Source organism: Drosophila serrata, unplaced genomic scaffold, assembly GCF_035046125.1.
Source record: "Drosophila serrata isolate PLE 108 unplaced genomic scaffold, ASM3504612v1 contig_240, whole genome shotgun sequence".
Classification (NCBI taxonomy): domain Eukaryota; kingdom Metazoa; phylum Arthropoda; class Insecta; order Diptera; family Drosophilidae; genus Drosophila; species Drosophila serrata.
In genome coordinates this window covers 3,419,877-3,974,500 of record NW_028257138.1, presented here as the reverse complement: position 1 = coordinate 3,974,500, position 554,624 = coordinate 3,419,877, and the positions used below count along the sequence as shown (strand labels likewise).

Genomic DNA, 554,624 nt, shown 5'->3' with positions numbered 1-554,624 from the left:
CGAAACAATTTGTAAATATTATAAACTTCTTGATTTTATCACAAAAACAAAACAAACACGAACACTAGAATCATTTTGAGAACCTTTGTTTTATCTCCTAACTGTTGCGACACATACTTTTTCTATATCTATCCAGAGATATCGGATATGCATACTTTAAACCAAAATGAACAGAGAATGTCAACTACAATAAAATTAGCAAAATATAAAAAAAATACAACAAAAAAAGGCAAAAGACGGAAGGTAATTAAATATTAGTGCAATAATAAACAACAAATTATTCGGTATATAATTAAAAATGGAAATACATCTAAGAGTAAACGCTTTGTAAAATAAATATAAACAATTTATTAAATGAAAAAAGGGAAAACAATAAAAAAAAACCAAGAGATGAAAAGAACACTATTGAGTAATAAATAAAGCGTTATGCATTGGACATTGACACACGTGATTCGAATATCTCATCTTATTAAGCATAAATCAATAAGATAACGAATAAAGAAATAAAAATTCAAGAAAATCCAAAACAGAGATCCTTCTCCGTTCTCCAAGGTTTTTGACCTACTAATAGCTGCATTCCATTGCAACTAATTATAGAGCATCACTTACACCAACGAATTACATTTATTTAACATTTAAAGATTGACATTGGTTTCACAGACACTACTTTATACTTTATACTTAAACGAATAGAACAGGAAACTGCCCGCTACGGCTGCTGCAGGACAGTGCGCACGTACTTGAGGACATCGGCATGGGCCAGAATCTTCATGTGGTCGACGCCCTGGAGCGCCAGAGTATTGATATGAGAGCTGCTATATCCCGACCAGTATTGGCAGGCTCGCAGAGAGCGCTGATTGACTGTGCCATCGCCGAGGCCCATGATAAGTTTCGGTGTCTCTGACGAGATGTCCGACTTTTTGTACTGCAATCTGTTGTTACTTGTTAGCTTTTCAATCGGCATAGAAATACAAGTGAAACTCACCTCTCGACCGTATCGATACCATCCCCGTACAAGCAATGCAACTCCACATCCGGCGGACTAAAGTTCTGCGTGTATCGCATCGTATCCTTGCGCATTTCCCATCCAGTCATGTAATCAATATCGAAAAAGAATTCTTCGAGCTGTGCCATCGTATAGTTTCTGCTCGGCGTCATGGCCAGCACCTCGGAAGGCTTCCAGAACAGCGGTGATGGCAGTAGCCAGGCGGTCGAAGGATGTGTTATCTGCTCAGCTTTGAGGATTTTGGCACTCAAAGCAAAGGAGTCAAGATCATCGCCCATGGCAAACACCTTTACCGCCTTGATACTGCCCGCCCAGGCGCCCGCCAAGCTGATCTGCCGTCTAACATATTTGTTTTTCCACGCGAACGTCTGCTCCTGCAGGAAGACTAGTGTCATGGGGCTGCCCATGCTGTGCGTTATGAAGGTGACGGCCGACTGGTTGTTGGCCTCGTAGGTGTCCTCCACCAATTGCTTGAGATCGATGAAGAATTGCTTGTTTTCATCTGTAATTTAAAGTTTTTGTAGTGATAATTTTCATTAAAATTTCGAAATTAATGAGGATCTCCCGAAGTAGCTTTTATTAAAATAAAATATTGTTAATAGGTGACTTACTCGGCGCCTTGCGGAAATCGTAGGGGGCTCCATGGATATTCACCCGGCGCACATATCCCATATCCACCAGAACATTGGCTATATCTTTAAAGTAGGCCCCAGCACTGTTCCTAGTGGGATCGATCCACTCCACTACCTCGGGATCGCCCCAACCAGGAATCCTGGTCTCAACCCCGGGGGTATTGTGAGTCGTTCTCGTGGTCTTGTCATAGTACAACTTGACGTTGTCTATCCAGCAGTAAACCATAGGTATAACAAGCTGTTCCAGGTCCAGCCACAGATTGTACCAGTCGTGGGTCTTCTCGCACACAAAGTACGGAGAATTGGCCTTGTTCAGCCGGGCATCCAGCTGGGAGCCGCCGTCGCCAGGAACTGAAATATAGACAAGAGGAACCTTAGCCTAATTTGTGACCTTGAATGGAGTATTGATTTTTTGTCTTACCGAAAATCACGGGCGAGAGCTTGGGCTCTGGTGGCGGGGGCGGTGGCGGAGGAGGAGTAATGGCCTTGTGCTTTTTAACAAACGGCCAGGGCCAAAAACAGTCTCCCAGGCCCAAGAAAGTGGCCAGGATCAGCAGCACCAGAAATATCCCAGAGTTGAGCCTCATTGTGCGAAGTGTGTTGTGCGTTTGCAGGCAAACAAAGCCGGAGTGACGCCTGACGAAAGGTTATCGGATCGCGCCACTCGCTGGACACCAGATAAAGGTCTCAGACATAAACAAGTGAATCACAGTCCTACTGCCTGCTGCCCAGCTTTGTATCAAATTTGCATTTACAGTTCGCTTGTCTCTGCGCAGTGTGTCAGTCAGCTGAGATATGACCTTTGCACGTATCTCTTTTTTGCGGAACTCCGGGGCAGCAAGTGGTTTAATCGCATTGCATTTGCCCCACGCGGCGAGGACGTCACGGGTGCCGTTTAATGTTTAAACAAAGAAACTGTTTTCGTAAACATGTTGTTGTTATTTTTCCTTATCTCTTTATTTCGCAGTTTGTTATGGTCAGAGATTCTAGCTAGAGATGGCAAATTGTTTTTAATTCTTGAATCGAATATTCGATTTTATCCGACATATTTATGTTAATTAAAATAAAATGTATTGACTCAATCCTGTAAAACGGGTACAAAGAAATATTTAAAAGAAAGTATCCTTGACTTTTAAATCATTTTGATTTGAGCGTTTGAAGAAACTTGTTATTTGAGAAAATTATTCCAATAAGAATTAAAAGAACTCCCTTTACCAACTAATTATCGATAGTAGTTGCTCAATTTTTAGCCCACCACTAGTAAAGCGACCGGCAAATAAAATTGTTTTTAAGTTATTATTTTTAAGTATAGTACAGCAAAAATCAAACAGATCAATATGCAGGATTTCTTTAGCGTGCTGCTGCCGGACGCGAAGAAGGAGCTGCGCCGCGGCATTATCGAGTGCTCGAAGAGGGGCCTACTACACAGCACCAAGTGGCTGGCGGAGATGCATCACGGGCTCTGCGATGTGCACATCGACAATGAGCCGCCGGACAACGACCGGACCTTCAGTGATTGCCAGCTGGAGGGCATTGCGCCGGCGGAGTACAGCGACTACTTTCTGGCCAAGAGCTACTACGATGTACGGGAGTACGACCGAGCGGCCCATGCGGTCCGGAATTGTGAGTCGAGTGTGCCACGCTTCCTCCACTTCTACGCTACATACATGGCGCGCGAGAAGCGACGCTTGGACTCTACCACCGATCAGGCAAATCTCACCGAGCCAAATCAGATGCGGGATCTCGCCGATCTCCTATCCACGCTGCGCACGGAATACGGCAAGAGTCGCTTGGATGGCTACGGGATATATCTGTATGGCGTGGTCTTAAAAGCCCTGAATCTCAACCATGCGGCGGAGCAGATGCTAATCCAGGCCATCCGACTAGTGCCGATGCTGTGGGGCGCTTACCTGGAACTCTCGCCGCTTATCATGGAGAAGCAGAAGCTGCTAAGTCTGCAGCTTGGCGGTCATTGGATGCGGCACTTTTTTATGGCACACACCTACCTCGAGCTGTACCTAAACGATGATGGATTGAAAATCTACGAGGATTTACAGGCGTCGGGCTTTGGGAAGAGCATCTACCTCATCGCCCAGATGGCATTGGTCTATCACAACAAGCGGGATGTGGACAAGGCCATCGAGTTGTACCAGAACCTGCTGGAAAGTGATCCCTATCGCCTGGACAACGTGGACACCTACTCCAACCTGCTGTTCGTCAAGGAGATGAAGACAGAGATGGCCCAGTTGGCGCACAAGGCCGTCAGCATCAACAAGTATCGACCGGAGACGTGCTGTGTGATTGGCAACTACTACAGCATACGATGCGATCACCAGGTAGCCATTTCCTACTTCCAGCGCGCCCTCAAGCTGAATCCCAAGTATCTGGCGGCCTGGACACTAATGGGTCATGAGTTCATGGAACTAAAGAACACGAATGCTGCGATTCAGAGTTACCGCAAGGCGGTGGAGGTCAACAAGCGGGACTATCGGGCCTGGTATGGCCTCGGACAGGCCTACGAGATCATCAAGATGCACTACTACAGCCTGTACTACTTTAAGATAGCCCACCAGCTGCGGCCCTACGACTCCCGAATGCTTGTGGCTCTGGGCGAGACATACGAGAAGCTGGACAAGTGCGAGAACGCGGTGAAGTGCTACTGGAAGGCTATAGATGTGGGCGACATCGAGGGCATTGCCATGTACAAGCTGGCCAATCTGCACGAGAAGCTGGGCGACCATGAGACGGCAGTCCATTGCTACATCATGTACTGCGAGGACGAGCGGGCGGCTACCGACAAGCAGAGCCTGTATCAGGGCTTCATCACTCTGGCCAACTACTACGAGAAGAAGGGCGACTATGACAGGGCTGCCTTTTACGCCTACAAGTGTCTGGACTCGGATGATGTGAGTCTCTTGGTCTTAGGTAACACAAAAAGATAATCGAGTTTCCCTGTTTTCCAGCGGAAGACGGAGGCCAAGAACTTGCTAAAGACCATCGACTGGAAGAGGGAAGGTCAGAAAAAAACGGCCAAACCCACCCCTGCCGTTGTGGCTAATGCGGAGACAAGCTCCGAGGATGAGATGGAGTGGGAGCTGCCAGACGTTCGAAGCCGCGTAGCAGCCACCACGACCACGACCACGACATCATCAGTCCAAGCAGCAGCAGCTGTAGCAGGGCCAAGTAGTTCCACGAGTAGTCTGCGTCCAGGTCGAACCTTAGCCGAGGGCATGCGCCGATCGCAGTCTGGCGCCAAGACCAGCCACACACCAACCGCAGACAGTAGTAGCACTTCCATTCCAACAGTAGTGGTGGAGGGAACGCCAAGCACGTCTGCTGGCGCTGCCGCGAATCCGCAAACGGATCAACCAGGCTCGGATGAGGCCAGTTCCATGGAAATATCCAGTGTGTCCATCGATTAGTTGTTTTCAAAGTCACGCAGCTATTGTAAAAATTCCTTATTGTTTTTATGAATTATAGTTTTTTGGAAGTCAAGTAAATAACTAACGAATTTAGTGTGGAATTTCATTCCAGAAATTCGGCATGAAAGTTAAACCGCTTTGAGAACCATTTAATTTTTTAATGTAAAAATTTGTTTTTTTTTTTTTTAAATTTGAATATCGTTTTTGGGGTAAGAGTTTATTAACCAATTTTAAAATTACAAAGTGATTTCATTTTTGTTTTTATATCATATATATAATCTTCTTTGAAGAAAAAAGTTCAGGCTTTTAAAATGTATTTGATCCATTGATAATTTCTCCGATTTACCAAATATCTTTACTAATTTCAAAACTCCTTGATCCATTGGGCTATAATGGCCGCCTCCTTCTGCCTAGCATCACGCACCGAAGGCGGATCAGCGGGATCGGAGTGACGCAGATCCAAATGATGGGCGCCCTCAGGTAGGATGATGACAAACACCCTGTCATTCGGCGCCTGGAGGACACCGCCGCCACTCCAGGGATCCAACAGCCCATTACTAAATATTATATTCGTGACCGCCTCGATATTTCTTCCGCCATAGCGCAGAATAATATCGTATGGCTTGGGTGTCAGGCGGTACTTCTTGTAGCATTTCTCGGCGAACTCCTTGAAGTTCCATGTGGAGGGACGGAACATTGTCTCGGTCCCGTTGGAGCAGAAGGGCATCACCATCTGGTTGCAGGTCTGTATGTCCCAACCTGAGTCATCGGCGCTGGAGCTAACAGAAGTATTCAAACACTTGGCCGACCCCGTGTAGTTGGTGTACACAGCCAGGGCACTGGCCATGGCATGTAGCAGATCGCCGTCCGTAGGATGCAAATCCTTCAGGTAGAAACACACCTGGCGCACCGGATAGGCTGGCAATGGGGCCAGGAAGCTGCTGTTGTACGGATAGTTGACCATGGCCAGGTTGCTGTAGACCTCCTCGACGTAATCGAGAAACTGTTTCAGATCGCCATCGGTCTTTAGTGGCGTGCAGAGATTAAATGCGTCCGATATCTGCTTCTTGCCAGCGTCATTTCCGCCCAGCGATTCGAAGAGTTTCCACGACTTGGCAATGTTCACGGTACAGTTGCCATTATAGGCATTTTGGAAGACAGAAGTCGCAATCCTGTAGAAGATGTCGCAGTCGGTGATGCCGGGAAACTGCAAAATAGGCGCCGAGGCGGCTAGAGCTCCGTGCACCAAGTGAGGGTACTTCATTCTGAACCAGGCGGCCAGCATGCCGCCGTAGGATCCCCCGAAGGCCACCACCGGCATCTGTCGATCGTTCCTTAAGAAGGTGATCAGCATGGCGTAATCCTCCAGCGTTTGCTCCACCGTAAAATAGGCCAGATGCTCCGGCATGCTGCTGTTGAAGGTGGAACTTCCAAAGGGCAAGGACTTTCCATAATACCTATGCTCCGCGAAGATCACCAGAGCCCGCTGCAGCTCCGCTTGCTCCCAAAGAAATCCGGTATTCTGGGCGAACAGTTCGATGTCCCCTTCGTTTCCGGTGTAAAAAAAGATCGGCGTACGGCCATTGCTCTTGTCCACGAACGAGTCGTTGTACAGATACCGGATATTGAAGGTGGCGTTGATCAGGAAGCTGAAGTGATCCAGCGGCACTTGGAACTCCTTAATCTCGTACTGGAAGCGCTTCTCCTCCGCCGCCCCCTGGCATCCAGCGATCAGTAGGATCAGTAAGATCCCCAAAACTGCAGATATTGCACCTTGCTCCCTCATTTTGCGGGTGATCAGATTAAATCGGATGAGAAAATACGAGTGACGCACTGGAGGGCGGTTCAAAACCCACAGTTTCCTCTGTTCTTTATCTCTAAGCCGGACTTTTATATTATACTTTAAGCGCAGTGTTACCAGCTGACTTCGAAAGCTACGTTTTCCAAGCTTCAATAAGAGAAATGTATGGCGGGAAATTAAAATATATATATAAATGGTCTTATTTTGTTTTCAAATATGAGTATATTTATGTTATAATGAACTCTGATAATCAATATTTAACGGTTTTAAAACAAATTGTTTATTTTGAAAAGATGCAGTGTGCTCGCCAGGTTTTCCGTTTAGAATGCTAAAAAGTTTGTCAGAAAACATTGCTGTTACCAGACTGGCCGGGAAAATTTTTTACTTTCCGTCATTTTTCACTCCCGACGTGCCTTGTAGCATATTAAAAAATCGAATGAAGTTTGGAGCCCTAGTGGGAATAGGGGCTTATCAAATTGTTTTCTGAGAAATGCCCGAAATTCCGCTCCTGTAAACCACAGTAAAAAGGGCTAAATGAAACTTGGCGTTGCCAGACTTTGCGATACATTCAATGTGCGAACAAGAAGACGAAAATCAGCTGTTTTTTGTTTTGGTCCAGAAAATTTGAGAAATTTTTGATAATGATTAGAAAACTTGTTTTTAACGCGAAAGTTGTATTAAGACAGCAACCCAAAGTGAGTACGGACCAATTATTATAAATTACGTTTCCAAAACGTTAATAATTTTGCAGTTTCATCATGTAAAGCACCTAGCAACCAAAGCCGAAAATCCAAAAATTGTGCAACTGGAACAGATTCACATAGATGAAGCCGTCAAGCTGGAGCCCACTCTGTCCATATTCACACCCGAGGTGTGGCGACGTGCACATGAAACCTTTCAGAATCACGGCTTAGAGACGGTAAACTTTCTGAGGATTGTTACTGGAAATCCGGGCGTTCTAAAGCGAACGCCAGACAGGATAATCAACAGCTTGGAGATCTGGCGAGCCTGTCAATTTGGCGAGAACCTTCTCCACCTGCTTCTGACAAAGTATCCCGAGCTGCTGGACGTCAGCGACTCCCACCAGCTACTCTCGCACATTGGTTTCCTGAAGAGTAGAGTCTCCACAAGCAAGAATGTGTGGAAGTTGCTGATGAACAGCCCGGATGTGATAGCCCAACCAGAGGAAGTCGTCGAGGAGAAGCTGAATCTTATGGTGGATGTAATGCGCATTGAAGTCCCCGAAATTGTCAAGTCCTGTGCCCTGACCCTGCCATTCGAAGAGCTGCGTTGCCGCCACGCTTTCCTTTTGCGATTGGGTTTGTTCAAGCCGCGTCCGCTAAAGGCAGATCCCGATGAGCCCACGACAAACCACAAGCTCTACCAGATTACGGACACTTCGGAAAAGACCTTTGCAACAAAAATCTGTCACGTAACTCTGCCGGAGTTCGAGGCTTTCAAGGAACTGTACGCGAAGGAACTGGAGGGAAAGTCCAGGCGGTCCAAGGAGGCTGAAGATCAAAGTGATGAAGAGGATTGATCTGAGTTATAGGCAATAAATTCTAAATAACTGCTTAACAAGAATCCAGTTAACTTTAGTTAATTTATCATTTATTAATTTTAATTTAAATACGTATCTTTGCAAGCGGGTACAAATCATGGATAACCAAGACATAATTTTTAGTCCTGGTTCACGTCTTGGATATTCGCACATTCCTAAATCAAAAATAATCGATACAAATCGAATATGCATATTCGGAAAAAATCGAGTATCACAAATCGAGTATATTCGATACACTTCTTCGCGAGCAAAAGTAATAAAAAATAAAACAAAGCAACCCGAACCCGCCGCAAGTTAAAATGGAAGTGTGTTAACAACTATGTAAGTCACTTACAAAACGGCAGTCATTCAGAGAGTCAGTGCAAAATCGTTTCCCAAGGTTTTTCTTGATATTTTTATTTGTGATTTTCTATCGTGTGCTTTGTTTGTGTTGCGTTGGTGTGGGTAAGTGCGCGGATGCGTCGGTGTGTGTGTAAGTGCGCATGTATGTGCGGCAGCGCGAGCGAGATGGCACCACTCGGAGTAGCGGTTGTCAAAAACAGCTGATTTTGGTTCGGCTCAAGTCTGGTACCAGGGGGGTGTATGGTTGGAGTGGGGGTAGGGGGTGGTGTCTGAGGTAGCGGCCAGCACTCACCTGTAAGCTTTCGCTGCAAATAATGGGGATAAAGAAATGCCAAAAACAATGGCAATATTGAAAATATTTGTTTACGATTAACTTCTTAATATAAATGTAACTGTAATTTAAAGATTTAGGGAGCTTAGTACCTATTTCTTGTAGGTTTAAGACGTTTGTTCTTTTAATTTAGAAAATTGAATTGCAACGAAAAAGAGTCTGTCAATTTTAACATCTTAAAATTAACTTTCGATTTTAATTTATTTTCCAGCTGATTCGAGGGGCAATCCTGCTCGCAACTACTTGTAACTCCCCTTGATCCTCCAGCGACTTTGGCCGGGATGCCGCTCATCGAAGTGGGCTCCGCCGCTTCGGGAGTTTATCCGGAAAATGGCACCAAACAGCTGCACACCAAATCCACACAGAGCCTGGCCAAGCCGGAGCCCAGCTTTAATACCGAACCGGCGGCAGTGGGACCCCTGCTTTCGCTGTTCAACTTGCAGGGCCAAAAGTGGCAGCAGGTCTTTGACTTGGACAAGGTCATCAAACAGCTACGAACGGCGGAGAAGACATATTTGCGGGGTGGAAAGAATTCCAGCACTGCTGCTGCAGCCGCCTCCGGCGCCGGCGATCAGCACCAGCAGCAGCAGCAGGCCAAGGTGCAGGTGCAGCGCCTGCAGTCGGCGGATATGGCGTATTATGACTTGGTGCCAAAGCTTGCCTCGCGGGATATAGTGTTATGCGGATCCTGTTCGGGCAGTTACACGAAAGCAGGGTTCCAGCATCACATCGCGCTGCAGCATCCAAACGTTTGGGATGCCACATCCAGCAAGGTCGTTAGCCCCAATGGGAATCATACCATTGCCAGCGGCGGCGGCGACGCGCGTCTCACTGCCACGGAGAGTCACAACAGCCAGGAGGCTGGCGGAGGAGGAGGCGGCGGCCTTGTGCCCCATTCGCCCACGGACACGCTATTGTCCGCCTCAACCTTGTCCAGCTGCTCCAATGGATCTAGCAGCTCGGCCTCTCTTCAGCATCCAGCTGGGACCTCATCGTCCTCGTCCTCGTCGTCGCGTCACAAGAGCAGCAGCAGCAAGAGTAGCAGTTCCTCCTCATCAAAGGGTAGCAGCAGCGGCGGCACCTCCTCTTCCTCGGGCGGCGGCGGTAGTCGGTCGCGCTCCAAGTCATCGAAAAATCGCCACCACTCGTCGCCGGCACCAGCGCCAACGGAGCACAAGGAGTCCAAGGGATCGAAAAAAAGTGGCGGCAGCAGCAGCAGTGCCATAGCAGCTCCGCCAATCGTCACCGCTGTCAAGGAGGAATCTCCAGCTGCAATTACTGCCCCTGCCATCACAGTCTTCTCCTCGTCCAGCAACTCATCCTGCAGTTTACCGCCTACGCCCGTCGCCGCTGCTGCCAGCGATGTGGCGGCGGGATTAGGGGTCAATAGCTACTCACCTGCGGAGGCGGAAAAGCTGCCAGAGTTGCAGTCAAGAAAAAAGGTATTAAATCTTTAACTTTTTTTATTTTTAAAAACCTTGAGTTATCTGTGGAATCGTCTTCTAGCTCAAGGGCTCCAGCGACCATCGAACAAAAGCGGAGAAGGAGAAAAATAAAGATAAACCAATGGTAAATCCTTACGAGCAACAGCAGGTGCTCAGCGAGCTAGACCAGGCGGTGTCCTCCATCGTCACGGGAACTATAGTCGAGCAGCAGCAGGTGGCACCGAATGACGAGGAAGAACTGCCTCTGCCAAACACTTCCGACGATAACTCCATTTCCCAGACCCTTGACGAGATGCTGGACAGCAAGCTAATCAATGAGATCCTTAACAACTTTGATGAGAGCGCTCTGGACACTTCTCAACAGCAGCAGCAGCCGTCGCAAAACGGAAATTCACTCTTACATCCCGCACAGGCCACCAAAAGGCTCCGTTTTGAGGACGGCGACACGGGCGAAGGCTATGCGACCTATCCGCAAGTCTATGCGGCAGCGGTGGAGGAGGAAGACCAGCAGCAGGAACTGACTACGATTGATGCGATGCAGCTTCAGCAGCTGATATACCAGCAGCAACAAATGCTAGAGCAGCAGCAACAACAGGAGCAGCAGCAGCAGCAACAACAACAGGATCAGAAACTGCTGCAGGATCAGGAGCAGCAACGCCAGTTCAGCGTTTACAATGTGCAATCGCTGACAGATGAGGCGGTGGCTAATCCACAGCAGCAGCTGGAAGAGCACATGATCCTCCCCAGCATTATATACGAGATCAGCGACTCGAATCCCGTTTCGATGCTGGAACAGCAAAAGGTCATAGCCGAATTCTTAACACAAGCCGGCTACGAGAATGTGGATGTGAATGTGCTAGCCCAAGCGGGAACCGGAATGGAGGCGGCCACCAACCACAACCATTTGGCGGACGAGCTGAGCGACTTTGATTTCAGCAAACTGGAGACTGTTAGCGACACCGTTAAGACTGTTAAGCTGGAGGCCACCGGCCCCAGCCAGGCGCCAGCCAGCACGACAAATCCTCCTCAGGTCAACCATCATCATTCATCGCTGGAGGACAGCTTCTTTAATGTTATGCTGTACTCAGGTTCACCGCGCCCCCTTGCGTTGAATACCTTTGGCATGGTCAAGTTGCCCCAGGGTCTGGGCGTAACCTTCCGCAAGAATCTGCTGACCACACGCAAGGCCAATAACAGTTTGCTTTCTCTGACGGGTGGTAGTCATCTCGGAGTAGTTGGACAGCTGGCAAGACCACCACCGCCGCCGCCGCCGCACACGTCCTCGCCAGCGCCAGCACTGAGCAATGGCTTGCCAGCCAAGAACACTTCGGCTGGAAGGACCATCTATGCCCAGAGATCGAGCGTGATTGCACAGGATCGGTTGAGATGCAATAAGAGGGCGCTGCTTGCACCAGTAGGTAAAATCGGAGGAGGAGGCGGAGCGGGACCCATGACGCCCAAGCGCCTAAATGAGCTTCTAATGGGTAAGCAGGTGAAGAAGGAAGCGGCAGAGAAGGAATGCGAGGAGGCTGATCAAAAAGAGGAGGACAACAAGCAGCTCACCCACAGTTTCTACGAGAAACGTCGCCGCCTGTTGGTCGCTGGAAAGCAAGAGCAGCTCCGCCCCAGCTACAAGATTCTCCCGCTGCAGAGCAACCACAATGCCAGCCAAAGTCATAGCCACTCGCCACAGCAACATCTTCTGAAGAAGCAGCTCCTGCGCACTCTCTCCGATGGCAGCAGCAACATGAACATCAACAACACTCCCAGCGCCAACAGCAGCAATCTCCCCTGGAAGGGCAACAGCTCCAGCTCCAATCCGGGGGGCAACAACTCCAACTCCACTCCAACCAGCAGCGACTTAATGCGCGTCTTCGTTGGATCTTAGTCCCCGAGACTCGCTGACACGCATCCCCAATTAAATATATATATACGATCGATTATTATGTGTGCCGCAGCCTCGGTTATTTTTTAAAATGCTAAAATTTAGTTTTTAAAATCAATTTTAAATCAATTATATAATTTTTTTCATTTTTTTCAAGTGATAATTAGTTACCGATTATTTAGTTGATTGTATGTAGTTTTCCCGTTTAGTTTACGCACTAAGTTTAGTTTAATTATACATATATATATTTACAGATAAATATTATTTTCGTGGCTAAGCATTACGCTAAGCTAACCCGTAATGCATTATTTATAAAACGCTGTATAATTTTAAAAAATAATACAAGAGCATGCCTAAGTTCAATTTAATTGCGAAAACTAGTGTATCTTTGTGATTGATTTCAGTTTTCGAAAGAGAATTTCTCAATGGTGATCCGTGCAATGAATGAAAATAATGGTTTGCACCAAAGTGAATCCTTCCTCTGCTGCCTTCTGTGAGGCTGCAGATGGCGAAAATGTGATGCTGCTTCTAATCTGTGCGATGAATACAAGTAATGAGTGTGAGGTTTCTGTGAGTCTGGTGCTTGTATTCAAGGCTATTGATTAATTTGTACTGCAAACCCTGAGATCCTAAGTTAGTATTTGCCACACCAAGAATTAATTATAATACAACAGTTTCACAAAATTGAACAATTTAACAAATAACCAACAAAATAATATAACACGAACGATTAACAATGACTCTTTCTAGAAGAAATTTAAATGATTACGACCATCGCTCTGGACGGAAATTTGAAAGGCTACACCAGTAATTAAATTGGGTTTTAATTATGTCCTCGGACCCATGAACTGGACCCTCTGGCGTCGTGAGGTCAAAAGGCAGACCCATTTCAATGGGTATCTTTCGCTCCATACTATTGTTGGCCTGCTCTTGGCGCACCTGGTCAATTACGCACTGCATTAGCTCATTGGTGGGCTGACCGTAGCCAAAGATACTCAGGTGGCTGAGCCTGGGACAGGCTGTGAACAGGTCAAGAATGGCAGCATCGCTTTTACCCTTGTAATTAAAGCATATTTGCTCCAAATTCTTGAGGCTGGCAAACTTCTTTAAGTCATCTTCCTTCACCCCATACCAAATGGGAAGAATCAGTGTGCGAAGACCTACTAACTTGGCAATTTGGGATAGCTGCTCTTTGGGCAGAGGATTGGCACAATCAAATTCTAGGTATTCCAGCAGCTCTGCCTTGTGTTCCACCAGTTTATCGATGAGATCTGCTCCGGTGACATTTGTGTCGCTCTTCGAGCTTATGGTCAGTCTCTTGAGGTTGGGAAGTTGTGCCAAGACCTCGCATTTGCTTTTCTCGGTTGGCGATAGTCTCAGCATTTCCAGCTTTGGACAACAGTTCTTGTTGACCAAAGTTAGGCACACCTTATCTGTGACCCTGACCTCCCCCAGATTAAGTTTTCGCAGTTCGGTAAAGTGCTTGATAATCTGTGGTAAGTTCTGCACACGGAAGCACTTTCCCAAATCCAACTTTTCAATGGTGGTGGGCATGGAGAGCATGGTGTCCTTACTCAAGACTTTGCGCCCCAAGTAAAGGGAAGTCAGATTGCGACAGTAAAGCGGAATGAAGCCAAAGCGTTCGTCAGATTCCATCATGGGCAACAAACACTCTAGGTCCTGTATCTGCCAGCCAGTCAACTGGTAAAAGACTCGAATATCCCACAGAGTCATTTTGTAGAGGTCCTGGATATCCCCGCTACACAAATGGCAAATGTCTCCAATGTCCCATTGATTCATTTTAAAGAAGTGGCGCGTGTTCACGGATGTGTACTGCCTGGCGGTAGTCATTTGGTAGATATCACTGAAGCGGTGGCAGGTCCTGGCGAGGCGCAACCTATCGCGCAGCTTAAGAAACTTCATAATTTCAACCCAGCAGTCGTTGTTTAACTTTAAAATGGGAGCTGCCTGTGGTTGATCCTGCTCCTGCTTCTTCCCATAGGCATCCGGCTGAAGCCAACTATAGCTGGGCTTCACAATAAATTGGTTGCCGTGTAAACAGTGACTGGGAAATTCCAACGCTCTAGAATTATAGTTGGGATTAGGAATATCAATTGGCAATTAGGATAAAAGGTCTAACTTGGCTGCATCCTTGGGGTTGGCAAACAACACATCGCCATTTACACATGGTACTGGGTGCTTCGGGTCCCTGACCACCCGAATTCCTAAGACACTGCCAAAATTGCTAAAATATGTGATTAAAATGTCTCCCGTCAGCTGGGAAAAAATGTTTGGGAATTGTTTAAGACCAGGCTCAATCAGCACAGGCAATATCAGTACTATACCATACCTTCTGAGGCACCGAGGAAAAGTGCAGCTTTTTAATCAAAATATCATCCTCTGTGTAGGCAATTAAGTCACGAATGTAATAGCTTCTCCCTACTAAAGAAAGATGGGTACACTGTCGAGACATGGCATAAACTCAGTTTGTCCTTTAACTTACATGGCTTCAAGAAAAGGCCGCTCATGTTGCTCATCTTCCTGGCCCTTACTAGGAAATGTATTCAGAAACAAAATACACGAATTTTTTCCTATAATAATAATACTGAAACTAATACAGAAAACCAAAAATGTAAACAGATATTTGATGTTTCCTACATGATACCACTGGAAATACAAAGATTCCTACGAACGACAATTTCCTAATACTGTAAAAAGCTGAGGATTATTACAAACAAATTGTTTAAACTTACATATGCATATCTGCTGATCCTGGCAACTCATTGGGTTTCAACAAACCTCATAAAAATTCCAGTCACAAAACCTTGCCTAGGATTTCCAGTATAGTTCAGGGTATCCACCGCAGAAGCCCCGTCGTCGCCGGAGCCGTCGCCCAAAATTTACGTCTTTACAAAATTTAGTTTATTTATATAATTATATAGTATACTATAATTGTAAATCGCACATAGGATAAAATATAATAAATAAAACACTATTAAGTGACAAGGATGCTATTAAGAAGCGCTCCGGTTTTAATACATCAAAGCTTTTATGATGAATATATCTACTTGTCATAGTCACAAATGTCTCTTCTAAATTTATAATTGATTTTTTAAATCATTTGCGGTACAGGTAACTGTGAAACCCATTTACTCTTTTTACCTTCAACTAAATTAATTTAAATTTTGAATATCGAGCGATAATTGACCGTTACGTGAAGTTTACTCGCCGGCTAATTCACTTTAGTTCGTTATGGTCACACTGCTGCCGGCTTTTTTTTTATACAGCTATGCAATTTGTTTTTGTGCTATTTATGTCTTGATCCTGATTATCCTTTTGTCGAAATGCGTTCGCTTAATGCGCACCTGCTCCTCCTCGCTGTCCTGCCTCAGCTGATGAACGTGCACGGAACACTATCCCCCGATAGCCAGAAGTCTAAGGGCAAACCGAAGGAGGCGAACGTGCTGCGTGGCCCCCAAGACAACGATGTTTTCGACCTGGGACTGGTGAGCCCAGAACCCTTGGCCAAGGATATCCTGGCGAATCACAGGGCGTACTTCAAGGAGACGGGGTTAAGGCGCTTCAATGGCACTACGTTGGGCTATGTGACACCGGTGAGTAGGAAGCCACATATTGTATTTATGTATTCGTTGCATTGTTTACTTAATTCGCAGTGGAACTCCCACGGCTATGATGTGGCCAAGATGTTTGCAAAGAAGTTCGATATCATTTCACCCGTCTGGCTGCAGGTGGTAAAGCAGGGCAATGGCTATGCCATGGCCGGAACCCATGACATTGATGCCGGCTGGCTGACTGATGTGCGCAGGAAGGGAAAACTGGCGCATAATCAGCGGACGGTGAAGGGTATATCTTAAGCCGGATATAAATGTTAATCCCTGACCCTAATCCAAGTAAATTTCAGTGTTTCCCCGCTTTATATTCGATCACTTTACTGATCGCGACATCAAGCTGCTGCTTAGCGATGCCCAAGAAAGGACGAAGGTCAACGACGTGCTCATAAAGTGCTGCAAGGATAATGGTTTCGATGGGCTGGTATTGGAAGTGTGGTCGCAGTTGGCAGGTCGTATAGATGACAACATCCTCTACGCCTTGGTCCTGCAAATGGGTGGGTTGTTCCTTAATCGTTATATACAATCTCTTGCTCATCCTCTTTTTATTGCCCTTCAGCTAAAGAGTTCCAGAAGCAGCAGCTGCGTCTTATTTTGGTCGTTCCTCCCTTTCGCAAGGACACGGGCAATCTTTTCGGAGAGAAACACATGGAAAAGCTGTACAAGCACATCTTCGCCTTCTCGCTAATGACGTACGACTTTTCTAGCGTTCAGCGTCCTGGTGCTAATGCTCCTCTGTACTTTGTGCGAAAGGCGGTGGAGACCATTGCTCCGCAAGGATGCTCAGATATGGAGGCGAAGCGAGCAAAGATTCTGCTGGGCTTGAATATGTATGGGAATGATTACACGCCCGATGGCGGAGGACCCATCACCTTCTCCCAGTATTTGGATCTGGTCAAGCATGTAAAGAAGCACTTGACCTATGACGAGCGAGATGTGGAGAATTTCTTTGAAGTCAAGTGAGTTTTTAACTGAGTATATTATATATAAGGACCTGAATATTATATTCCTCTTCAGAAACGAAGACGGTCGCCACATTGTCTTCTATCCCACTTTGTACTCCATTAATGAGCGCATCAAGCTGGCTCAGGAGTTGGGCACTGGAATTTCCATCTGGGAACTGGGCCAGGGACTGAACTATTTCTACGATCTCTTTTAAAATAGCTGTTAGGGAACAAGCAACAATATTCCAGAATAAACTATCCGCTAAATTAGCTAAAGCTCGTAATTTTATTTAAAAAAATATATATATATTATTTTCGCTATAAGGCGTAAAACGTAAAACAAAATGTCTAACATACTTAATTTTCGTCATATTTATGTAATTTTTAAACTTACCGCTTATGTTTTTTTCTAATAAATCACGAATGTCTTATACCAAGGACCTTATAATAAGAAGATCATAACAATAAAAGTTAAAATTAATTTCAGCACTTCAATTTACTAATTTATTTATTTTATTAAAATTAATTTTATTAAAATCAATTTTTTTTATTAAACTGCCAAATTGATTTGGTATTTTTCTGTTATATTCTTCCGAGTCCCTTGGCATTTTTTCGATAACCGTGGTGTGGTAGTACCATTAGCCATAGTAAACAAAAGTTATTATTTTGTTCTTTTTGAATATCGTGATTGACCCAAAAATGTGCTTAATGAACAGAAGATGTGGTCAAAGAACAAGTTAATACAGATTTACCTTCTATATCCTTGAACTTGAGACTAAATATCTTTATATGATTAAGACATTAACTTGTTTAACCCAGCTCTGCAAGAAAATAAGAGTTATAATAACAGTAAATATTGACCAAGATCAAGATGCGATGGCTGTACGCCTGCTTCGTGATCGTGCTCTGTGCCCTGATCTTCTGCGAATATGTGGCTGACTTTGTGGTTTTGCAAAAGTGCAAATGGCCAGAGATTAAGCGAAAGAAGTACGTGGACGATCCGCTGCGAGCTATGATTATAGCGGATCCACATCTCCTGGGACCACATCGAGGTCACTGGCTGGACAAGCTGTACCGGGAATGGCATATGACGCGGGCTTTCCGGGCAGCGTCGCGGCTCTTCCAGCCTGATGTGGTTTTTGTCCTCGGCGATTTGTTCGATGAGGGCGATATGGTGAGCGATAAGCAATTTCAGGAGTATGTGTGGCGGTATCTGAAAATGTTCCACCTGCCGCCTGGTATACCGCTTATCAGCATTGTGGGTAACCACGACGTCGGCTTTCACTATAAGTAAGTAGCATTAATTCTTTAAAACATACCACTTTTGAGATCAATTCGGAAAAGCGCTTGCATGTTAGAATCTCTGCATGAAATTCAAACTATTCCCTTTAAGAATCCTAATATTGATCCCAATTAATCTTTCAGAATGCATCCCTTCTTTATGGTGCGCTTCGAGAACTATTTAAACAACTCGCTGGTGAACCTGTACACCATCAAGCAGATTCACTTTGTCCTTATTAACTCGATGGCAATGGAAGCGGATGGATGTATGTTCTGTACACAGGCCGAGGATCAGTTGAAGAACATTTCGCGCACCCTCCATTGCATGAAGTATCCGCTGGAGGCGGAGTGCGCCCGTACGCGGCGGCATCCCTATAGCCAGCCCATCCTGCTCCAGCACTTCCCCACATACCGGGTATCGGACGCAGCGTGTCAGGAGCATGATGCTCCCTACATAGAGGGCTTTCGGGAGCGCTTCCACGTTCTGTCCAAGGACGCCACGGACATGCTGGGTGACCTGTTGAAACCGAGACTGGCCTTTGCGGGACACTCGCATCACTATTGCCATAGTGTCAATCGATTGGGCATCAACGAGTACACGGTGGCATCCTTTAGCTGGCGAAACAAGGTCAATCCTAGTTTCATGCTGGTGGGTACAAGACGAAAGGTAAAGTGTAACCTAAGACTAATCCAATAATATTTCGTTAGGCTACTATAACACCCGACGACTACGTGGTTGCCAAGTGCAAAATGCTACCGCAGCAGTTTGTCTATAACAGCTACCTAAGTGCTGGCATCCTCTGCCTCATTGTCATTGCGTTCCGGGTGCGCCAGTGCATCGTGAAGGCCCAGATCTCCCCAGATCCTAGGAAGGACAATTAGTTGTATAAAACTTAAATGATAATGTATACAAAATGCATCCTCTTTTGTGATTTACGCCTGAATGGGGCATAGTTTAGAGACTAGACACAGCCAGATTAAAGATTCCAGATCCAGACAGTTGTCATATCACTCCGTCTGCTTTGCCATCGCTTAAAAATGCTTTATTTTTTCCATAGAGCATGCCAAAACATCGTGTACGATATATTTATTGAATTTATCACAGACAAAATGCTTCTAAAGTCACACGGAATACGTTATGAGACACAGTTTGCTGTCGACAACAAATGCCAAAGAATCATGCTTGCAACTTAGGCTGGAAAGTGGATATAAGGACGTGAATAAGAACAGAACCATTAAATAAAGCTAATGTTATAATACAATAATTACCCTACGCAGATTCATAGGTTCCTGTACTTCGGTTTCAATAGACTACAGACTAGACTACAATTATATTAAGCTACAGCTACTAACTAGACCAACAAGCAGGGGTTCTGTGGAATATTTATATAAGTGCTTAAATTCCCTTTGGCTTGGCACAGGAAGTAAGGGTAGTCCCTTGACTACAAGAGGTTTTTGTGCGCCTGCGCATGGATATGGCGACTCTCGAAGCACTCCTTCGGAAGGAATCTAAAAATAAACCGTATATTATTCCCTATACCACAGATATCCAAACAATACTAACCTATGAATCACCGGCGATATTAGATCCGGATCGAGCGTCTTGGTGTTCGTGGGCTTGGTCACCAGGGACACCAACGCTCCCACTACAATTACCGTGGCCACACCAATTGGATTTATCCAGTGGTAGGACAGACGATACAGCGGAAAAACCTGCTCCTCGTCCACCCACATATTTTCGGGAAGCGTGATATTGCCCACACATCCCTCCACGGATACGGGAAGCTTTTGAGAGTTTAATTCTCCAGCAGCAATGGTGAATTGCGTGCCGAAGGATATCCAACCGGCGAGCAAGGCACTGGCAATGCCACCCACAGCAGTGCCCACAGTATTGGCCCAGGGAACGAGCATTCCCAGAGTGAATAGGCCAAAAGTGGTTCCAGCTGCGATGGCTGTCATTGAAGTGCAAATGCTCAAGATTCCGCTCAGCTGCTCCAGGACAAAGACCAGTGATAGGGCGACGATGCCAAGCACAATAATGGTGGATTTGACCAAAATGGTAGAGGCCCTCTCACTGGGTTGCATCTTGAAGCAGCCCCGAACGATATCCTCCAGAATGACCAGGGACGTTGAGTTTAGCACCACGGAAAGTGAGCTCAAGGCAGCCCCGAATATCCCAGCTATAAACAAACCAGCCATTCCGTAGATGTGACCCACACTCTGCATCACAAACAGCGGAAGGAGTTGATCATCATGCTGAAATGATATGGTGGTTAAGCTACGGCTGTATTATATTATATATAACTGACTCACCGTTATCATTCCGGCACTGAGAGGATCACAGTCCTTATACATCTCAAAGATCAGCAGTCCAACGTAACAACAAACGGAGACAAAGGCCGTCACGCCAATTGTAAATATAGCCATCGAAGCACGTGCTTTCTTCAGCGAAGGCAGTGACATATACCGCTGCACCATGGTCTGATTCACAGCATTGAACGAGGTCCAATAGAAGAAGCCACCGATGAGGACACTCCAAACGGTGTGACGAACATAAGGCGAGGGATTTGTATTGTTAAAAATCAACCGTCCACCTTTGGCCGCATCGTCGAACAGGACGTCCAGTCCGTTGGCATAGTAGGTGCCCAAGACGGCCACGGCCATAACGGATAGAAACATGACCATCGTTTGCCAGGCATCCGTATGGACTACAGCCTTGATTCCTCCCTAAAAAGTGTCATTTACACATTATTAAGGACAAAGTTTAAGCCTGTGAAACTTACCACGAAGGTGTAGAAAACACAAACGATAACAATCACTACTGCAATCACATGAATATTAATGCCTGAAACTGAAAGATAAGCTCAAGATTAGCAAGAAACTTAAATAAAATAAGCAGAATTCCAAATATGTAAAGCCTTACCTTGATTAAGAGCTATGGATGGCACATAAACGATAAACGGAAGAAATAGGATCTGTAATGAAGCCAAGGTTACGTATTATTTTCACTTTTAAGCTTAAAGATTTAGCAGACAAAGAATGTCTCACCTCATCTAGAATAAACATAACCGATGCTATGCTTCTTATTCCAGAGTGAAATCTCATCTCAAGGTACTGAAAAATAAAAAAAACGTCAGGCTTGATAACATCAATATTGATATGGCAATAAAAAAGTCACTTTACAATTTCCTGGCAACTAATTCCCCCTAACCCATTTGACATGTGGCAACCGATCCAAAATACTTTGTAATTAATCATATCGGTTCCATGTCGCAACAAGTGGGCGAGACCAAAGTCCAAGAAATTCCACTTGAGGAAGGGGTCTCCGCCGGTTCTCAGTTAATTAAAATGTTCACTACGCTATCCGTTTGATTCCATTGATTGGCAAACGAGGAGAGAAAGAGAGTGCTGTGAAAGGGGCAGGAAGTAAACATATTCAAGAAAGTAGTATCTGAGTCTTATCAAAAACAATACAAAGGACAGGAAAACTACCTTAGATACCTAACAATTTCTCTATTATAGAGCACGATAACTAAGATACTTAGACCAGAAAGCCATAAACTAATTATAGTTGTAAATAAATGAAATCAGTTTCAAGTAGTTTATGGATGACGTCCTACCTCATACGAAGACCCCACTTGAAGAGCCGCGAACACAGGTATATAGACATAGGAGACGGCAATTCCTTGGAGCACTATTGCTATGGCTATAAACCAATATTGCGTGCCATAATTGTAGATTTCCGAGGTGGTGCCCAGTATCGTGACGCCCGATATATAGCTGGTGAGATAGTAGATGGTGATTACAGGGGGTGAATTATAATGCACCACAAAACGCACCTGGCTATCAGGCTCATAGCGACTGGGAATACTTTCAGATTGCGCGATCCCAGCAGATACTCGCTCATCTTCTCCGATCCGAAATCATGCTTCCGTCTCTGTGGCGTACCGTTGGTGGTGGGTAATGTGGGTGCCGTCTCCTCAAGCTGCTTCTTGCTCTTCCTATAATTAACGCAACTCAGTTGGCATAGCATCGGGACGGGATCAAGGTTTAAGGGCGACTCACTTAATGCATCCGAAATAGATGCCGGTGCCGGTGGATAACACGACCATGCCCAGGAAGACAATGTAGTCGATGCTACCGAACCGGTAGCTTTCCGTAGGGGTTATCGATTCCATCTGAACGGGAAGAACTGTATTATTTCAAATTGCAAAATTAAATTAAATTAAAGTATGTTCAAATATTTACAACGTTGCCGTAATTTGCATCCCTAAAAAGTGTAGCACTTTATGTCCTCATTAACTTAAAATATCTTTATGACTCTGCCGTAAAGTTGGGTAAGAAATGTTGTTTGATATGGGCAACGGGACCTATTACAACCGGTACTGAGATTCCCAATCTTGGAGCCATCTGTGTTAACAAGTGCGCGAAATTAACTTATAACTGAGTCTCTGAGATTATTGCTGTGGGTTATCTTCAATGAGTAATAAACCTAAACTGAGCTCGGGATCAGACTGTTCCAAAGTAATGCTTATCGTGATGCCATTAACAATTATCTCAAGTCGTTTAGTTGTATATTAACCCAAAATAAAATGTTCTATATCAACGCCATTCACATGTTTCGGTCATTCCCCTATCAATGTTCCTCGGGTTTAATCTGACAAGGTGGAGAGACTTTAGCCTCTAAACCCATAGCAAAGGACTCCCTGCGGAGTCATGAGAATTGTCAGGTCTTATCAGCAGATGGCAGCCCAATATCCAAATCAATTATTTATATATTTTTTAAGCGTAATAGTGGGTTATTAAACAAATATCAAATTATTATAAAATCTAACTAAATCTAAATCTATCTAAAACAAAAGATTTTGAAACAAGGAAACGCTAAAAAAAGCATCTTCGGTGTAGGAAGGATTTACCTCTGTATTACAAAATGGAATTACATTAGAAAGTTGCAGAGCTCCAGTTTACTGAGTTAGTCCATCCGATCCAATCTCAGTGCGGCGACTGGGACTTCAACCTTTTACGCAATATCTCGAGGGGCATTATCGCCCTGGACTTGGACTTTGTAACTCAGATGCCGCCTCCTCCTCTACTCTCCCTGCTCAGTGACTAAACATATAGCTTTGCATATTCTAGTACCGGCGAAAGGTGCGAATATACTCACCGATTCCGTGTTACCAAAGACCGGAGGCGGGGGTGGCTTCCAGAACTGGAGCAGCAGCAAAGCAAAGCAAATCGGAAAATGTGCGTCCCTTACGAATATTGCGATGAAAGCAAAACTCGATAAACAGCTAGCAACAGCAAACTAACAAAATTGGCTAAACTTATTGTATTGTGTGAATTTCTTTCAATATCGAGAAATTTATGTTTTAAATAATTCTCTCCAAGCACGACACTCTTGTAATCAAAAACAAAACAAAAAACAAAACTCGAAAATGTGAATCGCGGAGCTGGAAAAACGAGAGTGAAAGGAAAGTTTTGTCGGCGTATTCTGTGCGGCGATTCGATTCTTTCAAGTCAAAAAAGCGAAATATATTCCACGTCCGAACCGAACCAACAACACGAACCGATTCCCAACTGATGAGTGTGAGCGAGCCGCAAATATACCAGGCACTGGGCCAGCACCAGCTGCTCGACTGAAATCAAGGGGAAACCTACTGTGGAGTGTGCCGACTAAGAGATACCCCTTTTGGTAAGTTGTTACCGATGGGAAATTTAAACTCACTGCGCATTTTTGAATTATTTCCTAATTATACCTATTATTATTAGAATTTAAAGTGGCCTATATAGGCTTTTGAAGAATTAGCTCAAAGTCTTTCACTTACAATATTCTTATTCTTTTAATATTTTTGTTCGTTTTTATTTTTCTTATTGTTTTATTTTTGAATAACCACCTTTTAACGAAGCCAACATCACCTTACAGTTTACGATTACGGGGTATAAAAGCTTCTTCTCCCACCCATATGATTTGCCTGCGGGAGGAGAGAGTAAGAGAGAGTAAGAGTGTAACAGTGGAATAGGTGAAGAGAGAGAAGCAGAGAGTGGGTAAGAGGTGGTGCGACAAAAAGAGAGGGAGCTTTGGTTGTTGTAATCTTTGGTAGATTATGTCAGGGGAGCCTTGACCGTTCGATCGGTTAACGAATGGCGCGAATAACGGAACTTAAGCGGGAATATGCCATGTATAGAGGAAAATATTATAAACAACTTTTTAATATGTATATTTTTATTGATATGAACAAAATTATATTAATATTAGAACAGGCTTTTGGCATCAATGATATAAAATGTGATACAAATGTTATATCATATTAACAATTAATGTCAGCATATTGCAGGTCAGCGAAAACAGGTATATTAAGCTAACTGAATTAGCATTTTTTAAAAAGTTTAGCTATTAAAGTTTCAGGCTAGTCTAAACTAAACACAAAAACAGTCTGTAGAGTTTAAATTTAAAGAAAAGGAAAACTAACTTTGAGAAACTGAAAATGCAAGTATGTAGAATTTTGCAATCGAATTATAGGCACGAATCTAAAACCGATCATACCTAAGCTTAAAAAATTCGCATTGTAAAATTTACATTTTATATAACAAAATCAAAGTGTATATATATGTATCTTGAAAAAAATTTAAATTTTTAATGCTCCCGCAATTATGTACTTCTGAATATTCCCTATATCATTATAAATGGGACCAGTAAACTGGTAAACTGCGAGTACTCCAGCTCTGAGAGGATTGGATTCCAAAAATATATAAAAAATGAGCAGTAGTCCAGAATGTCGATAAAGCAAAAATTGATTTGATAATTTAAAAAAACTTAAATAAAAATGATACTCAAAATAAATCCATAGAACTTTACTGTCATTTGTTTATCATTCTGGTGAATGGATGGTAGGAGAGGCAATCAATAACTACTATTTAGAATGAGCAACCACAACAGATAATTGCACAATTGTCAGTGTCAGACTTTTACCACTTCTCCGCCATTCGTGAAATCTAATTGGATTAGACGCAAACAGCTAGTTCGAGAGCCCAGTCTTAGTTGCAGTGCCAATTGCAACGCGAGGGAGCTCCGTGGTCGGCTGTCCCAAAGATCCGAGCTGGATGAGATTGTTGCATAAGCTGGCGACATAATGAGCAACAAGGCCAGCCCCTCCAGGATAGCATTCAAGCGAAAGACGAGCATCGGAAGCCAGAATAAGAGCCAGCCCATCGATTATAAACACATCCATGGGGATGTCGAGGTGATTGCACCTCCGCCGGTTGCTCCTCCACCTCCCTTGGGTGGCCAGGCCAAGCTCAAGTTGAAGCTGAGCTCGGCCAAGATCATGCTGCGGAAGACCACGCAGGCTCCACAGAAGAATCTAGAGGCGACAGCCTCCTCCACGGACGCAGTGCGTCGAAAGTCAGCTCCGCAACTATTTACATTTACCATTGCACCGAAGGGAGAGGCCTCGGAGTCAGAGGTAGCCTCGCCAAACATCATACCAAAGCTGCCAGTCTTGGGATTTACCCATTTCATTCGACGCTCCCGGACTTTGGGGCAAGCTAACATTTCAACAGCGCTGCCCACCACCGAGGATCCCCTTGGACAGACGCAGGACAGTGGCAGTGGCAGTGAACCCAGCAGCAGCCTGGCCGGTGGTGGTAGTTCCACCTCTCCGGAGTCCTTGCTGGATAATATTCTTAGTGCTGCCTCGTCTGTGTCCGTGCAGTGCAGCAGCAGCAGCAGCCAGGCCAGCAATGCCACAGTGGCACAGACCATCAGGCCCAAGGAGCAGCAGCAGCTGCATCCGAAGCGCTTGCTGAGCTTGAAGGCATCTCCTGAGCTTAGAATTTCACCTCCAACGCCGGACACTGTTCAACCTAAGCTGGAAATGCTTCCGCGACTTCTTTTGGACGCTACGCCAAGGCCAGAGATATTTGATGCGCCATCGCCACTGGTCAGGAGTCCGTCGCCCGGAGGAATCCCTTCGCCTTCGCCCAGCATCACCTTGAGACCGAGTACGCCGCCGGAGAACACGGTGACCTTTACAGACGACCTGAAGTGCGGCATCTGTCTGGATGTGTACACCGATCCTAGGACCCTGCACTGCCTACACTCCTTCTGCCTGCAGTGCCTGGTTAGTGAAAATTTCAAGGAGGAGTCTATGTGGGATCCAATGGACCAGGCTCGCAGCGAGGATCCCTCCAGCTATAGCTTGCGGTCGGAGATGGGAGGTGGTTCCAGCCTGGAGCTCACGGCGACTGTTTCCCCAGCTAGACAGCGAGGAGCAAGCTTAAGCCTTAGGAGAAAGAAGTCCATGGACCGCCTGGTGATTCGGGTAAGATTATAAACTCACGATAGTAGAAAGTTTCTAAGATCATTTTTTTCAGTCCAAGAGCGAGGGCAAGCGCTCGACGACAAGCTCCTTTGGCACTCGGATGACGGGCAGTTTTGTTAGCGAAGTGGCCAGCCGCTGCATTCGTTGTCACAGCTGCAACTATCCCACGGATCTCCCCTTGGGCGGAGTGCGTCAGTTGCCTCAGAACTATCTGTTGGTTAGAAGGATCGAGTTGCTGCGTTTGCAGGCGGGAGAGGATGTGATTGCGAGAGTCTGGTGCTCCCTGTGCACCGAGGAGATCAGTGTAGGTCCTCCTCCATAGAAAACATGTATAGAATAATTGAAATTCATCCCTAACCAGGCGACTTATCACTGCATCAGCTGCACCCTGAACCTCTGCACTCTGTGCAAGGAAGCACACGAGCGCCAACGAAGCACCGCCAATCACCGGATGCGCAGCATCCTCGAATTGCGACGAGCCCGGAAGCAGAAGCAGCAGCAACTTGGCTTGGGGGATAGCAGCAAGCTGGTCCTGCGCTGCGGCATCCACACCAACTTCGAGCTCAAGGCCTTTTGCACTCTATGCCGGCAGTTGGCCTGCACGGATTGCCTAGTGTTGCTCCATAAGGGCCATCGGCATGAGACCATACAGCGCGCCATTGTTCACCAGGGAAAACAGTTAAGGGAAGCTACGGATCAGACGCGTCCTCTGTGCCAATATGCAGAGCATTCCATAGAGAGATTAAACGAGATCGCGCGAGGAATCAATGCCAGGTGCGATGATATACAGAGCCAGGTGGAGCGGTATATGCAGAGCTACATGCAGGCCTTGGATGTACATAGGAGGACTCTGCTGCAGCAGATCAGCAGGGCCAGAGAGTCCAAGGTCGAGGTTGTACTCAAGCAGCAGTTGGATTTGGGTAAGCTTGAAGCTTGGGTTTTAGTTAAGTCTACATTCTGAAAATTTATAGAGAAACGCACGCAGCAGGCCATGGAGGCAGTGCGTTTCAGTCAGGAGCTGTTCGAAATTGGCGCTGACGTTGAGATCCTGAGTTTTGTTGGCATCCTGCTGAGGCGCTTGGAGTTCTGCCAGCAGTTCAAGCCGCCAGTGGATCCCAAGGTTGGAGAAATAATTCCTATTCATAGTTATTTTTATAATATTCTAATACTCTTTCCAGATCTCTGATTCACTCCATTTCCTTCCCAAAATCCGAGCTCCTTCGACCAAGGATCAGCGAGATATCCCCTTGTATGGTATCATCACCATGCAGGTGGTGGAGCCCGGTCTGTGCACCCTGCAATGGGAGGGCTTCTCCCAGCTGCGCCTCCACAAAAAGGCAGATCTCTTGCTGCACTCCAGGGACGCCGATGGTGTTTCGCTTTGCCATGGAGGTTTGGAGATCAACTGCATGATCAAGTATAAGGATTCTAACTCAAAGTTCCTGCCCGTCGAAGTATCAGACAACCGTGATGGCACCTACAACATCTTCTTTACGCCTGACGCCCAGGGATCGTTGATTCTGACAATCACGATTAATGAGCGTCCCATCAAGGGCAGCCCCTTTACCTTTCAGGCGCGACAAGTGCGTCCGCACACTGGGATCTATCACTGCTGCTCCTTCTGCTCGGGTAGGGGCAGTCGAAGTGTCAAGTGCTCATGCGAGGGGCGCATGCCGGGTTACAGTGGCTGTGGGCATGGACATGCTGGCCATCCCGGTCGGCGGCACTGGTCCTGCTGCGGGAATATCCTGGAGAACTCCGAGTGCAACGTTGCCAATAAGCTGCTGAATGCTTAGAATGCTAAATAGGAAATGTTTGTGGAATTTTTTTATTTATTAAATTGACAATCATAAGAAAAATAAGTCATATTTATTTAGCATCGCCATTGAAATCAATAAAATTAGTAAAATATTGAACAAAAAAATTTAATTAAAAAGTGTACTCAATTAATGAAAAGTTAACAGAAAATTTACAACACAAGAAAGCTTTCTGAATTAAAATTACCGCCTTTTGTACTTAGTTTTTGTATTTTAAGAATACAATAATAAAATAATAATAATAATCTTTCGCCAACTTTTTCCAAATTTTATAAGGGGTTACATAGTTAAAATTGCTAAAAATTGTCAAAAATTGGCAACATTTGTTCCATTTTAAATGAAAATTCACATTTTAAATAGAGTATGCAGTTTAATTATCCTGCTAAAACTGAACATACGACCGCTTTCCGAATTGAAATTAATGCATTTTTGGCTTAGTTATGAGATTTTTATACCCTTGCAGGGTATTATAATTTCAGTCAGAAGTTTGCAACGCAGTGAAGGAGGCACCTCCGACTATATAAAGTATATATATTCTTGATCAGGATCAACAGCCGAGTCGATCTAGCCATGTCCGTCTGTCCGTCTGTCCGTTTCTACGCAAACTAGTCTCTCAGTTTTGAAGCTATCTGAATGAAACTTTGCAGTTAGTCTTCTATATACTCTCACTCGTATATATGTCGGAACGGGCCGGATCGGACGACTATATCATATAGCTGTCATAGGAATGATCGGAAAAGTTTTACAAAAAAAATTATAAAATTTTTAGTTTTCAACAGAATTTGATCAAATTTGAGATATAGCTATTTCATATTATTCTACAATTTTGTGTAAAATTTGATGAAAATCGGACTACTATATCATATAGCTCCCATAGGAACGCTCGAGAAATTAATTCAATTAATAAGTATAACATTTTCAGTTTTCAACAGATTTTCATCAAATTTAAGATATAGCCGTTTCATATTATTCTACAATTTTGTGTAAAATTTTATGAAAATCGGGCTAATATATCATATAGCTCCCATAGGAACGATCGAGAAATTTGAGAGGAATGAGAATGGCGGAGGCTGTTGTCGGAAGACTGACAATCGCGGTGGCGATAACATTTTTAGTTTTCAACAGAATTTAGTCAAATTTGAAATATAGCCATTTCATATTATTCTAAAATTTTGTGTAAAATTTTATGAAAATCGGACGACTATATCATATAGCTCCCATAGGAACGATCGAGAAATTAATACAATTAAATTTATAACTTTTTTAGTTTTCAGCTGATTTTCATCAAATTTGAGGTATAGCCATTTTATATAAGTCTAAAATTTTGTGGAAAATTTCATAAAAATCGGACGACTATATCATATAGGTGCCATACAAACGATCGTTTGATGTAGAGGAAAAATGCAAATCTGTGAATGTAAAACTGCAAATATAATTTGTATAGGTGAATGAAATGAAAGCAGGTATTGCTTCATTGTTTTTTAACACAAATATATATAATTTATATTGTATGGATTCCTATTCATAGAAGTTCTATCTGCAAGGGTATATAAACTTCGGCGTGCCGAAGTTAGCTTCCTTTCTTGTTAAATTTTGATTTGTCGTAAAATTTGCATATAAAAATATAGTTAATTCCGACTAAAAAATGGTTTTGCACCTTCAGTCAGAAGCTTAAAAGAAAGTGAAGGAGTCACTTCCGACCCTATAAATCTTAGGCAGTTTTATTAACCTGCTAAAAATTAACATAAGACCGCTTTCCGAATTGAAATTAATGCATTTTTGGCTTAGTTACGAATTTTTTAAATTTTGATTTGCCAAAAAAATTTCATATAAAAATGTAGTTTAATGGTATTGCCCCTTCAGTCAGAAGCTTAAAAGAAAGTGAAGGAATCATTTCCGACCCTATAAATCATATATATTCTTGGTCAGCATCAACAGGCGAATCTTTGTAGCTACATCCGGGCGAAAAAATTTTTTTTCAGAAACTTCCCATTTTCTGAAAAAAATGAAAGGGGTTGTTACATCATGAAAATTTGCGAAAATCTGACAAAAATTCACTTTTTAAATGGAGTATGCAGTTTTATTAACCTGCTAAAAATTAACATACAAACGCTTTCCGAATTGAAATTAATGCATTTTTGGCTTAGTTATGAGATTTTTAAATTTTGATTTGTCGTAAAATTTGCATATAAAAATATAGTTAATTCCGACTAAAAAATGGTATTGCACCTTCAGTCAGAAGCTTAAAAGAAAGTGAAGGAGTCACTTCCGACCCTATAAATCTTAGGCAGTTTTATTAACCTGCTAAAAATTAACATAAGACCGCTTTCCGAATTGAAATTAATGCATTTTTGGCTTAGTTACGAATTTTTTAAATTTTGATTTGCCAAAAAAATTTCATATAAAAATGTAGTTTAATGGTATTGCCCCTTCAGTCAGAAGCTTAAAAGAAAGTGAAGGAGTCATTTCCGACCCTATAAATCATATATATTCTTGATCAGCATCAACAGGCGAATCTTTCTATCTACATCCGGGCGAAAAAAAATTTTTTCAGAAATTTCCCATTTTCTGAAAAAAATGAAAGGGGTTACATCATGAAAATTTGCGAAATTCGCCAAAAATTCACATTTTAAATGGAGTATGCAGTTTAATTATCCTGCTAAAACTGAACATCCGACCGCTTTCCGAATTAAAATTAATGCATTTTTGGCTTAGTAATGAGATTTTTAAATTTTGATTTGTCGTAAAATTTGCATATAAAAATATAGTTAATTCCGACTAAAAAATGGTATTGCACCTTCAGTCAGAAGCTTAAAAGAAAGTGAAGGAGTCATTTTCGACCCTATAAATCATATATATTCTTGATCGGCATCAACAGGAGAATCTTTTCAGCTATATCCGGACTAAAAAAAATTTTTCTGAAATTTCCCATTTTCTGAAAAAAATGAAAGGGGTTACATCATGAAAATTTGCGAAAATTGGCGAAAAATTCACAATTTAAATGGAGTATGCAGTTTAATTATCCTGCTAAAAATTAACATACAAACGCTTTCCGAATTGAAATTAATGCATTTTTGGCTTAGTTATGAGATTTTTAAATTTTCATTTGTCGTAAAATTTGCATATAAAAATATAGTTAATTCCGACTAAAAAATGGTATTGCACCTTCAGTCAGAAGCTTAAAAGAAAGTGAAGGAGTAGGCAGTTTTATTTACCTGCTAAAATTGAACATACGACCGCTTTCCGAATTGAAATTAATGCATTTTTGGCTTAGTTACGATTTTTTTAAATTTTGATTTGCCAAAAAAATGTCATATAAAAATGTAGTTTAATGGTATTGCACCTTCAGTCAGAAGCTTAAAAGAAAGTGAAGGAGTCACTTCCGACCCAATAAATCTTAGGCAGTTTTATTAACCTGCTAAAAATTAACATAAGACCGCTTTCCGAATTGAAATTAATGCATTTTTGGCTTAGTTACGATTTTTTTAAATTTTGATTTGCCAAAAAAATGTCATATAAAAATGTAGTTTAATGGTATTGCACCTTCAGTCAGAAGCTTAAAAGAAAGTGAAGGAGTCACTTCCGACCCAATAAATCTTAGGCAGTTTTATAAACCTGCTAAAAATTAACATACAAACGCTTTCCGAATTGAAATTAATGCATTTTTGGCTTAGTTACGATTTTTTTAAATTTTGATTTGCCAAAAAAATGTCATATAAAAATGTAGTTTAATGGTATTGCACCTTCAGTCAGAAGCTTAAAAGAAAGTGAAGGAGTCACTTCCGACCCAATAAATCTTAGGCAGTTTTATTAACCTGCTAAAAATTAACATACAGACCGCTTTCCGAATTGAAATTAATGCATTTTTGGCTTAGTTACGATTTTTTTAAATTTTGATTTGTCGTAAAATTTTCATATAAAAATATAGTTTAATGGTATTGCACCTTCAGTCAGAAGCTTAAAAGAAAGTGAAGGAGTCACTTCCGACCCAATAAATCTTAGGCAGTTTTATTAACCTGCTAAAAATTAACATAAGACCGCTTTCCGAATTGAAATTAATGCATTTTTGGCTCAGTTACGAATTTTTTAAATTTTGATTTGCCAAAAAAATTTCATATAAAAATGTAGTTTAATGGTATTGCCCCTTCAGTCAGAAGCTTAAAAGAAAGTGAAGGAGTCATTTCCGACCCTATAAATCATAGTATATTCTTGATCAGCATCAACAGGAGAATCTTTCCAGCTATATCCGGACTGAAAAAATTTTTTTTCAGAAATTTCCTATTTTCTGAAAAAAATGAAAAGGGGTTACATCATGAAAATTTGCGAAAATCGGACAAAAATTCACATTTTAAATAGAGTATGCAGTTTTATTATCCTGCTAAAACTGAACATACGACCGCTTTCCGAATTGAAATTAATGCATTTTTGGCTCAGTTACGAGATTTTTAAATTTTGATTTGTCGTAAAATTTGCATATAAAAATATAGTTATTCCGACTAAAAATGGTATTGCACCTTCAGTCAGAAGCTTAAAAGAAAGTGAAGGAGTCACTTCCGACCCTATAAATCTTAGGCAGTTTTATTAACCTGCTAAAAATTAACATACAAACGCTTTCCGAATTGAAATTAATGCATTTTTGGCTTAGTTACGAGATTTTTAAATTTTGATTTGTCATAAAATTTCATATAAAAATATAGTTAATTCCGACTAAAAATGGTATTGCACCTTCAGTCAGAAGCTTAAAAGAAAGTGAAGGAGTCACTTCCGACCCTATAAATCTTAGGCAGTTTTATTAACCTGCTAAAAATTAACATAAGACCGCTTTCCGAATTGAAATTAATGCATTTTTGGCTCAGTTACGAATTTTTTAAATTTTGATTTGCCAAAAAAATTTCATATAAAAATGTAGTTTAATGGTATTGCCCCTTCAGTCAGAAGCTTAAAAGAAAGTGAAGGAGTCATTTCCGACCCTATAAATCATATATATTCTTGATCAGCATCAAAAGGCGAATGTTTTCAGCTATATCCGGACTAAAAAATTTTTTTCTGAAATTTACCATTTTCTGAAAAAAATGAAAGGGGTTACATCATGAAAATTTGCGAAATTCGCCAAAAATTCACATTTTAAATGGAGTATGCAGTTTAATTATCCTGCTAAAACTGAACATCCGACCGCTTTCCGAATTAAAATTAATGCTATTTTGGCTCAGTTATGAGATTTTTAAATTTTGATTTGTCGTAAAATTTGCATATAAAAATATAGTTAATTCCGACTAAAAAATGGTATTGCACCTTCAGTCAGAAGCTTAAAAGAAAGTGAAGGAGTCACTGCCGACCCTATAAATCTTAGGCAGTTTTATTAACCTGCTAAAAATTAACATACAAACGCTTTCCGAATTGAAATTAATGCATTTTTGGCTTAGTTATGAGATTTTTAAATTTTGATTTGTCGTAAAATTTGCATATAAAAATATAGTTTATTCCGACTAAAAAATGGTATTGCACCTTCAGTCAGAAGCTTAAAAGAAAGTGAAGGAGTCACTTCCGACCCTATAAATCTTAGGCAGTTTTATTAACCTGCTAAAAATTAACATAAGACCGCTTTCCGAATTGAAATTAATGCATTTTTGGCTTAGTTACGAATTTTTTAAATTTTGATTTGCCAAAAAAATTTCATATAAAAATGTAGTTTAATGGTATTGCCCCTTCAGTCAGAAGCTTAAAAGAAAGTGAAGGAGTCATTTCCGACCCTATAAATCATATATATTCTTGATCGGCATCAACTGGAGAATCTTTTCAGCTATATCCGGACTAAAAAAATTTTTTTCAGAAATTTCCTATTTTCTGAAAAAAATGAAAGGGGTTACATCATGAAAATTTGCGAAAATCGGCCAAAAATTCACATTTTAAATGGAGTATGCAGTTTAATTATCCTGCTAAAACTGAACATACGACCGCTTTCCGAATTGAAATTAATGCATTTTTGGCTCAGTTATGAGATTTTTAAATTTTGATTTGTCGTAAAATTTGCATATAAAAATATAGTTATTTTCGACTAAAAAATGGTATTGCACCTTCAGTCAGAAGCTTAAAAGAAAGTGAAGGAGTCACTTCCGACCCTATAAATCTTAGGCAGTTTTATTAACCTGCTAAAAATTAACATAAGACCGCTTTCCGAATTGAAATTAATGCATTTTTGGCTCAGTTATGAGATTTTTAAATTTTGATTTGTCGTAAAATTTGCATATAAAAATATAGTTAATTTCGACTAAAAAATGGTATTGCACCTTCAGTCAGAAGCTTAAAAGAAAGTGAAGGAGTCATTTCCGACCCTATAAATCATATATATTCTTGATCAGCATCAACAGGCGAATCTTTCTAGCTACATCCGAGCGAACAAATTTTTTTTCAGAAATTTCCTATTTTCTGAAAAAAATGAAAGGGGTTACATCATGAAAATTTGCGAAAATCTGACAAAAATTCACATTTTAAATGGAGTATGCAGTTTAATTATCCTGCTAAAACTGAACATCCGACCGCTTTCCGAATTAAAATTAATGCTATTTTGGCTCAGTTATGAGATTTTTAAATTTTGATTTGTCGTAAAATTTGCATATAAAAATATAGTTAATTCCGACTAAAAAATGGTATTGCACCTTCAGTCAGAAGCTTAAAAGAAAGTGAAGGAGTCACTGCCGACCCTATAAATCTTAGGCAGTTTTATTAACCTGCTAAAAATTAACATACAAACGCTTTCCGAATTGAAATTAATGCATTTTTGGCTTAGTTATGAGATTTTTAAATTTTGATTTGTCGTAAAATTTGCATATAAAAATATAGTTAATTCCGACTAAAAAATGGTATTGCACCTTCAGTCAGAAGCTTAAAAGAAAGTGAAGGAGTCACTTCCGACCCTATAAATCTTAGGCAGTTTTATTAACCTGCTAAAAATTAACATAAGACCGCTTTCCGAATTGAAATTAATGCATTTTTGGCTTAGTTACGAATTTTTTAAATTTTGATTTGCCAAAAAAATTTCATATAAAAATGTAGTTTAATGGTATTGCCCCTTCAGTCAGAAGCTTAAAAGAAAGTGAAGGAGTCATTTCCGACCCTATAAATCATGTATATTCTTGATCGGCATCAACTGGAGAATCTTTTCAGCTATATCCGGACTAAAAAAATTTTTTTCAGAAATTTCCTATTTTCTGAAAAAAATGAAAGGGGTTACATCATGAAAATTTGCGAAAATCGGCCAAAAATTCACATTTTAAATGGAGTATGCAGTTTAATTATCCTGCTAAAACTGAACATACGACCGCTTTCCGAATTGAAATTAATGCATTTTTGGCTCAGTTATGAGATTTTTAAATTTTGATTTGTCGTAAAATTTGCATATAAAAATATAGTTATTTTCGACTAAAAAATGGTATTGCACCTTCAGTCAGAAGCTTAAAAGAAAGTGAAGGAGTCACTTCCGACCCTATAAATTTTAGGCAGTTTTATTAACCTGCTAAAAATTAACATAAGACCGCTTTCCGAATTGAAATTAATGCATTTTTGGCTTAGTTATGAGATTTTTAAATTTTGATTTGTTATAAAATTTGCATATAAAAATATAGTTAATTCCGACTAAAAAATGGTATTGCACCTTCAGTCAGAAGCTTAAAAGAAAGTGAAGGAGTCATTTTCGACCCTATAAATCATATATATTCTTGATCAGCATCAACAGGCGAATCTTTCTAGCTACATCCGAGCGAACAAATTTTTTTTCAGAAATTTCCCATTTTCTGAAAAAAATGAAAGGGGTTACATCATGAAAATTTGCGAAAATCTGACAAAAATTCACATTTTAAATGGAGTATGCAGTTTAATTATCCTGCTAAAACTGAACATCCGACCGCTTTCCGAATTAAAATTAATGCTATTTTGGCTCAGTTATGAGATTTTTAAATTTTGATTTGTCGTAAAATTTGCATATAAAAATATAGTTAATTCCGACTAAAAAATGGTATTGCACCTTCAGTCAGAAGCTTAAAAGAAAGTGAAGGAGTCACTGCCGACCCTATAAATCTTAGGCAGTTTTATTAACCTGCTAAAAATTAACATACAAACGCTTTCCGAATTGAAATTAATGCATTTTTGGCTTAGTTATGAGATTTTTAAATTTTGATTTGTCGTAAAATTTGCATATAAAAATATAGTTAATTCCGACTAAAAAATGGTATTGCACCTTCAGTCAGAAGCTTAAAAGAAAGTGAAGGAGTCACTTCCGACCCTATAAATCTTAGGCAGTTTTATTAACCTGCTAAAAATTAACATAAGACCGCTTTCCGAATTGAAATTAATGCATTTTTGGCTTAGTTACGAATTTTTTAAATTTTGATTTGCCAAAAAAATTTCATATAAAAATGTAGTTTAATGGTATTGCCCCTTCAGTCAGAAGCTTAAAAGAAAGTGAAGGAGTCATTTCCGACCCTATAAATCATATATATTCTTGATCGGCATCAACTGGAGAATCTTTTCAGCTATATCCGGACTAAAAAAATTTTTTTCAGAAATTTCCTATTTTCTGAAAAAAATGAAAGGGGTTACATCATGAAAATTTGCGAAAATCGGCCAAAAATTCACATTTTAAATGGAGTATGCAGTTTAATTATCCTGCTAAAACTGAACATACGACCGCTTTCCGAATTGAAATTAATGCATTTTTGGCTCAGTTATGAGATTTTTAAATTTTGATTTGTCGTAAAATTTGCATATAAAAATATAGTTATTTTCGACTAAAAAATGGTATTGCACCTTCAGTCAGAAGCTTAAAAGAAAGTGAAGGAGTCACTTCCGACCCTATAAATCTTAGGCAGTTTTATTAACCTGCTAAAAATTAACATACGAACGCTTTCCGAATTGAAATTAATGCATTTTTGGCTTAGTTATGAGATTTTTAAATTTTGATTTGTCGTAAAATTTGCATATAAAAATATAGTTAATTCCGACTAAAAAATGGTATTGCACCTTCAGTCAGAAGCTTAAAAGAAAGTGAAGGAGTCACTTCCGACCCTATAAATCTTAGGCAGTTTTATTAACCTGCTAAAAATTAACATAAGACCGCTTTCCGAATTGAAATTAATGCATTTTTGGCTTAGTTATGAGATTTTTAAATTTTGATTTGTCGTAAAATTTGCATATAAAAATATAGTTAATTCCGACTAAAAAATGGTATTGCACCTTCAGTCAGAAGCTTAAAAGAAAGTGAAGGAGTCACTTCCGACCCTATAAATCTTAGGCAGTTTTATTAACCTGCTAAAAATTAACATAAGACCGCTTTCCGAATTGAAATTAATGCATTTTTGGCTAAAATTAACATTTTTATTAAAAATTTTTATTAAAAATTAACATACAAACGCTTTCCGAATTAAAATTAATGCATTTTTGGCTTAGTTATGAGATTTTTAAATTTTGATTTGTCGTAAAATTTGCATATAAAAATATAGTTAATTCCGACTAAAAAATGGTATTGCACCTTCAGTCAGAAGCTTAAAAGAAAGTGAAGGAGTCACTTCCGACCCTATAAATTTTAGGCAGTTTTATTAACCTGCTAAAAATTAACATAAGACCGCTTTCCGAATTGAAATTAATGCATTTTTGGCTTAGTTATGAGATTTTTAAATTTTGATTTGTTATAAAATTTGCATATAAAAATATAGTTAATTCCGACTAAAAAATGGTATTGCACCTTCAGTCAGAAGCTTAAAAGAAAGTGAAGGAGTCATTTCCGACCCTATAAATCATATATATTCTTGATCGGCATCAACAGGAGAATCTTTTCAGCTATATCCGGACTAAAAAAATTTTTTTCAGAAATTTCCTATTTTCTGAAAAAAATGAAAGGGGTTACATCATGAAAATTTGCGAAAATCGGCCAAAAATTCACATTTTAAATGGAGTATGCAGTTTAATTATCCTGCTAAAACTGAACATACGACCGCTTTCTGAATTGAAATTAAAGCATTTTTGGCTTAGTTATGAGATTTTTCCATTTTGATTTGTAGTGAAATTTTCATATAAAAATATAGTTAATTCCGACTAAAAAATGGTATTGCACCTTCAGTCAGAAGCTTAAAAGAAAGTGAAGGAGCCACTTCCGACCCTATAAATCATATATATTCTTGATCGGCATCAACAGGAGAATCTTCCATTTTCTGAAAAAAATGAAAGGGGTTATGAAAATTTGCGAAAATCGGCCAAAAATTCACATTTTAAATGGAGTATGCAGTTTAATTATCCTGCTAAAACTGAACATACGACCGCTTTCCGAATTGAAATTAATGCATTTTTGGCTTAGTTATGAGATTTTTAAATTTTGATTTGTCGTAAAATTTGCATATAAAAATATAGTTAATTCCGACTAAAAAATGGTATTGCACCTTCAGTCAGAAGCTTAAAAGAAAGTGAAGGAGTCACTTCCGACCCTATAAATCTTAGGCAGTTTTATTAACCTGCTAAAAATTAACATAAGACCGCTTTCCGAATTGAAATTAATGCATTTTTGGCTTAGTTACGAATTTTTTAAATTTTGATTTGCCAAAAAAATTTCATATAAAAATGTAGTTTAATGGTATTGCCCCTTCAGTCAGAAGCTTAAAAGAAAGTGAAGGAGTCATTTCCGACCCTATAAATCATATATATTCTTGATCGGCATCAACAGGAGAATCTTTTCAGCTATATCCGGACTAAAAAAATTTTTTTCAGAAATTTCCCATTTTCTGAAAAAAATGAAAGGGGTTACATCATGAAAATTTGCGAAATTCGCCAAAAATTCACATATTAAATGGAGTATGCAGTTTAATTATCCTGCTAAAACTGAACATACGACCGCTTTCTGAATTGAAATTAAAGCATTTTTGGCTTAGTTACGAGATTTTTCCATTTTGATTTGTAGTGAAATTTTCATATAATTATAGTGTTAATATCGATTCTTTGTAAAGCCGTGTTAGAAAGGTAAGCATTAGTTAAAGGGGTTCTTAAACAGAAAATGGAAAACCCTTAATTTTGGCTTCGGGTTTTTCCCAAAAAGTCTGTTACGCAAAACATTTTTAAAATAAATTACCCACACCACATATGTACGCCACATGCCACATATGTCTTCCAAGGACAATTCCATTTCCACCACTTTGCAAAGACCAAACATCTGAATATTATACGTTGGTTTTTAATCATTGAGTTACAAATTTTTAAAACACAACATGATGGGAAATTAAAATAATAATGTTTTTCGCACTTCGTGTGCTGTGATCAGGGTGATTAGTGTTAATGGTTTAATCTACTAGAGTAATGATCTTCTGATGATCTAAAAACTCTGCTGCGAGACTGGAGTGCGAGAATCCTAGTCCTCATTGTCTGAGTACCAAGACAGGCGCTCCTCGTAGAAGTGAATCACCATTTGGGGGATCTTAACATTGGCCACAGTCGAGGGTACCATTTCAGCTTGGTCCACGCCCTTGAATTGAATCAAAAATGTGAGGCGGCCATTGTTATCGGAGGCCCCAAGAATTTTCTCAGCCTCAAGACCGCGATCAAATCCAGTTCCACCTGGCGGCATGGAATCGCCACTATCCTGGTCCGGCTCCATGGTGCGCTTAGCTTTAGCACTAACGGGTGCTGAGGAACAAAAGAATAATATCAATAAGGGAAAATTTTTTTGAGTTTACTTCGTAATTATACCATTCTTATATATTTTCAGTCTTACTTCTACAAATGTTAAACTTTTAATGACATTTTTGACTTAAGGTTGGAATAAAACATTGACATACCAATAGTATATCGCTATTAGGTGTCATACTCTCTATACATCGATATGTAACTGATAATTTAATATATTTTAATATATTTATTCATTTTTTAATATATTCTTATATTTAAAGAAACAAAAAATAAATAAGATATCATTTTTCGTATGAATTTTTACGTTAAGTATGGTATGTTTCGATATCTACATATATGATGAATTTTTACTATATTTTCCATTTGATTTTGATCGCAGTATTTATGTTTATCATATAGGACAATAAACTATAATACAACAAACTATGGAGAGCAATCTCAATGGCTTTCAGCATCATTAATCCGCCGTATGACATTTTCATAATCGTTTTATTGGGGTTAACTGTACTTTCTACAAGGAAATCGTAAAAATGTTTTGTATCTGCATAATGTAACAAAATTTGGCTTGTTTCGGATATCTCACATCTAACAAATTAGTTGGATAGTTTTTTTTTTTTTTGCCTGGTCCAATGTATAGAGAGTATTTACATATGATTCAATAGGTTCACAGCGGTTATACTCTCATCCACATTAGGGACGGTTGTCTACCTGGCTCTCAGTTGTCTTTCTATTGTTTAAACTCTTCAGGGGAAAAACATTCAAATATACTTTTAAAAAATTTTGTGCGCGAAAATAACATTTCTAGGCTTACAAAAATGTGAGTCCATCCAAGCCACTTGACGCTCTCAAGTTAACGAATCTCGAACACTACCCTTAAGAATGTAGAGCTGCTCACCTGGTTCTTCGGACTTTCGCTTGCTGCTCGAGGACGTAGACGCAGTGCTGGAGCGCGCCGTTGTGTCCTTGCCCTTGTTGCTGCTGTTTGGGCGGTCCTTCTTAGAAGTTCCCGCTTTCTCCGCCTGCGGAGCATCGGGATGATGCCAAGAGAGATACGATGAGTGACAGATCGATCACAACTGTACCCAAAGAAGCACTTACCTCGTCCTTTCGACTCAGCTCGTATTGCTGAATCAGATCTTGGCAGTCCAAGTTACTCTCCGGCTCCCAGGTATTCTCGGTGTCAGCATAACCCTTCCACTTGAGGTAGTACTCAACCTGCGGATAGAAACGAAAGATGAAGCGACGCAGTCAGCGAATTCTGGCGCGGAACACTCACTTTCCCTTTACGCACTCGCCGGTCGATGATCTTCTCTACGGCGTACTCTGCCTCCTCCTCTTCATCGGAGGCATTGCTATTGCTATTAACTTCGGGATTGTCCGACTTCTTTCCCATTTCTTGTTTTTAGAACGCGCTTACCTTGCCGAAAAAAAATTCGCACAGCCGACGCCGCACGCACACATGCATGCGCGACATGCGAAGAAAAATGTTAGTTGTCGCCAGCACTAATTTGTTATTGGCGCGTACTTACCACTATTTAAGTGAGATATATATTTAAGCCTAGAATCTGGCACGTCACTATTTTTGCACAGTTGGTGCTATCACCGGGAAAACTTTTACTTGAATGAATTGATAAATTAATAAATGCGCCTTCGAGTGACGCCGGTACAGCCAGTATGCGAAAGGGCCTCAACAGTGAAAACATCGATATTTTTGTAGCGATGTTTTTGTTACCTAGTTGGACTCAATGTTAGATCAGAACGGTTGAGTTACAGGAATATCGATGGTACTATCGATGTTTTCACAGCTGTACTCAACGCGCGTTATAACAGTCTTTGACTCGCCCGCTTCTCAACACTTTGGTAATCCGAAGACGGTAACACTAAGCAACTAACAAGCGCGAATTTTCTACTTTTTTTTTGCATTTGCCAAAAATAAGAATTTGAAACATGCCAAAGATTAAGAAACAAAAGTCCAGCTCTTCGGAGAGCGACAGCGGCCCGGAAGACGTAAGCCAGCACGAATTATTATTAAAAAGGCGTTACGAACTTATCATTGCAGCGCAATCCACCGGCAAGTAAGAAAGCCAAGGAGACGCCGGCTGCGGAGGGAGCCAAGAAGGGTGCTGCAGGGGGTTCTGGGCCGTGGGTCCTGGAGAAGCTGCGTCAAGTGCGCATCAACGAGTTCCGCGGCCGGAAGATGGTAGACATTCGCGAACATTATGAGAAGAACGGCGAAATTATGCCCGGAAAGAAGGGCATCTCTCTATCAATACAGCAGTGGAAGAAACTTCTTGAAATGGCCGATGAAATAACGCGCGCAGTAGAGAACTAGGTTTAAGATATTAGAGTTAAGGCCCTACACCATGTTAGCAAACATTTAAGTGGGCTAGCTCCACTCACTGAATAAATGTTAATTCAAAATAATGAAAATTCTTAGCAAACTGAGATATCCGCGTTTCCAAAAAGACTTAGTTCCATAATTAGAAATACATTTTATTGAAAATACTTAAATAAAAAAGAATTGAACTACACGAAGTTAACATATTCAGCCATTAAAAGTAGACGCCCAACAAGATACACAAGGTCAAAAGTATGACAAAAGGTAGCCAGGTCTTAAGGACGCCCCCAAAGCCAACGTAGCGCCCGCAGACGAAGAGCCACATGCTCAGGATAAGCATGTTCCAGCCGGTGCTATTCTTGTAGCGCATATTGATAAGTGCGGTCGCCACATGTGAGTGGCAATTGTCGCAGAAGATGTTATGGATTCGAGTGCCGTATAGCACCGACGCCTTCGAAACTGCCTCGTCCCAGGCATAGCTGCCGCCCTCAACAAACTTGGGCTGCAATCGGAGGTATCGGGTGGGTCGACCGAAGGCCATGTCGTCCTCTGAGACGAAATAAGCGCCAGCAAAGTCCCTGATCACGCCGGCTGAGGTGCAGATGCCCATGTGACCGATCATGGGTAGAAGCCAGGTGAGCACGGGTATGGGAGTCCAGACGATGCAATATGGAAAGCGCTGCTCTGCTGGGTTAATAGGGGGCAGCCTTTCCGGGGCACCGGCATTTCCGGATCCAGCTCCCGATCCGCCCATGGTGATTTCCACGTCCTCCTGGTTCTGGTGACTTGGGTTCGTTGTCATTATTATTACACTAAACAAGGTGAAAAATGTGTGTTGTGGGGAAACCACAAACAGTCACTCACTAATTGGCTCTATCCGGGTCGTAAACCCCCACAAAATCGGTCGCTAACTTTTCCGATTGCGGCCCTTGATAAGCGAAAAAACAGACGCTGCAAGAGTATTGCTATAAACAAAGTACAAACACCTGGATATTTTTTAATATAATAACAGTGTTGGAAAACGCTGCCTGGATTCATAGGTTTATCAAACTAGTCTATATTGTTTTTATCCTAATAAATACAAGGTTAAAAATGTTAAAAACCAATACAAAAAAATCATTCTGTTTATTTAATTATCAATTTGGCATATTTTAATTTTTTAAGTAACACAGTACATGCATTGTGGTTTATTTTCAGAAAAGCCAGCTGGTCTCACTGAACTGTTTGTTTTTGTTTAGCTGTTGGCGACTGTTTATTGCTTAATATTAACAAACAATTATTAATCGATTGTGACCATGGCACAGGTGTTTATCAATGGAGCAAGAGACGAGACCAATGTGCGGGAGTTCGACAGCTTGGGTAACCGGTGCCGCGTCACTACGTATGATCTCTAATCTCTTGACATTCAATCCAATCAGATCCCTCTATCCAGGAGCTTATCCACGCAGCCACTGAGGCCAGGAAGTTGGCTTATTGTCCATATAGCAACTTTTCTGTGGGTGCTGCCCTGAGGACCAGCGATGGCACCATTTACTCCGGTTGCAACATAGAAAACGGCGCTTATGCCACCACCATTTGTGCAGAGCGTACGGCCGCGGTTAAGGCTATCAGGTAGGTCAGTGGGTCACTCCCGGACCCAGGAGTGTCACATGTGCCTTACTCAGGGTCATAGGCTATCTTACAAGGGGTTCTGTATATTGATGCTAATTGTAACTATAATTAATGACGATAATACGATTTTTCAAGCTTTTCAATTTCGCTCCTACGTATTTCATTTATGTAGTAGTTTTTAAAATATTATAATTTGAAATTCCTGTAAACTATTCTAATATCCTTAATATTTTTAAAATTTAGCGAAGGCAAACGCGACTTTGTGGCCTGTGCGGTTGTGGCCCAACAGGACAATGGCTTCACCACGCCTTGCGGAGTTTGTCGGCAGTTTCTTTCCGAGTTTGTCAATGGCAAGGATATTCCACTGTATGCTGCTAAGCCGAGCAATCTGCCCCTGAGGGTGCTCTGCACCAGCGTGCTCCAACTGCTGCCCAACGGCTTCAGCTTCTTAAACGGCAAATAGCGGGAAAGGAGACGGATCGGGCAGCTGCAAACCATGTGCAATATATACATAAATTTAGTGTTTTGTTATTTAGCGTAGAACCCACCCCGTGGTCGTCGTTGTTATTTGTTGTTCAATAGCTATCCGAGGCAATCGCATCTGTTTGTGTGTGTTTTCATTGGTGATCGTTTCGCTCCGAGGACGGCTTATCAGCAGCTCTCTCTCGCTCCCGCTCTCTGTCTCTCTGCGTGTGTTGGCCAAATGTTTATTTGTGTCACACCACGGGGAAGGGGGGCGGGGGCTAGTTATTATAGCCAACTTCACGAGTCAGCGTCACTACAAACCGTCCATTTGCCAGCGGACCCGCACAGAGTAAGCACCCAGTCACGCACTCGCCTCGCCTAAAAATATAACAAATTTTAAGAAAATAAGGCGTGCGCTGGCCTCCTCCTCCTCCGCAACTAGCTAAAAATATTAAATATTAATGTCGCATCTCACGGAAAACTTTGCTCGTCCGGAAAAGCCAGAAGAGGTTGTCACCTACGGCAGTCTGGGTAAGTTTCTTGATCTCCAATGAACTTGATCTTGGCAAAACTTAAAAAAAGATTTCAGAGTTATCAAGTGACTTGGATTGATCCTTTCCTGGCTTTCAGATCCTTCTGTTCAGGAACTATTAAGGGCCGCCTTTGCCGTGCGTCAACGCGCATATGTCCCGTATAGTGGGTTCAAAGTAGGCTCTGCCTTTCGGGCCAAGCTCACCGGGCAGATCTTCACCGGCTGCAATGTGGAGAACGCCGCCTTTACGCCCTGCTCCTGTGCCGAGCGAACGGCTCTGACGAAAGCCGTGAGCGAGGGAGCCACTGAGTTTTCCGTTGGCGCTGTCGTGGCCTATGAACCGGACGTGTTTACCACTCCCTGCGGTGTGTGCCGCCAGTTTATCCGGGAGTTTGCCACTGACGATATACCTATCTATATTGCCCAGGCCATTGATGCGAGGATTGGTGACGCCGCAGGCGAGGAGCCGCTGCAGAACGACGATCCCGTTCTGTGCACCTCCATTTTTAATTTGTTGCCGAGCAGTTTTCGCACGTACCGGAAGTAAATGCAGGCTAATTTTAATCGAGGAGGTGGGGGAAAGCCAAGGGAGCTAGGTTCAAGGTTGCCTCAACGCAGCCCCTTGCCAATAGTAATCTACAATGTTAATCTAATCTCTGGAAATAAAGAAAATTACACTACACTACAAAATATACACTGTTTCTTTTATAAAAATATGGTGGGCTAGATGATGACTTGTCATAGATTTATACATATTAATATAATGAAATAAAAACAACCGATAATCCACTTAAAATCTGTAATCTAGAAAGGAGGCGATAGAAAATGAAAGGGTAATAATTTATGACTAAATTATATACTTGTATATATACATATGTAAGAAAGTTTCTATTGAATAACGTCACCTCACATATACTCTATATACCTTTTTATTAATAATTTAAAAGGGAATAAATTCGAACTTTATGTGTATTTATAAGAGTTTAAATCTTATAACTATACTTTAGTTGAAAAGATATATTTAAGGAAGCTTTTTTAATTTGATTTGGGGATGATAAATAATTGTGCTCAATATCATTAAAATTGATACACATCAAACCAGCGCTCACTTGTAAATAGTATTACAGATAGGACGGAATGTGTGTAATCTGATAGTTTTCATCATTATCATTATTTTTATAACTTTGGAGAGTATTATAACTACAGTCGGAAGCTTGCAACGCAGTGAAGGAGTAGTTTCCGACCCGACAAATCATATATATTCTTGATAAGTATCAATAACATAAAAATATCCATTTAATGTACATAAATTACACATTTTATGTTTTGTGATCGATTGCTCATTCAAGCTCATGATACTATGGGCAACTGCAAAGGTGTACACAATTCGGCTTCTCGAAATTAGTTTTCTTTTTTGTAATTTTCCATATAGTCTGACAGAATAAAAGGGGAATTCCCGACTAGAGACAAGTGGAGGGCTGGAAAACAACCAATAAATTAATATAAATATCACAAGATATTGGCTAGGAAGTTTCTATTTTTCATCTTAAATTATAAATGTAAACAATTTGTTCTACATTTGAATACCAAAAATGGACTTCCGGAAATACTAGACTACTTTTCCCGGTGTTTCGGCATTCTTTTCTGCTGCGACTCTTCCAGCCCGTCGGCAACATCAGGATTAATGCGAGTCGGAACCTCTTCGAAAAAGGGTTTACCATCACTGGCAATAATCATTTGGGAATAGTTCCGCCTATTAATCCATTAATTATAATTATAATAATAAATTCAAGTTGCAGCTTCAAATTACTTACAGATTATGTTTAAGTCGATCAATTTTATCCAGCAAGGCGGAATTCCGTTCCTCTAGCTTGGAACGGTTTAGGGAACTCCTCTCATTCCGCTCTTCCAGCCGCTTGATGCTGAGCTCCTGGTTCCTCAGTTGCGTGTGCTTGTTCTGGAGGGTTTCGAAAAGGTTTCGAAATTCTTCGTCCCTGGTGGCGAGCTCGTGGTTTATCTGCGGAGCAGGAGGAGCAGGATAAAACCAGGCAGAGCTATCAATGGGATCAATCGGCGATCAACCTTGTTAATGAGCCTGTCCTTCTTCTCCAAGTCTTCCGTCAAATCCTTTTCGGTCTGTTGCAGACTGAGAATTCTGTCGGAGTCCAGTGTCAGCTGCCCCTGCATCCTCTCAACATCCTGTTGCAGCTGAGCTTTACTTTGGCAATGAATTTCAGCATTTGTGTTGGCGTCTTTTAGTTGCCCCTGCAGGTTATTGATCATATCACGAGCCTTCTTAAGCTCGTCCTCGAACGAAGTGCTCCGCTCTAAGTACTTGTTTACCTTACAGGTGGCCTGCTCCAGACCCAGATCTGCATCCTTTAAGCGCAAGTGCATCCGGTCGTATCTTCATGAAGTTTGAAAATTGTATACTATTGCGGATGACTTCATCATAAGTCAAATTCCATTTGCACTTACTCATCCTTGGCAGTCAACAGCTCGGATTTCAGTTGTTCCATGGCCGCGTCCTTGGCTGTTTGGACTGCCTTGCTCTCGGCCAAACGAAGTGCCTGCTCGGACACCAGATTCTGGTTCTGCACCAGTTTCATCTCAAGTTCGATTATGGAGCGATTACGTTTGTCCAGCTCGTCGGCCAACTGAGTTTCAAAGGATAAACTTGCTAGTAGGATAAAAGAGATTATTTAGTGCTCGAGTCATCCGAGTTGAGTACCATTATTAAAGAAGGCTAGCACTTACTTGTGGGAGCCAGTTCGGATTTGCGGCCTGGGCTCGTTGGGGGTGAGCTTTTTGTGTTCTGTTTTGAAGAAAGTTCCGGCTCCATATTGCGAATTTGCTTCCCATTAGGTTTTGCCGGGTCGGGTCGTCGGGCCGGCGAAGTGATTTGTTTTTTTGTATTCGTTAAGTTGCCGGGTCTTTTGGATGCAAAATCCTGATTCTTTCTTGTCAGCGATTTGTTTGCTGTAAGTCCTGGTGCCTGCGCAGGGACGGGACTTGCAGAGGCTTGCTTCTAAGGAATATAGAGTCTTATTCAGTAAGGCCTCTTAAGAATCACTCACACCGTTCCCGAACTCTACTCACTGAGGATACCTGTCCGGTTGATTTCAAGCCTGAACCACGACTTGTGGAAACACTTCCGCAATTTCTCTTCACCGAGGATACGGGTTCGCTGGATTTCGGAAGAGGTCCTTTGGCCTGCAGGGGGTCGGGATTTCTGGAAGCATTCCTGCTAACAGAGGGCACAGGTTTGGTAGCATTTGGTCCTCGTGACTGTAATCGGCTGACACCTGCAGAGGCTGGATCCTGCAGAGTACAAAATATAGTTTATAATAGATAGTTTATAATAGACTTCTTAAAACAAACCATTGCTACTTACCGTATTTACAGGTACGCTGGACTTGGGTCTTCGTATATAACTTGGACTTGTAGACAGGCTTCCGCGAGTCCTGACTGCCGAGGAAACAGATTCGCTGGCCTTGGAAATAGGTCGTCGATTCTGAAAGATGTCCGGACTTGTAGGAGTTCGACTCTGGGGAATATAAAATATAAGTAAAGGTTACCTCCTCTTATATTTGTGCCCACCGAAAGAAAAGGTCCTTGCGTCTGTATGAGGCCGGGATATCTGAAACCACTCTCCCTATTCCTGCTTCCCGAGGATAAAGGTTCGGTAATCTTGCGTTCTTGTGCCTGTACGGGGCTGGGACTTCCACAGGGCTGACTCTAAAAAAAGGTAAAATATAAATATATATAAATCCACTCCTTCCTTTTAGGATTCCTGCTCACTGGGTCTATTGGGTTGTTAGCATTAAGTCCTGGTGTCTGTACTGGGCCGGGGCTTGTAGAAGCACTTCCCCGAATTCTACTCTCTGAGAATATAGGTATTTTGGTCTTAGCAGCGGATCCTCGACTGGGACTTGCGGAGGCTTCGTCCTGTGGAATATATAATTTCTTAAATTATATCCATCCGCCTCACAGATTTCTACCCACCGATAAAATAGATCCCGGCTTTTGTGCGGGACCTGGATTTCTGGAAGCACTCCCCTGATTTCCATTCCCCGAGAAGACAGGTATTTTAGTTTTAGGAAGGGGTCCTCGAATCTGTGAGGGGCGGCGATTTCCAGATACTTCAGCCTAATGAATGTAAATTATAATCAAGAATACCCTCTTAAGAAGCAGTCCTCCTCTCAGATTTATACCCACCGAATATAAAAGTTCTGCGGCATTAGGAAGAGATCCCCGAGCCTGAATGGGGTCGCAGTTTGCTGAGGGGCGATCCTGCAGAGTACAAAATATATGAGGAATATATGAACTAGGTTAATTTACAATTATACTCACCAAGAACCCAGGTAACGCCCTGGGACTTGTGGAAGCTTGATCCAAAGATTCAGGTTCGTTGGTCTTAGTCTGCAAGTTGCCCCGACTTATAGAGGTTCGAGCCTGGGGACTATATGTATAATATTTTACTCTTAAGAATCAGTTGCTTTACTTACTGAAAGAGGATTTTTAGCCCTTGAAAAAGGTCCTTGAGTTCGTAATGGACCGATACTTGTGGAAGATCCTCGCGAGACTTTGAACACAGCTGTCTTGTTGTCTAAGATTATGATCAATGTAATGAATCCTTCTGCTGAAGTCATTAAAGGATTTTAACTTACTCGGAGGCTTGTTCATTTTCTCTTAGATCCGGAAGTCGATCGAAATTAAAATAACGAAAACGAAAAATTTCTATAAAAACAAATTTTAAAACCAATAGGTAAGAAATCTTGGGAAAAATTTTAAATATATATTTTTAACTATTTAGGAAATAGGGGTATTAACTCTTGTGAGTTTGAAGATGTACTGAAGTCCAAATCATAGCCGTGTGTGTACAAATACAATAACCAAATGACATTGTAATGAAAAGTCACACAGAAAAAAAGCCCCTACTTCTAAAAATGTTACACACATAACCTACTGCATGGTTGACGAACAAGATGTGACATTACTCTATATTTTATTATCAGTGGTACAGCTTTCGTTCAATAAAATTCAGTACAGATTTTAGACTACAAAAATACACACATAATTTTAACACAAATTTTTAGTGAAAAAAAAGAAAATGGCCGAAAAGCGAAAGCTACTTCAGCGTTACATGGCGTGTCTTAACGAGCTGCAGGATGAGCTGAAGCGCAAAGAGCTTGAGAAGCAGATGAGGGAACTCGAAATGCTGCAGAACGAACTGGCGCGACGACAGAAGCGAGAGAACGAAGACGCCGCCGCCGGAGGCCTCAGCAAGGAGCAGCGGAAGAAGGTGCTCCGCAAGTTGCTCGGCTCCTATATGCAGAGGCTGGATGGATTGATGTCTGAATTGGAACGCCGCGAGTCGCGGCTTAACGGTGAGAAGGGTCGCCCATCCGAGTCCGAGAATCTGCCACATCCTCCGATGCTAGAGGAGTATACGGTGGCATTCTCCGAGGTCGGTGAGTAGTTGAATGTGGGTAGCCGAGTGTTCTTTCAGTCCTTCACTTTTGTTTTTTAAGATGATAGTGGCCGAGAGCTCCTGGAGGCCGCCTTGAGCGCCCGCAGGAGCGCCTATGTCCCTTACAGCAAGTTTAAAGTGGGTGCCGCCTTCCGTGCCAAGGGCGGCAGGATTTTCACGGGCTGCAACATCGAGAATGTGGCCTTTACTCCGGGCAACTGCGCGGAGCGATGTGCTCTGGCCAAGGGCATTAGCGAGGGTGAAATGAAGTACACGGAAGGTGCTGTGGTGGCCTATCACCCGGAGAGTTTTACTACGCCCTGCGGCGTGTGCCGTCAGTTTATCCGTGAGTTTGCCTACAAAGATTTCCCCATCTACATTGCCAAGGCCCCGCCGCCGGAGATGGAGTGTAGTATTCCGGCTATCCAGGACACTGATGAGGTGCTGGTCACATCGGCGTATAACCTCCTGCCTCATAGTTTTACCACATTCGTGTAAACTTGGCGATGAACTTTCTATGCCAAAGGATCCTTTAATCATTCTGGTTACCACACACGGACTTTAAATAAATTTTCGGCATCTCAAAAAAGGTACATTTTTTCTTAAATTCTCTTAGGTAAAACCATAAAATCTTACGTTTTATTTAACATAAATTTCGTTGAGGAAATAATAGATGTTTAGTAGGAATGAGCTCTAAACGTAAGTAACGACCGGTTCTCCCGATCCGTATATGGCGTATTCGCTTTTCTTGGCAAACGGCACGACATCCGCATGCTCCAACACGGGCCTCACGTTTGGATCGAACTCAACTAGTCGGGTCTGCGGATCCGTGTAGTTGGCCTGCACTTCCGAGACCATCCCCGAATGCGGTACACGCTTGGTCTGATTCTGGAACTCGCAGCGACGCTTTGGGCAGAGCTTTGAGGGAAAATCATCGCACATATTGGCATCCGGTTCCCGCGATACCTTGCGCGAGGGCATCATGTTCTCCGACCAATTCCAGAAGGTTAAATTGTCATGGGCTCCCACTCCACCGGCTATTTTTTCCGGACTCAGTCGCACATACGACAGATTGTAGGTGGTGGCAGAGGGATCCAAGTACTTGCTATAGCCCTCCTCAGAACGATCGATAACTATCTTAGTGGCTTTAACTGGCGTGGGCATGGCAACAGGCACAACCTCAGGCTCCTCGGGCATTTCCTTGAGCACATAGGTGTCATGGGTAACACTCGAGATGGGCTTCATTCTGCGCTTCACAAAACGTAGCTGTCCCTGCTCGAAGGGCTTCATGTACTGGGTCTTCATGTTGAGCGAGGGATTCTTCAGGGCATTCGGATTGCCATACTGGAAATGGGTTAGAAAATCCATTATGGGAGTATTGGGATCCTTTTTTGGTGGTCCATTCTCTCACCTGCCACACATAATTGGCCATGCACTCAGAATTGAGCTTCTCCGACAGCAAGGGATCACTCACATAGAGGTCCTTGTCGGCAAACTTGACATTCAGCTTGTTTCCCATTCTGAGATCGGTGAGGTGGTGATGACCGCGATACGTAGAGGTTCGCCAATCGGTATGCTTGGCGCTGGCCGGGCGCTTGTAATCAAAGCAGCCAAAATCATCCATGGTTAAAAGATTTTTAAACTTAAAGGGAACAGGAGTAAGTCTGGAACAACGCTACTGTAAGACTGTCTCCTTGGTATACTAAATTTGGGGAACGCTATTTGTAGTTGCCTGGATACCGTGTTCGATGCAAAGTTTGTATATTCTGTTGGTTGATAACAAACAGCTCGCCTTCTGTACAATGTTTTTTCATTTATTCACATTTTGATATATGTTTTATAGGTAATGCTTCAGAGAGAGGAATGCTTGTTTCACAAATATATAAAAGCGCTCTGTGTTCACAAAAAACAAATGATAATTTTTGTTACAATACAAATACGTGTGTGTGGGGTAAGATAATAAATGTTGCTTCAATGGCAATAATAATAAACTGTTTGCTTAGCAATTAAACAATTGATTTACTTCCGTCTCCCGGACTCATCCATTTACCCCCTCTGTATCCTCAACCAGCTCATCCTCTCAGGCAATCTCCTTCAGCGCCAGCAGCGATTGGCGTAGATATTCATACTGGGTCTTGGCATGCTTAATCTCTAGCTCTGAGAGTTCAACGAGGCTGTAATTTAGCAAGGCATAACATATAGTATCCTCTCTCTTTTTGATACTTTTATAACATGGTCAATGGTGAATTTAAAGCTCATTAAAGGGAGCTGGGTAGGGATCGCAGGTGGACTCACCTCTTCTTGAAAGCCGCCACTCGTCGATTGCGAAAACCGATTAGCTCCTCTTTGCCGCAAGCTGACATCGATTCGAACTTTTCACAGGCCTCCGCCTGGGCAGTCTCAGCCTAAAGTAGGAACCAAAGAGATTAGTAAGATTCTGGGAAAGGCAGTAAATAATAAGGGCATGCTAGAGCGTGTGAATACTGATTGAGGGCATGCAGCTGTTTACATCTACTAAACCGACGGTTAATAAACCTTAAAATGCCAAATACCTCTTGCACCTCCAGGGGCTGCCGAAACAGAACACGCACAAACACGCACGCACACACATTGAGAGTGAGGGGTCAGAGGGACAGGCATAGCAGAGAGCGAAGAGCAGAGCAATGTGAGGTAGTTGAGAAAAAAATAGTTAATAGTTTGGTTTGTAATTAGTGAAGCGTTAGAATTGATTGCCCCGCTGAAAGCACTTTTTTGAAAAGGGGAAAAACGTCTCTTAAGGTTTTTGGACACAGAAGCTCATCCCGAATCTTACCGCATGCACATCCTTGTTTTTGGAACGGGCCTTCTCCAGATTACGATTGGCCGTCTCATATGCAGCCAAACATCGCAGACGTCGGATTAGCAATGCCTTGGCAGCATCACTATCCCGCTGATAATAGCGCAAAGTGTCACCCAGTTTGAGATCCTGATCGCTGGCCACTCGAGTCTCCAGATTCTTCAAGAACATAAATCAATAAAGCATTGACAAAACTCTATCGGTTAACCCACCTTAATTCTCTCAAATATCTCCGCCGTCTTGGCCACAAATGTCTCCATATTGCCCTTCTCGGTGGTCGAGAGCTGGGTCAAAGCATTCGATATCTTTTGATGGCTATCGCCCACATCCTTGTGCCGCTGCGTCATCTTCTCTGTCCGGATCGCTGCCTCACGCAAATGTCCGTGATATTCGGTGAGGAATTGCAGCTCATTCTCAAAGAAATCATTTACATCTCGCACTGTGGCGCTGAGCAGAATCTCGTCTGTGGTCTTGCCCAGAGACTTTACAAAGCCACCGAAAATGGCCATCTTCTTGCGTGGCTTGGCGCACAAATCCTGATCGTACTCAAGGAATACCTTGAGATGCTGGTCCACGCGAAAGACGGGATGACTGGCCAGTCGACGAAGGAACACTTCGTGCATAGCTACAGTTTTTTTGAAGGTGGCAAGGTATTCGCTGGGAAATGGTAAAAGAATTATTTATTGTTTTGCATATTTTTTTTTTAGTTTGGGTCACTCACGCCTCCAGCTCCGACTTCATCTTCTTGAATTCCTCTTTGGTCATGTTCCCTTCGCCCTCGCCTAAACGCTGTAGCTTTTCGCGAGACGCATCAAAGTCCGGACGTGGCGGACAGGGTGGTATCTAGTAAGGATATCAAATCAGTATCAGTATCATAAATTAGGGTTAATAAGTTGGAGACTCACAATATAGCCGGCATAGTCTTCGTTCTCCTCGATGCGGTCGTGCAGCCAGACAAACTCCTCGTGCTGTCGCACTACATTATTGTCCTTTTTCGCAAAGCCCGGCAGCGTGGTGCGCGTGTGTACTGTAAACTTGACCTTTTCCTTTTCGCTCAGTGCATCGGATATCTCCACATGGAGCGCGTTCTCGCCCAGGGCGACGGGAGCGCCAGGCGTGGCCGGTGCGGATGAGGAGCTGTCCGGCGATGTGGCAGATCCACTGCCATTTGTGGCAGCTGCAGGTGCCGCAGCTGCTGTTTCGGCCAGAGGATTCGCCAGCGGGTTCGTTGGCGAGACTATTTCCATGGTTGCGCCATTGCTGTTGGCCGCAGACGGACTGTTCAGCAGGTTTGAGTCATCCGTGCCGTCCTGCGAGTGCAATAAACACATCAATTCACACTCTAATTACGCCCATTTTCTGGTGATAAGACTTTTCTTTGTGTACGCGGCGAGAGGCGTCACTTGGACGGCTCAGCTAGTAGCTCTCAATGCAAACAATTCAGGGTTTTAATAACTTCCCTATGGGGGAATATGGCTTGGCTTGCATTTGTACATACCATCATCTTGTTGGTGGGCTTATATTCCTCAATTAGAACTCCCTTTAGTGGAATTTAACAAATCAACAAACTTTTTCTTTCTCTGCGACTTTTGCGGCTTATCGATATATTCTGGTGATGGTACGTGAGTCGATATTGTAGTATTGTGAAATTTGAATTTATTGCACACACACTGTCTATCTTTTTTTATATAATTAATAAATTTTTTTAGTAATTTTCTTATGTTATTAACGATTATCTTTTCTTTTCTATACATACTTGTGATTGGGATACTGAAGTATTGGATGTATCTACCGCATGACTATCGACTAAGCTAATTAGAGCGCCATCTCTACAACTAGTAATTTTAGCAAGTGGGCAGTCCGCCCGTTAGAAATTTAAAATTTATTTTAATGTAAGCAAATTGCTTGTGTTGCCTTATGAAGTGGACAAGACTGCAGTGCCTGCTGCAAGTCCTCCTCCGCTGGGTAAGGAGAATCAAAGTCTATGGAGGCATTAATCTAAGTGCAGAAAAAAGGGATTATTGTAGGTTATCTAGTTCTTAGCTTTCACGGAATATTTTCTATTTATGTTTCAAGTCAACTTTTTTACTTAAAATAAATAAAACAAATAAAGAAACACCCATTGAATAGCCTAACATTATTTATTTATGTGAAGATTTACATTAAATAATTCGTTTGTGTAAGCTTTTGAGATTCAGAAAAATTGGTTAAACCTTTTTAAATATATTAGGAACTTGGGTTTTTTTAATATCAGCTGGCCTTAAACCAAAACGTCATATCTGATTTATTTAAACTAAATTTAGTTTGAATAAAAAACCCAAAACCAAACCTAAGAAAAAATGTCTAAACTAAACAAGTCGGAAAAACGAACCCGGCAAAGGGGCAAGAACTTTTCGCCATCCGAGGAGGATATGCTACTCAGTCTGCTGAAGCCCTACAAACCCATTATCGATAACAAAAAATCCGACGCTTTGACCTGCCAGATGAAGAAGGATGCCTGGGAGCAGTTGGCCCAGGAGTTCAACGACCAAACCGGCATGCACCGCTCTTGGCGGACCCTCAAGGACAAGTACAAGAATATGAATACCAAGATAAAGACGGAGGGCAAACGGTTGGTTGATCACTCCATCAGTCAGTTGGAAGACTTTGAACTATCAGCCAGTAGTTGTGTGTCGGTAGTGTATGAAGAGGTCGAAGAGGTGCATGAGGAGCAGGAGAAGGAGACTAATAAATGTGAGTTAGGTGTCAAAACTGATTCCTTTTTTCGATATTATATAAACGTAAGAATCATAAAAGATTCCAAGAGTATGGAAATCTAATAACCTAATCAAAACTAATATAGGAAATCTTTCCGAAAAATTATAATTTAAAAATTTCGATAAATATTTAATTTTTAATACCCATAACTTCAGTCAGAAGCTTGCACCGCAGTGAAGGAGTCATTTCCGACCCTATAAATCATATTATTCTTGATCAGCATCAACAGGCGAATCTTTCTAGCTACATATATCCGGCCAAAAACAATTTTTTCAGAAATTTAGTTTTTTTTATCAGCATCGAAAGCCAAATATATTTAGCCACATGTAGTTAAAAACAAATTTTTAATTTTTTTTTTCGATTTTTGCAAAAAAAGATAAGGGGTTACATAGTTAAAATTGTGAAAACCTGATAAGAAATTTAATTTGTGTAAATTTTAAATTGAGAATGCAGAATTATAAACCTATTAAAAAGTAACACAAAACATGTTTCCGAATTGAAAATAATTTTTTTTTGGTTTAGTTATGACATTTGAAAAAACATTAATTTACTCAATAAGTTTTCTTCTCGATATACATACAAACCTTTTACCTCTCATATCTTTATTTATATTTCCAACAGGTATTGAAGAACCAATGGATGTTAAACCCGAAAATAATGAAGAGGTTTTTCTCTAAATTTAATCATAAATGAATCTCTTTTTCAAGCTTTAAATTTATTTTAGAATCCTAGCCAGGAGGACGTTCCGATAGAATTTCCAAAGGCTAACCAATCTCCGCCTTCACCAGATATTTCACCGTCCAACAACAGCGAGTGTTCACTGGAGGCTAATAGAATTGAGCTTTTTCGTCTCCAGCAGAGATTCTATAACAATGAGAACAAGAGACATTGCTTGGAGCTAAAGAATCTTAAGCTGAAAAAACAAATTTTGGAACTTGAACTTGAGGAGCATCAGCGTAAGCGCATGAAGCTCATCAAAGAGAGCACAACAAGTTGATGGCACTCGACCTCGATTAATGTTAATGTTGATTTACGATACCCATTGTATTTGAGTATATACACAGTTCAAGACATTCATTTACATAGATCAAAATACACTTAGAGCTACACTAAACCTAAATGTGAAATGGCAATAATAAGTATATAACATGGAGAGTGTGAGTGTGGTGGGCCTTAAAGCTATATCAGAATCTGGACAATGCCACTAAGTAGTATTGTTTCTCTAAAGAAACCTCACACAAATCAGTAGGAATTGTAAAAGGGGAATTAATAAAATTTTTACATAGGTATACATGAATAATTTATAATTTTAATTTCCCAATTTACTCATTAACTCTCCTCAATTCCCCTTAAAAATTCCAACTAATCCAGTTAAGATTTCTCGATCTAAACTAATGGCTCCGGAACATCCTTAATACCTTCGCTGCTCCTTCTCGTTGACGGCAGACAGTGGCTGATAGCTGGGATTCGAGAAGGCTTCCGTTGGGGCTCCTCCCGTTGCTGCTGACGCTTTATTTGGGAGATTTTTCCGCGGCGGTTTCACATTCACATAGTTCTCCGCCGACGATTCGCCATTGAGTTTCGTCTCCACATGATGGCGGGGCGAGGGTGTGGGCGTGGCATAGTGCTGCTTCAGGGCCTGATTGAAGCGCCTCGCTTGCTCGGGACTGCGGCGTTCGCCCTCCTCGTCCTCATCCGACCCCGTCGAGCGGCGATGCAGCATGGGTATCTCCTCGGGCGCCTGGTCCGCCGCATCCACCGTGGGCAGACCGTTTTTCTTGTTGCGGAGGGGTTTGCTGGCCCCGCTTATGTTCATATTGTTGCTCAGCGTCGGCGACTGGCGGGCTCCTGGTGGGAAATTGAAAGTGGTTGTGTCGCTAGAGAAGTCCGCAAACTCGCTGGCCTCCCCCTCGAGGCGCGTGGGTGAGAATATGGCTGTGGCCGGTGGCGGTGGTGCATCGGAGTCCGGACTCATGGCCATGTAGTCATCCGGCAGCTCCTCGATGCCTGTGTTAGTGGTGTAGTGTGCCATGGTGCATGGATGCATGTGTGGGGGTGAGTGTGCTTAGTTAGTAGCCTGATCCATGGCCAGCAATGGGTTATATATGCATGATACTCACGTATATCGGGTACTATGTGCCCATTAACGTAGCGCGGAGCCGAGGGGGCCAGCTCATCGGGAGAGCCCATCAGGGCCAGGTAGTCCGTTTGCTGGTTCTTCATGTACTCCATGTTGCTCTGCAGATAGGGGTTATTCAGATCCAAGTAGTGCTGTGGGGCAGAGGGAATTCTTCGTTAAGATTCTGAGGAATAAAATCAGAGAGGCAACTCTTACATTGGCCACATCCTCGCCCAGCATGGTGGCAAATCGCTTCTCCAGCTCGTTGAACAAGGGTCGGCTCTCGGGACTAAAAAGGAGAATTATATATTAAAATTCAGATCTTTAGGATCCAGGCAAACCCTTACTTCTTCCGCCAGCACTCCAGCATAATGTCGTAGAGCTCCTGATTGGCATATGGTGGCTTCTCCATGCGATAGCCATCGTTCAGCTTGTTGAACAGCTCCTGATTGGGATCTATGCCAGGATATGGCACCTTCGCCAGCGAAAACATCTCCCACAGGACAATACCAAAGGACCAAACATCGCTGTACGTGCTGAATACATGATCGCTAAGGGACTCCAGCGCCAGCCACTTAATCGGCAGTTTGCCACTCTCTAAAATTTAGTTAAAAATTAAATAAAAATGTATATAGATAAAAAATGAATTGATAAATGTCCTTACCCGACTTCTTGTAGTTATCGCCCCGATACATGGACCGCGCCAGACCAAAATCACAAATCTTCACGACGTTGTCCTCGCACAGGAGTATATTTCTGGCCGCCAGATCGCCGTGCAATACCTTCTTGGAGGACAGATAATCCATACCCCGGGCCACTTGGAAGGCCCAGCTAACAAGATCAACAGTGGTCACAGACATAGCTTCCGTGGAGTCTGTCTTGTAGTTGGAGCGCCAGGCTGGTTGAACCGAGTTGTTGGACATGATTTGGTCGTCTGTGGATAGTTAATTTGGTCAGGTAATAGAGACACCTCAAGACTCCATCAATCTTAAGCAGAAACTCACCCTCCGGCACGGTGGTCATCACGGTATTACAGGTGTCCATTTGTCGGTCGTAACTATAGGTGGCGGACCCGGATCCTGGTCGTCCAGCACGGGTGCCCGATCGGGGGTCGTTGTCGGAATTTCTGCGATGATGAGGCGGCGGTTGGGTGTTATTGTTGTACGAGGAGTTCAGTTGGTTCATGTACGAGTGGAGCGGGAACCCGACATTAGCATACTTCAAGCCACCACCGTTAGCATCGCTGTTAATTGGGGTTTAGTCGCCGCGCCCACACAGACAAAGAGGAGGAGACACACAAGGAGGAGACCACAACCAGGAGCGGGAGATCACAGGCACACGTGGTGTGAGATGCACAGGCAACAAGTGCGCATACAGATACATTCAGAATGTTTGTTTTTTGTGTGTGTTGTGGAGTTTTGTTGTAAGATTTGTTGATTAGATCGTGTTGAGTGTAGTTTGTTGGTTAGTCGAGGGTTAGTAAGGATCACCGAAACCAGAAACGGAACAAGATCAGCGTTAGTCGGCAGTTAGGGTAGGGTTAACTTAGGGTTAGTTAACACTGGGTTAAGAGAGTAGGAAGTAAAGTTGAAACGACTTACCGGTGCAGGTCAAAGTTTTCGGAAAAGCGTTGCGTCATGATATTGGGATCAATATGGTCGGTCTCTGGACTGATCTGATTGATAAAGCACTTTCTGTTCCTCAGCAGGAAGTTCTGAATATTACCAAAGCGACAGTACTCCACAATAACCATGAGTTCACCTTTGGGATAGATGATTTAAATATATAGTATTCTTGGTGCAACAAAATGTCAAGAAACTTACAATCTATTTTTTTAAATATTCCATTATAATTGAAAATAACTATGCAGTAAGTATCTATGACCAGTAAGTATCTATGACAATTAAGTATCTATGACCAGTTAGTATGTATGATCAGTTAATAACTTTGAACACTAATAAACAATGACTTGCAACTTTTGAAACACAACACTTCACTAAGACATGGCCAGCAGAAGTAACTTCGTTCCGGGGATGTTAGAACTAGTTGAGAATCATTTGCACAGATGTGCGAGATTTGATTTGGAACAAATTTAAGCTATTTGAATGAAACCATGGGGGTTATTCTTCTATATAATTTTACTAGAATATAATTCGAACCATGGCGAATCGGTGGACTATATATATACATATATATAGCTGACATAGGAACAATCGGACGATTTATAGAACTATGATCAGTAATTAACTATGACCAGTAATTAAATATGATCAACAAGTAGCTATGAGCAGTAAGTAACTCTGAACAGTAAGTATCTTTAACCAGTAAGTAACTATGAGGTGTAGGTAACTCTGAACAGTAAGTATCTTTGACCAGCAAGTAACTATGATCATTAAGTATCTATGACCAGTAGTAAGTATGTATGATCAGTTAATAACTTTGAACACTTATAAACAATGACTTGCAACTTTTGTAACACAACACTTCTCTGGGACATTGCCGGCAGAAGTAACTTCGTTCCGGAGATGATAGAACTAGTTGAGAATCATATGCACAGATGTGCGAGATTTGTTTTGGAACAAATTTAAGCTATTTGAATGAAACCATGGAGTTATTCTTCTATATAATTTTACAAGTACATAATTCGGAGCATGGCGAATCGGTGGACTATAAATATACATATATGTGCATATATTTAGCTGCCTTAGGAACGATCGGAAAATTTTGAGAAAAAAAAATTACAGCCCGTTTTCAACAGATTTTCATCAAATTTAATATATAGGCATTATATATGTATCAAGAATTTTGTGTAAAATTATATGAAAATCGGCGTTCCTAAGCTTCCTTTCTTGTTAAACTTTAATTTGTCAAAAATTATTTCATATTATGGATTCAAAGGATGGGAATATTTTAAGCTTAGATTGTATATATATATATATGTTTATATGAATGTATATATATATATATGTTTATATGAATGATGTAAGTTATTTTCTTGTTTTTAATATACATTTTTTTGCACTCACGCTTTGCTATATTTTTGGTAACAGCTCCCAGCAGATTCACCACGTTCAGATGCTGACCCAAATGGACCATAATCTTCAACTCAGACACCAAGGCTCGCACCACCTCGTTGTCCGCCGTCCGTTTGACCATCTTAACGGCTACCGTTGTGGTCGGCTCCTCCTTTCGTATACCCTTGGCCTCACCCTTGAGCACTACGCCAAATGCTCCGGCTCCCAGCTGCTTGCCCAGCTTCAGGTTATCTCGCGGGAACTCGAACTCCCGGTTGTAGGGCAGTAGTTCCGCCTGCTCGTCCAGGGTGAGATCGGGATTAATGTGTCCCACTGCTCCCTCCTCGAAGTTGGCCAGCCCAGCGGCCTTCAATGCCAGATGTCTTTTGTGCTCCTTGTGGTAGCGAACGGCCAGGAAGGCGCACAGGCTTATCAGGAGAAGGAACAGCATAACACCAAACCAAATCCAGCCCTTGCTAATGCCAGGCAGATCTGGAGATCGATAAAAATCTGTTAAGAAATCCATAAAAATCGAAATGGAAAAAGAAACTCACTGGATAGAACCACTGTGATGGAGTTTTCGATGCTGCCCAATCGATTCTCTACAAGACACCGGTATACACCCTCGTCCCCAGGATACAGGTGAGTGATCAGCAGCTTGGTGTCACCCTCAGGGAAGTGCAAGAGATTCGTCTCAACCAGCTCTCGGCCATCCTTGAACCACCGAACGGTGGCCAATGGAACCGCCTCGGAGCGGCACACCAGCTCCAAGGATTGGCTTAGGTTTCGTTCCATTTTCGAATGGGTATTCAGGTTGGTGTACTTCCATTGCGGCGCCCGGGGATCGTGGACGAAGACGTTGATCTCCCGGCTGGCGTAGTCCGCGGAATTCATGATGTGGTAAGCACGACACTCGTACGTGCCCCGATCCTCATCCATTATGGAACTGAAACGCACAGTGCTCTTGTAGGAATACTCCGTTTTGCTGTTTTCAATCGTGACACCTGCCCATATGAAAATATGTAAGATAAACATTAGGATCAATCCGTGGAGAAATCTTACGTTCATCCGCCTCCAGTTCGACGCCATTATGAAGCCACCTGAGGTTGTCATCGAAGTGGTAAGCCAGTGCCTCGCAGGTGAAGTTCTCCTCATCACCCTTGGCGATCTTTCGCTGCTCATCCAGTCCGTATATTGTCATATTCTCGGCAATGTCGCCCAGAAGGACATGTGCCTTGGTCAGCGATCGCCGCTCCTTGCCGTCTACCAGATTCTGGGCAATGCAGGTCAAGATGCCCGGCTCCGTGGGCCTGAAGGACACCTCAATGACACGCTCAATGCTCAGTTTTCCTGGCCTCGGATTGGTTTGGAACTGTGGTAGGTACACAAAGTGGGTTTAACTCAGGAGTAAATCGGAATCGGAATTTCAAACAAAGATTATACCTGATATTGCTCCTGGATGTTGGGTGACTGCAGTAGACGACACACAGAAAAAGGCAATGAAATATGTTTAAGAAGACGAAAGACATATGATTAACTATTAGCTAATTATTGTTTCAACAATTAAACATACCCCTCTATCTATATCTAATAGGGAACATGAGTTATTTGATATGGAATACATGCACAATGAGGGATGAAAGATGTTTTGCCATAACACCTTAATTGTGGTACATTAAAATAATAATAAAAACAAACCGAAAAGAGTATAAAAATACCATCTCTGAACTTACGCTAAAGTTCTGGTTAAGCACCGAGCACGTGGGCCATCGCGGGTCCAGACTGCAGGGTCGGAAGAAGAAGGTAACGATGGCCGGCGGATAGGCCCGTACTGTGCACTCCAGCCGCGCCACACTGCCCACTTGGACATAGACATCCGGCATGCTGAGCGCCGGGCCATCGATCACACTGACATTGTAGGGCCGTTCCACGGTCTGGATGGTATTGGTGCCCCGCAGGATGTAGGTGCCACTGTCCTCCAGTTGGGCATTGAGCACCTGCAGCGTGGTGCTGCGCTCGGTGGATATGATCTTGAAGTTGTGCTCCGTCTGCCACACTTCGGTGCCGTCCGGCTTTAGCCAGCTGAAGCTGGGCTCGGGGAAGCCCTCAAAGGTGGCCGTCATCTGGATGGTCTTGTTGGCGAACTCCCGAACATCGTAGTGATTCGAGGGCTCGTTCACATTCAGGTAGGTCTCATTGGGCGCTGGAGGGATCAGGGATCATCAGAAGTTGGAACTAGCTAGATTGACAGTAGCCCAAAGCTTCTAGACTTACCCAGTACTTTGATCTTGTAGGAAACGATCTGGGGCTTGTTGTTATTGGCCTCGGTGACGACGCACTTGTAGAGTCCAGTGTCCGTTGGCTGGGCATTCGTCACGGTCAAGGTGCTCCTGCCCAGGTGGTGGGTGCTGTTCTTAAACTTGTCATCAAACTGGGCTGTGGTAATAGTGACGCGACTCTGCGGAAGAGAATCCCAAGGATTTAGTTGACCTTCCTGTAAGACCTGAAACTAACTGACCTTATCCCGGGGTGGCGTTATCCACTCCATGCTGTAGCTGAGCAGCTCAATGGTGGAGGACTGCTCGCAGACTAATGTGAAGTTGCCGTGGAGGAAGACATGGTTCCTGGCCCTCGACTTGATCTCGGGCTTGGGAAGGGGCTTGTCCGCCTCTGTTGCGTTGGTAGAGAGTTTAGCATTATTAGAGGATACCCTTCGCAAAGGCCGGGGACTGGCAAGCAATGTTTCTACAGCTTCTCATGCAGATGGATGGATGGGGTTAGACATAGACGAGGACACACATTTGTTAACGTTTCTACAGTACACTTAGGGGGTAGGTGGTTAGTCGGGTAAGTAGTAAAGCATTAACTTAAGTTAAAGTAACCAGGGTTAACCAAGTTAAGTCAGTCCAAAACCAAAGAAATTCGTAACACAAAGCGCAAAATAAAGCGATGCAAAGGAGGACGCAACCACAACACAACACGGCCAAACGATAACACAAACACAAGGACAACAGGCAGGACGACAACACTTACGCCCTGGCCTGGGTGAGGGTGACGATGGCATCGGAGCCAGCCGGGCTGGACTTCGCTTGATCCGATCCTGGGCAGTGCCATCACCAGAGACTAGAGCCACTTCACCCTGAGTTTGGTTAGTAATGCTAGCGAGGACATCATCGACCCCATCGTCATACTCTAACCCTATGTTAGTCAAGGCCCCCCCAGGAGGCGGTGGTGGGCCGTTGGTACTGAGATTATCCAATCCGGATGCTGGAGGTGTTAGCAGATTAAGACATGAACGTGGTGGATACGTGGGAGAGAACAGTGAGGGGAGCACGGGGAAAAAGAGAAATACCATTTGGTTAGCACACACACACTTAAGATCCTTTAACTTGCAGGCGATGTTTGTGTTTTGTCACAACTGTACTCAAATAAATCATTTCTTTTTTTTTACTCAAACCAGAGCTTTGGAAAATAAAAGGTTATCTTAATAAATATTTCAGAAGCAAAGTTAATACCGAATTCCTTATTTTGAGATTATGTTTTTGTGCAAAAGTGTGGGCTTGCGGCAAGTGTACTTGGGGTGCATTTATATAGAAGAGCCTTGAATTTGGAAGAGAATAGAGATTAGAGAGATCCTTTGGCTATTAGAAAACCAAAACCCAATACCGAAACCGCTTCAAAGTATATAATTATTGTTGAATTGAGAGAGTGTAAAGCAATATTTACGACATATATAGAGACGGAAATCACAAATCACAAACTTTGGGGTGCAAAAACTCACTATCAATGTAACCGTTACCAATAAAGGACACAACAACGGTCCAGTTCTCGTCGTCGTGCTCCGGATAGGGCGTTTTGGGTAAACAGGAGTACTCGCCGCCATCCGTGATGCTTCGGATTTCGATGGTGAATCCCCGCTTCGGATCGTATCGACCAACTTCTCTGCTGGAATATCTCTGCGCACATACACAGGAGTAAGGGATGATCAGATATCACTAAAATGCCATAATGCATCCCGGAAGATGACCCTGCCTATCTAGAGACTGTCAGTTGCGGACATGTAACTTGATGGTTAATTCTACGTAATATAATTATCTATATTGGTAATGATATCTGCAAAAGGAACTGTATATACAGGGATACTTGTGGGGCTAACTACGGATAGATATAATTGGAATCTCAAGCTGGGACATACTTTTCTGGTAGCTAATGTCAAAGAGCGACTGACTGTCCAACGAATTATCGGAGCAATAGATGGTACTCGAGATGTACTCAATGACGCGGAAGGTGAAGCCTAGCTTGGAGTCGTACGTCCAGTTCTGGTAGAAATTGGGTTGGCCCTCAATCCTGCCATTCGAACTGATGTTCCAACTCAACTGATTATCCTGTGCGCCAATAAGAGGGATCTCTTTTAGTTCAAGGATAACAATACGAAGCTCTGCATGAATCATCTAAGATCTCAAATCACGAACATTATATTGGATAAAACTCTTCAACCGTTATATTAATCTATTCATGTGAGATCTTTGCATTATTATAATCTCCATTTGAGGATTCATGCAGGCTTTTTCCGGGCCCTTCAACTGGAATGTCTTTAGGGGATTACAAGGATAGGAATTTCTCCCCGGACTTACATCTCCATTGAAGTGCAGCAGCACCTCGGTCTCGGGCATGGCCGGCTTGCAAGGTATGACCACGTCGCTATACTGATGGGCAATCACGATCACCTCCGTCGGCACCAGCTTGTTGAACGGATCGTTCACGTACACGTAGATGGAGCTGGCCTGGTCCTGGTTCACCATCTCGCGCACCTCCTCGTCCGACTCCTGGGACAAGTTGATCTGGTCCAGGCTGGACTCCTTAATGCAGAAATAGGCGCCCACCTGGTCCGCCGTCACCTCCAGGAGATCCAGTCGCACGCCATAGGGTCGCGTCGGATCGAGATCATTGGTGAACGTGGTCAAACTTGGATGGACTTCTGAGTTGATCCACCAGATCACCGGCTCCCCGGCCTCGCAGAGCAGCGTGTAGTTGGTCCGGTACTCCAGCTTGATGTTGTCCTTGCAGGGCGTAATAAGCGGCGCTCCGTTCTCGCCGCCGCAGCTGATGGGTGGGTCATCCTCCGGATCATACTGAGGTCGGGGAACTGCGGGGGATCAGAGAATTGTTAATGTTTTTCACAATAACAAGTTAAATATTAAACGAATGTATTAAGATTTTCTGTCATTCCCAGTCTGATATTTTATAATAAAATATAATAACAACCATAAAATGTCACAGTAGCTAGCTTCAAGTGGAAATGCAGCTGGTTTTGAATGGAATTATTGTTCATTGATTGCTCAACAGGCATCACAACAAAATTCTTCAAATACTTTATCTATTACCAAGTGCTCAGCCCCTTTACTCGTCTCTGGTGGCGCTATAATAATGACTTTAAGTGATTGAGCGGTTGAGCGCCCCTCTGCCGATCTTCCTCTATATATATTTTTTGCCATATTTAATTGGAGAGCGTAGAGCTTCCTCTGACTTTGTCCCTGTGGCGGCGTCTGCTTGCCGAGTTCACTTGGACTTCATTTTCTCTCATTCGGAATCAATTATTTGTTTACAGAGGCGGCGATAACAATAGAGAGCCTTGCCCCGTCTCTCGTTTTTGATTCTGATACGGAGGGCATTATGTTCTCGCCTTCGTTTCGATCGGAGCATTCAGTGTTCCACATATATGTACATATATGTCTTCGTACATATGTGTCTAAGCTAAATAACAAATCACAATGGTATCTAATATTAAAAAAACCTAATAGAATTAATGGTGCGAAGACAGCAGAGCCGGCACCAAAATTCGGTGTCTTATCAACTTGGGTTCAAAGTTCGGGTTGGTGTCTAGTGTTTCATCTGTAGGAGGAGCTGTGGGTTCTTTATGGACTGACTTTATATAGGAAGATGAGGAGATTAAGGCTCTATATAGAAAGAGAAATATCACTCAAATGGGAGAATAGTAAAATCCATAGAAATTGGTATAGTATTTGAAATAGTTTGTAGTTTGGCTTTTAGCTACAAACTATAATGAAATAAATACATTAGCTGACTTTTCTCTCTAGAATTATTATTTAAAACTAATTAATAATTGTTAAATAAAATTGTAGCTCAATAAAATCTTTTTTTAATAATATACATATAGAAAAGTTTAAATATGTTTAATTTTTACATACTTTAATAATTTTTCAAAAGTTTTTCAGCATAAAATACAAGTTTGTTGATATCTTAAAATGATTTATATGCTATTTTCTGTACTTCTACACTTGAAAGGGTAAATTAATCATTTTGTTTTTCGTGGTTTTCCGAAATAAAGCATTTTATAAACATATGTATTTATTAATAGAAACACTTGTATGTTTTTTCAGTGCAGAAGCAGAAACTAAGAAAGTGCGAAATGTTAACGGAAGGCGCCTTAAAGTGCCTTTACTTTAAATACTTTTTTATTTTATATATTTTGTATATTTCTTAAATTAATAGTAAACTTTCAAATTAACTTACGTGCTTCGATCCATGAGATTCCTAGGAGCAGGAGAATGGGCCACAAATTCCGAGGCATCCTCTTCAGCAACATCGATCACCGGTTTTGTTTATTTGTTTGCTTTGTGCTTAAATATTAATACTAATTGATTCGCCTAAATATTCACAGATTTAGCACATTTGGTGCAGTAATTCCATGGTCACGTTGGAAGACACTTTGATCACTTAGCGGTGCACTGCAAGAAAACGGAAGTGGTTGCGGCTGCTTTTATAGCGTTGTATATTTGGGTTTTAGGTTTAATTAAATTAAGCGATAGAAATAGTATTTAAAGTTTATTTCGAGTTTTTAAAGCAAGTGTTTTATCACATCACATCATTAGAAAGTTTTGATTGAAAATATATTACCCGGTAAGGGTAAAATATTAAATCATTTAAAATGTTTTAATTGATTAATTTTCAAATTAGTTAATTGTTTAATGTCTTTTGTTTGTTTAATTTAATGTTTACGTATATTCATTTAAACTATTTTCATTATATATTTATTTAAATTGATGTTTTTTGTAATAACTCTGAGGAGATTATGTTGATTCTCTTTCGTCGCCATTTGTGGAAGGTTTTATGTGGCAGGAAGTCTTTTTATTATAAAGTATTGTTCAGCTTTTCTTTAAATTTATTCACTTTGTAGGTGAGTCACATTATTTGACTGATCATTTCATATCATTTATTAGTTTTGTTCATATTTCTCTAGGTTTTCACACTCATTTTTGTTATGGTTATCTTTGAGTTTTAGAGTTGTCTTGTGTTTTCATTTTCACTTTAAGTATTTCATATTGAAATAATCTTTCTAAAACACTTTTTTTTTCACTTTTTTGATGCATTTTTAATAAAATGATTTACTTTTTTTCTTAGGATTCTATATTATTTGAGTTTTGGGATCCGCTTCTCCAGCACAGGCACCAGCAGCATAATCACCCGGAGACGACTGAAGCTTTTTGCTGGATTGTCGCCGCGATCGCTCCAGGGAGAATCTGGTGAGCGTTAACATTTACGATAAGACCCAAGACTTCTGGCTGTTGTTTATGGCATCGGGTGCCGATGTCGTCCGTTACAATGCGCGTTGTGTTGATAAATCCGAACAAAAAATAAATAAGTAAGAGAAGAAAACAATTCGAGTGAATTGAAAGCGCTCTCCCCCGCTCTGAACTCGAGCAATCTCCTCGAGCACTGCGATTGGCAACTATCAAATTGGTGGACTTCTTATCACAGGGAACGCAACACTGAATACAGAACACTTACTTATGCGCATAAACAAAAAACAAAAACATTACGCATACGCACAGTATGCTCCGAAAACATCTCACACCCTTTGCCCTTCTTTTCTTTCTTTCTTTCTTTTTTTTTGGTGTCACATCCGCATTGGGCAAATGAGAGCTTCCGGGGAAGGGAATTTAGAGGAGCAGGGGAGGAGGGGTGAGGAGGCCACACCCACTAATGAGGCAACAGGTCGCCCACGTGGTCATAACTCAACGTCGCCGGGCTGAGCCCCCTTGGAAGCCTCCAAATGGCAACGGGACATGCACAATTAAACAAGCTGATCTAACCATTGCCCACACCGGGGGAAACGAAGTGATCCAAATTAGGGATATAACTTTCTATATATCAAATAAGCCGATTTTTAAGGCATTAATTTTACTTTACCTCCATATACAATCCTTAACTGAATACCAAGTTATACAAGCTTTATCTGGTTATAAACCCACAATCAAGTGTTTTTCTTACATATGTGTACATAAACTTACATAAATATGTAATCATTCAATGCATTTTTTTCCGAGAAATGTAATCATTGTTTTGGCACTGTTTCCTGCTCCCTTTTCTTATACTTTTTGTGATAATTAAGGCTCTTGCTATTTATGTTTATAAATAATTGATATGCCAAATGGTTTCAAAAGCTAAAATAAATGTTTAAGAGATTTTTCCCCTGTGTACTTCAACAATTAGAGCAAACGAAGTGCTCCGTTGATGTGCCACTTCCCGGGGCCATGTCGTAAACGCGTAATCCCGCCCAGCCGCAGGGACAACAAGTGTCCCAGCTTTTGACATCAATAAACTGGAATTTAATTTGCTGGCAAACTCGGACGGGCCACACCTCCTGTGATGACATTTTGGCCTAGTCAACTTATTGTGGCTAATTGCCAGTTGGTCAGCAAATAAAGCTATTCGTCTTTGTCACGACGAGGACTTGGATGAAGCCAACTCCTTGAGCGCATTAATGCCGTGTCACTTGGTTCTTAGCCCGTTTATTGGCTAATTGGGAAATGCTCTCTGCTTTCACCTGCCTCCCAGCTGTTCATTCCATGCGGATTATATAACGGCAATCACCTGACAAATATTGACTGGGCCACTAATCACCTGAGAGAGTCCCTCCTGATGAAAAGGAAAGAATTCAAGGGAAATCACTTTGCAATGTACCCTTATTCCTAATTTCTATATGTTTTATGAAATAAGAAAGAGTGTAACTTAACTCGTTGTAATAAATCAATATTTCATTGCGTTTTTAATTTAGAAAACAGAAAAGTCTAGCTTTCGATAAGAGTTCTCCCAGACTTAGCCCCCATAAAATCACTCCCCAGAGCTATATATAGGGTATATCTACATGCTTAATAGTTGAGAACTGCTTCCTATCGAATCCATTACCGGACTTGAAGTGGAATCAAGAATTCCCCGAACTCGGAGGAGGCAGTTTAATGAATCGCTGCCCAGTAGCCCGACAAGCGATCAAATGCGTCTGGCAACATGTTGCAAGCAACATCTCGGACTTTGATGGGCAGCTGCTACTGCTCCTCCATCTCCTCCTCCTGGTTCTGATTGTGGTTTGTGTGGTCACTCTGTGTTTTTTTTTGTTGTCATGACGACACGCCCACTTTGCATTTTCAAGGGCGACGCAACGGGCATAGCTCGGCTATGGCATTTTCCTTGAGTTATTTATATCCAGCCGAAGCAATTTTTTGTTGCTATTTTAATACCTCTTTGTAGGGAAGTTAAAGGGAATGCTTAGTTAAGGGATTTAAAAATTGGGGATTATATTATATGATATATATCGATTTTCCCTTAAAAAATACTGTATTACTTTAATATTCTTAAGCTCAAAAAAAGACTCATAGAGGGCGATCAAATCCCGACTGAAAAGTGAACTTTTGAATTTTGAAACCTCTCTAAGCACATGTAAAAAAGTTGCCTAAATTTTCTCACTAAACAAGTACTAGGTACCTCAAAGTCGCGACTTTTTATCACCGAACTTCCTTCTGGCTTTCAGAGTCGCTCACGTGCTCGTGACGCAAATTGCAGGGCGCCCTAATTGCAGTTCCCAGCTGCAGGCAAATCCCTTTCTCGGCTCTGATTTCTGATTTTTTCCCCTGATTGTTTTTTTGCAGCCCACGGATTGTCGTGCAATTAGCTCCGGACATAATGAGGTCGGGGGAAGGTATGGCAGATGGGTGATGGGTGACCAGGAATCCTTACCCTTCCCTATCTCGACAACACATTTCTGCACTTAGTCATTTTTGTATGGGACAAACAAAACTCGAAAGATACCTGGCACAATTCAGGTTTACGTTATGGGATTTAATGATAAACTCAATGCAAATATTTATGTATACCAAATACTTAAATGTGTATTCCTTTAAAGAGAGGAAATTAAATTCATTCAAGGCTGCATTTATATAACATTTTTAAGCTGTATTATTCTTCCTGGAATTTTTAAAGAATTTGCACTTTGTCTAGTTTGAGAAACAAAAGCAAGCACTTTTCGCCCTAATTGTCGAGTCATTCCACTTAGCTTTTCCCTCCAGGCAGGCACTTTTCGCACTCTCCCGGAGATCTAAAACATAAGTAGTGCTGCCTGGGATAACATATTGGGGTAATTTATCAAAGGAAATATTTATATTCTCTATCAATCGACAGAGATTATTTTTTTGGGTCACGATTATCCACAAACACAACTCATATATCGATACTTAACATATGTTTATCTTGCATTTGTTTACGGCCAACAACGGGTCGTATTAAGTATGGAAAGTATATGGCAATGACGTCATTTCATGGTTCAGTAGCGCCGCCTTTCATTCACCAATGTCGCTCCTATATATAAATTTAATGATCCCATTCCACAGGCAGTCGCTTGGTCACTCATGTATGACGTAGCCACTCACGTTTCTGTTACATGTAATATATTTACATAAGTGACAATATTTACGTATTAATTAAACTGGCGGACACAGCAATAACAAAAGAACCACAACAACATCATGTTTTTATATAGTGACTATATAGTAATAAAAACCGGTTGAGTGCGGTGGGAGAACTTCCCTTGAGAGCGAGTGTCTCCTTGCATCGATCATCAACTGCATTGATCGAACAAATATAGCTAAATCTTTTGTTTTCAGCTGATAGAAAAATATTATCAAAATTTATAATAGAAGAAAAACAATAAGAATAACAACAATATTATTATCGTCAATAAAAAAGAAAGAGAATATCATTATACCCTAAAAGGGTACCATTATTTAAGTCAGAAGCTTATACACTGAGAAGGAAACATTTCCGACCCTATAAATCATATATATTCTTGATCAGCACCGACAGCTGAGTCGATCTAGCTATTTCCGACAAAAATTTAATTTTTTCAAAATTTTGAAAATTTTATAAGGGGTTACATCGTTAAAATTGTCAAAAATTGATAAAATATTGACCTTTTTTAAAAGTTAAATAGAGTATGCAGATTTATAAACCTCTAAAAAACTTACATAAAACTGGTTTCCGAATTGAAATTAATGCGTTTTTGGCTGAGTTATGAATTATTTAAACATTGGCTTGTCAAAAAAATTGTCATATAAAAATATCAATAAATAATTATTATTTTAAAGAATGCGAATATTTTTAGCTTAGGTATTTTAGATTTTCAATGCTTCCTATTAGATTTCTTTGCAACCAGCTACGGAATGGAAACTTCGGCATGCCAAAGAAGATTAAATTGTATCTAACGCATTTATAGCCCCAAAAAATTACGTATACGCAACGTATCCCTTTCAGGGTATTGTAATTTCAGTCAAAGGCTCTTAATAATATGAAGGAGTCACTTGCGGCCCTATAAATCATATATATTCTTGATCAGCATCGACAGCTAATTTAATTTAAATATTGATAAAATTTAGTACATTTTGAAAATGTAAAGTGGAGTATGCAGATTTATAAACCACTATAAAAATAACACAGGACAGCTTTCCGAGTTAAAATTAATGCGTTTTTGGCTAAGTTATGAGTTTTTTAAACTTTTCATATACAAATCTGTATAAATATTAATTTAAGGAATGCGAAAATTTCCGATTCGATCATATAATTTGAAACTTTGCAGTTATATATAAATTTCGAAGGTAGTTTACTTTCTATTCAAGATTGATTTTAATATCGTATCATTTCGCTTAAATTAGTTCAGAGTTTATTTTGTCACACTTTAAGTTCGTCGGAGTCTCCTCTATTTATTAGTACTTAAATTTCCTATTCCTAGAGTATTCCTAGAATATTTTTAGGCGATTCTTAGAGCCTAAAGTAAAAAACTTGAAGCACACTTTGAATATATATTTATGCCATGAACACCGAGGCTTTTTATTTATGAGGAGACAACGAAACTCTTTCATGCGCTTTTGCCATAAAAATGACCCGGCTTGTCTTGGCTATTTTCATGTTCCTAGCTCCTCCATCAGCTCACCAGACAGACACATGTTTTTCCCACAACAGAACACAAAAATTTCCACCAAACTTCTGACAGTTTAACGCGGAAAATCTTTCACCATTATTTGGTTCTTTATGGCCAATAAATGAAAAAGTTGCACGACTCGTGCCTTGGCCGCGTGTTGCATGTGCAACAGATTCGATTCAGTCCGTGGTTTGAGTTTGGGTTTGGCCTGTGGTTTGCTTTTTGCGGTTTTCATGTCACGTGTTTTCACAGCTCTACGTGCTGCTGACCCTCGTCACTGGAAACTGGAAAATTTCCTGGGGTTTTCCCTTCCGAGTTGCTGCTGCTGCTGTTGCTGCTGCTAACACCTCAAATTGAATTTTCTATGGGCCACAATTCAGAGTTTATTTCTGCAATTATCTCAAGTCCTCCTTGGCTGGATTACCTTTGGTTTTTCCTGCGTACAGCAACAGCTATAACATTTCCACCGGAATATTTACGACTCTTTCGTCCGAGTTTTCCGTGCTTTTATTTAACTTTCCACCCGTTGACCTTTTGCGTGTGAGTCAAGTGGGCTTTGTTTTCCATTTCAATTGCAAATTTTATTTGTCTGCAGCAACTTAATGGAAAGTTTTCTCCTCCCCTTGATTGCAATGGCAAACAGGCCTTTGGCTCTAGGCCAAAATAATGAGCAGAAAACGCACATTCCACAAAATCTCCACCGAAATAATATCAGGAAATGTACATATTTGAATGCATCCGAGGGAGGCTCGGTTCGGGGTTTCTTTTTGCCTGATTAAAAATTCAGCTAGCGTCAAATGGAAGTTTTGCAATTTGGGCCAAGCCAAGATTTGTGGCCTGCAGGCGGCCCCATAAATCAAATCATTTGTCAATTGCCAAGCAATCAGTAAACAACGCCTTCGAGATCTTTACTTATTTTTACTAGGTGTGTGTGTGGGCTTTTCTGGGCCACCTTTCGCTTTTTATACCTTGCAGGGTATTATAATTTTAGTTAAAAGTTTGCAAAACAGTGATGGAGGCATTTCCTACCCTACATATAAATCATATATATTCTTGAGCAGCATCAACAGCTGTATCGATCTAGCTATGTCCGGCTAAAATTTAATTTCAAAATTTTGAAAATTTTATAAGGGGTTACATGTTAATTAAGACAATTTTGAATGTTTTAAAATGCTAAATGGAGTATGCAAATTTATAAACCTGCTAAAAATTAACAAGAAACAGCTTTCCGAATTGACTTTAATGCGTTTTTGGCTTAAATATGATCGATTTTCAATTCGATGGAATAATGGAAGGGTATAGAAACGTCTGCCTACCTAAGCTAACTTCCTTTTTTTGTTTTTATATATTTTTTGTATGCTTAAACCACATCTAATCATCGCTCTGCAAGGAAATGACGCGACTTCTGCACAGTTTGCGTGTCTCTTAATGATGGAGCTGGAAATGGTTGACATGGTTGCGTTTCATTACCCAGAAAATGTCAGTTAATTCCATTAACTAGGCTAGGACCACAAAAATTGCCTAAGTAGGACTAAAAACGCTAATGAGCTCTTTGAAAAGGGTGAGCAAAGGTGAGTATTTTATGCGGAATTTAAATGCTTAAGAAATTACTCTTACACAATTAAATTCTTGGCAAAGTCTTTTTCCAGTGCTGACATAATTCTTGCCAAGAAAACTGTATGATAAATTTTGTTTGCTCTTCAGACACACAAATTTATTATATTATTTTGCGAGCTCAATTTAAGTTTTCTTTGGGAATGGAATGTTGTCTTAATTACTTTCTCTCTAATTGATTTAAATTGTCTCAGAAAGCTTAGCTAAATATTTGTGCCAGAGGCGACCCAGACTTTTCATTGAAAAGACTAATTCTTGATTTTCTCTATTTCCTGCTTTATTTTTATACCCTTGCAGGGTATTAATAATTCATAGCATAAATAATATAAATTATAAAATTCTTTTCTCTTATTTGATTCAAAGCTATATTTAATTATTGTAGAATATGGTTATTAGTTTTATGAAAACCCAAATACTATATAATATAACTGCCAGAAAAACGGTTGTTCAATGAAGAGGATCAGTAAGTATCCTTGAAAAGAAAGTTACTATGAACATTAAGTAACTATGATCCGTAAATAGCTATGATCAGTAATTAACTATGAGCAGTACATAACTCTAAGAAGTAATTATTTAAAATCAGTAAGTATGTATAATCAGTAACTAACATTGAACACTAATAAACAATGACTTGCAACTTTTGAAACACAACACTTCGCTGTGACATGGCCAGCAGAAGTAACTTCGTTCCGAAGATGTTAGAACTAGTTGAGAATCATATGCACAGATGTGCAAGATTTTTTTTGGAACAAATTTAAGCTATTTGAATGAAACTATTCAGTTCTTCTATATAATTTTACTAGTGTATAAGTCGGAGCATGGCGAATCGGTGGACTATATGTATACATACATATATATATAGCTGACATAGGAACAATCGGACGATTTATAGAACTATGATCAGTAATTAACTAAGACCAGTAATTAAATAAGATCAGCAAGTAACTATGAGCAGTAAGTAACTCTGAACAGTAAGTATCTATGACCAGTAAGTATCTATGACAATTAAGTATCTATGAACAGTAAGTAGTTATGACCAGTCAGTAACTATAATCAGTAAGTATCTATAACCAGTATGTATGTATGATCAGTTACTAACTTTGAGCACTAATAAACAATGACTTGCAACTTTTGTAACAACACTTCGCTAAGACATGGCCGGTAGAAGTAACTTCGTTCCGGGGATGTTATAACTAGTTGAGAATCATATGCACAGATGTGCGAGATTTGATTTGGAACAAATTTAAGCTATTTGAATGAAACCATGGAGTTATTCTATATAATTTTACTAGTGTATAAGTCAGAGCATGGCGAATCGGTGGACTATATGTATACATATATATATAGCTGACATAGAAACAATCGGACGATTTTTAGAACTATGATAAGTAATTAACTATGACCAGTAATTAAATATGATCAACAAGTAGCTATGAGCAGTATGTAACTCTGAACATTAAGTATCTATGACAAGTAAGTATATATGACAATTAAGTATCTATGAACGTAAGTATTTATGACCAGTTAGTAACTATGATCAGTAAGTATCTATAACCAGTATGTATGTATGATCAGTTAATAACTTGGAACACTAATAAACAATGACTTGCAACTTTTGTAACACAACACTTCACTGAGACATGGCCGGCAGAAGGCACTTCGTTCCGGGGATGTTATAACTAGTTGAGAATCATATGCACAGCTGTGCGAGATTTGTTTTGATACAAATTTAAGCTATTTGAATGAAACCATGGAGTTATTCTTCTATATAATTTTACTAGAATATAATTTGGAGCCTAGCGAATCGGTGGACTATATATAAACATATATATAGCTGACATAGGAACAATCGGACGATTTATAGAATTAAGATCAGTAATTAACTATGACCAGTAATTAAATATGATCAGCAAGTAACTATGAGCTGTAAGTAACTCTGAACACTAAGTATCTTTGACCACTAAGTAACTATGATCCTTAAGTATATATGATCAGTTAGTATGTATGATCAGTAAATAACTTTGAACACTAATAAACAATGACTTGCAACTTTTGTAACACAACACTTCACTGAGACATGGCCGGTAGAAGTAACTTCGTTCCGGGGATGTTATAACTAGTTGAGAATCATATGCACAGATGTGCGAGATTTGATTTGGAACAAATTTAAGCTGTTTGAATGAAACTATGGAGTTACTTTTCTATATAAATTCTAGTGTGTAAATCGGAGCATGGCCTATCAATGGACTATATATATACATATAGATAGTTGCCATAGGAACTATCGGAACATTTTAAGAAACAAAATTTTATAACTTTTCAAGTTTTCAAGAAATTTTCATAAAATGTAATATATACCCATTTTATTTTTATATAGAATTTTGTGTGAAATTTTATGAAAATCGGAGTACTATGTATAACATATAGCTGCCATACAAACGATCGTTAAAAATAGGGGAAAAAGCAAAACTGTGAATGTAAAACTGTTAATGTAAAATGTATAGGTGCAGGCATTACTTCATTAAATTTTAAAACAAATAGATAATTTATGTTGCATTAATTATACAAACTTCGACTTGCCGAACTTAGCTTCCTTTCTTGTTTTCGTTCATTTATTACTTAGTTTCTTTATTTTTTGTTTCTTGCGTTATTTTTCAACAATTTCCACCTTATAAAACTTTTGCTGAAATAGCTAAAGTTATAAGTTCGTGCCTAAATAAAAATTTGGCGCTCAGCGTTATTCATATTTTAATAAGCGAAATGAAATCAAAATGTAAGAAAAGTTCAAGAGTGCTGAATAAGAAAGAACTTATACCCTCAAATTAATACTCACAGCATTTTGTGTACTTAAGCAAAAGTAAGCTAAAGCTGAAGACAATTCGAAAGGTAATTTGTTATGAGAAGGACAAGAATTAATAGAATTCTGCTGCTGATTAATTAAACAGAAGTCTTGACTTAAGCGGGAGCTATCAGAGGGAACACATTGAAATGTTACTTTCTCTCTCTTGTTTTATGTGCCTTGTCAGACTCTAATTAATTGATGGATGATACTCCCTGCTATTGCCTTACGACCACTTTTTATTGACATTTTTCTTGTATTTTTTTCTCGCTTTATTTATATTTGGGGCAAGTGCAGCTCCCGCTGTGAACTCTGCTCCACCGCCCACGCCAAGTTGTGCAATTTATGTGTGTGTCAACCCACGGATCCATTCCCAGCTGAGTACACCAGCGGAATACGGGCTCCTCTGTCCTCGAAGCTAATGCATTTTTGAAATGCAAGCAGAGACAACAACGGCCAGGCCGCTAATCTGCAAGGCAAATGCATAAACAACATTGCGGAGATGGATTTGGGAGCCAGTAGCAAATCCCCTAGTAACTGTCTAGCTGTCCAGATAAAGGCCCGTCCCTCCCATCCCGTATAAATCGCTTGCAGAAACTACTGCCGGGCTGCTGCGGGAGCATTCAAAAGATACTCCTCTTTCTTAGGCGTATCTCTCAGATACGTACATAAGTACCTTATCGGCCATGTGTTTTGCAAGTCGGCTATCTTTACAGTCACTTAGATGGCGTTACGATAAGGCCAGGAAACGGTTATGTGTATATATATTCGGGTCGCAGCAGTGTCGAAATTAATTAAATAGTATTTTTCAGCAGCTTTTGTTACACAACAAATGGCAGAAGAAAGTCGCACAATTTCGGCTAAAAAAAAAGTGAAATTACCACTAGGTAGTGTTTTTACTCATTTTTTTAGATTAGTCATTTGGGAAACTCACTTTCAGCAGAGTCAAGCTGTTGTGTAAGCGAAGCTATCTCAGAGTCTAGGTAAATATATCTTTAAAGGTTTTTCCCTACAAAATTTAAGAAGTTTTTATTAGCAGAAAAACTAAAGAAATAAAAACTATTTGTTCATAAATAAGGATGTTGGGAGGAGGAGTGCTAATGTTTTTGGAATACGAATGTAAATAAGGGAATGCAAAATTATTCCGTAGAAATTATTTGCACAATTTTTTAAGAATTTTTAATCCGACCATATCAACTTCGTTGACTTTCCTGGTATTATATCTTTACAATTTCCAAATAAATAATAAATTCTAGGAGAGGCTTTGCGTTCTTAGTTTATTTTTTTTTTAATGAAACCCCATACTAAAGGCCCTAACAAAATGAATGATTCACGTTTTGTTTTCCATAAATTGGCGAATCAGATGTAAAAAGTCGACGTTGTGAGTGAAATTGAATAGTTGGCACTTTGCCAAGAAATCGAAACAAATAAAACGCGTGGCGACAAACCAACTTGTTGGCCAGCTGTTGCCGCTTCGAAATAAATAGAAATGTTATATTGGTTCGCTTAATAGCCGACAAGTGTTTAATTTGTTTGTTTTTGCGTTCCAACCGATTAATAAATAAATACACTATATATATATGCCAGTATATAGCTCATTTCGTGCCTTGCCCTGACCTCAAAAGGAGCCTGTAATCGATGGAGAAAATAAACATTACTCAATGTTTTGCGTATTTCGAATGCATTTCTTGCGCCGACATAATTGGGTGAATCGTGTGAGCACTTGATGGCCTATAAACATTATATTTATTACCAAAAGTTTCAAGAGTGCAGTTTACAAAGTTCTCTAAGCCTTAACCCTAGTAAATATCTAATGAATGGGCGGCATTCTAGGGCCCCAGGTGAAAGCCAAGTGCCGGTTAGTTTCTGCCGTTTTGCCATGTGATTTATGGCCAGCAGACAGCTCCATTGGCCTGGCCAAAAACTTATTTGTTTGTCGCTGTCCATTTATTATTTATGATTTGTTGGTGGACAGAGCGGATGCAGACTGGGGAAGGTGTCTCTGTTCATTCATAGAATGCCAACAGAGTAGTGGCGGAGTGTGAAAACGTGTTCAATGCCGGATTGCTGAGTTAACCCAACAAATGTGCATTATTTATGGGTATTGGCCAACCGGCAAATTCAATTATACAGATATTATCGTCAAATGGTAATTTATGCGCCAATCCACCCCAAAAGCGATACGGGGGCTTATCTAGCGATTTTTCTTGGAAAAACTCTTTCACCTAAGGCCACACACTGAGAAACCATAGGCTTAAAGTATATCCTCGACTTGGTTGTACTTTACACTCTAGGTTTTAATGTTTTAAACACTTTAAACTAATTTATTTATACTTTCAAGAATTTTATAAAGAATTCCTTCTTCTTTGTAACAGGTTAAGTAGCAATTATAAAAATATACTTACAAAAATCCTCCTCATTTCTAACTTTTTTCCGGGGGCGGGCAACATAATTTATTCGTAATGGAACTCCCTCTCGACTATACTTTATCAACCTTAGTTAAGTGGCTTAAATTAGACACCTAGCGGGGGCCACTACTCACGGGTATCTTGTAGATAGTTAGCCATAAAGCCCGGTGTCTGATTAATGTGCCATGTGCATACTGGAAAGGTGTGAAAAATACCTGGTGAAGCTACAGCCACAGCTACAGGTGAACAGAGGTGGAGGCAACGAACGAGCTGGATTTCCAAGAAGAGCTCTTTCCTATTGATTTTCTTCTGGCCAACAGCGGTTTCTGCGGTTTGGATTGCCAATTGCGATTTCCAGTAAATATTTATGCGGCCGATTGTCCGAACACTTTTCCATTTTACATCAATTTTCCCCCTGACATCTTTATGACTCCCCGCCACGAACTCCTGTACATTTTTCTTGGCATTTTCCAGCTCGGAAAAAGTGATTGACGCCAACCACAATTAGCTGTGGTCTTTTGAAGTGGCCAGAGATAAATGGAGCATGCTATATGCATTGGGAGGTCTGGGAAGTCTGCATTTAATAAACAAATTGGGAGCAGTGAGCAATTGTTGTGGCCCAATTGAAGGCAATGAATTATGGGCCTTTGATTCGATCGAAACTTCGAGGCAACGGATCCAGCAGCCGGATCCTGAGTCACTTCCAATGCACAGCAAAGAACTTCGCCCGATTTGGCAGTTTTTAAAGATTTTGTATAATAATAAACAGCAGACGGAAATTGCTGTGCCAAGAAATGAATAAATAAGGAAGTGTGTAAAAAATAAGAGCATTATTTGCCGATTTAAATAAAGGGTTGGTTTGGGGTTCAATTTTCTGTTGACTGAGAATATCTAAATGTTTATACCCTTGCAGGTTATTATAATTTCAGTCAGAAGCTTGTTAAGTTATGAAGGAGTCATTTTCGAACCTATAAACCATATATATTCTTGATCAGCATGAAAAGCCCAATCAATCTAGCCATGTAAGGGGGAAATTTAATTTTTTCAAAATTTTTGAAAATTTTATAAGGGGTTACATCATTAAAATTGTCAAAATTTGATGAAAAATTTTAGTATTTTAAAATATTAAACTTAGTATGCAGATTTATAAACCCAATAAAAACTAACAAAGGAAAGATTCCCGAATTGAAATTAGTGCTTTTTCGGCTTAGATATGACTTTGTGAATTTTTGATTTTTGAGAAAATGTAATATGTTTTTGATTTTGTATTATTTTTCGTAATTTTAAACACAAACAACTGTCTTCGTTTTCTATATATTTCGGCCTATCCCATTAAGAAACCTATTTAGCAAAAATGTAAAGTATACATATTTCTTTCGGTGTTTTTATTTACCAAAATTTGTAGCTGGTCAAGAAACTTGAGGGAGAACCGGTTTAAGAAAGTCATCGTGTCAGATACAACCAACAACACTCTCCCAAAATATGAGCTGTCCCCTGGCAAACACAAAGAAATGATCACTTTTCCTTGCCTTGTTATTCACTGTTTTTTCCCCATCTCTGGAAAGCTTGCTAGAAAAATCGGTGTGAGTAAGATCCTACGATATACCACCATTAATATTTCGGAGCTTCTTACGCAGTCTACAGTTAACCGCAGCAGCTTAGCAACAACAATGGCAAGAAAAACCATAACAATACACAGTCACGATCGGACGATGAATCACGACTTTGAATACCTGGGTAAAGATACACCTTCGGTGTTTGCAGTCTCGTTATACTTGGAATGCCGTTGACGTATTCCACTCGCACACACTCCATGGTCGCTCCATGTGTGTTGTGTGTGCCTTACACTTATCAATGAATGCTTTTTGGTTTTGATAATGGCACCACCACAAACGACACAGGCACTTATACTGGCAAAAGGTCACTGATAATACCGAACACACACACTCGATACCCTCAATCAATATATAACAGGTATTAAATACATATATGTAGAGGCAGTGACTTTTTGGGTTGTTTTAAATTGCATTGAATTGAGCAACGAGCTGGTTGCATTGACACTAACACAAATCACACACACAGCACAACACACAATCAGAATCGAATCGAATCGAATTCGGGTTTTACAATTTCAATATCACGGAAAGTCCGATGCTTTCGGGGCCTGTCACCCACCTGTGGAGGTGCTTGTATTGGTTATTTACCTATAAAATCGTATAGGTATGGGTTCCCTCATCGAACATATATTTTAACTTCTAAAAGTATTATTTAGCACCTTTTCGATGCCTCACTTGTTTATGGGTTCGCACACTTTCTATACATTATATTTATACGTACATTTATGATTCGTATTCGCTTTTTATTATTTAAAATAATTTATATGTATTATTTTTCTTTATTTTAATTAAACGCTTACGTCGTTCTTGCGCGGGTTACGTATTTGTATTTATTTTTTAAGCAATAAATAGCAAAACAAACTGCGTCGTCGGTAAAGTTTGAACAGTTTGGCTTAGTCGAGCCCGCGTTTGTAGTAAATTAAAGATATGCGCTTTCACGTCTGAACACTTCAATCGTTTTCTTCGTTTGTTCAGTTTATATGGTAGCTAGTGCTGGCACATTAGCTTATTTTGGGCTAGTTCTGGCATATTTATTTTACATGTGTATTATAACCTTTTGTCAAATTCCCAAAAGGTAAATAAAATGTAAGTAAAATTATCAATCTGCTTTCGTCATGTAGGCACCAGAGGGCGCCTAGTAGCGTTTTTTTTTTAAATAAACATTTGCACAAAAATTTATTTTCAAGCAGTTCATGAATTTGTTACTGCAAATGTCGAGATTGAAGCCTTTTTGTTGCCTATGACAAAAGAATATTGTACAGTGTTATTTTGACAATAATAACAGTTTTCTTTTTTAAATGAATTGGAAAAAAAATTGGGCAATTTAACCTTGACCTATTTCGGGGAATTGGAATTGGTAGCAACAATTTAATTGTAATAATATTCTTAATACAATTATTTACTTGTTTTGAATATACATATAAAACGTAAACCCCATGGCTAAATATAATTGTTTATATAATTAAATTAATTATAATGCATACAAATTGGAAAGAATCCGATGCAGTTGGCAGCTAACCAGAGTAATTACAGCAAACAGATATTGACCATTGAGCTTTAAATAGTTTCGGGTGCAAACACAGATATTTCGATGCATTAGAGGCGAGATCAAACTCCATTCAAAAACACAGAAATTGCCATGTCCAAAGGCAATTAAAAACGCTTGAGCGGATCTGGAAATTCCGGCTGCTCCATTTAGGTGGCAATAATGGATGACCGGCTGCCCAGTTGGGATCCGGCAATCAATTGAGCCGAACGATCAGCGATCGGAGCAGCCAAGTACCGCTTAATGCGCAAATAATTGCGATTCCCGAAAAATCGGAAAACGGGGTTACTCTGAGGCCTCCAATATAAATACGGGCAGAACCATCGAGGAGCGGCACCAAAGTCATCCGGAGCACCGAACGAAATGCTGCGTGAGATCTGCCTTTTCCTTGTCAGCTGTGTGGCCTTCGAGGCTGCCCTGGCCTGCGTAAGTTTTGATTATTTTCGAAATAAATAACGAAGAGGAAGTCAACACGCATACCCTGCAGAATGGCTACAAGGCCAAGCTGGTGAAGATGGAGAACTGTGCTGGCGAGGATGCCATTATGACCGTCGGGAGTGACTTCAGCCTCAAGCTGAACAAGAAGTGCGAACTCGTGCCCTCGGGCTGCATTATCAACAAACCCTTCGGCACGGCAGTGGCCAAGTTCAAGGTCCAGAAGGACGGCATCGTGATGAAGGAGGGCAAGATGGACCTGTGCGCCGCCATGGATCAGGCCTCCTCCGAGGCCAAGGACATGCTCAAGCTCTTCGGGGCCCCCTCCACCTGTCCCGTGGCCGAGGAGAAGGTCTGCGCCAATGACCACACGGTGGACCTCACCAAGTACAAGGCAATGTTGGGCATGGCTCGCGGCCACCTCATCATTGACTCTGAGATCAAGCATGACACTGTGGGTATTTCTAATAATTATTTCTATGTTAAATGCTATTTATATATCATGATCTGTATTACAGGGCAAATCCTGCTTCCACGCCGAGATCGAGCTTACCAAGAACTGAGAGCGGAGCTGGGACCATTAACACGAGCTGGGAAGGAGGTCTTATGTTTATATTATGAGTCTTGCAAATTCACTTAGCTTGTAAATACGAATACAATTAAAAAACTGGTAACTGGTGCGCACTCACAAAAAATAAACAAAAAATACCGAATGAAGATGAGCTGGGAGTTTTATTTTCCTAGTTGTTTATTCATGAAAATGTGAAGAACTTAACAGAATTGGGAAAAATACTAACAAGGGTAAGTTTAACATCTTTAAAACATATATATTATATTTATTTTAGACAAAACACTAGTAAAAAGCATTGACATTTGCGTGTATAATTGGTTATTTATTGAAAATATAAGTAGTATACGTAATCCCGATAACCAAGGTGCTGGTAAAATAAAATGCATAAAGCTAAAAGTTTAAATTTGCTGATTAACTTGTAACACTTTTATAAAGGAATTCACATCGTTCTTCTCGTCCTAACCAACCTAACTGTTTATTATAAACTTTTTTCCCTCTACTACCATTTAATATCCTTATTATCCTTTTTGTCCTTATTGTCTTTATAGGCCTTGTCATCCCCTTTTGTTCTTATTGTCGTTTTGGTCCTTTTCATTATTTTTCTTTTTCCCTTTTCCTCCATCATCATCCTCACCTTCTTTATTATTATTATTCTTCTTTGATGTTTCTGTACCATTATTTTTACTCTCGTCGCTACCAGTCTGACTAGTACTATTATTCCTGTTTCCTAACCTATTCTTTTTAGTTGCTTCGGTAGTAACCCTATGATCCAGGAAGAACCAACAGTCGTCGCGGCAATCCTTCAGAGAGTTGTATTCGTTGTACTTGTGAAACCTCGGGCAGTTGGTCACTACCTTGATAGAGACAGAGACAGAGACAAAGAAAGAGAGAGAGAGAGAGAGAGATCCTTCAGGGATATGGGCTAGGAGACAGGTTGCGCATCTTATTACCAGGACACAATCCGAGATGACGCGATGGAAGGCATAAAAGAACCGGCGCGGCGAATGGCAGGTACTTTCATGCCTGTACCTGTTGCGCTTCAAGCAGTTGTCATTCCATACTGGACGGTGAAGAAGGAGTGAGTCGGAGGGCAGATCCTTGATGACGATGTAACTATCCCTTACCATATTTATGTAATCCATCCGCGGCAGAGCTGCAGAGGACGAGCCACAGCAACAGCTTCATGTCGAGTCCGTCGACCAACTGAAAGTTTACCCAGCTAACACTCGGGAGGAAAGCTACAACTTGGTCTTAAATTCGAAATAAAATCCACAAGACCATGAACTGATGACATTTGAAACGCTTGAAGGCGGAAAAGCGGTGGAATGTGTGATGCAGTCACACATCAGTGCTGGTGCAGCAGGAAAGCTGTCAATTATTTACTTATCAATAAAATGGAAATTGGAAAGGAAAAGGAAACACTCCCAGAAAGCAGTGCACTGCGCTGGACTCGATAATATTTTCGATGCCTTGGTTATTATGGGGTTCGATCGAAGGCTTACTGCACGCTCAAGTTTCTCACAATTGACAGTTTGATTCCCGAAGGAAAACCGCACTGGGAAACTCCCAAACAATAGCCCAGCAAGGGGTTAATGTTTGTATATTTTTATCTGATCGTGTCACCCAAGGTTAATAGCGATAATAGACAAAGTGGAGCTTCTTGTCGGGTCTCTGGAGGAGCATTCGATTGGGAAAAACGGTATTCAGTTTTAAAAGCTCTGAATAATATACAAACTTTTCTTTCATTTCTTTTTTTCTTTAACCCAAACAAGTGAAAAGCATTGACTTTTGCGTTTATAAACAAGAATATTTGTTATTTATTGAAAATATAAGTAGTACATATGATCCCGCTAACCATCTCGTGGCCGTGATAAGATAATAAAAGGTGCTAGTAAAATAAAATACATAAAGCTAAAGGTTAAAATTTGTTAACATGTTGATTAACTGGTAGCACTTTTATATAGGAACTCAAATCGTACTTCTCTCTCTCTCCCTCCTTTTTTCCTCCTCCCTTTCGACCTTTATTGCCTTTGCTATCCTTATTTTCCATATTACCCTTTTTATCACTATTGTCTTTTTCGTCCTTATTATCCTTTTTATCGTTATTTTTCTTTTTGTCCTCGTACTATCATCTATCATCATCGTCGACGTCGTCGTCGTCGTCGTCGTCGTCTTCCTTTTCTTCTTTCCCCATATCCATACCTTTGTTTTCAGTTTTGTTAGCAGTACCTCCTACCTTTTTCTTGTCGTCTATCTTAATCTTTCTAGGTGGCTTGGTAGTAGGCCTATGATCCATGAAGAACCAGCAGTCTTCACGGCACTTCGTAAGGTTGTTGTATTCGTTGTGCCTGTGAATCCTCGGGCAGTTGGTAGTGACCTTGATGGAGAAGAGACAGAGACAGAGGAGAAAGAGAAAGAGAAAAAGAGAGAGATCTTTCAGGGATATGGATAAGGGGACAACTGGCGCATCTTATCACCTGGACGCAATTCTCGATGATGCGGTGGAAGGCATAAAAGACACGGCGCGGCGAATGGCAGGTACTTTCATGCCTGTACCTGTTGCGCTTCAAGCAGTTGTCATTCCTCGCTGAACGGGGCAGAAGGAGTCAGAGGAGGAGTAAATAGATCTGCAGATCCTTGATGATGCAGCTATCCCTTACCATAGTTACGTACTCCTCCCCCGGCAATGCTGCAGAGGGCGAGCCACAGCACCAGCTTCATGTCGAGTCCGTCGATCAACTGAAAGTTTACCCAGCTAAAACTCTCGAGGTAAGCTACTACCTTAGTCTTAATTCCGAAATAAAATCCACAAGACCATGAACTGATGACATTTGAAACGCTTGAAGGCGGAAAAGCGGTGGAATATGTGATGCAGTCACACATCAGTGCTGGTGCAGCAGGAAAGCTGTCAATTATTTACTTACAAATAAAATAGAAATAGAAATAGGAAAAGGAAACACTCCCAGAAAGCAGTGCATCTCTTCGATGCTTTGGTACATGATGGGGTTCGATCAAATGTTTCGTTTAAGCAACTGCACACAATTGGCAATTCCCGAAAGAAAACCACACTGGGAAGCTCTCAAACAGAATCAATAAGCATTTCAAGGAAAAATCTACCACACCATTATTAGTAATATTTTCATTATATATTTCGTGTATACAATTTGTAACATTCCACAACACGCTTTTCCGGCTTACAAATAGGTTTCAGAAACAGTAAAAACTTAGAGGTTAGCGAAGGTAGTGTAGTTAAGGTAAGGAAGCGGTTCATATTCAAGGATTTCGAAGACCATCCATCGTCTGGGGCAGAGCGGGAGGGTCACTCCTCCCTCGCCGGCTACATCTTCAGCAGATTCCCGAGAAACTATAGTCGAACTCGGCATTCTTCTCGTTCAGGCGCCCCAAGTACTGCGAGTGCTTGATCCCAAAGCTGTAGGCGGGCACGTGCGAGAGGTTTATCTACGGCCAAGAATCATAAATAGATAGCACTTAGTTAAACCACAATCATGGACTATGGCGATGAACAACTGAATTTAATCTCTAAATTTGGAAGATATATGCTTCAGAAATTGCTATAGGGCCGGTCGGCCCGGTTCTCCAACAGGAATCGAGCGCAGACCTCGGGCACACTTTTAAACCTTTCGGAATGACAGTAAGGCGAGTGCCGGATACCCAAGGATACGGCCGGCGGTGAACGCTTCTCCCAGTACTGTGGGCGTTGGTAGTTGGTTCTTTGTTTAGTTGTTCTTTTCTGCTAATTAAAATTCAATAGTCTGAGCGCCCACTTTTCCTCCCAATATTTGATCTGCAATAATAGATAATAACACAATACAATACTCTTACCTTCTCCGGACAATGGGCCCCGGGTCCTGGCTTGGCATCGTCGCTGCCCATCTTGTACTTGCCGCGCATCGAGTAGACGGGCGGCTTGGGCTTCACAACGGTGTATTCGCCATCGTAGTAGCCCGGTCCGGGGAAGATCATGACCGGTATCAGAGGCGGCTTCTCGCGACCCGTGATCGTGTAGGCCGGAGCCGAGCGGATCTTGCCCTCCTTGCTGCTGCCCATGACGGTGGGTATCTTGTAGACATTAGGAGCTGTTTATATTTTGGGGAGATTGGAAAAATTAGTATTATTTTAGATTCTAGATCTTAGATTCTAAGCAGGAAGTTGGTTAGTTCAAGGGCTAATCTCTGGGGCTTGGTGTTTGGAGTATGGTTTGGGTTAGTTTCGATTTTCAGATTGGCTTGGGGTGATCTTGACATGAAGGGTGCCTGCAAAAAAACACACACACAGAAAAAGGAAGTACTAGGACGGTAAAAGGGTTAGAGTTAAATAAATATGTCTCCTCGAAACCCTTTAGTCCTTCGAGCGTTGAACTTTGCATAATAAACTCTGTTTACCTGATGATCTTCTCCTGCACGCTGCTCGCCTCCACAGCATACTTGACCGTCCGCATTTTGGTGGACTGACCGCTGGTCACAATGGCGCCATCCGGCTGGACTACTCTCTGGTGACTGACTGCCGCCGCCTTGGTGGCACTCGCATCCGACTTACCGCTGGCCATCACCTTGAGGCTGGCACTCTCCTGCTGGCCGTGGGACACCTCCTGTACCCGAGTGGTGGTTGTGGTGCTGGCGCTAACCGCCTGGGAGTGATTGCCATTGCTGAGTGCAGGTGCGGGCAGGAGCTCCTTGTGGGTGCCATTCACCTGCTTGGAGGTGGAGCTCTGCGTCTGCTGCAGCTGCTCCGGCTGCTCCACGCCGTTGACAAAGGTTTTCTTTGTTGTTGTGGTGGTTGTGGTTGTTGTGGTGCTGCACTCACCATTGTTACGTACTGTGCGGGAATCGTTTTCAAAGTAAATTGTATAAAAAATAAAAAACTCAAATCGGAAAAAATAATTGAAAATGTAATGCAGCACACATGTATATAAATCAAGCAAATTAAGCACACTAAGCGTTTCAAATGGATCATTTTAATTTGTTCTAGAGAATATTAAGTTTGGGTTCCCTTTCACTTAAAGTTCCTCTTGCGAAGTCGATCGAAAGATCCTAGATTTATACGAAATTTATAAGAAAAAGCGTTTAATATGTTCAACATTCTTTTACTGTGGCAGCCTTTACTCTTTAATTTTCAAGATTCTTCCGTGGGAGTAGAGGGAGTAGTGGTATCTGCGTTCTCTGCCGTAGTTGTGGTATCTTCTGTAGTTGTGGTATCTTTGGTATCTGTGGTATTTGTGGTATTTTTGGTATCTGTGGTATTTTTGGTATCTGTGGTATTGGAGGTATTATTCGAAACCTCTGGAACCTTCATGAAGAACCGGCAGTCATCGCGGCATTCTTTAAACGTGTAATATTCGTTCAACGAGTACATCCTCGGACAGCGGGTCTTCACCTTAAACCCAGAGGGAGAGAAAGAGTCCTAGAGCTGTGAAGGATATTGATCAGAAGTGATCTTATCACCTGTATGCAATCGAAGAGGACTCGGTGGAAGGCATAAAAGCGACGAGGCGGCGAATGACAGGAACTCTCAGGCTTGTACTTGTTATGCTTCAAACAGCCAAGATTCCGCTCTGCACGAAGGCGAAGGACCAGGAGCAGCAGTAAATTGGTAGCCAGATCTTTGATGAACTAAGTCTTACCATTTTTACGGACTGCCTGCACCAGAAAGCAGTACAGGGCGAACCCCAGCAACAGCTTCATGACGAATCACGTGACCAACTGGCTACTTGGGTCTTAATTTCATAATAGTCTAAACTGACGACATTTGAAACGCTTTCGGGTGGAAAGATGGGAGTGACAGTGGAGGTGTGGAATGAGTGTGTGGGACACACTCTCTCTTACCGGGACTGGCCAGTCGGCGTTCGCGTCTCTGGACAATGCGATCTTCGATATACGCGCCCCTGGGTTCTAGCGAGTTGGTGTGGTGTTGGTGAGTATTTACAGAGAGTCGGATGAGGGCATGGCCAGAACACCAGTGGATGTGTGCAAACCAAACATGGAAAACAAAAACACAAAAACGACAACAATCGCACGGATCACAAAAGCGGGCCCGGAACCAAGGGAAGCGTGCTTAGGGGTCGTCACCTACCTGGAAGCGAGGGAATCGGTGCCGTCTTAAGGCCAAAGCTATACGCCGGCGAGCTGTCCACCTTGCACTGCTCGGGATGATAGTGACCTGGGGCTGGAGGATCCACGAGGAGCAGGGAATAAACAAAGAAAGCGGGCGACATGCAACATGCAACACTACCAAGTGGGAAGAGGAATCCTTTCCTGGTACGTCGGTGGTCATCCGTAACTGCGACTTGGTGCCAAAGGTGTAGGCGGGTGTGGAGTGCAGAGTGTGCTTTTCCGGCTCGTATGCGGATGGTGCTACAATGGTGAATATTCCAAGAAAGTATAAAAATCATAATCCTTGTTCAAAAGGCTCCTTCCACATATATGTAGTTTAGAGCGTTAGTGAACTTGCCTGGAGTTTCGGAGACTTGGTCCCGTCCCAGCCGCATGCCGAAGGTGAACGCCGGTGTGCTGCGGTCCACCAGACACTGCTCCGGATGGTAGTCGCAAGGAGCCGGAGTCTGGCTAACGGTCTCCGCGGCCGGACGACCTGCAATGGTGTAGGCGGGTGTATGGTCGAGACGAACTCTCTCGGGGGCGTAGTCGCAGGGCGCAGGATGAAGATGATCCGCCTTGGGGTCATGTTTGCCACCAAAGCTGAAAGCGGGTGCTCGGTCCAGTTGCACCTTCTCCGGCGAGTAGGCTCCTGGTGCGGGGGTCTCACTGGGCTTGTGCGGGTCGTGCCGGCCAGCGAAGGAGAAGGCGGGATTGTGATCTTGTCTAACTTTCTCGGGGTGGTAATCTCCTGGAGCTGGGTTACTATTCTCGATCTTGGCATCGTACTTGCCTCCAAAGGTGTAAGCAATGGTATGATCCAAGCGAACCTTTTCGGGGCAGTAGTCACCAGGAGCAGGTGTGTCATTGGAAACCTTGGGATCGTGCTTGCCAGCCATTGAGAAGGCTGGATTATGATCCTGTCTAACCTTTTCAGGTGAGTATGCCCCTGGAGCAGGTGTCTCACTGGGTTTGTGAAGGTCATGGCGACCGGCGAAAGAGAAGGCAGGATTGTGGTCTTGTCTAACTTTCTCTGGATGATAGTCACCAGGAGCAGGGGTATTGCTTTCTACCTTGGCATCGTACTTGCCTCCAAAAGTGTAGGCTGGATTATGATCCAATCTCACTTTCTCTGGGCAGTAGTCACCGGGAGCTGGAGTACCATTAACTATCTTCTCGATATGCTTTCCTGCCATAGAAAATGATGGGTTGTGATCTTGTCTGACTTTTTCAGGGGAGTATGCTCCTGGAGCAGGTGTTTCACTTGGTTTGTGAAGGTCATGGCGACCGGCGAAGGAGAAGGCGGGATTGTGATCTTGTCTAACTTTCTCTGGGTGGTAATCTCCAGGAGCAGGGGTATTATTTTCAATCTTAGGATCGTTCTTTCCGCCAAACGAAAAGGCGGGAGTATGGTCTAGTCGAACTTTCTCTGGACAGTAGTCCCCAGGGGCTGGTGTATCACTCGAGATCTTTTGTATGTGTTTTCCTGCCATTGAGAAAGCTGGATTATGATCTTGCCTTACCTTTTCAGGTGAGTAAGCGCCAGGAGCAGGTGTGTCACTAGGCTTAGAATGGTCGTAGCGACCTGCGAAGGAGAAGGCAGGATTGTGATCTTGTCTGACTTTCTCAGGATGATAGTCACCAGGAGCAGGGGTATTATTTTCAACTTTGGGATCGTTCTTGCCTCCAAAAGTGTAGGCTGGATTATGATCCAATCTCACTTTCTCTGGGCAGTAGTCACCAGGAGCTGGAGTACCATTAACTATCTTCTCGATATGTTTTCCAGCCATAGAAAATGATGGGTTGTGATCTTGCCTAACCTTTTCAGGTGAGTAAGCTCCTGGAGCAGGTGTGTCACTGGGTTTGTGAAGGTCATGGCGACCGGCGAAGGAGAAGGCGGGATTGTGGTCTTGTCTTACTTTCTCGGGGTGGTAATCTCCAGGAGCAGGGTTACTATTCTCGATCTTGGCATCGTACTTGCCTCCAAAGGTGTAAGCAATGGTATGATCCAAGCGAACCTTTTCGGGGCAGTAGTCACCAGGAGCAGGTGTGTCATTGGAAACCTTGGGATCGTGCTTGCCAGCCATTGAGAAGGCTGGATTATGATCCTGCCTAACCTTTTCAGGTGAGTATGCTCCTGGAGCAGGAGTGTCACTGGGTTTGTGAAGGTCATGGCGACCGGCGAAGGAGAAGGCGGGATTGTGATCTTGTCTAACTTTCTCTGGGTGATAGTCACCAGGAGCAGGGGTATTGCTTTCTACCTTGGCATCGTACTTGCCTCCAAAAGTGTAGGCTGGATTATGATCCAACCTCACTTTCTCTGGGCAGTAGTCACCGGGAGCTGGAGTACCATTAACTATCTTCTCGATATGTTTTCCTGCCATAGAAAATGATGGGTTGTGATCTTGCCTAACCTTTTCAGGGGAGTATGCTCCTGGAGCAGGTGTTTCACTGGGTTTGTGAAGGTCATGACGACCGGCGAAGGAGAAGGCGGGATTGTGATCTTGTCTAACTTTCTCTGGGTGGTAATCTCCAGGAGCAGGGGTATTATTTTCAATCTTGGGATCGTTCTTTCCCCCAAACGAATAAGCGGGAGTATGGTCTAGTCGCACTTTCTCTGGACAGTAGTCACCGGGAGCTGGCGTATCACTTGAGATCTTTTGGATGCGTTTGCCCGCCATCGAGAAAGCAGGATTGTGATCTTGCCTAACCTTTTCGGGGCTGTAAGCTCCAGGGGCTGGAGTATTGTCTGGCTTTTGAAGATCATGGCGACCGGCAAATGAGAAGGCGGGATTGTGGTCCTGCCGCACCTTCTCCGTGTCGTACGCTCCGGGAGCTGGTGTGTCGCTTGTCTTGTGCAGTTCGTGGCGACCGGCGAATGAGAAAGCGGGGTTGTGATCGTGCCGGACTTGTTCGGGACGGTAGTCACCCGGTGCCGGAGTGGAGCTCTCGAGCCGCTGCTCGTGCTTACCGCCGAAGGTGAAGGCCGGCGTGCTGTCGAAGCGGTACTTCTCCGGGGCATACGAACCGGGAGCCGGGGTTTCGCTCACCGTCTTGGTCTCAGGACGGCCGGCAAGGGTGAAGGCTGGCGTATGATCCAGCCGCACCTTCTCGGGCTGATAGGTGCCCGGCGCCGGCGTGTCGTTGGCCTTAACGAGCTCCACGCGATGACCGAAGCTGAAGGCGGGCGTCCTGCCCAGAATGCACTTTTCGGGTTCGTATGCGCCGGGAGCTGGAATAGATAGTGGGTACCGATTGTGTAAGTGATGGGGAGACGAGTGGGATCGGGTGAGTGCTCTAAAATCGAATCACAAACTCTGTGCAGAGTGTTTTCCCGGATTTTCCTCACCTGGTGTGCAATCGACAACATCGTGCGAGGCCTTTCCTGCGATCGTGTAAGCGGGTGTCGAGTGTAATCGGGATTTTTCGGGGCTGTAAGCACCAGGTGCTATCGAGAAGTGAAAGTGTTTAGAAAAGAACAAAGGAAGCTAACTTCGAGATGCCGAAGTTTGTATACCCTGCCGTTAGCCATCGGACTATGGTTTTGAATTTTGAATCGGTCATAGCTAAGTCAAAAATTCATTAATTTCAATTCGGAAAGCTGTCCCATGCAAGTTTTTATTAGGCTTATAAATCTGCATACTTCATTTAAAATGTAAAAAATAAACATTTTTGAGGATTTTAACGATGTAACCCCTTATAAAATTTTCAATTTTTTGAAAAAAATACATTTTAGCCGAACCTAGCTAGATCGACTGGGTTTTTGATGCTGATCAAGAATATATATGATTTATGGGGTCGGAAATGACTCCTTCACATCATTAAAAACTTCTGACCGAAATTGTAATACCCTGTAAGAGTAAAATTAGGGAACTGGCCAAAGCGGTTAGGACTCTTACCTGGCGTGTCGCTGACCTGAGTATGCTTGGTTTTCAGGCCAAAACTGTAGGCTGGCATGTGTTCTAGGACAACCTGTTCGGGCTTGTAGGTGCCCGGCGCTGAATTGAGTGCCAAAATAATGAATGAAACATCAAAAAGCATCTATGATTACTTGTGCTTTGAACTACATAGAGAAGAGCGGCTAAAAAGGATTCATCACTTACCTGGCGTGTAGTCCGGACGCTGTTCGTGATGCTTGATGCCGAAGCTAAACTCCGGCGTCTTGCTGAGCTTCACCTTCTCGGGGCAATAGGCGCCAGGAGCTGCGGATGGTACAGAGATCAGCATTAGGTTCTCCATGGGAGTGAGTGCTCGTGGGGAGTCAATACGGAACGGGAAAGCTCAACAATTCTATATGGATATATAATACAATATACTGTCCAATTGGGATCGCTTGAGATGGGTAGGTGCCTCAATACAGATACGATTACGGCTACATTGTTGGGGTAAAGATCATATCATATGGGGAATATTACCTGGTGTGCCCTGATCGTGTTGGATTTTAGTTCGTCTACCGAAAGTGTAGCGCGGCGCATTCTTTTTTGATTGCGTGACCTTTTCAGGGCAATAGCTATTCGGAGCTGTTAGTGTTAATAAAACATAAAAAGTTGGTACGGCCATTTTAGACTAGAGAGGTCTACTAGCTAGCTAACTAATCTAGGTGAGCTACGACTAAGGGTGAACTAGAGTTACAGCATAAGATACAGATACAGATACAGATACAGAGGAGTATGCGGAAGATAGATGCAAAGTTAGTAATGGGTGTGTTGAGAGAAGTTAGTCAGAAGTTTGGGAGTGGGCCAACACCGGAACGCAACAGTTAGTTGGGTTACCTGGATTGTTAACAATGTACACGTTAACCTTAATGCGAAAGGAATACCGTGGTGCTCGCCGCTTGACCACATCAAGAGGCACCACACGATAATGGTTGGGACCTGAGTTTTCAATACAATACAATAAACACAACACAAATTACTGAAACGCTTAAAGAACACATACATATATAATACAGTTTTGTTTATATATACAACAAAGTGTCGTAAGAGCTAAGAGACAAAGGGAATTGAACTAAAAGAACATAATAAAAGCTATGGTCTAGGGAAATATTTAAGAAATTATGTGAGCAAGTTCCCCTTTTCGTTTAAAAACAAGATTTGTCAGGGAAGATGTTCTATTAACATATATGAATCATTATTAATTATTCTTTATGATTATGACTCATTAATCTTTTCGAAAGGCAAGTAAATGGTTTAGTCATAAACAAAAGAGATGTCGCCCACCTTTTAATTTAATGAAACTATCAGCTAAATGCAATTTAATAGTTTTTAAAATAACCAAACAAATAACCAAAATTCAGAGAAAATAAATGTACATTTAAGCTATTAAATTTGGCAATCCCTCTACTTGTAAACCCTATAAAAATATCAAGTGTTTACTTATAAATATACATTCTGGTGTCATAACTACATTTCATACAAAGGATATCCAAAGGATATATGGACAGATATGAAAGATACAGAGATAGAAATCTAATCAAGCAATTAACATACTTCTACACAAGCTACCGAGTTGAGAGTCTGAAGAAAGGAAATAGTTATGAAAGAAAGGGTCTAGGCAACTTACAACTGGCACATGGTTTCAGATGAGTTAATGAGTCGCTTCTATGTACAAGGATGCTCCATGATTGATGAACCTTCTCCACTCGCTTAAGCCGCGCATGCAACACACACCGAACTCAACTTGAAATCCAAAACTCCAACCAATCCGAGTCCAAAAACACCACTCAAACACCGCCAGAGAAGCAGAGGAGGATATAGAGGAGGATCTCCCACTCACCTGGTATCTGGAACTGCTTAAGGCTGGCCGGTTTCTGGCCAAAGGTGTACTTGGGCGTGGCATCGATCACCGCCTTGGCCGCTGGCACCACATCGTACTCCCCGGGTCCGGGATTGGAGAAGCGCGACAGCTCCTTGGGTCGACTCTGGAGAGTGGCAGCCCGCGGATAGTCTCTCCCCTTGGCCCGCAAGCCCGTAACATTGTATTGGGCTGGACCAGGACCAAAGGTCTCGTATTTGCCGCCCAGCTTGTGACCAAAGGAGTAGGAGGGTGCCGCCTTCTTCTTGGAATCGGGCACTTTGCTGCCTGCAAGGTGAAGTTTATATTACTTTAAGATCCAAGAGGGAACACGGGAACTCACCAATCAATGTTGGCAGCTGGACAATGGCCGGGCCAGGATTGGTGGTCTCAGCTGCTATCTTCCCGATGCGCACCGTTGGTGTCCAGGGACGCTGTTCCACGTTGCCGCCCATGTTTAAAGGTCTTATCTTTCGAACCCGAGCACAAGGTCCCTGCTCCTGCTGGCTCTGCCTAAGGCTGTCCTGAAAAGGAGTCATCATTAGTCGATATTTTTTAGTAATTAAACCCCATGCCAGCACCTTCATTGTCTAGCTGTCTTTGGGCGTGATATTCAAGGTTAAGAAAATCTAGCATATAGATATATATATTTTTCCGGAAAAAGAAACAAACACTTCCTTGTCTGACATTTACACATGAGAACTGCTGATGTATATTCATAAACTCTATAGTTCGGACCCCCAAATTTAGGTAACCTAATAATCCAAATTCCGCCCTACTCCAACTGCCAGTCGATGACACAAAAATCAATCGTCTGGGCCTTGTTTCGAATTTTCTGGGCCAATTCCGTGTGCCGGCTAATAGAGTCAGGTGTGTAAGTTAAACGACATGCATGGAAAGCCCCAAAAAGGAAGGCGGTGTCGGCTGTCACTCTGTCGGTGCTGTGTTGCAGTGTAGCTCGTTTCTTTGGGCGCCACTTTGTTACCAATTTTCTTGTTGTTATTAGATTTTTCAGGCTTTGGCGTGAAAGACAAACAACGGCAATAACTTTGCGGTAGGCTTCGTCAGTGTCTCACTTTGTGGCAGTGCCAGCAAAGCCCCCTAAACTAATTTAAGAAAAATTACCATTTAGCACGGAGGGTTGATTGAGCATTCATGTTTTCCCCTCACTCTCTGTACTTTGTATTTAATGTTTTATTTATAAATTAAAGTTTTCTTTTACCGACGTCTGACTACTGTTTTGATTTATAATAGTCCGAAAATTTACAAACTCCAGAGCCATAAATCTAACAAGATTTCACAAATGAAATCTTTAATATTTAAACTTTAATTTTGCAATACAATATATAAGGATTTCATAGTATTAAGTATACTTTGATGTATTTTGGTATAATATGTAAAATCTAGAATCTAGATTCTGCAGTAACCAATATTTATACAACATTATTGCACTAGAACTCCTTGGTGCATATATATTTTACGCTTTCGACTTACAAGTTTTTATCATAATTATTTATTCCAACTATTTCGAAGGGAAGGGTTGTGGATAATAAATAGTTTTATGTGCGAGACCCCCCTCAACAAGATTCCTATTCCGCCCGAACACCGGCTGCCCTGGGCGACGACCTTCTTTTCACAGCTGAACGCAGGCTATGACACGGCTTCCACCAAAGTGTTGGCCCATCGACAGGCTCAAAGGAGTTTGGTGCCGGCTGGTATCAGGATCAGCAGGAGGAGCTGCCAGCTCTCTCTGGTAACTATCTGGCAGTGTAATCGATATGGGGTGGGTCTCTGGGCTCTGATTTAAATACGGATTTCGGGAGGGGTCTAGGAATCAAATTATAGGCCTGGTCAACAAGGTTGCGCCCCGAAACGAAACGAAACGAAGTATGCCAAGTGCTAAATATGTTGGCCATTTTGTGGGGCATGTTAGCCAACAAAACGATTACTTTTAATGACTTATGGCCGACAATTGCATGACGGACGGACGGAAGGGGAAAGAGGAAAAACCTACACTCGAAACCTAAACAAAAACAAACCCGAACCCAAACTCAAAGTGGAAAAGAAAGGTGAAGCGTGCCACTTGTGATGGCCGTGAAAATTCGCCTGGATGTGTGTAAATAATTAGAACAATGTTTGGGGGCGTAACCTGGGCTGTTAACAGGGCCAATGAAGTCGTTGTTTTGCCCCTCTTACATATGCCCCTAGCACTTGCCACTTTCAACTCTCAACGTCTCCTGACCTCGCATGCAATTCGCCATAAGTTTGGTTCTGCTTCACTCTCTGCCATATAAGGAGACTCTTACATCACCATTCCGCCCGATTGGCACCCACACTCATCTGGCTTAATATCATCACAATGTTCAATTGCCGTTCGAGGCCAAGATCAGCCAGGGAAATGCCATGAATCACAGCCACTGGCTGCCAGCTGAAAGCCAACACAGAAGTCAGACATCTGTCAGACACTGGAGATCTTAGACCAAGACCATTTGTCAGCCCACAGAGTATGTTAAGCACAGATGAAGAAAAACAGATTTAAAACAAAAATATTTAAGAAAAAATTAAAAATAATTTATATAATATAAATATATATATATATATATTGTAAAGTCAAAGCTAGAGCTAGTTCCTCAAGCTGAATCTTTCAAGCAGCAGTTCAGAGACCTCTTAACATTGTTCCCAAGAAAATAGTCTATTAAGCTTTCAGTTCTAATTTGATTACTAATTCCCCATAAATACTACAACCATAGCTTTTCCCCCAGTGTAGCAATGCAACTCGAATGGCCTCTGGTAAGTCACCGACTAAGAGGTCGCATTTAATCAAGTTAATAGAGCGTTAGTTGTTGGTTCATGCAATAAATTAGCATGTGACGATCAGATTTCAGTAATCAAATTATAGATGGTGATGTTCGGATTATAATCTATGCACAACTGAGAACCGATTAAGCCGATAAAACCGGCTATAAAGCAGATCAGCAACGCCCACACGCACACACTCTCTCTCTACAGGCTGCTCTTTTTTTCAATATTCTCCAATAATAATTATTAGCAAATAAATATAAAAACAAACCTTGTCCGATGAGAGAGCTTTTTTGCACATTTGTCATTGTTATCTTTGTGACCTTCACTACTGATTTGTTATTTTGTTTTATTAAATGTATGTTTACTCAGGGTATTATAACTATAGTCAGAAGCTTGAAACTAAGTGAAAGAGTCATCTCTGACCCTATAAGTCATATATATTCTTGATCTGCAGCTGATTCGTTCTAGCTATGTAAGGGAAAAATTTAGTTTTTTAAAAATTTTGAAAATTTTATAAGGGGTTACATCGTTAAAATTTTCAAAAATTGGAAAAAAAAAAATTGAATTTTTAAAAATGTTTAATAAGTTAGCAGATTTATAAACCTATTAAAGAATAACACAAAACAGCTTTCCGAATTGAAATTAATGCACTTTTGTCCAACTTATGAATATTTCAAACTCTGATTTGTCGAAAATATTGTCATATAAAAATATCGATATTACGTATACGCACAGGTGTATTTATTCCCTTTCTAAAGATGTGAAGGAGTCATTTCCGACCCCATAAATCATATATATTATTGATCAGCATAAAAAATGCAATCGATCTAGCTATGCCCGACAAAAATTTAATTTTTTCAAAATTTTGAAAATTTTCTAAGGGGTTACATCGTTAAAATTGTCAAAAATTGGGGAAAAAATTGAATGTTTTAAAATGTTAAATTAAGTATGCAAATTTATTAACACAATAAAAACTAACACAGAACAGCTTTCCGAATTGAAATTAATGCTTTTTTGGCTTAGTTATACCATTTTTGAACTTACGAGTTTACGAAAAAATGGTCATATAAAATTAAACATAAGCATGATTTTAAAGAATGTTTATATTTTTATCTTAGTTATTATAGTTTTTCGATACGACCCTATTCAATCCGAAATAAGCTCGTTTTCTGGTTTATATTTAATTTTAGGCATTTATACTCAAAAATATTACGTATACGCACTGGTGTAAATATTCCGTTCCAGGTTATTGTAATTTCAGTCAGAAGCTTCAAATGATGTGAAGGAATCATTTGCGATCAAGAATATATATGATTTGGAATATATATGGGTTGGAAATGATTAATTCACTTCTTTAAATTCTGAATGAAATAATAATTCCAAACAATACAAATTAAATTAAATTTAAATTAAAATTATAATTAAGTAATGGCTTTATTGAAAAATAAATGCATAGCCAGCACTGCTAATTCTAGACCCACCTATGTATTGCATTAGTCAGGAGATAGTTTAGGGGTCGTAGGGCACTTGCTATCACTATCACTACCACTATCAGTTCCACATTCGATGTTAACAGCGGGGAGGCCGCGAACCAAATGAGCCCAGAGCTGCTGCTGCGCCTCTATTTATAGTCCCCGAGTCAAGAGAACAGAGAAAGGGAGAGCGAGAGAGTAAGAGTTGTCGCTAGAGCTAGGCTGAGAGGGATAGAGAGTAAGGCATATCTCTGAGGCACGCACAGAGGGATAGACGTTCCGTGAGAGGGAGGGAGAGGGAGTTTAGCATTCTCCCCTACATTTAATGATCGATTTTATGGCAGCTATATGATATAGTCGTCCGATCTGATTAAAATAATACAGGTTTATTAACCTAACAGAATCTAACATATAACAGCTTTCCGCATTGAAATTAATGATCTATTTACATGTGCAAATTGCAAAAAAACAAGGGTATACAAATTAGGCTTCGCGAAATTATTTTCTTTGCCTGTTTTTATTTGATTTAAATTGATATTCACACACAATTGACCCGGGAGTGTGCACCCGCAATGACAACAACAACAAGAACACAAAAAAGGTAGATTTAGCACACGTCAGCTTTAATTTGTGGTATCAAAGTCAAAAATATTAAATAAGCGTGCCATCTTTGAGGGTAATCGAAGATTAAATACTGTGTTGTTAACTTTTAAAAATTTATAAGTCTATTAAAAAATAGATGTATATATTTATAAATAAATAGTAAGTATAACAATTAATGTGGGTGTATTCAATTAAACATGATTCATCAAAAAACCATAAATATTCCAAATATGACATGGAAATTAAAGCAATTAACAGTGGTTAAAGGAAATACATTTATTGTTAGTATGCCCAAAAATTAAATAATTTTGATTAAATAGCGAATAATGAAAGTAATGTTTAATTTAAATTTATAAGACTGTTTCTTATATCAATGGGAAGTGCAGTTCATAATAATTCTTTATAAGATATACCCATAATGGTGCACTTTTTAAACCCTACCTCTCATGGATATACCCTTCTTTGTTAAACCAAATATGGGGTATTTTCTAACATCATTAACAATCACGGTCGCAACACAAAACGTTTTTATTTTCAGTTTTATTTTCTCTCGACTTCATTTCACGCTCTCCTCGAAAATGGCGAATTATAAAAAATATGAGCTCATTCCCCAAAATTTAGACAATTTCCAGCTGTCCATCTCGGTGACTTTTACGCCCAAATACGGCGGCGTCTGTCTATATTTCTGTTTCCTTTAGCCCACATAGAGTGGTCCGAAAGAAGCCAGTTTGGAATTGGGTTTCCAGACGGCGGTACGACCCACGCCGATGGCTGAAAACTCCATGACTTCACTATTTATATTCGCCATAATTCGGTTGTGTGTTGTCTCTATTAACTATTGCTGGCCTGGGGCTATACCGAGGTATATAACTTTAATTAACAGCGAGCAAGTTGTAACGATTCCTAACCAAAAAAGAGCGACCGGCAAACAAAAACATCGCAAATCGAAAAAACACAGCCAAAAGAGCGCAAAGCGAACCCAACTTGGCTGATAAAAACACCGCCAAGACCAAGTCAACACCTGACGTCAGCTGGCTGAGTGAACTAGTTTGCGATCTCCAAATCTAATTAAGTTTGAGCAACATTCTCGCTCGGCTCCACGGCGGACGTGGTTTGGCTCTGGAAGCCGCAGAGAAAGCCAGGGAAATGAGGCGGGAAAAATTGGCAAGAAGCCTTCATACCTCTATCTCACTCTCTGCATTTACAACTGGAGCTGGGCTCGTTCTCAGGGCACTATTAAAATTCTAGAATGGATTTGTAATAATTAAGCGATTGTTAAGAGTTGTTTTCGTCTTGCTTTGTTGTAAATTTAATGGGACAACGCGTTTCCGCTTCAGCGATTTATGCGAAAGCAATAATAATAATGATCTCTAAATAATTTGCATATTGAAATGTATAATTTAAATGGCAGTCAGTTGATTTTATAAATAATATTTACACTCATGATGATACTCTTTATTAAATTAGATTATTAAATAACAAAGAGTATTTAAAAAGAACAAGCATCAGTTTAGAAATAATTTATGAAGTACGTTTATGTATATTATTTTTTTAAACTTTTACCTCAAAGAGATTATTATTTTAGGTAATTTTTGAAATATTTATAGCACATACTTATTTATATTTTTATTTTTATATAAATTTTTTAATATTTATCTTGCATTATTCCTCTATGTGATACCCTTTGCTGTACCTTTACTTTGCCTATTGTAATTATATTAAATCATCATTAAGAAATACTTATAATACTTTCAAATACTTTAAAAACATTTCTTTTAAATAATTTCTTAAAGAAAATGTAGCTGTTTACCCCTGGTTACCCCTTTTCCTTTGGTAATTATATTTAATTCATAAGCACCTATTAGATCACATTTTAAATATTTACTATGACTTGAACTTCCCCTCCGGCTGATTACCTTTCCGCTTTAACCTTTTCTTTGGTTATTGTATTTATTTTGTGTGTGCTTAATGCTTTTTTTAGTGTGTGTTGTGACTTTGAAAAATGAGCTGAGCCGCTGTCTCTCGGGTCGAGCAAATACTGGTTATTAGAGCTGATGTCATGGGCTCTATCAGGAACTCCAACTGGGGACCTGCGGAAGGGTTACTCCAACAAGTGACATCAATACGGGGGGGGAAGTGGGTGGTGGTGTCTCATTGACAAAACAAAGGCAGGAGCTGCACAGCTGACTGGGGAGGCACCGGAGGAGTCCTCCGCCGCCAGGAAATGCCAATAGTCAGAGGGATAGACAGACAGACAGACAACACACAGTCAATGAACTTTGGGGTCGGGTCGAACACGCAATCCTCAGACTTGGTTAACGCCTACTCCAGTTTTTATATCCTTACCTCAGGCTAATGCAATATCAAGAGGTATCTCTCGTCCTCCTCCTGTTTCCCTGTGGATTTCCTCGGAATTTTTCACTACTTTCTTTTATTGCACAGAAAAAACTTCACTTTACTCCTGGGGGAAACAGTCCTTGTCGGGATTAAGAGCGATTTTTGGTGGTTTTGTAAACCATCTGTTCACTCGAAAAACTCTCGAAGAGATTCGCTGGATTCGTTGTCGTGTCTGATTTATTATTTCGTTGATTTGTTCGTTCGTTGATTGGGTTCAAGTGACAGCCGCTCGAATCTATTGCGGGGCTTCCAAAAATACACACTTTGCCGATTTACTTATTTGCCTTAATTTGTTTTCGTTTTGTTTTGCCGCCGCGTTGGATTGCAGGTGATGTTAGAGCTTGGGTAGCTGGAGCTTGAACCGCACTCGAGGGCTGTCGAACAGAAATTGCGGGCCAAAGTCGCCAGCACTCGCTTTTTCGTTTCGGTTTCGGTTTCGGCGACGTAGCGAGGCAAAGACGTAACGTAAGCTTTTGCGTTGGCGTTAACAGCAAATGTTGAGCTTTACAGGGGCAGGCTATGTTGAAGAGTAACTGTTGTGATTTTTGAATGGGCACTGGAATTATGTAAAGCGGGAAATGGTATTGGAACTGGAATTATGAATTATTATGGAAAAGTGATCTTGAAAGAAACTATTTCTGCGATTTAAAAACATATATGTATGGTTTATAGGGTCGGAAATGACTCCTTTACAGCGACTGACTAAAATTTGGAAACTCTGCAAAGTTATCAGTACACCTGTGCGTATACGTAATTTATTTATTTTTATTAAAACCAGAAAGGAAGCTTACTTCGGCACGCCGAAGTTTTTGTACCCTTACTGTTTACAATTAAATAAGATCCTTTTCACTTGAATCGTATCGGAATCAATTAAAATTTATTGATATTTTAATATGACAATTTTTGTCGTCAAATCGAAGTTAAAAAATCGTATAACTAAACCAAAAAAGCATTAATTTCAATTCGGAAAGCTGTTCTGTGTTAGTTTTTAATAGGTTTATAAATCTGCATACTTAATTAAACATTTTAAAAAAATCTAATTTTTCTTCCAATTTTTGACAATTTTAACGATGTTACCCCTTGTAAAATTTTCAAAATTGTGAAAAATTTTAATTTTTCCCTTATATAGCTAGATCGACTTAGCTGTTGATGCTGATCAAGAATATATCTGATTTATGGGGTCGGAAATGACTCCTTCGCATTATTAGAAGCTTCTGACTGAAATTACAATACCCTGAAAGGGAAAAAATACACCTGTGCGTATACGTAATTTTTTGGGACTATAAATGCGTAAAATACAATTTAATCCAGGAACGTGAATTTTTTCGGACGCCGAAGTTTTTATACGGATGCTTTGTAATGAAATTGATTAGGATGTATCGAAAATCTATAATAACTAAGCTAAAAATATTCGCATTCTTTTTAATATTTATCGAAACTTTTATATGACAATTTTTTTGACAAATCAAAGTTTAAAAAATGTATAACCAAGCCAATAAAGCATTAATTTTAATTCGGAGAGCTGTTTTATGTTAGTTTTTAATATGTTTATAAATCTGCATACTTAATTAAACATTTAAAAAACTTCAAATTTTTGACAATTTTAGCGATGTAACCCCTTGTAAAATTTTCAAAATTTTGAAAAAATTAAATTTTTACCTAACATAGCTAGATCGACTCACAATTTCATGATGATCAATTTATGGGGTCGGAAATGATTCCTTCACATATTTAAAAGCTTCTGAGTACAATTATAATACCCTGTAAGGGTATCAGAAATGGCAAGGAGTGCCCTTTCCCATTTCAAAACAAATCTTTTCCCATATACATTTCCATTCCCCTCATATCTATGAGTATTTAATTAGACTTTTTTGGTTTATTTACATGCTTCGAGAAAGTCCGATCTAGGGGAAGGTCGCCTTACATAGACATTGCCCCCGTACGCCTGCCCACGACAGCGAATAGTATCTTATTGGATCATTGACTATCGGTAATTCGATTGGGGCTTGCGCTCCGCTCATCGGGAAGGCCTATTTATGGAGCAAACAAATGCCGCTTGTTTTGTGGTTATGTAATGCGAGATCGCGGTCTTGCCTCTGGCAGATCTACGTACCTCCGCCTGCTGCACCTCCTCAGATCTGTGTCTGCCTCCGAATCTCAGTCATATGTGGTGCACCACAGACAGCCTTCACCCACACACGTGCCTAATGGAGCATGATCAATTCGCTGTTTGCACAGCAATTGCATTTGTTTATTTTACATAGTTAATGATGGAGAGGTATCATTGTTAAATAATAATATATAATAAACTGAATACGTAATGAACATTAGCTATTAATTGTTCTTTAAGAGGGGAAATTTTTTTAATAGGAAATAATAGCTTGAACATGGTATATTTATTATATTATGTTAGTTATTATTATATTATGTTATTATTATAGTATATTAGTTTTATCATTATTTATAATAAATGTGTGAAAATAATATTATGGTAACTACAATGAATGTAGAAATATATATATACCGCATATAATTCGATGGTTCAAAGTTAATTTTAAAGCTTTGGTTTATATTTTATATTCTTGTTATTATTTTTCAAATGTTATCCTAATAGTAGGCAATATAAATAAAATAAAACATTTTATAGCCCCAAATTTCAGTTAACCAAAAAACAATTATTTTATTCGAATTATAAACAATAAGGTTGCATAGTTTTGGGGCTAGTTTGTTTAAAATTACACAAAATCCCTCGAAAATCTTCAATCTTTCAAATAAATAATATATTAAAAAATATACTTGACATTTATTTCTTTGAAATCCCTTTAAATATATGATTGTTGCTTGAAAAACCTCAACGCTCCTCAAAGCTGGCTGTGATATGAATATAGTAAAACAACATTTCACCGCCACTTTGAAGACAGTTGCAGTCTTTACATCTTTAAATATTATTAAACAATATTTATTAAAAAATTCTCGTTACCCAAAATCCAAAACTATTCTCAAAACACAACCTTTATTTTCGTTTCCTTTTTATTAGCAATATCACGTTGATGATTTTGGTTTTATTTTGGGCTTGCTCGTATGTTTATCGTATTTATATATAATATATATATGTTTGCTAGAAGTCAACTAAGCCGCGTATTATTATATGTTTAGTAGTGTAACTCGTAGATTGCATATGTTCTAAAGGATCAGTGGCCACTGCCCCAGCGATAGATAGATAGAGAGAGGAATCATCATCAGCATGATCGTAAGCCTACTTAAAAACTAACCACATATATAGTGTTCATATATATCGCATATAAACGTATACAAACTCCAGTTTGTTTCTTGTATATAGTTTGGTTTTTCCGTATCAAAAAGCTGTATCAAAAAGGTTGTACAAAATGCTGGCTTTTTGGTTATCGGTTTCGGTTTCGGTTTTACTTTTGCTGTTTTCAGTTTGATTTTGGGTTTTAGTCTGGCTAATAAGTCTATGTGAGTTGCTTCTGTTTATTGGTTCTGTTCTTCGGCTGCTGGTCTGATCTTTTGGCTCGCAAATATTACTTTTCCTTGACTCTTGTTGAAACCGCAGTCTTCCTCTTTGCTAAAAAATAATAATAGTAATTAAGGGGGCCCAACATAAAATAATTGTTCACAAGTACATTTTATTGTTGATTTTTCTGGTTGTTTTCGGTTTTTCTCTTGGGTTTTCGCTTAATCAAGAAATGATAAAATTAATTAAGTAAAACTTTTCATAAAAATACAGTAAAAAATATATAAATATATATGCATTCATATTTATATATGTCGTAGATCATTGTATCATTTAAAAAAACTCAAGAATTCAGTTTAAAAATATATAAAGCATAATATGGTATTATAAATGTCGCGTTCGGAATATATATTTATATAAAATCCATAATATATATATATCTATATATTCGCTTGAAGATTTGAAATAAAAATACAAAATCGCGCCAGGAATTAAACAATAAATCACAAAACTTAAACTAAGCACACACACGTACAAAACTAAGTCTAAAAATGTGGTTTGATGTTCCATTTATCATCATCATCATCGTTTATCCATCTTTTATCTTTATCCTTCTTATCAGTTTGAGGCTTACTTTTTAGGTTTTTAATGCTTAATCAGTTTTCTTGTTTCTTGTTTCATCATTTTTACTTAGAGCACAGTGGCTATCGCTATCTTTTTAAAAAGCACAATTAAATATCATATATCATGTCATATTCATATCGTATCATATCATACTCATACCATATCTTATATATGTCGTAATCATGTGAAATGTATCAAAAATTGGCCTATTAACTACAGTTTACACTATATATATATACTTTAAACGCATTATCTCTTTATCCTTTATATATATAGTAGTAGCTATATATATATAAATGTATGTGACTGTCAGTATTAACGCGTTCATATAAACATAATGATATCATTAAATCGCTCGCTTTTTATCAAATAATCCAAGTTGGCCCAAGTATCGTCTGGGTAACTTGTGCATAAATCTATATATATTTATATTTTATATATATATATCTGTTGTAATCTTCTTCACAATATGTTTTAATGATGCTTTCAGTGCAATCTTCTTAGTCGGTCAGCGTCTGGGCCACTTGAGCCAGCTGGTCCATGAGCACACGGAAAGCGGGACGCTCCTCGGGTCCATGTGACCAGCACAACTTCATGACCTATTAGGGATTAAAAAAAAACATATATTATTTATATTATAGACAAGAGTGGTTGCTCAACTCACATCATAAATCTCCTTGGCACACGACTTTGGTTTCTCTAGAATAATACCGCGCTGCACACGCTCCACCACCTCGGTGTTCTTGAGGCGGCCATAGGGCATCTTGCCACAGGTGAAGATCTCCCACATGAGTACACCTAATAAGCAGAGAAATATATTTAAAAACTATTAAAAAGAAAAGATAATAAGATTAGAAAAACTCACCATAAGCCCACACATCGCTCTTGGAGGAGAAGCGCGTGTAGTTGAGGACCTCGGGCGGTGCCCACTTGATGGGAAACTTGGTGCCACCCGAGCTGGTGTACTGATCATCCAGGACATATCGCGCCAGGCCAAAGTCCGCCACCTTAACCACATTCTCGGAGCCCACCAGACAGTTGCGGGCAGCCAGATCGCGATGTATATAGTTGTGACGCTCCAGATAGGTCATGCCCTTGCTCACTTGTATGCACATGTCCAGGAGCAGGCCCATGTTGCCAATGAGGGTCTTCTCGTGCCGCCGCAAGTAGTTCAGCAAGGAGCCGTGCTTCATGTACTCGGTGACAATGTAAATGGGTCGATGCTTGGAGCACACGCCATACAGCTGCACCAGATTCGGATGCTGCAGCTTGGTCATCACCTTGGCCTCCTCGATGAAATCATCCTCGGACATGGTGCCCTCCTTCATCATCTTGACGGCCGTATCGATCGAACCGCGCCACTTGCCACGCCGCACCACACCGAACTGACCGGAGCCGAGCTCCTCCATCAGCATCAGTTCCATGGGATGGATCTCCCATTTGTCGTGGGACAAGCCAGCCGTTGGTGGCACGGGGCGATCGCAGGGCGAGGATTTGAGGCGACAGGCCAAGCCGCCAGAGTTGTGGCGATGATAGTTGATCAGATCGGGTATAGTTTCACAGCAATGCTTCTCGCTCAGATAATACTCGCAGCGGGCATTCTGCTTGATGTGATAGTGCTTCACATGCGATTGTGGACTGTAGAGGCAAAAGAGGGATTTAATATGATATAATTTTAAGTTTATATAAGGCTTACACTTTGGTATGCAGCGATAATGTGTAGAGACCCTTGGTCGATGACTTGCGCACCACAAAGCAGCCCTCCTTGTCGCCCTGCTTGAGCAGGGATTCGGCTCTCTGTCGCGACATGTCGCCCACATACCATCTGAAAATTAGGAAATTAAATCAAAATTAATTAAATTAATACATCTTAAAATACGGCAAGTAAGAGCAGCTTATCGTTTTACTCACTCATAACGCTCGAGGCCTAGCAAAGCCTTGGGCTTGACATAGTTGCTGGGTATATAGCCGACATTGCCTAGGCCATCTTTGACCTTCCACCAGTGCTCCTGGGAGTCATCGATGACCTCGTATTCGGCATTCTGTTATTAATGGAAAATATGAGTAAAGAAAGCAAATAAAGAAGATTTTCAATAAGAACTCACCTTTTCCAGCGATAAATCGCCGCCTTCGATGGCCTTAAAGGGATACAGGGCCACCACCAATTTCACAAAGTGTGAATTATCCTGAAATACAAAATATTTAATTAGGATTTAAATATATTTACACTTTATAAATAATATTCACCTTGGCTTTGGAATTGGGGGTTCCTGGTGTGGGTATTCCGCCCGGCATATTGGCATCCAATAGAGTTCCGTTGCCGTTCAATAAAGTTGGCGACTGCTTGAAAGTTGTCAGCGAGGACTGATTTTTGGGAAAGTTGATTAATTTCGATCGATGGTTCAATTAGTTTCCCCCACTCACCTGAGGCTGCAGCGATGTGGGCGTGCAACTGCCGCCACCACCTCCTCCTCCACCTCCTCCGACGCCTAGGCCAAGGCCGCCTCCGCCTCCCACGCCCACTCCCACTCCGCTGCCCACAACTACACCGCCGCCGAGACTGCCGGAGCTGTTGTGCTGCAGGCTGAACTGGCTGTTGGTCGTCGAGCTGTTCGGGCTGATGCTGCGCGTTGAATTCTGGGCTGGAGAACTGCCGTTGCCTGGAAAAGTGGGAAAACCAAGTGGAAATTAGTAATTAAAATTTCAATATATTTAATAGCTTAAAAAGATTTTTATTCAATTAAAATAAATCAAGTGAAAAGTAATAATTAAATTCCAATTTGTTTAGTAACTCAAAAATAATTTTTATTTAATTAAACAAAATCAAGTGGAAATTAATAATTAAATTTAAGTTTGTTTAGTAACTCAAAAACGATTTTTATTCATTTAAAATTAAAATTATTCAAGTTCGTTGACCAAGTCTTTTTTTGCTGGGTATAAGAAATATTCAAGTTTGTTGCCTAAGTCTTTTGTTTTGTGGTCGGAAAAAGACAAGACATTATGTAATAATTTTAATAATTATAAATATAAAATATATATCAAGATTTTTTGTTTAGTAAATTTCTAGAATTTATAAACAAAAATATATTTTTATCAAAATCATATATGTGAGAAAATCAAAATTTTAAAATCAAATAAATAAGCCAAAACTGCCTTAATTTTAAATTGGCAGCTGTTCTGTGTTGCTTTCTCATAGGTTAAAAAATCTGTATAGTCAATAATAACATTTTTTAAAATTCAAATTTGATCAATTTTTGACATTATTACAATGGAACCCTTACATTTTTTTTTTTAAATCAGAAAAAAAAATTTTTTTTTTTTTGCCAGAGATGGCTAGATTGAATTGGCTTTTCATGCTGATCGAAAATATATATACTTTATAGGGTCGGAAATGACTCCTTCCAAACTTTTGGCTAAAATTATAATACTCTGAAGGAGTTCAAATATGTATAATATATTTCTTGCTTCGGAAATTACAAAATAAAAGTATTCAGAAATTGTTCCAATTTGTAAAAATAATATAATATGTATAGCACTGATTTTCTTTGACTTTTATATTGTACAAACATATTTAGCTTAATATTAAGGCTTTTAAACATTCAAAACTCAACTAAATTTAAACATTTTCAAGCCCCAGGGCTGGCCAATTAATTAGCCATCGAAAGATATCGCAAAATCGCCTAATGTTAGCCACTTCGATGTCTATTTTGTATTTTTTCTTGTGGCGGCTTGCGATTCTTGTCAAGGTAATAATTAATTAGACGGCTGACACTGAACATTGACAAGATTTTCAATGGTTCAAGGCACCCGTCGCCCACAATTCGCAGATAAATCAAAGACATCGTCAAAATCGGACATTGGAAAGCTCTTTGATGAGCTCCATGCTCCGCAGACGGACTTTGCTCGGTTTAAAGCGATTTCATCTTGGGGGTTTTTCAAGTAATAACAACAATAGTAATAATAATAATAATAATAATAATAATAACTGGCAGGTTAGCTGGCAAAGTGAACTCCAAAGTGTAACCCCAATTAAAGAAAAAATACTCGTAAATAAAGATAAATAAATGAAACTTAAATGCCAGTCGAGTTTCGGCACTTGAGTGGGCGTCTCTTATGCAATCGCCCCTCAGCAAGTGAGTCAACATTGGCGTCTGATATACATTTTCGTTTTTATATTTTTTGTTGATTTTTCGGATTTTTTGATTTCAATTTTCAGTCTTTGTTTTCTGCGCCTTTGCCATGCAAAGTGGATTTTTGGATGAGCCGAAGAAGTGCTCAAGAATTGCGAGCAAGCTTCTTCGTTTGATCAAAACCAAAAACAAAAAACAAATCACATAAATATATATATATCCATAAAATAACAAAAAAGTGAAGGTTAATTGCCAAGCGAAAGTGACTGCCTGAGGCTTAGTTAGACGCTGATTTCCCAAGTCGCGACGCTATGCTATTTATATACACAAATTGATACGAAATATTATGGCCAGATTGCCCTGCTCAATTGATAAGGCAATTTTCTTTCCCCTCCTTCAATATCTAACATTTTTCATGTGAAAACTTGTACTAGTATCTCCTTGGCACGCCTCCTTTTCCAAGCTGGCAGCCGGCAAATGATGACAAAAGCCTCGAAGGCTTTGAGAGTACAAAGAGTACTCCACTCTGTTGATGCCAGATTGAAAAACTAAAATAGAAAGTTTTCCTTTTCTTTCCCAGCGAAACGCAGCACTTGCTGCTGTTGCTGCTGTTTGTTGTTAAAGCCGCGTTCAAGCTTTTGTTTGGCCATTTTCCATGCAAATGAAAAGCACTTGAAGCATTTTCCCGGCACGTATATACTTATATCAGCAACAACAACAAGAAAATTGCCATCTTTGAGGTATAACTTCCTCAAGTTGTTTGCATTTTATGCTTGTGTTTGGCTTTGACTTTAGGCTTTGAAAAATAATTAAATTTGATCGATTTATTTATTTATATACATACAAAACTCCTTATAAAAGAAATAACATAATGATAACAGTGTATTTAAAATTCCCCTGCTTTTCCTGCTAAAGTTTTTCAATCATTTTCCCAAACGGAAGTGCACATTTCTCATTTTATGCATTTCTTTCGCGACATGAAAGCTCTCTTTCTCTCCATTAAATTATAATCATAAATGGCGAGAGGAGATAGTAAAGTAAGCTAAAGTAAAATGGATATCAACAGGTGCGTTGTTACCAAGCCCACATTTCGCAACACACTTTTGTCATTACCACCAAGCCATGTACAGGTATTTATGGCTAATTGTGTAATTGCGCTGCTTTTGTCTCTCTGCACAGGTTTTAACCTCTTTTTAGTCGCCGTTTTCCCCTCTCATCTGCTTACCAACAACAACAACAACAACGACAACAAACAATTTGTTATGCAAATTGCAATTCTTGTTATTGTTGCTAATGCAAAAGACTATTGTTATTGCAGCTGGGCTCAACCTCGACTCGAGCCGAGTTGTTTTTGTGAAAATCAAATGCTGCCAAGACTTTCAAACACGTGTTTGCCGCTTTGTTCTCAACTCTTTTAATGCCAAACAGGTGAAACTAATCGAAAACGCTTGGCGATGACTCAAAAACGACTCTGAAGTTGAACAGTAACCGCCCACAAAAGTTACAAAAACAAGATCAGGGTCTAAGACCAATTGAAATTATTAAGGAATGTTGTTGCAAAATTAGCATAAAGGTAGTTTTCCATGTTCTGTTAAGGTGTTAAAAAGGTACGTAATTTTTATTAAATAATATGTAAAATTAATTTGTACATGACATATTAGATTTACTATTGCAGAAATAATAAAATTATCAGAGGAACATAGACAAAATTTACACATGGCAAGCCAAGGTTTAGCAAAACAATGCTGCTTTTGCTTTTTAAGGATTCTCTCTCGTGATTATTATCATCTCCCTCTACAATAGTTTTCTATTAGCAAAAAAAAATTATTTCAAAATTCCCAATTTCCCCTTTGTTAAGATCAAATACTTTTTGAAACCAAAGCACGCTATTACCAAATTCTGAATCATCATCACAAAACAAGCAAAATCTGCACCCATCTTCATATCTTCTACAGACAAGATTTATAAAACAGAAGTCATTGAAATACATTTTTCCCCTCAAAGTCCATTAAAACATGTATTTATAGCTAAAGAGTTATTTTAGACATAAATAATAACCAGTTTTTTTAGTTTTTAAGGCAAGACAAGAATCGGATTATTACCCAGCTTCAGTGCCGATAAAAGCATCATAATGTTGCTTCCAGCGACTGTCTTCTGCCTTGGCGAAGACTCTCTACGAAGACTCTCCACTGGAAAGAGATTCCACACTCTTTGGCGGTAATTGTGTCAATTCACTTTCACATAAATCGCTTGTTCGTTTGGTTTTTTGTTTTATTTTTTATTTTTATAAATAGTTGCTTTTGCTATTTTTTGCAATTTGCAATTCTTTGAACTACAGTTTTCAGGTTGTTTGTTGCTGTTGAAGCAAACTGGTTTCTCGGTTGCTTCCTTTTTGCAATTTGTTGCAGTTGTTATGGTGGTTGTTGCTTTGTTTTCTTCTCTTTTTTTATTTTAAATTTATCTTTATAGTTGTAGTTGCTGCTTGCTGTTGACCTTTAAGCGTTCCCCATTCAGCGCGATGCTGAGCGGCTTTTACCGTTAAAAGCGCGGCCCTCAAGCGAATGCAACAAATAAATTAAATTACAACAAAAAACCAGAGCTTCCTGTGCTCAAGACTATAATTATTATTATTTTATTGCCAGTAGTTTTCCACTTTTTATTTATATTTTGCAATATTTAGTGTCTGTCTTCTTCTCTTTTTCTGCTTTCACGCAATGGCAGGTGGTGACGCCATCTTGAAACCATTTTCCATAGACAAGACTTTATTTTAATTTAAGCATTAGTTTTCTAATGATGTAAATATAATTTTTTTAGACACAAAACAAAACCACAACTATCAGGTTATATATTATGATATTTTCATTAATTTCCATCCATTTCCACATCGAGGGTATAAATAAAGCAGATTTTGTGCGCGACGCCAACTGTTTCAGTAAATGTTTAAAAGCCAACTGAAACTGAAATGGCAACTGAACATTTTTTTCAACAGCAGCAACCTGAGCTGAGAAAAAAGCAGCAACAGCAACAGCAACACGGAGGCCATAAACATAAAGTAAAACTTAATTGTAGCACTGAAGAGCGGAGACTTGGCGAGTGGAGAGTGGAATGGAGATCCAAGAGAATGGAGAGCAAGCAGCAAGCAGCAGCAGCGGCAGGCTCCATCCACAAAAGCAGAAGCCGCCAAGCGAAACGACGGCAACTTGGGCAACATAAAGAAGCACAGCGAATTATTTTGTACGGAAATAATAATATTATTATATTACTATTATAACTATTATTAGAAAAAAAAAAATAATAAAAAAAATGATTATTTGGAGTTTTTCCAAAATATAATTGTATCAAATTTAAAGCGCAATTTGTTGTTTAGCTCGATATTTTAACTTTTCAATACGATAATGCGATAATTTAAAAATCTATTTGATTTTTTAGTTAATATAATTGAATAAAATAATATATTTATTTGCTTTTAATTGGTGTCGCATATTTCATATTTATAATCTTGTAGGGTATTATAATTTCAGTCAAAAGCTAAAAGCAATGTGAAGGAGTCATTTGCGACCCCATAAATGATATATATTCTTGATCAGCATGAACAGCCAAATCGATTTAGCTATATAAGGGGAAAATTTAAATTTTTCAAAATTTTTGACATTTTTTAAAATAGTCAAAAATTGACAAAAAAATTTGATTTTTTTTTTATTTTTAAATTTATTATGCAGATTTATAAACCTGCTAAAAACTAACATAGAACTGCTTTCCGAATTGAAATTAATGCTTTTTTGGCTTAGTTATGAGTTTTGTAAACTCTTATTTGACGAGAAAATTGTCATAGAAAAATATCGATATATATTAATTTAAAAAATGCGAATATTTTTAGCTTATTTATTATAGATTTACGATACAATCCTATTGCATTTAATTGCAAACGAATACAACTTTTGGTGCTCCAAAGAAAGCTTTGTTTCTGGTTTAAATTTTATTTCAGGCAGTAATAGTTCCAAAACAATTACGTATACGCACAGAAGTAACCTTGCTGGGTAGTGTAATTTCAGTCAGAAGCTTCTAACGATTTAATTAGTCTTATTATTATTATATGTTTTCTATTTAAAACTTCCAGAGGCACGTTTTATCTCACTGTGTAAAACCAAACACACACTCTCCCATATATAGATATCCGATCAAGGTGCAGATTTTGAGTACTAAGGTGCCTCTTCTTCTCCATTTATTTCTTCAAGCTTGTGAAGCTGCAACTACGATTTTGTTGTTGTTGTTATTGTTGTTGTTTGTTGTTGTTGTATTTACCAAGCGAAGCGCCCTCAACTGTAAACTGATTTCTTTGGCTGAATGTTAACGGAAAAGTTCCAGCAAATGCAACACACAGTCACAGTCACAGCCATTACGACAATTACATCAATGAAACGAAACAAAACTTTTGAACTTTTGCTATTGCTGTTGCGGAGAACAAAAAAACACGAAAACTCACTTGTATAATAGCAAAAGTGTGTGTGGAAAATTAAAGAAGAGGAAAAAGCCGCAAAAGAAACAAAAACCGAACTAAAAAGTTGAGTTTCTTTTGTTGTTTCGTCTTCGCTGCGGCGAAGAAGATGAAGCAACAGGTTGGAAAATCAGTCAGAGCGAGCGAGACGGGTATAATGTGTTGTCTGCACACCTCAGAGCAGGTGTGTATGTGTGTGTGCGTGTGCAAGTGTGGCTAAGCCGGTAGCTAATAAAATATGAAATTGTTGGTAGCAACGGCAGCTACGAAACATGTTGCCATAAACACTATAAACATGTTGACAAGAAATTAAGCAACATGTTGATATAAAAATCATTATTATTTATTTATGTTGAGTTAATTAATAACTTGTTGTTTATTGAAGAGAATTACATTACTCTATTTAAGGGAATAAATTTTCGTCTTTTTCAGGTATTTAAAACCGCAACTATTTATTTAATTTATATAAAATCTTTTATTTGTATTAATTAATACTATACCAATAATTTTTGTTAAATAAATAAATAAAAGAATTTGTTTTAAACAAGTGTTTTTATTGATCTTCTATACTTTGTAGAGAATACTCCTTGGGATCTATGTTCTGATGAGTTTTTCATAAATTTAAAATAAATAAATAATAGTATAAATAAATAAATATTCCTAAGCTTCAGTTCATCTTCATTTCTAATAGATCTTAACTACCAAAAGTAAACAATTAAAGCCTAAACTTTCATTAAGATTACTCCCATTTCATTGCGTTTTTTAACAGGCCGCCTAAAAGTAGGCAAGGCATTTGATAAACTATCTTCCTTCGTGGTAACAAGACATTAAAATAATAAAAGAAAATATGAAAAGAAGTGCCAACCAACATGAAAAAGATGATAATCATGCTAAAGAAGAAAAGCTGGAAAATGCCACAAGTCTAAACATTAGTTGTTTAAAGACCGTTTAGCGCCTAAGAACAAAAGAGCTTGTGAAAATGCAGGGAAATCGTTGGGGAAAACTCAACTAACTGGAAAGGTAAATTAACAAGAATGAGGGAGAAAATTATGGAGACTATAGTTCTAGACTTTGCATAATATTTAAATATTTTAATTAGGTTAATATTATTTTATAAAAGATTCAATTAATCAAAGAACACTGAATTTTAATACCCAGAAAAGAAGTAAAAACAAACTGCTACTGTCCACAAAAACCAATGTTATTAATGAATGCTAGTAAAAAAAATTAAGGTTAAATGTTTACATCCGAGGCTCATAAACAGGCGTGTGAAAAATTGTTAACTAATTGGCAAGTTGCATGCAACAAAAGAAAACAAATAATTGCATGAAAATTGTTTTGAAAAATTGTGCAGTCAGCGACACCAACCACCGACGACAGCAAACAAACAACAACAACAACAATAATAATCAAACAGGAAACGGCATAAAAAAAAGAGACAAACAACAAATTGGTAATTGTTATTGTTGTTGTTTTTATTGTTGTTATGCAAATGTGGGTTAATAACATTTTAACGCATGCGCCATGAATACAAAAATACGAAAATAAACTACTAACTGCAAAGCAATCTCTTTGCGGAATTCTAATCAATTTGCAAAAATATTTGCAAATCCAAGCAGACAGAACGTAAATAGAGTTAACTGCCAGCAGCAACTTGATTGAAATTGTTTTGTTTTCATTCAACAGTGATTATAAAATCCCACGGCAGTTCCTCCTCTCCAACATTACAGCCACTTGATTAATGGCCCGAACGGTGATTTGTTTAGCCAATTTACAAGGCAAGGAATGCATCGAATTATGCATTCGATTCTGCTCAACATTATATGGCATTCAATTAAAGCCAAACGGAAGTGCAATCCAAGTGGGTTTCTAATGGATCAACTAAGGCTGTATTGATCAGGGGGGTAATCACTTACTAGCTACTGGTATTTAATAAAAATAATAATAAAATAAATAATTAATTATAGTTTTCCAACTGTAAAACAGGTACATTTTATGCATAAAACACATCTCATAAAATCAAGTTTCAAATTGTGTTTTAAAGAGTAAACTATTATGTTTAAGTGCATTTATTAATTACTAAATGATTATTTTATAGATATAATTTTAATTTATTTTAAATAATCATAATTTAAAGTGACTGTATTTTAATATTTAAGCTAATTAGCAACTTTGCTAACCTTGTTTTTATCTCTCATTAAAAACCCTTATGAATCTCCTTTTTTGCCAAATATTTACACAATTTATTGCATTTTTCGCTGTCTTATCAGATTTTTTTATGATTATGCAACTGCTTAAATTCCCATAAATCTTGAGTTAAGTTTCCCCTTACAATAAAAAAAAACCTATATCCCCGGGCAAATCTTTGAAAGCCTTAAATCACTCGACAAATTCAAAACAAACAAAACAAAGCCTTTGGGTTTAGCGAACGCCTCTTAAAAAACAATTGCCACTCCTCTCCCGAGGGGTTTCCTTGCCGTTTTTTTTTATGTTTCCAATTAACACAACATAAAACAAAGCTCGAAACAAAGGAAGAAATAGTCGCGGGACAAAAGGTAAAATCAATCGACACAATTTGCATATGAGAGAAGTGACGTTGTTTGGCTTGGTTTGATATATATTTTATGTCTTAGATATTTCATTTATATTTTTTGGTTTTAGCCAGCAGCTTGCACTGGGTCTGTGGTTTTGTTTTTATGCATTTTTAATGAAAGCATTTAGAGAAACCCCAATGAAAACCATAAAGTTGATAAGCAACTTTTTGGTAAACTGACCTTGATATTCTTTATGGATTATTTCATTTCGGGTTTCAAGAGTTTGCTTTTTGTTTTCGGGCATTTTTCCCATTTTCAGGCATCTCATCTACGACATGTCAATAATTTAAATGTTTTCACATCTCAATGCAAATTGAATTTACAATAAATTAAAGCGGATTCTTTGGCTTGGCAACAAAATCGACTGGAAGAGAAGCTTCAGCCAGCTGCAGAATTGCACGTAGAATTGCACCCAGAAGAAATCCCCCCTGAAGTCTTTTAGAAGACTCACCGAGATTGCTTTGTTGAGACAATTTACAATAATATTTAAATATATACACCGCGGCTGCTTATTTTTTGCAACTGCTTTTTGACTCGCCAACTGGTTTGGCGACTGCCCAACTCTCGTCTCGAGTTCGCCGCTCAAGTCAAGTTAAGTTAAGTTAAGTTAAGTTAACTTGGCCTGAACGTGCTCGCCAGATTTCGGTTTCGTTTCGATACTGGCATTTTTTACAAGCAATTTTTTAACCGAATTGAGCGAAGGTTAAGTGGAAATGGCATCGGAATTCCCTCTTTTTGGATTCGGATATCGATAATGCGACTATAACTTCTACAACCGAGTAAACTCAAAAACTTGACTTAGATCCATTTGTCGCGGAACTGGCAGGTGTGTCGCCACAATAATTAACATCTGCGTCAAGTTTTTTATAGCGGTGATTTTGCATTGCGGCACGATCTTGGTTCTGGGCTTTTGTGACGTCATTTCGAATAGAGGTTTTTTGTTAAGGTATATAAATTATAGGTTAAAATTTAAAGTCTATAGTGAGCTATAAAAGTACCCTGTAAATATAAAGATTAATGACTTTTTCACCTTAGTTCTCACTCAAAATAGAAAACTTCCTTCAATAAAGTAAAACTGCAATCTTAACTTATAGTAGAACCCAAGTTACCAACTAATAAACTCCCTGGAGAATTCTTTACATGCTCACATGTAATCCGAAACTAACACAAAAAACCAACTGGCAAAATATATTGAATGTTTCTGGTCAATTGGTTTGGTCAACTTTAAAGCACCGACCGAGAAAACTCAACAAGTGGCTTTTGCTCGCGCGCTCAAATTGCAAATGCAAATTGCAAATTTTTGTGGTCATTGTTAAGTAAAGGCCATAAATAGGCACACGGCAACGACAACAATGCAATAATTTTATTGTCAACTTTGGCATGCCAATCAGCCAAAAGTAAAGAAAACAAAACAATGTGCAAAGGCTGGCACAAAAATAGTAGAAACCGAAAGTCTAGCTAGTGCTCAAAGTGGGGCGTGCTTATAAAAAATATCCATCAAAGGGGCTAAAAGCCAGCATCATGATGGAGCAGCTTTCAATCTTTGCATCTTTCATATGGAAATTACTATGCAGAAAAACGCGGTTCAATCAGCCAGAAGAGAAGAGTGAAGACTCTGCAATTTCCCCCTCGACAGCCTGGCACTTTCGGTTTTAGGCCTGGTTGGATCTCCCCAAGATCTTCTGGGCTTGGCCAACTGCTAATTGATTTCAATTATGCAATTGCCATGTCTCATCGAGCCTGAGTCTCTCTCTCCGGGGTTTTCTTTATCGTGTGCCTGGCATCGTCTCGCCCCAGCAGCTGTCATATGTTCTTATGCTTTTTTTTTTTTCTTGAATGCTGAGCATTGCGGCTGACGATCATCTAATAACCGCCTGCCATCCAAGCCATGGCCATATAATCATGATAATTGTCAGGGAGCGGGGAAGCGACCGACCGATGACTGCACATTGCAGATCGGCATCAAGCAGACTGTCGCTAAACTGCTGACTGAAAAAAGCACTGATCAAAATATCTCACAGAATCTTTAGTCATTTTTATACCCCTTCAGGCTATTTTAATTTCAGTCATCTCCGAGCATATAAAATATATATATTCTTGATCAGCATCTATGATCAGAAAGTAACTCTGAGTAGTAGGTATTTATAACTAGTAAGTATCTATGACCAGTAAGTAACTATGATCAATAAATAAGTATGATCAGTAATTACTGTGAGCAGTAGGTATCTATGACCAGTAAGTATGTATGATCAGTTACTAACTTTGAACACTAATAAACAATGACTTGCAACTTTTGAAACACAACACTTCGCTAAGACATGGCCGGTAGAAGGCACTTCGTTCCGGGGATGTTAGAACCAGTTGGGAATCATATGCACAGATGTGCGAGAGTTGTTTTGAAACAAATTTAAGCTATTTGAATGAAACCATGGAGTTATTCTTCTATATAATTTTACAAGTACATAATTCGGAGCATGGCGAATCGGTTGACTATATGTATACATATATATAGCTGATATAGGAACGATCGGAGCATTTTTAGAAATAAAATTTTATAACTTTTCCAGTTTTCAACAGATTTTTATAAAATTTAATATATAGCCGTAATATATTAATCTAGAATTTTGTGAAAAATTTTATGAAAATCGGACTGCTCTATCATATAGCTGCCATAGAAAACGATCGTTAAAAATAGAGGAAATGCAAAATGTTTAATGTTAAACTGTAAATATAAAAATGTATAGGTGAATGAAATGAAAGCGGGCATTTCTTCATTGTTTAATTGAAACATAAATATATTTAATTTAATTGCTAATGATCGAATTTCAATCTGCAATCTCTATACAATTTTTAAATATTTTTCCCTCAGTGCCTGGCTGCGCCCTGTCTGTGCTTCTTTGAATGGCAATCATCGCCAGCGATGCCTCTGCAGAGGAATGGGATGACTTGACTTCATCGTAATCGAAGGGAGCCAAGACTAAAACCAAGAGCAGGAGCAAAAGCAAAAGCAAAAGCAGAAGTAGAAATAGGAGCAGGAGCAAAAGCACGAGCAGAAGTAGAAGCTGCAGCTATAGCTGAGCCTGCACTTTGCATGCCAGACAGCAATTCGTATCAGAATTGGTTTATAGATTGTTTACAATTGGTAGGGCAATCAATGTCTCTAGAAATGTTTATGCTGCCAATGTTCATTTACGTAATTAATGCACTTAAGGATTTTTTGTATTGCCGGCATTTTTCCCAAAAGGAAGGGATAGGTTTTCAACAGCATTTGTTTACTCTGTGAAAATTGTAAATAAACAAATGGTAGAGAAGTTTCAAATTAATTGGAACTCTTCTTTTATTTACGTTTAGTAACTTAAGTTTCTTGAAAACATATGACTAAACTTGAGTTGAGTTTATTTTTAACACTGTGCAATTTTTCGTATGCAAATAATATTATTTTTAGCTTCTCTCGTATTAATTACGACTGCAAATATCTAATCTTGGCAGGAGACTATCTCGTTTAAATAATAAGCTAAAACAGACAGACAGAACCCGTTAATAACAACCTCTTACGTAGTCGCAACCCAAATATGAATTCTATTTTTAAAAGCCTCTTAAGCATTTATTTCTTACCAAAAGTGAGACTTAAATTATTAAACAAAGTACTTTGATCCTTGATATTTACCTTCTTTGGTCTTGGAACTGGTCAGACTGTGACCGATGTGGTTCCAAAAGTTCAGCCGGCAGCCAAACACTTTCATTTCCTTGACCCGCTCCTTCATGTTGCCAATAACGCTCGTTTCGGCCAAACTCACGCAGGGAATCATTGGAGATCGGATCGCGTCCTTAAAAGCGACTTGATCGATTTTATTTCCTCACTCGCTTTCAATTTACAATTTACTTTACTTTTTGGGGTAGAGAAATATATTTGTTTAACATCAATTTTAATTTTTTTGGTCGGTCATTAAAGCCGAGTGTTGAGCAAGCCATTCAAGGCGATTTGTGGCGATTTGTAATTGCAATTTTTATATACACTCTAAAACACACACACTTTGGGTTAATGAGCTTCTGCTCAAGTACAGCGAGTTTGCGGAAGCAAATCTACAAAACTACTTACGAAGTCCATCATCAAATTCATGGATGCTTTAATTGCCCAAAAAAATAACCGTGAAACAATCAATCAAAACAGCAGCAGCAGCAGCAAAACCAGAGAGGAAGCCCACAAAATATTCAATTCCTGTTTTGGTCAATTGAATATAAATATTTGAGCCATGTGGTTTGTTTGCCAGAGACGAGACCCGAGTCTCTCATAAATCAAACACTCGAACATTTTGCATTTGATTTATGCTTTGTTTTTGAAGAACGAAAATGACAGAGAACGTGGCTTGTTTGTGGAATTCTTTGAGAATAGTTCCTTTGAAAATAAATACTTGGCACAGTTTGCAACTCGGCTTATAAATAAAGGGGGTTATAGCATAGTGCACAAATGCTAATGGATGCTAAGATGATGATGCAGCAGCCAAAGTCGGTTGAGGTTGCCCCCATCATTATCGAGAGACAATCATCATCTGCGGTCTCATTGATTTTTTTCGCATTGTAATTGTTCGAGTGAAGCGCCCAAGATTATTAATAGCAAAGCTAATGATGGCATCCACAAATCGATATCGGTAGTAGTATATTATTGATTTATGAGGCTACAAAACTAAATAGAACAATAATAAATACTATGTAACCTTTGGGGCAGGAAACCTTGAGGCAAACGTAAAACGCACCCATCAAAACTCACTGAAAATATGAAAATCTTTTGCCGTGGGCAGAGGAGGCCTAGGCGCAGTTCATTGAGCTCTACTGTAACGCTTTTTTTGGTAGCAACTGTTGGCAGCATAATTAACATCAATTCAACTTTTTTTTTCGTTTTCTTGATTCAGTGGAACAAACACACAAAATCTAATGAACTTTCAAAGTGATTAACGATCAAGTCTCAGCTTGTGGTTTACGCAGAACAGGGCGTGGCTTTGGATTAAAATTAAAGCCTATTTGGAGTCCAAATTGGTAGAGGAGATTGATAAACAGTTAAACCGATACCGCAGTGATCAGGTGTAGAAGGAACTTTATAAAAAGGTAATTGATCTCAGCCAACAATCAAGTTAAAAGATACATAAGACCCACTTTTGTCTATACAAATTTATTAAACGTTGATATATTTTTATATCCTTATTATAAATATAGACAGAAGCTTGTAAAAATGTGAAGGAGTCATTTCCGGCCCTATAAATCATATATATTCTTGATCAGCATCAACAGGGGAATCTTTCTAGTCATTTAAAAAAAAATAAAAAAAATTTGGAAATTTTTTCAAAATTTTAAATGGTTAAAATTTAAAAAAAAAAAAAAGGACAAAATTTTTTTATTTTGTAAAATTTTTATTTGAGTATGCAGATTTATTAATCCTTAAAAAACTTGCATAAGACAGGTTTCCGAAGTAAAATTAATTAGTTTTTGGCTTAGTTATGAATTTTTTAAACTTAGATTTGTTGGAAAAAATTGTTATATAAAAATCTCTCTCAATTGCTAAATGAAAGGGTAAATCAACTCCATGATATTAAAATATTATTATATATTATTTATGTCTTTCGGTATTGAAGAATTTCATTAAAAAAAGGTAAAGATCATCATCTTTATTAATTTCTACAAATTAAATTAATCAAATTCTACATTGATTTAAATTTAACTAAACCCCTTTCTATATCTCATAAAACCTTACTTTAACTAATATTTAATTATTTTAACACCCAAGGGCACTTCCCTCATCAAAAATTGTTTATTTGAGAAAAATGCAAGCACTAAAATCTCGATGAAAAGTCGTGGGAAATCCGTAAAAAATGAAAACAATGCGCACATTTATATGAATCACAGAGTTAAAGCCAAAGCACCTCTCTTTGTTTGGTTGATTTGCCAGCAATTTGTACTACAGATTTTCGACTTTTAAGACTTGTGTCGAATTGGAAGAGAAAAAAAAGTGAAATTTTCACGCCTTATACAACTTGTAAAAACTCTCGTAAAAAATCTCGAGTCTCTGAGTCTCTCGAACTTTAATTACAGGTAAGGAGGAGAAGTGTTGGTTGTGACACAAAAAGTGGTGGAAAAAAATAATAATAACAGTTGTGATGAATAAATGAATATGTAAAGCATTGACATATTGACGTCTCATTGACCTTGCCTGACCCCGCAAAATAATAACAAAAAACACAATCCAAAGAGAGTCAAGATGCTGGGCTGCCCCTTAAGGCGAACAAGAAAGGAAAGCTGTGGCCAAAATAAACCTTTTATGGGGCGTGGCAGTAGAAAGCAGCTGCGAACCGCCACTTTGACCTGATTCCGGCAAAAGGTAAATGCTAAAACCCAAATAAATACGAAATCCAACAAAGCCAAGAGCCAAAAATCCGCCAAGAAGCTTTCGCTTGTCATGCTTTTGTTGTGCTTTCCTGCTTCTTTCAACGTCTTTTCCTGCTTTTTTCGATTTGGTGTTAAAAGTCTGGATCCAAAAATGAAATGAAATGGCACGTAGCTGACCTTGACCTGTTGTATTTCTTTCTTTTTTTTTGTTTTTTGCGGCTCCATAAAATGCAATTTTTATGAACGAACCCCGAGAGTTAGCGCAAATTGCAATTGAATCTTGCTTGTTGCTTTTTTCTTTTTGGGCCAATTTACTTTTGGCAAATTGCTAACGGTACCAAACGAAAAAGCACAGAAAATGAGAGGAGAAAAAAATAAACTAAGTGCAGGCTTTTGCAATACGCAAAAGAGTTTTTTTCTTCTTATTTTTTTTCTTAACCAGTTTGGAAGCCAGGTAAGGTAAGGTAAGGTAAGGGAAAGAGCAGAGGTAGAGAGGTGGCAGGCGATGAAACTTGTTTCCGATTTTTATTTGCAACCTTCGAGAAGAGGCATCCGAAAACTACCTTTTCGTATCTGTGTGTGTTTTTCTACTCAAGGAGCTGCAAGTGTGTGTAACAACCGTTAGGCGATGGATCCTTCAACGAGGTCCGAGTTTAAGCCTGGTTTTGCATTATAAACTGAGCCAAGCGAGGAGGCACCACACACACACACACACACCTAATATACACCACACACAAGTGGTTTGGCCTGTTTTGAGAGTGGAAAACATTTTTCCTACCGATAATTAACATGGATAATGGATATATCTTTCTTAGGGGTACCTGCTACACACACACAGACACAATCATAAACACAAAGGCAAGGAGCTAATACAATTAAGGGAAGAAAAATAGGGAAAGGATTTTATGTATTTCATAAATTCTATTCGAAAATAAATAATGAAGGATTTTAAGTATTGATTTTGTACTATTTTCTGATTTATTTCATATATTTTATCAAGTAAATAAAATAGTTTCATAAAATACATGTATATTTTAGATTGTTCAGAAATCAAGAATTATGATACCAACAAGGGTTTAATATTTAAAGCACTTTATATTAAATGTTTTTTATTATTAATATCTTTTATTATCTTTTAAATGAAATATAAATTACAAGTATACAATAAAAAATATTACAACATCAGCCTTAAGAAAAGAAATCCATTTTCTAAATCAGAAATCTAATTTAAAAGTATGTTTTTAGTACAAAACCTTTAAAATATTTTTATTTACTATCAAAAACATATTAAAAAATAATAAAATATCATCCCATAATTTTATTTTTCGCTCTCTCTCTCTCTTTACTCAAAACAATCCCCCTTCGACCCTATTTAAACGACCTCAACTGTAGTTCTAAGTACTTTCAATCAAGAAAAGGAGGATGGATTTTTACTGTTTGCTCATTTGTTAAGAACATTTTGCATCGTTTGTTTTATATTTGCTTTTATGGAGAGGTTTACAGATGCCAATCGCATTTACCAAGAATTACACACACTCACACACACAAACACACACTCTTTACTGTTAAGTGAGGTAAGAAAGTTAACCTCCCGCCTTGTTTAATCGTCTCGACCATTAAAATATTTGTAATCCAAACATTTATGACTTTTGGTAGTTACATTTTGGAGTTACAAATTTAATGCCTTTGCCGCCATATAGGGTTATCTTTCCTGCCGTTGTTCGTCTCATTTTTCAGTTTTTCTCAGTTTTTAATGACAATTTCAAGCTACCTTTTAATGGCTTTTTGGTTTGTTATTTTTATTATTTTTTATGGGTCTCTCTTCTCCAGAACACCATGAAAACGAACGATGGGAATGTTGAGATGCCTTTCTTCTTTCCTTCTTTATTTATTTTCTTTTTTTATAAACAAAAGCTTTAAGCCAGAAAGCTGAGAAAACACAAGTGGTCTAAATTGATTTCTATTGAAATTTGAAACTTTTAGTGTTTTGTCTTTGTAATTCTTTTAATGGCTTTCCAGAGTGATAAGCGGAGAAGCAGAGACTGATAAAGTCAGCGATGAATCTGCTCAGTAAATGAGGTGTAAGTTGAGAAATTCATATGGAAAGTAATGGAAAAAGATTGCGAGAAAAACAATGACCAGGCACTGAGAATATGAGAAGGTTTTCTATAGGAAAAGCAGGGTTAGTTGTGTGATTCTGTGACTCACAGAGGAGGTTTAATGTTTTCAAATAATTCTACTGAGAGCTTGAAGAAAGTCATGATAAGATCTGGTTTCTGAGCTTATTACCAAACTATCCATCATGGAAATCAACTATAACTCATTTCTAAGAAACTAAGGTCCTTGTATTAGGTATTTTTCCCGTTTCGGAAACCCCAATTAACCAACTTCTTTTGGCTCTCTGGTCACCTCTTAAAGGAACATCAGAAAACCCAATTACGGTCAATGATGAAATACCAATGAATACCCAATAAACCAAGACAAAGATTGATACTTCCTTTATGACCACTCCCCAGGCAATATCTTTTCATTACCGCTCTCTGTGTGTGTGTCAAGTCGGTGGATTCAAGAGCTATTCCATGGCTTTTCACGGGCTCCGTTTCTGAGCTGGGTTACGTGATAAGCAGGCTTAAGTATTTAAGCATTTTGCCTGAACGTGCTGGCCTCACAGTCAGAGAAACGACGAAAAAACAAACATAAAACAAATTCTCGTTAAAGCAAAGTGACCTAAACACAACACAAGACTCGATCGAAAAACAAATGAGGAAAGATGAAAACAAAACAAACCGAACCGAGTAGAGTTTCATTTGTAGGATCCTGTTTTGGGATAAATACAAATATCCACAAGAAGAATAATATTGAATTACACAACAACATGGCTGTGGAGGAGGATTTAGGGATCATTTGGCGGCTACCTGCTTAGAATTTTTCCAGGGTTCTTTTAAGGCCATAAAACACGACTTGAGAATTGAAGGTTTCTTAGGTTTGGAGGCGCCCTCCTTCACTCTGCTAATTGGTTTGGTGTGAACATCAGGGTTATGTATTACATTTTTATATTTAGAAGAAAGAGGAAGCTATCTAGAGTTAGTTCTTGGTGAAATAATGTTTGAAAAGTTGAATTCAATCTGTTGCCAAGAGACTTACTAGTAGTATAATTAAATCTTGAGGCTTTACAGATTCCTATCTCCTTACACGTGCCTTAAAAAGCAAGATTTACACATCCATTGATTAATTCCCAAATCAACATCAGAAGAGAAGTCTATAAAAACCAAAAATACCTTTTTGGGGAGTTCCTCCAGCTCAAGAAAGTTTGAATCTTCTTTTTGTTATTTTGGTCGACAAGTTAATTAAGCAAATGGTCAGGGGGTGGGGGGGTCAAAAAATAATGAATTTCTGGCAGGGGGCGGCGGGTGCAGGTGACAGAAGACTGTTAGAAAATGCGCAAAAGATAAGCACGAAAGGCAAAAAAGCAGAAAAACTGCTGGTGGCACGCCGAAAAAAAAAGAAAAAAAGAAACAAGTTAAACAACTTTACTCCGGCTGTGCGGCAGAGTTGCCAGACTACGAAAAGCTCAAAATAGGGTTTGAAACCACAGGTACGCCTGTGTGTATGTGCGTCGTGACATAAGCAACTTTTACTGTTAGAAATGAGTTGTTTTTTTGGGGAGACGAGTGAGTGAGGGACTGAGGAGATCTCTTTACAGGCAATAAATCAAGGTAGAAAAACCTCTTCGCTTCACTTCGAATGACTGCCAAACACTTGGTTTTATTTTAATTTCAGATCTTTTAAATCAGATATTTACATTTGGAATTTGTATTTGTATTTTCGGGAACAAACAATCACAATTTTGAGAGCACTTTATCGTGGAGAAACTTCACTTTTGCCTGAGCACTTTACATTTTGTCGCCGCAATGCACGTTTCGCTCGTAAATACAGACTTTCTTGAATTATTATTGCACACACACACACAGCTTATCGGAGCCGGTGATCTAGTAATTTTCGTTTCGTTAACTCACTTTTCAGTTAATATATATATGAATTTTTTGGATTATTTTATTAATTTTTAAATGGCACACGCGACAACTGAATTCGAGACCGCAATCCGCTAACCGCTATGCGTTGTGCACTCGACGACGACTCAAAAAAAAGTAACTCAGATCTGAGAACCGAATGAGATATACACAAGACATCGGAACCATCCGGATTCCGGAGAAACTACTCAACACGCAGGCGTCGCGCGCTCTCTTAGCAGCGGCAGAGCTCAAGAAGTTGAGCCACAGTTGAAGAGAATAAGGGAGCTCTCTTACACTTGACGAAATATAGTGCATGAACGTAACAATGTAGTGTACTAAACTAGTTTGCTCAATTAAAAACTAATAAATAATTTATAAAGTATTATTAATATTTATTACCAAAGGACTTATCGAGGCATTCAATGAAAATGGGTGCTGGGTAGTGTAACTTAAATTAGATGTCTCTAAAGCAGCTCTAAATTCAGCTCTAAGAAATTAAATAATTAAAGAAAACCCTTCATACTTAAATAGTTACTATTATTTCTTCAAGTGCTCATCTTAAGAGAAAGCATAATTTGAGTGGCAAAGTGCAGCAGCTGAGAGAAAACAAAGTTGAATGGAGCCCCAAAGAGTGCCACAGCTGTGAGTGGATCTTCGGAGAGAGAGATCCCCAAAGAGAATGAGTACACAATGGAGCAGCAAAGTGCAGGAGAGCGATTGCACAGAGAGAGAGAAAGAGCTCATAAAACAAAGTTGTTATTGTTGGAGCCTAGGCAAATCAATGAGCACTTGTGCACTTACAATTACAGTTAGATTCGTTTTAAATTTAGTTACATGCTTGTGAGTAGAATAAATATGAAGTAAACAGGTTGAAAAGAAGTACATTTTTAACATAATAGAGTTTTAAACTTATATACCTCTTATATATTTAAAAGAAATATGCTCAAGATCAATTTTTGTGTTATTTTTTTGGGTAAGGAAAAGGGAGAAAAGGAGATAGAGTGTGAGTGTGGAGACAGTGGCGGAAAGAGAGTTGGGGTCTGGGGGCTGCATCTTTAGCTGGCAACCAAAATGGAGTTGCGAAAGAGAGAGCAAAAGAGAGCTAATATCAATTATAAGGCGCAATTAGGAAAACAATTTTGAGAGCAAAACAAAAATAGACAAAACAGCAGGAAGAAAAGATGGAAAATAACAGGAAAAGTATGAAAAACAACTTCAAAAGAGACCAAAATCTATTTGTTTTCCCAATCAAAAAGAAAATTAAATTAAAAAAAAGGTCTTTCTTTATATTATGGATTATTTCTGTTGTCGCTAGATTCTGAATTATGTCTAGAAAACACAATTTCTTTTCATAATAAACATCTCTTTTACTCCTGAACTGGTTTTACTGGTAAAATATGAAATGAAAATTAAATTTCAAAAGAAAGATAATTAGCAAGATTTACATAAAACACACAATCATTAACTCAGCCATCCATCAATATGATAGTAGAACCCGAGAGCTCTGTCAATGGCCAGGGAATTAATACCTCTAATCAAATTGGCTAAAACCTGCTGAGAATTTCTTTACCAATTTCACTTAATTTTGTTCTATAGATAATCCCTGGGATTAGCATAACAAATCCTTGCGCGATTATGCAATATCAAATGGCAGATTATAGAAAATCATTCGCTTGTCACATGTCAAAGATTTCGGCGTGAAAAGAAATTAATTGCTTGAGAAATTATGTATGACGATGGCCAAAAATAATTATTGCGTGGTCTTTTCTTTTCTCATATATATATAAATATATATATATTTTTTTTTTGCAAGATGGAAAGGTTAAGAGCGAGCAAGCCGAGTTAACAAAAGAGAACGGGCCGAGAAAGGGAAGGGACGACGATTTGAAAGCTCGGCGACTTCTGCTGCCGATTTCCCACGTTTAGAACGAATCACAACAGAACGCATCATTAATCATGGCAGGATGGCCAACAGGGAGAGGTGGAGAGGGGGAGGAGGGAACCGCAGGCCTAAAAACTTTTCGAAAGAACCAAAACCGAACCCAGAACAGAATAAAGCTGGAAAGCGAGGCACATTGGGCAGCAGAAACAGCAGGTCGAAGGCATCGAATTGGAGCCACCAAACCAAGTTCCAACCAATGCCACCAGCCACTGAAGATGCAGGGAACAACACAACAACAACACAACAACAACAACAATAACAACAACAATAATAACAACAACAACAACAAAATAAATAAATAAAGAAGCAGCAGCAAACTAACACACAAAATAACAACAGCAGGGAGAGGAGATAACTCCCAAAAATTCGAAGTTGAAATACCCTACAGAAGCAATATTCGATTAATATCTCTATTTAAAAGCTACGAATTTGCCATATATATATTGCCATATTTTTCATGTCATACTTTATGTTTTTTTATTTTTTAGAACATAAACAAATCACATAATTTTTGAAATATTATTCAGAGAGAAATTATACAGATTTAGTACTTTTCTGTATTTTAAATTTATATTTATAAAACAATTCCAAAGTATTTGTACATGTTCCCTTTTTAGAATATTTCTACATTTTACATTCATTTTAAATAATTTTTAAACACTTTATTCAAATAAAAATACCCTTTGTTAGGGTACAAAAGAAGGCACAAAGGCGCGTATCTTGTCTGGCGGATTGGTTTTCAAGAACGGGAACAGGCAACGCAATTCAGACAATCAACACTCGAAGAAAATGCTATTAAAAACAGATTTAATAAACTATAATGATAATAACATACTTATACCTTAAACAAAATGTAAATTATTTAGGATTATGATATAGTTCAAGACCCAACAAGTATCTAAACCAGTATATATTCTAAATCAGTATTTAATATAACTATATCCTAAATAAAATGTAAATTATTTAGTAATATGGATAAAGTTTAAGACCCAACAAGTATCCAAACCCATATAAACTATTTACAGATCCCAACCTGTAAGGTTATATGAAAATAAGTAATAACAACTACCAAGTACCATTACTATATTAACCAAGTATTTTTCAAGGTGCCCTACCAACTTTGTTTTAGAGTTTAAAAGGTTTTAAGCTCCGTTTTCATGGTCAGTCACCTGGACGCATTTCGGTTTTCTTTTCTTTTTGGCCAAGAAAAGAAAAGCTAGCTGCTGCAGGAGACAACAAGGGGCAGCTAATTACAAATCAAATGGCAGGGCGGACGTCTTACCAAGAAAGAGAGATCAGCTAATAGTGAAATTAATCAAATCATCAGGGGACAGACAGGTAGACAGGAGGAGGATACTCCTCCTGGCTTTTAGAAGATCCGAGCCAAGAGTTCCATCCTAGTTTCCTTAAGCCAAGTTCAATGCACGTGCCTAGGCACAAGCATGCTTATACCACCAATGAGATACAAAGATACAAAGATACGACTGCTGGCAGCAGTTGTTGTTTTTTGTTTACTTTTCCCATTCGAGGCTTAAACAATTGGCCGGAGTCGGAGTCGGAGTCGGAGTCAGAGCCAAAATAAAAACCAGTTTGAGTTTGGTTTTTCAGCTTTTTGGCTTGGGTTGTTTCTGTAGTTCGTGGAGGTTCTCTTGAGGCGCTCACAGAAAGGCGCTCTTAAATATCGAACTGCTGCTGCTTCGGATACATCCGAAACTAAAACTGGAAGGGAAACCAGTTTTTATTTTTTCGGACAACTGGCCAGTGGGCACTTGGCCAAAAAGGAAGCCTTCTGCCTCTGCCTTTTAAATGGGGGTGTTCAAAAGTAACAAATAAAGATGCACAAAATTCAATTTAATATGCAACTGAAATATTCTAAAATAGGAAATGTTTGTTTAATTTTTATTTTAAGAAGTTTCCTTCGTTGTTTTTCTTGGTTTTCGGGTTCATTTATTTAATGGGCAAACACTCCACCCCTTTCTTTGCTTTTAATTCTTTTACCCAGATAATAATCACAACATGAAACTATTTTTGTGGCACTTAAAATGAGACCCATAAATCTTTGTTTCTTTCTTTTTTTACTTAGGGAAAACCAAAGCACAATAATAAAAAATATAAAAAAGAATCTGGAAAGAGAGAGCAATGACATCGTTAAATTGCAGCTAGAAGACGGGTGTGTGTTTTTTTTACGTTTCGTCTGATTATATTGTTTAGGTTTTGGGGGGTTTATTACTTTATTTAGTTAGAAAAGTTGGCCTCTTTTTGTTATAACATAATATTGTAAAGACAGTAAATAGGCTTTTCTCTGTATTTCTCTGTCCCTCTCTATATCTCTATATTTATATTTCTGTCTCTCACTCTCTCTCCCGCTCTCTCCTTCTCTATTTATGTCTAACATTTTCGGTATGTTCATCTCTCTTTATGTATCTCTAGAGATATCCCTTTCTCTCCATTTCTCCCTGCATATCGCTCTGCGTACTTCGTTCTCTTCGACTCTCACTCTCTCTGTTCTCTTTACTCGGGGACTATAAATAGAGGCGCCGCAGCAGCTCTGGCCTCATTCTGTTCGCTGCCTCCCCACTGTTAAGATCGATAGTGATAGTGATACTGATTATCTTTCGACCTCTTAAATATCATCTGAGCAATGCAATACTTTTGGATAACTAAGAAGAAGCTCACTCACTCACTAATACTCTTCCAGGGTATTATAAATTTAGTCAGAAGCTTGTAACTATGTGAAGCAGTCATTTCCGACCCTATAAACCATATATATTCTTGATCAGCATGAAGAGCTGAGTCGATCTAGCAATGTCCGGTAGAAAATTAAAATTTTGAAATTTTCTCCAAATTTTTTAAGGGGTTTTTTAATTAAAAGAAACCAAAAAATTTGACAAAATTTCAAACATTATTAATTGTAAAACTTAATATGTAAATTTAATAACCTTGTAAAAACTAGTACAGAAAAGCAAACCGATTTGAAATTAATGCATTTTTGGCTTAGTTATGATAGTTGAAACACCCCAATTTTACTGTAACTGCAAGGGTATGCACACTTCGGCTTTCTTGCTTCTTATAGACCCTGGCAATAGCCATAAATTCAACACTTTTCCTCTTACTCATTTCTTACTCAATTCTTCTTACTTTTTTTTTGGCCACTTAAAGAGACATGTTTTTAATTACAGCAAGGCCAACACATCATCCATCGCAGAGGCGTTGCGTTGGCACGCGGCGAAAGTCAAAATGCTCGCAGGAAAAGGATTCCAGTGTAATTAATTTCTGGAGAACTCCAAAAGGAAAAGGGGTAAAAGCGATAACCCGAAGCGGTGGAAATTGACAGGCTAATTTATTGTAACGGCAACTGACAAGCTCCCGCAATCGCAGTCGAAGTCGGAGTCGGAGTCATTCCCACTTTCATTGTCTTCCTCGCCTGATAAATGAAGATGAAGGCGACCTGATTTTTATTGTTATATCCGCCACGATTATTTTCTGGAGGAGTTCCCCAATGGTTACCCTTGTGGCTCCCTCAATGACTGGCCAGAATTGGCAGACTTAACGGCAATTTAAAGTGACGCCTCTAATTGATGTTCCCCCAAAAGAAGAAAAAAAAAATGAAAACTGAGGGAGAATCCTCATGAAGAAGATATTGCGCCCTAAATTTCGTTGAAACTGTCAAACAAACTGAGACAGAGTGTGTGTGTGTGTGTGTGTGTGTGTGGAGGAGGGTGGAGTCCGCTCCCATTTTCCATTCCATATTTTCCCAATTTCCCAATCTTATCTGATGACACAAATGAGCAATCAAAAGAATCAGCTTGACATCTGCGGGCTGTCGGCGAATGGGAAAAGTTGTTTCAACAATTATTGCAGCTGCCGCAGGAGGTCGGTTCAGGGGTTAAGGTTAAGGCCATTGGTTTAGATATCTAAATCAAAATATTTTGTGACAGTTGATGAACACAAACAAAAAACAGATACCTTGATAATGAGAGCTAAAGGATTGCCAGAAGGTGTTTACCACATTCCAATCTCACACCTTTTATCTTATTAAAACCCAAACGACATTTTGGGTTTTGTATGTATAAGTTTATAGATTTTTTAAATTTACAATAGGTCTTTTGTAACTCATTCCCTCTATTCATGTACACCTTTCTTTATCTTTTACTAACCAAAAGATTTGTTTTGATGACTCAAAAACTCTGACACAATCTGGAAATCAAACAAAGAGTCTCGTGAGGTTGATAAAGAAAAATGTGGTGAGATATCTTCCTGTTTTAAGGATATTTTGAGCTATTTTTGGTATAGTATATGTTTAATTTTATATATTTATTTAGAAACTGCATTTTCATTCCCCTTAGCAGTCAAATAACAGAAGACAAACGTTTTTAGCCAACTGTGTTAGTATTTGCCAACCACAGACACACATTATTGGGAATTCGCAGCCAGTCAATAGACATGGACTGTTATTTTTCCAGGTGCCAAGTGACATTAGAGTTGTGTGGACTTTACTTAACCATATTTCCCCTTCCCTGGCAAGTATTTATTCCGGCCACACACACCGCACCTGAGTCTGAGAATGTGCGTAGCTCCCAGATACACATTTTTTTGTCAAGTAGCTCTCACACTCCACAGGCGGAGATGGTGAGCCTGGTCTGCTCATTAACGGCTTGGAAAAGCAGAAGAGCCTGCACTCCAGACACGCACATACAATAAGAAATGGGGAAAATAAAAGGGAAAGAAGCCAGTTGGCACCGCCAGACAATGTGTCAAATAAGGCCTGACGACAGGAAAAAGGAAAAGCGTTGCAAATGCAAAACTCGAAAACTCATGTGATAAAACCAAGGGGCGATAAGTGAGAAAGAACAAAAAATTGTTCAGATACAAAAGAGGAGCATTTCGGAGGGATCCCCGGGACTTTGTGGGGGAAGTTCCTTCACAGTTGACAATGACATTTGCCTGACACGGGACTGGCAAGGAAGTCGCCGCCATGGCAGTCAAGGCTAGCCTCAAGAGGTCCTTCAACTTGGGCTCCCAGCTGGGGTGTGATTATTTTTCATTTTGAAAGTAAATGTCTTCGGGGTGTTGAAGTTTTTTAAAAATCAGATAATATAATGTTCACAAGAGAAGAAATAGAACGGCTTAGCTAATTTCTTGGTTTGTATTTGTTAAAATTAAGTCTTAGATAGTTCCCAAATTTATTTTTATAAACCAAGAAGATTAATGAAGTCTTAAAAATAGTTTTCAACTATCTCCAGGTGAAATTTCATTAGTTAAAAGATAGATATATTATATATACTTCAGTTATTATATGGGTAAAGTCAATGTCCTTCAATATTTCTATAAACATGATACCAATTTCTCATATGTTTAATCTTTATATACATGCTCGCTAGCTTTTGACTCAAAGCTGTCTCTTTCCTTTAATTCTACTTCATTATATATTATATTTTTAATATAATTAAAAAGCTTTTTTTAAACTCACTTGGATTATTGTTGGCCTCACGCCAATGAGCAGCAGCTCTGCAGCCAAATGTGGTTCTGGATATTCCTTTACAGCAACTCCACTTTTTGCCTGACCACAAACCGGGATGATAACGATAGGACTTGGGAGTATTACTATCCTCGCAAACTGAAAAGGATACGAATAAAAGGTTATAATAATCATAATATCATAATATAATAATCAAGAAGAGGTCTTTAGGTGGAAAACCTATACTCATCTGCTACGCCTGCTCTTTATTATAACCAAAAAACAGCTGCAGTTCATCTCCATCTCTTTTTTTTGGGTCACTACCTTGTCGTATGGCACGGATCCACTCGCTGCGCTCCTTTTCGCTGGGGGCAATCACATAGAGTGTGTACTGTGGCACCGCTGAACGGAAATTCAGCTGACCCTCGACTCCGTTTCCAGTTCCTCCTCCGCCGATGCTGCCTTTCTCCAACAGCTGCTGGGGATTCGCCGATGCAGAGATCTCACAGTAGCCCACTTGGAACGGATAACCCTGGATGGATGGATTGGAAGAGAGCACAGTGTTAGTTAATCAAACTCCAGCTACACCCATCGATTTCTGGCCACTCACATCCGGTGCCGAGGGATCGCCGCCTTCCCCGCTGACAGTGGCCTCCTCCACGAGACGAACGCCCTTCAAATGGATGCGTCCACGTTCGCGTCTCCGCTGAAAGTGAAATGAATAAATGGGAAAGTTGTAATTCAACTTGGAAACTATAGTTAAACTTCAACTATAATTGGATACTAAATGAAATCGTTTAAAGTTTAAAGTTCCTTCTCAGATCATATAACAAAATAGATGCATAACGCCCTAGTCTTAAGAAGGATTTTATTTAAATTTCAGAATATTTTCTTATAATCGAATTCGAGGGGTCAAAAACCTAAATATTCTTGTAACCTGAATATAAAACCAACCTAAAATTCGATTAGTTACAGTTCTTATAATAAAATAACAATTATAACCCAAAATAAAATTAACCATTATAGTTCTGCTCCAATTCCACTCTAATTAAAGGCCAGACAGAACCAATTTTACAAATACGGAAGTCTGCTTTTCGATTTCTTCTTCAAGTGAAAAAATCAACTGAGACTCTATAAATTAGCTTCTTCTTCACTCATCATCATCATCATTGGAACCATTAGCAGCTCCATATGTCTTCAAGTATTATCATCATCTTCATCACTCATCATCATCCGATAAAAACTCGCACATTAGCAGCGCCAATTTAACGGATCGCCTTGTGGATTTTCCTGCGAGTGCGAGTTTCAATTTCAAATCTCAATTGGCCGCCAAGAGTTTCAGTTTTTCCCGCTGCGATTTCATTTTCATTACAAATTTTCAAGTTGAATTTGAATTTCTGCTGGCTCATGGTTCCGCCTTCCCCGCCTACTTCTTTCTCATTCTCGTTTAACCCAAATAAGTTTTTGGCCTTTTATTCACAAGATTTGTTTACACAAAAGCAAATTCAAATGGCACACAGAGAAAATTCATTCAAAAGATCTTTGGGTTTTAATTGGAAATATTTAAATAAAGAGAGAGAGAGAGTATTTTTTAATTAAGTTAGAAACTTTATTTTAAAATAGATCTCTTCATCTTTGCATGAAAAATTGAATAGAACTATAAAAGTGAAAGGATCTTTTGTTTTATTAATTTATTTCTTTGTTCTTTAAATAAAAACATTTAAATTTTGTATCAGAACTGAATTTTATGGTAATTTCTTATTATTTTTCTGCCAGTGCACATGCTTTTGGCTTTTTATCAAAACTTCAAGTTGCCGAGCAGCTAAAAAGGAAGTTCAATTTCTTTTCTTGAATTTCAGTTTTAGTTTATTTTTTCCTCCCCTTCCTTAAGCTTTTGTTGATTCTTTATGTGTGCGTGTATGTGTTTTATTTTTTATTTGTTATTTTCAAATTGCTGCTTGCTTATTTGAGGTCTTTGTGTCAACGCTGTCGCTGTGTTGTTGATGAGTTTTTTATGCTGTTGTTGCCTCACTTTGTTGTTTGGATAGATCTCTTTTTTTTTCTGGGTTGCCGCGATAAGTCGGGGCCAAAAGTTAACCCGACAGACGACGTGCTTATCTGTCGGTCTTAAAATTTCACTCTCTCGATGTAATCCCCCGGACACACTCCCCCCACACTTTGGGAGTTATGTCTTAGATGGCAGCCTTTGTTGTTGGCCCAAAGTCTGAGTCAATTAGGCCAATTAAGTTGACTTAATTGAGCTGGCAGCGCTTTTAGGTCTTCCCCACCGCCAATTGTTGCGTCGTCTTGGCCGCAGGAGTTGCTCCTTGGCCGTTTTCCCTGGAAGCCAAGCCATCGCTTCCCGTCAAGTGTCGGCACACGTGCAAAAATTACCCCTGGCAAAAAGGACGAGGACGAGGACGAGGACGAGGACGACGCCGGGCTCAAGTGCCGTCAAGTGGAATGCCAGGCCAGGACGATGCCGAAAAAAAAGGAGCTAACAAACGGTAGGGATAAAAATTTAAATGGCGCACATTTTTCGGTCCCTCCGGTTAACTTAGTTTATTAAGCCTGTCATGGCCTCGTGAATGATATTATGCCTCTGCCTTTGTGGCATAAAAAAGGGCATATCAGTTACAGGGAAGAGTTTTTTAAGGAAATAAAATATGAGTACAATTATTGAAAAAATGCACTGAGCTTGAACTTTATATTTTCCTAATTTTGTAAGTATCTCTATAAATCACATTTTAAGGCTATTTAATCTCTAAAAGTTGACATTTAGGATGAATAAATGACCAATTCATAAAGTATTGATTTATAGTTTATTGTTGACTTCATGTCAAAAGCTAAGAATCAATTCTTTCTATAGCTTTTTTTATACCCTTGCTGGGTTCTATAGTTTTAGTCAGATGCTTGTAATAATGTGAAGGAGTCATTTCCGACCCTATAAATCATATATATTCTTGATCAGCATGAAAAGCCGAATCAATTTAGCAATGTTTCAGAGAAAATAAATTTTGAACATTTTTTCTTAAATTTTTTTGTTAGAAATTTGTCTTGTCAAAATGTCAAAATTTGACAAAATTTAAACTTTCTTTAATTTTAAAACTCAGTATGCAGATTTGTTAACCCCATAAAAACTAGCTAAGAACAGCTTACAGAATTGAAATTAATGCATTTTTGTCTAAGTTATGAGGTTTTTAAACTTTGATTTGTTGAACAAATTTGTATATAAAAATATTAATAATATTGACGAATAAAATGCTATTATAATTTTAGTCCGAAGCTCGTCCTTCATATCATTAGAAGGAGTCATTTCCGACCCTATAAATTATATATATTCTTGATCAGCATCAAAAATCCTATCGATCTAGACATCTCTGGCTAAAATTTAATTTTTTCAAAATATTGAAAAAAATTTTAGGGGTTAAAAATGTCAAACAATAGGACACAAAAATTAATTTTTTTAAATATTTTAATTGAGTATGCAGATTTGTTAGCCTAATAAAAACTTGCATGGGACAGCTTTCCGAATTAAAATTAATGCTTTTTTGGCTTAGTTATGAGTTTTTAAAAATTTGATTTTCATTGCAATTTTATCGATTAAAGGATGGGAATATTTTAGGCTTAGTTAGGATGGATTTCCGATTCAATCCTATAATGTAATTGCAAACTTTGTTTTCCCAAAGTTAGCTTCCTTTAATGTTTTATTACTTAATTTTCATATTCCAGAAATCAGAATAAGCTTGCATTTTGCGAAATTTAAGGTTTTATGTTACAAAAAGAAAATCCAACCATTCCCCTGATTAAAAAAGCTAAAGCACTGACCTTTTGCCCCCTAAAAATACCACAATTTTGCTTCCAAAAGCATATTCTAAATTACATCTTCTGTAATTCCCGATTTCAACTCAAAAGACGCCTTGTGGATTATTAGCAATAGCAATGTAATAGTAGTCCGCTAGCCAAGTGAAAAATTCCACATAAATGAAGAGGGAGAGTGGGCCGCTTCTCAATGGAAGCCAACTGAAAGGAAAGGAAATTGAAGGAGGTGGAGGAAAAATAGACCGACAGTTAGATGACATCCGGCGTCTGTCAGGTTTTCTGCTACAAATCCAACCCAGTTTCGCCCAGACGACGATGCTTCCTGAACACGCCAACAACAGCCATGAGCCGGCGGAGGAGGAGGCGGAAGAACATGTCGTGCCACTTTCCCGTGAATAGCCAACTGCAAAACTGAACAGAAAAATGAAAAACTCGAAAACTCGAAAACTGAACAGAAAACTGCAAACTGAACTGAACCGAAATGGATGTAGAAATGAAAAGTAGAACTCTAAACATAACTGCCAAAGGAGAGGAGGCATGACTAGTTATGGTTACTAAAGCTTTTGATAAACTTTTTGCGGACGACATGGCTTTTCCTCTACTTTGAGTTGTTCCTGCTCCCAGCTCCCTGCTCCCGGGGTCAATGAACCTGGGTGGAGCAAATACTCAATGTGTATCCCCCTTGATACCAAAGGTTGCGCGAATGTTGAGGAACACATGTCCCATTCCCCAGTCAAAGTCCCATAACCATTCCCATTCCCAATTCCCAACATGTGGCGAAAAAAAGATGCAGAAAAACAGCAGCTGCTTCTGATTTTTCACTAAAAACGAGCTAAAAATTGCCTCGGCAATTAAATCGAGATCTTACAAAAGCGGGAATGGAAATTTCCTTAAACTACAAAACGAAAAGAAAGGGAACTGAAACTGGTTTGCCAAATTCTGGCGTTAAATGCGTTATAAACGAAATGGAAAGGCCATGGCGAGTGAAAGTCAATTAGGGCAACATTAATCAAACTGATTAACCAAAACGCAGTCGAACCTTGCCTCTGGGTGAAAAATTAATAAATCCAAACAAAGAAACCCATTCAAAGTGCGGATAGAACCTAACCTGAGGTTAATTCTTCTTGACATGGGAAATCTTCGTTCTTTCAACTTCAACTTTACTTAATTATTCCTTCAACTTGTTGAGAGACTTGTGTATTCTTGCATAATTTAGCAGTCAGAAAATGTTAAGACAGAGATATGCTCTTTTAAATGGCAAAGGAATTTCTTTTCTTTTTTTCCCTGCAAAAGGAAATGGCAACAATGGAACCCCGAAATGTAACACGAGTATGCATGCTTAAAAAGGACTCACACAACAGGTTGGAACATGAAACAACGTGCACCTGCAAAGGGTGTACCAGTGTGTATCCCTATTTAATTCTATTGTTTTGTTGCCAAGGAAAGAGAGTCCTTCCTAATGCGACGGCAATCACCTGGGCATAATTGAGAGAGCTGTCAAAGCAAACTACTCCTGCAACTCAGGTAGGCAAAAAAGAAAGAAAGAAAACGCAATGGAAACTCCTCGGAAAATTGAGAAACAACAGAAGCAATAGCAAGAGAGGGGAGGAAAAACGATTAAGTGAAAATTGCCATCGCAGAGGGTCAAAGTGGAGTGGGTTGGCGGAAAGAGAGAGCGTGGAAAATGAAACGATAATTGGAGAATAGATGAAGATGATATAGCCAGAGATGAAGAAAATACAATTAAAAGTAGAAGAAGCACATTTACAAGAAGCTAAGTAACTTTTAATAAACACTAAATTGTTACTGAAGGAGATCTGTGTAGTATATATAAAAACTAAAAGTATCTAAGATAAGGAATTAAGGGATTTCAGAGAGGAAAGATATAATCTAAACTATAGAATACAAAAAAGATACAAATATCTAAAAGATAACTATCTAGCTTTGTGGTATTTATTTATATTACCTATAAATAAATTTCCACAACACAGAAACTAAGAACCCTTCATTATAATAATTCCCATTCCCACGATACCAAGACCGCAGGGAGTGCGCTTAAATAAATATTACCATATAAAATAAAAAGAGACCGATTATAATGCTTGATGCACTCAATTGGACAGTTAAGTAGGGGAACCCCAGACTCAGTCCATGAACAAACAAGTATATATCGCCCACTCAAGTGCATCCTCGACCGAGAAGAGTGCAACCTTTTCAATGTTGATTAATGAAAACCAAACTCATGTTCAAATGCCATTTCGGCATTCGACTTTGAGACGCGTAACGAATCCCCCCAGAGAGAGAAATACATATGCTATATGCCATAAAGTCCCTTCTTTGATCAATCGAAGGGGATCTGGGAAGGGGATTGATCATGATTGATGGAGCGAAGCGCTTCTTTAACTGACCGCATGCCGAGTGCGATTGAAAAATCGCCTCAAATAAATTATAACTGTAATAAAGAGAGAGCGTAATGGTTTTTCAATTTCCCCCCCGGCTAACTCTACCCTCTCAGTCTTTCTGTTTTCTTTAATTATTACAATTTCACGCGTAGGAGCAAAAGCGGCGGCAATAAATTTCACTTAAAAAGCGGAATTGTAAACAAAGACATGCATCTGTTTCCTCTGTCTGGTACAAATTTATGCATTTTTCCAATGAAAAACGAAATATTTCCCTTTCCCAATGCATATAATTTTAATTTCTATGCAACCGGTTCCCATCCATTGGTCATTATCAAGAAGAAGGACATGCTCGGCTGACCCTCTTGGGTTACCCTTGTGTTCTGGTCAAGTAATTAATTTTAGTCCACGGTAATTTGTGCCAAATCATTCCCTGCTCATCTAGGCTGTCTTCGCCTCTTCCTGTCAACAAACAAGGCACTTGCTCTCTCACTTCGTGAAAATTCACAGCACAGTCTGAGGCTTGAGATACTTTGAAATCACCATCACAAGATCATAAAAAATAATCGCTATGCAAATGTGCTACTGAAAATATGATGTATGAGGTTTTTCGAGGAATTTTAAATAGTTAAAAAATATATATGTTTGAGCTGGAAGGTGTATTTATAAAATTTATAAAGTTTAAAGTTATGTACTTAATTTATTTGTCTCTTTATTTTTCGTTTCCAAGTTAAGAAGAATAAGAACTCTATGATTTCCCTGCTCTGCATCCTGAGAAAAGGCATCAAAGCATGAACTGCGATTTCATTGGAATTTCCCCCCCTGTTTGTGGCAGTGTGATCCATCACATGTAGATACAAAAGGAAATCTTGGGAAAATACGACGAAAAAGCGTTGGCGATGTAATTAACGATAAGACAAAGTTCAAAGTTTGCCCTGCAGCACAAGACTAATAATTAAATTTATAGAAAACGAAAAAAGAAGAGCTGAGCAAAGAAGAAAAATCGAAGTCAGATAAGCATCAAGCGGAGCTTGTAGACACACTCGACAGTATATATACCTTCAGATATATATATGTATATATACGGCTGATCAATCAGCGATCCCTGCCCCAGCTGCATCGTTCTTCTTCCACAATAAATATGAAAATCGTGACTTGAACGCTTAAAAAGCGCTTAAAACGTATTAAGCAAACACACATATGGAAAACTTGTCTGCGCGGAGACAAAGAAACGCGGGGAATAATTGAAAACCTAGTGGAAAAGTGGAAAAGTTGAAAAGTGAGTGGGGAAAAAGGCAGAGGCAGAGGCTCAGAGTGGGGAAGAGATAAATGTGCAGAGGAAATTGTCAGTCATAAGGTCAGCAAAGATAAACCCCTATAGCCCCGAAAATTCCTATCCCAATATCAAGAAGTAATTACATGCGAGAGCAAAGAGTTTTTCATTTGACAGCAGCTGTGAACAAAAAAAAAAAGGAGAAAAGCAGAAGGAAAACATGAAGACGATGAAGAATACCCCTACGCACAGGCATTTTCCAGCATTTTCCCTTCGCTTAGTTAGCTGTTTAAATACTCCGAGTTCTCTTTCTTTCACTCTCTTGGCAACATTTGGTCTTCGCCCTTTTGTCTATTTTTGAAGCAATTTGTGTTTATTTTTATGTTTTGATAAATGCATTTTCCTCATTTTCCGTCTCCGCATATCTTTGCGGAGGTCGTTCACTGTGTTTTCCTATGACTTTTCCATCGGTTTTTGAATGGAAACTCTAATTGGGATATCAATAAATGGTTAAGTCACAAATCGGATTAATTTCCAATTGAATATTTTTAAGCGTAACGAATTTTCAAAACGCTTAAATGCATATTTAAGATGCTCCTTTTAAAAATGCTATTTCATATTTTATTTTGCTTATTTCTTTATTTTTAAAACTTCTCTATATCTTTCTAAATAATATTAAGCAATGGTATTGACGTTTTCTAATATGTTGCCACCCCATTAATAATTTCTTATACCACACTTTATGGCTTTTTGGTGCTATTTTGGTGACTTTCTTATGGTGTCATGAAAGAACACATACCTATAATATAATTTATAAACTAAAAATACACATAATTCATAAGCAACAACAGAAAACACACAGCATTGATAACTTTGCTGTTGCATTTTTATGATATATTTTTTTCCTGCCTATATAGCGCCAAAATGAGATAAAATAAGGTCTGTTTAACCATATTTAAAAAATTTAATAATTTATAAGAAAACTCGAAGACTTCAAGAAAGTGAATCTAAGTTGAAAATTCTTAAAATTTGTGATAAGAAAATTCAATTTTATATTTATTTTATTATATAAAAATTTCAATTTCTAGACCAATTGATTCATATTTGATAATTGGAATCAAACTATTAGCTTGTAATATAAAATAATTGTTTGTAATAATAATAATAATATTATAAAATATATTTAGCATAAACATCTATGTTTTATATGACATATTTTGATAATACTGCTTTATTTCATTTGGAACAGACCTCAAACCCCCGAGAGGCACTCGTTCTTTAGTGAATATTTCTCTCTTGATTTTCTTGTGCTCTCTCTTAATATTGAGCTTTAGTCACCCCTACGAGCAAGTGCCCGGATAGCTCAGTCGGTAGAGCATTGGACTTTTAATCCAAGGGTCCAGGGTTCAAGTCCCTGTTCGGGCGATCGAATTTTTTATATATTTATTATGCAAGGCTACTAAAGATTATTTCCAATCAAAAGTAGGAAAAGCGCTTCAGAAGGATAATATAAAGTATAAACACATCCTAAAGCTCAAAATGCTTCAGAAATGAATTTTGTTATAACCATAAATTATAAAAAAAAAGAAACCTTTAGAAATCTGAAATTATTATAAAAATAAATAAATAGTATTTCAGGACCTTCTCCCTTAAGAGTATTTTTATGGTCTGCATTAAGTTCATTTTGGAAAATATGCAAGAATTTCTTTTCTTCTGGAACATGATTTAAAATACGTTTATAAATATTTTTCATTCATTAAAAATCGTGTGGGAATTAGCTGGAGGCTTTGGGTCCATTCATGAAACTGCATGTGCAACAACATAATTAGGACAGGAAGAGGGCGGTCGGTTTGGTTTTTTTTTACAGTAGAGCTTCCTTTAAAGTGAACTTATACATAGGTATTCCAAAGCAGAAACCTATAATGAAATTCGTTAAATATATGCAGTAAAACATAATTTCTTCCTATAAATTACTTTCCTATCTTTTCTTGTAACACAATTTTAAAAGTTTTCTTGAATGAATAAATTTCTTGGCTGCTCAGAATTAATTTCATTGTGCCTCAAAATCACCTCTAGGAAGGAAACACTGTACTTTTGGCTTAAATCCTGGCATTCTGGAATCTGAGCACACAGGCAACGCCCGCCGGGCAATTTGTCTGGGTCGCAAATCTGGAATCATCCTCCTGCTACTCCTGCTCCTGCTCCTGGCTGCTGCTCCTGCTCCTGCTCCACCTCCAACTCCCGACAGAAGCGCAGTGTCTGCTGCGCCAATTCCTGACCGATGACTGCGAAACGCCCCCCAAAAACAAAACTAAGAGGAAAAAAATATACGAAAAAGGAAAAATTAAGAAAGAAAAGTAAGAGAGCTGACCAAGCTCGGCTCACACGCCGCAATGGCGTTGAAGTAGGAGTTGGAATCCGGGTGAAAAGAGTTTTTGCCTGGGAAACTGTAATGGAAACCGGAAATGGGTTGGATGCCAACAGATTGAATCATTGGTCGTGTGTGTGTGCCGTGCCTATGCTGCATTTCATATCGGGACATATCTTTTACACGACAGATTCAAGGGAATTTTGAATTGGCGAAATTCGCACTGGAAGCGGAAATTAGTCGGAGTCAAAGAGAGCGGCAGACGGCGACCGGCGAAAGTCATTTATCATTTCAGACACAACAACAACAAACACACACAACGTGTGTGAATATTTTCCTTAATTTTTTATTTTTACATCCCTGCTTGGACAATTGTACGAATGAATTTACAGTTACGCATTTTAACAAGAATAAATGGGTTGATGAACAGTGGTAATTTTTCATTTAAAATGAAAAGTAAATAAACACAATAAGAAAGGATAATAAAGGGAAGGAAAATATAATAAATAGTATAATATATATAAATATTTTTGAGAGTATTTTTGAACCCTAAAGACTAGTTAAATTGATTAGGTAGCTAATTCTAAAGTCGTTATTTTTATAAAACAACTTTTTTGAGAAAATCGAATTTTACAAATTTTATAACTTGGCCAAAAATGTATTAATTTTAAATAGGCAAGCTGTCCCATGCTAGTTTTTATTAGGCTAACATACCTGCATACTCAATTAAAATGTTTAAAAAATAAAAAAAAATGTGACTATTTTTTACCATTTTAACCCCTTAAAAAATGTTCAACATTTTGAAAAAATTAAATTTTAGCCGGACATAGCTAGATCGATTAGATTTTTTTATGCTGATCAATAATATATATGATTTATAGTGTCAGAAATTACTCCTTGACATTGTTACATGCTTCTGCCAGGGTATAAAAGTAAGGGTAAATAAATAAGGCTTAAAGTAACTAAGCCACTGAGGATTTAAGAAACACCTTAACCTCTTTCCTATGATAAATATTCCATCAGTAAAATGTAAACCCTTTACATTCATTGATTTATGCCAAGTCGTAAATGTGTATTCATTGAGTTGGAAAAACCGAAAACGTATCTTTCAAGGAATTTTTAGTAATTACTAATTAAGCTTTAGTTTGGTTCCCACCAGAGTCTAAGTTTTAAGCACTTTGAGTCTACCTTTCGTTCCATAGTACCGACAACTGACTTCTTTGGCAACGGCCTTTGTGTGGACCAAAAACAAAAAAAAACCGAAACAAAAAACAACAAATAAATGAGGAAAGTGAGTCTCGCACGCAGCTTAAACAGAACCGAAACGACATCCCACATTGAGTTATGAAGCCAAACCCCCTCCGATGGCCCCTATTTTTCGCTGCCCAAAAGGCCATAAAGTACAAAACAGCTAACAACTTATGGCGATCGCAGCGGCTGCTGCTGCTGCTTCTACCGCTTCTGCTGCTGCTGAAGAGGAGAAATATATGTTTTGTGTTGTTTTTTATGATGACTCACGAGCGTCGAGCGGCGCGCGATAAGATCAATCATCAACCGCAGAGGGGGACATGGGGAAGGTGGAGACCATCTCTCAACGATCTGGAACCCGGAGCAGCGCATTTGCGGTCTGCGCCTGACCATTCGGGCCATCTTTCTTGATAACACTATTGAATACGAAAGTAGACAAGTTTTTTTTCGGAATCGGTTTCGGGTCACAGTGCGTTTCAAAATTGATAGTGGGTTTAATATTTACAGATTTCTTGTATTATAGAGTATTATAATTTAAGTTGGAAGCTTGAAAACATGTAAAGGAGTCATTTTCGATCCTATATTTATATATTATAAGGGGTTACATTTTGTCAAAAATCATAATTGAGTAAGTAGACTTAGACTTAGGCTTAGATATTGGATTTTTAAACTTTGATCTCCAAAATATAATACATTCAACATAATAATATATATATAATATAATATAAATAACACAATATATATAATATAATATAAATAACACAATATATATAATGTAATATAATATTGTAATGGGAAAGGTAAGCTCTCCCTCCCTCTTTCTCTGTCCTTCTCTAGATTAACCTTTCTCTCCATCTCTCTCTGCATATCGCTCTGCATACTTCCGTCTCCCTCACTCTCACTCTCTCTGTTCTCTTTACTCGGGGACTATAAATAGAGGCGCCGCAGCAGCTCTGGCCTCATTCTGTTTGCTGCCTCCCCACTGTTAACATCGATAGTGATAGTGATAGTGATTACCTTTCGACCCCTTAAATATCATCTGAGCAATGCAATACTTATGGATAACTAAGAAGAAGCTCACTCACTCACTAATACTCTTCCAGGGTATTATAAATTTAGTCAGAAGCTTGTAACTATGTGAAGCAGTCATTTCCGACCCCATAAATCATATATATTCTTGATCAGCATAAAGAGCTGAGTCGATCTAGTCATGTCCGGCAAAAAAATAAATTTTTGATATTTTTTCAATCCTTAAAATTGTCAAAATTGAATTTTTAATTGAGTATGCAGATTTGTTAACCTTATAAAAATTAACATAGGAAAGCTTTCCGAATTAAAATTAATGCTTTTTTGACTGAGTTATGAGTTTCATAAACCTGGATTTCTCAAAAAAAAATCTCATATAGAAATTATGATAAATCTCGATTTCAAGAATACGAATATTTTAAGTTATGATCTATTTCCGATTCGATACAAACTACGGCATGCAGAAGATAAAAACATATGTACATATAAATTAAGAAACCTTTTCCGTTTTTATTTTTGATATATCATATTATATTTTCCTATAACATATTTAATCTTTAAAGAAAATAGTTTCCTTACTATACTCTTATATTTTCGAAACGCACCTTATCACACATGCTCACACGTTTAGATGAAACCGGCTTTGATTTCTAATTATTGAGGATCGGTTTTGTTTTTTTCGGGGTTTAAGTTTTCTTCTTCGTTTTGTTGTATTTTATTCGATGGCTCGTGAGCTTTGAATTAAGAGCAGGAAATAGCTGAAGCCGATAAAGCCAATAAAAACGCTTAAGACTTTGAGTTTTTCCCCAGAAAAGGCGTTTATTTTTAGGCATAATTCCAATTAAACGATGGTTTATTGTCTCTGGCCGATAATGAGGCGTAAAAGGTGTTTAAGCTTAGGCTCACTTGCTGTGGGACTTGATGGGAAGCTGGGCCTTATGGTTATGGGTCCCTGAATCTGAATATCTCTCTGTCTGGATGTAATAACTCAATGTCAGCTCGTGGGCGAAGGAAAACAAAAGGGCAGCTAGGAGTAGAAGCTAGAGGAGTTGCATGAATAAGGATGAAGAGGGATATAGGCAAGGCGAAAGATTCATTCAAGGCAGCATAATGAAGCATGAAAAGCTTAAGCTCAGCGGCAGACAAAGCGACGTCTGGAACATGGAATATAAAAGGCATGTTATATATATGTATATTCCTATCTTCCTTTAGGGATTTACAACTCATTAGACGCTGCAAAACCATAATTTGGCATTCAAGACACGCCGGATAACAGAGCCCGCTCCTCCGTTCATTGAATGATTCATCTCCCGTGAACCAAAATCCGTTAATAGGCAAATCATGTACACGAAGCGGAGCAACAAAGACACAAAACTGACCAACAGGTTTTCCATATAATTTTATTATTATCATGCCCCATGCCCGATCCGAAGTTGGAGTGGTGTTGTTACCTTTTCGATTGTGATTCATAATTGTTACAAGTGCTTACCAAAAGGGCTTGGTCTCTGCACAATTGTTATGTATCTCCGTGTATAGATATATCGATATTGGGGGAATAAGCCCCAAGTGCACATGTAAATTGCTGGAAAAGTGCTGGTAATTAGTCAGCAAAAAAGACAGCTGTCATTCGGAGAGAGGGGTATTGAATTTTAGGAAGTATTATTGAATATTTATAGAAGCTAAAGTGATGTGTTAATATTGGGAATTAGAGAATTTCTCTTCTTTCTCAATTTCCAATTAAATAAATATATAGAATTTGCTTTGAATTTGAATAAATGTCAATAAATTACGCATATTACGCATATACCCCCCAAAACACAGGGTATCAGCCTTAAACAAGTAACTGTAATCAGGCTTAAGCCTTTTCAGTCATTTAGCCTGCGGTTGCAACTGGCAACTGGCGACCGGCAAAACCGCAAAAGACGTCAGGTTGTCTTCCAAGGTTTTCAGGAACACAAAACAAAATCGAGGACAGCTTCTCCTCATGCCAGGCCGATCCGTAAAAGAGGAACGACATATGTCAGAGTCAAGATTCCCTCCTTTTCCCCCGGTAAAAAACAACCATCACAAGGAAGATGAAGCAGCTTATCAAAAACAGTTTGGCTTTGGCGCCAATTTCGTGTTAAATAAAGAAGGGAAAGGGGAAAAATATGTATAAATGCACTGCGAAGATTTATAAAAGCATAAACGACAACGATTGGAAACGGGACCACCCAACATACAATATATAAGAAAATATTCAGCTTGGCTCCTCCGCTAATTTGTCAGCATTGGGAGGATGCCATGCGGGCTTTTGTAATTCTACGAAATCGGCTTTAAGCCCCGTTCGTCGTCGGCGGTTGTTTCACCTCCTAAAAGGTGTCAATTCGTGAAGAATTTTTTAAAACGCTTGCGATGAGTAATAATCCACACACACATTTTTCTTCCACCGCAAAGGGTCTTAAAAAAAAATAAAGTGATAAATTTAAAAGTCTAATTGGTAAAAAGCCTTACAATTGTGAGACATTGATCAGGCTGGCAAGTTTTAGCTTCGCGGTCGTAAAAAAATATATGAAAACCCTTTCAAAAGTCATAAAAATCGGCGAGAAAAGGAGTTTCTTCATTTCCAAAGTGGCTACTGGACAGGATTAGTCTTCTGCACACACACACACTCATCAATAATGGGGAAAGCATTTACACACAACTCTTACACACATTTACGAGCCTCGAGAGCCGAGAGGAGGACTTAGGTTGGTGGCAATGCCCCCGAAAGGAACCAAGCCCCCGAAGCAGATGGCACCTAGCTCCATTAGCCTGGAGGAGGACCATATGGGGATGGGCTCAGAAATAGATATATGTGAAGAAAGGGTATGAACATCACATGGGATTTATCAGGCCAGAGTCATAAATATAACCACCAGGTATTAGCTAGATAGTTGCTGCAATTATCTTTAAAAGGAACAGGGTTATAGAAAGGATGTTCTCAAGAGTACTTCAAAAAACAATTTCTTAAAGCTACTGTATAAAGCGTTGTGTAATAATTTCTTCAATATTTAATAGTCTTGCTTCTTTTAAAGTTATTAAGTAAAAATGTTCCTATATTATTATGTATTTTCCTAACCATTAAGAACTTCAATTAAGCTCAGAATTCATGTATAAAAAGTCCAATTCTATGTCATTTCTCACAAAGGAAAGTGCATTCCCACATTCGTTATTCACACTACTCGCCCCCTTTGGGTTCATTTCTCTATTTAACGCGCATTGGATTGCGACCCGCCTTCCTTTCGCAAAATTGTTATTTACAGCCTTAATCTGTGCGAAATGTATTAGAGAGCAGAACGAAACGCATTGGCAGGGGAACTACAAACTGCAAACTGCAAACGGGCAAAGTGTTGGCAAACAAAGAGTCCAAGTTCAATTAGCATACCACCGCGGTGAGCCATAGAGGATGATTCTTGGGTTCGGTTTGGTTTGGTTCTTTGGTTCTTTGGTTCTCCAGACCCACTTCAGTGTCGTGGGACCTGCGACTGTAACTGGGACCTGGCCCAAGCTGCGATTTTTATGACAGGTTAATGACACAACTACGACAACGATGTACAGCGATGATGATGATGAAGCCTAGGCAGTGACTACACCCTGATAAAAAATGCGACAACTTTATAAAAGCCATATATTAGTTTTGAAATGCTTAATTGGTTTACTAAAATCGTTTTCAATAGATAAACAAAATTCTATTATATTCATAAACAGAATTTTTGACTATATAAACCTAAAGGCTTAAAAGACTTAATTAATATACAACATTACATATTATTTCATAACCTTAATAAGAGAATACATTCAAATAAATTCTTACAACCCTAAATAATTTGTGTATATCTCTTTAGAGTCACTTAAAATCCTTGGAGAACTTAAACCTTTCTTTAAACCAAAAGAACACAAATGTATTGGTTATTTTCTCAGGTGTATTCCTGTGCAATGACTAGGTGGCTACGTGGATGAGCTGGCCCCGGCTCCAGCTTGTTGCTGGCTCTCTGTCCCATTAATCAGCCTGCTCCGTGTCCGAGGGTCTGACCCCAATAAACATGACGGCCCGGACATTGGACCACAAGGAAGCGACCGAGCGAGGAAGGAAGGAAGGATGAAAGGATGGCTTGAGCTGGCCATATCCATCTCAACTTTCCCAACCATGGGGTGGGTGGGTGAGAGAGACCACACAAAGGAGCCACCGCGAATCAATCAATTAATTGAACATTTTCTACATGAGTTCATCGAACCTCCGAACTCTGCAGCAGCTTCAGGGAACAAAAGAAAAGCGGCGAGCGACAGGGGGTGGTGGTCTACGGAAAACCAGCGAATTGAATAAATGAATGAGAAAACGATGGGGATAGAGTGACAAGACAGAGTGATTGACACCCGTGTCGGTTGTCTCCTTAAAAATTTGAAAAACTTTTCAGGATGCGCTGGGATTTAGAAGCAGAGATTTGGCTGCCATTCAGATTTATCTTAACAACCGAATACTTGTAATTAATGTAAAATCAATTCGAAAGCTTAAAATAGGGGGAATAAAGTAATTGTAATCAGACCTTGAAATAGAAAATTCCTTTTGTAAATAAAATAGATTTATTTTTAAAGATATATTAGGAGGTTTGATGTTTTTAGAACTTTTAAGGAGTTATAAAAATAATTTTACAAACACATTTATAGAATTTTTAAGAGCACTAAAATCTCTTAGAAAGGATTCTAAAATTATGCCATGTTACGATTTTTAGGGTAAGGTCTAAGCACTGCTATCGTGTTTCTATTATTATTATGCAAATAAGGAGTCTTTAAATACATAATAAATAAGCAAAGAAAACCCCCGAAAATAAGCTAAACTCCCCTACCATAACCATTCATTTCAATCAAGCAATATATGTATTTTATTGCATAATTTTAGGCGTATCCCTTGAAACCAACCAAACTGAGAACGCCATCTAATTCAATTACGAAATTCAAACTTGGCACATAAAACTAGTATCTCCCAAAGGGATATATTTTTATATATACATATATTCCGGCTTCGTGTGCTTACCTAGGAAATGGTAGAAATGTGCGTCTGTTTTCGGCTGTTTTCTGCTGCTGTTGGGCTTCAGGATAATCCTTTTAATTTAGGCGCAGAAACGAAACACACGAAATTCGAATATTTTTGGGGTGCGGCAAAAATGAGCGGCAGGACACTCACGCACGCACACACACGCACTAACAAACACACACACACACACTGAGGCAGCTGGCTACACTTGAAAAACTTTTGTTTTGGGTGGGGCGTTTTCTTTCCTTTTCCCGTTTTTTCTTCGGTGGCTTTCGGGTTCAGATTCGCACACAATTTTCCAACGACGCCATGGAAGGGAATTGCTTTTGAAAATTTTTTTATATTCCGACTGTTTATTATTTATTTCTTTAGTAAGAAAAACAGTATATTCACTAGACCTTAACGTTAAAGTTAGTTAATCAAACGTTTTTAGTTAAACTTTTTATTTGAACAATGAGACATAAGGGTGGTTTCACTGAAAAACCAATCAAATTTTCAAGGGTAGCAGCCGGCGCGTTAGAAATCTCTTTGTATTTCGATTAATAGCACAATTAATCAATAGTTAAGATACTTTTGTACTAATTTTAAGTAATTAGAATTTAAAAGAGTATTCAACTTATAGTACAATTTTTATTAAAGCGTTTTATTTTAGAGAGCCGGAAAATGATTTTTAGCACAGATAATACACGCACGAAAGCACGTCCTTATGCGACGAAACCAGGATAGAAACTCCTGCCACGGTTACTGAACTTCATCCAGGATTTTTACGGGGGAAGCGCTGCGCTCATGGGAAACTTCCAATTGGAAGTGGAATAAAGCGGGATAGGACAGTAACTCTACACCCAAGGGTGGGTTTTTTCCACCGGCTAACAGCTGCTGGTGTGTGTATGTGTGCGTGTGTGTTTTTTGGAGAGTATTTTCCACCCCCCCACAGTGGTTAATTTCCAGACTGGAAGGGATGTTGCCGAAGCAGCATTTGGAGACTTTTCTTGTTCTGAAAAGGCGACATTTGTTTTGAAACGAAAGCAGCCGGTTGCAGGAGCAGAGTAACTTTTCCGCCCCCACCCACACACTCTCCGCTCCTTTCTCATTTTCCGGGTGGTGGTGAAAATTGCTAGCCGGTGTAGGTGCCGTAATAACGACGCAATAAATGACGAAACCATGACGACAAGATGAGACGCCCACTTGAACATGAATAATGAACGGGGGAGCCCTCCTTTGAATTCATCATTCTCGTACTCCCTGTCCTCAGTACGTAGTTCCCTTTCCCAGTTCTTAGGTCCCTGTTCGTAGGACCCGTTCCCATTTCCTCGGAATCTGTCAAGGAGTGTCATTGTCAGCCGGGCAACTGACTAACTTCGACTCTTATCATCTGGAAGGTCCCTTATATATAAGATCGTATTAGTATTATTTGAATTATTAATTAGTTTCTTTGGATAAAAATATTATGATTTTAAAATATGAATCAACATGTTTCTGAACCGGAACCAACGATCATGTGTAGACTATCTAAGGATCTGTAAAATATTCCTAGCTAGGAACTTTATATTAATGTTTAATATATATTATATTAAACAGTTTCTCAAATTGGTAATCTCGCTGATCATTTATAAGCAAACTCGCTTTTTTTCACCAACCAAGATAAAAAGACAAATTAATTACTACAGTTTCCAAATCAGAGATTTTATCAACGCATATTTCGAGATTATGTTGATTCCATTTTGTTGATTAATGGTTAATTTTATGTGTATTTCGAATTAAACCTGTTGTTGACATGAATCCGTGATTAAATGACTCACCTCCACGTTTTCCACATCGAAATAGGAGAGCGTTTGCTTGGTCAACTCGAACCAGCGATGTTTGTAATTCACGGGCGTGAAGCGTTTCTTGTTTTGGGCCCTTTTGACCATCGAACCAGATTTTACCACATCGTAAAGCAGCTCCGACAATCTATCCAATTGGGCCTGAAAGGATTTACTGCTGGATCGCATCGATGAAGATGACTTGATGCTTCTATTGGTGCCCATCATCATCTTGAGAAGAAAGAGTATCTGAAAGGTTATAATAAACCAAAGAATATAAGAAAATATATTTAAGAAACAAGGTTTTATTTATATGAAGAATTATTATAAGAAAATATTAAATATTAATCCCCTTGCAAAGTAGGTACGACGGAAATACATATTTGTAAATCGTAAATTGTTTTCCCTTTTTAATGGAAGTCTTTTATGCGATTCTTAAATCAAATAATTTTATATAAATACTTGGTCTTAAGTATTTTTTGATAGTCTATCATCTAATCATAAAAATATACATCAACCATTTAAAAAAAAAAAAAATCTCCTGCAAATGCTGCGAAAAGTGATTCGAAATGATTTTATGAGCCATTTTTCCAATGCGTCACAAGTGATGGGTTAAAATTAGAAGCACAAACACAAAACAAAACAGCAAAAGAAATTGGTTACAACACACGCCGAAGACAAGGTCATAAATCAGAATTCGGTAGGGGGGCGTGGGCGTGCGAAACTTTTGGAGCGCCCTCGAGCCAATGAACCTTTGAAAGATTAAAGCCATTCAGCCATTGGAGCATTGGATCACCGGGAGTTACCTAGCTGACTAATTGCCGTGGGCGTTGCGGCTGACATCCATCAGATACATATACAGCGAGATACAGAGACTATAGTCTGGAGAGCGAGAAGAGTGGACAGACGAGTCTTGCAGCAAATCGAACGATTAAACGGACAATTAATTAGCCCCCTTCGGACTAGGCAGGGGACGTTTAAGTATACTATGTATACAGTGATCACTCGCTGACCTTGAAGTCGCTGCAACGCACAGAGCGGATTAAGGGATTAGCCTCCAAGGCGGGGTATTCCGTTTCCCTTTCTGGTTCTTCTTCCTTTCCTTGCAGCGAACACAACGTAAGCGAAGCGAAAAGACAACTACAAGGCGATATCGCAGGAATTATCACACTTCACCGAAAGCTAACAAGAGGCGGTTAAAATGCACAGGAGCGAAATGCAGGATGGAAAATATAAGTATAAATAAAAATATAGAATATTAATTAACTACGAATTTTTACCAATTTATAATATACCAATTGATATTTTATTTCGTAAAAAATTGTATGACTTCTTTGGTATTATTGATTTAAATCCGTCCCTGATCCTGCACAGACTCGTCTGCCCCGCATGGAAATAAACGAAAGGAAAACAAAACAAAGGCGACAACTACAATAACTGCCTGCCCATCCCCACCTCCTCCCGCCCTCTTTAATCAAGCAGAGCCGCCACAAAAGTGAGAGAGAGAGAGAGAGAGACGGAAAGTAGAGAATCTCGACGAGCTCCCTGCGCATGGCCATAAGTAATAAAATAAACACGGACCAAGGAAGAAAAGGAAGAAAAAGGATGGCGAAAAAAAGGCAGAAGGCGCAATGTGTACATAAATCTTTTCGGAGGAGCGTACACACACTTGTAGCAATATATATACGGAGATATATGCACATATAGCGGGCGTGGCCTGGCAACTCGTTTTTGACTTTGAATTTCGCCACGCAAATGGTCTTTGGTCGCGCTTAGTTTGTATTCTTCTTTGCCATTTAATTTTTTGTTTATTGTCGCAGCTTTTTTTCTAGTCGCGATGCTAGCCGAAAGAAGAGCGGGAGAGAGATAGACCGAAAGAGAGCGAATCTGTGACCTTAGCAAGAATTTCAAGACAATAGGAAAGAGTTTGGGTGAGTTTTTGTCATTTGTTTCACTTAATTCATTTAGTTTAAATTTATTTTATATTCATTTCTTAAAATGTAGTAGGAAATATAATCTGATTTTCCAATTAGAATTGCGAGTGTAAATGCAATGCCTTCTGATTAGAACGAAAATGCATTTCCGTGTTCTTATCAGCTGTAAAATGATGTATTGGGTTTTATTTTATTTATGTATTTTTAAATAAAACATTGTAAAATGAACATCTCTGATTAAATTTGATAGTATTTCGCCCTCTTTTTCATTGTTTCTACATTCTAAGTTTCCCGCTCTCTCCTCTCTTTCTTATCTTTCACTGCTCAAACAGCTCACACGATAATTCCAAATAGTTTTTCAAGCGCAGCTTGCAAGGCAATAAAATTTAATGCTGATAAAACAAAGAACAAACGGCGAAATTCGATAGCGCAACAAGGGGCAAAAGGGAGAGGTAGAGGAGAGAATAAAAGGGAATCAAAATGATAACTGTGCCAGTTCGCGCTTACCACAAGTGCCGTTGATTAAGCAATTTGAAGCAATGACCCGACCGCATTACAACAACAACCACAAAGATGGAGACCGCACTCGCTAACAACAAACCCCAAATTGGAGAATTGGAGAATAGCGGGACCGATATTTAGTAAACAACAACAAATCACTTTCGTTCGCGCGGCGAAGACGACGCGGCGAGGCAATACGAAGAATCAACCGACCGGCTTGTTCAGTATTTGCATACTGCGAAAAAAATAAACACTTTATAAACAATATACCGCCGCGCGGCAGGCACAGCTGAGCGCACGCCAATACGAACACCGAGACACCCGCGCACACACTCTCACTTGCGTAGAGAGCAACAGGCTCAGGAATTCCTGGAACTTTTTACCCAGTTGCACTATCCCGGTTTTACGGCTTGCAGGAAACACTTTTCATTTGTTTGTTCAAGTGCGAACTATTGCGAGTACTGTTGGCGTTTCGCTAATTATAAATAACTCTTTTTAATTAAGTTTTAAGGAATTACGAGGAACCGAACAAAACGCGCCGTCGCGACCAGTGTGAACAGTGTTGCCAGATGAAAATATTGCCTTCGCCCTAAAAAATCTCAAGCAGCGGAGACTTCCTCCTAAAAAATCCAGTAGTCCAGTAAATTCAAAAAATGTATTAATTTGAACCATAGAAGAGAGTAATTTATCACTATAACGTTGTTGAATTGAATTATTGAAAAGTAGGTAAGTAATCAACAAGATATTATAGTTTTAACTTGTGAACTTTCAATTGTTCTGGGAAAAGGTGGATAACTTCGATGAAAATAGGTGGAGAGCTTTGCTGACTATAGAGTTTAAATTTTGGCTGGAATGAAATTTTAAGATTTCTTTATATATTTATACCCTTGCCGGGTATTATAGTTTCACTCAGAAGTTTGCAGTGCAGTGAGGGAGTCATCTTCAACCATACAAAGTATATAAATTTTTTATTAGCATCAACAGCCGAGTCGATAGTTTTAAAGCAATCTGCATATAAATTTGCAGTTAATCTTCTATATAATCTCACTCGGATATATGTCGGAACGGGCCGGATCGGACGACTATATCATATAGCTGGCATAGGAACTATAGCAAAATTTGTACGCAAAAAATGTAGCTTTTTCAGTTTTCAACAGATTTTTATAAAATTTGGTATACATCCATTTTATATTATTTTATTTCTTTTAAAAAAATTATATAAAAATGTAAAATTTTATAAAAATCTGACATCTATATCATATAGCTGCCTTACAAATAATCGAGAAATTAATACAATGAAAAATTATAACGTTTTCAGTTTTGAGCAGATTTTTATCAAATTTGGAATATAGCCATTTTATACTTTTCTTCAATTTTGTGTAAAATATTATAAAAATCGGACTACTATATCGTATAGCTGCCATAGGAACGATCGAGAAATTAATACCATAAATTATACCATACCCTTTTATATAATTCTAAAATTTGGATTTTAATTTTATGAAAATCGGACTACTATATCATATAGCTGCAATACAAACGATCGTTAGATATAGAGGAAAATTCAAAACTTTGAATGTAAGACTGTAAATTTAATATCTAAAGGTGAATGAATTAAAATTGAAAGCAGACATTACTTCATTGTTTTTTAACATAAATATATATAATTTATATTGTATTAATTCCTAGTGATCGAAGTTCTATCTGCAAGAATATATATTTAGTTTTCTTTTTTGTTTTTTATTTGAACAAATACTGTGTACTTAACTTTACATTTTTTTAAGGCCTACACAAAATAGTATTCAGAGTTCAGAGAGTTTTGGTAATGCAAAAAAAATGCTAGTCGGAAACGGGAAATGAGATCCCCTCATCATCCCATCAGTTCTCCTTCTTCTGGATAGCAGCTATCCTCCAAGCTCCGACTAAATACCGTAGCCAGATCATGCCCAAATCGGTGCCCATTTGCAACCAGGACCAGAACGGCGTCAGCTTCGAGCCATCGATCTCCGTCCAACGGACGGCAACCTCCGACATGGGCACCTTCAAGCGCTCGGCAAGATACAAAAGCTCCACATCGAAGGCCCAGCGCTCCACATGGAGGCTGGTGAAAAGTTTCCTGGCCGTTGAGCGGGTAAACAACTTAAAGCCACACTGGGTATCGCGGATGGTGCGAACGGCAAAAAGCCAGACAAGAAAATGGAAGCCATGCATTAGGATGGTTCTGTGAACATAAGACGAAGTTAGCTTTACTCTCACAAAACACCCAAAATAATAATAAATACCTAAAGAAACTCCTAGTGGCAATCGCATCATTCTCCAAATGCGCTCTCGATCCGATAGCAATGCCATCCTCTTGCCATTCCGGCGCCAGTTGCTTCAGCGCCTCCTCCAACTTATCGTAGTCCGGGAACTTGGTGGCTCCATCCGCATCGGCGAATAGAAGATGACGCCCGCGGGCACTCAGGACGCCAATGCGAACGGCACCGCCTTTGCCGCGATTCTCGATGAGTTCAAGGACACGAACCTTCTCAGCTCCATGCTTCTTAGAGTAACGCAAAGCCACGGAAACGGTGGCATCCTGACTGCCATCACTCACCACGATCACTTCGTAGGTGAAACTGGGATTTCCTGCGGATTTCTGTTCAAGAAAGGCCAGGCACTCGTCCAACATAGCAGGCACTGGAAATAATAATTATCATGGTGATGGATTACTCATACATAATCAGTTAAAATATAGCTAATTACGCGAAAGCCAGAACACTCAAAGCCTAACTCGCATTTTAAAACCTGCAATTGAGGCTGACTGTATATGATTGAACAAAAAAAAAACGATAAACTAAAACTTTAACCATAAAAGGCAACACCTACATCGCTGCTCTTCATTGTAAGCTGGCACAATGACACTGAGCTCCAAACTAGGCGTCTCCTCAATGCTGGGAAATGGCAACGTCTTGATGCTTTTCGGATCCAGGAATGTCTCCTCATCCTTGTGCCTTTTGATGTTGGGATAGGGCTTGGTTTTGTACAAAACCAACGCTACAACCTGTGTGTATTTTAGTTATCAATAATTCGATAATGATTTACGTGTGTTTACGAAGGAGAACTCACCAGCAGCACCGCAAGAGCAATAGCGGAGAGCAGATAGAAGCATAGCTGGCACAGGCAGGGAAACATCTCTGGGTTGTTTTTAAGGGGTGGCCGCTTATTTGAACAGATGCACCTGCTGCTGCTACCTATCGTCAGCAGACATTACTTATTCCAATTTGTGCGAGATAAAAGCGGTAGCCACGTATTAAATTCCAAGAATTTTAGCCCGAAATTTGCCAAGAGGCAGCTGATTAGGGTTGTCGCTCAACTAGGGATGGGACTAGTTGACTGTCCTAAGAAGTTATCGATTTGTGCAGTTATCAAAATACTGTTATTTTGTTAAATAAATATAATAATAATTGTGGATCAAATTAATTCATTTCTGATTTGTTTAATAAATAATCGAATATAAAAAGAAAAGTCATGCTTATTTCCAAGGTCGATAACTTTCTTCTTTACTACTTGAGAGCTATTACTTTGTAACGGAAATATACCAGAAAAATACCACATCATTTCAATCGAATTTAAAAGTTTGAATTTAATCTATGAAAATATTTGATTTAGATCGACATATTTAAAAACATCAAATAGTTTATAGTAAATTTCTTAATAACTAATTTCTTAAATCCATAACTGACCTTAGTCACAGGTGATTTCTTCTTGTCAAGCCTCAAGGCGCAGGCGCTCTCTTTATAAATAAAAACAAAATATATTTGGGACGAAAACATCTCGAATCTCGCATCTCTTTACCTCTCTCAATTGGATACACACCATCGGAATTTTTCGTGGTTCTGGGCGGATTTAGTACTTGTTTATTGTCAATTAAAAATGTGCTTGTGAATTAAAGGCAGGAAATTAATATGAAAATGAAACGTTTAAGCTTTATACTGCCCGTCTTAGCCGTAATGTGGACCCAGGAAGCGGCGGGCACGAAGCTGCAGGCCAGTGTGGGAGAGCTCTTTACGTACAAAATCGAACCACAGCTCTTTAATTGGACACATCAGGTCATCAGTGAACAGTTTCGCTATCGCCCCTCGCTGATGAACTATCCCGATTTGCCCAGTTGGATGAGATATATGTATAGTCATGAATATCATGCAGGGTTCCTCTACGGCACACCGCCAGAATCAACTGCAGGCAAGGATATCAGCTTGGATGTGGTGGCCTTAAATCGCCAAAATTACGAAACTCGTCGCATTGTTCTAAGTATGTTCGTGGCCCACAAGTTTCCTACCCCAAATGTCGTCCAGATGAAGATCGACAACTTAAACTGGGTGCATCTGATGGATCCTGGAAGGGTTGAGAATCTGCGCAATATATTCCGAAAGGATCTGTGGCCAAACAGCAAAGAGGACTTGAGTGTGGTCTTTATGGAATCGGCTGTGAATATGGGAGGACGATTACCTTTGCGACCGCAGCAACGTGAGGGGTAAGTGTGGGAATAATATTATTATTATATAAACAAACTAATATTCAAATAACTAAACCTTCCAGCGTCATTGTCCATGTGGGAAGCTTTGCACAGTTCTCACCCCGTCTCAAGGAGCTCCAGGAGGAAGTGCGTCCTCTGTACAAACTCCCATCGTGCACCTACAAGCGCACATCCGTCCAGAAAATCTTCGAGAATGTGGGCTTCAAGCTGGACTGGTGTGCTTTCCGAATGGTGGGCGTGGAATCGCCCACGGAGATCCTCTACCACAGCGGCAAGCAAAATGAGCAGCAGGCGGCGGAGGAGCAGCCGAGGCAGGAGCAGGAACAGGAGCCGCAGGATCGCTGGATGGGGATCTCAAGGGAGGATGTGCCAGTGCGGAACTACATAGATGAGTTTGCCTTCGCCTTCGCCATTCCAGGCATGATCTTTGCCATTCTAATCGGAATGCTATCGGCGGTGCTATGCTTCCAGCACGAGAAGTTGTGAGTGGGAAAAGCCCCATAATTAGTCGGTTTTTAATTTAATTTTTGTTGTTTTCTTTTGTATATATTTCTTACCTATTTGTTTCTTTTTGGGCCTTCAGTTCCGATCCACATTCTGAGTTTTTCTTTGCCAACATTTTCCACATCTGCGAAGAGTCCTGTGCGCCAAGCGTATCAAGTGATTCTGGTTCGGATGGTGGTTCTGAAAGGTGATTTTCCAAGTTACTTATTGAGTTTTATCTTTCATTAAATTATGGCGATTTTTCTTGCTAACGTTTCGTGTTTTTTAGCTCCTTAAACTTGGATTATCCCATGTCCTCAACGGTTCAGATGGTCCAGTGTTCGGATAGCAAATCGAATCAACCTATAACCACCTTGAAGAGCCTGAAAGATCCAAATTTTCTTTTGGATAATATTAGTATGCGGTCCCAGAGGTAAGATATAATAATTTACTGTCTAAAAAAAAATTAACATATATTTCAATATATTTCAGTCCCAACAACAGCTTTTATCAGTTGGACTGTGGCACCTCCAGCATTTATGCTCGCCCCAAGCCTCCACCCTACAAGGGAGGCACTCTCGGTCGGAATGGTGTGGATATTTGACAAACATCCCCTCGAGTCCTCTACTGCTAAAAAAAAGAATGAAGTTTGGATCTGAAGCGATTGATTATTAACAATAAGCAATATAGACGAGGAGCGTTATCACAATTGCATTAAAAAATACTCACACCTGCCGAAATATAGACAAGCCATATCGTAATTATCAATTTATATAAATGCATGAAACTGTAGCCAATTTACGTTGCTCTTTGAAATATTAAAGGCAAATAAATAAACGATTGTTTTTTACAAAAAAGACCGCCATTGCTATCGATTAGCTGGTTTCGATAAATAAGCTAGAGTTCCAATAGAGTCCCTCTCTTTTGGTGCTTAAACGTTTATGCGTTATGGCAAACTTTTAACGAATTCACAAAACTAATCTGCCATCACAACAATTTTTAAGTATGTATTTGTAATAAATGAGGTATTTTGTTACTTCATATATCAGTTAAATTAGGGTACTTTCTTCCCCTTAATTATGTATATTTTATTTAATTTCAAATAAAGTTTGGAATGCACTTACACTCCACCGCATAAACGACGATAGCATAACGATAGCAACACTTTAAAGCCGGTCTTGCGCATCATGGCAACCCTGGCTGCGGCCAGAACGAACATTCCGCAATTTTTCGGGAGAAAGTTTTTACCGTTTTACCGCGCTGCATCGACTCGAGAATTTTCGCAATGGCGCACGCCAACTTTGGAACCATGGAGTTCCTCGAGAATCTAATTGATCGATACAAGATCAACCTGCTGCAGATGATGTTTGGGACCTTCATCGCCACAATAGTCTTCTTTGGAGGCCTGATGACATTCCTGGAGAAGCACTTACCGAATAGCATCCGACAGTCCTTTCGGTACGGCAAGCACAGCTTCAAGGGCGAAACGGATCCATTGGTGGCCTGGCTGGAGGTGCCCAAGTCCTGGTTCAAGCACTTTTACATCTTCGCCATAGCCTGGAGTTGGCTGGGCTTCTTTCTGCTTGTGTCGACGGTGAGAGATCAGCGGGAGGCTCCCGAATATGTCCTACGATTCTTGGACTTTATGGGCGGCGGCCGGAGCCATCGGAAGGTGGAGATCGACTCGACGACGGCCTGTGTGGGCGCTTTGATGCTGACTCTGCAGTGCACCCGCCGCTTCTATGAAACTAGCTTTGTGCAGATCTTCTCCAGGCAAAGCAAGATTAACCTCAGCCACTATGTCGTGGGCTATGTACATTACTTTGGAGCCGTCATCGCCTTGTTATCCAACACCTCGGGCTTTGTACGCGGCTCTAAGCCCATGGAGTTCACCTTGGAGAAGCTGACGGGCCAGCAGATTCTCTATCTAGTCGTCTTCACCGTCGCCTGGCAGCAGCAATATGCCAGCAACATGATCCTGGTCAACCTGCGGAAGGACCCCCGCACGGGTAGCGTAAAGACGGAAAAGCATCTGCTGCCCAAGGGTGGACTCTTTAATCTTCTCTCCTCGCCGCACATGTTCCTCGAGGTGGTGATGTACTTCTGCATCGCCGATTTGTACATGCCGGTGAGGATCTGGCGCCTCATCTTCCTGTGGGTGGCCAGTAATCAAACGATCAATGCTTTGCTCACCCACAAATGGTACAAGGAGACTTTTAGGGATTATCCAAAGAATCGACGTGCTATCATTCCGTTCCTGCTCTAAAGACTTTTCGCATTTTTATACAAAATAATTTAGTAGTGGAATTTTTTATTAAAGTCGATTTTACACGCTCTGTCGCTGCTGGGTGATTTTTAACTACATAAAACGATATATTACGGGGGGAAACAGGTCCTGCTGCAGTCTATTTGAACAAGAAACTGCAAGGAAATGGAGGATTAACAGGATTAAGAAGCGATATTATAGGGAAAAGTTTGTAATAACTTACCTATAGGGATAACCCTGCGCTTTGGACCGGAATACAGACAGCAGGAAGGAGAAAAAGACGGTAAGCAGTACTAGACCCGTCATGGCCATAATCCTGTTCTTGTTGTGGCTCTTTGGTGTGCCCGATTCGATAAGGAGAATCATGCCCAGGACAATCATGGCGTCTGCAAAAAGGTATATCCAATTAGGACATATTTTGAGAAATTTTTAAGCTATAAACTTACTCAAAAACATGACAATGTATGTCTCCACCACCAGTTGTCCCTGTGAGGAGCCATGGATATAGGCCACGCCCCCGTTCTGCGACTTGTGCACAAGCGGCGGTCCACGAATGTGATTCCACATCTGACCCGAGATCATTGCGAAGCAAAATAACACCGCAATGGCACCCCATAGGTTCTTATTATACAGAAACTCCAGGTTATTCCGCCGTATGTAGAGGAAGCTACCAGCCAATGCCAGTAGAGTGATCATGGCCACCGTGCCTGAGTAATTAGGAGGACGGAAAATACGTATGGTAATATCCGTACGCTCAGCGACAAACTTCGCAATGGAGTCGGCGGCAAAACCAACGCGATGGATGTCCATGGTATCGGCACCCTTGGGCTTGCCCTTAGCCGGAAAATGCATAAAAACAGGGGCGGTGTTCAAGCGCATTATCTGGAACACCTCAGAACCCTCATCAAAGTCGACCATGGCGAAGAACAGCTTGTTGGAATAAGTCGAGGAGAAGCGGTACGAGTTGGCCACAATGGCGAACTCGTCGTGGGCATGCCGACAGATTTGGCACTGACGTGATGGCGCCAGCGCCGTCAGCATCACCACCATGGAGTAGTTTCTAGGACCACTCCTCACATACTCCTTGAACTTGGGGCCATTAAAGCGGAGCAATGGCTTCTTCATGTTCATGTCCACCAGGTTTTGTACTTTCTCCGACAGCGTCAAGCCCGACTGAAAGAAGGTGATAGAGACATGGGGATTACCTCAAAGCCGGCACGCAGGAAAAGTGACGTGGCCACCAAAAACAAACCTTAGATCTTGTCTGCGCGGCCGTGTAGACCGCAAAGGCCACCACTAACAGCAGCGCGCTGAGCAGCGTCTTGTGCGCCAGCTTCATCCTGCGGGCCGATTTGTTTAAAGTTTAATCTATTTCACTAAATTTAACGCTATGTAGCAGCGAAAAATGTTTAATCAAAAATAAAATTTCATCCGGCGACGCATGCAGTTGACTGTGAATGGCAATTAGCACCTGTGATACGTTCAATGTGAATGGTATTCCTTAACGATGGAGAGAAACTATCTATCGATACCGATGTTTTCTGGCAAACAAATTATAGTTATTAAACAAATGTAATAAATAATTATTTCCAGTCAATTCAAGTCTTTTAAAGAAAGGCAACTGAAACTGTGGAAAATTTAACATTGAAGATAATTTTCATGTGTTTAAAAAATCAATATTTACTATCTACTATATCTTATCTATCTTATCTTGTATAATTCATTCTATACAATTTATTGCAAATGCATATAATCACAAAGCACATCTTGCTTATAATCAAACAGTTCTCAAGCCATATTAAGCATTTTAAATAGTTTTTTATTATTTCGACCGTAATTTTCATTAAATAAATAAATTTTCTTCTGTAATTGTATTATTGTATTTTTTTAACCAAAATATGTTTACTATCTACTACTCTAAGAATATTCATATAAAACATTTTAAGTTGTTTTTTAGTATTACGACCGAAATTTTCATTCAATAATTTAAGTTTCTTCTGTAGTTGTATTTTTTATTTTTTTATTATTATTGTTTCTATGCAATATATTGCAAATGCATATATTCAAACATATTTCTCACGTCATATTTAACATTTTAAATTATTTTTTATTATTACAACAGTAATTTTCATTAAAAATTGAATTTTCTGCTGTAGTTGTATTATTGCATTATTTATCTGAAAAATGTTTACTATTGGCTACTCTAAGAATCTTTTATAATTCTTTCTATACAATCTATTACTAATGGATATATTCAAACATAGTTGTCACTCTATATTAAACATTTTAATAATTTAATAATTTTCATTCATAAATTGAATTTTCTTCTGTAGTTGCATTATTGTATTATTTATCTGAAATATGTTTACTATCTATTCTTTCTATACAATTTATATTCAAACAGTTCTCACGTCATAATAAACATTTAATTGGTTTTTTGTTTTTACGACCGTAATTTTCATTCAATAATTTAATTTTCTTCTGTAGTTTTATTGCATTTATCATCCGAAATAAACTCCAAACGATAGTTATTATCGATAGCCGCCATTATCAGTTTGCCATCACTAGATGGCAAATTTTTAGTTGTGTTTATTTAAGTTACAAGTTTTTCGTAAAAATACACTATTTACAGAAATTTTAACACGTTATTATACCAAAATTGGTCATGAGCGATGTGCTGAAAAACTCCCAGGAGCGATCCCGCAAGCGGCGCTTGCTTTTAGCGCAAACCGTAAGTATTCCGACACAATGAAAACAATGAGTATGGAAATTTAATGCAAAAAAATGTGTATTCATCATAATTTAGTTCGGTCTGTCTAGCGTGGATGAGTTGAAGAAGGTCTTAGGCAATGCGGAGGACACTAACAACAGTCGCCAGCTGAATCCCAGCGGCCAGAGGGAGGAGGAGGATGGCGGCGCTTCGTCTTCGAAGAAAACTCCAAATGAAATCATTTACAGGGACTCATCCACGTTTCTGAAGGGGACACAGTCTTCCAATCCACACAACGACTACTGCCAGCACTTTGTGGACACGGGACAGCGTCCCCAGAACTTTATCCGTGACGTGGGCCTGGCCGATCGCTTCGAGGAGTATCCCAAGCTGAGGGAACTTATTAAGCTGAAGGACAAACTCATCCAGGACACGGCATCTGCTCCCATGTATCTGAAGGCGGATCTAAAGACGCTGGAGTTCAAGACATTAGGCACCAAGTTCGATGTAATTCTGATTGAGCCACCGCTGGAGGAGTATGCGAGGGCAGCGCCTTCGGTAGCCACCGTTGGAGGAGCACCACGTGTCTTTTGGAACTGGGATGATATACTTAGTAAGTTACCTCCAATATACTTCAATCTTTAGTTCCTAACTTTCTATTCTCTGTCAGATTTGGATGTGGGTGAGATAGCCGCCCACCGCTCATTTGTGTTTCTTTGGTGCGGCTCTTCGGAGGGCCTGGACATGGGTCGTAACTGCCTCAAAAAGTGGGGCTTCCGTCGTTGTGAGGATATCTGCTGGATACGCACAAATATCAACAAGCCCGGCCACTCCAAGCAGCTCGAGCCGAAGGCTGTCTTTCAGCGCACCAAGGAGCACTGCCTGATGGGCATCAAGGGCACTGTACGCCGCTCCACCGATGGCGATTTCATCCATGCCAATGTAGACATTGATTTGATCATATCGGAGGAGGAGGAGTTCGGTAGTTTCGAGAAACCCATCGAGATCTTTCATATTATCGAGCACTTTTGCTTGGGCCGCCGGCGCCTGCATTTGTTTGGCCGAGACTCAAGCATCCGACCAGGATGGTTGACTCTTGGGCCAGAGCTGACGAACTCCAATTTTAATGCGGAGGTCTATCAAACGTACTTTGCGGAGGCTCCGGCTACGGGTTGCACCAGCCGGATTGAGCTACTGAGGCCCAAGAGTCCGCCACCGAATAGCAAGGTGCTAAGGGGACGAGGACGGGGCTTTCCACGTGGTCGTGGCAGGCCTAGATAGCCAGCACTGTCTCATTTTTAACTCCCATCAGCAACTTTTCTGCATGTATTCTAGTGTCTAAGATCAAGATTTGTTAAGGGATTAGATTAAGATTAAAGACTATATTTGCTGCAAGTGCTAGTTTTGCAATTTCCTCTCTGACGCTTTATCTAAGAGCTGGCCCTGGGTCTTACAATTTAAACTGAAAGTTTGTACGCTTTCTATAAGATATAACTTTAATTTTGTAAACTATGGTGATTGCTAAGATGCCGCATATAAATATCCAGCTCGTCCTCCTCGCTTGAGGCGGCTTCCTTTGACTCGTTAGCCTGCTCTGGCAATTCCTCTTCTTCGTCACTGTCCTCGAAGTAGGCATCCTCCTCATCTTGTTCAATTTGTTTGAGATCATCCAGCTGGGAATTGTCGTCGACGGCTGTATAATCAAAGTCCTTGTCCTCGCCTTGCAAAAATCGTTCCTTCATCATGCTGAGGAACTCATGTCGGAGGAGTTCTCGCTCCCCGGGATTATAGAACTCCGGGGTTGAGATCTGCGCTATATTCGCTGGCGGACGAGCTTTAGCAACTCGACTAGTGGAGCAGGCAACGGGCTCATCGTCATCAAAGGCGCCCCATTGCTTCTGACAGGCTACAGGGACTTCAAATTCGGGAAGAGCAGGAGGAACAGAAGCACTGGTGATTTCTTCGACTGCCTCCTCTACTTTTTCCTGTTGCGTTTCCGCTAGCAACTCATCACGCTGCTGCTTCTCCAAAGAGTGCATGAGTATGCCCGAGAAGCTGGTGTTCCTCACATCGTAGCTATCCCGCGCCTTCTTCTCCGCCTCGGTTAGGTACTGACCCACCAGTTCCTGGTAGAGATCCGGAGCCCTTTGCATCATCTCGTGTTCACTGAAGTATTCACCCTTCTCCAGCAGCTGCTGCATGGCATGGTATCTCCTGTTCTTGATGCACACCTCGCGTGTGCTTAGCTTTCTTTTGAAATCCTCCAGAAGCAGGCACATCTCCTCAAGGCTTTCTTCCGGCTTATGGGGCTCTCCAACAGCCAGTTCCTGGAAAGAACTCAGTTGTCGGACACTAAGGAAGCCACCAAATCGTATAAGAAATGTTTCTCGGTTCTTTTCAAATGATTCCCGAGCAATTTTTTGCTTCTCCACAATTGGAATTTCCGGATCATCAATCTGCTGCGATTTGAAGACGATTTTCTCGTTTTCAGCCAGGGATTTGAAGATGTCTGTAAGCTCTACAGGTAGTTCATCCTCTCCCTCAGCTTCGCCGCCGGTTGTCATAATTGTTTACACAAGTTTTGGAAATTGTGTGAAATAAAAATGTAAACAAATGCTTCTTCTTGCTCCGGTCTTGCATTGAACAGAGTTGGCAGCACTACTATCGCTTCTATTTTGCAATCAATTTGGAAAACTCTCTCTTTTTAGTTTCATAAAATCCATATTCTTTATTAATTTTTAAATTAATTTATGGTTTTATTAAAGTTTTTACTTATTGCAAAAAATATATCATTTTGGAGAATTTATGAAGAGATCGGACTGCCTACCGGCTTAATTTCCATAGCACATTGAAGCAGGTTGGCAGCACCGACAAACCACAACGCACCGACATTTTCACAACGAATCTTTATCAGAAATTGTTGTGTTGTGTTTATCGCTGTCCCACTACCCGCGCATAAACGCCACTCGGTGGTTCAGAGTGGTGCAAATGTGCAGTCCGCGTCGGCGATGACTAATTGATCGCAATTAAAGCAAAGAACAAGGAAAGGAATCCCCGCCGCATCGAATATGGCGTGGAGCGACTTTGCCTGGAATTGGACGCAGTTCTGTCCCACGGGATTGACGCCGTTCGCCAACGATACGAACGATTTGCTGCCCTGCTTCCAGGAGATCCTGCTCCAGCTGCCCGTTTACACGATCTTCGCAGCGATATCCGCCTACAATTTCGGCAGTCAATCGAGGCCCGTCATCCGAAATGGCCTACAGCTCCGTATGTTGTGGCTGCGCACGTTTCTGGCCATTGTGCTGGCCCTGCTGCCGGTGGCCAAAGTGTTCGCCTTCCAGCAGGCGGGCATTGAACTGCATGCGGCGGATGTGCTGGTCGCCTGTGCCGAGTGCATTATGTGGGTCGTTCACAGCGGTGAGTGTTGCCTTTGTGTGGTTTTCCTTGCTTGGTATTGATTTCATGACACTTATAAGGGTCTTTTCCGGCTTTCACTTTCTTGGATTTCGATTTCATTGAGTATTTTTTGAGTTTACAGAAGACATAATTAAAATATAGCCTTTAATGTTTCTCCCTAATCGAATTTATCCAATTTTCGATGTTCGACGTTTTAAAAGTCAATTAGGCTTTTCCCATATCTTTAGAGAGAAATAGATAGTCACAGTTAAGCTGAAATAACATTTAATGTCTTGCCTTTATTTATTTAACATTTTGCTGAACAAATAATGAAAGCATATACGTTGTCTTTTTAACAAAACCAATGAATGTTAAAAATACGCGTTCATTAACAGTCAGAGTTTCGTAAAGAAACCCTTATAAGTTTCTTTAAGTAAAACATATACAAAATACCCAGCTTTTCCAGGAAACAACTAATTAAAACTAATCACACTCGCGGACCATTTACTTTATCACCTTTTTCTGATTTCCCTTCCCTCCCATCATATAGGTTTCCTTTTGACGGCCCGTCAATGTGGTGAGCTTAGTCACCGTGGATCGCTGCTAATCAATGTGGTCTGGCTCACTGTTGTGGTTCTAGATGGCGTCTGGCTACGGACAAGTCGCCATTTTGCTTGGTGGCCCTGGAGTTTGGCCACGCTGCTGTGCGACCTTTTGTTTGGAGCCACTCTTTTACCCAAAGGAAACGCGGTCTACTCGAGCATTCCCAGAGGAGGAGTTAGCAGCGGCGAAGAGGAGGGGCTTCTGTCACAGCGCTATACTTACTTCCATTTTGATCTGAACGAAGGTCACTTGGGCCACGCGCAGGATGAAGCTAATGTGGGATCCCGCTTCCTATTCCATTGGGTTTATCCCCTGATAGCCAAGGGAGTGGCAGGAAAATTGAGGAAAATCGAAGACCTATTCGATTTGCCAGAGGCCTTGAATATCACACGATTGAGTGAGCGACTGCACTTGGCCTTGTCACAATCCCAGAGCTTGTGGAGAGCGCTGCATCGGTGCTTTGGCGTGGAGTTCTATCTGATAGGAGTCCTAAGATTGATTGCGGATTTGAGTGGCTTTGCGGGACCCTTGCTGCTGGGAGGACTTCTTCGACAGGATCACACGGACTCGAACGAAGTGTACTACTACGCATTGGGACTTTTTGGAAGCACCCTGCTCTCGGCTTTGTGTTCAACACACTTTGATTGGCGTATGGCCATGGTGTCCATGAAGATGCGCGTAGGCGTGGTGAACTCCATTTACCGAAAGGCCTTGGAGGCAAGGGTCATCAAGGACTCAAGGCCAGACATGCTAAATCTTATGTCAACGGATACGGATAGGATTGTGAACTCGTGCATCAGTTTCCACTTCTTCTGGAGCATTCCCTTCAAGCTATTTACGACGCTGTACCTGCTTTATCTGCAATTGGGTGCTGCCTTTCTCGCCGGCGTACTCTTTGCCGCCTTACTCATACCTATCAACCGCTGGTTGGCCAAGAGGATTGGCATTTACTCGACTGGATTAATGACAGCCAAGGATGCGAGGCTCTCGGCCACAACAGAGACCATGCAGGGAGCCAAGCAGATCAAGATCAATGCGTGGGAGGATATATTCATAACGAAGATACGAGGACTGCGTCAGGAGGAGCTAAGATTTCTCTCGAAGAGGAAATACCTAGATGCCATGTGCGTTTACTTCTGGGCCACCACGCCCGTGCTTATGTGCCTGCTTACCTTTGGTGTATCTGTGCTGCTGGGTAATCCCTTGATAGCCTCTACGACATATACCAGTGTGGCGCTGCTTTACATGCTCATTGGACCACTAAATGCCTTTCCCTGGGTCCTTAATGGATTAATCGAGGCCTGGGTGTCCATCAAGAGAGTCCAACAGCTCATGGACGTTCCCAATTTGGACTACTCCTCCTACTACAATCCCATTATGCGCGGAAGTGGCGGTATTTCGGGATCAGGAGACCTGGAAGATGCCCCCTTGGATGCTCCCAGAGCCAGTGTGTTGCAGATGAAATGCGCCAGCTTTTGTCACGAGGAGAACTCCGAAGCAACTGCCTTCCGCCTCAAGGATATCAACGTGGATGTTAAGGCGGGCCAGCTGGTCTGCATTGAAGGGCCTGTGGGCGGTGGAAAGAGCACCTTCCTCTCAGCCATTGTGGCCAACCTGCAGTGCACCGATGGCGAGGTGTGCGTCCAAGAGCTGACCACAGGCTTCGGCTATGTGCCACAGTCGCCGTGGCTCCAGAGGGGCACCATCCGAGATAATATCGTGTGGGGTGCTCAGTTTGACGAACAGTGGTACAAGACGGTACTGCATGCTTGTGCTCTGGAGGAGGATCTGCAGATCCTAGGCGGAGATCTCATTGGCGTGGGTGAAAATGGCAGGACCTTGTCTGGCGGTCAACGGGCCAGAGTGGCCCTAGCCAGGGCTGTTTATCAAGACAAGAAGGGTGAGTAGATAAAATAATTATCGTAATACATTTAATCTGCTATATATGTTCTATCCAAAGTTTACCTCCTGGACGATGTACTCTCCTCACTGGATGCCCATGTGGCCCGGCATATCATCAAGCACTGTATACTGCGACTGCTGAAGCACAAAACTCGCATTGTGGTCACTCGTAGCATTCAGCTGTTCTTCCACGCCAATCAGATACTCCAGGTGAAGGATGGCCACCTTCTGCCCAGCGAATACATGACCCAGAGCATTGACTTGAGCTTAGAGGAGGAAGTTGACGAAGAGCAGGAGCAAGCAAGTCGACGACGTTCGGTGGAGTTGGCCAATCAAGATGACAAGAAGAGTGTGGATAGTTTGCTCCTGGAAGAATCGAGGGAATACGGTCATCTGTCGAGTAATGTCTTCACCTGCTACTGGAAGGCGGTGACTTCTCCTTTGGCCTCCACTGTCTTGCTCTTCGTGCTGCTAATGCAGCTGACCAGGAATATGAGCGATGCGTGGCTAGCACATTGGGTCACGGAGACCACATTGGATCCACATCCGAATGATACTTCGTTGGACCATGAATTGATGCGCCCTGGACTGGGAAATGAGACGGATTCGGGTCACACTACGGGCTTCTATCTGAGCATCTTCACGGCCATTGCGGTGACCAATTCTCTGGTGACTCTGGCCCGGGCTTTCCTGTTTGCCTACGCGGGCATCAAGGCGGCTATTTTCGTGCATGAGAATCTGCTGAAGAAAGTCATGTTTGTAAGTAAAAGAAATTCCGTATCCAGCAGGATTCCTTGATTTAATTTTCGTTATTCACTCAGGCCAAGTTCAACTTCTTTGATATCACCTCGGTGGGTCGCATTCTCAATCGCTTTTCCTCGGATACCAACACTGTGGACGATTCCCTGCCCTTCATCCTCAACATTCTACTGGCTCAACTGGCTGGGTTGGTGGGTGCGCTCTGCGTCAGCTTGTATGCCATGCCCTGGCTGGGTCTAATCATCATTCCTATGGTGCCCATCTATCTGAATCTGCAGCAACGTTATCGTCATGCCTCCCGGGACATCAAGCGGCTGTCGAGTAACGCCATGTCGCCGCTTTACACACATTTTACGGAGACGCTCCAGGGATTGACCACGATAAGGAGCATGAGAGCCAGTCCCCGATTTCAAAGGGACTTTCAGGTGAAGCTGGAGGAGAGTATTAAGGCACAGTTGACGCAATCAGCGGCGCAGCAATGGTTGGCTCTGCGCCTCCAGTTGCTGGGAACGCTGTTGGTTGGTGGAGCAGGTCTCTTGGCCGCCATAACGGCTTCGCATACAACCAATCCTGGTCTAGTGGGGCTTTGCATCTCCTATGCGCTGTCTATAACTGGCCAATTGGGAGATCTTTTGCATGCCGTGGCAGAGACGGAGCAGGAGCTGGTGGCCGTGGAGCGAATAGATCAATATCTACAGCTGGAGGGAGAGCAGAATGCAGCGGGCAGCGCTGATCCGCCATTTGGTTGGCCCACGCAAGGAGTGTTGAGTTTTCGCGAAGTCCAACTGAGCTACCGGGAACACTTGGCGCCTGCCCTGAGAGGTGTTACCTTTCAAACGGAGGCCTTCGAAAGGATTGGCATTGTGGGACGCACAGGGGCGGGCAAGACTTCGGTGTTGGCTGCTCTCCTGCGAGTAGCTCCCTTGACCCATGGCGATATTCGGCTGGATCAGGTGAATCTGAAAACTCTGGCATTGAGTGTGCTAAGGGAAAGGATAGGAGTCATCACCCAGGAGCCGTATCTCTTTGAAGGTTAATACTTCAACGTAAACCTTACAAACTCCTCTATAATATGTTCACACCCTTTTCTAGGCACTGTTCGTGAGAATCTGGATCCACGTCACGCCTTCTATGACTCGGAGATCTGGCATGCTATCAAGAACTCGGCGGCTGCCACTCTTCTCGTCCAGCAACTGGGCGGTCTGGATGGCAAGGTGGAGCAGTGTGGCAATAACTTATCCGCAGGGCAAAGGCAACTCCTCTGCCTGGCCCGGGCTTTATTGAAAAACGCCAAGGTCGTGGCAATTGATGAGGGCACTTCCAATTTGGATGATGAATCCGATTTGAGCATGCAGCAGGCGTTGCGAAATGCCTTCAAGAGTTGCACTCTACTCTTCATCGCCCATCGGCTGCGTGGACTCCAGGCCATGGACCGGATTATAGTCCTGGATGACGGTCGGATTTGTGAAGAGGGCAGACCGCAGGATTTGGCCTCCAATAGCTCAACAATTTTCCACGGCATGCTATTGGCTCAGGACATAAACCCGGAAGAGTTTGCCGGTACGAATTAGTAATAAAAGCAAATATGAATGGAACCTTGTAAATAAGTCAAATTGTTGTACGATTTTATTTATTGTTTTTATTAATTTGTATAGATTATAATTTTGTATTATATATTTGTGTTCCTAACTTGACTAATGAAAGTAGTTAGATTCAAGTTAATTACTACTATATACTATTTTTGTAGTGCAAAAAGAAAGGCGATTGTGAAATGTGGTTACAAATTCAAAAATATAATATATAAATCACATTACGAGAAATTCTTTCTATAGACAGGCTCAACAAATTGTTTATGAAACAAAAAAACTAAAATTACTTTCTCTAAGAGTTAACAACATGCTAATTGCGACCATGATTGATTCGAATGCTTTTTTAACACTTGATTTTCATTGACAAAATACCTAAAAGGTAACAAGAAACATGTGTCTTGATGTCTCATATTTGATAGTTGAAAAGCTTCTCGCCGGGGCGCCCCACGATATGATCGTATTGATTGGGCTTGTGCGGTGGCTTGGACAGCATTTCATTCACAGATTTTTCATAAAGTTCAACGTACTCCTGCAGTTTAACGTCCGAATATATCTGGGATAGCAATTTTAAGTTAGTAAAAAGATTAGGTTAGTTGTGAGTTAAATGTGCAGTGTTAATTAAAGAGTGCTAATGGAGTTATGGTTAATGTGTTGATGATAGAGCTCACAAATAATATGGTTTTTTAAAAATTATTTAGACATATTTTTTGTAAGTTGAGTGTAAATATATGAGATTAGTGCCCAAATGGTAACCAGTGATTAGTGCATTAGACCATTAAAAAGGCTTCACTCATACCGATACCTTAGCTTGGCTCCTTGATCTAAAAATGCAGCAGAATAATAATTATCGGAACGAAAAAAAAACACACAAAAAGAAAAAAAAAATGGTAGTGTTTGCTGGTTTTTGGTGAAAACCAATCCAATCAATACCTGTAGATAGCATCGCACCACAAAGGTGATGCGACGTAGGTCGTGAATAGCATGATAAAGATGATTGTAGGAGGCGGTCTCGCATTGCAGTACAATGGTGCGAATATCAATAAAGTCATCCTGGCATCGCTGGAAGAAGTCCGGGTACTGCAAAATAATTTTTGGTTTAGTTATAATCGATTTCCCATCATTAATTTTTATACAAAATTTTGATATTTATCTCGATATATAATTGTTTTACACCCACTAAGAAATTACTCACATAATTACGGGTGAACTGCTTTTGGAAAAAGTGGTCCAAGTTCTGGAGATCCATGATGCCAGCACTGAGCTCGTGCAGCTGCCGTGTGACATCACGTTTGATCAGGCTAAAGGGATTAATGCAACCCCTCGAATCGATATGAGGATCCAACTGGCTGCGACAGGTTTCCTGACGATGCTCTTGAGCTACTGGAGTTGGCGGCTGTACAAACGCTTTCGCCGATGGATAACCCTTCCACGGCCATTGGGGCTCGACGTGCTGCTCCCTGGGTTGCGGCTTCTGTGGGGTCATCTCAATTTGTTTCAACATCTCCTTTTGGAGCGGCTGATAGGTGCCAGTTTTGAGATAAGTGCCATTGGCGTCCACGTTGCGCTGCGTCTCCTCCGAATCCTCGATCATGGTATACAGATAGTTGAGACTCACATTGGACTTGGGCTTGTAGAGAGCAGTGGTGGGAGCCATTCGCTGTTCATCGCTCTCTGATGGTGGCTTAACACCAGGTCCTCCTGATCCCCCATTAGCGATAATCGGTGAGCTGCTGGCCGTTGGACCTAGTCCTTGAGCAGCCGTGATACAATTGTTTTTCTTGCACGACGTGGTGCTCTCGTTGCTATCATTAAAGCTCCAGATTGAGCTACTATTGTTCAGACTCAGATCTTTGCTTGTAAACGAATTCTTCTGCTTTAGAAGCAGGTCATCAAGGCTTACAAAGGATTTAATAATCATCTGCACCAGGGCTTGGGTTTCATTTTGCCAGGAGTCAAAGGTTGACATAAAGCCACTTGGCAACTCATCCTTTATCTTGTTCAGGCCATCAGGCGTATTATAAACATAGCCCTTCATGATTACCCAAGCATTCACAATGCGCGTAAAGACGAATATAAAGTCCTTGACAGCCCAGGCGATGCCCTGGGAGTTGATGTTGGCCAAGACGCCATCCGGTCGCAGGAGGTCCTGCTTCAAGCGGCCACAGAGGGTGTCGATTTTCTTGAAGCACGGACGGTTGCGATGGGCAGTGGCTAGGCGTTCGGCAATCTCACAGCCCTGAAGCGATAACGTGGTGATGTCGTGGAGACGTTGCTGTTGGAGCAACACCTCCGAGTTGCGCTTGGCACCTGAGTGCACACGCAATCCGTCACCGGCACCGCTGTTGTCCAAAGAACTGTCGCTAAAGTCGAGAGTCCTAAAGAATGATAGTAAAAGCGAACCTGTATGATATTCTTGAAAGACAGGTAGAAATACTAAAGTGGACTATTGGAAATTAATTAAAATGGAACTCTGAATGAATCATAAATGTTGCTAAGAACATGTTGCGCAAAAATGCACCCAACAACGATTGGTGCTGCCAACCAGAGCTGTAAATATTTATGTTAAAAATTACTTAACTTTAGCCTATTATAATTAGAACTGGAAGTTCAAATATTAAGAAAATAAGTTAAAACTGTTGAAAAAATTTAAATTCAAAATTATTGGAGATTTCTAGAAGTAATCAAGGTTGAACTTACTTTTCTTCGTCGGAAACTAGAGGCAGTGTTTCTACCTCACTAGCTTCATCGGGCACAAAGTCCGCCTGAGTGGTGGCATCACAGGTGCGATTCGGTGGCGGAGGCGGAGCCTGGAACTGGGACTGCGTGCCATTGGACACGGTGGAAGGCTTGGTGGGCTGAGGACCAGCAGGTCCTCCGCCACCGCTGCTGCTGCTGCTGCCGCTACCGCCTTGATAGTACTGTGGCACAAAGAAGCCGGGCACGTTGCAGCTGGCAGTCGAGGTCGAGGCACGAGCCGTATACATCTGACCTTGGCCATAGGCGTTCATCGAGGCTAAGCAAACGGAAGACGTACATAATTGATGAGCTGAGAACTCAATCGAATCTCACCAGAACTGGCTGCGTAGTACTGGACATTCGGAATGGGCACATAGGCCATGGGTCCCAAGAGGGTTGGGGTTGGGGCTGCAGCTACCGGTGTCGGCTGATGGGTAACGGGACAGTTCACACTTCCGGGAATTATCACAGCCGCCGGTGGCAGCGCGGGGGCTAAAGCCCAGGTGGTTTGCAAGACATGCTCCTGGACAAACACATCCGTGATCATACGGTTGCGGTCCAAATAGGTTTGCTGATACAAAGACTGCTGGCGCATTGACTGCGTGGCCAGGGGGGGAGCGTGAAATATTGGGAAATTCATGCTCAGCTTCACACAATTCTGAATATCTAGCAAAAGAATTCACTACCAAAGAAAAAGGAAAACAAAAAATAAATCCGAAACAAGAGTCATTGCGAATAGTAAGGTTAGCTTTCAGGAAACAAAAACACGTGGGTGATTCTTCTCTGCAAAATAGTTACCTGGTACTTCGTCACGGTCACCTCGCACAATCTCACTTGAGCGGTAGATTATTAGCAAAAAAACACCAGCTGCTACTCTCCAGGAAGTCAAACGGCAAAAGGAACTTTTTTTGTTCTTTTCCAAAATGGCCACTAGAGATGTTAAGCGATCAGTGAAATTGTCCGGTGGTATCGACTATCGCCTGCACTTCAGTGTGACCGTTGCAATTAAGATATATTTTTTAACCCAATAAAAAAATATAAAGCCAATTATAACGGAAACAAAGTTTTTGGCTTCTCAAAAAAATTTGGAAAATGTAACAACAAACGTTTCAGGTACAACCAAAAACTAATATTGAGTGAAAATTGTATGATAGACTCTTTCAAAATTGTACAAAATGTGTTATTTGCTATTTGTATACATGTTAATTTTTTAAAATTAAACTTGTTAGACTGTAAAATGGGTTAAGAAGAAAAATGAACTGAATTTATCATTTAAAATACACCCTGTACTTTTAAATAAATATCGATATTGGCGAGTCTTTGTCAGAAATGTGTTTTTGGTAAAGTTAGGTACAGTTAATGGAAAATGCCATTGACACCATAATAATTCCAAAATATTTCAAATACGATATCCCATAAATTTGGTTTAGTAACTGTATATTTTTTTAAATTACCATGTAACGGTCAAAATAAATATCGATTGGTACTTCAAGCACTGGTAAGTGTTGGTAAACTTTCAGATTTGTTCTACACCGATATAAAGCTTATCGATAGACCAAATATCGATTTAATAAACTCATTGCTCTTTCTGATAAAAATAAGTATTAAAAACAGAAAAAATGACAGAAGAAGCTGATTTTTCCGCTCACATTGATGAGGGCAAGAACAAGACCAATGTGCGCTGCCAATTCTGCAACAGCTTGATGCTGAAGGCCCAGGAGGGCATCTACAGCAAGGAGGAAGTGAGTGCCGGTTGCCCCCTTGTCCGCAAGAACCTTTGTTTACATCTCTCGTTCTGCCAGGTGGAAGTGCCGCTAATGATGCAGAAGCAGGATAGGACAGCGGATAGCTTGAATACAGAGCCACTGCAGGACTTTTGGCTGGTCAAGGACATGATGACGTTCGAGAATATTGGTTTCTCCAACACCGTGGACGGTAGGAAGTTTCTGGTTTGCGCCGATTGCGAGAGGGGACCCGTGGGATATCACGATTTAGCCACACGCCATTGCTACCTAGCTCTGAAACGGGTGGTGCATAAAGAGGCGTAGTTAGATTCGTTGACTTCCATCTCAGTTTGCAATCCATTTGTTCTTAGTTAAAAGTCGGGTTCTGTGGCAGGGAATTTGCAGTATAATTTGCATAGATTTTGGATCCTCTATTTCAGGGAAGTTAGGAAGGGATTATTGGAGACTGTTTAGTAATTTGATTTATATACTCTAAAAATTAAACAATTTTCTTAAATATTTTTCTAGTTTCACACTTCAAAAATGCTAAAATTTGTAAAGAATTTAATTAGTTTCTTTCCCTAACCCCTAATAGTTGATGTTGGAGTTCTGTATAAAATTACCTAAAGCTGTAAAATCTAAATTATATTTGAGATAATTTAGCTAAAAATTTTAACCATTTTGGAAATTCTTTATATCTTTTTTTTTATATACAATTCAATAGATTGTATAACTATGCAAATTACACTGGCCATATATGTTTAGAAAAATACGAGATATACATATGAAAGCAATTCATCTTTTTTGTATTCATATTTATTGTTTTTCACTTTAAACATTTTACAATTTTATTGCATTACAAATATTGCATTTTTAGAGGAGATTCTTAACTAATAAAAATTGTCACTATAAACTGAGTTAATTTTGCTATTCGAACTAAAGGAATGATGTACTCGGGGCTTGCTTTGTTTTGCTTTTCTTCTGTAACTTTTAATGTTTATTATTATAAATCGGTTTTCGGTTTGAAATTGCATTTTTGTATAGCCTACGATGGACAAACATGGTTCAGTGGTTAGTGTTTCCTCTACGGGTATGTTGCCTCCTATGCTCGCTCTTCCGGTTTCAGGTTCCGTTTCCGTTTCCTTTTTTTTTAATTTTTGGCAGTTGGTTTTCAACAACAACAACGAGTGTGTGTGTTTCCCTTGGGGAGTGTGCAGTAGAGATATTTTGGGGGCGTGGTCAGCTCAGCGCCTCGTAAGCGTGTCACAACTATCTTTTGGGTTCTCCAGACATCCCGCCTCCACCCAAATCGTTTGCTAATTAATTATACTATGAAGTGTGTGTTCTTCCTCGTTGAACCTTTACGTTTTAAATACTTTTATTAATTAGCTTTAGCTTTGTTTTGCATTTTTAGAATTTTAAGTCTTATGAAATTAAAAAGTAGACAAACTTAGGCAAAAGTGTGTTGTGTTAACATTTATAGTTTATGTTCTACGATTTTTATTTATTTTGTTTTTTGTGTAGCCTTAATTTTTAACATTGTGGCCTCTCTTGACTTATTTGTTTATTTTTTGGATTTGTTTAAATACTTTTTATTTCAACTGCGGTAGGTTTTTAGTTCTTTTATATCGTTATTTTCCATTCTCTGGCAATAATACGTGGTGTTAGTTTCAAAATTTGAACGATTATATTGGCCAATGGTTTCTTGCTCTCTTTTATTTTTGTTTTTTTATATACACTTCAATTTACGGGAATTATTATTATTCTGTTTGTTTTTCTTTTAATACTTTGTATAAAGCTTTTACGGTTCTTCATTCAAAAAATTGTTACAAAATTAAGCTTGTCCCAGAGCTGGAAAGGGATATGGAAATATAGTTAGGAGAGGAAATATAGAAATTTTGAAAATCTGACTTACTCACCAGTCTCTGGAGCAGCTCTACGTGTGGACCTTGTTGATGGGGGCAAAAAGCGGGTGAAAGTGAGGAGTCACAGATGTCAGAGAGTCAGCTGCGGTAGCAATAAGTAATAACAAAAAACTGGGTGGATGCATTCGATAAAAACAAAGTAAAAAATAAAACAACTGAGGTGGCGCTCTCCCTCGGTGCCCTATTTAACGCTGCAGCCACTGGCGGGCTCCCAGGAGGAGTCCCACTGCCACCGCTGCCACCATTGCTGTGGTGGAGACTCCCAACGCTCCGGCGCCATTGCAATTGTCCGTGTCGCAGGAGCAGACCACCTGGCGACCACCGAAGCCAGCACGCTGATAGCAATAGCTGGTGGAGGTCTGGTTCTGGTAGCCACAGGTCCTTATCACACGGCTATCTGGGGGCACTGCAAAAGCGTAAATATTATGCATTATTATTTATAGCCTATTATTGCTTGCATTTAAAAGATGGCCTGTACTCACGGCTGTTCACGGAGAACTCAATGATCTGTGTGATCTTGCGGCAGTAGGTGGGAATGCCCTTGCCGCGGGACGAGTACTGCTCATCGCAGTCCTTCAACAAGTTGTCCGGCGGTATGTCCAGCGCACAATTGGCATCTTTGTGGCTGTTGCAGACAAAGCACTTGATGGCATAGCCTGCAAATTAAGTTTAGTTTAGTAGTTTTGCATTTGACAATACATAATTATTAATATGAAATGATTTATTCAATGTTTTTCCAGTTAACCTATTATTTTCTCGAGGATTTCCTAATATTCAACACACACTTTCTTCACCCTGGAATTTTCCACTCGAAAATTTATATTTTTTAGCATCTAAGCTTAACCTTAATAGTTATACAAAAAACAAGTGATTATGAAAGGAAAAAGCGTGTAAACAAATCTGAGAGCGAGACTCTGTCTGACTTGGCACAGTCAGATATATAGTGTAGGTATAAAGAGAGGTCTTTGGAGGTACTTGTGATTGCTTAGCTAAATTGAATTTAAGGTCGTGCGCGACACGAGATTCGCATTATTTAATCTTTCGAATATACTGGGCACTGGAACGGGAATATATGTATGGTACTTTTGTATGAATAGATATATATATATATATATATATATATTCCCCTCTTCAACTTGCAAGTTGCATTGCGCTTTTGCCATTCCGCTGTGCCAAAAATGGCACAATGGCGAGGAAAGGCCAGCTTCTGGGTGTGATTACAGCGATGCCATCGACGCCTCCATTAGGAACAGACTGCGAAGGCTCTTCAGAGTGGCTTGTTAATTGACACATCGGCATTGCTAATGGACTCGAATAACTTTACTTCACTTTGCTTCGCTGCCATTCTCTCCTCCAATTTGGGTTACATAAGCGGGCCACAAAGAGTGCTGCCTGCTTTTAGGCGTTGCTACTTGGGTGGAAAACAATGGACAAAAGGAGGAAAGTCGTTGTAAGATGATCCAGCTGCCAGAGTAGCCCTTTTTTTTAGCTTAGGAGCTTTCTGATAGGACAATGACTTGGATTGTAAAATGGCTGTAAGATGAGTTAATTTTTGGAGCTAACTCTTCAACAATATGGCAGGAAATATGAAAGGATAATTATGGTTTGAAGTAATCAAGTTACTAAATAGTTAAAAAGTTAGGAGTAAATATATTTAACACATACAGTCTAGAATATTTTTATATGCATTAATTTAGTAAACATTTATTTGAAAGAAATTCCTTATAACTGAATCTTTTGAAATAGTTTTTAAATGTTTGTTAATATAACCTTCAAAACACCTGAAATTTGAACAAGTTTTTCCCCCATTTTGAACATATTGTAAAACATTAGCCCTAAAAGCTTTGGCGCTCCCCTCACAGTCTACGAGGCCAATTAAGGTTTGTTACAGTCTCTAAAAATAGCAATAAAATGCATTGATTGCATTGTCGGGCCAGCAAAATAGATTGCTTTATATAAATAAAAATAAATAAATACAAATTATTTAAAAAAATACTAATCACCAATAAATTTAAATGTTTACAAAACACAAGAAAGCCCTGTGGGAACCAAGATTTTTTTTTATATAAGCCACTGAGGCGATTTTGGGTATCGGATTACTGCATCTATTGCCCCGCAGGACCTTTTTAACCAAAATAAAGTGCGCATGTCCTACATTATTCTTGCACATACACACACATATGTGGGCCAAAAAAAAAAGGTGGGGGATTTTCTTGAAGAACTAAGGAAGTACTAGGAGATAATACCATTTCCTCGAGCTCATCATTCATAGAATTTGCATAGTGCGAAGGGCTTAATTATGATCCGGCGCAATTAAGGCGTAAAATACCCCTCGGTGCCCTTTTCCCTTCCATTTTCCGGGCTGAAAGAGGCTACGGGAAAAGCTGTGACTCTGGCAGAGAGCCAGTAGAGAAGTAGAGAAAAAAGTTCGTTTTTTTGTGCTCGCTCAGAGAGCTCAAGGAACTCCAAGGAGCTTATATGTATATATATATATATCTATATCTATTGAATGCAAATATTACTCGGGCGCCACGGCGGCCGGCTTAGATACTTGGGGTATTTTTCCTTTCTTGTGGCGTCTGCCGACGACAGGACGGCGCCACAGGACACCACTCTCCCCTATATATGGCTCCTCCCAACCCAACCCCTTGGAAATTTTGTGTGGAAATGGATACGGAGGAAACCCGCCCCCGTCTTGGCCATATCTGGTATTATGTAATCTCGCAATCGCGGTTGTCTCTGGACTTTAGTTCCCTGGTCCTTATTACCTTGCTGCACGGCGATGGCCAAAATCAGCGCACTAATCACATAGATGTACTGCATTTTGGTTAAATTTAATTTTACTTATTTCGATGCACTCTAAGCACTAGATTTCTCTGCTTGTTGCTGTTTCGTTGCTTTTTCGTTTCGATTTCGAGAGAGATTCTTGTCACAGATTGGGTGTTATCTCCTCTGGAATAGTATTCCCCCTGCAAAGAGCTTCTTGGACTCGCTTTCGGCGCACGGCACAAACGCTGGCAAACGGTTGACAAACGGCAAACGACTAAGCGAAGGCAGCAGCCGCACTCGACAAATGTACCAACGAAACGTGCGAGCCAACGGGGCGGATGGAGCAGCAGTCCCAGTTCCCCTCGGATTCGGTTTTGGATTCGGTTTCGGTTTCGGTTTTCAAGCTTTTCTCACCGGCAAGCTTTTGAGCGAGCCAGTGCGTCCTCTTTCCGCCTTTGGGTATTTTTCAATGTGTGTGTGTGTGTGTGTACAATCCAGGAGATACGGAAAATGTGGCTGGGAAAAAGAGTATCTCACTCTGGGGCACTAGTCAGCAAGGGTTTTGGGGCGGAAAATGCAAATTAATGTGTATTTAAGCATAAATAAAATATCTGAAAATATATTAAAGATAGATATAAGAACAGTTTTGAAGAAATTATTAAATTGGATATTTATTATTATTAATAAACACTTTAAAAGTGTCACTAGTCAGCAAGGGTTTTGGGGCGGAAAATGCAAATTAATGTGTATTTAAGCATAAATAAAATATCTGAAAAATATATTAATGAAAGATAGAAGAACAGTTTTGAAGAAATTATTAAATTGGATATTTATTATTATTAATAAACACTTTAAAAGTGTCACTAGTCAGCAAGGGTTTTGGGGCGGAAAATGCAAATTAATGTGTATTTAAGCATAAATAAAATATCTGAAAAATATATTAATGAAAGATAGAAGAACAGTTTTGAAGAAATTATTAAATTGGATATTTATTATTATTAATAAACACTTTAAAAGTGTCACTAGTCAGCAAGGGTTTTGGGGCGGAAAATGCAAATTAATGTGTATTTAAGCATAAATAAAATATCTGAAAAATATATTTAAGAAAGATATAAGAACAGTTTTGAAGAAATTATTAAATTGGATATTTATTAATATTAATAAACACTTTAAAAGTGTTCATATATCCCTTGCAGTTTAAAATAATATTACTGGATGGAATTGGAAATGGACTATAACTTAGCTTAAAATATTCTCATTTTTTGAATCTATTTTGATGATATTACCATATGAAATTTTTATCGAAAATTAAACGCATAGCCTAGCCAAAAATTCATTAATTTTAATTCGAAAAGCTGACCTATGTTAGTTTTTTATAGGTTAATTAATCTGCATACTAAATTAAAGGTTTTAAAAATTGAAATTTTTTATCTTTTTTTTTACAATTTTAACGATGTTACCCCTTATAAATTTTCAAAATTTTGAAAAAAATTTAATTTTAACCGGACATAGCTAGAACGATTTGGTTTTTGTTGCTGGACATGAATATATATGACTTATAGGGTCGGAAATGACTCCTTTATTTTCTTTTAAGCTTCTGACTGAAGGTGCAACACCATTTTTTAATCGATATTAACTAAATTTTTATATGAAATTTTTCGATAAATCAAAATAAAAAAAAACTCATAACTAAGCCAAAAAAGCATTAATTTTAATTCGGAAAGCATTCCTATGTTAGTTTTTATTGGGGTAATAAATTTGCATACTCAATTAAAATATTTAAAAAATTGAAATTTTATATCAAAATTTTTTTTTAAATTTTTACCCCTTATAAAATTTTCTAAATTTTGAAAAAAATTTATTTTAACCGGACATAGCTAGATCGATTTGGTTTTTGATGCTGATCAAGAATATATATGATTTATAGGGTCGGAAATGACTCCTTCACAGCTTTGCAAGCTTCTGACTAAAATTATATATAGACGCGCAAATCAATAAATACATAAATTTTTAATACAATGTTGTAATAAATAGATTTATAATGTATCTCTACTTACCTTACATACCTGATCAACTTTCAAATCAATATATATTTTTCTATTTAAAAAGGGGTTTTATATACTTTTCTAGTACCCGTAATTAAAATCTGCAATTAAGCAACAGGCAAGTGCACTGGACTTTCCTACAAGTCCCACTTATAACCCTGAGCGCCACTTCAACGAGGCGTCCAGACGTTTAATCTATTTTTCTACACGTGAAAAGCCCCGAGGAGGAGACTCGCACATAGCCCAAGCATAAATCTCGGACTAGAGTGCATTAATTAAGCTTAATCGCAGGCTTCCTCTTGGAGCCTATCACAAAAGTCGCACAAATTGCTGCTGCTTCCAAGACGCTGGTCAATTCAATTGAATTAAGTTTCTTCTCTTTTCCACCCACAAAGTGTAGTTTTTTTAATATATATATATACTTTTTTTTGCAGATCGCGTTGCCTTGCCTTTGTGCGCCAATCAAGTGCGCGAAATTGAAGAAGTCCAGTCGGTTGTGGGGGGTAAAATGGGATGGAATGCCCTTTAGGGGAGATTCTCCAGGGAGAGTGATTTTTTTCTAGGGTTATTACAGTACAAAAAAAATTATATCAGATGAAAAATTTGCATATAATATATATATATATAGATATATCATATATTATATAGATTACTAAACGCATTCGATAATCAGTACAACCGTAAACTAGTCCGATTTTAAATATCAAAAATAAGTCATTTGCTTAAATATTCAATAAAAATTAAATTCTCAAATGAAACTCTGGTATTTATAATATTTATATTTAAAAACATATATGTCTATAAATGAAATATTTTCGAGTGGAATAGCCCCTCAATTGATTGCTTTAAATTATGTTTGCTCGGCTATAAATAGGCATTGTGAGAAAAGAGTTTAAGACATTGGTTTTACTTTGGTTTAGTTTTTGGGGTTAAAGTACGATTAATCAAAATGTTGACAAACAGATTTAGCAACAAATTGCTTAAATTTAAATAACATTGAGAGTAACTAAGAAGCCAAAGCTTCTTACTAAAATCCAAAGCTTGGAAGTTTTTGTTTTCTAAGTTGTAGAATCCACTAAAAGCTTTTCTAATAAAAAATACAGGTTTTATTTTCACAGGTTTTTTTTTTTTTTTTTTTTTTTTGGAAATTTCCCCCTATTTTGATTGGAACATTGAACCCATATTTTTGGGATACAATTTAGTTCTTGATTGTTTTGACTTGCTTTTTTAAAGTGGATTTTTATAAGCAATTAATCTTGTATGAAAGAGAGCTGTAAAGGGGTGTACAAAATCAGCAGACTTTATTTGTCGGAATAATTAAAAAAATAAAATAAATAAAAATTTGCATTCCGGTTTTGGCCAGCAAACAAGAATCTGTGCACTTTTTATAAGTCTTTTTTAGGGTATTACAATTTTAGTGAGAGGCTTGTAACGCAATGACGGAGTCATTTCCGACCCTATAAATCATATATATTCTTGATCAGCTATGATCAGTTATGATTAGCTATGTTCGGCCAAAATTAATTTTTTTCAAAATTTTGAAAATTTTATAAGGGGTTACATTATTAAAATTGCAAAAAAATTTGCCAAAAATTTAAATTTTCTTAAATCGTATATTGAGTATGCAGATTTATTAACACAATAAAAATTAAGATAGGAAATCTATCTGAATAAAAATAAATGTTTTTTTGGCTTAGTTATGAATATTTGAAATTTTGATTTGTTTAAAAAATTTGCATATAAAAATATGAATTAATATCCTATAACTCCAGTGCAAACTGCAAGTGTATATAAACTTCGGCTTTTCGAAACTAGTTTACTTTCTTGTTTGGTTTTTATTTGATTTCTCATAATAATGCGACTGAATATCGGTGTCTGACCTCTCTTAACATTCTCGCCGATCAGCTGATTTCCATTTTCTGTTTTCGATACGATCCCAAATGTCATTAAGCCTTAAAGACAAACACCTCTCTGCCAGAGAACCAGAGTCAGTTACACGTTCGACTTGCAGCAGTTTGGTTCAACATTTTTCACTGAATGGGATTTAAAGATTATTATCAAACTAAATAAATTAATTAATGTGAGTTTCACAACAAATATAACAAAATATTAACTTATAAAAAACTTTAATGAAATAATCCAGTACACGTTTTATACTTCGAGTAAAGTTAAAGCTGTCCCAGAATTAGGTAAATCATTTTAAAACCACAGAGATGAACGCAAACAAGCTTTAATATCATCTTTCTAGATTTCTATTGAGAGTTTTCCATTGTTTTGTTTATTTTCTTGACACCAAAATTGTTTTAAAAATTTTCCACAATTTTCTGGCTTTGTTTGGAGCCACCAGAACCGCCTCGAACTGGCTAAAACCGGCAACTGAGTCGGTCGACCGCTGAATTAATTCGGTTTGGCCCGACTTCTTTACACAGACAAAGTAGCATGAAAATTTTAAATTAAATGCATGGCTTGCAGAATTCGATACCAAATTCAAAGCATAGTGTTTTTAAAAATAATGAAACTGTATAGTTTAGGAAATTGTCGCAAAGACTTGAGCCTCTTGAAAAATTTGTTAGGTTATGGTAAATAAAATATGAAATATAATACTGTAAACATATATATGCATATTTTTCATAGCTAATATACAAAGCTTTCATGATTTCCTGGTTAATCTTAAGGAAATTGCAGTACCTTTTCCTTTCTTTTAAATATTTAAATTCATTACTAAAGGAGTTTTCGCAAATAAATATTAAAAGCATATTTATAATCCAAGTTTCCTTTTAAAAAGTAGTATAAAAAAACGAAAGCTGAGACTTTCCCATAACGATGACTCAAAAAATCAGCTTGGAAAGAATTCATCATTAAAGAATGATTTTAAAACTGCCTTGAACTAGGACAGATAAGCTCTCCTCCCTATCTGTGCTCCGAAATCCGATGTCCCAGTCTGTTTTCCTCAATTAAGCCGAGTCGGAAAGTCTGTGGCCACCGATGAGGACTAGACCGAACCAACAGAGCTGGGTTTTTGGGGGTGCGAACCAGTTTTAACTAATCAGTGCCGTTGATAAGGGAAGCGAATCTGAAGTATAAGTAGTAAGCATTAAGTACGTGTAGTACAGTCCAAGTTGTGGCCGTCAGAATGACCTCCAATCTCTAAACAAAGCACCGGAACCCAATCCGCCGGATGGAAGTAAAGATTTGCTCCTAGGAATTCCCCCTTGTTAAAAATTAATTACCTTTACAGCCTTTTTATTTTGTTTTGCGAGTGAAACAAGTTGTTTTGAAATATTTATTTATTTATTCATTATTTATGTATGCCTTATGGGAATTCCCTAATTGATAATAACATTTCTTAAGAGCTTTGTTATGAAATTTAATGAATGAAACAATTTGTTTAGAAATATTTATAAAGTTAGCTTATTTTAATTCTTCTCTCTCATAAAACCCCTTTTGATTATAAAATTAGGATAAGTTACAAGTCTAATGGGACATCATCTGTATTATGCTTTTGTTTATTTATATATTTTTTTTGTTAATGACGACACTGTGTCACCGTTTTTAACCAGTTCGAACCGGTGGATTCCATTTGGATTGTGTTTTGTGTGTGCTTTCCCAGTTGTTTTTGGGTTAAGAACCAAGCTCGGCTCTCAAAAAAAACCAAGCTTATCAATGCAGTGAGTGAATCTCACCTTGTAGAGCCAGAGCATCCATCCCTCCTATATGAGAATATATATGTATATATATACATACTCTCACGACCCTGCAGAGCTGATCGAGTGACGGAAGTTTTTCCATTTAATTTCCATTTTTTGCTGACTTTTTAGGGCCGATCTTCTCTCAGCAACACACACACGAGAGAAGAGAGACTCTCTTCGACTCTCATCTCTTGGCTTTTTGAAAAATCAACGTTTTTCAAAAGTTCAATACGAGTTTACAGATTCATCTCGACGGTGCTCGCGTCAAGTTGTGCGTTCGCTCTTGCCCTTAAAGTTTGATTTTTATGCGAATTAATTGTACATTTTCTAATAAATAAATAATTCAGCAAAAAGTGTAGTGGGGGTTTATAAAATAGATATTTTTAAAAGGTGATTAATTGTGACAAATATTTTAAAACATTTCATTACGGGATAGATCAGATCAAGTTTTTTAAAAAAAGGTTCAAAAAAATGAAAAGTAAAAAGAGTATTTAACAGAATTTATTGTTTTCAGTTGAAGCTATAAATGTTTAACAATTTTTTAATAAATTAATCAATAAATATTATAAATATTTCTTTCGATTAAAAAAAGAATTATAATTGATTCAGAGAATATGTAACTTTTAAAAGTATTTAAAAGTGAATTAAATTAAAGTTATTACAAGACAAATACATTATACAAATTACTGATAACGTAGCAACCACTCTTCATTTCGCTCATTTAACTTGACCCACTTGTAATAAATATCCCAAATTATAGTATATAAAATTCCAAACAAAATCTAAATCTTAAAATGAAATGTTTGCCTTAAAAAAATATTAGCAAGTGTCACGTTGAGCAGCCACGCTCTGTCTGGTACCGGTTTAGTGCAGGTGTAAATGAGAACCGCTCACAGCAAGTTATAGATTATAATTATAATCGAAGCGTTAATCAAATTACAAACAAAGACAAAGATGCTAAAAACCATAAAGTAAATCAGATACAAATAAAATAGAAAATTTTAATACTTTTTACAGCAAAATAACCACAAAAATGTCGACAACAACAACGTTCATTATAGTGTGCCTGGCATTGGCGGCAAATATCTTAGCAGGTGAGCTTCTAAATAGTTTAATTAATTAATTAACTTATTTAAAACTAAATACATAATAAGACTTAATGATGAAATGTGCTCTTTGTCTATGTGAATTCAATTGGGAAACAAGCTAACCAATTGATTGGCCAACACTTTAGCCATTTGTTTTCTGTGCCAAATTGATCGATTTTCTAGTGCGGCTCAACTCCAAAACCAAATCAACCGCAACTCATCGAATCATTGAGGTGGAAATTCATGCCACAAACACTTTTCTTTGGATAGTGCTGGCAGTGACTCATCTCTCATGGAAAATTGCAAAGAAAAGCTATTTCCAAACATTATTGATTTTGTATTAAGTTGGGATTTAGTTTTATGTTGTGTTTTTTAATAAGTGATAGAAATTTTTATTGATTTTGATAACTTGTCATAATTGAGTCAACTTTGAGCATAATTAGAATATTAAAGGAGAGAACTCGTAAGTTTATAGATTTGTCAAAGTAATATAATTATAAACAAAAAGGAAAAAGGAAGCCAACTTCGAAATGCCGAAATTTGTATACCTTAGCCGTCATTAAAATCATCATAACTAAGCCAAAAATACATTCATTTCTTTTTGGAAAGCTGTCCTATGTTAGTTTTTATTAAATTAACAAATCTACATTCTAAATTTAAAAATTCAATATATTTAAAATTTTTGCAATTTGAAAAAATGAAAAATTTTAGAAAAAAATTTGCTTCTGCCGGAGATGGATAGAAAGATTCGCCTGTTGATGCTGATCAAGAATATATATGATTTACAGGGTCGGAAATGGCTACTTCACTTTCTTTTAAGCTTATGACTGAAGGTGAAATATAAAAAAATATATATAAAATAATTTAATCGATTTTATTTTATATGAAAATTTTACGACAAATCAAAAAGTAAAAAACTCATAACTAAGCCAAAAATGCATTAATTTCAATTTGGAAAGTTCGTACATTCATTTTTAGCAGGTTAATAAAACTGCAACTCCATTAAAAATGTAAATTTTTGTCCGATTTTTAAAAATTTTAACGAAGTAAGCCTTCTTTTTTTTTTTAATTGGAAATTTCTGAAAAAAAATTTTTTTTGACCGGGTATAGCTAGAAAGATTCGTCTGTTGGTGCTGATCAAGAATATATATGATTTATTTATTTAATTTCTTAAATCTTTTAAAGATTCCGTTTCGATTTTTGTGTCTTTGTTTTTCCGCCATCTTACTGCACTGCCCACCAGCTGTTGATTAATAATTAAATTTGTTTTTAAAAAAAGAGCAAAAGTCTATACAAATTAGCCTCGTGGAGCCACGCACACAGAGCTGGCCTTTGTAGAGTTCCGACACGGATGCATTGATTGTCCAAGCAATTCCACAGCTCGCACTCACTTGTTAAGGGAACGCACATTATATAGCTTTAATTTTATTGAAAGTATTTGGACACGAACATCGTAATCGGTTGGACAAATATTCACGTTTCAGGGGAGTGAGAATGCACAGGAAAAAATACAATATATAAATAATAAAAAATAATAAAGTTAGGTAATAGGACAGTATATTATCGGAAGAATTTGATATAATACATAAATTTAAGATATAAATTTTATAACTAGAAGAACGTAATTTTAAAGTATATCAAAAATTTCCCTGTGTGTATGTTGACTGTTTTTAGACAATGTAGAAGCACTAATGAAAAGTACAATTAAAGCTTTAACAAAATAAAAGCGCTGCCACCAAGGCAACAGTTGGGAGAGGGTTTCCCCTCTCCCCTAGTTTTTCCGATTTTCTCCAGATTAAGTTTCACTGAAAACCCGCTTGAATATGCAGCAAATGTAAAATGCAAATGCAAATGCAAATGCGAAATGCAAAATATGCAAATTTTCTAACAAAGGGGCGCTCAGAAACTGTAGAAACTGCCACTGTAGAATTTTCTAATGGCAGGTGACTTTTTATTACTTAATGTTTGTTTACAATAGTGACTTAATTAGCCAACTCCACAAACGTGAGATTTACGTCAGTTTCCTCTGAATAGTGTTAGAATTTCTCTTAAAAAAATGGCTCATGTGCTCGACATTTATAATCCTGACAAGTCCAGACATATTTCGCATTTACAAGTGGAACTCACGGTCTGCATGTCCTTGCCCTTTGGCATTAAATATATATATTGCTTTTTGTTGGTTAGATTCTTCAGAGAAATACTCTTTTGAGTAATAGTTTGAAGTCTAGGCAATTTGAATATATTTTAAGGGGTTAAGGTTTAGGTTGCTACAAAATGTCAAATCTGGTCAATGGGCTTTAGACAAGGTAATTGTTATAGATTAGGAGGGGTAATTGATTGAATAAATGTAAAAGTTAAATGGAAAGTTCTACAGATTTTCCAATTTTCCAATGATTTTCCTAAGGATTTCAAAGTTTATAATTATTTGGAAAGTATAAAATATTGAATATTAATAGGTAAATATTAACCATTTATATTAAACAATTTAAAAAAATTAACTTGAAATCTCAGATTAATCATTTCCTTTAAATTAGGGTCACCAAAGTTCGCTATAATTAAAACCCTTGTGATTTAGGCCCTTTGTACTTTCTTTTTGTTAAGGCCCTTAAAGGTTTGCGTGCCAAAACATTGAATGTTTCACCATTTATTTCTTTCATTTTGGCCCCTAAAAAGCAGTTGACATGCAATTATTCAGGTAACTGCAGTTGGATCGCAGTCAGTTTGTCAGTCAGAGGCTTTCACCTGCTGACAGTAAGCGGAAAGGGTTTAAGAAAGGGTCTTGAGGGGGGCTAATAAAATAATTTACTGTCAGTGTGTCGGAGACTTTGAAAAGGGCGAATTTGAATGCCATTAGAGGTTGCACACGTTTCCAATTAAAGTCTGAAATAGGCAGAAATTTAATTAAAAGGAAAATTTGAAGGCTAATATATAATGGCTATATATCAACTTTGATGATAATCTGTTGAAAACTGTAAAAGTTATAATTTGTTTTTCTACAAATTTTCCGATCTTTCCTATGGCACTATTTATACGTATATAGTCCAACGATCCGCCATGCTCAGAATTATATTCTTGAAAAATTATATGGAAGAATAAGTCCATAGTTTCTTTCAAATAGCTTAAATTTGTTTCAAAACAAATCTCGGACATCTGTGCATATGATTCTCAACTAGTTCTAACATCTCTGGAACGAAGTTACTCCTCCTGGCTATGTCTCAGCGAAGTGTTGTGTTACAAAAGTTGCAAGTCATTGTTTATTAGTGTTCAAAGTTAATTACTGGTCATAGATACTTACTGTTCAGAGTTACTTACTGCTCATAGTTACTTGCTGATCATATTTAATTACTGGGCATAGTTAATTACTGATCATAGTTCTATAAATCGTCCGATTGTTCCTATTTCAGCTATATATACATATGTATACATATAGTCCACCGATTCGCCATGCTCTGAATTATAAAGCAATAAAATTATATAGAAGAATAACTCCATGGTTTCATTCAAATAGCTTAAATTTGTTCCAAATCAAATCTCGCACATCTGTGCATATGATTCTCAACTAGTTCTAACGTCTCCGGAACGAAGTTACTTCTGCCGGCCATGTCCCAGCGAAGTGTTGTATTACAAAAGTTGCAAGTCATTGTTTATTAGTGTTCAAAGTTAGTAACTGATCATACATACTAACTGGTCATAGATACTTAAGGATCATAGTTACTTATTGATCATAGTTAATTATATATATAAATCTTATTATTACTGATCAAAGTTACTTACTGGTCATTGATACTTACTGTTCATAGATACTTACTGAACATTATTACTTACTGGTCATAGATACTTACTGTTTAGATGTACTTACGAAGTTACTTCTACCGGCCATGTCTTAGCGAAGTGTTGTGTTACAAAAGTTGCAAGTCATTGTTTATTAGTGTTCAAAGTTAGTAACTGATCATACATACATACTGGTTATAGATACTTACTGATTATAGTTACTGACTGGTCATAAATACTTACTGTTCATAGATACTTAATTGTCATAGATACTTACTTGTCATAGATACTTACTTGTCATAGATACTTAGTGTTCAGAGTTACTTACTGCTCATAGTTACTTGCTGATCATATTTAATTACTGGGCATAGTTAATTACTGGGCATAGTTAATTACTGATCATAGATCTATAAATCGTCCGATTGTTCCTATGTCAGCTATATATATATATACATATAGTCCACCGATTCGCCATGCTCCGAATTATATTGTAATAAAATTATGTAGAAGAATAACTCCATGGTTTCATTCAAATAGCTTAAATTTGTTCCAAATCAAATCTCGCACATCTGTGCATATGATTCTCAACTAGTTCTAACGTCTCCGGAACGAAGTTACTTCTGCCGGCCATGTCCCAGCGAAGTGTTGTATTACAAAAGTTGCAAGTCATTGTTTATTAGTGTTCAAAGTTAGTAACTGATCATAGGATCATAGTTACTTATTGGTCATAGTTAATTATATATATAAATCTTATTATTTCTGATCATAGTTACTTACTGGTAATAGATACTTACTGTTCATAGATACTTACTGAACAGTATTACTTACTGGTCATACTAGATACTTACTGTTTAGAGGTACTTACTGATCATAGTTATTTACTGATCATAGATGCTGATCAAAAATATATATACTTTATTTGGTCGGAGATGACTCCTTCACTGCTTTGTAAGCTTCAGACTGCAATTATAATACCCTGCAGGGGCTTAAAAATTCATGTTTTTATAATTTAAAAAATTGAACTAAACCATCTATCCCCCCTTTCTTCCAGTGAGTGCCATTCGGTGCCATCAGTGCAATTCGCATGAGAACGAGGACTGCGCCGGCCTGGTGGTGAACACTCCACGCGCCCAGCGGGACGAACAGTATCTGAAGGATTGCGTGGCCCCTGCGGGCCATGAGGCCTTCTGCCGGAAGACCGTGATCAAGTTCGAAGTGAATCACGAGCACCGGATCGAGCGGAACTGCGGCTGGATACCGGAGAAGATCCAGAATGCCTGCTTCACCGCCGACAATGAGGGCTACAAGCAGGTCGTGTGCACCTGCAGCGAGGAGGGATGCAATGGAGCCAGCTCCTTGATGGGAGTCCGGCAGGTGGGCTACAGTCTGGCGGCCACAGTGGTCAGCCTGACAGTGGCTAGCATCCTTAGACACTAAACGCATATCCTTGTATATCCTGCAAAGAAAAGAGTACCTTATTTTACAAGTGGCTAAAAAACTAAGTCTTAACGAAAATACTGCACTAAGTTCTTCATTCCACTCTCTGATGTATGCCATATCCTTAGTAGTTATGTCCATCGCAGCATCCCATCTGTCTTGTATTTGTATTTAATTTCTATGAAAATATAAGCGTAATATTTAACTAAAAGAGAGTATCTGTGTTTAAATTATTGATTTTGTAAATTTATTAATTTATTCAAATGATGCATTATAGTTATGAAATAACCGAAAGTCCTTTGACTTTCACTTCATATTATCGAGAAAACACTTTAATGCCCTTGTGTAACCAAAAATGTGGACCATAATTTATCGATGCATAAGCACACACACTAACACACACTCACCGCCCTTGCAGAAATTCAATTATTTATGTTTAGCACTTAAATCACTCTCAGTCTGAGCCATTAAAGGGCAAACCGAGGGCGGGAATTTATGCGTTAGGCATTCCACAAAAAGGGGCAGAAATGTGCGAAATGTGGCGCGGCAATTATATAAAATCGGAAATTTTCATATGTAACGCATAAGTTGACCAAGGACTCACACACACTCACCCACATCCTGTCATGTCCTGTTTCCCAGTCCTTCAGTCCTGCTGCCAAAATGTCTGCAGCTATGTCTGTTTTGTGGCCCAGAGTAAGTCAAAGTCACTGTCTACGCAGGCCAAAAATAATAGGGCAACTTTGTTAGTTTTTATTGTTGAGGATGGGAGGGAAGAGAACTCTGACGACATGTTGGCCCATTAAGTCAGGCACAGAACCGCACGCCAAGCGATACGTGCACTGGGAGAAATGAATGAAACTGTTTAGTTTACTAAATCTGTAAGCACTTGATGGTAATGGAAAGTTTTAAGCAATTAAATAGGGGCTCAAAGAACATTTTTTGATTTATTTAAATTTATATTGAAATATATATTGAAAAGAAATTTGTATGACCCTTTTAACAAAAACATTAAAGTTTAAAAAAGGCATAGCTAAGCCAAAAATGCATTAATTTTAATTCTGAAAGAAGCTCTGTGCTAGTTTTTAATAGGTTTATAGATTTGCATACAAAACCTAATATTTTAATGAATTAAAATTTTTATCAATTTTACGATGTAACCCTTTTCATTTTTTCTTTAAAAAAAATTAAAAATTTTTGAAAAAAATTATTTTTTGCTGGATATAGCTAGAAAGATTCTTCTGTTTATGCTGATCAAGAATATATATGATTTGTAGGGTCGGAAATGACTCCTTCACTTCTTTACAAGCTTCTGACTAAAATTATAATACTTTGGGAGGGTATAAAATCCAAGTAATGGGTTTCTAATTATAATTTTGTCCTGATATTTACATATATACATCCTAAATAGTTTATATTTAGTTTAGTTTGTAGTACAGTACATTTTCTCTTAATGCAACTCCATTTTTTGTGGACTCTGGCCAGTGACTTTACTCCCCAGCCAGTTGCTGTTTGTCTTTGGTCCAGATACATACAGCGACCGGAACGCGTTCGCACAGATACAGGCCAGGCAGGATACACAGATACAGATACAGATACAGATACTGAGCAGAGACAGATTCAGAGGACAGATATGTATGTATGTACACGTTGTGAGTCGACCTACATGCGCTAGCATTTGTGCTCTGTCGTCGCCAGCAGCTCAAAATGCTGAAATGCTCAATGCGAATGGTCCTGCAGCCTTTGTCTATGGCTGTGCGTTCTGTCGACAGAGAGGCGCCCGGCGCCTTTCTGTGTGCCACAGCAACAGCATCCGTCTGCTCATCCGAATGCCACACCCACTGCCCCCCGCCCAGGATCATTGGCAGCCTTGTCTCTGTCTGCTCAGACGCTCCACGCTTCCTTTTATTTTCGTGGACAGCGTGGCGCCAACATAAAAAACATTGATTTTGAATTCACTGAGCGCCCTCGCCAAAAACGCTGTACCAATCATTTATTATTGTTGTTAGTCTTGGTGTCCTTAGAAGCTTTTCTTGGCATTTGCATTAAAGAAAATAATTGCTTAATTTGTAAGCATTAAATGACACATGTAATAATAATATGGGAGTTTTAGCCATTAGCCCGAAAGTATTTAACAAAGGAAAAAACTGCTTAGAACGTTAAAAATATTAAATTGGTAATATAATTTTTCAGGTTTTCTTTTTGACAACTTAACAAGTAACTCAATAAATAAATAAAAAATGTTCTCTACATTTTTTGTAATTTATTTGTTCAGTTTTTTTTTTAGATTTATTAATCAATAGCGAGGACAAGTAATTGAATTAAGCTTCAAGTTTTCCCTTTTGGTAAATTTTGTTTTCCTCGCTCCAAGTTTCACACTTGACTGGCGCTCGAAAGTATGCAGCATAAAAGTAAGATGTCATTAAGCGCCAAATTGCGCATACGCCGTGTGGGACGAGCAGTAAGAAAAACAAAGGGCAGCACAACCATCCCTCTAAGGATAAAGTTGTCATTGTTCTAGGAGTTTCTATGGTCCTTTGTTTTTCATGTCGTAGGATATACATATGTATTAGTTAAAATAATAATTTTGCGGCTTGGAATTTTTTGGAGAATACCAAAAACACAGAGAATAATAATTATAGGAAAAATGTAATGGGTTTAGTTGTTAATTTAGTTGATAATTTTGTATACATAAAGAAACATTTTAATTGATTCAGTTTAAGGTTTTTAAATTTGATTATAAATTACATATGTAAAAGGGCAAAGGAAAATCTAAGTTATTTTACTTCTTAATAGTTGATTACTTTACAGTATAACTTTAAAGTGTGAATAATATCTAGCATACCGTTTTGTTAAATTTTCTCTCTTGAATTTATTTTTATCAAAGAAAATAGTAAGCCTAATTCTCCAGATATTCTACGATCTAAGGAATTGAATCTCAACCAAGTTTTCCTTGTCTCAGGCACTTTACAGCTTTTCCCCAACCTCCTCCCATGTTAATCAGTTGCTTGATTTATATTTGTTGGCTTTGTTCTTATACATGAAAATATTTTTATTGTTCCCGGCATTGAGTCACGTCTCTGGTGCCTTCGTGGCGTATACGCAATGCCAAGTAAATATTTCTCGCAGCCACCTAGAAGTATGCAATGATATTTTGTATTTGTCACGCCCTTTCAGAAGCTGATTGCCGTCTGTGGGGGCGATGGTGATGAAGCTGCCAGGGCATAGGATGGAACGTGCATCCGAGTCCGAGACCGAGCGTGGGAGAGACACCTACAAATTGCTGGCAAAGCCCTTCCTCCCTTCCGCAGAGACGTGCTCGGAGTCTTAGCTCAATGACCTGTAAAAGGCTTAGAGGGAGAAAATTCGCCTCAGTTTTTCTGGGTTTTCCGATTTTTCTTTCTCCACCTGAAGCTACTGCTGCTGCTCGAAGCCTAATGGCAATTGCAGTCAAGTGCAAGTGATTGCTGGAAAAAATTACCTACTTTGGCGTTGTATTTCCCTGCCAAATTCAGGTGCTTAGGACTCTGAAGATGATCGGCGATGGACATTTAGGAGACTTTGATGGTGAGCGTTTTGTTAAAGTGTGACTGTTTTTATTGGTTTTTAAATTAAAAAAGTAGGTAATGTTCCTTAAAAAGTAATTCGATTGGTACTTTGGAATACAACGAGTAGACGAGACTAAATATATTTTAAGTCTCTTTGTTTTAAATTTTATTTTAGGCTTTTACAGTCCCAAATTACAAATTACGTACAAATTACGTAGACGCACAGGTGTAATTATACGCTTGAAAGGTATTATAATTCTAGTCAGAAACGTGTAACGCTGTGAAGGAGACATTTCCGACCCTATAAGTCATATATATTCTTGATCAGCATCAACATCTGAGTCGCTCTAGGTATGTCCAGCTAAAATTTAATTTTTTTAAATTTAAAAATTTGTTTACATTGTTAAAATAAATAAAGTAACGTAGCAACCTTTAAAAGTAAAATAAAAAGGTTGCAAAAATGTCGAAAAATATTTTCTCTATTCGATTTAAAAGACCTTTTTAATGATTCTGATCTGTATATGTGACTTCCCTTAGCTACCTGTATCTACAATAATTTAACTTGTCCAACAAGTCAATTGAAATTTATTTAAATTCAAGTTTCGAGCCAGTTTAAATCCCCAATGAGCCATAAAAAGTGTCCGTAAAATACATACGTAGACGAAGCCCCAATATAAAGTGCATTGTGCGAGTTTCCATTCAGCTTTTCCAGCATTTTCCAAGCGCATTTGCAAGCGATTGATTTGCCCAGAAGCTGCAGATATGGCCAACGATAAAGTTTTATGTTTATTGCTGCAAGTTACCTACCAACCCGGGAAATGGTTGCACACTACCTACATACTTTCCCTACCCCTCTCCCTCCCCCTTGTCCTTGAGGCAAGTTAATTGGCAGCTGGCGGCGTACCTCGGTGCGTATACGTAATAAAACGCAATTAAACTAGAGTCAACACAGAACAGAGAACAGAACAGAGCGAGTGACTACACAGGGCCCATTATCGGAGGGAGACGTCTCTTGACTGACACAGAGTGTGAATTTTTTGTTGTGCGGGAAGCCAAATCGTAAATATTTCATTGCTGCAGCCGTGCAGCTGAAGCAGGGGAAAAAGTTTTTCAATTAGCATGCCGGCCCAGAATTTGCAACTAATTAAGGGATGGGCAGCGAAACAAAAAGGGTAGAAACTTTTGAGCCACAAAATGTGGCCTCCTCTTTTTTTGGCTACACAAAATTTATGGTCAAGGTAAAGGCAGGTTCGCGGTTCGATGCAGAGATAAAAAGCTTCTAAAGGTTGCCAAGTACTCGCATAAAATGTGTCAAGTTGTAAAAATCGAAAGCATAAGTTATGGCTGACCTTTCACAGGGAACGAAGTACTCGAACTCATACTTGCGCTAAATGCCAACCGGAAACGGAAGCGGAGGCGTACGTAAACCGTTTTTAATTATGTCCAGTCGATGTTTAGCGTAATGAAGTGTCGGCATGCCATGGCCAGGACTCGATGGCCCAAGGAATTATGACATCAACGGAGTCCACGTCACCGCCATTGTCCCAGACACAGACACAGCACTTGTGCCAAATGTATCCTTGTCACGCGGCCAGGCTTTGATTTCACTTTCGTTGCGCCAAAAATTTGTTCTCTCCTAAAAACTCCGCTGGCAACAGGCTGCAATTTCCCAATTTCCCATGGCCCGAAGCCAGGAAAAACGCAAAAACCCGTGTGGAAATGGCCGGCACTAAATGGTAATTGAATTTTGTTCCTGAATCGGAATTGCGCAAAAGTTGGCATAATTAAAAAGCTAAATTTTCACTGCAAAAAGTAAGAATCCCTAAAGAAAGTTTAATAAACTGAATAGTTCTTCTGTTAAAGGCTAGAAGGACGAAGCTTAATCAAGGGGAAAAACTTTAGGGAGTGCAAAGTTTGTAATGAAATTGATAGGGTAAATGTATTTATATATTTTCTTTTACAACCTTAAGCTGCCTTACATTTTTAAAGATTGAATAGATAAGAAAAAGGTTAAAGAATTCTTTTTAAATTAAAAAATAAATCAAGAATAGGAAGGAGAATTCAAGCTTTCACTTCTCTGTCTGCAATAAAATTAACTACCATGAAACTACTGCCAGTAAAGTCCAGAGTGCAGAAGGTACTCCCACTTGAGTTTCACCCACCTATTTACACCTGCTCCAAGCTTATCCACCTTTTGAAACAAAAACAGAAAAAGAAACTTAAGCCACGGGCGAGCTGATAGGAACAAGCGGAACATTAGCCGACGCTTTTGTGGCGGGTTTTTCGGGCCAGGGCCACGACCTACACTAATCAGGGTCTGCATTGTTTATGATAAATGGAAACGCTTGGCAAAAGGATTGCCGGGATTGGGTTGGATGGAAAACGGTGTGAACAACGGCTGGCTGGGCGATAAACAAGCACCGCCCACGTTCCTCCAGTTCCTCGCTTTCCGCAAAACCCCAGCCGGATGTCGTCCTGTGGTCCTGCGACGAGGTCAGGATAAAAAACCGCCGGCAAATGCGGATGAGTTTTTCGCTCTTGGGTGCCACTAATTGCTCTGCTTTTGTGCTGCCATCCGATGATACCCCCGGGGGTCCACCGTGTCCTCTACGTGCCTCTTTTCCTCCTCCGGATGCTGGCCTAACCAACTCTCTGGGCACTCATATTTCAACAGAGTCTCCTCTCGCAGGAGTCTCGCTTCTACGCAGGCTGCATTTTTGTATACCCTTGCAGGGTATTCTAGTTTTAGTGAGAAGCTTGCAACACAGTGAAAGAGTCATTTCCGACTCTATAAAAAAAATATAATCTTGATCAGCAACAACAGGGGAATCTTTTTTAGCTATCTCCGAGAAAAAAAAGGAAAGGAGTTCCATAAAATTTTCAAAAAAATTTAATTTTTTTTGGTTTTAAACTGATACAGTAATACAGATTTATTAACCTCGTAAAAACTAACATAGTAAAGCTTTCCGAATTGAAATTAAAGCCTGTTTTGTTGAGTTATGACATTTTTAATATTTGATTGTTATATAAAAATTAATGCATAAATTAATACCTATTTTCTTTAAGGGTGTATATACTTCGGCCTTCCAAAGCTAGTTTTCTTTCTCATTTCTCTTTATTCTTCGTCTATTTTTTGAATACGTAATTTAATTTTAGTTTTAAAAGCGAGCTTATCTGGTGTTGCTTAGGGGTCAAATGGGTTGGTGTCCGTATCTGTGGAAAAATACAATTCAAAAGCACTTCTAAAATAAAAATTTGTGTTATTTAGATTTAAGACAGAAAATTGATTAAATTTTCGGTTTAAAATGTATAAAAATGTCACTTAGGAATGAGAGTTATTATTGATTTTTTTATAAATGTGTATATCAATATTGTATATTGTATACTAAATGACAAAGCTCATATTAAAACCAAAATATGATTAAATATAAAATATTCTAATAGGTATACCAAATAGAAGCTCTAAAATAATGAAATATTTGTAAAATATTTTAAATTTTAAAGTTTGTACTAAGAAAAATCAATCATATTTCAAATTCCCTTTAAGTTTTTTTCTTTAGTTCCTATCCTATTTTCAGCAAGCCTCGAATATTCTATCTTTATTCTGGTAAATACTTAAAGCCTTAAGGAGTAACCTTTAAATTTTGAACACCTTTTTTTCAGCTTAAAAGAGATCCGTTTATTTTTAGAATAAACGTTATTATTCAAATTCTTTTAGCCAATTTTTTCTTATGATTTCATATCGACACTGTTGGAGTTGCAGCTCAGAGGGCAAAAGTGTTTTGGCTGCTAGAAAATTGCATTTCTTTTTTTATTTCGGTCTTTTTTTAGCGAGGTCCTGCGGTGCTGCAGCTCGCTTTTTTTGACGGGTTCTTGCTGCCTTTTGGCCCTGTGCAGTTTGGCAATTTAAATAATTTCTTGCTCGGCTGCCATGTGGGGCGGCCAAGACGTTATTACTGTCGGAATCAGGAGCCACTCGAGCAACGCACCCACGCAGCGCCACGGATCCCCGGGACGAAGGACAGGGGACGAAGGACGAAGGACGAGCTTCGAGCAGCTTCGGAAAACGATGACGTCCTCGTTCCGTTCGGCTTGTGTCCTTTTGCAAGCTTCGGGTCATGGCGTTGCCTTGCTGGCTTCCAATTTCAGTTTGCCTTTGGCCAACGGCAGTGTAGAACCTTTTCGGCTGCAAACGGAAAAATAAATCGTGAAAATTGTGCGAGTGCCAGAAAATATTTGAAAAAATATCATTGCTCCGTGAACGGAAAATAAATCAAAAGAATTGGAAATAAAAGTGCTGGAAAATATGTCGGGAGCTTTAATGCTGTTTTTTGCCTTTTTGATGGCTTTCATTTCGAATGGTGTGTTGTGCTTAAAATAAGTGGAAAAATTAGCATTATAATTGAAGAAAAAAAACTCAAAACTCAAAAATATATATTAGTTCTAAATGTTTCGATATGAAAAATAAAAATAATACAGGGAAAACAATTAATTTAAAGCTGCGCTTGACTCAATGAACATATTCAAACACCTCTAAAATTTTCGAATCACATTTAAGATAAATACACAGTTCCTTAATAATAAAGTGTAATTTATTAAATTAGAAAATATAATATTAAATAATATCCTACAGGCGCCGCCATCCAGTGCTTCGTCTGCGACTCGAGCGATAATCCCAGCTGCGCTGATCTGAGTTCCAATTCCACCATAATGCCGGAGGTGAGTGTATACACATTCGGTGTCTTAAGTCCATCCATCAGCGAGAATTGATTGATGATTAGCTAAGGTCCTGACATCCAGGACCTGTTGTTCTTCTGGCCAAACCTTTTCAGTAGTAGAGTCTAAATCGGACCCCACCTGACCTTAATCACAGTGCTTCACAAATTAAAACGACGGGGTACATAAATTTAAGAATTTAAAGAAATTAAAGAAAAGTATAAAATAAAAAGGTGAAAGGGAAAAAATAGTTGGAAATAGAGCCCACAAAAGCGGAAACGGAAACGTGCAACGTCCTCGTCCTCTTGTGTGGGGCCCCCTTCTGGCGCTTTTACTCCTTTAAACATTTTCCACGCCTTTTCCCAGTCCTCCCCTTTCCCTATTTTCCACGTTAAGTGAATTTTCTGTTACTGGCATCTTTTTTTTGGGAGGGTTGTAGGTCAGGCCACGTGCCAAATAGTTGAAATACTTTTTGAAAAGCTGAAAACTAACGTAAATTTTCACCTTACGAGCCACTGACAGGCTTTTCTTGGGGAAATCTCCTTGCTGAATTAATTCGATTTGTGTTCCAAAAGGGGACATAAAAAATCGGCTTTAAAATGGTTTGAGTTTATAGAGAAAGTTGTAAATATAATTATGGGTGTTAAGCTCTCTCTTGTATAATAAATGTTATGGATTTTAGTTCAGAAGGACTTCCCAGCAAACATAGATCACTTTTTTTAGGTACTTCTTTAAAAAACTGTACATATAGTAAACAATTTTGTGCAAATAAAATAGAAACAAACACTAAAATGCAATTAATTGTAGTCTTTACCTCCGAAATCTATAACTTATTTATTAAACTGATAATTTAAAAACCCATAAACTATATTGTTTAACAACAACAAATGTGGTTTCTTTAAAACAAATCATTTATTATAATCAGAAATTATCATAAAGGAAGTCGCAAATTAATCCCATTAATTTATTTCGTTTGTCAAAATAAAGATGTGAATGCGACAAAAGTGAACCACAGAAAATCTTCAAGTGTCATCATTAAAATCTTATCTTACCAATTTTCTTGTCCAAATAAATAATTCAAAATCAAATTAGTGACGCTGAAAGTTATCACATTTTCAATTTACGTTTGTTAGACGACATTAAAGATTTGAATTCGCAATTATTTGAGTACAAATATTGGCAAATATAGAGTCTTATCTCTTGGGTAAATATTTCAAAGTCATATTGGAATAGTAAATATTGAGAAATTATCAAAATATAAATAAAATTTCACAATAAATAAAGGCAACTGCTAAGCGAACTTATTCTTTTGAGATAATTGTATGAATTCTTATCACTGTTTAAAGAGAAAAACAGATATCTTGCAAAGGAAAAGGTTGTTAAGTTAATCATAAACTTATTGTAAAGATATTGCTTGAATTTTATTGGGGTTTCTTGAGTAAGAAAGGGGGTTTCCATTTAATAAACTACAAAGTTGAATTAATAAGCATAAAGAGGTTATATTTATTATTAGAATTTAAATTTGAGTGCTTCTAACTTGAATCAATTACTAAGCGATTTTCCCAAGTACTCCTCTATGAATACCTTCTCTTCAATAAGGGGCATCCCCCACTGGCACTTAAGTGGCTTTACTACTTCACCAGAACTGGCTCTAATCTTCCCACATTCGGGTCAAGTGAATGGAGTTTAAGTGAGCAAGTATTCCCACTCTCTGATAACCAAGGTCGTCTCTGGTATCAGTTGCTGTTGCCGCCCACCGATAAGATAATTCAGTTGCAACAAACTGCAACAGTAATTAATACCTCAATTACCAAGCTTCGATCAATGTCCAGGCATTGTTTCCAACGGGAATTAATATATAATAAAAATCAACAATACAAATAACACACTCATCAATGAATGGTTTCTTTATTTAAGGAATGCACTTTGGACAAAATGAAATCACTGGACACCTGGCTTTTCGACCTCAACAAGTTCTCCTATTTCGATAATGGAGCCAACAAGTTACCGCTCATGAATTGCCAAAAAGTGGTGGCCAAGGATCGTGAGTATTTAAATTATAATATTTTTCTTTGAATAGCATTAAGTCTTATATAATTATATAATTATAATTATTCATTCTAAAGTGTTTCAGGCTTTAACAAATGCACTCAAAATTATCTAAACTATAATGTTTACATTTACTTGATATAAAACTACATGTGAATCATTAATTGTAAAACTCTGTGAGTCTTCGGCAATCGTAAAGTTAATATTTGAATTGGCTTATGACTGATTTGTTATCTAGTAGACAGTTGTAGACTTTGCAGAGTGTGATACCATATATATAAATAATGGGTACAACACGAGACTTGATGCCAATGTAACCACAAACAATGGTAGTTCCCAGAAAAGGTCCACTGGGTCTTATGTAAGAAGAGCTCTAAGGAATAAATGAAAGTGTTTTTGCTTAAAAATTCAATTAAAAAGAAAAGCAATAGGAGGAAAATAGAGATAATAAAGAGAGTATTCACCCTTTATTATTCCAAGTTTTAAAATATATTTATTTAGAAAGTTATACATGAATAACAATAAATTTAATTATTCAAAATGTATTGTATTTCTTCAGCTGAAACCCGTAAGGTGGTAACTGCTCGCTTCTGCCAGCTGGACACTGGCGATTCGGATGCCTGCCAGATCCTGCGAACCAAGCTGCGAATCCCTAATAAGGAGGAGATAGATCAACGGCAGCAGCGACGGAAGAACCAGGGACATGGCCAGGATGGGGCGGACGGCGAGGAGCCCTCGGCGGAGGAGGCCTTCTTCTGCGACATCTGCAAGACGGATCGCTGCAATGGAGCTGCGGCCATAACGCTGGCCCTGGGCTCCATTCTGGCCATGATTGTGCTCCAATTGGGCTGCTAAGGAGCAGGTTGGATAGATATCCTTGCGCGTTGGCTGCATTTAGGTTGAGTTACCCTTAGCGTTACCCAGTTTACTTTGTAAATATTTGAGTGCCATCGAGTCGCTCATCCTCCAACAGAAAGAAAACACTCAAAACCCAGCCCTAGTATCCCTCTAACCCGCCTGAAAATCCACAACCTTTGACCCTAGAAATGTAAGCAAACAAATATGAAACTTGCACAGATAAAAAACAAACTATATAGAGATGCTTTTCGGGTTCATGTGTAAAGTCAAGTTAGAGTTCTATATAAATATAAATACTCCCTAAAAACATATATATCACAAGGATCGAGGCGTAGCTTTATTGTGTTATTTATTGAGCAATATGTATGGCCATTTGTCAATGGATAATTGTTAGGAGCGATAAAGGTATAAGAATTCACTAATTGCCTTTTATTTTCAGCAATAAATATACATGTGAATTATTAGTGTATTTTTAGGTCATTTTAAATGTGCACCAAATTGTATTATGAGTTTATAAATTAACCAACAAATCAGCAAGCAAAAACAATCAATTTTATGGCGCGAATTTAAACTAAAACCGAGTAAACCAACGCAATAAATGTTAAAGTAATTGTGCAATTAGAAACAGAAAAGAAAAGCAATGGCAGAAATTAAATTAATACAGAGCTTAAACCCGCCTAAACGCACTAAATATATATAGTAAAAATATAGTACGCCCCGTCGAGCAAATCAATCAGTTCTGTTTAGTTCATAAGCGAGTGTTGAAATGAAAATCGAAAACCAAAAACCAAAAACTTCAAAGAGCACATAAATAAATGCTGTATGACAGTATAACAGAGTCGTTGGGTTTCTTCTTATCAGTTTGTATGGCATACATAGAGGGTAGCACAAATATTCAATGAATAATTAAAGAAGCGGAAGATAAAGTTTTGGAAATTTTGCCAAAGTTGATATACTCTTGCAGCTTGGCAATTGGGTTATTGGATATTTTACATAATTATAAACCCAAATTTTTTCGACATCAAAGTATGAAAACCTCATAACTTAATCAAACTGCATTAATTTCAATTCGGAAACCTTTACGATGCCAGTTTTTATTAAGTTAATAAATAATCTATTTAAAATGTTAAAAAATTCTAATTTTTGTCGATTTTTGAAAATTTTCATCTAAAACAGAAAACACAAAAACTGTACAACACTGCGTATGAGTGATGTGACCCAATGATTATTTTTAGATTCTCTTTTCTTGCATGGTTTTGGTGATTTTTATTTTAAATTTAAAGCTTAAAATATTATGCTCTATGTCCTATTTTCTTTTGCTCAAATACTAATTAAGAACTCAACTGGCTTGCTTTATATACGAGGTAATAAAGTATAAGGGGTATTTAACCCTTCGATTCCCCAGGAAAAACCCATTGCTCATAACCTGCACACATCACGTTCTCCTTCGTTATGTTTTCTCCTTCGTTTTCCCTTATTTTTTGACTTGTTTTCAGCAATCAAAGATAATTTTCCCATTACTCATGTAAGATGCCGCTTATCAATGTCCCGGACTCCTCGAAGGGGTCTTCTTCTCTCTTTCGCTCCACCGTTAATTTGAAACTCTGAGGCGATGCTATCGCCTTTGACTTGTATTTTTCTGTGCCCGCTTCCCGGGAGCTACATGTTGTCTTTTCTCTTGTGTTTTTCTGATTTTTATAAGCAGAAGAACTCAATTTTGATAGAGGAAACAGTGGGACAGCCTCCGGGAGGTTCTGGGTTATCAGTTCGATTTGAATTTTCGGTAGCGAAGGCTGGGTTCCGCAATCAAGCAGAGCCGCGAAAAAATATAGAAAAAGCTCAGCACTAAATACCTAAAATATTAAATTTAAAAAAGATTTCCTTTCTGGAGTTTTTCCTTGGCGCATGTGACGGTTTTGGAAAATTGTTTTCCACAGTTCTTCAGCCACCCCAATTTTCTTACCTGCCCAGAAAATGCGTTTCCTTCTACTGGCGGTGGTGGCCTTTGTGGTTTGCAGCTCAGGTGTTTCAGGTATGTCATAAATCACGGTGCTGTAAGCTTTTCGCATGCTAATTGATTGACCCGCGCGAGGTGTGCTTGAAAAAGTTGCTCATACGCAGTGTTGAACCCGCCAGAAGGGTGCTCTCAACCTGCGTAATCCCGTTGATAAGGAGTCGCTGATAAGGCACACCCATGTATTACTGCGGCACACCTGGAGTGGCCCAAGGTCATGGGTGTGCACACACTTGGGAAAATTTGCATAAAAGTAAAAGGGTTTGATCATTAAATTGGAAAGTCTTTAAAGAGTGAATGAAATTTTCAGTTGAAATTAAGTAAAATGTAATTAAAAAGCATATTATTATTATTATTTTTTAATTTCTTTAGCATTGCGTTGTTACATTTGTGAGGACTGCGACGAGAACTCTCAATTGACCGAAATGGAGGTGTGCGATGGCACACCTGTCAGTTCTAGTCCAAGTCCGAGTCCGGGTCCAAGTCCCAATCCCTCACCAGCTGCCCCAGGTGCACCTCCATCCGCGGAGGAGGAGGACTATGACAGCGATGAGTCATCCACAGTGGGCATAATGCCAGCAGGCAATGGTGGGGCCACTGGAGCAGGAGGAGCAACAGCAGGAGGAGCACCAGCCGGAGGAGCACCAGCCGGAGGAGGAGCAGCAGCACCAGCAGTTCCAGAATCGGCAGCTGAGAGCGAAGAGGAGGAAGACGAAGAGGAGGAGGAGGAAGAGGATGAGAGAAGGAGAAGATCAAGTGCCCGGCAAGCGCAGCTTGATGTACCCACTGCTTTCTGCTACATAGTACGACTACACTGTAAGTATTTTACATATAGAAGTACCTTATCTAAGTTCCTATTACCATAACCCGTACCCATCAAAAAAGTCTGTCTGGGGTGATTCTACCGCCCACATCGATAGTTTATCAATAATTTGTGCTGTGAGTCATCCGGTAAACTGATACCACCAACTGCACAGTGGCCCTGCATTGGGTGAGCTCTCAAAGAAATTGTAGAAATATTTGTACACCAAACAAGGAAAGAAAGCTAACAGAAAACCAATCTATAAAATATATCTATCTAAAATTGAAATAACAATAATATCATTTCCCATTTCCAGTGAATGAAACGGTTATCACCAAGAGGGGCTGCACCACCGCCCGGATGAGTAATGGGACCGGCCACTGCGATGGACTCTTCGAGAACTGGTCCGTGGGCGGATGTCAACTGTGCCAGGACGATGGCTGCAATAAGCCTATTGGCGAATCTTCCAAAGGAATCCCGGGACTGGAAGCCAGTCTGGCTCTGACATTAATGGCCATTGTGGGTCGCTTTCTGATCTAAATATATAACAATTACCCAAAGATCCTAATATACAATCCACAACATACGATTCGTAGCCGTCTGAGTTCATTCCTGGGAGTGACTTCCATATGATTTATGATACCCCAAATTGTGCTATTTATGGCTCGCTTACCACTCGGAAATCGTAAAGTCTCGGGGCAATGAGCGCACCCCGTCTATTTTCGCATAATTGTTTAATTGTCATCGATAAGAAGTGGACCCTTTCGGGTGCGTCTATAATTTCTATTATTAAGCGAAAGTGCTGGGTCATTCAGAATGTTGCTTCCATTCAGCTGCAAAAATCGAAATCGAAATCAATTAATTAGCCGGGCTTCCTCGATGATAAGTCGAGGTGTGACGAGGTACATGGGTGTCGTCGTGTCGTGCTGCCGTTCAAAATAAAATTTCATGACTTCATGCCGCCGCACACAGCACGGATTCCACAGGTTGTACATATTAGTATACTTTTACTACTGATACACTGATAAACTGATACGCCCTTGATACACTCCTGATACACTTGATACACTGATCAAATGGCCAAAGCATTTAGGCCCGATAAGCGCCTGGTAGTCGAGTGGCAATTGCTGCCTAAAACTTTGCCCAGATTTATGGCATTATTGTGGCATTTTGGTGCCCGGAATTGACTGTGCGGTCTTAATGCGGCGATGAACGAAAAAAGCGATGAGGAAGCCTTCTGCTATAAGGAAACTTGCTCTAAACACGGGGTACAAACTGAATGCAACTGACTAAATGCGTAACTTTCAGTGGATAAATGCACGGCGAAAAATTGGGGGATGATATTAGGTTCAGTTTAAGATTATTTGGGATGAGAAATATTCTCCAAACTCTTTTTAACTTTGTAAAACTTTGCCTTGAGATCAAAATTATCAGTTAGATACTTAATATTTAATACATTGCAGTTTCTTTGTTTTCCTCAGAACAAATTGCTGTGTAAAATATATATTAAATATATTTTTTAACTCCCCAGATTTGTGGGCTCGTGTCAGGGGGCTGTTTTGTTAAGCTTCCCCGTTTTATTTTTGTCAGCTTCCGGGAGGTTAAAATACTCGTAACTTGAAATGACCAAAAAGCCTTTCAAAAATTCACTTTCAAAAGAGAGAACAGAGAACTCCAAAGAGAATTTTAATTATTGAATTGTCGTCATGATGTCGCTGCTCTACGTGATATGGTCGGCTTTGTTTTTTGAGGTATATGCTATATATTACATATATATATATATATATTTATTTGGGGAAGTTACAATTTTTATCTGTCGCGTCTCTGGGTTTCTCAGACATCGTCGGTGATGATGCATCAGCTTAGTGAGGCGGCTCTAACCAGACTCAGTCCACATTTGGCACGAACTGGGGGCTTTGGGGAGATCGATGAATTACTATATGGCACAGGGAACGCACGATTCACTTCCAAATTCTTATATAGCAAAATAAAAGATTCTCGTGGTTAAAGGTTAAATAAAAACAAAGCTTAACGCTTGTGCGTTCACATGACTTTACTTTAGAGAAATGGGTAGAGATAACGATTTAGATATGGATATATATACCTATAGATATATTTTTACATAAAACAACACTAAATAATAAATAATACTATTTTGACAAACAAAAATCACACAAAGGTGAATACAACTATTTACCTGTTTCGGCTCAAAACAATTACAACGAAAGCCACTCTCGCACCTTACTAAGGTTCAGCTTATCAGCTGGTGACCTTGCCCCCCCTCATTTAGGGGGCGGCTTTCTAGGTCACAGTGGAATTTCATTAGCTTTCGAGTAGAACACGACCTTGTCTCTGGCCAGCCGGCTTACTCAACTGGAAAGTTTCGTTGGGCTTAAGTTCTGAGGCTCGACTAACTCGGCACAATACCTATTATTATTATTAAGGCAGGTGCCAAAAAGGTGAGCCAACAGCAGCGAAATCTCCGTTAATTGTTTGGCTCTGTCTAATCTGAGTTTATTTGCGTATCGTGCTCTTGATATTGAATAATAATAATCATGGGACAGCCGCCGACACACGGGCATTAGCTATTAGAGTTGCGAATATTATATAAATGGGGAGAGGATTCAAGTGTGGGTTGTGATACGGAGGAGAATACATTTTTTACAAACAAAATGGGGAATATTTTATATTATGAGTTGAATATTTTATAAAACTTAAGCAATAGAATTAAAAACAAATAAAAGAAGGAAAGGTAGCTAAATTTATAAAACGAAACAATACATATTAGTAAAGGTTTCAGGTTATTATAATTTAAGTCAGAAGCATGTAACGATGTGAAGAAGTCATTTCCGACCCCATAAATCATATATATTCTTGATCAGCATCAACAGTTGAATCGATCTACCTATTTCCGGTTGAAAAAAAATTTTTGAACATTTTTTTCCAAAAATATAAGGATTTAATATTGTCAAAATTTGAAAACATATTGACCTTTTTTTTAATTTTAAATTGAGTATGCAGGTTAATAATCCTTATAAAAAGTAACACAGAACAGCTTCCCGAATAGAAATGAATCCCTTTTTGGATGAGTTATAAGATTTTTAAACCTTGAGTTTACGAAATAATGCTCATATAAAAATATCCATAAATATAATTTGTAAGATTGCTAATATTTTCAGCTTAGTTATTATAGATTATCGATACGATCCTATTAAATTTATTTGGAACGAGAATGTTATTCAATTTTCGGCGACCCAAAGAATGCTCCGTATGTGGTTTCTATTTTATTAGGCATTTATAGTCAAAAAATTACGTATACGCACAGGTGTAAATATTCCCTCGCAAGGTATTATAATTTCATTCAGAAATTAGGAAGGAGTCATTTGCGACCCTATAAATCATAAGTATTATTGATCAGCGTCAACAGCCGAATCAATCTGGCTATGTTCGGGTAAAATTTAATTTTTTCAAAATTTTTAAAATTTTGAAGGGGTTACAACTATCAAAAATCGTCCAAAAATGCATATTTTAAATGGAGTATGCAGTTTTATTAACCTGCTAAAAATGAACATAGGAACGCTTTCCGAATTAAAATTAATGATTTTTGCCATAGTTATGCGTTTTTTAAACTTTGATTTGTCAATACAATTTGTCATATAAAACTATCGTTTCAAAGAATGCGATTATTTAAAGCAGTATTATAATCGATTTTTGATACGATCCTATATATAAAATTGGGCTTTCCAAAGTTAGTTTCCGTTACTGTTTGGTTTCTTACTTTAATGATTAATTAATGATTAATTCTTACAAAGCCCAGCTATTACCTAAAGTTGTATGCCGATCGCGTTTTGTGGCCATTTGCAGTCTCCATTTGCTGACTAACAATCAGCTGTTTAATTAGCAAAAAACAAAGAAATTCTGGATGATGGGGGGGCCTGTAAGGGGTGCTAAAAATCGTACACGAAAGTGAAATCCACAACTGAATCACTTCGATCGGCGGGAAAAGCCAAGGCACCGAAGAATCCCGGAAGATCGCATCCATTTTCCCTGAACGAAAAGGCTAAGAGAATCGAAGAGAACTTAAGAGAGGGAGAGAGCAAACACCTTTGGTCAATTGATTTGCGTTGCTCACTTAATTCTGCATTATAAATTAATTTGTTATCACCCGAAAGAAAAGTAAAACTTGTTTTACCGCCGCTCTGGCTCTCTCTCTCTTTCCGGTTCGTGCTCTCGCTCTTACGCATCGAAGCCGCTGACGCCGCAGTCGCTGAACGCACAACAACAAGAAACTCTATAAAAAGTCTCAAACAAATCACAAGATTTTCAGTTAAATTTCAGAATTCGCAAACAGCGGTCGCGGTAAAGCAAACAGAAACAGTAGCAGAAGCAGCTGCAGCGACGCAAGCAATTAATTAGTATAAATTACTATTTAAAGCAGGGCAACATTTGCAATAGAATATATCGTATATACTATTTCAAAATACATATTTCGAAACAATACAAAACTAAAATGCTGACCAACACTCACCGGATCATGGCCAGCTCTCTGCTGCTGTTGCTAATCGGCCTGCCAGGTAAAGGAATTTGTTTTGGGTATGGCCCACTATTAGGGTCTCGGGGAAAGTGTCGTGATAAAAATTGAAGTGTCCCACGAGATATCAGATATATCACAAGATATCGAAAGATATCAGATAGCAACGCAGCTCATGCTACTATAAATAAATAATAAATATAACACAAAATGGCAGTGTCCCAACGTGTGTGCAGCAGTCGAAATTAATTCAGAATTCAAGATCACCATATAATTTTATTTTGCATATCAACCGCCGCGCAGCGACATTTAAAACGCCCAATTTATTTGTTGTTATTATTTAACTGTCATAAATAATGCAAAGATTGTCGTTGCTGCTTATTTTATTTGCGATTTTTAATGACTCTGTGATGCGGAAATGTCATCTGGAAGCGCACAGCTCCCCCGAAGCCTTTCCAATTGATTTGATTTGAAAGGGAAAAGTCAGGTGGAAACTCAACAACACAAATAACACAGAAATAAGCAGGCTGACATTGAGGCTACCTGCTAATTGAAAATGTTATAGTTACACTTAGCACACTTTGGGAAAAACTCGTCTGGCTTATTAGCACCGTTCAGAAAACCGGAATATATATTTTATATCATTTCGTTCACGATCTCTTGACGCAATTGGCAATGATTTAATTTTGGGAGAGGCGCACTGGATTGGGAATACAATTTAAAATGGCTTTTGCTCATTCCAGAAAGAGTGAATAAAAAATATACATGCATAAAAATGCAAAATAAACTGGAAATCGCTTGCACCGAACTTTGGCTTCAGAACTTTAAACGGCTTTTTTCAATTACCCCTTAAGTTAGTTAGCATCACAGCCAGTTTATTGACTTACACAAGCTGCAAACGGAAAAATAATAATAATAAACTCTGCAGCTTCACCTTTGTTTGTTTCTGAATAATAAACAAAGGCTTAATGTTCAATACTTAATGAGTGAGACGAGAAATCTGTAAATTCCCCTCCCCTCCTCACCCAATTTTGTGGCGTTGGGTGGCGCTTATCACGTGACATTAAGCCCCAACCCCAGCAATACGGACATTCCCGCGGACAATTTGAGACCCAGGCCCCCTGGCCGAAAAATGCACCATCAATCACAATGATTTATGATAAATTTTAAAATAATAAATCAACAAAAATTAGGCAGGGAGATATATGTGAAAAATTATATTGATGGGGACGATTTTCTGAGAGTCCGTTGTAAATATTATTTATTGAATTCCTTTAATTCAAAGATTTGTATAACTCGTGTTTCTAAATTCATCATATATTGAGATTATGAGTAAATGAGTCTTTGTATTAAAGCTTAACCGGTTTTGTTAATATTTTTTCTATAGGAATCAATTTTTATACAAATTGTACGCTTATTAGCTATAAATCCAAAGCTCATAAACCATTTATTCATATTAAATATATATAATATATAGAAATTCCCTTCCACTTAAGATTTAAATTTATAACCATTTAAAATTCATTTTTATCATATATAGTTCTTTAAAATAGATATCGCATCGCGTTCTATCCCATATAATCTATAAATCCCTTTTGCCTGAGCCCATAAATACTTGACAGTTGAAAGTAAGACAAGAAAATGTTAGTTATTATCCAACTTCTGCCCACTTAAGACCATAAATACTCCTCAGTACCGAGGCGCACTGTAATAGTTCTTCAAAGTACATAGAATATCGTATCACCTGGTGTGCCCAAAAATAGAGAATCATATCAATTTATCCCATTTCTTTTCACGTAAGACCTTAAATACTCCATTAAAAATATCACTGCTATACGAAATTTTGAAAAGCAGGCGTCATGTTATCACCGAGCGGTAAGATATTAATGATATGATATCGCATCGGAAAACTGTCAAGTGGAAACTCAACACTTGGTCAGATTATCGTGCTATTTAAGACCTTAAATACTTCAAAGGAATAGACATAAATAGAAAAAGACCGTAAATACTTGACAGGGAAGTAAAACACAGATAATATTGCTTCATTTTATCGGCGCCCAGTTTGATTTCGATTGTTATCGTATCGGAGGAGAGCCGTCAAGTGGGGACTTGGCCCATAGTCGGATTATCGTGGGCACCCGTCGATGTGACTCACCTCACATGGGTACTCATAGGCATCCGCAGCCACTACACTGATAAGACAATTAACGCAATTATGCGAGTGTAGCTTGCCGATAGGTTTGTCTCTGTTTGCTAGCGGTAAATATTTGCCGATGACGATAACAACATGCAAATGGAAACGATTTATGGCGGGGAAGTGCTCCAGCGCTAGATCAAAGGCTGTGCAAACTAATACTAAAGAATCGGCAAATAATACGCCAAATACGGGCTTTGGTTTTGAATTGATTTATTGCGCTCACATGTTCTTAGCTTTTGTCATCATTTATCGACCGTTGTTGTTCATGTTATCGCGTGTCTTCATTTTGTTTGCCCAAGCTGTAAATTGAGCACTCTCCACTGATAGAGATAGCTATTTGGTGCCTCCTTAATTTATTAGGGTAATTTTATTCACAAATGTATAAAAAAGAGGAGAGGACCGGAAGAGGTGCGCTAGAATTTAGAGCAAACTCTCAAGAACTTGTTGTATATTTCCTATAGAGCCCTATAACCATCAACCCTTACCTTGTTACATATTTATTTTCCTCCTTTCAGTTATTCGAGCCGATCTCATGTGCTACGTCTGCGATGACTGTGAACAGCTGCCCAAGGATGCCCCTCTGCTGGCCTGCAACGAGGAATTCTTCAATCCCGGCGGCAGCACAGAGGCCTCCACGGTGACCACCACCACGACTACAGAGGCCAGCACCACGGCCATGAGCACAGAGGAAACAACCACGCCTGAAATGACCACAATAAGTGCCGAAACGAGTCCTCAAACCACTGAAACCACGACCACTACGCCGGTGGAGACGACCACACCGGAGCCCACAACCGAGAGCAGCCAGAGCACGGAGAGCACCCAGAGCACCCAGAGCACCGAGGCCCCAGCGCCCACACCGCCCACCGCTGGAGCCGTGCAGACCACCACAGGAGTGCCAACGCCGCCCGCCGAGGATCTATTCTTTGTCGCCGCCATGAACGCCACCCGACTGGTGCCTGTGGAGAGCTCCACGCCCTCGCTGGCAGTCCGCCAGCGACGAGCGGTGGTGGATACGGAGGTTACCTATCACTGCTACTCCGTTCAGGTGGATGGTGAGTCGCTCGTAGTAGTATTTTCTGAGAGTTATTAACTAAACTTGTATCTTTAATTACGCAGTTAACGGCACTATGAGCACGAATCGGGGCTGCTCCCGGGTGAGCACCTATGAGGGCGTCTGCGATCTCCTGAAGATCCAGAACAACAACACAGAGTTGGCCAACTGCAATCCCTGCAGCATGAATGCCTGCAATGGTGGCAATGCCGTCAGGACCTCCATCCTGGCCACACTCCTGGTGGCCTTTGTGGCCTTCGCCCTGCAGCGAAACTAAGTACCTAATCTTCATCCATCCTCCCGGTGCTTAAAAGACACACTCATCATTTAATATTAAATTTATGTAATTCTAAGACACGCGAATATCGAAATATATATATATATATATACTAAAAACTACATTTAAATCTAACCAAATGTAAAGCTTACGGCGAACACTTAATAAATAATATGTAATTATTAAAATACAAATATAATTAATAACGGAAACGTATTTAAATATGCAACTAAGTATTCAAATGAATAAGAAATTGCTGAGTAGATGCATAGCTGGGTGATTTGGAGAACATAAAGATACAGATTTATGTAAAGGAATTCAATAATATAAATAATGAGTAATACAACAAATCATTACCATAAAATAACTTTAAATCAATATTCTACATGTTCGATTTTTAGGGAAATTCTTAATTTGAAATGATCATAACTTGGTCAAAAAAGGATTAAGGAGGTTTATAAAAAAGCGCATGTTAAGTTTAAAATTTAGAAAGTTACCGAAATTTCTTAAAGTTGCTTAAGCATATACATTTACTTTTATTTTGGACCCTTGCCACTAAATTATTTTATAAATTAAAACGAAATTTAATAAGCATGAGTTAATCTAATCTTTAAGGGAAACACACAGAGACAGAAGGAATTTGTATGACTCAAGAGATTAGAGGCATCCTTCATCTATCTCTTTAGCTAATAAGATAAGTTTCCCTTAATTTTATAGACAAATTAAAACCCAGTCATGGCCAATGACTAACAAATAGCCTTACCACCATGTCGTATACGTGATAAATGCTTGCACCGCATCACGTATACGACATGTGGAACCCTGACGATCCGAACTATGGTCTTCCCCCTATTTTTTCTTTCAGGCCGTTGAGCAAACAATCCGATACTAATTATAACAAAAATAATATAAAACCCTAGCAGAGGCATACTTTTGGGCCATTTATGCTAAGCAAATTTAATCAAGGCAACAAAAACAACGGAAAGAAAAGAAAATCAAACACACAAAACGGCAATTCCTTATCGATTAGATAAGATTCTTCCCCCCATTAAAGACCAACAAAATTTTTGGGTCTATTGGCAACACTAGGGGAAATAAATATGCGTCCACGCGTAAATCATAAGCATGAAGTTTTATGGCACCCAATAAATACCGCCATAACGTGATTGATAAGTAAACTTTAACTATTAAACAAAGCCTTTCCCACTTACTTTTCATTTGTCAAATTTCCGGTTCTTAAGCTTAAAATAGTAGGTTATCTCGAGAATTCAAGCGATTATATTCTTGGGGCGAATAAACATCAAGTTCATTTAGCACTGACCTGGCTAAGATTTGTAACAGACTCTAATTTCGCCATTAAATATTTTATTGCTGTCATCGATATCATGATTAATAACAGATTAGCTCTTACTTAAGTTTTTCTATAGCAAATCTACTTAAGTAGAGTCTTCTAATATTGCGCAGGTCACAAGTTTAATGTGAAATGATACGTGTTCCAAAGGTTTCTATTCCGAAAAAAAACTCCCTCGTTTAATGATAATTACAGCTATCATCTATTAGGCGGCTGTCTAAAAATGTATGAATCATTAGACAAATATCTAAAAGTTATTCAACAAAAACAAAAAAAAGTAACTGTGATATTGTCAGTTTCTTTATCGATATTCGACTAAAGATTAAATCCGACCACGAAGCAACGTGCAAAAACCTTAGACTTACTTTTCGCAAAGGCACATGTTCCTATTTATAATATATTAACTATATATATATACAAATATTTTTATATTATAGATTCCATATATTATAGTAGTCCATAGTAATGAATCATGATAAACTTAGTGTTATATAAATTTGCACAGCACATACAAGAAATTATATAGTAAATTTATAAAGGCTTAATAGGCTTATTTGCTTATTACTCAGCAACGCCCTATGCCATAAAGCCCGGCCAGGTCTTTAGATGCCTTAGAAATCGATTGGACTGATTAGATTTCTACAGCCGGTCTTAATTGCTTAGCAAACCGATATCCAATGGCGTAGGTCCCGAAATGGATGCAGCCAACAGGTCTAGATAAAATCCCATTTTATATACATATATATACATATCTTAGAAGTTTGCCAACAAATCTTTGTACGATTCTGGAAATTTCCGTCAAATGAGAGGTGACATTCATTTTTAAGGTGTGTGTTACACAGAGAAAAATTATTCAACCATTTACCATAACTTTCCTTTATCAAATTTTCAAGTTTTCGATATTTCTGTTTGCAAAAATCGAACTTAAATTGATTTACTTTGAAATTATTTCATCTGTAATTTTTAGAGCAAAGCCTAAGAATCCTTTATTTATCTAAATTTCAATACTTTTCAAAGGAAACATGTATTTTAATTGATCAACTTTAACATTTCTCCATCTCTAATTTCAAGTAATAAAAATTCTGTCCTGTTCATGGGTTTGGCCCATTAGTAATTGACCGTAAAATCTGCCCTGGCCAAACAGAGGATATTGTCCTCCAATCGATATCTTATCGATGCGCTGGCAGTTCTGGGAAAAAAGAAGAGGGTCGTCGTAAAAATTGGCAATGCAATAAATGAAAATATTCGGGGCATCCTGAGGAAGTGGTGTTACCCGAATTTTCCCCGACCGGGGACCTTATCGACAACTGCAATCGGGGCAATAATAGGCTTATATGGCCTTATCGCCAGGAAGAACAAAGCCAGAATGCTGCTGCTGCTGCTCTGCTCGGCTCTGCCGACTGGGTCGCTTATCAGCGACTGAGAACGATAAAAAAGCCAAGTTAACATTATATTTAATTGGTAGTTACCATTCAGCCGTCGTGCGGTGCGATACTAGTCTTACCATCGGCTTCGATAACAGTGTCTCTCGGCTATTATCCTGTCGGCTATTAACGAACAAATAAGAAAGCATTCGCATTCAAGTGAAATGCGTCTTCTCGCGTTTAACATTCTACTGCTGGCCTTCTGCGCCTCCTTGACCTTCTGGCCAGGTTGGATTTATTTATCAGCATTATCTTGAAGTGCAACGCTGTGCAAAAGATTGACCAAGTCACATTCGAAAACTTATTGATTGATTTATCGGATGTGGCAGTGCAGAATGGGAATTTACTCAACAATTTATGAACTGTTTTTAGTTTGGTGAAAGGAAAATAATTCTTTGAGCTCCTTATCAGCTGCGTAGGCAAGCGAATTCCAGTGAAGAATGTGGGAGCCATGGCCATGTCCATGGTTCCATTATTGTAATTAGTTTTGTTTTTGCTGCTAGTGTAGGGTAACTGTATTGATAATAATATGTAGAGCATTCTAGATGCACTTCAGAGGGAGTTTTGATCCCATAAATAGTTTCTATTTAATTATAAAGTGAACAACAACAAGGTTAAATCGAACAAATGTTTAAAATTAACGTTATCATACCACTTAAACTCATGACTTTCTTGGAACTCAGTTTCTTATTTATTCGTTAGTTGATTCGTCAGAAAATAAGTCGTTTTCCCCCTTTTTTCTAAAATTGTTTTATTTGGGGGTCTTCCCCTTTTTCTAAATTATAGTTTTTCCTCATAATCCCCCAATCTCTTTTACTCGTGGACAGAAGATAAAAAAGAAGTAATTAATAAAACAATTGCCTTACTCGTTAATTTAATAAAGTAAGGTAATTAAATATAGTCTTTATCAATATATGGCAGATAAGGCAGACTTTGAGTTGAAAGGTTATCCGATATAAAGGGAATATAAATACTGAAGTACATTAACCTAAAAAGAGTACCAAGCAGAAAGTTATCTGATTTCGCTGGTGAGGCAACAATTTGTGATGTTATCTCCTATTTGATATATCAATCAGACTTATTGCCTGCTCTCGAGACTGCACGAATTTTTTTTATCTCGGTCGGCCTTCGCGCTGCCCCCCATTTTCCCCCACCTCCCTCCGCTTACTCACCTGCTCTGCCCACTTACCTGTATTCTCCAGCAAGTGCCCTGAACTGCTACGAATGCACTGGAAGCGGCTGCGACGACCTGGACATGGTTCCCATCGTCTCTTGTAATATTGATGATGCCCCGACCACATCTACGAATGTGAGAGCTCTAGAAGATCCCGAGATCACAATTAAATTACATTTTCATTCGACAGGAACCGGAAACAACGGAAACAACTGATATCATAACCGAACAACCAGATACAACAACCGATGAGCCCCCTTCGGACTCCTCAACCACTAGTACTACAGTCACAACGCCATCGGTAGGAACAACAAACACGGAACCGGGAACGGATTCTACTACCGATTCTACAACTGATGCGAAGACCGATTCTACAACCAGCGACTCTACAGATTCTTCCACCTTTACGACCACCGAGACCACTGATTCTTCCACCAACGAATCCACAGATTCTTCAACAACCGATTCTTCCCCTTCGTCGCCCAGCGAAACTACAGATTCTTCCAGCGAACCCACTGATTCCTCAACAAACGAATCTTCGGAGTCGTCAACAAACGAATCTACAGAATCGTCAACGAACGAATCTACAGATTCATCAACAAACGAGTCAACAGATTCTTCAACCGTTTCTCCTAGCGAACCCACTGATTCCTCAACGAACGAATCTTCGGAATCTTCAACGAACGAATCTACAGATTCATCAACAAACGAGTCTACGGATTCTTCCACTGCTTCTCCCAGCGAACCTACAGATTCATCAACGAACGAATCTTCGGAGTCGTCAACAAACGAATCTACAGATTCATCAACAAACGAGTCTACAGATTCTTCCACTGCTTCTCCAAGTGAATCTACAGATTCATCAACAAACGAGTCTACAGATTCTTCATCTGTTTCTCAAAGCGAATCTACAGATTCCTCAACGAGCAATTCTTCTAGCGAGTCTACAGATTCGTCAAGCGTTTCTCCCAGTGAGCCCACGGATTCTTCAACAAGCGATTCTCCCACTTCGTCGCCCAGCGAAACTACAGATTCTTCCAGCGAGTCTACAGAGACTCCCGCTAAATTTGATAGAACCGTAAGTCGTCGTCGCCGTAGTCTGGCCGCCCAGGCCACAGATGTGCTCCTACGGAACTACAGAACCATTGCTCGGAATCAAAGGGATACGGATGCCACCATTAAGGTTGCTGCCTGCTATAGCATTATCAAGCAGGGAGGTGAGTGGACACCGAACACTATATCTTTAGAATTGAACAAAGTTATTTTTCTTACAAGATTTAAACGCTCACGCGCTTTCAGTTTTTTTTAGCATACTTTTTGGCAATTTTTGTTATTATATCTTAATATTTTTTTAATTTAATCTTTAGAAATTAAATCCAATCATTTTCTTTGTCTCCACAGAGATCCATCGAGGCTGTATTCGCGTACCTGAAGGCCAGGGCGCCTGCCAGGCTGTGAGGGAGGAGCTCGGCCTGATGCAGGACGTCGCCGATGAGTGCGACGTCTGCCTGACGGACAAGTGCAACGGAAGCACCAGCCTCCAGGTATCCTTGGGTGCAATGATCCTGATTGTGGGTCTGGGACTAAAAAGCCTTCTGTGAGGCTGAGAAAGTATCCCATTTGGAAGTTGGAAGTTTGGCATTTGGAGTGCCTTTGTAATATATGTATGTTTATTAGGTGATTCGTACTTTCTATTTAATAAATAAAAAATCAAAATAAATTGCCAAAAACAATAAATTTATAGTTATTTATTAAAGACAGTAAAGTGTTTGATATCAGATGCAAAGAAAATTTTCATTCCTAAACCACTTCTTTAGGGAACTCCACTGAAACTAATTTTATTGTCGGAATTAACTATATTTTTATATGCAAATTTTACAACAAATCAAAATTTAAAAATCGCATAACTAAGCCGAAAATGCATTAATTTCATTTCGGAAAGCGTTTGTTAATTTTTAGCAGGTTAACAAAACTACATACTCCATTTAAAAAGTGAATTTTTGGCCGATTTTCGCAAATTTTCATGATGTAACCCCTTTCCTTTTTTTCAGAAAATGGGAAATTTCAGAAAAAAATTTTTTTTGCCCGAATATAGCCAGAAAGATTCCCCTGTTGATGCTGATCAAGAATATATATGATTTATAGGGTCGGAAATGCCATCTTCACTTTCTTTTAAGCTTCTGACTGAAGGGGCAATACCATTTTTTCATCGATGTTAACTACATTTTTATATGAAATTTGTTCGGTAAATCAAAATTTAAAAAATTCATAACTAAGCCGAAAATGCATTAATTTCATTTCGGAAAGCGTTTGTATGTTAATTTTTAGCAGGTTAATAAAACTGCGTACTCCATTTAAAAAGTGAATTTTTGGCCCAAATTTTCATGATGTAACCCCTTTCCTTTTTTTTAGAAAATGGGAAATTTCGGAAAAAAAATTTTTTCGTCCGAATATAGCCAGAAAGATTCCCCTGTTGATGCTGATCAAGAATATATATGATTTATAGGGTCGGAAATGCCATCTTCACTTTCTTTTAAGCTTCTGACTGAAGGGGCAATACCATTTTTTCATCGATGTTAACTACATTTTTATATGAAATTTGTTCGGTAAATCAAAATTTAAAAAATTCATAACTAAGCCGAAAATGCATTAATTTCATTTCGGAAAGCGTTTGTATGTTAATTTTTAGCAGGTTAATAAAACTGCGTACTCCATTTAAAAAGTGAATTTTTGGCCGATTTTCGCAAATTTTCATGATGTAACCCCTTTCCTTTTTTTTAGAAAATGGGAAATTTCGGAAAAAAATTTGTTTGCCCGAATATAGCCAGAAAGATTCCCCTGTTGATGCTGATCAAGAATATATATGATTTATAGGGTCGGAAATGCCATCTTCACTTTCTTTTAAGCTTCTGACTGAAGGGGCAATACCATTTTTTCATCGATGTTAACTGCATTTTTATATGAAATTTGTTCGGTAAATCAAAATTTAAAAAATTCATAACTAAGCCGAAAATGCATTAATATCATTTCGGAAGGCGTTCTTATGTTAATTTTTAGCAGGTTAATAAAACTGCATACTCCATTTAAAAAGTGAATTTTTGGCCGATTTTCGCAAATTTTCATGATGTAACCCCTTTCCTTTTTTTCAGAAAATGGGAAATTTCAGAAAAAAATTTTTTTTGCCCGAATATAGCCAGAAAGATTCCCCTGTTGATGCTGATCAAGAATATATATGATTTATAGGGTCGGAAATGCCATCTTCACTTTCTTTTAAGCTTCTGACTGAAGGGGCAATACCATTTTTTCATCGATGTTAACTACATTTTTATATGAAATTTGTTCGGTAAATCAAAATTTAAAAAATTCATAACTAAGCCGAAAATGCATTAATTTCATTTCGGAAAGCGTTTGTATGTTAATTTTTAGCAGGTTAATAAAACTGCGTACTCCATTTAAAAAGTGAATTTTTGGCCGATTTTCGCAAATTTTCATGATGTAACCCCTTTCCTTTTTTTTAGAAAATGGGAAATTTCGGAAAAAAATTTGTTTGCCCGAATATAGCCAGAAAGATTCCCCTGTTGATGCTGATCAAGAATATATATGATTTATAGGGTCGGAAATGCCATCTTCACTTTCTTTTAAGCTTCTGACTGAAGGGGCAATACCATTTTTTCATCGATGTTAACTGCATTTTTATATGAAATTTGTTCGGTAAATCAAAATTTAAAAAATTCATAACTAAGCCGAAAATGCATTAATTTCATTTTGGAAAGCGTTTGTGGGTTAATTTTTAGCAGGTTAATAAAAAATAAAGCCAAAAATGCATTAAATTTAATTCTGAAAGCGGTCGTATGTTCATTTTCAGCAGATTAATAAAACTGCATACTCCATTTAAAATGTGCATTTTTGTCCGATTTTCGCAAATTTTCATGATGTAACCTAACCCCTTTTTTTTAGAAAATGGGAAATTTCTGAAAAAAAAATTTTTTGCCCGGATATAACTAGAAAGATTTGGCTGTTGATGCTGATCCAGAATATATATGAATTATAGGGTCAGAAGTCACTTCTTATGTCGATACATAAAAGAAGTGTAATCGGTAGTCTACTTGGTACATTTAAATAATATAAACGAACAAAGGGGGAAATAATGTAAAATGTATTATAAAATATATTTTGTTGTTCATTAAAGGGAATAAGTTTGTTTATGGATCAAATATTTATAGTATATAATACTCTCAAAGGGTATCTCCAATTAGTTTCAAGAGCCCTGCGTTCATTAAAAAATATTATAAAATCTATAAATTTGTAAAAATGGACACACCATATTCATTTTCTTTATGCGAACTTACTATTATTTTTTAGCCTTGAAATTTTCAATTAAACTTTGATGTATGTTTAGTAAATTCAATTAAGTATTTCACAAAAGCTAAAAAATGCATTTTTATATCAGTTTTAAGATCGATTTTATAGTCCCTTCGAAAGCATACCTCCGTTAAATCACACTAAAGACACAAACCGGCAGAACCAAATAAAACAGATACTGTTCCCACAGAAAGCTTATTCTTGGTAGAATGAAGTTAAAAGCTTTCAGTGAACTAGATATTAATGGGTTAAGAATGTTGGCTCATTGGGCTGAAAGTGCTTTTTAAAATCGTAAAATATTTACTTCTGCAATAGATCAAAATACCATTAAAAACAGTAGAAAAAAGTGTGTTAAAAAGCGTTCAAATATAGCCTCTCTGTGATTACTTAATATAATTGTATGTATTTTAAAATATATAATTACACAGATATATATACATATTATCATATTGAAGTTTATCAGCGGAAAAGAGAGCCCCAAAAAGATAAGCATTGCATCCGGAGAGCTGCCTGCCTACCGGTGTGTGCTCAGGTGAAATTGATTAGGTGTATAGGGGGCAGCACGGCCAAATGCCGTGGGAGTCCGTTCAGTTAACCAAAGTCGGTCGATCCGAACAGTCGGTGGAGGAAACTTTACATACCAAGCGAACGAGAACCATGAGGGGCCTCAACCTAATAATCGCTGTGATAACGACCCTCGTTTTCAGCCAGCTGGACACCAGCTTGGCCATACGTAAGTTTATACTCTTATTCCTTCAGTTTTCCTCCTAATTCTTCTTGGAATTTGTCTCTCGAATTTTCATCAGAATGTTTTAACTGCACTTCGACGGAAAATGAAAACTGCATAACGAATGCAAGTGGCCAAAGCACTGTGGATTGCCCCAATGGCAATTGCTTTACCTCCACAGGTGAGTTCCTACCATGACTCATCCGCGACTATTTCGAATTCTTAGAGGTTCATATAGTGGTTTATATACATATGTATGTATGTACACATAAATACACAATGGAAACAAAGGGGAAAAAGCCTGGCCATAACTCTCTTATCAGACATATGGTCGGCGATAGCGATTATCTCGTTGATACTATTGATATCGATGATCCCTCAACACAGGATTTGATAATATAATAAGTATATATTAGGTTGGACGCTTTTCTGTTTGGGGATGATTCATCTAGGGATTTTTTTGCTATCTCTTTCCCTTTTTTTAGAGTAGATAGATTGATACATATATTAATATTTCTTCTTACCAATTATAGATGGTAAGGGAACGGTCACCCGTGGCTGCCTGGCTACCGGAACCACCTGTACCGAAACCAATTGTCAGACTTGCAATGGGGACAAATGCAACACGAATGCCGTCTGCTACAATTGCACCGGCGACTCATGCAACACCGTGGCGGCCGCCATGCTCTCGGCCTGTGCCACCAATAGCTCCAAGTGCTTCACCACCGGCACGAGTGCCACCAACATGACCCGTGGCTGCACCGCAGACACTTCGCTAGCGTACAAGTGTCCGGCTGACACCACGGACACCAGCTGCGCCATCTGCGATGCCAGTCAGTGCAACAAGGTGACCTACCAGCGGACAGAGGGATCCTGCATCACGTGCACCGACTGTGCCGGATCTCAGGACACCAGCAAGGCGGCGGCATGCACGCTCCTTTACAACCAGGCCTCTTCCGGCTGTTACACCACCACGGCGGGCGCCCGCGGATGCCTGGCCAGTCTGGAGGGTGGCTGCACGGATGCCGCCACATGCACGTCCTGCACCGGAGACAATTGCAACACTGCCGGCCAGGAGTTCCAGTGCCTCGCATGCTTGTCGAGCGAGGTGTCCGGCTGCTGGAGCGGCACAGGAACGGACATACCAAAAGTGGCCTGTCCCAACGGGACCTGCTTCAGCGGAATTTGGAGTGAGTACCGCAAATATATATATATAAATATTTATATACATATATCACATTATCCGGCTAATTTCCAATTTTGTTGCTATTTTCACTAGATGGCCTTGGGGTCCGCGACTGCCTGACCGCTGGCAGTGAACTGATGCAATATCAGTGCGAGAATAAGGTGCAGCCTTATGGGTGTGAAACCTGCAAGACTTCACTTTGCAACAATGTAAAGTTGAATGGAGCCAGCTCCCTCAGTCAGATGGGCGTGGTCGGTCTGTTCCTGGGCCTGTTGGTCGTCCTGCGGAGTGCCTAAATTGGATAGGATAAATCCAAACACCATTGTCAGATCTATGACATTAAAACGTAACAAAATAATACTAAACCATAAACCAAACCAAATAAACAATAAATAATCTATACTATACATAATTTTGCTTTTCAATTTACAATTTATTTTTCGCAAGTTCTTTGCAATTCAAAACCTTAAAGATCACTTCAAAGTAGAATTAGAAAAACTCGATAGAGATATTTGAGTGATACAAAAATCAATAAGGTTTCGATGATTATATGTAGAATAAAACAATAATCTATTTAATATATCACACAAATATACTTTGAATAATGCTTAAAAATTAAACACAATATTTTTCGGTATTAAATAAATAAATTTAGTCCACGATTCCATCAACGATATTAACCGAGAGATACTCTCGATATACAAATGTATAACCTTACTTCAAGGTACTTTTTCCTTAACCCACCTGCAGCACTTGTTAACCAATACAATATCAGATAATGAAAGGCACTTATCAACTTTTGAATTTCATTTTAATGCGCAATGCTTTTGTTAGGAAAAAGATACATATAGACTAGAATCAGAATCGGAAAAGTTGTAATAACAAGTTTCCAAAGCAATAGTGTAACGCATATATTTATTTGTTCAACTTTAAATATATAAATATAATTAATGAACTCCTTAACAATTTCTTCATAGTTTGGCTAGGCCAGAATGAGTCATTGCTAAATATTTCTAGGAAACAAATGACTTGATAAAATTAAATTATTTTCAGCGTAAATCAATCTAAGTCCAATAAATACGAAATATTTAAATATTTTAAATTTATTGAGTGACTTCAATTGTTATTTATGTATAGTATACATACAGCTATAAAATATATTAGCATTCTTTATAGAAAGCCGATAAGCATTAAGTACATTTTCTTTATTTGTTTACATTGTTTCCAACTAGAATTATCTACCTTTTTTCCAATTTATCTTCGTTGCAAAAATCAATATTTTTATGTGACCCAAAGTCCAAGTGGCTTTCCTTTCGCATGACTCATTACAGTAGCACTACTTACTCATTAGGAGCAAAATGATCAAGCTGAGGCTAAGAAGCAAACAGGAGGTCCTGAAAGGATCAGATCCGCCTGTCAAGACCAAAAAGTCTGTGAAATTGTGGACATTGCAATCGGGGCCATAGCACTTGACGCAAAGATCCTCATTCTTGTCACAATAGGATACTTCGACCATGTTCATGTCGGAGATACACTTCCTTATTAAGCCAGACATATACATAGATATACAACCATCGAGTTCATGGTCCTCTGTGGAACACACTCTAGACCCTTTGCCCTTTTCATCTTTCCCATCATCGAAGTCCTTGCATGGGTCACAGCCAAAGCATCTATGGAATGGTTCGTCTTCTGATTCGTTGGTAATTTCGGAATCATTTTGAACATTTTCCTGAGCTAAAATCTGCTGCAAGAGAGCAATAAAAGTCATACATAGTAGGAGAATCCTCATTTTTATCCAGCTCTGTCTGAAATACATTTAAAATTAAGTTTTGTATAAATTTCTTTATGTATTTTTACCAATTCGGTAGTGCTCCTTTTTGCTGTATAGCTCGGTAGGTATATCTTTAACAACTGAGAGTAGCTTTGATAAAATATCTTTTAAGAACTGAAGTCCTTACATTTGTTGATTGAAATACACTACTTACTAAAGATCTCGAGGGAACATTAACCAATGATTAAATGTACACAGATCCCAACATCCCTTAAGCATTATCCAAAGAATTAATAATTTATGGTGTGTACCTTATTTTTTTAGTGTGGATTTATCTATGCCCAAAGGGCACTATTGCGTGTTATGTCGCAAAAACTTAATACGATCATTTTTTGTTATATGCATTTAATATTTATTTATTTCGGAAAGCGTTAACGGCATAAAAAAAATGACCGTGGGCCTGCAGGTGCTATGACTCTGGTCATTACAATATCTTCTATGATTTGTCTTTAATTTGATTAAAAATTGTTTACAATATTCGGCAAGGCCAGTAATTAGGATTTAGAAAGGTGAAAAACATCGGACATCAGGAATGCAAATATAGTTTATAATATAGGTTAATTCTGAAAAAGCTGTTCGGTGTATCTTAAAAAGTAGTGCAAATTAACAAAGAAATCAGCTATGCATTCAATATATTGATCAATTAATAATTCATTTTTCTTGTCGCCATTATTGTTCTATCTATCCTTGATTCAATATTTATTTAAGTAGCAATTTAAATTATTCCCTTTTGCACTCATTATTCACTGGACTGGTAGTCCAGCGATTAAGCAGGTGCCAAGGAGCCAAAGAAACGGGGTCCTTAAAGGAGCAGATCCGGTAGGCTGAAGCCCATTTATGGTCACGTTCACATAATTACAATCAGGCTTAGAACACTTTACGCAAAGATTCGTATGTTCTTGACAATACAATTCTTCTTCCATACTCATTTCAGTTACACACTTCCTTTTAAGGCCAAACATAAATATGGATATACAACCATGGAGAACACCCAGCTCTATTTCACACAACCGATTTCCCTTCCCATTTTCGTCTTTACCATCTTCATAACTATCGCAATAGCCGTCACAGCCCAGGCATCTAATGGGCGGAAATTCTTGGTGAGCTGTTTCATTTTCTGGTTTGGTTTCTGTTCCTTCTGATTCATTAACTTTATTTTCTCCTTTGGAAAATATTATTTGTTGATCCTCGGGCGCTGGAAAGTCCAACGTTCGGTTATTTTCCTGTGCTTCAAACCACTGTAGCAGGGCTAATAATGTTAAGCATATAAGGAGAAGCCTCATCATTATCAAAGTATAGCTGAAAAATATTTTGAAACTAAATATATTTATATGCGGAATATAAATGCTCATTGCCTTAGTTTTACCAATCCAATGGAGCTGCTTATGTTCGTATTGTTTGCGAGCTATTTAACTAATAACTGAGAGTTTTGCTGATTAGATATCCTTTTATTGAAGTATTTACTTCAGATCTCAGGGGAAATGTAACCATGATTAAATGTAAATAGGTCCCAAAATCCCCGAACCATTAGGCCATAAATTTTTAATGTAGTGAACCTGGTGTAAATTACGGATTTAGTTCAAAACAAAGTATTACATAGTATTGCATATCCCTGGACATTATATTATTTTATATAATAAAGGGAAAAGGTAAAGATTATTTTTTTAAATAAATGAAGAAAAGTTTTTGTAATAAGAACTTCGAAACAACCCATTAATAACGAAAAATTCACATTTTTAGTTACAGTAAGTCTAACATTATGAAACGCACGAATAATGTTGCTAGAAATATGTTGCTAGATACATTGCTAGCAACACCAATCTTGCTGCCAATACATCAATGTTGCAAAGGCTTAGCATATTCATTAACTTTGTTTTCAAATAAGTTCTTTTTTTATATTACGATGTTAATGAAATTTTGCAAACGCCTTCTCACAAAACTTTTTATTACAGAATTATTTAAACCCATATTTAAAGCCTTACAAATGAGGTTAATCATGTGCATCGTTTATTATTATTATTTTATTATAAAATATTTACAGATACAAAGTTTTGAACTGATAAATAGATCATTATCTGGGATGGCACAGGGCTTCCCTCAACCGAAACATTACTCATGCGTTTTTATCGATTTTTAAGTCCCATTAGCTTTCTGTTTTGTAGTTTTTAATTGTCGTGACTCAGAGTAGCTTAGTTTAGTAGAACACCTGTCGCCGCAAACAGCTGACCAAGCCGATGCTCCCGATAAGGAGGGACTTCAGCAGGCAAATTGAGGTCGTCCCTGCGGTCGTCACCTGTAGCGACGTCATGTCGTGGACATTGCAGTAGTTGGTATCGCACATCTTGCACAGCTCCTTGTGGTCCCTACAGTAGCTAAAGAAGGCTTCGGTCAGTTCGGATGTACATCCACGCTCCACGTAATTCTTTTTGTCCGGCAAAAGATTTTGGTCATTCACGAGCATCGTATAGCATCCATTCCGATTTCCAGAACCTGTCTTGCAGTCGGCTTTCTGGGCATCGGTAACCGTTGCATTGCAGTTGATGCACGAGTAGCAGCCCGGCGGAGGATGTACCGGAGCAGGAGTTGAGGCGGCCGTCGTGGTTTCCACCGGGAGACTATTGTTCTCGAAGGGAGTATCGTCCTGGTAATCGGGTGGCCCTGCTACAGTGCCTCGTACAGGTGAAGTTTGTGCTTTTTTGAGTATGTCTGCTTCAGAGGAGGAAGGTTCTGGGTTGGTGGGTTTTTCTTGACCTTCAATTTCTTTTGGTGGAGCCAATGTACTGTCTGCCGTTGTTTCCTCTTCTGACATCACGGAAATCTGACTGCCATCAGAGGGCATATCCTGGGTACCCATGCCAAAGCCTACAGGTTCCTCTTTTTTCTCCTCTCCAGATTGATGACGATCCTCTTCTCCTACTGGAGGCACTGTAGCTCTATCTATAAGAGATTCTACTTCAGGCAGATCTGTTGATGGAGAAGTATTCTTATCTTCCATAATTTTCGGAGGCTTCTCTTCATCTGCATCCGGACCCTCAACGCCTCCACTCAAGCTAGTATCCTCCTGAGCCCTGCTCCATTGAAGAAGAGCCGTTAAGGTGATCCAAATTACGAGGAGTCGCATCCGCATTGTGGTCAACCGATCAGTTTAAGCTTCGTTAACCCTTTAACTTGAAACGGTGGACAATAAAATATATCCACTGGAGTTTATCAGAGCTTATCAGAATCTGTTCGGACCAGTATATTTCGCTATCTCTGAAGAGCTTGGCAAATATTCAATTTTATTTGCTCCGATGAGCTTGTTGTTCCGCAGATGTTTTGCTGCCAACTGTGTGGCTCGGTGGTCAATAGTGTCCTACCTTCTCGAATCCGCTGATTGTCACGCAATTATCCCCTGGACTCTAAATTAAATCGATATCCCAACGGGGGGAACCCTTGACTCCCCAAAAATCCTGCAGCAAATGCGAGCTGGTGAATTATTGATGATGCGAACCTTTTGATGGATCCGATGGGACACTACGATAATGGGGTCACGGCACATATGACCGGGTACATTATGGTTATGACATTATGGGGCGGCATTATATGCACACATGCTGGAACAACAGCTTTTGTTGGGAAAGGTTCGACCCATGCCCACAATTTTATTACCAAATTCGGTAGCTCTTGGTTTTATAGTATCAGAGATACGAGGTAACGGACAAACGGATTTGCTAAATTCATTATATATGAACAGTATCTTGCTGCAAAATTACCTTATTCTTAAAAATTTCATTTCTAAGCTTATCCTTATCACCCTTGGCCACTATATCAACTCTTTGTTATACTGCCTGATAAGTCATAAAAAGATTATACCTTTCAAACAGCCAACAAAGGTGCAATATATTAGCTTACCTTCCTCCTAAGCTGTCAAAATGCTGCAACTTAAGGTGGTCCCCACGCACCAAGTGCTTTTCCACCTGCTCTTGATCCTTCTGCTAACATGTAAGAGACACTTGCTAATCCTCCCAGCAAAATAATGCGTGGCTCACTTTGAAATGAATTTCCAATAATAGGCTGCAGTTGGGCCATTGTGTGCTATCATTGTGATTCAATTGCTTTGCCGGAATGTTCCCAGACCCTTGGCGAGGTGGGCGTTCTGCCTTATGTGGACTGTCCCACGGAGCTGACGTGTACCATGTCCATAGGTGAGTGTCATTAACTCTATTTTTAGTCGTGGAGTGAATAAATCTGTTTTTGCATTCCACGAAAGCGTGAAACTTTTAAGAATCTCTTAGTCACTGCTCCTCCTTCATTCAGTTGACTCCATCACGTATCGTGGCTGTGGATCAGTTACGCCCACCATTGGAGCCACATACTCCAAGACCTGCTCCTCCAATCTTTGTAACGCCGGAGTCTATCCGCCCGGACGCCTGAAGTGCCATCACTGCGCTGGCCCGGATTGTGTGGCTCCCCCCGGGGCGAAACCTAAGCCCTGTCGTTATTACTTGGAAGAGGATCAATGCTACACGGATGTCATAAGTTCCTCAGATGCGTACAGGGGCTGCGTCTCCGAGCAGAATCACACGCTCTCCAGTGCTGCCGTTCTTTGCGAAATTAATGGTTGCAACGAGGAGCCGGGAGCACGAATGCAGATCTGCGCAAGCTGTGACTCTGAAGCTGGGAGGGGCTGCAAGATAGATCTCTTTCAGGTGAACAGCGGCAAGTGCAATGTGAGCTTATACGAGGAGTGCCAGCAGGAGGTGCTCCTGGGTGAACCCGATGACAAGTACTGTTTCAGCTACCGAAAGCTGAGTCGCGTGGTCAGAGGCTGCTCCACGCAGATTCCGGCTGATCTGGAGCCCCACTTGGATGAGCTGGAAAAATGTAGGAGCAGCGAGAGCAACTGCAATGCCGGCTGCATTCCACAGCAGAAGTGTCTGACCTGTAATAGCCTGAATCAGGAGCTTTGCCGGACGAATGTGAGCACCATAAGCAGCACTACTTGTGGCTCCGCTGAGGCCTCCGATTGCTTCGTCTGTGAGTATTCCGACTGGAGCCTGCAGAGAGGATGTGGTGCAGCGCCCAATAATCCTGGAATAACGCGCTGCTATGAGTGCGACGAACAAGGCGGGTGCAACAACAAAACCTTCACACGCTGCTATCGCTGCAGCACGGAAGAGGCGGGAGCTGGGTGCGCCAATTGGGAGCGACCGGGAAACATCTACATCGAAGAGTGTGACGACATAGCAGCCCCTTGCCTGGCACTCTCCTACAGCAACGGCACCACCGAGAGAGGCTGTCAGCGAAAGGATTTCTCCTGCAACTCCGCCCAAGTGGCCAATTGTCGCACCTGTGAGGGAAGTTTCTGCAACAAAGGAGCCTTTCCGGAGCAGCGTCTCTGGTGTCATCAGTGTAATGGAACCGGTGACCAAGATTGCGAGAAGATCGAAAGGGGACAAACGGCCCTGCCTTGTGCTGTGCAGGCCAACGAACCGGAGAATCAAGCCTTGGCCTGCTTGGAGTACTTCGACACTCACAGTCAGCAGGTTGTCCGAGGATGTCGCTCCGATCCGGGTCTTTACTATGAGTGCCTGTTGAGGAGTAGCCACCACGATAACTGTCGCATCTGCCACACACAAGCCTGCAATAACAGTCCGGGTAGTGATCTAAAAGCAGCTTATGAGATGGAAGCCAAGGCAATGGCGCTGCTGATGGCCAGGAGTTCCTCGCAGTCTTCGCAGCTCTTGGGAAGTACGGCTTTGCTATTGGGAATTTGGATGGTTTCAACAAGATATTTGGTTGATATTTAGCATTATTATTATCATGTATCAGGGGTGTGACTAAAAAATTAAATTATATAGCAGCAACCTTAAAGGGATTCCGATTCGGATTCGAAAATGCCTTCTATTCCTGCAGCGTATAGCCCGGGTTCAAGGCACGTCCACGGTGATTGAAGGAATAGAACGAAGGGAAGTTGCCCAGTGTGTCCCATGTCTTCTGTTGCATGTCCACGGTGGCGCGGATCTCCTTGAAGTTGCCCACCACCTCGATGATATTGTATATCACAATCACCAAGCTGATGACGGTTTGCAAGATGATCTTAAAGAGATTTTAGGGGTCATTTACAATGCTTAACTAAAAGGGATAATAGTGGGCTCACATCCAAAGGCAGACTAGTCCATTCCTGCTCCGTCAGCCGCAAGTAGGTGCGATCTGTGGGAATTAATTAATAACTGCGTTAGCCGTGCGCAGTCCAAAGTTTATTTATTCAAAATTTAACGCTTTAAACTCACGGTGGGCAGCAGAGAAAGCGGCATGGGCCAGGCTGGCGAATCCGGCAATCAGCAAGAGTTTATTAAACAGTTTAGCCATTCTTTTTTATTAAACAATTACAATTTACAATCACAGGCGGCACAAAAATTTTCTACAAAATTTGCTAATTCGCCGATGCGGGCACACTTAGAGATGATATGTGTGCAGCCAAAACATCGATATACCTTTTCGGCGATATCACTAAGTTTTGAACGATATTTTAATTAAATTTTTAGAATTCATAAAAAAAAAACAAAATTGTTATTTTTATTAAAAATTTCGAAATTTCCAATTTGCTTGCCACATAATTCTTTTCAACACTCTATTTTTCTTCGTGCGATAGTTGAAAAATGGACAGGCAGTTTAAAAGTCGTTACTATCGGCTCACATGGCGTTTTGGTATTTTGCGCCTGATACGGCCTGTTTACAAAGCGCACCCGCACCGGTAGTATATTTTGACGGCGCGGCTCACGGTCTTACTATTCGATTTTCAACGTTCGCAGTCAAAAGCCGCGTAAAGAGCGAAGAAGTTTTTCACAATAAGACAACCTGCAGTGGCGGACCAAACCAGACCCGGCTTTTTAGCGTCATTGACAACATTTAATTAAAAGCCTACCCAGGAGTCAAGGCCGCGCACCCTTTTTAAGCTTGAAGTGCCACAGAGTGCGTGTGTGTGTGTTTTTTCTGGCGCATCCCCGCTGTCTTTGTGTGTGTATCCCGACGTCGCTGTTTGGCTGCTGTCCTTGTTTTTGCGCGTGGGAGTTGCCAAAAAACGTGAAAGCGAAAAATTCCAGCACAGAACGAGAATAAATAATTCAACAGAATCGCAAGTCAAGATGTCCGTCTCATCGAACGCCTCGTCCGCTTCGCGGAACGACAGTGTGGACAGCCCCAGCACCGCGACGAACACGGACAGCTCCGAGCTGACGCACATTCTCAACCGGCGGCAGGAGATCATGGAATCGCAGGAGGCGGGCATTGAGATACCGCGCACCTTCAAGGTTGTGAATGTCTACACCGAATTCCATGAGTTCTCCCGGAAGCAGATCAAGGACTACCAGAAGACCTTCAATACGTAAGTCCAAGGCCAAATATTCTGAAGTCTTATTTGATTTAATTATTCGTTGCGTTTTATAATTGAATTTTCCATTTCTTTATGTCACTCGCCGCCTTCTCCTTGGCGGCTCCTTTCACCTGCCGCACAGCCACTTTCCCAGGCACCTTTGCACCGCATTTGCGTCTCATTAGTTGCCATGGCAAAACATAAAACTCATGCGCCTAATGGCCATTTAAATTGCATTTACTGCGGGCACCTCCTCGGTTACTGCCCGCCCACCCCGGCTACCCCCCTTTTCTCCTCCCTACTTTACCAAGGTGCAATGGGGCATGACTCACAGAGTGTCACAGTCGCTTGCTTATACCCCAAGTCGTGCTCCCGTCGCGCGGATCATGACTCAAGAGCTGTTTTCTGCCCCAACACTTTCAGTTGGATTTCATTAGTGGGGCTACAGTTGAACTTCTCTAAAGGAAATTCCTCAATTGCAAACATGTAAAGAATTTCCTAAATATTTGTGGAATTTTAAACGATCCTTTTTAATAATCAACCTTAGTTACTTGATATTCTTTCCCTAACTCCTTGAGTCTTAAAGGAATCGCTCCTGTATAAGTTCCTTTTGGAAGAGCGTAAAAAGAAAGGCTCAACTTAGATCCAAAAAATCAAATGGACTTAAAAACCGTTAAACTAAATTGTTTTAAGGGTTCCGTTTGATCTTAAATATTACTTATGTTGCTAAACAAGATAGCATTTTGGTTATCGAAGATCACCTGTATTCGGGCCGTACTTGTGCCTGGTTTCGCATTACCATCCGACGTCAACCGCTGACGACCACGACGACACCTTGCCACCGAGGGGGGTTCTAAGGCCTCTTCCCCGGCTTCCTAGTCTTGCGGTGGATCGTTTTAGTGATAGTCTCAAGTTGTCTCAAGTGTCGCCCGATCAACCGCAGCCACCTATTGCGCAATGTGTTGTTAGATTAAACCTCTCTAGAATTGTTATTTAAATTCAGGCACATGGCACGTAGGGCCAGTGCCATGATAACTTATCTCCCGGGCTCATCCAAGTTATCTCTTTTCCTTCTTCATGCTGATTAAATGGAATTTGGCAAGCACCTGTGTCGGTCTCCGGACTGATTCAACTCTTTACTCAGCCGAGGTGAGGCTGAATCACTGTAATTGCTTTCCAATTTTGTTTACCTTTCGAATTTGCAATTGCATTAGTTGCTATTGCTGGGATTTTAGTACATTGTCTTCCTTCCCTTAAAGCAGTTCCTCTTCATCTGGGTCAGAGCTTTGGGGGATTTGGCAAATTGTCAAAAAGAAACCCAGCCTGCCTGCATTATGGCAACTGCGAACGTGTTCTGCAATGGTAAATGCAGCAAAGACCAAAGACAGAAAAAGACACTGCACAACTCCAGGCAGTCTGGGAAATAAGCCACAAATGGCAGACAGACTGACTTTTTGGTCTGTGATTAGCTAATGCGATTTCGTATATGGATAATAAGATTGTCTACGGAAACAATTTTTAACTGACGTTATACAACTTGTTTATAAGTAGAGGAAAGACCAAATTAGATTTTGAATATGGAAGAGGATTACGAAATAGAGTATGTTTAAGTTTTCTCTAGGAACTTCCTTTAAGCAACTGTAGAACATGAATCCAAAGAGACGTGACATTGTCAAGTGAAAAAACACACTAGATCAGACCTATTCTAATCGCACAAAAATGTGAAGCTACATAACTTCATTTATTCTACTCTTTTTATTAGGATTCTATATCAGATTTGCTCACGCACACGTACTCTATTAAATTGTCTACAAGCTTAAAACACTTTTTTAATGCAAATGCCCGACCTTTTACTTCATCTTCTTCACTCAGGGAACTTTGCAAATTGTAATAAAACAACAAAAACCGGCTAAAAGCAGCGCCTTTTGGCATTTGCGACGACCTAAACTTAAACTTAAACTTAAACTGCAAATTGAAAGCTCAAAACCTGAACCTGCTTTAATTAAAACAGCCAAAGCATTCTGGAATCGAAAGCAAATCTGAGTCACGCATTGAATTTTGCTGTTTAACACGCTGCCAATTTGTATAAACAAATTCATAAACTGATTCAGCAGAGCAGCAGAACGAGCGAGTTTCTGCGGAATCAAAATATATGCAAATGTAAACAAATTCGTACCAAGACGTCACATACTCAGACTTCCCAAAACGATAAGGTCCATCCGAAAGCCCCAGACCCAAGTGCGATTAAATACTATATATAAGATGCATGAATATATGTTTATATTGTTCATTAAAAGCTCATGTTTATAGCGTTAGTTTACATCCCACGCCCACACTTTATCTTGGCTCACGCAATGTGTTTCAGTTTCTGTGTTTTTTACAAGACTTGCTAGTTTCCCGATTGTTTTTCCCTCTTGTAATGCGTCATTTTCCGCACAACTTCTGCTCAATTTCCGAGGGAGATATATAGCGTTGGCACTAACTTCCGGGAGGCGATAAACTGCAGAACTGTATCGATTATGCACTTTATGGCGTCTCAACTCGAAATAAATCATCATCATGGGGGAGAGTCGTCTGGCGATGACTTGTTTTCAGATATATAGCACAGTGTAGGCCTGGTGTGGTCTCTTTGAGGACTCTTGATAAGCGGAAATCCGTATGCAAACGCATACTTGGGGAAAATCAACCACCATTTATGAATGTTACTTATCATATATTTCAAATATTATACATATATTTATGTACTTTCGATGCAAATTTTCATAGAAATTTGTGGTATATAAAGTGATTACTGTGCTGTTGCTGAGTTGTGATTATTATTTGTTTCTTAGAATTGGCCTAGGTTTCCGTAGATTTATATTACATATAATTTTCGTGGAAAATGTATTTTATTCTGTTATAAATATATTATTATTTAATGTATGGAATTTTTAATATCAGGTCTCAAAGAACATACACACTTGTATATATACCCTTACAGAGTCTTATACATTCAGTCAGAAGCCGAGTCGATCTAGCTATGTCAGGCTGAAATTTAATTTTTTTTTAAATATTTAACATTTTATTAGGCGTTACATCATTGAAATTTAGCAAAAAATTTTAATTTTTTTAGATTTTAAGCTGAGTATGTGGATTTATAAACCTAACAAAAACTGGCATAGCAAAGTTTTCCGAATTAAAATCAATGCATTTTTGGCATAGTTATCACGAATTTTTAGTTCAGCTTGATATCTTGTTTTTTATGCTTTTAGCTTCAGAAATTCTTAGTTGGAAATTCCAAATGGAGATAAACTTTAAAAATAAACATTTGCAATGGTTAAAGTGGGTTTTTCAGGGCCTTTAAATTTCTAGAAATTCCCATTTAATTTATATTTCTTTGAAAGGCGATCTCATTTAAGATTATATTCAAAACAATAATAAGCTTGTGATAAGGAATATGTAAAATGCATATCATACATTAAAGCTTAATAATAAAAGAATTTTCCAAAGCGATTTGATGTTGTTTTTAGACTACAAAACAACCTTGCCAAGTGTGTAATTCCTTAATTAACCTCAAGTCTTAGCTTAATCGAGGCTTAAACTTGTAGTTAATTCAAGGCAACTATTACAGAGTGACCACTGTGGGCATTTAGCTTCTCTATTCCGAGCCAAGGGGTGCCATAGGTATCGATGCCAGTGCTACTTTTGTGCTCGTATCGTTGGCTGTCGTCGCTCTGGTTACAGTTTACAATTCGAGTTCAGGGACAACAAAAAGCAATGTACTTTTTACGCACTTTACAAAGTGTCCAAATGGGGGAGGAATTCATTCGGTTTCCATTCGTGTGGGCTTTTATTGCGGCGTGGAGAACTTTTAATTAAGTCGCCAGTTGCAACACAACCACTACCACCCATTATCACTCGAGCGTGTAACCCCTTGACGGGCTTTTGTTCGAATTATGTATGACAAGGGTTGATTTCCAGGACAATTGCATGTGGGACTTTTCAAGTGTTTTCCGCGCTTATTTCCACTTTCCACCTTCCTCTCTGGCTTTTGCTATTTTGCATATTCAACGCACTTTTTTGCCTAGGTTCATTGACACTAATTTTATTATTTACCAAATGCTGTTCGTAATCTCTCGGATTCGATGGTAGAAAATCAAGTTTTCGAGGGGATCGATAGTGCTACATTATCGCTTCCCTCTCCTCCCCAGAGCTTCCGGCACTCTGGCCAGCCTCCAGCCTCCGCTTTCATTATTTCCGCGCACATGTGCAGTCACGACACGACCTTTCCTTTGCTTGCATTTTATTTTGGCCAAAAAATTGCCAGTTGCGAATCGCATTCAGCAGGCGACGACGAGCAGTCTGGCATGAAGGAAAATTAAGTACTATATACATATAGTAAACTAGCTGACAAAGGAAAGCGACGTCAAATGACAGGGGGAGAGGAGACAGTGTCCCTGCTCCTCGTCTCGTTGTGTCCATCGATGGTTCATTGTAGGCATTGTTATTGCATTTTTTCTACGCGCTCTGCGGTTGCTAAATGACAGCCACAACAGGGGACAGGAAATTAGTAACATTAATTTAATTGTATACCCTTGCAGATTGAAATTCGATAACTAGGAATTAATGCAATGTAAATAATATATTTCTTCTTAAAAAATACAATGAAGTAATGACTGCTTTCATTTCATTCACCTATACATTTTATATTTACAGTTTTACATTCACAGTTTTGCGTTCACATCTATTTTAAACGATCGTTTGTATGGCAGCTACATATATGTTATAGTAGTCCCATTTTCATAAAATTTTACACAAAATTCTAGATTAATATAAAAAGGCTACATATAAAATTTGATGAAAATCTGTTGAAAACTGGAAAAGTAATAACTTGTTTTTCTAAACGTTTTCCGATCGTACCTATGGCAGCTATGTGTATATATGTACATATATAGTCCACCGATTCGCCAGGCTTCGATTTAAGTACTAGTAAAATTATATAGAAAAATAACTTCATAGTTTTATTCAAATAGCTTAAATTTGTTCCAGAACAAATCTCGCACTTCTGCGCATATAATTCCCAACTGGTTCTAACATCCCCGGAACGAAGTGACTTCTGCCGGCCAAGTCCCAGATATGTGTTGTGTTACAAAAGTTGCAAGTCATTGTTTATTAGTGTTCAAAATTAGTAACTTATCATACATACTTACTGATCATAGATAATTACTGCTCATAGTTAATTATTGATCATAGTTTTTTAATGTTCATTGATACTTACTGACCATAGTTACTTACTGGTCAAAGATAATTACTGATCATAGTTAATCACTGATCATAGTAACTTGCTGATCCTCTACAATTAACAGCCGTATCACTGACAGTTGTATTAGTATTCCGCTGTTCATACAACTAAAACCAAAATACAATCATTCTTGTTTCTTAGCCTTAAAATACTTTAAAAGGTACTTTTAAAGGTTTTTTTATTATCTCCAAAGTATGATTAATACTTTAATAAAATCAATTACAAGACAAAGAATTCTTATCGAGTTTGCTGTCTGCTTACTGACTAAACCAGATGACCCATTAACAATATCAATATTTACATGATGATTAAACATATTATGACAGTCACTGCTAATACATTGACCACCATTGTAATCATGTTTAATGTGTTGTGTTCGCCTCGTTGTTGTGTCCACTCAATTGAGGAAATATCAAATTATGTAGCAAGCGGCGGCATCATCATCACTCTGTCCAGTCAGCCGTTCAGTGCGCTGTGCGCCCCCAACTTGTTCGGCAATTAGTCACTGCATTAATGCATTGTCCACTTTAGTTGCTTGATTTATCCATTCTGTTCTAGCGATAGGAAACCATAAGAAACCCGAGTTGCAGCCGCTTCTGGTTGCCTGCAACAAGCTAGCTAGACTAGCTCTAAGCAGCTAAAACTAAAAATAATCACAAGACGCGACGACCCACGCAACGCTCCTCTTCCACTTACACTTTGCTGCGCGTTTGCTCCAATTTCGAAATGTCAAAAATATGGCGAGTTTATTTTTAGGGGAAGCCCCATGCCACACACATTTTATAGCTCGTTGGGAAAGGATGGGAATGAAGACCTCCATTAGGAGTTTGAATTATTGTTGAAAGAGATTTTGGGGGTTTCTAAAATAAAATATTTAAGAAAATAAATAAATTGAAACTAATATTCGAGAATCTATAAAACTTTATTTACTTAGAAATGCGTGTTGAATAACCAGGGAAATCCCCTAAAACCACTTTGCTGCAATGCTAATAGTTCCCTCGATGTGTTAACCCCATATGGTCACGATTACTCATCCAATTAACCCCATATTTTTACGACTCTCATTTTAAATGCAAGTTCTGCAGTCTATAGCCAGTCATGTGTATTTTATTGATTTACAATTTTACCTAGCCGACCCGAGAGGCGGCATATCTTTCAATGTCTCTCCGTTCTCCACTGTGTTTGTCCAGCAGGCAATGTGCACAGGTGCATGTTTGGTTTCGAAACCGACAAATAAGAAAACAGTCGGGCAGGTGAGACGATCCAGACGATCGAAATAAACAATCAAATTGTGTATGCAAGGCATGGCCTTTGAACATTTCTTCGTTTTTCGTTACGATTCGAGAGGGACAAGGCCCACAGTGCGGGCTCTGCAACAATGATGATGATGATGATGATGATGATGACGAAAACTACGCCCTGCGAGGCGACGTGCCAGGCATTTTGAGTTCACAAAAAGCCGTTACACACAGCCGTCATCAGAGTTCAACAGAACTTCAACAACAAAGCTTTTTTCTAGCTGCGAAAATCGGAATCATACTCTGAATCGGACTCCCTTTGGCATTAACCCGCTAGAGCATCGGGGGCACAAAAAGCGCCACTCACAGACTGTGCAAGTTGCAATTGCAATAGGCATTAGGCGGCTAATAAAGAGGAAGCCGTGTTCAATAAAGTAATTGCCGGTTAAAATATACAGCTGAGGGTGACATAGTAGGATTAATACTATGTTATTTGAAACCGAAATTTCTATACCCTTGAAAATCCATCATAATTCAGTCAAAAATTCATTAATTTCCAATCGGAAATATGTTGTGTTAGTTTTTATTAGGTTAACAAATCTGTATGGTCAATATAAAATAATCAATATAACGATGTAACCCCCCAAAAAATTTATAAAATTTTTTTGAAAATTTATTTTTTACCGGACATGGCTAGATCGACTCGGCTGAAGACGCTGATCAAGAATATACATATATGATTTATGGGGTTGGAAATTACGCTTTTACATCTTGACAAGCTTCTTGAATCTTTAATATACATAAAATTTCTAAAGCCTTAGAAACAAATATCAAACTATATTAAACTCGTATCCCATTTTCCGAAACTGAAGCTATTCTCTTGACCACAATTGCCTACCAAGTACACATGCATAGATAAATTTACGATGCAAATTGCGGCATGCATAAACAACACCAATAACAATGGCCAGCTGACCCCGTTATTTGTTGAACTGTACACGAAATAACAATAAAGAAAATGAAAATCGCAGGCCGATATAGCATATGGCCCTGCCACAACAACACCAACAATAACACCTTTGGCCCCATGCAATGAGGCAGAAAGATGTTTTAACACCCCCACAGGAGTATGTGTGAAGTTGTTGTGTGCGATTCATTGAAATGAAAACAAATCAATAAAAATTAGGCTAAAATCCGGCTGAGACAGGAAATTGGGAAAGCAGCAGGAACACAGCAGGTGTTTTTAGCTTAAATATACAAAAGAATATGTAGATAAACATGGTTTTTGATTACTTTTATAAGGAAAAGAATTTTTATAGATTGTGACATTTCTTTAAAGAATTCTTTACATAAATTCCGGATTCTTAATATGTTTATCTTTCAATCATAATAAATAATAAATCTTTCAATAATAAAGCTCTCAGTTCTCTTTAAACCTTTTTCCCAAGTTTGTGTGCAAATAATAAACGCTTTTTATTTGGTTTACCCATTTGTTATTAAAGATCTTGGTTGTAAACCAAGAGTGCGAATTAACATGTTCAAAAACTCGTAACTGAGTAAAGTATTTATCATGTTGGTGTGAAAATAATAAATCAAGAAAATGGGTTAATTATGTTAAAGTTGTTTATGGATTCCCTCAATAAAATATTTAGCACCAAGAAATTGTATAAACTTATAAAAATATTTTAATAAATACTGAGAACGAAGAAACCACATAAAAACATAGGATAGCTTTCCGAATAAAATTAATGCCTGAGTTTTTTAAACTTCGATAAAAATAAATGTATAAATTAATACTTATTTTGTATAACAATTTTAGTCATAAGCTTGAAAAACAGTGAAGGACTCATTTCTGACCCTATAAACTTTATATATTCTTGATCAGCATGAAAAAGCAACCCTTTTTAGCTACCTCCGGCAGAAAATAATTTTTTTCAAATATTTTCCATTATTATTATTTTTTTTTTAAATCGATAAAATTGTCAAACATGTAAATTTTTTTAGATTTTAAACTGAGTATGCAGATCTGTTAACCTTATAAAAACTAACACAGGAAAGCTTTCCGAATCAAAATTAATGCATTTTTGACGTAGTTATGATATTTTAGGTGTTCTTGAAGGTATACGAAGGTTACAAAGTCAAAGATAGAGAAGATATACCATTCGTTCAACCCAAATTCCCTTTTTTTTTTAGTTACACGACATTTTGTAATAGTTTAAGCTTCCTAGCCTTACCTGTAACCTCAAAGCCAGTTCAATTCGGTTAAATGCTACCCTTTAATTCTTCTAAATTGATAAATTATAACCTGATAAACCCACGTCTCGTCGTCGTCGTCGGCGGGTGCTGGATTAATTGAATCGAACAGCTGGAGTACTAGTTGGTGGCGTCTCTGTGGGCACAATTGAAACGAAAGCCAGGCCACCGACAACAACACACACCTCTTGATTAATTCGAAAGAAAACAACCGATCGGCGAAAAGCCAGGGCAAAAGCAGACACAAAATAAATACAAAGCAAAGAAAAAGTGCCACCAGCAATTGTCACATTGACGCAATGCTCTTGGGGAGCTCTGGGGAGCTGGGGAGCTGTGTGGGAAAGTGCAATTGGAGTTAATTAAAGAGGCGGTAGGCGATAGCGTAACAGTTGGCCAGCCGCATTGGTGACACCTTCAGCCATCAGCCACGCTCGAGAGGATTCCATCTTGGCTAATTACTTTCACTCTCTCGCTTTTCATCGCAATCACGCAATTTGTCCATACAGAGATTCGTTTCAATTAAATGTCGAAACGAATGAAAACGAAATGGGATGAAAGCGAGACTCGTAATCTAATAGATACTACTTAGTATGGTTATGAAAACATTACGCTGGCCGCTTCTAGAAATCGAAACTGAAAGTGATTGGGTAATACCCAAGGTGCACTGTGTGTATCCATCCGTTTTGACTTTTAATGTCACGAATTTATTGTCACTGCGAGTTGAGTTTGCGAGCCAAGGAAGTCAGCCGCCTTTGGCTGCGTATTTTTAGCAACTAGACTTGCAACTAGTTTAACTAGTTTTCTGGCCATCGTCGGCATCAGTATCCTTCGCCTAGCTAGGCAAGGTCGCCTGTGAAAACTAGTTCCGCCACATGCTGCTGGCTCATCTGCCGCAGCTGCCACACGCGACTCTCCTCCGCGTTTTCTCTTTTTTAATATATTACACAATTAGTTAGTAACTTTTGATTTTATTTGCATTTTCTATAGTGATTTCCTCGCGGAAGCTGAAAGCGCCGTTTGAACTTTTAACTCGCCAGATTTCGGTCATCGAACTTGCGTGTCGGGTGAACGGGAATCCGTGTGATGTAAATTCTGTCAGAAATTATTTATTATTTAAGAGGGTATGGGAGAGCATATTAGGTAGTCTGTTCCATAAGGAATATATCAAAGAGAAATATGAAGAAAAAGGGGCATTTATCGAGTAGTTTTTGGTGATTTTCTAGAGCAATGAACCAAGATTTTTTTAGGGGTATTTTAACAATTTAGAACTATGGAAATTTGAATGCTAGGCAAGCAGCTAATAAACTTATATTGTGGAACTATTTTATAATTTATTTTTTGTAACCAATTTAGATTTCATTATTCATTATTTTCTCTTATGAAAGTAACACCAGAAAACAAATAATTTGAAATACTTATCAATACGAATATTTCGTATAGTAAATACATAATTTTTACACATTATTTAACACCTAATAAATAAGCAAATCCAAAATATTAATCAACATCTGGAAACAAAAGAAATCAAAGATAACGAGTTGCATTTTGTACATTTTAAATGTATTTGTCAAGAGCATCTGTTTTAAAATGAAGTTAAAATATTTTAATAAATAAAACAAACAAATAAACAGATTTATTTGCTAGCTTTGTTTAGACTTTTTTGTGAATGGTTGATATCATAATCATATTAGCCAAAGTCTAACCATTTAAGACACTCAATTTGGATTGCAAATTAATACGAGTTCGTTTTTGATTTATGGCTCGTTTCGTTGGTGTCTCTATTGTTTCGACCGCCTCTGTAGTGGGTTTGCAAAATTTAGCATGAAATTGGGACGAGGAGGCACCTCCTCCACCTCGGACCATGCTGCTCCCACGTCTTTTGGGCCACGCGACCTCTGACGCCACACATGGCGCTGCACCCACGCTTTTGCATTATCGATTGCTAATCCCCCGCCGACATTGACGGCAGTCTCGTGTCTCTCGGGTTTCTGGGGCCTGGTCAATGACCACTAACATTTTATCTGTTCCACACCCCGCCTTCTCTCACTGCTTTGATTTTCTGACTAATTGATTTCTCTTTCTTTTCCACAGCTATGATACCGCACGCGATGGCTTCTTGGATCTGCAGGAGCTCAAGTTCATGATGGAGAAACTGGGCGCCCCACAGACCCATCTGGGGCTGAAGAAGATGATTGCCGAGGTGGATGAGGATAATGATGGCAAGATCTCGTTCCGCGAGTTCCTCCTGATCTACAGAAAAGCCCAGGCCGGTGAGCTGGACTCCGAGTCGGGTCTAAATCAATTGGCCCGCCTCACCGAGATCGATGTGGAGCAGGTGGGCGTCAGTGGGGCGAAGAGCTTCTTTGAGGCAAAGATTGAGCAGCAGCTGAAGACGAATAAGTTCCACGATGAGATCCGTGCGGAGCAGGAGGAGCGCAGGCGCGAGGAGGAGGAGAGGGTCCAACGGCGTCAGCAGTTCCAGCAAAGGGCAGCGATCTTTCAGTAGGTCCTTCGCGGAGGATATAGCTACCCCTTAGTCTAGCGCTTAATTTTCTGGCGTAGGTTAAATCGAAATGGAGTCGCAGGCATTTTTCAAAGCATCAAACGCATCACATACAGTAGCAGATATATACCCATAACCATAATCCACCCATATATACACTCACTGGTAGGGATCCCTTTGTTTGAACATATTTTTCGGGATTTAAAGTTCTTAATGGACAGTTTTTGAGTTGTTTTAGGAATTAAGTAAAGCTGGTTTTTATGGCAATATTTATGAGGAAGAAAAAATACCCGAAAATTGTTGCATTAACGAACTTTAATTCCCTTTTCATTTACCCTTATTTCCTTCAAGTCTCAGCAAATGGATCCTTGACCTTCATACACAAAAAACCTACGTAGCATATAGATAACGAAATCATACCAAAAGCGTATTTATAGATAACCCTTAGCTAAGAGAAAATGATTTTTACTTTAAGACTTATATTTTATTATCCTTTGGTGTTGCGCAAATTTATTCTATTTGTTATTCGAAATTTATGATTTTTTTAACTTTATATATTTTGAGTTTTGTACTTTGTAGTGTGCCATTTTTATTTCTTTCGTTTTTATTTTTAATTTTTGTGTTTATAAACGAGAGGAGCAATTGTTAGTTAAGAAAATGTTTTATGTGGAATTCAAACCTACGTTGTACATACAAAAAAAGAAAAAGTTAATCTCTGTTTACTCTGTTGGAATATATATAAATGTATCTGTGGAATATTTAAGAACAATTAAGTTTCAATTTCAGTATTTCACGTTTAATTGTTTAGCAATTAAAAGCAATACTAATTAATAAACTAATTAAATGCGTTAAATACGAGAATACACAAGATAAAATACACACTTACTTTTAGAGAACAAAACTTATACTGCAATTTAATGACTAAATAAATGTATATAATACAAAAATGTAATTTTAATGGTTTTTGAGAATCATTTAACTTGGTTTTACATAATTTGGTTACACCTATTTACAAACAAAAAATCGTTTGTGTATTGAAACCTTGTTTCTTGGTCACAATTTCTTTTCCCGCTGGGAACGCATCATCATCCCAAGGATTGGTGCTCTTTCTGTGCTGTGAAGGTCATCCATATTGTGTGTATTTTTATATCCAGGTACTGGACAGAGAATTGAAGGCGCTGGCACTAAAAATAGTTTTTTATTTACTTATTATTTTTATCAATTAGATTTAAAAATCTCATAACTCAGCCAAAAAGGCATTAATTTCAAGTCGGAAAGCTTTCCTATGTAAGTTTTAACAATTCTGCATACTCATTTTAAAATCTAAAAAAATCAACATTTTTGACCATTTTAACCTGCCAGAGGTAGCTAGAAAGATCCGCCTGTTGACGCTGATCAAGAATATATATGGTTTATAGGGTCGGAAATGACTCATGCGCGGATTAGCATTATAAAGCCCTCTGATCGGATATAAAAATATACAAATATTACGGATGTAATTGTGAATTTATGAATTAAGCTTCACATACCCCTATTTCCATTTAAATCCAGTAATTCCGCTCTCAAGGACATCTACAGCTTCCTTTCAGTCCCCACCAGCATCGGATCCTTCCGCAGCGAATGCCTGCATCTAAGCATGTCACATTTCAGGGCATAGCGATGCTCACAGACCGGACACTCGTGTGGTTTGAGCTGCAGGTGGTAGCCCTTGATGTGCTGAGACAGGCCATTCCGCCGCTTAAAGACCCGATCGCAGATGGCGCACTTGTGCTGCCGCTCCGTCGAGTGGGTGATGTCGTGCTGCTTGAGACCGTTCAGGGAACCAAATGATTTCTTGCATATGGAACACGAGAAAGTCTGTTTCTTCTTGGCCGCCCTGGACGACGACATGTGGGCCTTGGTTTTCTCTGGCTTTCTTTTCGGACAATTGAGTTCGTGGCGACGATACAGGCGCCAGTGAGCAAAGGCTATGGCCTGACAGTGCCGGCACTTGAAGCTCTGCAGGCGTCGTTGGTGGTTCTTCAGGGATAAACTCTGGCAGATGTATTTCATGTGCTGGCGGAGGCCCAAACGAGAGCGAAACGGCTTCAGGCAGCCGCAACAGCGTCCGAAGAAACTGTGGCTAAGCTTGACAAAATGTCCTTTGACGCGCCGATGGTGGAAGAGCAATTTGAAGCTGGGAAAACTTTGCTGACAAACCCGGCAGGTGTGGGATCTCAAACAATTTTTCCTCTTGTGAACATTTAACTTTCTACATTTCAGTTTTAATTTACGATAACGATCAGCCAGCTTGGCATAATTTGCGGAGACCACAGCCAGCTGGGGATCGGGCAGGGGAAGAGGATTAGTTGCCAGTTGAGTGGCTGGTATGAGATCCTTGTGATGGAGGAAGCTGCTCTGCATGTCCAGTATATCGATCTTTTTCTTCGGTTGCTGTTGCTGCTGCTGCTGCTGCTGCTGCGAAGCTGTTACTGGTGGACTATTTTGCCATTCGGGCTGCCAGTAATCCAAGGGTTCCGTGGCCATAAAGCCCTGGCTGTTGCCTTCTAATTTCAAGGCAGGATTCAGCGGCAAACTGACGGGGACACTCACCATGGGTGTGTTGCTGTGACTCTGAGCAAAATGCTGATTCAGGCTATCCATCGTAATGAACTTGGCTGTGCACAGACTGCAGTTGTGGAGTCTAAATGCAGCAGAGGATTGGACAACGCTGTCGTTGAGCACCACAATGTTGGGCTTGGAGGAGATGGGCAGAGGCACCGGTGGCGGCGGTGGCGGCAAGAGCTCGCAAAGCATTGGATTGGGTATCTGACTTACATTTGTGACAATGGGTTTGCAGGACCGGGTTTCATGATCCGGCAAGGCTGGTGGAGCGGCAGGAGGAGGACCTGCCTCCGGAGCCACCTCTGCACCCTCTACCTTCTCCGTTTTGTACTGAAGATTCGGCAATGGCCATTCCTCCTTGGCATAATTGTGCTCCTCGGTCAGTAGTTCCGATTGCAGCATCTCATTGGCCGTCCTCAAGGGCTGCGATCTCTCCGCCTGCCCCCCGACGTCCGTGTCATCGGGTATATTGATGAACGGATCATCCAGATTTATAATCTCCATGATATCACAATTGTTAATTATGTCCTGGGCATTCAGCATGGGAAAATCACAGAATTGGAACTTTTGCTCAGTCTCCTCGTGCTCACAGCCCTCGTCCTGCTCCAAACCCATGTCTAGTTCGTCGGGAAACAGATTGTCCAGACTCTCGCAGGCCTCCTGCTTTACGCGTACCGGACAAGGCTCCTGTTTGATCTTTAGTTGGCGGCGGTACTTGCGCTGCAGCTCGCTCTGCGCCTGCATGACCACATCGATAAACTGGGAGAATTGCTCCAGCTTCAGGCAACACTCCTTGCAGATATCCTTGGGCAGCGTATCATCCTGCAGTATCTGGAGTGTGGGAAAACATCTCTGAATCATTCCAAATAGCTCAAAGTTGTTGTCAAAGGAAGAGCAATTGAGGGCTGAAGTGCCGCAAAAGCGGCAGGTGGCCTTAACACCTGTTGTTGGGGCTTCAGCAGCACTGGCGAGGGTGGGTTTATTCGCTGGTCTGCTGGGAGCCACGTGCTGCTTCACTGGGGCACTCAGAGTATCTTCTTCTGGCAATCTTACAGTCGGCACAGCGTTCTTTTTGAGTGTCTTTCTGTTGTTTGAGCAATTGAAGTCATCGTCCACGAAGTGACGGCTGCATACGGCACTCCATTTGGAGGGCATCCACTTGCCAGTCCTCTGCGTAAAGTCCTGCCATTTTTGCAGCAGGTCTTTTCTCTTGAAAGGGAATCTAAGGGGGAAAATAACCAGGAATTGTCGGGTTATACTGCGGAAAAGGCGGCTGTACTCACTCACCTGTGAAAAGAAATGCTGCCGGCATGCACGTATTTATCGCTGCAATTAACAACGGCACAGTGGGCGGGCATCTTTTGGTGGGTAAAAACACCCAAACACCGGTATTAGTTTGCTAATAAAACGAATTTGTTTCGTTTTGCTTCCAGTTGATGAAAAAAGAAATTGATGTTTGGGACAATCAGCTGTTTTTGTTTTGTTTTGTCTTGCGGATAGTGTTACCAGTTGAGCGGTATTATTTTATCTTTTATATTTGGTTCATTAAACCCAAAAATATTAAACGTAATTAACGTTTTGTTTAAATATTTATTAACATTACTCTTTAATAGATATTTTTAATATAGATAAATAACATTCTTCAGTCTTTCAGTTTTAGTGAATTTTTAATATTAATTTTTAAAAACCCTACTGGTCACACTGGAGCTTATCAGCAACAAAAAATCGAACAGCTGACACGCGCAGCCGGTCCCCGCACCCGAAATCTCACACACATCGACCGAATTTCTGCTATTCCCGCGTACTTATCAATTAGCGCTCTATGACAACCCCCCCTGCGCAGATGTTCGACCCGTGAGCAAAAGAATTTTTGCTCTCGCGGCACGGAAAACTTCCACGGGCTTCAGTCGGTCGATTCGCTCGGAGGCGTTCGCATAGTACGCACAATTTGGCGGAGGAACACAGGCAAGGTCAAGCAAGGTCTTACGAGGCTAAAATTTTACGTGTGTGCGGGTGGCGAAAGGAAGAAAGCTGGAAAAATGGGACAAGCTCGTTTCCTGATCAACGGACTTAGGCAGGGATTTGCCAAGGTGGGCGCAACGAACACGGCCATTAATCCCTTGGCCACCGCCCAGCTGGAGACCCAGAAACGCCATCAACACAGCACAGCGACAAAGAGCTGGTAGGTATATATGTCCAAGATTCTGATAAGATTCTCTCTCCTTCTGCTTTGTGGCGCGTTCTAGCTTTCACATAATTTTTACGATCTTTGAGATTGAGATACAGTATCTCCCATGAGGAGTGTTCTGGTTATTAGTGCTTTTCTTAAGGTTTCAACGCAATGAATGTACATACATATTTAAAATATATAAACATTTTCTCCTCCTCAGTGCCTATGATCTGGTAGTGGTTGGCGGTGGAATCGTCGGTGCTGCCTCTGCTCGGGAGATCCTACTGCGTCATCCTAGCCTCAAAGTGGCCATCTTGGAGAAAGAGTCCCAGCTGGCCAAACATCAGAGTGGCCACAACTCTGGAGTGATCCATGCTGGAATCTATTACAAGCCCGGAACACTAAAGGCTCGCCTCTGCGTGGAGGGCATGCACTTGGCGTACGCTTATCTGGACGAAAAGAAGATTCCGTACAAGAAGACAGGCAAACTGATCGTGGCCACTGACAAGAAGGAGGTTAAGCTGCTGGACGATCTGCACAAGCGTGGCATTGCCAACAAGGTGCCGGACCTTCGGATGATCGAGGGCTGTGAAATACAGGAGATTGAACCGTATTGCCAGGGACTAAAGGCTCTACATAGTCCGCACACCGGAATCGTGGACTGGGGCCTGGTTACGCAGTATTACGGTGAGGATTTCAAGCGAGGCGGTGGTCACATATACTTGGAGTACAACGTCAACAAGTTTAGCGAGACCAAGGATGACAGCGAGTATCCAGTGACCATACATGGCGTAAAACCTGGTCAAACAGTTCGCACCAAGAATGTTCTGACCTGCGGTGGCCTACAATCCGATCTGCTGGCTGAAAAAACCGGTTGCCCCCGTGATCCCCGGATCGTGCCCTTCCGCGGAGAATATTTGCTGCTGTCTAAGGAGAAGCAACATATGGTGAAGGGTAACATTTACCCAGTGCCCGATCCTCGATTCCCTTTCCTTGGGGTTCACTTTACGCCCCGCATGGACGGCTCCATCTGGCTGGGACCGAATGCAGTGCTGGCCCTGAAACGAGAGGGTTACACGTAAGTTTTATGCTTTAAATTGGTTTGTAATACTATTGGTTAAAACTTACTCTCTCCCATTGCTTTTCTCCTATTCAGCTGGGCCGACATTAACCTATTCGAGCTTTTCGATGCCCTGCGCTATCCAGGCTTCGTTAAGATGGCCAGCAAGTACGTTGGATTCGGCTTAAGTGAGATGTCCAAGTCTTGGTTTATCAATCTGCAGGTCAAGGCGCTGCAAAAGTACATCCCGGACATCACGGAGTACGACATTCAACGCGGTCCAGCTGGCGTGCGTGCTCAGGCGATGGATTTACAGGGTAATCTCGTGGATGACTTTGTCTTCGACCGCGGCGAGGGAACGGGAGCACTTGCCCAGCGCGTACTTCACTGCAGGAATGCTCCCTCGCCGGGGGCCACCAGCAGCTTGGCCATTGCCAAGATGATCGCCGATAAGATCGAGACAGAGTTCTGCATCGGCAAGTGATAGCTAAAGTCCCAAAAATAATAGGTCAAGCTCAAATATACAAATTCTAATTTTTTACCGAAATCTATTATAAATGTATTGCATTTCTATTGTAAATTAAATAAAGCGCAACTATTTTTTGTAAAACAAGAAAGGAAGCTAACGGCACGCCGAAGTTTATTTACCCTTGCCTGCTAACATTTCATTCACCTATACATTTTATATTTATAGTTTTACAATCAGAGCTTTACATTTTTCTGTATTTTCAACGATCGTTTGTATGGCAGCTATATGATATAGTAGCCTGGTTTTCATAAAATTTTCCACAAAATTCTGGATTAATATATAATGGCTATATATCAAATTTGATGAAAATATCTTGAAAAATGGAAAAGTTTTAATATTTTTTTTTTAATTTTCCGATCGTTCCTATGGCAGCTATATATACACATGTATATATATAGTCCACCGATTCGCTATGCTCCGACTTATATACTAGTAAAATAATATAGAAGAATAACTCCATAGTTTCAATAAAATACTTTAAATTTGTTCCAAAACAAATCTCGCACATCTGTGCATATGATTCTCAACTGGTTCTAACATCCCCGGAACGAAGTGACTTCTGCCGGCCAAGTCTCAGATATGTGTTGTGTTACAAAAGTTGCAAGTCATTGTTTATTAGTGTTCAAAGTTATTAACTGCTCATACATACTTACTGGTTATAGATACTTACTGATCATAGTTGCTTACTACTCATAGTTTATTAATGATCATAGTTAATTACTAATCGTAGTTATTTACTGATCATAGTTGCTTGATGTTTATTGATACTTAATGATCATAGTTACTTATATATACCTTGTGTGGTCGGAGATGACTCCTTCACTGTGTTGTAAACTTATGACTTAAAATATAATACCCTGCAATGGTATAAAACTAAGCTAATTTCGGGACGCCCTTTCAGTTTCCATATTTCCAAAGGATTGAGTTTAAATTTATCATAACTTAGCCAAAAGGCATTAATTACATATATTTATATACATACATTTAGAGGATTTTCTCAGATAATAATATCACATTGAACTTACCAAGTACTTTTAACTTTAACTTAAAAATTACCTTAATTCAATTCAAGAATATTGACATTGTTTTTCTTTAAGGGAGCCTCATCCTTGATGCCCAGCACCTTGATCTGCTTTTGCAGTGACTGCTGCTCCTCCAGGCTCGTCTGAATCAGTAGTTTGCATTTCTCGTTTATTATTTTTAAGCCATTTGCCGCATGCTGGCGCATTTGCGGATCGCAGGACTCCTCCGTTTCTATTGCTCTCAGGAGCCGGTAAATGGGCAGCAACATTTCCTGGTAGTCCAACAGATTATCCATGCCGTTTAGGAGCTCAGCGAGGACCAAGACAGCTGCCCGCTTGGCGGGCACATAGTGTCCGCTAGTTAGCTCGCTATTAACTAGATGGAGTAGCTCCTGAAAGATGTTCTGCACTTGATAGGCCAAAAGGCGACACAGCTGGGCGAGATTGGCGAAGGCAGACATGCGAAACTCATTCAGGGGAGACCGAGCTCCGTGCATAAAGCAATTAAGAAGCACTGCCTTGTAGCGATAGCAAAGGGGACCCAGCTCCTGAGCGACCTTAAGAATTGCTTCACCCACAACCAGGCGATGGTCCAATACAGCTGTATCCGACAGATACTCATCGCTGAGCTTGTCCAACACTTCGGCCTCCATCACGTGTACCAATTGAACAAAAAGACGGACGCAATTCAGGAATACGTAGGATTCCTTACTCTTGAGAGTGGTCAAGGCCAAGGCAATGACTGTGTGCCCTTGGGACAGAGTGACGGGATCCTTCTTCTGTATAAGATCTATTAGTAACTGAATCCCGTAAGCCTGTAGATGATATTGGTCCTTTTCGATCAGAGCTCTAGCTTCCTGGAAGTGCTTAGACTGGAGAGCCTTTGTTGGCCGCCAAGATCCTTGAATTTTGGAGAGCACGCTTTGAGCAGAGTTTAATACTTGTGGATTACGTGATTCCCGGGACAATTTTATCAATTGTTCCTGCCAGTCCTTAGTACCTTCCGAGAGACGCAGCTCCTCACTGCCTTCCAAGAGCTCTTCTAATAGGTTCAGGATAGTGAGCAGGATGTGATCATTGTAACCACGCTTCGACTGCATTAAATCTTTGAGAACAGCCAATAACTCCTTTGACTGCGTGGCTAAATGGGTTCTTAAGGGCTGATGGGCCACCATTTGATTAAGAGCTATGAGCAGATCCAGCTTCAGTTGGTATTTTGAGTGGAGAAAATCCTTTAGTTCCGATTCCTGCGATAGCAGATCCACACCTCCATCCTGCTCTTCACTCAACTGGTTACCCATGAACCTTAAGAGCGCCAGGAAGACTTTGCAAGTGAGTGAAGAATGGAAACTAGACAGAAGTAAGCCAGGTAATATCCTGCCCATATCGTGAGCCACGTGATGATCCTGATGGGCCACCTTAACCTGCACTTTAAGGGAATCCTGGCCAGGTAAGATGAATATACGAGGATGAAGGGTGTGCCAAGTGTGTGACTCCATCTCCCCGTCCATTTTCCACTTGAATAATCTGAGTAAAATCTCTGGCAACTCATTATCTTTCTCCCTGTTGTCCAAACACCGAATTATCAGATTCGAAAGCTGGCTTCCTGCTGAGGATTCCAAGGGTAAGCCATCGTATAGCTGCAAGAGGAATGGCAGATAAGGGACCAGGAGCTTGCTGGGTAAACAGGCCACGCTGGAGGAACAGAAAAGTTGCTGCCAAAATAGAATCCGATTACAGAGCTCCTGGTTCTCCATTAATATCAAGCCACTTATCACATCTTCCGGGTTGGTAAGACTCTTCCAGTGCTTCCTTATTATATCCTCGATCTGCCGCTGATTCCTTTCATTCAAATCGTAGAATCTCCTTAGGGACAGGACACCCACACATAATTTATCTGCATCGTGGAGGTAGAACACACAATATTCCCACACTTGCCGTATCATCTTCCTCTGCGTTAGCTGAGAGAATCCCTTCCGGGCCACAATGCCGGAAATTATTTCTGCTTTTCTCGTTGGACTCACATTCGGCGTTTGGTGCAGTGCATCCACTAAACTGGCGAATCCTTGAGGAGAGTTCAACTTGTCCAGCAACTGTTGGTGCAGAGCTTCGGCCAAAGGCTTGCACAGCGGTGTGGCTTTCAAGAGCAAGATGTGCCGGAAGAAATCCGCCTTTAATTCTTTTTCCCAAAGGTAGGAGATTGCCTCATCTAGCTTGGGAGAATCCTCCAAAACTCGCAGGGTCATAATGCCCGCCAAGAGATCCCTTTGCACCTGCTCCATGGAGTTGGCCAAGTGAAACTGTCGGATTTGTAGAAGATCCACAAAGAACTGTATTCCCAGTAGAAGCAGGCAAGGACTAGCCTGAAGTTTTCCCTTAGCTTCTTGGAAGAGTGGTGATTTATAGAAATCCTCATGGAGCTGGCAGCGAAGAGTATAGTAGGACAACTCCTGCGTGGCCTGGATGCAGAGCTTGAGATGAGCAACGCATATAAGGTCCTCCTTGGCATCGCTGTGAAAATCTATGTTTTTTGTAATCACATGGAGCACGTGTTGCACGCGCACTATGTAGGCTACAGTGGGTGACTTTCCGGGATCTATGCTGGATTCCTGTTCGGTCGTTAGTTGGTAAGCCAAGCACAATTCATGCAGTTGCGCAGTTAACTCCATTTTCTCATATTTTTGTAATAAAAGCAAGTTGTTCGGTAAGGAAGTCTGGGATGCAGACGTATTTCCTTTGGTAGCTGCAGACGATTTAAAATAGATCAGTTAAATGTATATACATATATAGAATTGCTTACCGAGGGCTCTATCAAACTTTAGACTCTCCAAAAGAGCAAAGTATTTCGCGGTATTTGCCATTTTTATCACACAATAATATAAATTAAAATTTGGCGAAATTTGCAAAACAGTGTTAGAGGTGAGTGTTTACAGCGGCAAAGGTGTAATCGATAACAGAAGAATTGGCGATGAACTTGTATCGACTTAGCCATTTACACGCCAGATTAATGCGTCATTCGTTAAGTACGGTAGAGCGCGTGAAATATCGATTCACTGCAGTGAGAGAGAGCGAGAGAGAATAGTAGTTTAGTAAGGCTGTTTGTAAGCGGTTTCTTAAAGGCCTGAAATCAAAATACTAGAAAGTTGGATGGCGTTAGGAGATTCCTAAGCGGCTGCCTATCGATAACTTGGCTGCACTGGCGCAGATTGCAACTATACCGCCGCGCTGCACTCTGGTCACACTTGCCCAAAACACCAACAAGAGCAGGAAAATCGAACAACTTTCTTTTTCTGCAGTGTGTGGTGTGTGTGTGCATTGCGAAAAGCACAAATTGCGCAGAATTTGTTTAATTACGGCTAAGCGGATCCAGCTCCTACGTGGATTAATTGGCCAGCGGCACCGAAGCCCTGCCTGCCGCCCCCGCGAAAAAAAGAGTTGCAAAAAACACACACCTACGCGCAGGCAATTAAAACCGTGTGATTGATCCGAGTGCGAGTGTTTGTGTGTGTGTGCGCGTGTGTTTGTGAGTGAGTGTGTGGGGCAGTAAACATTTTCTTTTTCGAGAATCGCCGTGGAAAATGAAGAAAATCCTGTCCAAGTTCGAGCGCAATGAGAACTCGCGACTGGATAATCCGCACAACAGCAGCAGCAGCTCGTCCTCCTCCAACGAGAAGAACAGCTTTGTGGGCAAGGTCTTCACAGTGGGACGCGTCACGGTCACCGTCGAGGATGTCCTGGCCGAAGGTGAGTGTGAGTGCCGCCGAGTGTGCGGTGTGGTGCGGTATCTGTTCTTATCTCCCTACACGTAGTTCTCAGCGCGATTATGCTTATCACCTGTCCGACTTACAGGTGGGCAGCAAAACTGCGTACCCCCGATTCCCGATAGATTAGATAAAAAAAAACCCAAGTATTTCCGAAAATGTGGGGCGTACACAAATGGCAAATAGAAAAGCATTAAAACAGCTGCGTATCCCCTTAATTAGGGGCGCCACTTGTCGCATTTCCGATTATACATACAGTTGAAATTACCTAACTGGAACCAGAGTGAAATATAATGGTTTCGTGGGAAAATATCATGTTTTCTAGAAGAAAACTAATTTTTACACGTTCTTAACTGAGACATTTGAATGCAATTATGTATAAGACCGGTTGTCATAAGGCAAAACTATTTTTTGAACCAGGTCTGTTTATTTACGTTTCCCTGCACATTGTAGCAACATTTCAATAATGTTTTATAAAAAGAGAACTTTAAAATTATGAACATGTCTTTTTACATACAGCAAATAATTTTAAAATGTTTTGTAAAGTTTTATTATTACTTAAAGTACCTTGAACTTTCAACCTCCACCTTTAACTTTGAAATTAAGGCAATGTAATGTTTGTCCCTGGCCCAAAATTATATTCATAACATTTTTTACGAGCGAACATTAATTCCAAAAGAAGTGCTCCAAAAAAGTTTTAAAATGTTCACGTTAAAACTTTATTAATTTGCCAAATTTAAAGTTGTAGACTCATGAAGCTCGTCTGTATTAAGTCAGTCTCTGGTTCTGGTTGGTTTTTCCATAGAATTCCCATAGCCAGTGTACATGGCCACAAATCAATTGAATCAATTATGTTAATTTAGCCAATGAAGCGGCAAGACCAACACTCATCAGCACTCACTTCATCTTCTCCCGGTTGTCTCTCCCAGTTTTCCGTCTAAGCTCTTTCCACCTTTGGCAATTTTCTATTCTTAATGGCAAAGGTCGCATTTCCCCGGAGGACATCGCCTGGTCTTCGTCCTTGTCCTTGACTTGCGGAGTGCACAAGTCGCCATTCGCCATCCCCATTCCCATTCCCATTCGCAGTGCCTCCTCCTCTCTGGCTCTCTGGCATTTGATCATCTAACGATTGCTCACACAATATACCGCCTTCCATTCCATTTTATTCGCTACCTTCTTTCCTTGCTTGCTTTTATTTTGCTGCTGTTTTGCTCTTAGCTTCTACATACTTTTTGGCAAGCAACTCAGTTCGCAAATGTTGTTTTGCTGCGGTGCGCTGGCGCCGCTGTCAGACAGTCAGCTGTTGTCAAAAAATACCCTATAATTTATGGGGCGGTGTGAAGTGTGTCACTTCGCTTGGGGAGATTGCAGTTAGCGTCAGTTGGCAATGGAACAAGGTTAAATACGTAGCTTTTTTTTATTTCTTTAAACTATTTACTTACTACTAGCTTTTAGGTATAAACCTTAATTTTCATAAACTTAGATAACATCTTACTGATAGAAAATAATAACTTGAGATCAGTGTAGAGTGTAAATAAATTTTGATTAGTCTGTAAACTTAAACTATATCATTGAATACTTGTTCTCAAGATTTTTAATCTGTTACTTTTTAATTTAGCATTATTTCTCTATAAAAATGAATAATATATCTTCCTATATCCTTAAAGTGATATTTACTTTACTTAATGTTGCATATACCCAAAGTGAAGCATTCATTACTCACCTTTATTTTTTTGTACCTGTTTTTTAGCTTTTGAGTGCCCAACAAGACAGTCGCAATAACAACAAACAACAAATACATTTGCAAATGACTAAGCGACAAACAGTTAACGAATGTAGCTTCTTCCCTCTGCTAGCGATTTTAGTCCCCCCTTTAAGCCCCGTTTAACCCCCTTTCGAAGCCCCTTTCACACCTCTTAGCACCCCTTTTTTTCTCTATCACCGAACTCGTTTGCGTTTTAAATTGCCTTCTCAAGTTTTCTCGCTTCGTTTTCGTTACAATTGTGCACTGTTATTGTTGCTTTTCGTACTATTATTACTGTCTCTGTTGTTGTTGTTGTAGTGCTTGCTTTTTCTAAGCTTTTTTATTATTTTGTCAAAGTTGATTTGTTGCTGTTGGAAGGCAGCAACCTTCAGCATTGATTAACATTTGACGCCATAATTTCACAAAGTCGAGCAAAAAAATATCAAGCAAAAATGGTTACATTCATTCGCCGCCCGTTATTCATTTCTCTCTGTCAGAAAATAAAAACACGGTGAAAAATAATAAATTTCGAAGTATTTTAAAAGAATATTTAAATCCTAAATACGTAAATATTTTCTCATTGAATTTTTAAACTTAAAAATATACTTGTATTGTAAGGTATTTCGAAAGATATAAACGTTTGTTAAATTATTAATTTTTCGATATGTATTTGTTTTAATTTTAAAATTCCAATTTCATTCTTAACTCCTTCCTTAATATCATCCAAAAAAGACATTTTTCATTAAAATTACCAAGTTTGTACTTAAGAATGTGCTATTATTCATAAAATAAAACTGTTCAAATCGATTTATTTAAATAAATAAATATTTAATAGCTGAACGATTTTACTCGATATTTATTGCCAGTGCACGCCCCCCATTGTCTCCTCCCACTTGAGTGTCTCCCAGTTGAGTATTGTTATTGTCGCATGTTATTGTTGTTATTTCTGTACGTGACCTTCAATAGTTTAGTTTATATATTGCGTTGCCTTTTTTATCGTACATTTTGAAGTGGCGCAAAGCGACAGGTGGAAAGGGGGAGGGAGCGGGGTTCTCTACTTGAATTCTATTTGCAATAAAATAGAATAAAACTCATGCAAATCGGCTGTTGGGCAAAAAAAAAAACTTGTGTAAATCGTTCCATGGCCAGACCCGCAGACAGACAACAGCTATCGTTTTGCTTGAAGAATACCCTGTAATTTCAACTTTATGTAGTATCTGCCCCAGAAAACGTGGATTATGTGAGCGAACGATATCAGAATTTAGTCACGTATCTGTAGATATATGTATGAGTTCAATGAGACTACAAAGTAATATTAAATGGAATTGTTTTACATATGTACATAGGTTTATCTATTTGATATTAACATTATTATAAATATTTTTAATATATATCTGAGTAATTCCAGGGTATTTAAGAGGCCATACTTCCTTGTCATTGTACTCCCCTTATTTTCACTGTCGCTGTTTACTGTTTACAGTTGACAGCTGTTATGGATGTCTAGAACCCTCTTACTAATGCTCCTTCCTCTCTCTCTCTACCTCCAAAACACACGCAGGTGGCTTCGCCATGGTCTTCTTGGCCCGCGGCAATGGCGGAGGCAGTGCCTCGGCCACCAAGTACGCCCTGAAGCGCATGTACGTCAACAATGAGCACGATTTGAATGTGGCGAAGCGCGAGATACAGATTGCGGTAAGAGTAAATAATAAATCAGGACAAAGAAAACCTAATCTAATGGAGCTTGTATCCTTTGTAGAGCAACCTGAGTGGGCACAAGAACATCATCGGCTATGTGGACTCGAGCATTACGCCCACCGGGAATGGGGTGTGCGAGGTGCTGCTCCTGATGCCCTACTGCAAGCATCACATGCTGGCCATGATGAATGCTAGGTAAATTAACTTATGAATTAATTAATTATATATAATAAATACATACATGTAATTAGGTTACACGTTGGCTTCACGGAGCCCGAGGTGCTCACCATCTTCTGTGATATTGCCGAGGCCGTCTCTCGTCTGCACTACTGCCAGACTCCGATCCTGCATCGTGACCTGAAGGTGGAGAATATCCTGCAGACGGACGCCGGGAACTTTGTGCTCTGTGACTTTGGCTCGGCCACGGCCAAAACGTTGAATCCCCAACAGCATGGCGTCACTGCCGTGGAGGAGGAGATCCAGAAATATACGACGCTCTCGTATCGAGCTCCCGAGATGATAGATTTGTACGCTGGGAAGAGTATTACGACCAAGGCGGATATATGGGCTCTCGGTTGCATGCTCTACAAGCTCTGCTTCTTTTCGCTCCCCTTTGGTGAGAGCACGCTGGCCATTCAGAGCGGACAGTTCTCCATTCCGGACAACTCCAAGTACTCGAAGGGTATGCATCAGTTGATCAAGTATATGCTGGACACAGATATGGAGCGAAGGCCCAACATCTGGCAGGTGTGCGAGGTGGCCTTTCGGCTCTCCGGCAAGGATAATCCCGTACAGAATCTGCATGTAAGCATTCAAGATTGTGAAAGCTAGTTCTCCTCAAATTAATGGATATATTCCTCTCTAGAAAACTCCCACACCGAACTTTGACCTGCTGCTAGTGCCTCCGTTCGAATCTGAGGCCAAGAGGATCAGTGCTGCCGCCTCCAAGGCAGCCAAATCGCAGAATGTCTCTGTTGTTGAAGCGGGTACCAGTGTTGCTCCCCGCTCCCGGCCCAAGGGCTCCTCCGCGGTGCATGGAGGCAATGCCTTGGGGCTCGGCTTGCCTCCCAGTCCATCGCCGAGGCTAAATATCACCTCACCGCAGCCGGTGGCGGTGGCAGAGCAGTTTCAGGCCAATTTCCCAGCCATGCCGACAGCAGTGCCAGCGGCTGCACCTCCGCCACAGGTGGCCCCGGTGGTACCGCCAGTTCCTGCCAGCAATCTGTTTGAACCAAGCGGCTATCCAGATCCCTTCAATGAGCCAGCCGGTGGAGCAGCAGTTTCAGCAGCTGCAACAGTTTCCGAAGAGTCCCAGAAGGAGGAAGTGGTGGTGGTGCCTCAGGATTTGGGTGCTGGTGGTGACGGCGGTACGCCCACAAAGAGTATGTTGACGCCACCAAAACCGAGCGGAGGCGGTGGACACAGACGCAATGTGAGCGATACATCGGCCTTTAATAAGTGAGTCTTAGGTTTAAGTTTTTAAAAATTATTAAGATATTTTCCCAACAGAGCTTCCAAATAACAGTTCTAGTTTAGGTTTAGGTTTGGTTGTTTTAGTAAAAACTCTTATTTTTTACTTTTATTTAATTATTGGTCCGATTTATCAAACAGAATATACATTTATCGCACATAACTCTAATTATTTATAGACTTTCGCATATCGTAATTCATTTTCAATATCTTTTATAACCCCCCAATTCAAAAATGTTATTTGCGAGCTCTGTTTTCTATGCTTTCTCCAAGCACGATCTGTATGTGTTTTGTTCTATGTTTCTGCTCTTTTCTCTGCTCTTTCACTCATTTTCTGCTTGTCTCTCTATGTGTGTCCTACTTAAGAGCTACAAGTGACCAGGATGATGATGAGGCCGTTGATGAGTCGCAGAGTCAATAGATACTATGTAGCCTCAAGCTTCTCTATCCTTTCTCTATTAACTTGCTTGCTTGCTTATTATTCTTTTCCATTAACTCTCACTGATCATCTTTACTCATTCATTACTTACTTAGAACGTTTGCCAATGAGACAAGTCAATTTCTGGCCCCGTTTAACAATAATTTGGCTGCCATGGGAGATGGTCCCCAGACCCTGGCGAGTGCTGCGTCCAATCCTGGCATATATGCCGCTTCTTCGGCCAACACGGCGCCAGTATCCATTAGCGAACTGATGAAGCCGGGTCATACGGCGGTGGAGAAGCGAGTGGAGGCCTGGAATCCGTTCGAGGAGGAGCAACCCTTCAGCCAGATGACCGAAGATCACATCTTTGAGGCGGAATTCGATAAGATCCGGCAAAGGGGAAGTCAAGGCAGTGAGTTGAGGGGGATTTATTTATTTATGTATGTGAAAATGTTGTAAACTTGGATAAATCGTAATTATACATATCGAAAGTATTTAAATTTACATGATAACACATATTCCGACTTCAAACTATCGATTTATCAAACTTTGCGTTAAATATCTATAAATTCTATAGAAATATCTATTAGTTAAAACACTTAAAATCTTGAATACATTTTAATAAAGTCGTTTTTAACGCAGGCATCACCACCAAGTCGGCGTCCACTACCTCTACGCTGACACCCACTGAGCAGAATGCCTCCGGAGTAGTGGTGGTGCCCGTCACTGCCCCAGTGGCTCCACCCGCTGCTCCTGCCCTTGCTGCTGCTACTGTGGCTGCTCCTCCGCCGATTACAACCGCTGTGTCGCCGCATCCGCCACTGGCCTCCGAGGATCCCTTTGGATCGGCACCATTCAGTTTGCCACCCGGACTGCGCGAGAAGGCCAGCTCGCTGCGCAAAACCGGAGGTAAAGCATGAAATTCCACCTTTAATCGTTGTTTGCAAAAAATGCCAGAATACGTTTAGTTTTCCGATTGTTGCTTTTGTTCGCTCTCTCTTGATCTCGATGCAGAAAGTGCAGAAAGTGCAGATTTGAACGTAGACGTAGACGTAGTCTAAAAACTTCCTAGTAACGATCAGCTCAGCTCAACTATAACACACCTTCCTCCATCCGAAAGAGGAGCAGCTCCCAGCCAGCGTCAGCGGCAGCCCCAGAAAGATCAGCTATAGATTATACACTAATCCGATCCGATCCGATCGATCGAGGGACATAGCGTGTGCCATGTAGAAGAAGATCGGTGGCAGAATGAACACAGAGCCCTACATTAAGTGCAATCAATTGAATTTGTAAATATCCCCAAGCACCAGCCACATACTAAACACTAAACCCAACAATAACCCAACAAAGAAACCAACTTAACTTTGTGCAATAATCTGCAAATGTAACAGAGGGTCATCGGTGTGTCCTAAATATGCTTTTGGTGAAAGGAAAAGATAATGATTTGTGACATTTGTGAAAAATAGGAGCCAAGACCTAATAGAACTTGAATATTAATTTGAAAAATCTTTAAAATACTTATCCACTTTCTGTTGAACGTTTATAAAAATGGGATTCTATCAGAAAAGGAAATATTATGACAGTGGATTAAAAACTATTAAAGTGTTATCCCTATCCTTGCGACTGTAGTACACAAAAAATTCGAACAGTTGTCTCATTAAGGTTCTAATAAAATCTCTGATTAATGGAAAATATAATATCGTGTCATAGTTGCATGACAGCTATTTTTCTTACTGTTCAAATAACTTTTAATTACTTCCAAAAAGACAATTCTAAACTGTTTAAATTAGCGAGCTTTTTTAATATTTGAAGTTGTTTAAAGAAGTTCAGAGTTCTTATTCGAGTATGACACAGTATTCGTTATTCATTTATTTCTTTGTAAGTAGTAATTTGTAAATCCCCCAAATTTAATTGAATGCAGTGTCATACCCGCTTAATCAAGTTCTTATATGGTTCTTATGGTTATATATATAAATCAAAGAAGACACATTCACCCGCTTGCACCACCCTAAGCTCTCTATTTCTTCCTCTAACAATTTTAACACAATCTCCAATCAAAAGCGCTTCTAACAAAGTAATTCTTGGTGCTGGTCCTAAGCTAAGAAAAAAGAAAACAAAGTAAGAGAAACCAAAAAGAGAAATTATTAAAACGCCTATTTAGTAAATATACTTTAGTCTCTATGTAAATCTTAGTCATTAACATTAAAAACAATTAGCGGTTGTGGTTCGCGAACTAACCAAAACAAGCAAACAAACAAACAAACAAAAATGAACAAAATTTTAATTCAATTATTTTAATTGTACAATTTCATTGGACTTATTAATATGTGTAAATGTATCTATCTACTCTGTGTGTAATTTGTAAATTTAGCTATAACTAAGAGAAATTATAAATAGTACTATTTATTCATGTTGTTGGCGTAGAAGATGAAAGAGTGTGAAGCAATTGTTTTGGCAATAATTTGCATATCAAAGTTATTTAATTACTTATCAGTACATGTGTTATCAACGTGCAATTTTCAGAGATTAATGCTAAATGCTAGACAGATATTAGGGAGATTGATAGAAATTGCTGATGATTTGAATTATTTTTTAGCTTAGTCTTCGGTATCTAAATAATAGATTACAAATCCCCAGTGATTTCTTTCAGCACTCCGATTTAGTAACATTTATCGCTCAATTCGATTAAGATTTTTTCCCACAATTTCTGATTGTTTATTTTATAAATAAATATTTTTTGCGCTTTCGTTGAAGTTCGCCTCAAGCTGCGTTCTCTGCGGATGTGGCAGCAGAAAAGAAACGATTAAAACTGAAATCGAAAATCAATTGTTAAGAATTATACCGAAAGCAAGTCCGAGATAGTTCCAAATCCTATCGCTCCACTCAAAATGTTCAACCTAACGTTAACTAACTATCTAAAACACCTGTTAATACTGTACATAAGTTTAATCGAAAGCGAAAAGTAAACTAAACACCTTGAGGCGATGGCCCCCCAAAGATCTAAAGTAAAAAACATAGCAATAATTAGAGAGAAACCAAGATGAGCGATAAGCAACAAAAGTCAGGTAACCAAGACACATACAAGCAACTTATTATCAGATGATCAACAAATACAGATTATATATATACATAAAGCACTATATATTTATACAAAAAAAAGAAAAGAAAAACAGTAACGAAAGGGCGTTTAGCTTAAGTTCAGGCCACAAGAATTGTATGAGAATTAAACCAAAAATGAAACTAAAGCAAAACTGCAATAAATTCTATATATTATGTTTCAAAAACCAAACCAGAACTGAACATATTCAGCAAAATGTAAATCACAACTAACTAAATCTGTGTGGGAAGTTAAACAGATCTTTCATATATCAGTTGAACGTTTTATGATTATTAATTTTCTTTTATGATTGTAGAAAATCAATTTTTAATGGAGTATTTTTTTAGTTTTTAAATGTAATAACACTTTTTGTATATTTATAATATGATATGTATTAAACATAACGATATTTTCGATATGACGTAACAATATAAAATTTGACTTATGAAACATAAACGTTCAGCTGATATTTGCGAGATTTCTAATTTAATAAATAAGTAAATCGCTTTATCTTTAAGGCATGCACAGGGTCTAGTTCATTTAATTTGTTTTATTAACATTATTATTCTTTTAGTTTAAAAGTATTTATTTTTGTTACCGAGACTTTTTTCTCTTTCTTTCATTAAATTATATTTTTATATTTGTTTGTTTGACTTTCATGCATTCATTTTTTAAAGTATTTTAGTATTTCTTCAGGAAATCTTTTTGTTCTTTTCAGTTCCTTTTATTTTTCTCTCTCTTTTTTAATTGTTTGCTTTAACGTAAATTAGTATATATCATATATGTATTTATTTTTCTTTGGTAATTTAATGGTATTTAAAAAATCAAAATATATACCTGTTATTGAGAGTGACTTCAAGTCCTTTAAATTTTCCAACCAAAAACTGTGCATGCCTTTTAAAATCGAAGCACAAATCACCGATTTAACCTCTGGGACCATATCTAACATCGATTTCCAGCTTCTGTCTTCGCCATTTGTCACCCAAAACTAACCCTCCAAAAAAAGATTACGTATACGTCACGTAGAGCAACAAAATCACTCAGAAAAAGAACTCGGAAAGAACTCATTACATTTCTGGGGTGCAACAATCACTCACCGCCCATATGTTCCATCCATACTTAGTTGTAGATCAAAAACAGCCGCTAATCCCCTTGTAAAACCCTCGAAAACCCGTAATCTCATTACCTTACTGCATAAAAGTCCTTCGCTCTCGTCCACAGCGAAATTCATCGGCGTTTCCTCCGGCGGAGCTGGTACCCTGGTGACCGGAGGAGGAGTGGTTGCCGGAGCCAATACCGCTTCCAACTCCAACTCATCCAAGTGGCTGCTGTCGCCCACTTTGGAGGTGTCCAGCGAGGAGAAGACCTCGCTCATAAGCAAACTCAAAACGGATTCGGAGAATGGCGGAGGAATCGGCGGAGGAGTGGGAGCTGAGGGCTATGTGAAGCTGCCACTGGAGGATCGCAATAAGTACGAGAAGCTGCGCAGCAAGGATCAGCCGACCTCTGATGACTCGGACTCCGACGAGGGCGCCGAGTTCTTTCAGCAGGACAGCGACGAGGGCTCCTCCAGTTTCATCAAGCAAATGCAGATGGTGACGAGCACGCTGCCGGAAACCATACACAAGATCCAGCAGGTGGCCTATCACAAGGTGGACAAGACCTCCTCCCATCTACCGATTGTGAAGAAGCTCCGGCAGACGACGACCAAGAAGCCCACAAGTGCTGCCCACCAGGCGGCCCAGCAGTTGAATCTCATGGCCGCCGCCGTGGCTGCCCAGGCGGAAGAAGCTGCGAAGGCAGCCCAATCGGATGGGGATTCCATAGGCTCAGCAAGTGACCTCCGTGCCGAGGACGATGACCTGTTCGATGAGAATCCACGCAGTCAGACCCTGGCCAAGCTGCGTCGCCCCATGCCCGCTGAAATGGATGGCATCAGTGAGTCGGTGAAGACCTGCAGCAGTTCGGCCTACCATGCCGAGTGCGAGAGTGTCACCACGCACGAGGACGATGTCAGGAGTCGAGTGGTGGTCAAGGTGCGCATGAAGAAGAAGGACAGAACCAATCTACTGCTAGTAACCGCCGGTAATGGTGACCATCCGAGTGCCCCTTCCGAGGAACTGAGCCCCACTTCCAGCGATCTGCACAAGTTTGGTGATCGTCCATTGCTGCTGGATGATGAACTGGACTATGGGGACTCGGGGGAGAGCAAGACCAGCACCGAATCCCCAATGGCGGCGGCGCCGGCTGTTCCCGAGTCCGAAGAGGATGTGTTTGCCTTGGCGCCCTTTAAGTTGCCCGTGGGCATACCTCTCAAGAGAAAGAGTAAACCCAAGGCGAAGGAGAAGCGCCAGGCGGAGCCTGAAATGTGGACTTCCACGCCGGTTAAAGGTGGAGAAGGCACCTCTTCTGCCGCTGCTGCTGCTGCCTCGAACTTTGCCAGCTTTCCCGCAAATGGGGCATTGGGGGAATCCCCGCAGCTAGATGAGTTCAATGAGCCCATCTTTAATCCGAATCCCTTCCAGGATAACTTGCAGAAGGAGGAGGTTCGAGAGAATCCTGCCCCGCAATGCGATCTCTTCGGCTCGGAGCCCTTTCCCCAGGTAATACGCACCATTGAACAGAACCCCTTGAACCACCAGCAGCTCCATCACTTTCCCAGTCACAACAATAATAACAATGTGATCAAAGTGCCCGCCTCTGCCTCTGTCTCCGTGCCTGTGCCTGTGCCTGTGTCTCTGCCCCTAGCCACACCCGTCTCCGTTTCTGTGGCTGCTCCCCAACTGGTGACCATAAATCACTCGATTATTATCAACAAAACGCCGGAACCCTTGATGAGCCATCATAGCAACATTAATAATAACAATAATAATATTATTATTAACCCAGCGGCCACCAAGTCCACCAGCAGTGTCTATGTGAATGTGCCGTCTTACACCAGCACCAGCAGCTCCTGCTCCACCGTCGTTAACCAGCCACAATCCTCACCAGCTGCAGCAATACCCCTGCCCGTACCCGTGTCCGTGTCCGTGCCCGTGCCCGTTTCCGCTCCAACTCCATCCGGAGCCCTCCACCTCCGACCTTTGCTGCCCATTGCCGATAATGCCTATGTGCAAATCTCTCAAGATCGCCTCTCCGACTTCACGCCCGACGATGAGGAGGAGCCCGTGGTGGTGCGTGGTGCCGATGTGCTGGCAGACGATGGAGTACCTGCCACTGGCAAAACCAAGAAGGAGAAGTCCCATCTGGCTGTAAGGGTGCTACCGGGGAAGCTCACCCAGAAGGTCAAGGGTCACTCGTCCTACAAGAAAGTGAGTGCCGCCGCCTTGGGATCCACTTCGTCGTTGAGTTCCGGGAGCAAGCAGAAGCACCAGCGTTTGCAGTATCAGTCCCACGACGATGACGACGACGATGACGATGTGCAGGATCAGGATGAGAACAGGAAAGCTGGCGGAGGTCGCAATTTCCAATCCAATACCATACAAAATTCCGCCAAAACTGGCTTCAGTAATATGAGCTTCGAAGACTTTACCTCCGACCAGGAGATGGATCGTCTCTCCCGGACGATTCCCTTCGAAGTGGTGAGGAACGAGAAGATGCTGCTGGAGGCAGAGAAGAAATTCGGATCCCTCAAGAGGAGAAATAATCTGTTCTCGTAGGCGAAAGCTGGAAAAGGGAAACTATCAAGGAGATACCTGAGACTGAGTGTTTCAAGACTACTATTTGGCATTTCGTTTAAGCTTTTCTCCTACGTTCCGTTTTTTCGTATTGAAATCTCTTCAAAAAGAGCTACCCACAAGAATGCTACATCTTATAAACAAAAAAAACTAAATGGGACCTAAAATATTTTATTATCTGCTTCTGAGCAGATTTTTTTAATGACTTCCCAAATCCTAGCGTTTTCGGTGTGTATTTTTGAGCCTAGTATTTATGAATGAAGAATGGTTAATAACATTATTAATTATATACACACCTATTATACATTCAACAAAGAACAATATACATATACATATTATATACCTATATATATATATAATATATAACTGTTATTTAGTGCAACAAATAATGTAAACTAGATTTTTAGAAGGCGCGCGCGAAAAACATGTTCTAGAATTTATACAATGCGTAAGTTTACCAAAGTTACATTTACATTATTGTTTTGTGGCATTTTTCAGCTTTTGAATTATTCCCTCAATTTATTTATTTATATTATATACAATTATACAACAACAACAAAAAAAAAACTAAATATGTGATTATACACCCAATAACAAGCAAGCAAACCCCAAAAAATACAAGCAACAAATTAATTATCACTTAAATTGCATTCACTAACAAGAAAAGGTATTTAAGCATTAATTACTATCTATCCATATCGATTAACATACTCTCGTCTATGTTAGTTAAACCATTTGTTTTTGCATATACATGTATGTATTATCTCGACTATATAAAATATGCGCATATTGTATTTATTTTAATCGAGTGTTTTAATTGGGGAAATATTTTGGATGCCTTTAGATGGGTTGAATTTTATTTCAGATGAAAGTATTTCAAATGTTTACATTTTTTTTATTTTTAAATGTTAATACAAGTAGCATAAATATTCTAAATTATTTTATTTTATACTTTCCCCAAGACTAGGCCTAATATTTCACCCACGACTGTTTACGAGGGCAGTGTGTCATTTTCTAGATTTTGTATCTTAAGGTAATTCCTCCAAGACATCTGTTGCTTTTGCAAAAATAAATAAATAATATATAATATATACCCATTGTTGTGGTACCTTATATTTTCCCTCTCACCGATTGTTGCTATTTTCATACATTTGTCACAGTATTACCATTGCATATTTACAAATACAGTAGGCTCTCGTAATCAGAAATCTATATAAAATTGATTTTATGTATATTTTTAATGTTTTAAATATTTTATTATCATTTTATATATTGATATCAATTTTTTGGCACAAGCAATGCTTAATTAAATGGTATCCGTTAAGTTAGTTGATATTAATTTTAATATATCAAGCACTCAGGCCTAGAAGAAAACCTCAAAAACCTCATCATAATTTCGTTTAGTAAAGAGCTACCTTCTATATATTCAATATATTACATATTCAAGATATTTTTTCAAGTTCACCGTACCCAGTTTTCACTGTACCCGCATTGTAAACAAAAGAACAGCTGAGCGAGCGGTGAGTGTGTCGCTGTGTGTGAGTTTAGCTTTTGCGTTGTGAAAAATCCACAGAAAGATAAGCGGAAAAAGTTGCCAGCACAAGCAGAAAAAATACGAAAAAAATTCCAAGTCCAAGTCCAAGGGAAAGAGACCTAGACAGAGTCACAATCTCACGTATCCGACAGATACGAAAATCCAAAATAATCCAAGCCCAAACCATTCCGTTGAAATACTTCAAAGTGAGTACATCTTATCCACCACAATGCTACCGGACGAATGGGCGGATAAGCGGATCCTGGTCAAGTGCGGCGGCTTCTCGTCCCAACTGGCCAAGAATGTCACCGAGGAGGTGGACGGAGATCCGTTGTGGGGCTCGCGTTTCGATGCCACCAACCCGGGGGCTGTGGTCCAGACGCATCTGGATTTCTTGCGCAGCGGCGCCGACATCATCCTGACCAACACCTATCAGTCCAGCGTGGAGGGATTCACCAAGTACCTGGGACTCACCGAGGCCGAGGGCATCAAGCTGATGGAGACGAGTGTCGCCTTGGCCAAAAAGGCCAAGGAGCAGTATCTGCGGGCGACGGGAGTGGAGGAATCCTCGACATTCCCCTTAGTTTTGGGCTCTATTGGACCCTATGGCGCCTGCCTGCACGATGGCTCCGAGTATTCCGGCAACTATGCCAACCGGGTCACCAAGGATGAGTTAAAGGAGTGGCACAAGACAAGGATTTGGTCATGTGTATCGGCTGGCGTTTATGGTTTGGCCCTGGAGACATTACCATGCCAGTTGGAGGCGGAGGCAGTCACGGAATTTGTCATTGATCTCTGTGTGAAGACCACTTTCTGGGTGTCCTTTCAGTGCAAGGTGAGTGTTTATTCCTGAATTTTATTTATTTTTCATTCTTCTAAGTTCACATATATTTTATAATTTAATATAATTTATTTAAAATTCAGGATGAATCTCATCTGGCCAGTGGTGAATCCTTTGCAACAGCAGGCCTCGCCATCTGGCGTTTGGTCAAGAGCCGAAAGGCCGAGGATCGATTCCTGGGCATCGGCGTGAACTGTGTGAATCCTCAGTTTGTGACACCGCTGCTGACATCCCTCATTGAGGCCGTGGGAGCGGATGAACGTCCTCCTTTGGTGGTCTACAGCAACCGCGGCGAGATCTACGATGCCAAGCTGGGCGAGTGGACGGGCACCGGCGAACAGGTGGCCAAGTTTGTACCCGAATGGCTTAACCTGGGCGTTCGCATCGTCGGCGGCTGTTGCCGGGTCTATCCGGCGGATGTGCTGGAGATCCGCAAGTGCGTCGATAGCTACAAACTAGACCCGTAATCGGTCAGCCAACTGATAGCCGCTGCTGCTGCTGTTTGTTATTAAACTGTGAAAGCCGTTTCGTGTGACTAGAACTGGACCTAGACCTATATAGTTTTGCTAAATACATAGTTTTTCGTATGTCAAGTGTACTTAGATCAGATGGGGAGCCTAATCAGTTGGAGCAGTTGGGTGCGAGACAACGACGCGATGCCGAAGGTAGTCCCAGCGGATGGCGGGTAGTCGGAGAAGCAAGAGGAGCAGCTCTGGCGGTCACCCGGCGACAGATTTTGTGCCTAGACCAGCTCAATTTAAAGATGAATGGCAATCGCCGCAATCTCTGATTTAACTTTTATACTTTTTTAGTGCATTTATGACCTCAAAATTGTTGGAGTTTATAAAATAAAAGTAATAGAATTTCTTTGAGTACCTATTTGCTAAATTTACAGATACGAATTCAGAGATTGCCTAATTAATAAATATTGTTTAAATCCTTTGTTAAATTAATCAATAATAATATTTAAAAAGCCATGAGAGAAGGTTTCACATACCAATTAATCTTTGAAAGAAGTGCTATAAGTTAATACAATATAATTAAAACTCTAATTGTAATTGGTAAAAAATTCCCTCATCGGTCTCTCCTTTATTATTGTTATTAAAATGTATGGAAACACAAAAACAAACCGACTTTATTAGAAATTGTATATAAAAAAAAAGTATAAGTCTTTTCTTCAGCTTATCTTTTGAAAAATGTTTATAAAAAATCTTTAAATAATATGTTTTTTAATTAAATAAAATCTTAGGCTAATAATTTTTTTAGACGCAAAGAAAACCTTATAAATATGGAACACTATTAAATGTTTACGTTTTTGATACAATGAAATTAAATAAATGTTGTTTATACGCATCACTCGAACAAATCTAAATACAAATATATATAAATAATTAAAGGTGAGTTTTAAAGAAAAACATAAGGTTGTATATATATATATATACTATATAATTAAATAAATAATGAATATGTATATTGAAAAACATGTTGTTTATTCGCATCACTCAAACAAAACTAAATAAAAATATATACAAATAATTAAAGGTGAGTTTTAAAGCAAAACATAAGATTGTATTCAAATCAAAAGCTCTGACCATTATCTCTCTGTTATGCTGGAACCTTTCCGGCAGATATGTCTGGCTGCTCGTGTCCAAGGGGCAGAACCATGGCAGAGTCAGAGTCAACAAACCAAGCAAGTACTCCTCGGATTGGTCCAGTTCGGATTTGGAATCTGATTTCCAGAGGTTATCGACGCGCAGATTCAGCCACAAGTCATATGCTCGGTCACAGTTTTACACAGAAAATAAATTATAGAAATATTATTCTCTAGGTCATCAATTAAATACACGATAACTAAAGATTTGTATTTAATTTCTCTCTATTTAAATATGTTCAAGTTTTTGGGACACTGAGTCTGAAAACTTTACATAAAAAGTAACGAATTTAATGTTAAGATATTATCGAAGACTTTTCCATAAATATTGTAATGGATTTTTAATAAATAATATAATTATATTTTTATAGTCCCTCCCTCTCTCTCTTTCTCTCTCTTTCTCTCTCTCTCTCTTGATCTCTATGCCTTTCGGTATATCAATCTCTGTTCATCTCTAGAGATATAACTTTCTCTCTCGCTCTCACTCTCACTTTCTCTGTTCTCTTTACTCGGAGACTATAAATACAGCCACTGCGGTCGCACTTACCTCATTCTGTCCATGGCCTTCCCAGTGTGTACATCGATAGTGATCCCTTCGACTCCAAAATTAACACCTGACCAATGGAATGCATTTGGATAACCAGGAAGAAGCTCATCATGATATACCATAAGAAACCTAGAAGAAGGATAACAGCATGTCCCCTACTGCGGTGAGTCTTAACTAAATTACATAAATTATGCATATATTATATATATATCTATATCTATAACTTATTTTCTTACCTTTAAGATAATTTAACAACTGTCCCTGACTTTAGAGGCAACTTTTGCTACATTACTATTACCCCATAGGGTATTATAATTTCTGTCAGAGGTATGGAAAGTAGTGAATGAATCGTTTCCGACCCCATTTATCATATATATTCTTGATCAGCATGAACAGCTGAGCCAATCTAGCTATGCTCGGTAAAAAATAAATTTTTCAATTTTTTCAAAATTTTTTAAGGGGTTACATCGTTAAAATTGTCAAAATTTTGACGAAAATTTCAATATTTGTATTTTTAAAACTCAATATGCAGATTTGTTAACCCTTTAAAAACTAGCAGAGAAAATCCATCCGAATTAAAATAAATGCCTTTTTGGCTAAGTTATGGTACTTGAAAAACTTTGATTGAACGAAAAATTAGCATATGAAAATATCTATTTTAAATTATTCCTAGAATACACATACTTATGATTTCTTGGAGGTATACAAATGCCAAAAAGGCGATTATGGCCAAAAGTCATATATATTTGTATCAAAATTTTTATCATTATAGAATAAAACATTTAAAACACAAATTAAAAAATATTTACCTGATTTTTTCAAAAATTAGTAAGAGGTAACATCATTCAAAATTGTCCAAAATTCAATAAGTAAACATCAAAAAAATGTCTGAAATCTAAGTTAAATTTGACTCATTAAATATAAAATGTATTTTATTTGAAATCAATATTATATTTTAAAGGCAATATTAAATTAATAACTTTAATTAAAATAGAAAATTGAATATTTAACAAAATTTCCTTAAGTGCATAGCTAGAAACCCCGAACGTGAACCCAAATCTAAACCCAATTCCAAATCCCAACGCACTCTCCATCCATTGCCGGTGACGATTTCATCAGCCTTGTGAGTGGAGGAGTCGCTGTCAACACCCGGACGGACTGACGGACGGATGGACGGACGGACGGAATGCTGGACGATGCGGAGTCCAATCTGGATGGCTGGCAACCGTCTGGCAGCTGTGCACCCGGCGGCCCTTATCGCCACATGGAAATATCACTTGGTGGGGGCACTTTCATGTTTGCGTTTGCCTTTGCCGTTTTTGCTGCTTTGTGTTTTGTTTTGTTATAAATTTTATTTATTAATTTTTGCGCCGTGATAAGCCACAGCTGAGCGCTGGGCGAGAAGGTATAAAAGCCCCTCGACGCCGCTGTAAAACACTTAAACGCTCGACGGCGACACAGGCGACAGATCATATCCACAAAGTGTGTGTTCTCTGAAGGGAAAAACAACAACATTGATAAACAACGCAGTCTCGTCTGGCGTCTAATAAAGTTGTTATTGAATTTAGCGATTTACAAGATCTATAAATAAAGCTGCCAAGGTGAGTGCCGGGACATATAGCATAGCATAAGTGTGTGATTATTTTTTGTTGACTGACCAGATGCTGTGTTTTACGATTTAAGAGAGAGTTATTAATATGGAAGAAGCCTTAAAAAAATAAAATAATAAACAATTATTTAAATACAATGTGGGTCAAGACTAATTGATTAAATATATATTGTCTTATCAAAAGAAGAAAAACCTCACGCTGCTAGTAAAAGCCATCCCCAAGGCAATTGGTTTCCTCAACGCCACAGTTCGTTGAACTAGAAAATGAGTGATAAGTTCAGATGATCCAATTAGTAAACAACTCCAGAGCTATATAGACTATAGAGTACTGAACAACATTGTTGCCGATCGGCCAGATGTCTGGTCATTGCCTAACAAAGACCCGCCCGGAATAAATAAATTTCAATTATCTATCAGCCATTCCACTGACGCAGATGTAACTAGAAAATATATAGTAATTAATATTACCTTTCCACCCGTCCCTCCTCTTTCAGCAATCAACCTTGTAATCATGGGACTGACGCGCGTGCTGGTTAAGGACGGTGGCTTCGGCACCCAAATGACCGTCCATGTGGGCAACTCCGTGGATGGGGATCCGTTGTGGAGTGCCCGTTTCAATGCCACCGATCCGGCAGCCATCATAAGCACTCACCTGGATTTCCTGCAGAGTAAGTGGAGTGCCGGTATAAAAGCAATTAGCAACAAACTAACTACATTTTCCACAACAAAAACCACACAACAGATGGAGCCGACATTATACTGACAAACACCTATCAGTCCAGTGTCGAGGGCTATATGGAGTATCTGGAACTGGATGAGGAGCAGAGCATCGAGCTGATAAGGAACACGGTCCGGCTGGCTCACATAGCCAAGGAGCGCTATCTGACGGAGTGCTACCAGGCACAGCTGGCAGTGCCGGAGGGTGAGTACAGAAAAGATCTCCTAATAGGAGTAAAAATATAAATAATAATTATTTATCAATAGGATATCCCCTCATCATCGCCTCCATTGGGCCCTATGGTGCCCACCTCCACGATGGCTCCGAGTATACCGGCAGCTATGCCGACTATGTGCCCGCCAAGGAGATCACAGACTGGCATCGCGTGAGGATCGAGGCGTGTCTGGAGGCCGGAGTGGATGCCCTGGCCATCGAAACCATACCCTGCCTCATGGAGGCCGAGGCCCTCGTGGAAATGCTCTGCGACGACTATCCCGATGTCAAGTTCTGGGTTGCCTTCCAGTGCAAGGATGAGAGCACTTTGGCGCATGGCGAAACCTTTGCAGAGGCAGCCAATGCCATTTGGGATCTGCTGGCGGAGAGGAATGCCCAGGACAAGTGCCTGGCCATCGGAGTGAACTGTGTGCACCCAAAGTTCGTGACCTCTTTGTTTAAGAGTCTCAATGGAGAGCGTAGTGTGGATGAGCAGATACCCCTAGTGGTCTATCCAAACAGTGGAGAGGTCTATGACGTGCTCAACGGTTGGCAGGGCAGGGAGCACTGTGTTCCACTCGCCAACTATGTCCCAGAGTGGGCGGAGCTGGGCGCCAAGGTCATTGGAGGATGCTGTAGAACCTATGCGAGAGATATCCGGCACATTGGCGAGGCCATTCGCAACTGGAATAAGCTGAAAAAGCTGTCTTAAGGGAATTAAGCTGGCGATCTCAGTAAAACTGCAAAAGAGAACAAAATGCATTTCCAAATTAGTCTTGTAAATAAATGTAACTAGTTTTTTAGGTTTAAGACGTACTTCATAATAAAGTACAAAGAAAGTTAACGTTTTCAGTGTATTCAAGGTCTATTAAAAGTTATCATAATAACACAAAGTTTGCACTGACTTAAAATTGATTTAAAAGTTCATAGTTTAAATTTGGTTTATTAAAAATGTGGATTTTTGAAAATAATACTTTATTTTTCAATAGGTTTTCTCATAAATTGTAACAGTTTTATTATTAAAATTGTGTTTTAATTTCAGTTAAATTAAATTACACTGTCACTAAACTTTAACTTATTTTTTCGTAATATATACCTATTAGATGTTTCTGATTTGGTAGTTTTGTACTCCATTTAAAACAAAATTTACCGCCAATTAATGTATACCAATTTACAGTGATCGATTGGTTGCGAATCGCCATTCAAAGGGAACGAATAAATTTAAACACACATTCAAAAAGCGATATTTCGATGTATCGCCCATTGATATTATCGATAGGAACATCGGTGTTTTTTGCAGCTCTAGTGACAGCCAAAAAAAGCCGCAAGCTGTGGAAATTTTGCAAATTTGGAATAATTTTAATAATTGTATTTAACTTATTGGAATAATCAACACACACACACTAGCGCCATGTTGATCAAAGTGAAGGTGAGCGATAGCCGAGAATCTCGGCAAGAAAACAAAGACTGCAGCCTCCGGAGGCAATGCGTCACGGCGAGCAACAACAAATTAGAGTGGATTATTTCCTGGATTTTACATATTTTCCATATAATTTTCATATATTTTCCTTCTATCTTGTGTAGACCCTGACTGGCAAGGAGATTGAGATTGATATTGAGCCCACAGACAAGGTGGATCGCATCAAGGAGCGCGTGGAGGAGAAGGAGGGCATTCCGCCGCAGCAACAGCGTCTGATTTTCTCCGGCAAGCAAATGTGAGTTTTATCACTAAAATGGGTTTTTTGTCCTGATCTATAATAATTTGACAATTATCTGTGATCTCTTCAGGAACGATGACAAGACTGCGGCGGACTACAAGGTGCAGGGCGGCTCTGTCCTCCACTTGGTGCTGGCTCTGCGAGGCGGCGGCCATTCCATCCTAATAATTTAACCTAAGCGCCACTCTATCTTAGTGAATTTGGTAAACTTTTATTTTATTTTCTACTCTTGAACTCCACGCTATGTTATCATAATAAAAAGCCGCTGAACGGTGTTTGTAAGAGATGACTCCTGAAACCATGTGGCTAGTTTTATTATTTTTAAAAGCTCTTCTAGCTTCTAGAGTAATTTCCGCCAGTAATCTAGTTTTTTTATACAAAAAATCGAAATGTTCACAACTTGTCTTATAACTTTGGAGAAATATTTGAACTTAATTATGTTCATGCTCTGGATCGCACGATGTCCCGTTATTACCTGGACATAGAGCACCCGTTATCTCTTCCATGCCTTCCCGATTTAACTATTCCCAATATAAACTTTAAAATCTTTTCGAAAAGTAGAAAAATTCATTTATTTGTAGGTTTTGTGGCAGTTTTACAAGTTGTTCAGTTCTGTTTGACAAAACGTCCGACTAGCAGATGATTCTTTGGCGTGCACTGCTCCGGCTTCAGGCGTGTGAGGATCACCTGGTAGCCCGCCTCCTCAGCCTGCAGCAAGCGGTCGGTGTCCACCACAGACATGCAGAGCATGCCCTGCAGCGTCGTCTCCGGCTTACAGTTCGTGGTGCCCATCTCATGAGCCTGATCCGCCGCATGGGCAATGTACAGATAATCCTTCGAGTCCAAAACCCGACGAAAGGCCTCGCTTAGTGGGTAAGAGATGTGCGGCATGGGCTGCAGGGAGCCATAGCAGCAAGGGCAGCAGACAAAGTGGGCCTTTGCGCGACGACACTGCTGCAGGACAATGTCGGTGGCCGTGCCGCAGGCATGTAGGGAGGCACCGATGTCAAAGTAACCCACAAAGTAATCTATATTGCATTGGTAGAAGACGCAGTTGCGCAGGCCAAGCTCCAGGGCTCGCTTCTGCGCCTGGATAAGCGAGAAGGCCTTGTTTTCCATCACAATCACGGTGCACTGAGGCAATTTGAGGGCCAGCAAGATGGCCAGGTGGCCGGTGCCGCTGCAGAAGTCGACAATACGGTCACCGGGCTGCGCCAGTGAAACCACCGCATTTGCCATATTCTCCAGCTGCTGACGCTTGCGTTCCAGCCGCTCCTTTGGCAGAGCTGAGCTCTTGGCATGAGAAGGCTCTATTAGCTCCCAGTCGATGATCTGCTGCCCATAGTTCTCATTGGAGTCCGAGTTAAATTGCAGTTGCAAAGCGGATAGTTTTCCCAGAGCTGTCTCCACCTCCGACTGGCTGGTATATATGCGATTCCGCGGCTTGTAACGTTTTGGATCGGCTTTGTACAGACTAGTGGCCTCACAGTCGGGAATACCAAGCTCACCAGGCGGCGTCTTTACTGTGTGAGGCACATACAGCTCCTTCAGGATCCTGGCGCAGCTATCATCAAAGGAATCAATCTAAAAGGTACAACAATTCGTTGGAGTTCCTTCTGAAGAGCTAATACCATTACTCACCTCGCTAAACCAAGTGCTGGTGAGTGGAAAGTGCGGTGACATCTGACCGCAATGCTGGAAGACGATCTTGAGCAGGGGATAAAGGATGAGATCGGCTATGGTGAAGCTAATGCCTTCGGCAAATCGATGCTCTATGAGCAGCTGCTCCTTTGGCGTTGTGCACTTGATCTCCACGCGATCACGCTTCTTCACTTTGTCGCCATTCTCCGTCTGATTGGCCTGTTCCCTTGCCTGCTTGTAGATGTTGTGCATTCGCACCGGTTCGTTCATATGCTGTTCGAATCTCACAACCTCCGGTGGCACCGACTCCAAGACCTGGCCATTGTGCAGGCCACTGACAACCTCCACCACATCCAGTTCGCAGAATCTCGTCCAAATGGAAGACTCAGAGGGAGCCAATAGGCAGCTACCCTTGAAGCCCAGGAGTTTTTTAAGTTCCTCATTGGATTGCCGGGCAATAAGCTCTCTGCCGAGTAAGTAAAATTGATTATTTTATTAAATTAAATACAAATTCATGTGGAAACCCACCTGCAAACGGCACAGGTTCCTGCTATATAGGTATTTCCATCCTTCTCGTAGATGGGCAACTTCAGGTCCCGGATCGCTGGCAGCGTAGCCGCCTCCCGGCAGGTGATATGCTGCTCCGTTAGCTCCTTCCTCAGCTGGGAGCTGCGTAAAGCTATTCGGCCGCCCTCGATTTTCGAATTAACGAAATTAACCTGCACATTTTTCGGGCTAATGTAGCGGTGTGTATATAAGGCCAGAAACGAAGAGACGCTCGTGTAGATTGTTGTAACCGCGTTCGTCGTGCTAATTTCAATCTCCAGGTAAAGCTGATCCATATTTTCATTAACAAATCATTTAACAAAAACAGGAAAAACCAAAACCAAACAACAACAAAATCGAAAGAAGGAAAATAAACGAGAGAGCGAGGAAGTGGGAACCAGCTGGGGGTAAACAAGAAGAAGAACGATTGGCAATGGCCAATCACTACGCTGCAATTTATTATCGACTTATCGATTGTTGAAAAGCAGAGGAGAGCGCGCGTGCTTTGAATTAAAAAAAAATTGGTTTATAAATAAAATAGTTTATTTATAAGAACCGTAAAGAAATCCATTTTAAAGTGATAAATATTCATGGGCTGGCTTTGTAATAAGCACTTCCATTATTAGAAGAGGGATATAAAATTGTTTTAGGAATTTTAGTTTAAGCAATTTAACTCCCTTAGACCATATAGTTTAATTTATTTATTTTTATGGTACTATAATTAAGTATGGGCTAAAAAGTATGCATCATTTGGGGAGCCGGTCATTCCCTTTCAGAGACAACGATTTCTCGTACTCCTCCTTCGCCTTTGGCCAGTCTTCTTTAGCCTTCATTTTTTTCTGTTACCATTTTTATTCTTGTTTGCAACAATGCTGCCCCCTCCCCACACTCCTTTTTTTCCTTGTCCCAACGGCTGGCTGATGGCTAAAAATAAAGAAGTTCTCTTGTTGCCGCCACTTTTTTTCTTGGCTCAGCAGAAAGGGCAACATAATGCTCGTTATACTCTTTCCTGCATAATGCGGCATACATGTTTTTGCATTCAGTTTGAAAATACGATATTTATTAATTTAATTTATTTTATATACTTATTTTAGTTTCCACAGTAACATCAATCTTTAGCAATTGATTACAAGAGGAGGCTTGAAATTAAAAGTAAGGGTATTTCTAGCCTCAGTGTAAATAAGTAAATTTTTCCCCGTCGTTGAGGTCTCTTGGAATGGGAATGGGAATGGGAACGATGAGCCCAAGGAATGGGGAATGGTCATGGCAAGAATGGGAATAGGGAGCAGAAAAGGGGGAACGGAAACCACAATGCTGGCCGATGTTTATGGTATTTACCTGCTGCACTTTGCTGGGTGCCTGCTGCAATTTCTAATCGAAACGAAACCTTCTACCCTAATAATGGCCTCGGGGCCCTTGGCGCCCTTTGTTAGCTGAAAAATCGGAGTCTCTCGCGCCGTCGAAGATAATCGCTGTTTTGGAGGGAGAACGCAACACTGCTCCAATGCTCCTCTGACTCCACTGGCTCCAACTCCCTGCCACATGCAACATGCTGCAGTATGTGTCGTCGTATTTCGCGCCATGTTCGCCTGATCGAAATTGTTCCGTTAAAATCTGTGCAGAGGCCGCAAAATGTTGCACAAACATACACGGGGAGAGCAACATAAAAGGGCCAAAAGGCACAAGCAGTCGTCCCGCTCCCACTCACACTCTGTCTGCTGGGCCCTTTTGCCCTTCGCTCCCGGATGCAACGCAACACTGTATGTGTTGCCCTCTCGCTCTGGCTTAGAATTCTCGTTGGCTTGGAATGACATGGCATGGCAATGGAAGGGGTGGTTGGCTGCTTTTGCTGCTGCTTCTGGAACGGCTGCCTGGAAATGCTGCTCGCCTGATCCCGGACACCATCGAAATTTCACATGTAATTCCCACGGCCTGAATTTTCCCACACAACCAGCCTCGAAGAAGAAGAAGAGGCTGCAGAGAATTTCAGGCAAGAGACAGCCGGAGAATCGTTCACACACACACATCGTCGTTATTTTTTTTTTTTATTTCTTCTTATTTTTATATTGTTGCATCGAATCCGCTCCCAGGGTCGAAGCACTGGAAATAAGAAATCCTTCCATTCCTGGGAATATTGTGAGTGTCCCTTTTTTAGAAACAAAATAATGGATTTGGAATTTATGAAGGATTTAGAATGAGTACAAAATTTTTAAAAATAACACAATCTCAAAATAAAAATTGGATTCAATTTTATAGGGGTAAAAATATGCATTCAAAGTTAAATTAAATCATTAAAATATATATAAACCTTAAACCTTAAACCTTAAATTTGGTTTATTAAAAAAGAAAATGACTACAATTGTATCTATTTTTTTCAGTGCTTCGTTCTTCCGTTTCTCCATCTCTTATGGTCGTTTTGTTTATGCTGCTGCTGCTGATGCTGCCCCATCCCGTCCGCCGGCTCCCATGCTTGCGCCACAGCTCCAGACTGGTCCTGGTCATGGTCCCTGTCTAACCCTCTCGGGTTAACATCTTCTTCATCTGCCTCGCTGGATGTCGTGTCCGTCGGTCCCGGCATCGAATTCCTTTTGGTGTCCAGGTCTGGCTTCTTTAACCTCTACTTAGTAAGGCTTCCTCTGCATCTCTCTGACGGTGGCTTCGCTTTATTTAAAAACTAGGAAAAAAGAGGTGCTTAGTTGGTTAAAAAATAATCTTTTTTCCTAAAGAAGTTGCTTAAGAGCCCGTACCTTATGATGAATTAAGGGATCTTGCGAAAAGCGGCGACATTAAGCGGTACAAGATGTTACCAATGACCGAAATCATAGTTGTGGTCATATCCAGACTATAATGCAAGGGAACCAATAGATACTCAAATCCCTGTAGAGGATTTGTTCTCAGCGAGTTGATCTTTGGTACCGGAACGATTGGCATGGTAGGAAGAGCGTAGGATCCGAAAAACTACAAGAATATTTATAAATTTGGAAATTGTATTAGGACCTGTTTAAATTTGGCTGCGTTATGACGATATCAGGGCTAACTCTGTTATTTTATTTAGATAGGTCTAGCATAGGGCTGTTTCTTAACAGTAAAATGAGATTGATAATTCGATTTAAAAAATATAGTTATCATAACTTAAAAAATATATATATTATAATCCCGTAAAATCCCGTTTCCCACTGTGCACCACCAAAAGCGGCCTTGGGGAGCTCCAAGGAATGTCTAAGCGATTGCTCCAGACAACTGGAGCCACTTCCTTTGCATGGTGCTCCTCTCCTGCCCCTCTCCCGTGGCCTTGGGGGAGACAAGGCCTCTTCTAATGGTCGGTGTCGGTCGTCGGATGCTCCACGAATGTCGTGCTTCAACTTTTCCCTACCCGTCTCCGCATCCAAACCGACTTCAAGTTAAGTTCCCGTCCCGGTCCCGTCCGATAATGTGGCATTGACTTCTTGGCAGCCCAGCTATTCCAGTTATGTGTGCCACACTTCTTCGGATATGCAGACCATATGCTCCTGCTCCGGCTACTGCTGCACTCCTGGTCCATCAATATGTTCAAGGATTTTTTCACGCTTCCAGGCATTGCAGATATGACGTATGTAATGAGAGCGATTGAAATTGGAGTCAGTTTCAAGAGTTTCCAACAAAAGACATCCAGAAAGCATTCCGATTTGTTCCGGGACCTTTATAAGGGACAGAACCTTTCGGGTCGTGCAAGACGGTTAATCATAAAGTTTAGATAAACCATGAATTCCATAAGTCCCCAGTACCCAAGAGTTTCAACTCTTTCCGCCACTCAATTCAAATCGTTATTTCCCGCAACCAACACTCAAAAGTTCCCCGACACACAAAAGCGACTCCATTGGCGAGCAGAGCTTTAATCACAAACAAACAGATAAAGCCACTCGGCAAACAAACAATCGCCCGCATACACACACACACATACTGTCTACCATGAGAATTCACACTCATACGGCTATGGCACTGTATTTTGTTGGGAATTTAGAACTAAATAAATAAAATATTATTTTGTTAAATAAAATATTATTTTAATTGGAATATAAAAAATTAACTTATGCAGTGTATTATGTTATTAATTAATCTTACATTTTAAATACAGTGTCATAGCTGCTCAAAATTCGCAGGTTCCGCTGTCGAGTGAGTGCGTGGAGCGAACTCAACTCAACCTGCTGGCATTCCTCGCCGCCTGTTCGTTAGAGTCCATGAATCGAAATTGTGTCGCTCAAGTGACTATTCTCCAAAAATTTCGAATTCGGTATCGCGTTGCATCATTATGATCGAAAATTAGTGGGTTTCCGATTTCGTGAACTTAAAGCTGCCAGAGAAGCTTAACCGCCAACGCAACCGGAGTTTACAGACCTGGAAGGGGTGAGGAAAAATACAAGAAATATTTATTATTTATTATTCATTACAAAAGCTAAATATTGTTTTGTATTAATTATTAATTTTATTCATTCAGAGACATTTGTGCATCCAAAGAAATACCCACTCAGAAACACTCCTCAGTTCACCGCGAAGAATGAGAATGAATGAAACGAGTAAAAACGGTGTTTTGCCACTCATGCTTAAAAAATACCATGGGATGTGCGGTGTGCCGAGTCCGGTTCCTGGCCATTTCCCATCTCAGGGCTGCGCTGGCGCTTCCATTTCGAAAAAGCGAGCAAAATAGAGCAGTGAGCAGCAGCATCATTTAGATTTAGACCGGAATTGTAACAGGCACGCAGGTCCAGCAGCGAGCATACCAAGCAGTTTCGTTCGTTTCGTTGTGCCGTTCTCACGCACTAGCTGTGCTGCTCTGAGGGACGCCAGTTGTCCCGCTCGCACGTGGGGAGCTTTCCAGAGGTAAGCTTTGGGACCGGGCGGCAGGTTTGAATGTTAACGTTCTTGTTACAACCAGTTACATTATTCAATCGGTTAGAAGCACTTTCAAACATTTTAGTCGCAACATTAAAAAGAAAAACTACAATTTATAGTGCAAAAACCTTGTTTTTACCCTTTTTCCTCTATATTAAGCCTGCATTGTTCAAGTGTTGTTATCGATTATTCACCCGCCTATCAATGCATCGATTGCTCTGCTCGCTGCAAAACAACCCTGTTTTTGGATCAGCTGGTTTTGTGCTGCTGCTAAATTTTAAGCAGAATTCAGAATTTCAGACGGCTCGGTTTCAAGGAATTTACGGTGTCTTTGATCAGCCCCGGACACAAGGAGCAGCCTGGAAGGACACCCAAGTACCCAAGGCATACATATATAGCCAAGCTAGCGCCGTCGTGGGTAAAATGCTGCCGAGTCCGCTGGCGTTGCGAAATTGTGCAGTGGCGACGGTGACAAAAACAACAAAGAAGCGACGCGCCTCAACTAGAGGAGGAGAGGCTAACGGTAAACGCGAAATAATCAATTAAAAGGTAACGGGAGTCACGGTTTCCGACCGAGGAGCCCAGCAGCAGAGGATTCTGCGGTATCTAGAGGGCCATCGAGGACGAAACCAAAAGTTGCCTTAACAGCTGCACCACCTGTGCGTGGGCAGGCAGGCAGAGGCGGCAGCGGTCGCGACAGCGCAGCTTTTGGCAGCAGCAGACGAAACCCAGACAACAACAACAACAACGAGTGAAACAGAAACAACAAGAACAACAAAGCAACGATGGAAATGCGAGAGGTACTGAGTCGCGAGGGGCGAGAGGCCAAGAATCTGCTCGTCTACCAGTTCTGCGATGAGACAACAACGAGCACGAGCGGCGGCGAGGGGGCAGCATCAGCGGCGGGACCAGCCGGAACTCTAGCTGGAGCTGGAAGCGGAGGCGTACTCTTGAACGGTGACTGTAAGTAACGATATTGGGTACTTGAGGAGTTATTATGGCTACCAAGTGTGTTTTTTTTGTAACAATTTCAATACCTTAAACCCTATTTTTTTGGCTAATAAGCTTTAAACAAAGTTTCTAAAGACTGTAATTAATTGCTACTTTGTACAGACCATAGAACCATAACATTTTGATTGGAATAGGACTAAACTGAATAGTACTAAATATAAATGACACAAAATGCAAATATAGTAGTCGGTATCGATATTTTAACATTGCAGTCCGTTTATATGACAATATCGCTTATAAAACCTTTTTAAAACTGTATTTAATAATTAATCCGACTTTAAAATTAAAAAAATATTTTTTAGAAACCCATAAAGTTGACCATAAAATCATAAACTAATAACAAATCAAGCCCTAGGCAACCCAAAATCGGTTATTTCAACTATATGTCCCATGATTCCTTATAACTTACATGACTTTATACCCCACAGGTTATCGCAAACCCCCTATGGCGCCGCCAAAGTCGCCAAGTGGTGGCAGCGGCACTCCCAAAAACTGCCAGTCGCCCACCACTTCGCCACGACTAAAATCCACAACGAGCGCCGCAGCAGGCGGAGGCAGTGGGCCACGTGTACGCAGCGCCTCCACAGGCAGGGACAAGAAGTCTGAACTGCAGGCCAGATACTGGGCCCTGCTCTTTGGCAATCTGCAGCGAGCTGTGAATGAGATCTACCAAACAGTAGAGTGCTACGAAAACATATCCAGCTGCCAGGAGGCTATACTTGTGCTGGAAAACTATGTGCGGGACTTTAAGGCGCTGAGCGAATGGTTCAAAGTATCCTGGGACTATGAATCCCGTCCGCTGCAACAAAGACCACAGAGTCTGGCTTGGGAGGTGCGCAAGAGCAATCCCACGCCCCGAGTGCGTACCAAGAGCCTCTGCAGTCCCAATAATTCCGGGAAATCCAGTCCAGCCTTGGTGCTTGGTGGATCTCAATCGGGCAAGACCTCTCCATCCACCTACGAAACGGGCCAGATCTCTCCCATGAAGTTACTCCGTGCCTACGATCAAGTGCCGAAGGGAGCGATGCGTCTCAATGTTCGAGAATTGTTTGCGGCCAGCAAGAGAGCTAACCAAGGATCCTCGCAATCGGATAATATGGAGTGCCCACTGGATCTCAGCGGGGATAAGTCCACGTATTTGCAGCTAAACACACAGTATTCGCAAACAGATCTGGAGGATCCACACCTGACGCTGGCGGATGTGCGGGAGAAGATGCGGAGGGAGGCGGAAGAACGGGAGGCGAGGATCCAGGAGCAGGCATTAAGCATTCCAGCACCAGAAAATACAGAAGAAATCCCAGACAAACCCAGTGAGACCTCAGAGGAAATTCCACCAGAAGGCGAGTCTTGCTTAGTAGAAGAACATCGCCCTGAGCCCACAGCTGTAGATATGACTGTGGCCTCTCTGGAGAGCATGGAGAATGCTTTGCTCCACCAACAGGCCCAAAAGGACCCCACGCCCCCAAGCACACTGCTGAAGCCCCCGACAGAGAAGCCGCAACCCCTGATGGCCATCTCAGGAAATGCGCCTATTCAAAATAGTCCCTTGAAGTACTCCAGCGTGCTAAATCGTCCAGTGAAGAAAGCGGTAGCAAGCGCAGCAGGAGGAGGAACTGGTGCCCCCAAGACAACAACGGGAACAGGATCAGCAGCAACAGCAACAGTGGCAGGCAAGCCAGGTCAGCTGAAGACAGCTCCCGTAAACGGTTTACGACGCTCCACAAAGCTAGCACCGACTGCTGGCAAGACTTCAGGAAAAACTGGCATACAGGCACCTCCTCCCAGGCCCTACAGCAAAACCGAGTGCTATGGCCCGCCCAACAATGTGGCCTCCCGTCTGTCGGCACGCTCCCGAACCATGCTGGAGATGAATGGCAATGGCGCCAGCAAAACCCTGCCCAAGAGAACCTCTACCTCTTCGTTTCTAAGCACGCCCCGGATAAGAACAGCGGCCTCGTCGAGGCTCAGTTCGCGCGAGGACATGGGCAGTTCCACTTCCACTCTCAAAGCCAGCAACGAGCAGTTATCGAACTCAAGGAGCACTTTGAAGACCGAGGAACCACAACATTCCGAGACGAAAAAGCAACTTCAACTGCCCACAGATGCCAACGATGGTTGGTTGACGGTGAAGAATCGTCGAAGGAGCAGCATGCATTGGGCCAACAGGTTCAATCAGCCGACAGGATACGCCAGTTTGCCAACGTTAGCGCTGCTCAACGAGCAGCAGAGGGAAAAGGAGAAGGAGCAGGAGCTAACCAAGGAGAAGCACAACGTAGATTCAAGCGCCAGCAAAATCATTCCAAGTAAAACAGGAACAGCTACAGGAGAGGCTAAGCCGAAAGCCAAGGCCACAACGCTGGCAAATTCTTCACGGCCAGAAATCAAAAATGCCAAGGCCAAGGTCAACTCATTTCCCGCCCAGAGAAGCTCAGCGGGTCAGATGAAAAAGGCGGAGAAGCAGGAAAAGGCAGAGAAGGCAGATAAGACCGAAAAGAAGCCAGTGACGCCATCAACAACAGCTCGAAACAATGGCAATAATAGTTCCATAGGGCGCACGTCCATCATCAAAAGACAGAAATCGGATCTAACAGGACTGAAGATGACATCCTTGCATAAGGAGTACATGCGTAGCGAGAAGAATGCGTTAAGGAAGCTGCAGCAAAAAGAACTGAGCAATAACCACAAGCAGAGCAACAACAGCAGCTCCTCTTCCGCAGAAACTGTCGTGGAGTGTGAGTATCTAGAAATATTCCATTATTTTCCCTTTAGTTAACCATTTTATCCCACTCACAGCCAGCAACGAGGACCACAACAAGATCGACATCAAGATCCAGACCAACTGTGAGTTCTCGAAGACCATTGGTGAGCTCTATGAGAGCATTGCCCGCTGCAAGCTACCAAATGGCAGTCTCAACAAGCCCAATGCCAGCTCCCTTCTGAGTGCCTGCGATGAGAATGAAGAGCAAATTGCCGACGATAACGAAGAAGAGCGCAACGAAAGGATTCTAGTTGAGGTTCAGGAATCCCTGGAACGGCAGATTCGTGAGCTAGAGCAAACGGAAATCGATGTGGACACGGAAACTGATGAAACCGATTGTGAAGTTCAGCTGGAGGAGCAAGAGCTGGGCGCAGGTGGTGATGATTCCGCGGTATTTGTGACCATGAGCGACGATGAGAACGCCAGCCTTGAGCTGAGATATCAGGCTTTGTTATCGGACATGTCGTGGAACGAAAGAGCAGAGGCTTTGGCCACGCTACAAGCCTATGTGGCCAGGCATCCAGGGAGAGCGCAGGAACTGCATCAGAAACTATCCTCGCCATCGCGACGTCGCTCTCTGCAGGAAACTCTGAAGAAATACCAAGCCAAACAGGCGAGGGCTCAGCAAAAACGGAATCTCCTTCAACAAGAAAAAGCAGCCAAGCTGCAACAACTATTTGCACGCGTGGAGGACGTCAAGGCAGCCAAAAAGCAACTCATCGAAGATAAGCGCCAAAAGATGCAGGGACGACTCCAAAGGGCAGCGGAGAATCGGGAGCAGTACCTTCGGCAGATCATCGAAAAGGCCCACGATGAGGAGAAGAAACTGAAGGAAATCAACTTTATCAAGAACATTGAAGCACAGAATAAGCGTTTGGATCTTTTGGAGTCCTCCAAAGAGACCGAGGGCAGACTGCAGGATCTCGAACAAGAGCGACAGAAGAGAGTGGAAGAAAAACTGGCCAAAGAGGCTGCTGTGGAGAGACGTCGGCAAGCCCTCGAAAAGGAACGCCTGTTAAAGCTCGAGAAAATGAATGAAACGAGGCTGGAGAAGGAGCAAAGAATAGGCAAGATGCAGGAGCAGAAGGAGAAGCAACGTCAGGCTTTGGCCCGGGAAAAGGCCAGGGATCGGGAGGAGCGACTCCTCGCCCTGCAGGTCCAACAGCAGCAGACCACCGAGGAACTGCAGCGCAAGATTCTACAGAAGCAAATGGAATCCGCTCGTCGGCACGAAGAGAACATCGAGCATATACGCCAGCGAGCTTTGGAGCTGACCATGCCCACCCGGCAAGCGGACGAGGGTCGGGGCGATCAGGATGACGGCGATGCGGAAGATGGCTTGAACGGGAATGGCACAAGCACCACGAACGAAGACTGCGATATTTCCTCTACGCTTTCGGATGTGGGCGGAATCCCTGGTCATTCGAGAAGCTACAAAAAGAAGATGAAGAAGCTCAAGCAGCGAATGAGTCAGTGGTGAGTAAACTTTACCTTTATTAATGCCGCAAATTAAATGAATTATTGTTTTATATTTAATTGATTTCTTTGTTAATTCGCAAGTATTGAATTTCCGCTGAAAATCGTTAAAAACTTTATTGTCTGCTTTCTTTTTTGTATGAATAAGTTTTTATTTTCCAAAGAAATCAGAGATTTAACATATCATAATAGGGTCTTCCTTGAAATGTAATCCTATTTTTTATTGCGTCTAGACGGCTTTAACTAAATCTATATAACTAAATAATTTATTCGGTCGTAAAAACGGTAACGATTTCAAATACCAATATCCGAAAAATGTTATTTCCTTTTTCGATTATTTTGATCTGTTATATCAAAATAGAATATGGATTTATCCCATATATCTCAAGGACTCTTTAAATATAAATATGTTCTGCCATTCATAATAATAATTCTTTTGAAATATTTTCCAGCGCCACCGAGTATTTGGAGGCCATGGAGCCCCTACCCCCATATGTAAAGCGTGATAGTACGGTGCCCAAGCTCCTAAATCTGGTGGTTAAGGGTGGCGGTGCTCAGGGATTGGAAAGGGCATTGGGCAACCTCCTGCGTGTGATACCCAAGGCCCAGGCCTTTGACTTCCAGGCCTTCCTGTGCATGGATGGCCTGGGCATAGTGGCCAATCATGTGATCAGCAAGGGTCTGCAGGAGAACACCGATGTCTCAAGGAAGTAGGTTTAATAATAATTTTAAATTTATTGAAATTAACTCATGTAATTAAATAATTTACAGATCTGTTCACCTGGCCGTTCATGTGTATAGGAATGCCTGCTCTGTGTGTCCTCAGATTGCTCGTCACGCTCTGTTGGGTAATTCCATAACCGTTATGTTCGATGCCATCAGTAAGAGTTTTCAGGTAAGTTTTCAACAACAAAAAATCCTCTGGAAGTTTTGAAGAACTTTTTCGGCCAGCCAAAAACGGCTTTCACAATAAAAGTGTCGCCAGGCAGACGTCGGGGGTTTGGAATTGAAGTCGCTGAAGTTGGCAACTGGCTATATTCCCCTGGCCACGTCGGATGTGTCGCCTATACAGTATAAATTTGTACTTGGCTCGCCTTATAGTCCTGCCCTGGCAGCCACTTAACACTTGGCCGCGTTTATATCCTCTGTCTGTCTGTAATCCTAAGGAATAAACAGTCATAGAGGGTTATAAAGAATTTTTAAAGGCCTGGCGAAGGGGGATTCTTGTAGACTCGAGATAGTATTGGTTTAATATTGTTAACTCATTAGTTAAATAATATATTACAAGTTTTTTATTGATATAAACTGCCTTCTCAAGTTAGAGAACCAGATTAAGAATTATCATTATCCTTGAGCTTTAAAAATAACTAGGAATAGCAGAAAATCGATTTTTAAAAATTTAAATTTAATATCTTTCAATATTACAACATTAAATTAAACTATAAATCACTAATAAATATATAGGTAGTATCTAAAACAACTCTAGTAAGAGCATTTTTAGGTCGGTTTCCCCTTCCGAAGTTTTAGTCCCTGTGTTTAAAGTTTATGTTTCGCGCTCCGACTTTTGTTTTTGCTCGTTGGGGCATTGTTTATTTGCCATTTCTTTGACGCTTTTATTTGGCGCTGCTGCCTTTTGTTTGTTTGGCATTTTTATTTGAATTTTATTTACTGGCCTCGTGCGCTCTCGCCTATCAATTTTTAAGCACTAGGTCGGGGCCCAAGACCCATCCCCATTATTATTTTTTTTGTCGGGCGCTTTTCCCTTTCCTGGGCAATTCAGTCAGCGAGTAAAATGTTTATATATTTTGCGGCTGTTGTTAAATCAATCGTTAAATCGCATAAAAAGCCACTCACTCACACACCCAATAAATGTTTCTTCTCAGCGTTCATCTCTTTTTTTTATTTTTTATTTATGCTGTATGTATTTTGTTCTTTCATTAAACTCGTGGAGTGTTAAGGGGTTTGTGGTGATGGAAATAAGATGAATTCTAAATATTAAGTATTTTTGTTTGTAGTTTGTAAACCCATGCAGAATGAAATTCGATAACTAGGAATTATAAATATATAAATTTATGTTAAAAAACAATAATGTAATGCCCGCTTTCATTTCGTTCACCTATACATTATATATTTTCTATTTTACATTCACAGTTTTTCATTTTCCTCTATATCTAAAAATCGTTTGTATGGCAGCTATAGCCATATATAGTAGCCTTATTTTTATAACATTTTCCACAAAATTTTAGATAAATATATAATGGCTATATATCAAATTTGATGAAAATCTGTTAAAAACTGGAAAAGTTATAATTTGTTTTTCAAACAATTTTCCGATCGTTCCTATGGCAGCTATATATATGTATATATAGTCCACCGATTCGCCATGCTCCGACTTATATACTAGTAAAATAATTTAGAAGAATAACTCCATAGTTTCATTAAAATAGCTTAAATTTGTTCCAAAATAAGTCTCGCACATCTGTGCATATGATTCTCAACTGGTTCTAACATCCCCGGAACGAAGTGACTTCTGCCGGTCAAGTCTCAGGAAAGTGTTGTGTTCCAAAAGTTGCAAGTCATTGTTTATTAGTGTTCAAAGTTAGTAACTGATCATACATGCTTACTGCTCATGGATACTTAGTAGTCATAGATACTTGCTGATCATAGTTACTTACTGTTCAGAATTACTTACTACTCATAGATACTTATGGATCATACTTACTTACTGCTCATAGATACTCACTGTTCAGAGTTACGTAGTGGTCATAGATACTCACTGTTCAGAGTTACTTACTGCTCATAGTTAATCACTGATTATAGATCTATAAATCGTCCGATTGTTCCTATGGACACTATATATATGTATATATATAGTCCACCGATTCGCCATGCTCCGATTTATATACTAGTAAAATTATATAGAAGAATAACTGCATAGTTTCATATAAATAGCTTGCTCTTAAATTAGTTCCAAAACAAATCTCTCTGTGCATATGATTCTCAACTGGTTCTAGCATCCCCGGAACGAAGTGACTTCTGCCGGTCAAGTCTCAGGAAAGTGTTGTGTTCCAAAAGTTGCAAGTCATTGTTTATTAGTGTTCAAAGTTAGTAACTGATCATACATGCTTACTGCTCATGGATACTTAGTAGTCATAGATACTTGCTGATCATAGTTACTTACTGTTCAGAATTACTTACTACTCATAGATACTTATGGATCATACTTACTTACTGCTCATAGATACTCACTGTTCAGAGTTACTTAGTGGTCATAGATACTCACTGTTCAGAGTTACTTACTGCTCATAGTTAATCACTGATTATAGATCTATAAATCGTCCGATTGTTCCTATGGACACTATATATATGTATATATATAGTCCACCGATTCGCCATGCTCCGATTTATATACTAGTAAAATTATATAGAAGAATAACTGCATAGTTTCATATAAATAGCTTGCTTTTAAATTTGTTCCAAAACAAATCTCTCTGTGCATATGATTCTCAACTGGTTCTAACATCCCCGGAACGAAGTGACTTCTGCCTGCCAAGTCTCAGATATGTGTTGTGTTACAAAAGTTGCAAGTCATTGTTGATTAGTGTTCAAAGTTAGTAACTGATCATACATGCTTACTGCTCATGGATACTTAGTAGTCATAGATACTTGCTGATCATAGTTACTTACTGTTCAGAATTACTTACTACTCATAGATACTTATGGATCATACTTACTTACTGCTCATAGATACTCACTGTTCAGAGTTACTTAGTGGTCATAGATACTCACTGTTCAGAGTTACTTACTGCTCATAGTTAATCACTAATTATAGATCTATAAATAGTCCGATTGTTCCTATGGTCACTATATATATGTACATATATTGTCCACCGATTCGCCATGCTCCGATTTATATACTAGTAAAATTATATAGAAGAATAACTGCATAGTTTTATATAAATAGCTTGCTCTTAAATTTGTTCCAAAACAAATCTCTCTGTGCATATGATTCTCAACTGGTTCTAACATCCCCGAAACGAAATGACTTCTGCCGGTCAAGTCCCAGAAAAGTGTTGTGTTACAAAAGTTGCAAGTCATTGTTTATTAGTGTTCAAAGTTAGTAACTGATCATACATGCTTACTGCTCATGGATACTTAGTAGTCATAGATACTTGCTGATCATAGTTACTTACTGTTCAGAATTACTTACTACTCATAGATACTTATGGATCATACTTACTTACTGCTCATAGATACTCACTGTTCAGAGTTACTTAGTGGTCATAGATACTCACTGTTCAGAGTTACTTACTGCTCATAGTTAATCACTGATTATAGATCTATAAATCGTCCGATTGTTCCTATGGACACTATATATATGTATATATATAGTCCACCGATTCGCCATGCTCCGATTTATATACTAGTAAAATTATATAGAAGAATAACTGCATAGTTTCATATAAATAGCTTGCTTTTAAATTTGTTCCAAAACAAATCTCTCTGTGCATATGATTCTCAACTGGTTCTAACATCCCCGGAACGAAGTGACTTCTGCCTGCCAAGTCTCAGATATGTGTTGTGTTCCAAAAGTTGCAAGTCATTGTTGATTAGTGTTCAAAGTTAGTAACTGATCATACATGCTTACTGCTCATGGATACTTAGTAGTCATAGATACTTGCTGATCATAGTTACTTACTGTTCAGAATTACTTACTACTCATAGATACTTATGGATCATACTTACTTACTGCTCATAGATACTCACTGTTCAGAGTTACTTAGTGGTCATAGATACTCACTGTTCAGAGTTACTTACTGCTCATAGTTAATCACTAATTATAGATCTATAAATAGTCCGATTGTTCCTATGGTCACTATATATATGTACATATATTGTCCACCGATTCGCCATGCTCCGATTTATATACTAGTAAAATTATATAGAAGAATAACTGCATAGTTTTATATAAATAGCTTGCTCTTAAATTTGTTCCAAAACAAATCTCTCTGTGCATATGATTCTCAACTGGTTCTAACATCCCCGAAACGAAATGACTTCTGCCGGTCAAGTCCCAGAAAAGTGTTGTGTTACAAAAGTTGCAAGTCATTGTTTATTAGTGTTCAAAGTTAGTAACTGATCATACATGCTTACTGCTCATGGATACTTAGTAGTCATAGATACTTGCTGATCATAGTTACTTACTGTTCAGAATTACTTACTACTCATAGATACTTATGGATCATACTTACTTACTGCTCATAGATACTCACTGTTCAGAGTTACTTAGTGGTCATAGATACTCACTGTTCAGAGTTACTTACTGCTCATAGTTAATCACTGATTATAGATCTATAAATCGTCCGATTGTTCCTATGGACACTATATATATGTATATATATAGTCCACCGATTCGCCATGCTCCGATTTATATACTAGTAAAATTATATAGAAGAATAACTGCATAGTTTCATATAAATAGCTTGCTTTTAAATTTGTTCCAAAACAAATCTCTCTGTGCATATGATTCTCAACTGGTTCTAACATCCCCGGAACGAAGTGACTTCTGCCTGCCAAGTCTCAGATATGTGTTGTGTTACAAAAGTTGCAAGTCATTGTTGATTAGTGTTCAAAGTTAGTAACTGATCATACATGCTTACTGCTCATGGATACTTAGTAGTCATAGATACTTGCTGATCATAGTTACTTACTGTTCAGAATTACTTACTACTCATAGATACTTATGGATCATACTTACTTACTGCTCATAGATACTCACTGTTCAGAGTTACTTACTGCTCATAGTTAATCACTGATTATAGATCTATAAATCGTCCGATTGTTCCTATGGACACTATATATATGTATATATATAGTCCACCGATTCGCCATGCTCCGATTTATATACTAGTAAAATTATATAGAAGAATAACTGCATAGTTTCATATAAATAGCTTGCTTTTAAATTTGTTCCAAAACAAATCTCTCTGTGCATATGATTCTCAACTGGTTCTAACATCCCCGGAACGAAGTGACTTCTGCCTGCCAAGTCTCAGATATGTGTTGTGTTACAAAAGTTGCAAGTCATTGTTTATTAGTGTTCAAAGTTAGTAACTGATCATACATGCTTACTGCTATGACTACTTAGTAGTCATAGATACTTACTGATCATAGTTACTTACTGTTCGAAGTTAATTAATGTTGATAGATACTTCCTGGTCATAAATATTTACTGATCGTAGTTACCTAATGATCACATTTTCTTGCTGTTCATAGTTCATGGTGTTCACTTCTTTGCAAACTTTCGATTCAGTCTTTGATGCTGATTAAAAATATATATACGATTAATAGGGTTGGAAATGACTCCTTCACAGCGTTACAAGCTTCTGACAGAAATTATAATACCCAAGGGTATACAAAGAATTAAACTGAATTAAGAAGAGGTATCAATACATTTACATATCATTTACATTCTAAATTTGGTGTATTTATTTAAGAAGTATCTAAAATGCTAATATCTCAAAGGTTTTTTTAAAGTTATTTATATAAAAAAAGAGATATCAAAAAGGCGCATTTATCGGGGAAACAAAATTTTTCATGTAATTCTTATTTGCTTTTTTGTTTTATTTAAATCTATAAAGATATTTTTCCTGCGCATCGCACTTTGGCGTTGTTGTTGTTCTTTTGCATTGTTAACTTGGCTCGTGTTTATTGTTTTTGCCCCATCCCCGCCTCCTTTTCACCTCTCCTACCTATCCTCTCGCCCTCCTTTCACCTTCTTCTCCCGCTGTCCCGTTGATGGATCAGCGCGCGCGCCGCTTGTCGTGTAATAAAGGAGAGGCAAAGCGCTGAAGAAGAAACGAAGAAGGCGCAACAGAGTGAAAAAGTTAACTGTAAGCGACTAGGAGAGAGAGTGAGTAAAAACGGGAGAGAAGGGGGAGAAAGAAACATCAATTAACATTTTGATTGATGTGGATGTCTCTCTCTTTCTGTCTGTTGTTGCTGTTTAAATGCCTAAGTTGATAATTAATTTAAACACGAGCCACGGAATTTCACTTGCGGGCGGGCGGGCAACAGCCCCAAAAAGCACGCAACAATTGTGAGCGCGAGTGAGCACCATTTTTTTTTTTAATATTCCTTCGATTTCTGCTTCCTGTCTTACTCTTCTACTTCTCTTTTTCCGATCTGTTGCAGTTACCCGAAGAAAAATCACCACAACATCCGGTCGAGTTGTCCACGGAGCTAATGCTGGCCTGCACCGAGGCGCTGTCCTCCAGTTACGTGAAGAAGAACACCCACCCAAAAGTGCCGGAACGACTGCCGGACATGATAAAGTGAGTACAACAACCATAACAAATATAGCAACAACAAGTGCTTAACTGTTGTGCGCAAAGCAACAAAAGCAAGCGCATAGAGAGGGGAACGAGTCGAGTTCGAAAAGCGAGTTCGAAAAACTCCAGTGTTTGTGGTGTGCGTGAGTGTGCTTGTGGGTGGGAAAGGGATGCCTAGAGTTTGGCCTGGCCGTATGGCCATCCTTTTCGCTCGCTTTTGGAAGCGAGAGAGGGCGTGTCTGTGTGAGTGGGATAGCGTAGGCTGGCAGCAGCGCTGCTTGCTTCGAGTTGGCCTCTGCTGCTGCGACTTTGCCTGGCGCTTTTCTGTTTTAAAAAATATAATTTTTAATTTTAATTCGTATTTAGTTGGTCACACTGATGCCGGGCAGTGTGGTCACAAGTCGCAGGTTTTATTGCGATATTGTTGGTGTTAAAATTGGGGGATATTTCCTATATTTTCACTACTTTAAATAGAAATTGATTTATTTATTTTTTTTTTTTTGTAAGTGAAATTAAAATAAGTTTTACGATTGTAATTTAATTCATATGAATTTTTAAGGTTTTTAACTTGTTTACCGGTTCAGAAACATTTTCATTCTTTAAAATCGCTTTAAAAATTTCCTAAGAATTATATAAGTCTTATTAAAAATATACTTAATTACTTGAAGCCATTTTTAGTTTTTAAGCTTGCATTATTTTTACTGTAAATACAGTTCAACCTCTTTTAATATTTATTACTGGCTGGTATTATCCCTTTTTTCTTTTAGATTTGCTTTAAAAATTCAGCTGAAACATTTTTTCATGACCTCCCTTCTTCCTTTATTGGCTTTCTGTGTGCTTTAATTTCGAAAATAGAAAAAACTTTAATGCTGCGTCGTCGTCCAGTGTGGAGTTTTCCCGGCTTTCCCCCTTTTCTGCCCCCTTTTCCAGCGATTGTTTTTCTTTAATTTGAGCTCATTTTTGTGCACAAAAGTTTTAATCGAATTGTTGTTTATTGTTGACGTTTCTATAGTTCCCAAATATGCACATATATATAGACGCCATTTTGTTTGTTTTATATTTTTGCACAGCAACAAATAGGGGATTTTGTTTCAAATTTGCATTAATTTATAAAATAAAGGAAAATAGTATTTTATGTATAATGGTTTAATAGATTTGATTACGGTTTATCAGTTTTGTGTTTAATTAAGGAAAACAATGGGACAAATCGTTTAATTTATATATTTGAAAATTATGCAACTTATAGTTAAGTTGGTTATTTAAATGCAATTTGTTTATGTTAATTAATAGGATTTATAAATGGTTTATTTTATTAATAATTTATCTTAAAATATATAAATAGTTCTTCAATTACATTGCAGGTTCTGAGAATTTCAGATCCCTAAGCAAAGTTAGCTTTATCTGTGTGTGTTTTTTGTACTTTCCTTCCTTTTGTTAAAAAAGCGACGACAAAAAAACATTTGTTGTTATGCATTTTCCACTTGTGAATTGGCTTTTGTTTGCTACTTTTTGCATTTGTTTTTATTTCCGTTTTTTTTTTTATATTGTTGGCTAGCTTTTCTTCTGTGTGTGAAGCGGCTTTTGTTTATCATTTTTATACCCTTGCAGGATATTTTTATTTTAGTCAGAACGTAACGAAATGAAGGAGTCATTTCCGACCCTATAAATCATATATATTCTTGATAGCAGAATCGATTTAATTTAAAAAAATTTAAGTTAACTTTTGCAACAATTTTGAAAATTTTATCGTTAAAATTGTTAAAATATGATAAAAAATTTAATTTTTTAAAATTTGTAATTGAGTATGCAGATTTTCCATCGCATTAAAAACTAACATAGGAATGATTTCCGAATTAAAAGTTATGGTTTTTTGACTTAGTTATCAGTTTTTAAATCTTTGACTTGTTGGAAAAATGGTTGTATAAAAATATCAATTTTTTATTTGTTAAGCTTAATTTATAACTAGATTTCCGATTCGATCCTGTACATTAATTACACAAGGCAAGGGTATATAAACTTCGGCTTCCATAAAATAGCCTTTTTGTTTTATTTGTCCTGGGCTCTGACCAATTTTTGTGCCTTTTCCATAGATGGGTTTTTTGTAGATATATTTTTTGTATACATTTTTTCTCTATCTTTTTTATTATTTCATTTTGTTTGCTGTTATTTCTGTGTGTTGTGTGCTCCTTTTTTATGTTCTTTATCAATTTTCCGTTTGTTTATATTTTCAATTTGCTTACAAAAGCTTTTCGTTTATTTTATTAGCCAGCAGCCATTGTTGTGGGTCTGCGGGTGTGGGTCTGTGTGTTCTTTGCAGCCTTTTGTGGTTGCTGCCTTGGTCCTTTTATTCGTCCTTCTCCACGGCTTATTCGCCTTTAATGCCAACTGCCATTTTCGTAGCGCGCTTTTCGGCGCTCAATTCAATTACACAGCGCCTGCAACTGTGTGGGTGCGCTGTGTAGGTGTGCTGTGCTGCCTGCCTGTGTGTGTGTGTGTGAGAGTTTTGCAAAATCAAATTTTCTTTTGACTATAATTTTTGTGGAAAACAACCCCCACAGCACCTTGCGCCATTTTCCTTGACGAAAAAAGAAAACTTTGCCTGAATGAGAAATTCAATTCGCCGCACTTGAATGGTCCGCCATCTTCTACTGCCTCCTGCTCTTCCGCTGTTGCTGGCGCTTGGTTCGGCCCCTCTTCCGGTTCCGGTTCTGCTCTGTTCCGTTCTGCATTTTCATCATCATCATCAACAGTCTGGCCACGAAACATTTGGAATTTTTTGCCTAATTCAATTGCAACAGTCTTGGTCCTCTCTCCGTCTCTCTCTCCCTTTTAGCTGCATAATTAAATTTTTGTTTACTTTTAATTGTTGCTCAGGTAGCGCTCAGTGCTTTTTCAGCTCAAAGCTGGCATATATTTTTTTGTTTTGTTAATTTAAATAAAGTTTTCGAGAAGTTCGTGTAATCGAATTAAAAGTTGATAAAGACAAAGGAGAGGAAATTCTATTTTTAGTCAAAAGGAATATTCTTGTCCTTTGAAAGAGGAAAATAGGAACTGTGGTAGCTTTTTTACGTGAAATTGTGAAAATATTGATTAATTTGTTGTTAAAGAAAGGCTTTGATTTTTTTTCCTAAAGGGTTTATTTTGTATATCTTAATCCGTAAAAATCACTAGGATTTGCTGTTATATATAAATTAAACTGATTCTAGTTCTTTAAACAATGTATTTGACCTGCTTTCCACTCCATTTAAGAATCCAAATAATCGAAAGTGTAACTGGCAAACAACATAAAAAGCCCCTTATTAGGGCACATACTTGACCATTAATCATAACACCTATTTCAATCGATTGCAAAGAATCCTTCTCCTGCTTCCAACTAGAAATTTATACATATATCCCCGGTTAGCCTTCGTGGCTAACCTTAATCCCAACCATAAATCGTACTTGTCTTCCGCTCCCGAAAAGTGTCAGGATGCCCTTCCTTAAAGCATGACAAATTTAATTTGCATCGCTCTGGCACCTTTTTGGAAACAGATAAAAGAGATGATGATGAGGATGAGCTATCTTTTTACAATGTAATTGATTCATAATTAATCAACACAGTCATTAGCAGTCGCAGAATATATTTTAATCACGATTTGATCATCAATTCCGAACAACAAACGGAGCAAAGGAGCCAAAGGAGGCAGCATTGGGCAATCATAACGATGATTTGGCACGCGATAAGGCAAACACCCTTGAGCCCGGAATCGAGACCAGGAAACCGGAACCCCTTTACCTTCTTTTTTATTTTTTATTTATTTGCCACCCCTAAAAAAGCAGTCATAATGAAATATGCATATGGAAAAAAATCTGTCTCTCCGCGTGTTCGTCCTTTTGTTTGTCTGCCGCCGGGCTCTGCTCCTGGCAGGATGTCAACAAGGACGGCACGCTGGCAGAGTTACTTCCGGATCCGTACAGAGCCTGCACTGCTGCTGTGCGGCAGTTAATTTAATTACCCTTTAAGTAACCAGATCGAATGGCCAATTTGGAGTTATGGCCTTTGGAGCCACTTGCATCCGCATCCGCAGCCACATCCACATCCCCAGCATGGGGCGACGGGAAAAGGACTAAGGTCCTGCCCAGGCCTGGCTTCGGTTGTGTGTGTGTGTGTTTGTGATAAAGTTTTTGTGGCCTGCACTTTGCAATTGACATTGTTAACAAGATTGCACTGAGAGCTTAAAAGAACTAAAGAATATGTGAGGATTTTTAAGGCATATGTAAGGACACAGAAAATCCTTTGGAAAACTAAATGAAATGTGCTATAAAGCCAAGGAAGAAATATGTATAAATATATATACTTGATTCTATTCTTTTCATTTAAGAAGTATTTGTATTTTAATACACTTCCTAATTTACTCTTACAGGGTATTCTAATTTTAGTCAAAAGCCTAACACTCAGTGAAGGAGTCATTTCCGACCCCAAATGTCATATATATTCTTGATCAGCATCAACAGGCGAATCGATCTAGCTATGTCCGGGTAAAATTTAATTTTTTCAAAATTTTAAAAATTTTATAAGGGGTTACATCATTAAAATTGTCAAAAATTGGCAAAAATGTGAAATTTCTATGATATTAAATTGAGTATGCAGATTTGTTAACCTAATAAAAACTAACATAGGACAGCTTTCCGAATTGAAATTAATCCTTTTTTGACCAAGTTATAACATTCTTAAACTTTAATATTTCTTTCATTTTTGTTATTTTCCTAATTTGAATTTAATGCAGATATTTATTTATTCTCCAACATTATCCGACAAATTTTATGTAATTTAGTGTTATATATTTTTCTTAACTAGTATTAAGCTTTATTTTTCGCCAAGTGCAAAAAGCAACTTTTGGCTCAATTACAAGGACAATATCTGAAATATCCCTACTCACACACGTGCCTGTGCCTGTGTCCTGTGTCCCATGTCCTGTGGGTTTTATTTTACCATCGACATATTAGAGCAACTATTTAGACCTTAAACTAGACATAGCCCCTGCTCCAGCTCCAGCTCCTCCTTTGACGCTCCTATCTCTCTGGTCAAATGTATTAATTTCATTCTTGGGTCCTTTGTTCTCTGCCTCTCTTATCGCCGCTTTTGGAAAATATCCTTTGGCCTCTCCTGTTTCGCCTTTGTTGGCTCTGTACTTTTTTCTTTCTATTCTGGTTGTGCGGCGTTTAATATCCGATTTCAGTTTGGTCCCCTTCCCCATGGCTGTTGATTCTTTTTGACAAAAGGCCGAGGAGAAGCATAGGGAAAACTCAGGGAAAACTCTGCCGCCGCTGCTGCTGTCTCCGTCGCTTTTTGTTTGACATTGGCGAAGTTTTCTATTTGCTCGGTGCGCCGTTCCCTTTTTGTTTGTTGGCTGTCCCTCGCCTGCGCGGAAAATCAAAATATTGACTCTTAACGGTGTGTGTTTATTGATCCTTTAGCTACCCCCAGAAATTTAGGGGAAGGAGTAGTGAGTCGAGGGAGGTCGAATTTTCTTTAGCGGGAAAACTACGGCAAGAAACGGGGAGAGGAATTTCTGTTTCTCTCTTTAAATTCTCTTTTAATTGTGTTGAACAATACAACCTTTAAAGTTTTCATCAAGATTATAAATAGAAGCAAATATTTTTGATTAATTTGCCGTGTAAACACTTTGTTTCACCTTGATAGATTTCTTTTCCAACCACCTGCCACCCTTTTGCATGTCATAATTGAATTCAAATCACAAAAGTGTCACACAACTAATCAGAGTTGTCATTTCCAACCCTCCAACCCTTATCCTTTTTGGGAAATCCCACCCTCGCCTGGAGCTCTGTGACCGTAACTGTAGTCAAAACTCCTCGAAATGTGAGAGAAGCTCAGTTTCCATTTCTATTTCTATTCGAGTTTCGGTTTTCGTTTTCAGTTTTCGTTATTCGTCGTCGCTGCTGCTCATCTGCTCGTTTTTCGACATTCAAACTGTCAAAAAGTCAGCATCAATTACAGTTACAAAGACATCATAGCCCAGACACACGGAAATATCCTGCAAATATCCTGCATTCCGTACAGTTTTGGGTGTGAAGTGCAGGAGCAGCGGGTGGATGGGGGGGATATTAGGGGGTCAAGGGTCAGAGTAACAGCTCAAAAGAAGTGTGTAGCCCAAAACTTCGCTGTAGATTTGCATCAAAATGCATTTGGCCATAACAGGAGCAGGACAGGACGGGACAGGAGGAAAAAAACTATAGATTTTTGCGAGGGTGAACTCAGGAGTTTTTGAAAAGGATATTTCATTTGAAAATTGCTGTTTTTACTACAGGGGGACATATATATCTTGATAATATATTCATCATTGTATTTTAAACCACAATTTTGTGACTAATAGATACTCACCAACTATAGATAAATGATATTCAACTATAAATGTAGCACAGTTACTCTTTAATAGCTTTTATTTAATTGTTAAATTTTAATAGATAATAAACTATAGCATTTAAACATAGTAACTTAGCAGTTAGCTCTTCAATAAAAGTTCGCTAATAGATACTTACCAATAGATACTTCCCAATATTCACGATAAGATATTTATTAATAGCTCTTCAGAAGCGATATTTCTCTATAAATGTTAACCAATAGACTTCCACTAATAGAAGCACTAATTTATTTGTGTGAAAGCTATTGCTGTATGGAAGAGGATCTCTGTATTGTCGTTAATTTTATATTTTCTCCTGATATTATTTTTTCTAAAATTTGATAATTCGTGGAGTTAACTTTACAATGAACCCTCGCAATCGTATAACCCGAGGAGGTCGGTCGGTCGGTTGGTCATATGCAAAAGTCTGACATATGCGCTGACATTTTGCATGCAAAAAGGAGCAGCAGCAGCAGCAGCAGCAGCAGCAGCAGCAACAGCAGCAACAGCAGCAACAGCAGCAACAGCAGCAGCAGCAGCAGCAACATCAGTCGCCTCAGCAGCTCTTTCCCCTTGTCAAAAGTTTGATGAGTGCCTGTCCAGCTTCGCCGCATGTCAAAGGCTGGACGGGATTGGGATGCGGATGGGGGAGGGGGAGAGGGAGCGGGAGCGGTACCGGTACAGGCTTTTGGCTATTGAATTACCTACAGGCTCAGTCCGAGGCCGAGGCGGCACCACTACTCTCGTTTGAGAGTGCATTCGCTTTGATTTTCGGCCCCTGTTTTCCTTTTTTCTTTTTTTTTTCTACCCAACTCAGTGCTCTGTTTTGGGTTTTCCATCTCTCGGGGGAAAATTTGTTGTTAAAGGGGAGGGGAGGGGAAGGGGGAGAAAAAAGAACCACCCACCAAGATGAAGTTGTCTCTTCGATAGAGAAGGCGACATATGTAAAATGTGTAAAGTGCAGTGCCGGTTACAGTTAATTTAATGCTCGTCAGATGCGAAGTACTACTATATCTCTGTAGGATGATAATGATAATGCACCCTCTATTAAATCACAACATTCTGTCTGCTTTGGGTTTTTTTTTTTCCGTTGTTGTGCTTCTGTAAAGGTACTGAGAGAAAATATTTGAAACTTTCTAACTTATAAAAATTCTATTTTTATACCATTGGAGGGTATTATAATATTTGTCAGAAGCTGGAAACGGTGTGAAGGACCCTATAAATCGGATATATTCTTGTTCAGCATGAAAATACGAATCTTTCTAGGTATGTCAGGTTAAAAATAAAATTTTTCAAAATTTTAAACATTTTTATAAGGATTTATTTACATCATTAAAATTGTCAGAAATGTCAATTTATATAAATTTTTAACTTAGTATGCAGATTTGTTAAGTAATAATAACTAGCATAGGAATGCTTTCCGAATTGAAATTAATGTCTTTTTGGCTGAGTTATGAGATTTTTAATCTTTGATTTGTCTAAAAAATGTTCTTATCAAAATATAGATTAAAATATGCGAAGATTTAAAGCTTAGTTAAGATCGATTTCCGATCCGATCTTATAATTCAATTGCAAATAGCGAGGATATATATAAGCTTCGTCTTTGGAAAGTTAGTTGCCTTTCTTGTTAAATAATAAATTACCTTAGAAAGGTATAATTTGTATTATTTTCAAGATATAAAGAAACTGGTTACCAGATCTATTTTATATATTTATTTAGAATATTTTCTCGCAGTGCATCTAATGCATATCGGTAGTTCCCAAAAACAAAACAGAAGGCAGTAGGCTGATGATTATGTGGAGGGGGTGGAGGTAAACAGAGGCAGCAAGGACACACACACAGGGACAAGGACCAACTGACGCATCACTCAATCAAATGGCAATTGTGAGGGCTTAACACGCGGCCTCCGGGGCTGGCAAGAGCAACCCTCGCTATTTAGTTGTAGAGCAGATAGAATCCTGGCTGCATCCCCCTGTTGAAGGTCCTGGAAGAGACTCTCAACTGAAACTGAAACTGGTGCAAATTAACACGCTAAGCACTCGAATCGCACGTTAAATGTGGCATGAGTAATGCCCTCAAGTGGCCAGCAACAACAGGAACAGATGGCGAGGACGACGGTGGCGCAGGAGGAGGACATTACAAGCCACTAAGCCAGAGGAGCCTCCACGCACCCATAAATGGTTGTAAAAATTTACGATGCAAACTAAAAATCTCTGACAAAAGTATTTTTGCCTTTTGGCAAGGGAAGAAGAAGTCGCCCTCGCCTGTTATGGTTATGACTATTCAATGGGCCACATTTATGATTGGGTGGACTTTCCATAAATTCTAATTTGATTTTGCCACTAAAGTGCCATAAGAACGCCATTTCGTTCCTCCCTATGTATGTAGATATGTATAAGGATATGTTTCTATATTCCCCATATTCCTTTTCACTACGTATCGTACAAGTATATATATTTTTTGTGGTTGGATCCTTACGTTGGGCATAATTTTTTACGATGCTCGCTCGCTCGGCGACATTTTCATTCGCTTGCCATTTTCCATTTTCTACTTTTCCACACACACACACACACACACAATGGGGAAAAGCCAAATCACAGGCGCCCATTTTCAGTGGCTTTGTTGGGGCTCGTAGACTCAAAAACTCCCCAAATCGTGAAAAGTCTCTGCTGTAAGGAAGGGTATATAGACTTGCAGAGAAGGTTTTCTAGATATATTTTGTAGTTTTGCTATTCAAAATATGTGTCCAAAGAAAATACAATTTACATTTACAATTTTCAATCACAATTCCATTTAGCAATTAATACATTTAATTTAGTAATCTTTAGGGGTGTCAGCAATATCACTATGGATTTTAAATCAATTGAAAATATTTTGAAAAGTATGTAATAAAATCTTTTAGATTCCAAATTTTGGTAATTGCTAAGGTTTGATATTTTAAACTTTATTTAAATTTATTTAAAATCCAGAGCAATTGATGTGTCACTCCTGTGTTTATATTCCCCAGTGTGTAAAAGTAAGAATTATAAAGTTTATCCAGCAAATTCTATCTAAATTAGTTTTGTTTTTATATTGTAGGATTTCTTTGAACATCTTTTTAAGAGATTTTAAGCCTTTGTCTATTTATGTTTTAATAAGTTCCCAAAAACAACCTGTCTTTATTTTTTCTTTATTTAAATATTTATAACGCTTAGTTAAATTGAAATTTAAAGTAGAGTGTTTCCATATTCGTTTATGAAACTTAACTTCTGGGTTCAGTTTTAATGCCGTGCCATTTTTTGTGACCCACCTCTCCATTCGTGGTCCTGTATGTGTATGTGTATGTGTGTTGTTCGTGTTGCTATTTTATTTTATTATATGCACTTTTCTTCTACAAAATGGCGGCAAACGTCGCCGCATGGTCCTGTTGTTCGGAGGTCCTTGGAGGAATCCAAGGATGCCAAGGAGGGAGGGGAGCATCATCGTTATGGCTGCGGTTATTTGGCGCCATGTTTTTGCGCTCCCTTCTGGCCTCGGTCTGCTCCTTGAGCTCCTTTTGCTCCTTCAGCTCCTTCTGCTCCTGGTGCTGCTTCGCGCCTCGTTTGAGTTTTACGAGCGGCTTTACTTTCTCGCAGCTATTTCGACTTTGGCTTTTTAACAGCCTCCAAAAGGTTGCCAGGGGGATTTCATCCCCGTCATCTTGGGATGCCCCACGTGTGTTGTCCATTTGTGACGTTGATTTCTCCCCACCTCCTCGCTTCAGAAACTTTCTACAAGTATATGAATGCCCCTCGTTCCATTCAGTCTTTTGGTTTCTGGACGCAAGCATCTGCGGTAGGCAGAGGAGGAGGAGGAGGAGGAGCAACAACAAGAAGTCCGCCGCCTTATGGTTGGATCGGTGACATGCCCCATATGGAAAGCAGCCGGAAGGCACTGAGAGAAATCTGAAAGAAATTCAAGAAATAGTATTTGTAGTTGATTAATTAGTTTAAAATTGATTTATTGGAATTTATTTTGGGGGTAAACTGTTTTAAAGCCTTGCTTTATTTGGCAAAGTTAATGGTTAAATTGATATAAGATAAATACCAGATTTATTTGTTTATTCTCATACCAGATTACAACATTATAGGTATTGTTAAATGATAGTTATGGTAACTTGAGTAATTTTAGATAATTAACTGGTTTTCCACCTATGGACATTCGCAGAAAAGTAGGCAACAAATTTAAGGGAAATGCATAGTACGAATTTTTGATTGATTGAAGGTGTTTCTTGAATAATATTAACTTATGTAAAAGGTATAACATTTTTAATAATACATAATTTTGTAGTTCCTACTATTATGATTTAAAAAGTGTCTATTCTCTAACAAATGTTTTAAAATAGTAGAACAAGAAAACATTTATAGAACTCAATTTCAAGTTTTTTTCTGGTTTTTAAATAATTTCTTTATCAACTCTCTTTTTCCTTTCAACTAATACTTTTTTCTCACTGTGTTGTGCTGACTCAAAACTGCTGAAATTTTATTTTCAACGCGCGTGTCGTAATTGAAGACGCAGCAACTCTTTCCCCCGCCTGTCTCCGTCTCTGTCAAAATATAAATATATATATATGGATATATATTTAATATAAGACAAAACGTTTACCCCGTTGTCAGTCAGTGAATGTGTGTGTTTTTGGGGTAAATGGAAAACGCTTTGGGTGGCGTTCGTTACTAAGAAAACACAGGAATATGGTTTTTGGTATGGCATTTTGCTCTACGGATAGATGGATGGATGGACGGGTGACGTGTTGATGAATTTTCATTTGAAAAACTCTGGGCTAGACAGGATCGTGGATTATATATACACACTATGGAGTGATTGCCACATCCGTGTTTGTCTGGCCTACCGCATGGCTTGGATTTTACTTGGGTTTCATTTCTTCAGAGATTCATTTCGCCAAGTTCTAGAGTTTCCCTTCGGCTCCCCTTTAATTTGGTCTTTTTGCACACACTTTTTCTGGCTAAAGAATTCAGCATACACTTGACAGATCAATCCCGGCACTTGCTCACTCTTTAACCATTTTCCAGCTCTTCATCGGTAATGCGAGTTTAATCATTGAAGTATAATAAAAAGTGAGCAGCAGCAGCAGCAACCCCGAGGCATCTGCATCCATCCCCCTTTAAACCAAACTGACAGCCCAAATGTCTTAATTTATTCATAACTTATTATTTCTCCTTTTTTGTATACATGTTTATTAGACTGTGTGGAGTGCAGGGAGGAAGGGAGGAAGGGAGGAAGGGAGTGTGCAACCCCTCGCCGCACTAAACAATTTCCATGTTTTGATTTATGAATGATAATGCGCTGTGACATATCCGAACCTAACCCAACCGAAGTGAACAAGGCAGAGGATTTTAAGGCAGGGATTCACTCGAGGATTCACGAGTATTCAGATTCAGTTGTAAATGCGAATGAGCCCTGAAGGAGCAGGGACTTGATTTTGGGCATATGTCTGCATTGCCTTTTAATTTGCATTAATGGGCGTGGTAATGGGTCTGCTGCGGATGCTGCTTTCTGGGCGGGTTTAATGAGGCGCAGCCTCTTTGCCCGAAATGTGCATATTTCAATTTTCAAATAAGGGGTTCCACGAGCAACTGTCGCGAAAAATTACAAAATGAAAATAATAGCAGAAAGGGTAATCATTTGATGGTGGGCGTGGCTGCGGGGTTATAAGTCAATAACTAATGGCTATATTGGTAGGTTTTCGTGGAGATCGGGGTTAACAAGGCGAGGGGCTTTCGGTATAAACATAAGGAGGGTGTTTCAGATTGAATTATTAGTGGTCCTAGATAAGATATACAATTTTTCTATTACTAGTATTTAAACCCTGGACAAAATGATTTCGCAACTTTGAAGTATATATTTTTTTAAGATGTTTTCTTTTATTTTCTACTTAATTTATAAACAACATATTTCTGGGTGTTATATTTCACATTTTCTTTTATGTGTACGGGTTTACTTTATGTGCATTTTATTTTCTATAATTAGAAGGTTTGTTTTTGCATTAATATTTATTTATAAAAGGGCTTTATGACCTGATAATTTTGCTTAGGAAGTTGGTTTCCATTTTCTGCATATTTGTTTCCTTAAAAGGCATTATAATGTTAGTCAGAAGCATATAACGCTTGAAGAAGACATTTCCGATCCCATAAATCATATATATTCTTGATCAGCATCAACTGCCGGATCGATCTAGCTAGCTCCGAACAAAAACAAAAATTTTCAATTTTTTGAAAATTTTATAAATTTAATTTGTCGTTAAATTTGTCAAAAATGTTAATTTTTTTTAGATTTTAAACTGGGTATGCAGAATCGTTAACCTTATTAAAACTAACATAGGAAAGCTTTCCGAAATGAAATTAATGCCTTTTTGACTGAGTTATGAGATTTTTAAACTTAAATTGTCGACAAAATTGTCATATAAACTTGGGCTTCGCGAAATTAGTTATTGTTTTTATTATATTTTTTATATTTTTCTTAACTATTAACATAACATAAAAGGTGTCTAGGTACTTTGTCCCAGTTTAATTGTAGTGAAAAAATATGTTGTTAATGTTTTTAAATCATAAAGATAGTTTTTATCCCTTTCAAGGATATCTCCTCCCATTTATAAGATACTTTATCTATTGCTTAAGTTTCTTCTGACTTAGTGTGCCGCTTTTAGCCATTATTTGGCTTATTATTTATGGGATGCTTTAGTGGCAGAGCCTATACACATAAATATGCATATCTTATGAACCGCAGGACGAAGGCAATCCTTTCGCTGTGGTTTTCCCGATGCCTTCCTCTCTGTCCTGCGGTCTGCAGTCATCTCTGTTTCTCTGCTGTCTCTCTCTCTTTCCCTTTCTCTGTTTTTTGGTTTGGGAGCGTGAAAATCAATTTACGTCAATGTCTCTGGGTCCGACGGGTTCTCCTCCTCTGAATCCTCAACTGAATCATCATCATCATCATCATCAACATCAACCGGGCGACAGTCGCAAGGTAAATGAATTAAAAGTGCTCGGGCGATACACGTAAAAATTCATTTGCATCGAAGCAGCGGCAACAACAACAAACAGATAATAAAATAAAAATAAAAAATAAAGTAAAACGCTGGCCTCTCCCCTGGCCAGAGAAATTAATTACGATCTCAACTGGAACTCTCTTATCAGAGACGAAGGTGCGGCCCACAGCTGCCTTTTTTTCTTTCTCTTTCCCCTCTTTGATTTGTCATTTCATTTCTGTTGTTGTTTTCATTTTACACTTTTTTACGTTTTTTAATTTAACGCTTAATTACCGAGCAACACAAATTAGTTAAATTTCCGCAAAAAGATTTTCAGCCGGGGGTTGCCGTTGCCGTTGACAGCTGTGTGACCGATATAAAAATAATAATACAAAAAAGGAGGAGAGGGATTTTGGACAGGGCGTGACCGCAACTGCGGTCCTGCGGAGTCCTTGAGCGTGACCAATTGAGTTTACAAAAAAATTCTGCAGGCTAAAATTTAAAAACTATTAAAAAATGTGCATTTGAGAGCCTTTACAGAAATATGAAGGATATAAGTTGGTATAGGAAAAGATTGGGAACTAGGGGGTGCTCTTTGTATATATTATTTTGGAGGAACTTGTATGGGAATTAATATAATGGAGGTTATCTATGAATTTATTAAATAATTAAATTTGCATTTATTAAGGAATTTAAATACCAACTTAAATGGGAATTATTTAAGAATTTCCAAGGTCCTGCAATTATTAAAAGTTAAAATTCTCATACTTTTCCCTTTCAAGTTTTTGCTCAATAACTATCTACTTTTAAAGTAGCTTATTTTTAAAGTTTTAATATAATTATTTCTTTACAAATCAATCGAAAACTGTTCCCCAATAACCTCTCCGTAAAACAGAATTCAAAAATCATAGAAAACCGCGCCTCACTCGCAACCACAAACTGCGCTAAACCAAAATATTTATAAATGCAATTAAGGCAAAACAGTCACAGTCGTCGCCTCCCTCACCCAAAAAGCATAAATCCATCAGCATATATCCTATATATATTTATATATAGAGGGGTGCTTTGCTTTGACCATATCGTCATGCCTGCCGCAGGACGAAAAAAAGAATATATATTGAAAAATGCGGTCAATTCCGATTTCAATTTCTATTCCGAATTGCATTTGCCGGGGCAATAATTGATGGCCAGTGCGAGTCCGGGACCCTGGCTGTTTTCCATTCCATTTTCCAAACAAAGGGATAAGTCTAAGTAAGTGGGTTATTAGCACCGCAGGATGTCCGAAGAGTGGCAAAAAAGGACATGCAGAGGCAGACGAAAGAACCTCCTGCCGGGATAAGATGGGAACCCTTGCTGGGCATTATAAGAGTCACGTCCCGGCTTTTGTTGATGTGATTATTGCTGTTGGAGGCGGTTTCATATTAGTAATGTAAACATACACAGGGGGAAATAATAGCAAATCAATTATAATTTTATGAAAGTTCCCAAAATATTTACAATTTGGAGAGTAAAAGGTTCCCTGTCAGGTTATTCCTTGTTGTTTTAAGGATTGAATTAATAGAAATTTGCAATAGGAATAGGTATATAATATCGATATTCAGATAGTGTATCTGTATTTCACGATATGATATGTTGGGATATATATTTGCGATAAATCAGTATGCATATTTCTTTAGTATATATTCCAAATATGTATATGTTTTTAGAATAATTATATTATTCTTAGTGTAGAAAACCCCAACAATAGGTCACGGTTATGCCGTGCAATTGAAATTCATAAGAGGCATAGTATTCCGAGCTCCATTAGCCACAATTGAGATATCCCTGTGAACTATCTCCACCTCTTGGTGGCCCAAAATCCCTGGCAAATCCGTGTGACATGACGAATTGTCTCTGGGTCCTGCCAGAGATTTAAGCAATAAATATATATATATATAATACGTGTATTCAAGTGACAGCTGCTGTACGTGGTGTGCTGCCCTAATAAACCCGATAATTATGATGATAAAATGATGATGACGACGTTGTCGGGTGGCCCTTAATGATAACGATGGCACACCGATAAAGTTACTTAACTCCACATGCCCACATTTTTCCAACTTCCGACTCCTCTCCACTCTCTGTTGGCCATTAAGAGTTCCACCCTCCCAGTTCCACTCCTCACCGGTTCCGGGTCGCCTCTCCCTTTAGGGCCATAAAGGCGGCGACCAACTTGCAGCATGAAATTATTTTACACGACGCTCTAATGCATAAACATGGCCAACACAACAAAGTTGGTGCCAAAAACCAAAGGTACATCAGGTGTTGCGTAATTTTACAGAATATTGAAAAATGTGAGAGGAAGAAATTAAAGCTTAGCAAGAAGTTTTTGGTATTTAAATGTGTCCTTGGATTTCTCTTTTACTTTGATAAAGTCAGTTAAAGATTTACTTTTATTTTAATGATAGAATAATAAGCTGCATTTCAGCTTAATATTTATTTAAATCTCACTTCCCAGCGAGGGTTGCTTGAGTCCTTCGCTCCCTTTTCAGCCACTTGTGGGCAATCAGTGCCTCTCGACTCCCGACTCCCGACTCCCGATTGCCGGCTGTTTTCACGACCAAAGATCGACTCGACATGGCAATTGGCGGCAGACAGGCAACCCCTAAAAATCTGCGACTCGAGTTGCATTGTTTTGACATGACACCCGGGGAAAAGGGAATTCCCCTAGATATGTTCTTGTTTTAGGGGACGACGCAGGCGCGACAGTTTTTCACCCTTCGAGGTAGAAACAGTTGCTCTTAATCAAGTGCTGACAACCGTCAGAGAAAACAATTGGAAATTGCATTTTAATCAACTGAGCGAGCGGCTCGTGGCCTGCAAGGGGTAGCTGGGTGGAAATATACCTTGTCTTGTTCCCATTTCCCTATTTTCCGGTTTAGTTTTCTATTAACACCTTTTCAATCCAATGCCTGGCTGCCTTTCCTAATGTTGTTTTAGGCCCACCGCAAAAAGGCGTTGAGTTTTCTATATATACATATATATATGCACATGATTCCGATTCCGATTTGGAGTTTCTATTCTAAACTCGTATATATATATTAATTTGTGGAATAGCAGCTGGCATTTTTCCAGCCTCCGTTCGGTTGTTGTTGACTTTACTTGATTGAATGAATTTGAATCTGATGAATCTCAAATGATTCGTGCGTTGAAAATTGAATTACAGCAAAAGCTGTTAAGCAGATTTTCGGTTGTGAAAACACAAATGTGTGTGAGTATGAGATGGGGTTAAAATTTAAAGGAAAGAAATATATTTGGTACATAAATAGTATATAAATTAGTTTTACTACTTAGAAAGCAATAATGAATTGTATTTTTCGTAACAAAGAAGCTCTTTAAATGAATATATCATCTTTAATTAATATTAGTAGTAGTATTTAATAGTTAATTACCATTTTAAAATTAAAATCAATTAGTTAAATGAAGTGAACACCCCGTTATGAAACATGCTTAAGCATTCGCATAACATGTTTGGCTTTGGACTTTAAAATTCATTTGCCTAATTCATTTGGCAACGTTTTAAAGAGGAATACAATAGAATTTTCCTATGCAAAGCCAACCAAAATAACATAAACATTTTTAAGCACCAATTTTGCTCATTTATTTCCCAAAAAACAAAAAAAGACGCCACGTGCAGTCGCCGACCGACAATGGCAATATAATTCTTTCATATGCTAATGAGGAGCACGCGTCCAGCATTAAATGTGCTCAAAATGTGCGAAATGCAAAAAGCGATTAGCAAAAGATTTTCGAATATATCCACAGACACACTCACTCACTCATTCATTCATTCATTCATTTGTCCATAAAATGCTGCTAAATGTTTGTAAGCAAATACCAAGAGGATATATTAAGAGAGACCAGGAGAGGGAGGAACACTCACAGGACTCGGAGGATTGTGTGTGACATTGCATGCAATGAGTAGATTTTGAAAACAGGATTCAAGTGCAAGTCGTGGAAGTCTTTGCTCTCCTCTCTCTCCTAATTTATTTTTACCCAGCCAAGAAAGAAAGAGAAATTGTTGTGCAAATAAATTTTCTCCATTCTCCGTTTTTGCCTGATGTTTTGATTTCAATTAGCCGAAACACTAAAAATATCAAACAGAACCCACACTTCATGTCCTTTCATTATTTTCTACTGCTGCTGATGCTGCTGTTGTTCTGTGATTTATCACAATAAACGAAAGGCGTTTGCAGTTGGCATTCATATTTCGATGTTTACAATATAAATGAATGGCATACAGATTTTCCAGCACAAATCAAGAGTTTGAGAGAGAGTGATTGATATGCCAATGACAGTGGCCACAGAAGCACATTTCTTGACCGGCAGCCTCGAAAAGCAAACACGGGCCAAGCGTTACCAATTTTATATAGCCGAAAAATCCATTTTGACCCCTTTTGACAGCAGAAGAAGTCCTGTTCGCAAATAAAAGCGTCCATTACTCAAGCGTTCATCTACACCCACAGCACACACAACACACAGGACACACACAACCCGAGAGGCAGACAAACAAAGCAGCAAGGACTACGTGCCTCTGCCAGCAAAGAGTCCCAAAAACCACCCACTCTTTTATATATTTTCAACAACTGTGTGGTTAGCTTAGGATACTTAACAAAAATAGCCAAAGTTGAGTGAAGAGAAAGGTCTAGAAATAGATCAGGGATTTGGGTATATAAATATGCATTATTTTAGTCGTGAGATTAAGGATCTAACCTTTAGTTTGGTGAAGATTTAATCTTTTGTGATGAATATATAACCTATGAGCCTTAGAAATAGTTTCTGAGATCTACAAAAGTATATATTAATTGGGGGAACTAATATATTGATAGGAAAATTCGCTTCAGTAACTATATATTGTTATTTGTAGCACTCGAAATTAATTAATATTTATAAACGTGCACAGGGTATTATTATTCTAGTCCGAAGCTTGTAAAATGTGAAGGAGTCATTTCCGACCCTACAAATCATATATATTCTTGATCAGCATTAAAAACCGAATCGATCTAGCTATGTCCGGGTAAAATTTATTTTTTTTCAAAATTTTGAAAATTTTATAAGGGGTTACATCATTAAAATTGTCAAAAATGTTAATTTTTTTAGATTTTAAACTGAGTATGCAGATTTATTAGCCTAACAAAAACTGACATAGGAAAGCTTTCCGAATTGAAATTAATGCCTTTTTGGCTGAATTATGAGATTTTAATAATTTAATTTGGCGAACAAAATTTACTTAAGAAAATATCGATTCAAAGAATGCGAATATTTTAGGTTTAGTTATGATCTACTTTAAATTGAATCCTTTATTTAAATTGCAAGCTGTAAGGCTATATATATAGTTCTCGAAATTTGTTTCCTTCTTGTTAATATTTAGGTATTTTACTAGCTCACTGGGAAAAACAGTTTCCCTTAAAAATCTTATCTAAATTCTAATCCTAAACCTTATTTTATAAATCTAAAGACGTTAAACTCCCAGAAATAAGTACTCAAAACTGCTTATAAATATAGTATAAATTATAGTTAACTAGTTTCCCTTTAAAAATAAATCCAAATACACATCTCTGATCCTTGGGATGATATCCCCATGGCGTTTCTGGCGTTGTCAACTGTAAACATACTTGAGCTTCCTGTTTTGCTGCTATTTGTGTGTGTGTATTTGGGTGTGTGTGTGGGTGTGTTCCTGCACACAGGACACTTAGCACAGACAGGCGGACGGGAGAGGACACGACCCACACATGATGTTTGCTCTCCTTGGTTGGTCAATCTGACCCAGCTTCCTACCCGCTTCCTTTCCGCAGGACGAAAAAGTACTCGGCAAACTCATCAGCACCACAAAAATATCCTTAATAATTTTCTTAAACCAACAAGCACAAAGCTAGCACGCAGGGGCCAGCATGAAGGATGCTTTTACCCAAGTCCCAAGCCGTTGCTGCTCCTGCTCCTGCTCCTGCTCCTGCTCCTGCTGCTCGTCCTGTCATCGTTTGTCATGTGTCCTGGCGGCCGCTTGGTGGAGAAGAGAGTATTTAGTTCGTTGGGCGTCGTCGCATCAATCCAAACACACAAAATGGCCAACGGGCGACGGGGGTCGCGCCGTATCGGATGTGGCCGAGGTTTCCTTTTTCCCAGGCAACCAAAGGACCTCGGAGTCCGGACAGGACATAATCGTCAGCGCCGTAAAATAAACAGCAGCAGAAGCAGCAGCAGCAGCAGCCAACGATGGCGACAAAATAAAAATAAAATGCGACAGGAAAAATGGAGAGAAGGACTCGAGGGGGGAGGTTAACCGCTGTCAGGACAGCACGGGACAGGACAGGACAGGACCAATAGCACACAGGACACGCTTTCGGGTGTGAAAAGGCATTTGGTGCAAAGCTCGAAATAAAAATAAGAGCGAATCCCCAGCTGGAAAAAAATTAACATCCTTGTTAGTTGTGAAAACACGTTCGCTAAATACGCGGCCCAGGCTCACATTCCCCCTGTCGTCGTCGTCGACGTCCTTAATCATCAAGGACCTCTCCCTCGTCGAGTGTTAATGTGTGTGTGAGTGTGTGTGTGGGACAGGCGCAAATATTTTAACAAGTGTCAAATGCACACGCTACTTAACCCAGGCTCTCAGCTGAGTCCTGTCTCTCTTGTTTAATAAACAAAATAGTAGTTGCAATTGCCGAAGAAGGAATAAAAATCTGGCAACCCCTTGGTTCGGAAAAGTGTCCTTATTTTTCTATTTCTTTTTTTTTCGGTTCAAAGTTGCACCTTTTATACGCCCGCCATTGAAAAGTAGTCCTTTTCACGTTCGCTTGTAATTTTTGGGCATTTGTGTGCATTGATTTCGGCACTTAAGCCGCATAATCAGCGGCAAAAAAAACAGAAGCAGCTTCATGGGATTTGAGTGCACTCGAAAAAAACACTGTTTATGAGCCTTTAGAAATTGGAAGAAATTATGGGGATAGATTGAAATATAATACCTTGAAAGAAATATCAATATCATATCTAACCAAGAAAGAAAACAAACTTTGGGAAACCGTTGTTGTTTAGCCTTATAATTTGCAGTATAGGATTTAAAATATTCTCATATTTTGATTCAATATTTATGGATAGTTTTATATGACCATTTTTGTGACAAATTTAAATTTTAATAAACTCAAAACTGAGCCAAAAATGCATTAATTTTAATTCGGAAAGCAGTCCTATGCTATTAGGTTAACAAATCTGCATACTCAATTTAAAATTATAGAAATTTTTACCTATTTTTGACAATTTTAATTTTAACTTTGAAAAAATTAAATTTTTGTTAATTTAATGTTTTGTTAATGCTGATCAAGAACATATATGATTTAAATGGTCGGAAATGACTCCTTCACAGAGTTTTAGACTTCTGACTTAAATTAAAATACCCTGCAAAAGATATAAATATTAAAATATTTACCTCTCAAAACCTCATTACAAAATAATTATCCAAGTGTATAAAACTGACAACAAGGAACAAGTACAGTTCGCTGAGCAACAAATACAGATGAAGGGACACCAACAAGGACAACAGGAAGGAGGAGGTGACCGTAGAGGCGTCCTGTCGATGGACCGATGGCATGCATTTCAGGCATTTCGGGCTGCGCATAAGCTGGGATTAAAATCAAAACAGATTTGCGCTGACAATGACAACGGACAGGAGCAGGAGCAGGAGCAAGGACACGACACAAGGACCAGAACACGTTAATGCTCAGTTAGGAGGTTAAACAGGACACTAGTCCCCGCTGCCTGATATGTGAAATGAAACACCTTGCCACGCGAGAGCAAATGAAATGTCATTTACCATGGGATGATGATGATGGGTAGCGGAAGGAGGAGGAGGGATTCTTGCAGGGTTCCAGGACGATGACTTGTTCCTAGAGCGGGGGAAGGAGTGTATGCATTTAAATCGCTTTCGAATGATGATGAGGTTGATGTGACATTTGGCCAGGTTCTATTGTCAGTGGCCAGTCGTGATTGTTGTAACCCCTTTCGGTTCGGTTCGGTTTGGTTTCCCTTCGACCGCTGCTCCCGGCGATTAACAAGTGCGGAATGTCCCCAGGATACGAAGGCACCTGGGGAGCAGGGGTTGAACCAGGGCAACCAGAACTGGCAAACTGGCAACATATGGACACGGGAAACCACGTAGCAAACAACAAGAAAATGGCCAAATGATTGAGGTTGAATCGTGAAAAGGAAAAGGGAAAGGGAGGGAACGGCGGAAGATATCGCTCAAGGGCATTACAATTGTTCCAGCGAGAAGGGATTGTTCCGGATCCTTCAGTAAACAAGGAGATTAGGATTTCAATTGCAATTCCAATTCAATAAGAATATATGTTTGCTTTCCAGGGGTATATATTTAATAATTAACTGACATTGAGTATGATTAAGCCAATAAATGATGTCAGAGGAGGGAGATAACTATCGTAGTTCTTAGTTAAATTATATTACATGTAACATGATTTAAAGGGTTTCCCTTTCTTTCCAGCTACGCTGTGGTCACTGGCCTCATCGAGATCCTATCCCGTCGCAACCAGAAGGTTCGCGAGTCCATTGAAGACAACCAGAGCGTGATGCTTGGCCTGCTGACCACCTTGGGCTTCCTCTCCCGCTTCCTTGATGTCTGCCAGCCAGGTGAGTCATCTCTTTCCTCTTGCCAAAAGTAACACCTGCTTCTGGACGGTAAATAATGCTAGAGCCACGTTGCTAATTCTTGTACCTTTCTTTATTTCCCTTTTCGGAAAGGTCCTGCGGATCCGACACGTTTGCTGAGCGCGGCCAGGACCACGGACCTCTTTGGAACCGTTTCCATGCTCAGTGCCAGCGTGGTGCCCAATGGTGAGTAGTCTCTGCCATAAACAGTAGCTCCCTCGGGCCCGGAGAGGTGCTAATTAGATTTCGGATGCACTTTATCGGAACAGCAACGTGATCTCCTGCCAAAGGCGGAAATTAGTTTTGATTTTTTCTCCAACGTTGTTTTATGAGGGAATATCCGCTGTCGCTTCTACCCCCTTTAGTTTTTCCGTCTCATCTTTGCCCGACTCTTATTTTTCCCATCTTGCTTACTGTTTTTGCAGGTGAATGCATTCCACCGCGCACGACCGCCTTGGCGGCATCGACTTTTAATCTCTACGTGTCCCTGGCCTCGCTGGATGTGAACACTTTTCAGGTGAGTTTACATTACCGAGAGGAGTTGGCAAAGGTAAACTCCAGGCGACAAACCTCGAACGTAGTGTGTTGCCGTTTAAACAAATCAAAAAGTCAGAGTTTTCGGCCTTAAACCCAATACACAGGCACAGTGGTTACTAAATTGCTAGAAAAATATAAATATATCTGAAATATAGTAAACATTAATGTAGCAAAGTTCAGTAAGCGTTATTTATTGATACAGTATTTGTATATTAATATTTTCTATCTTTAAATTTTCTAAAATCTTTGAAACTTCTTAAGTTCCAAAACCCTACAAAATATTCAAAAAATATGAAGTTTTGGCATAATATTAAGGCAAAAAAGATATATAAATCCATTTTCCTATGTTCCAGCAATTTTCCAGCCACTGTGCTTGCTCTGTGTGTCCGTCTTTGGGGTTTTTCCTGTTCAAGCATCGAAAATTTCATTAGAAATTTTCCTTTACTCTGTTTTTATTTTCATTTTCATTCTGTGTGTGAGCGTTTTTTGGCATTTTCTTTGCTTAGCTCTTCTAAACTTTGTCGAACGTGAAATCGCTGGGCAAAAATTGAAGAAAATCGGCAACAACAAAGGGTAGGAAATATCAGGAGAGAGGAAAAGGGGGGAAAACCCCAGAAGAAAAGTTTCAACGCAGAGACGTTTAAAACTTTGGCAATTGCTGGGCGGCAAGCGATATTTGCATATTGCCAAATGTCATGACAGCCGCCACCACCGCGAGGAGCATTTTCCGAGGACGGGCCAGGTGGAAATGAAGGGGCGGGGGAGGATGAGGAAAATGCATAGAGCATAGAGTGACATTTGCTTAACAGACAACAAATGACAAACACGACACGATGGTGGCAAACGCCATTGAACCGCGATGACATTTCTATATGTTGCGAAAATTTAGAGGAGCAAACCAGAGGAGATGAGGTGGGAGGGCCAGGAACAGGAGCAGGAGCAGGAGAGGAGCAGGATCAAATGGAAGAGCTGGGTGGCAGTGGCGGCGGCGGCACATACGCAAATATTTTGACACTTTACTTGGGGCCAAATGTCAGCGCTGTCTCTCGTCTTCGACGCGGCCTCAAATATTTATGGCAACTCGGTAACGAAACGAATGAGCTGAGTGGAGGATGTGGATGTGGATGGGTCTGGGTCTGGGTCTGGGGTTTGGGTGTGGGTTGAGGGTCACTCCTGGCACAGTCGAAAAACCGCGCAAATGAAACGGAATATCCAAGTGCAGCAGCAGGAGCACATCGGTAATCTAACTGAGACTTGATCTAGAGGAGTTGCCTCTCAAATACGTAGAAATCTTAATTTGAATGCACTAACATAAATGTCCAATTTTAACAACTTTTAAAGTATTACAAAATACTTAAACAAGACAAGATGTGTAGCTTGGGATGCAGATTCATAGGCCCTTGAAATTATATTAATCGAACAGGGAATTGTTCATAACTTAGCCTAAAGTCCATAAATTTAAATTCGGAATGCTTTCCTCTGTTAGTTTTTATGAGGTTACCAATTCTGCATACTCAGTTTAAAATCTAAAAAAATCAACATTTCGACAATTTTAACCTCTTTCCTTATTTGGAAAAAAAAAATTGGAAAATATGGAATTTTTCTTTCGGAGATAGTTCATCCTGATCTAAAATACATATGATTTATTTATAGGGTCGGAAATGACTCCTTCACTTTCTTTTAAGCTTCTGACTAAAATTATAATACTGCAACGGTATAAAAACTTAGTTCGAAAAACACCAATTGCATTTTTTACTGTTTCAATGCATTTTAATTTTTCTTTAAATGTTTCAGAATACTTTTTAAGGTTGAAGAATATAATTTTCTGCTGTTTTTTGCTATGCTAATTAGCTAACTTTAAGCTCTGCTTATTGGCCACAGTTTTTTGGCAGTGTGTCGTCTGGCGCAGGATTTCATTTCCTGTGTGTACCCTGAACCGGGAATCTCTTCGAGTATTCCGAGGATTTGAGTATTCGAGTATTCGAGTACTCGAGAGTGTGCGTCGTCTGCTGTTGCACGTGTCAATATTTAGTCGATGCAGCAGCCCGGAGGCTGGGCAAAAGGCAGGCAAGGCTCTCTCTACGCACTTGACAAACTAATTTGATAGACAAACTTTGCCAGAGCTTCCATCTCCAGCTCTACGTTGCTCCATCCCTCTGCCCACCGAAATGGCACTGGGATTAGAGCTATTTGTTTTAAATTACCACAAAAATAGATAAGGGTTTCGTTTCGTGTGGTGTGGTGTGGTCTGGTGAGGGCTCAGCTCATCAACTTTGCTGCTGCGCCGTTTTGGCAAATAATTTGATTCGGTTTTAATCAGCAAACTCAATTTCGAGGCGCGCTTCCTTGCCAGCCAGCCAGGCAGCCTGGTTGCCTGCCTTGTTTTTGCGTAAATATTGACTTTGTAAAATGAAATTTTCAAGTTTAACCCAAAGCCGGATTCGGGCTTTTTTTTCCGCCTCACAAATCCTTGCCGCTCGCTCATATCCTGCCGCGGCGGGTCGATGCGGGGGGCAGGCGTTGTTCTAGCCAGCCAGGCATGTCAATTGTTTGGCTAAATATTTGCTTAGTGCTCGTACTCGTCCACGTCCTGGTGCTCGTCCTCGTCCTCGTCGTCCTCGAACAAGTTGCCAGTTTCAGTTGGCCAGTTGAGTTGTTGAATCGAGTTTCGGCCTGCCAGGACAAACAAATTAGAAGCCGCTCTCTTGTCGGCACTCGTCCCTTATGCAAATAGCACAGAAATATATATATAACATATATATATATATATATAGAGAGGCAGCAATATAAACAATCCTGGCCACAGGATGTGCCTGGCCCTTCATTTCCTGCCCTAAACAAGTGCCACTCTTTCGATATTTGCTTTGACTTAATTAAAACATTTGCTCAGTGATTTCGGTTTATTCTGCCCATTGTGCTGTGTGTATTCTGTGTGTTGCCAATTAAATGTGCTTTGCTTTATTTTTATCTTTATTTGTTTCTATCAGGAAGCTTTGACCGTCGAGGGCCCTCTGTCTCTGAAGCTGCTGGACGTGATGATCCTCATCCTGAACTGTAGTGTCACGAATGCCCCCTGGACGAAGAAGAATGACAACACCACGATGCTCATCGATTTGATTGCCTCGCTGGCCTTCTTCTGTGTGAATAATCGACGGCATCAGGATCTGCTCATCTCGGAGCCATTTGTGGTGATCTTCAAGAATCTGGGCAAGCTGCCGACACAGTTTAATCCAGTGATTTATCCGTTTTTGGTCACCATGTGCTTTGGCAACGCGGCGGCCAGGGAGCTCATCTCCAAGGATTTCGATATGGCGGTAAGTTTGAGTAGCTTTTAAATGTTTCCTAACATTTTTACAAATAATACGACGTTGAATAACAATTTGTAGCTTCTTTAGTACCTATGTTATAGATGTATTTTATTTTTAGGAATTACACCAATTGAATTATATTTAATCTTTATTTCCCCTTACAGTTCGTTGACGAATACAGTAAATCGGAGGTGGCCCAAAGGAATCATGTGATCAAGCTGCTTCCCGTACGGCACAAAGAGAAAACCGTACCCAGTAACAGCAACAGCAACAATAACAATGCCAACAACAATCCGCAGCCAGGAATCAAGGGAGATAAAGGCTGTTAGCTACTTAAATATATCCTATAGATAGGATCGGAACCTTCAACTCGAAGTCTCAACTCTCAAGGTGATATTATTTTCAAAGAAAATGAAAAAACAACAGATAGGAAAGGAGAAAACGAACCGAACTCGAAACATTCGCAAAGAGATGAACAAGCCATGGGATAATTTGAAAGGGGAAAAAGCAGAAGGCGCACCACAAACATATTTTTAATATGTATAATTTATGTAATCTTAAACGTTAACTTAACACTCACATCATCAACTCACTCATTCTCACACACATTCGCTTAAAACAACACACACATTCACAAAGAACCTTAAGTCGAAACTCGCATAGATTTTATACCAATAATATAAAATATACTCACTGTAGCTTACGTTTAATGCTAAAGTATTAACATCCCATTTAACGCTGGCATTATAATCTCACAACTTACACCCACAATTCACAGTCACAGAGCACTCACTACAAATTCACAGTTATCGAATTAATATAAGTTTTTTGGTTCAAATACATGCAGAAAAATAAACACGGGAAGAAGGAATGAAAAATCACAACTACCTAACGTATTTTTTATAGACATTAATGTTTTGTGCAAAAAACTTATGATTAAATTAAAATCAAAATGAAATAAAGAATTCGAGAAATGGAAACCCGAAATGCCTTTTATTTATGGGTGGAAATGGGGGTTTTGGCACCATGTAAAACAAGGTAAGTGGTCTTTAAATTATTAAGGAACAGAGGGAAAGGAGTCTGTCTTGAGTATGCCGTATCTTTCAGGTATTAGTTACAAATATACAAGCACCTCTCACATTTAGCGCATCCACACAAAATTACACACTTGCAGGGTATTAGTCAGAAGTTTGCAGAACAGTGGAGTCATTTGCAATCCTACATAGCATATATATTCTTGATCAACATCATCAGGGGAATCTTTCTGGCTATATTCGGACGAAAAAATTTTTTTTCAGAAATTTCCCATTTTCGGAAAAAAAGGAAAGGGGTTACATCATGAAAATTTGCGAAAATCGGACAAAAATTTACTTTTTAAATGGAGTATGCAGTTTTATTAACCTGCTAAAAATTAACATACAAGCGCTTTCCGAATGGAAATTAATGCATTTTTGGCTAAGTTATGAATTTTTTAAATTTTGATTTGCCGAAAAAAATTCCTATAAAAATGTAGTTTAATGGTATTGCCCCTTCAGTCAGAAGCTTAAAAGAAAGTGAAGGAGTCATTTCCGACCCTATAAATCATATATATTCTTGATCAGCATCAACAGGGGAATCTTTCTAGCTATATTCGGACGAAAAAATTTTTTTCAGAAATTTCCCATTTTCGGAAAAAAAGGAAAGGGGTTACATCATGAAAATTTGCGAAAATTGGACAAAAATTCACTTTTTAAATGGAGTATGCAGTTTTATTAACCTGCTAAAAATTAACATACAAACGCTTTCCGAATTGAAATTAATGCATTTTTGGCTTAGTTATGAGATTTTTAAATTTTGATTTGTAGTAAAACTTGCATATAAAAATATAGTTAATTCCGACTAAAAAATGGTATTGCCCCTTCAGTCAGAAGCTTAAAAGAAAGTGAAGGAGTCTTTTCCGACCCTATAAATCATATATATTCTTGATCAGCATCAACAGGGGAATCTTTCTAGCTATATTCGGACGAAAAATTTTTTTTTCAGAAATTTCCCATTTTCGGAAAAAAAGGAAAGGGGTTACATCATGAAAATTTGCGAAAATCGGACAAAAATGCACTTTTTAAATGGAGTATGCAGTTTTATTAACCTGCTAAAAATTAACATACAAGCGCTTTCCGAATGGAAATTAATGCATTTTTGGCTAAGTTATGAATTTTTTAAATTTTGATTTGCCGAAAAAAATTCATATAAAAATGTACTTAAAATCGATGAAAAAATGGTATTGCCCCTTCAGTCAGAAGCTTAAAAGAAAGTGAAGGAGTCATTTCCGACCCTATAAATCTTAGGCAGTTTTATTAACCTGCTAAAAATTAACATAAGACCGCTTTTCCGAATTGAAATTAATGCATTTTTGGCTTAGTTACGAATTTTTTAAATTTTGATTTGCCGAAAAAAATTCCTATAAAAATGTAGTTTAATGGTATTGCCCCTTCAGTCAGAAGCTTAAAAGAAAGTGAAGGAGTCATTTCCGACCCTATAAATCTTAGGCAGTTTTATTAACCTGCTAAAAATTAACATACAAACGCTTTCCGAATGGAAATTAATGCATTTTTGGCTAAGTTATGAATTTTTTAAATTTTGATTTGCCGAAAAAAATGCATATAAAAATGTACTTAAAATCGATGAAAAAATGGTATTGCCCCTTCAGTCACAAGCTTAAAAGAAAGTGAAGGAGTCATTTCCGACCCTGTAAATCATATATATTCTTGATCAGCATCAACAGGGGAATCTTTCAAGCTAGATTCGGACGAAAAAATTTTTTTTCAGAAATTTCCCATTTTCGGAAAAAATGGAAAGGGGTTACATCATGAAAATTTGCGAAAATCCGGCAAAAATTCACTTTTTAAATGGAGTATGCAGTTTTATTAACCTGCTAAAAATTAACATACAAACGCTTTCCGAATTGAAATTAATGCATTTTTGGCTAAGTTATGATTTTTTTAAATTTTGATTTGCCGAAAAAAATTCATATAAAAATGTACTTAAAATCGATGAAAAAATGGTATTGCCCCTTCAGTCAGAAGCTTAAAAGAAAGTGAAGGAGTCATTTCCGACCCTATAAATCTTAGGCAGTTTTATTAACCTGCTAAAAATTAACATAAAACCGCTTTCCGAATTGAAATTAATGCATTTTTGGCTTAGTTACGAATTTTTTAAATTTTGATTTGCCGAAAAAAATTCCTATAAAAATGTAGTTTAATGGTATTGCCCCTTCAGTCAGAAGCTTAAAAGAAAGTGAAGGAGTCATTTCCGACCCTATAAATCATATATATTATTGATCAGCATCAACAGGGGAATCTTTCTAGCTATATTCGGACAAAAAATTTTTTTTTCAGAAATTTCCCATTTTCGGAAAAAAAGGAAAGGGGTTACATCATGAAAATTTGCGAAAATCGGACAAAAATTCACTTTTTAAATGGAGTATGCAGTTTTAATAACCTGCTAAAAATTAACATACAAACGCTTTCCGAATTGAAATTAATGCATTTTTGGCTTAGTTATGAGATTTTTAAATTTTGATTTGTCGTAAAACTTGCATATAAAAATATAGTTAATTCCGACTAAAAAATGGTATTGCCCCTTCAGTCAGAAGCTTAAAAGAAAGTGAAGGAGTCATTTCCGACCCTATAAATCATATATATTCTTGATCAGCATCAACAGGGAAATCTTTCTAGCTATATTCGGACAAAAAAATTTTTTTTCAGAAATTTCCCATTTTCGGAAAAAAAGGAAAATTTTTTCATGAAAATTTGCGAAAATCGGACAAAAATTCACTTTTTAAATGGAGTATGCAGTTTTATTAACCTGCTAAAAATTAACATAAGACCGCTTTCCGAATTGAAATTAATGCATTTTTGGCTTAGTTACAAATTTTTTAAATTTTGATTTGCCGAAAAAAATTCCTATAAAAATGTAGTTTAATGGTATTGCCCCTTCAGTCAGAAGCTTAAAAGAAAGTGAAGGAGTCATTTCCGACCCTATAAATCATATATATTCTTGATCAGCATCAACAGGGGAATCTTTCTAGCTATATTCGGACAAAAAATTTTTTTTTCAGAAATTTCCCATTTTCGGAAAAAAAGGAAAGGGGTTACATCATGAAAATTTGCGAAAATCTGACAAAAATTCACTTTTTAAATGGAGTATGCAGTTTTATTAACCTGCTAAAAATTAACATACAAACGCTTTCCGAATGGAAACTTATGCATTTTTGGCTAAGTTATGAATTTTTTAAATTTTGATTTGCCGAAAAAAATTCATATAAAAATGTACTTAAAATCGATGAAAAAATGGTATTGCCCCTTCAGTCAGAAGCTTAAAAGAAAGTGAAGGAGTCATTTCCGACCCTATAAATCATATATATTCTTGATCAGCATCAACAGGGGAATCTTTCTAGCTATATTCGGACGAAAAAATTTTTTTTCAGAAATTTCCCATTTTCGGAAAAAAAGGAAAGGGGTTACATCATGAAAATGTGCGAAAATCGGACAAAAATTCACTTTTTAAATGGAGTATGCAGTTTTATTAACCTGCTAAAAATTAACATACAAACGCTTTCCGAATTGAAATTAATGCATTTTTGGCTAAGTTATGATTTTTTTAAATTTTGATTTGCCGAAAAAAATTCATATAAAAATGTACTTAAAATCGATGAAAAAATGGTATTGCCCCTTCAGTCAGAAGCTTAAAAGAAAGTGAAGGAGTCATTTCCGACCCTATAAATCTTAGGCAGTTTTATTAACCTGCTAAAAATTAACATAAAACCGCTTTCCGAATTGAAATTAATGCATTTTTGGCTTAGTTACGAATTTTTTAAATTTTGATTTGCCGAAAAAAATTCCTATAAAAATGTAGTTTAATGGTATTGCCCCTTCAGTCAGAAGCTTAAAAGAAAGTGAAGGAGTCATTTCCGACCCTATAAATCATATATATTATTGATCAGCATCAACAGGGGAATCTTTCTAGCTATATTCGGACAAAAAATTTTTTTTTCAGAAATTTCCCATTTTCGGAAAAAAAGGAAAGGGGTTACATCATGAAAATTTGCGAAAATCGGACAAAAATTCACTTTTTAAATGGAGTATGCAGTTTTAATAACCTGCTAAAAATTAACATACAAACGCTTTCCGAATTGAAATTAATGCATTTTTGGCTTAGTTATGAGATTTTTAAATTTTGATTTGTCGTAAAACTTGCATATAAAAATATAGTTAATTCCGACTAAAAAATGGTATTGCCCCTTCAGTCAGAAGCTTAAAAGAAAGTGAAGGAGTCATTTCCGACCCTATAAATCATATATATTCTTGATCAGCATCAACAGGGAAATCTTTCTAGCTATATTCGGACAAAAAAATTTTTTTTCAGAAATTTCCCATTTTCGGAAAAAAAGGAAAATTTTTTCATGAAAATTTGCGAAAATCGGACAAAAATTCACTTTTTAAATGGAGTATGCAGTTTTATTAACCTGCTAAAAATTAACATAAGACCGCTTTCCGAATTGAAATTAATGCATTTTTGGCTTAGTTACAAATTTTTTAAATTTTGATTTGCCGAAAAAAATTCCTATAAAAATGTAGTTTAATGGTATTGCCCCTTCAGTCAGAAGCTTAAAAGAAAGTGAAGGAGTCATTTCCGACCCTATAAATCATATATATTCTTGATCAGCATCAACAGGGGAATCTTTCTAGCTATATTCGGACGAAAAAATTTTTTTTCAGAAATTTCCCATTTTCGGAAAAAAAGGAAAGGGGTTACATCATGAAAATTTGCGAAAATCGGACAAAAATTCACTTTTTAAATGGAGTATGCAGTTTTATTAACCTGCTAAAAATTAACATACAAACGCTTTCCGAATTGAAATTAATGCATTTTTGTCTTAGTTATGAGATTTTTAAATTTTGATTTGTCGTAAAACTTGCATATAAAAATATAGTTAATTCCGACTAAAAAATGGTATTGCCCCTTCAGTCAGAAGCTTAAAAGAAAGTGAAGGAGTCATTTCCGACCCTATAAATCATATATATTCTTGATCAGCATCAACAGGGGAATCTTTCTAGCTATATTCGGACGAAAAAATTGTTTTTCAGAAATTTCCCATTTTCGGAAAAAAAGGAAAGAGGTTACATCATGAAAATTTGCGAAAATCGGACAAAAATTCACTTTTTAAATGGAGTATGCAGTTTTATTAACCTGCTAAAAATTAACATACAAACGCTTTCCGAATTAAAATTAATGCATTTTTGGCTAAGTTATGAATTTTTTAAATTTTGATTTGCCGAAAAAATTTCATATAAAAATGTACTTAAAATCGATGAAAAAATGGTATTGCCCCTTCAGTCAGAAGCTTAAAAGAAAGTGAAGGAGTCATTTCCGACCCTATAAATCTTAGGCAGTTTTATTAACCTGCTAAAAATTAACATAAGACCGCTTTCCGAATTGAAATTAATGCATTTTTGGCTTAGTTACGAATTTTTTAAATTTTGATTTGCCGAAAAAAATTCATATAAAAATGTACTTAAAATCGATGAAAAAATGGTATTGCCCCTTCAGTCAGAAGCTTAAAAGAAAGTGAAGGAGACATTTCCGACCCTATAAATCATATATATTCTTGATCAGCATCAACAGGGGAATCTTTCTAGCTATATTCGGACGAAAAAAAATTTTTTTCAGAAATTTCCCATTTTCGGAAAAAAAGGAAAGGGGTTACATCATGAAAATTTGCGAAAATCCGACAAAAATTCACTTTTTAAATGGAGTATGCAGTTTTATTAACCTGCTAAAAATTAACATACAAACGCTTTCCGAATTGAAATTAATGCATTTTTGGCTTAGTTGCGAATTTTTTAAATTTTGATTTGCCGAAAAAATTTCATATAAAAATATACTTAAAATCGATGAAAAAATGGTATTGCCCCTTTAGTCAGAAGCTTAAAAGAAAGTGAAGGAGTCATTTCCGACCCTATAAATCTTAGGCAGTTTTATTAACCTGCTAAAAATTAACATAAGACCGCATTTCCGAATTGAAATTAATGCATTTTTGGCTTAGTTACGAATTTTTTAAATTTTGATTTGCCGAAAAAAATTCCTATAAAAATGTAGTTTAATGGTATTGCCCCTTCAGTCAGAAGCTTAAAAGAAAGTGAAGGAGTCTTTTCCGACCCTGTAAATCATATATATTCTTGATCAGCATCAACAGGGGAATCTTTCTAGCTATATTCGGACGAAAAAATTTTTTTTCAGAAATTTCCCATTTTCGGAAAAAAAGGAAAGGGGTTACATCATGAAAATTTGCGAAAATTGGACAAAAATTCACTTTTTAAATGGAGTATGCAGTTTTATTAACCTGCTAAAAATTAACATACAAACGCTTTCCGAATTGAAATTAATGCATTTTTGGCTTAGTTATGAGATTTTTAAATTTTGATTTGTCGTAAAACTTGCATATAAAAATATAGTTAATTCCGACTAAAAAATGGTATTGCCCCTTCAGTCAGAAGCTTAAAAGAAAGTGAAGGAGTCTTTTCCGACCCTGTAAATCATATATATTCTTGATCAGCATCAACAGGGGAATCTTTCTAGCTATATTCGGACGAAAAAATTTTTTTCAGAAATTTCCCATTTTCGGAAAAAAAAGGAAAGGGGTTACATCATGAAAATTTGCGAAAATCGGACAAAAATTCACTTTTTAAATGGAGTATGCAGTTTTATTAACCTGCTAAAAATTAACATACAAACGCTTTCCGAATTGAAATTAATGCATTTTTGGCTTAGTTATGAGATTTTAAAATTTTGATTTGTCGTAAAACTTGCATATAAAAATATAGTTAATTCCGACTAAAAAATGGTATTGCCCCTTCAGTCAGAAGCTTAAAAGAAAGTGAAGGAGTCTTTTCCGACCCTGTAAATCATATATATTCTTGATCAGCATCAACAGGGGAATCTTTCTAGCTATATTCGGACGAAAAAATTTTTTTTCAGAAATTTCCCATTTTCGGAAAAAAAGGAAAGGGGTTACATCATGAAAATTTGCGAAAATCGGACAAAAATTCACTTTTTAAATGGAGTATGCAGTTTTATTAACCTGCTAAAAATTAACATACAAACGCTTTCCGAATTAAAATTAATGCATTTTTGGCTAAGTTATGAATTTTTTAAATTTTGATTTGCCGAAAAAATTTCATATAAAAATGTACTTAAAATCGATGAAAAAATGGTATTGCCCCTTCAGTCAGAAGCTTAAAAGAAAGTGAAGGAGTCATTTCCGACCCTATAAATCTTAGGCAGTTTTATTAACCTGCTAAAAATTAACATAAGACCGCTTTCCGAATTGAAATTAATGCATTTTTGGCTTAGTTATGAGATTTTTAAATTTTGATTTGTCGTAAAACTTGCATATAAAAATATAGTTAATTCCGACTAAAAAATGGTATTGCCCCTTCAGTCAGAAGCTTAAAAGAAAGTGAAGGAGTCTTTTCCGACCCTGTAAATCATATATATTCTTGATCAGCATCAACAGGGGAATCTTTCTAGCTATATTCGGACGAAAAAATTTTTTTCAGAAATTTCCCATTTTCGGAAAAAAAAGGAAAGGGGTTACATCATGAAAATTTGCGAAAATCGGACAAAAATTCACTTTTTAAATGGAGTATGCAGTTTTATTAACCTGCTAAAAATTAACATACAAACGCTTTCCGAATTGAAATTAATGCATTTTTGGCTTAGTTATGAGATTTTAAAATTTTGATTTGTCGTAAAACTTGCATATAAAAATATAGTTAATTCCGACTAAAAAATGGTATTGCCCCTTCAGTCAGAAGCTTAAAAGAAAGTGAAGGAGTCTTTTCCGACCCTGTAAATCATATATATTCTTGATCAGCATCAACAGGGGAATCTTTCTAGCTATATTCGGACGAAAAAATTTTTTTTCAGAAATTTCCCATTTTCGGAAAAAAAGGAAAGGGGTTACATCATGAAAATTTGCGAAAATCGGACAAAAATTCACTTTTTAAATGGAGTATGCAGTTTTATTAACCTGCTAAAAATTAACATACAAACGCTTTCCGAATTGAAATTAATGCATTTTTGTCTTAGTTATGAGATTTTTAAATTTTGATTTGTCGTAAAACTTGCATATAAAAATATAGTTAATTCCGACTAAAAAATGGTATTGCCCCTTCAGTCAGAAGCTTAAAAGAAAGTGAAGGAGTCATTTCCGACCCTATAAATCATATATATTCTTGATCAGCATCAACAGGGGAATCTTTCTAGCTATATTCGGACGAAAAAATTTTTTTTCAGAAATTTCCCATTTTCGGAAAAAAAGGAAAGAGGTTACATCATGAAAATTTGCGAAAATCGGACAAAAATTCACTTTTTAAATGGAGTATGCAGTTTTATTAACCTGCTAAAAATTAACATACAAACGCTTTCCGAATTAAAATTAATGCATTTTTGGCTAAGTTATGAATTTTTTAAATTTTGATTTGCCGAAAAAATTTCATATAAAAATGTACTTAAAATCGATGAAAAAATGGTATTGCCCCTTCAGTCAGAAGCTTAAAAGAAAGTGAAGGAGTCATTTCCGACCCTATAAATCTTAGGCAGTTTTATTAACCTGCTAAAAATTAACATAAGACCGCTTTCCGAATTGAAATTAATGCATTTTTGGCTTAGTTACGAATTTTTTAAATTTTGATTTGCCGAAAAAAATTCATATAAAAATGTACTTAAAATCGATGAAAAAATGGTATTGCCCCTTCAGTCAGAAGCTTAAAAGAAAGTGAAGGAGACATTTCCGACCCTATAAATCATATATATTCTTGATCAGCATCAACAGGGGAATCTTTCTAGCTATATTCGGACGAAAAAAAATTTTTTTCAGAAATTTCCCATTTTCGGAAAAAAAGGAAAGGGGTTACATCATGAAAATTTGCGAAAATCGGACAAAAATTCACTTTTTAAATGGAGTATGCAGTTTTATTAACCTGCTAAAAATTAACATACAAACGCTTTCCGAATTGAAATTAATGCATTTTTGGCTTAGTTGCGAATTTTTTAAATTTTGATTTGCCGAAAAAATTTCATATAAAAATATACTTAAAATCGATGAAAAAATGGTATTGCCCCTTTAGTCAGAAGCTTAAAAGAAAGTGAAGGAGCCATTTCCGACCCTATAAATCTTAGGCAGTTTTATTAACCTGCTAAAAATTAACATAAGACCGCATTTCCGAATTGAAATTAATGCATTTTTGGCTTAGTTACGAATTTTTTAAATTTTGATTTGCCGAAAAAAATTCCTATAAAAATGTAGTTTAATGGTATTGCCCCTTCAGTCAGAAGCTTAAAAGAAAGTGAAGGAGTCTTTTCCGACCCTGTAAATCATATATATTCTTGATCAGCATCAACAGGGGAATCTTTCTAGCTATATTCGGACGAAAAAATTTTTTTTCAGAAATTTCCCATTTTCGGAAAAAAAGGAAAGGGGTTACATCATGAAAATTTGCGAAAATTGGACAAAAATTCACTTTTTAAATGGAGTATGCAGTTTTATTAACCTGCTAAAAATTAACATACAAACGCTTTCCGAATTGAAATTAATGCATTTTTGGCTTAGTTATGAGATTTTTAAATTTTGATTTGTCGTAAAACTTGCATATAAAAATATAGTTAATTCCGACTAAAAAATGGTATTGCCCCTTCAGTCAGAAGCTTAAAAGAAAGTGAAGGAGTCTTTTCCGACCCTGTAAATCATATATATTCTTGATCAGCATCAACAGGGGAATCTTTCTAGCTATATTCGGACGAAAAAATTTTTTTCAGAAATTTCCCATTTTCGGAAAAAAAAGGAAAGGGGTTACATCATGAAAATTTGCGAAAATCGGACAAAAATTCACTTTTTAAATGGAGTATGCAGTTTTATTAACCTGCTAAAAATTAACATACAAACGCTTTCCGAATTGAAATTAATGCATTTTTGGCTTAGTTATGAGATTTTTAAATTTTGATTTGTCGTAAAACTTGCATATAAAAATATAGTTAATTCCGACTAAAAAATGGTATTGCCCCTTCAGTCAGAAGCTTAAAAGAAAGTGAAGGAGTCTTTTCCGACCCTGTAAATCATATATATTCTTGATCAGCATCAACAGGGGAATCTTTCTAGCTATATTCGGACGAAAAAATTTTTTTCAGAAATTTCCCATTTTCGGAAAAAAAAGGAAAGGGGTTACATCATGAAAATTTGCGAAAATCGGACAAAAATTCACTTTTTAAATGGAGTATGCAGTTTTATTAACCTGCTAAAAATTAACATACAAACGCTTTCCGAATTGAAATTAATGCATTTTTGGCTTAGTTATGAGATTTTTAAATTTTGATTTGTCGTAAAACTTGCATATAAAAATATAGTTAATTCCGACTAAAAAATGGTATTGCCCCTTCAGTCAGAAGCTTAAAAGAAAGTGAAGGAGTCTTTTCCGACCCTGTAAATCATATATATTCTTGATCAGCATCAACAGGGGAATCTTTCTAGCTATATTCGGACGAAAAAATTTTTTTTCAGAAATTTCCCATTTTCGGAAAAAAAGGAAAGGGGTTACATCATGAAAATTTGCGAAAATCCGACAAAAATTCACTTTTTAAATGGAGTATGCAGTTTTATTAACCTGCTAAAAATTAACATACAAACGCTTTCCGAATTGAAATTAATGCATTTTTGGCTTAGTTATGAGATTTTTAAATTTTGATTTGTCGTAAAACTTGCATATAAAAATATAGTTAATTCCGACTAAAAAATGGTATTGCCCCTTCAGTCAGAAGCTTAAAAGAAAGTGAAGGAGTCTTTTCCGACCCTGTAAATCATATATATTCTTGATCAGCATCAACAGGGGAATCTTTCTAGCTATATTCGGACGAAAAAATTTTTTTCAGAAATTTCCCATTTTCGGAAAAAAAAGGAAAGGGGTTACATCATGAAAATTTGCGAAAATCGGACAAAAATTCACTTTTTAAATGGAGTATGCAGTTTTATTAACCTGCTAAAAATTAACATACAAACGCTTTCCGAATTGAAATTAATGCATTTTTGGCTTAGTTATGAGATTTTAAAATTTTGATTTGTCGTAAAACTTGCATATAAAAATATAGTTAATTCCGACTAAAAAATGGTATGCCCCTTCAGTCAGAAGCTTAAAAGAAAGTGAAGGAGTCTTTTCCGACCCTGTAAATCATATATATTCTTGATCAGCATCAACAGGGGAATCTTTCTAGCTATATTCGGACGAAAAAATTTTTTTTCAGAAATTTCCCATTTTCGGAAAAAAAGGAAAGGGGTTACATCATGAAAATTTGCGAAAATCGGACAAAAATTCACTTTTTAAATGGAGTATGCAGTTTTATTAACCTGCTAAAAATTAACATACAAACGCTTTCCGAATTGAAATTAATGCATTTTTGTCTTAGTTATGAGATTTTTAAATTTCGATTTGTCGTAAAACTTGCATATAAAAATATAGTTAATTCCGACTAAAAAATGGTATTGCCCCTTCAGTCAGAAGCTTAAAAGAAAGTGAAGGAGTCATTTCCGACCCTATAAATCATATATATTCTTGATCAGCATCAACAGGGGAATCTTTCTAGCTATATTCGGACGAAAAAATTTTTTTTCAGAAATTTCCCATTTTCGGAAAAAAAGGAAAGAGGTTACATCATGAAAATTTGCGAAAATCGGACAAAAATTCACTTTTTAAATGGAGTATGCAGTTTTATTAACCTGCTAAAAATTAACATACAAACGCTTTCCGAATTAAAATTAATGCATTTTTGGCTAAGTTATGAATTTTTTAAATTTTGATTTGCCGAAAAAATTTCATATAAAAATGTACTTAAAATCGATGAAAAAATGGTATTGCCCCTTCAGTCAGAAGCTTAAAAGAAAGTGAAGGAGTCTTTTCCGACCCTGTAAATCATATATATTCTTGATCAGCATCAACAGGGGAATCTTTCTAGCTATATTCGGACAAAAAATTTTTTTTTCAGAAATTTCCCATTTTCGGAAAAAAAAGGAAAGGGGTTACATCATGAAAATTTGCGAAAATCGGACAAAAATTCACTTTTTAAATGGAGTATGCAGTTTTATTAACCTGCTAAAAATTAACATACAAACGCTTTCCGAATTGAAATTAATGCATTTTTGGCTTAGTTATGAGATTTTAAAATTTTGATTTGTCGTAAAACTTGCATATAAAAATATAGTTAATTCCGACTAAAAAATGGTATTGCCCCTTCAGTCAGAAGCTTAAAAGAAAGTGAAGGAGTCTTTTCCGACCCTGTAAATCATATATATTCTTGATCAGCATCAACAGGGGAATCTTTCTAGCTATATTCGGACGAAAAAATTTTTTTTCAGAAATTTCCCATTTTCGGAAAAAAAGGAAAGGGGTTACATCATGAAAATTTGCGAAAATCGGACAAAAATGCACTTTTTAAATGGAGTATGCAGTTTTATTAACCTGCTAAAAATTAACATACAAGCGCTTTCCGAATGGAAATTAATGCATTTTTGGCTAAGTTATGAATTTTTTAAATTTTGATTTGCCGAAAAAAATTCATATAAAAATGTACTTAAAATCGATGAAAAAATGGTATTGCCCCTTCAGTCAGAAGCTTAAAAGAAAGTGAAGGAGTCATTTCCGACCCTATAAATCTTAGGCAGTTTTATTAACCTGCTAAAAATTAACATAAGACCGCTTTTCCGAATTGAAATTAATGCATTTTTGGCTTAGTTACGAATTTTTTAAATTTTGATTTGCCGAAAAAAATTCCTATAAAAATGTAGTTTAATGGTATTGCCCCTTCAGTCAGAAGCTTAAAAGAAAGTGAAGGAGTCATTTCCGACCCTATAAATCTTAGGCAGTTTTATTAACCTGCTAAAAATTAACATACAAACGCTTTCCGAATGGAAATTAATGCATTTTTGGCTAAGTTATGAATTTTTTAAATTTTGATTTGCCGAAAAAATTTCATATAAAAATGTAGTTTAATGGTATTGCCCCTTCAGTCAGAAGCTTAAAAGAAAGTGAAGGAGTCATTTCCGACCCTATAAATCATATATATTCTTGATCAGCATCAACAGGGGAATCTTTCTAGCTATATTCGGACAAAAAATTTTTTTTTCAGAAATTTCCCATTTTCGGAAAAAAAGGAAAGGGGTTACATCATGAAAATTTGCGAAAATCTGACAAAAATTCACTTTTTAAATGGAGTATGCAGTTTTATTAACCTGCTAAAAATTAACATACAAACGCTTTCCGAATGGAAACTTATGCATTTTTGGCTAAGTTATGAATTTTTTAAATTTTGATTTGCCGAAAAAAATTCATATAAAAATGTACTTAAAATCGATGAAAAAATGGTATTGCCCCTTCAGTCAGAAGCTTAAAAGAAAGTGAAGGAGTCATTTCCGACCCTATAAATCTTAGGCAGTTTTATTAACCTGCTAAAAATTAACATAAGACCGCTTTCCGACTTGAAATTAATGCATTTTTGGCTTAGTTACAAATTTTTTAAATTTTGATTTGCCGAAAAAAATTCCTATAAAAATGTAGTTTAATGGTATTGCCCCTTCAGTCAGAAGCTTAAAAGAAAGTGAAGGAGTCATTTCCGACCCTATAAATCATATATATTCTTGATCAGCATCAACAGGGGAATCTTTCTAGCTATATTCGGACGAAAAAATTTTTTTTCAGAAATTTCCCATTTTCGGAAAAAAAAGGAAAGGAAAAAGGAAAGTTACATCATGAAAATTTGCGAAAATCGGACAAAAATTCACTTTTTAAATGGAGTATGCAGTTTTATTAACCTGCTAAAAATTAACATACAAACGCTTTCCGAATTGAAATTAATGCATTTTTGGCTTAGTTATGAGATTTTAAAATTTTGATTTGTCGTAAAACTTGCATATAAAAATATAGTTAATTCCGACTAAAAAATGGTATTGCCCCTTCAGTCAGAAGCTTAAAAGAAAGTGAAGGAGTCATTTCCAACCCTATAAATCATATATATTCTTGATCAGCATCAACAGGGGAATCTTTCTAGCTATATTCGGACAAAAAATTTTTTTTTCAGAAATTTCCCATTTTCGGAAAAAAAGGAAAGGGGTTACATCATGAAAATTTGCGAAAATCCGACAAAAATTCACTTTTTAAATGGAGTATGCAGTTTTATTAACCTGCTAAAAATTAACATACAAACGCTTTCCGAATTGAAATTAATGCATTTTTGGCTTAGTTATGAGATTTTTAAATTTTGATTTGCCGAAAAAAATTCATATAAAAATGTAGTTTAATGGTATTGCCCCTTCAGTCAGAAGCTTAAAAGAAAGTGAAGGAGTCATTTCCGACCCTATAAATCTTAGGCAGTTTTATTAACCTGCTAAAAATTAACATAAGACCGCTTTCCGAATTGAAATTAATGCATTTTTGGATTAGTTACGAATTTTTTAAATTTTGATTTGCCGAAAAAAATTCCTATAAAAATGTAGTTTAATGGTATTGCCCCTTCAGTCAGAAGCTTAAAAGAAAGTGAAGGAGTCATTTCCGACCCTATAAATCTTAGGCAGTTTTATTAACCTGCTAAAAATTAACATACAAACGCTTTCCGAATGGAAATTAATGCATTTTTGGATTAGTTACGAATTTTTTAAATTTTGATTTGCCGAAAAAATTTCATATAAAAATGTACTTAAAATCGATGAAAAAATGGTATTGCCCCTTCAGTCAGAAGCTTAAAAGAAAGTGAAGGAGTCATTTCCGACCCTATAAATCTTAGGCAGTTTTATTAACCTGCTAAAAATTAACATACAAACGCTTTCCGAATTGAAATTAATGCATTTTTGGCTTAGTTATGAGATTTTTAAATTTTGATTTGCCGAAAAAAATTCATATAAAAATGTAGTTTAATGGTATTGCCCCTTCAGTCAGAAGCTTAAAAGAAAGTGAAGGAGTCATTTCCGACCCTATAAATCTTAGGCAGTTTTATTAACCTGCTAAAAATTAACATAAGACCGCTTTCCGAATTGAAATTAATGCATTTTTGGATTAGTTACGAATTTTTTAAATTTTGATTTGCCGAAAAAATTTCATATAAAAATGTACTTAAAATCGATGAAAAAATGGTATTGCCCCTTCAGTCAGAAGCTTAAAAGAAAGTGAAGGAGTCATTTCCGACCCTATAAATCTTAGGCAGTTTTATTAACCTGCTAAAAATTAACATACAAACGCTTTCCGAATTGAAATTAATGCATTTTTGGCTTAGTTATGAGATTTTTAAATTTTGATTTGCCGAAAAAAATTCATATAAAAATGTAGTTTAATGGTATTGCCCCTTCAGTCAGAAGCTTAAAAGAAAGTGAAGGAGTCATTTCCGACCCTATAAATCTTAGGCAGTTTTATTAACCTGCTAAAAATTAACATAAGACCGCTTTCCGAATTGAAATTAATGCATTTTTGGATTAGTTACGAATTTTTTAAATTTTGATTTGCCGAAAAAATTTCATATAAAAATGTACTTAAAATCGATGAAAAAATGGTATTGCCCCTTCAGTCAGAAGCTTAAAAGAAAGTGAAGGAGTCATTTCCGACCCTATAAATCATATATATTCTTGATCAGCATCAACAGGGGAATCTTTCTAGCTATATTCGGACGAAAAAAATTTGTTTCAGAAATTTCCCATTTTCGGAAAAAAAGGAAAGGGGTTACATCATGAAAATTTGCGAAAATCCGACAAAAATTCACTTTTTAAATGGAGTATGCAGTTTTATTAACCTGCTAAAAATTAACATACAAACGCTTTCCGAATTGAAATTAATGCATTTTTGGCTTAGTTATGAGATTTTTAAATTTTGATTTGCCGAAAAAAATTCCTATAAAAATGTAGTTTAATGGTATTGCCCCTTCAGTCAGAAGCTTAAAAGAAAGTGAAGGAGTCATTTCCGACCCTATAAATCTTAGGCAGTTTTATTAACCTGCTAAAAATTAACATACAAACGCTTTCCGAATGGAAATTAATGCATTTTTGGATTAGTTACGAATTTTTTAAATTTTGATTTGCCGAAAAAATTTCATATAAAAATGTACTTAAAATCGATGAAAAAATGGTATTGCCCCTTCAGTCAGAAGCTTAAAAGAAAGTGAAGGAGTCATTTCCGACCCTATAAATCTTAGGCAGTTTTATTAACCTGCTAAAAATTAACATACAAACGCTTTCCGAATTGAAATTAATGCATTTTTGGCTTAGTTATGAGATTTTTAAATTTTGATTTGCCGAAAAAAATTCATATAAAAATGTAGTTTAATGGTATTGCCCCTTCAGTCAGAAGCTTAAAAGAAAGTGAAGGAGTCATTTCCGACCCTATAAATCTTAGGCAGTTTTATTAACCTGCTAAAAATTAACATAAGACCGCTTTCCGAATTGAAATTAATGCATTTTTGGATTAGTTACGAATTTTTTAAATTTTGATTTGCCGAAAAAATTTCATATAAAAATGTACTTAAAATCGATGAAAAAATGGTATTGCCCCTTCAGTCAGAAGCTTAAAAGAAAGTGAAGGAGTCATTTCCGACCCTATAAATCATATATATTCTTGATCAGCATCAACAGGGGAATCTTTCTAGCTATATTCGGACGAAAAAAATTTTTTTCAGAAATTTCCCATTTTCGGAAAAAAAGGAAAGGGGTTACATCATGAAAATTTGCGAAAATCCGACAAAAATTCACTTTTTAAATGGAGTATGCAGTTTTATTAACCTGCTAAAAATTAACATACAAACGCTTTCCGAATTGAAATTAATGCATTTTTGGCTTAGTTATGAGATTTTTAAATTTTGATTTGCCGAAAAAAATTCATATAAAAATGTAGTTTAATGGTATTGCCCCTTCAGTCAGAAGCTTAAAAGAAAGTGAAGGAGTCATTTCCGACCCTATAAATCTTAGGCAGTTTTATTAACCTGCTAAAAATTAACATAAGACCGCTTTCCGAATTGAAATTAATGCATTTTTGGATTAGTTACGAATTTTTTAAATTTTGATTTGCCGAAAAAATTTCATATAAAAATGTACTTAAAATCGATGAAAAAATGGTATTGCCCCTTCAGTCAGAAGCTTAAAAGAAAGTGAAGGAGTCATTTCCGACCCTATAAATCTTAGCCAGTTTTATTAACCTGCTAAAAATTAACATAAGACCGCTTTCCGAATTGAAATTAATGCATTTTTGGATCAGTTACGAATTTTTTAAATTTTGATTTGCCGAAAAAATTTCATATAAAAATGTACTTAAAATCGATGAAAAAATGGTATTGCCCCTTCAGTCAGAAGCTTAAAAGAAAGTGAAGGAGTCATTTCCGACCCTATAAATCTTAGGCAGTTTTATTAACCTGCTAAAAATTAACATAAGACCGCTTTCCGAATTGAAATTAATGCATTTTTGGCTTAGTTACGAATTTTTTTAAATTTTGATTTGCCGAAAAAAATTCCTATAAAAATGTAGTTTAATGGTATTGCCCCTTCAGTCAGAAGCTTAAAAGAAAGTGAAGGAGTCATTTCCAACCCTATAAATCATATATATTCTTGATCAGCATCAACAGGGGAATCTTTCTAGCTATCTTCGGACAAAAAAATTTTTTTTCAGAAATTTCCCATTTTCGGAAAAAAAGGAAAGGGGTTACATCATGAAAATTTGCGAAAATCGGACAAAAAATCACTTTTTAAATGGAGTATGCAGTTTTATTAACCTGCTAAAAATTAACATACAAACGCTTTCCGAATTGAAATTAATGCATTTTTGGCTTAGTTATGAGATTTTTAAATTTTGATTTGCCGAAAAAATTTCATATAAAAATGTACTTAAAATCGATGAAAAAATGGTATTGCCCCTTCAGTCAGAAGCTTAAAAGAAAGTGAAGGAGTCATTTCCGACCCTATAAATCATATATATTCTTGATCAGCATCAACAGGGGAATCTTTCTAGCTATATTCGGACGAAAAAAATTTTTTTCAGAAATTTCCCATTTTCGGAAAAAAAGGAAAGGGGTTACATCATGAAAATTTGCGAAAATCGGACAAAAAATCACTTTTTAAATGGAGTATGCAGTTTTATTAACCTGCTAAAAATTAACATACAAACGCTTTCCGAATTGAAATTAATGCATTTTTGGCTTAGTTATGAGATTTTTAAATTTTGATTTGCCGAAAAAAATTCATATAAAAATGTAGTTTAATGGTATTGCCCCTTCAGCCAGAAGCTTAAAAGAAAGTGAAGGAGTCATTTCCGACCCTATAAATCTTAGGCAGTTTTATTAACCTGCTAAAAATTAACATAAGACCGCTTTCCGAATTGAAATTAATGCATTTTTGGATTAGTTACGAATTTTTTAAATTTTGATTTGCCGAAAAAAATTCCTATAAAAATGTAGTTTAATGGTATTGCCCCTTCAGTCAGAAGCTTAAAAGAAAGTGAAGGAGTCATTTCCGACCCTATAAATCTTAGGCAGTTTTATTAACCTGCTAAAAATTAACATAAGACCGCTTTCCGAATTGAAATTAATGCATTTTTGGATTAGTTACGAATTTTTTAAATTTTGATTTGCCGAAAAAAATTCATATAAAAATGTACTTAAAATCGATGAAAAAATGGTATTGCCCCTTCAGTCAGAAGCTTAAAAGAAAGTGAAGGAGTCATTTCCGACCCTATAAATCTTAGGCAGTTTTATTAACCTGCTAAAAATTAACATAAGACCGCTTTCCGAATTGATATTAATGCATTTTTGGATTAGTTACGAATTTTTTAAATTTTGATTTGCCGAAAAAAATTCCTATAAAAATGTAGTTTAATGGTATTGCCCCTTCAGTCAGAAGCTTAAAAGAAAGTGAAGGAGTCATTTCCGACCCTATAAATCTTAGGCAGTTTTATTAACCTGCTAAAAATTAACATACAAACGCTTTCCGAATGGAAATTAATGCATTTTTGGCTAAGTTATGAATTTTTTAAATTTTGATTTGCCGAAAAAAATTTATATAAAAATGTACTTAAAATCGATGAAAAAATGGTATTGCCCCTTCAGTCAGAAGCTTAAAAGAAAGTGAAGGAGTCATTTCCGACCCTATAAATCTTAGGCAGTTTTATTAACCTGCTAAAAATTAACATACAAACGCTTTCCGAATTGAAATTAATGCATTTTTGGATTAGTTACGAATTTTTTAAATTTTGATTTGCCGAAAAAAATTCCTATAAAAATGTAGTTTAATGGTATTGCCCCTTCAGTCAGAAGCTTAAAAGAAAGTGAAGGAGTCATTTCCGACCCTATAAATCTTAGGCAGTTTTATTAACCTGCTAAAAATTAACATACAAACGCTTTCCGAATGGAAATTAATGCATTTTTGGCTAAGTTATGAATTTTTTAAATTTTGATTTGCCGAAAAAAATTTATATAAAAATGTACTTAAAATCGATGAAAAAATGGTATTGCCCCTTCAGTCAGAAGCTTAAAAGAAAGTGAAGGAGTCATTTCCGACCCTATAAATCTTAGGCAGTTTTATTAACCTGCTAAAAATTAACATAAGACCGCTTTCCGAATTGATATTAATGCATTTTTGGATTAGTTACGAATTTTTTAAATTTTGATTTGCCGAAAAAAATTCCTATATAAATGTAGTTTAATGGTATTGCCCCTTCAGTCAGAAGCTTAAAAGAAAGTGAAGGAGTCATTTCCGACCCTATAAATCTTAGGCAGTTTTATTAACCTGCTAAAAATTAACATACAAACGCTTTCCGAATTGAAATTAATGCATTTTTGGATTAGTTACGAATTTTTTAAATTTTGATTTGCCGAAAAAATTTCATATAAAAATGTACTTAAAATCGATGAAAAAATGGTATTGCCCCTTCAGTCAGAAGCTTAAAAGAAAGTGAAGGAGTCATTTCCGACCCTATAAATCTTAGGCAGTTTTATTAACCTGCTAAAAATTAACATACAAACGCTTTCCGAATTGAAATTAATGCATTTTTGGCTTAGTTATGAGATTTTTAAATTTTGATTTGCCGAAAAAAATTCATATAAAAATGTAGTTTAATGGTATTGCCCCTTCAGTCAGAAGCTTAAAAGAAAGTGAAGGAGTCATTTCCGACCCTATAAATCTTAGGCAGTTTTATTAACCTGCTAAAAATTAACATAAGACCGCTTTCCGAATTGAAATTAATGCATTTTTGGATTAGTTACGAATTTTTTAAATTTTGATTTGCCGAAAAAATTTCATATAAAAATGTACTTAAAATCGATGAAAAAATGGTATTGCCCCTTCAGTCAGAAGCTTAAAAGAAAGTGAAGGAGTCATTTCCGACCCTATAAATCTTAGGCAGTTTTATTAACCTGCTAAAAATTAACATAAGACCGCTTTCCGAATTGAAATTAATGCATTTTTGGATCAGTTACGAATTTTTTAAATTTTGATTTGCCGAAAAAATTTCATATAAAAATGTACTTAAAATCGATGAAAAAATGGTATTGCCCCTTCAGTCAGAAGCTTAAAAGAAAGTGAAGGAGACATTTCCGACCCTATAAATCATATATATTCTTGATCAGCATCAACAGGGGAATCTTTCTAGCTATATTCGGACGAAAAAAAATTTTTTTCAGAAATTTCCCATTTTCGGAAAAAAAGGAAAGGGGTTGTTACATCATGAAAATTTGCGAAAATCCGACAAAAATTCACTTTTTAAATGGAGTATGCAGTTTTATTAACCTGCTAAAAATTAACATACAAACGCTTTCCGAATTGAAATTAATGCATTTTTGGCTTAGTTATGAGATTTTTAAATTTTGATTTGCCGAAAAAAATTCCTATAAAAATGTAGTTTAATGGTATTGCCCCTTCAGTCAGAAGCTTAAAAGAAAGTGAAGGAGTCATTTCCGACCCTATAAATCTTAGGCAGTTTTATTAACCTGCTAAAAATTAACATAAGACCGCTTTCCGAATTGAAATTAATGCATTTTTGGATTAGTTACGAATTTTTTAAATTTTGATTTGCCGAAAAAATTTCATATAAAAATGTACTTAAAATCGATGAAAAAATGGTATTGCCCCTTCAGTCAGAAGCTTAAAAGAAAGTGAAGGAGTCATTTCCGACCCTATAAATCTTAGGCAGTTTTATTAACCTGCTAAAAATTAACATAAGACCGCTTTCCGAATTGAAATTAATGCATTTTTGGCTTAGTTACGAATTTTTTAAATTTTGATTTGCCGAAAAAATTTCATATAAAAATGTACTTAAAATCGATGAAAAAATGGTATTGCCCCTTCAGTCAGAAGCTTAAAAGAAAGTGAAGGAGTCATTTCCGACCCTATAAATCATATATATTCTTGATCAGCATCAACAGGGGAATCTTTCTAGCTATATTCGGACGAAAAAAAATTTTTTTCAGAAATTTCCCATTTTCGGAAAAAAAGGAAAGGGGTTACATCATGAAAATTTGCGAAAATCGGACAAAAATGCACTTTTTAAATGGAGTATGCAGTTTTATTAACCTGCTAAAAATTAACATACAAACGCTTTCCGAATTGAAATTAATGCATTTTTGGCTTAGTTATGAGATTTTTAAATTTTGATTTGCCGAAAAAAATTCATATAAAAATGTAGTTTAATGGTATTGCCCCTTCAGTCAGAAGCTTAAAAGAAAGTGAAGGAGTCATTTCCGACCCTATAAATCTTAGGCAGTTTTATTAACCTGCTAAAAATTAACATAAGACCGCTTTCCGAATTGAAATTAATGCATTTTTGGATTAGTTACGAATTTTTTAAATTTTGATTTGCCGAAAAAATTTCATATAAAAATGTACTTAAAATCGATGAAAAAATGGTATTGCCCCTTCAGTCAGAAGCTTAAAAGAAAGTGAAGGAGTCATTTCCGACCCTATAAATCTTAGGCAGTTTTATTAACCTGCTAAAAATTAACATAAGACCGCTTTCCGAATTGAAATTATTGCATTTTTGGCTTAGTTAAGATTTTTTTAAATTTTGATTTGCCGAAAAAAATTCATATAAAAATGTACTTAAAATCGATGAAAAAATGGTATTGCCCCTTCAGTCAGAAGCTTAAAAGAAAGTGAAGGAGTCATTTCCGACCCTATAAATCTTAGGCAGTTTTATTAACCTGCTAAAAATTAACATAAGACCGCTTTCCGAATTGAAATTAATGCATTTTTGGCTTAGTTATGAGATTTTTAAATTTTGATTTGCCGAAAAAAATTCATATAAAAATGTAGTTTAATGGTATTGCCCCTTCAGTCAGAAGCTTAAAAGAAAGTGAAGGAGTCATTTCCGACCCTATAAATCTTAGGCAGTTTTGTTAACCTGCTAAAAATTAACATAAGACCGCTTTCCGAATTGAAATTATTGCATTTTTGGCTTAGTTAAGATTTTTTTAAATTTTGATTTGCCGAAAAAAATTCATATAAAAATGTACTTAAAATCGATGAAAAAATGGTATTGCCCCTTCAGACAGAAGCTTAAAAGAAAGTGAAGGAGTCATTTCCGACCCTATAAATCTTAGGCAGTTTTATTAACCTGCTAAAAATTAACATAAGACCGCTTTCCGAATTGAAATTAATGCATTTTTGGCTTAGTTACGATTTTTTTAAATTTTGATTTGCCGAAAAAAATTCATATAAAAATGTAGTTTAATGGTATTGCCCCTTCAGTCAGAAGCTTAAAAGAAAGTGAAGGAGTCATTTCCGACCCTATAAATCTTAGGCAGTTTTATTAACCTGCTAAAAATTAACATAAGACCGCTTTCCGAATTGAAATTAATGCATTTTTGGCTTAGTTACGATTTTTTTAAATTTTGATTTGCCGAAAAAAATTCATATAAAAATGTAGTTCAATGGTATTGCCCCTTCAGTCAGAAGCTTAAAAGAAAGTGAAGGAGTCATTTCCGACCCTGTAAATCTTAGGCAGTTTTATTAACCTGCTAAAAATTAACATAGGACCGCTTTCCGAATTGAAATTAATGCATTTTTGGCTTAGTTACGATTTTTTTAAATTTTGATTTGCCGAAAAAAATGCATATAAAAATGTAGTTCAATGGTATTGCCCCTTCAGTCAGAAGCTTAAAAGAAAGTGAAGGAGTCATTTCCGACCCTGTAAATCTTAGGCAGTTTTATTAACCTGCTAAAAATTAACATAGGACCGCTTTCCGAATTGAAATTAATGCATTTTTGGCTTAGTTACGATTTTTTTAAATTTTGATTTGCCGAAAAAAATTCATATAAAAATGTAGTTCAATGGTATTGCCCCTTCAGTCAGAAGCTTAAAAGAAAGTGAAGGAGTCATTTCCGACCCTGTAAATCTTAGGCAGTTTTGTTAACCTGCTAAAAATTAACATAAGACCGCTTTCCGAATTGAAATTATTGCATTTTTGGCTTAGTTACGATTTTTTTAAATTTCGATTTGCCGAAAAAAATTCATATAAAAATGAAGTTTAATGGTATTGCCCCTTCAGTCAGAAGCTTAAAAGAAAGTGAAGGAGTCATTTCCGACGCTATAAATCTTAGGCAGTTTTGTTAACCTGCTAAAAATTAACATAAGACCGCTTTCCGAATTGAAATTAATGCATTTTTGGCTTAGTTATGAATTTTTCTAGTTTTGATTTGCCGAAAAAAATTCATATAAAAATGTACTTAAAATCGATGAAAAAATGGTATTGCCCCTTCAGTCAGAAGCTTAAAAGAAAGTGAAGGAGTCTTTTCCGACCCTGTAAATCACATATATTCTTGATCAGCATCAACAGAGGAATCTTTCTAGCTATATTCGGACGAAAAAATTTTTTTTCAGAAATTTCCCATTTTCGGAAAAAAAGGAAAGGGGTTACATCATGAAAATTTGCGAAAATCGGACAAAAATGCACTTTTTAAATGGAGTATGCAGTTTTATTAACCTGCTAAAAATTAACATACAAACGCTTTCCGAATGGAAACTAATGCATTTTTGGCTTAGTTACGAATTTTTTAAATTTTGATTTGCCGAAAAAATTTCATATAAAAATGTACTTAAAATCGATGAAAAAATGGTATTGCCCCTTCAGTCAGAAGCTTAAAAGAAAGTGAAGGAGTCATTTCCGACCCTGTAAATCATATATATTCTTGATCAGCATTAACAGGGGAATCTTTCTAGCTATATTCGGACGAAAAAATTTTTTTTCAGAAATTTCCCATTTTCGGAAAAAAAGGAAAGGGGTTACATCATGAAAATTTGCGAAAATCGGACAAAAATGCACTTTTTAAATGGAGTATGCAGTTTTATTAACCTGCTAAAAATTAACATAAGACCGCTTTCCGAATTGAAATTAATACATTTTTGGCTTAGTTACGAATTTTTTAAATTTTGATTTGCCGAAAAAATTTCATATAAAAATGTACTTAAAATCGATGAAAAAATGGTATTGCCCCTTCAGTCAGAAGCTTAAAAGAAAGTGAAGGAGTCTTTTCCGACCCTGTAAATCATATATATTCTTGATCAGCATTAACAGGGGAATCTTTCTAGCTATATTCGGACGAAAAAATTTTTTTTCAGAAATTTCCCATTTTCGGAAAAAAAGGAAAGGGGTTACATCATGAAAATTTGCGAAAATCGGACAAAAATGCACTTTTTAAATGGAGTATGCAGTTTTATTAACCTGCTAAAAATTAACATACAAACGCTTTCCGAATGGAAACTAATGCATTTTTGGCTTAGTTACGATTTTTTTAAATTTTGATTTGCCGAAAATATTTCATTTAAAAATGTACTTAAAATCGATGAAAAAATGGTATTGACCCTATAAATCTTAGGCAGTTTTATTAACCTGCTAAAAATTAACATAAGACCGCTTTCCGAATTGAAATTAATGCATTTTTGGCTTAGTTACGATTTTTTTAAATTTTGATTTGCCGAAAAAAATTCATATAAAAATGTAGTTTAATGGTATTGCCCATTCAGTCAGAAGCTAAAAAGAAAGTGAAGGAGTCATTTCCGACCCTATAAATCTTAGGCAGTTTTATTAACCTGCTAAAAATTAACATAAGACCGCTTTCCGAATTGAAATTAATGCATTTTTGGATTAGTTAAGAATTTTTTAAATTTTGATTTGCCGAAAATATTTCATTTAAAAATGTACTTAAAATCGATGAAAAAATGGTATTGACCCTATAAATCTTAGGCAGTTTTATTAACCTGCTAAAAATTAACATAAGACCGCTTTCCGAATTGAAATTAATGCATTTTTGGCTTAGTTACGATTTTTTTAAATTTTGATTTGCCGAAAAAAATTCATATAAAAATGTAGTTTAATGGTATTGCCCATTCAGTCAGAAGCTTAAAAGAAAGTGAAGGAGTCATTTCCGACCCTATAAATCTTAGGCAGTTTTGTTAACCTGCTAAAAATTAACATAAGACCGCTTTCCGAATTGAAATTAATGCATTTTTGGCTTAGTTACGAATTTTTTAAATTTTGATTTGCCGAAAATATTTCATTTAAAAATGTACTTAAAATCGATGAAAAAATGGTATTGACCCTATAAATCTTAGGCAGTTTTATTAACCTGCTAAAAATTAACATAAGACCGCTTTCCGAATTGAAATTAATGCATTTTTGGCTTAGTTACGATTTTTTTAAATTTTGATTTGCCGAAAAAAATTCATATAAAAATGTAGTTTAATGGTATTGCCCATTCAGTCAGAAGCTAAAAAGAAAGTGAAGGAGTCATTTCCGACCCTATAAATCTTAGGCAGTTTTATTAACCTGCTAAAAATTAACATAAGACCGCTTTCCGAATTGAAATTAATGCATTTTTGGATTAGTTAAGAATTTTTTAAATTTTGATTTGCCGAAAAAATTTCATATAAAAGCGTACTTAAAATCGATGAAAAAATGGTATTGCCCCTTCAGTCAGAAGCTTAAAAGAAAGTGAAGGAGTCTTTTCCGACCCTATAAATCTTAGGCAGTTTTGTTAACCTGCTAAAACTTAACATAAGACCGCTTTCCGAATTGAAATTAATGCATTTTTGGCTTAGTTATGAATTTTTAAAATTTTGATTTGCCGAAAAAAATTCATATAAAAATGTACTTAAAATCGATGAATAAATGGTATTGCCCCTTCAGTCAGAAGCTTAAAAGAAAGTGAAGGAGTCTTTTCCGACCCTGTAAATCATATATATTCTTGATCAGCATCAACAGGGGAATCTTTCTAGCTATATTCGGACGAAAAAATTTTTTTTCAGAAATTTCCCATTTTCTGAAAAAAAGGAAAGGGGTTACATCCTGAAAATTTGCGAAAATCCGACAAAAATTCACTTTTTAAATAGAGTATGCAGTTTTATTAACCTGCTTAAAATTAACATACAAACGCTTTTCGAATTGAAATTAATGCAGTTTTGGCTTAGTTATGACATTTTTAAACTTCGTTTGTCAGATAAAAATTAATGAATAAATTAATACATATTGCAGTATTGTAATTTTTGTCAGACGCTTGCAAATGACCAATTCTGCTTTCCTTTAAATACATATATTTTTCTTATATAACATATATATTCTGCTTAGACTCTATTTTAATTTAAATAAAGAACGTGAAATATTTCCTAATTTCCCGGCTTTCTTCGCATTATTATCCTCTTACGCTTGAAGTGCTGCTGCCAGACAATGGCAACGGGGACCTGGCAATTTCTTTCATTTTTTCCTTATCCCCCCCCTGGATCAACCAAAATAAAAACACAAATTAAAACGACAAAAATAATGTGCCTTAATCATTTGTGGGCGTGGTCCGGCAGGGGGAGGGGATTTGGCAGATCGCACAGAATAGAAGTTGCGAAACAAAAGGCGAAACTCATCAGTGTCGTTGTCGCTGAGACATGGCGCGCAGTGTCCTTTTGTCCTTTTGTCCTTTTGCGGGGCGTGTGCCAAGGATTCGCCGGGGCAGCCCATTGTCTCGATTGTGCCTGAACCTACCTAGCCCCGGAGTTATGTATGTCACAGGGAAGAAATCTCGCAGGGAGCTCTCGCCCGACGACATCTAATTTCTTTGGACATTGTACGTGTGGGTTTTTTAATGCTGCCATATGCACAACCCCTGGTTCTATTTTCGTTTTTTTTTTAAATTTTTTATTTCGCCAAATTGAAAGAACTCGAACAAAACGACAACAAGTACATATATATAATAATAATAATAATAAAAGGCCTCAAGACTCTGACTCTGACTCTCTCTAGCTGGCGACAGATTGAAGTCACTCAACTTGAAATAAAATGCGACAGCGTTGAACAGTTGCACAATCAAATGGGGACAATATGCAGGGGATATCCTGGAAATATCCTGTGTTAGGTATGCTGGGTAGATAGGACAATACAAGGAGTTTGTAAATGTATTTAAGGAATTCTTAGGACAGTGTTAGGAACTACAGGAAGGGCAACCCAAGGATACCCAATCGATCATAACAACTCTTGAAATATTCGCATTCATCGATAGATTCAAACGATACTTATAGATAATGTTTTAGAAAGTTTCAAGCTTCTAACTAAAATTATAAATACGGTATTATTGTAGTCTATAATAATAAAATGCTACTTCAATCACATCTCCTCTGTTTTGGTTTTATTTTCCCCTTTTCTTTTTTTGTCAAACTTCATTTTTAATTTGAAGCCCCGAAGAGCAATGAACAAATTGGTGTTAGCAGAAGCCAAGTGCTTGGGCACAAAGAATAGAAAATATCCGAGTGCTGGAAGGAGGGAAAATTATGTGGAAGGAGTTGGACTTGGACTAGGACTGGGGTTGAACCTGCTGGCCCGCAAATGAAAGTGCGTCAATCAACCCTTTCCAGCTGAAACCCCACTCCAGCCACTATCCATAAAAAGCCATAATTGCTATGTAGATGCTATGACTGTCCAAGTGACCACTCCACTAATTGCGGCAAGTGACTAAGCAGAGGACAACATCGTTGAGCGGCAAATGTCAATATATCACAAAATACCAATTTCACCTCACTTCTCAATCAAAATTATTATGACCGGCCATCCATGGGATATACAATATCGAAATGGTGTATAGAAGTCACCCCCAAGGGAGCTGCGTTTTGTGTAGATTAGTTTAGCATAGTCAGAGACCGGAGTCAAAGGCAATTAAAATGAAAAAGTGTGTCCTGTCCAGGACATTGCGTGCAGTGGCCTCATAAGGCATTTCCCCGGGTTGGGAAATTATAGAAGCCGGTGGAGGGGAGGGCGAGTGCCTGATGGTCAGCTTTAAGCCGCCAAAAAGTTAATTGCAACTTAAAGAGGCGCAGCAGAAGGGCCAAACAACAGATTTTCAGGCGCGGCCGCAGGACAAACAAATTTCCGACCATCACACAAAATATATGTTGACCGAAGGAACACAGAAGAAGAGGAGGCCAGCAAGGAAAACAAGAATGTGGAGCAGAATTGTGAAAGACGAATATTTGAATACCTTACCAGGAAAACAATAATAATAAATATAGTAATTATTACTAAAATATTTCTGCATCACCTTTGGGCTTTAAATAACAAAGTAATTGTATTAAAAACAGTTTACTACAAATGTTATTTTATAAGTAAACACTACAAAAATATTACAGCTATTCATAGACTGACTATTTCAATGTTCAACCCCAAATATATTTATTATTTCTACATAAAGGTAGAATACTAATTAAAGTCTCATATTTAAGTTTCTTTAGATTCTTGCTTCCAATTATTTTGTCCCTAAAAATGATTACACCCCAGTGTAAAGGGTATAAAAAGGATATTCCATAAAAAAAGGGAAAGTTGACTAACCTGACTGTCCATTTTTTGGGTCCTGTGTCTGTTTTGTTTCAGTATTTTTATTTTCCTTTTTTTGTTGCGCCTCGACTTCCGGTCAGGATACGGTTCTAATTTGTTTACAAGCGCTCGTCGCCGGGCGCAGCTTTATTTTTGCTCCTTACACCTAGAAAAATAATGAAAATATATTATTTTAAATATTTATCATAAATCCTAATAAACTAATTATATTTAAATTGAGTTGTGGGATGAAAAATCTTTTTGAGCAAGCCTCATCTTCATCTTTAAGATCTTTGAGTTGATTTTGGAATTAAATTTGTTAGTTTATTTTTAGCTGAAATATCTTTCTTTTTAGAATAATTAATTATATATTTAATAACTCACAAGATCTTGTTAAATTTGCTTTAAAAATATATACCCAACTTTATTTTCCTATGTAAATTATGTTACCAACTTTCAGGCATCTCTCGTCCTGACGTGCTCCGTGCACATTATGCGCGATGCATGGCGTCCGATAAGGATCCAGGACTCGCACTAGGACTCGCTCTAGGACTCCCACTCGGGGTTGACTTTCCGACTTTCTATTCCCAGCCCCGACAAATGATGTGAGCAACAATGGGCATTGCGTGATGACCTTATGATGACACCCAGCTGATTATAAAGAAATATCCCGGTCTTTGGGATTGCGTGCTCGCTTCAAATTCAGCGGAAATGTTTGCAGCAACGGTAAATTATGTAACACACGCTGGACAACTGCCTTGGAGGAGGAGGAGGAGAAGGTCCTTCGGTCGGGGGTGGCTTCACTTCCATTCAAAATCAGCGGAGCGCAGTGGCCTAAGCTTCTGTCCTTAAGCGGCTTTGCCGATGCTCATTTGCACGTATAACTCAACGAGACTTCAACTGGAATAAACTCAGCTCGCTCTGAATTGTAGCCACAGGAGCAGCGAAGCGTCAAGGCTTAAGAATACACAGGGAGAAAATGCAGTCAGGCTTGGGATTTATGGTTTTTAGAGTCATAGTTTACAGGGATAAAGAAGGAGTCTGGATCAGCATCCTTTAAAGCTTTGTTTATATTTTAAGGCATTAAAAAATCATGTTACTATAATACTTTTAATAAACATTTCCACTAACTATAAGATTTCTACGGAAACTATGACTTTAACTACCAGTCAGAGGTGGAGATCTGAAATTACATACGGATTTTTGGAGTGGTGTTCCATTCGTGCCACTATTTGTCCCCATGAACCATGGAACCATTTCTCGGAGCTTTGCTTTCAGCTGCAAATTTATGACCACATAAATAACATAACAGAAAAACCAGTGGCAGGCGGAGCCGCACAGAGAGAGAGAAAGATAGCACAGCCCGAGCAAACCCACCGAAAAATCCCCAATAACCACTGAAATTAAAGGTAAAATCGAAGATGGAAATACCTAGGAAAAGTCCAACAATATTAAGAAATTATTTTTCAGACAAATAAGCTGGGAACTTGGAATTACTAAAAAGAAAACGCTGTAAATATTCTAAAAATTACCTTAATGTCTTTAGAAATACTTTGCTTTTTAGGTAAGTTAAGTTATGGTTTCAAATAATTAGGAAATATATATAAATATATTTTAACTAGCTGTATCTGAAAAAACGGCATAGTTTTAATAAAATCCCATTCTTGATTAATAATAAAATGTTGTATTTAATTAGTAAATTAAACCATAAAAAATGGTAAATACATTCAAATCAATTAAAACCACACAAAATCTACAATACAATTGAGTTAATATCTCATTTTTCATTTTTCTTTCCTGAACTTTTATATGAATATATCAATGTATCCCTTGAGGTAATCTAATATTTTATATTCCATTTCATTTAATTACTTAATAAAAAGTTTGTCATATCCCTAAAAACCCCAACAGTCGGATAGTCTCTGTATGTAGGGTATGGTGAAAAAACCTGCTGCTAGCATTCATTCATTTCATATGCATATTTATAGCTTAAATAAATAACAAATAATATGGCTATAAATTTTGCCACTCTCTTTTGTTTAATAACTAGCCAGAGAGACGGAAAGCGAGAACAGAGACGGAAGAATATACTCGTATATATATTTACATAAATATGTGTGTATATCTTTGGTTTTTCGATAAATATTAAATATGCATAAATAAAAATCAACTCGACAAATGAACAGCGAAAATGTTTGTTTGATGCCAAAAAGTGCCACACACAAAACTAGTTTGAGGCCATTACCAAAGGGGGGAAAAGTGGGGAAAAACTCTACAGACTCGAGGGAAAATTCATGACAGTTTTCTGGGGCATAAATCAGTGCCATGTGTGGCCTTTTGCTATATAGTATCTGCTGCTCCTGTCCTGATAACAAGGCCTCGGCAGAGATAACACCAATTTGTTGTAGCTAAATCTTTATCAGCACACTTTCGTGGCTGGTTTTTCACGGAATTTCCTCTTTTTTTCAAGTGAGAGATAAATTAAAACCATGTAAGTGGTTAATTAAACGCGTTCACGAATTATAGCATATGTTGTGGGGCGCTCCCGATAAGATATAGTAACTGATAGATAGGATTTTGGAATATTCTGCGGGTAATAAACTATGCAGCTTAATGGGTGACGAAAATTACCCAAAAGATAGTGAATAATAATATTTTTAGAGATCATTTATCACATAATTAAATATAAGATACAAAGAAAAACATAAATGATTTATAATAGATCTAAGGTATGTGTTAAAACTATTTCTAAGATTTATTCTATATTAAACTTGTTTGTTTTTATTTAACCAAATTTCTTACTTAACCACTTGGTTTTATTTTTTCAGAAAGCCGTTACCTTTTAACCAAATACGATGCAATTTCTTATTATGACTTTAGGATATATATTTGCCTTTTTTATTTATATTTTTTTTGTGGCTCAAGCTTGAGGCAAAAGCGTTGACAGCATTTTGTTGAAATGGCAAATAGCTTGAGGCGGTAGAAGGAGCAGGATATGGGGGACTCCCAGGAAGGGGCATCATTGGATGTTGTAAGGCATTCAATTTTCATCATTCGCCATATCTCTTTGTGTGTGTACACTTCTCATGATGATGATGATGATGATGATGATGCTCTGGAATATTTTCGGTCTCTGTCATGCAGATGTATGCGTTCGGATATGTACATTGTACAATATTGCATAAATTATTAATGCCAACTTTTATTTATTCCCATTCTTTCGTACGAATGCGATATTTTTACATATTTGAAGACAGTTGGCAGTCGGCAAACAGATATATATGAGAGCGGGGGATATATATACAGATACATGTGTATATATGGACAGTCGGTGGCTCCGTCACTCAGTCGGTCGTCATATTTGCGTGTTTGCATTTAATCATCGAAAGCCATGCACTGCCAGCACTTGCCACGCCCACAACCCTTCCACAGTGGGCGGACAGACAGCCAGAGAGTCCCTCAAAAATTCCACCACCCCCGCGTCCTTAGCCAACCCCCTTTTTTTGTAACATTTTCTGCGTTATTTGCATTCGCTGGAAGTTATTCGACGCTTTTCCTTCTTTTTTTTGGTCTCTGCCATATTATTTTCATTTTATTACTTCGACTGGGAAAAATAATAACAACAAAAAAAGGGAGTCAGCATAGCCAAAAGTATTTGGTTTATATGGATAAGAAGGGGGAAGTATTTGAGCTTAAATATAACCAAGGGAATTAAGTTTGAAAAGCATATATACTTTATAAAGTAATTCCTATTCTATATTATTATTAATGTATTATCTTAAACTTGCTCATAATATTATTCGGACTTTTGAGAATACCTAAACCCCTTTCATAATTGTCAGGTGACATTATTCCAACTATTTTGTTTGCATTTCCAAGCAGATTATTATAATGAATTGCTCTTGTCTCTCTGCCTCCATTCAGAGTCCAACTTTTTGGTAATCGGAAAAGCTTATCGAGTGGGGGAAAACCACCTATGCATTCTCTACCCCTATTATTTTCCGCAATGGAAACAACTCCATCAATAATCCAGGTAGCAACAAGGCTACAGAACACTCGAAATCGAAATCAAAATCGAAATTGGGGCCAACAACAATGAGGACGACAAGTCTGTCAATTAGTTATCATGTTCAGTGTCAGCACAATATGATTTTGATTTAATTTTATGGGCTCAGGGCACGAAGCTGAAACTTCAGTAGTTGTTGAGGGGGGATATGTATTCGCATTGTGATATTAATAATAATAGAGCCAAAAGGCTCATATATTCCATATGTTGGCCAGAAATACACAGGGAAAGAGTTGAATAATTGGTTGTGAAGGAAATGGTAATTAACAGGAGATGAACTGGGAATTACTAGGCACGATTTCGAAAACTAAACCATTTAAAATAAATATTTTGGGTCACTTATCTGAAGAATGTATAATTTATAGTCAGTGTACATAATGATAATTTGTATCAAAATAATTAATAGACAAAAGATTTCTTCCAATATTATAATAAATAGTTAAGAAACCAGGAATAATATTCTCGAAATCATTAAAATGTCATTAAGTTAAATCACACATTCAGTTTCTTGGTTAAATTAATACTCAAATTGCACATATAATATTTACAAAATACCTTTTCACAATAAAATAAACATTTTAAAGACCTACTATAACGATTTTTCTCTGTGTAAAAAAGATACACAGACACAGAGGAAATGCAGAGCTATTGTCCACCGTACTGATCCTTTGTTGCACCGCAAAACTGTTCCAGTATTTTTGCGTGTTTATAAAAAATTAAAAATAAAAATCTCTGCTTTCGTTGGTGGGGGTGGAAGAAACCACATGCCACGCCTCCCGCCATACGCCCACGCCCTCTTTTGTGTGTGTTTTTTCTTTACATTTGGTTATATTTTACATTTCGCATGCCATTCCATACCACATGCCACATGCCACTGCAGGAACAACCAACAACGCCAGCCTTTGTCCACTAGACCAATGCCGCACATTCTGATTAAACTTGGCTTTTACACTGAGCTGGCCAAAACACAGCCATTGTTGGTTGTTATTCGTGCTGTTATTACTTGGAATTTTGAATTTTAAAAAGGCCTTTTTGGTTATTAACTATTGTAGGGGAAATGAGAGATGAGGAAGTCTTGTAATAGGTAAAAGTTAAAAGGTATTTCTTTATTTTAAATTTATTATTCTTCCTTACAAATATATATATTGTAATATTTTATTTATTTTAAAGTTAAGTTAGAGTACGTTTTAAGCAATCAAGTCGTACTTTCAAGTATTTCTTTCATTTCCTATGTTACAAATCTGTATAAAAAATATTATTTTAATGCCATCAACTTTTAACAAAAAATCCTCATTAAGTATAATTAACTTTCGGAATCAACAAACTGTGGTGAGTGTATTTATAGCCTCGTTTTTTGTCCATTTAAAAGTTTCTTCTTGCCATTTTTGTGGCAATGTTGGGCCTTAGTTTCCCTCTCTCAGGTTCAGGTTTCTGTAGTTCTCATGTTTATTTTTGTATTCTTTATTTTTTGTTGTGTGCCATTTGCTTTTATTGCATATTTGCATTTTGCATTGTTATTGGCCATTCCTGCTATTGTGTGTGTGGGCGTGGCAGTTGTGGGAGGAGGGGAGGAGTTAAACAAAAAAAAACGAAACAAATAGGATGAGAGACTGTACTTTGTTGTTGATTTAACGCTGCATTGTTTGTTATAGGAAAGGCGTTCCATTTCCCCCCCACTTTCCCTGAGAATTTTCCCTATTTTCCCCCTTTATTTTCCACACTCCTCGTGGTATATGTGTATATATTTTTTGCGGTTGTCCAGCGACTCTGCCTTTGTTTGTCTGTTTGCTTGGTTCTCTCGCTTTTTTTTAGGAAATTGTTTCTGCAGACTTTTTGCAACTATTTTGTTCGGTACATGGGCATAAAATAATTTGCAAGTGATTTCCCAGCATTAACGGGAAGAATGGAAGCATTAAAAATGCAAAAAGCGTTGGCTCATTCATAATTTAAAATAAGAGAGAGCAACGAGGGTTTGGGTTTGGTGCAAACTGCAATTGCATAAATAATAAATAAATACATGTGGCCGGGGCTATAGTAAAGGGGTTACATCAGGCGGGGACTCCCACCAAAAGCCACTTTAATCAACTCGCTTCTGCGGTGCATTTCAAAGCAAATGTCAGCCAATCCAATGGCGGAGCAATCCAAGTAAAGCCCCCAGAACAAAAGCCGAGCAAAACCAAACGAAAAGCGGAGCCTGTCAACGCTTCTCCAATTCAATCCACCAAAAACACGCACGGTTTTCTCTTTCCCCTTCCCTTTCCATTTTCATTGTCGCATTTCCCCCGCATTTCCACTTGATTTTCAGCCCCACTCTCTCCGCTTTGGAAGATTAACATCGCTTAACACTTGGTGGGTTTTTGCAGAGAAGAAAACATTATGCAACAAGGATCTAAATTATACTAGTTGTTAAATTCATTATATTCAAATATTTATAGAGTTTTTGAAGGTTTCAAAATATTTATGTAAAATTTCCAAGTCTTTATATATACATATATATGATTTATAAGGTCGGAAATGATTCCTTCACTGCTTTTAAAGGCTTCCGAATAAAATGAGAATACTCTCCAAGGGATATGTTTTATGATTTCCAGTCTTAATTTAAAATGTACTTTTTGATTAAATAGGTTTCTATTATTTATTTTCATATTTTCTTACATGCATATTTTCTTTCTCTGTATTATGCTCTCCTCTGTTGCAATTGCAAATCCCTTTTTGACACTTGACCGGTTGACCAGGCGGCAGGTCAAGCATTTTCCCACCCAAACACACGCCCACTGGCAGCCCCTCTTCACCTCCCCTCTCATTTCCCTGATGGCCTCGTGATGGCGTCATAATTTGTAATCCTGCCGCGCTGCCTGTTTAATTTTCACACCTTTGAGCTCGTCTCTCCGTCGACTCCAAACTCAAATGCCGGACACACGGCCAGCGACGGCTTAAAGGACTCAACTGGACACTCGGACAGGACATATCCCTGTACAGTGGAACACTTGGACTAAGGCTAAAGCCAACAGGGAACTTGGGTCATTAGGAAATTGCAATTATTTGGAGGATTACTAAGAGAGAGGACATCAAACAACAAAGAACGGTTGAAGGTTTAAGAGAGTTTTTTGAATGCTTAAAGGTTGAAAAACAATTAAAAAATTAATTATACAAACTTATATATTTATTATTATTTTTATAAAATAACTTGTTCAAAGATATCTCAAATATTTGTCTTAAAACTTCATTACCTTTTTCTCTATGATAATAACCCGAAAAAACTAATCAAAATTGTAATTTTTTATTACAAAAAGCTCTCTCAAAAAATATCTAAAATATCTGGCAATGAGTAAGACATTAGGAAAATGGACAGCATAAAGTTTTCCATATGTCCATACACATATTTCATCGGTCCATCACACATCTAGCCAACCTCGAAGTTGATTTCTTTATGGTTTTCATTACAGTTTATGACTGACAAGAATCATCACCGCCAAGTCTAAAAGAGTTTTGTTTAGCGGGGTTAAGTAGATACATCTGCATATCCGCCGAATCGTTTAGCATGATAATCGAAATGGATTTCACCCCTCCAATGTTAGCCCCCTCTTGTCTTGAGCCCATGTCTCTCTAATGCTTGAGACCCCTTCCAGCGCCGTAATGCCATAGACATCGCCATAGCCTCTGCCTTCGCAACATCCTACGATATAAAGCCCGGTTTTTGGCAAATGCCTCAAACGATAAACGGGCTGGCACTTGCAAAAATAATATTAAATATAATACAATTTAATATAATATAATATAATATAATATAATATATTATAATATAATATAATATAATATAATATAATATAATATAATATAATATAATATAATATAATATAATATAATATAATATAATATAATATAATATAATATAATATAATATAATATAATATAATATAATATAATATAATATAATATAATATAATATAATATAATATAATATAATATAATATAATATAATATAATATAATATAATATAATATAATATAATATAATATAATATAATATAATATTAAAGATATTTTTAGAGGGATTAGAAAGGGTATTTCTGAAAATTGTAATTGGTTACTCTTTTTCGTCTTTTTATGGGATACTTTAAAAATAATATAGATTCTTCGCACATAAAACAACCCCCTAAAATAATCTTTTGTATCCTCTCTTAAATATTTATACATTTTTGGATATATAGATATTTTCCGTTACAAGTATTAAAGGTTATACTCCTTTTATAAGCAAAAATAACCCAACATTTCTCTCTTTTATAGGCAGTAATTTCTCCCAGTGCTGGATTGAACAAATTTCCAATGGCCAGCCAAGGAATTGGAGTTGCCCCCGAGATGAGGAGGCGGGAGATGCAAAGATGCAAAGACTCGGGAAGAGCTGAGGAGGAGGAGTTGGAGAAGGAGGAGCAGGAGACCGGCTCTGAGCCTGGCGCTCGCCATCATCAAGTTGGCGTGTTTATGGGCCAAGCGGCACAATTAACATGTCGCGGCTTTTAGCGTCTCTCTGGCAGCAGCACCAGCAGCGGCAGCAACATTAGCAACAAAAGCAACAGGAACAGAAACAAATGCAACAGCAACTGCCACGACCACGATGAGGATGAGGACGAGGTTGAGGATGAGGTTGAGGATGGCGGCAGCTTGCACAAAATGACATATGAGGCGCATAATTGAAACTTCAAAAGAGCAGGGGCGGCATTCGGGGCATAAATTAGGCGTCTGATCGCCCGGAATGGTTCTGTTTCTGTTTCTGTTGCTGTCCGCCGAAAGGTGAGGAACTCCAGGAGACGTCATCGTTTTGGTTCCATTAGTGGCGAAGTGGCAACAGTAGTTCCTCCACCTTCTTCTCCTTCGTTTGTCATGCCGCGCCCTTCCATTAACACAACATATATATATATCTGTATATATTTATATACATATCTGTTATATCCATTGTTTCCTTAGTTGTTCCAACATGAAAATCAATAAAAATACGCGTGTGCGGTGATCTGTTCTAGCATCAAGAATCAACTTTTTTGGAAAGTGCCTAGATCTACACAGTTCCAAAAACAGGTAATTGAGAAAATCAATTTTAAAAGAAAATATAAGTATTATTTCTATTCTGATTCTTCTTTATATTTACATTTCAAAATATATTTCTCTGAGTGCCTTCACATCAATTTCAAGGGGAAACCCAGAGCTCTGGCAACTGTCTCTGCATCGCGCGAGATGAAAAATGTTGTCTCATTGTCGGCATTTGAGTTTTCCCCCCCGATTTTCCCCCTGTCCAATTTCCATATTTTTTACGCCATAAATTAAGCACTTGAACCACTTAAACGGCCAAAGGAAAATTTCAATTGTTGCAACTGCGATAAGGAAATCGAGCGTTTTGTCTGAGCTAAAAACTGAAATCCGAAAACTCCACAAACCGGAAGAGGGCATATCTCAAAGATACAGCTTCGTGTGGGAAAAAAGAAAAGCGGAAAAATCGAAGAAAAATCTGCGGGGAGAGAAAAAAAGAAGAAGAAAAGCCGGAAAGGCAAAGGGCCGGCGAACACGCAAGAAATCTGCCGTTTACTCAGCATTCAGTGCTCAGGCACTTGCCAACCGAAAATCCATATGTGGAGACACCTCAGATCCAGATGCCATCCAAAGTCCCCTCCATCAACCCACCCACCACTCGTTCGTTCGTTCGAGTTTTCCAGCAGCATTCGCTGCGAGTTTTCCTCAGACACTTTGCTGCAGCTTAAGCACCGCCAGACACGCCAATGGCAAACAAAGTCAATAGCCAGACAAATGAAAAGCTCGGAAAAGCGAGCATAGTGTGAAGGAGCATACAGAAAGGAGGCTCCAGGGAAGGTTCTAAGCGCCGAGGGAATTGGCCAAACCGGAGACAGGGATACCCTTCATGGGGAAGTTTAGGAGAAGCCAGCAGTATGGTAGAGGTATTAAGAGTAGAAGGATGAATTTTATACACTTCGGATGGTATTATAATTTATAGTCAGAAGCTTCTAATAATGTGAAGGAGTCATTTCCGACCCTATAAACTATATATATTCTTGATCAGCATTAGAAGCTGAATTGATCTCGCTATGTCCGGCAAAAATTTTTTTTAAAATTTGTAAAAGTTTATAAGGGATTACATCATGAAAATGGTCAAAACTTGTCAAAATTTTCATTTATGTAGATTTTAAATTGAGTATGCAGATTTATTAACCTCATAAAAACTAGCATAGTAACGCCTTCTGAATTAAAATTAATGCCTTTTTGGCTTAGTTATGGGATTTTCTAATTCTTGATTCATCGAAAAAATTGTCACATAAAAATATCGATAAATATTGATTTAAAGAATTCGAATATTTTAATTTCATTTGACTCTGTGTCTTCTTTTTCCCCATTTTATACTTTTCTCCATCTAAAAGGTAATTTTTAAGGTTAATCAATTTAAATATAGAATACTACAATATTCTTCTATGTAAATATATCTTATGTAATTAATACTGTTTATTATTAATACATTATTTATTCTTTAATCCTTTTTAAATGAAATCTTTCAACAAATCCATATACCTGATAATTTAAAAGTAGAGCATAAAACGGTTCATTCCGCACGAATGAGCCCGCCTTGGCTTGGTTCGGGCCAAGTTGTCCAACCCAACCAAGCTCAGCCAAGCGATCCCAACAGCCTCAACAAGCTAGGATGCAGGAGGCAGGATGAAGGATACAGGAGGCAGGATACAGGACACAGGACGCAGGACTCAGGGTAAAGGCTGAAGGAAACCCAAGCGAAGCGTAAACATTTTACACTTTTGTGTGCAATGAAAGCGACGCCATCTTGATGGGGCTGTGGATGTGACTGCTGGAGAGAGGGTATCGCGGATGAGGGGGGGAGCGATGGAGCCCCAGGCTTGTGGGGATGTTATCCCAGGGGGAATCCATCGCTGAAACGGGTTTCGCAGCCACCCGAAGGACTATTCGAACGTAGAGCTGAGGCCAAAGCCTCGTTTTCTGGCCAAGCCTTTCACTTTTCCTTATCGCGCCTCTCCGGCAATTTGTCATAAATTCAGCAAGTTATAGGCCCGAGATCGTAAAGTGCTTGAAAAATGTGACAAAAAAATCTACAAAAAAAATGTGACAAAAAATGCAGCCACAGAAATAACACACAAAAAATATAGAAAACAGAATGACATAAAACCTGAGCTGAGAAGCGAGGTGAAAATGTGAACATTTTCTGTTTGCTGCTTAGATGCTGCACAACTAAGTGTGGTTCGGTTTGGTTCGTGGTTTTTGGTCCTGGCTCCTCCTGCATCCTTGTAAGCCAAAATGCAAATGTAAAGCAACACCTCGCGCCACGCCCACCACGCAAAACATTTGCATTAATCATGTTTGCATTGCATTATGCAGCAGCACACACAGAAGGGGGGTTTGGTGGGGGTGCCTTAAGCCCCTCAGCACACACACACACACACGCACACTCAGAGACATAGAGACAGAGAGAGGTCCTGGGGAGGGGGTGGAGCCTTAGGACTGAAAACCCATGCATAAATATTTTTTTTGCATAAACAAAAGTGTTGAAAATGCAATTTGTGCCGGGCGCATCCCACAACTCATGGCTATGTCCTGGCCTGGGGCTTAGTGTGTGAGGTCAAACCCACAATAAAAACACACAATATACAATAATAAATGTGTGAAGGGAGGAGCTAGATGCAAATGAGGGTGCTCTTATCCTGGGTTCTGTGGCAAAAAAAGTCTTGAGACAAATAATATATTATAAATATATATATATAATATTCTTTACTTTGTTACATTTAATGACTACATCTCCCAAAATGTTAGATAATTTTAATTCAGAACAAGAGTGTAAGGGACATTCAAAGATATATTTCTTGTACTTAAAGTATATTCAATGTTTATATATTATGAAAGCATTATGTTAATAAGTCTCCATGCTTTACAATGATTTCAATTCAATTTATTATCACTTCTATTCAAGTTTATTAATATTATTCACCTTTGACATAAAAAGATAAAAGGATTTCTTATTATTTAGTTAAATAACCAATTTAAAAACTGAAAACGACTTTAGTTTTCTTTAAAATATCTTTAAAAAATAAAATATTAATAAAAATATCTATATAATTTCATAGTATTGGAAAATAATTGATTTTCTTAAGTGAAATACTATCATTTTCTAAGAAATTTTCTACAATATTAAGTTTTCTGTTTAATTGGTTGAGGATAATTATTTATTTCAAGAAATTTTACCTATTATTTATTATTTTATTTTATTATTATATAAATTTTATTTATTGTATTAATTATTATTAATTATTTACTTATAGCACTTGCATTTTCAAGGCTATAATTTAATTTAATTCCATATTTTCAGCCTAACACATTCATTTTCACCCCAAGGATAACTAACAAAAAAAACAAAGGAATCTCCTTCTACCCCACCTCTTTTACCCCCAGCTACACTTGGCTTCTGGACCCCTGGACACTGTATTTTGAGACCAAAAAAATTATAAACAAACAAACAACAAAAAAAGAAAAAACGACGCGGCCTATGGGGCGTATGTGTATGTTTCGAGTCCACATTATGTATACGCAGTGTGTGCCCATACACACATCCCCCAGAGGCAGCCAGACAGAGACGGGACCCATTTGTATGGCAAACTGTTTTTAATGCTTTTAATGCGCCAAAGTGTTGTTTCATTTTCATTATTTGCACAAGCTGCCACACATTTAAATGCCAGTTCGCCCTCCCTTGCCCCCATGCCCCTCCAGTGCTGTGTGTGTTTATGTCGCTCTCTCTCTCTCTGGGTGTGTGTGTGTGTGCAGCTGTTGAGCTATAATCATAATTTCATAAAGCACATTTTCACAAAAGCTTTCAGCACCCTAAACTGCATTGTAATTACAACGAAAGCGCGCTGGCTGGCTGGCTGGAGGGAGCGAAAGGATTGGGAGGAAGGATTGGGAGGAAGGATTGGGTGGAAGGGACTGCACCGCAGAGGAAAAGGACCCTGGGACCCGCCGCCATTTGCCATTCGGCGTGCAACGTCAAGGAGCGAAAGGATAACGATGGCCAACGTGTTGGTTATTCGTTCGCTGGTTGCACAGCTGAGCTGTCATTTTGGCCATAATATATATGCCATTTTAATGCAGTTTTATAGCTCAAAAAGTATTTGGTTTGGATTATGACTGGGCTTTATAGATGCTTTGATAACTATTCATACCAACAGTAATTAAACTATGGGAAAGTATAATCAATTAAAGGATAGTATAGCTTATAGCTTTTTTTCCCTTCTAAAATAATTTATATTTACTTTTTTAAGATCAGTTAAACATTGCTTATTTGTCTCAAATATTTCAAATAATTTATTAAATTAGAAAACTTGATTTGATATATTTTTCTTAATTTGTACAGTATTAATAAATCCTAAATTATATTTTTTATAGTAAAATATTTGTATTTCAAGTTATATATTATTATTATTAATTACCACATATAGATAATTTAAATAATTAAAAAATCAAACTTGAAAAATATCTTCTTAGATATAAACAAATTAAAATTATATACCCAACCAAACAGCTTTATTTTTGCCTTTCATAGAAAAACCATAGTGAAAACTCCACACTGGTTACAGCTTGGTAAAGGAAAATGTGGGGAAAATATGGTGAAAAGATGAAGGGATAACTTCAGTTAACATTTGTTGCTGTTGAGCACCCTTTTCCCTCTTTTCCCCCCTTTTCCACTGCGCTCCACTCTGTGTGTGTGTGTGTTGCGTGTTGATTTCAACGCATAAATATTTCAAAACAAAATGGCGTCGACGCTCAATAAATACCAACGCAACGCGAAGGCTCCATTTGTGTGTAAGTGTGTGTGTGTTGTAACCCTCTCCTCCCTACCCCTCTCCTTGCAGTGTAATAAAAGTGAATTTATGCAATATTTCTGCGCCTTTGTGCAAATAACATTTGTAATTCAGCGGAACAACAACGAACCGGCGAACAACCGACAAAAGTGTCCTCGCCAAAAGTGTTTGTTATGCTAATGAGAGCCAACCAACAAGGCTCGATCCCATCGAAACGCGAAAATTCGTCACTGAATCTATTATATAATAATTAAAGCACCAAAAATGTTTCAGCGAAAAATGCATAATGAAAAGAGGGAGGAGGAGAGAGAGATCTAAGGGTACGGCAATATGTCCTGGTCCTGTTTTGTGGGGGCTAAAAGGATTGACAAATGGCCAGGCCATTAAAATGATTTATACATGTCAAGGCAAATAAATTCTCAACAACAACAACAAAAGAGTGGCTCTTATAAATTTTTTTGAAAAAGTTTTCTCTTTCATCGTTGATATTTAGAAATAAAAAAAATAAACAGAGTTTAGACGATGTTTTTATATGCAGATCTTGCGTAGAACATAATGCTTTTCAATTTAAAAAGACCTTGTTATAATTTGTGTTAAATAAATAAAACTCCTTTATTTATTTATTATTTTATTATTCAATTCAACATTTGATTAATTCTGACATAAGTTAAAAATGGATATATACAATGTTTTATTTTATATGCTAATTTTTTAGGTAAATTGAAAATTTTAAAATATCATAACTAAGCTCTAAATATATTGATTTCAATTCGGAAAACTTTCTGTGCCAGTTTTTAGAAGGTTAATAAATCGGCATATAAAGATTAAAAATTTAAAATCTTAAATATTTTGTCACATTTTGACAATTTTAACGACGTAACCCCTTATAAAATTTCGAAAAATTAAAATAAACATTTTGTTCCATATGATGATCAATAATATATATGATTTAGAGGGTCGCAAACGACTTCTTCATTGCGTTACAAGCTAAAAATTACTGAAAATCTTAAGAAAAAGAGAAACAATCTATATTCATTGTTAATTTGTTTTTAATATAGTTTTTTTTTATAAATAAGTCAATCAGAAATATATAATAATTTAGGTTAATTGATAACTTTAACAATTAAATGATAGATAATGATAATATGTTTTATTTTCAATATTCCCCAATCTTTGGAATATTTTTTACGACATATTTCAGCTTCTTCCTCAAAGCAATTAATGTTCCTTTTTCTGTTCTGTTCTGCAACCTCAACCTGGCACCCACACTTTTTCTTACTTTCCCACCTGGCACCTTAATCGTGGCTGGGCTCTGGCAAAAGAATTAGCTGCTACACCTGTTCCCTGTCACCGCAACTGTTTGTCGAAGGGTTAAGGCATAAAGGTGGCACCGTCTGCGACACCTGGGTACCAGGCAAAGAATAAACCCGACTTTCAGAGCTAGTTACATGGAAAAACATTGCAAAATAAATATAACGAAAAAAACAGAACAATGGCTTTGGAAAACAGCTAGCCATGGCCCAAGGCGGTTCGCACGGTGAAAAAAGCGAAAAACAGGAAAATGTGGGGGAAAAGCAGAGGTTTTCACTGACTCAAGATGGCCAACAGTGGAGAGGCCTACAAATGTCATTCAAGCACTTGGTTGCACTTAATAGGAAAAGGTAAAAGCCAAGCACTGAGGAAAATTAAAAGAATATATGATTAATATAAAAAAAAAAAATTTTAACAAGAAAGGAAGCTAACTTCGGCACGCCGAAGTTTATATACCCTTGCAGATAGAACTTCTATGAATAGGAATCCATACAATATAAATTATATATATTTGTGTTAAAAAAAACAATGAAGTAATACCTGCTTTCATTTCATTCACCTATACATATTATATCATATTTGCAGTTTTACATTCACTGATTTGCATTTTTCCTCCACATCAAACGATCGTTTGTATGGCACGTATATAATATAGTCGTCCGATTTTCATGAAATTTGACACAAAATTTAAGACTAATATAAAATGGCTACACCTCAAATTTGATGAAAATCTGTTGAAAACTGAAAAAGTTATAATTTTTAATTGTATTAATTTCTCGATCGTTCCTATGGGAGCTATATGATATAGTAGTCCGATTTTCATAAAATTTTATACAAAATTGTAGAGTATAGTAAAATGGCTATATCTTAAATTTGATCCAATTCTATTGAAAACTGAAAATGTTAAAATTTTTTTTGTAAAAATTTTCCGATCATTCCTATGGCAGCTATATGATATAGTCGTCCGATCCGGCCCGTTCCGACATATATACGAGTGAGAGTATATAGAAGGCTAACTACAAAGTTTCATTCAGATAGCTTCAAAACTGAGAGACTAGTTTGCGTAGAAACGGACAGACGGACAGACGGACAGACGGACAGACGGACAGAAGGACAGACGGACAGACGGACATGGCTAGATCGACTCGGCTGTTGATCCTGATCAAGAATATATATACTTTATATGGTCGGAGGTGCCTCCTTCACTGCGTTGCAAACTTCTGACTGAAATTATAATACCCTGCAAGGGTATAATAAGAAGTATGTAAATAATTAAAAACAAAATTCAGAAAAGTAAGAAAAGATTTGATCAAAAGAGTAGATCATATTTTTTTTATATAATTTATATTTTCTATTTTCATGATTATTATTTGTATAGTGCATATTTTGGTTATTACAATTTATAAACATTACATGTAATTTAAGGATATCCACAGTCTGGCATCTCACATTCTGTCCTTCACTTCAGTAAAGGAAATTAAATGATGGTGAATAGGTTTCCTCTTTAGTCAATTGTTCCTGATCATCGTTGGATCCATTGATTCGCAACTTTTCTATATCCTGGTCTAGTTCCTCGGAGCCGGCTACATTCTTAACTTCCGCGAGTTGACTGTGTTCCAGGGCGGCATAGATAATGACATGGGTTTCCGGAAGCTCCTTAAGAGCTGCCATTTCCGCCTGGAAAATCTCCTCTGGCTGATGGCGATCCAGGGTGAATATAAAGATCGAAGTTAACTGCTTAAGACGTGGATCGGATTCGGATTTTTTGGATGAGGATGAGGCCTGGGCGATCTCCTTTCGTCCGCGGATCAGCTCATTGATGATCGGCACCAAGTGTCCATTCAGTGGAGTCAAGTCGTCGATCAGGATGAGGTTCTGTCCGCACAGGAGGAGGTTCTTCAGCATGCTCTGGACACGCAGCAGGGAAGGAGATTCCTGCCAGGAGAGAGTTTTCACATTTTCCGGCCAAGGAAAGGTCTCTCGGAGCGATCGGGCAGTGTGGCTTTTGCCCACGTCAGGAGTACCCACTAAGGCGATGTTCTGGTAAGGTTTTTAATATAAAATCAAGTAAAATACGAATCCGTTTGCAGGACTACCCACCCGAAAGGTGCCATTGTCCAGGGCCCACTCTAGCTGATCCAGTGCCTGCTCCTGGAGCAACACCTGACGGCGGACATGGGTCATCATGTCTCCCAACCGATAAGAACGTTTGCAGTAGCTGTCTTGCATGCTGGGAGCCCTGGAGTGTATGTAACGCTCCAGAAACAGTCCCAGGGCAAAGCAGCCGATCAACATCCAATAGCAGAAGAGGCGCCTTTGCACCTGATTTTGGAGCTGAGCCTCCTGGTCGCGGTGTATCTTGTTACCACCAACCTTGGGCAGGGCAATCCAACGAAGGAATCGCGTTCGCCTAATCCGCTGCAGCCATCGGGTGCAGGCTCCACCTGCCACAATGGTCTCCTTGGGCTCCACTACTTCATGCTCGATCTGGTTCTCATCCTCGGCCATCGCGGAAATTTCTTTTTGTTGAGTTTTGCGAAAAATTTTCCAAAAATTTGGAAAAGGTTTTTAAGGCTAGAGATGTAAAGGCTTGTGTTTTAATGGCACGTAAGCTGGAAGCTCGTGAGTTATCGATAGTTATATTATAAACACTACTAAGGTCACACTTTGTCATACATAATTTACTCCATATGGTCACTTTTTCTTCACTTTGTGGAAGCAACACTTTTTTTTATTGAAAAACTCAGGACGATCTTTAAACCGTAAGTTTTCCATGTATTCCCATAATCAATTAAAAGCATTCTAAAAAATACTTGTTACTCCAGCTTAAATATAGAATAATACATTTACTGTTCAAATAAATTATTAAAACATTTCTCCCCATGTAGAAGAGGCAGAAGGAGGTCTGGTTTTGGGTTGAGAAGATGTGTGTGTGTCGGGGTCTCCTCAAGTGGCAATGGTTTTCCGCCTTTGGGTTTTTGGTCGAAGCGGAAATCCATTAGGTTTGCCTTTGCCTTTTGTCCCCCATTGTGTCCCCGAACCGCTGCAGTTTGCAATTGTGTGCGATGATTTCCGTTTGACATGGCCGCAACCCCCCGAGAAGTCCCTCTAAAACCGAAATCCCTCACTGCCTTAACCCCTTTATCGGTAGTAGGCCTACGAATGGCACAGCTTAACCCCTTCTCTAAAATCACAATCTCGAAAACGTTTTGCATACATTTCCAGCCAAGTCGCGGCACAGGTTTATGCGTTTCTATTAGCATAAATCAAAGCTAGACTCGCCGCATCTAAAATATATCTATCTATTTCGCTTGTAAAACACATGGAAACAACTGCCTTGGAAACACCTTTCTCTCTTGCCAAAAAGCAAATATATATACAAAATATATACGGTGAGTGAAACCAGAAACGCGACAAAGCGAGCCTGATGAAAACATTAACATTATACTCGAGATGTTTTTATGGCTACTTCAATTTTTGATGGTTGGCTTGCGCAAGCCACTGATGCTCTTCTACTGATTGGGATTTGGGATCATATCTACTTTGTTAGTGAATATGTAATATACTTTTCCTAAATAAAAGTATATAATTCAAAATAATAAGAATTTAGAGTTGACTTTAGTCAAAGATTTATATAGAAATAATCTTATTAATAAACTTTATTTTACGGATAATAGGTACTATGTATTACCAATCATATTTTACCAAAAATAGACTAACTAGGGTATTAATTGATAGTATTATCAATAATAAATATTGTAAATAATTCGCACAAAAGAGCATTCTTTAAGTGACTCTGAAACCTCCTAATTAATTCCCTGTTTTGATTCGTCTCTGATGCCAAATATACTTTGTTTATTTCGGAGAATGCGCATGCGATTGTACAATAAAATTTGATAAATATTCGCCGAGGAGAAGAGACACAATCGTTAAAAAAACACAGGCAACACAAAAAGCATAATGCGACACAAAAATCGTTAATGACGAATGTATATTTGTGTTGTTTTCTTTTTTTGTTTTTGGTTTAATTGCCCCTTCGGTTTGTTGGTTAAGTTGACAAGCCAAGCTGGGCAAGTTGATGAATTCGCGACGCCCGCATCGGTCATTAACATTTACATTTACCTTTAAGCAAACTTTTACATTTAAATTTGTGCAGGTAAATAAATACCCACAGAGCGGAGTCACCTGTTTCTTCTGGTTAGCAGGAAGTGCAGCCTCGCCGCTCGTCAGTGTCAGTGTCATATCTCGATAACTCAATCTCCGAATCCTAAAAGGGGGGAGGCCTTAAAGAAATAACCAACGTCATGGAAGTCAGTCAGCCCGTCAGTCCAAGTCAGCCAAGATCGCGGCGGATCATGACGCGGTGGAAATATCGAACGTAAAAGGAGCGAAGGGGCCACAAATTGGCTTGATCGGTGCCGGCTTGAAGTCAATTTGCTGAGGCTTAGGCCCACGATTGGCATCAGTCTGGAGTCGAGAGAAAAATCCAACCAGCTCAATCCAACTGATGGACAGTTAAATCACTGGAATGAGTACGGGATGAATGAGGGAGTAGCAAGTAGCAAGTAGCAAGTACTAAGTACCTTGGGATGAGCGACAAATGAACCGCGAAAGTGCCTCCACCAAAAACATATGCCACACAATTATCCAACTGACAGTGACGATGTGTTAAGAAAAGCCAAAATACATGGGTTTCCTATGGGTTAAGATACGACTGGGAGGTACTGTGTTTAAAGAGTGGAATGAGTACAAATTTGAACTTAGTTCTCTAGTTGTTAAAGAATTGTAAATAAAATTAAATTAATCAATTCAATTAATTTAAATTAAAAAAATTATTTTTTATACGATAACTCTTTATTTATAAAACTCAGTATTTAAAATTGCCATAAATAAGCTAAATAATCATTAATTTCCATTCGGAAAGCGTTCCTATGTTAGTTTTTATGAGGTAAACAATTCTACATACTCAGTTAAAATCCTAAAAAAATCAACATTTTTTACAATTTTAACGATGTAACCCCTTTTAAAATTTTGAAAAAAATTTGAACATTTTATTTTTCTTCCACAGATGGCTAGATCGATTTGGATTTTGATGCTGATCAAGAATATATATGATTTGTAGAGTCGGAAATGATTCCTTCACTGCGTTTTATATTTATGACTTAAATTTTAATACCCTGTAAAAGGGATAAATATTGTATATCAGTTTTATTTACTTCCCAACTAGTTTGATTGCTTTTTTCCAATACCCTTTCTTTTTTCTCGTTTTAGGAACACATTTTCACATTGTGTAGGAAAAAAGAAGTGAGAAATCTGTGCTAACCAAAGGCCAGGGACATGGACGCGGACATGGGACTCGGAACTCGGGACCCGTGGACAGACTCAATGAAGATCCAAACGGCTGAGCTGGCGGCACATGGCGCCCCCTGTGCGGCATTTATCATGGGCCTTCAGTGCACTATATTTAGCCGACGGGCTAATGGATGCCACCGGGAGGAACCAGGCGGAGATACACCTCGGAGAGGGGCTCCAGGCGGCACACAGGGGGAGTGGGAGTGAGAGTCGGCCGATCTCAGGCACAGGCCACACTTTCAAATTCATATTTATTGTCTAGGCAGCGGGCTGAGTGCATTTTTATATATGGCAGTCCATTTGCCGACGACGACGCTCCTCCACACACCCAACTAGCAGCTCCAAAAACCAAAATAAACAATAATTGAACATGCACTGTGAGAAATAATATCTTAATTACCTAAGATAAGTAATCAAATTTCACATTTGACTTAACGTATTTAAGTATTTGAAGGCATTGATAAATATAATGTCAAAATAATAAATATGTTACAATAGTTCGTCAAAGTAAATAAACCATATTAATCATTTTTAAGCCCTAATTTCTTATATTCAAATATTTATACAACTTAATAAGCATTTTAAATATTTGTGATATCCATCTTCCTTTAGTTTTCTTACCCCAATTTTTCTCTCTCTGTGAAAGCGGAAAGGAAATCGCATTTGTAGTGCATTCGGGATAATAGGAGATTCCTAGGGCCAAAGGGGCGGATGGAGGAGGGCACCCCGTGTGCGTGTGTAAAATGCTTGGCATTTTAAAAGGTTCCACATTTTGGGGGTCACCGAGGCCGGAGTCCAGAGTCCGGGGGCTAATTGCATTGATTAGCTGACGGCGCGTTTTGCCGCCCATCAAAGTCGAGCAGCGGCAGATGGAAAATGCTGCGGCAACCATGGGTTAAGGGACTGGGGGCAAGTCAGCTGTCAGTCAAGTGGCGACATGTTTACTTGGTAAAAAAATAAAAGAAAAATAAAAAACCCTTTCCTCTTGCCCCCTTCAAGAAGAAACCGAGAAAACGTTTGAGCCACGCCGCAAATGAAAGGAAAATATTTCTCTGTTTGCATTCATATTTCAATATTCAATATTTTCCTCTGGCGGCAACGGTTCGTCAGTTTGGGATGTTATTAGAAGACGCCCGGATTCCAATCTTCCGATCTCTGATCACCAAACACCGATCACCAAAAAGGTGATCAAAGGTGAGCGACGCTTCACTTGGACTGGCTAAGACCCAAAAGCCGTTCTTCGTTCGGCGGCGATGCCAAATTGACATAATGTGGCGTTTAACAAATTCCCAAACAATGCACATCCATCAAATATTCAACAACGACCCACTGGGATCAGGGCTGCACAGGCGATTTTGAGAGCATTTTGGGATTATATAGCCTTTTTTTGAGATTTTATTTAAAAGATAATGGAGACAATGGGGGAAAAAATCAGACAATGGGAAGTAAATAAGTTAGATATTAGAGTTCAGGTTGTATTGTAAATTAAAATGGGTTTCGGTATAGAATTTGAATTCTTTAAAATAGTATCTAAAAGCTATATATAATAGTAAAAATTAATGTTTTTAGTGCATAAATAGTTTACAAATGAACTTGTAAATATTTGAGTTTGAGAAACTAGTTCTTTATGGCTCACTGTTCCTGATAAAGCTCGCTTTTGATATATGATATTTTAAATATATTATAAATAAGTAGCTTGTATTTTATAGTAATATCTAAACCCTCTGTTTTTCAGCCCTAATCCTTGTAGATTCCCCTTCAATTGAGTCATATTCCTGCACTAAAATACACATAAAATCCACGAAGAAGGCGTATCTGCTTTTTTGTGAAAGAGGCAGCTGCATTGGCGATCGGTCTTCGATCTCTGTGATAGATAACCTGGAGTTAAGGCCGCAGAAGGTGTAGAAAAAAAGTAAATGACATAATGCAGCATCATCACGGATGGTTGGATGGATGCCTGGACAAGAGCTCGAGGAGAGCTGGAGGAGACCTGGAGAGATCCCAGAGATGATCGTCGGCTCAGATCGGATAAGAGACAGGCATTAGGCTAATCGGATGGTCGGCTGGCGGGTCACCAGACAGATACAGATATTGTAACACCGAACCGATAAGAGCAGCCACAGAGAAGATAAAAAGGAAATGCCGCTCTTTTGTCGCCCATCGCAACGCTTTTCACGCCTCCAGCCTCCCAGCCTCCGAAAATTTTCCCCTCAATACATGAGAATATTTTTGTTTCCCATTTTCCTTGCATAGAAACATAAGCCGCTTTGCTGAGACATCTTAAAGATACTCTCTCTGCCTGAGACTGCAGCTCAGGTAAATCAGTTTACAGCTTAGATTTTGGGCCACAAAATGGCCGAAAGCGCCGACGACCACGACACTGTGTAAATTCAATTTGCATTCGAATTTCGGTAAGGCATTCGGATTTGGGCCGAAGGAAATCCGTTTCAGAGCCCGGCGGCCTAATGCGTTAATCACTTTTCGTAAGCGTCAATTGAATGTCGCGTGCCAGGAACTCGACAATTGCCGAGGAGAGACAGAGTGAGGAGGAAGCTGATGCGATTGCCATCGAAATCAACTACTGGAATCAACTGCTCTAATAAATTGTTGTCCTCTGGGTTACGCCTTGCACTTGTCCTTCAGGTTTCGATCCATCTATCAGGGGGGTTTTCCCGTCTCTCAATCTCTTACTAGAACCCTAACCCAGCTGCATCCATCCGGTGGCGAATGGCCGACACGTGTGCCGGACAATTGTTGTTTATACTAACAATTTGTGAGGCAGGAAGATGAACATTTAGCTGGATAACCCAATCCTCTGGCCTCGCCTGATTGCCCGCCAATGTGGCCTATTGTTTTGCTACTTTCGAGCCGCTCAGAGCCGCACCACCCACCACACCTCCTTCTTCTCCTTGGCCACGTGGATGGGCCGCCACGTGCCGCTGGCCACCGATGACGACGATGACTTGACGGCGGCGGCGACTCCTTGCTCATGGCAACTCCCCTGGGGAGACACTACCACCGCCACTTCCTCACTTCCCACTGTTGCTGCCACATCCTCATCCACTTCGGTGGTTCAGTGGTTCAGCGATTCAGTGGTTATTGTCGCTGCTACGCTTCGTTCCGTTTTCATTATGGGCCACGTGTGCCTCAACTTCCTCTCTAAAACACTGGCAGAAAATTTGTGTAAAATGTAAGAAGGTTACTGATCAATCACTAAACTCTTGCAGCGTTCTATAATTTTAGTTAGAAGCTTGCAAAACAGTAGTTTCCGACCCTATTAACCATGTATATTCTTGATCAGCATCAACAGCTGAATCAATCTAGCTATGTCTGGTAATGAAAAAATTTTCGAAATTATTTAAAAATTTTTTAAAGGGTTACATCCTTAAAATTGTAAATAATTTAAATTTTTTTAGATTTTAAACTGAGTTTGCATTAAAAAAAACTAGTATAGGAAAGCTTTCCGAATTAAATTTAATGCATTTTTGGCTTAGTTATGATATTTGAAAAACTGGGTTTCACCCAAAAAATTAGCATATAAAATGATCGATATATATATATTTCGATTTTCAATCAACATTTTAACTTAAAAAACATTGGAAAAAAGTATACAATTTATAATTTTATAAATATTAAAGCCCAATATGCTGGTATCCTAATAAAACGCACATTCGACACCTATAATACCATGGCTAACTGCAAGGATATAGATATTTCGTCTTCCCGAATGTTTCCTTCCTTTCTCGTTAAACAATCCTTTTATATTTTCTTTGATAATTGCTATTAAATTTCTCCCAGTGCCTGGACTCCTTCCTGTACTCTCTTTACCGCTCATTTTTTGGCATGTTCTTTTTTTTTGTTCCTGTTCCTCGCAACGGTTAACTTGCAGGCGTTGATCCTTTGACTTTTGTGCTCAACACTTTCGCTTCGGAGCTCGAGGCCTGGGAAATTGTTTTGCGTCCATATTGCGCGTTTTTGTCACGCTGCGTGTCCGGCGCGTGCAACATTTTCCCCCTTTCCTCTAGCCACCTTAATTTTCCACTCCCCCTTACCCTCCTCCTCCTCCACCCATCACTTCATTTTCCACACCCTCGCCGATGAGCGTTTTTTATGCGGGGCGTGTGTGTGTGGCTAATATTTTCCTGTCGTGCAATCGCATGGCAAAAATTTACTCATTAACATCAGCGGGAGGACACTCGGCAGCAAGGATCTGGAGGCAGTCCTGGGACACATGCGGTGCACTTGCAGCGGTGGCGAATGTTTATGATGATTGAATGGGAGGTTTTCCCACTCAGGGGGAGTGGGGAGAGAAGAGAGAGCAGGGAAAAGCCAGGGTCACAGGTCACAGGTTGCCTGGGAAAATAGTTGATGGGAATTACCAAGCGGGGAAAACTTGCTCGGGGAAAGCATAAATGCGACTCACGGAGAGAGTTCTGTGAGTGTAGATGACTTTCCGATTTCCTGCCGACTATGATTTTTGGATAAAATTACCCAAGTTCGAATATGTTTGGTTTTTCCAATTATTAGGGGTTGCGAAAAGCAGCAGGGAAACATATTTCCCAAATACAATTGCTGGAAATTCAATTAACACTTAACAAAAGCAATTGAATTGTGTGTTTTCAATTTATTTGCATAATTTTGGGTTGCAAAAACTGCAGGAAGTCTACCCTACAATTCTTAAGGTTTGAATTTATTTTTGGAAAAGAATAAGATCATGTTTCGTATTCATCATAAGTATTGAAAAGATGTGTAACATTCAAGCCTAAAGGAATATAATTACAAGAAATGCAAAAGGAGAACAATATATTAAGAAGAGCAAGTCCTAAATAATTTGCAAAGGAACATATTACATGGACAACTTTTTAAAGAGGTCTTCTAATCCACTAAATTATTATTATAATTCCCTGGTACCTCTGAAGTAAAGAATCTGCTTAGATATTTAATAGACATTTTATATAATTTGTAATCTTTTCAGTTGAGCAAATCATTGAAATTTAACTTTAGAAAGTTCAAACCTTTATCTAAAGTTAATAACATATCAAATTATCCCAAAGAATAATGCCAAATCCTTATATTCCCATATATTTACTTGGGTAATTAGTACCAAAACGACACAACTCCATTCAAAACAGCTAAAAGATCAATATTCCAGGCACCAAAGACCAAAGTCAAGTGAAAACAATGACACAACGATCGCAAGCCATTGAGAATCCTCAGGTAAGAGCCTATTATCCTCACCCTTTCCTTTCGTCCTGCGGAATTGGTAACAGGAAACACAGCCCGCTGCCAGAGCACAGCACTTCCTAGACGAAGATGAAGGACAACTGCGACGACGGGTGATTTATAACTGATTAGACTCTTTGCTGAGACAGGTAGAGAGCAAACCAAATCACCATAAACATATAGAAAGGGGCTGGCAATGGCATTCCGCAGCCATGACGCAACCGACCAAAGCCAAAAAGGATACGAAGATCCTCCCGGAATTTGGTAATGAAATGGGTGCGTTCTGCTGACGATGGCGATGACGATGACGCCGCCGGCTTATTGCGGTTGACGTCGACGGCGACGCGGTGGGCGATCATTAAACGCTCGTTTCTTGTACACTGGGAGAAATTAAAGGCTTACTTTCTTAGAAATATAGAAATTATTTTACTACTAATTCCCTAAGAGATCTTATGAAAGCGTTGTCTTGACGCTATTAGTTCTTTTTTCTTAAATACCTCTGGAAACTGTTTTTAAGATACAAATATTATTCAAAATCAATTACGTAAAGCAACCCATATTTTCCCAACCATAATTTTCTCCCTGTGCACTCTCTCCCCTCCCTCTGTCCACTTTCTTGCTTCCCTCAACTGCTTGTCGCGCCGCATTGATTGTGACCAATAAATACGCAATTGATTTCGGGCTTCTGGTATTGCATGGTCACTTCTGAGTTTCGAGCTCGAGTCTGGGTTTGAGCCTTCGTCTGAGTCTGGCTCTTCGTCTGGGCCTCGGTCTTGGTCTTGGCAACTGGGAACCTAAAATCCAGGCCCAAATCCAGGTAGGGCTGCGACTCCTTATCAGCTCGGGACGCGAATTCCTGACGTGCGGACAACCTTAAGCGTTCCTTAAGCACATTAGAGCAGCAGCAGACTTGGGTTTGGAATTGGACACGGAGACGAAGACGGAGACGGAGACGGAGACGGTGACGCTGGCGGGGATCTCTCTGGACGGAGGTCGCGTCTTTATGATTTATGGCCCACATGAGCGATCGCCGCTGGCAGTCACTCTACGGTCTCGCACTCTTATCGACAGCTCACTGTAAGCGGCTTAGTCTTCCCCATCGCACATTTCTCCTGCACTTTTTTTAAGTCGAAGAAAAGCTTATAAACAGGCATTGGGTGTATATATTTTCAGTACTTGAGTGTACATTATTTTCTAAAATATAGAATAGTATGTAGAAAAAAATAAGAGTAAAATGAGAATAAATTTGCAAGTAAGCTCTCCCTCTTTTAAACAGAAATTTATAGGTTTAAGCTCCATCACTAAAACTATAAATTAAACGATTCTAAATCACTTTAACTTAAATGTTAAACAATAACTTTAACACATGGCATTAAATAGTTTTTCCTCAGCCCTCGGCTAATATATTTGCTTAAAGAACACTCCCAGAAAACGCATGAAAAACCGTAGCTGGAGGGCAAAAGGAAAAACTGTGTATTTTCCTGCGGCTTTTTCGCAAAAGTGTGCATAAATTGTCTGCGGCAAAGGAGCAGCAAACAGCAACAAGAAAAGCCAGAAGCCAACAGGCAGCAACAACATTAGAGACTTGTAAGCGCATATGAATAAATTATTGGCACACACTCCACCACATTTGTACGGTGCGTGCAAAAAGCCAGAGGAAAAAGGGAAAAACAGGGAACAAAACAGAAAAAAAAACAGAGAAACTCCTTTTGAAGTCGCTTTTTCCCTTCATGTGCCATATGGTGGCTATTTTTGGTGATTAAGCAGATGATACTCGGGCAATGGCCAAGTCCATTCTAGCCTCGTTCCGTGTGTGCAGCAAAAAGTTCAGCGTCATTCCAGCGACTAGGATCATAAATTTACTAACCCCGAGACCGAAACACACAGGGCCCTACCCAAAAAAAGGAAAATAAACCTTACTTACTATACAAGTCGAAACTAAAAACCCCCCTTTAACTGCCAGAGTTTTGTTCGAGGAGTTTTCACTTCCCAACTAGGAGTGAGGGAAAAGCCAAGGCAAAGCCCTGAAAAAAAAGTTAAGACACTTTAATGGCTCTTCTAATGCTCGGCTTCCTAAGGGTTTTCCCTCATTTCCCTCGGCAAGAACTTTCCAGAGGGAAAGTGTCTGAGATCGTTTTTGGGGAACTTGCTCTGCTCTGCCCTGTTCTTGGTGATTCATAATGAAAAGCCTGCAAGAATTGCACAGAAATTCGCTTGTTGAAAACTTCATTGAAATGGGAATAGAATAAAGTGTGTGTGAGTTTATGGAGGGAAACACATTCTTACAGGAGTTACTGCTTTAGAGTCCTTCTACAGAAAGTAAATTACTAGCAGGATTTTCTAGTCATATATTTGAAGAGTTTTCCTTGAGAGAATTTAGGTTTCTTTAACAAGTTACAATATAGAAATAATAGGGAAAGTGCTTCTATATTTTTGTATATATATCTTTTTATACAGCATCAGTTCCATTCATATTTCCGACTAATAAAAACTACAATTGAATATTTCCCGAATTCAGTGGTTAATTTTAGCCTTTCCTGCTTTTGTTACCTTTTCCGATCCAATTCCAAACGGCAGCTGGCGTTGAAAGATCCTCTCTCCTCTGGTTTGGCTGACATGAGTCACATGTATCGATATAACCATATAGGCACTTCACTTCACTTTGCTTTCCACAGAGAAGGGAGGGCAACCCCTTCACAGAAAAATTATGAAGTGCCAGCGACAACGGCAACAACAGAGACGCCACTTGAAATCCATTAAATATTTGTAGAAACCAATAAAAGCAGAATGCCAATGGAATATATGCTATGGTATATACATATATGTCCAAAGACCACAAAAACGGCAACTGTGAAGAGAAGGAGTTGCTGCGATTCGAGGACCCTCCAAGGATAACACGCGACTGCGCTGAACGGCAGCATCAGTTGTTGGCACTCGGCTCGGGGATCTGAAGGATCTTCCGAAATCAAAAGTGTGGAAAGAGTGCTGAAAAGTGTGCCACAGCAGCAGCTGCCACAGGACGCACTAACTATCCCATGGTCAGTCGATCCTTTGAGTCAGCTGCTTCATATAGCATCGAGTTACAAGAGGCGCCAGTGAAAAACATCTCGTGAAAAGTGTCAACACATAGGCTAAAGGTTTATGGTTCATGTTACAAGGATAAGCTATTATTTTCCACAGCTAAATATATACTTCTTCCAAAGAAAATAATGTTACTTCTTAATGCAATTTTGTAATAATTAAATCTCATTCTGGAAAGAGATTTAATACGCCATCTTTTTATTCCAACATTTGTAACCATAACATTCCCCTTTCATTTTCCCTGATACTTAATAAATAAAATTAAAATACTAAATACATAATCATAGCTCAGCTGAAAAATGTCAGCATTTGTTTCATATTGCAACATTTTCCCTATAATTTTCCCAAAGACTCAAATCTATTTACATCTCCGTGAAATCTTATCAATCAGCAGCTGCCTCCGATGGGCTCAAATCACAGGACAGGACACATGATGATTATAGGGCTTACGACTGAGTGGTAAGTAGAATTTCCCCGGATCCTGGCTGCTCACTTTAAGCCACTGACTCGAGGCCATTAATCAAACTATTAGCAGTAAATTTTCGGCCTACACCCACACAGAAAACAACCACCCCTTTTATGGCTATGGCTTGAAAAGGAAGTGCAAAAAGGACTTCCATTTATGGATTCCGAACTACACTTGCCAGCATACGCGATAATCACGATAATGCATCCTGTAATCAACTAATAAGGCTCATCTAGCCGCAAGGACATCCCTCCCCCAAAAAAGGAAAAGCATGGAAGAACTCTCTATCAGAGGGTGGCCCTGAAAATTAAATTTAACGCGCAATATTTTGTGCATTTTCCATGTTCCCTGGCTGGGTTCTCTATGGGTTTTTGGGTTCTGGAACTCCCAGGGTTCCATGTTTGGGGGGTTGTGTTTGTCCAAAATGCAATTCATGTGTTTCTTCTGTTGAGAGTGAAATTTATGACTCGACTCGCAGGCTTTTTCCGCCCCTGCGAATCGAACCCGAATCGAGGAATTTCGAGGGGTGCGCGTTGACTGCGGCCAGCCTCAGTTGGATTTTATTTGTATTTTTATTCCTATATAGATATCCCCGGGGTGGGAGGTTACGCTGCTATCAGACATCGCGAACACATGTCACGAAAAATAGTTGGAAAAGTCAGGAGAATGGGTGATGTCCAGGATCTATATCTCTATCCTCAATGAAGGCAAATATGTTGCGAAATTCAATACGACACGATCGGGAGTTGTCCAAACACGACTCCTGTTTGTCCTGTCAAGGATTATATGGGGATTGGGTTATGGAAATGTTAATGAAAATGACAGCGGCTTACCATAATGTAAGGGTAAAGTCTAGTAGTATATATAAGACATAAAGTAAAGATTTATTTTTGACAAGAAAATGGAACAGTGTACAGATTTTCAAAGGGAACTTTTAAAGTAATGATTTCTCAATATTAATACCCTTGAAGGGTGTTATAAATTTAGTCAGAAGTTTGAAACGTAGTGAAGGAGTCGTTTTCGACCCTATAAATCATATATATTCTTGATCAGCATGAACAGACGAATCTTTCTAGCTATATCCGAAAGAACACCAAATTTTTCCACTTTTCCCCAACATTTTATAATTTTTTTACATCGTTAAAATTTTCAAAAATGTAGATTTTTTGGATTTTAAACAGAGTACGAAGAATTGTTAACCTCATAAAAACTAACATATGAAAGCTTTCCGAATTGAAATTAATGTCTTTTTGGCTGAGTTATGATCAATTGCTAATTCGATGATGCCATGGCCAAGTTCCAGGGTATACAATAAATAATAAAACTATTTAAAATAGAAAAAATATATTTCAATCAATATTTGTTGCTTAAAAAATACAATATACGTTTCTTTGTCAATTGGTTATTCAAAGAAATCATTTAAAGACACAGACTAAGCCTGCCTATAAATCTAAAACTCAACCTTATCTCTAACGTTTATAACAAATATTTGCACATCAAATAAACCAATCAAAAGTTTGCATAATTTGCAGATTTAAATTTAACTTTGAAGCTCTAAGAAAATATTATAAATATTTAAAATACAACCTTCAATATTTAACAGAATTAAAAAGCGAACCTTGTCAAATGCAAATGAAAGCTGTAAAACCAACATTTATTGATAAACCAAACTGAAAACAAATGTTTTATACATATATTTGTATTATATATATGTACGATTAATGCTGAATCAACTTCAACACACATTTTCACATCTGTTTTCCAAGTTTTTTCCAAAACCACATTGCCCCAAACTATTAGACGGGAATATCTCGTCGTGCAAATGACTTATATATCCCACCAAAAGAAAACTAAATTTGTACCACCCTGTTGTAGTCCCTCAGTTTTTCCTCTCATTTCGTTTTATTTTATTTCAATTTATTTTTTTCTGTGGTGTTGTGTCTGGCTTACAATTTACACGAAGTCGGCGTCGGCGGTGTTATCAAAACGAAAATTTGTTCTCTGATAAGCGGCTACAAGCTGCCAGAAGAAGACTGCAACTAGGCAGCTGTAGAAAGAGGTGGAGAGAGTAGAGTCCAGTCGAGACTCTCTATTCAAATGAGGGCACCGAAGGAGGGACAGAAATTAGGAAAGGTATTAAGATAAAATTGGGCCACAAAGAACACGCCCAGACCGAATCACCTGGAGAGAGAGGTGCACCTTTGCTCTACCCCTCATTTCTTATAAATATTTTCCCTCCCAGTTCTCCATTCTCCGTTCTCTGTGCGTGTCTCGGGGTCTCTTTCGATTGCATTGGCGCCATGTTTATCTAATTTGGGGACATTTATGCATGGCATTCCGCGCGGTTGTTTATAGGTTCGGTTAAACCTGCACTGATAACGCCATCGGACCCAGTCCCAGTCCGGGTCCAGTCCCAAAACCCTCTGACTCACCGCGAACAATAAAGAACTGAAACGAAAACCCGAAGCCGAAGTTCAGGTGAGCTCGAGTTCCAGCTCTCGGGGCTGAACAATTAAGCGACCCGACGGCGTCTGGCCTTATAGGCCTTAATATATATCCACAAGTACGTATCAGTGCACTCGAAAAAAATATGTACAAGATAACTGTGAGAATTTAGAATAAATATTCTGACTCTGGATATTTTTAAAACAGTTTTCCATAGGCTGAATCATAGTAAGAATTAGGAATTAGGGTTAAAAAGCTAATATAGAAATGCGATTATATATATCAAAGTTTACGGTTTTTTGTATATTTTATATATATTTTATTCGATATGCTTTAATTCATTGTAAATTTCATATATCAAAGTTTACAATGATAATGGTCGTAATATTTCTATTAATATATTTTATTGAACATGAATAAATATCTATTAAATCAATATTTTTATACTATTTTAATTGTATACATTTCTCAAAAATCAGTGCACTAAATAACCTCATCATTTATGTATATAAGCTTAAATTTAATGAACTCTCAGTAGAATTTTCTCGAAGTGTCCTTAACTTTTGGTCTGGTTTTTGGTTTGTATTTTTATGGAGGTGCACTCCAAGGAGGGACGTTGCCCAGGCCATTTGGCCTGCCGCTTATCTTTGGAATGTAACTTAAACTTTAAGGATTATTGCCTACAATAAATTTGCGCGACTCTTTTAAGGCTGTAAGTCAATACGTGAAGGACACCAAACCCCCCAGGGATCAAAACACGCCTACGTTCCTCATTAGTGCTAATTAAAAGAGTATAAACTTTCACTCTTTCTTGGAGTTTGGTTTGGACTTGGATTTCTGGTTGAAGCATCCTTTTTTTGGACACGTGCCCGGGCTGCTCGATTACCTAGAGGCAACCTAATGAGGAGAAGAAAGGATTCATTGCATGTACATATATTCCTTTAGCTTCCTTCAGTTTCCTCATTTATTTTTCAGAGGCTCTGTGTGTATGTCCCTTTCAACTGTTCTCCTGTCACAGAGTTGGGCACATGATTTATGGCACATACTGGCACATGACTCGATGGTCAGAAGTCATAACACCCACTAAAGCCAAGCCAAGTGGAAGTCTTTTCGCCTGTCCGAGCACACACACTTCACTGGGAACGTTCACTGAGAGAAATATTGGGAGGGGGAAGGATATGAATGTAGGAAAAATTCACTAGCAGAAGAAATGTTTAATTTTTATGGTGTAGAAAACTAATTTGTTACTTTAATTCAACTTTTAGTTCCATAAAGTAAGGTTTTGTCGATTAATGTCATTAGGCTTTGTGTCTTCGTTCTTTCATTGTCAAAAATTACCTAGAAACCACAGAGATCAATTACCTTTATACTAAATTGTTAATAATAATATTACAGTGGAAATTATTCTTTTAAAATATTTCCAAAAATAACTATCCTTGTTTCTTATTTACAATGTTCTTGACACACTTAAAATCTATGATCATTCTCTTTCTCGAGAGTTACTTTATGCAAGGACCTTAAGGACCTTGTCTTTTCTTTCAGTGCCCTCGGTGGGGTTTGTCGTCGGGGAATCACAACAGCCGCTGTCTGGCCACGCCCCCATCATCCTGTTCCGCCCCTCTATTTCTCCATCTCTTCACTGTTTCCACTGATTTCCTCGCGCGCGAAAGGCATCCGAGCGAACTCATGTCCTGACGACAACGATGACGGCGACACTTTTTCCATGCGGTTGTCAAAAATATATTTTTATTGCCACCAAAATGACAACACTTAGTGCTCCTCACCCTTCTTGGACTTCTTTGCGGGTGTTGACTGTTCGCTCATTCAAATCTTCCGCCTGATTAGGCGCCAATTCGCACAAAAGCTTTTCAAGAAAGCAAAATCACAAAATCGCAAATCGGCAAAATGTGGGCGGAACTCTGCGCCCTGCAATTATTCGATGTGTGTGTGTTTGAGGGTTTATCCCTAGGGGTGGCTATTGTTCGGGAGTACTTTAGAGAGAGACTGGCAGCTTCCAGTAAATTTCACCGAATCGTTACATTTGCACCGCGCATTAAACCTAATGACAATATGGCATCACTAATATGCAGTACTTGACAATTTCTTTTATCTAGCCCATATGTCAATGGGTTAAACGCCCCTGACAACTAACCCATCATCCCGGAAAGGGTTGCCTCCTTTAAATAACTGAAAAATACTGAGCCTAAGCCCGGTCTGGGTCTGGGCTTTAACTGCGACCTTTACGGCCTTATGTTTCATGATTGCGCTTTGTCTTCGCCGACTTTCAGATCCCAGGGATCAGCATCTGGCAGGAGTCAGTCCTGTAGCCTTTCCCTGGATTGGGGGTCCTTTTCCTCTTGAAAACCTCTTCTCCTTTTTGGTTACTACACCTGACAGACGCCGGCCCTTCGACGTTGCCTTCCTTTATGGCCTAGACAAGTTTTGTTAGCCAAGTTCTGTTAGCCAACTTTTGGTTGCTGCTTCTATCATTTTTTGCACCCTGCAATGGGTGAGCTTTTGGGGAGTATTATTTATAGGGAAAAAGGATGTGCCATGTTTAAGGATTTTATGGAAAGTTGTGATAATCGAAATATAAACATTTAAATTTGAATATATAACATTAATTTAAATACAGTGTTTTCTAATATAAGTACTTGGCATTGTATTGTTTGTATTTTATTTAGTATAGTTCATATAAAAAGGGTAGTTTAAAATGTTTGATCAATAAAAAATCATTTATTTTAACTATGCCTTTTGTAGTATATAGGAAATACTCGACTTTATGTATTTTTTAATATATATATTTAATTTTAAAATATTATTTAATTTTATCCGAATTTTATATATACACTTTCTTTCATTTTTAAGGCAGCACCTTTAGTCTGCCTTATAAGCCCGAATATCACCATTCTTAACTTGTTCATTGTTATTGCTTTCGTTGTTGTTGTTGTTGTTGTTGTTGTTGTTGTTGTTGTTGCTGCTGTGCACTTTTGTTCGCCATTTTTTCCCACTCCTCTTTCCTTTCCCTATATCGTCCTTTATCCTTGTCGCTCTCCTCCTTCAGCTCCCTTGGCTGTTCACAGTTTTTGCTTTTTCTACTCTGCATAAATTTCCCCTTAAGAATTGTCGCTACAAACACACACACCCAGAGAGAGAAGGGGCATTTGGCAAACACACACAAATCGGCAAACAAAAGCTTCGTTGGCAGGTGCCAACAACAACAACAACAGAAACAACAACAAGGACAGCAAGGACCAAAAACAATGGCCACAGAAAAGGGTAGCAAGTGCCAGTGGGGCAGGTGGACAGCCAAAGGGGGCTTTGAGAGTTCGGGGGAGGGGTTGCTTGCCAAGGGGTTTTATTATTTGCCGAAAGGGGGTTGGTGGGGGTGGGGCTGGGGGTGGGGCATTGGGCCTGGTCCCCAAGTAGACAAGTTGCAGGCAACGCGGCTTGTTTCTGTTTTTTTTTATTTGAGCCGCCTGCCGCCATTTTTAATATGGTACAGAACAGTCTAGAAGGACTCGGAAATAAAGTTAAAGAGGTGGACTTGTGAGAAGTATTATTAAAAACTAAAAATAGATCATTATAGTTTAACAAAATATTCAAAAAGATAATAACATAAAATACATCAAACATCAATAACAACAACCACAAGAAAAGAAAATCTTTCCAATAAAATATGAATACAAAAGAAGAATACAAAAAGAATAAACAAAATAAATAATTTGGTAAATGTGCATTGCATTTTTATACCCTTACAGCTTATTATAATTTTAGTCAGAAGCTGAAGGAGCAATTTCCGACCCTATAAATCATATACATATATTCTTGATCAAAATGAACAGACGAATATTTCTACCTATCTCCGGCAAAAAATAATTTTTTCCAAAAATTTTTCTTATCTTTTTCAATAAAATTGTCGAAAATGTTGATTTTTTTGGATTTAAACTGAGTATACGGATTTGTTAACCTCGTAAAAATTAACATAGGAAAGCTTTCCGAACTGAAATTAATGCATTTTTAGCTGAGTTATGAGATTTTTAAACTTCGATTATCATATAAAAAATATTGCAAAAATTATTACTTATTTTTAAACCCTTGCAGTATTATAATTTTAGTCAGAAGCTTGCAAAACAGTGAAGGAGTCATTTCCGACCCTATAAATCATATATATTCTTGATCAGAATGAACAGACGAATCATTCTAGCTATCTCTGGCAAAAAATAATTTTTTCAAAATTTTTTTTTATTTTTTTTTAAATAAAATTGTTGTTAAAATTGTCAAAAATATTGATTTTTATAAATTTTAAACTGAGTATGCAGATTTGTTGACCTTTTAAAAACTAGCATAGGAAACCTTTCCCAATGGAAATTAATGCCTTTTTGGCTTAGTTATGCAATTTTTAATATTATGTTTTTAGTTAAGATCGATTCGCAATAATTCATAGTTCTGCTAATTTATTGACCTCTGCTGTAATTCAAACCAAAATTACTTGTGTCTCTGCGAAAGGATCTCAACTTAAAGGTAGGAAAAATACAGCATTTTTAGCATTCGTCTTTTTTATGTGTGAGTGAGTGTGTGTGTGTGTATGTTTGGGTGTGCATGTGTACCCCCCAACATTTCCACCCTACCCCTCCCCTATTCACCATTTCCTTGCCTTTGCCTTTGCCATCCTTTCCCTGACTTTCCTTCCTTTTTCAGTCTCCTTTCCCAGGATTTGCATATAAACCACTTGCAAATGTATGCGCGCGCACAAACACACACACAGACACACACACACACTTTAGCTATTTGCATTGCGGCTACACGGAGAGCAAAAGAGATAGCTAGCCTTGGGGCAGACGATGAGAGAGAGAGAGAGAGAGAGAGAAATGGGGAGCTTTACCGTCATATAAATTTTCGATTGATATGCAAACTTAAAAGGAACCGCAAAAATTATGCTCCACTGAGCTGATGCGATGCTCAAGCGGTCGCTCGTTGGACCTTCTATTTCAGCACACACACACCCCCAACATGTGTGTGTGTGTGTGTGTGTTTACACATGTGTGTGTGTGCTATATGGAAGGAGCATTCGTTCATGGGTGGTTATAAGGATTTTAAGAAGGTGCAAGTTAAGCTAAATTCATTCAAATCTGGGGTTTTAATTTTATATTTCTAATTATTTAAAAGTTTGAATAAAATGTGAAGTGATTTACCATCCTTCAATTTTGTTTTTAGCTTATCATAATATATGAAAATATGAAAAAAGTTCACAAGTGCTTCTTGTCAATTTTCCATAGTCTACAAATATATAATAAATACATTAAATTAAATAATTAAATTATTATAATAATATAAAAACTTTTTTTTTTGAAGAAATTATTATTTTTATACCATTATTTATACAACTACTACTACTACTACTATTACTTTATATTTATATACTACTTTATAATATAAGAAACCTTAGAGAAATATATATGTTAATAAGTCCGTTAATCAATATATGTGATTAAAACCCCAAAATGACTTTAATATTTGTCTTTACTAATTTTAATGTACTTAAAAATTCAGGTAAATAATTTCTTCTTCATTAAGTTAGGTTGCAAAAAATATTATTTCTAATTTCAAGAAGCTCTTTCTACTATATTTATTAGGAAATCCACTTTTGGAAGCTCTAAAATATTCATAATTTAGATAAATATGTCGTATAATGTAAATGGGAACATTTTTCTTCCCCCAAAAACCTATTTTAATTTTACTTAAACTTATATTTTGTTAACTATTTTCACATTTCTATTCAAGACCTTAATTTCCCTAGTTTTTCGTATTATTTTCCAAACTTTTGAAGCTCCTCCTCGTTGCCCCCGTAGCTTAGATATGCGCTTCGTGCTGAATTTGCACAAGATCCCAATCCCCACATGTGTGCAGCTTGGCCACGTAATAAAAATTCAACAAGCTGCTCCTGGCTGCTGTTTTCTAAGGAGCCATGGAGAGAGGGTGGGGTTTTTTATGGGGGTATTTTTGCCCGTTTTGGGGTTGTCTAAAATTCAGGGCTCCAATTGCAAATTCGAGGCCCGAAGCAGCCGGGGACTGGCCGAAAATAAAGCCTCTGCTTAAACATTTAACAAACTGCAGGCCAAAAGCTCGACAGGCCGCGCTTGACTGACAGTTGACTGCGTTGCTCGTTGTGGGTTTTCAGGGTTTTGGGTTTTCAATTTTCAATTTTCAATTTTCCATTCTCGATTCTGGGATTCTCAATTCTCGGTTTTTGGTTTGCTTGCTCGACTTTGCATATTGGAATTCTGACGCACACACCCGCACACTATTGGCAATGAAATATATTTTCCAATCAAATTGAAATGCAAACATGTGCAACGATTGTGTGGAATTTCCACAGAGCTAGCTATAGATGGATGGATGGATGGACTTGTGTGCGGATGCAGCCGAAAATTGGAATTGAAAAAGTCATGATAACGGAAAATTGCACGCTGTTGTGACTTTGAATGACAGATGAGTTTTCCTGCGGCTGCGGCAGTGGCAGTTACAAAAACACTGCCACAAACTAAAAACAACAAAGCGTTAACAATGAAAATGTCGCGCACGCGTTGGCCCAAAAAAAAGGAAAAGGAAAAAACCTAGATGAGAATGGAGAAAAATAAGAAAGCACAACAATGGGAAAATGCAGAGTGAGGATGGATCCACACAAATGACAGCTGCAAAAATGGCATTCGGGAAATGGCAAAAACAACAGTGACACCTACAACAACAGCACCTACCAAAAAAGTAGGAAGAATAACAACAAGGGTATGCTGTGTGTGCGTGTGTGGAAACTTAATTCAAAATAAACAATAAACAAAAGAATTTATAGAAGTGAAAATGGATGAGGGGGTATGGAAAATTAAATAATTAACTACTTTTATATACTCTAATAAAAATAGAATTTAATTTTATTGTCGCAGAATTAGGTCTTAACATTTCTATTGCTTTTATTGGAATTTGATCAATTTAAGCAGAGATAATTATTTTAATCTAGATGAGCCTTACATTTAATAAATAGTTTTTGCTGGAAAGCAGAAATTATTTCCCCTAGGTAATTCTTGGACTTTTCAATTATATAAAAACCTATTAACAAATTTTTGTAACTTTATTAAGTATAATTGTGAAGGTTCTAAGCTTTGTTTAAATTCTGTAAATATAATAAGATAGTTCAATACGATTAGGAAATTGGAGAGCATTTCAATTATATATTTTTTAATCTTTTATGAATATTTCTATCTTAAATTCATATAATAACATTTTTACCATTGTAGAGCATAATAATTGAAGTTAAAAGCATTAAACGAAAAGAAGGAATCCTTTCCGACCCTATAAATTATATATATTCTTGATCAGCGTCAACAGCCGAGTCGATCTAGATATGTTTGGTTAAAAATTTAATTTTTTCAAAATTTGTGAAAATTTTATAAGGTTAGTTACATCGTTAAAATTGTCAAAATTTCAAGAAAATTTTAAATTTTTAAAATCTATAACCATTAAATGCAGATTTGTTAACCTAATAAAAACTAGCATGGCAAAATTTCCCGATTGGAAATTAATGAATTTTTGGCCTAGTTATGAATGATTTTCACTGCAAGGATATATCAATTTTCGGTTCCCTAAATTAGCTTCAATTCCCGGGTTCTGATCATTCTACGTTTTAAAACCTCCTCAGAATATTTTAATTCTTTTCGGTTTAATATATATCCCAAGTCCAAGCAATTAAAAGGACACTTTAAGCTACCGGAAACGGAAAGCAAAGGTGAAACTATACAGGAAATACAGGGGTTGCCGAACCTGATGTATTACCAATACGAAAACCAAATTAAATAGTAAAAAACCTCCCATATCGAGTTGATCCTTGGAAAACTCTTCAAGTAGTGTCGACCTTTGGGTTGCCCTTTTTTTATGTATTTCCTCGGTGTCTGACTAACGGAATGACTGAGTTACTAACCGACTGAATGACTAACTGACTCAATGACTGAGCTGACTGGCTGACTGGCCGGACTGGCTGCTTCCGCTTTTTACGTTCATTGCCTCTGCCACAATTTTAATTTTCCTAATGGATATCGATCCCGGGGAGTCCTCGTCGCAGCAACAGCAACAGCAGCAGCGGCAACAACAGCAACAAAACTGGCTGGCAAAAAGGATAATAGACTTCTTTATTGTGCATGCGACTCTATAAAAGTCAACTCCTGGACTTTGTTGTGCTCCTCTCGCTCCCGTTTTCCCCTCACTTCCTGCCTTCCGCTCCTGTTGTGTTCCGTTGCTCATGCGAAAATTCAAGGGGGGGTTGAGAGGCGGGGTGGGGTTGGGTAGTGTGGGTTTTGGGACACACAACAAACCAGGCCAGACACACACAAATACACACACCTTGATACAGGTGAAGAAACACCAATGATTTAAGAAATCGTTTATCAAAAAGAAAAGTCTGATATCACATCGAATTTAAAGTTTAAATATCAATATTGAAAAATATCTAAACATGTTATTTAATTTATTATTTTTAAATATTATTAGATCTCAAAACTCCCTATGATTTTTTCTCTGTGCACACAAATACAAACATAGAACTGAGGACTCTGCATAAATACTTAAGCAACAACCTCACACAATAAATAATCTGCTACGTCATGCAAAAGAGGGAAACTCCAATGGCGAAGTCCTTTTCGAATAATTGAGGAGAAGAGCGAGGAGGAGGTTCCAAAGAGTTGGCAGACATTGGAAATTGGATTTCACCCGAGCTTAGATCCCCTTTTATTCCCCAAGCCCCAATCCTCAACCCAAACCCCATCTATTTCCACTTGCCGTGTAATCCAACCGCAACTACACATGGCAGCGTTTATTTCGAATTTCATTTAACATCTGCCCCGGATCCGCCAAGAGTGCGAAAATTAAATGAGCCACAAGTCGGGGTAGCTAGATTTCCACACCTCTCTGTTTGTGTAGGTGTTTTCCCCTTAGTTTTCCTCGCCTCTATTTGCATACATTTTCTATTTCGCCTTCTTTTTTTTGGCAAAAACGATGCTGATTTAGGAGGCAACAAAAACAGCAGCAGATTGAATATTGCCTATTTGCCATTTGTGTTTATATTTGCATTTCAGTTTGGTTTAAAAAATGGAAAAACAGGAAAATGAAAAGGCAACCTTTGCACAGATGAAACTGGAATATTTGTTGCGGAGGGAAAAACGAAAGTGAAACTCAAGAACGGTTCGATGTTACCTAATAAGGGTCAGTGAATACTTGGGTATTAGGTTATTTTTTTAGCAGAAAAAGATTTAAATATTTATTTAACCTCAAAAAGCTAAATAGGTATAATATGTTCTTTATTAGAAACTATAGGCAATATATTTTTATAGAATGATATATCCGTATTTCAAGCTTGAATAATACCAAAATAAATATTCAATATTTCTGTTTTAGTCGAAGGATAAATTACTTTTAAAATTACTTGACGCGAAAGAAATAATTTAGTAACTTAATTAAACAAGCTAATAAATTCACTGAACAAGATTTCATCTATAATAATAAATAAATAACCAGAATTTTGCATTTAACATATTTAAGCTAAAACCATTTCGAGCTTAAATAATATTTTTAAATATATGATGACATTTTTATAAGCCAGCTTTAACCAATCAAAAAAATGTCATGCATTCATAAATTCAGGATTATACTTAAGATTACATAGAGTTTTTAGAGCTATAATCTATATTTTATAATTGTTTATGGAACCTTTTAGTACAGAAAATATTTCAGTCATATGAAATATATTTATAAACTATAAATTAACCATTAGACCTTCCAGAATATAGACGCTATTTTAATACTATTGATTTTCATAATGCCTATAATTACATGACTAGTTCGATACCAATTTTCCTTAGTTTCTGCCCCACAATTACTGACCAAGTTCTAGCTGGCAATTAAAGCCCTGAGAGCTCAACAGTTAGTGCTGTCTGTCCGTCAGTTAAGATGGAAAACTACATTAAACCATTTGCTGGGAATCGAAACAAAACACAATTAACACCCTCTCCTATCCTCTCCTCCCCTCTCCATTACTCTCGTTCAATTGCAATTATTGAAACTATTTCAACCAAAATCGAGTTGAAACCTGGTTATTCTGCCGTTGAATATCCTGCGAATATCGATGTGACTGTGACTGCGACTGCGACTGTGACTCTGCTTGAGTGACATTCGTCCTAATTCGTAAGCGTTGACTTTTACCGGCATTTCAATTAACCCAATTAATGGACGGGACCAAATTAAATTTTGAATTCATGTTGCCAGTAAACGCACACACACACACACACACACACATAAAGCTGCAGAGCCACGCACACAGATACTCCGCAGTCAGCTGTTTCTGCTGGCCAGCTGTCCTTCGCTCCGTCTCTTTCGCTTCGCACAAGTGCGAGCGAGATGACGCCTAGCTTTTGGGGGTTGATAGCGACGGCGGTACCATCGCTGGGTTAACATGGGGGGGGACTGCAGTGGGTTAATGGGGGTGGATGGTGGATGGTGGGTGGTGGGTGGTGCTGCTGTAACAAGTAACAAGTATGTACTAATGTCGGCGTCTGGCTAACTGAGAGACACGGCGCGGCGGCGGCTATGAATGAGTGTCCCGAACGGAGCCAAGCTGAAACTGAAGCTCGATGACCTTGATTATACAACACAGTAGCTACAGTAGCAAAAGCAACAGTAACTGTAACTGGAAACCATCACCCATCACCACCCCAAAAAAAAAAAAAAAATCCCCACGGAGCCACTCCTTCAAAAGAATACCCTACGTCAAATAAAAATGGCAAAAATAGTGAAGGGGGGTTCCGAGAGGCACTCGGGAAAAATATTAATACAAGTTATTTGAAATGATTTGAAAGAAATTTGGAGTAGAAAATAATTTAATGTCCATTTAATTGTTAGTAAATTATCTGTTACTTCTATAGATCTCAAGTAGTTCTAACATATCTCCGGTTATATATAAATTTTAATCAAAATTACTAAAGTTCTGAAATAATTTTTAATAATTCTTAAATAAATTTAAGTTTAAATTATGTGAAACCAAATTAAGAACCAAAATAGAGGACAACTTAAATAAAACTATATGAAGACTTATCGTTAAAACTATAAGATACAAAATATTCAGCCCTACAACTGTTAGCAGCAGTTTAAGCAAGTTCTTTGTCAATAATTCCCAAGCAGTTCTAGCATATTTTTAGTGAAACTTTCCTTTTCATTTTAAGCAGAAATTAATCATATTCTGTAGCTTAAATGTACATGTTTAAATTAATATTATTCAATTGCTTAATTTTCCAAAACCTAATCAATTTTCTAACAGTGTCATCCCCAGAGTTGTCGATGCTACTGGTAACTGGCATTACAACAAATCATCGGCGGGCAAATGTTGGCAACTGGGTGCCAAGTCAACGAACTGCTAACCGCAACACTGACACACACACACACACACACACACACACACACCACACCACACACCATATATATATATATATATGTAATGCCACAAAAGGGGGTCCTGTGGGCGTGGGCGTCATTAAAATTGCAACAGGGCCTTGAAGCCAGAGACCAGAGAAACCAAGAAGAGCAGAGGAAAACAGCAAGGGGGCGGGGGGAAAGAGAAAACCAAAAGACAAAATCAAGAGATCAATAATTATTATGATGTTGCACAAGCACACACCCAAAAAACGAGACGCCTTGCAAGCCGCAAGAACCGAATTCTTTGGGCCAAGTCAAGACAGGTGAGGCCAGGCAACGAGCGAGGGTGCGAGGGGGTGAGCGGGTGAGCGGGTGAGTTTTCTCAGCCGAAAAGTTCGACAAGCGCATTACAACAATTCCAAAACAAGGCAAGGCGAAAAAGGGGTAAGAGCGGCGGTTACAAGTGCAACCATTTTGTAGTACAAACTTCGAAAACCAAAAGCGAAATTGGCAAAACAAAAGGCCAAAAAGGGTGGCAGTGGTGGGTCCTAGGAGTACCTCCATTTGTGGACTTTGTGGATCCCTTGGTCTCTCTCTCTCTCTCGCTCTCTCTCTCTTTTTTGGGGCTCCCCCGGATCATGCGCACTCCGTCGAACCGATTGGCCCGCTTCGCCGCCATTTAGAAAAGGCCCGATGCCGCCGTGCGGGAAAGAGACCGCCTGAGCGGGCCAATGCCAACACCTGTTCCTGTTTCGAACTCCCCAGATACTTGTAGACTTGGTGGAAGAAGAAAAACAAAAACAAGCAGAACAAAGCCTCAGAACCGGTTGCCGATGTTGCCCTGGCTAGTTGTCCCGCTCTAACCAGCGCCCGGCATCCGTCAGATACATTTCGGGGTGAGTGCGTCGCGGAACGACATCCGTCGGATGCGGCGACGAACAACCGGCGCGTTTCAGTCGTTCAGCAGTCTCCGCACCGTGAGCATCGCTCGCCCGAACCGCGTTCGCCCTTCGCTCGTCTGTCGTCGGTCGTCGATAATACCGAATCGCAACGCAACGCAACGCAACGGATTGCAAGCATCGGTTGCCGTCGCCTTTTCTGGATACGAGATACGAGATACAAGATACGAGATACTCTGCACCAGCAAATCCAACAGATACGCGCGCGATCTCCCCCCGAGTGTGTTCTGTGAACCGAAACTCCAGCAGGAAATAATAATAAATCGAAAATTTGGAATATATGTATAGATACCAAGTGCCTTAGATCTAGATCTATATCCTGCTTTGCTCAAATGCCCGAAACTTCAACGTTGAGTTCGGTATCAAAATAATAATATAAATAATATTGGAAAATATTCAATCCCCGATCCCGAAACCGAACCCATACCCAATCTCGAGTGTGCTTCGCCGAGTGTCCTGTCAGCCAAATATATGGTAATGGCAGAGATTGGTGGCCATTTGGCTCACCAGCTACCGTTGCACAATCACAATCACAATCACAATCACAACCACAATCAAACTGGATTACAGCCATCGCTGGTGATGAACCATCACCTGGATTTGGATTGTCATGGACACGATGTGATAAGTGAGTACCTACTAGGAGTATCTATCCATCTATCCATCTATCTATCTATCATCAGGGGAGGGAAACTTAATACAGGCAAATATATATTGTCCCAAAAAAGAGAATTGAAAACAAAAGATTATAGAGGATCTATAGTTTAAAAAGATATATCCTTTGTATCTTTTAGATACAATTGTTTGTGTTAAGCATCTCTGTTTTTGTTGCGCTCTGGGTAATATCATGTTTTCTGTTTCGTTTAGATGGTTTAAAAGATTATAGAGGTATGTTTTAGGTTTGAAAAATAAAGAGTTTTTGGTAGTTAATATCTAAGAGAGTTTCCTGGAGTAATTCTTACTCAATTAGGCTGAAAATGTACACACCATATAAGTATCTTAGCAGTGGATAAATCTTTTTTATTATCTACTTAATACCTCAGAGAGCATTTCTTTGCTATAAACCAAACCAAAGCTTGTTTTTAAACATTAAAATTATCACTACAATAAAAATTCTAATACACAAAAAGCCCTAAACCTCAACTTTAAACTATTTATTTTCCAAATTTCCATCCACAAATTAATGACATTAAATAGACCAAGAAAGAGTGTTGTATCATTTACCGCTAATAAAGCTATTTAAAGCAGTTAATGACTTATTTATGGCCATTGTCGTAGTCCCCGAAAAAAAATAAAAATAATATAAAAATTGGACAAATTAAAGTCCCATTAAAACTGAGTGGAGCCACAGAGTAATCACTGAACTATAACTTTCTCAATATCAAAAAATAAACACAAAATGAAACACATTTAAAACCCGACCATAAAAAGAGCCCAGAGACGTGTTAACAAATGTCTGCACCAAATAAAAGTTGTAAACGATTTTTGGTCAGCTTTGAAAAATCCAAAAAATGCTAAAGATATCAAAGATGGATGTGTCAAGAGTTAAAGATCAGGCCTTAACTTAATATTTAATTCAAACTCCAAAGATCTTGATCCAGGAGTTCAAGTTTATGTGTAATGAAGGTTGTTTGAATTATTTTTAAACCGCAAAAATCATTAAAAAAGGTTAGGCACGCGCTGAACTCTTACTTACCTTGAGATACATTTTTATTTTGCAAAGGTCCAAGGCGAAGGCTGAGAGAAAAAGCCTCCAATTACTTCCAACTGAAACATAAAGAAACGTAAACAATTAAAAATGAAAGCAAAATTAATAAACATAAATATTTCCTATAGAATAATGGGCCATAATTTGTATTTTATTAATTTGGAAGAGAGATTAAAATTATCAACTTGATGAGAACTCTTTTGTAATGGCTTTAAGACCCCCCTAGTCTTGAATGGCAATAACTTTTAAATAATAGCTGTATTTTATTTTAAGCACACTTACACTTGCGTACTGTAGCAAGCCAATTAACAGTTGAATGACATTTTAATGCCGAGCAATTAAGCGCAGCGAAGCAATTTCACGAAATTAAACGCGATCAAAAATTTATCCCATGCGAGTGAGACGTTTTTCAGCTAGACAAATGTCTGTGACGTGTTTTTGTTAACCGAAAAATGCATTTTATTTTATTCATAAACCAAGAGTGTCATTAAAAAATGCGGGACAGCGGCAAATATATTTTATTCAAAATTTTATTTCGCTTGCTAAATTGTGACAAATGTTTTTTGTATTTTTCGACTGACAGTTGTGTCTAACCGCAGAACACAAAAACCAACAGCAGCAACAAAAATTAATGTATAAAAATATATAAGGAAAAATAGAGGGGGGAAGAGTTGAAAATAGGAAAACATGAAAAATCATAATCATAAGCACACACACACACACACACACGGGTTAAAATTTAATTATGGATGAGCGACAAAAGCAGATACATTTAGATGCAAATTTATAACATTTAAATTGCATTCGTTTGTTGTAGGAAAACGTAATTGTAATTTCAATTCAAATTAGTTGTCGGGTCTGCTAAATATTTAATGGCTGCGCACAGATTTTAATTTGAAAACTTTGCCACAAAGTTTTCGCAGAAACTTTAAGATTGCCTTTTGCCTAGTTCCAAGTTGATATTTGAAATGAAAACAATTTTTGTAATTCTATTTTTGCGCTTTTATCTTTCACTTCTCTCCCTCTCTCTGCCTGTCCGAGCCGAGTTTTGTTTGTTTGTTGATTTTTTTTTTATTTTTTTTTTGTTTTTGAGCGCTGTAAACATTTTAATGAGTTTTCCATGTCACACACAGACACACCACTCCCCGCCGCCCCGTCCCGTCAACATGTCGCTGGCTAACTTCTCAAGTAGTCGTTAAATTAATTAAATATAGTAGGAACTCTGTGGAGCTTTTGTTTATTCTTCATCTTTATTTTTTGTAGCCTATCTCCTGGCGTTGGACTAGTTTCTACTTTGCAGACCGTAAAATTGTACAACTTTATGACAATTATTCGCGGCCATAAAAACCAAACGATTTTTTTGGGATTTATAGTTTACCAATTAGCCAAAAAAAGATTGGGATAAAAATTGTTTGCTCCTAATTTAATTTATATTGATTCCATTTTGCTAATTTGCATAATCAAAAATACGAACAAAATATCGGCGAAAAAAGAAAGTTAATTGTGAAAAATTGATTGGGCAAATGTTTAACCAATCCACACAACAAAGTTAAAATAATTTTGGGAATAATTTGTTAAGTGTCAATCGACGGCTTTATAAGGTTAAAAAGCTGAGAGAATGGCACCAAGTTTCGGTTTTAGGTTAACTAGAGATGCCCTCCGAGTGATAGATCACAGATCTCTTGAGGTTTATTTATAGAGTTTCAGTGAAAGGGAAAAAATAACAGAGTTAACGTAACATTGGCCATAAAATTAATTATATTACCATTCTAAACGGGCTTTGATCGCATTTTTTTTATTGTTTTTGCTTAGTATTTTGATTAGTTTGTTTCGGGAATGAAAGCATCGGTAGTTTCACTGGTTTAAGGTTTTTCAAATTGATTGAATATTTGTTTGAGTTGTCATCGCTTTAGTTTTTGTGTGTTTTTATTTGGGTTTATTTTATTTTAGAGAATTTATTTATTTAATACAATGCCTTGTTGTTGAGATACAAAATGTATCTATTGTTTGTTTTTATTATAATGAAGACAATATATCATTTTAAAAGACACTTGAAATTGAAAGGAAAATTAAATAATTGATATATTTAGTTGCATAAAAGAAAGAAATTTATGTCTTTTTATTTAATACTCTATGATCTACTTTCCCACTATATTATTTTATTGAATTAAATGAAACCTAAGTTTTACATTTCTTTAAATCCCTTATTTAATAATAAACCAAACTATCTGAATTATTATTAATTTCTTTCCATAAAACCAAAAAAAAAAAAATACTTGGTACCAAAACAAGTTCAGCTTTGAATTTGAACAAATCTTTGCTTGAAAAAAAAACAAAAAACTAAAAAACCAAAAAACTGACGTCACGAGAAAAGAAAGACCACACCCATTAGTGTGCCAATGGCAGACAGACGTTATCTATATTTTATGAGTTCCTATCCGAAAACAAAAAAAATAAATTCCTGTTGTCTCCAGCGGACAATGTTTTTTGTTGTTTTATTTTCTTTTTTCACCTTCCCGTTTCCGGTGAGCTGTAGAGTTTTATATCGGAATCCCCGCCGAGGATTCGAAGGATTCAAGGGGTGTGATAAAGTTATTTAGGCGCAATCCATAAATTCCCAAAAAACAGAACCCAAATAAAAAGGCAGAGCCCAGGACTGGGGAGAACGTAAATCCCAAAAGCTTATCTGATTTTGCACTTCAGGCCCTGGCACTAGATCAATATGTTATGTTATGGTCGAGTTTCTGTTTGGATTTTTGTTTTTTAGATTTTATTTTATGTCAGTCTTACCTGGACACAGCTGGGCTGCGCCTGCGCCCTGTGACTCGAATCTCCTGTCTCCTGATTTCTCCTATCAAATATATTTGAATTTGTGGCCCAAACCCAGTTTAGAAGACATATACATACATGACTCCAGGCCAGGTACGGCTATATCTTTGCCCCTTTTTTTCGCATTAATTAACAGCTCGCCGAGTTGAGAAATTAGGGAATTATGCCTGGAATTTCCGTTCAAAAACAAACAAAAAAACAGCTTTATTGGGGGTCTGATTAGTCTGATTTGGCCAGAAAAAGAGTCACAGAATGATAATGAAGTTGGTTGATAATTGTGCGAAATCAAGTTTGTCTTGAGATCTAAGGTTTCCTAACCATTTCCCATGGTTTTCTATATTTTGAAAGACATTTTTCAAATAACTTATTAAAATTCATTTCGTATTTAGTGTAATATTTGTTTAATTATATGCCAAATAACTTTGAATGTAAGATGATCTTAAAAATGAGTATCTTTTTATAGTAGTAATGAAAGATTAAGATTATATTATATTATAAAATATTTCGTATTGCTTTAAATTATTGTTTCACTAATTAAAGTACTTAACTCACTCTATAAATAGTTATTATTCGACCTAAAAAGCTTAAATAAATACAACTTTTAAATTTCTTTAAATTTTCTTACATAACTTGGTCTTAAAGTCTTCTTTTTATGTCCAATTTAAACCCTTCAAGTATCAATTTTAATGCAAAAACCTCAAGTTTGCCTCGTTTTAAGTAACTTGGCTCTTCAATTAAAGCCAAAAAAGCATCCACTTTTGTGTTAATTTAAACTGAAGCCAAGTTTTTGGCTTAAAGCCGAAGCTCTCTAACCTAATTAATGCACTTCCAGATATTCCTTAACCCCTTGAGCCCCCTCGGAATGGAATTGGGCATATTAAAGCAGCCGCCAGCAGCCGCCTATTAAAGTGCAATTAAATGTTTTTTTTTAACTCTCCGCGTGTTCTGTATTTTTTCTCTTTTTTGTTAAAGTTCATTCAAGGTGTCAGCAGCTTGTCAAGGTGAGAGGCGGCTACTGTTTGCCTTTGGACGGTTGGAGTAAAAAAGGAAAAACAAAATATTAAATTTCAACTGGGGAAATTGTGCGATGCCCCCCGCAAGGGAGACGGAAACCAGAGAAGCGGCACTGCCAACTGATAAATGTGCAGGCCAGAAATTAGTTGGGAGTTAACCGAACAGAAAATAAAGGAGCAGCGCTGGGACCACGCCCGAATATCGCGTGTGATCGGAACCCACAAGGGAGGAGCCTTCTCCATCTCTCTCTATACAGCTGAGTCTGTCTCTGTCCATCTCCAGGCACTCATTAGGAGTGTGGCGACCGTGGCGAGCGTTTTGCATTTCCCGCTGGGATTTCCCACCCGCTGCGCCTTATGACACCTGAGCTGCATTCAAACATACATACACATATAATAGGGAATACGGGGAGTCGGTTCCCCAGCTCAGGTGCAACGGGGATATAGTATAGAGTATATATCCCTTGTGGCAGTTGTTCTTGTTTTTTTTTGGCGTGTTGCATGCAACCCGGTGGCCACTTTAATGGCGTCGTTTTTAAAGCTTTACTCGAGGCCCCCGCCGCCGTCGTCGTCTCTCTTTACGAGTGTCATTTTTATAACCCTTGTTTTAATGACTAATTAAGCATGAAAGACAATAAAAGCGAGAACCTTACGTAGAATCCATAGACAACCCAAAAACAGCATTTAGAAGAGGATGCTGTCTAGAAGTTGGACTGGACTAGACCGAGTTTTATGGACAATGGATCTTAAAAAAGCGACAACGACTTCAAATACTCGCCGCTGGCGTCACATACCAAAAATTCCCAGACGCCACTTGAACAGATTGCATAATTTTCTTTTGAGGGGAAAATAACATAACAAATATTAGAGGAAAATGGTTAAAACAAAAGTTTAAGCTGGTTTAGTATAGCATGGATTTTTTAAAAATATGATCAGGTTAAAAACATCAAGATACATTATTTTTATATGCCAATTTTTTCGACTAATCAAAGTTTTAAGTTCTCATAACTAAGCCAAAAAATCTTTAATTTCGATTCAAAAACCACTTTTATGATAGTTTTTATAACATTAATAAATCTGCTTACAAAATTTAAAATTTAAAAATATTAAATTTTGTTAAATTTAAAATTTAAAAATATTAAATTTTGTTCACCAATTTTTTACAATTTTAACGATGTTTCCTAAAATAAAATGGTAAAATTTTGAAAAAATTAAATTTTAGCCGGACATAGCTAGATCGATTCGGTTTTTGATGCTAATCAAGAATATATATGATTTATAGGGTCGGAATTGATTCCTTCACTTTCATTTAAGCTTCTGACTGAAAATATAATATTATTCAGTCCATATTTCTCTATAATTTTATATGACAATTTTTTCGAAAACAAAAATTTTAAAAATGCATAACACAGCCAAAAAGGCATTAATTTCAATTCGGTAAGCTTTCCTATGCTAGTTTTCATTTGGTTAACAAATCTGCAAACTCTATTTACAATTTAGAAAAATTGCAATTTTGGACAATTTTAACCTCTTTTAAAATGTTCAAAATTTTGAAGAAAAAAATTTCAAAAAAATGTTTTTAGCCGAAGATGGCTAGATCGACTCCCCTGCTCATGCTGATCAAGAATATATATGATTTATGGGGTCGGAAACGACTCCTTCAAGCGCTACAAGCTTTTGACTGAAATTATAATACCCTGTAATGTAAGCGAATACAATTTTATTTTATAAAATATATACAAACTGCAAAAATTCCCACACAAATTCCCTTTGGTATACAAAAACTTTCTTGAGACTTCAAAAAACCAGCCGCTGGCGCCTCCAAAAATCAAACCCAGACGCCACTTGGACCAGATTGCATAATTTTGTAAAACCAAAGCCGAAAAATTGAGATCAAATTGAGGAATTGTAAATGTCAGCAGTAGTTTCTGCCATATCCAATTACATTTGAGGGGGGGTGGAGACCGAAACCCGGGCTTGTTTGGTCTCTAAGGGCGCACTCCAGTGACCCGATGTCAAGTGGCAACAGGTTGGACCGCCCGTTGAGCCGCAGACTTCATCTCAGACTTCCAACTTCGAGAGCCCGAAAAGCGAGACCCATTTCGAGTGTCGCGCCGCGGGGCTACTCATTCAGGGTTTTTTGCCTCAGCTCGGGCTCACTTGGATTATTAAGACTTAAGGATATAAGGTTGATCTTGAAGAGGATCTTGAGGAGATCTCCTTAGTCCCTGGCCAGACGCGACGCCAGACGGTAGCCGCAGCCGCAATTACCGTTACTTACCTGACAATATTTTGACTCACCTCAGTGGGAAATCATATCTATATATGTATATATCTATATATATGTGTGCCCAAGCTATATCTACCTGCAGCTCATTATGTCAAATTGAAATGTTGCCACACGGCCCAGACGGGAAAATGAAAAGAAAACTCAGTGAGATGGAAAGAGACAGAGAGTTGGGAGTCGGGAAAACAGGCCAAACAAGTTGCTGCCTTGATTCATTCTTTCTTATATATTTTTTATGGCCAAAACACCGTTTGAACGGAGGGAAATATAATCAGGCTTCTAGAATTATCAATAAACTATTTCTGAGTGGGGAGAATATAAAAAGAGAGGAAGAAATGTCAACTTAATAGGAGAAATGTTTGCTTTACCTAGGATACTATTCTTTCTTATATTTCTTAAGTTCTAGATTTCTACTAAAACCAAAACAAAGTAAGCAAAATGTATGGTAGAATTTTCAATAATTTCCAAATCGATAAAACCTCAATTATAACTTAATCCCTCCCACCTTAAACATATATTTCTCTTACCATGTAAACAAAATGTGGCTCATTATGTCAAATTGAATTGTTGCCCACCAAAAAACTCGACTTGAAAACCGCCCAAACGAGTCCAAGAAGAAGGCTTTTTTTGTGCAGATCTCTCAATGAGACTGCGACTTGTGTTTAATTTATGAGGAAGTTGGCGGCGAGCGTTTTGTCGCCGCCTAAAAGTGGGTAGACTCTGGGTAATACATCTCCTCTTGGCCAGCGACGACCACACAGGTCCATCTGGATGAATCACTGGAGAAGCGAGAACTAGAATCCAGAGGAGATTCAAGATTCTGGGGAGTCGGAGGAGAGTCAGAGAGAGAACAGAGCCATAAAGCAGGCCTACTTAAAATGCCATAAAACCGAGCAATTTATTGGGAACGCAGCCAGGCTCAATCCTCCTCAACAGCTCTCAATCCTCAGTCTCAATCCTCAATCCTCGGGACGAGCTGCCTTGATTGCAGTCCAAGTTGTTGCTTTTCCTTCTCTGTGGTCTCCGGATGGCGGTCTTTGGTCACTCGTATCGAAACATGCCGCTGCGGTGCATCGCTCCTTTGAAATTCAAATTTTATGAAGCTCATTAAATATAAATTTGTCGTTCCAAGACTCTCCAACTGGAACACAGAGACACAGAGAGACAGAGAGACTCTGCGGTGTATATACGACACCCAAATAAAATAATATAAATTAATTAACAAAACGAAGCCGAAATGAAGTTAAAAATTTGCATGAACACAGGCCTCGAAGCCTTTGGCGGTCGGTCTTGAGTTTCTACCTCTCCCTGCTCGATTTTTCTTCGATTTTTTCTGTGTTTTATTTTTTCATTTATTTTTCTGGAGTTGCGTGTGCGTAATCGGCCAGAGTTTTAAATACTCTATGGATCGCGGAACCAGGACCTTCCAAGGGGGCAGGGCAGCGCGTTAAATGGCCAAGTCGATCGTCGAGGGCCATAAACCAGGCGGCGTCTTTTAATGAGGTCTTAACTTTTTATAACGGTCAAGCCTGGCTACGCCTAGAGGTGAATATATATATTTATATATATTATATATATATATAAGCTAAAGGTGGATCCGATTCCAAGTCAGATTTGGCAGAGCCACACCTCGAATGCACTTGGTCTTAAGGCATTTTTTTAAGGCGGTAAATACCCTTCAGTTGTAAAATTAAAGAAGCAAGAGAAGCAGCCTATTAAAGGGTTAAGGATAAGCTTTAGGTTTTGGTAATAAAAAGTAATTAAAATAGTTATCAAGGCTTTATTTAAAAGAGTAGATAATAAATGCCATAAATATGCAATTAATTGTGTAGAAGTTAAAGAAGAATGTCTTATAAATTATTAACTTGAAGCATTGAAAAGGGAAAAACACCTATGTGTATAAAATTTGTATTAAAAAGATTTATAAAATTATCAGTAATATTCTGTATGCCTAAATAAAATAGTTGAAAAATATTTACAGCGTTTAAATATATAAATAAATATTTAAGAACTATATCTCGCCACATAAAACCTGTGTTTAAACTGATTCTTGAATTTTAAATATCAAAACATTTCCAATATAATGTAACAGACTCATTTTCAAGCTTTAAAAATATGTAAAAAATATTTTTAAAATTTCCAATCTCTAGTGTCTTCTTAACTAAACCAAAACTACAAAATTCTGCGGCATTTTTCAAGAAAAAATATATGTAGTTAACCCAAGAAAAACCTCCTTCGAGCAGGCGACAAACTACAAGAATAACTACAACTACAACTACAACCGGTGACAATGTTCAAGTGCAAAAGGTGCGCGCAGGCGCAGAAAATAAAACCTAAAAAAAATACAAATAAAAATAAATACCACCGAGAATCTGGCCGAAAAGGCAAACAAATCGAGAATGTCGGGGAAGGAGTGAAAATGCAGTGACAAAACCGGGAAAAGGAGGTACAGAAGGGGCTACACCACCTTTTGGTGTTGTCCCATGTTTGCGCAATATTTGCGACAAATAAAGCATAAAAACTGTTAAAGTTCACACGCATCAGGTCAAATATTTACACAAGACACAAGAGCCAACAAATATAGAATCTAAAAAAGAGAAAAATATAGAGAATTAAAAAAAACTCAATATCTAACCAGAGTCCAACTAAAATGTGGTCAAATCGCACACATTCTAATTAGCCACAAGCCGAAAGCAGTTTATGATAAACCGAAAGCCATAAAAAATTAGACAAATTAAAATGGCAAAATATGGACGAGAGAAAAATGCAAATTAAAATCGTGCGGCAAAAATACAACGATACAAACAAACAAATGCAAAATTATGTACAAAAAATGCTAAAAGTGGTCACTTGGAAAAATCAACAATCAAATAAATTAAACAAATATTTCTAACAACCAAAAAACCCGTTGTGGAGTTTACCAAAAAAGGTTAAACTGCATTTTGGATAACGTAAGGCATTTTCCCCGTCTTTTTGTGTGCGGCAAACAGACTCTTTTTAATTGCAGTCAAATCAAAGTCAACGGATTTTTTGAGGAGATCTTTTTATTCATTACTGACATTAATTTGACACTTTGACTGGCTTTCTCTCCCTTCGAGAGCGAGGAGTGTGTGTCTGTCTGCCTTTCTGGCTCTGTATCTTTACTGGGATTTTGTGATTGTGATTTTTCTGTAGTTTTATTTTCTGTTTTTTATTTTTTATTTGGCCTCGAGAGGGGGCGCCTTGTGTTAAAACACCATAAATAAATGTCGCCCGCTTATCGCCGGTCAAGAATCCTGCGTCGGCGTCCCCATTGAAAGACAAATGCGTTGTCAACGCAACCTGCCTAATAACCCATCATGATCATCACTTAGCCGGGCCCAAAGAGCAGCCCCCCGTCCCAGACTCCGACGGGTTCTGGGTTCTCGATTCTTGATTCTGGGTTCTGCAGTTCGAATAAAAAAAGACACTATCGGTTCTTGTCATCTGTCGGCGACATGCAGCAGAAGAGGGGCTGAGGCGGCAAGGGCTAGGAGAGGGGTAATGCACTGGGAGAAATGGAGAAATTAAATAAGAGGGGGTAATCTTTGGGGTATAAAATATTAATTTATATTTTCTAGGACTTATTAAAGCTAGACAAAAGCTTTTTAGAGCAGCTCGAAGTTCATATTGTAAAGATATTATAATGTTTCAAGTATCTTGTGCTTTTAAAATCAAATTTAATAAAAGAATTATTACTTTAACTCAAGTTTGCAATTATATATTTAGATTTAAATAGTCTATATAGATTTAAACTTCATTTTTTAGCTCTGCTTAAAAGGGATAACTTTGTCCCTTAACTAAAAGTTTGATAAACAAACGTTGAATGTCTAAAAAAGGTATTGGTGCTTGGTTGAAATTTTGTGTAATATAATTTCTCCTTTTCCCTAAAATATATATATTATTTCCTATTAAATTTGCTATGCATATTTTTAGATTTATATAGTTTATATATTTTTAAACTACATTTTTTAGCTCTGCTTTAAAGTGTAAGCTTGACCTTTAACTAAAAGTTTGATAAACAAATGATAAATGACTGAAAAGGAAGCTTAGTTCTATTTTGTATTATACAATTTCTCCTTTTCCTTTTAGTACATTTCAAGAGAATTCTCTTGAAGCTACCCCCATATTTTTTTAAGTGCCCAAAGAGAGAACCCAAAGCCAAGACTTGGATTCTCCGGGCACATCGGCATTTTGTTTTCAGCCGCCGACACACAAAAAAGGTCATTTCCGTTCCTCTGGGCCGTCGTCTTGCAACATGGCAACATGCAACACACAGCACACGGCACACACAGCAGCATCAGCATCAGCAGCAGCAGCAGCCACACCAAGAGGCAACATCTCGTCGTCTCTCTCTCTTGTGGATGTGGCATAAATTGTTGCAGTGTCCATGTCCATTTTGAGTCCAGGCACTCTTTGATGTCGCGCCTCCAGCCTCCGATGGCCGATGGCATCTCCCTCCCCCTCCCTTTAACCCCCCTGTCCCCTTGTCGAGTATTCAAATTTGGCTTCAATAAAACGACAGCCAACACCACCAACTACCAACAACAACAACAAACGAATTCAGTTAACTGCGACGGCCAATTCGAAAATCAAACACTTCAAAGTGATTGCCTGGCGGCGGCTTCTTTTGGTTTTGTGTGTATTTTTTTTGTTTTTCGTTGATTCTGTTGTTTTTTTTTTTCGTTTTTTTCTTTTTTGAGATATATACATATTTGAGGAGAAGAGTCAGTTTGCATTGATCAGTTATTGGCTGCGCTTGCTGGGTTACACAGACCAATATCGGCGGAATATATATATAGAGAGAGAGAGAGAGAGATGGTAACGTGACACGAAGGGGGAAATTAAAATTATAAAAATTATATTTTACAATTAAAAGTATTAAGTTAAATTTACTTATTAAATATTCTTTTGAATATGATATAGATCAGGAGATATATATTAAAGTCAGAAAGGTATTTAATGGTTTAAAGCCAAAAGAAATAAATTAAATGTCTAGAATATCTATTAAGTGCTTTTATTTCTTGTGAAATTTATTCAAATATATTAAACAAATTAAACATTGTTTTTGGCTTTCATTTAAAGTATAAAATACATATTAATTTTAATAAGAAAATGGAAAATTAATAATTTTTAAAATAACTAATTGAAGTAGGCAAAGGAAAGCAAAATTAAATTCTCTTAGAATCATTAAAAAAAATAAGTACATACAGTCACATTTTACAAATACTATGTGTGATTTTGTTTCTAAAGTTTTAAGGGTTTTAACATGATTTAAATTAATGAAACACTCAAAATTAGTTAAACAAATGTCTAACTTATTATCTTTTTAACAAGCTCTAACCAGAACTTGTATAAATATTCTCTTCTCCTTGTAAAGGGATTTATTTTAAGCTGGAGTTCAACTTTGACCATTTATCTCTTTTCAATTCCTGCTTCAATTTCCACCAACTTGCAACCTAGTTTAAATGTTGCAATAATTTAGTAAAGTTGCTATTTTATCGCTACATAAAATCCGGTCAGCATCTTCATCCCCCCCTTTAAATTGAAATCAACAAGAATCGAGTTGAATCTGGATTTTCTTCCCCTATTTTAAGCTCTGATGCTGCTACTGCTTCTGGTGGTGGTATTAACCCCTTTTGGTTTTGTGTTTTGTGTAATTAATTAGGCAAATTCATGCCCAGACACAGACACGGCAAAAGGATAGACAGACAGACACACAGCATCGATCGAGAGAAAATATATATGGGGGAACTTGGGGTTTTATGTGTCGTTTTTCGGTTGCTCTCGCCCAAATTAAGATAATGCCAGAGACCATTGTCAAAGCAACTGCACAAACTGCACTCAATTAAGCCAACTTAAGTCTGCTTCGAAGGAGAATGCAAAATGCAGATGACAATTGAAGGTATCAGAATCCAGAGGACAAACAAATCACACAACCAGAGACCGCAAAACTTCCTTTGAAGTGCGGTTCCGGGGGGGACAACCCACGCTCTGCCAAGACAATAGCCAGGGCCAAACAGGAACATGGCCTAATCAGTGGCCAAAACCCCTCCATACTCCTCCATCTCGGTGCTGTGCTCGTATCTACAAAATTGATGAGTCTGTCAAAATGTGAATTCGGAAAGGAAAAAGGAAAAAAAGGAGCGACCAGAAAGGGAACATCCAGCCAAAGGGGCACGTGTTCGTTCGTCCTCGCTCTGCGCTGTCATCATTAATTTTTTAAACAGGTAAAAGAAAAAAAAAAACAGAGAAAAAAAAGGAGGCGAGAAATGAATGAACCTCAGAACTGCGACTTTAACTCCGAAACTCGAATAAAAATATCCCTCAAGGGCTTCCAGGAAAAATGACACATTTTCCAAGAAGTCACGCGCTCTAAACTCAATTCCCCATATTCTCTCTTGAAGGTTTTTTCTGAAAACTGAAAGAAAATCAATGTTCTGATGAGGATAGATTTATAGATTATTAGTAAATCTTCGTTTTAATTGGTTAAGTCAGAAATATCATATGGAAAATATATTATAAAATATATATAACCTTTAATATACATTAAAAGGCACAACGCTAAATATTTATATCAGTTTCTTAGAACTTTTGGAGTTTAATATAACTTTTTTGATATAACAAGTAATATCTTTAATTTACCAACAACAAATTTACTTTCTTTGGCAGAGAAAAATGTATAAATTTCCCCTGGAAAATACCTCTTATTTTGTACTCTGTACCCCCGCCTTTTATGATCATGTGAAATTCCTAGTTAAATCCGAAGAAAAAATATAAATGAGAAGCGGCACTTGCTATGCTCACATTTATCCCACTAAAAAGCCATACTGCCTGTGTGACTGCGCTTTGTATTTACCTTTATAACAAATATGCCATAAATCAAAGGGTGCCCTTAAGCCCAACAACTACAGAACCCCACCTCTTCCCTTCTTTAAAAAAAACCCCTTCCAGATCCAGACTCGAAACAGTAGTTGCTTTTGAAATCGCGCCCATATCCGGCGGAGCTTCCATAATTTTTTGCGCCTCTTCTTCGGCCTCTTCGGGCCATATGTGAAGTTGGCCAAGAACCGAAAGCGAACCAAAACGTATCTTATCGATGCTTTGCATTTTGCATGTTGCCCCTTGTCGAGCAACAGCAACAAGCTGCAGCAGAGGGGGAGAGTGGTGGAAAAGAAGATGCTGGGGCAGCCATTGCATTGTATCTGTATCTGCGAGTGTGCGTGCGGTGTGTTGTATCTGTATCTGTGAAGTAGCCCCAGTTGATTTGACTGCAATTCTACTTGTTCCCCTTATTTCTCTCCTCTTTTTTTGCTTTGTATATTTTTTGGTCTTTGAAAGATTGCCGACACTGATAAGGCGCCGGAGGAGCCACAGAGTTAGAGGGGCTTGGTCCATGGAAAATGGAGGGACATCTTCTGTATCTTTTCAACTCACTTCTCGGTGGGCGTTTTCTCTATATATGCATAAGTATAAATATGCATAAAGTACCATCAAGAAACTCAATAACTCAAGTCTAAGTCATCTATCACCTATCCATCAGCAGACACGAAACGCCACGCTTGTAGTTCACAGATAAAAGTGACTTTAAGATGGTTTTATTCAAGCAGGAAAGTGTTGTAATTATAGAGGGATACTTTTAAGAGTATTAAATAATGGAAGTTTAAATAGGATGAGTTTAAGGATTGCTTATTAAATGTATTAAGTAAAAAATAATACTTCCTTTCATAAATTTAAACTAGAAAGTGATGGAAATTCGCTTATATTCAAATTTTATTATCAGGCTGAGTTCAATATGAAAGTTTACTATATCTTTCAGATAAATTGACGTTCGTTATACTAAATCCAATTCATCAACACTTAAAATGTACATTTATTGACCTTTAAAAATGGTATTAATTTGTACCTTTTACTGTATTCGATTACAAAACTGTACCAAACATACATGAATAAGTTCTAAGACATTTGATTGATATTTACAAAGTCAAAAATAAAGTATATAATTATTAAACATTTTATAAATTAAAACTCCTAATAAAACTCTAAGTAAAATCACTCAAAAACCTGCCTCACTTAATGTTTAACCACCCTTTAAAGACCCCTTTAATTTTTACACCCATTTTAAAGCCAAGCCCAAGGAGCAGCTGTTGGCGTTCGCAGAGTTAAATCAACCTTTAGATTTTCCGATCGCCTGGCAATTACCTCATGTGCAAACTCGCATAAAGGTGGACGAGGTCAAGAGCAATGGCCAAAAAGGTGCGGCCATTAAAACACATTTTGAACACCTTTTTCGAGCATAAAACGTGAAAACCTGCACACAGACACAGACACAGAAGATCAAGTGCCAGTCGTAGGTAGGAAAATGTTTCGTTATTTAAATGGGAAAAGATACAACTGGGGGGAAATGGAAAAACGAATGAGGAGGAGAGACAGAGCAACCAAGTGACAGGCGAAAATGGGAAACACGCAGCTTTTGGAAGCGTTTTCCACGTTTAAAAGTGAAAAAGCCGCAGTGGCCGCATGTGCCTCCCCCCTTAACCCCCGCCTGGTAGGCCGCATTAACCCCCCTCCTCCTCCCCCCTGGAAAAACCGCCGACACAGAGTCGCAAAAATTCATAGACGACAACACGAGACAAAATTGCATTTTGGTCCAATGTGTGCCTCGGTCTCTCCACATCCCCCGGAAAAGCGAAAAACAGAAAGAACCGCGACGCGTCAACCCCTAGGATAGAAAAATAAATAAAAGCAAAAAGTGGGGTTGCTTCTGCTCCCATTTGGGGAGCCACCAACAAAATGGCAACATAACATGCAAAAGATACGCCGCAAAAGCGGAAAAACCCCCCGCTCATTCAAAGCGGAAAAGCAGCACACAGGCGGCGCAGGAGTTGCGCTTAAATTCCCATTACAGCCATAATGGCTGCGGGTGTATCTGTGTGTAAGTGTGTGTGTTGCAGGATGGGTGTATGTGTGTGTGTGTGTGTGGCAAAAGAAAAACGAAAACGAACTGCGCAGGATCATTAAGGCAGGAGGCAACACACAAGCTGCGTAGCCCCCCAAAATGCTCTATCTCCTTCGAAAAGGAAGAAAAAATATGCGAAAAAAATAAAAAAGCAGGAGCAAGAAAATACTACATAGTTTCCAAATGCGAAATTTCAGGAATTTATAAAAACACAAAAGAAAAAGAAAGAGCAAGATAGGAAACTAACTTTGGGAAGGCAAAATTTAAATACCTTTGCAGATCCCAATTTAATTATAAGATCGAATCGGAAATCGATTATAACTAAGCTTCTAATATTTGCTTTCGATATTTATCGATATTTTTGTATGACAATTTTATGCGACAAAACAGAGCTTAAAAAACTCATAACTCAGTCAAAAAAGCTTTAAATTTAATTCGGAAATCACTCCTATGCTAGTTTTTATAAGGTTTATAAATCTGCGTACTTAGTTAAAACACAAAAAAAAATTAATTTTTTTGTTGAATTTTAAGCTATTTTAATGGCCTAAAAAATTTTTGAAAAATTTGAAATTTTTTTTCTTTGTGGGAGATGGCTAGATTGATTCGCCTTGTGATGCTGATCAAAAATATATACGATTTATAGGGTCGGAAATGACTCCTAACCGCATTATGAGCTTCTGACTAAAATTATTTTTTCAAATATTTGATATAAAAATATATTTTCTATATTTTATTTTATTCAATATTTTCCAAATCTTTTTCCACCCATATTTTTCTTCGCGTGCAGACACACAACAAAGGAAGCTGCCCCCCCCCCCCAAAAAAAAGAATAAAATCGCAAAAATGGTGGCTCCCAAAAAAAAAGTGAAGAAAACAGAAACACGCACACAGTCAGCCAAAATCACACATGCCTATATAGGGTAGTATTATATAGCAACATTTTGAAGAGCAAAAAAAAGAGATATATAAAAATACAGGGAAAGAAGGAAAACAAGAAAAAAGGCGCACACATGCCCCCAAGCTATCCAAAAGATACTTTCAAAGAGAGAGAGAGGGAGAGAGAGGGAGAGAGAGAGAGAGGGGAGAATGGAGAAAGAGTCTCGGCAATTGGAGGCTGAAACATGGAAGTAAATGCCGGCTGTCCGTCTGTCCGTCTGTCTGTCCGTCTGTCTGAATCCGAATCCGAATCTGAAGGTACTTTCAGCTTGAAGAGCAACAAATACTCAGCAAAAAAATTACAAGCCAAGTGCGAAGGCTTTCTACATTTTTTTTTTTTTTGCTGAGATTAAAAGAGAACTTAGGAAATACCCTATAAAATAATTAATTATAATAATAAATGCAGAGTTTCTTAATAGTAAAGAAGATATAAGTCAGAAACCCACTACTTGACTTCAAATGTTAATTTCAGGTACTTTTTTGTAGAATAAAAAGAAAAAATGCTTCTAGAAATAATATTAATTTAATAATATTCAAAATTTTTTATATTTTCAATTTTAAAAATTTAGTTTCTTCATAATTTTTTATTTTTACCTAGCACTATGAGAGCTTTAAACAACTTTAATCATATTCTGCTCTTACAAAATTTAATATCTTTGACTGATTGGCTTTCGAAATTCTCTGTACCCCCTTTAAAGAGCATCCAGAAACCTCGAAAAAAATTACAAAAACCCACATAAAATTCGCAAAAAAAAAAACGAAAAAGAAATAAGGAAAAGAATATAACCGAGGGAGCAGCAGCAACAATAAGAAAAACAACAAGAGCAATGGACAACGGCAGCAGCCAGCAACTTGTCTGCTCCGCCTTTATAAATAATTCATGTGTAGCTACAGCGAGTGCGAAAGATACGCAAGATACAGATACACCTCCCTGACCCCCCTTTGGATGCCCCTAACCACTCCCCTTGAAAACAGAAACAACAACAGCAGCAACAACGAAAAAGATACAAGAAAAAACACACACTGGCAGATACGCGGCCACGTTTAAAGATACAAAGATACAAAGATACAAGCAAGGCAACAGATACAGATTTTATCTGTGTGTGCTGGCGAGAGAGTGAGTGTGTGTGAGTGTGCTGTGTGTGTGTGCGTGAGGCAACGAAACATTTAAAACGTGCTAAACGCGCGTCAAAGTTTTTCTTAATTTTTCATCGGCAGCAGGAAAAAGTTGTCCCTCTTTTTTTTTGTATGTCGTGTCCTTCTCTGCCAAGGATTACAGGCAGCAGCAGCACATATATATATACATATATATTTTTATTTACTAAGGGTTTGTGCTTGGGAAATCCAAAGCGGGGAAAATGGGGGCAAAATCGGAGTAGAAATGGGGCGGGGCTTGTACATAATGTGGCAATGATTGCATTGATTTTTTTTGCTCCTTCTTTTCCTTTTGGCAGGAAAAGTTTTTTTCGAAAGGGAAGAGGAAAACTCAACTTAAATACTTGAAAATGGTTGCTGCGTTTTTCGCCCAGGATTTATGAATTTTTCAAATGTTTTTCCTTCGCTTTTTCCCCCTCCCCTATGGCAGAGGGAAAAACTTTTTGGCAGTAGAAAGTTTCGCCGTTTTCCCTGCCCGGAGGGAAAAACTCTGGGATTATTTGATAACAGTTTGTTAATTAGCGCCGTCTTTGCTGTCTCACTTTGCTATTTGTTTACGTTTCCAAAAGGCATAATTGGCAAAATGAATTTAAGTTTTTGCAGCAATAAAAAAATTGGTAAAAACAAAAACAAAATGCTGAGGCAAGCAATTTGAAATAAGCGAGGAAAATGTGGATACATCAGGGGAAAAGTTGCAAGTGAAACAAGTTAGTTGGGATCTGAAGGTTTTTTTGCCGACGGCTAAGAATTATTTGTTGGGATTTAGTTTTGGTTATATAATTATAAATAATTGGTTTGTAGATATAAATATTTAATAAGGATTTTTTTTGGCAAGGTATAACTGGAGTATATTTTGAAATAATCAAATATAAAAAAGAAAGTTTCATATTATGGATGTAAGATATACAAAAATAGATCTTCTGACTTTTCTCTAAAATGTAAATAAATTATTATAAGCTCTCTTAGCTTATTAATCAATATAGAAAAAAAAAAAATATTTAATACTTGGTATAAGAAAAAATCGTAAGAAAATATATTAATCTTTTTAAATATTAAATCTTATAAGTTTTCTTGTTCTTAAAAACATTACTTACATAGTTATATTATAGTTATAAATAGGTATATATAGTTATATTTATAGTTATTATTAATATTTGCACAAGAAAAACAATCTCTAGGGTATTGTCCCTTTCCCTGTTACTTTTCCTTAGTCAATCAATGAACATTTTGTAACTTTCAATCTCTCGATGGCATTATTTTTTCCTGTCACAAAATAAAATCATAAATACTAATACGAATTTTCCTTTTCTCCCCATTTTCTTTTTGCAGAAAAACAACGCCTGTCGCATTGCGTTGGCTGTGGCGGCCAAATACACGATCAGTATATCTTGCGGGTTGCCCCCGATCTCGAGTGGCATGCGGCATGTCTGAAGTGCCAGGAGTGCAGGCAATTCCTGGACGAGAGCTGTACGTGTTTCGTGCGCGATGGCAAAACCTACTGCAAGCGTGATTATGTTAGGTGAGACTTAAACCAAAATATCAATCAATAAATACACAAGAAATCATGGTTAAAATGGGGATAAATCAATAAAGAAATAACAACACTTTGCTACAATGCTTACAAGGTTTAAAATGAGTTTTGTTGAATGTTTTGCTTCTATAAAATGTTAAGTAAGATACCTAACTATCCTATTATGAATTCAAATCTATAACTAACAAGTTTACTCTTAAATTTCCCCTAAAACAACAACCCATTGAACCCTGACACCAAATAGAACTCGTGAGGAAACCCCATAGGTAGCTTCCAGTTTGAAAACATTATCTAATTTCCACTCAACCCAAGCGATTTTTCGAAACCCAGAGAATATTTGCTCAGCCCTCGAAACCCGCAACTCGGCTTGTCATGCGCCTTTTGGCCTTTTCATCAGTTTTTCAAACTTCACAATTGTAGCGTCCGGCAAACGTTTTATTTACGAGTATTATTATTATTATTTTCTTCGTTTTTGTTGCTGTTAGCCAGCCTTGTTAGCCCATCCAATTAGCCCAAAGATGCCAGATTTACAGAGATCTAGAGACTATATACTACATGTTCTGATCAACAGCTGGTCCAAGTAGCCGCTACTTTGGGGTTCCATCATCGCTAAATGTATGACGTGCAATAAAAAATAAAATAAAGAAACAGCCTCCCTTTTTTGTTGTATTTTTTATACTATTTGTGTTTCTTTTTTTTTGCCATCATAAAGCCGGCTATCGGTCGCAACTATTTGCCATGCAAATCTTTGAATAATTGATTAACACGTGCAAAGCTATAAATTAACACTTTTCCACCAGCAGCACACACGGCGCGCTCAGATGATTGATGAGCATGCGACTCGACTCACCCGCAGTCATCGATGAATGTAGTCGCGAATGTCGGCAAAAGTCTGACAAAAGAATTTTTATTTTATAGCCATAAACGAGCTCCTCTTCCCCCACCTATCCCCTCCCTTTTGTACAAAATTTCGACCCTTTCCGTGAACTTATTCAAGGCTGCGTTTTACAAAGCTTTAATCATGGGATTTTTATGTTACAGTGATTGCAAGAAAATCTTATTTCCTTGAAAATAATAGTTCTTTGGAGGAAATATCCAGTTGTAGATCCTGGTTTATAAAACAGAGCAGTAATTTTGCTTGTTTCCTTAAACATTTTGTATAATTACGAAAGTGGAAAAGATATTCTATGTTAAGACATTTATCTACTCATTTTGCAATGGAAGGAAAAAGGTTAAAAGTTTGGTATAAATTCTAAATGAAAAATATTTGATTTTATCCTAAAAGCAAATGAAATAAATGGTTTATATAGATATTTAATATTTAATATATATATACATGTTTAAAAAAGCTTATAAAAATTATTATAAAATTTTTAAATGTATAATTTCTATTTAAATTTCCTATACAATGAGTGATTCATTGTAATATTTTAACTTCCTGTTTTGAGAGTCAATAGTTATGGTTTATTATTTTGTTTAACACGGATATGGCATTATTTGTTTACGGCTTTAAGCTTATTAATTTAAGTGCTACCTTGAATTAGGAAAATTATAAGCAATCAATAATAAAAGTAAGGCCATAATTAGGTTATAGCCAGTAATGAGAATAACCTTGAATGAATAATTTAATTATACCAATTAATTTACTCCAAAATATTTCATATTTAATGGTGAAAAATAACCTTATTTTTTATGTCATTTATATATTTATAATATTATATATATATATATATATATATATTTATATTCCTTACTTTAAGCAATAAAAAATGAGATTTTAGTACAACAAATTAATTTAAACTAATGTTAGGATAGGCTACTTTATTTAAATCAAAGAATGCTTTCAAAAATATTAAATATTATATTATTCGTTACATAAATACTCATATTTATCTTATTTAAATCCATCATTTTCAGATTATTTGGTACAAAATGTGATAAATGCGGCAACTCCTTCAGCAAAAATGATTTTGTGATGCGGGCCAAAACGAAAATCTTTCACATCGAGTGCTTTCGCTGCTCGGCGTGTGCGCGGCAATTGCTGCCAGGTGGGTTTCCTTCTCATATTATTATTAATTATTATTATTTCATTTACTTTGTCAATTTACTTGCCTTTACCTTTAATATTTACTCAACAAACAACGCATTGTTTACTCCCAACCCAAAAAAAACAGGTGATGAGTTCGCGTTACGCGATGCCGGAGCTTTATATTGCAAGGAGGATCATGATGTTCTCGAGAAATCCTCGCAGAGCAGCCTCACCTCCTCCTCGGTGGAGAGCAACAACAATATTAGCAGTAGTAACAACAACAATACCAACCTTAGCAACAACAACCATTCCAGCGAATTGGGTTCAATGTCAGGTGAGTGAAGTGTGGACTTTGGATACTTGATTTCAGGTGCTTCACTTGCTAAATTTTTGGGGGAAAAACAAAAGAAGAAGGAAGGCTTTCCAGAGAGATTTTATTTGATTACCAGAGAAGGGTTCTTCGAGGTTTCTGTTTATTTATCATAACAATGAAACCCTTTAGCATAAAGCTCTTCAAGTTGAGGAAATATTATCTTTCATTGTCTGAAAGTCAGGCTTTTATTAGCTCTCTGTGAGTGGAAAATGTATCTCAATACTAATTCCTTCAAGGAAAATCCTTGTTATATATTTATTTAGTTTACTTCTGAGGTGTTTCATTGACTTTAACTTCTTCCAAAAACCCACCTTAATTCAAGAAAAGAAATATAATTCCATTTGAAATCTTCCCCAATACTTAAATTATAATTTATCTGGCAAACATAAAAATCTTGGTCATAAAAAAATCAAGGTAATTAGTTGAAATTCCAAACTTGTTTTCCCAGTTTAGCTTCCAAACAACCCACAGTTATCTTTTTCACATTTTCTTTATGGAAGCCACCAGAGACCATTTCCTTTTCCACTATCAACTGCGATTTTCCCGCCGCATTTTTCCACCGAAATGCGAGTGAGAGAGAGATTGCCAATCCTAATTAGCCCAAATTGGTTGGGTTCTGGTGAATGGTTCGGCATCGGGTTTTGTTCTCAGAAAAGAAAACAGCGTTACATCCTTGTAACTGATAGATAGATAGCGGCGGGCGGAAGGAGTGTCAATAGGAATCGGCAAACGTCAAACAATGTTCGACAATTGTCAAACCATATCGTCAACATAATCTCATTGTTTAACCAGAGAACGAAGAACGAGTTGGCCAGGAAACCTTATCAACATGGGGCGGCGTTGTCAAACAGAATGGATGCCAAACGTGTGTGGCTTTTTTCCCCTTCCTTCGAACCCCCACTTCCGCGTCATTTTGCAAAGAGTTTTCCTAGAGGACAAACAAAAACTTCACAGTGCATTGAAGCATTCAAGCGGGCAAACATTGACAAGCAACTTCTTGGGAATTGGACTTTTTGTTTGACTGACTTCGATCGACGGTTCGATGGTTCGATGGATCGATGGATCGATGGGTCGACGGGTCGTATGATCAATCAGCCAAGTCGAGTCCCCATTCATAGTTCGGCATATATGTACACATATTCACTTGCCGTTTATTTGTGCTCAACTCGAAAACGGCATGCAGTCTGCTCGAGTGTTTGCCAAACGCGCACAGATCGCGGCAACTTTGAAGTCACTGAGGCACTGAGAGAAAAGGGAATGTAATGGGAATATAATAGGGAATAATTAAGGGGACTTTAAGGTTATAAATAGGGGAACATTCTATGAAACTAAGTAGTTAGTGTCTTAAGAAGTTAGTGAGTGAGAAGTGAGTATTTAAAGAAGTTAAAAACTTAATCAGTTGAACAGAATTAGTTTTGCTTCTCAAAAAACTAAGAAAGTGATCATTTTTTCATTTATTTATTTACTTTAGCCTTTTAAATAAGAAATATAATTATTGAAACTATTCAAAAAGTTAAATTTCTTTACAAAATGTAGTACATTTTTATGTTTAATCAATATTTTGATTAATAAAGTTTCAGAAATACCTTGCATATCTCTTTTTCACTAGCAAATTTACTTATTATTTAAATGGCTTTGCTATTTATGTATCTTCATATCTTCATTCTCAATAAATACCATTCAAACTATTCAAATTTAACCTGAGAATATAATTAGTGAATATTTAATATAAAAAGAATGATTTCCTAAGCAAAAAACTAACTTCTCTCCGATTTAAAGGTACCCCAAACACTGTAAAAAATAGTAACCTTGATTTACCCAACAGTTTCTCAGCTATTTTTGGCAATTTGCAACCCTCGATAAGAGGCAAAGTATGGCAAAGAGAAATTCCTTCAATAGAAACACACCGCCAGTGATAGACATCGAATTGGATTGATCAAAACGATCGAAAACTAGATAACTTCATGTTTCGGGGGATGTGAAACACGACTTAATTACCCAAAAGATCGAAGCGCGTGTGCCTTTGATCTACACATTTGGCGCTATATATATCTCTTCTTTTTTTTGGGTGCAAACAAAAATAGAAAATAGAAGCAAAAAAGAACCCAAAGTGTGGTATCTTCCGAAACGGCACTTCAAAAGGCTGACTTTTTTTGCCAAAAATAGCCAACAAATTGATGAAATTCCTTTGTTTTTTATTTGCCATTTGCAGATTCAGGCAGTGAATCGGGCTCACACAAAAGTATTAGGGAAAAGCGACCCTCGGGTCCCTCGGATGGCAAGCCAACGCGAGTACGGACCGTGCTCAATGAGAAGCAGCTGCACACGCTCAGGTGAGTTTAGTTTTGGAACCTTTAAATAGGTTACTTTTAAGCTTATTTTTTAAATATTTAAATATTTACGATAAACCCCTTCTGCAGAACCTGTTACAACGCTAATCCGCGACCTGATGCGCTCATGAAGGAGCAGCTGGTGGAAATGACGGGTCTCTCGCCCCGCGTCATCCGTGTTTGGTTCCAGAACAAGCGTTGCAAGGACAAGAAGAAGACCATCCAAATGAAGCTGCAGATGCAACAAGAGAAGGTATGACTGCCCCACTCTGAATGCAATGGGATTTTCTCTAACTTGTTTAACCCTCCTCTCAGGAGGGTCGAAAGCTGGGCTATGGCGCCATGCAGGGCATACCCATGATCGCCAGCTCACCGGTCAGACATGACTCACCACTGAATCTGCAGGGACTCGATGTCCAGACATATCAACCGCCGTGGAAAGCCTTAAGCGACTTTGCCCTCCATGCCGATCTCGACAGCAATGGGGCAATCAATACGCACACGCCCGCATTTCAGCAGCTGGTCAATCAGGTGAGATTTTACCTGAGGATTTCTCTAACCTCGAGAGGAGAGAGAAGTCTTTTTATGATATAAAACAGGAACTAAATTTAGACAATTAACTAGGAGAAACCAGCTTCATCATACCATTATATCCTATCTTAATGCATACAAAGCATAGGACATACTTTCGATATAATACTTTTGCGATTGTTTTGAAATTTTGTATAGGGATAGATCATATCAAAACTTAATATTTGGTTTCAAATTAATCAGTCTAAACTAAATTAAACTAAACTAAATTGGGAGATACAAACTTCATCATACAATTATATCCTTATTTTCGATGTAATACTTGTCCGATTGTTATGAAATTTGGTATAGGGATAGATCATATCAAAACTTAATATTTTGTTTCAAATTAATCACTCTAAACTAAATTAAACTGGGAGATACAAACTTCATCATACCATTATATCCTATCTTAATGCATACAAAGCATAGGACATACTTTCGATATAATACTTGTCCGATTGTTTTGAAATTTGGTATAGGGATAGATCATATCAAAACTTAATATTTTGTTTCAAATTAATCACTCTAAACTAAATTAAACTAAACTAAACTGGGAGATACAAACTTCATTATACCATTATATACAAAAACAAAACATGGGATATATTTTCGAAATAATACTTGTCCGATTGTTATGAAATTTGGTATAGGGATAGATCATATCAGAACTTAATATTTTGTTTCAAATTAATCACTCTAAACTAAATTAAACTGGGAGATACAAACTTCATCATACCATTATATCCTATCTTAATGCATACAAAGCATAGGACATATTTTCGATGTAATACTTGTCCGATTGTTATGAAATTTGGTATAGGGATAGATCATATCAAAACTTAATATTTTGTTTCAAATTAATAACTCTAAACTAAACTAAACTAAACTAAACTGGGAGATACAAACTTCATTATACCATTATATACAAAAACAAAACATGGGATATATTTTCGAAATAATACTTGTCCGATTGTTATGAAATTTGGTATAGGGATAGATCATATCAGAACTTAATATTTTGTTTCAAATTAATCACTCTAAACTAAATTAAACTGGGAGATACAAACTTCATCATACCATTATATCCTATCTTAATGCATACAAAGCATAGGACATATTTTCGATATAATACTTCTCCGATTGTTATGAAATTTGGTATAGGGATAGATCATATCAGAACTTAATATTTTGTTTCAAATTAATCACTCTAAACTAAATTAAACTGGGAGATACAAACTTCATTATACCATTATATACAAAAACAAAACATGGGAATTATCGATATAATACTTGTCCGATTGTTATGAAATTTGGTATAGGGATAGATCATATCAGAACTTAATATTTTCTTTCCAATTAATCAGACTAAACAAAATTTTAAATTACGAAATACCAAAAAATATAAAACGTAGATAACACAAAAGCCATAAATCAATATGTAACTAATAGTTTATCTTCTCAAATAAATTCATTTTAAATTAAAATCAAGTTTAGTAAGCTTTGCCTAAGCCAATCAACACAATACAAACAAGATTCAATTCTATACTATAATAATTTAAAAAAAACAGGTAAAAGGCAATACAAATCATTTAAAAATACTAGAAAGAAGCAAAACATGAATAAAGTTCAATCAATATGATAAATGCAATTACTAAACATCATCAATAATTTGTTTTAAGGCTGTCTAATATTATTTGTTGCCTTTACATTAACTCCAAGTATAATTAAAGCTTACAAATTATTATTTACTCAATAAAAAATCAAGTCAATCCTTTGCAACTCTATACCCAAGACTAATTTGAAACCTATTTCTCTCTCGCCTTAGATGCATGGCTATGACCTGAATGGGATGCCAGTACTACCGCCGCATCCGCATGGCCACCCAGCGCAAGGACCGCCCCATCAGCATCCGCCGCCCCCAGGTGGACCGCACAATCACCAGAACCCGAATCCCCAGCAGAATCCCCAGCAGCAACAGCAGGGACCCGGGGGCAGTAGCCTGGACTCCGGGATAACGTCGCACCATCATCCGGACAGCACCGACTCCTACGTGACCTACCTGGAGAGCGATGACAGTATGCAGGGCAGTCCGTAGACAATCGAACAACCGAATCTAATCCAGCTTCTTTTGTTGCTCCCAGAATCCAAACTGGCGCTGACCCCATCGTCCTCATCCTCGGCCTCGGCGGGCACTTCGATCTCCTCGCCGCCATCGGGTGGCGGAGCAGGGGGCGCAGGTGGCTTGGGTCTGGGCGTGGGCGTAGGTCTGGGCCTGGGGCTGGGTGTCGGTGTGGTGGCCGCCAATCAGTCGGCCACCGAGCAGCTCATGCAGATGCTCCAGAAGGTCACCGGCTCCGCATCCCCCGCCCCACATGCTGTGCTCTAGGAAGGGGATTCAAATACCAGGGATAAAGTCGAACTTTGCTAACGAGAATTAGGATTTCGAAATTAAAATTAAATTCAGGAAAATTAAAAAGAAATTTTATTGAAAGCTTGTGGCATTTTCTAAGAATTTATAAACGTTTATTTCAGTCTTATTTTCCACGATTTTTTAAGGATTTTTTAATGATTTTAACTGGAGTTAGAATGCACTTAAAGTATATATTCTTTGAATATCTAAAAGTAATTATTTAAATTTGCTTTTAAAGATGTTTAACATAACATATTAAAGTCAAAATCGTCATTAAAAAAGTTATTCATTTAAAAGATAATAAAAAAACAGAGAAACATGAACATTATTTTTTCAAAAACTGAAAAGTTCCTAAAATGTAGTTTTACCGGCAAACAATTTTAAAATCTGTAATTTCACAAACAAATCTTCAATATTTTAATTAAAGAAGTTTAAAAGCCACATTTTTTACGAAGACTTAACATTTTTTAACAGACTCAAGCCATAGTTAAATGTAATTTAAAAATAAAAACAAAAAAGGTTTTAAAGGCTACTAAAATCTGATCTTTACAATGAATTTTAATAAGTAAATAATTCCCTTTATTAAATTCATTTAAAGATACGTGCTTTCCCAGTAAATTTCAAATTATATGAAGCTTAAAAAATAAATTTCAAATTATAAAAAAAATCCTCTTCGAGTTAGCAAAGTTGGACTGCAAATTTGGGTTTTGTGCAATCATTTTTGCCCTTGTTTTATTTATTATTCTACTCACACTCACTCTCACCCCGCTAATTTGTGTTGTGTAAAGTTTAATTCTAATGTCTTGAATTGTATAAAATTTATAATTTGAATTTCTGTTTGATTCGGTGCCAAAAAATAGTCTGTAGGCCGTTGGCATTTTTATATATTCCGAAATCTGAACTCTTGGCTCACATTTTGTTACACCTTTTGTTGTTTGTTGAGTTGGGAAAAAGAGGTATATAAATATATATATTGGAGAAGAAGGAAAATTTAAGAAAAAATGCTCACACACTTGAAAAGTTTTAACAATAATTTTTGCCCTTAAAAAAAGATACAAAAATTATAACAAAAAAAGGAGAACCAGAACACGTTACTTCGCATCAAGTAGGGAATTTCATTAAGCATCAATTTGTAAATAACTTTTATAAATATATATATATAATAAAAACTATAAACAAATATATATATTTTCATTCAAAATGCAAAAAAAAAGGAAGAGAAAACTGACTCGTGTGTATTATATGCGGAGGAGTAGAGATAAACCCTAAAAAACCACGCACTTGGCAAAAAAAGAACTTGTAAATCGAATTAACAATTTAAGTTCAATAAATTGTATGGCAAAAAAAGCAACCACAAAAAAACACAAAATTATTATAAATAAATAAATGCAAAAACAACTTGAAAAAAAAACAAAGTGAGAAAGAAAAACTGTAACTAAAATCTAGACTTATTTGTTAGTTTTTAAACATTTCCGAAAATGCATTATAAAAGCGGAAAGCGGGGGAAAAGATTGAATAGAGATCGAGTGAAGGCGAAAAATGTACCAAGGATGTTTATATAAATTGTTTCGTAAAACAACCTAATGTATTTTCAATAATATTTAACTAATATTAATAATAAACAGTGCATAAGTAATTTTAGTAACTATAGAAAATGTTTAAATGAAATTACAAACGAAAATAAAACCACAAAACCAAAAAAAAAAAAAAACACAAAATAATATTAAAAAAAAACTAATGGACTTTTGATTTGGGAAATATTTTAAATGCGGACTTACCGAAATTTTAACACTTCTTAGTTAATAGTTTTTTTTTTTTTTGTAGAAAATCTGCAAAGAAGAAAGAGAATTTTTAAGTATTTAAAAATAATGTAAGAAACTTTAGTTTAAATTACCCGCCATTAACTGCTTGCTCCAACTTCTTTAACATAAACTGCTTATTACGACTGCTTTCACTTGAACTGCTTGTATATCGACTGCGTTGACTTAAACTGCTTGACTCACGACTGCTTTACACTGCTTTGACACGTTAAAACTGCTTGCTCTGCTAGTGTGGCCAGTCAAGCTATTCATTGCGTATCGAATATATATATATATCGATCACAACATCGATAGTGACATCGATAAAATATATCAAAGTTCTTACATCTCCAAAGGGAAGAATAACAATCCGGAAAAGTCGTTCCCAAGTTTTTCTTCAATTTCTCTATTAAAAATCCTTCAAAATGTCCATTGCCAAACGTGTGCAGGTGCTCAATAGTGTTATTCAGTATATCCACAGTTTAATTAATAAACTTTATCCATTATTTAGCAATGGGCGACATTTGCACGCACATGGCACATCTACGATTGCACCTGGCAGAATCCGTTCGAGTCGGCTAAATTAATAAAAACGCACCTGATGGGCCTGCACAAGCCTATTTATCATCCCATGAGTAAGTGTCCTTCATTCTGATACGTTTTCGTTGACCTATTTAACGCGGAAAACGTGAAATATCCATGTTTTTTATGAGGCATTTCGCTTGCAATTACATCACCGGCGTGTTTTTCCTTGTTGTTGTTTTTGGTGCTGCCGCTGCAAGTAAAAAAAAAAAACGAAAACAAAAATAAATAAAAATGTGAAAAATGGTAATTATTAAGATCATTTAAGTTGCAATCAAAAATTATTAATAAAACTTAAATTAAATACATATAATAAAAATTTTTTAAGTTTAATAATTTCGATGTATTTTTCTGTTATAAAAAAATTATAAAAAAAAAATATCGTTATAGTTTATTATATTATTTATTAGCTTTCGTTTCATTCACATTTCCACTTGTGCTTATGTACTTCATGTACATTGAAAATTCTTACACCTTCCAGTAAAGGTTCTTTTCCCAATTTCCAATCGATATTCCCCTCTCTTATTATTCCAGAGCCTGGAAATACCGCTGCCATTTTGATTGCAACTCTATTTCTTTTCCCCTTTCTATACACATTCTTTTTACCGTTACTTGTGCACTTCTAGGTTAAGCAAGTCATTCCCAATGGGCACAGCCACTAAAACTCCGTACAAATCGTTTTCCAGATGACTGTGGTGACCATGTAGTGCTCATCAACACCCGGGAGATCGCCCTGCCCGGCGACGAGTGGGTTAAACGGGTCTATTTCCACCACACCGGCTACCCGGGCGGCGCTTCCTGGACGCTGGCCTGGCAGCTCCACGAAAAAGATCCCACGTTGGTGATGAAAAAGGCGGTGTACAACTCCATGCACGGCAATCTGCAGCGGCGGCACACCATGCAGCGACTCCACCTGTTCGCCGACGATCAGGTGCCCGACGATCTCCTGCAGAACGTCACAAATCAGATTCGGACGCCGCGGCCCGTGCCCCAGCGATTGGATCACATTGATAAGGAGACGCTGGAGAACTTCCCCAGCATCATGGATTATCCCAAGGATTACATTTTGCGTTGATTTGTTGAATATTTAATTGTAATTAAGCGAAATACACTTTACACACAGAAAAAAAAAAAAAAAACCCGCGCATTTTTTATAATGCGATTTAAACACTTTTGAGAGGTTTTCCCGGTGAAAACCCAATGTAATGACCTGACCCGGCACTTCGGGCACCTGTTTACACACTTTTCCGAGGCGGATAACACTTGAAAATCGGATAAAAGTCCGGAAAACTGATTTTCGCGGCCATTTGGTATTATTTTCCACAGTAGTATGACCATTCAACGAACTAGCTAAAATGGTATTATTTACCTTCGCTGAAAAGTTTGGTATTTCGTATGCACAGTCACACTACGCGTCACCGGTGATTTGCCATTTTCATCTCGTTTTTATTATTTATTTTCCATCTAAGGCGACGCCTACACTGCATTTATATACTATATAGTAAGTGATGTATCTGAACTATCCGAAAACCACCAACAGCTGTTGGAAAGAACCACAATTCGGGGCTTATCTTGCGGCTGGATTTTGTTTTCTTAGCGATAAGCTTTATCGTTGACTTTAAAGCCTATATAAAATCCATTTTTGCGCTCTTCTTTCAGTTCCAACTCGCGGCTTGTCCACTTTGAACAGACCTCTCCCGATTTACCAAACACAAAAACGCTATATAATGGGTCGCTTGGGCACTGTAGATCCCAGCTCGTACTCGCAGCCGGATTTGGTGACCACGGAGCACAGTGTTCTCAACTGGAAGGTGGACTTTGCGGCCACGAAACTGCAAGGAAGTGTCCAGCATCGTTTTAATGTTTTGTCTGGCAATCTGGAAAAGATTGTGAGTATAGCAGTGGAAGCTGGGAGAGCAGGAAAAGAACTGGAAAGTCATCTACTATTCCTTAACATATTCCATTTTGATCTCCTCGTGCAGCTCCTGGATGTCCGCGACATTAACGTGACCAATGCCACGTTGCTGGCCGGAGGCACTGAGCTGCCGATTAACTACTTCATTAGCGATCCCGTGGACGATATTGGCCAGAAGCTAACGCTGGAGTTGCCATCAGGAACGGCTAAGGGCAGGTAAGAATCACACATCAAGCTAGATAATCTAATCTCGATGAAAGCTCATAAATAATCGGAAACGAAATACTTGTGTAGCCTCAATGTTCGCATCGATTACGAGACCTCGAGCAGTGCCAGCGGGCTGCAGTGGCTGAATCCCGCCCAGACTTTGGGCAAGGAGCATCCCTACATGTTCTCACAGTGCCAGGCCATCCATGCTCGCTCGGTGTTTCCCTGCCAGGACACGCCATCGGTGAAGTTCACCTACGATGCCACCGTGGAGCATCCCAATGAACTGACCACCCTAATGAGTGCCCTCATTGCGAAGAAGGAGCCTGGAAAGACCCAGTTCAAGCAGGAGGTGCCCATACCCGCTTATCTAGTGGCCATTGCCATTGGCAGACTGGTTTCCCGGCCGCTTGGCGAGAACTCCAACGTCTGGGCCGAGGAGGCAATTGTGGATGAATGCGCAGAGGAGTTCTCAGAAACTGCGGTCATGCTAAAGACCGCCTCGGAGCTGTGCGGCCCGTATGTGTGGAAGCAGTATGATCTGCTGGTGATGCCACCATCCTTTCCCTTTGGTGGTATGGAGAATCCTTGCCTGACCTTTGTGACGCCAACCCTGCTGGCTGGGGACAAGTCGCTGGCCGATGTTGTGGCCCATGAGATTGCCCACAGCTGGACGGGTAATCTGGTGACGAACAAGAACTTTGAACACTTCTGGCTCAACGAGGGCTTCACCGTCTTTGTGGAGTCCAAGATTGTGGGCAGGATGCAGGGCGCCAAGGAGCTGGACTTTAAAATGCTCAGCAATCTCACGGATCTGCAGGAGTGCCTCCGCACTCAACTCGAGAAGACTCCCGAGCTGAGCAAGCTGGTGGTGAACCTGTCCGACTGTGGACCCGATGATGCCTTTTCCTCAGTGCCTTACATCAAGGGTTCCACATTCCTGCGGTATTTGGAGGACTTGTTTGGCGGACCGTCTGTCTTTGAGCCCTTCTTGCGGGATTATCTGAAGAGATATGCCTACAAATCGATTGAAACGAATGATTTTAAGGCTGCTCTGTATGATTACTTCAAGGATACGGACAAGAAGGATCAACTGGGTGTCATAGACTGGGATTTGTGGTTGACCAGCGAGGGCATGCCTCCAATTATTCCCAAGTAAATATAAATTTAGACCGATGTTATGCAATTATAATAATTAAATGCTTCTAGGTTTGACGAGTCCCTGTCCAATGTCACAAAGGAGTTGGCCAATGTCTGGAGCTCAAAGACTGTGGCCGAACTGAGCGACAACAAGGACATTAAGCAGACCATTTCCATACACCAACTGATTGATTTTCTTGGAAAACTGATCGAGAAGAAGGACATTGTTGACCTGAACGAACGTAAGATTGAGCTCCTCGAGTCCACATACAACTTGAAGGGATCCAAGAATGCCGAGGTTCGCTTCCGCGTTAATCGTTTGATTATTCGTGCGCGTTTGATCAAGCGCCTGGAGGAGATTCTCGAGTTTGCCAACTCTAATTTCCGCATGAAGTTCTGCCGTCCCATTTATCGCGATCTGGGAGCTTGGCCTGAGGCTAAGCCTGCGGCTGTTCGCAACTTTGTGAGCGTCAAGGATCAAATGATGGCCGTGTGCTCGCACACCATTGAAAAGGATCTTGGTTTGAAGTAAAATTTAAGTCTGAATATTATGATTTTGTGCATTTTTTCAAAGCATTGCTGTAAATTCAACAATAAAATTGTTGTATTGTTTTAAATTCAACAAAAGTTATTGTATTGTTGAACAATTTATTAACCTATGTTATTTGATACCCTAAATTAGGTCAGAGGGTCAATTATGTTTCGGTTTTCTTGAATTATTTTGTTTTTATTAAAAAATAAGCAAAACTACGTTTATAACAAGTTGATTTCCATTTCCATGCTCATTGTAATTTCTAATTTCTTCAATTTTGCTTGCAATTTGTCGCGTTACCTTGATACCGTATTTTGTTTTGTTTATTACCAATTAGGTTTTCTTTTCTTCATATATATTTAGTTATAGCTCAACACATTGACCAATTTTCAAATGTTTGTTTGTTTTTGTTTTTGTTTTTGGTGTTCGTATAACTAATCAAATGGGCTTCGATCTGGTTGATCGGCTTCGTTTCAAATTTCCTCTGGTTGTTCTTTAAATTCTTTAAATTTCTCTCTCTTGACATACACACACAATTTATTAAATTTATTATTGTTGTTTGCTTTGCTCGCTCGGCTTAAATATTTTCTCTCTGTGTTTTTTTGGTGTCTCATCCCGACGAGTTTTGCCTTTAAACTAATTAACAATTTGGTTTCTTTGTTTTGTGTTTTTGGTTTTGGTTTTCTCTTGTGGTTTCTTACATTGACCGAAATGCTTGTGCAACAATGCTTCCTTTCCAATTTCGTATTCTCCAATTCTGGTAGCTAAGAGATCTCTGTAATTCTTCCGGTTCTGGCTGAGGAATTAAAAACTATCACGCACTAGAATTATCATTGGAACGGGACGTGGATGGACCGGCATTGCCCTGATCATCGCCCAGCACGAAAGTGGGACTCTGGCGGGATGTATAGTGGTAGCCTTCTCTATAGCGCTGATTGGGTTTCGACCGTGCGGTTTGTGTGTGACCCAATGCTGGACGCTGATTGTTGAGCTCATTGGGTCGTTTGGCTACGGATTAAAATGGAAAATTATTTAATAATTCTCTTCACATCTTGTGATTGAAGAAGCATAAAAGGAAAACTCTTAACCGAAACTCAAAACGATAGATTGTAGCATATCTTTACCAGGTATATAAGGCTTTTGATTATAGGACGATTGTTGTTGTTGTTGTTGGTTATATAGATCCGACGATGTGGCATTGCCATTATGATGATAAGGCGTCGCCTGCAGATCGGTGCTACAATTAATGGGACTCATCGGCGTCATCTCGCGATCCTCGATAAACAATTCGCTGGCATCGTCGGGCACCTGACGGTACTGAGTCCATGGCCAGGATGCGATGCCCGATAGAAGAAATGCCTCCAAGGCGCATAAATAGCCGATTATCTATCCATTTAAATCGTAATTTAAATAAGTAATTAATATATATAGTTAAGAATTAATAGCTCACCCCTGTGGCCAGCAGCGTGTCCTTGGAATGCTTGGACACCCAGGTGTACTCAGTGGCATACAGCACCATGTGGACAAGCAATGTGGAGCTCAAAATAAATATCAAACCAATACTCAGGTACATCCACGTATTCTGGGGATAAGTATACATTAATATAATATTTTACTATATATATTCTGGTAAGTATCAACGCACCACTTTAGTCCAATTGAATGGAAACATGAGGGCTATATGCGATATATCCAGAAAGAGCATGAGGCATGTGATGAGTAACGAGAAGAGCGCACAGAAGACCATCAGCCTCAGGCGTCCGATGAGTGGCAGTAGAAAGAGGCCCACCTGTACGGTGCCCGCGGAGCATTCGCAGGCCAGACAGGCGGCCGAGGATAACTAACGATAACGATTAAAATTTAATTAAAAGAATTTATAAACCCTATAAGACCGATTCCAATCTTACCACCAATAGTATGCGCACAATCCCTGTAGGCGATTTCAAGTGTTGCGGATCACAGTGGAGGGCCACGCCCCAGGGCATCGGGGTGTGTCCGCCCCTCTGCTTGTAGTTGGCATGCGAGTCCCAGGAGGTGCACGTTCCCAGTGGCGATTCCAGGGACAACGAGTGCGAATGCGAGTGAGCTAGGGAGAGCTCGCCGGCCCTGCTGCCAGCTATCTCAAAGTCCTGCTCATCGTCCAGCTGACAGCAGACCGGCTCCAGCTCCAGCTCCCGAATCTCGTCCAGCAGCAGTTCTATCTCGTCCGTGCCATATAGATCAGATACAGACGGTATATAACGTTGGGGTTGTTGCATTGCCCGTGCCGGGATGTGTCCCACATCACCGATGGTTGCCCCTCAACTGTCAAACACTGCCGCCTCGTTTCGTCTCGTCTCGTCCCGTCTCCTCTTCGTTTCCGTTTCCGGTTTCGTTTTTCCGCTTGCCGTTTCCGTTTCCCGGTATTCCTCGCTCTTTTTCTTGCTTTCAAAATCTTTTTTTGTGGCTTCTTTTCAGGGGTCTTTTCTCTGTTGACTGATTACCTAAAAAGAAAACATATTAATTTATAAAATATTTATTAAATAATAGTAAATTTGGATTTATGTTTAGGTTTTTTATATCCTTGCTGAGCATTATAATTTTAGTCAGAAGCTTACAAAACAGTGAAGGAGTCATTTCCGACCCTACATATCATATATATTCTTGATCAGGATGAACAGACGAATCTTTCTAGCTATCTCCGGAAGAAAATCATTTTTTTTTAATATTTTCCATTTTTTTATTTAATAATAATCGTTAAAATAATCAAAAATTTTGATTTTTTTAGATTTTAAACTGAGTATGCAGAATTGTTAACCTCATAAAAACTAATATAGAAAACCTTTCCAAATTGAAATTAATGCATTTTTAATTGAGTTATGAGATTTTAAAACTTTGATTTTTCGGAAAAACTTAATTTTTTTAAAATCGTCATATAAAATATTGCTAAAAATCGATTTCGATCGCTTCGAAAATTGTATTCTTTTTGCTATACCTAATAATATTTCTATATATCTACATATATATAATATTTTATATAAAAACCCACCTACGTGAAGCTGTAGAAGACAACGATTGCAAATGAGTTTTCTCTAAACTTTTCGCTCCTTTCATTCTATATGCTATAGAAATTGATAACTGCCGGGCGCAGTCTGCCCCCGAGGCTCATTAGGTTCCAAGCCAAACCCCCCTCTATGCCATATTCCCATTCCCACACCCCTTGTGGCCTCCGCCTGTGCATAACCATAACGGTAATTTGATATGAGTCGTCGACGACGACTTTGACGTTGCCGCTGCCGCTGCCTGGCTGTCACTCATACGCCATGTGGGCCGCGCCATCGAGGGGCTATCCCCCAGGGCGCTGCCAATCTGAATACACTTTCTCCACTTTCTTTGGCAGCCGCGGGCAACGACAACTTTCTGGCCAAATACGCGTTTATGCGTAAATATCAGGACAAATAGTAGAATTTTTAAAAAAGGAGAGGGGGAGAAAGCGTTGCTCGAGGGGGGAGAGTGAAGAGAGGTTTAGAAAGCCTGGCGAAAGGCAAAATCACAACGATAATGATGATGGTGATGGATGGGCCGTGCTATGGAACTTCAAAGAACAGAAACAGTTTAGGGTATATTAGATACAAACACTTTTTCTGAATAGAAAACTGTTTATATTCCAGATTAAAGAAATATTTTAAGTAATGTATAGAACTCGCTAAAAATATTTTACAAGAAAAATAAGTATTCTAGATTAGTTAAATTATTTGTAAAACATTTCTTGATATTTTACTAATTGCTGAAAAAATTTTCTAGCTTCATTTTAAAGGATAAAATATCTTAAAGTTGGCTATGGGACCTAAATAAATATGTTTATACCTTAGGGTAAATTTAAGCTCAACCCCTTGGCGGATTACCTTGTAAATTTGTAAAAATAACTCTTAAACTTCTTTAATTATGCTGAATACAAAATTAACATTGAAAATAAACGTTCTTGCTCCAATATTTTATATACCTAAGTTCACTTTCTATATGTTATACTACCATTAAACTTAATAGACCAATAAATTAAATGGATATTTTAATAAGATATTTCAATTAAATTTAAATATGTCAAATCTGTGATAAATTCCCCATCACCTGCCTTGTGGGACTTTCCTTTCCACTTAATCCCCCCATCCGAATCTAATTAAAATCCCATCCAATCTCATCCAAATTATATTATGCACATGTCATTATAAAAGCCACTGTGAAACTATTTCCAGCTCTTCAGCATTAATCACTGAAATTCCCTGCAGAGTTACCTCTTGGTTGGTATTTCATTTAATATTATTTTTTTTAATTGCGTCTGATGCGCGGTGTTCGATGGTCTGTCTGTCCCATCCAAAAGGATGTGGTGGCTGCCAACTGGAAATTAAATCGAATTGGTTTTATCTACATGTGTGTGTGTGTCTCCTAGATTTTCTCACTTTTCCCTTTTGTTGGATGCCATGTTATTTTTCCGACACACACACACTTGGGCAATTAACACAGACAAGCGAAAGGGGGAAGGAGAATTGTGATGGCTACATGAAAGCCAAACTCCCGGGAGAATTTCAACAATTTTCAGTTGTCCGGCCGCATTCTCCTTGGGCTGTCATAATCAGGACATCTCGGATGAAGGTAGCTTATGCTCCTTGTTGTCAGTTGTCCTGCTGTTTTTGTGCAGCAGCAGCAGCAGCAGCACAAGGACTCCGACAGGACAGGGCAGGACACGAGAGAAATGCAGTTGGGCGGATGTGGCAAGGGGTCAAAATAGCACATGTACTTGCACTATATATACATTTGTATGTGTGTACATCTCTCTCGGGACAGGCAATGTAACAATTTGCTCCATCTCGTTCTGTTCTTGCTCTCTCTCACTCTCACTCTCCCTCTCTCTAGTTTTTTGTGAAGTTTTTGCTGTGCTCACGCTGTCCTTGCTCTAGTTTCAGCACCCGAATGTCCTCAGCCTCCTTTTTGGTCTTCGGTCTGGGTTTCCAGCCTCCCCCCGATCCACGCCCTTATCTCTCGGCCCGTTATCGCTGGTGCTGCTGCTGCCGCTCGAGTGCCTAATGAGAGTCCTTGTCAGCACATCTCCTGGCCAAGGACCTGCATCTCCTGTACCTTATCCAATTTACCCATCGATTGTCGAGCTCAGCTCAGCTCTTCATCTGATTTTATCACCCCTTCCAGCGCCCACAGCGACTGATTCAGAGTTAATGCAAAATTGATTTAACACACACGTTCTCGTTAAAATTCAATTAACGTATTATTCAATCACTTCATTGCCAGTTGAAAGCATAATTTATATACATATATGGAAATTGATAATAGAAATGAATATTGGAATAATTATTGAATCGTTATAAATTGATTTGCAGCGGAAAGGATTATTAGTTGACGCGAAAAAAGCTCCAAAGAGTGAAATATAGCTAATAAATGTTGTATTTTATAAAGATTTATACTATAAAGTTTGGAAAATTCTTTAAAATATCAGAGGTTATTTATGAATGGGGGGGGGGGATATTATTGATATTTTTATATGGGAAGACTCTTTGAAGGATCTCATCCTTCACATTTTTATCATCTATATTACAATTAAATTTACACCTAAGAATTAAAATATCTAAAATATCTTTAAACAATTTTTAATATCTACTTTAAGTAACAAATATAAAAACCTCCTAGTTCTTTGCCTTAAATTATTTCCCTTATCTTAAATCAGCCTACTATAATGCCTCTCTAACTAAACATTATATGTGATAAATGCAGCTTTTTGTGCCTGAAATCAATTATGCTGATCGGCATTTATAAACTGACTTGCCTTCCTGCGAGGCTCCTACGACTTCCTTCGAGGAAAGCGACGCTGAACCCTGGCCACAGGAAGTGCAAGTGCTGTGTATGCAAATTTATTGTCAATGGAAAAAGGGGTTTTGGAATTGGCGAAGGGGAAAGTGCAGCAGGAGATGGGCATATTATCAAGGAGCTGAAGGAGCCAAAGGGTTGGACACTCGACGTCGCCCCGACTGCATTTCTTATTTATGAACGTGCATAGACAATGCTTTGGGGTCTTGTTGCTCGTCCTCACAGCTCGCAGGACATGTGCTGGCAACTTTTGTCGCATTCAATGGACCAAAGTTGCCGTAAATAACTTTTAATAGAATTTTTAATGGGGAGCTCGTCTCGGTCGGCCAACAGAATGAATGGCCTTTGGGCAATTTGGTTTTAATATAGATTACCATAATGATTTGCCAAATGCAATGAAATGTGGTTCAGGCTAAATAAAGAGAGAAAATAAAAAATGTTGACTGCGGTTTGGGGTTTTAGAAAGGACATGGTTGTTGTTTTATTTTATAAACTGTCAGGGATTTTTATTGGTTTCTTTATGTTTAAAATAATGGGATAATTCTTTATTGAATATTATTATATATTAAAGGAACCACATAATAATCTTAATAAATATGATTAACAAATGTAATCTTTATATTATCCCAGCTTCCTGCCTTAAAAAAAAAACACAAACTCAAGGAAATAGCCCTAAACTAAATCGAATGTTTAATCAGTTTCGCAGCACGTCTAGGTTTCTCAAGAAAGTTTTCTGCCTCCGTGACCATAAAATATGTTGCATTATTAATCAATTTTCATTTCAAAAGCATTGGGAAAACTTTATGCATTTTAAACTAACTTTCTGGCCACACGAACTCCAAACTTATTGGCTGAAAAATATTCATCTATCTACCTGCAGGTAGAGGAAACTTATCAGCCAAGTGCACACAATAAACCATGGCTTAGAGGGCCAGGACGGGCTTTGGACCTGCGTATAAATTTTGACTTAAAATTATTGGAATATTTTCGGTGCCTTCCTCTTTCTATTTTTTTCTTTCTTTTGGCGGCTATATATTTTTCGGCGTTGTTGCCTGAATGCAGACAAGTTGACTATCGTCCTCAATTCTCAATGCAGGGAAAAACTGCGGGAACTGTGTGCTGGGGACTGGTACTGGAGGACCTTTTCCTACTTATTATGCCGCCGCATGTTTCTCTATGTTTGCTCTTTTGCGGAATTATCGATTACAAATGAATATTTCATTAGGGGAAGGGGAACTGAGAAGAGCGCCAAATGAAGCGAGAGAAATAGGGAAAATAGGAAGCCGAAGGGAGCTTGGCACCTGCTGACTTCCGTTTCCGTTTCCGGGTCGCGCGACACTCTGGCCGGGCTATTTTCAATTAAAATGCAGCATACTTTTCGCGCTTTCGTTAGGCATTCTTCAAGCACGGTAAGCAAATATTTACACTGTGAAAAATTCTCTTATAAGAAGTGTATGGTAAGAGTGAGTTATATGTTTAAAATCGAATATTTTATTGTTATATAGTAAACTGATGTAACTTTTATATTCTGCAAAGAAAACAATTGATGGTTTATATTTTAAAAGAATTTTTACACAAACTAAAATTAATGGGTATATTCATATTAGATGTTGGGGAGCATGTCCTTTAATTGAAACTTCTTTAAAAGTATTTTAAATTCATTAAATAATTGATTTAAGAGTGCAATACAAACCTAATAATTTAAGGCACTTTATTAATTGTTTAAAATATGATTATTATTGAAAATAATCAGTGACTAGAACTGTTAAACAATTAATCGATAAACCTCTGTGTAATGTAACATTAGGATCAGTTTTTTGATATAAATGCTATTTAATTATTCAAAAATGATTTGTATAAAGTGTAATTTAATATTTTCTTTTCACAAATATTTTATTTCAGTGTGTTGTACACATTCCTTTCCCATTTCTTTTCTTCTATTCTGCTCTCTCTCTCCTTTTGGGCTCTTTAAAATGCTGTTTAATGTATGTCCCCACTTCTGTTTTGTGTCGCATAATTACCAATGCCAGGATAATTAAGGCAGCGCCGTGCTGCCAGGACAGGCCACACATAAAAAAGGACAACGAGTCCCGAATGCGGGTCCCGACCCGAGGGACTCCCCCCAAAATTTGGGAATGGGAATGCAAAGGGAGGACTTGGACTAAGGCACAACAAAAAAAAAGTGGGTGGTGCGAGCACGTGACTAACGGTAATGGCACGCCAAATCACAGGAGAAATGAATTGTTTGCCGGGCGGGAGTGCTCGGAATGCCAAATGTGAATTGAAGAGAGAGAGAGAGAGAGCGCAGGATGTCCAAATTATATTATGATAAAAATATTGTACAAAGCATTTTATTTACTAGAAAAGTTGTCACCTATTTTGAACTAAATTTGGGATGAAGAGAAGGTTTAAGTGGAAAATTCTGAAAAGGGTTTAATAGGGTTTACCAAAGTTGTATCAAACTCATTTTTATACTATTTTAAAGTCCTTTAAAAGGAGTCCTAGCTAATTTGTTACTCAAACCCAATATATATATTTATTGTTTCTTTTAGACACTTTTCAAAGAGATTTAAAACCCATAACATTTTCTAATAAATATTTAAATAAACCTCCATTTGTTTAACAAACCCTTTAATCAATTAAATATTAAACTTGTTCTGCCCCCGGCTTTACTTTCAATTAGTTCAGTGCCTTGGAAAAAGGTTTCCCCTGTTTTTTAGAGGCAACTCGTGATCCTCTTAGGCAAAACTCCTGCGAAAACTCCACTTCAGGCTGCCATATATATATATATATATATCCTTCATATCCTTCGTTCCCTTGCCCCACAAAGAAACTCGAGCAGAAAGTGATTAAGGCTCACGTTTCGGGATTACGTAAGCTCCTACAGGGATACTTAGTCAGCTGGGCCGTTGAAAGCGTTTATATATATATATGTAACATATATGCATATAGGGGAAAGTGTAAGAGAGAGAGTGTGTGTAGAGTGTGTGTGTCTGCTAAGCATATCATGTGTTTATGCGCGATTCCCCAATAAAACCATTTTTACCTGGCTTTTCGGGGCGTCCCCTGACACGTGAGCTTCGTATATTGTGAACAAAAAAAAAGGAGAATGGAAAATAAGGAAAGCAGGCCTCGTCATTTCATGGACGTTGCAGCACGCGAGGGGTCCCCTAGCCCCTGTCCCACTATTTTTCCTCTTTCACTTTTGTTGGGATTTCCCTTTCGCCTTGTATCCCCCTCTACCCTCCCCGCTCAGCGTAAACACAGCTATTAAATGCCAACTGACCCCAAATGCTGACCGACTCGGCTACAGTCGCTCTACAATTAGGAAAATATCTCTAGGAAAATCGAGGAAAATAGCTGGACTTGTACTAGGAATTTGAAATTCCATTTATTAGAAAACTTTTGTGAAAGATATCTATGGAAATTATTTTTATTGTAGCTAAAAAATTGTATTAATTAAAATATTCAATATATAAATATTTGTATTCTGAAATACCAATTGCAAATTTGGAATATAAATTCTATTGTAAATTAGATAAACTTAAAAAAATAAAGTAAGTTTATTTAATGGTTTTAATAAATCATTTTCTAATAAAATATTTATTGAGGCTACTTAACTTAATAAACAATTTTTCGGATATTTAATATAAACCAACAAAGCCGGTTACTAAAACTTTAATTTTTGTTTTTCATATATGACGAATTAATAACAAAATGAAACCTAAAAATATAAAATAATGAAACAAACAACAACTTGAAATTTAACCAAGATTCTGTAACTTTAATTTATGCCTAAATTCTAAATTCTATGTTGACCCTTAATGGCAAATAAAACCAAGTTAACTCTTGACCAACCTCGACTGTATTTAATTAAACCCCGTAAACCCTCTTCCCTCCCCGCTAGTTGATGGCAAACGGGCGGTGCAACAACCTCGGTTCGTTGCAGCCGAACGACCTTGAACCAGTTTTCATTTCTACAAAATTCCCCCGCTCAAAAAAGGGCACAAGCTGGGCAACTTATTAGGAGAAGACTTTTGGCAAACTTCGAGGAACTTTCGCAAATATCCAAGGCATATTAATCAGGCTCAGAGCGTCTAACAGCAATTTAATTGCAGCCACATACTCGTACACAGAGGATGTGCTGCGGGTGGGTCCTCAGGATGGAGGATGAAGGATGAAGGATGGGGCTAAGGATGAGGATGAGGATGAGCAGGAGGCTCCGATGACAGCAAACTAAAAATAAACAAATGAGCCAAGCCAGAGACAGAGCGAAAAAACATAGACGACACAGAACGAGTTGTGGCCGAAGCGCGGAAAAGCGCGCTTGCGTAAGGAGAGGAAAATTAGACAGAAAATTAAATGGGAAAACATGCAGGGAGAATAGAAAACTCTCAGAGAGAGCGAGAGAGAGAGCAAAGGTTATTGTTGTGGCTGCAGAAGGATTTCAAGGAAGTGAAATAGCGCTGCAGACTGAATTTTTCACAGACAAAGTTTCCTATCTGCTTCCTCTTCCTCCTTTTCCTAGGCTTTTCCTAGCTGCCACTTCCTGTGTATCAGAATGTGTGCGTGTGTGTGTGTGTGCGGTGAATTGAAAATAGATTTTCGGTGATTTCACATATACTTTTTGATTTTTAATTTGATATACAATGTATATCAGAATTACTATTGCAATGAGATATATTCTGAAAGATATTTTTAAATATATTTAATATATATTTAAATATATATTTTCAGCTTAAATAAAGTGTTTGTACACTTAATTCATTCCTGTGTTTTGTATAATGAAATTTCAAAATAAACTTACTAAATAAATTTTAATAATAATAATGTATTATAAAACTGCAAAAAAAAACTCCACAAATTATAATATTCTATTGGATTTTTACAACTTGTTTTCATAAATAAATCTAATAAATTAAAATGTTTTATTACTACTTTATATCCCTAAAAGGTTCCTTGAACTCTGTACCAACTTGAATCGAATAATGAGTAAAGGCCTCTAATAACAGGTAATTCCTACTAAGAGCCCCATTTATATTAAGTATTCCTCTATTATGGCTTCCATAAATTCAAGTGCTAATTACTGTTTGGCAATTAAGTATCAATAATGAGAATAAATAAGCATAAATAAATAACAAAATGTTTTTTGTTCTTGGACTTAATGGAAGAAATTGTTAACACAATATATAATGATATTTATAACTTTCTAGATCGTTTCCTAAGTAAATGAAATTAAACTGCTACCTGCAATATTTGTTTATTTTGAACCGGGCCTTCAGAAATTAATATTTTTTTATAATTTATAGCCTGTAGACTTAAAAATAAAGTCTAAATCTAAATAAATAAAATAAAAACCAATCCTTTTTAATCTTATTTTCTCGAAGTCTATTGCTTTCACTGCTCGTTAAACTCATTTCTTAGTTTAACAGAGAAAACAAAGCTAAATCTGTTTAACAAATAAATAATAACAAAGCTTTTTGAGTAAACAGAAATATAATTAATGGATTTACAACTTATTTATAACTCGCTAAAGTTAAATTTGTTTTATATTTAGCCAAGAACTTGGTTCAATTGAACCAATTCACACAGGCTGAACTTTTGCACCAACACAAACAGGCTTGCACACCCCATAGGCGCTAGTCTGCTCTCATAGTATCCGTATCCTTTCCTCCAAGAGAGTGTGTGTGTGTGTGTGAGTGGCTCAAAGTGTTATATTGACATTTGGCTACATAATGATTTATGCTGCTGCAGGAGGAGCAGCACAGCTCGAGCGAGCGAGAAGCGATCTCTGGCTCCTTGTAATTCCTGCTGCTATTTTTAGGGGCAATGGCCATAATTTATTTTTATTTACGGAAAAGGAAGAGCACAAGGAGAAGACCCACACACACACACACTCTCAGAAACACTCATCTATTGATGGATTTTTTGTAAGGGGCAGGGGACAAGCGAAGGGCAAACGCTGGAAAGCATGCTACGATTTTTGTTGCGGAATCTCGCTGGCCTTTCGGGGGGGTTTTTTTGGGTGGGGGGCTAAGGACTAACGTGTTCGTGTATACAACTAGTTAAATAAATTTACACTTGACCCACCTTTTTATATCCACCGCTATATATGTGTATATATAGCTTTTTTTATATACTATTTCTCTGTGGCTCCAAATGCGCGGCACGTTTCTCCGTTTCTCTAGCAAAAATCTTTCGAAAATTGCTCGCTTTTTATTTTATTCCTTTTTATATGTGTTGCACATGGGTGTGTGTGTGTGTGTGTGTGTGTGTCTGTGGCAGTGTGTGTGAGTCTGTGAGTGTGTGTTGGTGTTGGTGTTGTGATGGTGTGAGTGAATGTGCGGGTGGTGATGCCAGTTCATTCATGGACCAAAATCTGTTCGGTGTATGTGTGTGCGAAGCAGGAAGCTGACATTTTTTATTTGCAATTTCCTGATTTTATTTTATATTTTTCAACTCTCCGATTTCCGTATTTACTGAGTTTTTGTTGAGCATTTTTGCTTTTGATTTTTTTGTTTTCGTGGTATTTACAAGCTTTCCTTCGGTGTTATTCTAATTTTTTTAATAAATTAACTCCGCGGCGCAGCAAACAACAATTTTCACACATTTTCACACACTCGCACGAAAATCATTACTCAGTATGCACGACGGCTTTCCACGGGCTTTTCATTTTCCCAAACGCCAACCCGCGCCGCCTTGCCTCGCCATTTGGGCCATGCTGCCTTTTTCGACTTTCCTGCTTTGCTTTGCTGCCTTTTGCTGCTTTTACTGCCTTTCCTGCTGCTTTTTCTACTGCTTTTAAGCATTTGCTTCAAAGAACTTTTCTTGGGGCAGGAGGGGGTAATAGTTTTATATATATATATATATTTTTTTTTATAATGCAAAACAGCAAAACGGAACAAACGTCAAACCAAACTGAGTCTGAAACACACACGCTGTTTCCAATCGCAAAAAACGCGAACCGACCGCCACGAAAGCCAGCAAATGACTGAGCCCCAAAAGCCCCCCCAAAAATGAGAGAGAGATTAATTGGGCACTCTCAGGGAAAATGAGAGAGGGAAATGCAGAGAAAGCATAGATGAGAGCAGGTGAGAAATTGAGAAAGCTGCGTGCACATCCTTTGCAGAGGCGTCAGTTCTCGGAACCAGCTCAGGGAGCCAATGAAAGTCATTCGAGATATGACTGAGATACACTGGGAAATATTTACAAAAGTTACGAACAATAAATAAATATATAAAGTAGAAAAACAAAGAATTATACAAGGTTAACATTAACAATCTAAATCCTCAGTTCTAGCATTTCCAAACCAGACAAATACTCTGGGAAATATTTGTAAAAGTTAAGAACAATAAATAAATATATAAAATAGAAAAACAAAGAATTAAACAAGGTTTACATTAACAATCTAAACCCTCAGTTCTAGCATTCCCAAATCAAACAAATTATTTGTGGAATACAAATCAATATCATCTGATACCTACAATCAAAATTTATTTTTAATATTGAAAATAAATTGCCATAATAAAAAATAATATCATTAATGCACCTGTTTACCATTATTCGATTTTATAGCTTCAAACACATGCTCTTGATAACGCCTTATGCTTCGTATCAATTTTTATTGCAGTGCACAGCGAAGAGCGGGTCGCTGATAAGCTCGAAAGTAAACCCGAAGCCCAATCGAAGCTTCGTCTATTGAGATCAGTTGTGTTTGAAAGACGGAGAGGAGCGAACGTGAGCCTAAAGAACTGAAAGTATATAGAACAAGAGAGACGAATATTCGAACCATACATACTATATAGTGCAGCTATACTAAATAGAGCTTAGAAGTCAGGAGTCTTAATAATATATTTCTGGGAAACCGAAACAAAATGGAAAGGTAAATTGAAATCTATGTAAATATATATATTCTAAACCTTGCATTATATATTATATATATTTCCTAGTTTCTGGCAAGAGTTGAAATCGCTGTTGAAGACCCTGCTCTGCTTTGTGGTTGCTTTGATGCTGGTGCCTTTGCTGCTCTTATCGTTTCTGTGTAAGTGATCGATCCCCAGCAGTGATCGATGATCGATGATCATCGATCCGCGAGACGCGCTGCCTCACTGATAAGCCACATAAATCAAGAACTTCAAAAGGGGCCGGCTATATAAATAAATATAATCGAGGCATGAGTTGATTAACCACTAAAAAGGATCATCCGTTGGGAGAGAGCTCCCCACAGAGAGGGAGAGAGTGAAAGGAAGAGAGAGTGACAGAAAGAGAGAGTGACTGAGATAAGGCTTTTGTTTATAAATAATAGATTACCTGTTGCACCTTTGCGGAACCCAGACGAGCGGCCAGGCGAACCTTGACCAACTGAATTACTCATAAAATTTTGCCATTGATAAGCCGGCTCTTTGATGCTTGATACCGGGTAATCGCCTTGGGATAAGGGCATATACGCATCTACCTTTTGTTTGCATTGAATTATTGTATAGTTATCGTGCGTAGATTAAATAATTTTCCCACTCTCCTGCCTTTCTCAATAAGGTTTATATGAATCATTTTAAACTTTTTGGTAACTATTAAATAATTATTTGAATATTAGAATAGAATCAATTTTACAATTTTAAAGAAAATATTCTTTAAACTTGTATAATTATTGTCAAACTCCTGCTCTTTAAGAATCATTATTATCATAATCCTTACTATTTTTTTCAAGGCGCTCACCTTGGAAACGAACTATCCAACTATGTGCTAAGCATCAAGTATCCCAAGCTCACCATCTCAAAGTCCAACAAGATCCGGACTTTAATCGACACACCAAAAAATGCGGGCATCTTTCACTTTCTTCTCCAAGTGGAAGGAAGTTGTGATTATGAGAGGATCAAAAGAGCATATGCCCAATATCTGACGGATCTGAGGGATAAAACCGGAATGCTAAGGTTTCCCAAACTGCGACAAAAGCTGGTCACTTGCTGGGGACATTATGCTTGGGTTAATGATAATAGGTAAGTTGTAGTAGTAATTAGGCTAAGATAATGTCCACTTCAATACTTTTTATGGGTTCTATATTAAATATACTTCTCTATATCACCCTTATAGTGGCTTCAACATCAACAACCATGTCTTGCTGAGTACCCACAAGTACCGCGGCCGTCCCGTCACCGAATCGAACATCCAGGACTATGTCAGCGAACTGGCCACCAAGTACATACCCTCGGACCTTCCCCAGTGGCAGGTGATCGTCATACCCAACTCGGACAGCACTCAGCCGTATTACATCCTCATAAAGCTTCATCATCTGATAATCGCCGAGGAGGAGGATCTGCATGTGAGTGAGATGCTGCTGCTGCAGGATCCGCACAAGAAAGGCCTGATGACCCTCAGTGATGGCCTGGAGCAGAGGAGCTCGAATCAGAAACAACTCTCCCACTTTGTCCGGAAACCGGAACACATTAGTCGACTGATGAACCACTTGGTCCATCTTGTGATCTGTCGCTGGCAGAAGTTCATCTATGAATTTGATTCTCTGGAGACACCCGATGGTGCCTCGTCTGCCGTTCAAGTGAGGAATCTCAGTCAGTTGGCCTCTTTGGTCCTGATAATCCTGGTCAATGTGTTGCTCGGCTATTGGAGGAGTCGATCGGTGCTCCAGAAACTTAAAAGGCGTTCGGTCACCTATCGAAATGAAGTGGGTCGCTTTCAAACTATCAGGTTATTGTTGAACAGGGAACTGGAGCAGAGAAATCTCAGCTGGATGGTGGCCAGAAATGCCATATGCAACAGCTTACAGCCCACTAACTTGGCCAAGGTTTGGACTCGCTTCCTCTGGCGCTTAAATCTCAATCATGTTTTGCTCTTACCCTACCACTTTTATTGCGAGATCCTGGCCTTTACCGATGTCCTGATCAAGGGGCAAACTTCTTACTCTTCGACCTACTGCGCCAGACTTCATTTATATGTTCCCCTCTTGCTCTACGCCCAATTGGAATTCTTCAAGATCTGTTGGGAGCTCTTCAAGGCACCGAGAAATATTTACGAAGTTCTCTTTGAACAGCCCACCAAGGAGCTGAATATCCTTCACAAAAAGTCCTATTCGGGCAGGAAGATAGTGTCCTTTAGCAGATCCTTAAGTGGCGCCCAACTCAGGCTGCGAAATAAGGATAAATTCAATAAGGATCTCAGGGAATCGGATTTCAGTTTAACTTGCCTAGCTGGCGCTGTTCATGATTACTTGAACACCTTTTCAGGGGATTTGCAGGTCCCAAGATACTTAAATACCACCTGCAGGACCATAGACAAAGGATATTTCACAGACAGAGTAGGGGATAAGTCGAAAAATATTGGTGGCGTGGTCTTTTTGCAATTACCCTTGAGGGAACCCGATGCAGATCATACCAAGGAACTCCACGATATTGTAGAGAGAATCAGGAATCAACAGATTATGATATACTTGGCTTCGATAGGTCAGACCAAGTTCAGCCTTCTGACCTCTTTGTTACCTCACGTTCTCACCAAAATCTTCATAAATTTTTTCTCGTACAACTTCCCCATCACCATCACTGAGATTTACGGAGCCACGGATGAGTTCCAGTCAGCTTGGGGCCAAAAAGTTCAGGATGTCCTTCTCTTCCGACCGCCGCAATCGAAGACTTGTCTTTCCTTGAATCTGCATCGCTTTGGGGACAAATACCGCTTGGCTGTAATGGCCGATACCCACCTGGCCCCGGATCACACGACCATCACGAGGTCCTTTGAACGTTATATGGAAACAATTACTCTATGAAATGATCTCTGGGTAGAGGGGAAATCCATATTTATCACGTAAAAAATATACATATTAAAAACTATTTATCCAACGAAATTCAAAATGTAATTTATTTAAAATTTAGACTTTTAAGGGTCACAAGTTTTAGTCTATCATCCAGTATTCTGGTTATTAGATGTCTTACGACAAACCTTATACTTCATTTCAAATAATTTTCACCTGACTCAATGGATAAGCATAATAAATATCGTGGTGATGTGCGTGAACATTTCCTTGGAACCAGGAATGAAGTAAGTCATCACACAAAGTAACTCGAGAAAATCCTCAAGGGTGTTATCCTTATTTTGAATAGCCAAAAAGGGACAAGAATGGGCATCGTATACCCATGGATGACGATCGTCCGCATCGGGAGACGCTCCATTATAGGGAAAATGCCATATTCTCTACTCACGCATTTTTAAATCAGCCTAGGGACAATAGTTTCGAGTGTTTGAACTGTACGTCGTGTAGGGGCTCACATAGTCAATATGATGTTCGAGGACATCGGTCTCCTCCGGATATGGCTCCGATTAAATTATCGAGGAATAACGACCATGACTATCAATATCATCATGAGCAGCCTCAGGTAAAACTTATAGTATTTTCTATTTGCTATGTCCTTTTTATATATTTAACTTAAGCCCCAGAAACATTGTCCGTTCCATGAAGCAAGGAAACCAAGTCACAACACTCGAAATACCCACCGGTATACTGATCCTGGCATAGAAAAGACCGAAGGCCATGACGATTTGCTTGTCTACAAAAACTCGACTTATCGTGAAACTACATCCGATCGAGTTGGGGATGAAAGGCAGGAGCCTGCAGCGCCTGCCAATGACTATAGCCACAAGCATTACCAGACGAAGGAGCCTTATCCCCCACATAAGGACTACGAGAAAGCTAGGGCTCACTGCTTAGCCGCGGATGAGAGATTGCGGGAGAAGTATAGTTTTCTCAGTGACGATTCAATCACTTCCAAGAAATCGAAGCCCTCTCAGAATACAATTATTAGCGCCAAGAGTGGCAAGGATCTCAGATCCCTAATTCGTTCGCAAATCCATCTGCAACAGGCCTTGGACCATTCCCTGACGCATGCAGATCGTAGGACGCCACCAAGCGATGTTGATAAGAAGGAGACTGGAAAGGTGTCTGGACTAGAAAAGGGGACTCCTATTACTCTAAATAAACCCAAAACTCCAAAACGACAGCCCGAAGATATAGAACATGTTTCTGAAGAAGCGGAATTGAAATCAAGCCCCATAGACTTGACGGCATTGTTTTGTGTGAGTGCCGATGATATTGTCAGCGCTAAAGTTATTGAGCCGATGATAAGGAAAATCCAACGTATGTATCTGACCACCCTCCAGGAGGAGATGTCCATCATGGATTATTTGGGAGAGGTGCCCAAACTGGTCAGCGAGGTTTACCGGGAGACCGCCCAAAGGGACAGCAGGAAGTCCTCAGATCTCAAATAATTAGGTTTATTTTTCACTTGAGATTTATATATTTTTTGCTAAAAACACAAAATTAGTGATTATAGGGAACAGGGAAAAATTTTATATTCAAAAGTGGTTTACTAAGGAGATGTTAAAAAAAAATCTATATGTGTTAGGTGATTAAAAATGTTAGTAGGAAATATTATGGTTATAGGAAGTCAAAATAATTATATCAGCAATTAGTTAAAATATAAAATTTGGCTTGAATAAAAATAGTAATTAAAGCTTTTCAAAATTATAAACTAATTTCCGCCTTTCAATTCAATTATTTAATATGATAGTTAAGCGAATGACAGAACTTATAGCAATAAGTAGAAAATCAAATAAATTATAGATGGACTAAAATACGGATTCCCCTTTTTTTATAAAAATTCGCAGTAAAACAATAAATATAAAATTAATAAATTAAAAATTAACTGCCAAATTGGCGTGACCTTTCTCGCGTAAAGAAAATACTGAAATGCCCCAAAACGCAGCCATCACCATACGATGGTATTTCCAGACACCCCGCCAACGGTCACACTGCGCGAATGGACAAAAATTAGAACAAAAAAAAGAGGCGAATTCGCGAATTGATGAAAACGCCGCTGCGGAAATTTTGCCAGCCGAATGAACACCCACACGCCGGAGCGAGCGGGTGATTTGCAAACAGAGGAGCGTAAGATAAAAGGCACGGCGGCTAGCTGAGAGGCGTCACGTAGACGGTACGACTCTGATCGATATATTCAACACAAGCGCACCCACACACACACATACACACGTACAGACTCGGGCGCGTACGCACACGCACACATGGAGAACACTCGAGGAGGAGGTGGCGAAAATAACGTAGAATCAGCCACCGGCGGGGCGGATTTGGCCAAGGAAACGGCAGCGGAGGAGGTGCAAAAGTTGACGACCAGCCATGTGGAGGGTATGGAGCCCGCTCAAGGGGTAAACAGCAATAACAACAACAACAACAAGACAGAGGCGGCGGCATCGGCAACGGCGGTTCAGCTTTCGGTGGAAAACAACAACGCAAATGCCCGCGGAAATGTCAGTGCTGCAGAAGCAGCAGCAGCAACAACAACAAAGGCAAATACAGAGGAAACAGTAGCGGGCAGCAACATTAATGCATTACCAATACAGCAACAAGAACTGCAGCAGTCAGGCGATGGGAATGCAAATAAGACAACTGCAGCAACAACCACAAACACAGCTATTACAATTACACCTACAACAATAGAAGAGGAAGCAGCGGCAGTAAAGGCAGACGAGGCATCAAAACCAACGACTGCGGCAGAGAAAGAAGCAACAACAATAACAGACGAGAAGACAGGTAAAGTAGAAAAAGCAAAGCAAAGAATTTCGCAGAAAACAAATCCAATGCCAACTAATGCAAACCCCCTTTTCCCCGAACCCCCACACACCCACAGAAGAGCGCAATCACAAGAAGAAGAAGAAAGATAAGGAGCGCGAGCGAGATGAAGATAAGCATCGACGCAGCAGCGCCACCAGCAACCACAACAACAGTACCAGCAAGGATCGGGAGAAGGAACGTGAACGGGAACGTGAGAGAGAGCGCAATCGAGACGGCAGTCACCGGGACAGCAGCTCCAAATCCTCCAAAGAGACCGAACACAAGTCCAGTTCCTCGCGCAGCAAGGACAAGAAGTATCATCGCAGTGATCGCGACAGGGAAAGGGAGAGGGAACGCGATCGGGAGAAGGTGAGAGGGTTTACCCTTGAATACTGAAGGAGTCTCTATAGTTTCTTTAGTTATACATTAGTTTTCGCTGGAAAAACTTGTTTGAAATATTGGTTAACTTCCAATACAGATTCTTTCCACTCATATTATCATGCATATCAGATAAACTCTTTAGTTTTCCTTGTAAATTCTGGTAAACAAAATATGAAAATATGATATCACAAGCTATGGCATATTTGTAAGTTATGAATCAAGTTTCTTTGCTGTCATATTGCGTTTCCAGATAATCGCGAGGAAAATGATTCTGTTTATAAAGTTTTTCCAACACAAAACCCCTCTAAAAGCTTTATAGGAAGAGTTCTCCTCTGAAACCGATATGGAAAGCTTAGCCTTGTTTTAACAAAAATCAAAGAGCTGAACAAAACCCCCTCTATTCACAGATTCCCTCCTCGTCGTCCAGCTCCTCGTCACACTCGCATCGCCGCCGCAGCTCGGAGAGCAGCAGGAGCAGTCAGAACAGCTCTTCCAAGTCCAAGGAAGCGGCACCGGAACACAGCCTTAGCCAAGCGGTCACAGCTGCCCTTGAGCAGCAAATAAAGGTTGAGGAAGGCATCAAAAAGGAACCAGTGGAAGTTAAACCAGAGCCGGATGCCGTAACTTCATTACCTGTACTTAGCAACAACATCAAAACGGAAGCGGAAATCAAAAAGGAAGAAGCGGTGACCAAACTCCTGGTCAATGGCGAGGCGACGGGGAAAAGCCGCGAAGAGGTCACCCGTCAGCTCAACTTTGGGGACAAGAGCAGCGCAAACTCCAAGCTGATGCCATCTCCAGCACCAAAAACCAGCTCATCGGGATCGAATTCCGCCACAGCCAACAATCATTCCTCCAGTAACCGCAAGTCCTATACGTCATCGTCCTCTAGCAACCATCACAAGGGTTCTTCCTCTTCGTCATCATCGTCCCGTCACTCTTCCTCCTCGTCGCGAGACTGCTCAAAATGCTACAAGCGTTCCAAGATCAGGCGTTCCAGCATGGGTGTTCAGTGCCTGCAGCATGCTCCTGTCCCCGGACCCTGGCAAACGGTGCAGAGTCTCCCGCCGAAGCCCAACCGGCAGCCGCCAGTTGGCTTGGAGAACCTCAAGTATGGCTGCTACTTCCAGGTGGAACAGTATCCCAATGGCGGAGCGTCCATTGTGCATCTGTACCAGCACGAGATCGATGCCCTGCCGCCCGAGGAAATGGAGGAGCTGGTGGATGAGTTCTTCGAGGTTTGCTTTGCGGAGGATGAGCAGGGTTATGCCCACCACGTAATGGGCATTGTTCACGATGCGGCACGCTATCTGCCCGATCTACTGGAGCACATGGCAGAGAACTACTCAACGCTGACGGTGAAGGCAGGTGTGCTGGGCAGGAATTCGGATATCGAAACCTGTACGATGTCGCAGTATAATGAACAGGTAAGGAAGTGTAACTAATCTTCGGGAATGATTCCTTTAAAACATTATAACCTATACCGTAATATAAAAATATGGAAATATTATTAGTTACCTTAAATCGTTTTTCCTTCTCAGGTTGTTCGCAATTATTGCCAAGGAACCTTTCGCTATGGACCTCTACATCAGATCAGTCTTGTTGGCAAGGTCCATGAAGAGGTTGGCGGCTATTTTCCTGATCTTTTGAGACGCATTGAAATGAATCCGTTTCTCAGAAAGGTAAGAGCCTCAATATCATTTTAACGAATATACAATTCCTTAACAGTTCTTTTCTCTATACTTAGACTATGCCTTGGGCTTGTAATTCCATACTGCAGACGGATCCCCGTCAGTCTAACGATGGACCTATCCTATGGATACGCGCTGGCGAACAACTAGTGCCCACGGCAGAGCTAAACAGCAAGACGCCGCTCAAAAGGCAGAGGTGAGTTTTTCAAATGAGAATCAGTATGCCCTAGAATTGTGTTCTTAATCCTAACGAATCTCCCTTAGAACCCGCATCAATGAGCTGCGCAACCTTCAGTATCTGCCCCGTTTATCGGAGGCCCGTGAGACCATGATCGAGGATCGCACCAAGGCGCATGCAGATCATGTGGGACATGGCCACGAAAGGATCACCACCGCTGCAGTTGGTGAGCCTAAAATGTTGTATATTTCTTCCCCTGAAATTTACTAATCTTTTTCTCCTTTTCGCCCTAAAGGCATTCTAAAAGCTGTTCACTGCGGACAGACGTACAACCAGAACCGCATCACCAAGGATGTGGTGGCCTTTGCCGCCCAGGACTTTAATCAGATGGTGGAGATGCTGCAGCTGGACCTGCACGAACCGCCCATCTCGCAGTGCGTGCAGTGGATCGAGGACGCCAAACTCAACCAGTTGCGACGCGAAGGCGTCCGCTATGCCCGCATCCAGTTGTGCGACAACGACATCTACTTCCTGCCCCGCAACATCATCCATCAGTTTCGCACGGTAACGGCCGTGACGAGCATAGCCTGGCATCTCCGCCTGCGACAGTATTACCCGGGCCAGGAAGTCATCAATGAGCGGAATAACCCCGTGCTGGCCGAGACGCCGCACTACAAGGAGAAGCAAACGATATTGCCGAATCCGATTGGACAAGATGAGGGCTGTGGCGGTGGTGTCGGCAAGAAGACGCCCTCAAAGCGGACGCACGATGGCAAGGCCAAAAAGAAGCTGATTGATCTCGAGCCGGGCAAGGAGCGTCGTTCCAGCGAGAGCAGCATGGACGAGCAAGCGTCGGCCTCGCCCAGCCAGAACCAAGAGAGTTGCGGCAGTGGAAGTGCCGCTAGTTCACCCAAAAAGAAGCCCAGTAAAGATGACTCCAAGATAGACATGAGGAAGATGGTACTCGAGCACAAGTACAAGCTGACCAAGGCGGCGGCAGTCCTGGGCAGCCACGAAAGCAAGGAAAAGCCTAAGAAGGATAAGTCCAGGGATAAGGAAAAGGATGACAAGGAGAAAGATAAGGATAAGCTCAAGGATAAAGAGAAGGAGAAGGACAAAGAAAAGGATAAGGAAAAGAAGGATAAAGATAAAGAAAAGGAGAGGAAGGAAAAAGAAAAGGATTCGGAGAAGGATAAGAGAAGCGATCACACGCCCAAAAAGCATCCAGCAACGCCAGCCAAGACCTCAACCCTAAGTGCGCCTTCGCCGGCCAAGATGCCACGCCTAAACAATGAAGCAGCTACCAATCCTTCCGCTGCGGCTGCTGCACCTTCAATCCCTACTCCCATCCCAACACCCACCCCTCTGCCAACTCCTATACCCACTCCTGCACCCTCTAAACCCTTGACACCGCCTTCAATCTTGTCGGGACTGCCACCGCCACTTGTGCCTCAGACGACGCCTTTCATTCACCATCATCGCTTGAACCAAAAGGAGCCCGAGATCAAGATCGAAGTGAAGATCGTGTCCGATAGCAAAAGCAGTGATACCAGTACCTCTAGTGTGGCAGCAACTCCTCCTCCTCCCCCACCGCCGCCGCCACCTCCCGAACCCGAGCCCGTCGACGATGTGGGCAACGAGTTAATCGTGGAGAGCACACCTCAACTGGACGAGGCGGAGGTGCCTGAAGTGTGTGCCGAGGAGGAGATTGTAGAAATGGATATACCCATACCCAAGGAACCGCCGATCCTGGGACTCGCAACTCCCAGAGAAGTCACCTCCATGTCTGTTTCAGTGATTCGTCAACCATCGGGATCAGCACCAGCAGCACCTCTTCCTACTTCTGCGCCGCCTCCATCCGCCGCTCATCAAATTGTAAAGGTAGTTCTGCCCGCCTCCCTAACTTGTCCAAACATCACCAGAATGTCGGTGGTGCTGCCTCCCCTGCCTCCATTGCCACCGTCAAGGTCAACGGCACCGCCGCCTCCACCACCGCCACCGAGCAGCAGCAGCAGCCCCACCACCACCACCAACCCCTCCCCATTGAAGCCCACCTACAAGACCTTCAGCTTGCCCTCGCACAAGATCATCATAGCAGGCGGTAATCGAGTGGCCGTCAATAAAGGAGCAACTAAAACGCCAGTGGATCTGCTGGGCTCCATAATGGCCAGCATGGACAAGCCGGGAGCGGGCAGTAGTAACTCCTCATCCACCACATCAACGACATCCTCGGCAACAACGAATAATAGTTCACTCTCCCCCTACGCCAACTCCAACAATAGTTATTAAGAAAACTATTGGAAGCTAGCTTGGGGTTAAAAGCAGCAGAGTAGAGGCTCCTCTTTTTGGACTTTAAATGTGAAACGATATATATCAGGAAAGCCACAGAAATCACTGCGGAAATAACATCTCTTAAAAGCGATCCAAATGTATGCTTTGATATTTCAACTAAGTAGATCTTAAATGTCCAGCTATTTCTGTGGCACTCCCGTATATATGTTTTTGTAAATTTAATCAAAGCCTCTCGGGGTTTCTGTTTAACGGAAGCCCAGAGAGGTATCATCCTTTGCGGGAAGAGATCAGAAAAGGCTGAAGGAGTGTCTCCCTCACTTGCCACCAAACTTGAATTCTATGTTTCACTAATCTCCAGTTTCCTGGCGACCGTACAACACCTCCTTAAGCCTTGATAACGATCTCTCCCTAAATTGTACATAGCCAAAAAAAAAAAAAGTTAATTTGTAGACAGACACATAAAAACCACAACACCTATATATTTTATATTACAAAATACGTAGAATTGTAAGCTCAAAATGCGAGACGACGACACTTGATAGAGATGTAGTTTTTTAATTTATTTACACACCGCTGGCACTTTATAGCTACAACAATTGTAACGTTTTTTAAATGCAGCCAAGGTCGAGGTCAACATTTAACTGTTATCCGTGTGTATTTCCTGTAATGGCACGCACCTTTACTGAATTAAATAAAAAAAAAGGTCCCAGTTTTGATTTCCTTCAATAACAACTTTTTTGAAAAGTGTTTTTGAACGTGCGTAGAACAATATACACACACATTTATATAATTACCATATAAATATATATATATATACACCAATATATCCCTTTAGAATTTAAGCAAGCTTACAACACGTTGATGAAACAATAAAGATTCGGATCGTACAAAAATACAAAGAAGTTGAGTGGTTTTGATTTATATTAATGGTAACAAGAAAAGATACTTTGGCATGCGGAAGGACCATGAAAAAGGATCATAACTCAGCCAAAAAGGCATTCATTTCCATTCGGAAAGCTTTCCTAAGTTAGTTTTTACGAGTTTAACAATTCTGCATACTCAGTTTAAAATCTAAAAAAATCAACATTTTTGACAAATTTAATGATGTAACCCCTTTCCTTATATTGAAAAAATTGGAAAATATTTTTAAAAAATTATTTTTTTTTACGGAGATAGCTAGAAAGATTCGTCTGTTCATCCTGATCGAGAATTTATATGATTTGTAGGGTCGGAAATCACTCCTTCACTGTTTTGTAAGCTTCTGTCTAAAATTGTAATACCCTCCTAAGAATATAACAATTTTATTATCTATAAAATAATACGAAAGATACATAAATCGGTTTAAACTAGGTTTATCAGATCCAGAAGCCACCAAGAATATATTGCAAAAGGCACACACATCGGGGAATGTGAGATAATGAAACCCGAGCCAGCCTACAACTTGGAGCGCAGCTCCTCAATCCTTCCCTGAGCGGAACGCTGCAGATCCATCAGTTTCATGGCGAATCCCATGTTGCCCTGGATCTTGATCTTGCCTTGGAAGAAGGCCTTCTGCGGCGGCAGCTTTCCGGTCAGCAGCTCAAACACATCCTCGTCACTGATGATGAAAGTCACATCACACTTTTCTGCAAAAGAAAATCCAGAATGAAATAGATTTAACTACAAATGAAATTTTTACGCATTTACGAGTTCCGTTGAAGATGATCTTGCCCTTGCCCTGCTTGGCATCGATGACCCAGTAGCCTGTTTGTCCATTCGGTCCATTGTTCACCTTGAAGCCATACACGGCTCGCACCTTCTCGATCAAGTTGTCCTTGTCCTCCTGCATGGCTTGCTCCAGGAGCCTCAGCAGAGGAGCCACCTTGAAGCCATCCTCACTGGTGGCCGCCTTTCCTGCGGCAGTCAAGTTGCGGACCACATTGTTGGCAGCGGGGAAGCCCAGGCGATACAGAGCCACCACCACGGCTCCGCCCAAGCCCAGGTTATGCTGCAGTGCCAGCTGAGCCCCCGGCACCTGGCGCTTCTCGGCCAGACCACGCAGCTGCCAGCAGAGCTCAGCGCATTGGGCCAGTCCAGTGGCTCCCAGAGGATGACCCTTGGAGATCAAACCGCCACTCGGGTTCACCACGAACTTGCCGCCGTAGGTGTTGTCTCCAGCGTCGATGAACTCGCCGGCCTTGCCCTCGCCACACAGCCCAAGGGCCTCGTAGGTCACCAACTCGTTGGCGGAGAAGCAATCGTGGAGCTCCACCACCTGCACGTCCTGTGGTTTGTAGCCGCTCTTGGCGAACAGACGTTGGCTGGCCAAGCGGGTCATATCAGTTCCAGCAATCTTCATGAGGCTCTTGTCAGCGAAAGTAGAGGCCGGATCGCTGGCCATCTCCATGCCCACGATCTCTACGGCTTGCTTCTCTAGACCATGTCGACGCACAAAGGCTTCGGAGGCCAGAATGGCCGCTCCAGATCCATCAGAGGTGGGACAACACTGCAGCTTAGTCAGAATTCCATCCACCACCTGCGGGGACTTCATGATCTGCTCCAAGGTGTACTCATCACGGAACTGTGAGTAACTGGAATTGAGAAGGAAGGTTAGTTACTACGGATCATCTGCATATGGGAGCGGAGTAACTCAGACTCAGATCATTTTTCAGCGATAAGATAAGATAATAACTTTCGACTGAAACTTACGGATTATTGACCGAGTGTTTGTGGTTTTTCCAGGCAATCTTTCCGAAGTGCTCGGGCTTGGTGCCGTATTTCCTCATGTGCTCCTTGCCAGCATTGCCGAAGATCTGGGCAGCCATGGGTCCAGCTCCAATCTCTGTGAGTTCGCCCATCTCAGTGATGTGACGTTCCATGGGATTGGCGCGGTCAAAGTACTATCAGGAGAGAAGTTACAAGGTGATTCGAGCTACGATAAGGATATAGAAGAACTAACCTTGGAGGACAGGGATCCGCGCTCCATCTTCTCAAAGCCCAGAGCAAGGACACAGTCAGAGTTGCCGCTCTCAATGATCTGTTTCGCCAGATACAAGGCACTCGATCCGGTGGAGCAGTTGTTGTTCACATTGTACACCGGAATGCCGGTCATACCGACCTCGTAGATAGCTCGCTGGCCACAGGTGGAGTCACCGTAGACGTAGCCGGCCACCGCCTGCTGCACTTCCTCGAACTTGATGCCAGCATCCTGCAGAGCCTTGGTGATGGCCTCCTTGGCAAAGTCCGGGTAGCAAACATCCGCTCGGCGGCCGGGCTTCTCGAACTGTGGATTTATTATGGGGTTAATGGCGATAATCAGAGATTAGGGGCACTTCAGGGGGCCAATGGAGCGATGCTGATAGCCAGAAATACGCCAAAGATAATGCTTGTGGTGCGGCAAACAATCGAGAGCAGATTAGCGAGCGAAGTGCAGCGCAGTTCAAAGTCCGAGGCGATTATTAAATGACTTGTTGCTCCATAATTAAAGTGCCTCTTGACAATTGCGAAAGCTCGGCTTTTTCTTAAGCCTTTGTTTTGGTCTCCCCTTTGGTGCATCTTTCTGTTTAGCTAATTACTTGCCTTGGTCATGCCCACACCGACGACGTAAACGCGATTCTTTGTCATCTTGCAGCTGCAGCGAATTGGTAATAAAACAATAACTGGTAAGACCGCTTGAGAACGATTAACTAAGCTAAGTTAGTTTCTTGTTTTTTGGAAATTAAGAGGAGCAGTGTGACCAGGCATAAGGCTCGAACTAAACACCAAGGAAATATAACAATTATGCAGCGTTCACACTAATTGAAATGAGAAAGAGCGCGCTATTTTGAAATATGATTTTAAGAATGATTTTACAGCGAACTAAATGTATTTTTCAGAGAACCATTATGCTTCATTCTTATTTCCTAAGTATCTTCAATGATTCGGTAATTATTATTATTAATCTATTCTTTGTGACCTTATATCATGTTGTTATAAATATTGAACCGTCTCTAGTCACATTGCGAGCTAAAAAACATGTATATAGAATTTTTCCCGCTAACCCGACAGATCTGATCTTATCAGACAGATATAGCTTCATAGTATATAATCTTGATACCCGCTAGACTTCGCCTCATTCGATATAGAAAGTTCCGTCCGATTGGTAATCCCGAAGAACCAGCAACATGACCAAGACCAGAGTTTACGTTATCGGCGTTGGCATGACCAAGGTTCGTCTGCTGTAGATTGACCTTTGTGCCGCGACATCTACCTATCCATTCTCCTCTTCTAGTTCGAGAAGCCCGGCCGCAGAGCGGATGTTTGCTACCCGGACTTTGCCAAGGAAGCCATCACCAAGGCTCTGCAGGATGCAGGCATCAAGTTCGAGGAAGTGCAGCAGGCGGTGGCCGGCTACGTCTACGGTGACTCCACCTGTGGCCAGCGAGCGATCTATGAGGTCGGTATGACCGGCATACCGGTGTACAATGTGAACAACAACTGCTCCACCGGATCGAGTGCCTTGTATCTGGCCAAGCAGATCATCGAAAGTGGCAACACGGACTGTGTCCTTGCTCTGGGCTTTGAGAAGATGGAGCGCGGATCCCTGTCCTCCAAGGTAAGTTCCTCAAGATCCTTATCGTAACCTGAGTAACCTTGTAACTCCTTTCCTAATAGTACTTTGACCGCGCCAATCCCATGGAACGTCACGTCACTGAGATGGGCGAACTCACAGAGATTGGAGCTGGACCCATGGCTGCCCAGATCTTCGGTAATGCTGGCAAGGAGCACATGCAGAAGTACGGCACCAAACCCGAGCACTTTGGCAAAATCGCCTGGAAGAACCACAAACACTCGGTCAATAATCCGTAAGTTTCAGTCGAAAGTTCACCTCACACGCGCTCTTATCTTATCGCCGGAATAAGCAGACCGAGTTACTCCATTGCCATATGCAGCTTATCCATAGCAAGTCAGTGCTTTATCTGTCTCATTTTCCCGATTCCAGCTACTCACAGTTCCGTGATGAATACACCTTGGAGCAGATCATGAAGTCCCCGCAGGTGGTGGAGGGAGTTCTGACCAAGCTGCAGTGTTGTCCCACCTCTGATGGATCTGGAGCGGCCATTCTGGCCTCCGAAGCCTTTGTGCGTCGACATGGTCTAGAGAAGCAAGCCGTAGAGATCGTCGGCATGGAGATGGCCAGCGATCCGGCCTCTACTTTCGCTGACAAGAGCCTCATGAAGATTGCTGGAACTGATATGACCCGACTGGCCAGCCAACGTCTGTTCGCCAAGAGTGGCTACAAACCACAGGACGTGCAGGTGGTGGAGCTCCACGATTGCTTCTCTGCCAACGAGTTGGTGACCTACGAGGCACTGGGGCTCTGTGGCGAGGGCAAGGCCGGCGAGTTCATCGACGCTGGAGACAACACCTACGGCGGCAAGTTCGTGGTGAACCCGAGTGGCGGTTTGATCTCCAAGGGTCATCCTCTGGGAGCCACTGGACTGGCCCAATGCGCTGAGCTCTGCTGGCAGCTGCGTGGTCTGGCCGAGAAGCGCCAGGTGCCGGGGGCTCAGTTGGCACTGCAGCATAACCTGGGCTTGGGCGGAGCCGTGGTGGTGGCTCTGTATCGCCTGGGCTTCCCTGGTGCCTCCAAGGCCAAGCTGTAAGGGGTGAGATTATATTTTCTGTATATATTTTTAATTAAAAGTGGAGTTGTTTTTTATGTATTTAACGCTGACTTTGCTTTGTAATATAATTGGAGTCAGATCACATTCGCTTGTGCTTCAGTTTGGTTGATCCACCTGCCTTGCTGCCCCTACAAAGACGTATCAATCCCATAAAGGTCAACACTGGAATGAGGAGAATGAGAGCCACCACTAGATACACATCCAAGGAGTGATAGACGAAGCGGGAGAGATACACGGCACTGGGTTGAGTCAACGGAGCACCCCGAGTCTCCGCCACATGCTCCACCCACCAAATGGCAGTCTCCAAGGGCTCCTGAACGCGGCTATTATGGGCCGAGGCCACCTCCTTGGCTCTCAGCTTGAAGGTGGGATCCAGTGCCTTGGTAACCGCTTCATAAAGAGACTCCTCATCCAATTCCTTGAAGGCCAACCGCACGGCCATCCCGCGTTGCACCAAAGCCTCTACATTGAGGGACTGATCGCCGTAGATGGGAACTCCAACGATGGGTACTCCACAGGCTACCGCCTCCGTGGTGCCCATCAAGCCGCCGTGGGATATGAACACCCTGACATTGGGATGTGCCATAATATCCCGCTGTGGCAGCCACTTTCTGATGTGCAGGTTCCTTGGCTTATTCGGCAGCGTTTCGTTTTCCCACTTCAAGATCACCTGCTGCTCCAGTCTCCCCAGAGCACGGACTATGCCATCTCTCCGTGATTCGGAGAGGGAGCTCAGCTTCAGCTGAGATCCAAAGCTGAAGAGGATCACACCCTGGGCGGCCTTGTCCAGCAGCTCTTGGAGATCCGCAGGCAGAGGCTTGGGTGGTGTTATGTGCACACCACCCACCTCGATGACATTGGGGGGCAGAGGCTTGGGTCCACTCATCGAGTAGTGTTGGTTGATCAACATAAGGGAGGTGTTGCGCACCAACTCCTCGGTGGAGGGCACATCGGGACCGAATCTCTGACGGATCAAGGCATTGCCGGCAGGAACATTGAGAATTCTAAGGGAGAATAAGATCTTTAACCTCATTGGGATTTAATTTCGCACCAGAAACTCACTTGTAAAGCATATTCAATGAGTGTACATTGATCCAGTTGCCCAATCTTTCGGCGAGAGACATATCTTGGGATTTTCCCTGGAACAGAGCTGATATATAGGATGGAATAAGGGGCAGACCAAGCCTCTCGTAGTGCCAGGGAGCCAAGGCACAGCTGGACAGGCCAATAACCGGTGCCTGGAGTACATGGGCCACACTCATGATGCAATCCGTATTGAACTGTTCGATCATGATGACATCATAGTAGCCAGGAGGATGCTTAAGGATCTCGTCCAGAGCCTGACTGTTTAGTGTGGTATTGCAAGCCTCCTTGCCCATGTTGTAGAGAATGAAGAACTCCACGTAGTGGGCCAGGAAGCTAAAAGGATGCTCAAAGTCCTGTGGAAGAAATAGTTTTTGTAAATTATTCATAATAAAATGTATACAGAGAGTAGCTACCTCTAGGTGAATGGCATCTGTTAGAGAAGCTGACGGTAACAGGTAGTCCTTGTAGCCCTTGGGCGGCTTCTCATCCCTAAAAGGACTAATGACGTCCACACTGTGACCAGCCTCGGCCAGACCCCTCATGATGGGCTGGAAGAACTTGAAGTGGCTCATGGCTGGATGGGAAAACAGTCCCAGGATGTGGAGGCAGTTGCTGGACACCACCAGGAGGGAGAGGAACAGGAGCGGTAGGAGGAAGAACCTCATCATAAATAGCTGTAAAACAAAAGACGTAATAGGTAGACTTCATAAAGTATTCATTATATTAAGATAATCTTTTGATATTTATATATGAACTTTTGCACTCGTTGCACTTCTAAAATTAACTAACAGTTTTTTATCATATTTTTATTTAGAAAATAGAAAACTTAAAATTAATAATTACCGGCGTTTGTGCGAGAGATATCCAAAAAGGTCGAAAGAAGATCATCAACTGAGCACTGGTCAGAGCTCGTTTTTGCTGTGTCAGAATGCAAAGCATCAAATATACTCGGGAAATATGGTATATATATATATATATCTGGGTATGTATATATATTTACAAACAAAACGCACTCCGTTGACAACTGAAAAAAGAGAGAAGAATTGTTTTCTCTTTGCTGTAACCCTCTCTTATCTTTTATTACCTTTCATAGAAGAGGGCTCTTTCCTAGTATTATTCATGAACTTCAGAGTATCTCTTATAGATCTTTTGTCTCTCTACTGAAAGTGTCATTAGGGAATTTTTACATTGGGTAATTAATTATAGAAAAGCTAAAAACATGTAATATAGATATATATGTATAAATATGAATTTAAGAGAGTCTATATAATCTCAGACTACATTAAATATTCCAGATTAAATTTTAAGTCTAAAAGTATGCTATAATAATAAAAAACTATTTTTAATTGATAGAAAATATTATGCAAATCTCTAAAAACTATGCAATAAATTTACATAAAAAATTCTAAAGAAACAAAAGAGCAAAGACTTAAGAAAGTACATACATTTTTCATTAAAATTACCTTAAATTTTAATTTCCCCAAAAAAATACTTATAAATAATACAAGAAACTATAATTATTGTATAGGATTAAACATAATATATTTAATTTTTGCGGTCTAAAATCTACAAGTCCTTGAGTGAAGGCGGAGGAGGTCTTTTACACCTAAAAGTCTCTTACATACACAACATGTATAAAATATCACATACACCACAGACAGCACAAACTGAGATTAGGATCTCAAGATCCCTAATCCCTCTTTGTCTTCCCGGTGGCCGAGGAGCCACAGCATCGCCGGATGAGCCACACCCAACTGGCAATGATGGTGCCCAGGACAACAGCCACCACTGCATAGCAATCCAGGGAGTAGTACACAAATCGGGACATGTGGACAGCACTCGGTTTCAGCAGGGGTGCTCCTCCAGTGTGAGCCACATGCTCCACCCACCACAAGGCCGTTTGCAAGGCCTGCTGCGGTCGATGGTTATACGAATGGGAGACGACCTTGGCAGCATCATAGTATCTGGAGAATATTTAAGGAAATTTGGAAATTAATATAAAATGTAAATAAGATATAACATTAATAAAGTATAAGTATTTTCTTTACAAATTTAAATTTGAATTGCTCTTAAAATGTAGATATTATGATTTAAATCTTTAAATTCCTTTCATATATGGTATGGTTTTATCTTTTTTAAGCTATTTTCAAACTCATAAATAACTTAATTGAAAGACATCGCCCTGGTATCTGTATAAAAAGCTCAAAAAACAAAAACTCCAATCGTGATATATTGATCTAATTAATTTAAGAAAAGAACCTGATCCGACTCAATTGAATTAATAATATATAGCATTGTTTTTGCTTTTTTTTTCTAATCTCTCCCATACTCACTTCTTGTCCAAGGCTTTCTTGAGGGCCCTCATAACCGTGTTCTCGCTAATGTCCTCAAAGTTAAGGATGGTTCCCATTCCCCTTTGAACCAAGGCCGCTGTGTTGACAAACTGATCCCCATACATGGGTGTGGCCACCACAGGAACGCCACAATAGGCCGCCTCCGAGGTGCCCATGAGTCCACCGTGTGACATAAAGACCTTGACATTCGGATGACAGAGTATATCCCGCTGGGGAAGCCACTTCATGATATGCATATTCGGTGGCTGATTGGGCAGCGTCTCGTTCTCCCACTTCCAGATCACCTGCTGCTTCAGACGGGCCACCGCCCGGACTATGCCATCCCGCTTGGAGGCTGACAGGGAGTTGGCCCGGATCATGGAGCCCCAACTGATGAGGATCACACCCTCCTCGGCATTGTCCAGGAGTCGCTGCAGGTCGGCAGGCAATGGCTTTGATTTCTGGATGTGGATGCCGCCCAGTTCGATGACATTCGGAGGCATAGCCTTGGGTCCACTCAGGGAATAGTGTTGATTCACAAAGAACACCGAAGTGTTCTTGGCTATCTCGCCCACGGAGGGCAGGTCGTGGCCGAATTTGTACTGAACCAAGGCATCCGCTGCGGGAACGGATATTAACCTGAAAGGAATATTAGGATTAGATGTTTATATTCCATTTTTTTCAAGCCAAAAAAACTCACTTGTACATCCAGTTCAAGGCATGGGTGCTAAACCAGTTGGCCAAACGTCCCCCAAAGTCCATGTCCTGCGACTGGGCCATAAACAGAGCTGGCACATGGGAAGGTATCAAAGGAGCACCCATCCTTTCGTAGTGCCAGGGCATCATCACACAGCTACTCAGGCCTATTATGGGAGCCTGCAGTTGATGGGCCACGCCCATCATGCAATCCGTGTTGAACTGCTCCATAACGATGACGTCAAAGTAGCCAGGACGACGTTTAAGGATCTGCTGCAGAGCCTCCGAGCGGAGCGTAGTGTTGCAAGCCAGCTTGCCCCACTGGTTCAGCAGGAAGAACTCCAGAAAGTGGCTGTAGAAGGTACGCTTTTCAAAGAACTAAATACAAAATCAATTATAAATAAAAATAGTTAAGAAACAATATTTAAAATATAATAAATAATATTTAAAAACCATTAAAGCTGGACAAATAATATGAAAAATAGATGAAAAACGAGAGAGTATTTAATTTATTAATTTGGTTAGTTCCTCAATTATGATATTATCGATTATATAGTCTGTTAACAAATGAATCATTGATTTTTGAAATGGTATATCATATTTTTTCATCCCCTCTTCATAATCTCTACAGATTTAGTGGCTTTATTACGATTTATATAAAATGGCTAATAAACTAGATTTTAAAATACATGTAAAAAGTGTATTGAGTGGATAGTTTTATTTCCAAATTTTTTGGATAAATTAAAGTTTTCAAAATCTCATAACTTGGCCATAAAGGCATTCAATTCGGAAAACTTATGTCAGTTTTTATGAGGTTAACAATTCTGCATACTCAGTTTAAATCTAAAAAATTTACATTTTTGACAATTTTAATGATGTAACCCCTTTTAAAATTTTCAAAAATTTTCAAAAATTAAATTTTTTTATTTTTTCCACAGATTGCTATATAGATTCGCCTTTAAGTGCTGATCAATAATATATATAGTTTATAAGGTCGCAAATATATCCTTCTTGCGTTGACTTAAATAAGAATATCACAAAAACACATTTTTATCCAATAATATTCAATAAACAAATGAAAACAAAAAAGTAGAGAAACAGAAAAGTAAAAGGCAGGTTCTGAAAATTTAAGAACTCAAAGAAAAAATATACATGGTTGGCAGATACTTTCTGGAAAAAGCCGTATTATAGAATATTTTTCTAATTTAATCTAAAATAATTAACTTCTACATAACATATTTAAATCGATTAACGCTAAGTACCAATTACTTGTACTGTAATTTTCATTTATAGTTTATTTTAACGATGCTTAAATTGCGATTTCAATTTCGTTTCTACAAGCTTTTGTTTCGATTTCTTCCCATAATTTGCAATGATTAATGTGTTAATAGTTTTCACTAATTTTTGTGAGTTATTATAAACCCTCAACAATAGTTAAATTTTCGTAAAAAAAAACCCACTTGTAAATTCCCCCCATTTTTCCCTGGAACACTTACCTTTAAATCCACGCTATTCGTGAGCTTATCCACTCCGGACAGGGGGTAATCCTTGTACCGGATGGCCGGATGTTTGTCCGGGAAATGGGAAACCACACTGACATCGTGACCCGCCTCTGCCAGACCCCTCATGATGGGATGGAAGAAGTGAAAGTGACTCACGCCGGGATGGGGGAAGAGACCCAAGACCTTTAGAGGAGCGCCGGCCTCCACCTCCACCACATCGGAGCCGGCGAGGGCGAGTATAAGGAGGAGGACAGGGAACAGTGGTGACCACATGATGCTCTCTGCAGAGGGAACATGTTAATTTTTTAATTAAGAAAATTGGAGAGAGCAGGAAAATATATTTTGTAGAGAAAAATTATATATTATTCGAAGGAAATGTATATTTCTAACTAAGCACTTCACAGTCACAGAGAATTATTCCGGATCACAGTTTTCCACAAACACTAAACACTTGATACGCCTTCTGCTACCAGCAGGTGTTTAAACACTTGTTGCATTTTCACGTTTTCCTTTCTTGGGTTTATTTTTTTTTTGCATTATTTTCATGCGACCTTGAGTGGGCGGCGGGCGGGTGGCTCTGCGCATGTCGCGAATGCAAGAAATGCAGGGAAAATTATGTAAAGAATGCAGGCGAAAACACAAGCACAACAAAAAGCCAAGGCAAATTGCATCACAATAGGTTAATAAATTCTGTAGTTCTGTAAACTGACTGAGCCCGCCTTTCCCCAAACTGCAAATTGATTGACTTTTGCTGAACTTTATGGATACACACACACACACACGCGACAAATCAAAAATGTATCCGCTTGGAATCCGCGTTTTTTCTGGACCTTAAAATCCTGTTTTCCCTCGACTCTCACTCGCTTTTACTTACTTGTTCGACTGCCGACGAGCGACTGATTCGAAAATTCAGAGAAATGCAGGCGAGTCGAAAAGCTTTTCGGTCAATGTACGACGGACCAAGAGCGTCGACAAATAAAAAACGGACCAAAATTGCTCAGTCAGCGATCGGAAATAAATCTCGATCTTCGATAGAGATGGCAACTTGGCTATATCTTTTTTTTTTTTAATTTTAAAATGTACATATAGGTTTGAAAGATAAATTTACAGATACAGTCTGTAATATATAATTAAATAAATTATAAGTATATAAAAATATTCATATAATCTAGCTTAATTTACTTTGAAATTGTAATATATTTACCCTGAGTAAGGAAAACTTTAATGTATAAAGTATTTTTATATTTATTTTTCTAGCTCGACCTATTATTATATTTATGGTCTTTATCTGCTCATTATAAATAAATAAGTTCACATAAAGACATATATATTTTATATTTTATTTATACTTATTTTCAATTATATTTTCTTGATATTATTTCATTGTTTTAGCTATTTTGAAACCCAAATCTGATATCTCTCATCTTTACCCAAAGCTTTTTTGGCATTCAAATGCTCTCTTTCCCCCATTTCTCACCAGGAATGCCTCAGAGAAAGATGGGGGGAAATGATCAGTCCTAAAGTGAGAGTAGAACGCCTTGCCCTTGTGCACGAGACTGTCTACTATAAACTACCGGCTGTGGAAAACTAATTTAGCGACTACAAAAAACACAACAATATCGAGGAAAAAAAAAATACAATGAGTCTCCAGAGTGTTTATCACTCGGCACTCACATGTTACCCCCACAAGGGGAGGCCTCTCAACTGTTTACATTTCATTTTTGTACATTTGAAACGGGCATGTTTTTGGGTTTGTGTTGTATAACGAATACAGAGAGTATACATACATAAGTACATGTCGGGAATCAATAATTATATATGCGTAAATGACTTTTACTATTGATCTTAGGCTTTATCACGCAGCTGGAATATTTAGAATGGAATATTCCATTGTTTTGTGATAACAACTATTTGTTTAACAAATGATTTACTATTCATTAGTTCAAAATTAAATAGCTTAACAGTGGAGACTAATTTGTAGAGTATTTAAACTTTGTCTTATGGTTATTTTTCAATAATTAGAAATGACTGTGCTAATGATACGCTTGCTTAGCCGATAAAATAAATTTAAAAGTGAAAGCACTTCTCAGTATCAGTTTAAGTTCAGTGAACTTATTGCTTGCCGCAGGTAACAATCTGAATTTTTGTTTGTTTTTAAATTTCATTATTATGTATTATTATTCGGACTCACAAATGTCTTAAAATGAGTTATAATAAAATAAAAACTGTGTACCATTATGTAATAAATGTTATTATGCAATAATGTAAATGAAAGACGAATTGATAGGACTTTTATTGGGTAGCAGTTTCTGGTAAAGTGAACTTTGTAAATTTCTAAAGGTTTTTGTTCATTATTTTAATAATAATGTCAAAGGTTTTTGTATAATTCTTTTACTAAACAAGTATTATATAAATTATTATTTAGAGCCCTCAAATTTTTCACTTCTCAGTGAACTCAATAATTTGTTTACTTCCCATTAATAATCCCCCATGAAGTCAATTATCTCTCCGAATGAAAAGTGAAACTTGTTCTCTCCAAAGTTTATAATTTTTTCAGTTTACTCAACTAATGATTTTTATTGTTGCTTTTGCTTTTTGCTTTTACAACCGAAAGCCACTACTCTTCCAATCAACCTGATCAGTTTCCAGAGAGAGACTAGAAACAGCAATAGGATTGCCAGGGACAAGAAGAACACATCGATCGAGTTGCGGACGATCCAATTAATATGCCTGGCTGGACTCTGGACGAGGGGAGCGCCGCCAGATTGGATTACATGCTCGATCCACCAGACAGCCAAGTCCAAGGGGGGAATGGGACGGTGGCGGAAGGCCTCCGTGGAATGACGAACATTATCCGCAAAGCTGGAAATAAAAATACGATTAGATTTTCAATCGATAATTGTTTACTTCATGGAAAAGCTCCACCCTTTGTCCAATATAATTCTCAGTCCCCTGGTTATGTGTTCCGTATCGAAATCCCTGAAATCCACTATGATTCCAAAGCGTCTCTGCTCCACAGCACCGGCATTGAGGAACTGATCCCCATAGAAGGGTGTTATCAGCATCGGAACTCCACAATGAACCGCCTCCGTGGTGCCCAGGAGTCCTCCGTGGGAGATGAAGGCCTTCACCTGCGGATGACACAGCAAATCTCGCTGGGGAAGCCAGTCAAAGGTGTACAAATTGCTGGGTTTATCTTCAAGTTGTGAGGAATCATTATCGGTTTTCCAGCGCATTACAAAGTTGTACTCATTCAGCTGGGAAATGCTTTGGAAAAGTGCTTTTCTCTTTGCAGAAGGCAGGGTATTGGCATTGACCATGGAACCCCAGCTGATGTAGATAATGCCATTGGAAGAACGTTCTATGAGCTCTAAAAGGTGCTGAAAGGTGCACAAAATAGATTAAAAAATATTTAAGAGTATTACTTTAAAGGAAAAATATTTAAAATTAAATAATAAACTTAGAAAAAGGCAAATATATAGATTCCCTTAAGTAAAAAGCTTAAAAAAACTAAACTATATACACCACTTTGTTTTGTCTTTGGGCTAAAAATAAACATTTTACCAACGCGTGTTTGTCTGCCAACGAAACACGCTCTCCTCTTAAATGTTGACCCACATAGTTAAATGTTTCAAAATAGTGTGCCAATCTTATTTTGGTTTTAACATATTTCCTGTTTTCCTATATATATACATTCGTATTATAAGATTAACATAAACTTATCTTTCTATCTGGCAAATAGAAAAAATTAAGGGAGCCCCATTATTTATTTTTTGATAATTGATAATGCCTCATTTTATATGCACATATTTTATAAACATGATTTACACGTGCTTTAAATTGGTCTAAAATCTTCTTTGTGTCTGGTTTTAATGGCTGTGTTGACTGTTTTTATTTACTTGGCATTTTATCATTTACATTTGTGGCGATTAGAGTTTGGTGACCCACGTAGACAAGACAAATAAAAGTAAACAAATATTGATGGTGTTTAATTTTACTCAAGGGTCTTATAAAGTAAAATTTTAAACGCCTTTGTTTGATTATTTTGTAAGACTGTAAAGCTCTTTATATGAAATTCTCGGATGCCTAATTTGGAAAGCTTACAAATATACCCTTTCATATTTATAGATTTTTTAAGGACAAATCAAAATTTTAAAAACTCATAACTAAGCCAAAAAGACATTAATTTCCATTCGGAAAGCTTTCCTATGTTAGTTTTTACGAGGTTAACAATTCTGCATACTCAGTTTAAAATCTAAAAAAAATCAACATTTTTGGCAATTTTAATGATGATTTTATATTGAAAAAAAAAAGAAAATTTTTGGTAAAAAATTATTTTATTCCGGAGATACCTAGAAAGATTCGTCTGTTCATCTTGATCAAGAATATATATGATTTATAGGGTAGGAAATGACACCTTCACTGAGTTTCATGTTTCTGACTGAATTTAAGATACCCTCTAAGGGTATAAAAAGAATAGATCATTTTCCACTACTTCCACTATTACTTTGACAAGGTTTTAGAAATATTTAATAATTAAACTAATAAATCTTAATTTTGTTTTATAAATATTGTACAAACTTAAAACATTTTAATAGATTTATGTAAGACGGCTCTGTAGTCTATAAAGCTGTGAATATATTTTTTGTCTATATTTTCCCCCTTATTTGTGAAAGAAAAATCGTTGAAAAATAATTAAATTATAATATTTAATTTTATAATTATATTTACCTTTGGCAATAATTTTTCCGGGCCCACCTGCAGACCACCCACCTCCACCACATTTGTAGCATAAGGTCTTGGTCCAGTCAGGGCATAATATTGATTAATCAGCATCAGACTCGTATTCTTCACAATCTCATGGATGGGCGGCAATCCCTCCCCAAATCTCCGGCTGATCAGGCCATCCGTGGCTGGTTCCGTAATCAAACTGTGTCAAGGTAAAGTAACTCACTGATAAGTTCAACAATTTTCTAGGTCAACCAAAAAAATGTATCACTCACTGATAAAGCGCATTCACGACATGAAAGTGGAAGAAGTTATTTAGCCGATCAATTAAACTCATATCATCTGTGTAGGGCAGAAAGTTCATTGGCATTATGGGGTTAATCACAGGACTGCCCATTCTCTGGTAATGCCAGGGCATTATGGCACAGCTGCTCAGAGCGATCACAGGTGCCTTCAGCAGGTGAGCCAAAGCCGCCATGCAATCGTTGACAAAGTGCTCGAGGATAATGACATCGTAGCGGATTGGGGATTCCAGGAGTTGGACTATCAGAGGGGATTCAAAGGCCACCTCACAGGATTTCAAGGCCCAGTCGTTGATCATAAAGAAGGTGGGTACCTTGAAGGGCAGACCTAAAGGCTTCCATTCCGTTTCAAAGGCCTGCAAATTAGTTTATTAATTATAATAAAAATCCCTTCAATTAAATTTCAAATTATTTTTTACACTTTTAGCTAACAGTTTTGATCTTGTCTGCCTATCTAGTTTAGTTAATAAAAGGCTTTAAAAGTTGGCACACTTGATTATATATATTTTAGTGCCACAGCCCACGTTGACTTGCCGAGTTTAAGTAATTTTCCTTCAAGAACTCAGGTCAAAACGTTTAATTTTCCTTCTAGAATGTTTTTCGAACTAAAATCAAGGCCAAAACGTTTATAATTTAATTAAAACAAAATTATATCTTGTCACATTTTCTAACTACCTTTAAGTCCACCATGTCTGTGAGTAGAGGCATTCCCTGGAACACATAATCCGTGTAGTTGGCCACCGGTTTTTCCAGCGGAAAATAGCTGTACATGCTGATGTTGTGACCCCTTTCGGCCAAGGCCAAGAACATGGGTCTAAAGAAGTCAAAGTGACTCTTGCCGGGATGCTGGAATAGGCCTAGAATCTGAGCGGCTTCCGATTTAAGGGCTAAGAAGGTCAGCAAAATCAGAGGCAGCAGCTGCATTCTCACTGCAATATTTAGTAAATATTTAATAAACTACAAATAGGTTTAATTAATCACTTAATCTTTAGCAATATCTCTACTTTTATCAATGTCAGATTTGGTCTGGTAGATAACAATGCCATAAACTATGACACTTGCTTAGTTTATATTCATTTTACATAAATACAAACACTAAATACTTGCTAATTGTTAAAATATATATTTCTCTATTCATTTAATTTATTCTTTGCATTTTTTAGCATTAATTGCAAGCACTAAAATCACTTTACAACATATAAAATAAACCAATTCATGGTCTCTCTACCAAGAAGCCTTACAAAAGATCAAAGTTTACTTTTAAAGCTAAGACAAAAGGTTGCTTTTGTCTGTTTCAGATACTTTTTTGTATCTGCATCTCTGCATGGCTGCACTTGGAACTTAAACGTTTGTATCTTTGCATCTATTCTATGCTAAAATCGTGACCGGAATTTGACTGGCAATTGTCTTTTTGGACAGACCTTTAGCTGGCGGTTATTCTCAAACATTTCTTACCAAGCTGTGACCATTAAGAGGTGCCCACCCAAAATATTTTAATTATGGGTTTGGGTTTTGCAAACATTAAATTTGCATTTTTTTGGGTAAACACTTTTGGAGTTTTCCTCGATTGTTTACGTTCTTTGTTCATGTAAATTGCTTAGTTTTGATAGAAATGTGAGTTTATAAATTAAAAGTGAAATATTTTAGCAATAAAAGAATTTGAGGAGAGGCACCTATACAAATTCTGGTTTACTTTTATACAAAATACATTTATTTTAGGTATTTTAGAAACTGTGTTTGCTTTTGTTGTATATTTTGTTGTTTCTATACATGGTTACATATTCATGAGTAACCTATTTTTCACAGAAAATAGTGCTTATTTTTTCACTACCCTCTGAGTTATTTTTTCATTAAAGCTTATATAATTTTCAGCACATTTTCATTACAAATCTTTTTCACACCTTTTCCACTAATTAAAATATTGACAATTTGCATTTTTCAAGAGGCTATCGATGACTTGATTAATTCGTATCCGGTGTTACCTTCTTAGATTTCCCAATAAATTAAGAATGCAACTTGTCACAGCCACGATCGGCGATCAACTGAAAAAGCCAAGGCAATAGCTAACTTGGCTGCAACTGGAAACTGCCCTGTTGTTGCATTTTCTTACCGAGTTTTCCGATACGTGTGTGTATACGTACCTGTACTTAACCCAAAACGATCAGACACACACTCCAACCTCCGCCAGTCATGAGCAATTTGCGGTAGGCCATTAAATTGCTAAAACCAAGTTCGTGGATGCCAAGGGTTTGTCTGGGGAAATATACCTTAAGGGGGGGTTTGGGGGGATTATGCAGATTGCATAATCAAAATAGAGTGTGTTTTTTTTTCCTTCCGAAGTAAACAATAAATTCTAATGGGTGGAAACAATGGGAGAATGTTTAACAGATTTATTACATGATTTGTTTAAGATGAGTAACGGAGGTACATACCGGTTTTCAATCCATCATTTAAATATTTATATTATTTATAATTCTATTTAGATTTTATGAGCAATTATTTTGCAATTATTATTATAAAATGATTAAAGTTGCAGATTTGGTAACCAGTTATATTTGAAACATGTCAAAAGTGCATTAAGTAAATCGTTCTTCATTATAGAATTATATTTTTAATTTTTTCTTATAATTTTCTCTACCTATTTTATATAAATAAATTTTAAAAATTGGTATTATTTTTATAAATATATATTGCATAATTTTCTGAACAAGAACTTGTACTTTAGATTGCGAGAAAATTAAAAGGAGTTTAAGGTAAGAAAGCTGATTACATATTATTTATTATCTAATAATAACATTTTAAGTTTAAAATATATTAAAGGTGATCCAATTAAAAATCAACTTTTTAAATCATTTTAAAATTATATTTTTGTTGGTTTAGAAACATCTGAAATGATTTATTTAACAATAAAAATCATTCTTTCCCATTGAAGTTCAAGGAAATTATTGTATATTTAATTTCTACATTTACCTTACTTATTTCTCTACAAAATATCTTTTACACATGTGTAAAATAAAGAGTAAAACTCCCTAAAGATACATTATTTCCCTAGTATACTTTCTGATGTTCCGCTCACACTGAAAGCACTAAATATTGGCCAAGCCCCTACTTGAAGGTGTAAATTAACTAAAAATTAAGCTTAAATTTACCAAAATACAAAAATAATATGAAATATAGGACAGGAAATATTATATAATAAACAGCAATGAAATTTGAGCTTCTAAATATTTCACGTATCGAAAATAATTGCTTCAAACTTAACAGGACTCTATATCTCTCTTATAATTATTTTTTCTAAAATTCTTAATGCTCTTAATGGAGTAACCTTCTGTTGATAACAGCAGCATCGTAATATACTTCCCAGACAAAATACTGAAAACTCCTCCAGAGTCGTCAGAGATTCGACATGCTCTGATTTTCCGGGTCAGACCTCGTCACTCGTCCCGTACCGAGTTTTTGCTAATTAAAATTCACTTTGACAATAACCGTAATTTCCGAGATACTAATTTCAAAATGTTGCACCATATAAAATATATATATATCTGCCAGTGTCGTTAAAATTTAGGGAATATAATAAGCAAAAATTTTCACGTCTCGCCTAATTAGCGCCCTCGGCAGTCACAACAAAAACAAAAGGAAAAGCAACTGGACGCTGTCAACAGCTGCAACGGGGTGACAAGGGGGTGAGTTTTCCCAGGACTTTTCCTGGGCTTCCGTTCCCTTCCGTTTTAATATTGGCGTCACGTCATTAAAACTGTGACTTAATTGTGAACGTTTTCACAAGTGGAAAGTGCGAGAATTTACGACAGATTATCAGAATCAAGTGGCGGAGGAAACTCGCAATTTTTCCGGCATCCGTAGAACTTTTCCTCAAGGTGTTGCCAAACGAAACGAAATCGATAAGCATCGGGGCGAGAAAAAGAATTTATCCCATTGGGGTATCAATTTATTTTAACGTCCTCCCTCGACTCTTTTTCAACCATTTATTTCGGCAATAAAATGGAATTTAAAATGATAGGAAATCTCATTGAAAAATTCAAAGATAAGAAAGGGTTGTGTGTGTGTGGTGTCCACACGTGTCCATTTTCCAACATTTTCCAGTCATTTACATTTAATGGAAGCGCATGAAATGATAAGCTGTGTGTGTGAAATTTATAACAAATCAATAAAATGACAATAGGTGCAAACTTTATCGGCAAAAAAATAGAGGGCGGACCCCGAACGCCGTTCCATTCACACTTTCTGAATTAAATCGGAGTTTTAAGGGAGAGGGTGAAACTTTTCGATAAACAATTTTTCGCACGGAAGTGCAATTTGAAGTGAAGTAGATCCAGTATGTATTTATGTGTATATATTCCTCTATCCGTAAATGCGGAAATTATACCAAGAAAGTTTCTAATACATTTGTTACCGCCAATCAATCGTTTTCCTCCTTCCTTTCAAAGGCTTGAAGGATTCCCTTTGGGTATCCTTGGGGAAAAACTTTGCCGTCAGATAGTCGATTGTGAAAAGGTAAGTAAAGTTCGGTCTTATGGGGAGATTAAAGCAAACAAAGGGAGAATATCTTGTAGGTTATTTAATGGTTTCTTTTTTTATGGAATTGAAAAAAGTAAATTTAATATCTTCTCAAAGAATTATTTATTTATATTTATGGATATTTTTTAAATTATCATTTTTGCGACAAACCAAAGAGTAAAAATCTCATAACTTAGCCAAAAAAACAATAATTTCAATTCGGAAAGCTTTCCTATGTTTATTTTTTTTATCTTAAAAAATCTGCGTACTCAATTTAAAATTATAAACAAATAAAATTTTTTCAATTTTTTTTGTCGACAATTTTAACAATTTATCACTTAGAAAATTGTGAAAAAATTTGTACATTTTTTTCTCTGCCGGAGATGGCTAGAAAGATTCGTCTGTTCATCCTGATCAAGAATATATATGATTTGTAGGGTCGCAAATGACTCCTTCACTGTTTTTTAAGCTTCTGACTATAATTATAATACTGCAAGGGTTAAAAAATAAATATTAATTAATCAATTATTTTTACATGACAATCGAAGTTTAAAAATCTCATAACTCAGCCAAAAAGAGATTTCAATTCGGAAAGCTGTTCTATGTTAGTTTTTACAAGGCAAACAATTCTGCATACTCAGTTAAAAATCTTTAAAAATTACAATTTTTCACTTTTATTTTGCAATTTCCTCAAAATTTAAAAAAAAATCGAAATATTTATTTTTCTGACGGAGATGGTTAGATCGATTCTGCTGCTCATGCTGATCAAGAATATATATAACTTATAGGATCGGAAATGACTTTTTCACAATGTTTTAAGTTTATGATTAAAATTATAATACGTAATATAATTTAATATGTAATAATGTAAAAAAACAAGCCCCGGTGGTAAATATATCTTTAAAATTGGGTAATATTTAATTTCCAAACCATTAAAGGAAATGTAAATTGCTGCAAAATCTAATCAGCAATTAAAAGCTTCTAATCGAATGTCTAATCGTATATAACTTCATTAATCTTTATCACCTGCGGTTGAGACTAATCAACTCTTTAAACGCTTAACCATATTAGGGCTTATAAAAAGTATCTTACAAATTGCTACGCACAAATTGAAGGCGTGAACATATTGCGTGCGTGCTTGTCTTCTCATCACCTCAAGTTTCCAGACATTTTCCTGCCAAGATTTCCACCTCCACCCCAACTTACCTACAGGTGTCTTTAATTGACAGGTTAAACTATTTATGGCCACGTCACGTGATCTATAAACGTGACGCCAGTGGAAGACAACACAACCCCCCTGGAATTACCTTGGCATGGCTCCATTTTACCTGGGGGATTTCTAAGCCGATTTCCTAGACATTTCCTCGTGTGTGCCTCGAAATAAATCGATTAACAAACAAAGTTGGAGCACCCAAAATGTAGCTGTGTTGTAGCTATTTCCGTGACAGTAATCAATTTATTTTTGGCAGTGCGCCGATTGCGTTTCCGCTCCAAGAACATGGACGAGCTCGAAAGTCTGTATCCTCATTTCTCCTGCTCCTTTCTCGGCGAAAACTCTCGTCCTTTCTCTTGTCTGCGCGAACTGGAAAACATTTCATTTCGTTTTGGCTTTTGGCACAGCGATTTCCGCACAAATGTCGATAAATCATCAGAAACGAAATAGTCAGAGAAAGACTGAGGGGATGGGAAAGAAATTACACCAGGGAAAATAAGCGAGACTTAGATATAGTTTTCAGATATCCTAAAAAAAGCATAAGTCTAATATTAATCAAAATAATGAAGACAACAGACTAATGTGGTATCCCCTTAATTGATGCCCAATATGGGAAAAAGGAAACTATTTCCCTGATACTACTTAAAGGGACTAAACTACTTTGGAAAGCTATTCAAAACTTAAGTATTCTTAGACTCTTAAGAATATTTTCCACTGTATATAAAGTAAAGAAAAAAGAACTTAGTTCTAAACCTTTCTAGCTGTTGGCGTGATAGATAAGTTGACAGCTCCATTGAAGGGTTATCGTGGTGGCCTGTCTCTTAATCAATCTTCCTCCAACGCCTTTTGCTTCTATCAGGCTTCATCCTTGTGGCAATTAATTAATTTGCAAAAGAAAGCCAAGGACACGTGACCAGGATATGCCATATTAGAGAGAAGGAGATTAAGGGAAGAAGCTAACTTATTTTCTTTAAAAAATATGATGAAAGATGTTTCGTCCATTTGAGGAAGCAGCAGGACTTCCTCTTGAGGGTCAAGTGCTGGAATTGATGTTTCGTTTATGATTTATCGTCACTTACTGCCGCGTCATGGGCAATCTTCCTGTACTTCCTCTACTTCCTGTACTGCCTCCCTCTACTCCAGCCTAATGGTCGACATATTGCAAAAACAGAAAACAAAAACTAAATTAGACATAAAAGGGGGTGGCACACATCCACTAGGTCGTTCCAGATAGGTCGTCATGCTGTCATAATCATCACAAGACACAGCATCCATCCATCGAGAGCATTTTGCAACGCCCCCTTTAGATCCCACATCCTGCTCCCTTATCCTTATCCATATCCTTTGGCATTTTACTGATGTAATAACCATGTTTTCAGCTTGTAATGCGGCAGGGCAACACAACTGTGGTGGTGGTGGTAACAGGGTGGGGATGGGCAGGGGTGCCCAGTCAAGGTTTTCCACAAGGCACAAGGGTGAACCTTGGCTTTCCCTTTGTTCTGGGCGCTACTTTTCAATTGTTTTTGAAGTTAAATGTGTGATAATTTAATGACTGTCGCATCTCCCACATCCTCTGCTCTGGAAAAGCCACCCCCCTCAGATATATATATTATATAATAACTCAATCTGAAGTGTGCTGCTCACTCGCTCAACGCTTAATTTAGTGGAATAATAAAAATGTTTTTGGGGCATAAAATCTGTGTGGCTGTTCTCTGCCAATGATTTGTGCTGTTTCGATGTAACAGATTGTCTTTTAATGGCCTGGAATCAGCCAAGTGTGTGTGCCCTGGATCTCCAGGGGGGGTGTAGTGGGAAAATTATGGATTTGTGAATCTCTGGAATTGTGGCTTTCCCCCCTGGTAACCGCTTTCGGGCCGACGTCATCGTTTGATAACTATTTGACCAGATTAACTAGTTCGTTGCCAGCTGATCTTCCCCCAGATGTTGTTCCACAAAACAAGTTTGCTGTTTACTTTTATGAATTTGCATACTAGTCCAAAGGTATTTTGCATAGAGAACTTGAAGTATTTATCGCATTTCTTCTTCTATCACAGGTGGGGAATTTTGCCTAGATTTTCAAAGGGAAGAGTCTCTTTTGATAAGGTAATTAAGTCACAACGAATTAGTCACATTTTTTAAGCATGATTTCAGTTTTAGTTTGAGGAAATTGCATTTAAATATAAATAACTGAATGATATTGTTACCTAAGTAAATAGGATAGATGATAAACGAAGGGGTTTCTATCATAAGATTAAGGTGAATTGTATACTCTCTTTAAAACTGGAAATACTTAAATCAATTAACACTATGTTAGGTAATGTAAAAACTTGTAAAGCAACTTGCTATACTGCTAAGTACACTTAAAATAAATTTAAGACTTACATTAGATTAGCATATAGATCAGAAACATTTTAAAATACGATTTTGATAGAAGATATTAATAAAAAAAAAAATTGTGGCAAATATGTGACTCTAATTATATTTTGTTTTTTTGGTATAGAAATTTTACATAATATCAAATATGTTCAAGGAATATTTTATAAGAATACTTAACCCAATGACATACATTTTTATCACTTTGGACAAAACTTCCTGCTTAGAAAATTGTTTCAAGTTCATTGAAAAAAAAAAACAACTTTTGCTTTTTTATACACTTGAAAGGTATTTTAATTTTTGACAGAAGCTTGTAACAATTTGAAAAAGTCATTTCCGAACCTATAAATAATATATATTCTTGATCAGCATCAAAAAACGAATCGATCTAGCTATCTTCAGCAGACAGAAATTTTTTTCAAAATTTTGAAAATTTAAAAAGTTGTATGGTCGTTAAAATTGTCAAAAATTTACAAAAATTTCGATATATTTTTGATTTTTAACAGAGTATGCAGAATTGTTAACCCAATAAATCTAGTAAAGGAGTGGTTTTCGAATTAAAATTAATGCTTTTTTGACTTAGTTATGAGATTTTCAAAATTTGATTTTTCGACAAAAATTGTCATATAAAATTATAGAGAAATATTGACTAAATGGTATTATATTTTCAGTCAGAAGTCTGAAACGCATTGGAGGAGTCATTTCCGACACTATAAATCATATATATTCTTGATCAGCATCAAAAACGAATCGATCTAGCTATGTCCGGCTAAAATTTAATTTTTTCAAATTTTCAATTCAATTTTTTCATTCTTAAATTTGCCAAAAAACGCCAAAAATATCCATTTTTCTACATTTTAAACGGAAAATGCAGATTTGCTAACCGTATAAAATCTATAATGGGAGAGTTTTCCGAATTGAAATTAAGGCATTTTTGGCTGAGTTATGAAGTTGGAAGAACTTTATTTTACACCTAAAATAAGCATATAAAAAATATATTTTTTAAGCCAATACAGAACATTGAGATTAATGCAGTTTTGGCTTAGTTATGAGAGATTGTACATTCGATCCTATGATCACAAACAAACTTTCTATTTTGTTTAAATTTCACTAGAAGATATATTTTATTTTCTTTTAAATTGCTTACAGCTTTGAAACGCACTGTCCCCTGTCTTTGTTTTTTTTTCCACCTGCAGTGCCTAAAGAAATCGGGAAGTCAAACCCAAAAAAAAGGCTAACAAAGATTTATGCAAATCCCGGCTCGAGCGAATGTTAAAGCTTTTTGATTTCGTGGCTAATGCGAAAATATGGCGGCGTTTGGATGTGTGGAAAAAAACCGAATATGAAATGTGCAAAAATCACACACACTCTGGGACACACACACACACACCCACACACACCCACACCCACCCACATTTGCATATGACAAAGTGAGGCAGACAGCCGCAAACAATGAAAAATGAAGGCGAGAATGCGAATCGCAGACTTAGGCCTGGGGTTACATTCAATTTGTGCAAAATTATTAAAAAGCACGTGACGCAGGCGATTTATGTAACTCGATTAATTTGCGTAGATTTGTTGTAAATGAATTTGTGTATATGCATTATTTATTGCTTGTATTTATTGCATTTTATTTATTTATTTTTGTGCGACAAATAATCTGCGTCTTCCCTTCGTTTTCCTAGCAGAAATGGAGGCTATTGAACTGCTCCCGATTGTTGGCGACCATCTGGTTGTATTTGAAGGCCGTCGACTGTGGATAACCGGAACTGGACTGTACCGTGAGCCTGGTATTATTGTTCCGGAGGAAGCTATCCGCCGGACTGCTGGACACGGCGTACTTGCCGCCCAAACCCTCCACGGGTCGCATGGGACTCAGGTGCTTGGCCGGTATGGCCTTGCTGGGAGTGCGCGTTTGATGGACCATTTTGTTCTCAAGGATATATATCTATATATATATATATATATATATCTAGGACTTTTCAAAGTAGTATTTCTTGCGAGTTTTTCAAAATCAGTAGCCAAGTTAAGCTTAAAATGGGGTCACGGTGGTTCAGGGCACACTGGAGAGACGGGTGAGGACGGAGAATTCCAGACAATTGCCGCAGTTGCTAGTGCGGGAGCCGCCTTTCTTAGAAGACAGATGTTTAGAGAGACTAAAAAACATAAGAATTAAGGGATTTTTTATTAGTTTAAAATACAGGAAAATTTAGAAAATATGCTATCTGTTTAAAAATACAAAACTTGATGTTAAGAAATTACAAAGAAAGCTAGATTTTATTACTTTACTTTTGAAATAAAATGCTGCTTAAATCTTTAAGAAATTAATCCCAAAAAAATCTAGTAATTTGAAATATCTCATTAAAAAGCTTAAAATAAATATTTGGAAATATTTGCTAGATTTTTAATGATGTCAAAAATAAATAGTTTCAGTTTCAAAATTAAGATAAACATAGTTTTAATAGTTTGTAAGGAAAATAATTATATAACTTTGTGTTAAGAAATGTATAAATTTCCTTATCAACAGAACACAAAATATTGTATATGTTCCCATAAGCTTTTATTATTTCAATTTAAAAATTATTTCTTTTTATTTTCTTTTTATTTCTTCACAAGTTTTTCTGTTAAAGTTTCTTCTTTTCTCACCTTAAATTATTGAGCAGCTTGGCTTTGGTGTCCGGTGTCTTCATTGACACATTTGTTTGTACACTTTGGGGGAAATATTTTTAAGAAATCACTTGTTTTTTTATATTTTTTTGGATGGCTATCGACTGCGATGGCTGTAGACTTTAGTCTGTTTGATATCGAGCTGCGATCGGTGCTTTTATACTCGAAAGGCAGACGAGATTTGGACTGATCTCATCACGAGCTCAACGCATGCTCCGTTAAAACTAGTTTCTTTTTTGTTTTAATATTTATTTTAAAGGCTTTTTGTTGTTGTTGTTTTTTGGGGCTGACTATGATGCGAAATCGCCTGCGCAGACATGTGCCAAATTTCTTGTTTACGCCACCGTTTCGAGGCGGTGCGTCAATGGAAGCGGGTTTGCCACGCGGTCCTCTGAATGAGTAGTAAACAAAGGAAACCCCAAAACGCAAACCGAAAAACCAAACACCAAAAGCAAATAAACAAACAAATAAATAAACAAATTAGCCAGGGGGATTTTCAGGTAGTTTAAGGAATCCTTAGGAGCATGCGGCTCGAAGCCTTTGGGCCAAATGTTTGCCCTGAAAGACACCACACTTTATATACACTTTTTGAAAACCCAACCTGTCTGGATAAATATAAATTTATTTTATTTTACTTTCTTTGCTGTCTGGCCACGTTTTTTAATTATTTAGCCATGTGTCTGGCGCATTTGCATAATGCAATCGAAACGGAATTTTTTCGGCAGACATATAAATTTGCAATATATAACATTGACATTTAAAAAATCTTCGAGTTAGACGTTCAAAGTACACAAATTAGATATTTGTTTGGATTATTCGAAACGAGTTTGTTTTCGGGGGGGAATATCCATTGTTACGAGATGGAAGAGAAGTTAGAGGGACGCAGATCCTTTTCATGTCATTAAACCTATTAAAATTAATGTCTAATTTGAACTTGTTTTTGTTTACTTAAGGGAGTACATGTCTGGGGAATAATGTCCTAGCAAGTCAGACTAGATTCTGGAATTAAAATGGGGCTTAAATATCATTGAACTCTGGAAACTCGAGATTTATTTCAAAATATAATGCAATTTTCTGATATTTTCTATTACGCTCCCTTTTCCTACCCTTTTTACTAGATTCTAGCATAATAATTCCAACAGATCGGACAGCTATATATCTATAAACAGCAGATTAAAATACTATAAACCGGCGCCAGCTTTCAAGTTGTTTTCTCGCTTAAAAAAATTGGCTGATGCAATGCAACCAAGACTTTTCATCAGCCATCGTTTTATGCATAATTTTATATGTCCATAGTCGATCAGGCGATCTACATATTCATATATACCTGGGATATACGAAAACATCGTTATGTTACATCGAGTACCAGGTCTTAAAGCTATCTTTTTAGCTAGGAAAAAACCCTATTTTAGGGGAATTATTTGAAATTTTGGATGACGTGTCAATAAACTGCCGGCCGGCAACTGTCTTCGATTATTGGAATCACGATGATAAAGATAATGTTTGCGGATCAAAGAGAAAGAAACAAAGGAGAACACTACGTGAGACATAGCAGGTTCGGTATTTTGGGGGTGATTTTTTAATACCCTTTAAGTTTTGAGAATTTTCTGTGGGTTTGCTCTAAAAATTCATACCAAAATCTGGTGAATTACAGGGTGTCCTGTGATGAATATTGTGTATACCTTAATAAATCTTGTTTATGGTTGTAAAGTATATATAAACTCTTACCTATTATATATTTATGCTATACTCTACAGGTTCCATATTAATTTATTACTTTCTAAATTTAACAAATTCAAAAGAGTCTATTCATTACTTCTCCTTTTGTGGACCTTAGGTATTTATTTTTATTTTAATCTAAGGTTTTAAAAGCAGGGTTTTCACTCCTCCTACGTAAACAATTTTTCAGGGAAATTATTAATAATTTGTATTTTATTCCACGGTATCAAGCAGTCGACTCTTGGCTTGTCTGCGTTGTTTGCAAAGGTTTCGCTGATAAAAACCAGTTGCTCCGATAGCTCTAATTTGCATTGTCGTCCGCTTGGAACGGGTTCGCCTCAGACGGAGTCGGAGACTGAGGTCACCCCGGGGCTGGGCAATGCCGGTGCGAGGGAGGGTTCACACCGGTGCCCGGTGGTGCTCGGTGGTGGTGGTGATATGGATTTGGATGTCGGAACAGCCTGCAGCTGCTGGGCACTGCGTTACTCGCTCGTAGAACGATGACGCAGTTCCTCCGCCAGGTAGGTAGGCATTGCACTCGGTTCAGATCGGAGATGATCGGAATACGGGGTATTTAAACCAGGTGCCGTGTCCGCTGGAGGGTCAGTAGAAAGTCCAGAGCAGAGCAGAGCAGTCAGTTCTCAGGGAGCGTGTGCTGTGAAATTTCCTTTCTTTTCCTATCCAATGCGCTAGTTGCAATACATTTGTGTGTCAATGCCAAAAATTAGCAACACGGATTCCAAACAGAAATTGTTGAAGCAGTCAAGGTGGGTGGAAAATTAATTCATATTCATATAAGGTTTAAAAAATAACTCACAGTGCAAAAAGACAAAGAAACATATTTTTGTGGCCCTTTAATCCTAAATATATGTTTTTTTGAGTAAAGAAAAATCCTTAAAATGTGATAAGCTAGTCGAAATCATTTATAATATTTTCAGTCACTAAAAAATATATAAATCTATATTGTTCTTTTACCAAAAACATTGATTACCTGTATTAAACAAGTAATCAAAACAGGTTTTTAGCAAGACCTTTGAGCTTCATTTGTTATATGCGAAATAATGTCAAGTAACCCCAAGTTTTCTTATTTTTCTCATGTTTATATTTGACTAAATATTTTCTAAAACATTAAAAGTTCCCTTAAATTAATTTCTATATCTATTCTCCTCTATCCCACAGATTGGGCAAAAGTCTGTCATCGAAAAAAGGATCCCGCACGGGCAATTCGGCCAATAATAAGGAACTTAAAGTACTGACCCTGCTGCAGACTGTACCGTGAACTTTTGAACTCTCTACGCATTTGGAAGCGCAGCTTTTGAGTAATTGGCAAAAATTAATTCACCAAATCAAAAACAAGAAACTTCAACCAACGCCAAAATGGTTTACACCGAACGCAACGAGAAGTGCCTGAGCAGCTCCTGCAAGGACAAGCCAACTTCCAAGGACTTCAGCAGTTCCAAGTCCGGATCATCCGGTTCAGGATCCGCTTGGAGCGGTCAGGCCTCGAGTGCCGAGAAATGGAAGTACAATAATATGGTTCAGAATGATCGCGATAAGTTCAATGGAATGCATTTCTCTTAAATCGGAGAAATATCTGAGAAATATATCGAGGGACCACGGGGGAAGCTGCTTGTTATTATTGTTACTTCTATTATTTTTGGGCTTAGCTGGGTTTTGCTTTAAATTAGTTCTGTAAGACTTTTGTTTATATGGATTTAAGTATTGCTATGTGATACAGACAGAAAAAACAAAGTAAATTAACACTCCAATTGGTAAAACAAAAATTAAATCATAAAGAGATGCGCAAAGAAATATGGGAATTTAATTTCTAGGAATAAAAGGTAAGTTTAAATGGCTAAACATGTGTTTTATAATGTTCATAATCCTTTATTTTTGTATTTATCATACAAGAAACTTTCAAGCTCTCCTAAAAACCCTCTAAAATTGTGAAAATTAATTTCTAAATAATATTTCCTCATTCCCAATCACCTATCAATATATATTCCCTTGCCATTTGACCTTGCTACTTGACTCTGACTTGCCTTGACTTGACTTGACTGATATCCAAGGCATATTTTATTGTCTGCAGCATTTGCATGAATTGCGGCTATTAGCGTGATTGAGCCAACTTTTCCTACCCTCAGCGAATCCTGCACTTAATACGCATTAGCTACGCTTATTTGACAGCCTCAATCTGCCCGGGCGAGAGATGTCTGCAATATTGATGATGTCTGGCCAACCAATGCCACCCTCATTCTGTCATTTTCCCAACCATTTTCACCATACACTACATAGCTTTCCCTGTGGCGCGTGTCCTTTTATGCCGAAAACAAGTGTATCTTCGGTTGCAGCCGCAAAAGGACGACGTCCGGTTTTCGTTACGATATGCGAGAGTGCGAAATTTTTATAATTTTACAATTGTATTGTTGTTCGGACCGGAAGGAAGGGGAAAAGGAAGTTCGCTGGGAGTGAGGGGAAGGATGCTTCAACTGCGGTTGTCCTTCGGTCGGTGACACACGACTGAGCAGGACACGTGGCGTGCGGCTATTAGGAAAAGCGATTTCCTTGACGCTGCTAATAGAATTCTAGCACTCTCTCCGACAATCTCTCTCTATCAACCCATTTCTCCCCTGGAAAAAAATAAATGTTGTGGCGTTTTCGGGGTTTTTTCTCCTTTCCGGCAGCTGTCAATGGGATTTACACCGCGAAAAGATATCAGAAATGAGACAGGAAAAAGTCAGAAACCTTTTCAAAGTATAAGTAACTAAATATAATATTAATTAGATGTTTTTATAAATCTTTAATATACTTATATTTCCTAGAAAATTATATTTAAAAGTCTAGAAAGATATAATTTAACAATTTTGTATCTAAAATAAAGTTTTAAATACCTTTAGACAACTCTTTAAATTCTTTTAAATCTATAATTATCATAAAAACTTTATTTTCCCTGTGCAAATATATATTTGGAAGCCTTCTCTATATATCCCACCATCTCCATCACCTTCTGTCTGAGCTGTGGGCCTTGTAATTACTTTGTTTCCTAGCGCCAGGAGGTCCTTTTCGTCCTTTGCACCCAGTAAGATTCCTTGTCACTCTTTTTGGTGTTGCTTGTGCGATGCAATTAAAAGCGCTCCGCAGGTGTCCTTTGAACTCTGACACCCATATAAACGAACATAAACTGTGTCTCAATTCCTGCTCGTTGGCGTGGAGAAATGTGTCAGTTGCAAGGCTTCCGAAATGGGACATCGCTCTCTGATTCCCGATTTTATCAGACAGAAGCAATTATCACGTCATTATCACGGGGCAAAGCCACAAAACTGTTTGCTGCTTTGATTTTTTGGCATTTGTTTTTAACACCATGGGGTCAGGGGTCTCTTTTGAAGCCCTTTAGCACGTGCCCGCCCTCTCAGGAACTCCTGCTCTTTCTCAACCCACTTCTGATGGTCAAGACAGAGATCTATCAACGGCCCTGAAACTGATTTCCGGTGAAAGACAGCCCTCAGACAGTAGGCAACCGTGCCTTCTCTGTTGGAAAATTATGAATAATATCCGTAACTTCTGGCGAGACACACACTCGCACAAGTACGGGTGTAAATACCGTGAAATATTTACTGAGAACAGCTTGCAGGGGAAGGGGAAAAAGGGCCCACACTTCACTTCAATCTCAGCCAACGCCTCTGAATTTCTGAAACTCGAAAATAAATACGTTGGTGGGGCGTGCCGTCAGATACAACTTCCGATGACAACCGACAGATGTTTTTCCATTCCTTTGGCAGGGAACAGGATAACGACGACAAACAGGAGTTGCGCCCGCTTGCAAAACACAAAACAATTGCCTCGTCGCGGATATGTCTCCGCCATACAAATGGTCCAAAGTCGAATCAGATGCGAATTACAGTCATGGATTTGAATGTACTTGAGTCTGGGTTGGATGGTGGCGGTAATAATAATAATAATGTACGGGCGTTGACATCACGGCAAAGGTGTTTTCAGGTCTAGGGTTTCGACTCCTGAACACACGACAATGTCACCGCCACATGGCACACGCTGGAGTTGCAAATCCTTGGCAAAGGTGTGACGCATCGGAAATGGATGGGACTTTGCCAGATATTCGATCATAATCCAGCTGTTAAGATATGGGGGCAGTTGCAAAGTGTTTAAGTGAATTATTTAAGAGGGGGATCGAAGGGAAATACTTGAAAAAGTATTGCAAAAATATGTACTTTCTGGAATGGAGGAAAGTAATACTGTAAAGATTGCCTTAAAAATGGTTTCTGAATGATAAAGAGTGTCCCTTATTTTAAGGTATTCTAAACCTAAACATAACTTAAATCATCTTTTAAATTGATAAATCAAAACCCAACTCGAGTTAATTAATTTCCCATCTGCATAATATTAAATCTACCCATAATTATCTACCCAATCATAATTTCCCTTCAAACAAGATGTATTCCTGTCAATTTAAAAACATATCTATAACATATCAATCCTCGGATTTACATATATCATATCATATATTAAATAAACCATCATAAAATTATGCAAATGCCATAGAATATGATATACAAAATATGCCAAACATTTGTCCACACAAAAGGTGGCAATTACACGAAAAGGAAAAAAACACACACACAAGGGGGAGAGGACTTTGTAAAAACCTGAATCAAAAGCAACCACCTCACACTGGCCTCCGCTTTCCTCCTATATTGTTATATATACTCGTGTATAAAGGTATATAAATATACTCGTAATTTTTCAGCCGCCATTTCTGATCGACAGCTGTCATGAATGACAATTGGATTGCGGGAACAGCAGTAGGAGAAATATGCCACTGAAACTGAGAGTCCCAGCCTCTTGCTGCCCCTCTCGGATTCTTATAAAATATGCAATAAAAATATGAAACCTCATAATGATTGCCAGTATTTATAGATTTCAAGCAGAGGCTGCCTCTTCCACTGCCGCTGCTGCGAGGTCATCAAATCGAAAACAACCGAATCGACATGGAAATTGAAATTGAAACAATGCCCCCTGCTCCAGGGGCGTACGTTTGCTAGGGGGTTATATATATATATATTTGTTTTTCAAGAGGAAACTGAAGCGAACAGAACAGAATTGAACTGAAGTGGAGTGGTTCTTGAGTAAAACGCAGAAATGCGGTTGCTTTTTTGTGGGTCGTCACAGGACAAATGAGGATAGAGAGTGTGGGGGATCTGATATTGGACGGTGACCTTAAAAGGGGATTAAAAAAAAAAAGAAAATTAAGATAATTATGGGCAAATTAAAAATTAAATAAGGAGAAAAATATCTGAGAAATTGTAATTATATCTATATCTATAACTAAATTATAATATATCTTCAATATTTTATAGCATCATTTGGAACGTCATTTAAGTTCATCTTAAATCCTATATAATTTCATGTGCTTTTTTTTTACTTAAACTTAAACTTAATTAAAAATTAATTTAGAAGTATAGGCGTTGTAAAATACCACTACATTACGTTCCCAAAAATCATAGCATACTTATCGAAACTTATTAATCTATTAATCTTTTATTATATTTTTCTGTATATATTTTCCTGTATTTTTAACTTTATAATACCCTTTTCTGGTAGCTGATTCCCCTAGTTACTCTGGCCTAACATCATTTTAAACGGACTGCTGCCCGCCCTTCACAGAACCACATTCTTGTATGGATGTTTTCATACGCACAACCACATGTGGGATGTGACCAAGAAGGCATGGAAGTTGGTTAAGGGGTTAAGCACAGGGGTTAAGCACAGGGGTGTATGCAAGGGGGTGTCGAGTGTAAGAGTGCAAAACCTTTAAATGCAATTACGACCTCATGTATCGCATGTGAACTCATGTGTGGAGAGTCGTCGTCACAAAACGCCAATGATATGCTCTCGAGTGTCTTTTGTTGTGGCTTAAATACATAACCAGGGCAACTCCCCTTTTTTGTCCTGTTTTTTACAGACTCCTTTAAATTTCAGCGCGCCAAAAAAAATACAAAAAAAAAGCTGCGATGAAGCTTTCCATTCGCTAATCGCCTGATGCACACACAGGGGAGAGTGTGTGAGTGAGTGTGTGGCATATGCAACGCTCCACAATCGCATCATTTTGAGCAATTAAGTGTGTATTATCCTTCGCAGCGTCTGTCAAAGGACCACGAAAGCAACTTCAAACCCCCGATGCTGCTCCTGTTTCTGTTCCTGTCCCGCCACCGGAAGTACATTGAATATATGTGAATACATGTACTAGTGTGTGTGTGCAGTATAGAAGGAACACTGTAAATAAATTTTAAATATTTATTTGTAATATAAACTAAAGAACGAACAGGATAATATGACCTAACTGATCAGAGAACTGGTTACTTTTTATGAACAGCTTGTGAATTTTTAGTAATATATAACAATAAGCCAACTTTTGTTTCTCAATTTTGTATAATTTGGAATATTTAATACATGATTGTTGAACGTATTATTATATATTTTTATTAGTAATCAATATTTGGAGCAATATTTGGGCTCTTTAAATATCATTGTTAAAAAAGTTGGTGAATTGTAATCGTTGGTGTTTTTTTAGGTCTAATTTAAAAAGGTTATTTAAGAGATTTCTTACCGTAATACTATTATTATTGTATTTGTTGTATAGTTCTTTAGACCACACTTAATGTAATAATTTAAATTTCCACTTGCACTTAGATTTATTTCTAAACCCATATTTTCTAGCAGTGCACCTCGGTCCCATTCCCTTTCTCTCAAAATCCGCGCTTTTCATGCGCAAATTGTGCATTTATGTCGACAATGGAGAGCCAACAAAGGCAACGGAATGGGATACGAAGTACTCGTTATATGCGATTGGGATATGGGATATGGGATATATGTTTATATATATATATATATATTTATATATATATATATGTATAGAATATAGGGATACGCGGTGTACTTAGGCTCGGGATGCAGTCCTCATTGTGATGCCAACTTTTACTTTTGTTCGTTGTGCCAACTAACTCAAGTCCCAGAGGCTCTAGGAAAATGCAGCAATTTATTTTTTAAATAAAACTATGACCTAAGGGTGTTGTTTTTATCAAAAAATAAGTTTCTAAAACTACATTAAAGCATTCTGTGACAAAACATAGTTAACGTTGAATTCTTTTTCAATCAAAAGTTCTCAGTGTGAGTTCTCTGTCTGGTTGAGTTTCTGTACAATTCATTTGCCATTCTAAGTTTTCGTTATCCATTTGGAGAAAAATCAAAAGAATAAAAAATATAGAAAAGCGCTTATAGATATCTACATTAAAAATGTCTGATCGCAAGGCCGTAATCAAGAACGCTGACATGAGCGAGGAGATGCAGCAGGACTCCGTGGACTGTGCCACCCAGGCTCTCGAGAAGTACAACATCGAGAAGGACATTGCGGCCTACATCAAGAAGGAGTTCGACAAGAAATACAATCCCACCTGGCACTGCATTGTGGGTCGCAATTTTGGCTCATATGTGACCCACGAGACGCGCCACTTCATCTACTTTTACCTGGGCCAGGTGGCGATTTTACTGTTCAAGAGCGGTTAGAGCCTCGTCAAGATGGAGCAAGTGATGGTGAAGATGCCTTCTCTAGGAGCAACAACAGCAGCAACAAGAACAACACGTACATAGACACGGACACTGAGAGGAAGAGGTGCAGGATCAGTTGGAGTGGAGCAGGTTGCAGCATCAAACAAGAGCAATAAAAACAAGTGTTAACATCAATGCCAAGTTTATTTTTTAAATGCCAAGGAACCCGGAGGTTTATATCAAAGAAGCTACATGGTTTTTTCCAACTTTCCCACTCCAAGCTTTTCTTTCTAGCCACTCTCATGCTCCTTGGGCGATTTTTCATTCGCTTTATTGCCCTCTCGGGCTGTCACAAACAAGTGTTGGCCAGCCAAAGGCAACCACATACACGCCCACTTGCCCAGGAGGAAGTTCTTCTATAGCCAGCATGTCTCCTCTGGCCAATTTAAAATTCAATTTAATTTCAATTGATATTGGGGAAAATCTTTCAGCGAAATCCCCACCACATGCGCAGCGGGGAAGCCCCATTAAGAAAAGCAAAAGAGAGCTGAGAGAGAGAGTTTCCAGGGATTTTCCAACTGGACAAAAGGTGCGAAGAGGAAAAGCAATTACATCACAGATTTTCATCGACACAAAGTTTTCGTTGATAATTGAAATGGGGCTTCCTCTTGGTTGGTGGAAAACCCAGACAGAAGGAGCCATAAATTATGCACAGGACATGAAGGACAGCCAGTAAAAGTAACCACCAACACGGAGAGTGAACTCTCACCCTCACTAATTGCCTGGTTCTGGTCCTGCCAAGGACCTTCGGGCAGCAGCAGATTGCTCTCCGCTCTTCTGTTTTCCTATTTTCCTGTTTTCCTAGCAACGCCGTCCTCGTCGCCTTGGGCTCTGAAAGATTTGCCACACGTTCCGGCCATCTCATAAATAACAGCAAAATTTCATTAAGACAAATTATTGTCTATCAATATGTTGCCACAAACAAGGAGCGGCAGGAGCGGGCCAGGACATTCGTTGCTCATTTGCTCGACCTCCCTTTTTGGTATTTGTATGTTTACATAATAATATTTGCGGCTCATAATTGCATAAATTTTTAAAGCGAAACGCGTTTCGGGCTTGTGTGCAACCTGCAATCGTCATTGTTCTCTTCTAACCCCTGAATATCCCTTTTACCAACGCCCAACGGGATACCCTAACAAAGGGGAGAGTTTAAGTGATAAAAATACTTGTTTAACTTAAACTAAATAGTTTTAAAGAAATAAACTATTAATATACGTATACTAAATACTTCATACTTCCTTCATACTCTAAATTTATTTAGCTTTATTGTTATTCCAAAATGTTACGATTTTATTTGAATACTTTTATTATATGATATGAATTACATATTATATCATATACAAAATATATTCCTGTACCCTTTTCCTTAGAGTATTACATGCCTCGGCATTGATTTAGTTATTTTCTCGTTGTTTTGCTTGGGTTTTGGGGTTAAATACGTAGAAATTAAATTAAATATGCCCGCGGTTAAATGTCGTTGCACAGGTTGGCCCTTCCGCAAACACAAAAAGGGATTGGGACTATATAGGCCTAGGATTAAATCCAATTACGATGATAACCAGGGGGAGTTTTCAGTCAGGTGAATAATATTTTCCCAAGCCACGTGCTCGAAAGTGAGGCATCAAACATACAGAAATTTTTAAAATAAAAAATGCCCTTGAGGAATTTTTACAGATAACTTTCTCATGACGGAAGATCAGAAGGAAGGGGACTGCGACACTTGACTTCCCACTAATTGTTATGACCGCATAAATCCACATTTATTACTCCACCAAACCAAGGAGAAAGAGAGTCTCCAATCCAATCCAATTGTTCGGCTGTCACAGAGCTCATCGATTTTCCCGGTTTCGTCTTCAAAGCCGCGTCTGCGGCTAGAACAAATCGAGTGTGAAATTCGATAAGTGGCTGGGATTGTCTTGAGTTTCCAGCCAGCCACTTGGCAGCGGGACCTTGTTTACAGAGAACACCCAAAATCGACAAATACACTACTATTATGGGAGCCATCAACTATGAATTATGCTCCACTTAAACGCGACTTTTACGATGGCAATTCAAAAATTTGTTTCTTTTTCTTGTACTCCGCCACAGAACAAATAAAAATAGAACTTGCTAAAGTTTTGATTCATGGAATTTAAGTGGTTCGTTGTCACTTTACAAGTCTATACACATATTTTTATATATTTTGATTCAAAGATATATTTTATTATTATAGAATTTCGTTTTTAGTTTTATGTACTTTATAATATAACTGTCAGAGATAGGAATGTTAAGGGTCAGTAAGTGTCTTTCAACAGTAAGTAACTATGATCAGTAATTAACTATGATCCGTAAGTATCTATGACCAGTAAGTAACAATGATTAGTGAGTATCAATGAACATTAAGTAACTATGATAAATAAGTAACACCAGTAAGCAACTACAATCAGTAAGTATCCATTACAAGTAAGTATGTATGATCAGTAATTAAATTTGAACACTAATAAACAATGACTTGCAACTTTTGTAACACAACACATTTCTGAGATTTAGAAACTTATAGTTTCAAGAAGAAGAACAAAAATAATTGTGTTTGCTACGGTGCTTAAGTACACTGGTTGAGAAGCGCAGAGGAGGGCACTTTTTAGAGAGATTTATTTTTGAGAGAGAGTAAAAGTGATAGAAAACTTTGATTTAACACAGATTTTATAATAGCCAAAGGTTGGATTTAAACTCAAACTTAATTAGAAACTTATAGTTTCAAGAAGAAGAACAAAAATAATTGTGTTTGCTACGGTGCTTAAGTACACTGGTTGAGAAGCGCAGAGGAGGGCACTTTTTAGAGAGATAGTGAATGCGAGGAAAGTATTATTTTTGAGAGAGATTAAAAGAGAGGCAAACAAAATTTGCTTTTTTGAGAAGCGTAGGAAAGGTCTCATTGATTATTTTGGAATAATGAGAATTTGAGTTAGTAAAAAATATGTGTTAAATTCGTAAAATTGATCAAAAATATAACATACTGACCCTTGGTTTTTGTTCTTTTTTAACTATCTATAACCAGTAATTAACTCTGAACACTAAGTATCTATGAGCATTAAGTAACTATAGTCAGTAAATATCTATGACCAGTAATTAACTATGAGCAGTAAGTAACGCAGTAAGTATGTATGACTTACAACTTTTTTAACACAACACATTTCTGATACTTGGCCGGCAGCAGTCACTTCGTTCCGGGGATGTTAGAACTAGTTGAGAATAATAAGCGCAGATGTGCGAGATTTGTTTTTGAACAAATTTATGATAAGCTATTTGAATGAAACTATGGAGTTATTCTTCTATTTAATTTTACTAGTATATAAGTCAGAGCATGGCGAATCGGTGGACTATATATATACATATATATATAGCTGCCATAGGAACGATCGAAAATTTTTAGGAAAAATAAATATATCTTTTTCAGTTACATATATATACATATATATGATATAGTATTAAACGGTTGTTTAAAATAGAGGAAAATGCAAAATGGTAAATGTAAAACCGTAAATATAAAATGTATATGTATTTTAAATTAAATGAAAGCAGGCATAACTTTGTTGTTTTTTAACATAAATATATATATTTTATATACGCTTTCAGTTTGCAATTAAATCAAGAGAGCTAATTTTAAATATATCATAACTAAGGCAAAAATGCATTAATTTCAATTCGGAAAGCTTTTCTATGTACATTTTTTATAGCTTAATAAATCTGCTTACTCAAATTAACATTTTAGAATAATAAAAATTTTTCATATTTTTGACAACTTTAATGATTTTTCTACTTAAAAAATGTTGAAAAAAATTTTAATTTTTTTTCCTAGCAAAATTAGCTAAATCGACTTGGATTCGTATGCTGATCTAGAATATATATGATTTATAGGGTCGGAAATGATTTCTTCTCAGTTTTGTAAGCTTCTGACTTAAATTATAATACTGCAGGGGTTTAAAAAAGGTATTATTTTTTGCAATTATTTTTTTGCGACAATCGAAGTTTAAAAATCTCATAACTCAGCCAAAAAGGCGTTAATTTCCATTCGAAAACCTTTCCCATGTTAGTTTTTATTAGAGTAATAATTCAGCATAATTTAATTTTAATTTAAACATGATTAAAATTTTGACGATTTTTTAAAATTTAAATGATGTAACATATACCATAAAAATTTGAAAATAAAAGTCAAAAAAATATTTTTTTCCCTACATGTCTAGAAAGATTCCCCTGTTCATGCTGATCAAGAATATATATGGATTATAGGGTCGGAAATGACTCCTTCACTGTTTTGCATTTAACTGAAATTATAATACCCTGCAAATGTCCCACTTTCAACTTTAATTTTAATCTGACATAAAGTTCTATATTTGGATTGTAGTTTTCTATTAGTTCTTATATAATTTCTTTTTTTTTTTCTTTATTTTTTTGGGTGAATAATAATCGTAAATAACTTATTTAACCATAAATTTAGTGCCGAAAAATGACATTTACCCCCTGAAGACCCCCTCCGTTGCTCAATAAAATGATTTACATGAAATTCCCATTTTCCCAGGGCCACTTGACTTTGCGACCCCGTTACCCCCCCATCCAAAGGTCTCAACTAAATCGCTACTAAGTATTATACTATATAGATTATATGGCCACGCACACAGTCTACACACACAAAAAACAACACACTAAAGACACTAAGCACGACAAAAAGACATTAAACACGACAACGAAATAAAAAAACATTGAAGTTCCTTATCAGCACTTCCGGTTTTCGTGACCAATGTCTTGGGGTGTGCACACACAATATTCCAGTCTCTCCCTGTGTGTGTGTGCCTTTCTGGTGTATCAGTTTCGCACACTCGCCAGATCTGAGCTGGGCATGCAAAGGTTATAGAAATGGAAAAGTCGGAAAAAAGGGGGGTTATAGATGGGGGATTGTAACCCTCCGATTTAGCCTCTTGTTCCCCTTCTCCCCCCTCACCAGGTTAGTCTTAATTTCTGGACATGCTCTTGGCCACACTGGTTATCCTCCATTATTCATAAATATGCAAATGCCAGGGCGTAATAAATTCCAGATGCATGGCCAAAGGCTGCGGGTCAATTTCGAGCTCACGCTCATGGGGCTTTTGGGTCTACACTGGAAATAATATTTGCATTAAATAAAAGAAAGCAATTAAAAATACCTCAAAGAGTATATTATCTGTAAGAAAGAAGGCTTTTTAAAATATATCATTTAGTATTCGGTACAAGAGAGAATTAATTAAATAAAGCCATATAAATTTTCTTACCAATTCATCTGCCTTACCTTTTGATCCTTAATTTCTCTCTGTGTTTCTTGGCTGAGCTGTGGTTCCTTGATGTGGTTGGGTGGTTCTTGGCCTGTTTAGCACTCAATCTGAGGCGGCTCCTCCGGACCACTGGCATATGCCACATTACCTTGCCGCAAATTAAATGGTCTCGCGCGAGGACTCCTTGAGGTCCTTTGGCAGGCTGGGATTCTTGTTACGAGGCGGTAGCATGTGGTGGGCGGTGACCAAACTCACAAATACACACACGAAGGACACGGAATCCTGCAGAGATATTCCCGAATGCGCGCTGAGATGCGGGCGTGACGACTCACGAGCAGGGAAATTTAATTGAATTCGGTTATCGGTGAGAAGGATCTGCCTTTTATGTTGTATTTCAAGTAATACATAATCAAGGGATTTTCCAAAATACATATGTAAGTGTGAAAATGTTTTCCAGACTTTCTATAAAGGATTCTAAACCTTAATAGAAGGGTTATGAAGAATATAAGGAGAGATTAGGCAGATTAAAGATGTATCTATCTATGATTTATTTAAAAGAGTTTCTTAGGGGATATCCCTGAATTGAATAAAAAATATTAAATTAATAAAATAATTTAATTAAAACCCAATCAATTTCACATCCTCTTCCCCCCACAAATGTCCTGTGAAACCTTGGCTCTCCAAAGATGATTGTTTTCCGCCTGGAATTTGATTTAAAACCACATAAATCAAAGATATTTTCCCCCTCCAATGCAAGAGGACATCCAGGACCTCCCAAGACCACAAAGGACACCCCCCTACTGGCGCCGGACTGTGTATAATGCGCACAATCGCAGCCAGGACACGAAATCGGAAGGAAAGGAAGTCCTAATGTGTGGTGCTTCGAAGGGGGGAGAACTGTTTGCGCAGCACAAAACTCAGTTTTCTTTCATTCTTTTTTTTTCCTGAAGAAGAAGCCGGACCTTTGTAAGGATGGCAGGACACACTCACACAGAGAGAGAGAGAGAGCTACTTGGGCAGGACTTGTGCTTGAGTTTTGCCTGGGCAAACAAGCGTATAAATTGAGTTATAATTTGATTTCGCCACTCCTTTGGCTCCGGATGTTGGCTTCACCGTTTATTTAAATGAATCCTTCCCCCAGACATGTGGCAATTGGTTGTTATCCTCTTGAATTTTCGGGGTTTTCCACAGCTCAAGCATATCACAAGGGTCCCTTATTTTCCCCCCTGGCAGGAAAACTATGATTGGTCATACTTGTGAGACTCCTTGCAAGAAACGGATGTGTTAGAGTGTGGTTTTTGGTTTTCTGATTTGAGGGCAATTAAATTTAAATAGAATTTCCTTTGAAAATTGCTTTGGCTTTCCTTTCCTCTTCCTCTCTCCCTAACTTGAACCTAATTACCTTGCCAAAGACAAAGGGATTTTACTGCCTGAGAAAATCTGCTGCTTTACTCGGAGTTAATGCAAACTGTTGCAAAAAGAAACATTATTTTTAAGAATTAAGGCAGGCAGAACTAATACTTTTTTAATTAAGCCAATTTGCTGGTTCTGGTGGATCAGTAAAGGCCACTTGGGGGCGGCAATATGCGTACAATGTGATTCGAGATTTATTTTCTTTTTGTATATATATTTTTATTTCCAGCAAACCTTTCTCTGTCGTATTTTCTCTGTATATTTTTTTGCATTCTTAATGCTTGAAATGGCAAAATGGCAGTTTACGCTTGCTACACATTTTGTCCTTTTTGCCGGCGGAATAAACCCCAGACCCAGATCCATTTTCCCCCCTCGTTTCTTTCTTTTTTGCCACATTGAGTGGCACTCTCGAGCATGTCTTTACATCTCTTTACGCTTGGGGAGATTACTTTTGGGTGGGGGGAAAATCAAGGGAACTCTGTGGGGAAAATGGCCGCCCTCAGAGATATATATATATAAGTTTTGAGTTATTACTTTGCATATCACAGAACATGTGGTGAGTCGAAAAGATTTATGTTGCAATCGGGGCTTGTTTGTGCGTCCGATAAAGTCCGAAGTCAGATAAAACCATCGACGAAGAACAGACTTAAAAACTCAGAGCCAGATTCCAAAAACCACACTACAATGTGTCTTTTTATTTGTATTTCTTTAGACATTTATCAGTAAAGCAAACACAGAGCTCAGGGACGGGCCGCAGCCACAACTTAGCAGCTACTCAAACTTTTGTTTTGTCTGCCCAAAGTGCCCTCTGTATCTGTATCTGCACGCTGTGTCCGTATCTGTATCTGTTTTTATGCACCCGCATGGATCTGTCGGATCGCGGCGGCTGAAAATCGATCTGCAAGTGCCCCCCGAACAGAAAGCGCAGAAATGCGCAAAAAGTCACGTAGTCAGCGAAACAGACAAAACCATATAGACAACGATTTGCCCCGATATTTACGTACTATATATGGAGAGGTGTAGGGATGAGAGGGGGGAGGGACCTGTAGGGGGTGGCAGCTGCACGTGGCATTGATCTGCGAACACAACTTGGACAGGAGGAGTACCACGATTAGGTGCCCAAGAAATGAGTTCACTTCAGGACTGCACTTGGGGAAATTGGGAAAAGACTTATATATACATATGAGAAAATAGCATTTGAAAAGGTAAGAAAATATATTAATAAAATGTATATGTATATATATATATATATATATCAAGGAAAATGTCAATCGAAAAAGTAAGGGAATTATATTAATAAAATGTATATATATATCTCGAAAAATATCAGTTGAAAAAGGGAAAATATTAAAAAAATGTATATATATATACCAAGGAAAATATCACTTGAAAAGGTAAGATATATAAATAAAATGTATAAATATATATAACAAGGAAAATATCAATTGACAAAGGAGAAAATATTAATAAAATGTATATATATATCAAGGAAAATATCAATTGAAAAATTAAACAAGAATATTATATTATATTATATTATTTTATTTTATATTAATACCTGTGGGAAATTATATATGGTGTATATGCTAAGGAATAAAAGAAAGATTCTATATGATACATAATATAATAAATGGTATAAAAGGTATATCGCCAAAAATATAATAAATCTTGTAAACTTTGATATATAAATAAATATAAATTTGAGATATTAGGAAGTATTATATTAATACCTGTAGGAAATTAAAAATGTTGTATTTGCTAAGAAATGAAAGAAAGATTCTATATGATACAAAGTATAATAAATGGTATAATAAGTATATTATCAAAAATATATTATAATATATAATAAAAAATATTGTGAGCTTTGATATATAAATAAATAATAATTTTCAATATAGAAAAAAATGGTTTTATTGTAAAAATATCAATTATTTTTGGTTTATAAAGGCATGGTATATATAAAGAGGATATAAAATTATTGCACTTACCCCTTTCAGCAAATTTTTCATAAAATAATGAAACATTATCAATATATCCAAATTCATGCATGTTGAAGTAAGTTCCTGAAACAAAAGTGATTAAAACATTTAGTTTATTTCAATATAATATAATAAATATATTTTTTCTTACACATTATCTTAATTTCTATAATCTAAATCCCCTTCCATTCTACTCCAATTTATTTCTCTGTGTATTCTCAGTACCAAATGGGCAATTAAAGTGTCACAAGTTTGGGACATGCAATATTTCATGACGCAATGCCTAAGATTATGAATATAAATGCAAATTAGTCCTCGGCTCAGTGCCTCACCCCCCACTCCCTGTTACCCTGAAGCTTAGCTCACCTTGCCCCCGCCGATTTCCACCTGTCTGTTGTTGTGGTCAGCAGTTTAGGGGAAGGGGAGATGGAAAGGGGGAGGTTAGCTGGAAAGCGGGAGCGTGACAATCATTAAAAGTCAAGCGACGAGGACGAAGGACGAAGGACCTGGGACGACGAACGACGACAACGTTGAAACGTCCGACGTTGAACAATCACTGAAAATGACTAACGGTAACCACGATAGCTCACATCCGGACCAAAAGTCCTGGCCTGAATACTATATATACCATTTTCCGTACGAAGAAAAGCTTTCGCGGGGGGGAGGGAAAACTCCGTGCACGTTGAAAGAAAATTACGCTCTTATCTCGCTTCCTGTCGTGACACAATTTTCTATCATAGAAGCCACTCGAGGAGCCGACTTCGTCCTGATGTTGTTCCGCAACTCGGGTCAAATACATAAAGTTATTATTGCTTTTACTATTTCGGCTCTCGGGATCCCGGGAGGGGTGCAAGGGGTCTGGAAAAAGTAATGATAAATGTGCCACGCTCACGTTTTCCAAAACTCTGCGTCCAGGGGGACTTTTTTGGGCCATTATTTACCAACACACTGATTTCTTTTTACGAAAAAGTGTCACTAAAATGGGCTTAGTCTAGAATTACATAGGATCATAGGTTTAATTTCAGGAGGGGTAAGGTAATTATTTTTGAGCTACAAACTAACAGAAAATCTTAACTTTATGGATGAAAATGTATTTGTACCTTTATAATAAAGAAAAAGTATTTCTAAAGGTTGTATAATTGTTTAAAAGTTCAATAAAACCAAGTCAAATAATTTAAAAACTATTAAAATAGAAAATAATTAAACAATTTCTTTGAAATCCTATTCCAAATGTTCTCAAAGATCTGTATATTTCTTTACAAAGTTAATTAATAAAGAAATCAAATTAAAAACATCACGTAAACTTCATATATCTTGTGAAATCTTCGTCAAGTTCTTCAGAATAAATTGTTTAATATGTTTTCAACTATTAACATTTAAATTTATTAATTACTTCTTTGATTTAATCCTTAAAAAAAGCTTTAAAGAAGTGATTTCTTTGAACCCCTTCACCAATTCCCATTGAAATAACTTCAGGTGTTGGCTTATTACCACCACATTTTCTAAACCACCTTAAACTTCCTCAAAATTAACCTTATTTATGTATTTTAATCGCACAACTTAGAAAACTAAACCCCTAGCTGGTTACTATAACTGAATCTTAACCCAGAAACATTGTTTTCGTAACCCCAAAGTAATGGTCATTTAATGCATAATTAGATTGTCCATTCACATGCAAGCGAAAGTAAAGATTATAATTTTTTCTATGAATTTCATAAATACTTAATTAAGTGGGTCGCTCTCCAGCCCGCTCTCCTTTCCCGTCTCGTCGACACTTTCTGTCTCCTGAACGTAATGAGATGAAAATTGCAACAACAAAAAATATATATGTATGTATATATATCACAACGTACGTGACAAATTGAAAAAAAGCGCATCAGTGGAGCGAAGTTAACTGGTGAGACCTGTGTGGAATCAAGCATGCCATATTGGACAGCGACATCGTCGTTTTCTGATGACTTGACCAAGTACAGCGACAGCGACAGCTACTGTGACTGACTTTTTTACGAGTACCAGTAAAAAAAATAAACCAATATCTCAGAACGATGTTTGAGGCGAGTGTAAGTGGAGCTTGAAGCCCTGTATGAGGCTCTCGTAATACTATCTAGACACGTGAAATGAGTTATCAACGGTCACAGTGGGGCAAAATGTAAGATATTGGTGGTAAATATATTTAAACTAATTTGGATTTGAGTTTCAGAAATATAAATAAATTGTTTTCAAAGAAAAATTAGTTTTGGAAGGGTCTTTTAAGGACTAAGAACTTTAATCCACAAGTTTTCTAAAGTTCTAAGGAACTCGGACTTGAAAAAGGTGCTGAAAAGTATGCTATGGTACCGTATGGTCTCATAATTCAACCACTTTGTAAGGCTTAGCACACTTTTGAGTATATTATTTTAAAGAATTTTACAAATATCTTATTTGTTAAGGCCTATAATATAAATTATATTACTAAGAATATATTTTCTAAAGTTTTAAGGAACTCGGATTTGAAAAAGGTGCTGAAATGTATGCTATGGTAGCTTATGATCTCATAATTCAATCACTTTGTGAGGCTTAGCACACTTTTAAGTAAATTATTTTAAAGAATTGTACATATATCTTAAATGTTAAGGGTTATAACATAATTTATATTATTAAGCATATATTTTCTATTATAAGAAAGTAGTATACATATTCAAATCAATTACAAATCTGCCAAAATGTAATGTAATAATAGATTTCACATTCTTCCTCGTTTTCCCCGACTGGTACCCACTGTAAACAGTGGACAATCGTCTCGCTGTAAACTTAGAATCGGCACATGACTAAAACTGATTACCATGACGCAGATCACAAAAAAATGAAAATGTCTCAAGGGAATATTGTCAACCATCGGTCCAGGACCAATTACGACTTTTTACAGATGCCCATGGATATGGATATGGATGCTGTGGTCATGTTCCTGTCCTATGCCATTCTGCACCTCGTTTTCCCTGATTTCCTTCTCCCCCCTCCCCCCTCCTCCATCGCTCATGGCTCATAACTTTTTCAGTTAATGAAGACATAAAACCCAGTGCTGTGGCTGCGGCTGCCACGGCAGCTAAGGGCAATAAACACAGAGGCACAAATAGCAACAAAAACGGGAACAAAAACAAAAATAAGAACAACACCAGCAGCAGCAAAGCAACAACAAGGAGTTTTCTCCTTCTTTTTTTTGCTGCAAGGTATTTGTTTGTTCTTTTTCTGCTGCGATTTACTTTTTCGCCTTTTGTTTGTTTTCGCAAAATCACAAGAAAGTTGCGCCCAAAAGTCTGCGGAAAACAAGTCTGGAGATATCTCCAAAGAGTGATAGCGCGAGACTTTCCGGGAAAGGGGTTATATTTTCTTTGTTTTGTCTTGGAAAAAGGTAGAAAAGAGGTGAGTACTTGTGGAGGAGGGTAACTACAGTGGGGTCTCCTTATGGAAAACCTTTCTCTAATTGGTTTAAACAATATTTCTGATTTTTAAGATGTATTGGGAAATGTTTAGTAACAAAAATTGCTATGAAATATTTTTTTTTTTTGTTTTAATAATATTATTAAATTTTTATAAATTTCAACGAAAAAATAATAAAATTTTTATTTAATACGTACAGTAAACACTGATATTACTTAAACTTAATTGTTTCCCTTATATAATGCCCACTGTATTTCCAATGGAGAGTATCTATGTGTCTCTCTGTCCTCTTTTTTTATTGTACCGCTATATACCAGCAAAACGCCATTTTGTGCAAAGCTTTTGCTGTCTCTGTTTCAGCTGCTGCTTCTGCTGCTGCTTCTGCTTTCAGCTGCTGCTTCTGCTGCTGCTGCCCACTGTCGCTATCAGCGCACATCAATGGACCAGCGACCAACGACGAGCGACGACAGTGCGGCGACACAATTTGGCGCACATTACCCATACGCAGCGTTGGCCAAAGCGAAAGAGCAACAGCAGAGGAGCAAAGCAACAGCCAGCAGCAGCGGCAGCGGCAGCAACAGATGAGCGAGCGGGATGGACATAGAATATGGAGAGATAGAGAGCGCCAAATGAGCAGCGACTGAGAGATATGATAACGGCAGAGGCAGAGGCGACCAGCAGCAGCGACCGCAGCAGAGGCCACGCCTCCCAATGGGTAATCTTAACGGACTTTGCTTTGTTTTGCAAAACCCAACGAAAAACAACAGTCAAGGACCTCTTGGAGAGCCTTTGTCCTTGGCTGGTAACCTCTTAACACACTTCATTAATCAAATGCCAGAAGCAATGCAAAAAAGCAGAAACTGACTCGCCAAAAAGAGCAACAAGCTACAGGCGAATTTCGCCGTTGCAATTGAGGCGAATTCAAGCTCTCTCGCTCTCTCGCTCTCTCGCTCTCTCTCTCCCCTTTTTTGCAGAGTCCCCAAAGCTCCACCCAAAGTGGAGTAGAGCGCAGGCGCAAGAGCGCGACCAAAGAGAGCGCCAGATGGGAGCATCAGAGGGAGAGGGAGTTCTGCTGCTGCTGCTGCTGCTGCTGGGACGCCAAAACTTTTTGCCGCTCAGTCTCTGTCGACGCAGACGATGACAAACGAATGACAGACAGCACACTCTCCACCCTCCGCCGCCTCATGCCGCCCCCAAGCTCAGTCAGAGAGAGCGAGAGATAATAACAAAGAGATAAGGGAGACGACAGCGAAATGGCGACAGCAGCAGCAGCAGCAAGAACAACAACGACTCCCATTGAATGCCCGCCAGTCAGAAGCGTTCGTTTTGCCTGTATTTGTGCGCCTGTGTGGGAGAACACTGTTGCACATGCCAGGGATAGTAGGGGGGAGGGGGAGGGGGAGGGGGAGGCGGCTCTGCTGCACGATTACCTCATACTGTAAATTGCATCTCCACAACTGTATATGTATGCATATAAAATACATGTATGCACTGCATGTGTGTGTTTGTAATTTCCTGATAATTAAATCTGCACAGAAATTATTTCACTCTCCACTTTCGCCACTCTCCTCACCTCTCCACGTTGTGCGCTTTTCTCGGCAAAGAAATTAATGAGAAACTCGCAATTGGGATAATGAAAACGACTTTGCCCAGATACGTTTTCCCTTTGGCCATTAATGTGGCCATAATTTTGGATTTTAGCTCTTAATTAAAGCGGCTTCTTGGCTATCGGGGTCACTGTGAGTGTTGTGCGTAGCCAAGAGGATATTACACATAAGGATACTCTAGTAATGGGTACAATTTTTGTGCAGAAATGGTAATAATTAAATTAAATTTGTTTCCTTTTTTGAAAAGGAATATATTTTGGTTAGTGTCATATCTGCACAATTAGGACACTATAAATTAAATTGTTTTTACTTTCTGCATTTCTACTAGCTCTATTTAGAAATGAAAACATATGGTTCTATTCTTTTCTAAAAGAATGCTTAATTATGACACTATTTTAAGAAATATATGCATTTAAATCCCTAAATTTAATTTTTTACATTGATAGAACCATCATAATGGTCTTAAAGCTGATAGTAAATGTGCTAAAAAGCAAATTAGGGATTATTAAAACTACTATATCTCTTTATAAGACTCCAAGTTTGATTTTTCCTACTATAATACCATTTTAAACTATACTCACAAAAAGATTATATTTATTCACGTAATTGAGTCACTTCCCCTAAAAGATTATTCAGTGAAACCATGCAAAAGGAAGAAACAATTGATAAAAGCCACTTGTTACGTCTAAGGCTATCTAATATAATACGCTCCCATGAGAACGTGGTGTTATCTTCGCTGGGGGTTTCCCCTTTTACGCTTCCCCCCTCTGGTACAGATACACAGACGAAGCATGATTTAATTTCCTTTCGCCATGCCCTATTATAGAAAAATCGCTGCTGCATTCAGTGTGGTCCCAAGATATTTTGTATTTTTAGTAAAGGCAGGCAAGTGACCTTGAAATAATTGGCTAAAATCCCAAGAGCAAAGTTCTGCCCTCCAGTTGTGCATGTATTATGGTAAGTTTGTATATATATTTTTGTTTGGCAAGATCAAGTGCGAGCTGTAAATAGAACAATGGCAGATTTTCCACCCACTTTCCCACCCTACCCCCTTATAGACCCGCATTCGTGTGTGGCGCCCCACCAAATGACGTACGCAGAGTTAGATAAACAGCTATGAAAAGTGCAATTATTAATAAGGCGCAGCGCATTTCGGATGCCAAGATCCGTTTGCTTTGGGCCAATTATACGTTCCATAAACCTGACCCAAAACTACACAGCTAACTACAGATTTTTCGCGTATATTTTACGAGATGGAACAGAAAACAAATGTTTTTCCCTCGCCTGACTTGCTTTTATTATGGCTTTTCCCACCGCCCACACCCGATCTGGCTACAGGCCCCTCCCCTCCTCACCTATGTGGTTTTTCCTTTTTTCTTTCTATATATTTCTCTCTTGTAATAAAGGAAAAATGCGAGCAATGCGCTGGAATTGGAACGCAGCTGAAGGCAGAAATATTATTATTATGCAGACTGGAATCCAGGGGGGGATACTAAGAGGGGTGTAGGGGGAGGGTACACCCAGAAAAATAGAATATTTTTAAATTATGAAACAAGGATATTGAAAAAAATTTGGATAATGTATCGATAATTGATGAGACAATCGATAAATGTCATATAAATCGATATTCTGTTCGATATTTGGTATCAATTAAATCGGAAAATGAGATAAATAAATTTAAAAAGGTATATTTTCAATAATATCGTTGTTTTAATGTTAAAAGAAATATTTTTCGATGTTTAGAAAATCTGTCAATTAATGTTTACGATATTTCTTAAATGTTTAAGTATCAAACCTGATACTTTCTTCAAGAACTAGTTGAGAATTTTAATGAAATTGTAGTTTATAAGAAAACAATATTAATTTTATATCATCAACAATAAAATTCATTCATTTCAAGGCATTCAATTGCTATTTTCTCCATATCATATACTGTATTTCTAGCAAAATCTCATCTTTCCTTAGAAATTAAATCAAATTAACACACTTTTGGGTGTAAATATTTGTACAGTGCATTATGCTGGGCCTTCTCCTCTGGCATGAATAATTAATGCAAGCGAAATATTGATTGCATGTACTTGAAAAGAGTTCCAGACGACGACGACGACGCCGTCAGACGTCCGACATCCGACATCCGACATTGGGCCCATGCTCCTATGACAAACGACTGACACGCGGACTGAGCAGGCGACAAATCTACACCATACTCTCCTACCCCCTAGCACCCCCTCCCACAAGACCACCCCCACCAAGGCCCTCTGCCTTTTGCCTGCCCATTGGTCAGAGGGTGGTCCCTGTCCTGTCCTTCAATGACTTTTCCAGGGGGCTAATAGAGTGGGTGTTGCATAAATTTACACAGCGGGGTGAATGGGAAGAGGGGTAGAGAGAGAGCGAGTCCTTACAGAACAAACAGGGGTTAAGAGGGGGCTCAACAAAGGATACTCCAAAAGGGGTTAACACACACACACAAAGAGGGGGGAAAACAAGCCAGAGTTAGGCCTGAAACTTACTTACTTGGCATGTGCATGGCCATGTGTTGGGCTTTAACAACCGGCCATATAGATAGATGGCTTTGATAACAAGGTTAAGTGACGACTTTTCGCTGATTTCCCAAAAATGTGAGGAGGGGAGGGAAATGTGTTAAAGTCAGCTTAGCATAAAGGCAGGATTTTTCTATCTAGAATTAAATGATAATGACTTAAAATCCTTTGTTGGAAATTACTGAGGTTAGAAAAGCGTTGGAAGGCCTTTTGATAAGGTTTTTTTGGAAAGTAAGTAGATTAGACTATATAGAAATATCTATAGGATCTTATATACTAGATAATAATATCCTTAGGGGATTTATTACTTTGTATTTATTTTATTTATTATCCAAAAATGATTATTTCTCAAGCTTATTATTATATTGTTTAGGTAAATGCTCAAGAAGAATATTTTACTGGAAAATATAGTTCGAAAATCATATACTTTTCCTCCTTTATAATGTTTTCTATATTTCATTTCTTAGCAATCTCCGACCTCTTCAATTATCTCTCATAAAAAACACAACAGTCATTGCCTTTATGGCTTTCCCAACCAATGGGGCTGGGGCCTCCAATCCACCCTTTGTACTCAACCAGGTGAAAGCCCATTGGATTGGTCTTGGTCTCCAATTTTGGGGGAAACCTCTACTCCAATGCCTCCTTTGTGTCTCTTGGAAAACTTGCGTGACTTCATTTGCATGAATTACGTTGCTTTTTCGTCGTTAGTGTCCTTTCGCTGCCCACAGAGTACACCTAAGCCACCTCTACCCACCTCTACCCACCTCAAGTCACCTCTACCCACCTCTACCCACCTAAGGACCCCCCCCCCAAGGCAAGTCACCACTACCAAGGCCTGGACACGTGCCTGTGTGCGGTTCGGTTGGTTGGTCGTCGTCGGAGTGACTGGCTCCACCCGTTCCATTCATAATTGCCACCGCGGTAGTCAGTCTCCTTTTTTCCTACACTTTTCCCTCCTTCTCTCGCTTTTTTTTCTCCTTTTTTTGGTATGGAAAATAGTTGGGGAAAAATAAAAAGAAGGAAAACAGAAACTATGGCGCATAGACGAAATAGTCGGCGTTCTCCACGCTCCGCTCCGCGCTCAGTTGATTTGAGTTTTTCTGTTTTTCAGTTTTCCGCCTGCCGCCTGCCGCCTGTTTTCTGTTTTCCATCGTCAGTCGCTTTCGAGGAGCTTTGTGGGGCAGGTGTGTGTTCAGGTGGTTTTTCGAGGCTCTTCTGCTCCCAGTTCCATTTTTCGCATTTTCCATCAAAACAAAACTGCGAGTGCCTTAAACTGAAAACACACAGCAGCAACTGAAAAGCGGAGCGCCCTTTTTTGCCGTCGGTTGTTTTTCTGGGGTTTTTCTCGATATTTTCCCCCCCTCAACTTCCCGCCAAACCAACTCGAGACGCGTGTGCGAAATATGAAAAAAAATAAGTAAAGTAACCACAAGCCAGACATTTGCAATGATTTTTTAAACAACAACAGCAACAAGAAAAATGAGAAACACCCAACCCCCTTTGTAGATTTTATGCAAATGCAATTGTGTCGGTTGTCCACCCCGGAAAAACTTGTGTTCTTGATTTGCAAATAAAAAAAAAAGAAAAGTGATTTCTAATTGTTTCGACTTTTCCGCTGGAGAGAAAGAGAGAGAGCGAGCCTAGAGCGCAGTGTGTCAATGTCAATGGAAAACGGATTTTCCACTCTCATTCGGCGACTTCTGGTTTTGGTTTTTCCCGTGGATATGCAATAAGCCCAGATTAATGACGTCCTTGTTGGAGATTATCATGCGATCGAAGGCGATTGCAAGGAAATTCAATCAGGGTGAGTGAAGAAAATTAAGGAAAATCTATAGATCAAGTGGAAATAGGAAAAGGTTATTATTTATAATTAAAGAAGATTTTTAGGTAAAAAAGTATAAGGTATATTTCTAATATTCAAAGATCTTCAGTAAAATAAAAGATATATTTTTCAAAGGAATATATTTATATTATCAACTCGAAGAGAAATAATATAAATTATAGAATTTAATATTATGGATTACCCACTAACATATATTACTTTTATAACCTTGCAGGGTATTATTAATTCAGTCAGAAGCTTGCAAAACAGTGAAGGAGTCGTTTCCGACCCTATAAATCATATATATTCTTGATCAGCAAAAACAGGCGAATCTTTCTAAACATAAAAAGGAAACAAAATTTTTGAAATTTATTTTTCCAAATTTTATGGTTAAAAAAAAACACATTTAACATTTTAAAAAATTGAAAAAATTTTAAACCTTTTAAATTTTTTATTTGAGAATGCAGACTTATTAATCTATTAAAAACTAGCACAGAACAGCTTTCCGAATCGAAATTAATGCATTTTTGGCTGAGTTATGATTTTTTAAAGTTTTGGGTTATAGAAAAATCACCATATTGAATATTTATATCCTTACAGGGTATTATAAATTCAGTCAAAAGCTTAAAAATCAGTGATGGAGTCGTTTCCGATCTTATAAGTCATATATATAATTGATCAGCAAGAACAGGGGAATCTTTCTAGGATAAAAGGAAAGAAACAAATTTTTGATAATTTTTCTCCCAAATATTCTTGTTAAAACAAACATTTAACGTTTTAAAAAATTTCCAAAATGTTAAATATTTAAAATTTTCTATTTGAGATTTATTAACCTATTAAAAACTAGCACAGAATAGCTTTCCGAATTGAAATTAATGCATTTTTAAGTTAGTTATGAGATTTCTAAACTTTGATTTGTCTCAAAAAAGTTCATATAAAACTATTTATAAATAAAGATTATCTTGTTTTCAATGATGATATAAAAGATTTTTCAATAATATGCCTTAAGCAATATTTAAAATTCAGTTATTCCTAATGTTTTAAAATCACACAGTTGTCATAATAAATAGGAAACAATTAAAGATAACTTTTCCCAATTAAAAAGAAAATCAACTATTATAATTCCCTTGGTAAAATCAGAACAGCCACAAAATAGCAGAATAATAGCACCGTGGAGACCCATGAATAAAATCCACAAGGAGTAATTAATTACAAACACTTGTCCCTCAATCAATTCAGTTAAAGATGATTATTTAGGGACTTCATTTGAATCATGATAGAAAATGCAATAACAAATTCAACAAAAATATAAAATATGACTTATTACTCGATCCCTTCAAACACTTGAGACATATCTAAGAAATGATTTTATTCTTCTCACAGTTGAGTAATTACTTTTAGAGAGGAAAAATTAAGAAATATTAAAAGTGTTCCCTGGGGAGACCTAACATAATCTTTGTCCGAGAATTTCACTTCAGTGTGTGATCCCTGGAGACACAATCCTTTGTACGACAGCGGACATTCCAATACAAAGTCCGAGTCAGAGTTGGACTTCAGTTTTCGGAGTCATTCTCGTGGCGCAGCTCGTGCCCTTAAACTAATCTTAAAAAGAAAACCTAAAAAAACACAAGTATCCCAAGACATCTGTTTCAATTAGGCAGAACTTTTGTTCGTTTTCTCACAGGCTTTGTTCTCTTCGGGGTTTTGTTTTTGCGTCTTTTTTGGGTTTGCAGATAAAAGCGATTTTGCGTAAAGGAATGTTTTGAAACAAACACACACAGATTTAGCAACCGTTTCTCTTTTGCTCAGATAATGATACGAATTTTGTCTGAAAATGTGACATTGAAAGCACTTCGGACATGTAATTTTCAGGCAGCTGATTAGCTGCTTAATTACTTATTTGAAAAGCATTTTCAAGCCTTCAAAATGAGGCACTAAAAATCATGTAACCTTTGTTTTATATTTTAGTATTTTGAGTAAATCACTTGGGTCTTTATTCATGTATACATGCGATCTTTTTGATGACGGGGATCACTTTGATTAACTAGAAACGTCGTAGTAATGAAGTATTCCGGATTTCCTAATTGCTTTTCTTATATCGTCATTGTTTTTGTGTTTTATTTGCTTTATTTAAATATAAAAATGATTCAAGCAATGCGCACATAAGTCGGAAGATCAATTCCTTTGGGTATCCACGAGTTTCCGATTTAAATTTATAATTATGCGGAGTTGACTTGATATAAAAAAACATTAAAAGATATCAAGTGACGCCTTATTCTTATTCTGATACAGAAAAGAAGCCTTGTGAACGGATACTGATTAGGAATTCCTCATTATTTTCCCTTAGGATATTATCCGCCTTCAATAATGGCAATTTTATGATCCCACCAAGATCATTACCTTGCTGCTATAGCCTAAATTTCAATTAACACCTTTTTTTTATTGTTCATTTCCCCTAAAAAGAGCTACTTGCCCCCACAATCTGGCACGAGTTTCCCCCCCTGAAAAGAACTTGCCAAAAATCCCCCAAAACGAAAATAAAAAAAACCACAATAAGAATAAAGGGGAATGCTAATCTCCAAGGCGATAGCCGAAAGTTCCTGGCAATCGTGACCATCACCGACATTATCATTACCGTTATCAGCGCCATCGTCGTTAACATTATCATTATCATCAGCAATGTTGCCTTAGTCGTCCGAAGAATCGACTCTGGTCGATGGTAGAAAAAAAAGAAAAAAAGAAATCCTTATCGCCCTCGAGTATCAGCACTTTTATGGCCTGAGAATCGATTGTATTAAGAGCTATTAAAATATTTTCTAAAACCTGCTGCTATCATATCATTCAATTAGGCAAGAAAACGGCTATATATAGGATCATAAAACATAGCATTCGGTGTCGCCTGATAGTGATAGTGAAGCCTCAAACACCAATCATTCGAATCGTTTCGTTTTCGGTTTCGGTTTCGGTTTATTTCTCAACACATTAAAGCCCCATAAATACATCAAAATAAAAGTGTCGCCCGCGGTGTATTTACAGCCCATTTGCAGATAATGTTGGGGGAAGACATACGGATTGGTCCCACTTACAAATATCATTGTTTTGGGGGTGTAAACTTGGTCAGATCGCTGCGATCAGATACAATTTGCAGCAGACAAAGTCTGTCCGAAAGCTACTAACACGAAATTTTCACAGATAAACGCCAGATAAGCGCCGGGATCAAGATTATTATATAGCTATAGGTATACTGGGTTATCAGTGGAACGCACACTTTATGGCAGGTGCTATTGGATACTCTATAAAGCAGTAATTTATGAAGTTCCCTCAGCGCTACTTGACTTTTGTTTTCATCTCTCCAATGCCCAGTGTGACTTGTGAGTTGCCAATGTCTTTTTCAGGTTTAACCCATATTTTTTGAGGGGGTTATTATTTAGTGGGGATTTTAAGAGGTTTTTTTAAGAGTAATTATTAAAATTATATAACATTGTAAGGCTATTTTGGTATTTTATTTATCAAGTATATTAGAAAACTTAATATCCAAACTATGTAGACTTCTCTTAAGATTTTTAAATATTTTTTAAAATTAAATATATACAAATATGAAGGATAAAAATTGATAAAGTATAGTAAATTTAATGCTATAGATAAATTTGAGGAAATTCAAAACTGTGTTTAAGCCTTTTTTAAACTTAGAAAATACTTTTCAAGATTCGATAGACATAAATACATATTATAAGAATTTGTTGTATGATCTTATCACTGATTTGTGATATATATTAAGTTTAAATATAGCTTAAAAACAAATTTCCTTCATATTATAATATATGCAAGGAATATATAAGCAAGTAGTTCTATTTTAAAAGATATTTTGAATATATTTCGATAGCTTTCCCATATATTATTTTACCTTTAACCCCCCTAAAGTATCATGCAGAATAACCAATCAAATTTTAACCCACTTCCTCTCCCATTATTTATTCCTGTTACCCAGAAAAATATGGGTTAAGTACACATTGGAATACGATCTACAGCAGAAAAGAGAGAGAGAGTTTGTATTTCCTGATGATATCATCTATCAGAGCGCACGTCTCACTACGGTTTTATTGTGCACTTGATCGCCGCTGTTTCCCCTCCTATAATTTTTCCTGAATTGCGTTGCTTCATCGCATCGAAGAGGGAAAAATGAAGAAAAAAAACGAAGAAAATATCATCGGCGCATGCATCGCACCTGATATTTTTATGGATTTACAGCACCCCGAATTATTCTTCCAATTTCGACAATTTATTACCAAATACACAGGCTTTTGACATTTATTTGCTCGTTTTCAATTCGATTTCGATTCGATTTCGGACGCGCCATCGAAGTTTTACTGTCCGAAAGCAAAAGTGTTTCTTTTTATGTGTTTTTTGTATTCTTGTCGACCAATCAACCTTGTTGTCTAGGTGCTATAGAGGATCGGTTCGGAATCGGACAATGATAGCCATGGGCAGACCCTGCGTATACTTTATATGAGCACTGCGCACATGTCAAATGAGGCGTAGTTGGTTTGGGTGAGTTGCGAAAAAAAGGGATTTGTACTTGTCTGAGTTTGCAAGAAAATTGGTTAATTATTTAGGAAATTTTAAGGATTTGAAGGTAACTGGTTAAGGATAATTGCAACACTATGTTCAGTGTGTAAACACGTACAAATTAAAGTTTCAAAAACTCATAATTAGGCAAAAAACTAACTAATTTCAATTCGGAAAGCTGTCCTATGTTAACATTTATTAGCTTAATAAATCTGCATACTCAAGTTAACATTATAAAAAAATTAAAATTTTTCAATTTTTCTGCTGACAATTTTAAAGATTTTACCACTTAAAAAATGTCGAAAAAATTTTGAATATTTTTTTTCTTCCAAAAGTAGCTAGATCGATTCGGTTTTTGATGCAGATCAAGAATATATATGACTTATAAGGTCGAAAATGACTCCTTCACTATTTTACAAGCTTCTGACTAAAATTATAATACTGCAAAGGTTTAAAAATAATTATTAATTTATGTAATAATTTTTATATGACAATCGAAGTTTAAAAATCTCATAACTTAGTCAAAAAAGCATTAATTTTAATTCGGAAAGCTGTGCTATGTTATGTTAATTTTTATTAGGTTTACAAAATTGCATACTCCATTTAAAATTATAAAAAAATTAAAATTTTTCAATTTTTTTGTTGACAATTTTCCCACTTAAAAAATGTTGAAAATTTTTTTAGAATTTTTCTTCTAACGAAAGTAGCTAGATCGATTCGGTTTTTGATGCTGATCAAGAATATATATGATTTATAGGGTCGGAAATGATTCCTTTACTGCTTAACAAGCTTCTGACTAAAATTAGAATACCCTGTAAAGGGTATTAATACATCCTTCGATTTTATGTAACTCTCCACAGAGCCTCCCCTTTGACTACACCTTTCACTGCTAAAACTATAATAGTTAGTAAAGGACATCATAAACTTAATTACCGACTAATTGATCGACACACTTGCCTTGTGCCAGTATCTCTTTGGTGTGAATTACAAGCCGACTTCGCTTACTATTGATTTCCCGGCAAAGAGGGGAAAGGGGATTTTCCAAACTACTTGATTGGGTTTATCTGTACGACCCAGTCGCATTTGTCTTTTGTTTACAAGACGGTTACGTCAAGGCTTCTGTTTCTATTACAGATAAATGGCACTGGACTGTGCCAAGAGATCGTTTATTTAGATGGCGAATTACGGGGAACTATATACTATATATAGAGAGGGTTCTGATACAAATATATATTGTTATGGTTATGGTATATGGTCGAGCTTGGCTCTATCGGCGTAACTGTCAGTGTCTTGTCACTGGGTTATTGTTTATGAGTGGAGCAATGGGTCTATATTTATGTTTTGAAGATAGTTTCCGATATGCGGGAGGTATTGTATAAATAATGGGTATTTTCTAGTACTCCTCTTACTTGATACGTACTATCTCTGGAAAGAAGTACGAACAGATGTGGGGTTTTACAAGGAAGAAACTAAAGTATGAGTTCTAAAGAGGTTTAGTTACATATAAATAAGACTTACAGAATCTATGATATTTATTTCGAAGTTTCTAATTTATAATTTCTTTATATTTTAAAGCTTTTTCAAATGAAAATGTATCACTATTTTCTTTAAATAACTTTACTATCTTCAGTTTAAAGTTCACCTAGACTTGGATCATATTTGTACTATTCCTGTCAACTAATAATCTATTTTTTTGTGGCGGCTTCGATAGACAGTTGTAAAGATTGGGTCCAATCGGCTCGTTTTCCTTTCATTCATTCACTTTGTGTATCCAAGGTAATGGGCTATGACTAAGGTATTTGTTAGTGTGTTATTTCTCGCAGTGCTGATTCTATTTCGCTTTTTTTCCTGTTCCATAAATTGTTTTCTACAGAATAGATAGTAAATTCGCTGCAGATATCAGTCGGGGTGCATAGTACACACAAGTACATACAGAATTGGGGCCCCATCACAGATACCACCCATTATTGTTATATTTTTGTCGGAGCTCTGAGCTAGCAGCTCGGACTTTTATGGTCAGAGCGGTCCGAGCGAGCGATTTTATTATTCTTTCCGATCAAAAACGATCGCTAACGAGTGTGGGAGTGCACAGAGAGAAATTAGAGAGATATGAGTTCGATACTAAATGATTTTATAGTTCTTATACTTATAATCTTGAACTTTAAATTAAATAGTGGAAAATAAGAGAGATATGAGTTAAATTTAGTTTTTATTTATAGATTTTTTTATTTATTTATTTTTATTTTATTTATTATACTTATAATCTTGGACTTTAAATTAAATAGTTAATTAAAATACTAAATAAATATTGAGTAAAAGAAAACAAATAATACTAAATCATGCATATATAGAGAAAAAGATGGTGTTATGACACTGAATATTTGGTCATATTAAATTGATAAATTTGTATAATATTATTTAGGTTGGTTTAAAAGAGATCAAGAAAAATATATATATTTTTACAGTATAAACACTGTTAAGTATTTTAATATATTAGAAAACATATGCTAATTACAAAGAAAATGAAAATTAGTAAGGCTGTTTTTTTTAGGATGTTTATATAAATAAATAATCATAATAAAAATGTAGTAAGACCATTTTTCTTCTCTAAAATTAATATATATACAAGAACTTTAATTTCAACTTGTTTTTCAATTAAATTTCAATTTAATTCCAACTGAATTTTCCCGCAGTGTATGCAAGTGAGTGAACACTTGCTCCGTACTTTATATCAGAAAGGTTCGTCGCATTTTTTGGAGGTCTCTTCTCAGACTCACTTGTTTTTGTTGTTCTTCTTTTCTTTTCTTCTATTTTTAATGGCTTGTCACCAGCCCACTCACTCACTCACTCACTCACACACTCACTTATTCACTTATTCACTCATTTTTTCTCTTTCGCTTCAAAGTTCTCTGATTCGATTTGTTTAGCGCCGGAGAGAAGGAAGGAAAAATAAAAAAGGCTGGCAATCAATTGTCGAGCGGCCAGCTCCGGGCTTAGTTAGTGACACTTTGTGGCTGGTTTTGCGGTGAGGCGTCGGCAAAATGCAATCTGAATCGCCAGATAAACCTCAAACGAGATCAGGATCAAGAGGGAATCCCCTTTTGTAACTAATAGAAAACTTATTGAAAACTGTGATCTGTGAAATTCTCTCACGCCAATCAAGGAGTGTGTGCAAAAGTGAGCAAAAAAATAAATTCAACAAAAATATTAATTGAAAAAAAAACCCAAGAAAATTCACAAGGAAAATCCCTAAAAAAAAGGGTTACACAAGTGAGTGACATTTCTGCAATTAATTGTACGCATCCTTGAGGTCAAATCAAAGAGTGTGTGTGTGTGTGTGTGTGTGTGTGTGTGAGGGGAACCACCCTTTCCGGGGCAGATGTGTCTGTCTTTGGGAAAGTGTGCCGGATGAGACAGGAAGCTGGGTATCTGCTCCTTCTGCTGTCATTTCCGCTGCACATTGCAAATTGCATCCTTGTTGAAGGCGGGGCAGCGCGTGCTACGTTCCAATCTGATCCCGATTCTGATCCTTGATCCTGTCTTGCAGCTTTCGTCGCGTATTAAGTTACGATCTCTCTCACACTCACACTCACATCTTGGTTCACAACGGTTTGACCTTGCCATAATTATAGTCTCAACGGTTCTGACTCGATTCGAGGACTCGTCAGGCTCGCAAAGTCCTTTTCTCGAGAGCGAAGAGCAGCGACTTCCGCTCCGCCTCGAATGCAAAACAAAGGAACAGCAGTCGGAATGGTATATAAATGTAAGGAATAGCAGTCCCTGTGAGTCCTGTGAGTCCTCTGAGTCCTCCTCCTGGCCTGTCAATGAGACATTCACATACAATTGAAGTTGCAGAGGTTTACAAGATCGACGCTGACTGATATACAAATCAAAACAGTTGAGGACGAAAATATAGGTTGATTTTAGATGAAATAACTATGGAAGTTGGGATATTTTATTTTTGAGAAACTTACTTCATATTCCTTTACATTAAACAGTAATAAAATTAATTAAATATTAGGTATTTTGATTGAGAAAAATTCTTTTAAGATAACAACTCACTTTGCAAGTACTTTGAATTACGCAGAACAGCCTTATTTTTAATTATTTATTTGTGGAAATCATCTTTTGATGGAAAATTACGATTCAGAATTATAAATTAAATAAATTATTGTCGAAAATTGAAAGAAGTAAATTATATTTTTATTGTAAATAGTACCTAGAAAGGAAAAATGGATATTTTCTTTAAACCTAATGAATCTGATAGATTTTAATATAGTGTCAAAGCTTTTGCATTAAAGGTAGAGTTCCAAAATATTATTTCATCAGTTTAATGTAAAAAAAATTTGTATATTCTAAGATAATGAATCTGATAGATACTAAGAAAGTTTGGTATCTTTTAAATACAAAGTAAAGCTGTTCAAAAATATTATTTAATCAGTTTAATGTCAATTAAATTGTGTATATTCTATTATAATATTAATATCCTAACTAATATTTGGTAGTTAATAAACCTTATTACCAAATATAATAATTATACAATATTTCCCCCCATTTTATTTACTAAATTTTCACCCGCGATTGTGCTTGTGAGGAGCATTCCCTCTCACTCCCATTCTCATATGTTATGCCAAAAAAAAGAAGGGCAAAAGCAGCCAAAGAAGGGCATTCCTACACACACTCGTCCTGCCACTCGAACTAGGAACAAAGGTCTCGGATATATATGTATACATATGTGCATATTGGAAGTACGTGGAACGAGACGACTTTTGATTCCTTCAAGAACTTTATTTTCTATTGCCCCTGCACTCTGTAAAAGCCATTCACAAAAGCCGGGGCCAAGTCCTTAGATCCTTTGTCCCGGTGCAGACAGTTAGAGTCAAAGATCAGCCATCCAGCTGAGTTAATTACAGCCGACAGAACTTCCACAGAGACAAGCCAGAGTCACTGACTCTGAATGGAACTCGCTTGGAGTCCTTTTTGTGTGAGTCCTCCGAAAAGGAAGTGGTGTTGTCCCAGCCTCGGGGCATTCAGCTGATCCTCAAAAAAAGCCCATTTAATTCCCGTTTTTTTGGCGCGTTAAATTATTTAAATTTCAGCTGGGATTAGGTCCGAGGGGTTTGAAAAAAGCTATAGTATTTATGTGTTAATTTGTTTAATATTAAAATATTATTTGAAAACCAATTGAAGAATATTATTTATTAATTTCTGGGGAAATGTTAATTAATGTTAATATTTATTCCACGGAAAACAAGAAATAGTATAAACCTTTCAAACTTTGGAGTTCCTGCAGCAATAAAGTAGTTTCTTTTATTTTATAAGTAATTCATTTTAAAGGCTTTATTTTTCTATGTATTCTTGTCTTTATTATAGATATTTTTTAAAGTAAAGTAGGTTTTTCTGTATAATTCTTTCTGCATCTCTTTTCCCGTTGATTCCCTTCCGTAAATATTTTTTAGATCTCCAAAGATCCCATATAATATCTATCCATGCTCACATATATTATAATGTTCTTCTTTTAAAATATTCAAAACACTAAAAACCATAAATATAATTTCGAATTTTTTCGCTTTCCTTCCACCACAATGAACTGGAAAATCCTTAATTGAGATTATAGTATTTATGTATTCATTTGTTTAATATTAATTATTGTTTAATCATTTATTAATAATATTTTTTAAAGTTAGGAAAGTTTTTCTGTATATTTCTTTATATCATTTCCCGTGGATTCCCTTCTTTAAATATTTTTAAGATCACCTTGAAGATCTCCAAAGATCCCATATAATATCTATCCATGCTCACACATATTATAATGTTCTTCTTTTAAAATATTCAAAACACTAAAAACCATAAATATAATTTCGAATTTTTTCGCTTTCCTTCCACCACAATGAACTGGAAAATCCTTTAATTGAAATTTTATCACTTTTAAGCAAACAATTGGCATTATCTGTTCCGATCTGATTATTCATGGGCTATATATGCACGCCCCTGTTACACAATTATTATTATTATTGACTTTCGCCGAGGCGTGTTTTCCACATGAATTATGGAAGGACAGGAGACCGACAAAAGAAGGGCAAACGAAACCAGAGCGAAATGCAAATAGAGACACATCCTTTTTCTCGGTTAAAATATGTGACAGGACCGAAGGGAGGAAGGGGTGACTTTGCTGTCGATTATGTTGTTTTAATTTAACGCTATTAGCGTGTGAGTGTGTGTGAGTGTGTGTGGCGTCAGAGTCAACTTCAACCCTTAAAAGGGCAACATATATTAACCCGTATGTGTCGTGAGTTCCTAATTGAGCCCGCTGCTCCTGTCGATGTTTGACAAACGCAAACAGATAGGTTTACGAGATATAGGAAAATATATGTATAAAGATAGATAGCGCCCCTTTTAGCACCTTTTTTTTGTGCTGTTTTTTGGGTTTGTAAATTATTAGCCTTCAAGTGTTCATGCAAATAAATAACAAGTGAATGATATTTATGGGTTTATGACAAAGAAAAGACAGTACAAAAAAGGGATAAGAAAGTTTTTAAATATAAAGTGTTAAAGGAAATTAAGAAACAAGGTATCTAATACTTGTTAAATATAGTAAAATCATTAAAGAGATTTACTTAAGAAGAGTTCAGTTATTTTAAATTAGCTTAAAAGCTTTTATTTGCATAAACCCGCTTGTATTTATCTCATTTTGTATTTATTTATATAGCTCATAAAATTATAAAGAGCGTATTAAAAAACTTTCTGATAACCGCCCAGTGATGCAATATTCAAGCTTTTGTTTATAAATAAATTAATGTGTAAGTTTTTATATAAGAAGATAAACCAGTGACATGATTTTGAAGCGTGCTTTTTGCTTGAAAAAGGCAAATGATAAATCAATCAATAATATTTAGTCTGGCATTTCATTTAAATATACATTTCTGATAAATTTAATTTAACAAGAAATATATTCTTTACATAGAAAACATGATCAAAATTATCTGACTCAAGGCAATAATTAATTCCCATTAAAGATCGCGTCATAGAATTAAATTTAACTAGTGTCCTTAATATCCCTTCGCTTTCTGGCTAAAAGCCAGCCTTAATGGCCAGTATTTAAGGCCTTTCTATAGCCCAATTATCACCCAGAAAAAACCTCAAAAAAATGCCAGATTTTCCCTCAATATAATCCAGAAAAAAAAGCGAAAACTTCCTCTTGGATAAAAAACTTTAACGACAGATACAAAATTAAGTTGCAAACAAAAAAGCTCAAAAAGCCCATGTACTTGTCACCCCAAAATCAGCTTGGGGGAAAAAAGAGCAGCCAGGAAAAGTCAGGGAAAACCAGAAGAAGGAGCAGAAGTCGGGGAAAAAGGGAAAATCAGCACCGGCACACTTTGCCTTTAGCTGCGGGCCAAAAGTCGTCGTCGCTTTCAATTATAGCCGTGAGTTTTCTCTGTCCGGAGAAAACACAAACACACACCCACACACACACACACACACTTATATAGCAAACACACACAGGGCCATAAATCCACATATACACTGGCAGAAAAAGGTATAGGTATAGAGAGCCATTAGCCTAATGTGTGCTTATTGCGCACGCTTTGGAACAGACGCAGGTTGGTTTTGCAGGGAGGAGGGAAAATGCCCTGCAGAGGCAGGGGAAAATGGGGGAAAATTCAGCAGGAGAATGAGGAAAATTCCAAGCTTGATGGGGGGAGAGGGTAGGGGGGAGAAAACACACAAAGGGGATGCCAAAAGGATGTGGCAACCGCAAAAGACCCGGGTATAACTTGCCACTTTCTGTCTGACCCAACAGCAGGGGGTGGGGGCGGTGGAAAAGTGGGTGGAAAATGGCTGCGGAGGCAGAGGTTGTGGGTGGTGTCTGGGGCCAACCGCAAACAAACAAAACACTGAAGAGCAACAGAGACAGCAAAGAGTCAAACAGAGAGAGAGAGAGCAGCATCTGCATCTGTATCTGTATCTGTAGCAGTATCTCCATTGCTCTGGGAATATATATATAGAGATATATATAGCCGAGTTGCTTTATATAGCGACTAGTGCATAATGAATGCGAAGATGTGCCCGCCCTATTATCCTGACTCCTCCCTCGATTCGTGTATCTCTGAGATACATAGCCGCATTCTGATAGGAAAAATCCAAGGGATGCTTCAAGCTCTCTCTCTGTCCCTCTCTCTGTCTCTGTCTCACTGTCTGGCCTCTCCCTTCCTCTGTTGGCCTTGTGCCCGCAAGGATTCGAATCAGAATCACCAAGACTCGGTTTCAGATAATAATGACAGAGCGAACTGACACAGATTTCCCAACGAAAAAGAGAGACCAGAGAGTGTGAGCGAGAAGGAGATGCTGGGAGAGAGGGAGAGAGAGCATACAGAGAGAGAGGAGATTTCATCCCCTGCTTATTATTTCTTTTTTCCTTTGGGAGAAGACACACACAGGACACAGGACACAGGACACATCTGTGATCTGCGATGGGAAAGCGAGGCGAGAGGAGAGGAGAGGCAAGGAGCTAACCAACCACCAAAAAGCGTATCCGAATCCGAATCCGCAGCCGAATTCCCATTGAGAAATCCGAGAGAATGCGTGAATCCTCAGTGACTGCAGACAATTTGTTCTCAGTTCGTTGCTGAGCGTGCTGGCAATCGGAATTGAAATCGGAATCGGATTCCCAGTCGCTATTTCGCTGTCGCAGTTGCCGTCGCCGTCGCAGTCAGCGTCTCTGCCACACACGCACACACTCACACAACAAACACACACTTTATATAGTACATACTTTTTTTTGCGGCGATATCGCTTCTTTTGCTGGCAGTCTTGCGAAGACAACCGGCAGATAGAGACGACACCGTGGAAGGAAATCTCCTTTTTCGCAGGAAAATCTAATATCCGGAATATATATCAAGTATACGCAGTGATGTCGTCGCGCCGCGTGTTATGAGAGATATATCTTTACTCGAAACTAACACCGCCTTGTGTTTATTGTGATAATTACAAAGTTCTTTCAAAGCGGAAACATGCTGTTCGATCGATATGTCATATCAGGTTGGTGCCAAACGACGCGAAAAAATACAAATAAATATTGTGAGAACCTGGAACTAAAGTTCTTCAGAATCTAAATAAGTTTAAAACCTTGAAAGCCATTTACAAATGGTTTTAACTTTAATTGGCGAATCGAAAGTGAATCAGAGTTTGTCTTAAAATAAGTGCTAATAGAAAAAACTGAGTTAAAAGAATGATAAAGTGATTTTAAATAAAGGAGAAGAGACTAAGGGATCTTATTTGAAATAATAGAAACCCTAATTAACACTCTTTATAATCATGGAACTATGATCTTAGTGATAAATACTCAGTAAAAATGATGATTAATTAATTCATTATTTCAATATTGATTAATAATGATTCTTAATAAATTAAGATGTATAATTATTCAGAGAATCTTTCAGTGTCTTTAATGCTTAAATATTAATTTACTTAAGCTTTAGAACTAAGTAAAACAGGACGTTCTTTGATACAGAGATCACAAATAACATTTTAAATGAAGTTTGTGGTTTATAAATATAATATTTTGGCTAAAAATAGATATTATTTGGAAGATAATATTCCAAATATATTCCTTTTTTAAGCCAAAGTCTTTAAAGAACTTGTATTTAACTTTAAAATAATTTCTGTCTTGGATCTTGACATTTAATTTGCTTATTTAAGAAGTAATATCTTAAAGGATTTTACAAATTCACATTTTCTTTACTAAACATTAGTATAAAAGTTTCCTTTATATAATAAAAATAAAAAATTAGGGAAAAACAAAGTCAACAATCACTTCTCTTATAAATAAAATAATTTATCCTCCATATAAAATCAATTTCTTGTTTAAAAATTCTTTTTAAAATCTCATTCTTTCCGAAAAACTTCCTTTAAAACCAATTTGTTAACAAACATTAGACCATTTTACAACACCAACTGCATCTTTCGATTAGCCAAGTAACTACTCCCCTTGGGGGAAAAACATCTTTTAATCTGACTCTAAACTTTTAATGACTAGAAACTACTTAAAAAGCGCCCCATTAAAAGCGATACCTACTTATCACACGTTTTGTGGCACATTTTGTGATTACCTAAAAAACAAATTAGTTGAGAGCAACAGCAGAAAGGAGAAGGAGGGAAGGGAAAAACCCCGGTGGAAAACACTTGTACTTGTGTTAACTGGCAATTGGTCTGTCCAAATAAACTCTCGAGTGAGGGCGGTCTTTTGAAGTGGCCCAAAAGGACTTCGCTTAGCGGTGTGAAGCCGGCGGCAAGATCCACAGGATGCTGCACAAACAGAGCGTGCCGGGTCGCAGGATGTGCGAAATTTGCAGCAGGTTGTTAGCAGGTTTGGCAAGGACAATTAAAGAAACACGAGAAACACCGTAACCGAAACCTCAACCGATATTTGTTTGCCCTTCTTTGTGGCTTTATTTATTCTATATATACATATATAGACGGCCGATACTTATCTTCCTTCTGCTACCCTGTGGTGTTATCTGTGGAAGCGCTGTCATATTTTGTCTAACAGCTCAAATTACGATTTAGTTTCAAGTGGCCAGAACGATGTCCGATGGACAAGACAAGGGCCCCGTGGCCGTAAAGCAAATATCAATAATCGCTGGGTAATTTGTGCGTGTCTACTTATGTTCCAAACCCACCGATAATCTACAAAGGCAAAAGAGTGCTTTATTTCAAAGTATTTTTTAAATTGACAACTTGGCAATGCCCTGTGGAGGGTTTAATCTTTCTGGGATGTCACTTTTTAGTGGGTTTTTACAAAGGTTTTCTTCATTTTACTATCACTTTTCATACTTTTTGGAGGTTTTTAAGGTGCGTTTTGAAAGGTTCTTTCAAAGTTTAGTTATTTACTAAGGTTTTCTTCATTTTACTGTCACTTTTCATAGTTTTTGGAGGTTTTTTAGAAGGTTATTTCCAAGTTTTTCAAGCAGAGAATAAGCAAGTAAAGGTTTTCGAATTTAATTTGAATTTTTACAAGTCTGGGTTTAGTAAGAATTATTTTTTGATACTTTACAAATATTTCCTGTTATTTTTTACAGTCACTTTTAACATTTTCCTGAATTTTTAAGACACAATTTACAAAGCCTAATCTTGCCTTAATTATTTCTTAATAATAAGTTGTTCCCTGCATAATTTGTTAAGTTTCTTTTACTTTATCACCACGTAATTCTATTTAAAAGGAATATTACAAAAGCCTGTTAATATTTTCATAAGGTAACTCTACCCAAATTGCCTTTAAAATGTTTAAAAACATAACTAAAATGATCTTACAATATTTATATCTTATTTACTATCCCAAGACTTTTATTTACTATCATTTTATATATGTGGAAAAGCAGTAAAGATCTCCTTTCAATGCATTTTCCTTTTCCTACATCTCCTTATCCTTGACTCTACTGTCACTAAATTTCCCATTTAAACCCTGTCTTGTCTATTTAGAATTTAATTTAATCAGCAGACAGCAGTCGTGTCCAGCAGTCACATCATTTAAATAGTCGGAATTATTGTGTCAACAGCAGCAGAAAAAAAAGCAAACGAAATAGTTGAAATATTTTTATAGCGATATTTAAACAGATTCCGATTCTATTTGCTCAGCCTGCTCGTGAGGTATCGGATACTCCCTGTCTCCGTGAAAAAAAGGGTAGTGTCCGGGGACAGAGACACCTGTCTTTGGCCAGCAAAGATAGTGAAAGGTGTATTGTTTTGTAGATATTTCTGTCGTTTGTCGTTTGTCGTTCATTGCATTGCAAAATCACCCAGAGATAGATACCCCCTTTGAGTGGGCAGTACCAGGAGGTGAGATTGTCATCTCTGGAGCTCTATTTTCGGCACTAAACTTGACAGCCGGCAACTGATTAGGATTAGTGGTCGTCGGAGAAGTCATTTCTAATCGGTATCTCTTTTTCTGTGCACTCGACAGGCTCCAGTGGCGACGACTTCGATCCGAGTGCTAGTGCCGTACGTCACCATCATCACCTGGATCATCATCATCATCATCATCATCTCGATCTCAGTGCCAGGAGTCAGGCCTTTGCTGGTTTACCCTTGGACCAGTCACTCGAGGAAAGATCTCCCACCAGGGAGGAGCACCACCAGCACCACCAGCACCACCATCACCACCACCGTCAGCATCAATTGCAGCAGCCACCCGCGTTGCCCTTGGATTCAACGGCAACTGCCATTGCCGGCGAGTCCGGTATGGAGCACTTCTTCAAGGATCCCGCCCAGGCGGAGCAGATCCTGCAGGAGTGGGCCAGGCGCAGGGAACCCATCAGTGATCTGGATATCCGCGAAAGTGGTGTCTATGCCAAGACCTCCTTGCAAAGGGGCACCCGATATGGTCCTTTTCCCGTAAAGCTCTGTCATCAACCCAATGATGCTCAGCTGGCTTGGAAGGTGAGTTTTTACTACTTATTCATTTATAAAATATATTTTTAGGAGGGGAAAATTGTATAAATTCCTTGGGGAAAGTTGTCAAAAATAAGGCATATCAGAGCAAGCCTTGAAATAATGGAATATCTATAAATGTTGTTAGAAAAAGGGGTTTCTTTTTAATCAGCTTAAATTATATACATTCATATTTCATAGTTTATTGTATATATATTCAAGAAAGTACGACATTTAACAGACATTTGTATATATTTTCCAGCTAAATTCATTTCAAATCTTGATCATTTTTTATCTAAAAATCAGTAGTTATTTTTCATATTTCATAGTTTATTATATATATATTCAAGAAAGTACGACATTTAGCAAACATTTGTATATATTTTCTATCTAAATTCAGTTCAAATTTTGATCATTTTTTACCTAAAAAATCAATAGTTATTTTCCACCACAAAAATATATATATTTTCCCAAACAATCAGCCTAAAAATCCCTCATTTGATGTCCCAGAAAAACTATATAAAATATATATATAATATATATAACAGATCGAACCTTAAGCCTTTCACACGTGTGTGCATTTATCCTGGGGCAGTTTCAAATTACCGCTTTTCCGTTTTTCCTTTAATTTATTTTTTTTTTTGGGAAACTTAATCCCATCAGAAACGTACCATATATATGCACAATTTTATGTGCGAAAATTGCACAAGAATTGCAAGCGAATTGAATCCTATTTTTATTTTTTGGGGGTTTTTCGCAGGGAAAATCAAACGATTGGAAAGAGATTTGATTAGCAGCAGAGGGGACTCCTCCTCGAGGGTATCGATTGTCAGTCAAATGTGCCTAATCCCTGGCCAGAGCTAATTTAGCCCGGCCAGGGTACCAAAAAAATATGAAAAATCCACAAAGTGCACCCCAAATGAGGCTTAAGTCGGGGCCGGCTGATGATTCCAATTAGGGGAAAGTGCTCGCCGAGGGAGAGAACCCTTCGATTTCGGTTGTCAGTCAGTCAGTCAGTCAAATGACACTTCCTCCCTTCGAAACAGAAGCCGAGGACATAGACAATCCAATCAAATTATCGCGCCTCGTCCTGTTGACAAAATCCCTATCCTTTTTACCTACCGAATTTCAGGTATTTCTCCGTGTTTCCGCCACTCGAGCGAAAATTGCAAAAATAACACAGATCCCTTTTTCGCATTTCGGTTTCGTGCCTTTATTTTCTGGATGATCCTCAAATCAAGCGCACTTTTATCGCTCACATTTCCGTTTTGACAGATACATTGGCCGTGCATCTGTATCTCTGCCTGATCCTCTGGCCAGGATCTGCTAGGATCTGCGATCCGTTCTGGCAATACGAAGCCAGTTCCCTTCGAGATTATCTCTGGCGCGTAAATATTTTCCTTGCCCATTGACTGTGTCATGTCTGCCTGTGGCCTCCTTTTTAATAAAGTTATGAATAGTGGAATGAATGGGCAAAAGGACATGTGTGATGTCTGTCCGGGATTAGCGACAACTGGAACGGTTTGTCGCCCAGTTTCATCAGGGGAGAAGGATGCAGGATCTAGGAATATGTCTCAATGATATTATCACATTTTTTAGTGGCTGCCTCGGATTTCAGCTTCTTGGGTTTGAAAAATGAGAGCTAATATAAAACGATTTTGATTGAGATTAATCTTTAGAGATAAATATAAAGAGACATGTGGGAACTTTTGAAAAGAAAAGGAAAAGCAAGTACTTTTAGTTCGATAAATAATGTAAATATAAATATAAATATTTACGTAGCACTGTTGATTATTTATTTGCTTTGTCAACTTGCAAAAAACAGATAAGAGCTTCAAATTTAATCTATTTTGTGTTTAATAAAGGGGAAAAACCTCAAAATAAGAGCATTTTAGAGGCTTTAAAAATGTATATATTAAAACCAGAAGTTCACTTGACAAATATATAATTTTAATAAATTAATAAATATACTCATACATATAAATAAAAATATATATAAATATATTTTCCCTATCCCTATGCAAGTTAATCTTTTGTGTTTAATAAAGGGGAAAACCTCACAATAAAAGCACTTTACAAGCTTTAAAATTTTATATATTTAAGTCGGAAATGCATTTAACAAATAGGTAATTTAAATAAAGTAATAAATATAATAAATAAATATATATACAATTATATTTTCCCTATCCCATACCTTATTTTCTAAACTCTTTCTGTGACAAAGTCTCCCTTTTTTAACAATTATTTTTTATGAGCAAAAATTCCCCCTCATTTTTAAGTAAGCCCTTAAAAAATGAAGTATATATTTTTTGCAACTATAACTTTTGCATAGGCTCTCTTTCTACCCCATTATATATATGTATATTTATTTAAAAAATCAAAACACAGACTGTGCAACCTACTTGTTCAGCTTAACCACTTTAAAAATTACACCCTCCCTGGTAAAGTTTATTTCCCTTATTTTTTTTTAGCTGCATAATTTATATACATAAACTCCCATTTATTTCAATTTTTCTGCGCTCTGCGGAAGAAGAAGAGCCACTTGAGGCGTTGTTAACTTAATTTTTGGAGCGTGCACACACATATGCCGCACACACACACTCACACACACACACCTACCACTTAATCGCAAACTGTAAAATGCCGTTTTTCCAAATGACTTCATAGACAAGAGCCTGACGGCGGCGGCGGCGGCTTGAACGTTGCGCATACGCAAAGTCATTCAATTCAGACCACAAAAGTTGAGTTTGCTTGTTTTTTTTCGGTTTTCGAATTTGATTTTTAATTTGTGGTGTGTATGTGTGTGTGTGTGTGTGTGTGCTTGTTGTGGCGTCGCCGCGTCTAAGGCAGTTTTCGCAGCAGCCGCCTGAATTATGCGTATTTTAGCCTGGCGCCCGCCTCTGCCGCTGCTTTTATTTTGTATACAAAAACTGTCGGTGGTTTTTGTTTAGTTTTTTTCGTTTTTTTCTCCCCCATTTTTCCCCACTTTTCCTGGTTTTTTGTTTATTATTTTTTGTTTCCCCGGCTTGATGCAGTTTCCCCCTTTGACTGCCGCCAGTGACCTTGATTGTGCGGTGCAGACTGGTGGGCGGCACTCTCGATGGGTGATGTCTTTTCTTTTATTAATTTTATTGGTGGGCATATTAATTGGTTAAATATGAGAGAACACAAAAAAACATACTAGATAATTAATTTTAGTAATTGTTAAAGCATTTTTTAAAGTCTTTCCTCTATAAAATATTAAGAAACACAAACAGTAATAGTTAATAATACTATTAAAACTTGTTTCATGTAGTTTAAAATCTTTTTAAAATTATTTAAAGGTTGATAAAAAATGTAAAAAAATTTCTAAATTTTTTTTTGATTAATTAAACATTTTTATGATTAATTAAAAACAAATTTCAAACAAAAATATTAATTTTTACATGAATTCTACACGCGTATAACACTTAAAAGGCCAGGGCAATGGTTTGCGTCTAGACTTAGCCGTGTCAAATAGCACAGTTACCCCTAACTAATCAACAGATGGCGGCAGCCGTTCCTGTGCATTTCTCATTACCTTATTTCATAAAATTAGTTTTTAAAATTAAATTTAAATGTATTTAAACATTTTAAAAATCTTCGAATATAATTGATATATTTTCCTTTATTTACAGGCCCATGCCGAGCACTTTAATGGCTGGCTAGAGCCCACATCCGATGTCTCCGCTTGGCTAAAGAAAATTCGCGTTATCGAGGACAACGATATTATAGGCAAGGCCAATCTGGAGAGTTTCATTAATGGCGGTTGTGTGAGTATCACATAAAAAAGCAGAACCCTTTGACCCCTTGACCCTTCGCTGACGCGTGCCACTATATTTTTTACAATTGTTTTTCATTATTTTCTCCCGCATTTCTGTGTTCACTTTTTAATAGCTCTATTACGAAACGAATCGCTATGTGAGTGCCGGCAGCGAAATGATTGTGGATGGGCGACCCAAGAGTCCCGTGCAGATCAACGAGAGCTTCATGGCCGGCGGCGGTGTCCTGGTCGCAGCTGCAGCAGCCGCAGCCGCAGTGGCCGCCGCCACATCCTCCTCCTCGGGATCGGGATCGGGATCGGGATCGGGTTCGGGCGGAAAGAGCGGAAAGGGGTCTTCGGTGCCCAGCGATGATCGCAGTGATCGTGATAATGGTGAGTTTTTAGCACAAATTTATATATTTAAATATTTATTTAGGGTTTCTGATTAGCTAGACGATTTTAATTGATTTAATTGCGTGAATTTTAAGGTAGTTTTTGTACCCTTGAAGGGTATCAAGCTTAAAACGCAATGAAGGAATCGTTTCCGACCCTATAAATCATATATATTCTTGATCAGCATCGAAAGCCGAGTCGATCTAGCTATGTTCGACCACAATTTATTTTTTTCAAATTTTTCAACATTTCTTAAGGCTAAAATTTGAACATTTGAAAATGTCAAAAATTGGTAAAAATTTAAATTCATTTAAACTTTAAATTGAGTATGCAGATTTGTTAAACTAATAAAAACTAGCACAAGAAAGTTTTCCGAATTGAAATTAATGCTTTTTTGGTCCAGTTATGAGTTTTTTAAACTTTATTATGTTGAAGAAATTGTCATATAAAAGTATCGATAAATATTGATTCAAAGAATGTGAATATATTATTAAATAATTATTTAATGAAGTTAGCTAATATATATTTAGGAATTTAATATAACTTAATGAACCTGACTTTAAATTTGCAAGCGTTACTCATCTTAGAACTATATTTCATTCGAAACACGAACCCTTCTCAATTTTCCCTGTAATATAATAGGGGGTGTACCCTTTAATTTTCAATTCCCTTAATTTGTAACCCAAAAATTGTTCAAAAATGATGTGTTAACCAATGAATAGTTAGTTAAAAATCCCCACAGGCTCTCTCTCCTTGATTTCATCTCGATTTTAATGCATTTCCTGTGTCCATGCTGGTGTGGCTAATAAGCGCAGCTGTGGTCTTGGGCAATTAATGCCTCTGGATCCGCATCCGAATCAGGATTTTTTCGGTGGCAATGCCCGTGACAAGGCTACTGGCACGAGCGGCAACAATCCACGATGCGATACGATCTCTGGGCTTATGAGGGTCACCGAACAGCATCCTCAGCATCCCTTACCCAATATTATACATACATCATATATGAGCAGCACCCCTTTGCCTCCCCTAAGAACTGCGATCAATTTGGGCGCATGCGTCCGTGCAATATTGCGGCAACCGCACATGTTTTCATTTGTTATTAAAATGTTTGATAATTTCATTAGAGAGAGAGATTCATCAGCAAACAGAAAAGAGGGGTGCCGAGATTGTGTCAGCGATATGTCATCAGTTCGGGGGGATATATGTACATATATCCTGTATATACGGCACACGCTCAATTTAAGCCTAATCCTGCAACCCTGCATCCTGGCTACGTGTTTGATTATAAACATGTGGGATTTATGGACAGCTCATTTAACAGTTTTCACACTCTTCTCCCTCTGCTAATAATTATCGGGACTTTAAATCTCACTTCGAGCTTAAAATTTGAATATTTAATGAATACAAAGGCTTATCTTTGCGATCATACCAGGATTTTCCATTAACTTTGGCAGTTTTTTTTTTTTTTAAATTCAAATTAAAGCCCAGCTAAGTCCAAGGTCTGCACAAGTCTGAAAGTCCTATTTTTCCAACCCGCTTTTTCCCTTTTATAAAAAAATATTAAAAAGGACACCTGTGTATGACTTTTTAACGTATTTTCGTGCAAGTTTTCTCTGAGTTCATGCTTCGCTGACCGGGAAAATGCCTTTCCTTCCCTTGACTTTACGCTCCGGCAGAAGACGAGAAGTCAGTCCACTCCAGATGTCCTGCCACAAGGATACAGGATACGGGGGTGGCAAATGCGATCACTGTCACAGAACACAGAAGTCACCGGAAAGGTGGCAGGCAGGGATCGTGAATATATAGCAAAAGATCGGGAGTTACTACTCTTTTGACCGTTACTTTTGCAGAAGGAATACCTAATGAGTTTGAGAATTTTCTGGTAGGAAAATGCAAATGATAATGACCAAGGGAGGAGGCAGCTAGTAAAAGCATGGGAAAGGTTTCTGATATAATTTAATTTCAAGCGATATAAATACTATAAATTAACATAAAAACTTACAAAAAACATAAAGAATAATGTAGAAAAATCAATATAGCAATGAAAGTTTACATTTACCAAGCCTAGAAATCCCATTAACTTTAAAATCAAATCACTTCACTTTAATAACTCATATAAAACGCCAAAAAATCACCAACCAACTTGGTTAAAACAGACAATTTTAAGCTCTTAACTCTTAGACATCTCATTTCGCTAATATCAAGCTACTAAACAGCCATTCCCTCAATCACTGCCAGTAAAAACCAACCCACAAAGTTGTCAACTCCGTCAGAGCTCCAACTTCCCTTCACCTTGGGGGCAGAACACAAACCATTCCCCAAATAAAATAAAATAAAATAAAATAAATACAAGTAAACGAAACCGAAACGACACTTTTGAGATGGCATTCGGCTCTTCAATCGACCAATCAAACAATGGAACAAACTACAAAACACGAACACATTCTCGCAGATACTTTTGTGGCAAGACCAAGCCCCTAAAACGAATCTAACTAAGAGATACAGATGCCGAGATACATTGACACTTTGTCGCTGCTCTGATGGATGATTAATGAGCGAAAAAATACAAAAAAACAAAACAACAAAGAACCAAACAAATAAAAAGCAGAATTAAATAAAAGGCTCGTGTCGCGGCGTGGCGTCTTCGGGTGTCGCAATTTTTGGGCATCATTAGGAGTGCCGCCTAACCCTTCCTTTTTTTATTTTTAATCGATTAGCAGGCGGATCTAAGTTTGATTTTGCAGCAGCAGCAGCAGCAAGTTGTAAGGTGTAAATAATTCAATCAATCATTTGTCAACAGTTTCGGCTTCCGTTTGGCCAGCGATCGAGTCAGGGTCAGGCTTCAGGTTTCGGGGTTTTCAGGTTTTCGACGATATGTAATTGGCATGTCAGAGGAGTTAAAGAGCCGCTGCCCCGCCTCCTCATATAATCCACATCCTGAATGATGCTCAATGGATCCATTGAGATGTCAGCTGCCTCAGGGGAGAAAAGGGAGTGCAGACTCACTGGTGAAAGGCGTGAAAGGACGACTGTGTTGGGTTAGGGAGTAAAAGATGATGACAGCCAGGACAGGGACAGGCCTAAATGATAAGGAATTGATTTAACTGAACAGCAGACAAACGAAATTGGGGTTTTTTGATTAATTGTTTCGGCTAAGCTGGTCTTAAAAAGAGTTAATTGAACAGGGATTGCTGATATTATGAAGCTTCATTTAATAGAGAAATATTATGGATAAGTAAAGGTAAAAACTGCTTTCTTTACATAGTTAAAACCCATTACAAACAATGTTATTTCAATAGCTAAAAAAACCTATATTATTCCCTTATAAAATATAGTTAAAAAACAGGGATTGCTGATATTATGAAGCTTCATTTAATAGAAAAAGCTGATTTTAAAAAGAGTTAATTGAACAGGGATTACTGAGATTGTAAAAGTTTGTTTGATAGAAAAATATTATGGATAAGTAAAGGTCAAATTTGCTTTTTTTAAATAGTTAAACTATCTTATAAACAATGTTATTTCAAAAGCTAAAAATAACTATATTATTCCCTTATAAAATATAGTTAAAAACTCTCTGTAAAAGCTATTTCTTAGACTTTATAACAACAAGAAGGAAACATTTCATAGATGCTTAAGTTTCATTCATTTTTGAACATTTTCTAAATACAAAATTCTTAAAAAATAAAGATTTTGAAAGGTTTCAAATTCCCTATTCTCTTATAAAATATAGTTAATTTTTTAGACTTTGTAGCAACAAGAAGGAAACATTTCATAGACTCTTCATTATTTTTTAACATTTTCTAAATACAAAATTCTTAAAAAATATAGATATTTAAAGGTTTCAAATTCCCTAACAAGTTATTGTAAAATAATGCATTTTTCAAGTATTTTCCCCGAGTTCAGCTGCCTCTTAAGCTGACCAAGTAGGTTCCCAGGAATTCTCCCTACCAAGACCGAGCATAAGTTTTCCCAGACTTCACCCTCATTCACTCCCACTCCCACTCCAAGGCCTCAGTCACCTCATCCCGTGGCCATATGTCGCAGAACCTACAGAACCTACTCCTGGAAGGAAGGATAACTCCTGCTACCCTCCCTGAATATCCTACACTTTCCCACCCAAAAACACAAGGCAAAGTTCAAGTGCAGCCCACCCCCTTCCGAGGAAGGAAAAGCAACCTCTTTGGACGTGGGAATCTTCGCTCTGCCATATTGCATACGCTGAAAATTAACTTTTGACCCAAAACAGCAATTACCACATATACTATATATTCTAGCGATCGCAGGAGGGGGTGGAAGAGAGCCACCCCCTTGGTGGGGGGTGGTGCATTGTGCATTGCCTTGAGAGGCAACACCTGTTTGGAAGCCAAGCAAAGGCAAGGTGCCACATAAATGACTTTGAAGCGAAATCAGTCCAATGGAACCATAGCATAGAAAAGGCAGTTCAGAGGTTCAGAGGTTGAGGGGTTGAGGGGTTGACTGCTGACTGCTGACCCCTTCGGATGTGATGTGTTTGCATGCATAATCTCTGGTCATCGTCGTCATCCCTTAGCCGCTCTCTCTCTCTCTCTCTCTCTGTGTTTGTGTTGGTGTCACCTGGTGGTTGTCCACTCTGCCCCCACTGTCCACCAGCCCTGTGCTAAGTAGCACCCTACCCCTCCCCCTTGGTGGCTAGAAGTAGTAACTACTAGTAGTAGTAGTAGTTACCTCCTCTGCTCATATTCATCACTCATTTCCCCTAGGAATAGTTTAAAAAGAGGTTACACTGGGAAAAATAATCTATAAGAAATAATTTGGGTAAGAAATCATAAGGTTAATGTGGAATATATAAAGAAAATCAAGTGGTTAACTAGTTAAACAGAGTTTAAAGAAGATAATGGTATAAATTGTTAACTAAAAATAATATATTTCATATTATTCTTTAATAATTAGGTTAAATTTGGCTTGGAAAATACATAAAAATGAACTAAAAATTATTAACATATTATTATTAATGGGAGTAAATCATAATTTCTAAAGAAAATTAAAAGGTTACCCAATAAAAATAAGTTTAAAAGAGTTAAAGGAATAAACGTTCATTAAAAATAATATTTTTATTAATTTAATAATTAGGTTAAATTTGGCTTGGAAAATACATAAAAATGAACTAAAAATTATTAACATATTATTATTAATGGGAGTAAATCATAATTTCTAAAGAAAATTAAAAGGTTACCCAATAAAAATAAGTTTAAAAGAGTTAAAGGAATAAACGTTCATTAAAAATAATATTTTAATTAATTTTTAAATTTTTATATTAAATTTGACTTACAAAATACTTACAAATGAACTAAAAATTATTCAAATATTATTATTCATAGGAGTATATCATAATTTTTAAAGAAAATTAAAAAGTTACCTAATTAAAATGGGTTTAAATAAGTTGAAGGAATAAATCGTTAACTAAAATAATATATTTATTCATCCTTAAACTGATTAATTTAATTTAGTTTACAAAATACTTACAAATAAAGTAAAAATTATTAAAATATTTTTATTTAAATCATTAAAAATGAAATGAATCATAGAAAAGAAAATGGGTTTAAAGAAGTTAAAGAAATTAATCGTTAACTAAAATAATATTTGTATTCATTCTTAAATTGCTATATTGAATTTGTTTTACAAAATACTTACAAACGAACTACAAAATATTAAAAAGTTGTTATTTAATATAATTTAACCATTTAAAAAAGCATAAAAAGTTTATTTTTAATTAGATACTTTTATTTTTCTCACTTATCAAATATTTAGGGTTAGAAAAGATACCTAAAATATTTGAAAAACTATTTTCAAGAGTAAATTGAATGTATTTATATAACATCCAAATTTCCTACAATTAATTTACCCTCAAAACTAATTCTCCATAGAATTTCCTATAACTTTTCTCCCCGTGTACCTTGTGTGCACTTGGCACTCGTCGGGAGTTGGCCAAGTTAACGGAGCGGAGGGCCAAATAAAAACTAAAAAGGGGTGGAGTGTGTGTGTAGAAGCAGGGGTGTGTGTGGTGTGTGGTGTGCGGTGTGTGTCTTGCCTTTGCAGTCGCCTTTTGCTTACTTTCATTTCGGGACAATTATCTATTCAACGTCAAGCTATGCGAGTGCCATATATGAGTGCACACGATTTCGTCTCCTCCGCTACCAATTTTGTGTTAAGTGTTTGCGTGTTTACCCCTGCTAGTCTATGTGTGTATTAGTGTGTTGGTCATATGCCAGTGCGTCCTGGCCAGAATACTAAACTAAACTAAAAAAAAAAAGTGAAAAAAAGGACCTGCCGCAGATTGTTAGCGGGCAAACAAAACATTAGCTCGTCGGCATTATGCTCTGCAAACGACACACTTGTTCCTCAAACGCGAAGCCGAACGGTTGTGTGTCAAGTGAGCTGACCCAAGTGATAACTTAAGGATCGAAGATATATATATTATGTATAGAGTGATCATCATTGAGTTGAAGTTGTGTGCTTGATATAGTGTGAGTGTTTTAGTGAAGATACTGTGAAGATTTACTATAAGAAAAGGAGTTTCTTGAGATCGGTTTAGGAAGAAGATTTTAAGTAGATCGTTTCAGAAATATTTTATTAGTTTTTTAAACATTTTCATTAAAGAATTTATGGCTTGAGAAATTTATGAACAACTTTTAAAAGTGTTTTAATTATTATTTTGTTTTTGGAATACCATTAAACAAGCTAACAACAGAATTTAATAAAATAGAACCAAGTTAAATAAATTAAATAATAGAATCAAATTAGAATATAAATTAAAAAGCAAGATTAAAGCAGAATTAAGCTAGAAAATCAGCGCTAGAAATTATATTAAAATATTTGTTAGTTATAATACAAATGTATATAAATTTTGTAGTATAAATCTAATTAAATAAAAGCTTTAGGAGAAAGAGCTTACTTTACCTTTACCTTTTATAAAATACCTATTATTTAGCTTACCTAATTATTAAACTATTTTTAATTAAGCTTCCCCTACTCGCAATTAAATTAAATTTAAAATAAAACAATTATTAATATATCCCTTTAATCCTTTCCAGGTGATATTGATTTCACAGACGACGAAAACGGTTTCGACATACGCTGTGAGGTCTGTGATAAAGTCTATCCGGATTTAGAACTGTAAGTACTACTCGCTTGTTAATTGCCATTAATCAGAGCCCCGCGGAGACCGCTCTGGGACTCCTACTTAAAACCCCAAAAATATTTCGCGTAGGAGAATGTCTGCATCCCAAATTGCTTTAGCATTTAAGTAGCCAACAGCATCGGCATTGGCCATAATCTAAATCACACAAAAAATATATAAGCCAAAAGCAAAACCAGACCCCAATTAGCTTCCAACTTACCCAAAAGAATTATGGGTGCGCAATCTCTTGAAGTGTGTTTGTAGAAGTTGAAAGAGCAAACCGACTTGAAAAAATAGATACAAAGTATCTGCAAATGTTGCTAAATGCTTTGCCTCTCTGTAGATCTTAATTAAAACCCGATGGCGATAATAGTGCGGCCAATAAAAGTGCCATTAAGGCATTCAAATCAAACGAAAGTGAGAGTGATCGGTTGGAGTCTCTTTGCTCTGGATTCCATGATTGGTTTTTTATGGTCCCAAATGTGCAATCTGTAGGTGTTAACTGTGGCTTAATGTCTCTTTGCCAGGCCAGAAATTTTCCATTTTCGTTGCGGCTTTACTTAGATTTTAAAGGCTTTTTGCTTTACGAGGTTTCGGTAGTCAGGGATTTAAATGAGAGATTGAGAAAATGGGAAATTTGAAAGAGTTGAGAGGGAAATGTTTATAGAAGAAAATGAATTTAGATTTTATAAAATAAAAGGGAATATATAAAAGTCTAAAATAGTTGCATGGGATTTGTGAATTAATTAGATAATCGTGAAATTAAAGGGTTTTTTTTATATATATATATTCCAAAATAAATAAATAAGTAAAAAATAAATAAATAAATAAATAAATAAATAAATAAATAAATAAATAAATAAATAAATAAATAAATAAATAAATAAATAAATAAATAAATAAATAAATAAATAAATAAATAAATAAATAAATAAATAAATAAATAAATAATAAATAAGACAAAGAACAATTCGTAATACTTGTTCGAATAATTGAAATTGAATTGATTAGAAAAATTGTTATTGAAAGATTGTTGAAATTAAGGAAGAAAAAACCAAAACTTTTATAAACTAACTTCATACTGTTAAAATGCAATCAAAAATGTGTTTCAAATTGATTCATTGAATTAATAAAAGCTTAAGAATTCCTCTTATTTCCTTAACTTTAACCTCCTCTTAAACACTTAACATTTTCGACCACTTCAAAGGATAAACCCCACGCGCTTAGTTAATGCAAAAGTATTGTTTAATATTTACAAATGTTTTGCCTTGTAATAAACAAATGAAACCAAAAGCCACAACAACAACCAACAAAAGCAACAATTGACACAACACGCAAATGACATTTCTATATGAGAAAAAAGGTATATATAATCGCTCGATCTAGGCCCTCATATATATATTTAAGTTGAAGTGCTAAAAGCGAGCTTTGATTTGATGTTTCGGTCAAAGAGAGAGAGAAAGAGATGTGCTGTGTGTGTGTGTAGTTACCGTTACACGAGTGGGTGTCCCGGGGAACCCCCCACTTATCAGTTTGCCCAGTGATTTATTGAATTTTACATGAGAAGTCGAGCCAGGATGGAAGGGAAGCTATGCGAGCAATGCCTGCGTGTCTCTCTTTTGTATATATTTTTTTGCCATTTATCTGATGTCGAACATGCATGGCTCTGTAAGCCAAACAAACGCCCACACTTCAGGTTGAAGTAGAAAAAATATATACACATATATATATATACCCAAATGGGGGTACTCTTGGAACTATCAACTCTTCCATGACGATGACAAAACAAAGAAAAACGAAAAACGAAAAACGTTGCCGCCTCTCCTGTCGACATCAGTGCTTGGTCTATATATTTTTCCCTCATTTTTTGCTTGATTTTCCTACGCCCACGAGCAAAGGCGATAAGCATCGTAGAACTCCGCCACCACGGACAATTTTCCGTCACCAAGGACGCCTTTCCCCATTGGCTGCAGCTGTTCTGCCCCCCGAAAAGGCAAAAAAAAAAAAGATATATGGAGAGATCGCTTATCACCTGGCCGGGCGTATTAAATATTGAACATCATTTGACTAATTGACGCTCAGAAGCAGGGATTTCCCTTTTGCTCCCTGGATTTCCCTTCTGATAGCCCAAAGGGGGAAGGACTCTCTGGTCCCCAAACAAAGGCGTGTGAACTGCCACACATGACTTTGATTGAACCACGAAAAATGTCACAATGCTAATTTCATTTGGCGATGACAGGCCGATAACAGGGGGGGGGGAGGGGAGAGAGGAAAAGGAAAATTAGTAGACAGTCTAGGAATTTTCCCTTAGCTTTTCCTACATTCTTTCTATTTCAAAACTAATTCCTTTCCTCTTCTTTTTCAGGTTGGATGGTCATCTGGTGGTTGCCCATCACTTCAAGCAGGACGATTATTCCTGCAAACTCTGTCCGCAACGATTCTGCCATCGTCCTTTGCTCATAAAACACGAAGCGATCTCCCACAATAATATAAGGAAATATTCCTGCGAGAATTGCAGCAAGGTAAGTCGAAGAAAATGTAACTTAAATATATAAAATTATAAGAATAAGGCATGCAATAATAAGGTTTCAAAACGAACGATTTCTTGGTTTAATTCAAAGTTAACAAGACTGGGAAATAATCTTTACAACTCAGGGAAGAACTCCTAAGTTTTATAACATCATTTAAAAGCTTAAATAGACATAAATCTATAGTAATTTCCAAGTTTAACTCAAATTTAAACCTAAAAACCCTTGATAAATATTATTTAGATTTAAAACAAGCTATTGAAAATCATATAAAGTAACTAAAGTACTTCTTTTCACTCTTTCAAATCAAATTGAAGCAAAAGAAGTTACTTGACAAAGAACTTATAGATTAAAAGATCATCCTCCTCTGGTGATCCATAAAACCCAACAATTTCGATGATGATAAAGAGAGAGCATCCAAAATCCAAAGCGATATAGCTTCTGTTACCGGCAAATAACCTTCGGGGGGGTAAAATAAAAAAAGTTACGCCGTCATTAATTATTGTATCAGCTTTTCGGCTTCGGCTTGGCAACAAATACATTAAAAAGACTTTTGATTTCAAGCGGATCAATAGCCGCGGGCTGCTAACTTGGCTCTTAAGAGGCACCCCCTCGCAGCCCCTCACCCGACGACTCCTTTAAGCCAAGCACGCGCTCAAAAAGCCGAGAAAAAGCCAAAGAAATCAGGGCGTGTACTCTCAGCGAAACACTTAAGCGCTTTTTTTCGGGTAATGAAGAAACCCTGTCCCAGGGCCCCACTTTTCATTGTCTTCGTATTGTTGTTCATCTTCTTGGCTGCATTTGAATGCCAAAGCCAAAGCCAAAGCCAAAAGCGAAATTAAAGGGCTTGGAATAGAGGCAACCATCCATCCATCCATCCATCCATCGAATCATCCGAAACGAGATCCAAGATTCAAGATCCCAGATCCATCCATTTCATGCGTCATTGTCATCGCAACTTCGACTTCGACATCTTCCCGAGATGTTTTAATGGCATGTTGATTACGATCTTGTGGTCTCCGCTTCTCGATTTTCCCTTTTTTCCATTTCCATTTCCAAATCGAACCTCACAACGGTATTTCCATTACAGTTAGTTTACTTAGCGCTCTGTAATTGTTTCGGTGGCATGTAAGTAGCACGCATTGTGGTTCCCCTCACTCTTTTCTTTCCATATAGAAAGGGTAAAAAAAGAGCGTAGAAGAAACCCATCCCTAAACGGGAGCCACTCTGGTCCCAAAACAAATGATGATCGATCTTTTTCGGTTCCAAGACTTTCGCTGAGCTTTCACAGATCTCTTTTTAGCCTTTGCAGCTGTCAGCTTTGTTTGTTTTAAGCAGTTGGGCTTAAAGCGTTACCAAAGGGATTTGCCACGGATCTACAAGGTTTTTTTTTCTTATTTTTCTTGGGATGAGAAGGTAACAGCAGGCTGTGGGCTCTATAGGGGTTAAGGGGTTAAATAGGCCCAGAAATGCGTGGGGTTATCTATGAAGGCATGTCCATGGGGGGATAATCCTACAGGCTTTTGTAGAAGAACTGTTTCTATGAGAATTTTATATATATGTTTGGGAAAGTGAGGTTTTTTAAGACATTTTATGACATTTTCTGTTTAATAGTTTGTTATAAATAATTAATTTCCATAAAATACTTATAAATCCTGGCTTAATTATGAAATTCTTTGCAATTTTTGTCTTTTTTTTATTCTTTCTGTGTAACTTTAACCAGAAGTTTCAACTCCATTAGGCTACCAAAGTGAGATCCCATCTTCAGGCCATGCAACCGCGGGCACTGATGCCTTTGACTGACCCCAACGTACGCTCCTAGATCTGTCCCCCTCTTTCTCTCCTGTATCTCCCTCTCTCTCTCTCTCTGTTGGTGTCCCCCCTTCCATTACACATTCCATGGCAAAAGGCAGAGATCTCGTCGAGACGTCGCTCCTACCTCCTCCTCCTTCCTTCGAATGCCAAAAACACCTACACTCAACCCACTGAGGCAACAACTGCTTTTCATCTTTCAAAACACTGCAAGAAATTAGGGGTTTACTTAAAGAAATATTCCTAAACAAATATTTGAAGTAATTTTTATTTTAAAAAGGTTTTTAAGGGAGTTACAACTCCCTTATATTAATTTATTTAATATAATATATGTATTGTATATAATTTATTGAATACATAAACCTAGCTCAATTATTTAAGAAGTTTGCTGGATTTAAAAGGGAAAACCTAAGACTCTTTTTATATAATATTATAATTTTTTATGTTTTATTTTACATGTTCTTAAACTCTTTTAATTTTACTTCAAAATAGTAAGGAAAGGGAAAACCTAAGACTCTTTTTATATAATATTATAATTTCTTATGTATTATTTTATATATTCTTAAACTCCTTATTTAATATCACTCAAAAATAGTTCAAGAAAAATCTCTTATATTTGTAAAATCTATCTACAAATTTTCCTCTCTGTTTTCCCTCTCTTGTTGTTATTGTTTTTGCTGTAACACCGTCGTTATATATATACATATATATTTTCCCCACTTTTTTTTTACTATTTTTTATATATTTTTTGTTGTTGTTGTATTTGTTGTCGCTGGTCTTTTGTGGCGTTTTTCGCCTTTTTGGAGAGTAGTTGAATCTAATCCATTTGATGTAGTTATAGCACGAGCTATTCTTGTCCGTCCCAGCCTCCAGTACCGCTCCCCGCTCCCCCCTCTCTCTCTCTACCCCATCTCCCCCCTGCTTTATCCCAACCTTTTGTGCTGCGATGGAGATAGACAAAAAAGGCTGCCTCGATCATCGTTTGATATGAATTCGTAGCGCATTATGACAGCATGATTAGGCATAACAGTTTCGTACAGCGAAGGAGATATATATATATATGTATATATATATAGAAGGCGAGCGGGGGAGTCGAACTGCTGACCGAAATCAAGTTTGAAGTGGGTACAAACACACACACACACACACATAGCTCCAAACTGGATGCCAGGCTGCCTCCGCTCCTCCTCCTCCTTCTCCTCCCCCCGGCAACTGGCCCCTAATCCTACACACTGAGAAGCCTCATGGATCTGTCATTGCTACATAAAAAACGCGAGCTTGGGCACAGATTTAGGGCTGCTTGCACTTTATATTTGCAAAATGTATTAGTTTTATAAAAAAAGGGAATTTTTTGAGCCTATTTTTAATATTTTTATATAATTTATAGGACTTAAGCCTTGAGAAAACTCTTATAAAAGATTTAGATAGAGAGATTTAGGACTGCTTGCACTTTATCTTTGGAAAATGCATTAATTTTGTAAAAAAAATAGAATTTTTAAAGCTTATTTTACTATTTTTATATAAATTATAGGACTTAAGCCTTGGGAAATCAATTAAAAGTTCTGTACAAAGTCATTTAAGGAGAATTTTTCATTGGTCAACGAAAACATTTATTCTTTGTCATATTTTCTGATTAGAAATATACATTTTTGAAAGAAAATGTTATTTATTTTATAAGAAAAATATAAATAATATTTATTATTTTCATTGTTTAATTAAAATATATTTCTTTATCACATTTTCTGATAAGAACTATACATTTTTTAAAGAAAATGTTATATATTTTATAAGAAAATTATAAAAAATATTTATTATTATCATTGTTAAATTAAAATATATTGCTTTTTCACATTTTCGGATAAGAACTATACATTTTTTAAAGATAATTTTTAAAGAAAATGTTATATATTTTATAAGACAATTATAAAAATATGTATTATTTTCATTGGAAAATTAAAACTTGTATTTCTTTATCATATTTTCTGATTAGATTACAACAAATATTTTAAAGAAAATGTTATATATTTTATTGAAAAATTATAATAAATATTTCCCCTTGCTTTTTACCATCGAAAATCATTTAAAGTTTCCAAGGTTTTCTCCTCCTTTACAATTTTCGCTTTATACCTTTTGAAAACCCTTTTTCTATATCCTTTCTAGACCTCTCATTTTCTCAATAAAAACATATATTTAAAGTTATTTAATAACTCGATTCCCTTCACTTTATCAAGGGCTTTGTCCATTGCCCAGCCCTGAATTTGATTCACAACAAATTCCGGTGGCCATTCGAGAGGCGAGTGTGATGGATGCTTCGAAGCTGCGAGAGGCAATGACAATTGTAGCAATTGATGTTAATAATTGACGAAGGTGTTCGTGGGAGGAGATGCTGTGTTGTTATTGCTCCGGTTACCTTTGCGTAATCTCGGAGAGCTTCGGAGTCGTCGATCGTCGGTTATTGTCTAGCCAAAAACAGATCCGTTTAAGCGGCAAAAGCTACGCAGCCACCGCCAAATGATTGATTAATTTCAGTTTCATTTCATTTCATTTCATTTTTGGAACCAGATCAAAGCCAACCAGTTACCCATTTTGTACAGTGCAAGAAAATGCATACATTTTGTATGCTAATTTAAATAAATTAAGCTAGCAGAGAGAATATTTTAAAGCGGAAATAGCTGAAGATATACTATAACTTTTATAAATTTTAAGCTATACATAAACCCTTTTTGTACCTAATTTTTTCTAGTGTAACTTTGATATTTTTTCCTCCAACCAATCACAACCAATCTGAACTGAAACTTCAATCTGTATTTTGCAGGTTTTCTGTGACCCCTCGAATCTACAGCGTCATATTCGCGCCTACCACGTCGGCGCGCGGTGTCACCCTTGTCCGGAGTGCGGAAAGACTTTTGGTACCTCGTCGGGATTGAAGCAGCACCAGCACATCCACAGCAGCGTCAAACCCTTCGCCTGCGAGGTGTGCTCCAAGGCGTATACGCAATTCTCGAACCTGTGCCGCCACAAGCGGATGCATGCCACCTGTCGCATGCAGATCAAGTGCGACAAGTGCAACCAGAGCTTCAGCACCATCACCTCGCTGACCAAGCACAAAAAGTTCTGTGATTCGACGGGCTCGTACCGCCAGCAGCAGCATCAGCAGCAGCATCAGCAATCGCCGCTGAGTCGCCACCATCCGCATCCGCATCCGTATCAGCCGCATCCGCATCCGCATCCGCAGCATCCTCACCAGCATCCGGCAGCCGCCACAGCCACATCCGGTTCTGCAGTGCCAGCGGGAGGAGAGTCCACGGGAGGGAGTGCCACCTCGTCGTCGTCGTCCGCCACCGCTGCCGTTGTTGCCGCCATGTCAACGCCCCCGAACCCCTTCCTGATGTTCCGCACGGGAGCACCGTTCTTCCCCGGCTTCCCGCCCTACGGCCTGCCGGGCATCTTCCCGCAGAGTCCCCTGAGAGCCGCCAATTTCCCGCTTTTCTTCCCCAATCCCCCCATGGATATGGGCTGTGGCATGCCTGGCATGACCTCGCCAAATTCCGCCTTCCGGCAGCAGTTGCCCTTCGGCATGGCACCCATGGAGGGACAGGGAGGAGGAGGTGGAGGTTCACCACCACACCAAACGGATGCCCAGGTAAAGGCCGAGGAGGAGGAGGAGGAGCACAAATTGTCGGTCAAGTCGGAGGATAAGCTCAAGAGAGAACGCCTCCTGAATGTGTCCGAAGGCGACGATGAGGAGGAGGAGGAGGAGGAGGAGCAGGAGGAGGCTGAGAGTCGTCACAGCAACCTAGAAATGATAATCAAGTCGGAGGAGGAGAAGGAGGTCAAGGTCAAGAAGGAGGAGAAGGAGGTCAAGGTCAAGAAGGAGGAGAAAAGCGAAAATCAAGACGAGATAGAGTCAGAACCGGAGAGACTTGACAGTCCCGATCAGCAGCAGGTGGAAGATGATAGGGTAAGTATCCTCATAACCTTGGATATCCTCTTATCCCTTAAACTAATCTCTATATTTTTGTATCTCTCTTTTGATCCCTAGAAATCCATTGATATTGTGAGCACACCACCGCCCACGGATACTCCTTCCGCAGCCGGCGGAGGAGGAGGCGATGCCCCTTTGGATCTCTCCATTTGCCGCAAACGCTTGTCCGGTTCTTCCTTCTTTCCTGCCCAACCCGGAAGTCCTAACCTGCTCTCCTCCAACCTCATGCGTTTCCTGCCCTCCACCAGGACCGAGGAGGATGAGACCGATGGCGAACCGCCGCTCAAGATGCGCAAGTCCCACAGTTCCGGCGAGTCTTCGACATCGCAAAAGTCCTACAAGGGCAGTAGTCCCACGCCCACAGCCTCGCCGGGCCCAACACCCTCACCCTCACCGCCCACCAGTGCCGGTGGCGAGCTGAGCAGCATGTCCGAGGGAGCGGGAGTGGGTTCGGGGGCAGGATCAGGTTCCGGATCTGGTCTGGCTGCCGCAGCGGCAGCAGCAGCAGCAGCCGCGGCCGCCGGAGCCGCTGAGGCCGCTCTGGCGGCCCATTATAACCGCCAGAATCAACCCCTGCACCCCATGATGCTGGAGGAGATCTATCGCAGTCGGTTTTCTTTTTTATGCCCAGCGGGCGGACGGCCCGGCATTGAGGCTTTGCTGGCGGGAGCCGCCGCCGGCGCTGCCTCAAAGCGGCCGCTTCCGCCCGTTAAATTCGGCACAGGGGCAACGGGCGCCTCCTTGGGGCATCCCCTGAAGACCAAGGATCGTTATACGTGCAAGTTTTGCGGCAAGGTGTTCCCTCGCTCCGCAAATCTCACGCGGCACCTGAGGACGCACACCGGGGAGCAGCCGTATCCGTGCAAATACTGCGATCGGGCCTTCAGCATCTCCTCCAATCTGCAGCGCCACGTGAGGAATATCCACAACAAGGAGCGACCCTTCCGGTGCGAGCTCTGCGATCGATCCTTTGGCCAGCAGACGAATCTCGATCGACATGTGAAGAAGCACGAGGCGGAGGGCAGCAACTTCCGGGATTCGCCCAGTTCCGCCTCGGGTGTGGCCGAGCGGGAGGAGTATTTCGATGAGATCAGGACCTTCATGAACAGGGTCTACACACCGAATAGCCTGGCTGGTAATGAGGGGGACACCGAGGAGGATGATCAATCCTCTGTGATCCTGGAGAAGTCACACCTCAACCACAATAACAACAACAACAACAATAGCAGTCACATTAGCAACAATAATCCCAAGTTGCTATATTCGTGAGCTTGAAAAGGAAGAATTTGAGGGATATCTTTAGGGAAATTTTAAAGAAAAACTCAAAGAAGTCCTTGAAGAAAAGCATGAAGAAAAACTTACTTTAACTCTTACTTAAGCGTGCCTCCGAGAGGGAAACCTATCTCTAAGTAGTTACCATTTTCCACTAAAAAACTAAAACCACTAAACATTAGCTATGCAATCAATGGAAAAAGACGGTGAAGCATCAAACATAAACTATATAAAAACACACACACACCAAGCTCTATAAACTATATACTTAAAATATATATACATATAATATACTTAAACCACCTTAACTGTGTAGCTAATTAAAAAAATATATAATAAAACATTTGTACATAGACATATATATGCCAGTCTTAACTTCAACTACTTTGGAACTTTGTGGATTATATATATAAATATATATAAAACTATATGTACTATCTATGTATATTTGGATATTTTGAGTATGTATACATAAATCTATCATATGATATAATGTAAATCTTATGTACAATGTAAGTCGTAACATATTTATAGAGCTAATTAATGCAATTCTCAAGCAAAAAACACACAAATCCAAAATTAAACCGAAAATCAATTTTATAACATTTACTTAACGTTTAATTATATTATTATTATTATTATTAAATATATGAGAAATAAAAAACAAAAAGATCGTTATGAAAAATGAAAAATCAATAAATGAAACAATCACATTACATTTTTTTGGTGAGTTTCTTTAATGAAGTTGGGGGAATTATGAACTATTATTAAAGAAAGAAAAGCAAGGTTATTGATTTAGAGGAAATCTATACATCTTTACATGTTAAAAATTCCATGTAAGTTCCCCAAAATTTCTCAATATAGTTTATAGCATCTTCTTTCGTACATCGCATACATCATGAAATAAAAACCGCAACCAAAGTTTTGTGGGCATAATAAAGCCATTAAAGAAGGTTGGCTCATCTACACTTAATTACCGCATAAAAGAAGACTTTATACACCCATCAATCCTCTCCGCAGACCCCAAAAAACACGCATTTGCCTATCTATAAGCCAACTTGCCCCGGATTATTAATCATCCAAGCAGTGGCATAAATAGGAGGAGATCGGAGCCAAGAAATACGCAACGGAAAGCCAAAACTTATAGCTTTTTAATATACCTACAGACATCCATCCCCGATCTCTTCCCGATCTCCGATCTGAATGCAAAGGCGTGATCGCAAAAGCGAGTTAATTACCCTTCCGGTTTAGAGTGTGTTACGCCTTTGGCGAAATGCGGTTAAAACTATATGCCGCCGATCTATCCATGAATATTTTTTCATTTTTTTCCATTTTTTTGTACTCTGTCTTTTGTTTTTAACTGAATTTTAAATTGTATTAGCCGGGGCACTCCGCCATTTGGCATCAATCATTTTTTGCTATTTTTTAGTGCCTTGTTTTGCTTTACTTTTTGTATATTTTCAACCTGTGCATAACCATCGTTCGACCGTTACTCGAGTGGCATATTGCCGTGCACAAAAGATCAGTCAAATATCTGCGGTTCGGTCACTTTCGATTATGCGAAATACGCCTGGCAGTCAGTCGGTAGCCAAAATAATAATCTTCGGCCACAATTGGAGTCAGGCGGAGTCAACTTTGGGGTATACACAGAGAGAAAATTGAGGGGGATATGAGCTGATAATTTTTGCCGATTAATTTTATCGATTTTCACTATTTTTAAACCCATAAAAGATCATTTTTGGCAT

General features: G+C 38.4%; 77 protein-coding genes, 4 long non-coding RNA genes, 1 other non-coding gene and 1 pseudogene across 161 annotated transcripts in view; 44 read left to right on the top strand and 39 right to left on the bottom strand.

Annotated features, from left to right (window-relative positions):
* The window catches only part of LOC147643983 (uncharacterized), a 4,691-nt gene extending 4,164 nt beyond the window's left edge, over positions 1–527 (top strand). The window contains exon 1 of the mRNA XM_086830634.1: positions 1–527. This exon is cut by the window's left edge and continues 4,164 nt beyond it. The gene's annotated coding sequence lies outside the window, so the exon portion shown is untranslated.
* Positions 528–605: 78 nt separating this feature from the next.
* On the bottom strand, positions 606–2,670 carry LOC110176827 (lysosomal phospholipase A and acyltransferase). Its single transcript, XM_020943278.2, has 4 exons — positions 2,060–2,670; positions 1,618–1,989; positions 986–1,508; positions 606–932 (listed from the first exon to the last, which is right to left on the bottom strand). The coding sequence occupies exons 1-4, from the start codon at positions 2,223–2,225 to the stop codon at positions 710–712; spliced, it is 1,284 nt and encodes a 427-aa protein (XP_020798937.1). The 5' UTR covers positions 2,226–2,670; the 3' UTR covers positions 606–709.
* Cdc23 (cell division cycle protein 23) lies at positions 2,494–5,193 on the top strand. The gene is made up of 2 exons (XM_020943276.2): positions 2,494–4,544; positions 4,602–5,193. The coding sequence occupies exons 1-2, from the start codon at positions 2,976–2,978 to the stop codon at positions 5,058–5,060; spliced, it is 2,028 nt and encodes a 675-aa protein (XP_020798935.1). The 5' UTR covers positions 2,494–2,975; the 3' UTR covers positions 5,061–5,193.
* Positions 5,194–5,229: 36 nt separating this feature from the next.
* LOC110176826 (lysosomal Pro-X carboxypeptidase) lies at positions 5,230–7,185 on the bottom strand. Its single transcript, XM_020943277.2, has one exon. The coding sequence runs from the start codon at positions 6,844–6,846 to the stop codon at positions 5,425–5,427; it is 1,422 nt and encodes a 473-aa protein (XP_020798936.2). The 5' UTR covers positions 6,847–7,185; the 3' UTR covers positions 5,230–5,424.
* A 15-nt stretch (positions 7,186–7,200) lies between these two features.
* LOC110176973 (transcription termination factor 4, mitochondrial) lies at positions 7,201–8,445 on the top strand. The gene is made up of 2 exons (XM_020943478.2): positions 7,201–7,556; positions 7,613–8,445. The coding sequence occupies exons 1-2, from the start codon at positions 7,503–7,505 to the stop codon at positions 8,399–8,401; spliced, it is 843 nt and encodes a 280-aa protein (XP_020799137.2). The 5' UTR covers positions 7,201–7,502; the 3' UTR covers positions 8,402–8,445.
* Positions 8,446–8,612: 167 nt separating this feature from the next.
* On the top strand, positions 8,613–12,802 carry Atxn7 (Ataxin 7). 3 transcript variants are annotated; one of them, XM_020943438.2, is made up of 3 exons: positions 8,613–8,743; positions 9,307–10,537; positions 10,602–12,802. In XM_020943438.2, exons 2-3 carry the CDS (start codon positions 9,377–9,379, stop codon positions 12,426–12,428), a joined length of 2,988 nt encoding a protein of 995 aa, XP_020799097.2. In that variant the 5' UTR covers positions 8,613–8,743; positions 9,307–9,376; the 3' UTR covers positions 12,429–12,802. The 3 variants fall into 3 exon arrangements, with proteins under 3 accessions (XP_020799097.2, XP_020799098.2, XP_020799099.2); XM_020943439.2 differs by having other exon boundaries at positions 8,638–8,866; XM_020943440.2 differs by having other exon boundaries at positions 8,730–8,801.
* A 297-nt stretch (positions 12,803–13,099) lies between these two features.
* Positions 13,100–15,132, bottom strand: LOC110176939 (uncharacterized). Its single transcript, XM_086830633.1, has 4 exons — positions 14,929–15,132; positions 14,776–14,867; positions 14,566–14,702; positions 13,100–14,508 (listed from the first exon to the last, which is right to left on the bottom strand). The coding sequence occupies exons 1-4, from the start codon at positions 14,960–14,962 to the stop codon at positions 13,191–13,193; spliced, it is 1,581 nt and encodes a 526-aa protein (XP_086686759.1). The 5' UTR covers positions 14,963–15,132; the 3' UTR covers positions 13,100–13,190.
* Positions 15,133–15,338: 206 nt separating this feature from the next.
* On the top strand, positions 15,339–17,274 carry LOC110176915 (chitinase domain-containing protein 1). The gene is made up of 5 exons (XM_020943406.2): positions 15,339–16,039; positions 16,100–16,289; positions 16,348–16,551; positions 16,614–17,013; positions 17,072–17,274. The coding sequence occupies exons 1-5, from the start codon at positions 15,770–15,772 to the stop codon at positions 17,211–17,213; spliced, it is 1,206 nt and encodes a 401-aa protein (XP_020799065.2). The 5' UTR covers positions 15,339–15,769; the 3' UTR covers positions 17,214–17,274.
* A 298-nt stretch (positions 17,275–17,572) lies between these two features.
* PGAP5 (Per1-like protein PGAP5) lies at positions 17,573–19,318 on the top strand. Its single transcript, XM_020943355.2, has 3 exons — positions 17,573–18,288; positions 18,424–18,928; positions 18,988–19,318. Exons 1-3 carry the CDS (start codon positions 17,870–17,872, stop codon positions 19,159–19,161), a joined length of 1,098 nt encoding a protein of 365 aa, XP_020799014.1. The 5' UTR covers positions 17,573–17,869; the 3' UTR covers positions 19,162–19,318.
* A 3-nt stretch (positions 19,319–19,321) lies between these two features.
* Positions 19,322–23,918, bottom strand: SLC5A11 (Sodium/solute co-transporter-like 5A11). Of its 2 annotated transcripts, XM_086830632.1 has the most exons (11): positions 23,444–23,894; positions 23,196–23,388; positions 22,345–22,457; positions 22,119–22,280; positions 21,900–22,059; positions 21,328–21,393; positions 21,203–21,254; positions 21,063–21,130; positions 20,593–21,006; positions 19,844–20,535; positions 19,322–19,788 (listed from the first exon to the last, which is right to left on the bottom strand). In XM_086830632.1, exons 3-11 carry the CDS (start codon positions 22,455–22,457, stop codon positions 19,722–19,724), a joined length of 1,794 nt encoding a protein of 597 aa, XP_086686758.1. In that variant the 5' UTR covers positions 23,196–23,388; positions 23,444–23,894; the 3' UTR covers positions 19,322–19,721. The 2 variants fall into 2 exon arrangements, with proteins under 2 accessions (XP_086686758.1, XP_020799013.2); XM_020943354.2 differs by lacking the exon at positions 23,196–23,388 and having other exon boundaries at positions 23,444–23,918.
* LOC110176861 (E3 ubiquitin-protein ligase TRIM45) lies at positions 23,876–28,662 on the top strand. The gene is made up of 5 exons (XM_020943335.2): positions 23,876–26,600; positions 26,653–26,904; positions 26,962–27,520; positions 27,572–27,720; positions 27,779–28,662. The coding sequence occupies exons 1-5, from the start codon at positions 25,410–25,412 to the stop codon at positions 28,394–28,396; spliced, it is 2,769 nt and encodes a 922-aa protein (XP_020798994.2). The 5' UTR covers positions 23,876–25,409; the 3' UTR covers positions 28,397–28,662.
* A 10,947-nt stretch (positions 28,663–39,609) lies between these two features.
* Positions 39,610–41,841, bottom strand: Su(var)205 (Suppressor of variegation 205). Its single transcript, XM_020943519.2, has 5 exons — positions 41,611–41,841; positions 41,358–41,498; positions 41,180–41,296; positions 40,977–41,100; positions 39,610–40,078 (listed from the first exon to the last, which is right to left on the bottom strand). Exons 2-5 carry the CDS (start codon positions 41,472–41,474, stop codon positions 39,804–39,806), a joined length of 633 nt encoding a protein of 210 aa, XP_020799178.1. The 5' UTR covers positions 41,475–41,498; positions 41,611–41,841; the 3' UTR covers positions 39,610–39,803.
* Ssb-c31a (single stranded-binding protein c31A) lies at positions 41,816–42,511 on the top strand. The gene is made up of 2 exons (XM_020943524.2): positions 41,816–42,088; positions 42,141–42,511. The coding sequence occupies exons 1-2, from the start codon at positions 42,029–42,031 to the stop codon at positions 42,411–42,413; spliced, it is 333 nt and encodes a 110-aa protein (XP_020799183.2). The 5' UTR covers positions 41,816–42,028; the 3' UTR covers positions 42,414–42,511.
* A 42-nt stretch (positions 42,512–42,553) lies between these two features.
* LOC110177010 (transmembrane protein 222) lies at positions 42,554–43,598 on the bottom strand. 3 transcript variants are annotated; one of them, XM_020943521.2, is made up of 2 exons: positions 43,284–43,598; positions 42,554–43,204 (listed from the first exon to the last, which is right to left on the bottom strand). In XM_020943521.2, the coding sequence occupies exon 2, from the start codon at positions 43,171–43,173 to the stop codon at positions 42,634–42,636; it is 540 nt and encodes a 179-aa protein (XP_020799180.1). In that variant the 5' UTR covers positions 43,174–43,204; positions 43,284–43,598; the 3' UTR covers positions 42,554–42,633. The 3 variants fall into 3 exon arrangements, with proteins under 3 accessions (XP_020799180.1, XP_020799181.1, XP_020799179.1); XM_020943522.2 differs by having other exon boundaries at positions 42,554–43,197; positions 43,284–43,594; XM_020943520.2 differs by lacking the exon at positions 43,284–43,598 and having other exon boundaries at positions 42,554–43,277.
* LOC110176902 (uncharacterized) lies at positions 43,435–44,630 on the top strand. The gene is made up of 4 exons (XM_020943390.2): positions 43,435–43,504; positions 43,617–43,778; positions 43,838–44,030; positions 44,274–44,630. The coding sequence occupies exons 2-4, from the start codon at positions 43,715–43,717 to the stop codon at positions 44,491–44,493; spliced, it is 477 nt and encodes a 158-aa protein (XP_020799049.1). The 5' UTR covers positions 43,435–43,504; positions 43,617–43,714; the 3' UTR covers positions 44,494–44,630.
* A 187-nt stretch (positions 44,631–44,817) lies between these two features.
* LOC110176901 (uncharacterized) lies at positions 44,818–45,717 on the top strand. Its single transcript, XM_020943388.2, has 2 exons — positions 44,818–45,026; positions 45,126–45,717. The coding sequence occupies exons 1-2, from the start codon at positions 44,957–44,959 to the stop codon at positions 45,572–45,574; spliced, it is 519 nt and encodes a 172-aa protein (XP_020799047.2). The 5' UTR covers positions 44,818–44,956; the 3' UTR covers positions 45,575–45,717.
* An 827-nt stretch (positions 45,718–46,544) lies between these two features.
* Positions 46,545–49,883, bottom strand: LOC110176836 (uncharacterized). Its single transcript, XM_020943289.2, has 14 exons — positions 49,698–49,883; positions 49,536–49,636; positions 49,381–49,482; positions 49,246–49,320; positions 49,033–49,176; positions 48,829–48,975; positions 48,628–48,765; positions 48,422–48,574; positions 48,127–48,348; positions 47,785–48,055; positions 47,506–47,707; positions 47,110–47,434; positions 46,842–47,044; positions 46,545–46,780 (listed from the first exon to the last, which is right to left on the bottom strand). Exons 1-14 carry the CDS (start codon positions 49,711–49,713, stop codon positions 46,642–46,644), a joined length of 2,238 nt encoding a protein of 745 aa, XP_020798948.2. The 5' UTR covers positions 49,714–49,883; the 3' UTR covers positions 46,545–46,641.
* An 81-nt stretch (positions 49,884–49,964) lies between these two features.
* On the top strand, positions 49,965–51,089 carry LOC110176839 (uncharacterized). The gene is made up of 2 exons (XM_020943295.2): positions 49,965–50,501; positions 50,562–51,089. The coding sequence occupies exons 1-2, from the start codon at positions 50,141–50,143 to the stop codon at positions 50,996–50,998; spliced, it is 798 nt and encodes a 265-aa protein (XP_020798954.2). The 5' UTR covers positions 49,965–50,140; the 3' UTR covers positions 50,999–51,089.
* A 6-nt stretch (positions 51,090–51,095) lies between these two features.
* Positions 51,096–52,297, bottom strand: LOC110176838 (uncharacterized). Its single transcript, XM_020943294.2, has 2 exons — positions 51,912–52,297; positions 51,096–51,844 (listed from the first exon to the last, which is right to left on the bottom strand). Exons 1-2 carry the CDS (start codon positions 52,122–52,124, stop codon positions 51,194–51,196), a joined length of 864 nt encoding a protein of 287 aa, XP_020798953.2. The 5' UTR covers positions 52,125–52,297; the 3' UTR covers positions 51,096–51,193.
* Snx6 (sorting nexin 6) lies at positions 52,294–54,981 on the bottom strand. 2 transcript variants are annotated; one of them, XM_020943291.2, is made up of 8 exons: positions 54,835–54,979; positions 54,242–54,646; positions 54,058–54,179; positions 53,549–53,993; positions 53,313–53,495; positions 53,053–53,070; positions 52,796–52,905; positions 52,294–52,674 (listed from the first exon to the last, which is right to left on the bottom strand). In XM_020943291.2, the coding sequence occupies exons 1-8, from the start codon at positions 54,838–54,840 to the stop codon at positions 52,581–52,583; spliced, it is 1,383 nt and encodes a 460-aa protein (XP_020798950.1). In that variant the 5' UTR covers positions 54,841–54,979; the 3' UTR covers positions 52,294–52,580. The 2 variants fall into 2 exon arrangements, with proteins under 2 accessions (XP_020798950.1, XP_020798952.1); XM_020943293.2 differs by lacking the exon at positions 53,053–53,070 and having other exon boundaries at positions 54,835–54,981.
* A 486-nt stretch (positions 54,982–55,467) lies between these two features.
* Positions 55,468–57,213, top strand: LOC110176821 (uncharacterized). The gene is made up of 3 exons (XM_020943269.2): positions 55,468–56,069; positions 56,715–56,758; positions 56,818–57,213. The coding sequence occupies exons 1-3, from the start codon at positions 55,676–55,678 to the stop codon at positions 57,088–57,090; spliced, it is 711 nt and encodes a 236-aa protein (XP_020798928.2). The 5' UTR covers positions 55,468–55,675; the 3' UTR covers positions 57,091–57,213.
* Positions 57,119–82,945, bottom strand: Pvr (PDGF- and VEGF-receptor related). 31 transcript variants are annotated; one of them, XM_086830605.1, is made up of 19 exons: positions 82,772–82,945; positions 67,761–67,975; positions 65,861–66,372; positions 65,008–65,182; positions 64,260–64,493; positions 63,745–63,896; positions 63,501–63,684; positions 62,960–63,429; positions 62,670–62,696; positions 62,289–62,598; positions 61,781–62,230; positions 61,239–61,718; positions 59,814–59,973; positions 59,217–59,455; positions 58,877–59,146; positions 58,560–58,809; positions 58,429–58,501; positions 58,214–58,364; positions 57,119–58,100 (listed from the first exon to the last, which is right to left on the bottom strand). In XM_086830605.1, exons 2-19 carry the CDS (start codon positions 67,831–67,833, stop codon positions 57,505–57,507), a joined length of 4,806 nt encoding a protein of 1,601 aa, XP_086686731.1. In that variant the 5' UTR covers positions 67,834–67,975; positions 82,772–82,945; the 3' UTR covers positions 57,119–57,504. The 31 variants fall into 31 exon arrangements, with proteins under 31 accessions (XP_086686731.1, XP_086686729.1, XP_086686739.1 ...); XM_086830603.1 differs by having other exon boundaries at positions 82,693–82,944; XM_086830613.1 differs by having other exon boundaries at positions 57,119–57,941; positions 82,693–82,944.
* A 909-nt stretch (positions 82,946–83,854) lies between these two features.
* Positions 83,855–84,669, top strand: LOC110177030 (sporozoite-associated mosquito saliva protein 1). The gene is made up of 3 exons (XM_020943547.2): positions 83,855–83,943; positions 84,005–84,406; positions 84,471–84,669. Exons 1-3 carry the CDS (start codon positions 83,881–83,883, stop codon positions 84,513–84,515), a joined length of 510 nt encoding a protein of 169 aa, XP_020799206.1. The 5' UTR covers positions 83,855–83,880; the 3' UTR covers positions 84,516–84,669.
* A 155-nt stretch (positions 84,670–84,824) lies between these two features.
* Positions 84,825–85,766, bottom strand: LOC110177016 (uncharacterized). Its single transcript, XM_020943529.2, has 3 exons — positions 85,648–85,766; positions 85,474–85,583; positions 84,825–85,377 (listed from the first exon to the last, which is right to left on the bottom strand). Exons 1-3 carry the CDS (start codon positions 85,706–85,708, stop codon positions 85,078–85,080), a joined length of 471 nt encoding a protein of 156 aa, XP_020799188.1. The 5' UTR covers positions 85,709–85,766; the 3' UTR covers positions 84,825–85,077.
* Positions 85,767–86,309: 543 nt separating this feature from the next.
* Positions 86,310–87,328, bottom strand: LOC110176982 (uncharacterized). Its single transcript, XM_020943490.2, has 3 exons — positions 87,184–87,328; positions 87,001–87,110; positions 86,310–86,900 (listed from the first exon to the last, which is right to left on the bottom strand). Exons 1-3 carry the CDS (start codon positions 87,242–87,244, stop codon positions 86,652–86,654), a joined length of 420 nt encoding a protein of 139 aa, XP_020799149.2. The 5' UTR covers positions 87,245–87,328; the 3' UTR covers positions 86,310–86,651.
* A 319-nt stretch (positions 87,329–87,647) lies between these two features.
* LOC110177099 (uncharacterized) lies at positions 87,648–104,160 on the bottom strand. Of its 22 annotated transcripts, none has more exons than XM_086830583.1 (14): positions 103,650–104,160; positions 96,770–96,950; positions 96,409–96,714; positions 95,049–95,153; positions 94,737–94,835; positions 94,533–94,631; positions 93,983–94,081; positions 90,992–93,865; positions 90,800–90,894; positions 90,614–90,710; positions 90,367–90,432; positions 88,927–89,359; positions 88,367–88,797; positions 87,648–87,982 (listed from the first exon to the last, which is right to left on the bottom strand). In XM_086830583.1, the coding sequence occupies exons 2-13, from the start codon at positions 96,879–96,881 to the stop codon at positions 88,761–88,763; spliced, it is 4,422 nt and encodes a 1,473-aa protein (XP_086686709.1). In that variant the 5' UTR covers positions 96,882–96,950; positions 103,650–104,160; the 3' UTR covers positions 87,648–87,982; positions 88,367–88,760. The 22 variants fall into 22 exon arrangements, with proteins under 22 accessions (XP_086686709.1, XP_086686712.1, XP_086686711.1 ...); XM_086830586.1 differs by having other exon boundaries at positions 96,770–96,945; positions 103,650–104,090; XM_086830585.1 differs by lacking the exon at positions 103,650–104,160 and adding an exon at positions 100,710–100,849.
* Positions 87,869–88,591, bottom strand: LOC110177070 (ciliary microtubule associated protein 1A-like). Its single transcript, XM_020943587.2, has 2 exons — positions 88,367–88,591; positions 87,869–87,982 (listed from the first exon to the last, which is right to left on the bottom strand). The coding sequence occupies exons 1-2, from the start codon at positions 88,589–88,591 to the stop codon at positions 87,869–87,871; spliced, it is 339 nt and encodes a 112-aa protein (XP_020799246.1).
* On the bottom strand, positions 89,483–90,336 carry LOC110177100 (uncharacterized). The gene is made up of 3 exons (XM_020943645.2): positions 90,165–90,336; positions 89,986–90,095; positions 89,483–89,917 (listed from the first exon to the last, which is right to left on the bottom strand). The coding sequence occupies exons 1-3, from the start codon at positions 90,223–90,225 to the stop codon at positions 89,657–89,659; spliced, it is 432 nt and encodes a 143-aa protein (XP_020799304.2). The 5' UTR covers positions 90,226–90,336; the 3' UTR covers positions 89,483–89,656.
* A 3,167-nt stretch (positions 104,161–107,327) lies between the features above and the next one.
* On the bottom strand, positions 107,328–158,811 carry Btk (tyrosine-protein kinase Btk29A). Of its 5 annotated transcripts, XM_020943459.2 has the most exons (13): positions 158,242–158,811; positions 155,798–156,049; positions 137,420–137,515; positions 137,134–137,341; positions 136,822–136,968; positions 110,224–110,459; positions 110,047–110,163; positions 109,905–109,985; positions 109,711–109,841; positions 109,496–109,624; positions 108,665–109,437; positions 108,464–108,597; positions 107,328–108,398 (listed from the first exon to the last, which is right to left on the bottom strand). In XM_020943459.2, exons 2-13 carry the CDS (start codon positions 156,029–156,031, stop codon positions 108,300–108,302), a joined length of 2,385 nt encoding a protein of 794 aa, XP_020799118.2. In that variant the 5' UTR covers positions 156,032–156,049; positions 158,242–158,811; the 3' UTR covers positions 107,328–108,299. The 5 variants fall into 5 exon arrangements, with proteins under 5 accessions (XP_020799118.2, XP_086686703.1, XP_020799119.2 ...); XM_086830577.1 differs by lacking the exons at positions 155,798–156,049; positions 158,242–158,811 and adding an exon at positions 153,999–154,731; XM_020943460.2 differs by lacking the exons at positions 136,822–136,968; positions 137,134–137,341; positions 137,420–137,515; positions 155,798–156,049; positions 158,242–158,811 and adding exons at positions 122,686–122,905; positions 129,199–129,557.
* On the top strand, positions 145,656–145,728 carry TRNAK-UUU (transfer RNA lysine (anticodon UUU)). The gene has a single exon. It is a non-coding gene; the product is annotated as a tRNA-Lys (tRNA).
* Positions 158,812–159,959: 1,148 nt separating the features above from the next.
* On the bottom strand, positions 159,960–161,615 carry wol (Dolichyl-phosphate beta-glucosyltransferase wollknaeuel). Its single transcript, XM_020943430.2, has 4 exons — positions 161,344–161,615; positions 161,104–161,278; positions 160,518–160,914; positions 159,960–160,456 (listed from the first exon to the last, which is right to left on the bottom strand). The coding sequence occupies exons 1-4, from the start codon at positions 161,407–161,409 to the stop codon at positions 160,114–160,116; spliced, it is 981 nt and encodes a 326-aa protein (XP_020799089.2). The 5' UTR covers positions 161,410–161,615; the 3' UTR covers positions 159,960–160,113.
* Positions 161,431–164,094, top strand: Scgalpha (sarcoglycan alpha). 2 transcript variants are annotated; one of them, XM_020943381.2, is made up of 5 exons: positions 161,431–162,751; positions 162,817–163,236; positions 163,338–163,445; positions 163,527–163,670; positions 163,730–164,094. In XM_020943381.2, exons 1-5 carry the CDS (start codon positions 162,183–162,185, stop codon positions 163,839–163,841), a joined length of 1,353 nt encoding a protein of 450 aa, XP_020799040.1. In that variant the 5' UTR covers positions 161,431–162,182; the 3' UTR covers positions 163,842–164,094. The 2 variants fall into 2 exon arrangements, with proteins under 2 accessions (XP_020799040.1, XP_020799042.1); XM_020943383.2 differs by lacking the exon at positions 163,338–163,445 and having other exon boundaries at positions 162,017–162,751.
* A 308-nt stretch (positions 164,095–164,402) lies between these two features.
* LOC110177042 (polyprenal reductase) lies at positions 164,403–165,577 on the top strand. The gene has a single exon (XM_020943559.2). The coding sequence runs from the start codon at positions 164,523–164,525 to the stop codon at positions 165,501–165,503; it is 981 nt and encodes a 326-aa protein (XP_020799218.1). The 5' UTR covers positions 164,403–164,522; the 3' UTR covers positions 165,504–165,577.
* Ostgamma (oligosaccharide transferase gamma subunit) lies at positions 165,532–167,025 on the bottom strand. Its single transcript, XM_020943558.2, has 4 exons — positions 166,756–167,025; positions 165,950–166,676; positions 165,727–165,889; positions 165,532–165,658 (listed from the first exon to the last, which is right to left on the bottom strand). The coding sequence occupies exons 1-4, from the start codon at positions 166,840–166,842 to the stop codon at positions 165,643–165,645; spliced, it is 993 nt and encodes a 330-aa protein (XP_020799217.1). The 5' UTR covers positions 166,843–167,025; the 3' UTR covers positions 165,532–165,642.
* A 997-nt stretch (positions 167,026–168,022) lies between these two features.
* Mettl14 (methyltransferase like 14) lies at positions 168,023–169,608 on the top strand. Its single transcript, XM_020943346.2, has 3 exons — positions 168,023–168,234; positions 168,310–168,826; positions 168,884–169,608. Exons 1-3 carry the CDS (start codon positions 168,169–168,171, stop codon positions 169,492–169,494), a joined length of 1,194 nt encoding a protein of 397 aa, XP_020799005.1. The 5' UTR covers positions 168,023–168,168; the 3' UTR covers positions 169,495–169,608.
* Positions 169,609–169,682: 74 nt separating this feature from the next.
* LOC110176872 (coiled-coil domain-containing protein 97) lies at positions 169,683–170,777 on the bottom strand. Its single transcript, XM_020943347.2, has one exon. The coding sequence runs from the start codon at positions 170,775–170,777 to the stop codon at positions 169,710–169,712; it is 1,068 nt and encodes a 355-aa protein (XP_020799006.2). The 3' UTR covers positions 169,683–169,709.
* A 177-nt stretch (positions 170,778–170,954) lies between these two features.
* Positions 170,955–176,689, top strand: LOC110176848 (ATP-binding cassette sub-family C member 10). Its single transcript, XM_020943309.2, has 5 exons — positions 170,955–171,633; positions 172,163–174,115; positions 174,176–174,876; positions 174,939–175,908; positions 175,969–176,689. Exons 1-5 carry the CDS (start codon positions 171,282–171,284, stop codon positions 176,445–176,447), a joined length of 4,455 nt encoding a protein of 1,484 aa, XP_020798968.2. The 5' UTR covers positions 170,955–171,281; the 3' UTR covers positions 176,448–176,689.
* mtsh (mitoshell) lies at positions 176,649–180,335 on the bottom strand. Its single transcript, XM_020943310.2, has 6 exons — positions 180,000–180,335; positions 179,535–179,883; positions 179,163–179,478; positions 177,658–178,840; positions 177,396–177,542; positions 176,649–177,018 (listed from the first exon to the last, which is right to left on the bottom strand). Exons 2-6 carry the CDS (start codon positions 179,839–179,841, stop codon positions 176,872–176,874), a joined length of 2,100 nt encoding a protein of 699 aa, XP_020798969.1. The 5' UTR covers positions 179,842–179,883; positions 180,000–180,335; the 3' UTR covers positions 176,649–176,871.
* Positions 180,336–180,711: 376 nt separating this feature from the next.
* Positions 180,712–181,842, top strand: strat (RAB interacting factor STRAT). Its single transcript, XM_020943464.2, has 2 exons — positions 180,712–180,943; positions 181,004–181,842. The coding sequence occupies exons 1-2, from the start codon at positions 180,821–180,823 to the stop codon at positions 181,247–181,249; spliced, it is 369 nt and encodes a 122-aa protein (XP_020799123.1). The 5' UTR covers positions 180,712–180,820; the 3' UTR covers positions 181,250–181,842.
* A 47-nt stretch (positions 181,843–181,889) lies between these two features.
* On the bottom strand, positions 181,890–185,895 carry LOC110176956 (UPAR/Ly6 domain-containing protein CG9338). 2 transcript variants are annotated; one of them, XM_020943463.2, is made up of 4 exons: positions 185,619–185,895; positions 183,333–183,506; positions 182,841–183,256; positions 181,890–182,776 (listed from the first exon to the last, which is right to left on the bottom strand). In XM_020943463.2, the coding sequence occupies exons 1-3, from the start codon at positions 185,671–185,673 to the stop codon at positions 183,036–183,038; spliced, it is 450 nt and encodes a 149-aa protein (XP_020799122.1). In that variant the 5' UTR covers positions 185,674–185,895; the 3' UTR covers positions 181,890–182,776; positions 182,841–183,035. The 2 variants fall into 2 exon arrangements, with proteins under 2 accessions (XP_020799122.1, XP_020799121.1); XM_020943462.2 differs by having other exon boundaries at positions 182,845–183,256.
* Positions 185,896–191,591: 5,696 nt separating this feature from the next.
* Positions 191,592–197,860, top strand: LOC110176954 (uncharacterized). The gene is made up of 3 exons (XM_086830574.1): positions 191,592–191,743; positions 192,371–192,447; positions 197,264–197,860. The coding sequence occupies exons 2-3, from the start codon at positions 192,387–192,389 to the stop codon at positions 197,647–197,649; spliced, it is 447 nt and encodes a 148-aa protein (XP_086686700.1). The 5' UTR covers positions 191,592–191,743; positions 192,371–192,386; the 3' UTR covers positions 197,650–197,860.
* A 7,249-nt stretch (positions 197,861–205,109) lies between these two features.
* Positions 205,110–209,654, top strand: witty (without maturity). Its single transcript, XM_020943446.2, has 4 exons — positions 205,110–205,558; positions 205,831–205,916; positions 207,831–207,957; positions 208,522–209,654. The coding sequence occupies exons 1-4, from the start codon at positions 205,504–205,506 to the stop codon at positions 208,815–208,817; spliced, it is 564 nt and encodes a 187-aa protein (XP_020799105.1). The 5' UTR covers positions 205,110–205,503; the 3' UTR covers positions 208,818–209,654.
* Positions 209,655–210,584: 930 nt separating this feature from the next.
* LOC110177046 (uncharacterized) lies at positions 210,585–212,225 on the top strand. The gene is made up of 3 exons (XM_020943563.2): positions 210,585–210,852; positions 211,207–211,650; positions 211,953–212,225. Exons 1-3 carry the CDS (start codon positions 210,795–210,797, stop codon positions 212,174–212,176), a joined length of 726 nt encoding a protein of 241 aa, XP_020799222.2. The 5' UTR covers positions 210,585–210,794; the 3' UTR covers positions 212,177–212,225.
* A 3,729-nt stretch (positions 212,226–215,954) lies between these two features.
* Positions 215,955–219,883, top strand: LOC110177014 (uncharacterized). Its single transcript, XM_020943527.2, has 3 exons — positions 215,955–216,210; positions 218,880–219,419; positions 219,484–219,883. Exons 1-3 carry the CDS (start codon positions 216,147–216,149, stop codon positions 219,693–219,695), a joined length of 816 nt encoding a protein of 271 aa, XP_020799186.2. The 5' UTR covers positions 215,955–216,146; the 3' UTR covers positions 219,696–219,883.
* A 2,621-nt stretch (positions 219,884–222,504) lies between these two features.
* On the top strand, positions 222,505–225,381 carry Mur29B (Mucin related 29B). Its single transcript, XM_020943526.2, has 4 exons — positions 222,505–222,698; positions 223,673–223,779; positions 223,835–224,861; positions 225,046–225,381. The coding sequence occupies exons 1-4, from the start codon at positions 222,635–222,637 to the stop codon at positions 225,243–225,245; spliced, it is 1,398 nt and encodes a 465-aa protein (XP_020799185.2). The 5' UTR covers positions 222,505–222,634; the 3' UTR covers positions 225,246–225,381.
* Positions 225,382–228,579: 3,198 nt separating this feature from the next.
* Positions 228,580–230,326, top strand: LOC110176932 (uncharacterized). The gene is made up of 4 exons (XM_020943429.2): positions 228,580–228,739; positions 228,813–228,914; positions 229,267–229,923; positions 230,013–230,326. The coding sequence occupies exons 1-4, from the start codon at positions 228,664–228,666 to the stop codon at positions 230,213–230,215; spliced, it is 1,038 nt and encodes a 345-aa protein (XP_020799088.2). The 5' UTR covers positions 228,580–228,663; the 3' UTR covers positions 230,216–230,326.
* Positions 230,327–233,735: 3,409 nt separating this feature from the next.
* Positions 233,736–235,755, bottom strand: LOC110176864 (uncharacterized). The gene has a single exon (XM_020943339.2). It carries the CDS (start codon positions 234,875–234,877, stop codon positions 233,945–233,947), a length of 933 nt encoding a protein of 310 aa, XP_020798998.2. The 5' UTR covers positions 234,878–235,755; the 3' UTR covers positions 233,736–233,944.
* LOC110176863 (uncharacterized) lies at positions 235,662–237,835 on the top strand. Its single transcript, XM_020943337.2, has 3 exons — positions 235,662–235,731; positions 235,803–235,934; positions 236,047–237,835. The coding sequence occupies exons 1-3, from the start codon at positions 235,662–235,664 to the stop codon at positions 237,537–237,539; spliced, it is 1,695 nt and encodes a 564-aa protein (XP_020798996.2). The 3' UTR covers positions 237,540–237,835.
* EMC5 (ER membrane protein complex subunit 5) lies at positions 237,524–238,252 on the bottom strand. Its single transcript, XM_020943340.2, has 3 exons — positions 238,023–238,252; positions 237,890–237,942; positions 237,524–237,828 (listed from the first exon to the last, which is right to left on the bottom strand). Exons 1-3 carry the CDS (start codon positions 238,099–238,101, stop codon positions 237,634–237,636), a joined length of 327 nt encoding a protein of 108 aa, XP_020798999.1. The 5' UTR covers positions 238,102–238,252; the 3' UTR covers positions 237,524–237,633.
* A 178-nt stretch (positions 238,253–238,430) lies between these two features.
* On the top strand, positions 238,431–251,331 carry Swip-1 (EF-hand domain-containing protein D2 homolog Swip-1). The gene is made up of 2 exons (XM_020943481.2): positions 238,431–239,116; positions 249,968–251,331. The coding sequence occupies exons 1-2, from the start codon at positions 238,878–238,880 to the stop codon at positions 250,380–250,382; spliced, it is 654 nt and encodes a 217-aa protein (XP_020799140.1). The 5' UTR covers positions 238,431–238,877; the 3' UTR covers positions 250,383–251,331.
* LOC110176974 (uncharacterized) lies at positions 250,842–254,487 on the bottom strand. Its single transcript, XM_086830572.1, has 2 exons — positions 254,271–254,487; positions 250,842–254,205 (listed from the first exon to the last, which is right to left on the bottom strand). The coding sequence occupies exons 1-2, from the start codon at positions 254,339–254,341 to the stop codon at positions 251,952–251,954; spliced, it is 2,325 nt and encodes a 774-aa protein (XP_086686698.1). The 5' UTR covers positions 254,342–254,487; the 3' UTR covers positions 250,842–251,951.
* Positions 254,488–254,667: 180 nt separating this feature from the next.
* Positions 254,668–256,830, top strand: L2HGDH (L-2-hydroxyglutarate dehydrogenase). Its single transcript, XM_020943359.2, has 3 exons — positions 254,668–255,165; positions 255,374–256,231; positions 256,310–256,830. Exons 1-3 carry the CDS (start codon positions 255,023–255,025, stop codon positions 256,695–256,697), a joined length of 1,389 nt encoding a protein of 462 aa, XP_020799018.2. The 5' UTR covers positions 254,668–255,022; the 3' UTR covers positions 256,698–256,830.
* A 496-nt stretch (positions 256,831–257,326) lies between these two features.
* On the bottom strand, positions 257,327–260,819 carry Tango6 (transport and golgi organization 6). Its single transcript, XM_020943375.2, has 2 exons — positions 260,565–260,819; positions 257,327–260,507 (listed from the first exon to the last, which is right to left on the bottom strand). The coding sequence occupies exons 1-2, from the start codon at positions 260,623–260,625 to the stop codon at positions 257,800–257,802; spliced, it is 2,769 nt and encodes a 922-aa protein (XP_020799034.2). The 5' UTR covers positions 260,626–260,819; the 3' UTR covers positions 257,327–257,799.
* A 111-nt stretch (positions 260,820–260,930) lies between these two features.
* Nak (Numb-associated kinase) lies at positions 260,931–274,433 on the top strand. Its single transcript, XM_020943270.2, has 8 exons — positions 260,931–261,508; positions 264,828–264,961; positions 265,026–265,159; positions 265,216–265,768; positions 265,830–266,422; positions 266,969–267,267; positions 267,498–267,764; positions 271,174–274,433. Exons 1-8 carry the CDS (start codon positions 261,343–261,345, stop codon positions 273,609–273,611), a joined length of 4,584 nt encoding a protein of 1,527 aa, XP_020798929.2. The 5' UTR covers positions 260,931–261,342; the 3' UTR covers positions 273,612–274,433.
* A 722-nt stretch (positions 274,434–275,155) lies between these two features.
* Positions 275,156–276,597, top strand: Bhmt (Betaine-homocysteine S-methyltransferase). Its single transcript, XM_020943350.2, has 2 exons — positions 275,156–275,998; positions 276,088–276,597. Exons 1-2 carry the CDS (start codon positions 275,393–275,395, stop codon positions 276,469–276,471), a joined length of 990 nt encoding a protein of 329 aa, XP_020799009.2. The 5' UTR covers positions 275,156–275,392; the 3' UTR covers positions 276,472–276,597.
* Positions 276,598–277,712: 1,115 nt separating this feature from the next.
* LOC110176895 (betaine-homocysteine S-methyltransferase) lies at positions 277,713–281,635 on the top strand. The gene is made up of 5 exons (XM_086830571.1): positions 277,713–278,365; positions 278,446–279,803; positions 280,306–280,479; positions 280,554–280,733; positions 280,796–281,635. The coding sequence occupies exons 3-5, from the start codon at positions 280,323–280,325 to the stop codon at positions 281,452–281,454; spliced, it is 996 nt and encodes a 331-aa protein (XP_086686697.1). The 5' UTR covers positions 277,713–278,365; positions 278,446–279,803; positions 280,306–280,322; the 3' UTR covers positions 281,455–281,635.
* A 213-nt stretch (positions 281,636–281,848) lies between these two features.
* On the top strand, positions 281,849–282,758 carry Nedd8 (Nedd8 ubiquitin like modifier). The gene is made up of 3 exons (XM_020943492.2): positions 281,849–282,171; positions 282,327–282,457; positions 282,531–282,758. The coding sequence occupies exons 1-3, from the start codon at positions 282,154–282,156 to the stop codon at positions 282,631–282,633; spliced, it is 252 nt and encodes an 83-aa protein (XP_020799151.1). The 5' UTR covers positions 281,849–282,153; the 3' UTR covers positions 282,634–282,758.
* Positions 282,759–283,007: 249 nt separating this feature from the next.
* On the bottom strand, positions 283,008–286,292 carry LOC110176983 (glutathione S-transferase C-terminal domain-containing protein homolog). The gene is made up of 3 exons (XM_020943491.2): positions 284,630–286,292; positions 284,102–284,567; positions 283,008–284,044 (listed from the first exon to the last, which is right to left on the bottom strand). Exons 1-3 carry the CDS (start codon positions 284,941–284,943, stop codon positions 283,067–283,069), a joined length of 1,758 nt encoding a protein of 585 aa, XP_020799150.2. The 5' UTR covers positions 284,944–286,292; the 3' UTR covers positions 283,008–283,066.
* An 889-nt stretch (positions 286,293–287,181) lies between these two features.
* Positions 287,182–287,703, bottom strand: LOC110176985 (uncharacterized). The gene is made up of 2 exons (XM_020943494.2): positions 287,395–287,703; positions 287,182–287,321 (listed from the first exon to the last, which is right to left on the bottom strand). Exon 1 carries the CDS (start codon positions 287,576–287,578, stop codon positions 287,396–287,398), a length of 183 nt encoding a protein of 60 aa, XP_020799153.1. The 5' UTR covers positions 287,579–287,703; the 3' UTR covers positions 287,182–287,321; position 287,395.
* A 965-nt stretch (positions 287,704–288,668) lies between these two features.
* LOC147643982 (uncharacterized) lies at positions 288,669–289,424 on the bottom strand. The gene is made up of 2 exons (XR_015271171.1): positions 289,152–289,424; positions 288,669–289,021 (listed from the first exon to the last, which is right to left on the bottom strand). It is a non-coding gene; the product is annotated as an uncharacterized LOC147643982 (long non-coding RNA).
* Positions 289,425–289,716: 292 nt separating this feature from the next.
* ssp3 (SCAPER domain-containing protein short spindle 3) lies at positions 289,717–329,013 on the top strand. Its single transcript, XM_020943259.2, has 11 exons — positions 289,717–290,479; positions 290,956–293,259; positions 293,321–294,761; positions 295,214–295,471; positions 295,533–295,656; positions 301,956–302,095; positions 324,025–324,170; positions 324,282–324,374; positions 324,614–324,705; positions 327,713–328,039; positions 328,198–329,013. Exons 1-11 carry the CDS (start codon positions 290,302–290,304, stop codon positions 328,360–328,362), a joined length of 5,268 nt encoding a protein of 1,755 aa, XP_020798918.2. The 5' UTR covers positions 289,717–290,301; the 3' UTR covers positions 328,363–329,013.
* LOC110176818 (uncharacterized) lies at positions 311,628–432,124 on the bottom strand. Its single transcript, XR_015271170.1, has 4 exons — positions 432,074–432,124; positions 403,841–403,911; positions 357,932–358,082; positions 311,628–312,417 (listed from the first exon to the last, which is right to left on the bottom strand). It is a non-coding gene; the product is annotated as an uncharacterized LOC110176818 (long non-coding RNA).
* LOC110177012 (uncharacterized) lies at positions 374,471–375,803 on the bottom strand. The gene is made up of 2 exons (XM_020943525.2): positions 375,268–375,803; positions 374,471–375,207 (listed from the first exon to the last, which is right to left on the bottom strand). The coding sequence occupies exons 1-2, from the start codon at positions 375,673–375,675 to the stop codon at positions 374,632–374,634; spliced, it is 984 nt and encodes a 327-aa protein (XP_020799184.2). The 5' UTR covers positions 375,676–375,803; the 3' UTR covers positions 374,471–374,631.
* On the top strand, positions 402,085–431,788 carry tup (LIM1_Isl and LIM2_Isl domain-containing protein tup). The gene is made up of 9 exons (XM_020943325.2): positions 402,085–402,772; positions 422,379–422,568; positions 424,498–424,628; positions 424,755–424,943; positions 427,195–427,315; positions 427,403–427,565; positions 427,628–427,843; positions 429,711–429,960; positions 430,027–431,788. The coding sequence occupies exons 1-9, from the start codon at positions 402,616–402,618 to the stop codon at positions 430,269–430,271; spliced, it is 1,662 nt and encodes a 553-aa protein (XP_020798984.2). The 5' UTR covers positions 402,085–402,615; the 3' UTR covers positions 430,272–431,788.
* Positions 432,125–432,395: 271 nt separating the features above from the next.
* Positions 432,396–436,565, top strand: LOC110176852 (large ribosomal subunit protein uL13m). 3 transcript variants are annotated; one of them, XM_020943322.2, is made up of 6 exons: positions 432,396–432,543; positions 432,606–432,729; positions 434,336–434,565; positions 434,659–434,807; positions 434,886–435,953; positions 436,008–436,565. In XM_020943322.2, exons 1-6 carry the CDS (start codon positions 432,520–432,522, stop codon positions 436,468–436,470), a joined length of 2,058 nt encoding a protein of 685 aa, XP_020798981.2. In that variant the 5' UTR covers positions 432,396–432,519; the 3' UTR covers positions 436,471–436,565. The 3 variants fall into 3 exon arrangements, with proteins under 3 accessions (XP_020798981.2, XP_020798983.1, XP_020798982.2); XM_020943323.2 differs by lacking the exons at positions 432,396–432,543; positions 432,606–432,729 and adding an exon at positions 433,948–434,177; XM_020943324.2 differs by lacking the exons at positions 434,336–434,565; positions 434,659–434,807; positions 434,886–435,953; positions 436,008–436,565 and adding an exon at positions 433,363–433,996.
* On the bottom strand, positions 432,794–434,003 carry LOC147643981 (uncharacterized). Its single transcript, XR_015271172.1, has 2 exons — positions 433,283–434,003; positions 432,794–432,869 (listed from the first exon to the last, which is right to left on the bottom strand). It is a non-coding gene; the product is annotated as an uncharacterized LOC147643981 (long non-coding RNA).
* A 79-nt stretch (positions 436,566–436,644) lies between the features above and the next one.
* LOC110176965 (uncharacterized) lies at positions 436,645–449,340 on the bottom strand. The gene is made up of 6 exons (XM_020943472.2): positions 448,414–449,340; positions 438,378–438,953; positions 438,116–438,310; positions 437,921–438,052; positions 437,595–437,856; positions 436,645–437,478 (listed from the first exon to the last, which is right to left on the bottom strand). Exons 2-6 carry the CDS (start codon positions 438,726–438,728, stop codon positions 437,285–437,287), a joined length of 1,134 nt encoding a protein of 377 aa, XP_020799131.2. The 5' UTR covers positions 438,729–438,953; positions 448,414–449,340; the 3' UTR covers positions 436,645–437,284.
* A 686-nt stretch (positions 449,341–450,026) lies between these two features.
* LOC110176916 (uncharacterized) lies at positions 450,027–453,172 on the top strand. Its single transcript, XM_020943407.2, has 4 exons — positions 450,027–450,205; positions 450,273–450,364; positions 451,031–451,319; positions 451,414–453,172. Exons 1-4 carry the CDS (start codon positions 450,198–450,200, stop codon positions 453,095–453,097), a joined length of 2,073 nt encoding a protein of 690 aa, XP_020799066.1. The 5' UTR covers positions 450,027–450,197; the 3' UTR covers positions 453,098–453,172.
* A 37-nt stretch (positions 453,173–453,209) lies between these two features.
* LOC110176996 (uncharacterized) lies at positions 453,210–454,860 on the top strand. Of its 2 annotated transcripts, none has more exons than XM_020943505.2 (3): positions 453,210–453,369; positions 453,432–453,704; positions 453,766–454,860. In XM_020943505.2, the coding sequence occupies exons 1-3, from the start codon at positions 453,307–453,309 to the stop codon at positions 454,591–454,593; spliced, it is 1,164 nt and encodes a 387-aa protein (XP_020799164.2). In that variant the 5' UTR covers positions 453,210–453,306; the 3' UTR covers positions 454,594–454,860. The 2 variants fall into 2 exon arrangements, with proteins under 2 accessions (XP_020799164.2, XP_020799163.2); XM_020943504.2 differs by having other exon boundaries at positions 453,760–454,860.
* A 238-nt stretch (positions 454,861–455,098) lies between these two features.
* LOC110176904 (uncharacterized) lies at positions 455,099–461,394 on the top strand. Of its 4 annotated transcripts, XM_086830567.1 has the most exons (9): positions 455,115–455,318; positions 455,381–455,688; positions 455,743–455,932; positions 456,030–456,322; positions 456,742–457,761; positions 457,876–458,016; positions 458,082–458,221; positions 458,290–458,429; positions 458,499–461,394. In XM_086830567.1, the coding sequence occupies exons 2-9, from the start codon at positions 455,407–455,409 to the stop codon at positions 460,490–460,492; spliced, it is 4,200 nt and encodes a 1,399-aa protein (XP_086686693.1). In that variant the 5' UTR covers positions 455,115–455,318; positions 455,381–455,406; the 3' UTR covers positions 460,493–461,394. The 4 variants fall into 4 exon arrangements, with proteins under 4 accessions (XP_020799050.2, XP_086686692.1, XP_086686693.1 ...); XM_086830566.1 differs by having other exon boundaries at positions 455,105–455,688; XM_086830565.1 differs by having other exon boundaries at positions 455,116–455,318; positions 455,381–455,932.
* A 386-nt stretch (positions 461,395–461,780) lies between these two features.
* ScpX (Sterol carrier protein X-related thiolase) lies at positions 461,781–464,256 on the bottom strand. Its single transcript, XM_020943348.2, has 5 exons — positions 464,054–464,256; positions 463,434–463,757; positions 463,184–463,374; positions 462,182–463,065; positions 461,781–462,120 (listed from the first exon to the last, which is right to left on the bottom strand). The coding sequence occupies exons 1-5, from the start codon at positions 464,096–464,098 to the stop codon at positions 461,930–461,932; spliced, it is 1,635 nt and encodes a 544-aa protein (XP_020799007.2). The 5' UTR covers positions 464,099–464,256; the 3' UTR covers positions 461,781–461,929.
* On the top strand, positions 464,198–466,179 carry LOC110176941 (sterol carrier protein 2). Its single transcript, XM_020943443.2, has 4 exons — positions 464,198–464,682; positions 464,745–465,068; positions 465,128–465,318; positions 465,456–466,179. The coding sequence occupies exons 1-4, from the start codon at positions 464,638–464,640 to the stop codon at positions 466,117–466,119; spliced, it is 1,224 nt and encodes a 407-aa protein (XP_020799102.2). The 5' UTR covers positions 464,198–464,637; the 3' UTR covers positions 466,120–466,179.
* On the bottom strand, positions 466,147–468,250 carry Ugt36E1 (UDP-glycosyltransferase family 36 member E1). Its single transcript, XM_020943442.2, has 4 exons — positions 468,070–468,250; positions 467,640–467,900; positions 467,203–467,579; positions 466,147–467,144 (listed from the first exon to the last, which is right to left on the bottom strand). The coding sequence occupies exons 1-4, from the start codon at positions 468,163–468,165 to the stop codon at positions 466,220–466,222; spliced, it is 1,659 nt and encodes a 552-aa protein (XP_020799101.2). The 5' UTR covers positions 468,166–468,250; the 3' UTR covers positions 466,147–466,219.
* A 493-nt stretch (positions 468,251–468,743) lies between these two features.
* Ugt36D1 (UDP-glycosyltransferase family 36 member D1) lies at positions 468,744–472,773 on the bottom strand. 2 transcript variants are annotated; one of them, XM_086830570.1, is made up of 5 exons: positions 472,632–472,773; positions 471,752–472,038; positions 470,260–470,633; positions 469,560–470,198; positions 468,744–469,190 (listed from the first exon to the last, which is right to left on the bottom strand). In XM_086830570.1, exons 2-5 carry the CDS (start codon positions 472,028–472,030, stop codon positions 468,917–468,919), a joined length of 1,566 nt encoding a protein of 521 aa, XP_086686696.1. In that variant the 5' UTR covers positions 472,031–472,038; positions 472,632–472,773; the 3' UTR covers positions 468,744–468,916. The 2 variants fall into 2 exon arrangements, with proteins under 2 accessions (XP_086686696.1, XP_020799003.2); XM_020943344.2 differs by lacking the exon at positions 472,632–472,773 and adding an exon at positions 472,148–472,273.
* Positions 472,774–474,298: 1,525 nt separating this feature from the next.
* On the bottom strand, positions 474,299–478,829 carry Ugt36F1 (UDP-glycosyltransferase family 36 member F1). Of its 2 annotated transcripts, XM_086830568.1 has the most exons (6): positions 478,689–478,829; positions 477,463–477,716; positions 476,761–477,143; positions 476,489–476,687; positions 474,683–475,137; positions 474,299–474,619 (listed from the first exon to the last, which is right to left on the bottom strand). In XM_086830568.1, exons 1-6 carry the CDS (start codon positions 478,720–478,722, stop codon positions 474,334–474,336), a joined length of 1,611 nt encoding a protein of 536 aa, XP_086686694.1. In that variant the 5' UTR covers positions 478,723–478,829; the 3' UTR covers positions 474,299–474,333. The 2 variants fall into 2 exon arrangements, with proteins under 2 accessions (XP_086686694.1, XP_086686695.1); XM_086830569.1 differs by lacking the exon at positions 477,463–477,716 and having other exon boundaries at positions 478,770–478,821.
* A 7,665-nt stretch (positions 478,830–486,494) lies between these two features.
* On the bottom strand, positions 486,495–486,815 carry LOC110176997 (uncharacterized). The gene has a single exon (XM_020943506.2). The coding sequence runs from the start codon at positions 486,813–486,815 to the stop codon at positions 486,570–486,572; it is 246 nt and encodes an 81-aa protein (XP_020799165.1). The 3' UTR covers positions 486,495–486,569.
* Positions 486,495–487,684, bottom strand: LOC110176998 (uncharacterized). Its single transcript, XM_020943507.2, has 2 exons — positions 487,535–487,684; positions 486,495–487,044 (listed from the first exon to the last, which is right to left on the bottom strand). The coding sequence occupies exons 1-2, from the start codon at positions 487,576–487,578 to the stop codon at positions 486,942–486,944; spliced, it is 147 nt and encodes a 48-aa protein (XP_020799166.1). The 5' UTR covers positions 487,579–487,684; the 3' UTR covers positions 486,495–486,941.
* A 2,184-nt stretch (positions 487,685–489,868) lies between these two features.
* On the top strand, positions 489,869–491,086 carry LOC110176914 (uncharacterized). Its single transcript, XM_020943405.2, has 2 exons — positions 489,869–490,041; positions 490,454–491,086. Exons 1-2 carry the CDS (start codon positions 489,989–489,991, stop codon positions 490,551–490,553), a joined length of 153 nt encoding a protein of 50 aa, XP_020799064.1. The 5' UTR covers positions 489,869–489,988; the 3' UTR covers positions 490,554–491,086.
* LOC110176913 (uncharacterized) lies at positions 490,652–491,086 on the top strand. The gene has a single exon (XM_020943404.2). The coding sequence runs from the start codon at positions 490,652–490,654 to the stop codon at positions 490,853–490,855; it is 204 nt and encodes a 67-aa protein (XP_020799063.2). The 3' UTR covers positions 490,856–491,086.
* A 5,309-nt stretch (positions 491,087–496,395) lies between these two features.
* LOC110176930 (dynein light chain 1, cytoplasmic pseudogene) lies at positions 496,396–497,029 on the top strand (annotated as a pseudogene). Its single transcript, XR_015271331.1, has one exon. The product of XR_015271331.1 is annotated as a dynein light chain 1, cytoplasmic pseudogene (transcript).
* LOC147643980 (uncharacterized) lies at positions 496,865–497,385 on the top strand. The gene is given in 4 exon segments (XM_086831142.1): positions 496,865–496,879; positions 497,116–497,148; positions 497,151–497,195; positions 497,326–497,385. Coding segments are annotated over 4 exon segments (153 nt in total).
* Positions 497,386–507,185: 9,800 nt separating this feature from the next.
* Positions 507,186–507,624, bottom strand: LOC110177060 (uncharacterized). The gene is made up of 2 exons (XR_002319289.2): positions 507,425–507,624; positions 507,186–507,356 (listed from the first exon to the last, which is right to left on the bottom strand). It is a non-coding gene; the product is annotated as an uncharacterized LOC110177060 (long non-coding RNA).
* Positions 507,625–513,976: 6,352 nt separating this feature from the next.
* On the top strand, positions 513,977–553,597 carry ham (hamlet). Of its 8 annotated transcripts, none has more exons than XM_020943410.2 (8): positions 513,977–514,939; positions 531,486–531,961; positions 535,609–535,743; positions 535,868–536,126; positions 543,197–543,278; positions 545,648–545,804; positions 550,438–551,583; positions 551,665–553,597. In XM_020943410.2, exons 1-8 carry the CDS (start codon positions 514,879–514,881, stop codon positions 552,874–552,876), a joined length of 3,528 nt encoding a protein of 1,175 aa, XP_020799069.2. In that variant the 5' UTR covers positions 513,977–514,878; the 3' UTR covers positions 552,877–553,597. The 8 variants fall into 8 exon arrangements, with proteins under 8 accessions (XP_020799069.2, XP_086686681.1, XP_086686684.1 ...); XM_086830555.1 differs by lacking the exon at positions 513,977–514,939 and adding an exon at positions 522,437–522,793; XM_086830558.1 differs by lacking the exon at positions 513,977–514,939 and adding an exon at positions 522,514–522,700.
* Positions 553,598–554,624: the final 1,027 nt, after the last annotated feature.

Excerpts from the sequence above, each read along its gene's own strand:
- LOC110176827 (XM_020943278.2), bottom strand. The coding sequence starts at position 2,225 with ATGAGGCTCAACTCTGGGATATTTCTGGTGCTGCTGATCCTGGCCACT. Across the intron at positions 1,990-2,059 it reads GCTCTCGCCCGTGATTTTCG|TTCCTGGCGACGGCGGCTCC; the intron begins GTAAGACAAAAA and ends TCTATATTTCAG. Across the intron at positions 1,509-1,617 it reads CGATTTCCGCAAGGCGCCGA|ATGAAAACAAGCAATTCTTC; the intron begins GTAAGTCACCTA and ends TTTAAATTACAG.
- Cdc23 (XM_020943276.2), top strand. The coding sequence starts at position 2,976 with ATGCAGGATTTCTTTAGCGTGCTGCTGCCGGACGCGAAGAAGGAGCTG. Across the intron at positions 4,545-4,601 it reads AGTGTCTGGACTCGGATGAT|CGGAAGACGGAGGCCAAGAA; the intron begins GTGAGTCTCTTG and ends CCTGTTTTCCAG.
- LOC110176826 (XM_020943277.2), bottom strand. The coding sequence starts at position 6,846 with ATGAGGGAGCAAGGTGCAATATCTGCAGTTTTGGGGATCTTACTGATC.
- LOC110176973 (XM_020943478.2), top strand. The coding sequence starts at position 7,503 with ATGATTAGAAAACTTGTTTTTAACGCGAAAGTTGTATTAAGACAGCAA. Across the intron at positions 7,557-7,612 it reads TATTAAGACAGCAACCCAAA|TTTCATCATGTAAAGCACCT; the intron begins GTGAGTACGGAC and ends ATAATTTTGCAG.
- Atxn7 (XM_020943438.2), top strand. The coding sequence starts at position 9,377 with ATGCCGCTCATCGAAGTGGGCTCCGCCGCTTCGGGAGTTTATCCGGAA. Across the intron at positions 10,538-10,601 it reads AGTTGCAGTCAAGAAAAAAG|CTCAAGGGCTCCAGCGACCA; the intron begins GTATTAAATCTT and ends ATCGTCTTCTAG.
- LOC110176939 (XM_086830633.1), bottom strand. The coding sequence starts at position 14,962 with ATGAGCAACATGAGCGGCCTTTTCTTGAAGCCAT. Across the intron at positions 14,703-14,775 it reads TTTCCTCGGTGCCTCAGAAG|CTGACGGGAGACATTTTAAT; the intron begins GTATGGTATAGT and ends ATTTTTTCCCAG. Across the intron at positions 14,509-14,565 it reads AACCCCAAGGATGCAGCCAA|AGCGTTGGAATTTCCCAGTC; the intron begins GTTAGACCTTTT and ends CTATAATTCTAG.
- LOC110176915 (XM_020943406.2), top strand. The coding sequence starts at position 15,770 with ATGCGTTCGCTTAATGCGCACCTGCTCCTCCTCGCTGTCCTGCCTCAG. Across the intron at positions 16,040-16,099 it reads CGTTGGGCTATGTGACACCG|TGGAACTCCCACGGCTATGA; the intron begins GTGAGTAGGAAG and ends CTTAATTCGCAG. Across the intron at positions 17,014-17,071 it reads GAGAATTTCTTTGAAGTCAA|AAACGAAGACGGTCGCCACA; the intron begins GTGAGTTTTTAA and ends ATTCCTCTTCAG.
- PGAP5 (XM_020943355.2), top strand. The coding sequence starts at position 17,870 with ATGCGATGGCTGTACGCCTGCTTCGTGATCGTGCTCTGTGCCCTGATC. Across the intron at positions 18,289-18,423 it reads GACGTCGGCTTTCACTATAA|AATGCATCCCTTCTTTATGG; the intron begins GTAAGTAGCATT and ends TTAATCTTTCAG. Across the intron at positions 18,929-18,987 it reads TCAATCCTAGTTTCATGCTG|GCTACTATAACACCCGACGA; the intron begins GTGGGTACAAGA and ends ATATTTCGTTAG.
- SLC5A11 (XM_020943354.2), bottom strand. The coding sequence starts at position 22,457 with ATGGAATCGATAACCCCTACGGAAAGCTACCGGTTCGGTAGCATCGAC. Across the intron at positions 21,394-21,899 it reads AAGTGGGGTCTTCGTATGAG|TACCTTGAGATGAGATTTCA; the intron begins GTAGGACGTCAT and ends TTTATTTTTCAG. Across the intron at positions 20,536-20,592 it reads TCAGTGCCGGAATGATAACG|CATGATGATCAACTCCTTCC; the intron begins GTGAGTCAGTTA and ends ATATCATTTCAG.
- LOC110176861 (XM_020943335.2), top strand. The coding sequence starts at position 25,410 with ATGAGCAACAAGGCCAGCCCCTCCAGGATAGCATTCAAGCGAAAGACG. Across the intron at positions 26,905-26,961 it reads TGTGCACCGAGGAGATCAGT|GCGACTTATCACTGCATCAG; the intron begins GTAGGTCCTCCT and ends ATCCCTAACCAG. Across the intron at positions 27,721-27,778 it reads AGCCGCCAGTGGATCCCAAG|ATCTCTGATTCACTCCATTT; the intron begins GTTGGAGAAATA and ends TACTCTTTCCAG.
- Ssb-c31a (XM_020943524.2), top strand. The coding sequence starts at position 42,029 with ATGCCAAAGATTAAGAAACAAAAGTCCAGCTCTTCGGAGAGCGACAGC. Across the intron at positions 42,089-42,140 it reads GCGACAGCGGCCCGGAAGAC|CGCAATCCACCGGCAAGTAA; the intron begins GTAAGCCAGCAC and ends TTATCATTGCAG.
- LOC110177010 (XM_020943520.2), bottom strand. The coding sequence starts at position 43,221 with ATGACAACGAACCCAAGTCACCAGAACCAGGAGGACGTGGAAATCACC.
- LOC110176902 (XM_020943390.2), top strand. The coding sequence starts at position 43,715 with ATGGCACAGGTGTTTATCAATGGAGCAAGAGACGAGACCAATGTGCGG. Across the intron at positions 43,779-43,837 it reads GCGGGAGTTCGACAGCTTGG|ATCCCTCTATCCAGGAGCTT; the intron begins GTAACCGGTGCC and ends CAATCCAATCAG. Across the intron at positions 44,031-44,273 it reads GCCGCGGTTAAGGCTATCAG|CGAAGGCAAACGCGACTTTG; the intron begins GTAGGTCAGTGG and ends TTTAAAATTTAG.
- LOC110176901 (XM_020943388.2), top strand. The coding sequence starts at position 44,957 with ATGTCGCATCTCACGGAAAACTTTGCTCGTCCGGAAAAGCCAGAAGAG. Across the intron at positions 45,027-45,125 it reads TGTCACCTACGGCAGTCTGG|ATCCTTCTGTTCAGGAACTA; the intron begins GTAAGTTTCTTG and ends CCTGGCTTTCAG.
- LOC110176836 (XM_020943289.2), bottom strand. Across the intron at positions 49,177-49,245 it reads CCGCAGAACTTTTATATTCG|GCTGAAGTATCTGGAAATCG; the intron begins GTGGGTATAAAT and ends TACATTCATTAG. Across the intron at positions 47,708-47,784 it reads ATCCGAACTGGCTCCCACAA|CAAGTTTATCCTTTGAAACT; the intron begins GTAAGTGCTAGC and ends TTATCCTACTAG.
- LOC110176839 (XM_020943295.2), top strand. The coding sequence starts at position 50,141 with ATGGCCGAAAAGCGAAAGCTACTTCAGCGTTACATGGCGTGTCTTAAC. Across the intron at positions 50,502-50,561 it reads GGTGGCATTCTCCGAGGTCG|ATGATAGTGGCCGAGAGCTC; the intron begins GTGAGTAGTTGA and ends TTGTTTTTTAAG.
- LOC110176838 (XM_020943294.2), bottom strand. The coding sequence starts at position 52,124 with ATGGATGATTTTGGCTGCTTTGATTACAAGCGCCCGGCCAGCGCCAAG. Across the intron at positions 51,845-51,911 it reads TGGCCAATTATGTGTGGCAG|TATGGCAATCCGAATGCCCT; the intron begins GTGAGAGAATGG and ends ACCCATTTCCAG.
- Snx6 (XM_020943291.2), bottom strand. Across the intron at positions 53,496-53,548 it reads AGATATTTGAGAGAATTAAG|AATCTGGAGACTCGAGTGGC; the intron begins GTGGGTTAACCG and ends ATGTTCTTGAAG. Across the intron at positions 52,675-52,795 it reads GTGGCGGCTTTCAAGAAGAG|CCTCGTTGAACTCTCAGAGC; the intron begins GTGAGTCCACCT and ends GCTAAATTACAG.
- LOC110176821 (XM_020943269.2), top strand. The coding sequence starts at position 55,676 with ATGTCTAAACTAAACAAGTCGGAAAAACGAACCCGGCAAAGGGGCAAG. Across the intron at positions 56,070-56,714 it reads GGAGAAGGAGACTAATAAAT|GTATTGAAGAACCAATGGAT; the intron begins GTGAGTTAGGTG and ends TATTTCCAACAG. Across the intron at positions 56,759-56,817 it reads AACCCGAAAATAATGAAGAG|AATCCTAGCCAGGAGGACGT; the intron begins GTTTTTCTCTAA and ends AATTTATTTTAG.
- Pvr (XM_086830605.1), bottom strand. The coding sequence starts at position 67,833 with ATGTTGCTGAAGAGGATGCCTCGGAATTTGTGGCCCATTCTCCTGCTC. Across the intron at positions 62,599-62,669 it reads ACATCCAGGAGCAATATCAG|TTCCAAACCAATCCGAGGCC; the intron begins GTATAATCTTTG and ends TACCTACCACAG. Across the intron at positions 58,365-58,428 it reads TGGGCGAGGATGTGGCCAAT|CACTACTTGGATCTGAATAA; the intron begins GTAAGAGTTGCC and ends TCTGCCCCACAG.
- LOC110177030 (XM_020943547.2), top strand. The coding sequence starts at position 83,881 with ATGCTGCGTGAGATCTGCCTTTTCCTTGTCAGCTGTGTGGCCTTCGAG. Across the intron at positions 83,944-84,004 it reads TCGAGGCTGCCCTGGCCTGC|AATGGCTACAAGGCCAAGCT; the intron begins GTAAGTTTTGAT and ends CATACCCTGCAG. Across the intron at positions 84,407-84,470 it reads CTGAGATCAAGCATGACACT|GGCAAATCCTGCTTCCACGC; the intron begins GTGGGTATTTCT and ends TCTGTATTACAG.
- LOC110177016 (XM_020943529.2), bottom strand. The coding sequence starts at position 85,708 with ATGAAGCTGTTGCTGTGGCTCGTCCTCTGCAGCTCTGCCGCGGATGGA. Across the intron at positions 85,584-85,647 it reads GGATGGATTACATAAATATG|TATGGAATGACAACTGCTTG; the intron begins GTAAGGGATAGT and ends TTCACCGTCCAG. Across the intron at positions 85,378-85,473 it reads TCATCTCGGATTGTGTCCTG|GTAGTGACCAACTGCCCGAG; the intron begins GTAATAAGATGC and ends GTCTCTATCAAG.
- LOC110176982 (XM_020943490.2), bottom strand. The coding sequence starts at position 87,244 with ATGAAGCTGGTGCTGTGGCTCGCCCTCTGCAGCATTGCCGGGGGAGGA. Across the intron at positions 87,111-87,183 it reads GGGAGGAGTACGTAACTATG|CGAGGAATGACAACTGCTTG; the intron begins GTAAGGGATAGC and ends TGCCCCGTTCAG. Across the intron at positions 86,901-87,000 it reads TCATCGAGAATTGCGTCCAG|GTCACTACCAACTGCCCGAG; the intron begins GTGATAAGATGC and ends TTCTCCATCAAG.
- LOC110177070 (XM_020943587.2), bottom strand. The coding sequence starts at position 88,591 with ATGGGCAGCAGCAAGGAGGGCAAGATCCGCTCGGCTCCGGCCTACACG. Across the intron at positions 87,983-88,366 it reads GGGCCCATTGTCCGGAGAAG|ATAAACCTCTCGCACGTGCC; the intron begins GTAAGAGTATTG and ends TCTTGGCCGTAG.
- LOC110177100 (XM_020943645.2), bottom strand. The coding sequence starts at position 90,225 with ATGAAGCTGTTGCTGGGGTTCGCCCTGTACTGCTTTCTGGTGCAGGCA. Across the intron at positions 90,096-90,164 it reads GCAGGCAGTCCGTAAAAATG|AGCGGAATCTTGGCTGTTTG; the intron begins GTAAGACTTAGT and ends GCCTTCGTGCAG. Across the intron at positions 89,918-89,985 it reads TCCTCTTCGATTGCATACAG|GTGAAGACCCGCTGTCCGAG; the intron begins GTGATAAGATCA and ends TCTGGGTTTAAG.
- LOC110177099 (XM_086830578.1), bottom strand. Across the intron at positions 90,433-90,613 it reads ACCGATTCCCTCGCTTCCAG|AACCCAGGGGCGCGTATATC; the intron begins GTAGGTGACGAC and ends CCAACTCGCTAG. Across the intron at positions 89,360-90,366 it reads ACGCCGACTGGCCAGTCCCG|TACGTAACAATGGTGAGTGC; the intron begins GTAAGAGAGAGT and ends ATTCCCGCACAG.
- Btk (XM_020943459.2), bottom strand. The coding sequence starts at position 156,031 with ATGATGATGGGCACCAATAGAAGCATCAAGTCATCTTCATCGATGCGA. Across the intron at positions 109,625-109,710 it reads CTAGGCCTCGAGCGTTATGA|ATGGTATGTGGGCGACATGT; the intron begins GTGAGTAAAACG and ends CCTAATTTTCAG. Across the intron at positions 108,399-108,463 it reads GTGCCAAGGAGATTTATGAT|GTCATGAAGTTGTGCTGGTC; the intron begins GTGAGTTGAGCA and ends AATCCCTAATAG.
- wol (XM_020943430.2), bottom strand. The coding sequence starts at position 161,409 with ATGTTTCCCTGCCTGTGCCAGCTATGCTTCTATCTGCTCTCCGCTATT. Across the intron at positions 161,279-161,343 it reads TTGCTCTTGCGGTGCTGCTG|GTTGTAGCGTTGGTTTTGTA; the intron begins GTGAGTTCTCCT and ends AAATACACACAG. Across the intron at positions 160,457-160,517 it reads GCCACTAGGAGTTTCTTTAG|AACCATCCTAATGCATGGCT; the intron begins GTATTTATTATT and ends TTATGTTCACAG.
- Scgalpha (XM_020943381.2), top strand. The coding sequence starts at position 162,183 with ATGAAAATGAAACGTTTAAGCTTTATACTGCCCGTCTTAGCCGTAATG. Across the intron at positions 162,752-162,816 it reads CGACCGCAGCAACGTGAGGG|CGTCATTGTCCATGTGGGAA; the intron begins GTAAGTGTGGGA and ends TAAACCTTCCAG. Across the intron at positions 163,237-163,337 it reads TGCTTCCAGCACGAGAAGTT|TTCCGATCCACATTCTGAGT; the intron begins GTGAGTGGGAAA and ends TTGGGCCTTCAG.
- LOC110177042 (XM_020943559.2), top strand. The coding sequence starts at position 164,523 with ATGGCGCACGCCAACTTTGGAACCATGGAGTTCCTCGAGAATCTAATT.
- Ostgamma (XM_020943558.2), bottom strand. The coding sequence starts at position 166,842 with ATGAAGCTGGCGCACAAGACGCTGCTCAGCGCGCTGCTGTTAGTGGTG. Across the intron at positions 166,677-166,755 it reads CCGCGCAGACAAGATCTAAG|TCGGGCTTGACGCTGTCGGA; the intron begins GTTTGTTTTTGG and ends ACCTTCTTTCAG. Across the intron at positions 165,890-165,949 it reads ATACATTGTCATGTTTTTGA|ACGCCATGATTGTCCTGGGC; the intron begins GTAAGTTTATAG and ends ACCTTTTTGCAG.
- Mettl14 (XM_020943346.2), top strand. The coding sequence starts at position 168,169 with ATGAGCGATGTGCTGAAAAACTCCCAGGAGCGATCCCGCAAGCGGCGC. Across the intron at positions 168,235-168,309 it reads GCTTGCTTTTAGCGCAAACC|TTCGGTCTGTCTAGCGTGGA; the intron begins GTAAGTATTCCG and ends ATCATAATTTAG. Across the intron at positions 168,827-168,883 it reads GAACTGGGATGATATACTTA|ATTTGGATGTGGGTGAGATA; the intron begins GTAAGTTACCTC and ends ATTCTCTGTCAG.
- LOC110176872 (XM_020943347.2), bottom strand. The coding sequence starts at position 170,777 with ATGACAACCGGCGGCGAAGCTGAGGGAGAGGATGAACTACCTGTAGAG.
- LOC110176848 (XM_020943309.2), top strand. The coding sequence starts at position 171,282 with ATGGCGTGGAGCGACTTTGCCTGGAATTGGACGCAGTTCTGTCCCACG. Across the intron at positions 174,116-174,175 it reads TGTTTATCAAGACAAGAAGG|TTTACCTCCTGGACGATGTA; the intron begins GTGAGTAGATAA and ends TTCTATCCAAAG. Across the intron at positions 174,877-174,938 it reads TGCTGAAGAAAGTCATGTTT|GCCAAGTTCAACTTCTTTGA; the intron begins GTAAGTAAAAGA and ends TTATTCACTCAG.
- mtsh (XM_020943310.2), bottom strand. The coding sequence starts at position 179,841 with ATGAATTTCCCAATATTTCACGCTCCCCCCCTGGCCACGCAGTCAATG. Across the intron at positions 179,479-179,534 it reads GTACTACGCAGCCAGTTCTG|CCTCGATGAACGCCTATGGC; the intron begins GTGAGATTCGAT and ends CCGTTTGCTTAG. Across the intron at positions 177,543-177,657 it reads AGCAGTTCACCCGTAATTAT|TACCCGGACTTCTTCCAGCG; the intron begins GTGAGTAATTTC and ends ATTATTTTGCAG.
- strat (XM_020943464.2), top strand. The coding sequence starts at position 180,821 with ATGACAGAAGAAGCTGATTTTTCCGCTCACATTGATGAGGGCAAGAAC. Across the intron at positions 180,944-181,003 it reads GCATCTACAGCAAGGAGGAA|GTGGAAGTGCCGCTAATGAT; the intron begins GTGAGTGCCGGT and ends TCGTTCTGCCAG.
- LOC110176956 (XM_020943463.2), bottom strand. The coding sequence starts at position 185,673 with ATGCAGTACATCTATGTGATTAGTGCGCTGATTTTGGCCATCGCCGTG. Across the intron at positions 183,507-185,618 it reads GGCCATCGCCGTGCAGCAAG|GCTATGCCATCAAGTGCTTT; the intron begins GTAATAAGGACC and ends CTTAATTTGCAG. Across the intron at positions 183,257-183,332 it reads TGAGTTCTCCGTGAACAGCC|TGCCCCCAGATAGCCGTGTG; the intron begins GTGAGTACAGGC and ends ACGCTTTTGCAG.
- LOC110176954 (XM_086830574.1), top strand. The coding sequence starts at position 192,387 with ATGTCGACAACAACAACGTTCATTATAGTGTGCCTGGCATTGGCGGCA. Across the intron at positions 192,448-197,263 it reads GGCGGCAAATATCTTAGCAG|TGAGTGCCATTCGGTGCCAT; the intron begins GTGAGCTTCTAA and ends CCTTTCTTCCAG.
- witty (XM_020943446.2), top strand. The coding sequence starts at position 205,504 with ATGTCGGGAGCTTTAATGCTGTTTTTTGCCTTTTTGATGGCTTTCATT. Across the intron at positions 205,559-205,830 it reads GATGGCTTTCATTTCGAATG|GCGCCGCCATCCAGTGCTTC; the intron begins GTGTGTTGTGCT and ends AATATCCTACAG. Across the intron at positions 207,958-208,521 it reads AAAAGTGGTGGCCAAGGATC|CTGAAACCCGTAAGGTGGTA; the intron begins GTGAGTATTTAA and ends GTATTTCTTCAG.
- LOC110177046 (XM_020943563.2), top strand. The coding sequence starts at position 210,795 with ATGCGTTTCCTTCTACTGGCGGTGGTGGCCTTTGTGGTTTGCAGCTCA. Across the intron at positions 210,853-211,206 it reads TTGCAGCTCAGGTGTTTCAG|CATTGCGTTGTTACATTTGT; the intron begins GTATGTCATAAA and ends TAATTTCTTTAG. Across the intron at positions 211,651-211,952 it reads CTACATAGTACGACTACACT|TGAATGAAACGGTTATCACC; the intron begins GTAAGTATTTTA and ends TCCCATTTCCAG.
- LOC110177014 (XM_020943527.2), top strand. The coding sequence starts at position 216,147 with ATGCTGACCAACACTCACCGGATCATGGCCAGCTCTCTGCTGCTGTTG. Across the intron at positions 216,211-218,879 it reads GTTGCTAATCGGCCTGCCAG|TTATTCGAGCCGATCTCATG; the intron begins GTAAAGGAATTT and ends TCCTCCTTTCAG. Across the intron at positions 219,420-219,483 it reads CTACTCCGTTCAGGTGGATG|TTAACGGCACTATGAGCACG; the intron begins GTGAGTCGCTCG and ends TTAATTACGCAG.
- Mur29B (XM_020943526.2), top strand. The coding sequence starts at position 222,635 with ATGCGTCTTCTCGCGTTTAACATTCTACTGCTGGCCTTCTGCGCCTCC. Across the intron at positions 222,699-223,672 it reads CTCCTTGACCTTCTGGCCAG|CAAGTGCCCTGAACTGCTAC; the intron begins GTTGGATTTATT and ends TGTATTCTCCAG. Across the intron at positions 224,862-225,045 it reads TAGCATTATCAAGCAGGGAG|AGATCCATCGAGGCTGTATT; the intron begins GTGAGTGGACAC and ends TTGTCTCCACAG.
- LOC110176932 (XM_020943429.2), top strand. The coding sequence starts at position 228,664 with ATGAGGGGCCTCAACCTAATAATCGCTGTGATAACGACCCTCGTTTTC. Across the intron at positions 228,740-228,812 it reads GGACACCAGCTTGGCCATAC|AATGTTTTAACTGCACTTCG; the intron begins GTAAGTTTATAC and ends AATTTTCATCAG. Across the intron at positions 229,924-230,012 it reads CTGCTTCAGCGGAATTTGGA|ATGGCCTTGGGGTCCGCGAC; the intron begins GTGAGTACCGCA and ends TATTTTCACTAG.
- LOC110176864 (XM_020943339.2), bottom strand. The coding sequence starts at position 234,877 with ATGCGGATGCGACTCCTCGTAATTTGGATCACCTTAACGGCTCTTCTT.
- LOC110176863 (XM_020943337.2), top strand. The coding sequence starts at position 235,662 with ATGCTGCAACTTAAGGTGGTCCCCACGCACCAAGTGCTTTTCCACCTG. Across the intron at positions 235,732-235,802 it reads CTTGATCCTTCTGCTAACAT|GCTGCAGTTGGGCCATTGTG; the intron begins GTAAGAGACACT and ends TTCCAATAATAG. Across the intron at positions 235,935-236,046 it reads GACGTGTACCATGTCCATAG|TTGACTCCATCACGTATCGT; the intron begins GTGAGTGTCATT and ends TCCTTCATTCAG.
- EMC5 (XM_020943340.2), bottom strand. The coding sequence starts at position 238,101 with ATGGCTAAACTGTTTAATAAACTCTTGCTGATTGCCGGATTCGCCAGC. Across the intron at positions 237,943-238,022 it reads CGCTTTCTCTGCTGCCCACC|ATCGCACCTACTTGCGGCTG; the intron begins GTGAGTTTAAAG and ends TAATTCCCACAG. Across the intron at positions 237,829-237,889 it reads GGACTAGTCTGCCTTTGGAT|ATCATCTTGCAAACCGTCAT; the intron begins GTGAGCCCACTA and ends AATCTCTTTAAG.
- Swip-1 (XM_020943481.2), top strand. The coding sequence starts at position 238,878 with ATGTCCGTCTCATCGAACGCCTCGTCCGCTTCGCGGAACGACAGTGTG. Across the intron at positions 239,117-249,967 it reads TACCAGAAGACCTTCAATAC|CTATGATACCGCACGCGATG; the intron begins GTAAGTCCAAGG and ends TCTTTTCCACAG.
- LOC110176974 (XM_086830572.1), bottom strand. The coding sequence starts at position 254,341 with ATGCCCGCCCACTGTGCCGTTGTTAATTGCAGCGATAAATACGTGCAT. Across the intron at positions 254,206-254,270 it reads GGCAGCATTTCTTTTCACAG|ATTCCCTTTCAAGAGAAAAG; the intron begins GTGAGTGAGTAC and ends TTTCCCCCTTAG.
- L2HGDH (XM_020943359.2), top strand. The coding sequence starts at position 255,023 with ATGGGACAAGCTCGTTTCCTGATCAACGGACTTAGGCAGGGATTTGCC. Across the intron at positions 255,166-255,373 it reads AGCACAGCGACAAAGAGCTG|TGCCTATGATCTGGTAGTGG; the intron begins GTAGGTATATAT and ends TCTCCTCCTCAG. Across the intron at positions 256,232-256,309 it reads CTGAAACGAGAGGGTTACAC|CTGGGCCGACATTAACCTAT; the intron begins GTAAGTTTTATG and ends TCTCCTATTCAG.
- Tango6 (XM_020943375.2), bottom strand. The coding sequence starts at position 260,625 with ATGGCAAATACCGCGAAATACTTTGCTCTTTTGGAGAGTCTAAAGTTT. Across the intron at positions 260,508-260,564 it reads AAAGTTTGATAGAGCCCTCG|CTACCAAAGGAAATACGTCT; the intron begins GTAAGCAATTCT and ends AATCGTCTGCAG.
- Nak (XM_020943270.2), top strand. The coding sequence starts at position 261,343 with ATGAAGAAAATCCTGTCCAAGTTCGAGCGCAATGAGAACTCGCGACTG. Across the intron at positions 266,423-266,968 it reads GATACATCGGCCTTTAATAA|AACGTTTGCCAATGAGACAA; the intron begins GTGAGTCTTAGG and ends TTACTTACTTAG. Across the intron at positions 267,268-267,497 it reads GCAAAGGGGAAGTCAAGGCA|GCATCACCACCAAGTCGGCG; the intron begins GTGAGTTGAGGG and ends TTTTTAACGCAG.
- Bhmt (XM_020943350.2), top strand. The coding sequence starts at position 275,393 with ATGCTACCGGACGAATGGGCGGATAAGCGGATCCTGGTCAAGTGCGGC. Across the intron at positions 275,999-276,087 it reads GGGTGTCCTTTCAGTGCAAG|GATGAATCTCATCTGGCCAG; the intron begins GTGAGTGTTTAT and ends TTTAAAATTCAG.
- LOC110176895 (XM_086830571.1), top strand. The coding sequence starts at position 280,323 with ATGGGACTGACGCGCGTGCTGGTTAAGGACGGTGGCTTCGGCACCCAA. Across the intron at positions 280,480-280,553 it reads TCACCTGGATTTCCTGCAGA|ATGGAGCCGACATTATACTG; the intron begins GTAAGTGGAGTG and ends ACCACACAACAG. Across the intron at positions 280,734-280,795 it reads ACAGCTGGCAGTGCCGGAGG|GATATCCCCTCATCATCGCC; the intron begins GTGAGTACAGAA and ends ATTTATCAATAG.
- Nedd8 (XM_020943492.2), top strand. Across the intron at positions 282,458-282,530 it reads ATTTTCTCCGGCAAGCAAAT|GAACGATGACAAGACTGCGG; the intron begins GTGAGTTTTATC and ends TGATCTCTTCAG.
- LOC110176983 (XM_020943491.2), bottom strand. The coding sequence starts at position 284,943 with ATGGATCAGCTTTACCTGGAGATTGAAATTAGCACGACGAACGCGGTT. Across the intron at positions 284,568-284,629 it reads GGAACCTGTGCCGTTTGCAG|AGAGCTTATTGCCCGGCAAT; the intron begins GTGGGTTTCCAC and ends CTTACTCGGCAG. Across the intron at positions 284,045-284,101 it reads CCAGCACTTGGTTTAGCGAG|ATTGATTCCTTTGATGATAG; the intron begins GTGAGTAATGGT and ends TGTACCTTTTAG.
- LOC110176985 (XM_020943494.2), bottom strand. The coding sequence starts at position 287,578 with ATGCCAATCGTTCCGGTACCAAAGATCAACTCGCTGAGAACAAATCCT.
- ssp3 (XM_020943259.2), top strand. The coding sequence starts at position 290,302 with ATGGAAATGCGAGAGGTACTGAGTCGCGAGGGGCGAGAGGCCAAGAAT. Across the intron at positions 293,260-293,320 it reads CGCAGAAACTGTCGTGGAGT|CCAGCAACGAGGACCACAAC; the intron begins GTGAGTATCTAG and ends TCCCACTCACAG. Across the intron at positions 294,762-295,213 it reads AAGCAGCGAATGAGTCAGTG|CGCCACCGAGTATTTGGAGG; the intron begins GTGAGTAAACTT and ends AATATTTTCCAG.
- LOC110177012 (XM_020943525.2), bottom strand. The coding sequence starts at position 375,675 with ATGGCCGAGGATGAGAACCAGATCGAGCATGAAGTAGTGGAGCCCAAG. Across the intron at positions 375,208-375,267 it reads TGGACAATGGCACCTTTCGG|AACATCGCCTTAGTGGGTAC; the intron begins GTGGGTAGTCCT and ends AAACCTTACCAG.
- tup (XM_020943325.2), top strand. The coding sequence starts at position 402,616 with ATGGTAATGGCAGAGATTGGTGGCCATTTGGCTCACCAGCTACCGTTG. Across the intron at positions 402,773-422,378 it reads TCATGGACACGATGTGATAA|AAAAACAACGCCTGTCGCAT; the intron begins GTGAGTACCTAC and ends TTCTTTTTGCAG. Across the intron at positions 427,316-427,402 it reads AAGCAGCTGCACACGCTCAG|AACCTGTTACAACGCTAATC; the intron begins GTGAGTTTAGTT and ends CCCCTTCTGCAG.
- LOC110176852 (XM_020943322.2), top strand. The coding sequence starts at position 432,520 with ATGTCCATTGCCAAACGTGTGCAG. Across the intron at positions 432,730-434,335 it reads GCCTATTTATCATCCCATGA|TTCCAACTCGCGGCTTGTCC; the intron begins GTAAGTGTCCTT and ends CTCTTCTTTCAG. Across the intron at positions 434,566-434,658 it reads CTGGCAATCTGGAAAAGATT|CTCCTGGATGTCCGCGACAT; the intron begins GTGAGTATAGCA and ends CTCCTCGTGCAG.
- LOC110176965 (XM_020943472.2), bottom strand. The coding sequence starts at position 438,728 with ATGCAACAACCCCAACGTTATATACCGTCTGTATCTGATCTATATGGC. Across the intron at positions 438,311-438,377 it reads TTGTGCGCATACTATTGGTG|TTATCCTCGGCCGCCTGTCT; the intron begins GTAAGATTGGAA and ends CGTTATCGTTAG. Across the intron at positions 438,053-438,115 it reads CATTCAATTGGACTAAAGTG|AATACGTGGATGTACCTGAG; the intron begins GTGCGTTGATAC and ends ACTTATCCCCAG.
- LOC110176916 (XM_020943407.2), top strand. Across the intron at positions 450,365-451,030 it reads GCTGCTCTTATCGTTTCTGT|GCGCTCACCTTGGAAACGAA; the intron begins GTAAGTGATCGA and ends ATTTTTTTCAAG. Across the intron at positions 451,320-451,413 it reads GCTTGGGTTAATGATAATAG|TGGCTTCAACATCAACAACC; the intron begins GTAAGTTGTAGT and ends TCACCCTTATAG.
- LOC110176996 (XM_020943504.2), top strand. The coding sequence starts at position 453,307 with ATGGATAAGCATAATAAATATCGTGGTGATGTGCGTGAACATTTCCTT. Across the intron at positions 453,370-453,431 it reads TCCTTGGAACCAGGAATGAA|CCAAAAAGGGACAAGAATGG; the intron begins GTAAGTCATCAC and ends TATTTTGAATAG. Across the intron at positions 453,705-453,759 it reads ATCATCATGAGCAGCCTCAG|CCCCAGAAACATTGTCCGTT; the intron begins GTAAAACTTATA and ends ATTTAACTTAAG.
- LOC110176904 (XM_020943391.2), top strand. The coding sequence starts at position 455,407 with ATGGAGAACACTCGAGGAGGAGGTGGCGAAAATAACGTAGAATCAGCC. Across the intron at positions 455,933-456,029 it reads AATAACAGACGAGAAGACAG|AAGAGCGCAATCACAAGAAG; the intron begins GTAAAGTAGAAA and ends ACACACCCACAG. Across the intron at positions 457,762-457,875 it reads TGTCGCAGTATAATGAACAG|GTTGTTCGCAATTATTGCCA; the intron begins GTAAGGAAGTGT and ends TTTCCTTCTCAG.
- ScpX (XM_020943348.2), bottom strand. The coding sequence starts at position 464,098 with ATGACAAAGAATCGCGTTTACGTCGTCGGTGTGGGCATGACCAAG. Across the intron at positions 463,758-464,053 it reads TCGGTGTGGGCATGACCAAG|TTCGAGAAGCCCGGCCGCCG; the intron begins GCAAGTAATTAG and ends ATAAATCCACAG. Across the intron at positions 463,375-463,433 it reads GCGGATCCCTGTCCTCCAAG|TACTTTGACCGCGCCAATCC; the intron begins GTTAGTTCTTCT and ends CTCTCCTGATAG.
- LOC110176941 (XM_020943443.2), top strand. The coding sequence starts at position 464,638 with ATGACCAAGACCAGAGTTTACGTTATCGGCGTTGGCATGACCAAG. Across the intron at positions 465,069-465,127 it reads GCGGATCCCTGTCCTCCAAG|TACTTTGACCGCGCCAATCC; the intron begins GTAAGTTCCTCA and ends CTTTCCTAATAG. Across the intron at positions 465,319-465,455 it reads AAACACTCGGTCAATAATCC|CTACTCACAGTTCCGTGATG; the intron begins GTAAGTTTCAGT and ends TCCCGATTCCAG.
- Ugt36E1 (XM_020943442.2), bottom strand. The coding sequence starts at position 468,165 with ATGCTTTGCATTCTGACACAGCAAAAACGAGCTCTGACCAGTGCTCAG. Across the intron at positions 467,901-468,069 it reads TATCTCTCGCACAAACGCCG|CTATTTATGATGAGGTTCTT; the intron begins GTAATTATTAAT and ends TTTGTTTTACAG. Across the intron at positions 467,145-467,202 it reads TCATTGAATATGCTTTACAA|AATTCTCAATGTTCCTGCCG; the intron begins GTGAGTTTCTGG and ends ATTCTCCCTTAG.
- Ugt36D1 (XM_086830570.1), bottom strand. The coding sequence starts at position 472,030 with ATGTGGTCACCACTGTTCCCTGTCCTCCTCCTTATACTCGCCCTCGCC. Across the intron at positions 470,199-470,259 it reads GCCTTGAACTGGATGTACAA|GTTAATATCCGTTCCCGCAG; the intron begins GTGAGTTTTTTT and ends TATTCCTTTCAG. Across the intron at positions 469,191-469,559 it reads AAGAAAGCCTTGGACAAGAA|ATACTATGATGCTGCCAAGG; the intron begins GTGAGTATGGGA and ends AATATTCTCCAG.
- Ugt36F1 (XM_086830568.1), bottom strand. The coding sequence starts at position 478,722 with ATGCAAATTGTCAATATTTTAATTAGTGGAAAAG. Across the intron at positions 477,717-478,688 it reads TATTTTAATTAGTGGAAAAG|TGAGAATGCAGCTGCTGCCT; the intron begins GTGTGAAAAAGA and ends TAAATATTGCAG. Across the intron at positions 477,144-477,462 it reads CAGACATGGTGGACTTAAAG|GCCTTTGAAACGGAATGGAA; the intron begins GTAGTTAGAAAA and ends ACTAATTTGCAG.
- LOC110176997 (XM_020943506.2), bottom strand. The coding sequence starts at position 486,815 with ATGGTCCATCAAACGCGCACTCCCAGCAAGGCCATACCGGCCAAGCAC.
- LOC110176998 (XM_020943507.2), bottom strand. The coding sequence starts at position 487,578 with ATGAAGACACCGGACACCAAAGCCAAGCTGCTCAATAATTTAAG. Across the intron at positions 487,045-487,534 it reads AAGCTGCTCAATAATTTAAG|TCTCTCTAAACATCTGTCTT; the intron begins GTGAGAAAAGAA and ends TATGTTTTTTAG.
- LOC110176914 (XM_020943405.2), top strand. The coding sequence starts at position 489,989 with ATGCCAAAAATTAGCAACACGGATTCCAAACAGAAATTGTTGAAGCAG. Across the intron at positions 490,042-490,453 it reads AAATTGTTGAAGCAGTCAAG|ATTGGGCAAAAGTCTGTCAT; the intron begins GTGGGTGGAAAA and ends TCTATCCCACAG.
- LOC110176913 (XM_020943404.2), top strand. The coding sequence starts at position 490,652 with ATGGTTTACACCGAACGCAACGAGAAGTGCCTGAGCAGCTCCTGCAAG.
- ham (XM_020943410.2), top strand. The coding sequence starts at position 514,879 with ATGACGTCCTTGTTGGAGATTATCATGCGATCGAAGGCGATTGCAAGG. Across the intron at positions 514,940-531,485 it reads TGCAAGGAAATTCAATCAGG|GCTCCAGTGGCGACGACTTC; the intron begins GTGAGTGAAGAA and ends TGCACTCGACAG. Across the intron at positions 531,962-535,608 it reads ATGCTCAGCTGGCTTGGAAG|GCCCATGCCGAGCACTTTAA; the intron begins GTGAGTTTTTAC and ends CTTTATTTACAG.